General features: G+C 45.3%; 5 protein-coding genes and 2 long non-coding RNA genes across 10 annotated transcripts in view; 4 read left to right on the top strand and 3 right to left on the bottom strand.

Moving 5' to 3' along the window:
- Nucleotides 1-1,410, bottom strand: part of LOC146050051 (uncharacterized) — a 2,474-nt gene extending 1,064 nt beyond the window's left edge. The window contains exon 1 of the long non-coding RNA XR_014466255.1: nucleotides 1,158-1,410. This is a non-coding gene — a long non-coding RNA (uncharacterized LOC146050051). The remainder of the gene's footprint in view (nucleotides 1-1,157) is intronic.
- MEIS2 (Meis homeobox 2) overlaps nucleotides 1-21,105 on the bottom strand; it is a 158,370-nt gene extending 137,265 nt beyond the window's left edge. The window contains exons 1-2 of the mRNA XM_083166838.1: nucleotides 20,985-21,105; nucleotides 17,447-17,516 (exon numbers count right to left, since the gene is read on the bottom strand). Coding sequence (XP_083022964.1) covers nucleotides 17,447-17,455 — 9 coding nt within the window. The 5' untranslated portion in view covers nucleotides 17,456-17,516; nucleotides 20,985-21,105. The remainder of the gene's footprint in view (nucleotides 1-17,446; nucleotides 17,517-20,984) is intronic.
- A 20,437-nt stretch (nucleotides 21,106-41,542) lies between these two features.
- On the top strand, nucleotides 41,543-359,399 carry LOC146050242 (uncharacterized). The gene is made up of 3 exons (XR_014466285.1): nucleotides 41,543-41,767; nucleotides 78,428-78,509; nucleotides 359,210-359,399. It is a non-coding gene; the product is annotated as an uncharacterized LOC146050242 (long non-coding RNA).
- Nucleotides 359,400-378,607: 19,208 nt separating this feature from the next.
- On the top strand, nucleotides 378,608-388,840 carry LOC146049489 (uncharacterized). The gene is made up of 4 exons (XM_083166037.1): nucleotides 378,608-379,374; nucleotides 380,227-380,483; nucleotides 387,864-387,996; nucleotides 388,778-388,840. The coding sequence occupies exons 1-4, from the start codon at nucleotides 378,910-378,912 to the stop codon at nucleotides 388,838-388,840; spliced, it is 918 nt and encodes a 305-aa protein (XP_083022163.1). The 5' UTR covers nucleotides 378,608-378,909.
- An 11,442-nt stretch (nucleotides 388,841-400,282) lies between these two features.
- Nucleotides 400,283-453,000, top strand: SPRED1 (sprouty related EVH1 domain containing 1). Its single transcript, XM_083167140.1, has 6 exons — nucleotides 400,283-400,606; nucleotides 428,245-428,419; nucleotides 438,766-438,934; nucleotides 441,061-441,110; nucleotides 450,619-450,768; nucleotides 451,437-453,000. Exons 1-6 carry the CDS (start codon nucleotides 400,584-400,586, stop codon nucleotides 452,079-452,081), a joined length of 1,212 nt encoding a protein of 403 aa, XP_083023266.1. The 5' UTR covers nucleotides 400,283-400,583; the 3' UTR covers nucleotides 452,082-453,000.
- Nucleotides 453,001-474,366: 21,366 nt separating this feature from the next.
- FAM98B (family with sequence similarity 98 member B) lies at nucleotides 474,367-490,742 on the top strand. Its single transcript, XM_083165846.1, has 8 exons — nucleotides 474,367-474,545; nucleotides 475,511-475,656; nucleotides 475,933-476,064; nucleotides 476,374-476,540; nucleotides 477,980-478,060; nucleotides 478,934-479,050; nucleotides 479,555-479,722; nucleotides 487,392-490,742. Exons 1-8 carry the CDS (start codon nucleotides 474,508-474,510, stop codon nucleotides 487,659-487,661), a joined length of 1,119 nt encoding a protein of 372 aa, XP_083021972.1. The 5' UTR covers nucleotides 474,367-474,507; the 3' UTR covers nucleotides 487,662-490,742.
- Nucleotides 490,743-494,145: 3,403 nt separating this feature from the next.
- The window catches only part of RASGRP1 (RAS guanyl releasing protein 1), a 93,057-nt gene continuing 61,143 nt past the window's right edge, over nucleotides 494,146-526,059 (bottom strand). For all 4 annotated transcript variants that reach the window (XM_083167762.1, XM_083167761.1, XM_083167760.1 and 1 more), the window contains 15 exons: nucleotides 509,016-509,121; nucleotides 505,843-505,905; nucleotides 505,586-505,717; nucleotides 505,338-505,491; nucleotides 503,261-503,434; nucleotides 503,045-503,161; nucleotides 502,228-502,503; nucleotides 501,943-502,023; nucleotides 500,761-500,865; nucleotides 499,934-500,043; nucleotides 498,767-498,911; nucleotides 498,091-498,127; nucleotides 496,118-496,267; nucleotides 495,426-495,769; nucleotides 494,146-495,310 (listed from right to left, as the gene is read on the bottom strand). In XM_083167762.1, coding sequence (XP_083023888.1) covers nucleotides 495,176-495,310; nucleotides 495,426-495,769; nucleotides 496,118-496,267; nucleotides 498,091-498,127; nucleotides 498,767-498,911; nucleotides 499,934-500,043; nucleotides 500,761-500,865; nucleotides 501,943-502,023; nucleotides 502,228-502,503; nucleotides 503,045-503,161; nucleotides 503,261-503,434; nucleotides 505,338-505,491; nucleotides 505,586-505,717; nucleotides 505,843-505,905; nucleotides 509,016-509,121 — 2,129 coding nt within the window. In that variant the 3' untranslated portion in view covers nucleotides 494,146-495,175. The remainder of the gene's footprint in view (nucleotides 495,311-495,425; nucleotides 495,770-496,117; nucleotides 496,268-498,090; nucleotides 498,128-498,766; nucleotides 498,912-499,933; nucleotides 500,044-500,760; nucleotides 500,866-501,942; nucleotides 502,024-502,227; nucleotides 502,504-503,044; nucleotides 503,162-503,260; nucleotides 503,435-505,337; nucleotides 505,492-505,585; nucleotides 505,718-505,842; nucleotides 505,906-509,015; nucleotides 509,122-526,059) is intronic.

The following is a 526,059-nucleotide window of genomic DNA, read 5'->3' as shown; positions in this document are numbered from 1 at the left end:
AGCTGATCCGCAGAGAGATATAGAGTCATGCCTGTACATTATCCTCTAGCAGCCTATGTTTGCCTATATGACACAGGAATCACTATCCGCCTATGCCTTATGTTTGCCTATATGACACAGGACACATATGTGGCGTTATCGGTGTGTGCACAGTGGAGTGAGCTCGCCGCTAATCGTTTCCCCGGGTAAGTAAATAGCGTCAGAGTTCCCAGCGCCTTATAGGATGTGTATTTATGACAAGTGGCACGCAGGTTTATTTGTTGCACTCAGCGCAGCGGTAAATAACGCAGTCGTGTAATCAGTGACACACAACTATACTATATAGTATAATGTATAACGATAATCATCACGTACATAGGATTACCATATACATCCAGCGCAATCTCCTCTCATTCATCACTGTCACAATTAGGCATCTTTGGTGAATAAGACTGACGTATATAGTAGCTGCAATCTCTTCCTATCTGGGTGATTATTTATAACATTAATTACACATAATCAGGCTTATCATTAATTAGCCGCATTATATGTGTATGATATACATAGACAACTGCTACATGCCAGCACAGGAGAGGTTAATGGATTATATATGTCACTGTACATAGATCTCATCCGCGTCCTTATAGCCTGCTGCAGGGGGGTGTCTGCCGCTTTGATGATCGCTAATGAACGCCGGCACTATCCGCAATAATGCGCCGATAGCGCCAGCGATAGCAATGAAGAACATACATATGCTAAGTACTATTCGAAAGTCGATGATTGTCAATCTGAGGCTGATCGATGCTTATAGCGAGGTTACACTAATTACTGTGGTGGAACTATAAGTACAAGCATTCATGAGTATGTCTTGTGTATGTATATGTATATATATTTATACATGCACACATATAGATATATCTGTTTAGTATTCATCCATACAAGAGTATTACACTCAAGAATACTTCTGTAAGGATAACCTTTAACCTAATGACTTCGTGTCGCCTAGGTAAAAGGTCAGCCTTCCCTGTAACCTTTACTTGCTGCGGTAAGTATCCCCCCTTTAATCAATGGTAATCAATTCCTAGGCATGGCCTGACATTGCCTAAACTTCCATACCCTGCTGTTAGGACGCATCCTGCCTGGCTGTAATGCTCTGGCCGATGTGATCTATGACTGACCTTGTAGCTGCTGGTAAATGTGCACAGCACAGCACAGGACATCTATCTTGTCCTGGGTACAATCACTGGAATGTTTAACTTACTTCAGGAGTCCTGCAGGATTAACACTCAGCAGGGCCTAAATGTTATGGAAGTGGAACTACAAATCTCAGCATTCCCTGCCAGGAATTCAAATAATAAATCATTAGCTTAATAAACAAGCAGAAGATCACAATGCTATGGGATACAGAATTAGTTTACAGAACGAAGTTTTAACTAGTTAAAAGCCTGCCAAAATCAGTGTCCCTGCAAAAAATAGCTTTCACTTTCTGTTATGACTTTTTTAAGCACACAAAGGAGTAATTTGGTCCGACGAGTGGCATCTAGTGGAGGAGTAGTTAGCCTTTTATGTAAATATGTGTAGGTAAAAGTAGGACAGTATTAAGATATAACTACTGTAACCCAGGGATTATCACAACAGGGTACAGTCAGATTTTAATTTCCCTACATAGGTGACCAAGTTAAAAGTGCCCATACACTGCCTGCCGGTCCGACCACCTGGTCGGGTCTGATGCGCACAGGACCGCACATCGGACCCGACTGCATGTCAGGGAGAGACGATTTGGTCCAATTTAACGGGGCGATTGGTTGCAATCGGCCAAAATCGGCCCAAATCGCCTCGATGTATGGGGGCCTTAAGTGTGTGACCTGGAGATGGCAGAACTTCTGTACAAGTCACCTGGTTTCTATGCAATCAAGGTCTGAATCTTGCTTTGAAGTGACCCGGATCCTTATGTATATATATAGAGAGAGAGAGAGAGAAAAAGAGAGAGAGAGATAAAGCAGTGGCACTCAGAGACTTGCCAATTTTTCATCAGGTTTTTATCCCATAAAAACATACAAAAAATTTTCGGGGTACACAGAACCCCGTTTTCAAGGTGCAACCCGGGTTTTTCTGTGGTGTGAAAGGGTCAACACGGGTCTTAAATCCCGGCTCACCGACCCTGGTCATGAGTAGAGTCGGAGTGACAGGATTTAAGACCCGTGTTGACCCTTTCACACCACGAAAATCCTGGCTTCTTCAGTAAATTAGCGGGTTGAAAAGTTTTAACCTGGTAATTTGCTTTGTGGTGTGAAAGGGGTATCACAGTGCCCTGCTCCCAGGGAGAAGACATTTGTCCATAGCTAACAATCAGTGACTAGGTGTAATTTTAAAGATATGACTGAAGCTGATTGGTTGCTTTGAGAAACTTCTCCACTTGTTGATCTGATTGAATACCCACTGTCCCCTATTACATTCACAACCACCTAAGTGGATAGTCTCAAGGTGTCAATCAGCCCGTAGTTCATTACTGTTTGTTTAACATTCATTTAGCTTTAATATGTTTTGCTCTCATTGTAGCTCATTTATAATATCTCATCTATAGATAAAGTGAATCCAGGTCAGATTCCTTATTGTGATGATTGCACTATTCCTGGTGGACAGCCCCGGCATCCACATACCGTAATGACATGTGCGAGGATAGAGCTGCTGCAGTTGGTTGCCAGAGGTATAGCTGTGAGCCATAACATCTGTGAGGACTCTGAATAGGAACGGTAAATCTCTGCACTCGCCACCATGGCTGAAGCATGGTGAGCCATGCAAGGGTACAGGCCACACTAATTGGGGGTCCATGTCGACAGGTGTCAACATCGATAATAAAAAAAAAAACTCATGACCGTTTTTCATGTGTCAACCTTTTGTATTTTGACCGTTTGCCAACGTCGACCAATGGAAAAATAAGTGAAAAACACTACAACTAAACAATACAGTGTTTGCAGGGCAGTAGAGAGTCTGTCTGGCCCCAGGTACTTTTCAGGGGGTGTGGCCTAATTATTGGAGGCGTGGTCATGCACCCAGTATAAAAGTATAGAAAAATAGTACTTTAACCCCCCTCTAGACACACTTTATTCCAGCACACAGCAGCATGTACTGGGTTGCGAAGAGGTGCTGCTGCCAGGTAACGGGCCCCCTCCACCCAGTGCCTAGGTAATTAGCACCTCCTCCATCATCTCTTGGTGCCACTGAGTGTGTGTAGATGGCAGATAAGCATTGGTCACTGGGTACGATGGGTTTTAGGATTTCGAGAATTTCAGAGACCAGCCATACCGTTTGGGGCCTATTAATAATAAGGGGTTCCCGTATAAGCACAAACTGATTCTTAGCCAGGCAGGAAACCATCTCTATCTCCCATTCTGTTTGTTTTGTTTTTTTAAATAAAATTATGTAACTGCAATAAAAAAAACCCACATAAACAAAATGTAAAAAGAAACCAGCGAAAACAGGTGTTCTATTCAGTTAATCAAGCATCTATTATTGTCAGTCATTTAGGGACATGATACCCACTTTAAGGGAAATAAACTATAATTAAAATGCCTAATTTAAGGGAAATGGTCTTTAATTAAGAATTAGCGCTGATTGCTTTATGAAAATGCAATATGATTGCAAAATGGTGATTCAATACTTGAGATACATAGACATAGAGGAACCTTCCTCCCTATCCGGCGGGGTATTACATGTGTGAAGGATTGCGGGTCAGGCTTCTGCAGTAGCAGAATCATCATTGTTAGAATCTTTACATTTACCCAGTGAGCACAAGAATGCTGATCATCAGTACTGTACAGTGGAAGTGAGGAGCGAAAACATTTGCATACGTTGGAAATTAAACAGTATTATCTTATATTTACTGGAGGTGATGCATTTATATATATTTACCTCTGAATGGGGGTTCTGCGGCAGCAGAATCTGGTACTATATAACTTGTACCATACACAATCCTCTCTATGAAGTACTGTAGCGTGCGTTACATCTGTGACAGATCCTGTGACGGCGGGTACACAATAGGTGATTCGCTCCACTGACAATATCGTTAATATCGGCAGTGCACCTGGGTGAAAGAGATCATTCAGTGACTTCACCCGGCCCCCACAGTCATTGATGATATAGGGCCGGAATGTCCAAACTATGGCCCTCCAGCTATTGTGAAACTACACATCCCAGCATGCCTTGCAATAGATTTAGCATTCCCTAATAGCAAAAAAGTTGGAAGGCATGATGGGACTTGTAGGTTCATAGTTTGGACAAGACTGAGGGTGTCATTCTGGTTGGCTCAGTACCGAGTACCAGAAACGCTGCCCGTCTTAGGGCCTGCCTTCCCGCCGCCAATTCCTCTACCGCAGGAAAAAAATGATCCTCCTGGCTTTGCAAAAAAAAAAAAAAAAATCAGTGCAAATTGACTATTATTTGTGGCTACCAGGATGAAGACGGGATGAGCCGCTGACTTCAGCCGCCCCCCCTCTGGCAGGCATCGAACTGCCAGTGTACCCATAGGAACGCCCGGCCAGCGTTTCCACAGGGAATCTCATAAAACACTGGGCGAGCCCAGTCCCCGCCACCATCTGCCTCACCTCTATCCTAGCAAACGGCTTTGCGACTATGCAAGTCACCAAAGCAGTCCGCAAAGGGGACCTGCACATGCGCAAAATATACCATGCGCACAGCCCCAGACATTGTAATGGGGCAGAATTCTCCCCCGTTCTGAGTCAATTAGAATGAAGGCCATAGTCAACATGGAGTTGTATATGCAGACAATGGCACGGGAGGGTGCGCCGGTAACGGTGTTGTCTGTGTACGCATCTTTAGGTTTTGAATAGCCTATAAAAAATCCTCATTTGCCCATAAAAGCTGACATGTTCCACAAGCTGCTGGGTATGATAAGTGACCCGTATAGTATGCTAAATTGTCAGCATTCTAATCATGGTCACTGCAGCCAACTGCACTGTGATAGGTAGCGGCAGAACTGAATACAAATCAAACACAAAACCTAAGTCCCCAAAATAATAGAAATTTTAGCTTCTAGACAACACGATTTTGCAATTAAGAGCATGCGCCAAAGTCTAATAGCAATGCAGTGCTTACCTTTACATAGACTGACTGTCCAATAGGCACTGTCTGTGGCATTGATCGGGGAATTGTGGCAAAAAATGCTGCTCATTTTTGGGGCGTGTTGCTGGGTGCACCTCCGAATCTGTGCTCAAGTAGTGCACCCCTGATGTCCCGTTCCAGGCTGCCATGCTGCGTGTCCGTTGATTTAATCGAGCGGCCGATTAATGGAGGAAGTGCGTGTATGCTAGGAATGTGTACGCAGTTCCTGTTCCTTTCTGATTGCTCTGTCGGGTGTCCTTGTCCTTTCTAGGGATTCCGGGCTTTTAAAATTACTTTCGTACATACTCAACGTGCGCAATTTTTAAAATCCATTTGAAAAGAAATTCAGGACTGAATTATGGGCCGCATTCCGAGATGGATGCTTTGCGGCTCCTGTGTCATTAGAATCCCTGCCCAAAAAAAGGGTGGGAACTGGGTGCTACAAAACCAGAACGATTCTGCAAAATGCACAGAACAGGTCCTGAGCATGTGCAGGCAGGGCCGGCTCTACCATTAGGTAGCTGCCCCGGGGGCTTCAGAATCTGCAGTGCCCCCCCCCCCACCCCCACTGTCACAGAATTAAGGCTGACCCAGAGAGAGACATCCTTGTTGAACTTAATGCAAGCGGCAGTTGTTGAACTGGTATACAGTCATTACATAAAAGGCCGACATGCATTGGGTCGACCACTGAATGTCAACGCATGAAATACAGATGGTGCGCCCTTCTTCTTTGCTCGGCGCCCGTCAGATCCCCTCCTCTGGCGAGCGCCGGCGATAGAGACTGGGACGTGCACGCGCGTCCCAGTCTCTCGATGGTGCCGATGCGGGTCCCTGCCCATCTCCGCTTCAGGGAGACGGGCAGGGTTAGGGGGGGCGACAAGGGGCACCGGAGGTGGCGGGGACCCGGGACAAGGTCCGTTGCCACGGGGCGCACGAGCGTCTGGTGCACGCGCGCCCCTGGTGGGAGCCGGCCACTGGCGATAGAACCGCCAGCCCCTGCAAAGTTAAGGCCGGCTCCATCTGTAGGTCAACATGAGAAAGGTTGACATGGTTGGAAGGTCGACATAAGCATTAGCTCGACAATGAAAGTCAAAAAGTCAACATGGGCTTTCAGTTTTTTTCTTTGAGCCGACAGGCGGTATTTCACGCCCTACCATAGGGCGTGGAAGGAGAACAGAATAGTGTACCTGAAGCATGGCGAGCACAGCGAGCTACACTTTGATAGGGTCTGTGTCGACATTCAGGTAAAAAAAAAAAAGGTGAAAAACCCATGTCAATCTTTTGACTGTCGACTTAGCCATTGTTGACCAAATGCATGTCAATTTTTTTTCAATTCAATGTTATAGATGATAATGAAATGGATATCCTAACTAACCGAGCGCAAAATCACTAGTCACAATCCAACATCATCAATTTGAAATCGATTTCAGGATTTAATCTTAGTAAATGTGGGATTTCAGGAGTGAGTAAGTTTGTCAATTTGATCCGAAAAAAAAAAAAATTCAAACTCTAATAAATATATTCAATAATCTCTGTAATGATTTAAACAAGACACCTGTGTGTAATAACATATCAAAATGTAATTACTATTAGAGGCTATAACAAATCTGTCAATAAATCAGGGTGGAACTAGGGGCTGTAGATAAAGGCCCTTATTCAGATCTGATCGCAGTACAAATTTGTACTCAAAATGGGCAAAGCCATGTGCACTGCAGGTGGGGCAGATGTAACATGTGCAGAGAGCGTTAGGTTTGGGTGGGTTATTTTGTTTATGTGCAGGGTAAATACTGGCTGCATTATTTTTACACTGCAATTTAAATTTTAGTTCCAACACATCCCACCCAAATTGAACTCTCTCTGCACATGTTACATCTGCCCCACCTGCAGTGCACATGGTTTTGACCATTTTAAGAACAAATTTGTACTGCGATCAGATCTGAATAAGGGCCAAGGTCTGTAGCTATAGTCCTCATGTCCCCCATTTCCCATTCTCCTGTATAATAAAAGGGTAACGTCGGTCCTAACCTCTTAGGGCACTGGTCTTCAACCTGTGGCCCTCCAGATGTTGTGAAACTACATGTCCCAGCATGCCCTGACAGTTTTAGCATGCTCTTATAGGAAAAAATGTGGCAATGCATGATGGAACATGTAGTTTCACAACATCTGGAGGGCCACAGGTTGAAGACCCATATCTTAGGGGTTATGCATGCCGGCAGCTGCTAGATGGCGCTCGACTGAGAAATTCAAGTGTTGCTCCGCTCGGGAGCGCACACCCACCGGCTCTAACATTACTGTTATGTTGTTTGGTCATTTTGACATGGTGGTAACTAGCTAAGGGCTGGAAATGTTGAAGGGCCTATTATGAGAATCAGAGAAGGGGCGGGATGTACTAAGAGGAAAATGCGGTAAAACCCCCTTTTTTACCACATTTTCAAATGTACGCCGCGTCATTGCAGGTCAGGGTAGACTCCTCCCCCCTTCCCCATCCTCTGTGAAACTCCTCCTCCCCCTAGCATATGTCACAGCTGGATGTCCTTCCGGCTGCAGGGAGAGGAGGAGGCGCTGGGGACAACCACGCTGAGCCGTGATATGATGGAGACCCCCGCACACCGCATCACAGGTATCGCGGGGGGCCTCCTTCACCGCACTGCTAGGCCAACATGTTAATACATATGCACTAGCATCGATGAGTTCTGGCGGCGTGGGTCGGCGATGTATTTTAATACATCCCGCCCAAGGTGTGGCAAGTGCCATGTGGGCGTGGACAGCTCAAGGTCTCCATAACTAAGTAAAAGTAGTTTTGTGGGGAAAATAAAAATATAGTTTTAATACCTATGGGACTGGATGACGTGTAAATGATTTCCCCTTTAAAAAAAAAAAAGTCAGAGTTTGGCACAGCCCCCGAACTCAGGTGTCATTACATCCAGCCCCTGATTTATGGCTGACCAAGGGGCCAGCTGGGTAGCTAGTCATCATCCGCATACTGTCATGGTGTTGGGACTATGTTTATGCGAAGGCCTGGAGCCGTAACTCTCTGCCCGATTCAAGCTTGCCAGGAAGGAGTCAAATTAGTCCCTGTTCCGATGATGGGGAGCAGAGATGTACACATGTGCTATTTAGTTCCATACACTGGGAAGGATATGACGTCCAGCTCATTCAGTGTATTGAGCTCTTGTTCGAGTAAAGTTTACGAGTACTCTGAGACTGGGAAAACATTTCCCCTGTATGTCTTGATATTCAGATGATGTTACGATCACAATTAGACACTTGGAAGCATATGTCATGGTTGATAATGCTGTGGATTGTGTGGTTAAAGGCACTCAGCTATCATAACCCATGGCAGTGGCCTTCCCGTGACAAACTGCTGAATTACACAAAGCTAAGGACTATAAAATAGGCAATGAAGAGAAAGTGGACTGTTTATAAGTGAAAACAAATACCGTGATTGCAGTTTGTTGCAGCAAATAAACAGGCGCTCATTTGGGGCTTGTCAGAGTTCTTTGGAAGGCTGCCATTAATGATCCACTCATTGAAATTATGGGCATATAAAACTCCATATTTTTCAGAAGACGCCGGAGCGCAGCTTCCACTGCACTGAGATTTCATGTGACGGGAGATAGCCCGGAGGTAGCTCCTTTTATATGCAGATATTTAATACTGTACTTAGAGAATGTCATTCTTTTTACCCTGTTCTACTCAATTGAACAGATAAAGGAGAACTTTATTGTAAATATTGTTTGGATTTCTTCTTTAAAGCAGGATAAATGAATAAGATGGGATTTATGTCCAGACAGCAAGGTTCCTGTGAGAGCAGAAGATGTTTGTACTCACCCGATTTTGGCGGTTCACCCCTTGGGCCAATGCGGTTACACGGAAACGACTAGATATTTGTGTGAGGTGTTTGTTGTGTGAAATATTAATTTTCTTTTGTATAGTGATCGAGATTCATGTGTTCAAGTGTCTGGGTATCAAGATTAGGAAAGCACAAAATGAGTAATTATTACACACACAAAGGGGGTGAAACGCCACCCTACCGAACGCCCGCCCAATAGGTACCATGCAAGGGGACCCCTTGCATGCATCTGCCAGCAGGAGAAATAATTTCCTTCGGTATCCGCAAAAAGGGGACGGGAGCAGACGTCCTGTGACATCAGCACCCCACCTGTGTTTCCAAGGGCAGGGCCGGCGAGAGGGGGGGGGGGGGGGGGCGGGCGAGCTGGTACTAATTAACTGGGCCCATGCTTGCTGACTTCCCCTTCTGTCCTTCCGGGGCAGCACACACCTACAGCATCTGCTGTGCTGACAGCAGGCTCAGCATATGCATCTCACATGTGAGAGCTCATGCTGAGCCTGCTGTCAGCACAGCACATGCTGAAGGTGTGTGCTGCTGCTGAGGGTGGGCGACAATAACACTACTCCTCGACTTTAAAGTGTGTTTTCACCCCCTAAACGTTTTGAGGGCGTCGCATAATCGCGGGAGGTGGACACGCCTTCAGCGATTAGGCCACGCCACCAAAATTTTACCTGGGCCCTGCATATTTCTCGGCTGCCCTGTCCATGGGAACACTCAGCCCTCCCTCCTCACAACGAACGGCCCTGGTCAGCACATGTGTAAATATGTGCTTGCGCAGAGCCCCCCCCAAAACTGGAACAGGGCCAAATTCACCCCATTCCGAATGGTAATGAATGAGGCCCAAGATACTGAAATGTGTTGGAGAAGAAGAGACATTTGTCCACGCATGTCAACATTTCATTAGTGTCATGTTAATATTCTCATGTCAGCACAATGCATGTTGACATGGTGAATGTCAACATAATATTCCAGACCCATTTTTACAATATGTTGAATATTGGTATAACACACAAATAAATATCCCGCACTATAATCAGCAGACAACATACAGCTAATAGCACAGGAATAAGGCTGACACTGATCTCTTCATGTTGCATGTTGGGGACCATCAGTAAGACTATAGAAAGGTTAGAGAGGAATCAATTGTAACATTTAAGGACAACACAATCCTTTTCTCAAGAGCATTAAGGGGGTCTATGTACTAAGATTTGGAGATAAAGTAGGGAATTCAGTACCAATTGCCTTCAGTGAGTACCACACTGGCCGAGGCGTTTGTACGGGCAGGGGAGGGAGATGGGCGGACGGGGGCGGACACACCCAGTGTTTTATAGGCATCACCATGTAAACGCTGGGCGTTACCCTGGGAATGCAGGTGGGCCGATTCCTGCTCAGGGCGGGCAGCTGACGTCACATGACGTCAGGTCCCGCCCCGTCTTCTCTGGACTCCGATGGAAATAAAAGTCGGTTTAGTCTGTCTTATTTGGGAAGGGGAGAGAAATCGTTCGATGACTGGCGGCCGGAGTTAAGCTGCTTAGCGAGCGGTATAGAATAAGGCCCAAAATACCAACCAACCGGCTTCTTACTATCATTTTTTTAGAACTGAGTGGTCTACTTACTAAGCCTTAGGGGGTATTCAGACCTGATCACCCGCACCCCATATACAGGCAGACATACGCCTGGCAGTGTGTCATGTAATGGGAGATTAAAATTATACCAGAGCAGAGGTGCAGGTGACCTTGCACAGGGGACAATGCTGCTGTTTGGGACACCGGAGACATGACCTCTACTACGGGGATTGGGGCACCCTCAGGAGATGGTGCACCCTTCTGGCGCACACACATGAGAGCTCCTGATGTTAAGGCCCATACACACTGGGCGACTTTGAGCTGAAAACCGCTCAAAACAGCGAGTTTGAGCGGCTTTCAGCTCAAAACCGCCCAGTGTGTATGGCCCGGTGATGCGCGCTCAAGCATCATCGCTGGAAAAGCCGCTCATCTGCTGGTATTAAAAGCAGATGAGCGGCTTTGAGGACAGCTTTGCATAGCGTTGCGCTGACCGCATCGGGCAGGGGGAAAGTCGCTCAGTGTGTATGCACTGAGCGGCTTTCCCTCCAGGGATGACAGTAGTCATCGCTGTCCATACACGCTGGGCACAATCGCCCAGTGTGTATGGACCTTTAGTGTTACAATGGTACTTATGACGCGATTTTCCCATAGGAATCAATGTTAAATGGTTCCAAATGGTCCCTGACACCCGATTTCACTTTAGGGGCAATGTTAAATGCCCCCCAGGCCCCCCCATTAAGTGTATTAGCCCAAATGCCCCCGCATTGTTAACGCCACCCCTCCATCAACGCCAACCCGAAGCGTGACGCGCGTGACGCATCCTCCGACCTTTTCATACCCCCACTATCCATGTCAGCGTGGAGTTGATTTTATATAGTGTGGCGAGCGCAGCGTGTCACCGAGCCCGAAGCGTGGCGAACCCGAAGCATGGCGAGCGCAGCGAGCCCCGCGCGGGGACACAAAATACATGTTAAGTAATCCGCGTGCGCTCGCCACGCTTCGGGCTCGTATTCCGCTGCGCTCGCCACACTATATAAAATCAACTCCACGCCGACGTGGATAGTGGGGGTATGAAAAGGTCGGAGGATGCGTACCGCCGCCCCTCGCGGTCTCGCTGCGCTCGCCACACTTCGGGTTGGCGTTGATGGTGGGGTGGCGTTAATAATGAGGGGGCATACACCTAATGGGGGGGCATTTAACATTGCCCCTACTGTGAAATGGGGTGTCAGGGAACATTTGGAACCATTTAACATTGATTCATATGGAAAAATCACGTCGATCGCATGCGCGATTTTGTCGCATGTGATGCAATCGATGCGTTTTTTCCGACCCGATGGAAAAATCGGGCGCCGTGATAATATATAAGTACCGTCACAATTTACCTGTACCAGGTGCTGGGATGGCAGGTCAGGGTGGAGAGGTTGCAGCGACCATGTACGGCCACACTCATTCCGAGGATGGTATCAAGGCAGCAGAGCTGTCATCAGGAGAGGCGGGCAGGTGGGAGACCATGTCAGAACGGGTGCTCGGTGACCGCAGCTTCCCCAGACTCGCCAGGTGGTTACGTACATGTTACAGACCAGCTGCTTCCCAGCAATAGGAGGTTGGAGTCTGACGTAACGGGTTCCACGGCGCGGGAGTTACGCTACAGCCATTGTGGGAGAAAATTAATCAGGGAAACTGATAACAATGAGAAAGCAGCCAAAGAAAGTGATGGTTATTGGGCGTTACTGAGGCAGTGGGGTCAGGGCACTAGAGTGAGCTGTCAGCGATTAGAGCACAAAACTAGACACAAGCCAGTCGCCCCGTAAAGTCCGGCACCTGAGGTACATGTCCCCCTAGCTGTGGCCCTAACCTCTCTCTGTTCCTGCAATGTATCAATCGGCGCTACACTTCTCTCTGTTCCTGCCATGTATCAATCGGCGCTGCAACTCTCTCTGTTCCATGTATCAATCGGCACTGCACCTATCTCTGTTCCTGCCATGTATCAATCGGCGCTGCACCCCTCTCTGTTCCATGTATCAATCGGCGCTGCACCTCTCTCTGTTCCTGCCATGTATTAATCGACACTGCACCTCTCTCTGTTTCTGCCATGTATCAATCAGCTGCTACACCTCTCTCTGTTCCTGCCATGTATCAATCGGCGCTTAACCTCTCTCTGTTCCTGCCATGTATCAATCGGCGCTTAACCTCTCTCTGTTCCTGCCATGTATCATTGGGCGCTGAACCTCACTCTGTTCCTGCCATGTATCATTGGGCGCTGAACCTCACTCTGTTCCTGCCATGTATCAATCGGCGCTACACCTCTCTCTGTTCCTGCCATGTATCAATCGGCGCTGAATCTCTGTTCCTGCCATGTATCATTGGGTGCTGCACCTCTCTCTGTTCCTGCCATGTATCAATGGGTGCTGCACCTCTCTCTGTTCCTGCCATGTATCAATCGGCACTGCACTTCTCTCTGTTCCTGCCATGTATCAATCGGCGCTACACCTCTCTCTGTTCCTGCCATGTATCAATCGGCGCTGCACCTCTCTATGTTCCTGCCATGCATCAATTGGCGCTGCACCTCTCTCTGTTCCTGCCATGTATCAATCGGCACTGCACCTCTCTCTGTTCCTGCCATGTATCAATCGGCGCTGCAACTCTCTCTGTTCCTGCCATGTATCAATCGGCACTGCACCTCTCTCTTTTCCTGCCATGTATCAATCGGCGCTGCAACTCTCTCTGTTCCGGCCATGTATTAATCGGTGCTGAACCTCTCTCTGTTCCTGCCATGTGTCAAATGGAGCTGAACCTCTGTTCCTGCCACCTGGCACATGCACAGTGCTGCCTAATGTTTCCCCCAATCCGCTAAGCCCCTGAATTATACAAATATTTTTCTCATTGTAATTATTATACCTAGTACAATGGGCAATATACTGTATATATTAAAATAAGCTCACCAGATCAAGAAATTAAATCCAATATTTTTTATTTATTATAATAAATCAATTAGTTGGAAACCAATTGTATCTTAATGTAGTCATTGTGGATGTTAGAGCCCTTCTATCGGCTCATACAGGGGCAGATGTATTAAGCCTTAACAAGAGATAAATGCAAGGGTGATAAGGAGAGATAAATGTCCAGCCAATCAGCTCCTTACTGACTTTTTTTAAACACAGCCTGTAACATGGCAGTTAGCAGGTGATTGGCTGGATGTTTATCTCTCCTTATCACCCTTGCATTTATCTCTTGTTAAAGCTTAATACATCTGCCCCACTGTATGTTATATGTGTGCAGCTCAAACAGAATATACTGTATAACCTTATACATTTAAAATAAAAGAAACTGTGACATCATTTTGGCAGCAAATGTTATTTATTTATTTTTAATCCTAAAGTAAATCTAACAAGGGAAAACAATACATGATGGGAAACAAAAGTCCAGAATCATTGCAACATATCAATGCACCACAATCAACAACAATATGCTTCCAAACAACAAACGGAAACATAAAACAAAGAGGGTATCTAACACAAACCTCTCATTGGTCTACCCACCCACGAGGATGATCATGTTGCCCCGCCCCGGTGTGGGTAACACAGACAACTATCGGTCAATGAAGGTGTATGCACCCAAGTTGATCTGCCGTTTTTTTTCTGACCGAAGAGGATACCGGGTAAATATGACCTACACCAAACTTTGGGTGTTTTTCTAAATACTCTCAAGTTTGGGTTAGTGTGAGGATACCGGGTATAAGTGTATCCTCTGGTCTACACAAAGGTGAATGTTAACCGGATTACCCCAACACCTTTATAGGTGTTGGCTGCTCTCTATCTACCTACATGGTTGGTCAAGGCTGCTAATCCCCAGATCCACCATGGTTACTTTATTTTAGATCTACAAAGTCTAGGTTTACAGTCATAAGGTCGACCACTATACGTCGACAGTCAATAGTCGTCAGGGTCAAAAAGGTCGAATCATCATCAGTTTTTCATGTTTTTTTTTTGGTGTCTATGTCGGCTCAATAAAAAAACCTCATGTCGCCCTTTTGACTGTCAACCAATAGTTGTTACCCTTATGACTGTCGCCTTAGAGTCAATCTACCATGAGTCTGGACACCATCCACCACACCTCTCCCAATGATGCGAGTAGTTTACAGGACTTTGCTGTTACTGGCAGCAGCTAAAATTGTTTTCCACCGTCACAACCTTTATGTATGAGGCCACCTACTGAGGGAATATATACCAGTATATATACAGATGGAGCCGGCTCCATCTTTGCAGTGGATGGCGATTCTACCGCCATCCACCGCCAGTGGCAGGCTACCGCCAGGGGCGCACGCGCCCCATGGCGACGGAGCTTGGCGGGGGTCCCAGCTGATTCCCCCAAAGGTCCCACTTGCTGCCCCAAACACCCCCCCCCCCCCCCCGGAACTGGGCAGCATCTCCCTGAAGCGGGGACGGGCAGGGAGACGCTGCCCAGCCTTCGTGATCCGCGCGTCCCAGTCTCTATCGCCGGCGCTCGCCAGTGAAAGGCATCTGGCAAGCGCCGGCCAAAGATGTAGCAGTTACAAGTGCGGCACAGAAATAAAGGTGTGGTCTGGTAACAATGAAGGAACATTATTGCCTCTTGGTCCTTTGAATAAGACTCCAACAACTCTAATTAGGTGTCTACCTGGAACAAAGAGGTTATCCATCACTGGGATTTGGATTCCTTAATAAAGAAATCTCATCAAACTCTTCCATGTTTTTGTGATGACTCCAAGCTTACAGCTGATCCAAGCTTCCTGTGACGGTGCAAGTGAGGGGAGCGAGGTGGGGAGTTGTTAGGTGAGAACTTCCTGTCCAAAGCTGCATTTGCATGTAACCCAAAAAAACTACAGGCAGCTTTATTTTTACACTACAGTTTAGGTTTAAATTTGGACACTGAAATTTAATTCTGACACCCCCCCACTTCAGAATCAGGTCCTAAGGGTGTGCAATCTTGAGGCTACTGCACACCTTCACAATGTCATGTTCAACTGTTCATCCAGAAATGAGGACAACAATAGCAGTGGTATATAATATAATTACTAGAGCTGCCGCCACCTCATGCAGTGTAAGGGACAGTGTGAAGCTGCTGCACATGCCCAGTGGGTGCAGCTTCTTCTACAAAGTTTGCTGTGTGAGAGGATCTGAGTCCTTCATCAGTGCACTGGACCAGAGAGCAGCTACCAGGATGAAGAGACAGGAGCCTTACCATGAGGTGGGAGAATGTGAGCTTAGTAAGTGCAGTACAGGTTCTACTACGTTTGTGTATTTCTTTTTTGCGGTATGTTTAACCTTCTCCTGACCACTTATTAATATTATTTAAATGTTTGAATAATAGACCACTCTCACTCTTGCTCCTCCCCCAGTCCTTTATGTCCCTTGCTCCAATGTTTTGCAAAGTGGGAGATTGTGGAATGCATTTGGAAAACCCCCCTTTTAGAAATCCTGCATTTGCCACTGTACTTTAATGCACACACAGACAGACATGTATATATCTCTACACATTTATATATTGCGTTGTACGATATATAGGCGCATATATGACCACCTTGCGTGCCTTTTAATAAATCCGTAAGACAGAGAGGGGTTTCGTGTTTCCATACAATAAGGAACCCCAGATTAATAGTTAAGGTATACTGAATGTGTGAAACATGGTAAACCTCTGGAAGTAGGAGATAATTAGCCCCTGACAATCACACAGACGTTAATGCATATCTGCAATTTTATATGAAGCAGATGCAATAAATTCAGTGTGCAGATAAGTAGGGCTATCATTAATGGGTTACTTCTTTATTGTGGACGGAACCTATTTCTACTGTAATAGGGTAAAGGCTAAAATGCTGCCAGATCAATACAGTCATTTAAACTCATGTGGGTTAACTGTGCAATTTATAAATCCAAACTGACTCATCGTTTCAATCTATCTATAACGACATTATGAAATCCCCTTTGTACAATAAAAGTTGCGGGGGTGGCGATAACTGTGATCGAGGCTTGAGGAAAGAATGAAACTTTACTTTTTAAACAGAGCTGGAGGAAAACTAAGGGTAAAGACGGAGCGATGCAGGTTAACTCTTTGAGTGCCAAGTGAATTCGTCAAAATCGGTGTGGAAATAGCCAAGCAAACAGTTTATTCATCACAGTGATGTGATTATATATATATATATATATATATATATATATATATATATATATATATATATATATAGGAAATATAATCTTTTTTTTTTTTTTTTTAACACAACATTTTTTATTTGACTTTATATAACAAATGTGGGCGACGCTGGCATTTTTATCAGATATTTTGCACAGAGATGTTGGCACTCAAACGGTTAATGCCAAGTGGAACTAAACCAAAACTAAGGGGGTAAATTTAATAAAGTTTCCCCCCAAAAATGAAGAGGTGACGTTGCCCATAGCGACCAATCAGATGCGATCTATAATTCCTCTATTGCATCCTAGAAAATGACAGACAGAATCTGATTGGTTGCTAGAGGCAACATCAGCTCTTTTCATTTTCGGAAGCTTTAGTACATGTACCCCTAAATGCACATGACCCCAGGGTACTGGCATTACTTACCTCAGTGATTTTCAACCTTTTTACCTTGCGGCACACTAAATAAGATTTTAAAATTGCCAAGGCACACCATGAGATCCCCACAGGGCAAAACACATTGGCCCACACAGGAAAATACAACCTATTAGCCCCCATATAAAAAACAATCACACTGGTCCCCACAGGTAACACAAATTAAGTACATTGGCCCTTTACATGAAAAGAAGAGACCAGTAAATAATAGTTGAACTGGTGGTGGCTGTATATTGGTTTGGGCATCTCTAGATCTGGGGGCACACTTGAGAACAGCTCAAGGCACACTAGTGTGCCACGGCACAGTGGTTGAAAAACACTGACTTACCTTTTGCATAATTGTAATGCAGTTCGGGAGCTGGAAACTTTTTTTATGTCTAGTTTTTATTTTCGCTCATCTACAATAAAACATAGAAACATAGGGGAAGAGTTACAGGGGCGGGTTTTACAGACGTGGTGATGTTGTTCACAGTAACCAGATTCAACCTATCATTTATCTAGAAGTTTCTGGAAGATAAAAGCTAGTATATTATTGGTTGCTACTGTATAGTCATAATCAGTTTGTGCAAACAGCAATGTCAATGTAAAGAAGATGGGGGTACAGCGCTATTGTAGTCTGGGGGACCGCACAGATTGAAGCTGCCAATGCTGCTATTGGGGGGGATGAGAGGTCCTTCACCTTCTACAGAGATTAGTATATAGAACCCAGGGGCAAACGCAGGATTTATAAGGGGTGTGTGTGTGAGAGCATCTTATTGGTAAGGATGGCGGTGTTCAATACAGCAACGCTGGCATCGCAATATCAATTAGGATGCCAGCAGAAAAATCCTAACTGCTAGTGGCAGGTAGGTTTAGGCACTTAGAAGAGGGGGATAGGGTTCAGCTCCAGTAGTAGGGTGTAGTATTTATTCTAGCACCCGATATCTTTGAAAACCCATGCAGTTCCTCTTCCCTGCCTGGGGTGTCGCTGTCTGCTGTAGTGTTTCTAACACAGTGTGGTCTGTATATCAGCACTGATATGCCTACCAGACCTGTGCTAGAAACACCACAGCAGACAGTGACACCCCAGGCAGGGAAGAGGAACTGCATGGGTTTTCAAAGATATCGGGTGCTAGAATAAACACTAGGGTGTGTGGGTTAGGTTTTTGTACCAGTGTGGGGACCTAGGATTAGGCTTTGGGGGTCGATACAGTGAGTGGGGTTAGGCACTTAGAAGGGGGTAGGGTTTAGCTGTGGTGGTTTGGGTGGCGGGGTGTGGGGGCAAGTTTTAGGTACTAGGGTGGAGGGCTAAGCTGGCCATACACTAACGTGGTCCCGTGCGCATGTGATCGGATCCAGAGATTGACCTGCTGCACATAAGATAAATCGTTATGACAGGTGTCAGTGCACATCATGCCCTGCTTTTAAGCAAGCTGCGTTATATCGTATCCTATTTCCATTTAACTCCCCTAGCAGCTCCCTGGGAATCCTCTTGTGCTATTTTTACATGTGATAAATCATATGTAAAAATAACACATAAATTACATGTAAATAGCACATCAAGTGGGGCAGCACGGACGTGTAATGGTTAGCATTACTGCCTCACAGCACTGAGGTCATGGGTTTGATTCCGGCCATGGCCCTGACTGTGCGGAGTTTGTATATTCTCCCCGTACTTGCGTGGGTTTACTCCGGGTACTCCGGTTTCCTCCCATAATCCAAAAATATACTGGTAGGTTAATTGGCTTCCAACAAAAAATTAGCCTGAGTGAATGTGTGTGCATGTACGTGTGGTAACGAATTTAGGGACGCATTTATCAAGTAATATTTGCGGCTAAATTGGGTGTTTTCGGGGGTTAGCCGCAAATATTAAGTATCACCCTAATGTGTCACAGGGGACCGCAGCGCCGCCGGCCGCATCTCCCATAGGTTTCTATGGGGGATGAGAAGTTGTCAGATGTATCAACATCGGGCAGCAAAGCTTCGCAACCCTGCCCGATGTATGAACCATCGGGTAGCCGGGCTTCGCACCCCTGGGTTATCGCCATTGTGATATGGCTACACATCGCCCGGGCGGCAGTGCGGTCAGCGCATAAATGCACATGCGCAGACCCTCCCGGCTTACGGTATCGCAGGGATGGGCTCTTTTCGGAGCCCTGTCCCTGCGCATAGCAGGTAATACATTGGGGTGAAACGATCGCCTTTTACAATGCGATTCTGGGTTGTAATATTCCGCCCAGATCGCATTGTAAATGTGATCAATGATAAATGGGGCCCATAGATTGTAAGCTCCACTGGGGCAGGGACTGATGTGAATGTTCAAATATTCTCTGTACAGCGCTGCGGAATATGTGTGCGCTAGGGAAGAAACTGGTAATAAATAAATAAGTACCAAATCAGATGGATGGATTCCCGGGAGCTGCCGGGGGAGTTTAAGGGAAAGTGGATGAGACACGAGCCTTACACAAGTCACACATTATATGGGGCCTTTAGGGTCACCGAAGCAGGTGATGCCTCTTTTCAAGCAATTTGCGGCTGCTTATGGGGGACAGGTAACTCCAAATAACCACAACATGAAAATAAATTAATAAATGTTTATTGTTAACCTCCCCCCACGTTGTAGCTTTAGGGTCAGTTTGAGGGTGGGGAGGGTTATGGGCCCCACATACAGCGCGATATTCAGGCATTTTCTGAGGGATTTTAACAAATCCCTCAGAAAATGCCTAAAAACTCTTGTAAATCGCTGTGTGTATAGCCCACATGCGCCGTTCTGAATCTGCCCAAGATTCAGAATGAACGCGCTGGACAATTGAGAGCAGTCGCTCAGAAAGCTCCTGCTCATCTCCCGCATGTGTGGCCGCGGCCAGATGAGCAAGGCCGAGCGACTGAGGACGCCGCAGAACCCGCTGGCACCCCTGACCCCCCTGCCCCACCAGCGGGTGCACCGATCGCCACCCCCACCGAACCCCACCTCACCTCTCGGCGGCAGCGGGAGAAGTAAAAATATAAATACAATCAAATTTCAAAATGGCCACGGCCAGCCAATCACGGCTCGTCACGTCATTGCCCCGCCCCCTAGAGCTGGCTATATTAGCCAGCTCTTGACAGGCAGTCCGACGGCGGAGGAGGAGCAGGGAAGAGCTCCAGAAGAACAAGCCCTGGGAGGTGGCGGCGGTCATGCAAAAGAGCTGCAAAGGCCGCTGCCCCAGGTGAAGACCAGATGCAGTTTAATAAAATACGTAAAAACCTGTGTTTCTGTTTTTATTAAATAATATATTTAAAACCTGTGTGTGTGTTTTTATTTTAACATTTCCTTTACAGGGGGGCTATAGGTACCGGCGGGCGTTTAATGCCCCACATGCTGGTACCTGTGGTTCTCCAAAGTACCAGCATTTCTGTTATAGAAAATTATTATCTGTAGGACTGAGAGGAAGCGACGTCAGTCCCCACTGTGCCACCAACGTTTAAAAGTTTGCATATGGGGGGGGTCATTTTTTTTTGGGGGGGGGGGGGGGGGGGGGGGGGGTTCACTAGCCATCAATGATTAAACTTGTTTTTTTTTCTTGGGGGGGGGGGGGGCACACTAGGGGGAGGGGAAAGAACACTTAACATTATTACCGTTATTTTTGTGATGAAGTGCAGTGTTTTACTTCACTTTCTGTGACAGTTTTGAAATCTCCTATGCTAAATCTCCCATTATGAATCTCTGACACAAATCTTGCGTATGTAGGGCCCTGTAGTCTGCTAGAAGGTAGGGCTAGGGTTTTTCTTATTTGGGGGGGGGGGTTGGTAGTGGGAGGATAAGTACAATTACCTGACCCCAGATACAGATAGATACCCAGAGAGAGAGGGTAGATAATATATAAGGTACATAATATCACTACTACCTTCCACCGTAGGATCCCAGCTGCTGTGGGTTGTCTGGAGTCACTCTCAGTCTCCGTGAATCACGTCTCTCCCCCACGCTGCTGCGGCTGCGCTGCCTCTGAGCTGCCTGCGTCCCGCCCCTCAGTCAGCTCTACTTTCAGTTTGTGCTCAAGCAGGGCACGAATGGAGAGGGCGGCACCTAAAGGCACCCGGCGGTATTGCACTCAGAAGGGGCACTGTCAATGATAGCAGTTCTCAAGTGTTCACTCGATTGGCTCAGAAAAAAAGGTCGACATGCATTAGGTCGCCAGAGGAAAAAGATTGCAAGGGTATTTAGGTGTTTTTTGTCTATGTCGATGTAGGTAGACATGTACACCAAATAAGTGTACATTGTCTCCTCGCCCCCCGCGTCCCATGGCTTGGCACACTATTATATTCCCCCTCGGCCTCCACGTCCACTGGAATGATGAACAAGTCCTCTTTTGAAAAAAATGTTAAAAACTCATGACAACCTTTTTCATGTTGACTTTTTAATGTCTATGACAACCTTTTGACCATGTCGATCTAATTCATGTTGACCTTTTTCATGTTTCAGCCTGTTGACCAATAGTGGTCTACCTAATGAATGTCGACCTAGACAATGTCGACCTAACGACGCAAGCATGACATCCAGGGGGAATTGCTAGGCACATATATACGTACATGTCGGGTATGGGTCATATTAGGTCGACATGCATTGGGACGATCACTGAAGGCATAGGTCAACACATGAAATAGGTCAACATGGCTTAGGGTGACAGGGTTGGAAGGTCGACAGTGGAAAGGTCGACAATCAAAAGGTCGAGTCGACATGGGCTTTTCACAATTTTTGTACCGGTTGTCAACGTAGTTGACATGAACACGCTGTAGTGGAGGGTAGGGCATGTCGGCTAAAAATAAACATGAAAAACTCGTCAACATTTTGACTGTCAACCTTCCCATTGTCGACCTAATGCTGGTGTCGACCTACCGGCCCTAATGACTTCAGCCATGTCGACCTATTTCACGTGTCTACTTTAGCCATGTCGACCTTCAGTGGTTGATCCAATGTATGTCAACTAAATAGGGCCCACTTAGTGACCGTATCCTGTACATGTTACAGGAGTCGGCATAGGCCAATACACACTACTAAGCCCGCCCTCTGGACAAGCCAATTGGAGTCCGGGGACGGGTTTAACAATCTGTAATTGCTTACGCTGATTCCTGAATGCCTGTGATCCTTGGGGGGATAGATCCAGCCCATATGTTACATACATGATAACATGTATGTATATATATATAATATGTGCTCAGTGAACCCCCCTGCATTTCATGCTCGGCGCTGCAGCCACTGTTGCATGTTTGACATTGAGGCTCTGATTTGCCCATGTGGTAAATCTTTAATTCAGGTGTTTTGTAGGGTGATCTGCAATTACATTACTGTGTTTCCAAACATAAGAAAAGCTTGCAAGTAATTATTATTAGAATCCATTTACTAGTAATCTGCCAGTTTTCCCTAATCCAGCCATTGGAGGTTGGGTGCAGTTACTGTAAGTACAGTGGGGTGGGGAGGTGGTGTATTAGCAGAATGTCCTGGCAGGAAACAAGCAGACTGTGGTCTCTGTCTCAGCGGGAATATCCAGGATGTAGCATTTGCCTACTTATTACAGGAATGTTTATCTGACTGCTGTCATCACCTGAGTAATGAACATCCCAGAGGAAAAGAAAGAAGGGAAGGGGGTCTCTACCTGCACCACACGTTCTACAACCTCAAGCTCTTCCGTCTCTATGACAGACGTAAACTATACACTAGCACACGCCTATTGTTGTGGCTTTATAAGTAATGATTGTTGCTTTACTAAAGTGTCCATAACCCCAGCAATGTTTGCTTTCTACAGGGAAGTTTTATGCTAATCTTTATACTGGTTTTATGCTATAAGCTAATGCAGGGGTTCCTGCTTTATTTAACCCATACTTGCCTCATTTAAAGGTCTACTCTCTGGGCTTCTGCTGGCCACTTCTAGGGACAGGGCCGGGCTGTCACATCACGAGGCTCCACCCCTGGCATGGAACAATGCTGGGATTCATAGGTTGGGTGAGGAATGGGGTAAGACTTAAATTATGCATTTTCATGTATTATGTTTTCATCATGCCAGTATCACTGAATAGAGGACAGGGTGCCAAAGATCCGACCACTCTTCTCCTGCTACTTCCAGGAGACTAGGCAAATATGATTTAACTTGCTGGTAATTCCTGCCCCAGTCATGGCCAGAGATGGGGCAGTGTTATAATAAGCGTGGCAAGATTCAGGAGGACCTCATTTGCAAAAACCTCTGTGAGTTACCAGGTTCTCCAGTCATTAACTACGGAACTACCAACATGTGCGTTGAGACCTCTCCTTTATTACTATATTGCTGAATTTATTTTTTACTTTGGGCATATTATATTGTGGATACCAGGGGGTGTATTTACTAAGGTAGCTTATAGAAGCAGTGGCTAGCTTATAGAAGCAGTGGCTAGCTTATAGAAGCAGTGGCATTCCTATCTTTATAGGCACCTGGTGCAGAGTCTTTAAAACAGCAAAAAGGGGTGTGGCTGTGCAGAGCAGGGGTGTAGTCTTGCAGTGTAGGGGTGTGTCCTTGCAGCGCAAGGGTGTAGCCTTGCAGAGCTTGGGCGTGGCCTTGCAGCACCAACTCCCGAGATGCAGGTTGCCCCTGGAGCTTGCACTTAATATTGCAGGACACACTGTTACAGGTCTTGCAATCAGTGGGTTGTGTCTGCTTTTATTGTTACAATGTATTTGTTTATTCTCTTTAGTTATCAGAGCAGTAGACAAACTGAAAACATTCACAAATGGAGACACAAGAGTACGAAATATGGAGGTTAAAAGACGTGTTAGATGTTCCACGAGCCCATAGAACAAACCATCAGTGACTGTAACTGTGTAGACTCTGGAGTATAATAAACCCTGCACACAAGCAATATCAATAAAAGTCCAGTAGCTTCTGTTTATGTAAAAGTTCTCACTATCTCAATAAAGGAATGTCTATGGGCGGTATTCAATGAGCCTGATTCGCCATGTTTTTATGGCGAATTTGTGCTGTTTGGCGAATTTTTGACAAAAACGGTAAATCACCCTATTCAATGACCACATGCCGAATACATTTGAAGGTTTTTTTCGCCATGATTCACCGAGTAGCAATCGCTATCTTTTTATGGAGAAGTGGAATGTGAACTTTTAAAATAAAGTGTTTTGTTTATTACATTTGGTGTCAAAAAATCAGGAATTTTATTCTAAAGAGGGGCATGCAATTTTTAATCATGTGCTGTAAGCACATGAATATATATTTAATTTAAAAAAATATATATATATATATATTTTTTTTTACACAGCATCCAGCCGGGGGCGCCGGAGCCGAGCCGCTCATTACATATTCATATATTCACTGCACCCGATCGTTACGATCGGGTATAGTGAATATACGGTCCCCTGCTGGTACCCCCGGGGGGCAGCCTGTGCTGCCTGGCACCCGGGGAGCCCACCTCCCCCCCACAAACGTTCTGGGGCAGGCAGAGAGACTTCCATCTCTCTGCCTGCCACCGTCCTCAGGCTCCCTGCGGCATTCGCCGCAGGAGCTCATTTTCACCAGTCAGGGGCAGCGAGCCCCTGACATGTTGAATACCGTAGCCGGCGAGGCTCCGGAACGTGGCGAATGTGCAGCGAATCCTAAAAAGGATTCACTGCACCTCACAGGTATTCTCATTGAATACCGCCCTATGTGTCTCTTTGTTTGCTAATTGTACTTATTCCAGAGGCGGAACTCAGAACACTGCTGCCCCTTTCACACACTTCCTTTTGCCCACTCTTTCTTTCTGTCACACTCTGCCTCCCCCTGCAGGGGCAAACGCAGGATTTTCAGAAGGGGGTTTCCAGAGGGGCGGAGCAAAGCTCGGAGATGGACACTTACAGTAGGTGACCCAGTATATGCCGGGTCAGTTAAAGTATTATAGATAGACCAAATATATATAAATAACACCTTTGATTTGTACACCTTGAAAAAGGAGCACGTTTGCTCCGAAACGTTGGAGACACATTTTTTTGTGATTAAAAGAGTTATTTCACCAAGGCCGCTGAGTGCCACCTTTGTTCCTGCTGTTATCTATACGAAATCCCGGGAGGGCACCAGCGGCAGCTGAGTTTACTTGGAAAAGAGTGCCGGGCTGACACCGTCGACTATATATATATAGAAGATAACGATCAGGCGGCACTCTCGGAGTTTGGTGAAAAAACAAGTGAGGTTTATTACTCCAACATGTTTCGGGCTATTGCCCGTCCTCAGGGAACAACCAAATACACTCTGTGATACAAATATATAGTGCAGTGCAAAATGAAAAAGCAACACCCCCTTCCGGTAAATTCGCGCCATATGTCACCTACCTGCGGCTTCCCCAGCCTGTGTCTCCCTGTCCGCCATTGATACGCCGTGCTGCGCTGCGGGGAATCGTTCAGGGGCGCACCATCACTTCCGGCTCTGTTAGTTCAGCCCTCTGACGTACTTCCCCCGTCCTGCACTGCGCTCCAGGCTTCCGGGTTCCAAGCCTCATTGTGGGTGCCGCTGTCAGGTGACAGCTGTGCGAATCTGTGCAAATACAAATACAAAACCATACATTAAATGTCAGCTTAAAACGGCTGAATAATAATACCATCAAAGTGTTATAAAAGCTTTAAGAGGCTTCAATATGAGCCATATAAGAGGTCAGAAAAATCTGACCATTAAAATTTGTGCAAACCATTTAAAGACATACATACATCAAAAAATGCGTGAAAAATTATTACAGAAAAAATGTTAAAAAGTACAGAATACAGATCATCTTGTCATCAAAGTCATAAATACTTTTAGATTATTAAATATATCATTTGATTTCTACTAGATACCCAAGAGATCCGATATACAACTGCATGTCACCCAGATGTTGATTTATTTAGTTTAATTTTTGATCATATCTTTTTTAAAGAAAACTCTGTAGACCATGTTGTTCATTAAGGCCTCTGGGGGCAATTGTGTCTAGCCTAAAAATCCATCTGGCCTCTGCCTGTAACAGGAGCCTACCCCTATTTCCTCCTCTTATTGTGGGTGGGATGTGGTCCACTATTTTTGAACGGATGCTGGCAATACTGTGTTTAAATAGCGCACAGTGTCTTGCCACTGGTTGGTCGCTAGTGCCAACACTCAGTGCCTGCCTAATAGCATGACGATGGTTCGCCATGCGTTCTTTGAATTGACACTCCGTCTTGCCCACGTAGTATAAACCACATGGACAAGACAGAACATAAACAATAAATCGTGTAGAACAGGTCACTGAGTGTTTGATGGCTATTTTACTGCCATTGTGGGGATGATTGATGGTGCCCCATCAATCATCCCCACAATGGCAGTAAAATAGCCATCAAACACTCAGTGACCTGTTCTACACGATTTATTGTTTATGTTCTGTCTTGTCCATGTGGTTTATACTACGTGGGCAAGACGGAGTGTCAATTCAAAGAACGCATGGCGAACCATCGTCATGCTATTAGGCAGGCACTGAGTGTTGGCACTAGCGACCAACCAGTGGCAAGACACTGTGCGCTATTTAAACACAGTATTGCCAGCATCCGTTCAAAAATAGTGGACCACATCCCACCCACAATAAGAGGAGGAAATAGGGGTAGGCTCCTGTTACAGGCAGAGGCCAGATGGATTTTTAGGCTAGACACAATTGCCCCCAGAGGCCTTAATGAACAACATGGTCTACAGAGTTTTCTTTAAAAAAGATATGATCAAAAATTAAACTAAATAAATCAACATCTGGGTGACATGCAGTTGTATATCGGATCTCTTGGGTATCTAGTAGAAATCAAATGATATATTTAATAATCTAAAAGTATTTATGACTTTGATGACAAGATGATCTGTATTCTGTACTTTTTAACATTTTTTCTGTAATAATTTTTCACGCATTTTTTGATGTATGTATGTCTTTAAATGGTTTGCACAAATTTTAATGGTCAGATTTTTCTGACCTCTTATATGGCTCATATTGAAGCCTCTTAAAGCTTTTATAACACTTTGATGGTATTATTATTCAGCCGTTTTAAGCTGACATTTAATGTATGGTTTTGTATTTGTATTTGCACAGATTCGCACAGCTGTCACCTGACAGCGGCACCCACAATGAGGCTTGGAACCCGGAAGCCTGGAGCGCAGTGCAGGACGGGGGAAGTACGTCAGAGGGCTGAACTAACAGAGCCGGAAGTGATGGTGCGCCCCTGAACGATTCCCCGCAGCGCAGCACGGCGTATCAATGGCGGACAGGGAGACACAGGCTGGGGAAGCCGCAGGTAGGTGACATATGGCGCGAATTTACCGGAAGGGGGTGTTGCTTTTTCATTTTGCACTGCACTATATATTTGTATTCAAGGGAGAATATCAGGAAAGAAACTCCCGGGTGGGGCACTGCCTTCTATAATATAAACGTATCAGTCTAAAATATCAACTTTATTAATACTAAAATTGATCCTGTTAATGGATCAAGAGACGAACATGAGACGAGGACATACAGATAACATGAATAGAAAAAATTGAGAAAAGATCGTGAAAATATGATATCTGGGTCTGAAAATGGGCTAAATGCCTCTGTTCAATATGGCTGTAATATCAGCGTATTCCTGTAAAGGATTATTTCAGACTAAGCACGTCTTCAATTAACCATATTGGTTATCATAAGCACATATCTAATAAATGCGTAACAAATGGCACACTGTCTGGCAGTACAACTTATTGTTATCTTAATTACTTTCTAATGGTCGAAAACTGTGTATAATCTCACTCTAATTGGACTGCAAGATCCAAGAGAAATTGAGAATTGTGGTGAAGTACCTGGGTTGAAAATGCTCGCCTAGTGGCTGCTGCCTGTGCATATGATGGCAACCGGACAACTGCACAGTTGAGCGGACTCTGCGAGCGTCACAGGTACAGGAGTTAAGACAAAAAGGAGGTTTCTGCTGTCTCCAGGGGTGACCAACCTGGCCCTGTTATACAGTGACAGCGCAGAGTCAGGTAATGGGTCCCCTGGGGATGAGAGAACCCCGACTATGGGAGATGCCAGAAAAGAAGAGCAATTTCACTTTAATCCCAGGTATACGCTACTGTCCAGTGTGTACGCATGTAGACGTAGTGAACAATGGTTGAGCGGTATATCTGGGTAGTGAATTGCAGAAGGAAGCACAGGGTGCACTCTGGTATTGTTCCTAGTGGGTCGCTGCTATACCGTGCAAAGGTAGTAAAAAAGGAGGAGATTTCAGAAAATGCACAATCTGTACTTCACATAAGACTGAATATCTTGCTCTAATTGGCCGCAAGCCCAAGAAAGAAATGGGCTAACAAAAATTGATACAACTCCCAGTCAGATGGATATCTATGATAGAATATACACAATGGTTTAGAATGCAGTCCTGGTCTGTAGTCTTGTGTCGGCACACACTATGTGTCGACCTTACCCAAATACACTATATTCAATGTTGAAATTTTTGATGAATGGAGGGAACAAGTCCCACGTATGTGACAGGGTGAGAATATATATGAAGGAAAGAATCCCCTATAAATACGGAGTCACACTTTAAAACCTTAAGTCAATCAATACATTCAAATATAGCATAAACTGGTATAGGCAGGGTGACAGGGTGGGGTAATTGGAGAGAGGAATCCTCCATGCAATACAGGTTCACAATTTAGTGCATGCAACTCCCAGTCAGATGGATATCTATGGTGGAATATACACTATGGTTTAGAGTGCAGTCCTGGTCTGTAGTCTTGTGTCGGCACACACTATGTGTCGACCTTACCCAAATACACTATATTCAATGTTGAAAATTTTTGATGAATGGAGGGAACAAGTCCCACGTATGTGACAGGGTGAAAATATATATGAAGGAAAAAATATATATGAAGGAAAAAATCCCCTATAAATACGGAGTCACACTTTAAAACCTAAGGTCAATCAATACATTCAAATATAGCATCAACTGGTATAGGCAGGGTGACAGGGTGGGGTAATTGGAGAGAGAAATCCTCCATGCAATACAGGTTCACAATTTAGTGCATACAACTCCCAATCAGATGGATATCTATGATGGAATATACACAATGGTTTAGATTGCAGTCCTGGTCTGTAGTCTTGTGTCGGCACACACTATGTGTCGACCTTACCCAAATACACTATATTCAATGTTGAAATTTTTTTAAATGGAGGGAACAAGTCCCACGTGTGTGACAGGGTGAAAATATATATATGAAGGAAAGAATCCCCTATAAATACGGAGTCACACTTTAAAACCTAAGGTCAATCAATACATTTAAATATAGCATCAGCTGGTATAGGCAGGGTGACAGGGTGGGGTAATTGGAGAGAGAAATCCTCCATGCAATACAGGTTCACAATTTAGTGCATACAACTCCCAGTCAGATGGATATCTATGATGGAATATACACAATAGTTTAGAATGAAGTCCTGGTCTGTAGTCTTGTGTCGGCACACACTATGTGTCGACCTTACCCAAATACACTATGTTCAATGTTGAAATTTTTTAAATGGAGGGAACAAGTCCCACGTATGTGACAGGGTGAAAATATATATGAAGGAAAGAATCCCCTATAAATACGGAGTCACACTTTAAAACCTAAGGTAGATCAATACATTTAAATATGGCATCAACTGGTATAGGCAGGGTGACAGGGTGAGGTAATTGCAGAAAGAAATCCTCCATGCAATACGGGTATTTAATTGCATGGAGGATTTCTTTCTGCAATTACCTCACCCTGCCACCCTGCCTATACCAGTTGATGCCATATTTAAATGTATTGATCTACCTTAGGTTTTAAAGTGTGACTCCGTATTTATAGGGGATTCTTTCCTTCATATATATTTTCACCCTGTCACATACGTGGGACTTGTTCCCTCCATTTAAAAAATTTCAACATTGAACATAGTGTATTTGGGTAAGGTCGACACATAGTGTGTGCCGACACAAGACTACAGACCAGGACTTCATTCTAAACTATTGTGTATATTCCATCATAGATATCCATCTGACTGGGAGTTGTATGCACTAAATTGTGAACCTGTATTGCATGGAGGATTTCTCTCTCCAATTACCCCACCCTGTCACCCTGCCTATACCAGCTGATGCTATATTTAAATGTATTGATTGACCTTAGGTTTTAAAGTGTGACTCCGTATTTATAGGGGATTCTTTCCTTCATATATATATTTTCACCCTGTCACACACGTGGGACTTGTTCCCTCCATTTAAAAAAATTTCAACATTGAATATAGTGTATTTGGGTAAGGTCGACACATAGTGTGTGCCGACACAAGACTACAGACCAGGACTGCAATCTAAACCATTGTGTATATTCCATCATAGATATCCATCTGATTGGGAGTTGTATGCACTAAATTGTGAACCTGTATTGCATGGAGGATTTCTCTCTCCAATTACCCCACCCTGTCACCCTGCCTATACCAGTTGATGCTATATTTGAATGTATTGATTGACCTTAGGTTTTAAAGTGTGACTCCGTATTTATAGGGGATTTTTTCCTTCATATATATTTTTTCCTTCATATATATTTTCACCCTGTCACATACGTGGGACTTGTTCCCTCCATTCATCAAAAATTTTCAACATTGAATATAGTGTATTTGGGTAAGGTCGACACATAGTGTGTGCCGACACAAGACTACAGACCAGGACTGCACTCTAAACCATAGTGTATATTCCACCATAGATATCCATCTGACTGGGAGTTGCATGCACTAAATTGTGAACCTGTATTGCATGGAGGATTCCTCTCTCCAATTACCCCACCCTGTCACCCTGCCTATACCAGTTTATGCTATATTTGAATGTATTGATTGACTTAAGGTTTTAAAGTGTGACTCCGTATTTATAGGGGATTCTTTCCTTCATATATATTCTCACCCTGTCACATACGTGGGACTTGTTCCCTCCATTCATCAAAAATTTCAACATTGAATATAGTGTATTTGGGTAAGGTCGACACATAGTGTGTGCCGACACAAGACTACAGACCAGGACTGCATTCTAAACCATTGTGTATATTCTATCATAGATATCCATCTGACTGGGAGTTGTATCAATTTTTGTTAGCCCATTTCTTTCTTGGGCTTGCGGCCAATTAGAGCAAGATATTCAGTCTTATGTGAAGTACAGATTGTGCATTTTCTGAAATCTCCTCCTTTTTTACTACCTTTGCACGGTATAGCAGCGACCCACTAGGAACAATACCAGAGTGCACCCTGTGCTTCCTTCTGCAATTCACTACCCAGATATACCGCTCAACCATTGTTCACTACGTCTACATGCGTACACACTGGACAGTAGCGTATACCTGGGATTAAAGTGAAATTGCTCTTCTTTTCTGGCATCTCCCATAGTCGGGGTTCTCTCATCCCCAGGGGACCCATTACCTGACTCTGCGCTGTCACTGTATAACAGGGCCAGGTTGGTCACCCCTGGAGACAGCAGAAACCTCCTTTTTGTCTTAACTCCTGTACCTGTGACGCTCGCAGAGTCCGCTCAACTGTGCAGTTGTCCGGTTGCCATCATATGCACAGGCAGCAGCCACTAGGCGAGCATTTTCAACCCAGGTACTTCACCACAATTCTCAATTTCTCTTGGATCTTGCAGTCCAATTAGAGTGAGATTATACACAGTTTTCGACCATTAGAAAGTAATTAAGATAACAATAAGTTGTACTGCCAGACAGTGTGCCATTTGTTACGCATTTATTAGATATGTGCTTATGATAACCAATATGGTTAATTGAAGACGTGCTTAGTCTGAAATAATCCTTTACAGGAATACGCTGATATTACAGCCATATTGAACAGAGGCATTTAGCCCATTTTCAGACCCAGATATCATATTTTCACGATCTTTTCTCAATTTTTTCTATTCATGTTATCTGTATGTCCTCGTCTCATGTTCGTCTCTTGATCCATTAACAGGATCAATTTTAGTATTAATAAAGTTGATATTTTAGACTGATACGTTTATATTATAGAAGGCAGTGCCCCACCCGGGAGTTTCTTTCCTGATATTCTCCCTTGAATATCAACCCGTTTCCAATTGTACTTACCATACTCCCCGGGAGCACCTCCACAACGAGATTATAACATAATTTACTCACTCACATGTTGACTGGAGTTTAACCTTCTTACCTGCTAGCAAATTAGTCCTGTGCACCTGGCCCCCATCCCCTCCCCCTTTCCCCATTTTTCCAACTATATATTTGTATCACAGAGTGTATTTGGTTGTTCCCTGAGGACGGGCAATAGCCCAAAACATGTTGGAGTAATAAACCTCACTTGTTTTTTCACCAAACTCCGAGAGTGCCGCCTGATCGTTATCTTCTATATGCCGGGTCCAATGGGTCCAGAGAGGAAGGCACCGGGTAATTAATACAGGCTATGTTCTGTGGAGTGCCGGGCGATACCGTGTATATATATATATATATATATATATATTCACACACACACACACACACACATATATATATATACACATACATACATACATACATACATATACATACATACATACACATACAGGGGCGTCAACAGCAGTTTAGACCCCTGGGCATAGCAATGTATTGGGGCCCCTACCAATCCACCAGCGGTAGGGGTGGGGGAAGGTTTGATGTCCCGCAGGTGGTAGGGGGTATTATATCAACCACTCAGCATGTACGGCCTGGATCAGTAATTTCCACTAATTACCCCTTTACTGCACAGATAGTGGGAGATGGGGTGGGAGAAGGGGGCATTGGGCTGAATGAAGGGGCCCTGATACATAACTTCCAGGGTGGTAGAGGATGTTTAATATGCAGAGGAGGGGTGTATAGTGGAGTGGGCTTATTATTCATAATTTTCTGGTGGGAGGACAGCTTGCTTGACTGCAGATATCTCCAGTTCCCGGAAATAGATTTCTTAGATTTTAATGGAATTAAAAACTAGAGAATCCCACCTACCAAATGGTACTGGGGACTAGGGGATCAGAGTTCAGGAGGCAGAGCAATCTGCCAACAAGTATATAAAACCACATACCAGGTGTGTGGAGCTGGAGCAGTAACCAGCTGCTGGAAGGCTGATATCTCTGGTTCTGGGCACAGTAGAGACAAGCTACTAGTGTCCATCAAAGGGGGAGAGTCTCAGCTTTTGGAATATACCCTCAGAAAAACGTTAGACAGAACCTGAAATATCTGACTGGGAAGAGCAATTAACAGGCTTGGATGGGACCACTGCTTTGAAGTCAGATATCTCCGGTTCCCAAGGGCCGATTTTTAAAATTCTTGTGCCTATGGAAAGAGGGGACCCTCAGCTTTCAGCCTTGGGCCCCTAGACTCATGAAGGGGGTTTCTGTGTACTAAGAAACCCCCCCTGCGTGCGCTACTGGCATGCCCTGCAACATTTTAGCATGGGCAAATAGCAAAACTGTACCAGGGCATGCTGGGATGTGTAGTTCAACAATAACTGGAGGGCCGAAGGTTGACCATCTCTGGAGTAGTCTGATGCTAGCGGCCCTGCTTGACCTCAAGCGTCTGTCAGGGAAGTGTAGCCCGTATAGCATTACCTGGAAGTGCTAGATTCCGGGAACGCTTGCATACCTATGAGCATGAAACCCCTGGCAACAAACAAGAAACCCCTGGCAATGTATGAGGTGGGGGAGGCACCAGAATTTTTTTTGGGAGGAAGAGGGAGTGCAAAATTTCTAGTTAACCCTTTGAGTGCTAAGTGAATTTGACAAAATTGTTGTGAAAATTGCCAAGCAAACACCTTTATTCATCATAATGATCTGTAATGTTTCCCTTATATTGGGAATATAATCTTTTTTTTTTACACAACATTTTTTATTTGCCTTTATATAACGTGTGAGCGATGCTGGCATTTTTTTAGCTGATATCTTGCATGTCTCTGGCAGAGATGTTGGCACTCATATTATATCTCACAGAGATGTTGGTATTCAAAGGATTAAACCGCTGTTTATCAGGCATGGCGGGGGTTTGAGAAGACAGAAGGGGGTCCTGGCTATTTTGCCAGTCTCTGGACCCTCAATTTCTGATGGCAGCCCTGGTGATATCCATATATGTATAAACACAATATATATACATACATAAAACTACACATAAACATCTTTTAGTCCTTCTCTTCTACCATTCATGGGTACTTGTGTCCTAGCACGGCGCCCAGTAGCGTACTGGTCTATTCGCCGTACTGAAATCGCATCGCACGCCGTGTATGGTGCCGTGCGATCCGATGCAATGCGATGAGATGTCCCTTTAGTTAATATTAAGTGCACAAGAGTACTTATACAATGAAATATCGCATGGGATCGCACGGCACCATACACGGCGTGCGATCCGATGCAATGCGATATTTCATTGTAGGGCCACCCATGCTATGCGATATGATGGGTGCTTCATTTTGAAAGCACCCATGGCATTTTTTGCGTGTTTTTTTGCACACCCCCACTATCCACGCCACCCCGAAGCATGGCGAGCGCAGCGAGCCTTGCGAGGTTTACTTTACATGTATTCTGCGTCCCCTCGCGGAGCTCGCTACGCTTCGGGGTGGCGTGGAGGGTGGGGGTGTTTTAGGAACACATACACACCTGTCATATCATACATCTGACACAGTAATGACGACATGTGGTAACGATATTTAATACTTATTAATTACTTAATAATTTATAATAAAATATCACATGAATTCATTATTCTGACTGACTACGCTATTTGCGCAGCCTACGCTTATTCTGACAGCACAGCTACGCTAACTGCCTTATGTCCTACACCATTTTAACTACTCAGAATGCATTGCATCGCATCGCACGCATCGCACATCACTAAAATGGGACATGCAATGCGATTTCCCTACGCTAGCGTACTTATGCTAATTGGGCGCCATGCTAGGACACAAGTACCCATTCATGTTACAGGAATCACAAATAACCTATTCTAGAACTAACAACTAAACTAGCATCTATCTGCTGACCTTGCAGGAAGTTGTATCTCCTGGTAATAAAACATGGACCAGCAGGCCCATCATTGCCACACACTTCCGCATAACTGGCTGCGACAGATGAAAGGGTGCTATCTACTTTTAATTGGCAACTATTATGTATTATAAAACACAAGGAAGCTTCTAATGAGTCCTCTCATCGTTAACATTTTGCGGACGTGTGCTACCCCTGCATGCCGTCTGCTGCCTCTTCCTGGTTGTGCGCAGCCCCCCCCATCAGCTCGCACTCTCGTGTCACAAACCCCTAAGGTGCTCTCATATCTCCCAGCGGTTCTCACCCAAGTCTGCCTCATCCCTGACTGATACACACCTATTGCATATCCAAAAGATTCTGTCACAACAGCGGTTCTGTCTCACCGCTGATCTGTGGCTAGGTGGGAGAGATAACAATTCACTTATTTGTATATTCAAGGAAGCCTGATGTTGAATCCCCAACTATCATCTCTGCCATCACCATCCTGACAATATTAATGATCCACTATAAAGGGTGCTCTCGGCTGTGATATGTGACAAACAACAAGAGAGCGAGACAGTTAGGGACACTGCAGTGTCATATCCACACTTCAAGGCCCCCCGTACATATTGAGAAGGGATGTCTGCGGTTTGACTAGGTAGAATGGGCTATTTTTATTATGCACTTTTTTTTAACTAAAAAAAAAATATATATAAAGAAAAAGAACGCCAGCAGGCGGCATGAAGTATTATGGATAATGGAAGACTTTTGCCTCAGGGCACAGGGCCCTGCTTTGCCTATTCCAGCATAACTAGAATATTTATAATTCAAATACTTATCTTTAATAATTAAAATACCGAAGAATATTACAGACAAAGGCAGAGTATTTTGTGTATATACATCCAGGCAATGTGAAGCGAATGCCCTCAAGTCGAGCTCGCTGGAAATATGTTTCAAGACGGCGACAGTGAAAATAAGTATTTTTGAAAATCTAAGGAAATTATTTTAGAGTGACACCTTTGTTTGTTTAAAAAATATATATATATCTCCTAGTTTACGCTCCCCAGCCTCTCATATCCTAGGGAGGCGTTAATAAATAGCATGCAACATTAGATATGTAATTACTGGCTTTTCTGTGATGCTTGTCATTGTTTGTTAACTTGAGCCAGACGTGTTAAAGTTGTGCAAACTTTGAATCGCTTCCTCGGCCTCCTGTGCATCCCAAACTACGTGTGATCTTGTGTCTCCGCAGACACAAAGGGATCCGGGCTCTCCTGTGGATGGAGAGGATGAAAAAGGCACAGGCCTGAAAAACATACCCTCCTCCCTATGCTGATTACATGACGCTGTCAATTAGAGGGCAGGTGACAGAGAACCAGGGCAAAAAAAAGGCAACATTTTACAAAGAGAATTTAATTTAGAGGCTAATTAACCCTGTGTGTGCCGAAGCTATGCAGCTTAATGGTGTTTTTTTAATTTTAGGGCTTTTTTGTTTTTGATTTTTTTTTTTTTTTTTAGTTTTTTGTCTTAGCAAGGGTTTTCTTTGTTTACAAGCTGGTTTCCTGGAGCCTTTGTCCACTGTGGAACCTAAAGTTTTATCCAGAGTGATTTAGTTGTAGATGACTATGATATTATCTGACGATGGGCCCCCCTCCTCCACCCGACGCAAGTTCACAGTATCCAACACGGCAGTGGGTGACAGGAAGAGTCTGAGGGTGACAGGGCAGTAGCGCACGCAGGGGGGGTTTCTGAGTACAGAGAAACCCCCCTCATGAGTCTAAGGGCCCAAGGCTGAAAGCTGAGGGTCCTCTCTTTCCATAGGCACATGAATTTTAAAAATCGGCCCTTGGGAACCGGAGATATCTGACTTCAAAGCAGTGGTCCCATCCAAGCCTGTTAATTGCTCTTCCCAGTCAGATATTTCAGGTTCTGTCTAACGTTTTTCTGAGGGTATATTCCAAAAGCTGGGACTCTCCCCCTTTGATGGATATTAGTAGCTTGTCTCTACTGTGCCCAGAACTAGAGATATCAGCCTTCCAGCAGCTGGTTACTGCTCCAGCTCCACACCTGGTATGTGGTTTTATATACTTGTTGGCAGATTGCTCTGCCTCCTGAACTCTGATACCCTAGTGCCCAATACCATTTGGTAGGTGGGATTCTCTAGTTTTTAATTCCATTAAAATCTAAGAAATCTATTTCCGGGAACTGGAGATATCTGCAGTCAAGCAAGCTGTCCTCCCACCAGAAAATTATGAATAATAAGCCCACTCCACTATACACCCCTCCTCTGCATATTAAACATCCTCTACCACCCTGGAAGTTATGTATCAGGGCCCCTTCATTCAGCCCAATGCCCCCTTCTCCCACCCCATCTCCCACCATCTGTGCAGTAAAGGGGTAATTAGTGGAAATTACTGATCCAGGCCCTACATGCTGAGCGGTTGATATAACACCCCCTACCACCCGCGGGACATCAAACTTTCCCCCACCCCTACCGCTGGTGGATTGGTAGGTGCCCCAATACATTGCTATGCCCAGGGGTCTAAACTGCAATTGACGCCCCTGTATGTATATATGTATGTATGTATGTATGTATGTATGTATGTATGTATGTATGTATGTATATAAATATATATATATGTATATAAATATATAATTATTATTATTTATATATATTTGGTCTATCTATAATACTTTAACTGACCCGGCATATACTGGGTCACCTAAGTGTCCATCTCCGAGCTTTGCTCCGCCCCTCTGGAAACCCCCTTCTGAAAATCCTGCGTTTGCCCCTGCATGCTGGGATGTGGGCTGAAGGTTCCCTATCCCTGGTCTACTCCAAGTCAGCGGACATTTGTGGAGGGCCATTTTCAGCTCTGAATATAGCAGGGGGATTATAAAGAAATAATGTGATACCATTGGGGACAGAAGACTGACAGAAGGAAACAATGATTAAATGGACAGGGGCAGAATGGTGACAACGATTGCACAAAACATTCCAAAACTGTGAGAGATAAAGTGGACAACCAATCAGCTTCTAATTGCCATGTTACATCATGTTGTGTTTCAAAAATGACAGGAGCTGATTGGCTGGAACTTTTTCTGAACTGTTAATCACGCTCCAGGGTTTAGTAGTAAATAGGCCTCTTATTCATTTAAAACAATGCCCGAGAAGCACAGCTGCTCTGCCTTTTATAAGATCTCATAATGCAATATAGTTTAGCACCACAGTGTCGGCACACTTGCAGTTCAACACAAAAACACATTACAAACATTTCATTTCTGTCCCGTTGGGAATCCGATGAACTGACAAATATGACAAAGTTACGTTTAGTAATTGCCTAGATAAGTAAGCGGGACATAGGCTAGGATATATATATATATATATATATATATGAATGCGTCATTTAATGTTAATTAACAAGCCATAGCAAACTAATGCATTAGCAATTTTTCAATCACATATGAGGTATTTCAGCAATTCGTTGTTTCTGTAAACCTTAAATCATTCCAACCACGCATTGCTTATAAAAATATATGGTACTTGTGTATTATCACGGCGCCCACTAAGCTATTTGCTTAGTGGGCTATTCTGCGTAGGGAAATCGCATTGCATGGACCATTGTAAGGGTCGTCCGATATGATCCGATTTTCCTATGTAAATTCAGTGCTCTTTTATTTATATTGTATAGGGTGTACAATGCCATTAGGTATACAATAATGACATACAATGAGGTTTTAGGCACCCCCCACTATCCACGCCACCACGAAGCGTGGCGAGCGCAGCGAGCCCCGCGAAGGGAACGCGGAATACATGTAAAGTAATTCGTGTCCCCTCGCGGGGCACGCTGCGCTTGCCACGCTTCGGGCTCGCTGTGCTCACCACACTATATAAAAACAACTGCACGCCGACATGGATAGCAGGGGTATGAAAAGGTTGGAGGACGTGTTCTGCAGCCACTCGCCGCGCTTCGGGGTGGCGTGGATAATGGGGGGGGGGTGCCTAAAACCTCATTGTATGTCATACAATGATATAATTGTATAGGTAATGTAATGGCATCGTACACACTATATATGCGGGAGGTGCGATGCGATCCCCCGGGGCTAAGAGAGCAGTGAATAAATTACAGCATGCTGCTGGCGATCCGCCAGCAACACGGCGCGCCATCTGACTGAGACGCGCGTGCGTCCCCCACGCACGCGCGTCTCAGTATCCGGGCGGCCGGCCGGCGAGGCGGACGCAATACTGTCCGCCTCCCGCTCGAGGGGGCCTGTGGGGGACCCGAGGAGGCTGTGGGGGGGTGCGGGCGCCCGGTGTGGGCACCGGGCGACCGAGGGCAGCACCGTCGGAAGGGGACGCGCGCGCACCTCGTGCGCGCGCGTCCCCTTCCGACACACAGATGGCGCGGGAGCAGGGAATGGCGATGGCGACGCCATCGCCATCCCCTGCAAAGATGAGCCCGGCCCCATCTGTACATAGAAAAATCGGATCGGAACGCATCACATGGCATGGCCGTTACAATGGCCCATGCGATGCGATTTTCCTACGGTGCTGTACGTAAGAAACTTGGGCGCCGTGATAATACAGAAATACCAAATATATTTTCCATTTATTATTCAAGGCAAGCCTGTATTTTGATGAAGCCCTAAGTGATTTATATAATTAAGCAAAATTGCTACATAACTTCGAGAATATTACAAGCAATGTACAAAACGTTGAATCTGTCTTTCCATAAAATATGGAGTTTTGGGATGTGATCTGCGCGGCGGCAAAGGGCCTGCATGGAATCAGAATGATTTTTGGCAGTTGTTGCCATGTATCAGCCCCCCAGGATTTCAATATCACCTGATGGTTATGTCCACCATTACAGGAAGTGCCACCAAGGGTAAATCTGAGTGTGAAACCTTGGTGGTATTACTATTGCAGGGTTGCCGACCCTCCCGGAATTTCCGGGAGTCTCCCGAAAATCGGGACCCCCTCCCGGCCCCCCGGAAGGGTGGGCAACCCTCCCGGATTCAGGGGGGACCCCCGCTGTCCCCCGGATCGCGGCATTAAAATGCCGCAATCCTCGGGTCTCAGAGGAGGGGGCGGAGCTAAAACGGCATAATCGCATCATTTTAGCCCCGCCCCCTCCACGGAGATCCGTGAATTCCCTGCTTTACCAGCATTGGGGCGGGGCTTAGTGATGTCACTCGTAAGCCCCGCCCCCTGAGCGGCTGCTGAAACTCAAACTGAAACTGAATCTTAAAGTCGGCAACCCTGTACTATTGTGTGGTGAAAACCACTGGTAAAGTACAATGGGGCAGATGTATTAAGCCTGGAGAAGAGATAAACTGGAGATAAAATGGAGATAACTTGGAATCAATCAGCTGTGTTTGAAATATGACAGTTGGGATCTGATTGGCTGGTGCGTTATCTCCTTCCACTTTATCTCCAGTTTATCTCTATACCAGGCTTAATACATCTGTACCAATATATGGGTCTAGGGTTACTCTGGTTGATTGGCAAGGCTGCAAATTCACAACCTTGTAAATCCTCCAAACCCCGCTTTGCGAATGGTGGCCTGGCGCAAGGACATTTCCCTCGCAGGGCCTACGAATGGATGTTACACAGTAAGATCCATTGGCAGCCTAGGGGGATCCACCCACATCATGCGATGGTCGGTGACCAACGAATGATAGCGAAGGTGCACGCATATAAAAGTGACTCTCAAGTCACTTACATATGCGTGGACGCTTGGGAGGAAGTGGGCGGGCAGCTGACATCCGGTGCACCTGCGTCATCGGGACATTTGCATGAGAACGCCCATGAAATGCTGGGTATTCCCATATGCAAATGTCCCGGGCCACCGCCCCACGCCCCTCTGCCCGCACACTTGGGTGCGTGCGCCCAGCGAACAACCTGTTCACCATGGCAGCACGCACCCTGCGTCTGCACATACGCAGATGCCAAACATCGCTCCAACGTGCGAATTCGTGGGGGAGCAAAAGGACCAGACTAAGGTCCTAGGTTATTGAGCAGGATATGTAAAGGTGCCCATACACGCACCGATTTTACCGGTGCTATGAGATGCGCGCTCCCGTGGCATCTCATCGCACAGTACAAAAAGTATGTGCTGCACATACTTTTTGTACTGTCTTTTGATCGCACAATGCATGCAATGAGATGCGATGCGATTTAGCACAAAACGCACCGTAAAATGCGTGTATGGGCACCTTAACACTCCTGCCTTGCATTGATTGGAGGAAAGGACAGAGGGAAATCTTTAATCCAAGGCACGAATTCAGGGAACCTCAGTCTAAACCAGTGGTCAGGGAACTCGGTCCTCATTACCCCACGCAGTGCATGTTTTGCAGGTCTCCTCACAGAATCACAAGTGAAATAATTAACTCCACCTGCGGACCTTATAAAATGTGTCTGAGTAATTAGTACACCTGTGCACCTGCTGGGTTACCAGCAAATCACGCACTGTGTGGGGTAATGAGGACCGAGTTCCCTGACCACTGGTCTAAACTAAACAGGTGAGCAACAAGGAACAGGGCACCGAAGGGTTACAGGTGATTTCAGCTACAGACTGGACACTTCACAGGTGCTCAGTGAGCCAGCATTGCACAGACTGATTGTCAGCAGGGATGCAGACAGAACTAAGCAAGGCAGAGACTAGAAACCAGAGCAAAATCATAAATCAGGTAAGCTGAAATAACCAGATTTGTGACACTAACTACTCGTCACCTTAAGGGCTGTTTCACACAGTACGGTTCCTGCCGCACGGTGAAATCCCGTACGGCCAGGGAGCCGTGCCGCACTCAGCAGTTGTGAATGGACACTATTGTGTCCATTCACACGGGACGGCCACGGCCCGGCCGCACGGCTGCAGCCGGATCCCCCCACTGGAAGGGACGGCTGCCGGGCTGTGGCCATCCCTGCCATTATAAAATTCTGAGTGCGGCGCGGCTCCCTGACCGTACGGGATTTCACCGTGCGGCAGGAACCGTACTGTGTGAAACAGCCCTTATGAGGTGAAGTACCACCAGTGACCACCCGACAGACCAAATTACTCCTTTGTGTGCTAAAAAGTCATAACATAAAATGAAAGCAATTATTCCAGGGACACTGATCTGTTTCAAACTTATGGGCAGTAGGGATGGTATTATGGTTAGCATTACTGCCTCACAGTGCTGAAGTTATGGGTTCAATTACCATCGTGACCATAACTGTGTGGAGTTTGTATATTCTCCGTGCGCTTGCTTGGGTTTCCTCCGGGTACTCCAGTTTCCACCCACAATCCAAATATATACTGATAAGTCAATAGGCTTCAAAGAAAATTTAGCCCTAGTGAATGTGTCTGCTTGTATTTGTGGTAGGGAATATAGATTGTAAGCTCCACTGGGGCAGGGACTGTTGTGACTGTGCAAATATTTTCTGTACAGCACTGTGGAATATGTGTGCACAAAATTAATTGTCACTTTAAATGTAGGGGCTATGTTACTGGAACTGCACCTTTTACATTTGGGGAAAGGTTGGAGGTGTTAAGTTTGGGTGCCGGACGGGGTCCCGACAGGCATTTACCTGAAGTCGGGATCCTGACTGTCAAAACACAGACAGCTGGGTTCCCGTCAGCCACCTGCTATTTTCCCTCGTAGGGGTCCACGACCCCCATAGAGGGAGAAAAGAATAGGTAGTGAGCCACCGAGCCCGCAAGAGGCTAAGGGGCAGATTTATTAAGCTTGGAGAAGAGATAAACTGGAGATAAAGCAGAGAAAAGGTAAAAGGAGATAAAGCCCAGCCAATCAGCTGTGTTTGAAAAAGACAGTTGGGAGTTGATTGGCTGGTGCTTTCTCTCCTTTTACCTTTTCTCCGGTTTATCTCTTCTCCAAGCTTAATAAATCTGCCCCTTAAGCTGGCCATACATCAGAAAGATCAATCTTAAGATCGATTGCGCTCATGATTGTGTACAATTTCCCTTGAAATCCCCGGCAGTCCTTGGTGGTTTTTGGACACACAATCTACACACAATCCATCATACAATCAGTCATACAATCCATCTGCTGCATGATTGTGTACACAAGATGTGCACACAATCTGCATACAATCCATCTTACAATCAATTGAGATTGTATGATTGGGTACAATATCTTTCTGATGTATGGCCACCTTAAGTTACGCTCACCATGCTGTCTGGGTCCGGCCAGTCGGGATCCCGACCAGGGCTGCCATCAGAAAGTTTGGGCCCAGGACTGACAAAATAGGAAGGCCCCCACCCCCCTATTGTTAAAAATATATATTTTAGTCAGATACTGTATTTTGGACCACCAATGTATATATTTTTATGCCCACTGTCCAGCAATGTATATATTTTTATATGCCCACTGATGTATATATTTTTATATGCCCACTGCTTACCAATATTTATATGTCCACTGCCAACAATGTATATTTATTTAAACACCACTGCCCAGCAATGTTTATTAATAATAGGCAGTAACATATACAGTACATTGCTGGACTGCGCCTGTAATTTATACATTACCACCTATTATTAATAAACATTGGTGGGCAGTGGTGTTTAAATATACATTGGTAGCAGTAGGCATACTACCGCCGGGAACTTGGAGGCGGGCAGCTGCTGGGGAGAGGGGGTGAATGACTACCGTGCTGCTGGGGAGACCCCAGTAGTACCCCCAGACCCCCCCTGTCAGCGGCCCTGATCCCGACATAGGGATAATGACTGTTGGGATCCCGACTGTCGGACCCCTGTACCACACCCTGTAGTTTATATTCACTGACTCTACTTATTGGACATTATGTAAATTACATTTAGTAAATCTTACCAAGTACCGGGTCAAAGCTGCACGACCTTGCTAGAAGGATACAGTCAAAACAAAAGTTGGTCACAAGGTTATAGCTAAATATAACCGTTTGTTTAAATAAATACTATGAGCGGTAAAATAATGCTATAATTCAGGGTTGCCTACCTGACCCTCTCCTTCAGGGAGCAAATGCTCTGTTCCTGGACTTCCCTGGTTATGTATGATTGCCATCACCTGTGGGGAACTAGGTAATTGATAAGAAAGGTGTCACCACAGGTGATGGCAATCATACATTACCAGGGAAGTCCAGGAACAGAGCATTTTCTCCCTGAAGGAAAGGGTCAGGCACCCCTGCTATAATTGAACACTATCCCAAAATATATTAACTGATATTCTGGATACCTTCCTATTTCATTAGCCATATAGATGTATCTTAATCCACCCAATACAAATTAGATCATATTTAATCTTTTAACCGGATGCTTAAGGTATAAAGTCTAATGGAGATACGGCCTAATATAGCGCAAGTAAGATTGTGGTACGCGCTTAGTTGTCTCTGGGGAATTCTAGACCATTTTATCTACACTCCCAATGGTGTGGGAATTAGGTAGCAGATTCACTGATTATAGAATCCTATTCTCTGACAGAAGCAGAGACTATAGATGACAGCATCCCATTAGAAAACATATTTTGTGCACTATAATAGAGTTGTCCCCCCCAAGACTATTCTTGGGGAATAGATTAAACAGAAAGAGACAGACAGACCTCCAACATATGGAACAGATTTATTTCAAAGGTAATAGAACTCTATTGGGCTCCGATTGAGCCATATGTTATATTACCAGACAAGCAGGATCACATTTAGTCATTAGAGAGGTGAAAGGGTTCTCGTGAGATGGGCAAGAATGTCATTCTTACTTCCGGAGTGCTGTAGGGCCGGCAGTAGATTTGTGATACCTTACGGGGTAAAGGTGCGTACACACGGGGCGATTTTGTATAATATCGCAGGAAATATGGTCGCTAAGCGACTATATTGCCCGCGATGGGAGTGTGCACCGGCGATATATCGCTGGGTGCGCGCTCCCGTTTTTACCCCTGTAGTGATCGCTGGTCGCAGGAACATGCTCCTGCGACCAGCTGATTACCACTGCCGGGCTCCCCTGGCAGAGGTTCCTTCTCATCAGCGACCATCTCTGATGAAAAGGAGAAACTGAGCAATATATTGCTCAGCCATATATTGCTAGCAATATATGGCTGAGCAATATATCTCCCCCGTGTGTACGGGGCTTTAGTCAGATTTGGGTTCACCTAAAAAAAGTGCATAGCTATGGCTTACCTGGTGTGAATACTGATGGGGGGCTCCTGTCCGCCAGCACCCAACATTCACCCAATAGCAAAAACCAGATATCATATAACATAGCCATAGGCAAACGCTGGGATGGGGGTGTCGGGGGGGTGGGGGTGGGGTGGGGTGGGGTGGGGGGGTGTTGGTTTGGTTACTGGTTGCCCGTAAACCCCATCCCCTTGGCAAGTGGCTTAAATTATGACAACAAAAGCATTGGTATATAATACGATTACTAGAGATGCCACCACATCATATAGTGTAAGGGACAGAGCGGGCCCAGTGGTAGCAGCTTCTTCAAGTTTACTGTGTATGTCCTCAATCGTTGCACTGGACCAGAGGGCAGCTTCCAGGAAGAAGAGACAGGAGCCTTGCCAAGATGTATGAGAATGTGAGCTTAGAAAGTGCAGTACTTGTTCTATTATGTTTGTGAATTTAGTTTTTTGGTATGTTTAACCTTTTCCTGACAACATATTTATATTATTTCAATATTTTTTGGCATAGACACCCCCCAAAAAAGGTAAAAAACTCATGTCAACCTTTTTCTGTGTGGTCTATTTCCATGTCCACCTTTTGTCATGGTCAACGTATTCGACCTAAATAATACCCCTCTTCCACTAGGCAAGCCGGGTTGCTGCCAGGATTTTATACCCGGGTTCGACCAAGCTTGTTGACCTTTTCCCATTAGTCTCCTGACCCGGTATAACGCTGGGCAGGTGACGTCATCGGGAGATGGGAGTTACCCGTTTCCACTGCCCCTGGACTCGTAAACATTCCAGATCCAACCCAGGTAACTACCCAGGTTGAAGCCCTGGGCCATTCTACCCGCATTTTTGCTGTGGGACGCGTTTCCTCTAGAAAAAAACCCAGGTAGATGCGCGCAAAATCCCGGATTATTTTTGCTAGTGTAAAAGGGGTAATACTGTCGACCCAATTATCCACATCCATATATTAATACACAAACTGTTAAGGGGCCTACACACAGGGAGATGTTGCAGAGAGATCTGAGCAATGTGAATTGCGCAGTTCCCTCAGCAAGATCGCTCAGCACACAATGCTGCACAGTGATGTATCAGTGCTGAGCGATCTGTCGGGCCAGTGTTCTCCAGAGAGAATGCCGGCTCTGACCGGCGATGTAACTAGATTTATCCAGCTGGGCAATAGCGATGTGCGGGGCCGCGCATCACTATTGCTATGGCCCCTGCACACGGAGCAATGTAGGGGCCATTTCTAAGCGATCTAGTAAAACCGCTTAGAAAATGCCATGAAATCGCCCCATGTGTAGGTCCCATAACCCTACAATATCTGCAGATTGTGTTTCTGTAGCAGGAGAATGGCCTGGCCATTCCCCCTTAATCTTGCATTTAAGCCACAAAGCTTTGTCCAGCGGCTGATCAAGCTTACAGCTGGCTGATAAAGACATTGAATGGATTGCTACACTGGGAATGTCACAATAGGTTCAATATATCAAAAACTCCCCTAGGAACTGGCATTGTAATAAGACACAGAGACTACCGCTATTTGTGGCGCGGGGAATTCTATGCGCCACACACAATGTAGGCTTGATTAAAAACACATTCAGATATTAGTAATGCGTATCCAGAACTCACTAATACTATATGAATAGACGATGACACCAATGGGAAAACATCAGGACCATTATTATTTTGGTACATGTCTCATACTGACTTATAATGAAAGTTTCTCTTATGTGAATGGGAAATAAATGTTGACCGTTAAGATAAAAAGAATTGCTACATTTTGGATTAACAAAGCTAAATAGCCACGGAATTGGTTGACAGTCAAAAGGTGACATGAGTTTTTCTTGTTTTCTTGTGCCGATAGGCGGTATTTCATGCCCCACCATTCACTAGGGCGCGGAGGGAGAATATAATAGTGTGCTGAGCGCAGCGAGGCACCATGCCAAAAGCTTGGTGATGCAGTACACTTAGATGGTGTCCATGTCGACTGTGTCGACATTCGAGACAAAAAATTTATGTCAACCTATTCATTGTCGACCTAATGCTTGTGTCGACCTTCCAACCCTATCGACCATACCCATGTTGACCCATTTAATGAGTTGACCTAAGGCCATGTCGAACTTCAGTGGTCAACCCAATGACCCATACATGACCATGTCAACCTAATGCATTTCAATCAGTAGTGGCCAACAGTGGCGGAACTTGTGGGCAGGGGTGCCGAGAGGGGGGGAGCAGGTACAGTTTACCCGGGCCCAGGCCCGTCAGTCAGGGGGGCTCGGGTCTAGACACACAGTATTTTTTTTTATTTGGTGGCGAGTGCGCTGGGTCTGAGTGCGCCATAGGCAACTTTTCAGCAGCGGCATTGGGAGTGCGTAAGTGGGCGGACGTGGGCCAGCATGGGGGCAGCAGCATCACAGAGGTCCGTCCGCTCTCCGACTTCAGGGCCTGCTGAGAGCCCGCCACATGATTTGGGAGTTTATTCCTGGCAGAGCATGTTTAACCCCTGGCAGAGCATATTAACACATGGCAGAGCATGTAGCCCATGTCAGAGCAGGTTAATCCCACGGCAGAGCATGTTAACCCCTGGCAGAGCATTTAACTCTGGGCAGAGCATGTTAAACCCATGGCAAAGAGCATGTTAAACCCATGGCAAAGAGCATGTTAAACCCATGGCAAAGAGCATGTTAAACCCATGGCAAAGAGCAGGTTAACCCCTGGCAGAGCATATAACTCCAGGCAGAGCATGTAAACCCATGGCAATGAGCATGTTAACCACTGGCTTCAAGAATGAAGCCCATAGAAATGAGCATTTAGGTAAGTGGAACTTACAAGGGTCCGCAGAGTGTGCGGGGATCTCTGTCCGCGAGGGCCCCAGGAAGTTGTTGTACCGGGGCCCAGTATTTTTCTTGGCGGCCCTGATTGTGGGCGGTGAGCCTCTGGTGGCCGATCTACTGACCTTAAGTCTAGAAACCATAAGGAAGGAGCCTTTGTCAGCAAAATGCAATTCATTTGTTTTAAAATGTCAATTTCCTTGATGTAAAATGCAAAATGACCGGTACGGGTAAATTGACTCTATGGTAGTTGAATAAAGGATGAGGGTGCAATTAAGGGACCATCACAGGTATTCTCTAAATTACGTGTCCTACTACTTTAATGGAAGTAACAATATTCGTGGTACAAAAACAAATCTGCAGAGAGTAGGACACGTTTTACCAGAGAGATACGGCTTATTTTAGGCTGAAGTCACATTACGGATTTTCTGCATTGTGCCCAGCAATAAACTGCAGGTCTCTCCAGCTCTCAAAGGGTAAAGATTCTTGAAAGTTTCATGCGATCTTACTTGACGTGAGCTTAGTGACATTTAAAAGTTCTGATTTTCAGCTGTCAAATGCCACTCTGAATGATAGCGGATCCTATCTCATTGCTGAAATCTGGGAATTGGAAGTGACGTGCCTTTTTTAATATTGTATATGTGGATTCTCTCTGAACTGCCCACAGGTGCATCAGTAGATGGGAAGCATGGGGTTTTGGATGCTGCATCTCAGTAGTATCATTAGATTGTGTGCCCCGTTATAGTACTCTGATACTCAACTGTTTCAATGCATGGCTTTTTCAGCTGTTGTCTGATGGCGGTAAGTAGTGGACAAAGGACATTTACCGGACACTGTTCACTTTAGAAACTAGTTTATTAACAACACTGGGGGGTTCCAGTGGTCATAAGCAGGGGAAGCTCCGGAGGTGGGGCTGCAGTGCAGTTCAAAATTCAAGTGATGGAGGCACAGCAACTGTGTACACTCACCAATCGGGATCGGTATTCCTGTGTCGGTATCCTGATCCTTATCGAGGAGGTAGGATGCTGACCACAACCCCTATAGACAAATGGATTGGCTTACCACTGTAATCTACTTAGTTGCAGGCTCTGTGATGTAAGCTCTCGTTGCTTAACCCAAGTCACTGAGGGTTATTCAATTATTATTGCTTCCCTATGTGCACCCATTAGAAGCTATTCAATTGTTTCTGCCAAAGGGTGAACTATCATCATTACTACTACTCAGACTCCTGAGTTGGCAAACAGAAATGTGTGAAGTGTCCTGTTTGGGTTCCGTCCTTTAGTTGGGTTTTGCCACCTAAACCAGGTAAACTCATTATTTGTGGGTGTGATCAGCACAATTTGACTGACTGTATTAAGATCCAAATTGGATCCAAATTCATGTTTTGGTGAAAAATCTGAATTCAAAGGTGCATAAGTAACAAAGAGGCTGATTATGACCATGCTGACTATCAAAATGCATTTGTTTTGCCATTGTTGATGAACATCTGATCTCAGTAAGATTTCCGAGCATACCTCCAAAGGGGTTCAGATTTTTCTGAAATCTTAAAATAAATCTTTGTCAAAATTTACTCTTTGCATGAAATCTTTTGTCCAGGACTGACGAGGAGTTCAAGGGAAATCTTAAGATCACAGATCTTCCTAGTGTGGGCACCTTAAGGATCAGTGGATGATTTAGTTTGAATCATGCTGAAGTTTGCACACTCCTGGGTTAAGAATGTTCTAATTACAGTATAACATGTTACTGTGTACTTGAACAATTTGGAAAATCCCTATGGGACCATCCCTCTTCTTCAGTCTGACTTTGCGTCATACTTTGCCCCCACATTCCTTACCAGCTTTGACTGGTCCTCTACATTGCAAACTATACTCACTTAGATATGTCATCTTCTATACATCTTTAAGGAATCTTTTGGTTGCCTAATTTTATTTCCATGATTGTTTAATTTTTTTTTCTATGTGCATAACTTATCCATGCTTGTCCACTCCTCTGTGTATACCTGGCATTTCCAGCAGACTTCTCCCATCACCCCCTGATTTTATAGAACCACGCATCTACAACTCCAGCTGCCCTGATCCCCCATAGAGCAGTCCTTTAGATGAAGGGAAATTTATGAGTGTGGTATGGTGGGTCAACAGTTGGGATTCCGGCGGTCAGTATACCGATATCGGAATCCCGTCTGCCGGTACTCCAACAGGGGGCAAATGCAATGAAGCCCTTTGCGGACTAGCTGCGCTCGCCACGGGTTCTATTCTCCCTCTATGGGGGTCGTGGGAGAATAAAGGCCCCCATACACTATGCGATTTTGGTCCGATTTCATCCGATTTCGGCACTTGGTGCCGATAATCGGATGAAATCGGCCCAAAATCGTATGTGTGTGATATCTGATCCGATCCGATGCGCGGTCCCGTGCGCATCGGACCGGATCAGGGAGGTCGGACGGTCTGTACATACGATCACGTCCGACCTCCCTGTATGCATATGCCTGCCACCTGACAGGCATATGCATGCAGACAACGGGCGGCCAGCGGGTCCCTGAGCACCAGCTGACTGACCTGGCCGGGCGGTGGTGCGTGCGGGCGGCGGTGGTGCGTGCGGGCAGCGGTGGTGGGGGCGGGGGGCGGGCGGCGTGTGCGGTGAGCGCTGCTGACCTGGCCGGGCAGCGTACTTACTTACATAGCAGCAGCGGGGACGCGTAGTGGCGGCTATTATATTTTTAAAATACTTGTCAAATGACCGGCCGCTCTCTGATTGGCTGAGAGCTCTCCGGCCAATCAGAGAGCGGCCGGTCATTTGACAAGTATTTTCAAAATATAATAGCCGCCACTGCGCTGCCCGTCCCCGCTGCTGCTATGTAAGTAAGTACACTGCCCGTCCAGGTCAGCAGCGCTCACCGCACCCGCCGCCCACCCCCACCACCGCTGGCCGCCCTAACCACCGCTGGCCGCCCCCACCACCGCAGCCGCTGCTGCCCGCCCCCACTACTGCCGCTGCCCGCCCCCACTACTCCTCACCGCCCTGCAGCTCCCCGGGTTTTTTTTAACATGGGATAAATCGCATGCGATTTATCCCATGTAAAAAATGGCACATCAAGTGCCAAATTGTATGTGAGCCTCCCGGGCGGCTCGCAGGTAAATTGGGTCCGACTTGTCCCTAGGACAAGTCGGCCTAATGTATGGGGGCCTTAACCCCTATCAGGGGAGAATAGCCCCTGTCACGAGGGATCTCGACTGTCGGGCTTTTAAACAGTCAGGATTCCGATGTTGGAGTACTGACTGACGGAATCGTGACTGATGGAATCGTGACTGACGGGCTGTTATCTGGCACCCGAAAGATAGCAGCTTTTGGTAGGACACTCTTTTGACAAAACATAGAAATAAGGCTACAGTTCTATTACATTATACTATAAAAACTACTGAGTAGTGCTAGACAAATGAACTTTTTAGACAATAATAATTGAATAAAGAGCAAATGATGTTGAAGCATGGGGGTATGTGGTGTTCAATATACATAGCAAAATGTGGAACATAAACGCACAAAAATAACACAAATGTAAAAGTATCCAACTCCGTCTTATCACTATCAAAGGGGATACAAAACTGTTAGAAAATCCCAGCTATTGGTCTAGGATTGCTCTGCTTTCTGGTCTGCTTTCAATTGTTGACAGAACATTGAAAAAGTGATGAGGGAGTGACCGTTGGCACTGTAGATAGTACAGTGGCTGCTTCTGTTGTTGCTTATGCAGGTGAGTCATGTACCGTGATGAAGAATCACAGTACAGGTGATGCTTATTCCAGACACAATGGGCCAAAATGTACTAAGCTTTGACAAGTGATAAAATGGAGAGTGATAAATGACCAACCAACCAGCTTATAACCAGGAACGCCAAGAGGATGGCGGGAAAATGGAGGGTACGTGGCCACAAGTGGGCAGTGGTGCACCCAGAAGGGGGTGGGCCACTCCCCCGTGGAAAAAAAACGAACGAGAGGCAGAAAGATGACCGGCTGCCGCTGCAGCTGTCTCTTTGCTCAGCTCAGCACACTGACTGAGCAGTGTGTGCTGAGCTGGGAAGAGAGGATGTGCTGCTGCAAATGAGGGGAGGGGGGAGCAGGACCTGGGACCCTGCAGCAGATCCGGGCCTGGGTAAAAAAGTGTTGGCAGAGTATATAGAGCTGCCTGTGGTGTTGTTAGATGACACACATTTTTGGAAGCTTGACCAGGGATTGTGGTTTATTTCAGTAATAAGCACAGAATTAACAGACATCAAAGGGTTAACTTGCATATATATATGTATATATATACATACATACAGGCAGGTGCATGTACTTATCATTTCAGTAGTAGCAGAAGAAGCTGGAGGGCAGGGCCAGCAACACAAATCGTGGGGCCCAGTACACTATTTCTGGGGGCCCCCCACCTGATCCCAAATTCACAAAACTCACAGGAGAGCTGACCTCACCTAATCTTTTGCGGCTTCAGGGCCCTGCTTTTGGTAGGAGACTTCATCCGTTCTCCATCTTTCATGTTGGCTGCTGCTATGGTGCAGTCCGAGCACGGAACAGATGACCAGCTGTGCCACGCATGCGCAGTAAGCATGCAGGAGCCATAGAGGACACAGTGGAGACAGGCAGCCTACTCAGTCTCCAAGCACAGAGCCTCCGAGGATACACACAGTAGACAGCACTCAGAGCTACACACAGATGGGGATGGACAGCATAGAAGACCGGGGGGGGGGGGGCACTGACTTATTTACACCTAGTACACACGGCCGAGCCAAGGCACAGAAGTTCTGGGGCTGCTCGCTGGGCCCGTCACACTTGTCCCCCTTGACCCCCCCCCCCTGTCGCCGGGCCTGCTTGAGGATAATGGAGGTCTCTCTAGCACGCTTGGATAAGTTGAGCATGAGACTTGAGCTGGAGGGTCTATGAGGCAGGACAGTGGGGTAGTGCTGCGAGCGCTATGTGCAGAAACTCTCCATCGGTGATTGACCATTCTCCCCCCCGCTGGCTTGAAGTCGGGGATCAGGACATGTTGTGTCTAATGGCACCGTCCTGTGTCAATACACTGCGCTCTCCTCATCACCTTAGCGCGGTCTCAGTCACTACACTGGGCGCGCTGTCACTCTCACACTAAAAGGCACACTGTCACTGACTCTGAAAGGCGCGCAGCCAATGGGGACAGAGTGCATGGGCTTTCCTAACAATGATCACTGAAGGCGCGCTGGTAATAACAGACACTAGCGTGTGGGGTGCTGAGCGCACCTCTCCAACAAAAAGTACCTGCAACCCCTCTCAACTGCCCTGCTCATAACTGTCATTTTTTAAAACCCAGCCTGTGACATGACAGTTAGGAGGTGATTGGCTGCTACTTTGTCATTCTCCACTTTATCACTTTTCAATGCTTAGTACGAGATGTAGAGAGAGCAGCCAAATGTGAGAAATACTTGTTGTAGCTAGTAGAGATTCCTATCTGACCGCTATGCACAGTTGGTCAATCCACAGACTGACTTGCGTTTCGCCTTTGGGTAGATCAGGGAAGCAGGTGCACTAATCTTACCATTGGATGTAAATGCATGTTGTTCTTTTAAAAAAAATTCCTCTGTACTTCCTTTTCTATTCCCAAGTTCTTTGTTCGCTGACAACACTAATAAAGCTTTTTTCTTTGAAGACAATATTGTAAGCTTTAAGCAAGTAAAAAGTGTCGTAAGTCCAGCTTACAAAACAAGCATGGCTTCCAACCACATATATATCCATATGTAATTATCTTAATAGTAGATACTTCAGCTGCTATGGGGCCTGCCATGAATAAACCTGGTTACCGACAGAGTGGTAGATGCACTGCTCTTGCCCATTGGGTTATCTGTGCATCCAGTGACCACAATCAGTGGGGAAGGTTGTACCCCACAACCCTTCTTGTGCACAGCTGAATACGTCCCTACTAAGCACGTGGCCTATTAACACATTCGGTCCACATTTTGTTGCACCTTTTTAATTTTTCTCCCAAAACAAGTTGTTATAACATTTATTTCTATTTACTTTTTTATTAGTGTTTTCATTTTCTGTATCTTAATATTTGAACCCAGCAAAGTATTGTTTTTGTAGACCTTGTTTATACTGTAATTAGGAACATCTTTGTGTCTGTGCCGCGGCATTGAGCATCACACAGTTCTCCCGCTATTACATGCACTTACTCTGCACTTTGCAAATAGATGGGCATTTCTGTGCAAACAAAAGAATGATCTGCAAATACACTTTCGTGGCATCACAACACCACTTGCGGGATGAGTCTGCTTGGTCTCCGGTTCCATAATGACCCATTTTGACTTGTGTTACGCTCCATTCTCTGCAAAGCAAAATTAGTGGCGGAAAATATCATTTTACTGAGTATTTAGTTCCAAACAAACTTGCAGCAAAATTCTTTGGAAAAACAGCAAAGTTAAATAAACATATTTGGTACAAAGATATAGATATATTCTGAAATTGGCTGCTAAAAACACTCTTATAGACAGTCTATTATTTAAATCATTGCTGAATGAAAGAAAAACTTTATGCACTCTTCACAGTAAGACGTGCTTCAATTGGAATTTCAAAATGGCATGAATTGTTTGAAAATAAACCTGATTGGCTTGGAACCTTAAAACTTGACACGATAGGGGGTATTCATTCTGGGATTCCGACTGTCGAACGTCCCGACAGTCGGAATCCCAGGCCATTTTAGTTTCTCTCAACAGAAACTCGACAGTCGGAATTCAGTGTTCTGACTGTCCAGTGTCGGAAAGCCCAAGGATTGGCGGAAACGTCCAGATTGTCGAAATATGGCCATGAATTTCACAATCCGTGGCGGTTTCCCAACAAAACAGATCCGACTTGTTTTAAAGTCAGATCTGTTTTGTCAGAAACTGCCTTCAATGCTATCGAAAAATGAATAGGCAAGGCTGAAATTTATGGCTGGCGGAAATAGCGACCAGGATTAAATATCCTCCCTAAGGGGTAAATTTACTCAAAAGAGAGAATGTTGCCCATAGGAACCAATCAGATCCTGTCTATCATTTGTCTAATGCTTCCTAAAAATAATAGCCAGAATCTGATTGGTTGCTATAGGAAACATCACCTATTTTTCATTTTTGGAAGCATTAGTAACTTTACCCCTTATCCTAAATCCTAAAGTGGGTTTAAGTACATCATAACATAATTGCTTACAGTACATTAATTATATATATATATATATATATATATATATTTTTTTAAAGTGGATATAAATGATAGTATTGTATAATGAAGAGTAGTACATTAACCACTTTGGTGGTTTTCCAGGCTCAGCTGCACTGCCGCAGCAGGCTGTCCTGGAAAATTCCTGGATATACCACAATACAGTAGGTGCGTGCCAGTAGTGCCTCAAGCTGTGCACCACTGGCGCACAACCTCTCGGGGCACCCCTTATTGATTTTCCCTCCTCCTGTTGCTCCGCTCCCCATCCGATGCTCAGCTATGCTCCAGCGATCATACACCGGATCTCCTCTGCCACCATTCACAGCAGTGTCTAGGTGGCAGACCCCGTTCGGGTTGTCTTGGTTTGTCCTGCCCAGCAAAACCCACCACTCAAGGGGATAAACCATCTGGACAACAAATTTATGGAAAAAAAATATCATAGGACATTTCAAAATTTTACAATTTATATAGTTAATAATAATAATAATAATAATAAATCATCATCGTTATTATTAGTTAATAAATATAATAATGATGATTATAAAATAAATAAAATAAAATAATTACTATGCTTGTACAATAAAATCAAACATTAATGTGGAAACACAACAGTTTTTTATGTCCAATTGTGTATTTAACACAAAACATAAAATTCACCAGCCCACATCCAGCTCGTGGGTCTTAGGTTACTGACCCTATACTTGTACAATTGTGTTTAAATGACTTCATTTTTCCTGTATGCTCTGTGTCAACATTCACTAACCCTCCCAAAATTCAATAATGTGGTTGAACTTCTTTATGGAATCAGGAAATTCCTATTAGCCCTTATCCGCAAACAGTATAATCCTGCCCCACAAAACTAAGTAAACAGCCGGAGACCAAGAGGAGTCAATCCACATAAAGACAACAAAAACGCAATTCACAAAAGGTTGCCGAACATTCAGCGATAGAGACATAACCGGAAATAAAAAAATAAAAAAAAAGAGAAAAGCATAAAAAGAAATACAAATGCTGTAAACATCAAAGACTCCTAATGGTAACTTCATTTTGAAATAAAATTAATACACAAACCTATTTTTATCTTTTTAGATTTAATCCTAAAAATCATTTCTCCTTTTTTTTTTTTCTTCCCAACCTCAAAGAAATTTCTTAAACAAAGAGAACATTATTTCAGACTTGAACATTTGTGTCTGCCTATTATCATTAGTTATATGCTAAGGCTGGCTAATGTGTAGTGAGCGCGGCTAATGTTCATTTTGTCTTGAAGACAGGTTGCCGCTTGTCACAAGAAGATGGGGAATAAATGACAGCTTTGAACCCTGTACCTAGCAGGCATATTAGACTAAAGAATTGCCAACGTGATGAAAAATTATTTTGTCAAAAATTTGTAGGTCACTGTGATTTTCTAATGTAGTTTGTGATTAATTCTAAGCATACATCAGTATTATGACCTTCCAGTGCATCACTTAATTGTCGCTTGGTCTGTGCTCTTAATATATTGATGTTACATCGTGGAGTTTTATTAAATGGCAGCTTCTGCGTGTGGCTTACTGGAAATGCATGTTTTTCATGAGACAAACAGAAAATCTGTGCAGACTTGTCAATTGTACCATTTATGGCTCCTTATAACCCAGGTAAGGCCTATCCTCAAACCTAAATTGGTTTTTAAATGCAATCCAATTTATGGATGCCAAAAATACAGTTATATAGACATGCTGGGGAGTATAATATATACGGATTATCTACATCCCCGAACAAAATGTTCGAATGTAGCCCCACAGTTTACGTCAATCTGCTATTAGAGACCATGAATAAGTAAATGAGAATTATATTAATTAACATCTTTGAGACATGACAACAATACTGTATAACGCTACTGGAAGTCTTGATGCCTTGTTTGTTTTGAGAAACGTGTTGCATTCTTCGTACGCTATTGTTTAATAACTGAATGGAAAACAGATATATCACGCTTCGAGATTACTTGTGATAAAATGTCACGATGACACAGAACAATACACAGCAAGGAGTATGGATAAATATCCCACCCATTACAAATGTAAGTCGCATTCAGCCAAACCCCAATTTCAGGAATAATAAGACAGCCAATCAGCTCGGCAAATGACAGACAAAAAAAACAACAACAAAGGTTCCAGAGGTAAAACAACAAGCAAACACAATCTGCCAATAAAGGCAGCAAAAGACAAAGAATGTGTTTTTAAATCGAGAAGCTACAGCTTTAAATGTAATGAAAGATCTGAAAATGTAAAGAATCGTCCAGCCCTGTTCTCAGTTCTTGCTTTATGGTCTCTCTTATGCTAGGCTGAGTGTCAGCGTTAATGTATGTAGATTTCATTTCTGACTTGTGATTATTTGACTGTTCATTTTACCAAGATTAATGGTGTGTCTGCTATCTCCTGAATGCAGTGCTAGCCTTATCTTTAATAAAAGAGATGAGGCCATTAATCAGACTTTGTCAGCAGCCCTGACTAAGACATTAAATGTACTGTATGGGATAGGTAAACACAGGACAGACCATTCTTTACTCCACTACATCAGGCAAAAAAACACTCATTATATTTATCATAATTTCACATCTGCTGTTTTTGAAGCAATGTACCATGAGGCCATAAACTGTATTACAACTGTGCATAAATTCAGCTGATTTGTGGATGGACTGACTAATTCTTAAAGTACATTTTAGAAAAAAAACAAGCAGTGAGGCCTGAAATTGCAATTTCATAAAGGTACTAAATTATAGAGTGCAGAATCACGATTTTGCTTGATGTGATTCTGCGGTGACCATTTTTATAAAAAGTGACAGATCTCCTTGTGATTGAGTCAATAAAATAAGGACGACTGAGCCGGATACTCAAACAAGATTAAAGAGGAAGAGAATGACAAAGGACGTGAATGCCGGAGAGACATAGACACAGTTCTCATCCTGCCAGGGAAATGGCTCTGGGATATAACTATTAATAGCTGGCACGCTTGTGTGGTGTTAATTAATCTGTTCACCTGGTTCAGACAATGTAATACATTCCCGAAAATGGCCGTCTGAATACTGTAAAAAAAAAAATACGCAAAAAAAAACAAAACCCTTTATTTATTTGGGAATTGCGGGTTAATTATGCTGATTATGTCAGCTACAGTACATGTTTTAAAAAATGATAAAAATTAAGAGTGTTCCGTTTGATGCACACAGTTAGGCAGGAGATTCATGCGCTACATCTTCTGATTGCAAGCTACAGTACCAGCAAAAGATATATTACTTACTGGTATAAGGAACACAAGATATTTCAATGCATTGCCATTTATAATACCCCTGGAATACACATAAGCCCCATTCACACTAAGCAATATTACAAACGATATTGCTTAGTTTGGCCTTTCTGAGAGATATCGTTTGTAATATCGTTTAGTGTGTACGCTCAATATCGGTAATGATGCACGCTCCCGCAGGTTGTTATTGATGTTCTCTGTTGGCCTGCATGTACAAACGATGGAGGTCATGGTCAACAAGGGCCATGTTGCATTGCGCTTGCTTCCTTTCTGCCACTGTTCATTGCTGCTGGCATTGGCAAATGTGTATGAATGCTAACAATGCACATAACAATGATGGCTATGTAAGTGCTAGGAGATGGAGTTTACACCGATGTCCTAGCAACTGCTCCACACCAGCATCTAAATCCATACAGCATCAGGACCAAGTGGGCTTATTGCATTTCTGGTATTTGTCCTCCATAATAAATCCCAATAGTGCCAGATAGTACACTTGTATATAACTGAACCATACATTGCCAGGCAGAGAAAGCAAAGGTGAGGATTACTCTAGAGTGCGGGAGAGGGGCAGAAAGGGCAGAGGTGAGGAGCTGATCCCTGGGTACAGGTATGTTTTTTTTTTCTATCCTGCACTGATGTAATCAGCCTGTGGTCTATTTAGGCACACATAGGCTGATTACAGGCCCCGGGCACTGGCGTAACTATAGCACCGCAGCCCCCGCCACCGCGCGGGGGGGGGCTGTGCATATGGGGGCACCGGGGGCTGCGGTGCTATAGTTACACCTCCCCTCCAATCCCCCGCAGGCTTACCTATTTTGCTGGTCCCGGCGGCTCCGTTCTTCTGCTGAGGACCACCACAAAATGGCCGCCCCCATATAGCAGACAGTTCTCTGAAACTGTCTGCTGTATGGGGGCGGCCATTTTGTGGTGGTCCTCAGCAGAAGAACGGAGCCGCTGGGACCAGCGCGAAAGGTAAGGCTGCGGGGGATGGGGGGGGGCGCCCAAAACGTAGCTACGCCGCTGGCCCCGGGACAGATTTCCGGCAATGCAGAGAAACAATTGGGGACCCGGAGGGAAGCCTGCATAATGCTATCTGAAGACCGCTTTATTAATGCAGGGCTCCCTTCAGAAGTTTTTACAATTCAGCTTTAGTAAATTTGAAACAGATCACATTTCCCACCAGAAGTATGGGAAAGGCAATCTGCTTACTAAAATATGCGATATTAAGGGCTTGAAGGAGAAGTTTGCAAATTATCCTACAATTGGCCATTAGTATATTTAGGTGATACTAAAATAATGTAAAAAAGTTGTGAAACAGCCCTTTTCACCTAATTATATTAAAAATAGTAAAGCATAATATGCATTGAGACAATATAATTTGTGTCATTTTTATTCACATATATCTGGTGCTTATTAACCGTGCTGGGATTATGGCCAAGGTCCTATCCAGGTGCGTCTTAAGATAGGAGGAGGCCCGGCCCATGTGCGCCCTCCGCAGCCGGGCCCCTCCTCTCTGCTGGGAGCAGTATGATCTGAGTGCTGTGGTGCTTAGGCCCTACTGCGCATGTGCGAACCTCCGCTGCTCTGTGGAGTCTGAGCCCAAAAGTGCTCTGACTCTACTGCGCCATTTTTCCAACGGTTTCTACAGCACTCCTTCCTCTGCTGAGGGACCCCCGAGGGTAAGTTTTTTCCAAAATGGGTGTGGTGTGGGTCCCCCTGGGACTCAGGGGCCCGTATGCATTGCACACACTGCATCCATTATAGATACGCCACTGGTCCTTTTTATGTGAAGTCTGTCTTCTCCATATTTGTCTTCTGTGGGTCCTCCAGTTTCCTTCGAAACTCCATAGACATATGTGGCCTTATTCAGGAGTGGTCGCAATGGAGACACGACAATGATCTACTTTAGTGACAGAACTGCGAGGCATTGCAAGTGTAGCAGTCGCCAACAAATGAAGAGACCCCCACTGAGACCCTTGCAACATTCTCAGCAACTGCATTCTTCATCGCAACCACAATGCAGATGTAAGGAACACTATTTCTCTGAGGCTTCCATGGCCACACAGAATAGCCACGGGAGCTCTGACCCTGGCACCAAGTATGCCTACAAGATCGTATGCCCTGTTACCTACCACCAGACGGCCTCTTACTGTCAGTCACCCTGTGGCTGATTCCTCACTGCGATCCGTATTGCAAAGGTACCTTGGGGCATGCAAACTGTGGCCGCGAAGCATACACAGTCTTCTGATAATCCCTCAGTCGCAAAACCATTGATGTTGTGATCAGATTTGGGCCCATTGGTAGGTTAAAAACACAATATGCCAGTGCTGTCCCCGTTGGTAGGTTACTTTGTTTCTGAACGAAATTCACCTTAGTTTATATGTACAGCATCTCATGTGGTAGGGAAAATAGATTGTAATCTGCACTGGGGAAGGGAATGATGTGAACGAGTAAATATTCTCTGTAAAACACTTGTAATATGTGTGCGCTATATAAATAACTGGTACTAAATAAACAAATTCTAATGGTGTTAAGAGAACAGCTTTGTCTGTTTATTCTAACAAAGAGGCCAGTTGTTGACTCTCATTTGCAATGTTCTCCTTTTTGGCAGAACAGCCTCAAATGTAAAATCTCAGTTGTAGGCACTGTAATGACTGCAACGGGCACTAGTACATCAGAAAAGTCAGCGGCACCAATACATTAGCTAGCCAATTTCCTTATAAATCTAGAACAATCCTGATCATGGTCACACATGGAACAATTGAGTAAATGATCAAAGGCTACTCTGCAAGCTGCTGCACTACCGGATCCCTGCACCGCACTACCGCACCACCACACTCCGCCGCCACACAGCACCCGCTGTGTGGCAAACACTGAAAGAGCCCGGTGGCGGCCAGGAAAATTCAAACTAATAGGGAAGCTGCTGATTGGCTGAGAGTGCTTCCTTAGCCAATCAGCAGCCTCAATATTCATTTTAAAATCCCCTGCCTGCTGCGGCCTCTCTCCATGTATGCCAATGGCAGGGTGACTTGCAGAGGGGTGGGGGTGACTGCTGAGGGGTGGGGGTGTAGCGTGGGGAGATGCAGGTGCCAGTACATGGTCACATCGTTCATCATGCCTACACATGGAACAATGTGGCCAAGATCCTGCAGGACGGTTTGTTCATCTCACCGCCTGCTGAAGGGATCAGTAGGCTCAATGAACGAACTGCAGGCACCCGCATTGGGTTGTCATCAAGCCCACACATGGTATTTTTATAAATGACTGGTCTTTCCGTCTTAAGTTTGTGCAGGAGATCGCCTAGTGACTAGATTAACAAATTGGAGGCACAAATAGTCACCTACCATCAGACTTTGTTCAGTTTTAAAGAGTTACAAACTAAGAAAAGTTATAGGGATTACAGAGAACACTGGGGATGCGTGAATACTATGCTAGTTTGCTAAGTTTATCTTGCATGGTATGTGCTGGGGCAGGGACAGTATAGATTCACGTGAAGTTAATGTGGAACAGAGGGATCCCAGGTTTTTCCTCAAATCTGATGTGAATCATTGTTTGGCTATTTAACACCTGTGGTTTGCTGTGAAATATCTGTTCAGGGCAGAGAGTCAGTGGTCCCAATGTCAGTTAGTGGCTGGGTTATAGGCTTGAGGTGTGGGGACTACAGGATTGTGTACCCACTTGGGAAGCCTGTATCTTGCCTGATATAAAACCTATGATTTGAATAGCCAAGCTGTAATGTTGTCTTCTGTCTACCTGCTTTGAAATAATGGGGATGGTTTATTCCTGATCCAATGTATTTGATCCAATCAAATTACAGCGGTAGGCGCAGAGTGATGGAGCAGCAGTGCAAGGCAAATACAGTCAGTGCCTGATCGCGTGAATGTGTCCCACGCAGACCTGGCGAAACGCGCGTATACACCTGTTACCTCCGCACCACCTGCAGTGAACATGATTTTGCCCAGTTTTGAGCTTTTTGCTTTGCTAAAAGCTGAATCAGGCCCCATATTGTAATAAGGATTACTTATATCTGAGAGGGTTAAAAGGTTTTATTTTTCATAGTGTTCCCAGTGGTACTATCATCATCATCATCATTATTCTCAACATGATCTGTACACTAATAACTAATCAAACATTCTGTTTGTCTCATGTAGCCAAAACTTATTTTTCCTATCTCTTTATGTCTAATGGGCCCCATACATCAGCAATCACAATTAATGGATTTCCAGATACAGGGATTATTTGGCCAGATAAATGGATGCTACAATCTATTGGATTTGCCCACACATTACAGATTTATTTCAGTGATCGGCAGATTTTTCCATCTAAAGATTGCATCTTCATATCTGGAAATTGCCCAATCGATTGCTGTTCATAATGTAAATAGATGAAGAAGACGAATTGGGAATGCCCACACATATAAAAAAGATCTGCAGATAATACCAGATTATTAAACGTGTTTAAAAACCTGATTAAGCAATCGATTGGCGATTTTTGATTGGGATTGCCAAAAGGGGAGCCCACACATCTAAAATTAATTGTGGCAATCATCTCCATATCTGAAAATTGTCACAATTAATTGCTGATGTATGGGGCCCTTAAGTATCTTTCAGCTCTTTCATCTGATGATTTTGTGCCTATCTATGGCCTCTTGCTAACCAGAAGGGGTGTAAAACGTTTATATACTATAGAACCACATTAAGATGGCTTTGCCATACTATGTAAATGCTTTCAAAATAGTGAATATCAATTGGATGTCAGTCATCTCATTGCCGAGTCAGTCCCGGGATTTTGATCAACTACGTCTAAGTCTAGAACTTTTACACTAAACCCGGGTCCCCCATTACACACAGGGAAACCTGGGTTTAACGCTTCTTATAACTCAGGTGGAATTGCCGGGTTGGTAGACCTGGGTTATAAGGTTTGGTGCTTATATACTGCACCTCGACCTTGGTTGATCCAGCAACAACCCGGCAATATATGAAAAGGGCCGTCTTAACTGCAGTTCGGGCCCCTGGGCTAACCAATTCACTGCCCCCCCCCCCAAGACAGAGTGAAAGCGAGAGTAGCAGTGTTGTTGTGCCCCCTGTAGAGTCCCTGTATCGAGTGCCGGTGTTTGTGGGACAGCCTGGCAGTGCTGGGCGCTTTTGGTGAGATGCATGCTGCCGGCTAGCCACCGCCTCCCTGCAGGGCAGCATCCCGGGAATGCAAGCAGAAGTCAGAGCTCCATCACTGCAGTCCAATGCATGGTCTCCCTGCTCTCTGTCTCCGGCATCAGTGCAGAGAGTGACAGGACTGTGCGCCATCCTCCGGCACCGGACAACACGGTGTAGCCCAGCTGTGGCAGGCAGGCAGAAGTGGGAAGAGGGATCGGCATGCTCCTTCTGTGCATGAGAAGACTTGGGAGGCTCCCCAGCCTTGAGTGTGGCTGGGGAGCGATGACTTATCTCCAGGCCCTTGGAATCCTAGGGCCCTTGGGCAACTGCCTATTAAGCCGAATGGAAAAATACGGCTCTGGGTATGAAAAATGATTGGTTAAATAGCACTACTTCAAATTAGAATCTGATTTGTTTTTGCAAATCAATCTATTCATTCTTTGACAAAATTGTTGGGTTAACAGAATTGCAACTAAACCATTGTAATAAGAACCAATAGCTTATGCCTTGCCATAATATAACATGTGTTCTAAGCAAATTACAATCCCTTTCAAGCATCTTAGACAACATTAATGTAAGTGCCGGTTTAATATCTATGCCCCGTTGGATATACGGTATGCATGAACAGTTTAACTTTTTATAAACTTGTACTAATTTGTTCTCATTTGTGTTCTCTTCTGATTCATATTTTTAAATAATAATTAAACCCTTTTAAGATCCTCCCTTTGCTGATCCCATTTTCCCAAATAAAAACTGCTGCCAAGAGATAATAGATTAAGGTTACAATACTCAACATCAGCTGTGTAGCGAAGTGCTTGCAAAATTTTGTGGGCACATCACGGGGAGGGACTCAGAGAGCAGGGTGGTCTTGCCCTGTGCTGGGCAGCCCCTCCCACAGCCTAACTCCAGGAGTTGCAATTAGGATGGTATTCCATCCCGGCCACTATTTCCATCAACATAAATAGTGGCCCTTGCCTATTCAATGCTGCCGTTACCGACCACTTTGAAGGCAGTTTCCGACAAAAACAGATCCCAATTTAAAACAAAGTCCAATCTGTTTTGTTGGAAAGGGCCGCAGATTGTTGAATTTACGGCCGTTTTTTCAACAATCCACGACCGTTTCGCCAATCCGCAGAGTTTCCAACACTCGACAGCCGGAACATTGAATTCTGGCTGTCCCGTTAAAGTCAAATGAAAATAGCCTTGGATTCTGACTGTTGGGACGTTACGACAGTTGGTATCCAGCATCAAATATCCCCTTAGGTCTGAATCAGACCCAGGGTTTGTAGAAAATCCCCAGCCATTACCCCATTATATAGATATTTTAACTGTATATAATGTGTAATTCCATTCGAGAGATACACGAACAACCGTTAAAAAAATAAAAAAATCCCAGTGGAACTTTATTATTTCTCTACACTTGTGTGGAAGAACCTGATAGGTAATTAATTCACCATCCCTTAAAGTGGCAGGATGAAATAGCTTTGTAAATGTTTAATTAAATTCAAGACGTAACATTTAGAAGTTGAAGATCCCAATCAGACCTTCCCTGTTCCCTGCCTAGCCAGCTGCAAAATATAGGAACTTCTAAGCAGTGTGTAAAACCTAGCGCTCAATTCACTTTATTAAAATATCCAATAATAATTGAGTTAAAGGCAATAAAGCGTGTTCATTAGAGGGTTTATATTCAAGAAATATTGAAAGTATACCTAAAACTGTCACTTTTATTGTGAATGAACAGGATAATATGATTTGAACAGAGTGTGATGATACTCAGGATTTTGTCCTGCAGCTTTCTCCGATAGCTCGTAAAGAGCTGAAATTTAATATGATGCTTTCAGTCAGTTTAATTGAAATTTAATTGCCACTTTGGGCAGAAGGTTTAGAACTGATCAATAAAATACTACAGTTCTTTTGCCTTGGCACAAGATCCTCCTTTAGACAAGGCTTCCACCATCAGCTAGGATACCCACATAGTAAATCTGGCACGTGCACCGAAGAAGGGGGAAACTAGAGATTAATTATGAATGAAGAGCAAATATTCCATGAGAATGTATGGTATAATTTCATAGACAAGATAAGAATGCAGTTGACATGGTTTTGGCGGCATGCAGAGGCATGGGAGACAATGGAGTGGGAGACAATGCATGGGGCATGGGAGACAATGGAGTCATCTGCCGCTGGGCTCCTGCTCTTAAGGGGGCACCTCTCTTTCCCTGCATGTTTGTATCAGTTAATCGAAAGCAAAAGTAAAGGGCTAATATCACATATATATATTGGTGATGCGGCTATATTTGGGGCAATCGGCTGGATTGCACTGTCGTTAATACCAATGCAAAGGTTCTCAGTGAATTTATACCGGTGATTGTGTTATTGTGCGTTATTCTGGATGTGAAAGTATTTAAGCAGATCTGTACAATGAAGATCAAGATTTATGAAGGTAATGATTTGTGTTGTGTGTATTTAGATGCCACTACGCTCACAACTTTGTAGTGTACAGGGGAGAGGAAAGCTTTTTTTTTTTAAAAGATAGTCACCTTCAGAAAGTCGTTAATGAAAAAATGGCTATAAATATTTTCAAATGTCAGCACTGATAGGAGAATCCAGCAAGGCGTGCACTGTAAATCACAAGCAGGACCTTGGGAAAGAATTTAAAAAAAAAAAAGGGACAGGGTTCCTTGGTATTTTAGAAGTAATTACTAACGGAGAGAGGGTAATGATGGTGCTGTAAATCACATTAAGTTTGGCCATTAGAGGTGGATTGGTTTATAAAGCGCCGACACGATTCCTGGAAATTGCCGGAAAAGTTATTTCTACTTTTGCGTCTAGATTATTCATGTCCCGCCCAGCTTTTCTCAGACCTCTTCCCTCCTGAATGATCCTCATTTGTTAAGGATGATTTCCACGCTATAAAATTACTGAATAAGTAATGTTTGTATATGTTCTACACCCTTTATAAACTACAAGTCTTTAAATCGTAATATATATATATTTTTTTAATTGTGACATTCATTTTTCAGTGCATAATTGGGTGATTTCATGTTGGCTCGGTAATCGCTGCTTACCAAGCACCGAGACGCCACCCTCCGCCCATGCAAGGGTATTTGTTTGCAAAAACCATCAAATGATTTCTGAACTGACTTTTATTTCCTTCGGTGTCTGCCGAAGAGGGGATGGGCGCTGATTTCCTGTGACGTCAACCGCCCACCCCCGGCAGGCATCGGCCCACCTGTGTTACCATGGGAACGCCCAGCATTTTTATGGGGACACCCATAGAGGCGTTCCCATGGTCAAGCCACCTGTCTTCCCCCATCCGTCCCCGCCCCTTCCTCCCCAAGTGTGTAATTTCCCAAAGCCGTTTGGTGCAGGGGTAGGCACATGTGCAAAGTAAACCCCCCACCATCGGAACAGGGCTGAATTGGAGCATATGTATCAAAGTTTGGAGATAAAGTGGCAACCAATCAGCTCTTGTTATTTTTCAAACACCGTCTGGAGCATGACAGCTAGGCGCTGATTGGCTGGTACTTTATCTTCCACTTTATCTTTCCCACGAGCTTTGATACATATGCCCAATTGAGTCAAGTCTTCTGTATTAATATTTTATACATTTTAATATTTTGTTTTTGCTTGTTCTCTTTATGTACCCACTCTCTCTTTATTAAATGCTAAACATTGTCCAATAAACTAGGATTTATACAGAACGGGCCTGGTTCTGATGTGAACGAAAGTTCAAAAGTGGTTGCATGCCGCTATTATCGGCGTACTGAAAGGAACAAGTATACTATAAGAACAAAACAGGTCTAAAATGACACGATTTATCTAGTACGTTTTTAAAGAAATCCAGAACCAAAACACAACAATGGCTTAGAACCGGAACAGGGGGGTCTGAGCACGGCTTTGTATTGAATGGAGGACAACAATGTAAAAAATAGTGTGAGGCTCCAGAGGAGGGACTGCAGCACAGTTCAAAATGCAAATAGGGGAGCCACACCAAATGCCACCAACTGCCATTCCAAACTGACTCACTAGCAGTTAGTGTTGTCCCCCTATTTAAAATTTGGACTGTGCTGCAGCCCCACCCGTGGAGCCACTACTGGTATAGACTAAGTTAGTGTGGATCACAGGGTCGACAGTGTATAGGTTGAAAGTCAAAAGGTTGGCATGAACAAGGTTGACATTGATCAGTCAACATGTACTAGGTCGGCACTGACAAAAGGTTGACATGTACAAACAAAATGTCAACATAGAAAAGGTCGCCATGAGTTTTTCATGCTCTTTTGGTGTCAATGTCAACACATGAGAATGTGTTTCCCCAATTAGCATAGAGCGTAGGCTCGTTTTGCTTGCCTTGGTTCTGGCCACTCTACTGTTCCCAATTGGAGTCCATCTGAAAGATAAAGTTTGAAAAACTCCCAAGAAATGAAAAAAGCGTGAAAATACAAGTGTTGACTTTTTACGTGTTGACTATTGCCTGGTTGACCTTTTCCTCGTGTCGATTTTTTTTTCAGCGTTGACCTAGTGCATGTCAATCTAGTACATGTTGAACTTTTGTCAATGAGTATTCACATTATCGTTGAGTGTTAAAATACATTGACGCATTAGTCTTAACTAGGTCTTGTATACTTATTTGTGTTTTTATTTAGCCCAACCACAAAAACAGTCCATCAAATTAACTAGAGTCTCTTTAAAAGTAGTTGCTTTCTCCTTGATGACCCTTTTCTCTTGTTTATCAACCAAAAAACATTAACCAAGAAGGTCCATTCTGTAAAGCTTGGCAGCAACCAGGGCTCTGCACAGCTAGTCCATCTCCATTTATCTCCCTCATATAAAGCCAACGGTCTCCACAGAAGATTAAAAAAAGTCAGCAGCCTCCGCTGTGCAGGAAGAATTACGAGGGAGCGCTGTGTAATTCCGCTGACCAAAATCTTGCTTCATAAGTAATCAGTGGCCGGGGCAGATTTATTTGTGTCCCGGAGTAGACTAGATACAAATTGAGAAAATAAAGGAACAAAAAGCCATCGCTGCAATTTAACCTCTACATTGCTTAGTGCAATTGTGGGATAGTTTGGTGTAAAGAACAGTAGAGTAATAGAGAATTGTTTTTAAGGCAAAAGATGGAAAAAATTTGGGGTAGGTACACAGGTGTACTCATTACTCACTGCCATATTTCCAAGGTCACCCAGCAGTACACAGGTGTACTCATCATTACTCACTGCCATATTTCCCAGGTCACCCAGCAGGTGCACCGATGTATTCATTACTCACTGACACACTACTCAGGTCACCCAGCAGGTGCACAGGTGCATTCATTACACATTGTAAAAGATCCACCAATGGGGCTAATTACTTTACTTGTTGTTCTGTGAGAAGACCTGGAAAAGATGCACTGTTGGTTCCAGAGGACCTAATTGAGAACATATGAGATAGAGGGTAACAAGGCCCTGATTGTGAGGGCTTATCACATAAAATCACATTGCTCCCCACATAATTCACATTGCTCCCCACATAATTCACATTGCTCCCCACAACATCACATTGCTTCTCACAACATCACATAGGTGCCGATTTATTTTTTTTGCTGGTGGATGCTCAAGCCAAAAAAATAGGGGAGTGGCTTCATGGGAAAGGGGCGTGGCCACAAAATAATACTGATTTATATTACGCAGCACAGTTGTCTCCAATATTCAAATTATGGCAACAGTGCCAAATATATAAATACCCACACAGTGCAGGTACAAAAATACCCCCCATAGTGCCAAATACATAAATGCCCCCACAGTGCCAAATACATAAATGCCCCCACAGTGCCAAATACATAAATGTCCCCACAGTGCAGGTACATAAATGCCCCCACAGTACCTGTGCCAGCGATGAGGGAGGGGGAGAGCAGTGGGACACAGGCGGGTGGGCCTCTGCTGAGCGAGTGGGTGCTCATCAATTTCCGTGGGTGCTCGGGCCCTCAAGCACCCACAGAATCGGCACCAATGCAACATCACATTGCTCCCCACAACATCACATTGCTCCCCACAACATCACATTGCTCCCCACAACATCACATTGCTCCCAACAACATCACATTGCTCCCAACAACATCACATGGCTGTTGGAAGCATCACATTGCTTACAACATAATTCACATTGCTCCCCACAACGGACACATTGCTCCCCACATAATTCACTTTGCTCCCCACAACATCACATTGCTCCCTACAACATCACAGTGTTCTCCACATAATTCACTTTGCTCCCCACTCTGGCTAAGTGGCACACCTTCCAAACGGTTGAAGCACACTGGTTGATAAAGCTTGGCCTAAGCCCTTGTCCCTCAGCAGCCGAACCCTAATCCCCCTCCCAAATATCGACATTCTGACAATGACATTTCTTGTGTACACATTCTAAGACTGTACGGAATTGGTATGGAATCCCCACGCCAAAATCCCAACAAGGGGCGGACGTGGATCGCCCCCCCTTGCGGGCATGCTGCGCTTGCCATGCAACGTGCCCGGTGCCTCACTATGCTCGGCACACTAATTTATTCTCCCTCTATGGGTGTCGTGGACACCCACAGAGGGACAAAGTGCCGGGATTTCGGCGGTCGGGATTTCGGCGGTCGGGATTCCGGCGTCAGGATTTTGACAGCCGGGATTCCGACCGCCGGGATGTAACACTGCTACATTAACCTTGCTGTAACACTGAAATTTCTCCATTGTGAGACGAATAAAGGAATTCTATTCTATTCTATTCTATAGTCCACATGTTGCCTGTCAAACTTTTGTCTGTAACGGTGAAGTACCGCCAGTGACCACTAGGGGCCACTCGACGGACAAAATTACTCCTTAACAGAAAGTGAAACCAAAATGATCAGTTCAAACTTCCAGGCTATGGACAGAGAGAGCTGTGAAGACAGAGATTGGAGGTAGTAGCAGATAGGGAACAAGCCGTCATTTTGATATGCTTTTAATTAGTATATATGTGTGTGTGTGTGTGTGTGTGGTTTTTATTTGGGATTATGCAGTTAAAAAGGGACAGCTTTCCCGTAATAATTATCACCTGCTATGTTTTATACAGTAGCAGAAAGCATCCGTGTAATTGTGAGTTCCCTCCTAACACCTAGGCTATCTCTGAGCTGACATAAGAGATTACCAGGTGTAATGCACCTTTACAAGTCCATTCCCATAAAGCAGCATAATGCTTTATTTGTCATCCTCCTGCGTGACAGATAGCGAGCCTCATTTATCAGTCATTACTGCCAAACCTGCACAGATCTATTTATTTCATCAAATGTAGCGTTACAGTGTAATCATCCACAGCTACCAAATGCTGCAGCAAATGCTAAAAGCCAGGGATGTGACCTAAATGGCCAACAGCTGAGTGAACCCGTTCTGTAAGCACAAACACTACTGTAGTGGCGGGCACAACACAATAATGACCTCACGTTCAGAACAAACAGGAGAGCAAAGGGACGTTTATAAACTACTTCTATATAGATCTTTTGTTCACGAGTTTTGTCTTCCTTTTCAATTGAAATTTTTTTTATTTTGGGAAAAAAATCAGCAGAATTTTTGAAAGTACCACTGACTCCAATTCCGAGCGTTACAAAAAGTTTTGCATTTGCCGCATGCACAAATGTGGGGTGTCAACTTTTGCCGGCACAACTCTATTGTGATCTGAGGTCCTGTCCCAACTGACTTACTGTAATACATTCTGATCATGCATGTAGCAATGATGTGGCAGGACGTGGGCTTTACTAGTTTCCGCAATAGTCTTTACTGATTTTTGTTGTTGTTTAATGTAAACAGAATTTATATATGAACTAATTAAAAGTCTGTCAAAATGTTGGCTGCTTCAATTTACTTTTATTTTGAGCTGTGACAATTTTACAAAATTGCTTTCACTTTCTGTTATACCATCTTCTAGCACACAGAGGAGTAATTTGGTCCATCGAGTGGTCTCTAGGGGTCACTGGTGGTACTTCACCTGAAAGAGGTTAGGGGGATTCATCTATATCTATCTATCTATCTATTTATCTATCTATTTATCTATCTATCTATCTATCTATCTATCTATCTATCTATCTATCTATCTATATATATATATATATATATATATATATATATAGTCCAGTTACCCCCGGCACTCCGTTGCCCCAGATGAAGGGGTGTCTTTGCCCAGGTGCCTTCCGTTTAGTGGCCCAGCCACCATGAATATCGTGCAGGGATGCGGCGGCACTCAGAGACGATCACACGTGATTGTAAAGTGAAAAAATCTTTATCTACGTTTCGGGGTTCAAGACCCCTTCGTCATATATATGGTATGATTTACCTACAATCAAAATCCTGACAGGGATTAGACACGTTTTCTATATTTTTGGGGGTCTGACATAGGTCGACATGAACCCCATGCTTTGGGCACACTTTATATCCCCCCTCCATGTCCACTGGGATGGTATGTACCAGTCAGTTTATCACACCAAGTTAGACATTGCATGGAGTCCAAACACAAAAATAAAACAACAGAAGTCTTGTCAAATACCACTGTTTTTATAAAGTAATATGAAGAAGTAGGAGACACATGGTACGAATAACTGTTTCCCTGCAGATCTGATTGGGCAGCAGCATTTTTTTACTCTCAATGGTTCTTCACTTAACTTTTACTCTGCAGCTTTGCTTATACCAACTGTGGTTGGTAGCACGTGGTTCATCCCGGTGTCAGTGGCAGGACACATGTCCTTCCTTACTGACCAACAACCATCACCCTGGTGTTACCAGCAAGCCCTAAGATTCTGACTGTCTTAACGCACTTTCAGCTACAATAACAACACCTGTCCCTCACTCCTGCATCTAAATGACATTCTGACTGTGGCGGATCCAGGGGTGGGGCAGCAACACAGTTCAAAATTCAAATAGTGGAGCTAGACCAACTTACATTGCCTATGATGTGTGGCAGTGTTTGGGGTGGCAGTTGGTGGCTCCCCTTACAACTCCAGATTTCGGTAAATGCTGCCCAGCTCCGTGCTAGAAATCTATCAGCTATAGACTTCCCTTCTCCATACTCATATCCTATTTTATAGTAATATATGGGGAGGGGGGCTGGACTTCACCCCTTGATTGTAGGTGCTACCATACTGAGACTTGAAGTGCCATACTCTAAGCTCTAAGAACATTAACAATTATAATTAACATGGATTAAAATATGGGCCAGATGACCTCATCAGGTGGATCCCTAACATTCCGAAGGTTCAAGTCCAGAGTACAGGACCCCCTGGGCCAGCACAACCAACCTCACCAAGACATAACACTTGTGCTTCATAGGATTCCTTCGAATTCTGTTGAACGCTGATATATGCAAAAAAATGCTTTAAATCTGCATGCACCAGAGGTGGACCTGCCATTGCTGTAGCAGGTGCAGTGCAGATTGGCCCCTGAGGACTATGGGACCCATTGCTACCCCTGTAACCCTCCTCCTGTCACCCACTGTTTTCTCTGTCACCCTCTGCCTCTCCCTGTAACCCGTGTTGCATATTGTGAACTTGGGTTGGGGTGGAGGAGGGGGGCCCAAATTATATTTTTGCACCTGTGTTCAACAGCCGCAAGTTCGTCCACTGGCATGCACTGTATGCAATTATATGCCCTTTGTGTCCATGCACCAGGATCCATCTCACTTGCTGGTATCTACATTCTAACACTCCTATCCAATGTGTCTGTCTACCCAATTTCAGCATAGCTTCAAAGTGCGAAATGGCTTTTGGATAAATGAGTCGTCCAATTATGCTTGAGAGGATGTCTTACATTGTTCAATTGTTATATTGTAAAGAACTTGTTATATTGTAAAGAACTGTTCTCTTTACAGCAAGTCTCCCACATAAGAACAATTTATAGTCTGTTTACAGGCAGAAGACCATGTCAATTTTCGAGGAAGGAGTCCCATTATAAACAATCTGATATTACCGTGGCTTTGGATAACCTTTTCCATACACTGTTCTGAAACAATATATTTTGTATACTGAAATGGAAAACATTTCCTTAGAAATTAATGTACAGGACATCTTTTCCAGTGAAGCATCAGCAGAGATGTTGGGACAAGGCTGTGGTCTGGAAATAATTCTTCTTTTAGTGCATCATATTGCTTTTATATTTCCTCCAATGAGACAGAATGACTTAGATAAGGCACCGAGTTGCGTGAGTAGGGTGGGTAAGACAAGTGGAGTGGTATTAAATTGTCTTTAAGGTCCACCAGCCACATAGCTTCTTCCTGATCACTATGCAGCATGCACTTATCTGCCTTGTTGCAATTAATTTCTTGATATGTAGAAGAAAAAACTAAAGACAACATTATTACTTCAAAAGGTGCAGCAGCAAAAGGCCTGGGGCCAAGCGAGACTCACTAAATTCTCATTTCCCATCTTGTCGGTGGAATCCTATAATGAGTTCTCGTTTTCTCTGTAGGATCCTATAATTGATAATATAATAAGTACTGCATGTATATTTTCATTAAGCATATTCTGGTGCACAGTCATGTTGGGAGACGATTGACAGGTGTGTAGGAGACGCCTCTGCGGGAAACAGGAGTCAATGAACCTGAAAATTGCAATGTTTCTCTGCCTAAATTAAAATCCCCCAATGAGCATGTTTCATTGTTATACAGCAATAAATAGATCAATGCAAAAGCGGCCAATACATTTCACAGCCAGATGTAAAAGTTTGAACATCCAGTTTAAGGTATAGCGGTAATGTGCAATTTGCAGATCAAATGTTATCTGTTGACATCAGAACATCGACATGGTTCAAAGTATCAAAAGGCACCAGGTTGACATTCTTAAACTGTTGCCAGGGCCGGCAACAGAAATTTTGGGGCCCCATACATTGATATCTCCGAGGGCCCCCTCAAACACTATCAAACCCCCCCCCCCTCCCTTTGCTGGGACATAAATTGTTAGCGCATGCCCATTACTGGAGTGGTGCGCTCTATCACATTGATGTACTCCCTCACCCAGTGTTGCAAGTAAGGGGGTACGGCGTGGTACGGAGTACCTGTAAGAAATATGTTGCAGGTACGCAGTACCACTTACCCCCTGACCCACTGTCAATTCTATTTTTATTTTAAGTCTAAATATAATGCATCCACAGCCCACCCACCCAGCGTTATGATTGGTGCTGTATGCAGCTACTGCTGATTTAGCCTGTCACACTGACAGGCATCAGCGGCGCTGACAGCATGAAGAGCAGGCTCCACAATTGTAAGCATAAGCTGCCCGGCTCTCCCCCAAGCAAGAACCAACCCACCCCCAGTCATTCCCTGTTTCTTATTCCCTGTCTCCTGATGCCACACCACTATTGTCATTTAGTCACTCCTCTAGGTTTGTGTGACCACGCCCCCTCATGACACATTGCCACGCCCATTTTTGGTGGAGGCCATCAGTACCACCAAGAAAAAAATTCTACTTGCACCACTGCCCTCACCCCACGGTCTGTGCTTTTACACACTGACGCACAGTGTTGCAAGTAAGGGGGTACGGCATGGTACGGAGTACCTGTAAGAAATATGTTGCAGGTACGCAGTACCACTTACCCCCTGACCCACTGTCAATTCTATTTTTATTTTAAGTCTAAATATAATGCATCCACAGCCCGCCCACCCAGCGTTATGATTGGTGCTGTATGCAGCTACTGCTGATTTAGCCTGTCACACTGACAGGCATCAGCGGCGCCGACAGCATGAAGAGCAGGCTCCACAATTGTAAGCACAAGCCAACCCACCCCCAGTCATTCCCTGTTTCTCATTCCCTGTCTCCTGATGCCACGCCACTATTGTCATTTAGTCACTCCTCTAGCTTTGTGTGACCACGCCCCCTCACGACACATTGCCACGCCCATTTTTGGTGGAGGCCATCAGTACCACCAAGAAAAAAATTCTACTTGCACCACTGCTGACGCACTCCCTCACCCTGCGCTTTATCAATTGAAATGCTCCCTCACAACACGGTCTGCGCTTTAGCATACTGATGCACTCCCTCGCCCATGGCCTGTGTTCTATCACACTGATGCACTCTCTCACCCCGCACTCTGTGCTTTAGCAAACTGGCGCACTCCCTCACCCTGCCTCCTGCGTTCTATCACTCTGGCACGCTCCCTTACCGTGCAGCTTGCGCTCTATCAATTGATGTGCTCCCTCACCCCCCGGCCTGTGCTCTATCACACTGACGCACTCCCTCACCCCATGGCCTGCACTCTATCACACTGATGTGCTCCCTCACCACACGGCTCTTGCTCTCATACTTATGCTGTCCCTCATGCCCCGACCTGTGCTCTATTACACAACATGCCCCCCCCCCCCCCGCAGCCTAGTCCTGACTCTCCTCACTAGTTCCAACCCTGGTATGCTGTTACCTAGCCCTTTCTTCCCCCCACCCCCTAACCCACCCCACATATATGCAAACACACCCCTTACTCTTACCTCAGAAACACCAGCAGGGTGCAGTCTTACTGGCTGGGCATCCCTGCTTGGAAGTTCCTGGAAGTGGAGCTGCCTCTCTTCCTGTTCAGGTAGCAGCACCAGCATCTGTGTGGGTGACCTGTAGCCCCGCCCCCATTGCGCCCCATGTAGCCCCGCCCCATTTAGTTCAGTGTAGCCCCGCCCCCATTGAGCTCCATGTAGCTCCGCCCACATTCCTCCGTGGGGGGAGCCTGAGCCACACACTGTAGTGTGGCTATCTGAGCAGCTGATTGAGCTGCTGCCAGATGGCAGCAGAGCAGGCTGCACATCTGAGACGCTGCAGGGATCTAAGCTGCCTGTTGGACGGCTGAGCAGGGGGGAAGCGGATGGCTCTGGGGCCCCTCAAATCGTCGGGCCTGGGTCAGCTGTCCCCTTTGACCCCCCCCTGTCGCCAGGCTTGACTGTTGCCAGATTCACAATGTCCCACCAGGGATAAGTTGTTGACAGTTAGTCATGTTGACATATCAACCTCGTATACATGATAACTGTCAACAAGGTAGCCCACCCAACCAACTGCCTTTTAAACCTTTTGAGAGCCAACATTGCTGTGAGAGATCCTCAAAATATCCCTTAAAAATGGCAGCGCCGCTCACAGCGACTGTGAACTTCAGTTAACTGACTTGGCCGTATATGTATTTATTTACACAAAAAAAAAAACGGTCAGCTGTGAGCGACACTGGCGTTTTTAGCGCATCGCTCACAACAATGTTGGCAATCAAAGGGTTAATAACCGGAAGTCACTGTCATTTATTTATTTATTTACAGTTCCTTATATAGTGCAGCAGATTCCGCTGCACTTTACAATTGTAATGCAGCTTTTCCAATCACTGCACCTGGATGAGAAGCGGAATAAAATCAGAACTGTCACACTCCAAGACTTTATATCAGAGGCAGAACAGGGGTTATCGGTGCCCAGGTTACTATAGGAACCGGGACCCTGCCCCCCATTGTGGTGGAAAAAGTATGTCCTGAAAGCAGTGGCGTAACAATAGCCCCGCAGACCCCATGGTAGCGGGAAGGTGCTGAGTAAGTGTGGGCGCTAGGGGACTGCGGCGCTATCGATGCATTGCACTGCTGCCGGGACAAGCCTGCCTTACCCCTCTGCTTGCCACCGCCGGGACCCACAGCTCTACTTGTCTGCGGTACCGGTGCTCCTCCTGTCTCCTGCTAATGAAAAAAGCCCACACAAAATGTCCGCCCATTACAGCAGACACTTTTTGAGGATGCTAGCGGAGTCGGCGGCCTCCTCTAGCATCCCCAAAAATAGTCTGCTGTTAGGGGCAGCCATTTTGTGATGGTCATTTTTCGTTAGCAGGAGCCAGCCAGAAGGAGCGCCGGGACCGCAGACAAGTAGATCTACGGGTCCCAGCCACAGACCCGGCAGATTTATTTTATTTATAGTTAGGCCACTGCCTGAAAGTGACCACTCTAGAAAGAGGTGGCGTGGCTGACATGGAGGGGGTGTGGTTTAATGTCAAATGTCAGTTTAGATTTAGGGGGAAATTTAAAGCTTCTAAAAATGAAGAGTTGATGTTGCCCAAAGCAACCAATCAGATTTTGCCATCATTTTCTAGGATGCAATAGAGAAATACAAGACAGAATCTGATTGGCTCCCATGTGCAACACCTTGGTGCCTATAGATCTGTTCCTCCATAATCTGATTTACCCCTGCTCCAAGTTACATGGTTATTCATGTCTGTTTCGTATTTCAATATAGACAGATTTTTTTCTCTGTAAGTCATAACCCTGTTCTGCGTTATATTTCTATTTCATTGGATGATCAATATGTCAATAAGGAACAATTATGGAAGGCAGTGATCTAATCAGAGGCAAAATCATGGTCTAGATCTGCTGAATATTGATTATACTGTTTCCACCATATATATAGAGAGAGATTTATTAACCCTTTGAATTTGAGGAGATAGGTGTGAAAATTGGCAAGCAAACCTTTTTATTCATCATAATGACCTGTAACGTTATATAGGGAATTGAATCTTTTTTTTTTTAACACAAATTATTTATTTGAATCTATATAACAAATGTCAGTGACGCTTATTTAGTAACCATCTTATTTTTATATATATTTTTTTATATTTTCAGTTTGGTGTCAAAAATATTTGTTACTTTATTGTATGAATAAAATTATATATATTTATATATATATTTATATAATAACACTCATACATATTCTAATACTCAATACTTGTGAGGTGAATTGTGACCTGTTTTTTTTCTATTAAAGGTCTATTAAAGGTCACATACGGCTGCGCTTATACGATTGAAGGGGGAGGAGCTAAAAAACAAGCGCACTATAGAAGAAGCAAGAAGAAATCCAGTGAGTACCTAAAGTGCCATGAAATATTAGTTGTCTCATGAAATGGGTTTTCCCGAAAGACAGTTAGGGGTAAATTTACTAATGTGAGAGTTTTTGCAAGTGAGAGATGTTGCCCCTAGTAACCAAGCAGATTCTATCTATTTATCTAGCTCCTAATAGAAGATAGAATCTTATTGGTTGCTATAGGCAACCTATTTCACTTCTACAAATCTCTTTCTAGTATATTTACCCCTAAGTATTGATTTTGTACTGGTGTTACACAAAGTAAGAATTATTTCATATATAAAGGTGAATATCATTAGACCTACAGTCAGATGTTAATAAGATATTATGGGGCTCATTTATCAACAATCAGCTCCTGTCATGTGGTAAAAAAGTGACAGTTGGGAGCTGAAGCAAAAAAGTTTTATGGACCCAAATAAGTCTCCTATGACATTATCATACAGTATGTATATCACTACTAGATTTTAATGTATAACCCAAGTTATCCCTATTTTCCCTGCATGCAATCTGTGTTTTCATTAATGAGACAGACCCGTGTTTCCCTAGTATGACTCCAAATTAGAGATTTATGGTATGGTTCTCCTGAATTAAGTATACACCAGAATTTAGGGGTTCCCAGCTGAAGTCCCAGATCAATATCACTTTGGGGTTTCCGATTGGAGTCCTGGCTTGGGTATGTTGTCAGTTCAGAAATCAGATTTAAAAATCAAACTTTTTTTAAATCAATATTTATTTGGCTTTTAATGGATTTTAAACCAAATCTGACCCGAAACACTTATGGGCGGTTTTCCCAAAACTGAAACACGATGATGAATTGGAACCAAAATACAGCGGTCTGTGTAGGATGCAGTCAGCATCATGGCGGTCAGGATGCCAGCATTTAGTATACCAATGCCGGCATCATGGCTGCCTTCAGAAGACCGGCGCCAGATCACAAAAGGGTCAGGATGTCACCGGAATCCCAACAGCCTGCATACCGATCGGTGAGTATGGTGGGGATGTTAGGGTCAGGCCGGGGAAGGAATGGGGGTTAGATTTAGGCACTAGTGGGGAGACTTAGGGTTAGAATGCAAGTGGGGGGATAAGGCTTAGTCTGCGAGGCGGTAAGGTGGGGGTTTGGGTAAGGCACTAGAGGAGAGGGTTAGGTTTAGGCTTCTGGAAGGCAGGTTTGAGTGGAGGGGGAGGGGACAGGGGGAAGGTAACTATATACTTGGGATTCCTCGGGGTGCTGGCATCTGTATTTTGACCGCCGGTATCGTGACCGCCAGTCATCCGTATATATCCCATTCATGCACAGTTGAATAGGCAGTCTGCATCATGGGGATGGAAGATCAGAAGACATAGGCACGGAAGATGTTAATTGTAAGTGAATTCACCTTCACCATATTGCACCCCTGGGGTGGCAGACACCCGGGGCCTAGACTAATTATAGCGAGATCACAGTAAGGATCCATCAGGAATATTGTAGTATAAAATATACGCCTCAGCAGAAATTGCTTTTGGAGTCTCCTCTCCATTCATGCCTACTGTACGTACAGGAAGAACATTTTGCAATGACACAAATATTTTCAGTTATTGTCCGCACAAAAATATGTAGGAGATGTCAAGGTCGGTGTCCAACATTAAGAAGAAAAATGACATTGACAAGCCCTCCGAGAGCTTTGTGGAAATGATTATCCAATTATCTGCGGTGGCCAAATTGAACGGCTCTCCGAGCGATGGGTCCGGCCCTCTGTTCATTTCCAGTAGTTCACTATGAACTTGTGCAAGGTAATTCAGCTCCAAACAGCCTTCTCATCAATGCTAATTACAGCAATTCATCTAAATGCCTCTTACAAAATGCATGAACCCTTTAAGCCGCCTCGTTATAATGGGATATAATCTTTGCCTGAATATTTATCAACCCAGTTATCACCGAATACCTCCAGTTAGCACATTGAAAAAAACAAACAGACTTGTTAATAAACTGAGAAACGTGTTCTTCTTTATATAAGATTACAGAAGTTAGCAGGTGGGAGACTGGGGGTACAGAGGTGGCTGGTTTGAAGTCAAAAAGCTCTAGATGAATAGGGAACAAAGGCAACTCTGACGGAAGGAATGACTGAAGGGTAGACAGATGGATAGGTTGTGAGAACTGTACATACGTACAAATCCGATGGCGATTGGCACGTGTGCCGTAGGACACTTGTGATATCGTTCTCAGCCCCGGAGTCAACCACAACATGATGGACACGCTGCACGGTTTGGGGGGTGACACTTTGCACCGTTCTGCAAAATTGATGTGTTTCACCCCTTTTTTGAAGGCATGACGGGTCCAGGGTTTGCCTTGTCGGATGCCAATTTACTAGACCCGAGGGTCCATATCATACGGCCATCCGGAGTAAACTACGGCATACCTAGGCTGATTGGTGCCTAAAAACATTGAGTTTTGCCACCTTTTGATTGTCTAGCTTCCCACTGTCGACCTAATGCTTGTATCGACCTGTCGATCCTAGTCATGTTTACCTATTTCAGGTGTCGACCTAAGATATGTCCTTCAGTGGTCGACCCAATGTATGTCAACCTTCCTTGAGTCTCATTCCCATTTATACGTGGAGTCCTAGACTAAAAAAACATGAGTGGATTAAATGTATACATGGAAATAGCATTGTGGGCAGAGGGAGAGGCCCTCGGCCTTCTGTATGTATGTCAATATCAAATGCAGAGCATTCTAGTCATTTTCGAAGTGCAAGATACCATGATAAAAGTGAGCTGGCCTATTCACCTGTAACTCACTACTCTTCTATATACCTTCCGCCACCTACATTACAAAAGTAATGGGACTTCCTCATCTTTGCGGCCACCGCTTACGCTGCAGAACTTACGTACTCAGGCCACCAACGGGGGCCCACTCCACCACCCTGGGTCCACGCCACCCTCCTGTGTCCCCGTCACCATGTATTACCTTAAGTAAAATTGTGGCGAGCGAGCCAACGAGCCCGAAGCGCGGCGAGTGAAGCGAGGCCACGAGCGGACAAATGCTTACGTAGCGGCTGACGTGACTGGCGTAGTGGTGGCCGCAAAGATGAGGAAGTACCAAAGTAATATTCATAATGCGCAATTCTGTGTCAATATTCTGATCTCCTTTTTAAAAATTTGCCCCCCAAGCAACAGATTAAAAGTACATTACACGTCTCCTTGTGTGCACATTTTTCAGACCTTTTTTTTTTTTTAACAGTGGAAATTCTTTAACGACCAAATGGTCCATGCAATAATGTGCGAAAATGACTTATACAAACTGAAAGCCGGGGTGTAAGGAGAAGCATCGTCTGAGACTAGAATAAAGACAGATTTAATGGTATTTATGTCAGTTAATTTAACTGCTGGTAGGGGCTTCAGTGGTAACACGAGTTAGTTCCACTGTTTAACCTTGCAGGAATAATTCATGCTTTATGACATCAGTGCTTCATCATACGCTCCTTGGGAAGACAGTTATCTCATTAGCTGGAATTTAATGAAATGCAAGGATACACTTCTTAATTTCAAAGATTACTATAACACAAATCGATTGTAAATCTTTGCCCGAGGGACCCTTAACGCAGTCACCTGTTTAACACCCCTTACAAAAGTGGCCGATTTGCAGAGCAGAACTGGTCTACAGAAGCCAGAACCACAGAGCAGAGCGGTTTGGTAGCTTTAGGCTATGTATACTATACACTGGCATTTGTGATGTATTTATGGCGCATTAAAACTCCCATGAACGACATTGCATTTGTGTAGTGTTTAGAATGCATTTTTATGCTTTTATAAATTTTGTTCTTGTTACAACAGCAAAAAAAAAAGGAAAAAACAGGGAATAGTTGGTAACACATATATCAACTCATGCCACCAGTTTCTGGTTTGTGGTTATACAGCGTTCCTACACGGGTAATAGCAATTCCAATGTTGTAACACTCGTCAAATGTGCTGTAATGGAACAGTAGAACAATAAACACGGCAAGGCCATCTAGAACACAGGTAAACACTCCTCATCTGAAACCAGGATTTCTGCTTACTTATTTATTTGCATGTGTTTAGCGTGTACTACAAATGCAAAGTGTTAACTCCAGTTTGCAGGAAAAATTAAGACTCATAGGGTGGGATTTAATAGAATGAGAAAGTCAGAAAGTGAGAGATTTGGTAAGAAATCTCCAGTTTTTTTAAAGCGGCAATCATTTACACGGCAAAACCAGTTTGATTTTGAAGTGTAAATGATTGCCGCTTTAAAAAAACTGGAGATTACTTACCAGATCTCTCACTTTCTGAATCTCTCATCCTATTAAATCTCACCCATACACTCTAAGCCAGAGGTCCTTAACTGCGGTCCTCAATGCCCACCAACAGTCTAGGTTTTCTGGCTATCCAGGTTTACAGGGCTGGCCTTAGGCATAGGCAAACTAGGCAATTGCCTAGGGCATTTAGAATGCCTAAGGCCATCAGCAGCTTCTGCTGATTAAAATGATATGCAGCATGCCTATATTCGGTGTGTGAGTGAGGCTGTATCTGCATATGAAATAGTGTATTCATGGAAATCACTGTAACATAGCATTCCTTATGCAGGTACAGCCACAGTCGCACACAGAATATAGGCATGCTGCATATCATTTTAATAATTGGAAGCTCCTTGTGTGTGCTGGTCATAACAATGCAAATAAGACGAATTTTCAGCAAAAAAGGCACCCAATGTTAGCAGAACTGGCCAGGAGCTGCATGGCCTATTGAGACAAGATGTATGAGGAAACATCTGTATCCAAGCAGAGGTCACAGTGTTAGCTGCTGTCTGCGGGTGGATTGGTTGTGCAATAGTGTTCGGCATATGTGTAAGGGGCATTATGTGTGTCATGTATAAATGCATTAATAATGTGCAACATATGTGTAACAGGCATTATGTGTGTCATGTGTATAAGGCCATTAATAATGTGCAACATATGTGTAATGGGCATTATGTGTCATTATGTGTATGAAGGGCATTAATAATGTTGGCTTAATGTGTAAGGGGCATTATGGTTATAAGGACATTAACCCCTTCCCGACATATGACGTACATTTACGTCATATGTCGGTTGAGGGGGAATCAAGCCAGCTCACGAAGTGAGCTGGCTTGAAAGAGAGCAGGTAATGGCTGTATATTACAGCCAGGTCCCTGCTCTCACGGCCACGAGCGGCGAGTTCACCGATCGTGGCCGTTTAACCCTTTAAGCACCGCGGGCAAAGCGACCGCAGTGCTTAAATAGCTGATCGGAGGGGGGGGCGCCCCCCTCCGGCGCCGATCGGGGCCCCCCGCGGCGAGATCAGAGGGTGCCGATCGGTTGCCATGGTAGCCAGGGGTCTAATGTAGACCCCTGTGCTGGCCGTGTCAGTATTCCTATTACATCCTGCCTGAGGCAGGATGTAATAGAAAGTGCTGAAAATCACTACGTTCAGCCATAGAGCTCTATGGCTGAACCTAGTACAGGCGATCGCGCCCCCTAGTGGTCAAGTACACTAGGGGGCCTTGTAGTAAAAGTAAAAAAAAAAAAAAAAATAAGTTTAAAAAAAAAAAAAAATATTAAAAGTTCAAATCACCCCCCTTTCCCCATTTCACAAATAAAAATAAATAAAAAATAAAAAAATAAACATATTTGGTATCGCCGCGTTCCTAAAAGTCCGATCTATTAAAATATAACATTAGTTATCCCGCACGGTTAAAGGCGTAAACGGAAAATAATTCCAAACGCCAAAACTACGTTTTTTGGTCGCATCGCGTACCCAAAAAAAAATAACTAAAAGAGATCAGAAAGTCGCCCATATCCCATAATTAAATTAATTAAAAAGTACACTTCAGCCCGCAAAAAATGAGCCCTCACCCAGGTCCGTAGGTGGAAAAATAAAAAAGTTATAAGCCGCAGAACATGGCGACGCGACGCAAATTAGAAAAACCGTAAAAGTTGCGATTTTTTTTTTTAGTGGTAAAACATAACGAAAACTATATAAGTTTGGTATCACCAGAATCGTAACGACCCATAGAATAAAGATAACCCATCATTTTAAACGAACTATGAACTCCAAAAAAACCATAACCAGCGCAAAATTGTGGAATGGCGTTTTTTTTTTTTTTACCCCACATTGAATTATTTCCTGATTCCCCAGAATATTATACGGTATAGTAAATGGTACCATTACAAAGTACAACTTGTCCCGCAAAAAAAAAGCCCTCATGTGTCTATATAGCCGGAAAATTAAAAAAGTTACGCTTATTTGAACGCAAGGAGGAAAAAAAAAATAATTAACATAAAAGGCAATGTCGGGAAGGGGTTAATAATGTGTGTCATGTGTAAGGGGCATTACTGTGTGGTATTATCAGGGGTGCCGAGAGAAAGGGGTAGGGGGTACAAATTACCCAGGCCAAAGTCTGATGGGAGGGCCCAGTGTGGGCCCCGGGCCCCCTCCCCTTAAGTGACAGCAGCAGCTGCAGCTCTTCTCCTCTGCCCAGCACACACTGCTTTGTGCTGGGTTGCAGTGTGGCCATGGAGGTAGTTAAAATACAATATTTTCTCAGGATTTTTTTCTAAGGGTATAATGTGAATAATGTGAGGAGTAATGTATATAAGGTAAAGTGGTACTACAGTGTGATGTAACGTGAATAAGGGACACCATCGCATGATATAATGTGAAAAAGTTGCACTACTGTGTGGCATAATTTGAATTGGGGGTAAAATTGTGTGGCCATGCCCCTTCCCAGCAAGAACACACCCCTGTTTGGGCTGCGCACCAAATGTGTGCACTGTTTCTATTTAAAATATTGCGGGTAGGAGCACCAAAATGATGACTGCTATGATGAGGGTTGATGGTGCTGGGAAAGGGGAGCAGGGTCAGAGGCGGAACTAGTGGCGGTGCTAGGGGGCACCAGCCAAAATCTTGCAGGAGGGCATCATTTAGGCTAGGGCCGGCTCTGCAGGTTTAGGCACGGGTTACTTCATTTATACATTAGTCAGCTTGATTATACTATTTGTGAATAAGCAGGGATAGCCATAAATCCTGGGCTTTTGGTGTGCCTTGAAGACCGCAGTTGAGGACCACTGCTCTAAGTGATATTACAATTGATCTCACTCATTTTGGGCCTTCTGTTCAATATTGTTTGTAATATTGTCTAGTGTGTATGCTCAATATTGTTAATGATGCGCGCTCCCGCAGGTCGCTAATGAAATCCTCCATTGTCTATACATGCAGCTCAATTTGACTATATCATTAAAGACTGCATGTATGGAGGGAGTTCAGCCGGAATTGTTAATGATATTGCTCATGAAGCCAATCGGTTATTTTACATCTGCCCCCCTGCAGTGCACATGGCACATGGTTTTGTCCATCTAAGAAGGATTTTGTCAGAAAGAGTGAACTAGAATAAGGCCCATTGGCACAGACAGCAAAAACTGTTCGATGGTTATCAGTGGCGTAACTCCAAAATCAGCACCCCCCCCCCCCCGGAATTTCAGTCGGCGGCCCACCACCGGGAAATTCAGCCTGCAGCCCCCCCACCCCCACCCAGCCCTGCCTTGCACATCTGTGGCTACATGTCTGCGGTCCCAGTGATTCTCCCAATGAAGAATGACCTTCATAAAAATGTCTGCCCCTAACAGCAGACCATAAGGTGTCTGCTGTATGGGGGCGGACATTTTGTGAAGGTCATTTTTCATTAGGCAGATCAGAAGACACTAGCAGCGCCGTGACCGGCTCAGAAAAGTAGGTCTCCGGGTCCCAGCGAGGGGGGGAGGTAAGTAGGTCCCAATGGCAGTGCTGCACAGCAATAGCCCCGCAGACCCCCAGTGCCCTCACCTACTCAGCGTCTCCCCCCCCGCCACGGGTTCTGCGGGCCCACAGTTACGCCACTGATGGTTCGGGAATCGAGTATGAATTTGCCGTACATCCTTCCTTCGATCTGCAACACGACTCCCATCATGTATACAAGGGAGAGGAAAGACAAAGAGGCGCAATGGTAAAACATTTATTTTCCTTGTTATTTTACTAATTTGTTGACACTTTTCTGTTTGCGGTAAGTGGCTTGTTTGTGAGATATACAATTGCACCTAAAGTACATTCAAAGGCAATAAAAGGTGGCTATCGGGTCACATATAATATTGATTAAAGTGGCTAAGTGCAGGAACGCTATATTTTTCTTTAAATTGGTAGGTATGTGTTAACAATGCAACTCTGCTGGATGTCAATGGGACCGAGGCATTACAGCTAGTGAAGAAAACGCAGCATTTGGAGGCTATGGACACAGATCATTAAGAATGTAATTTACATGGAATTACTACCATACTGCTGCTGTCATTTCAGGAGTCTTGTTACTACCAAAGAACCATAAATGCATGGTTTCCAAATCACTGACAAGAGTTCTCACCCTGTACTTAACGCTTTCAGTGACAGAAAAGCCAATAGCGCATTAATATTGCAATACGTCTTCTTCAATTGTGCCCATTAATTACAGGAATCAAGGTCATAAAACAGAATAGAAAATGGATCAACTGATTGGACCTTCAGCTTCTGTGTAGCGAAAGTGATGCTTGTATCCAAAAGAAAAAGAACATCCAACCTGATATCAATTCTCCAAAAATATATTAATCATTAACAACAATGTTTCTTAGCTGGATATGCAATTAGAAAAACTCTGTCTACAACAGTACAGATTAACATATGGAACTCCATAATTTAGGGTGAGGATGAATACTGTATTCTTCTGCCACATCCTCCACCAAATACAGTTTTATTTATCTCCAGAATGCAATAATGATGATATGAATGAGAAATATGGATGAGGAATACAAATAATTATATATATATATATATCTAGGGGGATACCCATAAAATGCTGTGCCGATGGTCCAGCGACTTCACCTCCCCCGGCCCTCCCTCCCTACAATGAACTGCCCGGCTGGTGTGTATCTCCCCGAAGCCTTCTGTTGACCGCCAAACATTGGAACGAGGCTAAATTAGCCCCATTCCGAATGAACAAGAATCAGGCCAAGAATGTGCATATAAAACCAACATCCTCTTGGTTGGAGTTGCAGCGACCGGAATGCATGACCTAGGACGTAGCATGGATCAACAATGCATGCAGGAGACGTCTACTGTCATCAGACACCTCCAGTGCCGGTTCCAGGGGTGGAGCTACAGCACAGTTCAAAATTCAAATAGGGGAGCCACACCAACTGCCCGTGATTCAGTTTGGAATGGCAGTTGGTGGCAGTTTGTACGGTTCCTCTATTTAATTTCTAAAATGTGAAGCAGCCGTGACCCCTGGAGCCCTCACTGGATGCTTCCTGCTGCATTACCATAGGCAGCAGCAGCCAGCACAACAGTCACCCGTTCCCATCACTGGAAATGTGGGTGGGGGGGTTAATAGGTCGCCTACTCTTGAAGAGATATGGGGGACTACTCGAAGAATTGGGAGTCTCTCGCGTTCTTTGGTTGAATAGGCAAGTATGAAGTATGCCCCTAAATTTCTCCTATATGGAATATGAGTAATCCGTTGTCCTGTATCCTTTTACATTCCATAATACCTTATGGCTATCCTAAAGCCAGGCCTTTCTAACTGGCAAAGCATAATCTGTGGAGCACTGTGACAATGACTTCACATTAGCCGCACATAATATGCACTGATCGAACATTTGTCAGACTTGACAGATACACTCAACAAACCAGTTCCTAAAAAACAGAGATCAATGGAACTCTATTGTCATAAATCACTTCATGTACATCCAATGGAAACTTAGTGAAACAATAATTTCCTTCCTGCAAAGGCCATTACTTTGTGGAACATAGATACCTTTCTTTATTTCTAAGACCCAACAGAAGTCCAGGAGAAAATAATTCCTTGTAGAAAGGGTTCCTGAGAAAGGTAAAAGGAAAACAAAGTCTTATTGTACATGGAATTAATGTAAATATTGGGATTTACTAATTGGTATTTTAGAATTGATTAATTTAAAACAGCATTAATATTACTCTAATTGAAAAGCAAGCCGGGCTTTGCACTCAATATTGGTGCCGCTGTGGTGATGGACTGGGGTGTGAAGGACCTACAGGGGGAATGCAGGGGTAGGGGCCTGTGCTTAAGGGGTGTGGCCAATTACGATAGGATAAGACCAGGAGGGTCCCGGGTCCCGCTTCCCCGTTGCAGAGAGCTGGGCAGTGGGGAAAGAGGGGACAGGCTGCCGCTGTAGCACAGCCTCTCTCCCCAGCTCAGCACACGCTTCTCAGTGGGAGCTGATCTCTCCCTCTTGTTTATATTTTTCATGGGGATATAGCCATGCCCCTCCTGGAGGCCACAGACCCTCCATTTTACCATGGCATGGACGACCTGTCAATGACCCTGCCCATGGCATCTGCCACTGGGAGCAGGAGGTGGCATGTATCGCCTTCACACTAATGCCTGTGGGTTTTGCAGAGAGAAGAGGATGAGGAACTCATTCCAGAATCTGAAAGCCAGGAGTACATGGATCCTCTTGTATTGTGCACTGTTGGTGGGAATAAAGACAAGTTAGTATAACAGCATTATATACAGAAATGAGCCACAGCTATGTTATTATATGGGAGGGGGGTATCTGCATCCTGATGACCGAACCCTATAATGTTTGTGAGCACCCACATGCAGAGTCATCAATAGCCGTCATATAGGGGTATTCAATCCTGGATGATATTTCCAACAGGTGGTAATGTCATGTGTTTCTGACAAGATTAGGTCAAATTTACATTCTACTTATTCAACGTCAGGTCCGTTTTTCCAACTGTTGGAATAGATTCCAAAAGTCGACAATGTGGCCATTTTATACAATGCAGATTCAACTTTAAACAAAGTCGAATCTGCATAGGCGAATCCCAGACGAAAACGGCCGGGATGAATATGGATGGCCAGTATTCTCTCCTGTCGAAAATATTGGCCAAGATTGAATACTCCCATAGACTATATCATGAATGACACAGAGGAGATTGCTCAGAGTCTCCCCAGCATCTATATGTTCTTCCCTTGTAGCCAGAAGCTCCGTCCTGTGAACACAAGGAGGAAACACAGCGAGTCTCACCTCTTCGGCCTTTGTTCTGTATATCAAAGCGCCTCCTGTCTTATCGCAGCCACTTCACACTTCAGGGACATGTACCGCTTTCTGATCTCCTCCAGGAAACCGATCTTCTCTGTGCCAGACATATTATCCAATTCACCTAAGAGATAGAACAGAAGAAAGGAGTTACATCACTAGGACAGCACCTGCCCTCTGCAATACAAATTCTGTTAATAGCTCTAATGAAAATAATGATCATTGGAGGTAATGGGATCATCATCTTGTGGGGTAGGCAGGAATACCAGGAAACTGATACAGGTACAGTGTCACCTACTAATGACTAGGATACACCAGGCCACAGACAGGGTCAGGATGATCTTTAGATCTGCTAATGACTAGGGGACACCAGGCCACGGACAGGGTCAGGATGATCTCTGTATCTGCTAATGACTAGGGGACACCAGGCCACGGACAGGGTGAGGATGATCTCGATTTCCCCAGCTGCTAAAGTTGCAGTGGCTGCAGATATCCAGAATTTCACTTTGTGACTGACCAACACTAAGGCATTCCAGCTCAGAGGTTAAGGAAGGCATGTTCTCATTACATTTTACATCTGCTCTTCCTTAACTAGGTTCAAGGGATCAGAAAGTTCAGTGAGTACAAGAGTTTTCTCTTCTGCAGTGCTGGTCCTCAGTTCTAGCTCACATTGTGTGCTCAACTTTTTCTCTGGAGAGGTCTATTCTGCTGGTTTCCTTTTGTGCCTTTTCTTGGTCTCACTGTGTACAACAGGTTTCTTTTCAGCAGTGATGACCGGCAGTTGTAGCTCACAATCTGCTCTCAGCACTTTCAATGGAGAGGTCTGTTCTGATGGCTTCTTGTTGCATTTTTTTCTAGATCTCACTGGATCCAAGAGGTTTCTCTTCAGCAGTGATGACCGACAGTTCTAGCTCACATTGTGCGCTCAACTTTTGTTTCTGGAGAGGTCTGTTTTGCTGGTTTCCTTTTGTGCCTTTTCTTGGTCTCAATGGGTCCAGGCGGTTTCTCTTCAGCAGTGATGACCGGCAGGTCTAGCTCACAGTCTGCACTCAGCACTTTCTCTGGAGCGGTCTGTTCTGATGGTTTCTTGTTGCATCTTTTCTTGGTCTCACTGGGTCCAAGAGGTTTCTCTTCAGCAGTGATGACCATCAGTTCTAGCTCACAGTCTACACTCAGCACTTTCTCTGGAGAGGTCTGTTCTGCTGGTTTCCTATTGCATCTTTTATAGGTCTCACTAGGTCCAAGAGGTTTCTCTTCAGCAGTGAAGACCTACAGTTCTAGCTCACAATCTGCATGTAACTTTTTCTCTGAAGCGATCTGCTCAGCTGGTTTCTAGCGTCATTTCTTGTCCTTGGATGGTGGGGCACTTGGAAGATCAACTTGTACAGGTGTAAAGAGCAACTCCTTAGTCTGTACAGGAACAAATGGCACAGATTCTAATGCTTCTGCTTCTTATGCTTCATCTTCCTGAAGTACTAGCAGGATTTTTATGCTCCCCAGAGAAAGAACTTTTGATTTGCGTCTTCTCCTCTTAGGCTTTGGCATGTTATCGGCCTTTTTTATAGCTACAATATTTTTCCGTTTTCTTTTTTTTTTTTTTGGAAATTGGTTAATTTTTTTCCCTTTTCCCCATGACTTGCTGGAAGGTCTGTGCAAGCATTACTGGGCTGGATCCCTGATCTTTAGGAGCACATGCAACTTGCGCTGTATCTTGCTCAGATGTTGGAGGATCTGCAATCAGAAAAAAAGGATCAAATACAACTAGGACGGAAGCAATGCTACTACAGAGAACATGGAGCTTTAATAAGACACGAAGGCACATGCGGCCAAAGATGACCTATTATAAAGCAGACCTAAAACGTCAGTCCCCTGGGGGTGAGGGACTGAGCATGAACCTAAGCACAGCGGGAACCTGCCATGTACAGCTGTCTGTATAGCTTACAGGTGTTCTAGTGACATCTCCATAGTAGGGGAGCATCAAGGCTGTCCTTATATCTGGTGCCTCTCAGACACTACCTCTATGCCAGGTATGGAGAGGACATAAAACATGGGAATCCCAACAATTTACGTTAACTGGGCGACTTGTCAATCCTGTTACAATTTAATTTTATATATTTTTTTTTCCTCCAAATTTCTCAGTAAGAGGCTTTTGGCCTGGGGGTGTCAGAAAAAAGTCACCTGGCAGGTGCACAGGTGCACTCATTACTCACCAACACATTTCCCAGGTTACCCGGCAGGTGCACAGGTGCACTCATTACTCACCAACACATTTCCCAGGTTACCCGGCAGGTGCACTCATTACTCACCAACACATATCCCAGGTCACCCGACAGGTGCACTCATTACTCACTGGCATATTGCCCAGGTCACCCAGTAGGTGCACAGGTGCACTCATTACTCACCAACACATTTCCCAGGTTACCCGGCAGGTGCACAGGTGCACTCATTACTCACCAACACATTTCCCAGGTCACCCGGCAAGTGCACTCATTACTCACCAACACATATCCCAGGTCACCCGACAGGTGCACTCATTACTCACTGGCATATTGCCCAGGTCACCCAGTAGGTGCACAGGTGCACTCATTACTCACCAACACATTTCCCAGGTTACCCGGCAGGTGCACAGGTGCACTCATTACTCACCAACACATTTCCCAGGTCACCCGGCAGGTGCCTTCATTACTCACCAACACATATCCCAGGTCACCCGACAGGTGCACTCATTACTCACTGGCATATTGCCCAGGTCACCCAGTAGGTGCACAGGTGTACTCATTACTCACTGACACAATTCCCATGTCACCAAGCAGGTGCACTCATTACTGACATATTACTTAGGCCACCCAGCAGGTGTACTCATTATTCACTGACACATTTCCCAGGTCACCCTGCAGGTGCACAGGTGTACTCATTATTCACTGACAAATTTTAAAAGATCCACAGGTGGAGCTAATTACCTCACTTGTATTTCTGTGTGGAGACCAGTGGCGGTTTTTACCTATGGGCTGCAGCCCCCCCAGGTAAAATCTGCCACTGTAGTGAAGCCAGATGCAGTCTGTGAGGCTGCACTGGCTTCACTGTGACTGGCAGTGACTTCCTATTGGAAGTCCAACCTACCAGTCACAAAGGCAGTCCCATTGGGAGGTGTTCCCTCCCTCGGGGACGACTTTGTGCGGGCTGCCGTGCAAAAATGGCGATTGCGCATGTGCAGTACCTATATTGGTACTGCGCACGCGCTGGTCTCGGTGCCTGTCATTTGTATTGAACAGGCGCCGGCACCAAGATTGCTTCTATGGCCTGTTGCCCAAGCAGCCCATAGAAGCTGGCCACATGTGCCGTACACATGTTTATACTGCGCATGCGCACATCCCGGCACCTGTCATCACAGCACAGGCGCCGGGGACGGGACTAGAGGAAGCAGCGGTGACACGGGGAGGGGGTACATGAATCGCGGTACCCCCGCTGTGGCCAGAGGCAGCCCCCCTCCCCAATAAGGTACGAGCCGCCACTGGTGGAGACCTGGAAAACATGAACTGTTGGGGGTACTTTAGGACTGAGGTTAGGAACCACTGTTCTAGGGTGTTATGATTCAGTTTGGAAACTACTGTGTTCGTTACTAATACAAAAAAAAGTATTCCTATAAGGGACATATAGACAGGATATACAGATTGCTCATGATGAATAAAATACAATTGGGATAGAATGGGAAATCAATAATACCCCTTTCACATCGTAAATGCTGCTTGCACCTGGGATTTGGACAGCGGTCCCTCCCGAGAGTGACCTGGCATGATTAGCCCCTACAGTGACCTGGCAATAAGCTGGGTCACTGACTTCAGAAAGGGGGCGGGGTGGTGGCATGTAATCTGGGATGGAAGAGGAGACCACGCGGTACTTGTGTACTTTCACGGCTCCCACGATGTGCATCGTACAGGGAAAAATCGCATCGCATGCGATCTGATGCGATGTAATTTTTCACTGAAATTATGGACATGAGTTGACATCATGTAAAATGCACCCCAAATGTCATTTCTCACACTGTACCACCCCCATTATCAACGTCAACCCGAAGCGTGGCGAGCGCAGCGGTACGCGTCCTATGACCTTTTCATACCCCCACTATCCACGTTGGCGTGGAGTTGAGAATAGAAAGTGTGGTGAGCCCGAAGCGTGGCGAGCGGACGCGGAAACCTGTGAAGCCCGCGAGGGGAGACGGATACCTGTGAAGGTATCCGCGTCCCCTCGCGAGGCTCGCTGTGCTCGCCACGCTTTGGGCTCGGTGGCTCACTGCGCTTGCCACACTTTCTATTCTCAACTCCACGCCGACGTGGATAGTGGGGGTATGAAAAGGTTGTAGGACGCGTGCCGCCGGCTCGCTGCGCTCGCCACGCTTCGGGTTGGCGTTGATAGTGGGGGTGGTACAGTGTGAAAAATGACATTTGGGGTGCATTTTACATGATGTCAACTCATGTCCATAATTTCTGTGAAAAATGACATTGCATCGCATCAGATCGCATTTTATAAAAAATGCACAAAATCACGGGAAAATCGCATCGCATGCCACTACATATGGCATGCAATGGGAGCCGTGAAAGTACACAAGTACTGACCATGCTTGGTAGGAGCTGATGCTACCTCCTCCCTATAGTGTGACCGGGACCCGGGTTACCCGTTTACACTGACCGATATTAACCCTTCTTTTAACCTGGATTAGAATGCTGGGTTGTGGACCTGGGTTTTTTCAGAGGCTTGGGTCGGACTCAGGTTATTTGTGTATTGTGAAAGGGGTATATATGAACTGGTCACATATACGCAGCAGATACAGGGGTTAGAATGCACAATTTACCATGTCCAGTCTTGAACACCAGCAGTCAGTATGGGTGTGGTATGTGACTCCGATAGTCGGGTGTGGTATGTGACTCCGACAGTCGGGATCCCGACAGCTACGCGAGCCACCTATTCTCCCTCTATGGGGGTCGTGGACCCCCACGAGGGAAAATAGCGGGTGGCCGTCAGGCACCCGGCTGTCGGTGTGTTGACAGTCGGGATCCCAATGTCGGGTAAATGACTGTCGGGATCCCGACTGTCGGGAACTCGTCCGGCACCGTCAGTATATATATTAATCAGACTATACACCTATGTTATAACACACAACATTTGGTATTGGCTGATATCCGATATTACTGCACTATAATATAGTGGAGATTACAAATCCTGAATGATTCTATGAGCCTGTCTTACCAGGGCCAGTGCAAGTTTTTTTAGCACCCTAGACAAATCTTCAGCTTCCCACTACCAACCAGACCCCACTTCCGACCTTCCAGAACCTCCTGTGATGGGGTGGAACTGGCGTCTTAGAAATCCAACAAGGAGGCCTCTCTCCCTAAGAAAAATGTTGTGTACAATTTTTTCCCTTCCTACAGTATTACCCCGACCACTGTGCTATTGCTGTGTATGTCTCATTTCTACTTCCAGTATTTTTGTTATGTTAAACAGCAATCAGGGAGAATGTTTAGTGAGTGTTGTAAGGGCAATTGGCTGTGGGCAAATCCTTCTATGGTCTCATTAACTGCCCTTGATGGAACTAAAAATGGTTCTGTGGTGACAGTGTACACAGAGGAATGATATAAATCCCCAACAAGCAAATGACCAAGAGTCTCCTTGCACCCTGTAGAACAGGCGTGGGGAACCTTTTTTGTGGCAAGGGCCGTTTGTATGGGGAAAAAATCCTTCTGGGGCCATATGTAAAAATTTCTCTTACAAATTGTCCTGCTGCAGCTGTCCAACGTTCGGCGGCTGCCGCTGAATTGGGCTGACAGTCTCCGACTGCTGTTGATCAAGAGGAATCTCACGTAAACTATCGACCTCTCGCGAGAATTCCCCTGTACTTGACTCTCGGCAAAGCCACCGGGTGGGTGGGCCACTCAGACCGGCTACAGGGGCCACCTACGGCTCCCGGGCCTGAGGTTCCCCACCCCTGCTGTAGAAGAACTCGCCTGTGTTGGAAATGTCAAACTCAAGAACCTTCAGGCTGTAGAGGCCCCAAGTCTTTCCACAGTAAGTACAAGACCCCATACTGTATATACCGGTCTCTGGACTGAAGATACTTTAGTAGAAGTGGCAGCCTTTGTACATATGTGTCCTGTGACAAAGGTGTCAGTGCAAAACTAACCGAGGTGTCAGGGGAGACATGTATGGTTAACAGAATAATACAGAGAACATAGCTAGGAATTAGAAAGCCTTATCTACGCACATGGGATGAGGACAGAACTCTCAGGCTGGATAACTGGATTGGTAAGCATTAGGGCTGAATAATCAATAGGTCGAATGGGGCTACATCTCCAGGCCCCCTAACAAAGTAGGCCGAAAGCATGTGCTGCTGCAGAAAGGAACTCATTTTTTTTCTTGCTATGTCCTGCAAGGTTCCAGTGGCCGCTCAAAGCCTTAGCCCCACCCGGTCTTCAGCTGTAAGGATGGCTGGAACACTGTAATTGTATGTTCAAATATATACTGTTTGTACTCACCGGCAAACCTGCTTGTGTTATTTTGGGAATTTGATTGAACGCCCAATATATTGGTGTGTGCCCAGATTTACATGCACCTGCAATGGCCCAATAAATTGATTCTGTGTATCACTATTTGGTGAGGAGGGTATGCTGATCCTTTTAGTGCTATGATGGAGACTCTAGGGGGCCTACAGGGGTGTTCACGTTCAAATTAGGAATACATAAATATATGACCCAAAGTATTGTTAGAAAAGAGATAAGTTGCTGTGGCTGGTGGCTTACCATATATTTTCAAATGTTACTGACATCTCTGCATTATGAGTATCCTGTAGGATGTATGTCTCTCTGGCTGGCTTATTGCAATGTGCTGGGGAAAATTGGTTTTTCATATTCTGAGCCTGTATTACAAAGTCAGATCTGTTTGCAATGATTTATAGGCTGTTATTTCATTTTATGAAGTTCTGTTACAAATCACACTTAGATGCATATTTATAAATTTTTTTTTTAAATAATGTGACAGTAGGTGGTTTCACACATATTTCACATTAATTAGTATTAACTAAATGTATCGAAGGAGTTTTTATTAAAAAAAAAAAAAAAAAACTCCCCTAAGATCTTCATATCAAATTTTTCATACTAAGCAGATCTTCATACTTGTAATGTACATTTATTTAATGTTAAAGTGTAAAAAAAATACTGGAGGGAGGCTTGTGATAATAACACCATCTTCAGATGGCATTATGCAGGCCCCCCTCTACTTCTACTCTGCCCGTCCTGCATGCTGACATGCACAGTAGAGCCCGGACCCAGCTTCTGTAATTAACCTGTGTGTCAGACCACAGTCTGATCCCTGAGAAGGAATATACATGTAGAATAGAAATATACAAAAATAAACTCACCTGTTCCCAGACCTGATAGGTGAGTTCCTTCTGTGTCCTACTGGTCAGATAAATGCTATGCAACTCTCACTTAATATTATGCTGCTCAAAAAGCATAACAAGCATTTCCCATGGTACAGATATGATTGATCAGAGTCAGCATTCAGAGGTCAGTGTGTGCTCTGACTGGCTCCAAATAATAATCTGGTCATCTGAATCTTCACTTCTCAGTGATTGAGTGCAATAGATGTAAAACCGACTGTACCATCACATTACACTGTGAAGTGAACAATCACATTAAAGAATGCTCTTATGTCATTCTGCCAAGGTTTTCTACAAGACACTTTGCAACTGCATAGCCCTGTATAATTATTTACTTCTCTAAAGTTTACAGGCTGAACTAATGTCAGAGAAATTGCAGTATTACCCAATGATTTTATTCCTCGTTCTGCGGAACATAACTGTCTTCTCGTTTGAATCTAGTATATTCCATTAGCAACGATGTAATGAACAATAATGAATTCCCCGTGGGCATGTCTTTTATTTACCTTTTTTTTTTTTTGTCCCTTTCATAAGACTGAATGGCCTAGGGGTGTCTCCCATTGGGGGTTAATTTTCTTCCTCTGCAGTAAGCATGCAAAGGGTTTAAATTAATGAATCCTAATTAAAGTAACGAGAGGCCGTCTGATCTTCAGACAGAAGAGAAGGAATCGGAGGCATGGCTTGTGTTCTTAGATGTATTCTTCATCACGGGAGACAAACCAGTTACATTATATCCAGCAGTGCATGGTGTATGTATTTTCTAGCTTGTTTCACCGCAAATTACATTATGTGCTGACACTATTAGCTATTCTGAGAATTACTATAGATAGCATTTCTGCTGTTAGATGACAATGGCTTCAATGCTCCAACAAAGCAAACTGTATATCGTGCAAATAGCCTTTAGCTAAAATGATCGACCTGTGGTTCCTATGCCATTTTGGCAGGTCCCTATTAAAAGACTCTACTACCATCGCGTTAACATTTACTGTCATTTATTACCATATAAATAAATAACTTTGGGTGAAAGAGCCAGAGAACAAGACCAGATATTCCAATGAAGGGTTGTGTTCTACAAAGCCAACTCCTAGTTGGATTGGTCACCCAAAGACTGAAAATTCATTGGGTTTAAAAGGTTGTAGCATAATAGTTAGTGGTATTTACCGGGTTTCTGGCATCTGTCCTTGATTGGTTGGTCTGAAATGTCTAGAATGGATTGCAAGCAGGATGGAGATTTATTGATTTACCGTATTAAATATAAAATACTTCTACCCATATAAAGCTATTAACCATACTGCACCAGCTTATATCTCCTTACTTATCACAAAATATCTCCCATCTCGCTCTCTCTGCTCTGCACAAGATCTGCGTCTATCTTCTGCATGGATCGCTAGCTCCCATTCACTATTACAGGACTTTCATTGGGCTGCTCCCATCCTATGGAATGCCCTTCCACGCACAATAAGACTATCCACTAGCCTCCAAACTTTCAAGCGTTCCCTGAAAACTCACCTCTTCAGGCAAGCCTATCATATACAAGTTCCACACACATAATCCTCTGAGGCACTTATGTATCATATAGCTTCCCGTCTGGACCTGCAACTTGGTGGGACTGCTATGCTATTACTGGTACCTGTCCTTGTGTTTCCCTCCTATTTCCCTATAGATATAAGCTTACAGCAGGGCCCTCCTACCTCCATGTCTGTAAAGCGCAACACAATCTGCTGTGCTATATAAGGGACTGTAACAGAATCTGCTGCGCTATATAAGAGACTGTAATAGAATCTGCTGCGCTATATAAGAGACTGTAACAGAATCTGCTGCGCTATATAAGAGACTGTAACAGAATCTGCTGCGCTATATAAGAGACTGTAACAGAATCTGCTGCGCTATATAAGGGACTGTAAATAAATAATAACTTGATGCCAATAGTGCATTTGTCAAGCATAAATTGTATTATATAACACTTATATAACACTTGCTGATGAAGGCAAAAGAGGTCCTCATGGGCAAAATTATAAACACTTCCATCATGACTGCAGAATGCAACAAGGAGACAGATATAGAAATATGTTGATGCGCTGTTCTCCAAGCAGCTTGAGTCCTATTGGAGAAAGAGCGCTATATAAAATGATTATTATGCACCATTGGCCAATAAGAAGACGTTCGGTCTCACCAATATGAAAAGCCTGACTCTCAGGAGTTTTTCCAAAGAGATGCAGGCCACATCAATTATTATTAAGCATCACACTTATGTAGTGCACATTTTCTTTATTGGATATAAAGCGCAAACAACAAATTACTGAAGAACAAAGTGAACAGCAGTTATGACAAAGTTAAGCCAAACAACAGCAGGTGTGGACAAGTACTCAATACACATTGTTACAGTAACACGAGAGCTGGATGTAAAACAGTACAGGCAGGTGAGGCGGCGGGGAGGGGGAACGACAAAAAAGAGGGTGAAAGAGGCCGGTACTTGTATACCGGTATTACCAATGGCTAATAACACACAACGACAACACAAATACAGTACTATAGGATTCTTGGGAGCTTAAAGTCAGAGTGAATTAAAATATCTCAGAAGGTTAGCACATTACTCTGATATGGTTGTAGTATAGAGGGAGAGAGTCTTATGCCTCAAATTGGCAGTTGCTGATAAATTAAGAACACGTTGTCAGATGGGATATTCACAACAAAATGAACATTTTTTTTTAAACTTGGGTTTCAGCTCTGCAGGAGCTGGGAAAGCGGTCATTGGTCAAGTGAAATATCTTAAGCTATTCCCCCCCCCCCGCCAGCTCCTAGCCTTTATCCCACCACAAAGTGTGAGAAACCAAGTAGGGTTGGAACCACAATCTTTCAGGACCTTAAATGGTGACCCAGCACTGATACTATTGTTGGAAAATTGCAGCAGAGGCTATACTTCCTTAGGAAACAGAGGAAGTTCAACATCCCAAAGAAGCTTCTGCTCCTTTTCTACTCTGTGATTGTGGAGTTTGTACTGTGCTCTTCGATACTGGTCTGGTACGGCTCCGCCAGCGAGAGAGACAAATGCAGACTCCAAAAGGTAGTCAGAACTGGGGAGAAGAAAATAGGGACAGATCTTCCCTCTGTCCAGGACCTGTACCTGTCCAGAGCAAAAATGCGGGCAACGAAGATAGTCAAGGACCAACTACATCCTGGCTATGGCTTCTTTAACCTGCTGCCATCAGGCAGGCGCTACAGGGCCATTCCCACCAGAATCTTAAAAGGTTTGTTCCTTCACCTGTTTATATTTGTTTATACTGTATGCTGTTTACTTGTTACCCACATATCTGCTGCACAGCAAACTGAAAACAAATGCCTAGTATACGTGGCCAATAAAGCTGATTCTGATTACCAAAATCATTTTTAATAATTGAGAAATAGTGTGTATCATGGTGTGCGAGGTTAAGCACAGTATCTGGGAGATTAAGTCATGTCTGAGGGTATAAAAGACTACCATTGCAAGAAAAAATTGCCTACCTACATATAACTACATGACACAATAGAGGGGATACGCCACCTGGTGGTAACATCACTAAAGGATCTAAGTGTCCCAAGATCCAGCAGCTGTCACCGACCATTGTTTAAATGCCCAAAGTATCACACAAACCAGAAGTGGTACAACAGAAGGGTACTTACCATCATTAGCCCCAATTCTATAATAACACTTATTTGCACCTACCTGTTGGGAGACAGAGACACCCAACTCTACTCTTTAGGGAGAGAGAGAGTGGAGCCAGTATAATATTTGGAATACATACTCCCTTCCCACCCGATACAGTATTCATGCTCCTTACCTCTAGTAGACGAACCAGGGGCACCAATTATTTTGTGTATATAAATCATTTTGCCATCCCTTCAAGGAATATTGACCCCCTTTAAAACATTATTTAAATATGCAGGGCCTCCATTGAAGGAGCACTGACCATTGTAATAGGATCCAGAAGAGGAGAGTTGGTTCCAATGAATCTTCTACGTTGTCTTGTCCAGGTAGTATATGTCACATGGGTGAGATGATGCTTAGTATTCTAGTATTTGCAGAATAGCTATAGTTGTATGTTTAGGATTAGCAACTGGCCCTTTACTTCAATGCTCCAAAATAATGACGGTACCTTTTTATAGTGACTAGGATATCTCTAACTAGCTTGTCACTAGTATTAAGAGCTTGTTTGTACGTAAGAAGCATTATGAGTTTGGCACCGTATCGAGGCACAGTACTTTGTACAGTGTTAGAACATTTGTCTAAATTTGTCTTTAGCCATTTTCAAGAGCCCAATTAAGGTTTGTGGGAGCCACATGTTAAGTAACTTGTATGGGACCATGTCATGGGTCACACAGATCGATAGAGGGCCATAACTATCTCTGCTTTAGTCTTACTAAGGGTCTTCAAACTCACACCAAAGCCACACCTTAAGTCTGCAGGAGCCCTGGGGCACCCAAGTATCACCCACTGGTTGACCAAAGCCTCCCGCCATTGCCAGGCATCTTGGTTGCACATGGACCAATGAAGAGGCCATTATTTCTCTATTGGTGGCCCTTTTTGGACCTGTTTGGCCTCTCTTTAGACTGGAAATGGTCATTTAGGAGATTGTTGCTCCTCAAAACACATTTTTACCCATTTCTCATACATTTTATTGTCCTTAATGAATTCTAAAAAACTTGCATTAAGACACTTTTTTTAAATCATAGCACAAAAGGGGAGAAAGGCCAAGTAAGGCGTGGGCCTTGTGTGCTCCAGATGCGTTACTACTGAGCTTGGTCACTAATTGTGTCAAAAAAGTGACTTGTTTGCCACAACTAGCGTTCCCATAGGTGTGCAATGGCATTGCGTACACACCCGCAGTCCATATGATCGCTTGTTAGCAAAATGTGCAAAATGGCGATGATTCTTCTTTAACCCTTTCCATTGTGCATGCCAACAAAGTGTTAAATGAAAGCAAGGCTATGCACTGTACACTGTTAATGGGGAAGGAAGCATCTCTAGCTCATATGAAAGAAAATGTCGTTTTATCTCCCTCTCTATACCTCCTCTCCCCACCCTTTCATCCCGCATTTTAGTGTGCATAAAAGTAGCTGTGATCCTGGAACCGCGGCTAGGAATGACTGGATGGCTGTCAGCCTTGTGTTCTCCACACGCCGCAAAACTGACAGAAAAATACCGACCGTGACAAGGGGAAAAAAGAACATTGTGTCCTTTCACCCGTCACTTCTCCAAATTGCTCAATCTCGGCTGACATATTATTATACATTGTTTCTTCGCGAACGGGAAAAAAGCCAATTTCTTTTCTTTTTACCTTTTTTTATTTTAAACTACAGAACTTTTAAGAACTACAGAGGCGATGGCAGGGAAAAACGAGCTCATATTTTTTCTTCTTCCAGAAACTGGTTATAATTAACCTGTAAACGGCCAGAAAACACTCTTCTGAAATGGGGCTTGACGGACTCCAAATGGGTCCAGTGTCTAGTTGAGTCCCTCCATTGCTGGATGATATCGCGTAGCCAGTAGTTTAATCAGTGGCGTAACTATGCAATAGGCAGCCTGCCCAAAAAGTTTCAGGTCACCCCCTACCTTCTGCCGCCATCCCTCACCTCCTCCATTCCCTCGGTACCTGCTCATTGTCAGGTGATAACCACAGTTCTGTCTTACTTGCACCTAATACAAATGTCTCTCCCATAATGGCTGCCGCCTCCTCTAGCAACCCTAATAACTGTTTTCACTGAGGTGGTGGCCATTTTTGGAGGGACATTTTCAATGGGGGCAGGCGCTCGGACCAGTATCTGCAGGTCCAGATAGGGGTGTAGCAATAGATCCAGCAGATCCCCAGTGCCCTCAACTAAATAAGTCTACGGAAGTATCATCACGCCTAATTCAGGTCACTCCCACAGCATTACAGATGAAGATTAGCTACTTGTCAATCATGTCCCCACTCATCATATATTAATACACATTGGGGGTTATTCTGGCTCATTCGCAAGGCTGCAAATTCGGTGATGTCAGCTTCCTTCACCCCCGGCGCCCAAGTCAGCGGGCGATTTCCATGGGACGCTCAGCGTTTCCATGGGAACGCCCATGAAAGGCTGGGCATTCCCATGGGCGCGACTATCCACCGACACCCCGCGGCCGCACGCACCAGCATATTCACATGCGCAAAAATTTGCATGCACATACGCCCACCATCGGTGCGAACTCACGGGGATGCAAATGGATCAAAATAAGGTTCATTGAATATTATGTACGTGATGGTATTAGGCGTGACATATTTTCCCGATTTAAATTTTCGGTTATTTTATCGCTATCAATGTTATAGGAAGTTCCGCCCCTTTAGGGCCAGAGAAGAGTTATATTCGATACTGGACAAAAAATATGTTCAAAAGACAACGGAAACAATTTGTTGCAGCCCGCAGATCAGGAGCGTTTTTGTATTGTTTGCTAAGGGCATTGTAATGTTTATATGCTTCAGCAGTTGTCTGGGACAGGATAAATAAATTATTTTAATATACCTTTCCCCCCTCTTCTTTCTCACGCCTGCGCTTCTGTGCGATTTTCATCAGTGGCGAGCGTACTATTTTTACAGCATCGTACATGACATTTCCTCGAGAAATCTTTACATATGGACTTGAAATGCATTATGCAAAACTTTGAGATTTTTGACACTGCAGAAACTCTAAAGGGAGGCAGTCTGTGCTAACATTTTAAATCCCCACCGCAGCTGCTTAGTTAATAGAATATGTTGAAAAATATTGATGTGTTTTGTGTCTTCTCTGTCAGAATCCATGTCTTTAAAAATCATAGCAAATGGCCAGAATATTCCATATCTTTCCTAGTTTGACTTAAAATTATTCTGTACTGATGGGGGAGAAATACTCTCTAAAAATGTCTCTTTTTTTTTTTTTGTGCTTCACTCATTTGCATTTCTCTTGAAAGCTTTTAGTGTATTGAACACTTCCATTATCAACCTTTCGTTGTGCATTAATATCGCAGCTAAACAAAAAAAAAAAATTATACCTTCAACCATATAAAAGATTTCTTGCAATTATTTCACTATACACAAACATGCAAAGAGAATATTAAATATAGATACAAATGATCAAAAAAAAATTACAACAATCTCAGCATCGCGTGAAAGAAGATGAGGGGGAAAAAAAAAAATCGGAAAATAAAAAATATCTCTGATTGTAGAGAAAATCTGTCTCTTGTTCTCCACCCTCGAGCTTGTGAATAAAATACATTTCTTTTCCTTCGCAATCACAGTTATAATCAAATTGTCATTTTTCCCCTCTGAAATGCTCGGATCCATTGTGACTTGTACTTTTTCGAGGTCCGTAAATGTGGTTTATGTTTGAAATGTATCAAGTGGAAAGTACTTATTACTAGTAAATGCTGTGCTATTTCACGTTCTGCAAAGTGAGCTGTTAACGGATATAATTTGAGCAGAATAGCCAGAGGAAACCTTTTGATATGCAGACAAGCTGACCCGCTACTGTTCCTTTAATTGGGTTTTTAATTTTCCAGGCCATCTGACAATATTAAGTAGGGTCCCAGACCTTCAAATGTTGATTGGGAGGGTTAGACGAGATGTTCTGAAACATGGCATTATGGAGAGAAGGTGAGGGCACTATCGCAGACAGAGTAAAGAAGGAATCCCGCAGGGGTACCTAATGCAGCTTACATTTGCTATATATTAGCTACATTATACTGCCTATTGGTTCATTTTATTTTCATAATTCACTTTCTTTTACGTTCTTTCTTTACCATTCAATTCAATTAGCTGCAGTAAAAAAAAATGTGACTTTTTTATGTTTTTGCGATTTTTGGGGGGTAATTCAACGAATGCCCTTTTTTGTACCTTTTTTCACCTGAAAAAAAAAAAACAACAGAGATCTTAATTTTGATCCCTGCATTTTTCAAGGCCCCAAAAAAGGCACTTATTATGGATTTTTTTTCTACTGCTATCGGGCAGGTGAAACAAAATACCTGAAAATGCCGCCTATCGTCATCAACTGAATAACGCCCCGTGGATCAACTAGCCATTTATTTATTTATTATTATGGGAGGAAACCGGAGTACATGGAGGAAACCCATGCAAGTACAGGGAGAATATACAAACTCTGCACAGTTAGGGCCATAGTGGGAATCTAACCCCTGACCTCAGTGCTGTGAGGCAGTAATGCTAACCATTACATCATCCGTACTGGCCATGATAATGGTAATTTAGCCATGGTAATTGAATTTAGCCATGGTTAATTGAATTCCCTCCGTTTTTTTTAAGAAATATAATTGTCCTAAAGTTAATGACGTTCAAAAATGTTTAATATAATTAATAATTTAGTATTTGTAAATATGCTAGCAGGAAACAAATAAGTTTGAATGGTGACCCTAATGGTCCTTGTCAATTGTCACATGTCTCTATTTCTGTCTGTTTGTCTCTGTCATAATGCTCTACAATGCTGACGCATAAAATATTATTTACCATTTCCAAAATGATCTTAATCTTTGTTTTTCATTTGTTGTCTTTGAAAAGCTTTTGCCTGAATGTCAGCTCTGTGTTTTGATTTATATGATATATACATTTCCTTAAAATGGGATATGTGTAATACAGAATGAACACTATACCCAGGGCTATTTTTCAGCAGGCTCCAGCAGGATCTGAGGCCCTTATTCTAGTTCACTCTTTCTGACAAAATATTTCTTAGATGGACAAAACCATGTGCACTGCAGGTGGGGCAGGTGTTACTTGTGCAGAGATAATTAGATTTGGGTGGGGTTTTACTTCAAAGTGAGATCTATATTGCAGTGTAAAAATAAAGCAGCCAGTATTTACCATGCACAGAAACAAAATAACTCACCCAAATCTAATTCTCTCTGCACATTTTAAATATGCCCCCCCCCCTGCACTGCACATGGTTTTGTCCATCTAAGAAAGATTTTGTCAGAGTGAACTAGAATAAGGGCCTCAGTTCCTGCTGGAGCCTACTGAAAAATAGCCCTGACTATACCCATTACCCAAATCTGCATCTTCCAGGTGGTTGACTTAAATTGCTCAATTTAAAGATTAACGGGAAGTTTTAGCAAAGTTTGGAGAGGGATAAAGTACCAACCAATCAGCTCCTGCTATTTTTTAAACAGTGGGGCAGATGTATGAACTAGCGTTAAGTGCATTTCTGCACTTAACGCTAGTTAAATGGGGGGGGATTACCTTTTTTAATATGTACTAAAAGCGCACCTAACGTGCTCTAGGGACAGCCCATCGAGTAACGCTCGGTGGGGTTGTCCCCTGCAATCCCACACAGTAATTTGCGGCTGGGGTGATGTATTAACAGCCTTCAAGGCATTAAATCACCCCGGCCACTTCGCCAGCTCAGGGCTAGCGTTGTCCTATCTCCACTGCAAGGACAGCGCTAGCCCTGCTGCTGGCTGCGGTCCGGGCTGCACACGATATCTCAGGATAAAAGCGAGATCTTGTGCATGCCCAAAGAGCCGGATGGGGGGAGAGTTTTTTAAAATGTGCATGCACAGGGCTGACTGGTCCGCCGATAAGGAGAGCCTTTAATGCTGGGCATAACGGCTCTCCTTATCGGCGGGGGTTTCATTAATTTGGCTATAATGGGTGCCGCTTCTCATTATGCAGGAGAAGCGGGACCCATTATTTGACAAACGTTAAGGATTGCTTAATACATCCGCCCCAGTGCTTGTAAAATGATGGTGGATGCTGATTGTTGTTGTTGTTTTTTTTTATCGTTCTCCACTTTTGTATGTCTCCAAGCTTATATTATATTGCCCCCTTAGTTATTATTATGGATGCCACACATCAGCGCTACATTTCCCTAATTTAAAAATCAAAAAAGCAGATCAGTGGCCATTGATTAAATTCATCAAGGAATAAGGGGAATTCTTACATGTTAATACCCCGGATTTGCCGATCCCGACCATTTTTTTGGTTGGGATAGGCAAATCAGTTCTATGTCTATATTAAACCCCTAAGGGTCTTTAGCCTATAGATCCGTTTGGTTTCACTTTTCAATCGTTGTGTTAGTTGGTCTCATTGTCACCAGTGTTGTGGAATTTCTTATACTCCTTTTTGAAGTTCAGGCCTTCTGGACTTTTCTTGTGTGCTTCAACGCAATGTTAAGAAATACTGTGACGTAAATTTACTAAAGCTTCTAAAAATGAAAAGAGTTGATGTTGCCCATAGCAACCAATCATCAGATTTTGTCTATCATTTCTCGGTACTTGTGAGTTATCCGGGCTGCCGATTTTTTCATCGCGCCCGAAATCGTGGGCATCGCGTCGGTCGTGGCCGTTATAAGGAGCCGCGACGCGATGCCCACGATTTCCCATAGACAGTAATGTTAAAAGACACGATGGACCCGATTTCCGACACGATTTCCCATAGACAGTAATGTTAAAAGACGCGATGGACCCGATTTCCCATAGACAGCAATGTTAAAATAAAATGACAATGTGAAATTGGCCAATATGGCCATTTCACATTGGATATGTTTTTAAAAAAAATGTTTCATGGCCCCCCACCACTGTTAACGCCACCCCGCTATTGACGCCATCCCGAAGCGTGGCGAGCGCAGCGAGCCCGCGAGGGGCGGCGGTACGCGTCCTCCGACCTTTTCATGCCCTACTATCCACTAGGGCGTGGAGTGAGAATAGAATAGTGTGGCGAGCGCAGCGAGCCACCGAGCCCGAAGCGTGGCGAGCGCAGCGAGCCCCGCGAGGGGACGCGGACACCTTCACAGGTATCCGCGTGCCCTTGCGGGCTTCACAGGTGTCCGCGTCCCCTCGCGGGGCTCGCTGCGCTCGCCACGCTTCGGGCTCGGTGGCTCGCTGCGCTCGCCACACTATTCTATTCTCACTCCACGCCCTAGTGGATAGTAGGGCATGAAAAGGTCGGAGGACACGTACCGCCGCCCCTCGCGGGCTCGCTGCGCTCGCCACGCTTCGGGTTGGCGTCAATAGTGGGGTGGCATTAACGGTGGTGGGGGGCCATGAAACATTTTTTTTAAAAACATATTGGCCAATTTCACATTGTCATTTTATTTTAACATTGCTGTCTATGGGAAATCGGGTCCATCGCGTCTTTTAACATTACTGTCTATGGGAAATCGGGTCCATCGTGTCTTTTAACATTACTGTCTATGGGAAATCGTGGGCATCGCGTCGCGGCCCCTTATAACGGCCACGACCGACGCGATGCCCCCGATTTGGGGCTAAATCGCGGGCATCGCGTCGGTCGGGTGTCCTTAAGTTAACCAAACTTAAGGACAAAATCGGCAGCCCGGATAACTCACAAGTACCCATTTCTCTATTGAAGCCGGACGCGGGCATTTAGATTCGGGCTGGCGGCTGACATCACATGACGTCAGCGCCCGCCCTGAATTCAGCCATCTTCGGCCAGGATAAAAGTCAGTTTAGACGGACTATTTCAAGAAAAAAGTTTGAACTGCGCTTTGAGGAAGGAGATAACTGTCTCCTTCCTCAAAGCGCAATTTAAACTTTTTTCTCGTCTTGTATATGTATTAAGGGACTGACTATCCCTAGCCCAGACTGCTGCAAAATTTGAATAAGCCCCAAGCTGGTATTACACACCTTGTTTTTTAGACTGACTTTTTATCTGCGAAGGGGGAAAAAATTATTTGATGATGAGGGACCATCAAATTATTTCTCTCCCGTTTGGGAGTGGGTGTTCGGCAGGGCGACGGGGGGGTTTTACGTGCACGCGAGGCTGCGAATATACACAGCCGAGCGAATATGATTATTTTATACTTTTCATTTTTGTTTGATTGGAAATCTTTAATTTTTGCTTTGCGGTTTAATCCTTATAATTTCCATCCCAAGCCGTTAAATCCATGAAAGAATCCTGTGAGTGGTGGTTCTCTTGCTTGATTTTCTTTTGCTCCATAGCTACAATAGCTGGGTCAATTATTGTTTGAGATTTCTTGCTTTTTATAGATGATTTTTGGTTTTGGTGATTTATTTCAAGTGTTCATCTTGCATAAGAATGTGCCAGTGTTTTTCTAATATGTGTTTTATTATTGTCTTAACCATAGTCCCGCAGCCCCCGCGGGGAGGCGCTGAGAAGTTTTTGGCGCCGGGGGGTATAGTTACTGCTGCCGTCTGCCCCTGCCGCCTGCCGGTACCTCCTGCCGCCGGCGCTTCTGTCGGGTCCCGGCTCCTGCAGCTAATAAAAAGTAACAATCAGAAAATGGCTGCCCCCATACAGCAGAGCGGTTTTAAGGTTGCTAGAGGAGGCTGCTGCCGTTTTCTAAGTGTCACTTTTTATATGCTGCAGGAGCCGGGAGAGCCGGGACCTGACAGAAGCGCCGGTGGCAGGAGGATCCGGCTGCACAGGGAGGGGGGGTTGTTAACCCTAGGGGTTGGAGGGGGGTTTGTTTACCCTAAAGGGGGGGAGGGCGCTGCCTGAATTTGCGGCAGGGGGGCGCAAATTTAATAGTTACTTACGCCACTGCTTGTGGGGTGAATATTGGGTTTCAATCTTCCTTTGTTTTAATTGTTTTATGTCCAATTTTGTTATTTAATTAGTTCTTGGAGGGTAGACTCTTTATAGCTTTTCTCCATGAATTTTTGTTTCATATTTTTCATTTGTTCATAGAAACGTCTTTTCTTCCATGCAGATTCTCTTTAATCATCTGGACTGTCTACTGGAGATATTGGCTAACGATGTTCGTGATGGTTACTTTTTATTGACAAGGTGTTTCCATTTACTGTTTTAGTGTGGGATCTTGTCTGCCTGGAATTGTTATGTATGAATATTTCCAAATCCCAAAAATATGACCATTTGTCTAGTTGTGATAGTAGTGAATTCCAAACCTAAACCATCACTATTCATGCCTTTGTGAATTGTTGCAGATAATTTTCAGAGTGTTCCTATGTGTAAAACAGTTCACCAATGATGTTGTCTGTGCCAAAATCTCAAGTTTTTTTTTCCCACAGTGGTTGATTGTCCTTATTTGGTCTTCCTATCATTTGGAGATGAATATGTTTGTATAACTTGGCATGAAAGTTGTGCCTATTGCTGTCCCTTTTGTTTGTAAATAGTCATCTTTATACCAAAAGTAATTTTGCTTAACCACTATGCTAACCACTATAATGTTGACCTGAGAACTATGGAGATTGGTTGATGTTGATAGATAACAATTTAAATGTCCTGATCAATGATCATGATTGATACAAGTGTACAGTAACTTTACATCACTTGTGCAAAGCATATAGTTGTCCGACCAATCTACTTTTCATAGGATCTGTAATATTTCTACTATATCCCTGAAGTGACTTTTTTTATTGAGTCAATAATTCTTGTCTCACAGGGTTCAACATGGTTGGGTACCTTTTCTTAACGTTTTTATTGATGTATGAAGGTTTCACTGTAGTTTTCATTGACTCCAAATAAATCCCACACATTGTGCACTTGATTTGTGAGAAAAGAAGTTACAGGGGGCTAGCTCTGGATTGTATGGAGCATGACCGAGTTCCTGGGTGCATGGAGAAGTACACCACGAGTGCAAGTTCTTATACAGCACCTGGAAATCACTTCTAATACCTGTCTCCGGTGATGGTGTCCTGCTGTACAAGTGGTATGGTAGCTACATGACCAGTCTTGGCAACAAAAGCAGCCATTATCTGCTTGACCACGCTTTGCTCACTTTAGAACTTCTCTGAGGTCCACTGGGCCAACTGTTTGGTCTCAGGGTCAAACCTGTAGGACCAGGATTCCTCACTAGTGATGATCTCCTGGACAAGTTCCATTAAATTGAATGTCAGGCACCAAGTCAGCTGAGCTGAGTTAGCTGATGGGGCACCCACCATGCAGAAACCTTTTCCAGGCCAAGCTTTTTTCATTCAGATTGCATCTACTCTACCTATACACTGCAGATCCTCATACAGTGGCTACAATTGCTGTTCACAGGGTAATATCTGTGTAGTGTTTGTACGTTCTTCTGTGTTTGCATGGATTTCCTACAGGTGCTCTGTTTTCCTCCTATAGTCCAAAAACATACTGGTAGGTCAGTTTGCTTCTTAGAAAATAAACCGTCACTTATGTGTGGTAGCGCTGATAGACAGTAAGCTCCACTGTGGCAGCGGCTGATGTGAATGATTCATTTTCTCTAAAAAGTGCCTCATAACATGATTGTGCTACAGTATATAAAAAGAAAAGGCTGGTTAGAGCCCACTGATTTAACCTTTGCTTAAGCTGCATTTGGGCAACGAAACGCATCAGCCAGACCTTTTATTACAACCCACAGCCAACTTTGGATTCCATCTGGATTACCGGTTACTCTTCTGGACCCCTTGGGACATTGCATCCCCAGACAGCCTCGTCAACACAGACTGCCTATCCACCATAGAGAGGATTTCCTGATATCAAGCACCTTTCAGGACTCCAACAATTCCTCCAGCAGGTCAAGTCGTTGGTAATTAATTCCTGTGTTACAATACAGACTGTCTATGAGGAACTATATACATTTTCTATACACCTAAGTCTAGTCCGGTTCAATCCAGTTCGCTAAATAGGGGTTGTTTTTAATGAGCTCTAAATTGTGTTTGTATTACATTATTCACCTTTTATGACATTCCATTCTTGTACATATCATTTTGTTATGCTTTGAGCGCAGCTATTTTCTTGGTTTATGTGTTTTGCCCACTGATTTAAGTCTGCTTTTCTTGCCTTAGAATCTATTAAAGTGGCTGCAGAAACACTTACAACTTTTCATATACTGTAGTTGAATGAACAAAGTTAGTTCCATGCATGCAATTGGCACCCCATATGTATTTGTCACATATGTATGACCCAAACCATGAAAAATGTATTGATGGATTTGTGTCTGAATCTTCATTACCACTGTGACTTGTTCAATGTTCAAGCAACAGCCATCAAAAGCATGTATATGCCTAGTGTTCATTCAAGCACTCAGCACCTTTCAAAACCATGCAGTTCCTCTTTCCAGTCAGGGGTGGCAGTACTGAGATACAGCCCAGAGTGTTCTAGAAGCACCAGAGCAGAAAGCCCTACCCCAGGCAGGTAAAAAGACCTGCATGGGTTTTGAACTTTGAAGGGTGCAAGAATGAACACAATATGCATAAGGTTATCATATTGCAACCATTGGTTGCAAAAAATGTTTTCAACATCATGAAATAGCCGCAGGCAAAATAATAAAGAGTTAGATTGTGTTACGAAGTTTAGCACAATTTTCCAGAGGACGCGTGAATACAAAACCCATTTGCTTATGTTCTTCAGGATGGTCAGCTGAAGGCACCCAATGATAGTCCACCTACTCTAAGAGGTATCGAGTAACATGCTCGCTAACATGCTTCTCCAGCTGCCAGCATGGGGATGAATCCGGCTGACGTCCTTCCACGACGCAGTATAATTAAATAATCCCCTTTGTTTCATAGAAGGAAGCGCAATGTGACAGATAATCAGAGAATGAGTGTTCTTATTTGCTTTGTTAGAAATTGATGTTTAGGGGCTACAAGAAAAGGTCCTAAAAATGACATGAAAGTGGCTGAATGAGGAAAACCGGCTTTAATAAAGGCCTGAGGAATTTTTGTTGAGGAAAACCGAGGTAAAGAAAGGGAAAAAAAGATCCTCCTGACAGTTCCATCTCCTAAACGAGAGATGACAGCACCCTCATTAAAAGAATTAATAGCAAGCTCCGAAATGTTAACCTCTTCAGTGCTCGGGGCTGACAATATGCACTTGCTGATGCCACCGTTTCCAGAAAGATATTCAGCATCAGCTTAACAGTGGGAAGTACGGGGGACATATCATTTCTGTACCATTGCGGCATCAAGTGGAGGTTGCAAAATGGGCCCAGAAGCCTCGCTGCCTTGGCTAGCTATAGAGCAGTGGTGAGCCTCTGTCTGCTGATGATCACACATGTTCTGCAGCAGAAATGACATTGACTGTTCATGGACATTTGAAAACAGTGGTGACAGTGTGTCAGGTAATCCGGCAATCATGTATCGGAGTGTGCATTGTTCATGATTCATATCCTCAGTGTGATTCCTGAAAAGGGGAAGCTGAAATATACACTACATGATTGGCCGGGATATACTGTAACATATAAATTGGGGACTATAAATACCTGTTAGTCCTGCCAGGACTTATTTGTCAAGTAGCTCCCTCTCTTCTATTCACTTGTCATGTTTTTTTTCTACTTAAAAACTCTACAGTAATTGGACAACCACCCCCCCCCCCCTCCACCATCAAAGAAACATTCTAGGTATTGCTATGCCAAATCATAAAATCATGTAACACCCTCCTCCTGATTCATTTTTATCACTTCAAGCAAGAAAATAAATACATTGTATTTCTGACCAGGAGTTATAGTAATGAGGGCTTGCGTCTGAATTACAGGGAAGAACTGAAAACAATGTTTACTTAGCAGGAATTTAATTTCCTCCGTTGTTATAAAACATTGTGCTTCGGGCTAGCCTCACAAGGACGTAATTCAATTGCAAAGATATACAAAACGGCTTCAGAGTTGTCAGGGGAGGAGGCAAATTAGCAGACACTAAGAAAGCAGGTTCTCTAATGGAATAGGGTCTATAAGTAATAATAATAAAACTACTACTACTACTACTAATAATAATATAGATATGTACATTCATACCTTGATTAAAAGTTAGATAGAATATGATCTAGAGTAATACATCTTAAACATTTTGTTACAGGGTCTTAGTATGTTATTATACGGGCACAGCAAAGATGGACAACCTACCTAAGTGTTAATGAAATATAAGCCTTAGATTACTGTTCTAGCCACAGGTTCCTAAATATGAGGTAAGGTATAGGCAGATGGGGTAAGGTATGAGCAGTTGGGGTAAGTAAGGTATTAGCAGTTGGGGTAAGGTATGGGCATTTGGGGTAAGGTATGGGCATTTGGGGTAATGTATTACTAGTTGGGGTAAGGCATTGACAGTTGGGGTAAGTTGTGGGCATTTGGGGGTAAGGTATAGGCATTTGGGGTAATGTATTGGTAGTTGGGGTAAGGTATGGGAGGTTGAGGTAAGTTTTATGGGCATTTAGGGTAAGGTCCAGGAAGTTGGGGTAAGTTACTGTATGAGCATTTGGGGTAAGGTATAGGCAGTTGGTATAAAATATTGGCAGTTAGGATAAGATATTGGCAGTTGGTGTAATGTATAGGCACTTGGGATAAGATATTGGCAGTTGGGGTAAGGTATGGGCATTTGGGGTAAGGTAGGGGAGGTTGAGGTAAGTTATGGGCATTTAGGGTAAGGTACAGGCAGTTGGGGTAAGTTATGAGCATTTAGGGTAAGGTAAAGGCAGTTGGTATAAAATATTGGCAGTTAGGATAAGATATTGGCAGTTGGTGTAAGGCAGTGGTACCCAACCCTGGTCCTCAAGTACCCCCAACAGTGCACATTTTCCAGGTCTCTTCACAGAATCACAGGCAAAATAATTAGCTCCACCTGTGGATCTTTTAAAATGTGTTTGAATAATGAGTGTGCACCTGCTGGGTAACCTGGAAAACGTGCGTGTGGTACTTGAGGACCAGGGTTGGGAACCACTGGTGTAAGGTATAGGCAATTGGGATAAGATATTGGCAGTTGGGGTAAGGTATGGGCATTTGGGGTAAGGTATAGGCATTAAAACAAAAAATAGTCAAATTGTGAATGGAAATGAGAGATGCATAATAGTCTACCATATATATAATGGTCTGTCATATATAATGGTCTGGCAAATATAATGGTCTACCATATGGCGAATTTCCCCAAATTAAGTTTGTTCCGTATGGTGCCCTACCAGTGCGTTTCCTGTTGGTTCTGTCCTAAGCCATGTATATCTGCTGCCTGGTTGCATCCTACTGAATGCATGTATACAACACGTATAATAATATGTGACTTCAATGTGATTGACCAGCAGGGTTTATGAACGTCCTAATTCATTAAGCAACGTGTCCTTGTAATGTGTATAGCCAGATGGCATCACCGTAGTGAGTAATTATATCAAAGGGTGCACAATAATGATACCACAGAAGTATATTTATTATTAGTGTCAGTAGGCCCTGAAAGGTATCATTTCTGACTGAGGTGATAAGAAATCATTTTTCAGTGCTGATTAAATAATATCCCTTGCGGCACAGCAATTCTTCCAATAGAGTCCTGCCTACTTAGCTGGCGACCAAAGGTATCACAGGGTAAGAGCGGCTAGCGCCACGGTGCTATCTATCTGGACCAATCTCTTACATTTTCCAGGCTCCCTTCCCGATTGAGAATACTGGGGAATTCATACTGATGTTAAAAATGTCAGTACGCACTTAGAATAGCGATTAAAATCCCAAAGGACAGCTCAGCTCTCCCAATAAGAACCCTCCAGTTTTTTCAAAATGCCAATCATTTACACTTAAAAATCAAACTGGTTTTGCAGTGTAAATGATTGCCGCTTTAAAAAAAAACCTGGCGATTTCTTACCAAATCTGTCACTTTCTAAATCTCTCATCCTATTAAATTTCCCCCATGATTCCCATACTCTCTATAATATATCATGGTGATGACCACATGGTATCCTGGTTACTACCCTGGATAAGAAATAGTTCCCTGCTCCTCTCCCTTGATGAAACGGGAAATGTTGGGCAGTCAGCATATAAACTGCCAGATGCGGACAACAAATGCTCAAATCAGACATGTTGGAAGATTTGTCATGCCGACCATCCATCATTGCTAATCAGTTGGTGCCATACACCATAATCTGCAGATCAGCACGGTAATTGCATGTAGTATCCAAAAAGAGCAAGACTTGTGTGCCACATGTATATATGTAGAGTATTTGCATACACACTGATTTCATCCTTGTGTTATCATGGTGGGATACTGGGTTGCATGTCATAAAAGGTACCTTTTGTTGAGTCTACAGTTGTACAACTATACAATGATATAGAATACACCATATTCTGCAGATGAAGCTAGATATACCGTACAAACACACATAGAGGGAGATACCCTTTAGTAAGTAATCCCACAAAAGTGTAAACAAAAGCATTTAAACCATTTTCAAAAAAATATTTGCAAAACTGTCACCAAGGTCTCTACGCTACAAAGAAACCCAATTAGATATTTACAACGTTAAGGCCATAACCAAATAAAATTAACATATAATTATGGCTGCACTTTCCGTGCAAGGAACATGTTGATGAGGTCAATCTATCATTATGACATAGTGGGAAATGGAGCCCGCTAGATCATTATATTAGCATCATTTATATAAAACCTCTTTAACTCTTTGTCTCTGGGTTTTGGGATAAAATTGTGTAAACCTGCTTGCAAAATTAATCACTAAAACACCACATTTTGCATTAATTTAAGATGAGCTTTTGGGGTTTGTTGAAAACGAAACACAACCAAATTTTGGGGTTCCCAGTTGAACCTAGTCCGGGTCGAGCCACATTGATTTCGGATCCAATAACCAAATGTCAAGTGTTTTTGATGGCGCGTAAGTACGAAATGGATGTTAATAATACAACAGGGCCAAAAATTACCTGATTTTTAGATGTTTTTAGAAATTTAGAAGAATACCAAAAACACTTAGAGGGTGTTTTGCCAAAACTAAAATACGGTGCTCTGGATGCAACTTCAGATTTAAATGGCCGCAGTGTTCAAAAAGTGCCATCTAACTGCTAATTTTTGGTTTTAAAATACATCTAACTGCTAATTTTTGGTTTTAAAATACAGAGATCGCGTTTTTAAAAATAGAGTTTCTGAAAGATACAAATTTTTTGTATAAACTTTTTGTTTAAACCAAAGCTCGACGAGTGACAGCCGTAAATCAATCATAACAAAAATGCAATAAATTACGACCAACAGCCTCTACAGGTCTCTGGAGTGTGTATAAACGTATTGCACGGAGAGGCAGAAAGGCCATTGTCATTTCAAATACATGACATGTTTGTTAAAGGCTGTGCATGGATGGGGGAAATCGCAGGGTCTCCTTTTGGCTGAGTAATTTCTCCTTTCTGAAACTGAGCAAAGCAGACAGGGGGTGAAGGGAGGAGATGGAATCTACATAAGGCTCCGCAACAAGAACTCATTAAGGGGATATATGCCAATCTGGCCAGCAAAATATCCGGACGATCATCGAGGCTAGGAAGGTGGTTGGTTAGTGGGCAGTGGACACGTTAATGCCAGCTTGGTTTGAGCCTGCACGCACACTCCTAATTAGATACCTGTTGTCCCACAGCAGTGCAGGCCTGCCGTTTCCACACTGTATACACATCCCATTAGCTGTCTCGTGTCATGTCGTGTTATGGGACATGTGGTGAGCCCCGCTGCTTCTTGTGGAGACACGGGATGAGCAACATCCCAACTGATTTAATCAGAGCAGATGGGTAAAAACAGGAGGGTAAGCTCATTTTTTGACCACAGTCATTTCCATGAGACCCCAGCACTCTGCCAAGCTAATTATGTGAAGAAGAACGAATGGCAGGTGATGGAACAAAACAGGTCATTGGAAAGGAATCTCCAAAGCGGAAGCTGTTCTCACAACGCAAGGAATTCAGACCAGACTAGAATAAAAATGCATAGCAGTCATAAAATGCAGAAAATATGGAGTAGGCAATGAGGAGTCACACAAATAAACATAAAAGGCATGGAAAACACGTGTAAGCACAGCAGCATTTTCAGCTAAACATATAGAATATGACTACAGAATAATTTGCACAAAAATATCCTTGAAAAACAAAAATGTTGTGTTGGAACTGGACTGGACAGAGGGACTGAGTGTGTGCAGTTGGCCGATGTTTCTTGTACTGCTCGTGCGTCTGTGCCACAGTGGCCTTTTGATGGTGGAAGAAGTGTTAGGCAATGGGGGGAGGGGTGGCTACAAAAATCCAGGTATGGTAGAGTTTGGGTGAGTGTCGCACCCATCGGCTGTGTCTTCGGACACAGTCATTGGCCTCAGCAGCCTAGTTGTGACGGATATTTTGAGAAAACATTGGCCCAATGGTGTAGCCGATGATCGTTTGATACTGTGCCTTTGTATGCCAATAGCAGATTGAAGGGGTTGTTGGTGGGCGTCTCTATACAAAAGACAGGGGCTGTGACTTATTATTATTAACATTATTATTTATTAACAGTTTCTTATATAGCGCATACATATTCCGCAGCGCTTTACAGAGAATATTTGAACATTCACATCAGTCCCTGCCCCAGTGGAGCTTACAATCTATATTCCCTACCACATGTATACGCACACACAGACATTCTAGGGTTTATTTTTGTTGGGAGCCAATTAACCTACCAGTTAATTTTTGGATTGTGGGAGGAAACCGGAGTACCTGGAGTAAACCCACGCAAGCACGGGGAGAATATACAAACTCCGCACAGTTAGAGCCATGGTGGGAATTGAACCCATGACCTAAGCGCTGTGAGGCAGTAATGCTAACCATTACACCAATCAGGGTCCTTTTCAAAACTGACCAACTTTTATTGCCTGTATAAGATGCAATTTGAAACATCTGTTTTTGTTCTTTGAGGGATATATTTTTCAAGCAGCGTATTTCCTGTTTATTATTGAGAATTTTGAGGAAATTTACTAAGATGGGAGTTTTATTTCACAAGGGATGTTGCTATGGGAAACCTTTCAGACACTACTTATTTAGCACCTTCTAGAAGATAATAGATAACGTTTGATTGGTTGCCCATAGCAACAACCCATCTGAAATAGAACTCCCATCTTAGTAAATTCCCCCCTTTGTCTTGTGGTGGTGTTTTGTCTTATTAATTGTTATGATTATTTTTTGTTTAGTTATAATGTGTTCTATTTGTGTGTGAATCCGGTGTGAGTGCTCTGGCACATTTATAATGGGTTCAGTGTGTGCGGTGGATATGGGCCTCCGAGCCCAGAGGAGTCCACATCACACACCCTGCACCCATTTTTTTAAATACTGTCCAGAGTCCGGACTCGGCAGCAGCAGGCACGATGGCCATTTTCCCAGCAGTAAAAAAAATCACTGGGAAAGTGATTGCGGCTCCATTTTTCTGGAGACCTGCACATACTCAGTAGACTGGGACAGCACTTGGGTCCCCTAATGCCCAGAGTGTACAGTGCTCATGGCTAGGAGGCTATGGCATCTGCTTTAATTCTACCTCCCAACCATCCCAATTTTGTCCTACTTTTCAGCCACTGTCCTACCCGCAGGCCAAAGTGTTTTATGGAGGGATTGGTATTGGTAAAAATATACAGAAAAAGGCACACAGAGGTGTTTCTGGAGACTCCATCTTTAAACGTCCCTGCAGCCTTACTTCCCTGAATCCGAAAAAAAAAAAGCACAAAGGGATAGCCTATTAGCGGCGGTGAATAGGTTCTGCCGGGACCGTTCTATTAGCCCCGATGCTGGCATTGTTTCCCCCAGTAGCCGCTGTTATCGTGGATTATGTCTGAGGCAGGTGAAACCAAATCCCCGATAAGCAGCTGTCCAGACCCACGATATCACATGCAAGCAGGGACTTATCACAGCTCCCATGTGTTTTCGTACAATAAAATCGGCCGCTAATAGGATACTGCGATAATGACAATCTGTTATTAATCGTGATATCCGTTCATTTTCAACATCTGAAAGTGGCTTCGAGAACAACAGGATACCCACCATATACCCCTTTTTATACCCAAATCCCGGATCTGGCCCAGCATTTGGAACACGGATCCAAGCCAGGTCGGATCCGGGATTTGCACCGTTTACACTGCGGTGCCTGCCCACAGTGTAAATGGAGGCGGCGCTTGGAGAGGACATAATCTCCGGCAATGACCGCCGATCGTCGCTCTGGGGGCAAGCCCAGCACCAAGGTAAGCTGCTGCCCCCCGTCCCTGTGCCCCCCTTCAGCCCCCCTCCGCGAGGTGAATCATTCACCTCCTCTCTGCATCCGCTGCTGTCTGCACAGTACAGCAGACAGCAGCGGAGGCGGTGTGTGCCCCCTCGTCCAACCTGCAGATGCTGCGTTCCGGAGGTTGGGCTTCCCCCATTAATGTAAACTGGAGCCGGGTCGGATGACCCCTGTGTACCCGTTTACACTGCCCTCTACCCAAGTCCTGCCCATGTTTTACCCTGGTCAGGACCTGGGTAGAAGTCCCGTGGAAAGGGACAAGGGTTAACCCCATTTACACCGCCGCTGACCCAGGTCCACAAGGGAAAAACCCGAGTTTTTGTGGCAGTGTAAAAGGGGTAATAGTGAGCATACATTTTTGAACTACCATTACAACCCTATAACACAACAACACACAAATCCTAACATAGCAAATACAGCTTCATATTCTATATATCTGAACAATAGGCCTGTTTCCTATACTTAGGCATGTTACTGTCTTGTCAACTTCCCACAGTCCAATTTTACTTAATCTCTCTACGCTGCCGATCTGCCATTAATCTAAAGTAGTTTTCTGGGTGACATTTTCAATGCCTCTCTTTTTATGGCATTCCCTGCCAGAGCTCCCTGGCAGAAGGACTTTGACATTTTGCATTCAGGATGGAAATTGCTTACAATTGACCTTTTTTACCCTGTGTTACAATGTAAAATCATATGATTTAATTAGTATCCTCAACTTTTGAAGTATATATGGGACACTGTCAGAAAGGCCCAATTTCTACAACAATCACACTGGGGTGCTGGCTAGAAGCTATCGGAGACCAATCAGCACCACAAGCCATTTTGGTGACCTCATCTTACATTCTATAAGTGTCAGCTTCTGCCTGAAATGAATATTCATGCTGGATTTCTAGTTATTGGGCAATATCAGAACAGTAGTTAAGAAGGCAATCGGCGATGGTTTTATTTGCTGGCGTAACCTACTGTAATAAAGCTGGACAAATCTCAAGTCCTCCCCATAAAGGGATAATGGCTGCCTTTTGATTCACCTCTTGATATGTAAGACCTAAGGGCATTCATTCTACATTTAAAAGGCAACATAACTAACTATATATAAGTACCGGCATTTACTACTTGTCTTCAGGGAAGTCAGAGGATGTTCAGTCCAAGTACAGTAAGTGGTGCAGTGACCCCAGTTTACTTTATACAAAACCACATTACAATGATCAGGTCCAGGGGCATTCCTGGATATATCGCAAGCACCCAGGCAAATGTTTGTACAGGCCCTTATATACCATACACTGGTTAACATAAATATATGTGACAGGGAAGGTGGCCCCTCTCAGCTCTGGGCCTCATAGCCGCTGCGCTCCCTGCACCTATGGTAGCTACACCCCTGTATATAACACATGTAACTGTGACAGGGAAGGTGGCCCCTCTCAGCTCTGGCCCCATAGCAGCTGCACTCCCTGCACCTATGGTAGCTACACCCCTGTATATAACACATGTAACTGTGACAGGGAAGGTGGCCCCTCTCAGCTCTGGCCCCATAGCAGCTGCACCCCCTCCACCTATGGTAGCTACACCCCTGTATATAACACATGTAACTGTGACAGGGAAGGTGGCCCCTCTCAGTTCTGGGCCCCATAGCCCCATAGCAGCTGCACTCCCTGCACCTATGGTAGCTACACCCCTGTATATAACACATGTAACTGTGACAGGGAAGGTGGCCCCTCTCAGCTCTGGCCCCCATAGCAGCTGCACTCCCTGCACCTATGGTAACTACACCCCTGTATATAATACATGTAACTGACAGGGAAGGTGGCCCCTCTCAGCACTGGCCCCATAGCAGCTGCACCCCCTGCACCTATGGTAGCTACACCCCTGTATATAACACATGTAACTGTGACAGGGAAGGTGGCCCCTCTCAGCTCTGGGCCCCATAGCAGCTCCACTCCCTGCACATATATATATATATATATATATATATATATATATATTCGTCATATACGTTTCCCAGGTCAGTAATATATTTTTTCTTCTTCTTGGACACAGCAAGGATCATAAAGCTCTATCATGACAGCTTCACCCTGCTCACAATAACACTATTTGGTTCAGCAACTCCAAGGATTATCGCACTAACATACAAAATGTGCATGTGGGCATACTTGGAAACTACTAGTCTGTAACACGCACCCTTTTATGTTCCTAGGAGAACAATGTTACATTAAAAAAGTGCCGTTATCAGTTCAAACAATTTATTTTACCAAACTATTTTGACAGTTTGACTGGCTAAAGATTCTTTATTTCTACTATATACGATAAAATACTCTGAAATATGTTTTCTATCTTCTGGAATTAAGGCATGAAGATTGCTCAGAGCATTTACATTCACACTTGGCAAACACCAGGGGGTTTATTTAGAAACGTATATTGCAATCTTTTTTTAAAATCACTGCTTTCAAATTCCGCGGCAAAACAACCAAAAAAAAACAACTCATCAAGTGTCGGTGGTTTGTAAATCGGTGGATTGATAACTGAATGCCAAGGTCAGGTCGTGGCGTAACTATAAAACGTGCGCTCCCCCTGCCGGAAATTTCAGCAATGCACCCGGAAGCAGTGCAGCGCATCGATAGCCCCACAGAAACCCGGCGCCCACACATACTCAGCGCCTCCCCGCGACCGCGGGGTCTGAGGGGCTATTGTTACGCCACTGGGTCAGGTGTACCAGTTTTTATCTGAGACACAATAAAAATGTTATGTTATGGAGAATAACAAGTAGACACACAACATCTTATGAAAGAACACAGGGGGCAGATTTATTAGGCCTGGTGAAGTGATAAAGTTGATGCTGATAACACAGCAGCCAATCAGCTCCTACTTGTCAAGTTACAGACTGGGTTTGAAAAATGTCAGGAGCTGATTGGTTGCTGCTTTATCCCCGACAAATTTATCACTTCACCAGGCTTAATAAATCTGCCCCACATTTCTGAAATAGTAATTATTATTATCTTTTATTATAAAGAGCTGATATACGAGGGTGCACATCCGGTGATGTCAGCTGCCCATGGGAATACCTTTGAAAAGCTGGGTGTTCCCATGGGCGCAACTATCCACGACCACCCCTCGCCCGCGGCCGCAGTGGCCACACGCACACAGCTTATGTATATGCACATATATATATATATGTGTGTGTGTGTCTTCTACCCAGGCAATGATTGCAGCAGCGAAAGGTTGCATAGATTTATACAGCTTACTGGTTGTTTCTTCTGTTATTCAGCACTAGGAACACAATAACATACAGTTTTACAAACCGGCATAGAATTTCCATAATGCACCGACGGTCAAATGCGAACTTCACCGCCGTCTACATCTGTCTTGCACTTTCTTACTTTAGACCTGCAAGCGTTAACTCCCCAGTAGAAAGCAACTGCTTCCCTTAATGCATGTTCTTTACCACAACAATGCCACAATTAGAAACTGTAGGAACGAGAAGCAATTTGTGGGCAAGGCTGCTGCAAGCTGTAATGGGTGAACTCCTGAGTTTTCTTTCTCCTCTTAATGCAGACGTGGGTGTCTCGCTACAGGTAAATCAACAAATAAAGCAATCTAATGAATATTTTATAGCTTACATGCATGTTTTTATGGCTTGCCTTCCATATATGTGTTATTATGTGCGTCGCTCATGTGCTAGGATGGCCCACTAGGGTGCAGTCATTATATTAAGAACAATAAACAGTAATGAATTTATGATATACATTACATTGTGTTGTACATAATGGTCCGGACTGTGTAAGGGGCGTTGGGATGTAAACATCATCGCTTCTAAATGTGTGAACAATATTTTTAATGCCAATGCTTTTACTAGTAAGACACGGCGAGTGAAGGCATTATATTTTTAAATATCTGGTATAAAAGGGATCAGAAGTGACGGGTTTGACATACCGGAATTTCATAAAAATACCCATACCATGTGCGGGAGGTAATGACGCCTAATTTCAGTTGCCGAGCGGGATGCAGTCTGAGATCTAACTTTTTTTAAAGTAGCAATGATTTAGAAGGCATAGTTTTGCCTTGTAATTGATTGCCGCTTTAAAAAAAAAGACTGAGTTTGGCCAGTATCCCACACAGCCGCCAAACTCCTGTGTCTTTACATCCAGACCCATATGTGTCACAACATCACCACAGGCTGAGTCTCCTGTGTATAAAATGCTTGGGATCAAAAAGTGTTTTGGATATTGAATTTTTTCTTATTTTGGAATATTTGCACCCCATAATGAAGTATCTTGGGTCCCATCCCCAAGATAAAACAGAATGCATTTATGTTTCATATACATCATATACACAGAGCCTGAACCATACCTACCTGCTTACTACTGGTCACATGTAGGGGCGTGTCTGACGGGAATGTGGGCTGGTTGGGGGCATGAATGAACAATTGCATCATTGTGGCTCCCTATAAAACAGGCATTGTATAGTGGGGGGGGGGGGGTGTTTCGAGCTACAATGACGGGATTCACCAAGAATTGCGCCATCGGATCCCCCTCAGGCTGTGAGATACACATAAGCATTTGTGCTCTGTCAGTGGGAGGCTGAGGTGGGTGCGTGGGACTTGCCCACTATTCCAGAGAGCCACCTGATTTTCATGAACATCAGAGGGGACTGGTGTCACTATCTCCATAATTTAGAATTTTGGAAATAGGAGACTCAGTCTGTACTGATAAAATAGTGATGTACTCACTGTAATGTTATCCTGACGATTTATAGTTGAATTGAATAATTAATGAAAAACTAAAAGTTTGTTCACTGTCTTACTTTGCCTTGTATATAAAAAAAATCGTAATTTTAATGTGAGGAATACCCTAGATGACGGTATACTGTATTACACAGACTATTCTGTACATGCGAGGCACAGGACACATAAGGGTAGCCAGCAGGGATATTAAGACTCAAATAAATGTACAGCAGCTAAAGTTCTATGACCCGGGCTATGCGAATGGTCTGCTGCTGCATTTATTAAGGGAGGTCTTAATAGCTATAATCTTAAAATCTTGCTAAAATGTAAGAAGTGAACTTTATCGCCCTATTTCCATTATCAGCATAGAGGCTTATATATTATCAACGTTTAGGCAAAGCTTGCCTAAATATCCTTACTATAAATGATAGATAAAAAATGAGGATGACATTTTTGGGACTTTCCCATTGGAATGGCAGGTTTGCCCATTGTCACTTGCCCATTTTGAGATTGTATTGGAACCTCTGGCCCAAATTAACAGAGGTTAACATTGTAGCTGGGATAGTTTAGATTTTCTCCCTGAGATTCAAAACAACATATTTAATTATGAGGACAATACGATAATACACTTTGTAGGTTCTTTGTCATCGTTTCGAAACATTCTATAAAAGGCAGTTGATGCAGTTAGCCAGTTATGGGCAGTGCTGTCCTGGTTAGATTTTATGGTGAGTAGGCTATGATGTCACCACAAGTACTGCTCAGGGCCAGTGGCAAGGTTTCCCAGCACCATAGGCAAAAGTTCTTCCTACTGCCCCCAACCAATACCCACTTTCCACCCCCTTAGTTGAAATTAGGAGATTGGGAGCCCCCCATGCAGACAGATCAGGGTGATGAAGAATGTCTTTCATAGACTTTCTTCTTTTTTCTCCCAAGCAGCCTCAGCCCGGGAATACAGTGGTTGGGGACTTATTTGGGAGTATGGTCAAACGTTACAAAGAGACAGTGAATTTATCACCCACTTTCATTGACAGAATTACTGATCTTTTTGCAGTTTCCATAGAAACAAACCTAGCATTTTTTATCCTTGGTCTTGCTCCACCAAGATACTGATACCCTACTAGATTAACAAGATATTATTTGAGTGAATGATGTACAACCTGGCCCCTAGAGGGGAGGGGGGGTGGTTTAAGGCCATCAGGCAGTGGAGCCCACCAGGAATTTTCCCTGTGCACCTTTGGGCCATTCCTGAGTGGAGCTACAATAAACCCCGGTGGAGCACAATGACCAGAAATGCATACCTCTAGGGCCGGTTCTACCATCTGGCAGCTGCCCAGGGTGTCGGTAGGATTACCACCACATCCCTTTAATTCCAGACACATATTAATTATACAGGTTCTGTGGCTGGCTGACCTCAAGACTCCATTTCACCTGGTTTTAATAAGCCACAGAACCTGTGTAATTAATATGTGTCCGGAATTAAAGGGATGAGGTGGTAACCCTAAGTGCCGGGTTGTCGGGGAGCACCACCAAATCAGCCTATTACAAATGAAGGGTGTCTATGACAATGACATTCTAGTTGTACTTAAAGTAGGCGGCAGCTGTGGAGCGTTTAAGACACCATGTCCACCTTTCACTTAATGGGCTGGAAAGTGGGTATTGGGGGCAGTGTGGGGTTGGGGGAGTAGGTTGCAGTTTTGACTAGGGTGCTGAGAAACCCAAAGGTTCATACACACTGGGTGACTATGCTGATTTCTAGTCTGGGCCCCCCCCTCCCCCTCCCCCTCCCTCCCCTCATTTATCGCCCAACTCTGCATTATATATATATATATATATATATATATATATAGACTGTGGCGGGTGTGGACGTAGCACTCCAGACATTGTAGTAATCCAAAAAAGTTTATTTGCAGACAAGCAACGTTTCAATGCATGTGCATTTTCGTCAGGCTTGGAGCCTGACGAAAATGCACATGCATTGAAACGTTGCTTGTCTGCAAATAAACTTTTTTGGATTACTACAATGTCTGGAGTGCTACGTCCACACCCGCCACAGTCTACATAACCTTTGACGGGGCACCCGACCAGCTACAGCAACAGGGCAGTGTGCTCGGCCACACCAAACAAGTATATATATATATATATATATATATATATATATATATATATATATATATATATATATATATATATATATATATACAATCTCCGGCACTCAATCAAAAAGGCTCATCACATCAAACAGGTGCTTTGCAACGTTTCGGACCTTTTATTAGGCCCGTCGTCAGGCAGTACAGTATCTGCCTGACGACGGGCCTAATAAAAGGTCCGAAACGTTGCAAAGCACCTGTTTGTTGTGATGAGCCTTTTTGATTGAGTGCCGGAGATTGTATATATATCTGCACCTTCCGTGGTCCGGGCACCGCAAGCGGAATTAAGCAGAGCCAGTGCCGACTATTCGCAACATATATATATATATATATGTATGTAAAAATACACTGTGCATACATAAATACAGTACTCACACACACACACAGAACATACATAGACACACACTTCAAACATACATACATACACAGCATACATAACACACACAAAACACACTGCATAGATACATACAAAACAGACACCGGTGTATAAATAAAATAAAGACATTGATGGGCAGTGGGAACGCATCCCCCCCCCTCCCCGGGTCACTTTTAATCAACTTTTGGGTACCTCTGCTGAAGGCCGGGGACTGGGTCTGGCAGTGGCAGCAGCTCTCTTACATTGCAGCATGCAACAGTCTCGCTGCTGCTGCGCTGCTCTTCGGGAGTTGTCAGCGCCGTGACGTCAGCCGCGGTTGGGGCCGTGTCGGCTGCGAGTAGGAAGCATGACAGGCTGTATGTGACTGCGCACACTGCGCAGTCACAATGTGCCGCCGCGGCTGCCGGGTAATGAACTCGGAGCCGGGCGGCGGGCGAGCGGGTCTGTCAGTGAATGTGTCGTGCTGCTGGGGAGAGTTGCCCGGGTCCCTACCCTCTGTCAGAGTGGCGGGGCCCGGGACTCAAGTATCCCCAGACCCCCCCTGTCGGCGGCCCTGTGTGTATGGGCCTTTACACTGGCCCTGCATACCTCTAAATCATGGTATATGTTTCATTTTCGATTTGTTTAGAACACAGGATGTTACAGTTCACAAGTCACATTTTATTTACATTATTATATGTATCTCACAGCCTGAAAACATACGGCCTGGAATACAATGTGGACCGATCCCATCTCCGGCTCTTCACATGATTGGGTTTTATTTTAGAGAAAATTAATAAATAAATAGATTGAAAACGCTCATTCTTTATCCACTGAGGACACTATTAAGAAAATGGTTAAGGACTCAATTTATGACAATAATCATTGCAGCAATGGAAAAAAAAAAACCTCTTTTAGATGGTAATTGATTTATGCTTCATTTAAATGTATAGAGTGGTTCCAATATCATTTCTTACTCGCGTTAATGACACTAGCAGGAATGGAAAAAAAGGCTGGAAATTCTCCATAGAAGTTATTGCATTTAAATGGATTTAATATTTAATATTTTTGAAAATCATTTGATGTAAATAGCTGTCATGAATCACAGAAAATCTTCTGAAATTAGATAAAAAGTGTTTCTTTACGTTTTTTCTCGAACGTTTTTTCTTGTTATTCACTATTTGGGTTTTTAGATAATAGTATGTGTAGCTAGTTAAGCATTTTACCGGTAACACTCAAGAGCAATAATTATAGCAGAGTAAGTGGCAAATTTGTAACAACAGAAATTATAAACTTTTATGAAAGTTCTGTTGAATTATCAGGTTTCAATCTAGTGTTAGGATCTTATTCAGCAAAAAGGTATTCCTTGTATGCAGCAAAATAAATACTGGGCGACTTTATGTCATAGAGTTAAAAACCTATCAAAATGACAGCTTCTGGTGGTTATTCTGATTCACTCGGAAAGGCACAATCACTCTCTAATGGACAAAACCATGTGCACTGCAGGTGGGGCTGATGTAACATGTGCTAAGAGAGTAAAGCTGCCCATACACGCTGCTATGAGGGCGTGCTGTACTAGCACGGATCACATTGCATTGCATTGCATGTACATCCGTTGTGCATGCAATGCGATGCAATGTGATGAAACCTAAGTACAAAAAGTATGTGCTTGCACATACTTTTTGTACTTAGGTTTCATCACATTGCATCGCATTGCATGCACAACGGATGCACATGCAATGCAATGCAATTTGATCCGTGCTAATACAGCACGGAAAGCACGCCCTCATAGCAGCATGTATGGGCTGCTTTAGATCTGGGTGTTTTATTGTTTCTGTGCAGAGTAAATACTGGCTGCTTTATTTTTACACTACAATATAGATATCAGTTTGAAGTACACCCCCCACACAAATCTAACTCTCTCTACACATATTACATCAGCCCCACCTGCAGTGCACATGGTTTTTTCCATTAGAGAGTGATTGTGCCTTTCCGAGTAAATTAGAATAACCCCCTCTAAAATTTACAATCACTTTGAGCTGTGACAGTTTTTACTTTCACTTTGAGCTGTGACAGTTTCCTGCTACTAAATCAAATCTCTGTCTCCACAGCTCCCTCTGTCCACATCCAACAAGTTTGAAACAGATCAGTGTCTCTGCAAAATTTGCTTTCACTTTCGGTTATGACATCTTTTAGCAAACAAAGGAATAATCTGGTCCATCGTGATCCGTAGCGGTACTTCCTCAGCTTTATATGTCCCACCACACCGTCTTATAGTATGCCAAGGGGAAGATGTTTCATAAATTGTAGAGAGATAAAGTGTAGGGAGATAAAATAACAACCAATCAGCTCCTAACTGTTAATTCTCAAACATAGCATGTAACATGGAAGCTAGGAGATGATTGGTTAGTGTCAGTGTTAGCTGCTACCCCTGGGTTGGAGCGGGAAATTAGTCAACACGCCATTTTCTCTGTGATTTCTGCTGCTCTGTAGTGCCGGGCCTGCTGGCAGATGTAAGCTGCAGGAGACGGCAGTAGCGGTAAGTGTAACTCCATATTTGGGTGCAGGGTGTGTGGTGTGGGCTCCACGTAAAACAAGTGACCAATCAAAAGTTTGCTTCTATTTTTATTGATGGGTAACTTTAATGGTGTGAAACTATCTGCATGGGAAACATCAATAGTTTTACCCATCAATGGTCACCCCTTCTTTACAATACAGATGGTTGTGGGCCAATAAGAGCCTGGAGGTGGAGCTTCATGGGAGTGTCAGAGGCGGAGTTAAGCTCAGTGTCCCAGCACTTTGTAAATAAAATTGTAAAAAAAATATTCCTTACTTCTGCATCATCTGGTCTCCATTGATGGCCAAAGTATACAACACTGGTCATAGATCACTAATGATATTTGAAACATCGATGGTCGATGACCATCCCTACCACCTACTTCACCCCGCCTTTACTAGTTTAACATTTTTTAGTTTTTACCCCAGTATTGCCAAGTCAACACCTGGTTTTATGTTTGCATTTCCCTAAATAAAAAGTTTAAAAAGGTCAGCAAAATCTTAGTTTGCTGTCAGTACATTTATATTTCTTTAAGCTACTTACAGACCAGTTTCATTAAAATTCCCACAATTGTTTATTATAGTTTTTGTGGTTTTTATTGCAAGTTCACTTCACCATCACCCGGTGCCAAGTACCCCAGAGGAAGCATAACTACCATCATAAAAAGTGTACTTCCATGTACTGGATTGTGCTCACCAAAACCGCACTTATAAATTGTTACTCAGTGCAAGCAACGGCCGTCTCCCTGTAATGCGGCTGTATTTATTGCTTGTATATCTCCCACATAGTTGAAATTATAACCACATTTCATGTTTCAGCAACCACAGACACTGCGCTGAGTAATCTACCTCCGCAGCACCAGTGTGACAGATATCCAAATGTAAGCACAGATGTATCAGCCTTATCACCTGGTGGCTCGGCGATGATGGTCTATTTGGATTTATTTGGAATATTTTAACCCTTTAAATGTCTTCATTTATTTTTTATGTTATAAATGTATGTGTATGTATGTATAGAGTCCATTTTTTAAAAGCTTAGGACCCACTTACATATGGATACGGATGAAATTTGATGCAGTCGTGCATTAATATTAGGATCTTCAAGGGATCCATTTGTTTTATTCAATAAGAAGGTTGCATACCGGGAGTGAATATCTTCACTACCCACTTACATGCGGAAATTTGCCCCTGAGGAAGTCGTATCGACGAAACGCGTTGGGTGTTTTTTCCTTGCTTTAACGAACCATACTGCATACAGATGAAAAGTGTTTTACTGATTTTAAATTTGTATTAAATTGTAAACTAAATATTTGTCTGGAATTTCCATTGTGTGGATATATTCTGGTGGTGGAATTTCACTATAGGGGTGCACTCTGTTTCCTTTCCAACAGTACATGTTTTCTAGATCACCTGTATATCTGTAGAATGTGTCTAGAATGTCACAAATAATAAAAAATAATAATAATTTTCACGTTGGTTTAAGTCATGTATATACAAACAAATATACAATGAATTTCCTTAAAGCCACTGAAAGGCCCTGGAGCATTTGGAATGAGGGCGCTGCTCTACCATCTACAGTCAATTATTTTTCTTAACAATTATATAATGTATATCCTCTTCCCTTGTACATTGTTTCCTGGTAGGACGTGATGATAAAACAAAAAAAATCATGTACGCAGGATATAGGATCTGATACTCAGGAATCATTGTATATACAGGAAGCTATTCCTGGTCCACTAACAACATAAAATAACGTCCAGGAAAATGCCAATCCGCAGAGGGGTTGCTGTATATAAATATTTACTGTACATGTACTGTATCTCATTGTATGAAATGAACACACACACACACGTGACACACACCTGTGTGCACGTATGTATGTATGTATATATATATGTGTGTGTGTGTGTGTGTATATGTATGTGTGTGTATATATATATATATATATATATATATATATACTAGGTGATTCATCGCGCCCTACGGGCGCTCTTCACACCGTCGTAAGGGGCTGTGCCCCCTTAATTTGTGAACATTTGTATATGAGAAAGATGGTTAGAATTGTATGAAAGATGGCCTGTATTGCAACTTGAGTTATAGGTGAAATGTGTTAAATAGAGAGCATATGATGTGGAAGGGGGTGTGTATTGTTTTGTTTAATTAAAAAGCGGTTACAGAGTCATACTGCTTTCACATTGCAGACATGGGTAATGACACGGTATTCTTAAATGGGACTTTAAAACGGGTCTGAGCCTTGAGACCTTTCACATTGCAGGTAAAAACCGTTTTAAAAATCATTTAATACCATTCAAAATTCAACCCGTTTAACCCCCAAGGGACACGTTTCAAGCTATTGAAATAGAGCCATTCACACTGCCTAAAAAACGGCTTTAAAACGTGTAGGACTCTGCTTTTTAACCGTGTTGAAATACCGGTTATCTTTAACCGGTAAATCAACTTTGGCACTTTCACATTGCAGCCTTAAACGTATAAACGGCAATATACCGTTTTAAAAGTGCAATGTGAAAGGGGAGTATAGTAGGGTGTTTCTGAGTCAGTGGCTCCCCACTGGCGGAGGTCACGACACAGGAAAACAGGAGGCTGGGTAGTGATAGGGGTGTGTGGGCATAAGGGGGACTAAAGAGGAGGGTGGGAGATACTGTGCAGCTTCTGCCAGTGGGTGAGGGTCCAGCGTGGCAGTACAGGATGGTGGCCCTTAGTCAGTGTCTCCTCCTACTGGGTGGGAGTTCGGGTGCATGAGAGCAGGAGGCTGGGCTATGAGGCATGATAGGGGCATGTGGGCAAAACAGCGTCAGCGACTCCCCAGTGGTGGAAGTTACGGTTCAGGAGAGCAGGAAGCTGGGTAGTGATAGGGGTGTGTGAGTATACAGAGGGGCTTAGGGGTGCCGTGAATTGCGGGGGGTGCTGTGAATCAAGGGAGGAGGGGCGCAGGTGTCGGCGAATCACGGGAGAGGGCGGGGGTCCGCAAAGCGTGGGAGGGGGCGTGAATTGCACGAGGGGGGGTTGCGAATCGCAGGAGGGGGGTGCTCGGGGGTCCGTGAATTGCGGGAGGGGGGGGCACGGGGCGCGATGAATCACCTAGTTGGTTATATATTCTTGTAGAAGGATGGTAGGATGTTGCTGTCATTCAGAATGCATTTACATAAACAGTAATAGTAGCAGTAAAAGATCTGACTTAAAACACCTACAGTAAAACAGAACAGGTGTTATATATTATACAAAGAATTGGTTGATGATGTGTAGGTTGACGTGCACATAGTTGTCACTGGAAAAAAGTTGCCACAAAAAATTGCCACAAGAAAAAATCAACATGTAAATGTTGACATAAGTGTGACACCTCATTGGTGTCCATGTCGACACATGAGAATGAATATGAAAACATAAAAAAAAAGAAAAATAAATCTTCAAAAACTCATGTCAACCTTTTTCATTGTCGACCATAGCCGTGCCAGTGTTTTGCATGTGCCATTTAATCCTGGGGTTGCCGTGAATCGCACGCGGGGGTGGGGGGGAGGGAGGAGGTGAGGGGTGTCCGCGAATCACGGGAGGAGGGGTCGTGGGTGGATGCCGTGAATTGCGGGGGGGGGTGTGGGTCCCGCGAATCGTGGGAGGGGGGGGCGTGGGGGTTGCAGTGAATCGCGGGAGGGTGGGTCGCGGGGGCGGGGGGTTGCCGCAATGACAGGAGGGGGGGGTCAGGGGTGGGGAATCACGGTAGGGGGGGTCGTGGGGGTCACCGTGAACCGCGAGAGGGGGGGCCCGGCACGAATCGTGGGAGGGGGGGTCGCGGGGTACCGCGAATCGCAGGAGGGGGGGGGTGTGTGTCACGGGGTGGGGCCGCGAATTGCGGGAGTCACCGGGGGTGCCGTGAATTGTGGGGGGTGTGCTGCAAATCGCGGGAGGGGGGTCGCGGGGGGTGCCGCGAATCGCCACAAGAAAAAATGGTACTTGTTTCCTAGCACGGCCACACCGATTAAGATCGGGGTGGTCGTGCTGAAAAAAATCGGGTCGATCGCATCGCATGCGATTTGGTCGCATACGATGCGATCGACGCGACCGACCGATTTTTGACCCGATTTTTTTCATTGAATCCAATGTAAATTGGGTCCCTGGGACCCAATTTTACATTGTATTCAATGAAAAAAATTCCCAACCCCCCCAAATTGAACCGCGTAAACAGCAGCCCACGATAGACGCATACCCGAAGCGTGGCGAGCGCAGCGAGCCCGCAAGGGGCGGCGGTACGCGTCCTCCGACCTTTTCATGCCCTACTATCCACTAGGGCGTGGAGTGAGAATAGAATAGTGTGGCGAGCGCAGCGAGCCACCGAGCCCGAAGCGTGGCGAGCGCACGCGGATACCTTCACAGGTAAACGCGTCCCTTCGCGGGCTTCACAGGTGTCCGCGTCGCCACGGACACCAGTGAAGCCCGCAAGGGGACGCGTATAACTGTGAAGGTATCCGCGTCCCCTCGCGGGGCTCGCTGCGCTCGCCACGCTTCGGGCTCGGTGGCTCGCTGCGCTCGCCACACTATTCTATTCTCACTCCACGCCCTAGTGGATAGTAGGGCATGAAAAGGTCGGAGGACGCGTACCGCCGCCCCTCGCGGGCTCGCTGCGCTCGCCACGCTTCGGGTTGGCGTCTATCGTGGGGCGACGACGGGGACATCTATAATGTGAAATGGGTCATATGGACCCATTTCACATTTTTTTACATTTTTACACCATTTCAATGTTAAAAATTTTTTTAACATTGAATCCTATGCAAAAATCGGGGGCATCGCGTCGCATCGCGTCGGGACCAATGTTAATGGTCCCGACCGACGCGATGCCCCCGATATTTTACCGTTCCCGACAAGATTTCAATGTTAAAATATTTTTTAACATTGAAGTCTATGGAAATATCGGGGGCATCGCGTCGGTCGCGTCGGGACCAATGTTAATGGTCCCGACCGACGCGATGCCCCCGATATTTTATCCTAGCCGGCAAAATGGACTTGATTTCAAAAGAAATCGGGTCCATCGTGGGTAATCGTGTCCCTTAAGTAAGGGACACGATTACTCACGATTTTGGCCGTGCTAGGAAACAAGTACCGAAAAAATCAACACAGAAAGGTCAACACCTGTAAATGTTGACATTAAGTGTGGCACTTCATTGGTGTCCATGTCGACACATGAGAATGAATATGAAAACTTTGAAAAAGTGAAAAATAAATCTTGTCAACCTTTTTCATTGTCGACCATGGCCATGTCAGTGTTTTGCATGTGCCATTTAATCGTGGGGATGCCGTGAATGGGGGGGGGGAGGGAGGTGCATACCTCCCAACATGACACATTGCTCTGTTTCTGGACTTTCTTCTTAATTTATGGATTACCATCACCTGTGCTTAAACACCTTTCTTATCAATTACCCTGTTTAAAACAGGTGATGACAATCATAAATTAAGATGGAAGTCCACAAACAGAGCATTCTGTCCCTCCTGGAGAGGGTCATGTTGGGAGGTAAGGAGGTGTGGGGCGCTCACCTGGTGTGTCTGGTGAGTAGCTGTGTCTTTGCTGTGTAACATGGAGAGGCAGAGGGTGTCTGGCACTGTCTGTGGGCTCACTGGGCTGGTTCTCTGTCATGTGAGTCAGTCATGTGAGTCAGAGGCTCCACCCAGCGTTACAGCTCCAGACACACTTTGAGTGACAGATGTAGCCAAATATATAAATATATATATATATATATAAATACATACCAGCAGTGTCCCACTGTGTGTCTATTCCTGCAGCAGAGAGACTGGGGGCTGGCCAACAGCTTACAGAGCTGCTGGTCAGGCCCCCACAGCGGCAAAAATGGGGGTGTTGCCTTGCGGAAATGTCGCAATTTTTTTTTCACTGATGATTGCTTGGCATTCAGTGCCTGAAATAGTACACAAACTTTGTTTCATGTTTTGAAACCTTGTTTTATGATCAAATAAAATATTTGTGTGTATTTTATGTGCTGGATTTGTTTATACAACACTAGTAAGCCTGCTCGAAGCAAATGACGTATTTTCACTTGCTGCCAACAGATGGCAGTGTTTCAGTGACACACACTGACGCTAGACATATATATATATATATATAGACGATAAATGCAAGATACCTCAAGATATCTCATTGAAATATAAAAATATTCAGATACGGAATAATCCATTATCCAAAATGCTTCTGGTCCCGATCGTTTTGGATAAGATATTATGTTCTTGAAAAAGGTTTAATAAACGGAAACATTGAATATATGACCTAGCTGTCATCTGAATTTTTATACACACACACGCGCGCGCATACATACCGTAATGGCCCCCATACACTTTTCTGACTTGTTCTAAGGACAAGTCGTACACAATTTCCCATGGGCTCCCCCGCAGGTCCAAGGGAAGGCTCACATATACGATCTGGCACTTGATGTGCCATTTTTACATGTGATAAATCGCATGCGATTTTTTTTTGCATGTAATACTCCAGGAGAGCTGAAGGCGAGAGGCAGGATTTAAAAAAAAAAAAAAAATTCAAAAGAATGGAGAGCCGCTGATTGGCTGAGAGAGCTCCCATTTGGGTGGCCGCTGATTGGCTGAGAGAACTAGCAATTACCAATTAGCAACTGCCCATTCTTTTGAATGTTTTTTTTTTTTATTCTACTGAATTCCGGCATCCAGAGAAGGGATATTGTTTCTTCTGCAAGGTGCTTCCCCGCTCCTTGATCGAATGCGATACGTTGCGGGTGCTAGAAAGCACCCGCGATGTGCCGCTAGCGGCTGCACATACGATTTTATCTTATGTGCAGCCCGCCCGACCTCTGACTCTAATGCGTACAGGACCCCGCATCAGATGTCAGACACATGCAATCTGGGCCAAATCGGATAAGTATATGGGCACCATCCTTAGATTCTGTCTTATTTTATAGCCAGCCTGAGAACGCCATCTCCAGTGTAGGCAGCGGAGTAACATTAATGGGGCACTAGAAAACGATGCATTTTTGTACAGCTGCCATGCCTTGGCGCTTAGCAAGCTGGGCCTTCTATTTTGCCTTGGCTTCAGCTTATTTCCGTTTGACACGGGAACATTAGATTCACCTCTGAAGCACTGTGTTTAAAACCAGGGGAAGCCTTTTCTATACTGGCGTTAGAGGCAATGTTGTCAATCTTCTAAGAGATGGAGAAAATCCTATCAGCACCCCGCAGGGTCCCAGCTGACAATGCCAAAGCAAGTTTAACCTTTTTGTCCTGCATCAAAAAGCCTTTGGTCCATTAAGTATTTTCGACTAATCTCAGTGATCTCCTACCTAAAGCTCTAAAAGGTTAGAAATCACTTTAACTCAGAGAAGAATAACAGCTTTCCATGCTGCTTTTTAAGTGTCCAGCACACACATGCGTGTGCCAGTGTGCATGCTGCTTATATTAAATACATGGACTTTAACCAAGGATCGGTGTCGATTATCAAGAGGAAAAGCACTAAAATGCAAGAATAACAAAGATGACTTTCTATAGCATTTCCACGATTACCTTTAACAACCTCTGCGGCGTAAACCCCTATGGTAATTTATACACAATGTATTACAAACAACGCAATTGGCTTCTTTAGGCATATGGAAGGTATAATAGGATCTGGGAACCCATGCTGGTTCCGTAGCCTAATGTGAAGGCCTTGAGCCAATAACCGCAGAAGATTGTAATCACAGTCACAATGAATGCCGTTCTGTTTTGTTCTGATTTCAGCAAGTTGAGATAATGTACAAATAACTCACATTACAAACTGTAGTGAAAGCTACATTGCAGTGTAAATGGCAAACCTAAAGGTTCCGTTCCAGCTACTAGGCCATAAGGAGCAGACATGCTGTGCGTCTGTAGGCGCCCGCATATGGCTACTTGTCAGAGGCAGATTAAAAACACATTTAGACCATCCCCGCTTCTTCATCATCCATATTTAGACAAACTGAGGCTTTGGGATTAATTCAGTAGGCCCCGCAGATCTCCGAAAATTACTATTCCGCAATTTCTGGAGATTGTGCATGCAGCATTTAAACTGCTCCAGGTTGTGACCGCAGTTTAAGTAGTGACGGGGGTGGTGATGACAGGAAGGGGCGGCAATCAACCAATGAGGGCGGCAGAGATGAAGTGTTTTGAGGGAGTGGTCCAGGGGTTGCAGGCGTGTCCGGACTGGACAGGGGGCAGGGCATCACATGGTGAGCCGTGACTCAAAAACATGGCCGGCCTGCGCCTGGCTTTGTAGCTCGGCTGTGTGTGACGGCAGCAGGCACATAACAGGAAGTAGCGTGCAGATAAAGGCAGCAGCGGGCACATAACAGGAAGTAGCGTGCAGATAAAGGCAGCAGCGGGCACATAACAGGAAGTAGCGTGCAGATAAAGGCAGCAGCGGGCACATAACAGGAAGTAGCATGTAGATAAAGGCAGCAGCAGGCACATAACAGGAAGTAGCTTGCAGATAAAGGCAGCAGCGGACACATAACAGGAGAAGTGGACAGATAACAGGTTAGATTATAGTCAGCCATGAAATGTTATAGTCCGTCACAATAATACAGATATTTTTAGTATTTTGGATAAGAAATGTGCAATAATAGATAATAAGGGGATACAAATCTTTTACTTTACAGCAATCTCCTTGATATCTAAAAATAATACTATGAAGTACTGTATAATTGGAAATATATGAACAATATAGTTTTCCAAATGGCGGAAACAATATTGGCACCGCTAGCTACACAGTTGGTCCCAATTCTTTTAAAGAAAGATAACTGGCCAAGGTCCGCACAGGACCAAGACCATATAAGAGCCTGGATGTTGGTGGCATAGGTGAAAAAGTTATGCAGACAAGAGAATGGGTTCGTCTTCCCGGGTCATGTGTTTTGTATGGAGTTTTTAGGGGGTAGGAGTGTAGATAAGGATATATAAGCGCTGGTCAGGTGGTCCAGCTTTCTCTTGCCATATTGGACACCCTCCTGCTCGCTCAATTTTTCCCTTTTTGTTTTCCGATTGGTTGCTCTCTCCGTGGTGCTGTTTGCATTTTAGTCGGCTAGTTTATAGCCAGATGGGCGAGAAGTTGCTGCCAACTAGTGGTCAAAAGCTTTGCGAAATTGGTCATTTTGGGGCATACCCCCCTTTTAGAAAGACGGCGGGTGTGTCCTTCCCCTATGGGTGGACAATGGGCGTTCCTGTGCGGGGATGACCGTGCTTTGCCATATTAAAGGGTGGTGAGTCCTGCACACTGCAGGTTATGCAATTAGGAGGCGGTGGTAAGTCCCCTCCTTGTTATTTGTTGCGAGATCTAGTTGACTGGTGCTGGTTTAGTAGCGCCTTCTTTTGCCATCTTCCAATTCATACTTAAATTCAGGTCATCAAAATCAATAAATACCTGTGTCTTTTATTTCTTAGAGATAAGCTAGTTTAAGGTTATGTTCATGTGTGTGTCACAATAAAGCTTATGTCCATTAAACCAAAACTATCAATGCAGGCTGATAAATATTGCTTTTACTATTTCGCTTTTGTCTATGGTCGAAGGTCCAGTTGACGATTAATAGTTATATAAAGGGAATTGACTGCAACAGCAGTAATGAGTAATTCCATGCCCGTTTGAGAGGATCGCACAGCATGTGATGTCCATATTACGTGCACAGGAGTGCTTATACAATGAAATATCGCATGGGATCGGAGGGCACCGTAGACAGGGTGCGATCCGATGCGATATTTCATCCTCCGACCTTTTCACACCCCCACTATCCACGTCGGCGTGGAGTTGATTTTATAAAGTGTGCGAGCGCAGCGAGCCCCGGATTACTTTACATCCATTCCGCGTCCCCTCGCGGGGCTCGCTGCGTTCGCCATGCTTCAGGCTCGGTGGCTTGCTGCGCTCGCCACACTTTATAAAATCAACTCCACGCCGACGTGGATAGTGGGGGTATGGAAAGGATGGAGGACGCGTTCTGGCGGTGCTCGCTGCGCTCGCCACGCTTCGGGGTGGCGTGGATAGTGGTGGTGTTTTAGAAACACATTCACACCTGCAATATCATACAGCTGACACAGTAATGATGACATGTGTTAACGAATAACTGTAATTTACTTAAACAATTTGATTGACGAAGCATAATTAATTAATCACATTGATTACAATAAATAATGAGAATAATAACAATATATGAACTTTAAAAATGACAACATTAATGATTAAAAATCAAGAAAGCAGATCACACTCAATCATCTTTAGGGAGGAGCTTAAGTGCTTGGAGTATGCGGAGGGATGGGTCATCAGCTCCCAATGTCTTTCTCCACATAAATTCCTGTAAATAGGATTGGAGCTCGTGTCACTCTTTGGAGTTTATTGCACCATTTACATGCGCCCCACAATCTCTCCACATTCTGATTATGAACCCCTGTGGCCGGGTCAATAAAATTGAACTTATGGTTCACTTGAAAATGTTGATATCCAGCCAGTTCAAGCTGATGAGTGTTGTATGCCCTCCAGCAGTCCGTATAAATAGTGGTGCCTGGCTCTATATTGTCAATTATACAGTCCATCAATGTGGTGGCATCACGCCTGGGCACCATTTTCAGGAAACAATGTCCGATTTCCCTACATATTCCACCAAAAATCCACTGCTGTGGTAAGGTCCGGCCGACGTTACTTTTGCGCTTGACGAACAACGTCACAATGTGGCCAGGTCCACCGACCCTGGAAACCAGTGGGCAGCTCTGAGGCTCACCTTCAGCCGGCACACTTTCACATAGCACCGCCACATAGACTCCTTCACTGAGAGGTGGATTGCGTGCCCATTCGCGCAATTCTGCGTCAGCAGAAGGAGTTCATGCTGTTGGAAAAAGTGTATCGCCTCCTCCTCCGTCTGAGGCAAGCTAAAGATGTTCATCGATGCAGCCATTTGCGAAACTTGCTATACAGTAGTTCTGCGATAGTTCACCAGCAGCTCTGAGGGATGCTTCCAGTCCTGTCAGTCAGAAAATCACCTCAGAATGATTTCTGAGAGGATCTGACAGGGGGTGGGAATGACAGGGAACGGGAGTGGTACTGAAATCGCATTGCACGCATCGCATGCCACTATAACGTGACATGCGATTTCAGTACGGTACCGTACGTACTGAAATTGGGTGCCGTGCTAGGAAACAAGTACCCACAATACAAATAGCGGAACCACCAATTGCCAGTTATTCCTGATCTTTGATGTGTGGTAGTGTTTGGGGTGGCAGTTGGTGTGGCTCCGCTATTTGAATTTTGGACTGCACTGCAGCCCCACCACTGGAACTGCCAGTGGTGAGAATATAGTTCTCTTGCCAACTGGTCTTATCTAGTTTATTAATAATATTGTGTGTCCTTCAGACGTGCCCTGATCCTTGTGGCATAAGGCTGAAAGTGGAAATATTAGTCTGAAGTTTTGATGTTCTTGGTATGTTCAGGGTGTCCTTATAGAAAAGGGGTGGCCCAACCGGGCCTCAAAATGTACCAACGGACTACGTTTTCCAAATCACCAACTGGTGCACAGCTATAGTCATTACTAACTGTCACATTTACAAACCTGCTGCATTGATTCCTACTATAGATTCACAGGTTGCCTGAAAAACATGGAATGTTGGTAGATGTTGAGGACAGGTTTGGCCACCCCTGGTATAGGTCTGGAGTTGTAACATCCTTATTTAATTGGCAATCCCCTTTTTTCTTGTCATAACTGCTTCCATATGATATTGTCAGTAGTCGTGCCAGGGTCGAGGGAAAGAAAATACAACAGTCTAAGTGGTTTAATTAGTGCGTGGGCTAATTACATTGTTTTGGTTACCCTGACACCTCACAATTCATAAATGATCAGGTGTTACGCTGAGACATCTGTCAGGTTCGGCTAGACTAATTGATAGAAATGGTTGGCTTATATGGCTGCAAGTGACATCTACTCATTGTCAGATACAGGTTTCCGTCTGGCTGTTGTCTGTACATCGTTTGTGATGGGACCTGCTAATTCTAGATATTCTGCCTGCTGCTTGCCCTGACTTGGGGATGTCACTGGTTGCTTTTCTCTGCTGCCAGCCAGAATTGCTTGTTATGGCATAGAATTTAAATCAACCTTTTACCATATAACTGCTTGACAATGACAACAGATGGCAGTGTTTCGGAGACACACAAACGGACACGAGACACATTTTATTTATATATATATATATATATATATATATATATATATATATATATATATATGTGTGTAGAAAGATAACCCTTTCACGGTGCTAGAATAAGAATTCCTAGGCGGCACCTCTATAAGTCCCCCCCTGTTAGTGGGGGAAGGAGAACAGTATACACAACGAAGATATAGAGTGCGCCTTCTCATATGTCACCACCACCACCTTAGATTTTTAGATGGAAATTGATACTTTGCTCAATATCATAAGACAATTAGACAATTTATTAAAAATCAGTAAAACAAATGAAATTGCAGCATTGTTTCATTTAATGTTTCATATGGAGTCAAATTTTCAATCATCACAATAACCCGACGCGTTTCGTCACTTGGACTTCATCTGGGGTGTAACAGAAAGACTCAATGAAAATGAGCTTCAGATTACAAGCAACGACTAGGCTGGTTCTTCTGTAATTCTTGAACCGACTAGAATTTAAAATTCAATTTCAATGTAGGATGGGGCAAATAGGGCGATGTGTAGAGAGGTTTGTCCGTCAATCCTCTCACAGTAGAGCAGTATCTCCTATTATGCCACTCCAATATCTGCATATATATATAAATATCTGCATATATATATATATATATATATATATATATATATATATATACAAACATACATACGAGGGTGGCTACATAAGTACCTGTGTTTGAAGACAGGTGGCGTTGCTGAGTAAAGTTGGTATTACTACCGTGTACTACCATCTTACAAACTATAAACACAATAGTAATACCAACTTCCTCAGCAACGCCACCTGTCTACAAACACAGGTACTTATTGATCTACCCTCTTATATATAGAGAGAGAGAGATGAGGTAGCTGTTGGCATTTCTGAGATTTTACAAAATTTCAAATAAATAAGATACCAACACTGGAAGTGTTGTCAACGCTTTTGGCCGTGCGCCCTTTATCAAGCCATGTCTTGCTCTGTGAATAGGGATGTGCACCGTAGGGGTCCAAAACTGGAACCCCTACAGTGCACATCCCTATTCACAGAGCAATTATCTGTGTGCTGACATTAAGCAAATTTAACAAAGTACCGGTTTAATTTAAGTCACCCAAAGAGTACTCTAAGGAACTATCATTGGTGGGTTTCTGCCAATATATTTGGAACTACCCATATTGGATCATTGTCTCAAAATTCTTAAAGGAGATCTACATCTTTGACAGACAAATATAAACCACTTGATTGACATGCTGCGTTAACTGCCCCTGATGAAGTCATTGAAATGACGAAACGCGTTGGTCCATGTACACTCACCTGATGATTGTAGACATGGAATGGCTGAAGTATTATCCACTACCGTATTGAGTTTATTATACAATATTTTTTTCTGTATGTTATGCCCGTAGGGCAACTTTTTTATTAAATATTTTCTTATAAATTTGTGTGCTTACTCTTAGCGCCCTCTGAACCTTTCCTGTATCCATTTCTAACCACATTGGGTCCCACCTAACAGTGGATCCCTCAGAGGTGCTGCTCCACATATACTGAGCGCGAATTGGGGTTTACTTCTCTTTGTGTATATATATATATATATATATATATATATATATATATATATATATATGGAGACAGATAGATAGATGATATAATGTGTTTGCTTACCTTTGATGTTTTGTCTATTGCTATAATACTTTCTTATATGCTTTCATACTTTGTGGTTATGTTACTGGCTAAAGTATGATTCTATGATTTTTACAATAGGCATTTACTAAACATATCCATTTGAGGTGATATGGTCATTAAGTCAACCCTATGAAGGTCGAAATGCATTATGTCGATCAATAAAAGTTTAGGGTAATACCTGAAATAGGTCGGCATGGTCAGAAGATCGACACAAGCATTAGATCGAAAATGGGAAGGTCGACAGTTAAAAGCCGCTGTGTGCCGACAAGCAGTTTTTAAACCGTATCATCCACTAGGGCGTGGAGGGAGAATAGTATAGTGCCCAAAGCATGGCGAGCGCAGCGTACAATGTAAATGGACGCGGTACACTGACACGGTGTCCATGACGACTTAAGGCGAAATTCAGGACACAAAAAATGTGAAAAAATCATGTCGACCTCCCCAAAGTTGACCGAATGCTTGAGTCAACCTTCTGAACCTGTTGACCTTTAGGTTCTAGGTTATTACAAGATGACCTTCTGTGATGACCCGTATTATTATGAAATGTGTTCTACAATCTGTCAAGGGTGCTGTAAGATTTTGGTGACCCTTTCACCGGAGAAATCCTTTCCCACCCTTAAATACATTTTAAACAACAAGAAGTACAAACTACTAATATAGTTAAAAATAATATTGCTCATTTCATTAATAAAATGAAACAATCAAACAATCACTCATTTACTAAAAAGAAATGGAATTTCCCTCAGAAGAGAACCATCAATGTAGCAATTGCTGACTTCTGTTGCAATATATAATAATTGCCTCCATTATATTGCATTACTATTGAAGATGAGGGTGTGGCCCAGAGCAACCAATCAGCTTCTACTTATTTATTAAGCCTCTTCTAGAAGATAATAGACAGAATCTGATTGGTTGCTATGTGTAACATACCGGACGGGGCGGGAGGGGGGCAGGCATGGGGGCGGAAGCAGGATAACGCCCAGCATTTTATGCCTGGGGCAGGTGGCTGAGGTCACATGATGTCAGCGCTCGTCCTGAATTCGGTGGATAGCGGGGGCTGGGAAATGTCAGTCCTGGCTAACTTTTCTCAGCGATTGGTAGATAAATAATTTGATGGTGAGCGACATCAATGATTTCTCTCCCGTTCGGGTACATGCAAGCGGATGTGTGTGCAAAACATACACTTGCACGCTAGGGGACTGATTCAGCCAGCAGAGGGGTGGGTAAGATTTAGCGGGGTGGCGGGCGGCATTTACCTGTTCATTAGGCTACAAACACACACAGGATAGCAAACAGGCCTGAATTAGTCCTCTGATGCGTTTCCATATTATTTCATAATGTGACGAAACCACAATTGCGCTACTCCGATAGTAGTGCGCATTGTTCAGCATTGTAAATTGCTACCCCCCACCCCCCCAGCAGTAAATGATCTGTATAAGCAGCAGTGCTTTTATTAGCTATAATCACAAGCGCTTCTTCCACACAATATACAGATTGTAATTATATACGGTATGTTAGGATATCTGCTGGTAAACTCACCGCACTGATTGCTTCCCAAATCTAATGCAAAGGCAATTTAATAGCAATAAGAATGGAAGTCACACCTTTCCCTACATCAAACCGCACGCAGAAGCCTTTCTTGTTAGTTTGTTTAAAATCCATCCACACCTCGGCGTTGCCTCCTGCCTTATATGGGAAGTGCTAATGATACACATAGGGGACCTTTTACTAACTTTGCCTGATTTGAGCTGCGAGGATACAAATGACACAAATACACGGTTCTACAAGTGTGCTGGTTTAATTATAGGAGATAAATGTATTTTAATGATTTATCACCTTACAGTTCAACCCAATTAGTAAATTATAATAGATACGGCGATTCAGCACCTTCGTCCGATAACCAGGTCATATGGCCGGGCATTTCCTCGCACACTGGCCCTCATTCTGGTTGACTCTGCAAAATTAGTCATTGTCATTTAAACGCCGCCCGCCACCCGCACGAATGCCCACCCTCCACCCTGGCTCACCGATTTCCCTGCATGCATGTAAATGGATGTTTAACATAAGCATCCAATCGCAGCCTTGCGTGAGGAGGAGAAATCATTCCTTGGTGGCCGACCATCGAATGTTTTTTGCAAGCGCTCGCAGATCTAAGTCCGCCTCTGCTGACCTTAGATCTGCGGCGCCCTTGAACGGGAAGAGCACGGGCAGCTGACATAGGCTGATGACAGCTGCCCCCCCCACACCCGAGACACGGCCGCCCTAGCATGCGAACACCCATTGTTTTCATGGGGAAGCCCATGAAACGCTGGGCGTTTCCAGACGGGGGACCGGGGCAACCCTTTGCCGCTGCTCCCGCCTGCAAACTGCCCGGCGAATAATCAATTTGCCGCGCCCGCTAGCAAACGGTGCCTGCACATTTGCATACATGTGTATGAGCATGCGCAGTCCCAAACCATTGCACCCCTGTGAAGAAGAGGGCACTTCTATTGAAGATGGGATGTTGCCCATAGCAACCAGATTCTTTCTGTTATCTTCTAGAAGGGATGTCGTCACCAGGTCTACCAGCATAAGGCTAACGAATACATCTACATCAGGCCCTATGTTGCTAGGCAAGAGGATCAAATACTTTTATATTGTTTCTGTGCATGGTAAATATTGGCTGCTTTTGCATGTTGCCCATACACCGCTTTATTTCGACGATGCAATTTAGATTTCAGCTTGAACGGACCCCCATCCAAACCTAACTCTCTCTGCACCTGTTACATCTTCCCCACCTGCAGTGCAGCATGGTTATTCCCATTTTATGTGCTTTTTTGCTTTGCTAACAAAATCTGGCTCACTATCTTCAGCACACTGCTGTGCTATTATCATCTATATATATATGTCTAGTGTCCGTGAGTCTCCAAAACACTGCCATCTGCTGGCAGAGAGCGGAACTTCATCTGTTTCTCACACATGCACAAACACCGAAGGTAGCAGACTAGCTTTCGAAGCTTTTGCTTCGAGCGGGCTTGCTAGTTAATAAATACCTCCAACCTGACTGAGTAGCTGTAATGTTTTCACATTGAACCATATTAAAATGAACTCAGACAATAGATAACATGCCAAAATATTAGTACTTTGAACTTTTTTCGTATCTTCCTTATTAACTTTAAAAAAAAAAAAAAAACCCGCACAATAGACAGCGGTTATCGCTGATAAGAAACATTCATATTATGTTACCCTAATGTGATTTAATCACAGCAATTATAATATACAGCAGATTCCACGAAGTGAATGAATAGCATTTAGACTGACGGTAGCACAGGACAGGTTACGGGGAAGATGTAGCCATTTTTCTTGATTATTTCTTGCCGAAAAAACGGAAATTTTAAGCCGGCGAAAGTGTGATACATCGCAGGGGTGATTAGTCAGATTCCCAGGCTTCCAGCTGTAATTCACATGCCGCGTTCTCCGAGATCTCTCCTTTGTGATTAGGAATAAATTGTAGCAGCAGGTCAGTGGTAGAACTGCTTCAATTTGCCTTCAGACAATGATGGTGGTAAATGAAGCAGCGTTTTCTAAAGCCCCTTACACCTCCCTTTTAGCCGCATGAAGCAGATGTTGCAAAGTCCCCCCCACCCCTTATTTCAGGCAAATTTGTCCATTACTTATCTGGGCTATTACAGCTTAACGGGACCTTTCTGCCATTAAATGAGGATACTGGTGTCCTCTACCAACTGGGTAATATCTTAGTCTGCACAGCAAACACAGGTTCTGCATGTGGGAACAAAATCACCAGTTTCGTATGTTAGATGACCCGGGAACAAATAATATGTTGTAGAGAGGAATCTCATTACAGTAAACAGAGACAAATCGTCTCCGCACAGAGAGCTTCATGAATCCGTAACAGTGGCATATCCTATTCACATGGCGCTGAGGGGCAGCAGGCTGATTAAGACTCAATAAACACAGGGCTTATCTATATAGATATGTGGAAGGGGGTACATATGTGTGTGTATGTCCCCGCAATCTCTTTATTTCGCATCTTTGGGACCAAATATAAAAATAAAGTAAATAAAAATGGGGGAATCGCGGTGAACCCAGAGGTAGAGAAAGCTGTGCGGGAATGGGGGCCAGTGTGATCAGCTCTGTGTGTGTACGATGGACACACAATCTGATCACTGTGTGTATACAATAATACAGGGTGGGTCTCTTTTATCCCTGTATTCCAAAAAAAACGAAATATTCCGGAAACCGTGGTTTTTCAGAATATTTCTGGGTTTTTTTGTCCACGGTTTCCCCCCGGCCCTTTTTTCAAACTTACCTCATCACCCGATGTCCACGGCAGCCTTCAGGATCCTATTCAGCGGCATCTCCGGTTCCAAGGGTGCGTTGCGCGGGTGCGCCGGTCACGTCTCCACCACGCACTCCACCCCTGGGACCGGAGATGCCACTGAAGTGGATCCTGAGGGCCACCGTGGATGCTGAGGGACACCGTGGATGTCGGAGACCATCTGGGCACCACCAGGGGACCAAGTAAGTATGAAAAAAAAAAAAAATCGATCTGGAAAAATCCCATATCCAAAATGCAGGATACTCTACCTGTACTTACCTCCCCAGGGTCCACTGTGTGGTGCTCTGGTGAGGGCTTCTGATTATTGGGGATCTGCCCTTATCCTGTGACCCTCAGTGCAGTAAAGTGATGCTGTAAAGCGGCAGCCCTGCAAGAACTCTGATCAGCGATCCCCTGGGTGGCCAAAGATATGAACCTACCCACCAACATTGAGGTCACCTCTGTCAAGCAAGTTTCTAACACTCTGGGGTTTACATCTGGGACACAGGGCACCCCCGAACCAGTCCAGTCAAAAAACGGCCCCAGGGCATCACATAAATAAAATTTGGAGGACATCTTGTCATCAGAGGACACATACTCTGTAACACCACAAACATGGAGTGATGAGCACAAGGGGAAGGGTAGGGGAATTCGCTGTCGCTTGTTGAAGCAAGTAGTGGTGAGTTTTAGACACAACAGCAATCAATCATTTTATTGAGAGCAAAAGGTATCCAAGTTGTTGGATGGAACAAGGCAACGCACTGGCGGTGTTATAGTGCAGGGGAGGAACTAGAAGGACCTACCTGAATGCTTACATTCTACCGCCAGAAGAAGGCCACTCCTGGAAAACCCCCCCAAGCACCCGCATGGCTCGCACCAGCGTACTGCGCCGTACACATGTGCGGTCATTTCGATAAATGCCCTTGCTGTGATTAGATCTGAATCGAGCCTTAAGCTGAAACAGACGCAAGGTGGAAAATAATAAAATATTAATTAACTGTATATATTGTGATGAAAGTCAATAGTGTGATTTCTAATAAGTATGTTTATACAGTATGTGCTCTATTGGCCTTTTATATGTAACATTCTAAAAATTGAGAAAATTGTTTTGCAATCTTCATTAGGTAGACTAGGTATTAGGTCTCCTGTTTGGCCAGGAATGGGTTAAGATTAATTTCCAGGATGCGGCGACTGTGGCTACTGCACTGTTTCAGCATTTGTCATCATGTAAACTTAACACCTAGAGAGAGCTTTGTCAGTTACAAAGAAGGGGAAATGATGCGAGAGTAAGCCTCATCTTCTTCTCCTTGTTTTATGCTTGGTTGGTGAGACATCATTTACAAGCTGAGAATAATTACTTGCAAAGCAACGGACAACCTTCGGAACCAAATTCATTTTCTGCTCCCGTCTCTCTTTATTTTCTTATTTGTTTGATGGTGCTCACACCGGTATCTTGTAGCTTTCATGTTGTTAAAATCTTGTGTTACTTTGTCGTACTTGGGAAAACAAGACACAATCTACTGAAATGAAGGTGGTTCCATTCTGATCAAGGACAATGGCGGCAGCAGGGGAAGGGGGTGTCGGGACCAAGAAGCAAGGGGGCCCATCCCTTGATTGGTGCCAGGCCACAAGTTAATTGCGGCATTTTGGCCTTGAAGAATGCACTGGCAGCATTTTGAATTGGCCCCGGGTTGCAAGCCAATTAGAGCTTGTGGACTGGCAGCCAATCAGGAGCTGCCACAGGGGTGACCTGCCTATTTTATCAGCACTAGGCCCTACAATTTCTGATGGGATCCAGGATTTCAGTGATTTGAATCTGCAGCTAGATGTTATCTGGTACACATAGGAATGACATGCAGAGCGTAGGGTTTATACAAAACCCCCAAAAATGGGCAGAAGTGTTCTGTCACTGGTTACGTGAGGATGTGGCTATGTAGACTAGACCAGAATGCGTCCATTCAAACATGATTAGCATGTTGGACATGAGCGTGTCAACATTTTGTCATGCCTAGTAGTATTTTATCTTCCACGGCATGTCCAATGGGTCCCAGAGATCACATGAGCATCTGTTTTGGTGGTGACACCCATGCGTTCAAGTAAGTATTCACCCCCTATCCCTAAAATCTTGTGTTACTTTGTCGTACTTGGAAAACAAGACACAATCTACGGGAATGAAGTTGGTTCTATTCTGATCAAGGACAATGGCGGCATTAATTCTTAGTATGTCATCCTTTTAAATGTTGACATTGTGAGCATGTGGACATTGTGAGGATATGGACAAGGTGTTTATCATAATATTGAACCATGTTGCTACAGTAGTGTCGACCTAAAAAATGTATCCGTTAACCATGTGACCAAATCACATTAAAGGGCTGAGCTGGCTAAACCTGGAGTACGAAGTTCAAGATGTCCAAGGTGCAGTACAGGATGATCAGATGTAAGCCCCAACTGCACAGGAGAACTTAAATATCTGCCAGCGCTCTTGGGCTTATTCAGGAAGATGGTGGCATTGTTGATGTACACAGCCATTACTCTACAAGAGTATTTTGTTCTAATGAAGAACTTTTTTTCTGCCTATTTGCACACTGTGCGGGATCTAAAAATAGTGATTGCTTCTTGGGTGTAGAAATATGTCCTCACATGTGCGCAATTTGCCTGGAGTTAGTGAGCCGCCAGCTCCCATGCAAATATGCTAACTTTATGTATTGTTTTTTTAGCCAAAAATGGGGCAGGTATATTAAGCCTGGTAAAGAGATTAATGGAGATAAAGTGGAAGGTACACCAGCCAATCAACTCCTAAGTGTAATTTTTCAAAAATTTTCAAATATAGCTGATTGGCTGCCCCAATGTCCCTAAGATGCAGGGCAATATGACTAGCATGCCTCAGGATGATTAAATATACACGTGACACATATATTGCATATGGCTGAGGCTGGATATGGAGCAGAACATTGGTAAAGTGGAGGGGAACAGAGTGGAACTAAGTTCCACCACCTGTAATGGCGAGGTGAAACCAGTTACACCTCCACCTTGGCCCTGCACAGTAATCCTAACAGAAAAGCATTATAGTCTGGAAGGGGTTGCAATGTTTTCTATTTAACAAATATGCAAAATACTGCTGGCACAATTGATCGATCATGTAACCTTTATGGTTAGCGGCCCAGGCATGCTAGAATAGATTCACAACAGGTCTCTCGTAGGAGTTAATCAAGAGACTCCTGTCACCTACCATATCACTCTGCATTGTAAAGACATGATGGCCCTTGCTCAGTAGTGATCTCAGTGGCCATCTTGGAATAGGTTATGAAGCTTCCCTAGAGAACAAGAAGACTGGAGTCCATCCTTGTTTTTCATCATTAACCATTAATGGCACTATATTTCAAGACCTAGGAACTGTACTTGATCCACCTTGATGAGGCCATACAACATGCTACAAAGCTCTCCTGACAGTAGGACTTCCTTTTGTGTAGAACCAATTAGATTTGGTCTCATATGTAACTTTGCAGAACTACTTGTTGATATTGTCCAGACCGTCTAGTTCCTTCTGTGGAGAAACAGGACTCCTGTGATTCTTACTCATGGTCATGAAGATCTCTAATGACAAGGGACACATTTCACGGCCACCTATGCTGGGAAATGTAAGGAATATTTTAGCACACACCTTGTAATTTCATGACACATAAGTACATACTTAAACACAGCGTGTGGCCAGTTGTAACAGACTGTCCTAGGTGGCGACTGCAGTGTATTTGTTGCAGGCTGCGCCGATGAATCAACACAAAAAATGTGCAACTGTACACTGGTTAAATAGCAACACCGTAATTCTTTATATTATTATTTTAGAAAAAATAATGGTTTCGTTATCATCAAAAATGATGACACATAAATCCAGGCCATGTTTTCTAAATATCCTTTTCAAATGTTCGTAGCCTTAATCTGATTAGCTTCTTTACTTTGCCCACTGAGATACCAGGCACCATTGAAAGCTAAATCTGTCAATTCTACCCGTAAAATTATGCCATTCCTTATTAACTGAGATTATCATGAATAATGTAATTACAATCCTGCCACAGCATTAATTCTAATGCTAAATCATTTGTTTTCATTTCGTGAGCATGGTGTTTTTATTTCACCAATGTTGTGTGCCTGCCGCAGCTAGTGCGACCTGCATTTTGTTTCCTCAGTTACTGTATGGTTTTACTGTATATTCTTGTGCTTGCCATCAAAGGAGGAAAGACAACTTGTAGCAAAAACGAGAGGGAGAGGCAGGAGCATATATGTGGCCATCCTGTTATCACCATTTAAAAAAAAAAACACGATGGCCAAAGCGAGCCAATAGCAACTTGTTGCATCATTGTCCTGCCCCCTTGCTAAGGGCAGGGCCGGTTTAAGCCTTCGGGGGCCCGGGGCACTTTAGAAAGGGGGGCCCCCTCCCACTTGTCATTACTGTCCGCAAACTGCACGGGAGAATATTACACTGTCAAAACACTGAGCAGAGGCAGTATAAACTTGGTCAACGGGTAACTGCAGGGGGGGATTAATATAAACATATATATATATATATATATATATATATATAAAAATACCATATGAAAAGCCTGTGTTTGTCCCTCCGTACCTTACCCTGTAGGAGCCCTGACGGGCTCATCACTGCCTCTGATTAAAAACCCTCCCATGACAAGGCCACTGCTGCTGCTGTCCTCCATGGACCTGATAGGCTCCACCAAGCAGAGCTCAGCACAAGCTTCTGACCTCTTGTGCAAAGTCTCATGGGACTAAAGGCCCCCACACACTAGAAAGATTTTTTGGCCAATTGACCGATCGTCCGACCGATTTTTACCGATAATCGGTATTAGTCAACTCCCAGTAATGCACTGCACACTTGTGCAGTCAGTGTGCCTTGGCTCCCGATGCTCAGCACCATTAATCATTGTTACATTGGCAGATAGGTGAAGTATGCACAAAACCTTTAGCTAAAAAAAATATATATATTTTTTTAAAAATACATGCCAACCACAGGGGGCCCCTAGACAGACCTGACCCCCTGTGTCCCCCCCTTAATCCAGCCCTGGCTAAGGGATAGTCTGGTTTTGAGATCGAATAACTAAGCTTTTTATGCTCAGTACAAGCTTTGCCAATTTTCTTATCACAGGCCCATCTCTTCTTGGGAGAAATGTGTGTGAAATGTAATTTCTCTAAATCTATTTAATCAGATGAGTTCTAGACAGTATTCCCTGAGTCCCATCTCTTTTACACAGAGAAGTGACACGAACAAAAACGGTAGTGTCATCAAGGATAGGGTTCATGGAAGCAGATTGTTCACCGGGTGCACACACCCAACCTTGCGGCCGCTGGGCAGGGGGGCTGTGGCAGGGGTACCCTTCCATACAAACGCCCAGCGGATTTCAGCTGCCCACCCATTTCTACAAGAACATACACGCATATAAAAGTGACCTGAGAGTCACTTTATATATGTGTGTGTGCGCACCACATCTTTCGATGGTCGCCGACCATCGATAGATGTGGAAGCTTCCCATTGGCATGCGAATGGATGTACAGTATATGTAAAACATCCCTTCGCATGCCTTGCGAACGTACGCACGGTTTGAATGGTGGGCCGAAGTACCACCATTCGCAGGGCGGGTTCTGGTTGACTCGCAAGGATTCGAGTTCGCATCCGAACATACTGTATCAACCAGAATAACCCCCTTTATCAGAAGTGTAGTCCCAGCAATTAGGCAATCCTGCATACCTGAAATATAAATGCTGGTATGCAAAGAGTGTCAGCTTGCAGTGGGGCAGATGTATTAAGCTTTGCGAAGAGATAAACTTGAGATAAAGTGGAGATAAATTGGAAAGAGATAACGCACCAGCCAATCAACTCCCAACTTTCATATTTCAAACCCAGCTGATTTGCTGGTGCGTTATCTCCTTCCAATTTATCTCCACTTTATCTCAAGTATATCTCTTCACCAGGCTTAATACATATGCCCCAGTGAGAGCTAATGCAGTACTTAATACCTACGACCTTAGGGGTACATTTTTAGAAGCTTTATACAATGTACCCTGAGAGAGCTCCAGAGAAGAAATCTTTATACTACCTAGAAAAGCACAATAACGTTGCTCACTCTTGTCATTTACATTGTAAGCCTGAAAACCATCTTCTAGGAAATCTGCATATGTACAGTAGCGTTAATATTACGGCGCTGCCATTGTTGGACACATGCTGCGATGTATCCTAATTTCTTGCAGCAAGATCTGAAGAATTGTTAATGCTTAATAAATGAGTATAATTGTTTTGAAGAAACAAACACTTTTGTCAGATAATTGATAGAACTGGATACTGCGCTGTGCGTGAGATCCCTAGGAGCAGTGGCGCAGATGCTATTGCTGATTATAGCTCGGCACTTCACGTTTGTCACTGTAACACAGAATAAATGCAGCAGGGCTGCTTCCAGCTGCTGTACAACAAGTCTTCCAGGTTTAAATAGATCATTTTTAAAATGTATTTATACAATAGTTATGATTTATAAAACGACATCCGCGTGCCTCCACTATATACTGTAAATTGGTGGATTACAGCCTTGGGAGGAGATCCTGGGTATACCCTTTATTTGCTGGCCTACAGCGGCAGTGCTGTACTAGACGCAGATCTCCTAGAGCATTCGCTGCTAGCATTTACACATTGCAAAGTAAAGGAGATTAGTCACTGTTCAGACAATCCTCTTTCCTAAAAGAAAACCTTTTTGGAGATACATTGAGGATCACACAGACCCTTGGGTCCAGGGGCCACAGATCGCACACCGTGCAGTAATATAATTATACTTTCCAGTCCGTTGGCCCAGCAGTGGCAGGAAACTGCAGCAGAATCACTGGTAAAATGGCCACCGTGGTCATTTTGCTGGTGATTCATGCATGCACAGTACAGATGAACAAGATGAGACCTGGGCATGCTCTATAGACTCTGGCACAGTCTTAACCTTAAAACAACCCCCCCCTCAACCTAATCTTCATTGCTAGTGCCAAAAAAGCCTAACCCTAATCCCTCCCTCTAAGTGCCCAACCTTCCCTCCCTACAGCATAACCATAACCTTTCCTCCTGCAGCCTAACCATAAATCCCCCCCCTAGTGCCTAACCACCACCCCCCCCCCCCCCATTTCCCGTCCTATCCCTAACCTGTCCTGCACACTTTCGTTCGTCATTCCGGCAGTTGAGATTCCGGCATCCTCATCAATGTTTGGATTCCATTACTGGTCAACTGGCGGTAGTTAGGATGCCGCCGGTGGTATTGTGAATGACATCTCCACCGCTGAGATGCTGAGACACTTCCCATACCCTTGATACATGGAAATATCAGAATTATTTGGTGGAGCGAACATTTGCCAACAACGAATCTGACCAAGAAAGGCAGCACAGAATATGTAAGCTTGTCACACGACTTCTTTGCCATGTTGGCAAGTCTCTTATCCTATCATGTTATGTATTTACAATATAAAGCGGTTTTACATACTCTCCATGGACAATTATTTGCAAATCATTTTATTTTAGTCTCAGAATATGAGGAGTCCTCTTCTAATGTTCATCAGCCTTGCTGTTAGGACTCAATACGGCGGGACATAAAGAGTATTTTTATTAAGCCCTCGTAACAAAGCCCAAACTGTGATTATGCAAATCATCGTCCTCATCAGACGGCGTCTCATTTGTCAGGCATTTCCTCATGTACACTTTAAACTTTCCCCAACTTTCACTTCTGAAGCCTAATTCACAGAATCAGCGATCTCCTCTGTCAGTGTTTCTGACACTTTTCAAAGTGATATTTTACTGGTAATTGCACACCTCTGCTTCACATTATCTCTTTTCTATTCCACTCTCATTTCCCTGACAAAGGCTAGAGACGCTGCCACTCAAACTCAGCCTGCTGTACATCCAGAGGCGGCAGAGAGGTGCCACATACTACCACTGGCCGTTTCAGCGCTGGGCAAAATGCAAGCGCTTTGTGCATTCTCGGACTATACAGATGTGTATCCAAGTGCAATCGCATTTGCTCCTATGAAATAGCTACATCTAATTATCAGGGTGTTCAAAAAAGATAACTGAAACCTTGCCCATCACACGCCTGACATTGTCACCGCTCTTGGCACTTTTGGGTTCTACCAGAACGTCCTGTATTAGGATTCGCTATGGACCCTGTTTGCCGGAACATTTCCACCCAAGACTGGATATTTTTTCTTTGGTGGCGCGGGTCTCTTGAAATTGTCCTGGAAGGTATCCGGACAGGATGAGGGTGTCTCGATAGACAGTCAACAGGTCAATGGTCGACATACACAAGATCAATGTTGTTAAAAGGTCGACATTCATTCACTGAATTTGTACTGTAACACACACACACACACAAATCATAGTGTATGTGGCACACATAAGCCAATCAGGATCAATGTCTGTTATTATTATTATAATTTTATTTATAAGGCGCCACAAGTGTTTCGCAGCGCCGCACAAAGGAACAATACAGGGAGACAAAGCTTGGCATAACATTGAATAAATATCAAAAATACAGTACAAATAAAGAGCGCCACAGATCAATACACATTACAGCTTGGATATAAGTAGTGAGGACTCAATCAACATACAACTAGAGGCTTGAGGCCAATGATGGAGATGAGTATGCAGACGAAGATGGTCACTGAGTGTTGGATTATAGGAGAGCTGTGAGTGACATGTGAAGAGAAGTGGGCTTAGACAACAGGAGGGAAGAGGGCCCTACTCAGAGGAGCTTACAATCTAGTAGGAAGGGGAGACAGACAGATTACAAGATGTGCAAGCAAGTGGGTGGTGGTTAGATAGCAGGATGTAAACAGGTAAGGGGTCGGAGAACCAGCTGGTTTATGCAGTGGAAGGGTACGCTTTGATGAATAGGTGAGTTTTCAGTGCCCGTTTGAAGCTTTGCAAGGTCGGGGAGAGTCTGATGGAGCGAGGGAGTGCGTTCCACTGAAGGGGTGCAGTACGGGCAAAGTCCTGTACTCTAGCATGGGAAGCAGTGATCAGGGTGGAGGAGAGACGACAGTCGTCAGCCGACCGTAGAGGGCGGGAGGGTTTATGAATGGAGATGAGGTTAGAGATATATGGAGCAATGGAATTAGAGATGGCCCTGTATGTGAGTGTGAGGTGTTTGAAGAGGATTCTGTAGGGGAGTGGAAGCCAGTGCAGATTTTGTTGAAGGGGAGTGGCAGAATTAGAGCGGCGGGAGAGGAAGATAAGCCTGGCTGCAGCATTGAGGACAGATTGGAGAGGAGCCAGTTGGGATTGAGCGAGGCCGGTGAGGAGAACATTGCAGTAGTCGAGCCGTGAGATGACCAATGAGTGGATGATCAGCTTAGTTGCACTCTGTGAGAGAAAGGGCCTGATGCGAGCAATGTTGCGTAACTGGAACCGGCAAGAATGGGCCAGGGCTTGGATGTGGGGTGCAAAGGATAGGGAGGAGTCAAGAGTGACACCCAGGCAGCGGAGTTGGGGAACGGGGGAGATGATGGTGTTGTTAACAGTGATAGAGATATTAGTAGGGGGCATAGCTCTGGGTGGGGGAAAGATAATGAGTTCGGTTTTGTCCATATTCAGCTTCAGAAATCGCTCAGACATCCAGGTGGAGATGGCAGAGAGGCAGTTGGAAACTTGAGAGAAAACAGTGGGGGACAGATCAGGAGAGGAGAGGTAGATTTGGGTGTCATCCACATAGAGGTGATATTGGAAGCCAAAGGAGTTAATGAGTACACCCAGAGAGGAGGTGTACAGAGAGAACAGTGTTATTTCCATAAAGGGGGTTCCAGCCCTCACGGCACACATTCCTCTGCTCTTTCTGATGGGCATACATCCGGGAATGCTGTCAGTTGTTACTATGAGGTGGAGAGTCATTAGTGCCATTTACTCTATAAGTGTACATACAGTATACACAGGGGACACATATATACAGATGATGTATTTTCTATAGTGCAGCTACGAGACCTTTTTTCATCTCATTACTGTCATCTTCTATCTGGGTCTACAAATAGATTGGCAACTTAACAGGTGTATTTTATAATGCACTAACTGGCACCCCCCACCACCACCGCAACCCACCCCCAAACATTATCTGCACTCTGCTATCTATCAGTTACTTTATATAGAATGACGACTTGCATAAAAAAAGAAACCGTGCTCCACACACAAAAGTAAATAAGTATTATCTATCTATCTATCTATCTATCTATCTATCTATCTATCTATCTATCTATATCAATATATATATATATATATATATATATATATATATATATATATATATATATATATATATATATGGTTTCCAGTCTTGCCGAGCTGCTCTGTGTCCGTCCGGTGTTGGGGTCTGGGACGGATATTAGACAGCACTTACATCGACAGCCATTACATCGACCCCATTAGTTCGACAGCTCAATAGGTCGACATGGTTTTAGGTCGACATACCATTAGGTCGACATGTCATTAGGTCGACAGCTCATTGGGTCGATAGTTCATTAGGTCGACAGCTCATTAGGTCGACATATTTTAGGTCGACACTACCATTAGGTCGACAGTGTCTATGTCGACAGTCAAAAGGTCGACATGGGTTTTTTCACTGTTTTTTGGCCGAAATGTCGACACAGTCGACATGGACACAGTTTGAAGTGTACCGCAGCCCCTCGCATCGCTCGCTTCTCTCGCTATGCTTCGGGCACGGTGCCTCGCTGCGCTCGGCACACTATTTTATTCTCCCACCACGCCCTAGTGGATAGTAGGGCATGAAATACCGCCTGTCGGCACATGTCGGCTCAAAAAACAGTGAAAAAACACATGTCGACCTTTTGACTGTCGACATAGACACTGTCGACCTAATGGTAGTGTCGACCTAAAAACATGTCGACCTAATGAGCTGTCGACCCAATAAGCTGTCGACCTAATGACATGTCGACCTAATGGTATGTCGACCTAAAACCATGTCGACCTATTGAGCTGTCGAACGAATGGTGTCGATGTAATGGCTGTCGATGTAAGTGCTGTCTAACAATAGTCCGGATACCCCGGTGTTGATGTTCTCACTTGCTTATCAGTGTCCAGCTGCCGATGTCCAGCCGCATCCCTTTGGGTGCCGTCGAAACACTCTGGACAGTCGATACTACAGCATAAGCAGTGAACGCCTTCTATGTGGATAATTCTTAACTGATATGTATGTGAGCTTTTTACCCTTTAGTAAAGTATTGTTGAATTACTGCTCATTGTGCGCTCCTTCTGCTTCTTTTTTCTACATGAATCCAATCTTTTGGGCTGGGGTAAGCCCATATTGGGAGTGAGATGCACCATATAGATCTTTGAGATCAGGACGGGCTTTCGTAAGTTTGGTCTTTTGCGCAAATGGATTACTGTATGTATGTATGTGTGTGTGTGTATATGTGTGTGAATATGAATATCCATTTGCACACGGGGGGGCGAACAAAATAGAATAACCCCCATTGTATAGTCCCTGAATGCCACCCTCCGGACTCTGGTCTTAATTACAGGACTGTCCAGAGTAATCCCGGATGGGTGGTGGTAACCCTAAGATAGATAGATAGATAGATATTGCACTATCTATCTATGTGCATATTGCTCTGTATAGCCACATGATCCTCTGGGAAGTTTGACTTAATATATATACCTGATGAATGGAAATTCACCAAACAGATAAGCTAAAAAGAGCTACTCTTTACAATGATGGGAATGCATACGATATCACGATGGTCAGGATGCAGTGGACAGGATGCGGTCAAAAGACCGACCCTGTCATCCTGATGCAGAGAATTCCAACAGGGTCTCCGTAAGGGATTTACCATCTCCCCCCTACTGCCTTACTCTCCCTTGTAGCAGCCTAACCCTAACATCCTGCATCCTAACCCTTACCATTAGTGCCTCTAGTGGCTCTAGTTTTTCATATATGCCTATGCCTCCCAGTAGCGCACGCAGGGGGGGTTTCTGAGTACCCAGAAACCCCCCCAGGAATATAAGGGCCACTGTCTGAAAGCTGAGGGTCACCTCTTTCCAAGAGTACAAGAATTTTTAAAATCGGACCTTGGGAACCGGAGATATCTGACTTCAAAGCAGTGGTCCCCATCCAAGCCTGTTAATTGCTGTTCCCAGTCAGATATTTCAGGTTCTGTCTGACGTAGAGTTTTTCTGAGGATATATTCCAAAATCTGTGACTCTCCCACTTTAAATGACACTAGAAACTTGTCTCTACTGTTCCCAGAACCAGAGATATCAGCCTTCAAGCAGCTGGTTACTTCTCCAGCTCCACACACCTGGTATGTAGTTTTATATACTCCTTGGCAGATTGCTCTGCCTCCTGAACTCTGATCCCCTAGTCCCCAGTACCATTTGGTAGGTGGGATTCTCTAGTTTTTAATTCCATTAAAATCTAAGAAATCTATTTCCGGGAACTGGAGATATCTGCAGTCAAGCAAGTTGTCCTCCCACCAGAAAATTATGAATAATAAGCCCACTCCACTATACACCCCTCCTCTGCGTATTAAACATCCTCTACCACCCTGGAAGTTATGTATCAGGGCCCCTTCATTCAGCCCAATGCCCCTTCTCCTACCGCATCTCCCACCATCTGTGCAGTAAAGGGGTAATTAGTGGAAATTACTGATCCAGGCCCTACATGCTGAGCGGTTGATATAATACCCCCTACCAACCGCGGGACATCAAAACATATAGTGGGTCACCTAAGTGTCCATCTCCGTACTTTGCTCAGCACCTCTGGAAACCCCCTTCTGAAAATCCTGCATTTGCCCCTGCCTCCTCCCAGCAAGTGAGGAGATATGAAGCTGTTATGTGTCTCAAAGTGACTACCAGCTACGTTATCACAAATAAAACTAATTCTTGTTATTGTTGAATGAAGGTAGTTGTTAAAATAGAAAAAGTAAGTAAATTATGTTAAGTAAAGTGGCCTAGACTAGTACTTTCAATGGAGAAAATAATAGATTTTTATCATTTTTCATTCATTTTAAAACTGGAGCCAATTCAGCTATAGCCAGTGGCCGTACTGGGGCATGAAGGGCCCACTGGCGTAGTGGTAGGGGTGTGGTCAATCTCCAGTCATGGCGTGCCAACCACCACAGGGGCTTGACTAGCTATTAGATAGCACATGGTCTGCACCCCTTGATCAATATACATAACAAATACTGCTAGTGCATGCATCATAATGTACCAAATTGATAACAGCAAAATACTGTAGCGAATACACCATAGTCCTGTGCAGCATAATAATATATGTATACGGTTATCATTCAACTGCACAGGCCTCAAACTTGATCCTAAATGAGTGGCGGCAGGTAGTGGGGCCCACTGGGATTACACTGGTGGGACAGTCCGACCCTGGCTATTACAAAAATCTAATGCAAAAACAGGACCTGTGAGTACTTGCAAACCGATCATGCATTCTTGGCAAGAAAAAAATGATATTTTTTTGTTCCCGTTTTATCACACTAGGAAGCGAGCGGGATGCCGAAGAGACGCCTAATTTCCCAGGGTGCTGCAGGAGACCACACAAAAAAAGGGTGAGTCTCCTGCAGCCTCCAGTAGGTTAGGCGAGTATAGTATGAACCTACTACTTTTGTCAATAGTTATACATAGACTAGATATATAGATAGATAATGTATCGCATAACCCTCTGGCACAGTAAGTAGAGCTAGTTAACTTTGCCATTAGTCATCCTGTGATTAATTGCACTAATTGGACTTAAGCCGCTATAAAGAGCTATATATTTATTTATTTCTTTTTTACATTTCTTGAAATTCTTCAGGCCTTCCAGCCAGCTCCTACAGTCCAAGCTGAAACTGCTCTCATTGTCTTTGCGGGCGCATTAATTAGGTGTTCGACTAATTGCACCGAAAGCTTTTTGCTGCTCTTTAAAAAAAAAAAAAAAAAAGGTGATTTCAAATGAGAAACGAGTGAGTCGCACAAAGGCGCGCTGGCCTGGAGATTTCCCAGAATTCAACAGGGCAATTCTTTCCAATTTCTCCTCGCCCATTGTTTCCACCTTTAATACACTGTGAAAGCACACAGCAATTATTCCTCAATATGCAACGCACACTGGCACCATTGTCAGTTTGATCTCCCAGGGGACAAAAATAAAGACATTTTTTGGGCAGTGAACTGAGGCATTTAAGAAATAGGAACTTAACATGTTTCAGTTTGTGTCATGAGTATTCATAATGTTTTGTTACTGGGTTCCTAAAAAGGCAAAAATCCCCCCCAAAATACTCTAATGGCTGACGTGCCTTGTAGATTGAGGCAGTGCGAGATCATCCATATGTTAACATTTATTTAGTGATTCTGTCTTCCCCATTCCTGCTAAGACACTCGTGTCACTGGAAACACGCAGCTATGACTATTACATGTATTGCTTCACGGTGCCATTTGAGCATGCTTAACGTACCATCTGACCATGTGGGAAAAGCATCTGTGTTAAATCAGGACACAATGCAGCGGATCACGCAACTGGGTGACTTCACGTTGGCATAGTAGGGCCGCGGTGATTGTATTTGTGCAAACGGGGGTCCCTCTCCTCTTGCTTGTCTCTTATCGGACTAGAGTATTAAAGGAAACAAACTTCGGGGTTTGGCTTCCATTCTAATCACTTTGGAGATCATATAGATTGTCAGTTCTGCAACCTACTATTCTGTTTGCGAAAGAGTCAAGTAGACCCCAATCCAAGTACAGTAGATACAACCTCCCACATCTTACCCACTTGTCACTTGGACTAGCGGTGACTGATTCAGGCCTGCACGCACAGGCAGGGTGGTCCTCTGGCGTTTCATGGGCGTTCCCATAGAAATGCTTGTGTACCTTTGCCTGCTGGGGGGGGGGGGGGTGGTACATGCAGCCATCGGGCAGACGAAGTGAAATTATTCGATGGTCAGTGGGTGCAGCATTGATGGTAGGGGCATAGTTGAGCCCCGGGACCCCGGTTTTCGTCATTTTTTGGGGGCAATGGGCATTTCCATCTCTGAGCAGCTGGGAAATATTAGGAAAGATATAATATTTCAATGGACTGCAGCACAGTCTGGTGTCCTATATCTGGTGCAGAGGAAAAGGCGGTGTTGTCTTTACAGACAGTCACTGCCAATTTTCTAGTGCAGTTCAGAAATTAAAGGTAACCAATCTGATTGGCTGATACACCACTATCCCCCTTTTCCCTGTACCCCATACATCGTATCTCTCCCCACATAAAAGCACAAGTTGCTGATCTAAAATCTTGACTGTATTAAATAATAAGATGATAGGTACAAATCTAAACTGTAGAAACCAGCATATAATCGTCTAGCACACGTTGTCAACTCGTTGTGATGCTGGTCTACAGCTTCCTGCACCATAGAAATATGTGCAACACCTCTCCCAGCACATCGGGAACAATCCTACAGGTCACAATAAATTTAAATGTTGTAAGTGGACTTTATTTTTTTCTTGATTTTCATAGGAGTCTCATTATACCCCTCCTACATCTCATTCTGCGGATTAATTGAGTGTCAGGATCTGTCACTTTAATGGATATCTACTGTCCCCTGAAACAAGAATCGTGACAGTTATTATCATTTATCTTAGACTGTAATGGATACAAGTATTAATGAAGTTTCATGCCAAAAAAGAACATACATTTAATTAGCACTTATTAAGGAGCCACTAGGAGCTCTCTTGGGCCAGTTTTTCAACATTTGGCTGAGTGCTGACATTTTAATTATGTAGCGTTGCAGAATGAAATCATGCATTGTTCTAGGAATTAGTGGTCCTTGCATTCAGAACTCAGGGAGGAGAGATACTAATCTTATTGTTATATTGTGTCCCATGTGTACTGTCTGATGTCACAATCAATGTGTGTCTCTGATGCTGTCACTTTCTATTTATATTGTAAGACAAATGGTACGTCTGCGCCAGGATCTGGGGGGGAACCACACCACCAAGTCTGCCTATTCGGAAAATTAAGACCTTCTATGAGGAGGACATCCTTGTTTACTTAACACAGGTGGTGGCTGTGGAACTTCTATGACATCACCTGCACACTTTCACTTGAGGTGCTGAAGAGTGGGTGGTGGTAGTGAGGGGTTGGGTGGAAGCCTTGACATAAGCTACTCTTATTTATCAGGTGTGTTGTGCCAAGGGAGTCTCCTCTGGGCTCCTTCTTCCCCGCAACTCTTTTACCTGACAGTTCTCCTGGGTGGTTGCAAGAGACTAAAGGCCAATACGCACTAAACGATAGGGGTCGTGGTTGATATAATTAACAATATTGTCCGCGGGTCCCAATATTGTGCATACACACTGAACGATATCGGCAAACTATATTGTTTATGATGTCACTGGGACTCGCTAAAGTTCAGCGGGTTGTTTGGCCAAATACACACTCACACATGCACACACACACATATATATGGCATATATTCAGCATCCAGGTGGCTGGGATGCCAGCGTTTACAATAGCGACGCTGGCAGGAGACTGACACTGGAGTCCTGACATTAATCAGGGTGTGTAGGGTTAACCACTAGTGTGGGGTGACGGACGGGGTCCCGACATTCGGGATCCCGACAGTCATTTACCCGACGTCGGGATCCCGACTGGTAAAACACAGACAGATGGGTTCCCGATGGCCACCGTCTATTCTCCCTCTTGGGGGCTTTGTTGTGCTCGCCATGCCGTCTCAGTCCGGCCAGTCAGGATCCCAATGTTGGGTTAATGACTGTCGGGATCCCGACTGGTAAAACACAGACACATGGGTTCCCGATGGCCACCATCTATTCTCCCTCTTGAGGGTCCATGACCCCCATAGAGGGAGAATAGAATAGGTAGCGAGCGTAGGGACATTGTTGCCATGCCATCTAATGACTGTCGGGATCCCGACTGTCGGAACCCTATACCACACCATTAGCGTGGAGGGTTAGTGTCAGGCTGCTGGGGGGGTGGTTTAGGGTTATGCGGTACAGGGGAAGTGTAAGTATACTTTCCTGCCACATGTCGGGATTCCCTCTTTTGGGTTGCTGGTGTCAGTTTTCTGACTGCCAGTCGTTCGTATGTATCCCATCCACATCGTTTTTCTACATACACAAACATCATGTCAAATACTTTTCTAGTTGTACAACAGTTGCAAGTTACAACGATGTCCCCTTTTTGATTCTGTTTCCTAAATATGGTAATTATTTTATATTAAGCTGCTAGGAAAAGGTTATTTGGCAAAGTGCGCGGCATCCTGTCTAATTTCATCCCTGCGGTCTGTTCAGCACAATCACAGAAGGCAAGACATGAAAAGACAATGACACAGTCTTCACTCACTGTCACCAAGAAACTGATATATGTCACGTAGAAATGTTCTTTTTTCTGAATGAACCCAACACAGGCTGCAATAAGAAAGCCTGATTTTATTTACCCGGAGCATAGAAATTGTCCGCATGCATTGTAAACACCAACAAGTTCTCAAACTCTGAAATGAAGAAGAAAAACTCATGAAAAGGGTCATGTTTAATTTAAAAAACAATTGGTGTTGCAGCTTTTAAGAACAAACTGTATTTGTGCTGTGATGTCTTTACCAAGCAGTGATCACCCTTTTCTCAAGCTTGGGTCCCCACCAGACCCCCCTCCCAGACAGGCCCAGATATGCTGTACCTGCCCCATTTTTAAAAAACAAACAAACATTGCCAACTTAATTGATCTTACCAGTTTTTCTTATTGAGTTATCAAGGTTGAGCCTGAATTTGTATTTGTATATAGCCCGTTGCAGTTTAGGGCTGTCTTTATTGCAAGTACTGTAACACAATTTCCATATGTTATTACATTGCTTTATGTGAGAATATCTATGCTACATATCTAGACGTAAGCTTTGTCCAAATACTATTTGCTGTTCCTTCACTCTTGGTGTATAATGTGTCTATTTTGGGCATCCATGGAACCAAGAACGAGAACAATTTCAAATATCCATAATCCCTACTTCCCACTTAAGGCAACTGTTTCCCCGATCTGGTGGCACCGCCATTGTGAAGATCAGTAGCCATCGTGATCACCAAATTATTCATAGCTATGACTTTTGTTTTGGTCAAAGTAGGGAGAGGTGGCCCCAAAAATTATGTTGTATAGAGCCTCAATTCAGGGCTGAAACTAGGATTTTCGGAGTAAGGCAGTAATATGGCTCCGCTCTACCTCCCTCCTACACTGCATGCACGTATGGGCAGTGGTACTAAGAGAGGGGGGTACTAATTAATCGGGTCTGATGGACGAGTACAGCGGGCCCCTGTTAGCTGGTATCAGCAACTGCAGCAACTCTTCTCAACACAGCATATGCTTCTGTGTGCTGGGCTGCAGTGTGGCCAGGGAGGGGCTTAAAGTGTTTTTTTTTTCTGTATTTTATTCTATAGGTGTATGGCCACGCCCAGAATTATTTGGCAATGCCCCCTAAAAAGTACCTGGGCCCGGCCAAGCTCTCTACTGCCCTGCGTAAGGGTATAACATCCAGTACCCACCTAGTTGCGGCACTGTACAATTAGGGACGCCAATTCCAGGGGCATTTTTTTAAATCTCGGGAGTCGGGATTCATGTCACGCTGCAGAGAGCCGCACAGCTGGGGATGGCAGCAGCCAGCATTAGACTGAACATGCCAGTTTTATCCCAAAATCCCTGGATTGGAAACTCCAAACCCAGGATTCAGATCCCAGCAATTTTAGGGCCAAGATCCAGCGAATTATAAATGTATTTAAATCAGGCTATGCACTGCATCATTACTTTTTCAACTCTTGTTTCATGGTGCACTTAGGTATATGTGCTCCACTTTTTTTTCCCTTGTTAAATCCAGTTTGAGCTAACCGCATCGACATGAAAGTTGCATGGAAAGTATGACAACTTACTTACACAAACAACATAATTAGACTGAAAGAAATTATTCATGATCAACCTTTGCAAATTCGCATTTTATTTATCTCGAGGAAGCTAAATAAGCCGCTCAGTGACACATTTCCAATTTAATCTCTAAGGCAAAAAAAAATTAAGTCCTGGTCAATAAATGAAATCGGATTAATGTCATGGTTCAATCTCCAAATATGTCATGCATTAATTTGTGTCACATGTACAATTTCTCATAAGAAAAGGTAAACAATTCATTTTTAAATCGGTTACAGAGTTTGCTATCATTATTATCAAGACGACTGTTGGGCCCCAGTACTGGGTATTAGGGGCATGGGCATATATTTTAATGCAGGAATAGGCAGAAACTGTGCTAGGAGGGTGGTCTACCTCTCAGTACCCATAATCATTATGGGCGGGATGTATTAATATACATCGCCGCCCTTCGCCTGACAGCCGCCGCGATGCTGCCGCATATGTATTAACATATGCGGCTAGCATCGGGTTGCGGTGACAGAGACCCCCGCGATACCTGTGATGTGGTGGTCTCCATCACCTCCCGGCGGCTGCCAGTGTCCCCCTGCGTCTCCTCCTCCCCCCTGCAGCCGGATGTCCTCCCGGCTGTGACACCTGCTGGGGGAGGAGGAGATCACAGGAAGACGGGAGGGAGGGGGGGGCGCACGGACGGTGGGCGGCGATAGAAGCCCATAGGCTTCTATAGAGTAATGCCACCCTGAGGTGGCGCTACCCTACAATGCATTGATGGGGTGGCAGGGTTTTAATACATAGGGAAATGCGGTAAAACAGGGGTTTTACCGCATTTTCCCATTAGTACATCCCGCCCTATGTGCCTACTCAACATTCTGCCACCTAGCCATGCCCTGCGGTGCCTAAAAGTGTACAAGCGTTCCCTGAAAACTCACCTCTTCAGGCAAGCTTATCAAATTCCAGAACCAGCCACTTAACCTTCATCCCTATTGTACAGTCCACAAATAACCTCACTTTTATGCCTGCTGTGATTTTTTATGTTAGGAAAATGTGGATATCTGATTTTTTTGCTACAATCAGAGCACGTGTCTTACCTTAGGGAAAGGGGCTTATTTGACTTTGCTAAACTATGTTTTTATATTCATTCTGAATATATTACTATTGTATAACTATACAGCCTGAACATAGCTGTACTGACGGCTTTACTTCGTTCATCCACTTTTGGCGTTCACTAAGCACAACCGGAAAAATGATACTGTGCAAAATATATTTTAGTCACAGCCTCCTAAGTGTTGTTTAAAGTCATTAGTAATGGTCCTGTTTACAACTTGTTTCATTAGAAAGGTAATTGAATCAGTACTTTACTTGTGACTCAAAGTGTCAGCAGGCGCCTGCAGTTACACTGTCACTCATTACTTTTAAGGTAATGTCCCAGGTGTGCCAATTATCCCCTAACCACAGAACCTTCTGCAGGCCCTGTCCATTTATCTAATTGTGCTGACTGTTAGCTGGGAGATGACAATGGGAAGGCATGCATTCTGTACGCAATGTGTAATTAGAGGTGAGTATGTTTGCATTGCCTTATCTTCATAAAGCAGCTTATCAGTGCTGTCATGCATCAAGACATCACTGGCGGATGAATGGTAATACAAGATCGCCGTGTCACCAACCCTCCATCAGTTTGGCTATTGACTTATGTGCCACACTACACAAGTTAAATAGTCTGGACAGCACTCTGGGCCTTATTTTGGTTCACTCTTTCTGACAAAATCCTTCTTAGATGGACACAACCATGTGCACTGCAGGGGGGCAGATGTAACATGTGCAGAGAGAATTAGATTTGGGTGAGTAATTTTGTTTCTGTGCAGGTTAAATACTGGCTGCTTTATTTTTACACAGCAATATAGATCTCACTTTGAAGTAAAACCCCACCCAAATCTAATTCTCTCTGCACAAGTTACATCTGCCCCACCCGCAGTGCACATGGTTTTGCCCATCTAAGAAGGATTTTGTCAGAAAGAATGGACTAGAATAACCCCCTTCAGTCAGGTAACACATGCCAGCCTCCCTCATGTTAAAGGGCTTGCAATGCTCATACCTGCTTTTTCTTACATTGGGACAGATGTATTAAACCCAGGGATTCCTTGCGGTTACCCTCCTATTTTAGGCGCTGTGTATCACTTGATGTGAATATATGAAAAAAAATATATTAAATAATGAATAATAAAATAAAAATGAAAACTCCCTGGAATAACTTCAGCTGCAGACGGGGTGGTGTGACTGTGCGATCACACCTAGTTAGAAGGAAGTTACCCCACACGAATGTAGGGTTACCTTCTATAGAACAACAATAAATAATCATTTATTAAAAATTGTGTGGAACGGTGACTCAGCCATATTGCACTGCCAACCCTGATTAAACCTGGTGAAGTGATAAAGTGAAAGGTGATAACGCAGCAGCCTATCAGCTCCTAACTGCTAAGTTACAGATGGGGTTTGAAAAAAACTTTATCACTTCACCAGGCTAGCCAATCAGCTCCTAACTGTTATTTTTCAAACACAGCCTGTGGCATGACAGTTGGGAGCTGATTTGCTGGTGCTTTATCACTCTCCATTTTAACACTTTTCAAGCATCTGTCCCCCTGTCGTCATTATCTAGGATGCAATAGAGAAATGAGAAACAGACTCTCATTGGTTGCTATGGGCAACAGAACCTGTTTTAATTTGTAGAAAGCTTTATAAATTTACCCCTAAGCCATAATTGTCAAAATGGCGATTTATAAATTCATGACAAAACAGGTCACACCCTGGCCAATCCAAATCATGCCTATACATGCCCAAACTCGTACCGAAATTTTAGGGGGTGGCCTCATGGTGATGGGCGTTGCCTTCAAATTGCATAACTCATGCAAGGCCACACCCCTTTTGCCTTTGCTGCCCCTCTGCCTGCAGGAAATAGACGCTGTGCGCATTACCAATTATGTGTATTTTAAGAGGGCAATGATTTTAGTAGCAAAAAACAGCTAGCAAGAGTGTTGCCCTTTTAAACTTAGTGCATAACACGATCGGGAAACTGGGTTATAGAACCCGACTTAACTAATAAAAAACCTTGTGATTTTTATCAAGCACATATCATATTTTGGTTGAATAAAAGAATGAAGCTATAAAGCTTTGATAGGATACGGCAGGCAAAGAGCACAGACAATCTATGCGATCATTTGGGGATATTATCTGAACTTTTAGTAATTACATTGTCATGCGGCTGCTGGCTTTGTTTTTCAATTAACAGAATGCCTGATGAATTTTGTGCTTTCTATTTTACATGGAATGCCAGTGGCCTTTTAGAATGGGTAGAGAGAAGCTGGAGTAGACAGATGAGAAGGTAAATAAGAAAATAATTAAGAGTTACAAGGCATTAACGACGTTTATGAAAGTGCAATGTTAAACGCTCCCTCTGTATTTGTATTGTATGTCATTTGCACCTACATTTGCACCAATTTTCACACACGACCATGGGTATTTGCAGGCCAACCAGGGGATGTCTGCAGGGATGCACAATTTAGCACTTTCTGATGAGAGGGTTAATAAGATCACCATAAATGTATTTGATTTTACCCAGATGCTAAATTTCACTTTGCTATCATTGGTGTAACTACAGTGGGTAGAAGGGCTGCAATTGCTAGTGGGGCCCCAGAGGCTTGTGGGGCTGGACCAAGGTTATAACGTTGCGTACTGAACGAATTTCCCAGATTTGCCTGCAAAGCAATTGGGTCTAATCCATTGCCCAGACTGAATTGTGTGGCATTACATTTTCAGTGAGAGGAGTGTGTGGTGGATGTTGTAATGGTAGGTTGCACTGTAATGCGGCACAATATGAACAGGGGACAATGCACTGTGTCATAATATGTGTGAAGCACTTCTTATGTAACATTGTAATACGGAGGCACTAGTATGGCATAATATGTATAGGAGGCCTGTACCAAGTGATAATTTGAACTAAGGAACACTCTAGTCTGGCACAGTATGAACAAGGGGCAATGTAATGTTGCACAATATGAACTGAGAAACTGTATGTCATAATTCTAAATTGTGGGTTCTGTGTGGCATAATGTGTATAGGCAGCCCTACATTGTAACGTTATGTAAACTAGGGCACTATGATGGTTCATAAAATTATCTAGGGCACCACTATGGGGCGTAATAATTAAGGCACCATTATGGTTCATGAAATGAACTAGGAACCATTATGAGGCATTCAATTAATAACCGCTGCGGGGAGGTGTCTCTCAAAAAGCATCAGGATGGGACAGGGGCCCCGTCAATATGATGCTATGGGGTCCACAAAGTTCTGGCTACGCTTCCTGGGTGTGATGATTAAAAGTAGAGATGATTTGGTTTTGCTGAAATCTGAACACACGCGATTTTTTGGTTCGGAGCCGAACAGAGTCCCAGCTCGGGTCATGCCGCCAAGTTGGGATCTCGGATCTAAAAAAACATCAGCAGCTCCTACCTGTAAATCGGGGGCATTAAACGAGTTTAAACAGTTATTAGAGCTGTATACCTACGGCAGGGACAGCAGAGGAACAAATATCCGTTATATAGAAGAGTTGTTCCGAACCTTGGTCCTCACCTGCAAAACGTTAACTGTTGGGGGTTCTTGAGGACTGGTGTTGGGAACCACTTTTATAGAGTATAGCGCTACTACTGTACAATGTCAACCCTCTCAACATTTCCACTTTACCCAGTGGGACCCCCTTGCATGGCCCAGATGTGTGCTCCCAGAAAGAGGGCATGACCTCAAGGAAAGAGCGGTGTTTGCGTTACCACCACGATAATGAGGCCAGGCCGTCATTTTCGGCACTTTTGGGGGACATGGCTCAGGCTTTGTGAGCTGCTGGCCCTGCCCCCTGTCCTCCTGCCTCCTGTGCACAGGGCTGCCGAGAGGCAGGGGGGGCGGGTACATTTTACCTGGGCCCGGGCCTGCCAGGGGGGCCCGGGTCCGGACACACACTTAAAAAAAAAAATGTATTGGGCTGCGGGTGCGTCGGGACGACAAGTACCTGTCGGCCCGCCCATGTGACCAGCCGCCCGCCCATGTGACCGGCCACTCGCCCATCAGCTGCGGCTGCCCCAGCCTTCCCCTGTCTGTCCTTCCCCTGCACACAGAGAGACAGACGCTAGAAGTCATAGTTCACCTCTAGCGTCTGACAGGAAGCACAGCTCTGTACTTCCTGGTAACGCTGCAGAGCTGTGCTCCCTGTCAGAGACGCTGGAAGTGAAAAATGACTTCTAGCATCTGTCTCTTTGTGCGAAGGGGAAGGCAGGGTAAAGCAGGGGCAGCTGCAGCTGATGGGCAGGTGGCAGGACACACGGGCACATATTAACCCCTTGGGAACGAGCTAGAACCCCTGGCAACGGAAATCCCCCTTGGCAACGAGCATTAACCCCTGGCAAAAAATATTAACCCCCTGGCAACATCCAATAACCCCTGGCAACACATATTAACCCCTTGGCAATGAGCAATAACCCCAGGCAATGGACTATAAACCCCCCTTGGCAACGAGCAAGAACCCCTGGAAACGGACATTAACCCCCCTTGGCAATGAGCATTAATCCCTGGGAACAAATATAAACCCATTGGCAACAAGCAATAACCCCTGGCAATGGATATTAATCCCTTGGCAACGAGCAAGAACCCCTGGCAACGCACATTAACCCCCCTTGGCAATGAGCAAGAACCCCTGGCAATGCACATTAACCCCCCTTGGCAACGAGCAAGAACCCCTGGCAACGCACATTAATCCCCCCTTGGCAACGAGCAAGAACCCCTGGCAACGGACATTAACCCCCCTTGGCAATGGACATTAACCACCTTGACAACGGACATTAACCCCCTTGGCAACGGACATTAACCCCCTTGGCAACAAGCAGGTAATTTATAATTTATTAGAAGCCTTACTGTGGGGGGGCAATGTGGTGTGGCATAGTCAGTGTGTATCGACTTTTGTGTGACATCCCATTTTTTTGGGACGGTCCTGTGGGAATTAGACACTGCATGTGTCTAATTAGGCAGGCAGGGAGGCTGAGGGCATGGCCAGCAGTTCACACAGCACAGGCCATGCCCTCATAGCGACAAAACGGCACGCAAAGATATTCCTTTCTCCACTGCCAAAGTTGGGAGGTATGCATTAGGTGTAAGGGGCATTGCAATGTGTGGCATAATGTGTCAGGGGCATTACAGTGTGCAGCATAGTATCATAGGCATTGTGGTGAGCTGCATCATTTTTCAGAGAAATGGCAGTGTGTGGCATAATGTATCGCTCGCTCAGACACTGCCCGGCTGTTCCCCACCTGGCGTTCGGCCTGCGCTGCGTGTCTCGATCATAGGTCACGCTGCGCAGGCCGCAGTGCTGACCACCAGCGCCGGAACCTGCTTGCCGCCTGGCCTCCCACATCCTCCCACATCCTACCCTACGCCGGAACCTGCTCGCCGCCGGGCCTCCCACGTCGCACATGTCTACCTGACGCCTGCCTCTGCACTGCGGCCGCCTGCCCCCCTCCGCAGCTCAGAAAAAGTAAGTCAGTGTGGGGGGCAATTTTCTTTTAGGGATGACAATCCCGGGATCCCGGGATTGAGCATTTTTCAATCCCAGTGATATTGGTGTACCGGCCCCAAGATTTCTGTTGCCATCCCTTACATAGAAATTAACTTCTAGACCTAATTTGTCTCTGTCCCTGCGTCCCCACCATCTCTGTCCCCACCCTCTGGCCCTTCATCACCACCGTCTCTGTCCCTGCATCCCGCCATCCCGCTCTATGCATCTTTGTCACCCCCATCTCTCTCCCTGTATCCCCACCATTCCTCTCACTGTCCCTGAATTTTGCCTCAATCTGTGTGGCATAATGTGAATTTTGGCACAATCCATGTGGAATAATTTGAATTTTGTGTCATTCCATGTGGCATAATGTGAATTTTACGACATTCCATGTAAATTTTGGCTCATTCTGTGTAGCATAATGTGTAAGGGGTCTACTATTGTGTTGCATAAAGGGTATATGGTGTGGTACATACCCCTATATCCTTTTAATGGCCACACCTCTTTTCTGTAGCTCGCCACTCCAGGGGGGCCCCGTGACACTGTTGTACCGGGGCCCAGGATTTCTCTTGGCAGCCCTGCCTGTGCATAGAAGCTGTGTGCATGCGCATAGTGTCCATTCCCCGCTACTCTGTTAGGCAGAGCAGCAATAACAGGGGGGACTCCCAACTGCCCCCCAGTGCAGGGCACTGCCAGCTGCAGGAGGGATGTGGGAGTGCCCCAAAAAACTGGAATGTCCTGCGAAAATCAGGACAATTGGGAGTTATGCACTGTAAGTAAGTCAGACGTAATTCCATGTGCAGATAGGAGATTAGCTGCATGAAATGACTGCAGCTAGAGCCGTCTAGAGCTTCACACGCATCACAAGCCGGAGCCGGCGTTAGGACATTTCTCTGTGCCATAAGCTCGGGAAAGGAGAGTGTCCAGAAGGCAAAGGGAACCATTAGGAGGCACTTGGAAACTTTCCCTAATAACTGCTGGAGGATACTAATGAATTGCTTGAAGGACTGAGGAAGCAGCATTGATGCATACATTTCTCTGTTATCAAGCTTCTCCTCCATTCCAAGTTGATAATTAATGAAGCACAGACCCCCGATGCCTGATGGCATGAACACTTAATTACTCTGGTAAATGAAGATTTGATTCAGAATGACTGGATCTAGTGTGCGGGCTGACAAAAGAGGCTTATGGACAATCATCAATCCGCCAGCTTCCACACTCTCGCATTAAAAGAAGATGTTCGGCCTCTATAGCCTTCTCAGTTTACCTACTGTACTGTATCTAATAAGCCTGCGAGCAACGGGATTGAAAATGTACCCACACCCCTGGCACCTTTGCCAGGACTTAGGGAACCATGTCTAACTCTGCCATCTCGATAATGATGTGCACGCAAGCTTTTAATGGGCTTACATGAGTATTTATCGGCGTTTGTCTGTACTTGAGAGCACTATACAGTACATGGCACTAAGCAATGACAGGAAGGTCATATAGCCTAAGAATACCACAGTATGTGATACAGACGTTGGTCTAGGTACATCTTATAAACTCCGACTGTAGATATGTTAACGCGAAAAATATGGGGGCATCGGATTTGATTATATTTTTAAAATCCTATATCCCCCCAATTGGTAGAAATATGACTTGTAAGTTATTTTTATAAACTTTTCTGCTGAACACGGCTCTGACCCGGGTCAAAGTGCAGTGTGAACGGGTAACCCGGGTCGGGGTCCCCCATTCACACTATGGAGGAGGCAGTGCTTGGAGCTGCCTCCTCCCTCGCCTCAACGATGCCAGTCCACCCCACCCCCCGCTGGGCTTCCTCTCATATGTGACCCCATTCTGCTTAGTAAATGTAGATGTTCTAGATCAGAGTTCTCGCTGTAGATTTAGAAATCGGTGATAAGTGTGCTTCTTTGGTTTCCAGGGCAGTAGAGAACCTGGCTGGGCCCAGGCACTTTGCAGGGTGCCTGGCCTAATTGTGGGAGGCGTGGTCAAGCACCCTTAGAATGAAAAAAAGATAGAAATAGCTCTTTAAGCACTTCCCTGGCCACACTGCAGCCCAGCACACAGCAGTATGTGCTGGGTTGAGAAGAGCTCCTTCAACTGCTACTGCCAGGTAATGGGGGACTCCTCCATCAGACCCGGGCCTAGGTAATTAGAATCACCCCCCTCTCTTGACGCCACTGATGGTTACAAAAAATGGGGGAGTAGACAAGCGTTTTAAAAACTGACAAAGAATATTAGGTCAGATGATCACTGGAATTGGCAAGTTCATCTCAATATTGTATCAACCCAATAAATAAAAGCAAATTCTTCTAAAAAGGGTATGTTTCTTGAATTAGGGACGGGTGGCAGTGCCCAATGCCCATGGCCCCTGAAGTGAGGTCGCTATTACTGACAGAACTATTGCTACGCCACAAATATTAATTGTTTTACCAATTTGTAGGGGACATAAATGAAATTAATTTCAGTTTATATTACATTAGTTGTAGTAGTATGTACATTTGTATGTCTAAGCCTTAAGGGTTAAGGCATCAGTTAACATCTTTGGGGCCTCTTTATTATAATATCCATATATTTAGTGCAGTTGCGATGACAATTTTGTGGTGTAAATTTGTAGAGCGTCTGAAATCTTCCTTGTTTCTCCAATAAGAGACCAGCCAAGCAAAGAGATGGATAGGATAAGAGTTTTCTCTTTCATTATAGTCCAAGTTTTAAAGATATCCATGCTTGAGTCCAGATAGGTAAAGCGAATGAACACACTGTAATATTATTAGGCAGGGAGGCTGTTTTGACTACTGTAATTGACTGAAAAACTCAGCAAGTACATTCCTATAACAATAATAGCCAATGGCCAATGACCAGTGGAACACCAGTTGTTGAATGGAAGGATCAGTGGCGTAACAAAGACGGGATGAGCAGGGTGTGTGCCCTGAGTGCACACTCAGTGCCAGGGCAGAAGGGGTGCTTGCCGGGGAAGGCTGAAATCTGACCAGAAGTAAGTTGTAATCAGGAGATGGCAGAATGACGATGGAGGGGGATGCCGTGAAACCACATCTGCCGTGAAACCACGCCGACTCCCTTTTTGGGACTGTGGACACACACAGCGACTTGCTTTTTTTCTTAGGCACCATAACCAATGTATCACCAGCAGCACACACTGATTTATTAAATATTTCACATTGTCAGGCAATTAGAACACGGTAATATTATATATACATAATTAGTTATGTGGGACTGGCACAAGCCGGCTCACCTCAGTGCTGCATCGATACAATACATGGACCTGACAATTTTATTGGGACCCTATTAGGACACTGCAATCACCCCACTTTGTGTAACCTCATCTAGGAGGTAATCTAATCCACCCAGGGTAATCCTATGCAGTACGACAAGATGGCTGCCTCACATGGTACCTTGTGAGGCTGGAATATACAACCCGTGAAAATTATTACCCAAAATGCCTGCACCAACCCTGTATTACGCCTATTGTGCCCTCTAGATTTTTTTTTTTTTGTATGTCTGTGTGGCTTGTTTATTGTTGTTTTACTTAAATCTTATTTATTAAGGATCTTATTCTGGTTGATTCGCAGCTTTGCGAGTCCACCAAATGCCGCGCTGCCAAATTTCCACCGCACGCACGCGTCTTGCATAAACATCCATTCTCAGCTTGCGTGCGGAGAGGAAATCTCAATTTGATGGTTGCCGACCATTGAATGATTTGTACAGCACTCCCAGATGAAAGACACCCCTCTTACATCTGTAGGCTCCCTGTACTGGAAGTGGGTAACGCCCATGTAATGCTGGGCATTCCCATGTGTGCAGCCCGTTGCCTCCGCCCCGTGCCCCCTGCTAGCACTGCTAGGTGCAAACGGGATGACGAACATGCAGGGGAATGTATCAACTAGAATAACCCCCTACTGTATGTGTATTGTTTTTAATGGCTGTAAAGCACCTTGAGCCCTGCTGGAGGAAGAGCGCTATACAAAAATATTTTGTTATTATTATTATCATATTGGGCTCATTCTAATAATTCCTTGTTTCAGAAAATAACTTTTATATAAAGCTTATTTAATGGAAACTACATTTTGGCCCAGGACAGGTTCCGGAACCCGGTTCCTGATGATGTCATATTTAATAAGAGGTTTAGGAACTGAGGGGTAAATGAATGAAGCTTGCAGAAGTGGTATCTATTCCCATATAATCTATATGATGGCTATATAATGCACCAGCCAATCGGCTCAAATATGTAAATTGGCAGTTAGCTGATTGGCTGGACCATTATCACCTTGCACATAACGTCCTTAATGGGGATAGATATCAATTCTCCAAGCTTCATACATTTACTCCGGAGCGGCGTACATAGCAAACAAAAAAAACTAATTACAAGGTAACGTACAGGGTGTGTTGATAAAATACAGCATAAATAGGGTATAGCTGGTAGAACTAAAATCAGCATCAGTTCTGAAGTAGGTGTCGAAATTGTCGAGGAGACTGAAGATGAAGTAGAGGAAGGGAAGAACCGGGCAGGAGCGCGGGTGAGGTAAAGAGGTAGGGTGAGTACGTGTGGAAGGAGGGTCCTACTCATAAGAGTTAACAGAGTAAAAGGATGTGGGTGGACGAACGAAAAAACAATAGGGTAAGTAGGAACGGATTGAGGAGTAGGGTAAGCAGGATAGGAGGAGCAAAAGAGATTAGGAGGAGGAGGGATAGGCTAGTCGGAAGAAGTGGGTTTTGAGGGAGCGCTCGAAGGAGGTAAGGGAATCAGAAAGCCTGATGGGTGGCGGGAGGTTGTTCCAGTGCAGGGGGGCAGCGCAAGAGAAGTCTTGGACAACGAGAGTGGGAGAAGGTGATTAGGTGAGAGGTCAGGCAGCAGTCGGCGGTGGAGCGAAGAGGACGGGAGGGAGTATGGATAGAGATCAGTGAAGAGAGGTAAGGAGCGGTGGAGGAGGAGAGAGCCTTGTAGGTGGTGGTGAGGACTTTAAAGAGAACTCGGAGGAATGGGGAGCCAGGGAAGAGATAGACAGAGGGGGGAGGAGGAGGTAGAGCGGCGGAAGAGGAAGATGAGCCTAGTAGCGGCATTAAGAATGGATTGGAGAGGGGCGAGGCGGGTGAGAGGTAGCCCAGAGAGAAGAATGTTGCAGTAGTGAAGGCGGAAGATGACAAGAGAGTGAATGAGAATTTTGGTTGCGTCAGTGGAGAGGAATGGTCTGATGCGCGAGATATTGCGCTGTCAGTAGTAGACCACCAGCGACAGTGCGGAGGATGCAGCCCAGAAAGAGGGAGGGGGGTGTGGCAAACGTCACTGGGCTTCGCAATAGTGGTTAGTAATATTAACCTTTTGAGTGCCAAGTGAATTTGTTCCAATAGGTGCGAAAATTGGCAAGCAAACATTTTTATTCATCATAGTGACCTGGAATGTTTACCTTACTTTTTATACACAACATTATTTATTTGATTTTAAAGAACAAATGTGATACAACATTATTTATTTGATTTTAAAGAACAAATGTGAGCGACGCTTGGCATTTTTAGCGGATGTTTTGTGCATCTCTCTCAGAATCGTTGGCACTCAAACGGTTAAATACCAATGATGTATTCATTAGCATCACTGCGATACTTAAGAAAAAATATGCCACTGATAATAAGCATCATATTGTATTAGGGACCCATCATTTATATGGAAATCTATCGCATTCTGTAGTTTTCATATAAAAATACAGTAATACCCAAATGGGGAAAGATTAACTTTTATTCTGTGATCATGTAGACCAAGACTGCAGACTAGTAGGGGTAATGGAGATTAAGCCCTCTTGGGTGTTTTTGGAGTCGTTTTTTTTTACATGTCATCTTTTGATTGGCTTTTGCTTTGTTTTTAAACTGTCGTGCCATGTGTGAATTGCTCCTAATTGTTGCAATTCATTAAAGTGATAGAGTTAATACAAAGCAATGTCTTGTAGATACCTAGAAAATGAAAGAAATATATTCAGGTGTCAAACAGACCAAACAAACCCTTGACGATGGTTTATACATTTCTATCAGCTGTGTTAATATCTGCAGAGGCAATTAATCCGAAGAGGTGGCAGGCTGGTTGTCATCCGTCAGCGGAGCTGCTGGGAGAAGATAAGACTGCTCTCTGATTGTGTTATGGAGTGCGGATATGCTCAGCTAAAAATATCAAATCAAAAAGTCTCCTCGCCTGGTTCTAGGATGTGAAAACCAAACTCTGCAGACGTAGAATGAAAGAGTTTCTATGGAAATGCAGCAGGAGAGTTTTATGAGAAGAAAGCAAAGGAGGACAAAGTTATGTTTCATGTATCTTATCAATCCCAAGTTATAGAGGGCATTTCTTTTTTAAGTGTGTTTGTTTCTCATTATAAAAGGTACAGTATGGGGCCCATGCCCATAAGTGTGGATGCAGTTAACATTACAGAGGTCAGGAAGCTGGCATTAAATATACCGTCGCCGGCAACCTGATTTCCCACAGAACACCGGTGCTGGAATTCCTGAGTGCCATGTACCGTGGTCATGTAACTACATTCCTGAGTGGTGTGTACCGTGGTCATTTAACTACATTCCTGAGTGGCGTGTACCGTGGTCATGTAACTACATTCCTGAGTGGCATGTACCGTGGTCATGTAACTACATTCCTGAGTGGCATGTACCGTGGTCATGTAACTACATTCCTGAGTGGCGTGTACCGTGGTCATGTAACTACATTCCTGAGTGGCATGTGCCGTGGTCATTTAACTACATTCCTGAGTGGCATGTACAATGGTCATGTAACTACATTACTCAGTGGCATGTACCGCTGTTATGTATCTACATTCCTGAGTGGCGTGTACCTTGGTTATGTAACTACATTCCTGAGTGGTGTGTACCGTGGTCATCTAACTACATTCCTGAGTGGTGTATACCATGGTCATGTAACTACATTCCTGAGTGGCATGTACCGTGGTCATGTAAGTGAATTCCTGAGTGGCGTGTACCTTGGTCATGTAACTACATTCCTGAGTGGCATGTACCGTGGTCATGTAACTACATTCCTGAGTGGCATGTACCGTGGTCATGTAACTACATTCCTGAGTGGCGTGTACCTTGGTCATGTAACTACATTCCTGAGTGGCATGTACTGTGGTCATGTAACTACATTCCTGAGTGGCGTGTACCTTGGTCAAGTAACTACATTCCTGAGTGGCGTGTACCTTGTTCATGTAACTACATTCCTGAGTGGCATGTACCATGGTCATGTAACTACATTCCTGAGTGGCATGTACCGTGGTCATGTAACTACATTCCTGGGTGGCATGTACCGTGGTCATGTAACTACATTCCTGAGTGGTGTGTACCGTGGTCATGTAACTACATTCCTGGGTGGCATGTACCGTGGTCATGTAACTACATTCCTGAGTGGCATGTACCGTGGTCATGTAACTACATTCCTGAGTGGCATGTACCGTGGTCATGTAACTACATTCCTGAGTGGCATGTACCGTGGTCATGTAACTACATTCCTGAGTGGCATGTACCATGGTCATGTAAGTGAATTCCTGATTGGTATGTACCGTGGTCATGTAACTACATTCCTGAGTGGCATGTACCGTGGTCATGTAAGTGAATTCCTGAGTGGCATGTACCGTGGTCATGTAACTACATTCCTGAGTGGCATGTACCGTGGTCATGTAAGTGAATTCCTGAGTGGCATGTACTGTGGTCATGTAAGTGAATTCCTGAGTGGCATATACCGTGGTCATCTAACTACATTCCTCAGTGGCATGTACCGTGGTCATCTAACTACATTCCTGAGTGGCATGTACCGTGGTCATGTAAGTGAATTCCTGAGAGGCATGTACCGTGGTCATCTAACTACATTCCTCAGTGGCATGTACCGTGGTCATGTAACTACATTCCTGAGTGGCATGTACCTTGGTCATGTAACTACATTCCTGAGTAGCGTGTACCGTGGTCATGTAACTACATTCCTGAGTGGCATGTACCGTGGTCATGTAACTACATTCCTGAGTGGCATGTACCGTGGTCATGTAACTACATTCCTGAGTGGCGTGTACCGTGGTCATGTAACTACATTCCTGAGTGGCGTGTACCGTGGTCATGTAACTACATTCCTGAGTGGCATGTACCGTGGTCATGTAACTACATTCCTGAGTGGCGTGTACCGTGGTCATGTAACTACATTCCTGAGTGGCGTGTACCGTGGTCATGTAACTACATTCCTGAGTGGCGTGTACCGTGGTCATGTAACTACATTCCTGAGTGGCGTGTACCATGGTCATGTAACTACATTCCTGAGTGGCGTGTACCATGGTCATCTAACTACATTCCTCAGTGGCATGTACCGTGGTCATGTAACTACATTCCTGAGTGGCATGTACCTTGGTCATGTAACTACATTCCTGAGTAGCGTGTACCGTGGTCATGTAACTACATTCCTGAGTGGCATGTACCGTGGTCATGTAACTACATTCCTGAGTGGCATGTACCGTGGTCATGTAACTACATTCCTGAGTGGCGTGTACCGTGGTCATGTAACTACATTCCTGAGTGGCGTGTACCGTGGTCATGTAACTACATTCCTGAGTGGCGTGTACCGTGGTCATGTAACTACATTCCTGAGTGGCATGTACCGTGGTCATGTAACTACATTCCTGAGTGGCGTGTACCGTGGTCATGTAACTACATTCCTGAGTGGCGTGTACCGTGGTCATGTAACTACATTCCTGAGTGGCGTGTACCGTGGTCATGTAACTACATTCCTGAGTGGCGTGTACCATGGTCATGTAACTACATTCCTGAGTGGGGTGTACCGTGGTCATGTAACTACATTCCTGAGTGGCGTGTACCGTGCTCCTTTAGCTACAATCTGTATAATGTAAACTGTCAGTTTAACATAAAATCTGTATTTTACTCTGTATTGGTTGCAAACAGAATAGTGTCTCCATAGTTCTAGTGACCGAGGACCTCTTATTTATAACCCAGACAAATCCCTGTCCTACAGATGAGGATCAGAGGAATATAAATAACACTGAGGGAAACGCTCTGAAATAACGGGCTTTTCACTGTGTAAACAAAGCAGAATTAATGACAGTTCTCAGTTATACTTTGCATTGCATTACTCCGCACCATGGCAATTTTCTGATCTCTTAAGGCAAGTCTTGCTGAGTGCTAGTTTTGTTTGAGGCTTTCACAGCCTTGGAGGATAGAGAAGCTCAGACTGCGCTAATGTGCGAGCTCCATCATGTCCTAAGCTCTTCGAATATTTGCAAATGTATAAGCCAAATAGGATATTTGGAAAGCTGATAGAGGAACTTCACTGACAACTGGAACATTTCCAAAACAGATATAGGACAATTGCAAATTACATTTATAGAAGAGATCATTTTGCAACGGTTACAAACACTGTTTGGTGGCACTGTTGCTTTCACAATATATAGGTCATATGATTTGCAGGAGCGGCTGCTTGCTAAAAGTTTGCATACAAAAGCATAAATAAAATAAAAAATAAAAAATCTAAATGAAAATAAGAATATGTTGATTTAGGGCGAAATTTACTAAAGCTTCTAAAAATGAAAAGAGGTGATGTTGCCCATAGCAACCAGTCACACTTTGTCTATCATTTTCTAGGATGCAAAAAGGGAAATTTGTAGGGTATGTGTAAGGGCACCTGCAGTCCAGTGCGTTCCCCCTGGAGCGCTCTCAGGCGCCGTACGGGGTCGTGCAGAGTTGTGATCATGTAGCTGGTTTACCGCCAGTCAGGTCGGTGGCTCCTGCGTGGGTCCCCCAGGGCGTCCACGTGCGGCAGTCATGAGAGAACCTGTGACCCTACGTCCGGTCGCGTCCTCTCCCCCACTCATCGCTTTTGTCTTGTCTCTTGGAAAGTGTGCCGCGGCCCCCAGCATTTTCCTGTACGTGTGCAACACTTTTTTTATTTTTTACCCTTACTGTATGTCCTAGAGGATGGTAGGGCATGAAATACCGCCTGTCGGCAGATGTCGTGTCGACATGGACACCGAAAGTTACCACCACGTCCCCTTGCATGGCTCGCTGCGCTCGGCACACTATTTTATTCTCCCACCACTCCCTAGTGCATGGTAGGGCATGAAATACCGCCTGTCGGCACATGTCAGCTCAAAAAGACAGTAAAAAAACCATGTCAACCTAATGACCCTGTCGACCTAATGACCCTGTTGACCGAACCCATGTTGACCTAAAGTCTTGTTGACCTTACAGCATGTCGACCTAAACTCATCTCGACCTATCTGCATGTCAACCTAGAGGTGCCGACCTACTTTGTGGTGACCCAATGACCGTATCCCCTGTGGGGGTACCTGAATGCCGGAATTATTTCATTTGTAATGCTATCAGTAAGGTATAACTTACACAGTGTGCGGGGCATGGCAACATGGAGTTGGTCCCTGATTCCCTGCTTAGAAACCACTCATTATTCTCACCGACCATAGGGCTAAGGACAATAGTAATGTTAAAAAAAAAAAAACTTCCTAAGAAACTGCTGGCCACCTACTGAAAAGTGCGTAGCAATGCATCCAGTGGTTTGCGAGATGACTCCATTTAGGCAGATACCACACGTCGGAGGGGCGGGGACGAAGAAGACATCACCATGGTGCCATTCACGTTATTTTAGTCCCGCCCCCCTCGTCGAAGAGCTGTAAGTTTCTATATTTGAATTAATGGCTCCAAGGGGGTGCGGGGGCTCTGGGGCACATGCGGGAGGTTTGTCCACCTTCCCCGGGAGCCGGGAAGCGGACACGATTTTCCCGGAGCCTCGCGGCCATTTCCGGAGGGTAGGCAAGTATGAGCATAACCATCGCTTTTATTAGTGGGTTTAAGAGCAGCATTAAACAGAATGAATCAACAGCAATAATAAAATAAAATTCAAACACTTTGGCTGTTGCTATGTACAGTATAGTGAATCCCTAAAAGTGAGTAACATGAGATGCATTAGGGTTGAGTTGGACACATAGAGGTACATTTTAGATAGGAGTTCTAACAGAGTTTATCGTAAGACAGATGGCAGATACATCATGTATAAAATCTGCCTTCATTAGCATCCGGAAATATACGAGGTAACCCGGCCTTACAAAAAGCCTTGAAGCCAGAAGTGCATTGTGGCCATTAAATGAAATCAACAGCCGACTCTCTTGGAAGTATGTTATTATGATTATCATAAAAGGTGAGAGTGGCAAATCGTTTCTATTTAAAAAGCAGAAAAAAAATAAAAAATGCCCCCCCTTGTCTTCTTCTCAGGTCAGTAAAGGTGGTTATTCTGTCACACTCCTAGCTGTAAGAGGGTGACGGGTATTTAGTTGTCAGCTCACATAAGCAGCATTCAGCAATGCAGCGAGAACACTATTTTCTCCTCTCTTTGAAGATAATTAGACCTCCCTTTTGTTGCAAATAAGATGTAAAACAGCTTTAACTGCCGGTGAAAGTGATTAAAGTAACCTGTATGGAACCCCATTACTTAAGGCATATTTCTTTTAGATGCATAATTTCCCTATTTTAAGGAAAACATAATGCATGCATAAAAATTCATACTGTTGAGATGCTTCTAAGTAAAAATTAGAACGCGATTAAAGGCGTTCTGTATAGCTTGTTAACACCGAGAAGTCTTTAAGTGTATTTTATCATCATAATGGGATAATGGCATGTTAGTGAAAGTAAACACTTCCATGAAATAAGTTTTTATAAATACTATCTTTATTGAAAACTTTGCACTTCAAACTTAACATGAAACAGGCCTAAAGATATATTATGTTATTAACATAGATGTGAATGTTCAAATATTCTCTGTAAAGCGCTGCGTAATATGTATGCGCTATATAAGAAACTGTTAATAAATAATAAATATATATATAGAGAGAGAGAGAGAGAGAGAGAGAGAGAGAGAGAGAGAGAGAAGACAGCAGCACTCCAATGCTTATAAACATTTCAGAAATAAATTTTCTTTCATCAGGTTCTCCCTACTGGCTGTGGGTGTTTCTTCCCTATTTCTGATGCCCCACCTCTGGATCCGCCAATGTAATAATGATAATTTTATTTATATAGCGCTCTTTCTTCAATAGGTCTCAAGGCGCTTAACAGATAGAATGAATGTATATATAATGCCACATAAGTGCCACTTACCCACATTGCTAGGAGTTTCTTTCTCAATGCCAGGGGCTTCATGCTCATTGCCATGGGGGTTTCATGCTCGTTGCCATGTGGGGTTTACATGCTTGTTGCTATGGGGGATTACATGCTCATTGCCAAGGGGGTTTCATGCTCATTGCCACAGGGGATTACATGCTCTGCCACGGGTGGTTCATGCTTACTGCCATGGGGGAGTGTCCTGTGACCTGCCAGCCAGAAATGATTTGAACCAGCTTAGTACTGTGCCATCCAGTCCACAGAAATTTTTCAGGCGCTCAATCAGAAGCAGAGGGATCCAGAAGGATTACGATTGAACAGTCACCTCTGTCTCTTGCCACCAGAAGATCATTTAGTACATATACCAGGGCTGTTTCATTGCTATGTCTTCTCCTGAATCCTGATTGGAATGGATCATACATATCAGGCGGGTTTCCAGTTGATTTGCAACCACTTTTTTAATGACTTTTCCTAGAAAAGGAAGTTTTGATACCGGTCGGTAGTTGGTCTAACAATTGCTTCCATTAGGGGTTGAGGAAAAATTATTGTCTGTAACGAGCATTGAACAATTTTTGCAAAGACGGGGCCAATTATATCCATACACCCTATTAGGAGCTTGGTTGGGGCAGGGTCCAGATCACAGAAAGTGGGACGCAACATCCGGACAATTTCAGAAATGTATACATTTGACAGAATGGCTGAATGGCGTTCTCCCAATCTACACCCAGGAATGTCAATACATTACTAAAACTGTGAGGGTAAATTTACCAAGATGGGATACTGCCCATTGCAACCAATCAGATTTTTTTTCTTATTTATTTAGCACCATCTTCTGATTGGACAACATCCCATGTTCAACAGAACGCCCATCTTAGTAAATCTACCCCTTTGTATCTCAACCAGAACTGCGCCTATGTCCCTACACACAAGTAACACAAGTGCCATATGAGTTTTTAGGAATTTCCACGCACACACACACGCACACAAAGGAGAAAACCAGATCAGATTTGCTTACTGTTGATCATTTCCCCCAAACTAGTATATACTGTCGGTGCTGGAGTTCCTTGCTCAGGACCCACACGGTTTTGGCCAGTGCTAGTTACTGACACTAATTTAATGTTAACAGCCTAAAGAGGGTTGAGCAGTAAGCGGCGTGCCAGGGCAGCCATCCAGTTATCCATACCCGTTGTTCACATTCAGTCTTCTCTTGGAACCTATCCAGGTTCTCCCTCTATTTGCATATTATATACTGGGAATCTGATTCAGAGTGGGGAAGAAATCAGAAAAAAAGCCATGCTGCAATGCAGGGAGTGCAAATAAAGTTATTCATTTTGCATGCAGCATATATACAGGCTGCTTTCGCATGTAGCCCACACATTCTGGACAGCTGCATTTTAAAGTTAAAATTTAATCTTGGACAAGCCCCTCCCCAATCTAAATCCCGCTGCACATGCACGGGCAGATGTAGAATGTGCAGCTGGATTTAGATTGGGGAGGGCGTGTCCAAGATTAAATTTAAATATTAAAATACAGCTGTATTACAGTAAATACAGTGTGGGCTACATGCAAGGTGCAGTGGCACTCATAAGCAATGGTAGTGGGTACTCTTTACCCAGGTCAGGGTTTGATACGGTTGCCCGGCACCTCCTCCCTCTCCCTCTTCCTGTAACAGATAGCAGTGCCAGCAATTAGAGTAGGGAGAGAGAGGAGTGTGTACAGGGTTGGAAAGAGTGGCAGCCATCACTTCTCTCCTCTGTTTACTCTTTGTCTCCCTCAACTATGTTGCACTCACGTTCATAGTGTATTTGTAAAGTGTTTGGCCACACCTTCCCATGTTGACCACACCCACTCACAGTACTGTGACCCAGCAGAGCTGTCGGCAGACCTGCAGCGGTTACTTGATCTTTTTTGCTTTACTCCCAGCTCGGAACCAGGCCCTATATCATTATGCATGTGTTGTGGCGATCTTTATAATTTAAATAATTTTACATTAAATGACTCTGTTGTAATATTGTAGTTCATTTTAAGTTTCATCTCCCTTTGTATTCTATGAAATACAGAAGCTTAGCTATTATTGACCATTTAACCCTCTGAGTCCCAACCCCCGCTGTGATAGAAGTCCAAAATATCGACTAAAAATGCCGGCGTGGCGTCGCATTTGTTATATAAATTCAAATAAAAAAATATATATTCTCTGCACAGACTACACTACTCACCTATCAATGGAAAGACAAGGCCGAAAACAGCCCAAAACAAAGATAACCCTCCGGAATATACCAGCATCAATATATTTTGTAACATTACCTTTGTATCCATGCAGCAGATAATGATGTGAAATCCTTGTGCGTGTATACAGTATCAGGATATAGCGCGGAGAAGGGTGTCCGGTGCAAATTAACAAACCCAGTGGTAAAGGCAGTTCCATTTCAGCTGAGGCCCTTGTGTAAATTAGCATGTGTTCCTAATCAGATCACTGTCCTGCTTTCCGCAGTTGTATGGTCCTCCTAATGCCGTTTGCTTTCAGGTGAAAATGTATTCTCCTGGGGACACTTGTATAATTTCTGCCCCTGACAGAGAGGAATCCATCTCTTAATCAGCTCCTCGGACTAAACTTTCCCTGATTCTTGCACTTTCCTGCTGTGAGTGCTGTTGTGAGTTGTTGGAAATGATTATTCATTTGTAAGCTTCCTTTATAGCATTTCCTCACATGTAGAGGTACCCACAGAGATGACCGAGGCTTTCATTTTGTAATTACACCTGTCAGGAGAAGGGATGTCCATACAGTTAGTGTGAGCTCGGGCACTCTGCCACTTAACCCTTCCACCATCACCGTTCACAATCTGCAATTTAAGCGGCCCTTTCCTTTGATCTGATAGGAATTGTACAGATATTTTAGGATGGTTAATGATAGCCAAGTAGCAGAGGCAAGAGATTGGCTTCCAGGTAGGATATCCGGTTTATTCAAATAAACCCAAAGCAAAAAAGCACGCAAATGTGCAAACCCATGCTGCACTGCAGTTGGGCAGATGTAACAGGTGCAGAGAGATTAGATTTGGGTGGGGCGTGGTCAAACTGAAATTCTAATTGCACTTTAAAAATAAAGCTGTCTAACCTATGTGGGCTGCATGAAAAAGCAGCCAGTATTTACCCTGCACAGAAATAATATAAATGTATTTGCTCTCTTGCATACCAACATGGTTTGTTCCAGACACAAAACTTATTTCTTTATTGTTTTACTGTATCTGGCCGTAAGTCAACAAGATGCAGGAATGGTTGCAATTGCTGCAAATCACAAAGGACAGCTTTCCTGATAAAAGTTATCCTTTGTGATGGCAGCACATCCAGGTTTCAGCCACGGGAGTTCAGAGGGATACGCTGGCAGCGAGAGGCGCTGGTAGGGATCCGATCGGATTCCGCTACAGCACAGATATGGAAAGAAGCCTAACGGCAGATTTTGCTGACATTGCCCTCCGCACACAATGCCCCGGCACTTGGGGCTTAGAATATATGTGAAATATAGCCAAATCCCAAAAACGGGCCTTTGGCTGCATTTTCCATTGAGTACATGATCTAGCCCTATTCATGAAACAGCAAACAGGCATTTCTATAGATTAGAATGTGCATATTTCCTACAGTTTTAATTCAAGAACGGTAGATGCCTGATGGTGCCATGATTGGTCATGGACTGACTCTGTCTATATGTAAATTGTTATACAGTAACTCTTGTTTTGCACCAAGAATTAACCATGTAGACAGAGATAATGCAATTGCCAACTCTAGTGGTAATGTAAGAATATCGGTTTCTCTTACAGTGGAACCCCCTCAGAATCACCATATGGCACCTTGCAACATCTGAGGCATTCACACATAATGATAGGACTTCAGGTGCACATTCAGAGGACACATATTTGTTTGATGAAATCACACTCAGTGGAATCATTAGGGAGGTGTAGACAACATTGTGTGACACCAACAAAGTAGGTGACACCAAAACAGTAGAGTTACTTTGAGGTTTTTGTGGGGACTGTGCATGGAGAGACTGGGGGTTACCCAGCAGGTTCCAGGGCACTGAGCAAGCCTACAGGCATGAAAACAGGGGTGTATCACTAGGTCATGCCCCTAAAAAGTCATACCAGGGCCATGGATTGGTGGACACGAGGCTATGCCAACCCCAGTGATCCCACTGATTGCCCTGTTATTTTGGTCCGATATGTACCTACCCGAATTGAGTTTAGGATTTGGGTCAGTACCATTAGAGGATGCAGGATTCAGAAGCCTACTTGTAATTTTTATTTTATATACAGATATATTTCACCACTGTGTGCGGGATACGGTCGTATTGTTGACCCGACTTTGGTCGACAGTCGTTAGGTCGACAACGTTGGGTTGATAGGCAACAAGATTGACAGGGTTCTAGGTCGACATGGATGAAGTTCGACATGGGACAAGGTCGACATGGTTCTAAGTTGACAAATGTGTTAGGTCGACATGGGTTAAGTCGACAGGTCGTGTGGTCGACATGGGCTTTTTCACTGTTTTTTGAGCCAACAGGCTGTATTTTTTGCCCTACCATGCACTAGGGCGTGGTGTGAGAATAAAATAGTGTGCCGAGCGCAACGAGGCAACGTGCCCGAAGCATTGCGAGCGACTGTGTCCATGTCGACTGTGTCGACATTCGGGTAAAAAAAACTGTGAAAAAAACCATGTCGACCTCGCGACCAGACCTAACCCATGTCGACCTAACACATTTGTCAACCTAAAACCATGTTGACCTTGTCCCATGTTGACCTAGACACCTGTAGACCTTCACCCATGTCGACCTAGAACCCTGTCGACCTTGCTGCCTGTCGACCCAACGGTGTCGACCTAATTTACCTGTACAGGACGCTTTTAGGTTTGATTCTGCCATTGAACAAATGGAGTATCTTTTTCTTGCTGTGATACATAATTATTGCTTATTAGGTTCTTATGTATGTCAAGCACTGAGCCACGTTACAGTTTGATAGAAAATAGTTACCAGAAAGCGAAAGCTGTGTCTCCATGGTAACGCATAAACAAATGAGTTTACACTCCAGTAGGTATTATGAGTACACGCGTGTGACCTCCGTAAACACTCGTGCAGAAAAGTATCTTATACCTATGCAGGAAGTGCTGGCAGGATGTTTAATCAGGATTCATTCCAAATCATCTGTTTTCTTCAGAGAATAAGTTAAAGGTAGCAGCGGTGGGAAACAATTTTTTTTTTCGTTAAAGGAAACCAATAAACATCACATTTCCGGCATTCTCGTTTAGTGGCCTTAGATTCCCATGCGGCTTGTTTCAGGTAATAAATAGGCACATAATTTCAGAGGAATAAAATAACCAGCATCAGCAAATGACATGTGTACCATGACCTGTACACTTCAGAGAAGCCAGTAGACTGTTACTTTTTCGATTTGTGATCTAAATAATTTAAAATAATATTATAATTTCTGAATTGTTAACCTTTAAACCACTCCTCCTGTAGCAACTGAATAAGTAGGCACCCGATTATGCAATTTGTGATTAGTTGTGCCATCCCGTGCCCCCGCAATGCCCCCCCCCCCCCCCCCCCCGTGCTGTGCAAAGCATGTAATATCAGCATTGTGTAGTAGGGGTGAGGCCATGATGATGTGAATGCGAGCGCCACACCCCCTGTACCACCTCCTATTATGAGCTCCACCCCAACGCAGTGTCATATCCGCCCCCTGCTGCGCCAAGCCGGCTGCCCTCTCCCAAACCGCAGCCTAACCTTTAACCCCCTTTGTAAAGGCCTAAACCTAACCCCACAGCCAAGGTTTAGCCAGCAGGTGATGGGAGTTAGGGTTAAGGCTTGGGGAGGCGGGCGGTTAGGATTAGACTGCTGCAAGTGAGGGTTAGAGGGTGGGGGTAGAGCATTGAATCCCTTACGGAGCTTCCTATCTGGATGTCGGGGTCTATAATTTTGTTTGCCGGTATCCTGACCGCCGGGATCGAGTTTGTATCCCTTTGAAATACAGGAAATGATAAATGGGCTCCTATGACTTCTCTCCCTAGACTGAGCATCTCTCCCAGTAGCCACCTGTGCAGATGTGAATATAATCCTATCCGATAGCTATCAGTTTTGTTGTATTCACAATCAGCTGCACATATTCCCAGGAAAACAAACACATACTGTAAACTCATTAAACCGCATTAGAAATGCACATTTCTTCTCTTTGCAAAGCTGCTTAATTGTCATTAATTAGCAGAGTCTGCTTCTTATTGTCACTGTATTATAAGATAATATTGTCACTTTGCATATTTTGTGTTCTATTAATCACTTTAGTTTTCCCCACACTCTTTGCAGTTCAGAACAAGATGTTAAAGATATTCAGTTGGAGAGTAATCTTCAGTAAATCACATTTTTATATTATTGTATAATATTCCATTATTCCATTTAAGAAAAGCTACAACTTCCTAAAATGCGATAATCGTTAAGTGCGACGGAATATACTGCATTATATAGTGAATGTTAATAAATCATTTTTGGTATAACATTACCCAATAACTACAGTATTTAAGCTACAGTATGCTGAAATAGAACTCAAACCTAGTTATGTACTTGGTGGAGTCTTCTATATTAAGATTTGTAGTGTTCATTCTAGCACCCGCTATCTTTGAAAACCCATGCAGTTCCTCTTCCCTGCCTGGGGTGTCACTGTCTGCTGTGGTGTTTCTAGCACAGGTCTGGTTTGCATATCAGTGCTGATATACAGACCACACTGTGATAGAAGCACTACAGCAGACAGTGACACCCCAGGCAGGGAAGAGGAACTGCATGGGTTTTCAAATATGGCAGGTGCTAGAATGAACACGAATATGGATGTAGTTAATATCCTGGCACTCAGCCTTCCCATGGTCAGGATCCCAATGGTAAGTATGGTTATGGTTAGGCACTAGGGGGAGGGTTAGGCTGCAAGGGGTGTTGTGGCTAGGGTTAGGCTGTGGCTATCAAGTAGTTATCAAACTATGTTGAGATTTTGGAATATCGGGATGTTGCTATCTTCATTCTGATCGTCTGAATCCTTTGCCCCAGAATATTGATACAATAAGATAATTTGTTGCTTTAGTGTGTCCTTTAATAAGTTTTAAATGGTTTACATAGTTTTGGCCTGCTGAACCCCATTTTATTCTGTCGCCTGAGCATTCAGTTGGATGTTCATATCTGAGGAACGTCAACCCTGCCTGTCTGTGGCACACCAGCTGTTTGTGTACACCAGAGCAGATGAGTAGGCTTCAGGAGGGGATGCAGTTAAGATCCCGGCGGTCGGGATCCCGGCGTTCAGAATCCCGACGCCGGAATCCCGACCGCCGAAATGCCGACACTTTCTCCCTCCTGGGGTGTCCACGACACCCCTGGAGGGAGAATAAATTAGTGTGCCGAGCGAGCGCAGCGAGCCCGCAAGGGGGGGCGATCCACGTCCCCCCCCTTGTCGGCATTTCGGCTGTCGGGATTCCGGCGTCGGGATTCTGAACGCCGGGATCCTGACCGCCGGGATTCAATACTGAATCCTTCAGGAGATGTAGTGGATGGGAAGAATGGAGAACATCAAGGAAACAGAACTTCGGATAACAACTCCCATCCCACACACACAGTATAATTGTTGGATTTATTTTAGAACAATAACATCTTGAACACCTTTTAGACATACACCTGATAGTAATATTTCTTAGCTCTCCTACAAAAACATCTCCTTTTTGACTTTTTGTTTTGATTGCAGTGGAGGAGTAAGAATATGAGGATGTAACAGTAAAGACCGATCTCAGAGTGGTGTCCCAAAGCCTCTCTGCTCACTACATCATGTGCCATGTGTGTTTGCATGGTACTCAATGATTCAATGATGCTGTAGAGAATTAAAATACTTAATATACTTAGTGATGTTGCAGATAAACTCTCTACCTCCTAATCTGTAATATGTATGTACAGTATATATTACATTCCTTTAAAGATGTTTGGTACTTGTGGAGTATCACGGCTCCCACGACCTTCATCGTATGCTGATTGTATGCTAAAAATCGCATCGCATGCGATTCGATGCGATCGCACCCGATTTTGCACTGAAATGCATCAGAATGCATTGAAATGTGTATTAAACTTGTGAAATGCCCCCAAATGCCATTTTTCATAGTGCACCACCCCCACTATCAACGTGAACCCGAAGCGTGGCGAGCGCAGCAGTACGCGTCCTACGACCTTTTTATACCCCCACTATCCACGTCGGCGTGGAGTTGAGAATAGAATAGTGTGGCGAGCGCAGCGAGCCACCGAGCCCGAAGCGTGGCGAGCGGACGCGGATACCTTCACAGCTATATGCGTCCCCTCGCGGGCTTCACAGGTATCCGCGTCCCCTCGCCACGCTTCGGGCTCGGTGGCTCGCTGCGCTCGCCACACTATTCTATTCTCAACTCCACGCCGACGTGGATAGTGGGGGTATGAAAAGGTCGTAGGACGCGTACCGCCGCCCCTCGCGGGCTCGCTGCGCTCTCCACGCTTCGGGTTCATGTTGATAGTGGGGGTGGTGCACTATGAAAAATGGCATTTGGGGGCATTTCACTAGTTTAATACACATTTCAATGCATTCTGATGCATTTCAGTGCAAAATCGGGTGCCATCGCATCGCATCGGATGCCATCGTATGGCATCCGATGCGATCGCATACGATTTTTGAGCTAAAATGCTCAAAAATCGGTAAAACATCGTATCGCATCGTATTCCATCGTATGCCACCACATATGGCATACGATGCCATGCGATGGCATACGATTTTTGAGCAAAAATGCTCAAAAATCGGTAAAACATCGTATCGCATCGTATGCCATCGTATGCCACTACATATGGCATACGATGCCATACAATGGGAGCCGTGATACTCCACAAGTACCAGATGTTTTACTGAGTACAATATTTTCACAGTGCTGCACATTTCCAGATATACATATAAATTGTAATGTGTCCTTTGACCTGTTTGCATATTCCCTATATTGTACTGCAGTATAATCCTTAACCAAAAATTATAAACAAAAAAGTTAAGTCTTTTGTTGGTGCCCTTAGTAGGCTTCCTGCACTTTATTACTTAACTGCTGTCTGTTCTAGGTTGGAAGAAGTAGGATGGGCATAATGCTGCAATTAACGGTACAACAACATTAAAGGCAGGTGTATCTGCTGAATAAAAAAAGCCATAGATATATAAATTCGTAGGCAGTTCCTAATAATATATGCAGAGTTCTAACTAATTACTGCAGGAATTATGTCCTCGGGAAAGTGATCTGTGTTACTCTCCTCTGTATTATTGTCAGCTTAGTGCGATGCAGTAACTAGGGTGACCAACTTTCCAATGGCCCAACCCGGGACAGGTCTGGGCGGGCTCGACACCCCCCCGCGCGCGCGCGCACCAACCGCCGCGCCCCGCCCGGAATGTCGGGTAAGACACTGTAACGGAAGCTGTTGCGCTATATATAAGACGCTGTAACGGGATATGCTGCACACTATATAAGACACTGTACCAGAATCTGCTGCTCTATATATACATTTACAGGTCACAAATAGAATTAGGCCCCAACATGTCTTTGAACAAATGAAGGTGCATTAGCCACAAGTACAAACCTAGTAGGCCCCAACATGTCTTTGAACAAATGAAGGTGCATTAGCCACAAGTACAAACCTAGTAGGCCCCAACATGTCTTTGAACAAATGAAGGTGCAATAGTCACAAGTACAAACCTAGTAGGCACCAACATGTCTTTGAACAAATTAAAGTGCAATAGCCACAAGTACAAACCTAGTAGGCCCCAACATGTTTTTGAAGTTCAAAGACATGTTGGGGCCTACTAGGTTTGTACTTGTGACTATTGCACCTTCATGTGTTCAAAGTTTGAACAAATGAAGGTGCAATAGCCACAAGTACAAACCTAGTAGGCCCCAACATGTCTTTGAACAAATGAAGGTGCAATAGTCACAAGTACAAACCTAGTAGGCCCCAACATGTCTTTGAACAAATGAAGGTGCAATAGTCACAAGTACAAACCTAGTAGGCACCAACATGTCTTTGAACAAATTAAAGTGCAATAGCCACAAGTACAAACCTAGTAGGCCCCAACATGTCTTTGAACAAATGAAGGTGCAATAGTCACAAGTACAAACCTAGTAGGCACCAACATGTCTTTGAACAAATTACTGGAACGTCCTCCTCGAGGCGGCCAGGCCTACTAGACTACTCTCTGACTCTCACTCTCACTGTGAGTGTGAGAGTCTCACACACAGGCTCAGGCTGAGGCGAGCCGCTCAGCACAGCAGCAGCACACTGACAGGAAGCACGACTCACGAGCGAGCAGCGAGCGAGGGTAGGCCGCAGTAGGCCAGAGTCTACTCACTCACAGTCTCCTCCGCAGCTCCGCTCCTCCTCGCTCTCCCTCCAGGAGTCCACGCACTGCACTGCGCTGTCTCATGCGGTGGACGGTGCGAGTGGTGACCCGCTGCCGCGTCTCTCCTCGGCTCGTGGCGTGGCCCGGGCGGTGGTGGTGACGGACGGTAGTCTACGCGCCGTGGTCCATCTCCGTCTTCTTGCGCGCCTGCCCCACCCCAGCATGCGCAGCACAGCTTTATATGGGGAGTGTGTGGGAGGTGTCCGGCCGGGTCACGGGTGGCTAAATAACCAATAACAAGGAAGCGGGAGGCCGGAGGGTGGGCGTAAGAGTTCCCTCCCCTCCCCCTGACCCCCTCACACTCATTTTTATGCTGCGCGGCTGCGCCGGTAATTGTTTGCACGCGGAGGGATCAAAACCCGGGACTTTCTGCGTCCCGGCATGGGTTCCCCCGGGACGCGGGATTTCACTATTGAAAACCAGGACAGTCCCGGCAAAAACGGGACGGTTGGTCACCCTAGCAGTAACTATCAGTCACATTACAGTCCAGGGCTCCTGCTACATTATAGCCCCTGAGAGCAGTATTTGTATCATAGCTGCAGCATATCTCTCCTATCCAGCTACTGTGAACCGGTTGTATCAAGCTTCAAAAAGTGATAAAGTGGAGTGATAAACAACCAGCCAATCAGCTCCTACCTGTCATTTTTCAAACCCAGCCTGTAACATGTCAGGTAGGAGCTGATTGGCTGGTTGTTAATCACTCTCTATTTTATCACTTTTCAAAGCTTAGTGCATCTGGCCCTCTGTGTGTGTGGCTGGGTGTAATACTCTGCTGCACACTTCCATATACACAATTCTGCACTCATGCAGCCTGTTATAATCTGCTGGGCATTGTAGAGGTTGTCACAGCTGTGAAGGCCTCCCACTGGGGCTGGGTATTGGAGCTTTCCCTCCTCTGTTACAGCCCCCTAACAGCATCTTCACAGCCATCACTGCATTATGTCACCTCCCACTGGGGGGGGTGAGGTAACATGACTGGTTCATCTCCTATAAGGCACCCTCACAACACTGCTGACATTCATGGACCCTCCCCTGACTCTGTAACAGCAAGACTGGCTCCATCTCTCCCCACATGCACCTCAGGACTGTCTGTCCATCAATCTCACTCTCCCCTCCTTTTCTGACAGGGCGAATCACTCTTCTCTGTATCACTCCGCCTCCCACTGCAACTGTCACCAGTGCCTGCACTATGCATGTCCTAATGCATTACCTCCCAGCATGACCCTCTCCAGGAGGGAAAATTACTCTGTTTCTGGACTTCCCTCTTAATTTATGATTGCTATAACCTGTGTGGAAACACCTTTCTTACCCATTAACCTGTTTAAAACAGGTGTTAGTAATCCCTCATTAAGAGGGAAGTCCAGAAACAGAGCATTGTGTCCCTCCCGGGATCATGTTGGGAGGTGTGCTAATGTCCACCTAATACCCCTTTTACACCAAAACGCCGGGTCGCACCCGGCTTTTTTAGACCCAGGTTCAAGCCGGGTGCGACCCGGCGTTTAGTGCAATTTACACCGGGCGGACAGCCCGACCCGCACCCGCGCCCGCCCTCCCCCCCCCCCCCGGAGCTTGGAGATGACAGAGCGATGTCATCTCCAAGCGCCAATCACCGCCGCGTGCCGCCGCCGGACCGGAACGCTGCTGGGGGCAGCCCAGCACTAAGGTAAGCTGCTAGGCTGCCCCCAGTCCCCGCGCGCACCCCCCGCCATTGGACAGGAGGTGAATGGATGCCGCACACAGGCATCCGTTCACCTCCCTCCCCCGCCGCCGCTGCTGCTGCTGCTGTCTGCAGGGTATAGCAGACAGCAGCGCCGGCTGTCAGTGACTGTCAGGCTGACAACCCGTCCAACGCTGCAGTCGGCAGGTTGGACGTTCCCCATTCATGTAAATGGGAGCCGGGTCATCCGACCTCTACCCAGGTCCTAGCCGTGTTCTAGTTGTACAGATGCACAGCAATGATCAGGCGCTAGGGGGGGGTGGGGTAAGAAAACAATAAGCGGTAGACCATAAGACAATTGGGATAGGGATAACGTGGGGGGGTTAGTTTCTAAGATTGGGACGACAAGATGGATATAAAGAAAAAAAGGGGGTAATGCGATACAATGAGAAGGTTTATAAATAAAGATAAGGAGAAGAAATGAATCAGATGAAAAAATAAATAATGAAAATAATTAAATAAAAATGAAAAAATGATTATTACTAATAGAAAATAATAAAAGAGAACTAAATAAAAATAAAAAATGAATAAAGGTAAATAAAAATAAAAATAAATATAAATAATAATAATCCATTTGGTACTTGTTTCCTAGCACGGCCACACCGATTTACATCGGGGTGGTCGTGTCGGAAAAATCGGGTCGATCGCATCGCATGCGATTTGGTCGCATGCGATGCGATCGTCGCGACCGACCGATTTTTTTTTTTAATGAAATGTAAATCGGGTCCCTGGGACCCGATTTTACATTGTATTCAATGTAAAAATATTCCCAACTCCCCCAAATTTAACGGCGTACACCGCACCCCACGATAGACGGCAACCCGAAGCGTGGCGAGCGCGTCCTCCGACCTTTTCATTCCCCTACTATCCACGTCGGCGTGGAGTTGAGAATAGAATAGTGTGGCGAGCGCAGCGAGCCACCGAGCCCGAAGCGTGGCGAGCGCAGCGAGCCCCGCGAGGGGACGCGGATACCTTCACAGGTAAACGCGTCCCTTCGCGGACTTCACAGGTGTCCGCGTCGCCACGGACACCTGTGAAGCCCGCGAGGGGACGCGTATAACTGTGAAGGTATCCGCGTCCCCTCGCGGGGCTCGCTGCGCTCGCCACGCTTCGGGCTCGGTGGCTCGCTGCGCTCGCCACACTATTCTATTCTCAACTCCACGCCGACGTGGATAGTAGGGGAATGAAAAGGTCGGAGGACGCGCACCGCCGCCCCTCGCGGGCTCGCTGCGCTCGCCACGCTTCAGGTTGGCGTCTATTGTGGGGTGACGACGGGGACATCTATTATGTGAAATGGGTCATATTGGCCCATTTCACATTTTTCACATTTTTTCACTATTTCAATGTCAAAAAATATTTTAACATTGAACCCGATGGAAAAATCGGGGGCATCGCGTCGTGACCATTGTTAATGGTCCCGACCGACGCGATGCCCCCGATATTTTACCTTTCCCGACACGATTTCAATGTTAAAATATTTTTTAACATTGAAGCCTATGGGGAAATCGCGGGCATCGCGTCGGTCGCGTCGGGACCATTGTTAACGGTCCCGACCGACGCGATGCCCCCGATATTTTATCCTAGCCGGCCAAATGGACCTGATTTCAAAGGAAATCGGGTCCATCTTATGGATCGTGTACCTTAACTAAAGGTACACGATCCATAAGATTTGTGGCCGTGCTAGGAAACAAGTACCACCCATTTTATATCCATATAGCTGCTTCTACCCACTGAGCGCAAATCCTATAAAAAGGATTTTATCCTTTACAAACCCATACCTAGCCGTGTTCTACCCAGGTCAGGACCTGGGTAGAAGTCCCGTGTAAAGGGACACGGCGTTAGGGATTTACACCGCCGAAGATCCGGGTCTGACCCGCCAGTCACCAGTGTCTGCACTATACATGTCCTAATGTGTCACCAGTGTTATTACAATAAAGCACACAGAGCTGGCCTTAGGCATAGGTAGACTAGGCAAATGCCTAGGGCAGGCATGTCCAAACTGTGGCCCTCCAGCTGTTTTGATACTACACATCCCAGCATGCCTTGCCATAGTTTTAGCATCCCCTTATAGCAAAAATGTGGCAAGGCATGATGGGACGAGGGGGCGGGGAGAAAACCTATGCTGTGCCAGAGCTGCGTGACCCTCTGTTGGGGAGTCATTCTGCTGAAATAGCAGGTCAGCTTAGGGTGAACTCCTATGGAGTCGCATACCAACCGTCCCGATAATCACGGGAATGTCCCGGTTTTCGGTGACGTTCCCTTGTCCCTCCCACCACTGGCAGTTTCCCGTGGCAGGGGGGGCAGTTGGGAGTCCCCCGTTAGTTGCTGGCGGGCGGAAAATAGACACTGTGCGCATGCGCACAGCGTCTATCCCCCGCATCCAGAGGGGCTGGGGGCTTGGCTAGAGGCTCACAGAGCCTCAGGGCCATGCCCCCACAGAGTAAAATGTGGGTATGGCCCTGGGATGATGTGATTGTAGGCCACGTCCCATCCCGCGGCAAGCCACGCCCCCTAATTTCGGGCTCGCGCAAGTGTCCCTCCTCGGACAAACTAGAAGTTGGGAGGTATGTAGTTGTCACTTGTGTGCTGTTAGTGTATGTATGTGAGGGAGAGGTGTGTGAGAAGGAGGAAGGGGGGGTAGGGGTGCTGGTTGATTTGGTTGCTGTGTGTAAGAAGAAGGGATACTCAGTGTCATGTGAAGAGTGGAGGGTGTCTGTACATATAGGGACCCATTGCAAAACTGGGCATGTCTGCGCGAACCTCTTATACTGCAGTCACAGTGCGAAAAATGCGATTGCAGTCTAAGTGACGACGGGAGAACCGAGTGTTTCTGGGGTGGTGTCTGAATATTTTGCTATTGCATTGTGGGGAAGGACCCAGCATACAGAGCAGCCTAGCCCTGTGATTGATGCCCCCCCTCCCCCCCCCCCCCAACATGCTACTGCCGCAATATGGTTTCACAAAATGAATGGCTTAGGGAACCAAAATAACGATTGCTATGGGTGAGAGGGTGATGGGTGTTACTGGCTGCTGATGTGTTCATGGGTGTTGTGCTGGGAGAAGATTGTAGAAGTAGAACTAGTGCCAGGGCCAGAGGGCACCAACCAAAATCTTGCCTAGGACATAACATTGGCTGGGGCCGGCTCTGAAAGCACACTGTACATACATTTCTCTATATTAAAAATAACATTTACTTACCTAAACGGGATGCAGTTTAAATCCCGGCGGTCGGGATCCCGGCGTTCAGAATCCCGACGCTGGAATCCCGACCGCCGAAATTTTGAATTTTGAATTCGTATGCCATATGTAGTGGCACACGATGGCATACGATGCGATACGATTTTTTACCGATTTTTGAGCATTTTTGCTCAAAAATCGTATGCCATCGCATCCCCATCGTATGGCATCGTATGCCATATGTAGTGGCATACGATGGCATACGATGCAATACGATTTTTACCGATTTTTGAGCATTTTTGCTCAAAAATCGTATGCGATCGCATCGGATGCCATACGATGGCATCCAATGCGATGGCACACGATTTTGCACTGAAATGCATCAGAAAGCATTGAAATGTGTATTAAACTAGTGAAATGCCCCCAAATGCCATTTTTCATAGTGCACCACCCCTACTATCAACGTCAACCCGAAGCGTGGCGAGCGCAGCGGTACGCCTCCTACGACCTTTTCATACCCCCACTATCCACGTTCGTGTGGAGTTGAGAATAGAATAGTGTGGCGAGCGCAGCAAGCCACCGAGCCCGAAGCGTGGTGAGCGCACGCGGATACCTGCGCTCGCCACACTATTCTATTCTCAACTCCACGCCGACGTGGATAGTGGGGGTATGAAAAGGTCGTAGGACGCGTTCCGCCACCCCTTGCGGGCTCGCTGCGCTCGCCACGCTTCGGGTTGACGTTGATAGTGGGGGTGGTGCACGAAAAATTGCATTTGGGGGCATTTCACAAGTTTAATACACATTTCAATGCATTCTGATGCATTTCAGTGCAAAATCGGATGCGATCGCATCGCATGCGATTTGATCGCATGCGATGCGATGCGATTTTTAGCATACGATCTGCATACGATGCAGGTCGTGGGAGCCGTGATACTCCACAAGTACCCAAAAAACACAGAGTGTTGTGGAAAGTCATAGGCAGGGCAGCTTTAGGCATTTGCCTGTGGGCCCCGGCCACTGGAGGGTGGCACTTGGGAAAAGGTCAGTGGCACTCAACTGGCACCGAGTGAGCGGCAACTGCACCACCACCCCCCTTCCCCATGGAGCCAGTTAAAAGAGGCACCCACACCACCCCCCCTGTTGCCCATTCGCCGGAGCAAGTCAGTGGTGGTAGCAGGACAACCCCCGCCGCATCCCCCCCTCCCCCATGCAGTGGGTGAGTGGCGGGTCACTGGGATGCCTTGCACCAGCCCTGACGCTAGGCGTGCCTGGCCACTTTAGGGGAGTGTGTATGACATCAGCTCCAGGCCGGATATGCCTTTTATCCATCGGACCGTCATGGGTTACGCGGCGCCTGCGATAAGTTGTGGCCAGTGTAAAAATCATTAGATGGTTAACCTGTTACGATGGGTTTTGGATGTTTTCGGACGGCAGTGAATGTATGTGTAGCCGTACACATCCAATTGCGCAGGGTGCACATTGATTTGCAAGGTGGGTTTTTACTCTAACCGGGTTTAACCAGGGTTGCCTACTTCCTGGCTACCCTCTCTGCAAGAGGGCAACCAGTTTAGTGAGGCACAGGGGAGGGGCCAATGACAGGGTGGGATGGGGGCTGCCGGTGGATGACTAGTGTGGGGGTGTGGCCAACGCAACCGCGTCCTCGTGCCATGCCCCCACCGTGCAATGCCAGTATTTCAGCATTTGCACAGCAGGGGGCGTGGCTACAAATATGCGAATCCCGTCATTTGCTCCGAGGGTTGGGGGGGGGGGGTGGATTGGGGGGTTCGTGAGAGGCTGCCTGTACTCCGGGAGGCTTGCCTAACTTTCCGGGGGGGGGGGGGGGGGGCTAGGAGGTTGACCCAATTTCCGGAACCCTGCTGGCCATTTCGGGAAGGGTAGGCAACCCTGGGCTTAACTGAATGCTGGTCTAACCCTTTAATCTCCAGCCACCATGTTGTTTTTAACACAGCGACATTTACTTGTCAATTTGCAGCCAGTTTGTTTAATGGCTTGAGCGTCGTAGCACTATAGATGTTAATACTATCTTATTGTAGGGCTCTGCGTTCTAGTTTGGATCTAGACAAAAAAAGAGGGCACCCAAGGTGACTTTTGTCATAAAAATGTCCTTTTATCATTTTCTAGCCGCACATTATACTCCCGTAACAGGTGCTGACAGGGATCAATCAATTCCCTCCTACTTCTGGGCAGCTGCAGCACAGCTAATGCACTCAGACCCGGCAGATGTTCAAATTGAAGTGTTGCTCTGATGACAGACAGGTAGACGCTGGTCTCCGTCCTGGCCGTATTAAACATGAATACAGGTGCAAAAATGAAATTAAGGAAACTTGTTGCCGGTGAATTCAATTTCTACTGTCTACAGTAACAAGAGTAAAATCTCTCATCGTGAATGGAGCGCCTTGCAGCCAGCCCTCCTGCCCATTCAGAGAGATGTTTGCCTTCCTAACTTTGTATCTGTTCGTGTGTTCGGGAGGATGAAAAGAGACAATGGCCAATGGCAACTGATCAAACAGTGTACTGGTGTGGCTACAGCTCGCTGTTATCCTGGGCCATACAGAGCCGGCTCATCGTACAATATGAATGGACTTAAATTATGTATCAACAAAGGGAAGGATGACAGATAGATAGCAGTGCCAGGCTTCCCTTTCCATAACCATCATCGCACACGCACACGTTTATATACAGTATACATAATCATATGAATTGTGTCTGCAAGTAATCTATCTACAGTAACACAGATTATGATGTGTCTGCCCAATAGGGGTGGAAATTGTCGACACATAAAAAGGTCGACCTATGGTTTTCAAGTTGCTTCTTGAAGATGATATTCTTGAGATCCCTTCCTGCTCTTTTTCTAAAGGTTTAAGCATCATTCACTTATGATTAAATCCTGCAAATTTTTTAATCGACAGGGATTGACAGGAAGCCGGCATTTGGGGGTGGAAACTGGACATTTTGTGGGAGTGGCAGGGAAAACGCAGGCGTGCCCGGGTGTTTGAGGTGAAGTCATGTGACGTCAGCTCCGGCCCCGATCAGTCTGCTTCTATTGCAGCCGCTGGGTGAGTCCTGGGCTACGCCCAGACTGCGAATGGATTTACAGCTAGTCGCAAATCCAGCTAATTTTCACCAGGCCTGCTAAGCAATCCGCAGGCTGACAGAGGGCAAGAATTCTCTCTGAATAACCCCCTGTATTTGGTAATAATGCTCTCAAGCAACATGAACGTCGTATTATAGTTATGCCCTAGGGCAGGCATGGCCAAACTATGGCTCTCCAGCTGGTGTTTAACTACACATCCCAGCATGCCTTGCCATAGTTTCAGCATTCCCTAATAGCAAAACTGTGGCAAGGCTTGATGGGACTTGCTGTATGACCATGGTTTGGCCATGCCTGCCCTAGGGTTTCTGTAGCAGCGTTTAATCTGAAACAACATCTGGATACGTTCCTATATAACAATCGGCTCTTCCAGAACATACAAAATTCAGTTAAGTAAAAATTAAAAAAAAAGATAAAGTAAAAAAAAATAAAAAAATTCTTGGACTTTGGAAGTGTTAATATATGCTTTAACCCTTAAATCTTTCAATTATGTCTATAGTGAGTTCTGATATATAAAAAGTAAAGTCTTGTGTTTTGGTTCTAAGTTCATCGTCGTGTTTCGGTTTTCAACACCATCTTCAGGGGTTTCAAAATCCGAATCATAATTTTTTTTCTTCTCGAAAACGAATGAAAATGGAAAAATGTATGTAACTATTGCAATCCAGAACCCAAAATTCATATTTAAAATTCTAAGAATCCTAAACCACAAGAATATTCCAACCGGAACTCTGTTACAATGAGATCCCCAAAAATTCTGTTGGGTTTGGAGCTCTGGAAAACCGATTGCACATTTCCAATACTATAATTAAATACTGATCATTTACAAAACAAACTTCAGGAAATTAATTCTATAATACCCCTTTCGGTACTTGTTTCCTAGCACGGCGCCCATTGCATACATCGCATGTCTTAATTAGTGGTATGCGATGGGACCCGATTTTAGGGTCCTAAGAGCCGCACTGTACAATTTTGAAAGTTATCCGCGCTCGCCACACTATATAAAATCAACTCCACGCCGACGTGGATAGTGGGGGTATGAAAAGGTCTGAGCTCGCCACGCTTCGGGTTGGCGTTAATAGTGGCGGTGGCGTTAACAATGAGGGTGCATATAACATAGTAATCACCCATCAGGGTGCCTGTACAATGAAATCATCGTTTTGATCGCATCGATCGCATCGCATGCGATGCGATCAAAACGATGTAATAAGATTAAAATCGTGGGCGCCGTGCTAGGAAACAAGTACCCCCCTTTCACACCGCAAATGCTGATTCGCACCCGGGATATGGATACAGGTCCATCCCGGGAGCGACTCAGCATTTGCAATGATTAGCAATAAACCGAGTTGCTGACGTCAGAGATGGGGCGGTGGTGCAACATCAGGGGACGGGGTAGGAGGCAGTGCTTAGACCTGACGATGTCTTCTCTCTATAGCGTGAACGGGACCCGGGATTATTCCTTCTTTTAACCCGGGGCAGAATGCCGAGCTTCTGAACCCGCATTTTTAAAACGACCCATATACAGCACAGAGACCCGGGTCGACCCAGCAAAAACCCGGGTCAGACTTGGGTTATTTGTGGGGTGTAAAGGTATCACTCTCTACGGGGTAAATTTACTAAAAATTAATACAATCAGATTTTGTCTATTATTTCTCTATAGCATCCTAGAAAATTATAGACATTTTCTGATTGGTTGCTACGGGCAACATCACCTCTTTTCATTTTTAGAAGTTACCTCCACATGTTTATAAAAGCAATCAAGGTTCTTAATCACCAGATACAAATATGCAGCCATGCGATGACTACCGGCTGACAGGATAAAGAGTACCGGCCGGTGAAGAATGCGTGCCTATGCGTCAGCATCTGCCGCTGCAGAGTGCAGCCTGGAATTCCCAACGGTAGAACAGTGGCGCCAAAAAAAGTGGAAATTTTCAAACCAGATTTTAATGAAGGCTTTCTCACGCTTCGTCCGGCAACTGGGAATAACTTTGTCAATCAGCACACGGAGGAAGCAGATTTTGGATAACATATACCGCTCTGCACAACTTTGGTGGGTTGCTGTAATTCAGGCAATTGTCCCGTTTTGTTATTTCAAAAGGCTGCAATTTAAACTGACTTTGACAAGAGCTGTCGTTAATAACGTTGAGATCTTGGGCAGTGCAAAGCCAATTAGCACTGATTTCTGCTCCTTCCACGGCAGCTGTGCATTGTTCTTCATGGCCAATTAATTGCTTACAACAGACAGCCAATCAACGTCTAATTGGTGATACGCCGCAGCTAGAGTTTATTAACCGCTACCAACACACGTCACGAAATATAAGATGAGGGCGATGACAAAAAATGGTTAAAAAACAGAAATAAATGCTGCCTAATTTTGCAGAACAGCTAACTATGGGCCTCCCTTAAATATTGTGGTTGTGCCTATAATGTTACATAGGCAGGAAAATCAAAACAATGCATTAAATACATATATTGTACTAACATTGGCTTAGATAGATGCTGGATGTCAGTAAATGTTGAAAGAATATGAAAAATATGGTCGCAGAATCATTAATCCCATTATCACGGTGGGTACGGATCATTGGATAGACATGAACTAGGTTGACAAGCATTAAGTCGACACCGCTGGGTCAACATGCATGAAAGTGGACATGACTGAAGGTCGACATGGGTTAGGTCCACAGGGTTATTAGGTCAACATAAGCATTATGTCAACATGGGGAAGGTCGACAGTCAAAAGGTCGACATGGTGTTTTCCACATTTTTTGTCCCGAATGTCGACACAGTTGACATGGACACTGAAACGTAGCACCGCACTTGACAATGGCAAGGTCGACAGTCAAAAGGTTGACATCAGTTTTTCGTGTATTACCTGCCCTAAAATCCACTAGGGCGTGGAGGGAGAACAGAATGAATAGTAAGCCAAATGCAGCGAGCCATATGAGGGGACGCGGTACACTTAGACGGTGTCGACATTTGAGGAAAAATCATGAAAAATTTTTTTTTGACTATCGACCTTGCCATTGTCGATATAGGTCAACCTATATCATGTGTCAACATAAGCCGTGTCATCCTTCAGTGGTCCAATGCATGTCGAACATATATGGGTCTATTTAATGACCCATACCCAGGCTTGCCTACCCTACCCTTCCCGGCCCCCCCAGGAAGGTGGGCAAGTCTCCCGCTTACTGACCAGAGCCCCCGTACCCCCCATCCCCGCTGGTTCAATTACCGCAAATCGCGGGTCCGCAGAGAGGGGATGGAGCTAAACTGACGCAGTAGCAGCATTTTGCTTCATTTAAGCCCCGCCCCCTCTCTGCAGCCTGCGAATCAAAGGGTTTTATGGCATGGGGTGGAGCCAAGTGATGTCAGCTTTGTCCCCGCCCCCCTGATGTGTTTCCTCTCTGGGCAAGTATGCCATGTTCTCCCATGTTACAATATATATTACAGTCCAGTGCTTTGGGAATTTTATGGAAACATTTTTCATACTTTTTTCAGTATGTTGATATGTAAACTGGCTAATTGTATTTTGTATCTAAATGCTTTTTTTCCTTGGCTGCTCAGTAAACAGTAGGCCGTATAGTTCTTTAGCAAATCAGCAACAATAAGTATGAAGTTGGCGATGGATAAGTGACAGCCCACTGACTAGTGCTTCCAATCACTTGTATAATAATATCTCGGCAGGAGCTGGTGTAAACAGAGCAGATCTTTCAACCCTTCTGCATTGACTCTCAGCCTTGTTCTGTCACCTTGCCCTCGCAGTTTATTGAGCCTATTTAATATAATTATTTCAATGTAGCCAGTCAGTGGCAAATTATTGGCAACAAAAGCAGCCGCACAATGCTTCAATGGGTAGCGTGACCTAAAATGGCAAGAAGGTTCTGCAGCAAAATTATACTGAAACCAAAAAAGCAAGTAATTTCTTTCTGGAATAAACCATGTTGCTATGCAATGGAAGCAAATGCATATAAATTATTTCTGTGCAGGGTAAATACTGGCTGCTTTGGCATGTAGCCCACAGATGTTAGACAGCTTTATTTATATACTGCAAATTAGATTTCAGTTGGAACACACCATCACCCAACACCTAACTCTTTGCACATGTTACATCTGCCCCACCTACAGTGCATGGTTTTACTCATTTGTGTGCTTTTTTTGTTTTGGCAACAAAGCTGCATCAGACCATTTGATTGGGTTCTCGTTGACGTTTGGGACTGAGCATTAAGGCCCCCATACACTATGCGATTTTGGTCCGATTTCATCCGATTTCGGCACTTGGTGCCGATAATCGGATGAAATCGGCCCAAAATCGTATGTGTGTGATATCTGATCCGATCCGATGCGCGGTCCCGTGCGCATCGGACCGGATCAGGGAGGTCGGACGGTCTGTACATACGATCACGTCCGACCTTCCTGTATGCATATGCCTGCCACCTGACAGGCATATGCATGCAGACACCGGGCGGGCAGCGGGTCCCTGAGCACCGGCTGACTGACCTGGCCGGGCGGTGGTGCGTGCGGGCAGCGGTCAGCGGTGGTGGGGGCGGGCGGCGGGTGCGGTGAGCGCTGCTGACCTGGCCGGGCAGTGTACTTACTTACATAGCAGCAGCGGGGACGGGCAGCGCAGTGGCGGCTATTATATTTTTAAAATACTTGTCAAATGACCGGCCGCTCTCTGATTGGCTGAGAGCTCTCCAGCCAATCAGAGAGCGGCCGGTCATTTGACAAGTATTTTCAAAATATAATAGCCGCCACTGCGCTGCCCGTCCCCGCTGCTGCTATGTAAGTAAGTACACTGCCCGGCCAGGTCAGCAGCGCTCACCGCACCCGCCGCCCGCCCCCACCACCGCAGCCCGCCGCTGCCCGCCCCCACTACTGCCGCTGCCCGCCCCCACCACTCCTCACCGCCCTGCAGCTCCCCGGGTTTTTTTTAACATTTTTTTTTAACATGGGATAAATCGCATGCGATTTATCCCATGTAAAAAATGGCACATCAAGTGCCAAATTGTATGTGAGCCTCCCGGGGAGCTGCCGATCGGCTCGCAGGTTAATTGGGTCCGACTTGTCCCTAGGACAAGTCGGCCTAATGTATGGGGGCCTAATTCAGCATGGTTCGCTATTCAGAGAGTTTGCAAATCTTGTAATTATGAAATGACTGTGTCTGCGCAGCATTTGCATCGTGCATGCACAGGCCCAAATACCGAAAACATATCCAGCGCATACAGGTGGAGCAGCTTTCATTTGAGTTGCTCTTGGCAATTCTATCGTCAATCGCCACCCCCCGCCAGCCGCCGTCCTCCGACAGAAGGGGGTGCACGCGCAGGAGACACTTGCGCACCCCGTTCTGTCCGAGCCCTCCGCACGTCTCCGCGCTCCTGCCGCTATGCACCCTGCCTGCCACATTCCCTGCCTGTATCCCTGAAATGGAGATGGGCAGGGAAGCCGTCGATCACCCCTTGCCGCCATTTTGCTGACGGGGACGTGCGAGCAAGTCAGACAGCAGCTCCATCTGTAGATGTCATAAAGTAGTCACCCCCCCCACCCCCACCCCTCCTGTTGTCCCCTCGGGTCCCTCAGCTCCGGTGTACCCGGCGATCATACGCTGGAGCTCTCCCCGCTGCCAGCCGCCAATCACCATACTGTAGTGACGTAGGTGGCAGGTTCGTGGCGGCTCGGGGGACTTGGGAGAGTTCAGAGACCCAAGTCCTCCAAGCCGCCATGAAACATCCCCGAGCCTGCCACCTGTCTGATGACTGACAGGCGGCTGGGGCAGCGGTGGCAGGGGAGTGAAGGTGAGGGGGGGCGGCGGCGGCTTCCTATGATCTGTGGTGGGTTTTGCTGGGGCAGGACAAACCTGCCCTGGTAGGTTTGTCCTGCCCCAGCAAAACCTACCACTCAAGGGGTTAATAGCACAGATTCTTTTTTTGTATTTCACTGAAGCTCAGCCAGTGTTATTGTAGTGGTACAATAACACATCCTGTACCTGAGGCCTTTGTACAGATTCAGTGGGTTATCGCCATAATCACGTCCTATTCCAACCTTACAGTACAGCATGTACTGTAATGAGTTAAATAATACAGAACAATACAGGTTGCTGCCTTCATTTCAATCCACTTCACAACAAGCTCAGTGTGACAGCCCTGTTGCCAATAACCTCATCCAAATGGTCATAGTAGGGAGTGGTTTGGTTGGCGTACACTGCAACACATCATACCATGAGATCCAGCCACGGATTGTTCTGGATCGGGGACAGCAGCACGTAATGAAGTATTAGAGGGTTCTACAAAACATTTAAGCAACATGTACGTGGGAATATTTTAAGCTTATTTTAAAATAAAAAACACCCAAAATCTTGTGTTGACCATGTGTGTCGACCAGTGTCTTGCCGAATTCTGGAACCCGTTTGGAGTGGGGTGGTGAATTATATCTATCTCCATTGAGAGCTGCTCCATCTGTACATTAGGTCTGTAATGTCTCGGCCGACAATGTCTAGGTCAACCCCTTAAGGTCGACAAAACAAAAGGCGAATGCGGAAAATGTCGACAACTACCGCTACGCATGCCACACAGTGAGATGTGTGCTTGATGCGTTGTGTACTAGATCACATAGCATAGATAGCATACAAGATCGCATAGCAACGAGATGCGATATAATTTAGTACAAAAAAGTATTGTATGCACATAATTTTTGACTTCCGATATGAGATGCGCAGAAGCACGCATCGCATCGCAAGCCAAAAGAAACACGGTGTGATGTGAACTGCATGCAGTAATCACATGTGTGTGGGCACCTTGAGAATGACCTGTACAGTGTAAAATAAAGCATTATATATATAGAAGGAAGTGTCCAGTGTATGTTGAATGCCCCAGGTGCCCGCACAGCTAAAATTCTAGGATTCAGCAATGTATAGAAGCATGGATATGTGCAGCACTCCACAGGTCTTTGAAATAATCACTCACACCAGTATGTATATATGTATATATATATATATATATATATATATATATATATATATATATATACACACACACAAGGGTGGATCAATAAGTACCCATGTGTGAAGAAAGGTGGCGGTGCTGAGTAAAGTTGGTATTACTATCGTGTGCTACCATCTTTCAAACAACGACATACCAAATTTCATAGGTTAGTTTTTTTTTCCTACCCCGACAATGCACCAGTAGTAGTACGTTTATTTATAAGGTGCCGCAAAGTGTCCGCAGCGCCGTACATAGCAAACAAAAAACAAATGACAAGGTAACGTACAGGGTGTGTTGAAAAATACAGTATAAATAGGGGTATAGCTGGTAGAACTAAAATCAGCATCAGTTCAGAAGTAGGTGTCAAAATTGTCGAGGAGACTGAAGATGAAGTAGAGGAAGGGAAGAACAGGACAGGAGCACAGGTGAGGTAAAGAGGTAGGGTGAGTACATGAGGCAGGAGGACCCTACTCATAAGAGTTAACAGACTAAAAATAGGTGGGTGGACGAACGAAAAACAACAGGATAAGTAGGAACGGAGGGGAACGGAGGCAGGATAGGAGGATCAAAAGAGGTTAGGAGGAGGGATAGGCTAGTCGAAAAAAGTGGGTTTTGAGGGAGCGCTTGAAGGAGGTAAGGGAATCACCAGCTCCCTCATCCGGAATAGTTGCGGCCAAATTGCATGAATTGTTGCCGCATCCACTGTACTCGCCCGCCTTGGCTCCCTGCGACTTCTTTCTCTCCCCTAACCTGAAAACGTGGCTCTCAGGGAAAAAAAATCAGCTCAAACGAGAAGGTCATCGTCGATACAGAAGCCTACGTGAGTTTGACAAATCGTATTTTTTAAAGGGTTTAAAGAAATGGCAGGGATGTCGGGAAAAGAGTATTGCCGTGAAAGGAGATTGTGTTGAAAAATAAATAAACAAATAACATTTGTACTTATTGATCCACCCTCATATTTTTTTAAGGGCTTTGTTTGTGTTTTAATAGATTATCACTCTACATTTTCTACAATATTCCGGTATAGTCATTAAGAATTATATATGGCTATTGGGTAGTTATTGTATTTTTTAGTCAGTTCTGTAGGTAAGTAAATGTCCATTTAGATATTGTTTCTTTGCCTAACCTTACCTTCATCCTTCATGATAAGTGGGTTAAACCAGATAATCTATAAATAGCGCTAAAACCCCTCCAAATATGAGATTGGGTCACTCATCTAGTCTGTTCCTCCTCCTCCTCCTCCTCCCACCCTTTCCGACGTCTTTCTCTCTTTGATACTTTCCAGCCCTGACCACTTTCCAGCCAAATTTTCCAAAGGTCGAAGCATCAATGGAACCTCCCTACCGCTCCAGAAGATAAGAAACATGGCAGGCTTGCATGTCATGCCTATAGGTGTGGTGAATCAGAATAGCTGGTGTGGTTATTTTAACATTGCCAAATATTCAGAATGAACACAAACAATCTGAGAACAATGAACTCTGTATCTATGGGCTTCAAAGGTTTGGGTAACCAGCAATCAAAATAAATGGTAGATCTTTTTTGTCATATCTTGTCATATCGTGTCTAGCATATTGTACAGGCCTTCAGAATATAATGGAGCCTTAGGGATATATTCAATTACAGTCGAAACTGCCGTCTTGTCGGAAAGACGTCAGTTTCTGACTGATTTAGGTCAGAAACGGTTCCGACCTATGCAATGCTGACTGATTTAGGTCAGAAATGGTTCCGACCTATTCAATGCTGGCTGTGGGAAACCAGGGAGGTTAGCGGAATAGCCACGGCTCCACCTGATTTTGACAGAAAAATGTCCAATTCCAACAGGTTTTGGCACCGTTTCCAGCAATCTCAATTCAACTTGAAAAAGATGTGGGATTGTGGCAGGGATCATCCTGGGCACCGGGTAGCAGTTTTTTTAAAGGGGGGTTTCCAAATGTAATCCAAATTCTCCCACCCTGCAGCGCATTGGAGTAAGTCTGGGGGGAGTGGTAACAGCCCTGAAAATGTTTATTTTTACATACACTGGATACTGTATGGAATACAATATTAATATTTAACAGTGCAGATGGTCTATAGCAGGGGTGGCCAAACCTGTCCTCAAGATCTACCAACAGTTCATGTGTTTCAGGCAACCTGTGGATCTATAGCAGTAATGAATGCAGCAGGTTTGAAAATATGACTGGTAGTAATGACTACAGCTGTGCACCAGCTAGGTGATTTGGGTCATGTGACAGTTAGTAATGACTACAGCTGTGCACCGGCTAGGTGATTTGGAAAACATGGACCATTGGTAGATCTCAAGGAACGGTTTGGCAAACCCTGGTCTATAGTATAGGCTGTTTCAAACATTTAAATAAAATAACTGGTCAGGAAATGTTTAAACATACCATAATAAATAAATGCACAAACATAATAGAACCAGTACTGCACTTTCTAACCTCACAATCTCCCTTTTCATGATAAGGCTCCTGTCTCTTCCTCCTGGCAGCTGCTCTCGTGATGTTTGAGGGCTCAGATCCACACATACAGTAAATGTGGTAGAAGAAGCTGGTACACTGGGCATGTGCAGCAGCTCTGCTCTGTCCCTTACACTGCATGATGTGGTGGCACCTCTATTGATCATATTATATACCAGTGCTATTGTTGTCATAATTTAAGTCACTTACCAAAAGGAGGGGGGCTTCTGGGCAATCAGCACCCCCATTGCATTTGCCTATGGCTTCTTTCCTTGCACCCACGGTTACTTATTCCAGTGTTATCATTCACATTGCCATCTACTGGCAGCACAGATATGCCAGCCATCGCAGATACAATAGCAGGTTCTAGTAATGTTTGTTATCAGATTATAAAGAGATCTCGTGTAGAATTGCACGCAAACACAATTTGCACCTTTTGTTCCTGCAAATTACATGAACTATGCATGGGTACTGAAAATTCTCGTATCGAGAGGTTCACTAACAAGAAGAGGCTATACGGCCAGATGTATCAAGCCTCAAAAAGTTATAAAGTGGACAGCGATAAACAGCCAGCCAATCAGCTCCTACCTGCCATGTTACAGGCTGAGTTTGAAAAATGACAGGTAGGAGCTGATTGGCTGGTTGTTTATCACACTCCACTGTTTGAAGCTTGATATATCCGGCCCATAATGAGATTATTACCAATTAAAAGCAGGGAGATATAGATTTTGGGTACTTGTGGAGTATCACGGCTCCCATCGCATGCCATATAGAGTGGCATGCGATGGCATGCGATGCGATACGATTTTTACCGATTTTGGCCGTTTTTTTACAAAATTGTATGTGATCGCATCGCATGCGATTTGATCGCATGCGATCGCATACGATTTTGCACTGAAAAGCATCCAAATGCATTGGAATTAGTATTAAACATGTTTAATGGCTCCCAACTGGCATTTTTGAGGCTGTACCACCCCCACTATCAACGCGAACCCGAAGCGTGGCGAGCGGCGGCGGTACGCGTCCTACGACCTTTTCATACCCTCACTATCCACGTCGGCGTGGAGTTGAGAATAGAAAGTGTGACGAGCGCAGCGAGCCTCCGAGCCCGAAGCGTGGCGAGGGGACGCGGACACCTGTGAAGCCCGTGAGGGGACGCGGATACCTGTGAAGGTATCCGCGTCCCCTCGCGGGGCTCGCTGCGCTCGCCACGCTTCGGGCTCGGTGGCTCGCTGCGCTCGCCACACTTTCTATTCTCAACTCCACGCCAACGTGGATAGTGGGGGGTATGAAAAGGTCGTAGGACGCGTACCGCCGCCCCTCGCGGGCTCGCCACGCTTCGGGTTCGCGTTGATAGTGGGGGTGGTACAGCCTCAAAAATGCCAGTTGGGGGCCTTTGAACATGTTTAATACTAATTCCAATGCATTTGGATGCTTTTCAGTGCAAAATCGTATGCGATCGCATGCGATGCGATCGCATGCGATGTGATCGCATGCGATGCGATTTTTTTGGAATACGATGCCCATCGTGGGAGCCGTGATACTCCACAAGTACCAGATTTTGTAAACTACATCCGGTATACCCTATATTAATGAGCATTGTGACCTGCCAGCGATAAGACTGGCAGAGTATGGGCAGTGAGGCACAGTCAGTGGCAATACCTGTATAATATGCTTGCGGCTTATCTTTCCATTTTATCCCTGCCATTCATGAACTCTTCATCAAAGTTCCCACATCAGAAGCACCCTATCAACATAGATAACTTGCTGCTCCAGACTTTCTTTACACTTAGTTTATTTAGACCAATGGTTCTCGACTTCAGTCTTCAAGCACTACCAATAAGACATGTGTGTGGACTTCATTAATGGTGCACAGGTGAGTTGATCTATTTTTCTGGGTCCTTATACCACCTCCTCCTCCAACCAACAGCTATTCTCAGAACATGACCTCTTAGGAAAACGCGAGGACAGAGGTTGAGAATCACCGTTTTCAATAATAGGGCCTTGGACAACCTATTTTGACAAATTCACTTGGCACTCAAAAGGTTAATGAACTTCTTGTTTGGGTAATGCTATCCTGCAATTTGCTTCCCTAAATTCCACTACGCATCACACTTATTACATTGGCGAGGTGTACCTAGTAATTTACCTTTGTACATCTCAGTGCACCCTATCCATCTCTCCTCCGCTTGCATTATCCTATCTCCATTTCTTCTCATAACATTTCATATCTGCCTGCTGCTGGGGCCATCTTAATGTATAGGCACACCGGGCAGTTGCCAAGGGCCCCATGATTTAGCGTTTTTTGGGAATGGACAGGCTGGTGAATTACCCCCAATCAGAGCAGTCAGGCAACATTATATACCTGGCTTCAGCCAGACAGTGAATAGCTTCCAGCATGCTGATTGGTGGAGGGCTGGAGCTATCCACCAATCAAAGTGCTGACAGCCAGTCAGTGTATGGATGCATGTGTACAGCTGGTGTGGGACTGCAGGAGTAGGTTTTAAATTTATTTTCATGTACTCCCATGAATGGGTGGGTAGGGACCCCAGTGCATTGATATTCCAGAGGCCTGCAATGCCCTTAAGATAGCCCTGACCGCTGCCCTTTCACAAGTGCTGTGCCTCTTCTTAAATACTCCCATTGACTTACTTAGGTTTCTGGAACTACTGCTATTGGGGCAAATGCAGAAATTTCAGCGGGTGCGGGGGTTCCATATATATATATATATATATATATATATATATATAAAATCAGGTTTTCCATGTACTCCCCCCCCCCCCCCCCCCCCCTTATGCATTAAATAACAACCTGAAGAGTGAAACCTGGGGCACACTGCGCCTCTCTGGATATAAACACTTCATTTTTAACATTTCAATGTTATAGCCATATTTTTATACTAATATATACAGAGGTAGCTGCGCTCATCTTGGCGGCGATCCGGCCACTCCTACTGGTTTGTCGCGTCAAATGTGCATCCACAATGCGGAATCGCCACGCTGCAATATCGCCATTTCTATAAGCCGCGGGAGCGAATTATACGCCCGCGTGTGGCCACAGGATGTGGCGATTGGCGCAGCAATGATGAGCGTGGCTTCAACTGTATGTAAAAACCAAACAATGAATATATCCATGTTGCCTGTGACATATAATATACTGTACATGTACAGAGGCACAGCATTACCTCCCTTTAGCGCCATAGCCCATTACGTCCAAACTGTAGCAGACAAATAACAAACAGGGAAAGCCGCTGTGACTACAATTTCCTGGGTTAGAATTGTATGTTCCAACTCACAGGGGAAGAACTGGTAACAATATTTAATAAATATCATAAACCTCAGAGACACAACAAATTGTTCATAAACTACCTGTTTAATTTGTCAGGGCTATCGCACCACATATTTCCTTATTAGTTGTGTGATCCAGCTGGGCGGAAGGATGGATGGCACCTGTCAGAGATGGAATATAACACAGCAGATTTATTAATTATTTCTATGAGCAAAAGCCTATTACGTCTGACAAGAGGATGATGATATTAGGCTATCATCATTCAAACGGTATCCACCCGTTCCCCCTTTCATCCATCAGCCACCGTGCGTGGAAGTTTAAAGCCAGTGTATCTACCCAGCCGACCCAAGACAAATACGCCTGCCTTTCCCTGAGTCTATGAAACATTTAGCATTTCATTATGAATCACAGCAGATGACAGTAACAAATGGTCCTAATGAATTCCCCCTTGTTGTCAGCGATGGCGAGGAGAGAGCAGCGCAGCTAAATGTCTTAGTGGGTCTATAGTGATCCGCGCAACCTATAAGCATCTGTCTGATATCCGTGTCACAGCAAATCCTGTCTGGATGGCCTGCCGATAGCGGGGGGAAGGGGGGGGGGGGTGATTCTTAGAAATGGGTTATATTTCAATTGACATTAAAAGGTCAGTTTGACCTATTGAACCGCTTTTTTTTTTTTACTCGATGAGACGTTTGCAAGAAATAAAATGAAAAAAAAAAAGGTGATATCGCTCATAGCAACAAGAGTCTATAGTTTCTCTGTTGCATCCTAGAAAACGATCGACAGAATCTGATTGGTTGCTACGGGCAATATCACCTCGTTTCATTTTTTAGAAGCTTTAGAAAATTTACTGCTTCATTTTCTGATTGTGAATTAGTCGGAGGCTGGTAACTCACATAAATGGATGGACCCTTATTACTTGTGATGGCGAAGCCGTATCAATAAAGTATCAGAGTACCATAATGTACATGACTGTTAAATAGGTATCTATAAATACTGATCAATAATCCGCAGATTATTGGTGGTACTGCAGGTGCTCACAGTTCTACAGCCCCTTGAAATTAGTTGTAAGATACTGTATAAAGCTAAGGGGGTAATAATAGGTGTATGCACATTGGGGCAGATGTATTAAGCCTTAACAAGAGATAAATCCAAGGGTGATAAGGAGAGATAAACGTCCAGCCAATCACCTGCTAACTGCCATGTTACAGGCTTTGTTTGAAAAAAGTCAGTAAGCAGCTGATTGGCTGGACGTTTATCTCTCCTTATCACACTTAAAGGTATCTCTTTTTCAGGCTTAATACATCTGCCCTATTGAGTGTTAGGGGTGCACAGGCACCCCCTAATGCTGTGCCGCACCCTTATGAACACCTCTGCTGCTAACAATACCAGCAATACCCTAAACCAAAGACTTTTGCTTTTAGAACTGTATTCCATTTAAAAAAGTGCCCATCAATCAATGATATGTGTGTTTGCATTGGTAATTGTACTAGACCATTGTCCTATCCCTACATACCTGCGTCATCCATATATGTTTATGACTGTATTTGCATGTACTGTTACACAGAGTAATTAGAAGATTACAACTGAAATAGGCAGGAGATTATGGTGCGGCTGAGAGACTTTCTATATTATAGCGAGTGCCAATAGATGATGGAAGACACGCCTGATTGGCGGTGTTAGACATGCCCATTAGGTGGAGCTATGCACGCTCCTTTGACGGTGCACCCCCTAATAAAATGTGCTGCGCACGCCTATGGGGGTAATTCAATTACCTGTGAAAACAGGATGGAACCTCGAGCTTTGATGCCTGTGGCTATTTAATTGCACTTTGTTTTTCACCTGAAATGGAACTTGTTGAATGAAGGTGGCAACATCTGTTCAGTACTTCTCAAATTAGGGTTTGGCAGCAATTTAACAGTAACGATCCCCTAAAACACATAGGAAGTGCAAACGTCAAGTATTTTGCATAACTCCGTTAAACGACATTCCTGTTGAATAGATGTCACAACACTTAGGGCCTTATTCTGGTTGGTATTTCCACATGTGCAGAGGTGTTTCTGCGCATGTGCGAACGTGCAGAAAATGATTGTACGGAACCATCCGATCAGGGGGTGGAGAGGGGCGTGAAGGGCTGATTTTGCTCATTACCATATGCGGGCGCCCCGCGTTTCATGGGTGTTCCCATGAAAACGCTGGCCATACTAATAGTAATCCGGCCATGACGCACGTGTGGGGAGCGGACATATGACATAGCCGGATGCCAGCTGCCCGCCCATATCCCTGCTTTTGCACGGAGAAATGCCCAGGTGGTCTGGAGCACTCGGTGCTGCCTAACCACTCGGTCTGGCATTCGATGGTCGGCGACCATCGGAGGATGGTGGAGGTTCTCACAGATGGAGGAGGTGTTCAAATGGAAAATCCACTCTCGGTCCGTTCGGTCGGCGTCTTACCGCATTCAGACGGTGTGAGCGATCCGTACGGAAGGCGGGGCTAAGAAAACTCAGTTCCGACCAAACTAACGGGCCCTTAGTCCTTATTCTTCAGGTACTGGTATATTGGAAATAAAAGCAACTGCCTATATTTACTAATGAGTGATACAGCAGACAGCCCTAGCGCTAGACCAAGGCGCGTCAATGCTCAGTGACTCCCGTTTCTCCACGTTTCCCTGGGTTATACACTTATGAGGTGTCACAGAAGGCGGTTGGTCTTGCAGCCAGGCAATATAAATAAGTGTAGAAGACTTCCCTCCACTATCAGTATGATGAAGGGCTATGGCGCCAGTAACTCATTAATAGAGTTCTTCCTCGAATGTCTAATTGCTGAAGGCGCAGCAAGTCAGATTATTTTGACACCTGACACGCAATTAGAACATGGTCACACGGCTAAAGAAAGATTTTACACCTTTACACCCCCCCTTTTACATACAGAATGAATAATTAGCATATTTCCTCTGCTTAGAATAATAATAAGGGCCTCAGATCAGCGTTTGCTTAATGAGGTAAAATTCATGTTGTTGACATTAATATATGTGACATATTTTTTCGGTTGTAAAAATAAGCCCTGAAAGGGCTGCTTCTATTATAGAGAGTGTTTTATGCCTCACAACAACAAAACAGCTCACACGCAGACAAAAGGCTGTGGATGCTGGAAGCAGAGGAACAGGACAAAGGCCTTCTACACCGGTGACAAACGGAGACACAAGTGTTTTGTTATACACTGATCTATTATCCCTTCTTAGAGGAAACCTGTTTGCCTGGACAGTCTTGGCCATAGGGTTATTGTCAAATACATAGATCCTCTCCGTGATACATTCAGCATGAAAGAAAAGAGTCCCCTCTTATAACTATGTTGTGTACAGATGCCGTGCAGGTATTGTGGCAAAAAGTTGCCCAGATGGTCACAATGTGTAAGAAGTCGCTTCTCACATCTGGGTGGCAAACTGATCCAATGACCTTTTTCCAATGGACTCAACAAAGTCTTTAGAACAATAGTTAGCATCAAATATACTCTGATTCAGGGCTGGCCAAACCGATCTTGGGGAACTACTGTACCAACAGTCCACATTTTCTAGACCACAGGTGTAGTCATTACTAATGGTCTAATTTCCCAGACCACCTACCTACAGCACAGGTGTAGGCATTACTAACTGTTACATTTCCTAGACGCCTAGCTACAGCACAGGTGTAGTCATTACTAACGGTCTCATTTCCCAGACCACCTAGCTACAGCACAGGTGTAGTCATTACTAACTGTCACATTTCCTAGACGCCTAGCTACAGCACAGGTGTAGTCATTACTAACTGTCACATTTCCCAGACCACCTAGCTACAGCACAGGTGTAGTCATTACTAACTGTCACATTTCCCAGACCACCTAGCTACAGCACAGGTGTATTCATTACTAACTGTCACATTTCCCAGACCACCTAGCTACAGCACAGGGGTAGTCATTACTAACGGTCTCATTTCCCAGACCACCTAGCTACAGCACAGGTGTAGTCATTACTAACTGTCACATTTCCCAGACCACCTAGCTACAGCACAGGTGTAGTCATTACTAACTGTCACATTTCCCAGACCACCTAGCTACAGCACAGCAGTGTTCCCTCTAAGCTGTGCGCACGTGCGCGCGCACACAACTCGACGAGCGAGCGCACAAAGCAGCAGTGGTCCCTTTTTGCAGTTGTGGACTCAATGTGTGTTTCACCCATTAACTACATTGTGTGCTGTGTATTGAATGTTTAAATGTTTAATATCATTTTGAAGTAAAGTTAACACAAATGCTGAACGTCATTTTCCAGATATATATGTGACGCACAAAAATTTAAATTTCCTTCCAAAGTTGCACAGCCCAAATCTTATGCCGCACACAGACTTCGTAAAATTAGAGGGAACATTGCAGCACAGGTGTAGTCATTACTAACGGTCTCATTTTCCAGACCACCTAGCTACAGCACAGGTGTAGTCATTACTAACTGTCACATTTCCAAGACCACCTAGCTACAGCACAGGTGTATTCATTGCTAACTGTCTGGGAAATGTGACAGTTAGCAATGAATACACCTGTGCTGTAGCTAGGTGGTATCAATGTAGGAATCAGAGATTTATATCCAGCAATGAAGTTTGAATTAGTCTGGAGGTTCAACGCACTGTGTTCCTAATGTAGGTATAGACAAATGCGGAGGGGGGTTTCCAGTTGCCCGGAAACCTCCTTTCCCCAAAGCCTGGCTATTGACCACTACATGCATTGTGAAGGGTGGAATGGAGATGCTGCACTTGCCCAATGACAGTAGATTTTCCTACTGTACCTTATCTGTTTACAAACCCCACTCATTAATTGTCATTTTCTTTATGAATGAATTAGGTAAGAACATTTATCCAACATATCCAACTTGGTCTTTCAGCCATTGGTTTGATGGCTGAAAGGGATGGAGGGAACCAGGATTGGACTGCCCCACAGGGGTACATGGGAAACCCTGGGTGGGCCCCACTGCCTGGGAACCCACCTCCTCCTCTATGGAGGTAGTGTGCACTTGAATCATACATTCTACATATGTTACCTTACACTGCACAGGACTATGGGGCATTTTCTACAGGGCATTGCTGTAATTACTCTGGTACATTATCATTATACAGTACATTGGCTAGCAGTATTTACTGTATATATTTATCAAGGGACTCAGCCCATGCACTCAACTAATGGTTAGGCCACACACCCTCTGTCATCTGGCCACATCCCTAAACATGGTCGCCAACCAATGCATTCCTTGGTTGACCCTTCATGCCCCAGTCCGACACTTCTAGGACCGCCTTTGCTTCTCCTAGTTCCAGTCCTCTCCCTCCGTTGTGGGTACACTTAGTACTCCTCTCACTGGGATTACAGTATTTTGGGTCCATGAATGTTTTTTACAAAAAATGTGTGTCATTATTTTGTAATCACTGTTTAAGGCCAGATATTAGCTCGCATACAGTTTAAAAAATAAAAATGTCCTCGTGAATAGATGGTAATCGGTTCTTGAACCTGGGTTATGGCTGAAATAATTTGATCATGTCACAGAATTAAAGGATTAATTAAATTAAAGAAGAGTTGGGGGAGGAAAGATGGGTATGGGTCATTGGGTCAACCAATATTAGGTAACATGCATTGGGTGGACCACTGATGGTCGACATGCCTTAGATCGACACATAAAATAGGTCGACATGTCTAAGGTGGTTTGGAAGGTCGACAATGGCTGGGTCGTCAGTTAAAAGGTCGAATATATGTTTTTCAATTTTCTTGTCCCGAATGTCGACATGGTCGACATAGACGCTGTATCGGTGTACCTTTTGACTGTCGACCTTGCCATTACCGATTTAATGTTTGTGTCGACCTTCCAAACCTGTCAACCATAGCCATGTCAACTTATTTGGACCTAAGCCATGTTGACCTTCAGTAGACGACCCAATGCATGTCAACCATATATGTATCGACCCAACGACCGTATACCGGCGAGAGACAGGAAAGTTCATCTCCAGTGCAGCCGAGTAAAACATTTCCTGTGTTATATTGTCCTTGTATTGATGAGCAGGACTTTTTTTTATATTTCTATACAATATATATAATATATGCATATTTCTGTGCCAGATTTCTGCATACAATCCTGACATTCCCATGAAAACATGATGCATTGAACAGTGAAGCTATTTGGGATGATCAAGTCTCTTCCGGTTAGTGATATTTGGAGGGGGTCTAACCACGGATGACCTGTAGAAATGGCTAGAAGAAATATTTTTCAGTTGTCTTAACAGATAAGGTAAAGAGCAATCACTATATGGTTTATTGTCCTGGGTGTGTGGCTTTATCCAAATACTTACTGATAGAATGGGTACAGCGGCAAATATTCCTCTGCTGGGATGTTATGGAGTGTGACCACATGTAGGCAGAAGCAGGCGACGGAGGGATGCAGAACAGCTGCTTTGTGAATGGAGCGCCCGTCCTCAACACTATATTCAGTCTACAAAAATCAGACTTAAAAACCACACATAATATAATATGGTCTTTAACACAATTCATTTTATCTCTGGGCAACATAAAACCTTTTCTACGCTATCGAAAAATAAAGATAATTATTTTGTAATGCAGATTTAGCGGGGATATTCAATCTTTGCAGATATTTCGGGATGGGAAATACTGTCAATCGCCTATTCAATGCTGCCGTTAATGACAGCATTGAAGGCTGTCAGATCCGACTTTTTTTTAAAAAGTTGACCCGTTTTGTCGGAAACGGCCCTGGATTTTCGAATTTTCATCCATTTTTCGACAATCCGCGGCCGTTTTCACCGATCCACGTACTCAAAAGAAACAAAAATGGCCCAGGATTCCGACTGTCGGGGCATTCCAGCAGTTGGAATCCTAAATTAATTACCCCCTTAGAGCTTGAGTCGCAGGCAATGCTTAGAATTGCACAATTAATTCATGTTTGTCAAAGGCTCATGCATGTAAGGTTCACACAGCGCATTTGTGCCACGGTGTACACACGGAGGCGCCATTTGTATTGAGACACATGGGAGGTAGCTATTCGAATGGATTGAGATGGTCTATCTTATGGGAGTGTTATGGGAGTGTCACGATTTTAATTGAAAACTTACAGCAACCAGATTCTGTCTTTCAATTTCTAGGATGCAATAAAGAAATTATGGACAGAATCTGAGCAACATCACCTCTTTTCATTTTTAAAATCTTTACTAAATTTACCCCTAAATAACGCAAATCAAAGGTCCTTAATTTTTTAGTTGACGATCATTTATTTCTAATTTTGCTATAACAGAATAGAACAATGCTTTTTCACAAGGGTCCTCAACCATCCTCAGCCCTCAAGTTTCCAACAAGTCATGTTTTCAGGTTTTATGTCTGCGAAAGCAGGTATCATAATATTTTCATGTTCAAATATTAATATTTGTGGGCCTTCGGCAGAATCAGTCACAGCGCGGCCATTGTACGCCAATCGGTCAATGGTTTCTTACTGTGCATGCTTCTGAGAGGCAGTGCGCATGCGCAGTGGTTGAACTGCAATGAAGGTCACAATGAGGGAATAGTCGTAAAGCTAGTGGCAGGAAGACAGTGTTTGGGGGTGGTTATGGGGAGTGGTCAGCCAAATGTAGACATGTCATGGGCGTGCACAAATTAAGAGTTGCTATCTTACTTGCTAATGGAGAGCACAAAAAAGAAAAAAATATATTGAGCGCTGATTGCTAATTTATTCTGCACTGCAGCTGTTTCCCAGAAGGGGATTTACCAATACCCCTTAATGTTGGATACAAACAGCAAAAAACAGATTGGGACAGCGCTGTGCAAAATAATCTATTTATTTAAAATTCACATATATACTGGCCAACAACATAGACAAAACAAACACACATAAAAACTGAGTAAATACTCAGACAGGTTAGTAGCTCCAATTTTGATAATTAGTATGCATGCAGGCAGGTCCATCCAATGATTAGTGGTTTAATTGCAAGTCCCCTACCTATGTGCACATATTAGTGGTGTAAAATTTGGCTGGGTTAGCGCTCACAAAAAGCATTTAAACATTAGGGGGTCTGGCCTTCACTACCCGGTGGGTGACCCGACTGCTGGTGCAGTCCGTATTGTGCAGTCTTATCCGAGTTACCTCACCGGTATGAGTGCCGTGTAGGTTTAGCCAGGCAACAATCCCCAATGCCCTCTATGCGTTTCTCCGCCTACTGTATACTCGGTGGCTTCCTCAGGAGGTGTGTTCGCTGCTGAGCCATCTTCCGCCCTTTATAGCGGCCACTTCCGGTTTCTTTGGACGCGTCTTGCGTCAGACTCAAGACCCGTGTGCTCACCACGCTTCGGACTCGTTATTCGCGTCACCTCGCTGCGCTCGCCACGCTTTGGGCACTTTATAAAATCAACTCCATGCCAACATGAATAGTGGGGGTATCAACAGGTCGGAAGGACGCGTACCCGCTCGCCACGCTTTGGGCTGACGTGGATAGTGGGGGTGTGCTAAATCGCATCACAGATTGAATCGTATACAAAGTGTATGCAAATCGTATGCAAATATTGCAATATTTGCATACAATTTGCATACAATCTGCTGGGAAGTGCCGCCATGAAACTACACAAGTACGGGGAACAGGGGTGGACGGGGCGGAGATATCGTTTTATGGGCATCCCTATGAAAACGCTGGGCATTCCCATGGAAGTGCATGCAGGCCGATGCCTGCCGGGGGCAGACGGTTGACAACAGAGAACGTCAGCATCTACTCCGTCTTCTTCGATTTGCGGAGGAAATAAAAGTCAGTTTCTGCTGTCTTTTATTACCTCTCGCATGGTACTGAAGGGATTTGGTGGTGGCGGTAGAGGGGGTGCGGTCATTTGGTGGGCAGCGTTAATCCGCTTGGTAACCTGCAAATGACCACTGCTTACTGAGCACCCCTGGCATTTCACAGGTTTTTTGCATTATTATATTTTCCACCCATTATATTATGTTTTTGTTGAATGGTGTTTGTCAATTTCCTATCTCTCCGGTCATATGATCAGCACAACATAAACACACTGCAAATACAGTCCTGTAGGTTTAAGAGAACAAGTCTCATAATTGCAATGCGAGCGTTAGGAAAACAAGGCGATATGTACTCAAGTGCCTGTAACCATAACACTAGCAGAATAAACTCCAATATTTATTTTAGAGCGTAACGAGAGATAAAGTGCAGCCTCCGATATCATCCATAACGAGTTCTGCTAGCGCACTTGGCAGCCTCAATGCATAGATGGTAAGATGAATTGAAATGAAAGCAACAATATATATCTACCATAAACCACACAAGATAATGCGGCTGTCACCAAAACGGGAAAGAATGTCTGGGTAAAAGGCAACGCTGCTCCTACGTTATTTTCCAGATTTTATGGTGCCTAAATGGACCACGTCTTTAGCTATTACTGTTCGTAGAAAATGTGTCAAGACTGCCGGAGAAACTTAGGAAGTAAAACCCAGTAGGCATGAAACATCAAACACTTTTAATACAGATACTATTTTTGCACCTTATTTGACATTCTCATCTTTGTAAAGTGAAGAGGATTTTGGTAGCCGTAAAGTTAATTTTCTTGTTTGATAAGGAGCAAGTAATGGTCCGAAACGTTACATCATATCTTCACAGCAAGTTAATATTTTATAAGGGACGCCTTGAAGTTTTAGAAGCTTTTACATAACTGTATTTCTGAGTGAAGGAGAGGGTACTGTGGGGGTATTAATGGAAGCCTAAAGGTTTCACTGTTCCCTCTGCGCTGAGAGATCAGGAAGTACTGGTGTTAAGATCCAGCAGTTGGTGACTTTGAAGAGTGGTAGAAAGGAGCTTGCATTAGGAGGAGATGCAGGTCCTGATATGACACATGGAGTAGTCTGGGGTTGCTCCAAGGTAGGTAGCTCTTAGTTTAGATATATCAATTAAGGAACCATTATCATGTGGCTCCTTGCTGGTTAATCGTAGACCCAATTTAGGGTAACGGTGGTGTGGGGTGTGGTGCCCCTGGACTGTTTGAGCTGGGTGGCTTTAGTGCAGCACGCCCTTACATTCTATTAACACTTAGCACATTTTTTTATTTCACTCACTAACACTATTTCTCTACTTTTTTAATTTAATTTTTTAATTTAATTTTATCTCTCTCTTTATATATAGCTTCAGGGCGCACTGGGCTTTCTAGCTTATGATAGTTTTTGGGGTGCCGCGCCCTGCACCTAGATATAGCGCTAGGGACCCCCAACATACAGAGAAGTCTTGACGATGGCTTGGGGGGTATATCATACACCTGTGCAGGTATATGTAACCAATATCTCTGAACTCTATTATCACGTAGTGTTCAGGAAGATTGGTTACTAATACCACTCAGTGAGCTGGGGGAAACAATGTATTTTTTTACTTGCTCAGTATTAACCCCTCCCTCATGCACCTGAGTGGTATTACTGAACTAATTGAGCATCTACCACTATATGTATAACTATGAAGAGAGATAACGTGGAGAAATATAAAAATACCTGCCACCCAGCTCCTAACGGTAATTTTTGAAACACAGGGGCAGATGTATTAAGCCTGGTGAAGAGATAAAGGGGAGATAAAGTAGAAGGTGATAACGCCCCAGCCAAACAACTCCGGTGCGTTATCACCTTCTACTTTATTTCCTCTTTATCTCTTCACCGGGCTTTATACATCTGCCCCACAGCCTGAAACATGGCAGTTATGAGCAGATCCTCCTAATGGCTAGTAGTACTATATCTCCATCCACTTTATCTTGATGTAAGGCTTAGTAAATTGAGCCTTATGGTCCAACAGATTCCAAATTTCAGGGGTTCCAGTTTAAAAGGTCTACAATGTCTTAATATACAGTCAGTAGGTTGACATGTAGAAGACCGACAGTGGAAAAAGTTTCGACATGCAGAAGGCCATTATTGACAAAAAGTTGACTTGCACAGGGCCGCCATTGACTAAGGGCCGGCACAAGCAAAAGGTTGGCAGTTGGGAAGGTCGACACATGAAAACATCAACATCGTTTTTTTCCCTTTTTTGTGTGAACACCCGAGAACATGGACCCCCAATGAGTGTACGACTTCAGGCCAGGTTTTATTACCATTCCCAATCGGAGTCCACTTGGAAATAAAAATATGAAAAATACCAAACAATGTCAGCCTTGTGCATGTCCACCTTATAGCAATGGTGAACTTGTGTACGTCGACCTTTTGGTGTCGACCTATTGACTGTCTATATAGATATATAGACACTGATGACCTATCATCCGGTATGTTTGAACCATACAGTAGTCACTGCAATGCCCAATTTTTTCCATGCTAGTCATTGGGATGCTTATGGGTAAAAGTACCAAGATCGGAGTTCTATTGAAGATGGAATGTTGCCCATAGCAACCAATCAGATTCTATCTATTATCTTCTAGGCGGTGCTACATAAATAAAAAGGAAAAGCTGATTGGTTTCTAGGGACAACATCCCATCTGCAATAGAACGCATATCTTAGTAAATTTACCCCTTAATGTACCATATGGAGTCACTGGAATGCCACCTGTAAGGCATGAAGGCCACTAAATGCTCTCTGCATTGTATTTTGGTCATGTGGAGGCTTTCAATATATGCTAACAAATTGAGTTGGTCCCCCCGAGGCCACTTTTTTTATATATTTTTCCGGGACACATTAAATATTAAGAAAAATATTTTGATATTTATAAAAGTAACTATGTATACTCAGCTAAAGTTGATAATGATGACATTTAAGTTTGTAATTATAATGGGAATCAGACAGGTTGGGGTATTTTAAGAGAACCTCCTATTTATCCACTTTCTAATCAAATATTACCTGCAGAACACAACCTACAGTACTTGGGTCTTTATATAAATCCTTTATTTCATTTGTTCAAAAAGAAGATTGGCGGCGAAAGGGTTTGTCAGTCAGGAAGAGAGAGAGAGAGAAAAAGGAACACCTATGGCAAGAAATATCCCCTTACATAGAAAACAGTTGCAGAACAGTGAAAGGTAAATGACAATGAGAAATTGGCCTATTAAAAGAATAAAATTCTCACTCATCAAAACAAAAGATTGATAATAGTGTAAGAGGCTAATTTTCTAAATAATTTCCCTGTCAAGAGAAAACCTTGAATAAAAGGCTCCTTCTGTGATTCCGTGGAAGAGATGGCAGAATTGCCAGTCAAAAATGTATTCAATACCGGAATGTTCCAGCTCGAGGCAGAGAAGAATCTGACAGCAGATAAGGAGCATTTGGACTATTAAGTCAGAACATTTAAAGGTGATGTGGGGGAAAAAAAAAATCAGTTTTATTGTGTTATTCACTTTTTAAAATATCATTTCTGATGACTTATAGCGCTGTATTCTCTATCTGGCGAAATGACAATCACTTGAAGAAGCTATATTGGGGGTATTCAATTAGCTGTGGTTCATTACTAAGGCTAATTGATCCACGGGGGGGTATTTCAATTGAAGGCAATAGCCAACATTATCAGGGATTATTTTTAATTTGCTTGGAGGCAGGAGAAACAAAATCCGTGACCAATGCTGTTTTTCATGTCCGTGACCATGAACACACATTGTTCTGGGAATTTATCCCAAATCCTGTGTGATTTTTTTCACACACACAAAAACAGGTCGTTTTTTTCTGCCAAAAGAGGGTAGTCATTTAATTGCAAAAACTTGCTATTTTTTTTCTCTCAAGATTTATTATACTTTACTAGCACCTAAAAAGCCACAATGGGAATTTCTGCCAGTTTATGGAGTAAATGTGTGTGTCCTTTACATTCTTCATACCCGCCTGTACTCCTGGAGCATCTGAAAGACTACTGAATCTCAAGCGGCACTCCCTGGCACCTACGTCCGTGGGCAAGACTCCCGGAGCCGCCTTCTGTCTGTCTGCAGCCACCCACTTCCCAAGTGAAGTGGGCCTGTCCAGATGGCTGATTCGCACTGAACCACACCAGAGTCAGTGCCATAACCTACATCTTTAAATCCCAACTTCTAGGTGGTCTATTAAAAGTGCTAAAAATATAAAGTTGTGTGTTGGTGCCTAAAAACACCATAGCGATGTTTTGTGCCGTTTATCTTTATTCAGAGTAACTATGACGGTGTGACGCACCTTGCAAGAATGACATGAAGTTGAATAAATAATTGGAAAATACCATGTTATATCGTACAGAATGAAAACAACACCAACATGCTCTGGAACAAGTTTTGTTACTTGAGCAGTAAAAACAGTTAAATAGTCGGGGCTACCCAATTGCTTTCCAAACACTATCTATATTTTAGGAGGTGGCAACCCCAGACCATATAACCTGCCAGAAGTTTTATAGGCAAAGCGTTAGGTGATAATGTATTGATGTCTTACATTTTACACAAAGCCTACTGCCTCCAGGGTTAGACAGCAAGTTCAGCCCTGACTAACAGGGTAATAAAAAGCCCACAACAGAAAACAGCTTTATGGCCCTCTGTTGACGAGGGCTTTTCATTATATTATCCTACCTCGGATACCGGCAGATCTCCATGTATTTCAGTTAGACCTTAGGAAATTCCAGTAGTTTCATACTTACATACAGTATGGGCTATATTCCAGCATCTGAAGGAAATAGATAGATATGTGGGTCTCATGAAATGATATATCTACTTCACTTATTGCAGTTGTTAACATAACAATATCATTAAAAAAAAGGCTTAGGGTCAGATGTATCAAGCTTCAAAAAGTGATAATGTGGAGAGTGATAAACAACCAGCCAATCAGCTCCTGCCTGCCATGTTACAGGCTGGGTTTGAAAAATGACAAGTAGGAGCTGATTGGCTGGTTGTTTATCACTCTCCACATTATAGCTTTTTGAATCTTGATACATCTGGACCTCATTCTCGGAAAATATACCATTTCATTTGGTGAATTATGATTTCTGGATTATTCAAATAAATTGTATCTTTATTAAACTATCTATCTATCTATCCATCCTTGCCTCATCAGCTGGAACAGCCAGCTATAATCTGGGCATTTGTATAGAAGGGCTAGGCTGTGATTATGCAATCGTGCACCCACATCCACGCATTACCCACCTACACAGATGCCGATACACACATAGAAATGCTTCATACTAATTTGGGCCAGTAGCTATGGCAACAACCCAACTTCAATAGAACTCCCATCTAATTAAATGTACCCCTCAGGGAGGTATTCAATCCCGGCCCGGACTCGACTGCAACAAGTTCACCGCCCTACGGAGCTGGAATGTTGAGTCTGCGGCCGTTTCCAACTATCTAAACTTTCACTGATGCCGGGACTTTCCAACTGGTGGAATATATTTCGCCAATCAAACGAACGGAGCCCACATTGAGTAGGTCGAATGACATTCAACCTAATAATGTCGGAAAACCGCGGCCGGGATTGAATCCCACCCTCAGAGGCTTATATCTTAGAATCATTTTATTACAACAATTTTGTTGTTTAAAACTGCCAGGTAGACCAGGAGATGCATAAAGGGACAGGATCAGAGAAGCAGGATGCCAAGGACTAAAGACGCAGAGGTACGAGAGAGACGGATCAGTTGGTAGTAGACCAACAGTACAAGATACGGTAAAAGACGACAGGACAATCCGGAGCCAACATAATAGAAAGACAAATATGAGGCTAACCAGGATTTGTACTCTAATTGCTCTGGGGTCTCATTAGCAATGGGACAGAAGGTCTTGGAGAAAGTGTTAGATTTTATTTTGAGATTAAGACAAAATGGAGATCACAAATCCATGCTCATTAACAAGAGCAGAAAAGATAAAACAGAATAATCAGTGACCAAGAGAGACAATACAGGAATGGTCAGTGAACAATAAGGAAAGGGTAGAATGTTAACAGAACTAGGTGGCAATTGCCTTAAATCTTCCTAGTCCTCGCCCAAACATTCATAGACTGATTGCTGCAATATATCAGTATTCATAGAATTGCATTCTACAGGACGGTGAAGTGCAAATACAATAAAATATTGTGTGCATTACCATTTATTTATTTAATAATATTTACTTATATTGCGCCAGCATGCTCTTTACAATCGGAATCCTCTATGATATAACCTGTTCCACCTTGGAACTTGACCGGTACTGCAATTTGTCAACATTTTAAGAATTTCAAGAGAATTTTTACAGGCATATTAGTCCTCTGACATTAGACAAGGTAGGAAATAGATTTTTTACATGCCTTGTTAAACAGGAATGCTCATGTAGCAGATATCTTGTAATGGGTGACTGTGGACATCAGTTACTATGCCCACACAGGTCGTGTAGTATTAACATGCATGGTTATGTCTTATGTTCTGTTGGAACCTTGGAACCCTAAAAGGTTCAGAAGAATAACCATAAACCAGTAGGTGTGTGAGCAGGGGTATTCAATATGGGATTCTGAAGGTCGGAACGACCCGACATTCGGAATTCCGGGCCGTTTTCATCTGATCCGACAGTAACTTAACAGTTGGAATGCAGTGTTCCGGCTGTCTAGTCTAGGAAAGACCGTGGACAGGCAAAAAACGGCCACGGAGTGTCGAAAAACTGCTGTGAATTCAACAATCCATGGCTGTTTCCGATAAGATATCCAACTTTACAGTTGGATCGGACATCCTTCAATGCTGCTGTTAATGGCAGCATTGAATAGGTGAGTGTAATCAAGTAAATAAAATTTTGATAGACATCTTGAAATAAATGTTGAATGTTTTGGAATAATTCAAATCCACTTCCTGTTTTATGAACAGTGACCTAACTGGTTCACCACTATTACAATGACAAAAAAAGTTGTTGTTGTTGTTGTTGTTGTTGTTATTATTATTATTATTATTATTATTATTATTATTATTATTATCATCATTTATTTATATTGTGTCACAAGGAATGACGTCCGTTGCTCCGCCCCCAAACCAGGGCAGCAAAAAAGTCGGCAACTATAATTTATGCTACATTTTACTCAAGCTTATCTCAGTGACATCACAGCGAGTAGGTTGTTGGGCATTTACATACCCTGCCAACACCCCGATCCTGGCAGGACTGTCCCACAGTCCGTTGCCCTGGTATGTACCTAACAATTGACTTGTGTATTTAAAATAATTAATTTAAACAGTCAATTATCTTTGCAATTCCACTCTTAAATGAGGCACTTATAGCTGGGACTTCGAGCTCCCCAGCTGATGGTATCATCTTCAACAACTCCAAGGTGAAGTGCACCTAGAACTCTCACCTGGAGCTGCCCCAGATGGGGGCAATACTCGTTCACACATCCCTCACACAGGTGTCGTGGGTTCATGATTATTTATGTCTGTTTAAATTCTGTGTTTAATTCATTTCAGTTTTATGGTCTCATATTATCAATTGGTATTAAACATTATTTGGTACTTGTGTACTTTCACGGCTCCCATCGCATGCCATATGTAGTGGCATGCGATGGCATGCGATTTTTAACAGAAATGCATCCAAATGCATTGAAATTAGTTTAAAACATGTTCAATGGCCCCCAAATGTCATTTTTCAGGCTGTACCACCCCCACTATCAACGTGAACCGGAAGCGTGGCGAGCGCAGCGAGCCCACGAGGGGCAGCGGTACGCGTCCTACAACCTTTTCATACCCCCACTATCCACGTCGGCGTGGAGTTGAGAATAGAAAGTGCGTGGCGAGCGCAGCGAGCCCCGTGAGGGGACGCGGACACCTGTGAAGCCCGCGAGGGGACACGTATACCTGTGAAGGTGTCCGCGTCCCCTCGCGGGGCTCGCCACGCTTCGGGCTCGGTGGCTCGCTGCGCTCCCCACACTTTCTATTCTCAACTCCACGCCGACGTGGATAGTGGGGGTATGAAAAGGTCGTAGGACGCATACCGACGCCCCTCGCGGGCTCGCTGCGCTCGCCACGCTTCGGGTTCGCGTTAATAGTGGGGGTGGTACAGCCTCAAAAATGACATTTGGGGGGCCATTGAACATGTTTGATACTAATTTCAATGCATTTGGATGCATTTCTGTTAAAAATCGCATGTGATCGCATGCAATGCGATCGCATGCAATGCGATCGCATGCGATTTTTTGCTATGCGATGGACATCGTGGGAGCCGTGATTGTACACAAGTACCCATTATTTTAATGAGATTTGGAGCCTGATATTTTATATGCGGTTACTCCATGTCTCATCTGAATTGATTATTATCTGGGAATTGGGTGCTGATCAATCTTAGTTCTTTCAGGGGAATTCAATCATTTATCACCTCCCCCCGTTCTCCCATTTAAAGTTCGGGTAGATTGCATAGCAATATTCAACCAATGTTTTTGATTGCGCTCAGTATGTCGCGAAACAGCTAAACCCAGCAAAACTAATGGGTGTGACTTGGAAATTCTCATTTGTGCACCGAAATAGGTCACTTTTTAATAATCTCAGCTTGTCACTCCCCCCATTGGGTGCGAGCTGTAATGCAGGTGTCGGCAGCTGATCATGTCCAAATGGCTCAACAATTGAATAACTCTGTTGAGCGCCATCTGCTGACGGAGTAGCACATTTACAAGCAGACTTGCCGCCTCTGATAAAATAGTAACCATCTCCAGTGACACGTGTAATATAATTATATAAACCTGTAACGTGGTCCGCCTCAACTAACCTCAGTGATAGACAGCCTGGGCCAAGTTCCAGTGTAACAGGAAAACCACAAGCTGGTCAAACCTTAATAATGACAACTGAAATCTGTCTGGTCCTCCTAGATAAGACGAAAACAATTTTTTTTTTCACTACATTACGTTGTTTTGTCAGCATTTTAAAATAGCCCTTTAACTCCCCCCATACAGCTCTGACGCTGTCTTGCAGATGTTGCGACGTACCCCACATGGCGAAAGGTTCTGATTCATTTTGAGAATAAGCACTGTAGCCATCTAAGGGTTACACTTCCATTTCCAGACTGAAATCTTGTCTTATCGCCCCCTCCCTTCTTAAGTATGCAAATTACAAGAGGTTATTGTTCTAAAGTGAAATTAAAAAGCTATGAAAAAGCCAGACCATTAATAAAATTTCCATAATATCCCCAGGATATGCCAGCAATTTCTGCAGTTGTGGATAGGAGGAGGAGTTGGAGAGGAGAGTGCTATATTTACATGGCATTGATGTAATTAATTGTGTAAAACACAGGAGTAGATGTGTCTGACGGGGGCTGGGGTGGGAAATTCACAATTGTCTTCATTTTTCTTTCCTTTTGTGAGTGTGGAAATCAAACAAATGTACCATGGGATTATATATACGGGAATGCGGCTGTCAGATTGTAGTCTAACAATAAGGAATTATCGTTTTACATTGCCTTTACTAGAGATGCAGAGGATCAAATGGCACAATATGTTTATTAAACCTGTACAGTATATGCAATCTCTGGGACACCTACGCAGGAAGAATTGTTATCCGAGTCAGCATAAATGATAAGAGTCTTCATTAAATGGGACTAAGCACTGTAGCCACCGAATCTGGAAATTCTTTTGGAGCAAGGTCACCACCACCGTAAAGTGCAGAAGTGTCCCGCGGATTTGCCGGGAGAATCTGTTGAGCACAAATCACATTCCCTGGTAAAGGATATATTTACTAGAGTGTCACCCATAGCAACCCGATTTTACTTTTCATTTACCTAACACTTTCTATTAGATAATGGGGGAAATTTACTAATGTAGGGTACACACCAGGACGACCCGCTCACGATGCACATCGTCGTCAGTGGCTCGTCCGACCCGTTCACGGTGACGCGGGGGGGCACGACCCGCTCACGATGTGCACCGTGAGCGGGTCCGATCCGATGGCGACCCGCACCCGGCTGTATGGTCGTCATTGAGATCCTACCTGCAGCAGGTAGGATCTCAATAACGACCGACCGACCCGCGGGACCACGCATCGGATCGGTATCGGTCCACACCAGGACAAAAAAGGGCCCAATCACCACACAATCTACATCCAATTGGTCCGAATTGGATCTAGATTGAGGGGATCGGGCCCTAGTCGTCCTGGTGTGTACCCAGCATAAGATTGGAGTTCTATTTCACATGGGATGTTACTATCATGGGATGTCACTTCATATGGGATGTCACTTCTAGAAAGTGCTAAATAAATAAGTATATTCTGATTGGTTGCCCATAGCAACATCCCATGTGAAATAGAACGGCCATGTTAGTAAATTTCCCCCAATAGTTAGAATCTGGTTGCTAGGGGCAGCTTCTTCGCTTCTACAAACCCACACTTTAGTATACTTTATATACACCTAGGCATATGAGGTAGGACACATCTCTATTAAGAAAAATTAATTAATTGGCTTTAACAGAGCATGAATTTCTGTTGTTCATTAGGGCTAAATATTTGTCCATAAAGTTGACAAACTTTTGTCCAATTAAATTAGGACCAAACTAAACCCTTCTTATTCTCCAATGTAGTTCTCAAAGGGAGTATTGCATTGAGTTATTTTGACCCTCCTGGGCATCCATGCAGTTAGAGAATGGTGGTTGGTGAATGTAATGATGAATGATCCCTACGAAATAACATGCAATGGGGTGGAGGGTGGGGGTGTTCACCTTTTGCCTGTCGGACCATGACTGTAAACAAAGACCATAAATCCTTATGTTTTTAATCAAGATCTTAATGTTAAAGGAATCTGATCTGGTCAAATCTACTAAGTGTATTGGTTAACTGAAAAACAAAATCCCATGTGACATATAAAAAGAAAATAAAGATCTGATTCCATTTTTTTTTTAAATCTATTGTTGTTTTTAAACCGTGTATAGCACCAGCTGAGATGTGATGCATCTCACATGGAATAAAGGATAAAGGAGCAACAAAAGTGATAATAGTCTTGAGAAACAAGGCTTAATTAGCGAGATTTTTTTAACCTTTAATGTCGCAGCTTTGATGTTTTAACTTGATAACCTCAGTAAACTTTTAATTTCAACTGGATCTTTTGGTTCAACATCTAAAAAATCCTTTGAAGCAATTAAATTTTGACATCATTGTATACAATATCTGTTGTACAAAATAGATAGGGTGAGATGGATGTAGTATTGGGCCATGGAAAAGAGAAAACATTAATGTAGATGGAATGTAGATTAAAAAAAAGAAATACCTGCAGGGTGATTGGTTGACGTTCCACAATATTGAGAAGGTATCCACAATCCTCCCCTTTGATTTGGTGTATCTTGGTCAGAAATATAGCAGATTTATAATGGCGCATTGTCATCTAGACTGGTGGTTTCCAAACTGGGTGCATCAGGCCATTTGCAGTTGTGCCCGGAGTTGGTGGTCCAGGGTCAGTTCAAATTATTATAATTATTTGTTTTAGGGAAAAATCAGTGCTTGTGACTTCTAAACATGAAAAATTTGGACAAACAGAAGCGAATCCTGGCTCTTGCCATAGAACTTGACCTTTAGGATAGCATACAAAGAGAATTTACGTAAATATTTTTTCTGAATTTTTCAACAGGAAACGTTTGGCCTATTGGTGCCTTTAAAATATTTCTGATACTCTACGGCGCCATGGTTCAAAAAATGGTGGGGAATCACTGATCTAGACTATTTAAAGAAAACCTCATGTATGTTTCATGTTATATAATGACATCATCAATGTCCATTTGCCTGGTCAAAAAGGTCACCTGATAAGGCAATGTGTCTTGTCCTAGAGTGTACAGTTCTTTAATCTGAGTAACATACTTCCCTGTCCATAAACATTACTTCCATGAGATCAGTGAGAGTCCAACTGTATAGTCCACCAAAGTGCTCGGCATTACATTGAAGTTGGATGATTGTCTGCTGATTTCTGAGAACTTTGTACTGTCGACTCCACAAGAGAAGCTCCCACATCTGTTGTTAATATCATTGTTATGTTATTGTTTTTTGGGGTAATGAATAGATCGGAGTGCTAAGGTTGTACAGAAACATTGACCGCTTTTGTAGGACTATTTATCAGTTTAAGTTCCATCGCTTGTTGTCCTGAAGCTTTCAGAGTTTTAATTGGTTAAAAAGTGGATAGTACATCCCTATTGACTTGGACAATATGTCTACATCCTTTATATCTAGTAGGTCCCGTCAAGCAGGTCCGACTTCTGACATCATTGGGTTGTTGGATTTGACAAATAGGTTTCATTGCTGAGTTTGAGGTGGTACATGGATTCAGTGGTTTCATGTGATCACAATTAAAGTGTAAAGTCTCAGTTCCTCCATCACAGTAATCAGTCAGAGGTTTAGGAATAGGAAGGTCATTCTGATTGATCCAGTCCACCTTGCGTTCCCTCGGGGGACCAATGTTTTTTTTGTGTGCATGCGCATAATGATTTATGCAGGGTCCATGGGCAAACGGCTTCAGGGACTTGCATTGTCGCCGAGCCGTTCGGATGGAGCGATTCAGGTCTTTGGCGGTGGAGTTCAGTGTCCTAGGCCGTTTTCTCTTCTCTTGACATGCACAAGGTCGACATAGACAAAAGCTCAACCCAAGCAAAAGTTTGATGTGGCTATGTTTGACACATGAAATGTCCACATGAGTTTTCCATTATTTTTTTAAAAAATTGGGGACTTTCATACTTTACCATCCATGTAGACTCTAATTGAGAAGGGTAATGCTGACGTAAGGGAGCGAGGCACCTTGCCTGGAGCATGGTTAGTGATGTGGTACAATATTTGGGGGTCCACATGTTCTGGTGTCGATATTGACACAAAAAAGACCCTTTTATGTGTCGACCCTGTCCGTTGAGACCTCTCAGTTGTGTTGACCTTATTCAGTGTTGACCTTGTACATATTGTTCTTCGGGGTTCAATCTAGACACTGTCAACCTAATAACTGTCGATTCCATGACCCACAACCGTTTAGTCCCAAGGATGCATGTATAGCTTTATATAATGCTGGGGTCTAGGATGGAAAACAGTGTATGTGCCTTTGTCTACATCACTGGATTCAGCTATATCAGTGTAATAATAGTGAGAGTATTTTTAATGCGCCAAAATTAAATGCATAAAAAATCATTAAACATAGTCTGGAATAGTATGTAAGTGATAATAGCCCTATATGTACTTGAGTGATTATAACTATCAAAAGTAATTATCTAGATATAATTACACGGAACCTATCAATACATCACAGGTATCAGCTTCCGATTAATAGGACAGAACTGAGCAGTACCTGTTTAATTTGCAGTGAGAAGAGAAGTGCAATATCCTCATCTGATCTTTCAGCGCTGAACTTCTAGAATCCAGCCCAATTTATGGAAGTAATAATTGAGGAAGTAACCGAGACCTTCTCCACCCGCAGAGGGCAAAGATAGCTATTTTCACAGAGGTAACTGCAATTACTACATAACATTATCAAGCGGCTAATTTCTTTCTTTGGAAGCGCCTACTTAAAAGAAACTTTGGGAAGCGCTAATCGAAGACTCTAATTGAAGGCCTGGATTCATCTCATTTTCTCTCTAGAACAGGTGGTAAAAATAGACACAGCAGGTAATTCACACCACCACCGAAACTGACGGCTTAAGGAGACAACTAATCAGGGGAGCTTCCAGTTGCAAATTATCAGCTTCAAATTAAATCCACAGCTCTCGCCTTTATAAAGGATCCTACCGCCCCTCACTGTTGTGGGATTTGGGGGGTATTTGAGAAACAGTTTACAAATTATTTTTCCCTTTAATGTATCACCAGCATTGTATGGAGGGGACTGTGTGTTTCCAGTTAACCAGTGTGACGGATGTCACTGTTACATTGTATTAAGCTGTTTAGAAGCACAGGGAACAGAATGCATTGCTGTGGTGTAAAGGACACCGCTATTAGAGTCCCTCATGTATTCATTTTACCAAATCAGTTTACACGAAATAATATGTGATAAGGGTACGCCACCATCTTCAGTTTAAACATGACCATTGTAACTGAAACATTGCATAATGTATAAATATATAATTAATTTCTGTTATGGTCAATATAGAGCAGAGATATACAAACCCCCATTCTTATGGATATGCCCAAATTTAGATACAAACTGCACCGAATTTCTAATATAAAAAAATTGGCAACTCCTTTGAGGTTTGGCAGCTTGTATAGGTGAACCATAGGCCTACATCAGGGCCGGTCTGGTCAACAAGAGATCAGGGGAAATTGCTGGTAGGCCCCTCTGCCTAAGGGCCCACAAACTCCTCTAGGCAGGGCCTGATTAACGAATAGGCTGATTAGGATGCAGCTTGGGGGCGCTGGGTCCTGGGGGGGAGGGGGGGGGCGCAGCACCGGCACAATAGATTGTCATGGGATGGTGGTGTTTCCTGGTGCTGCCAGAGTTGGGGCCAAGCCTGAGATCTCCCCAGGAACTGTGGAAGCAGCGGTGCCTGCTGGGATTACGGAAATCACTGAGGCAGGGGCTGTCAGTATATCAGATGTGCCGATAACCGGTGGTGAACCGATAGTATGCCTAAAAACACAACAGGACGGAACTCCAGGTGCCCTAGGCTAATACACATGTAGCTCCCCTTGTAATGCTGCTAAAAACACGTGTATGGGCGCTCAGGGACTCGCCAGTCATACAGCCCATGTGCATGTAACGAAAGTGATACAACTGGCATGTAGGATCTAATACCTGTGGTGTGAAGGAGGCTTTGGCTTTAGGCTGACCAGCTGGCACTGTAGGACAATGTTCATAAAGTAATGGTTCCATCAGTAAGTTACATTGGCACAGCCATCTGGCAGTCACCTAACGTTACCCCTCACAGTATTTCAGGACAGGTGATAGGTAACATGCATGGAATAAATAAGGCCTTAATTCTATTCCCCCCCCCCCCCCCCCCTTGCCCCCAGTCCTGGTGCTCTAGGCTGCAGCCTAATCAGCCTGTTGTTTGATCAGTCACCGCACATGATGATGTGAGAGGGCATCCTAGTGTTAGCATCAAGCCATAGATGCGGCTATGGTAAAAGACACAGATTGCACGCGAATCAGAATCAAGCATTATAGTGTTTAATGGAAAACCAAAATCGTAGAAAAAGTCATTTTAAGTATTAAAAAATGTTTTAGAGATTGCACATAAACTACTAAAAGAAAAAAAAAAACGGGGAAAAAAAAACTTGACTGTTCCCGAGCTTTTCGCTAGTACTTAATCACAATATAGCGGATCAAACCCCTTACTAAATCTTCCTTGATTTGCGTTTGATGTGTCTCTTTAATAAATGAAACATTAAGCCCTTCTTTAAAAATCTGTTCTGTTGCTTAAGGGAACATATTCATACATCAGCCCGGTCTTTCAAGTTCTAAAGTGCAATTTACAAGGCTCAACGAAACCAAATGTCATACCTTTAATTTAGCAAAAAGTTATGTACAAGTCTATTATTCCAATAATCACAGGAGCGGGAATATTTCATGGGGGTGCTGCAAGCTGCTCCGCAGGATGTCGTTTTATAGATTTTAAAATTCTCCCTCTCTGCGCAGCCTTCATTTTAAATAATACAGTGCTAAATATGTCACATTTTAAAGTGCTTTTGGCATGCAAATGATCCTTTTTCTAGCAGAAAATGCTTTTAAATAAGATGTGTGCTCACTTTTTGGAAACTCTCTAAGTGCATTACATTTCATTGTCCTACAGAGCCATGCAGAGCAAAGTGTACGTATAGATCATTTTATCTGTCTCAAGCCGAACAATATATCTGTATATGCATATGTGTAAATTAGCGTAATGCTCGGTAATTTACTGCTAGTTTTGCTGCTGTTGCTGTATAGTTCCTTCCTAGTGCAGTCAACTTTACCAGGCTTGGAGTTTTAGATACATATAGTCTGCAAATTAGAAAGTTATGTATATGTAGTGGAACTAGTCAGGCAGATTAATAAATAGTCATTGGTTTAAAAAATGTTTTTTTTTTTTGTTTTTTTTTGTTTTTTTAAATTGATGTTCTCCATTGCATTATAATATGAGCAATTTATATGCTAGATAGTTTTAAAAAAAAAAACATGCACAGGGGGTTACATAGCGCTGACTGGCGGGTGGGATGACAGAGGTCAGAAAACCGATGAAGAGTTACCAACAGGGGTTTGGTAAGGTTACTTACCTTCCCCCACCCCAACCCTCCATCCCACAGCCATAACCTCCTGGCTAGTGCCTAACCCTAACCTACCTACCCTGCAGCCTAACCCTCCAACCATGCAGCCTAACAATATCGCCCTTCTAAGTGCCTAAACCGTTCTCCCCATAGCCTAACCCTAAGTCCCCCACTAGGGCTTAAACCAACCCCCTACATTTTAACACTAAACTCCCTTCTAAGTGCTTAACCCTGCCTACAACCTAACGCTAACCCTCCCTGCAGCCCAACCCTAAGTCCCCAACTAGCCCCGGAACCAAATATCCCCCACCCCACATACACATGGTCTAATTCTAACCCACCTCGCATACTTATATTCGGTATACCGGCTGTCGGGATTCAGTCATCGGCATCCTCCTCGATGTCAGCATCCCAACGCCGGTCTTCTGGCTTCTAGTCGAAATGCCGGTATCGGTATTTTGAGTGCCGGTATCCCGACCACCGGAATGCTTACAGCATCCCACAAAGGGAAAGTGCAAGAGAAAAAAGGTAAAACTAATGGCCACTATTAAAAAAAAATGTTGTGAAATGTTTTGGATCCTGTTTGCCATGAATTAGACTGTTACCAGTAAAACCTATTGTACTAGTAAACTATTCACATCTCGGCAATGTCTGAATCCCAAAGAAATGTTTTTTTGCCTCTGCGACACCTCTGATATCGCCCTCTACACCTGTTGATAAATAACCCTGATATGAATGAACACTCAGTAAGTAACAAGACATTGGTTCCTCCAGCACACTGAATAGTATTAGTAACCAATCTTGAACACTACACAATAATAGAATTCAGAGATATTGGTTACATATACCTGCGCAGGTGTATGATATGCCCCCAAGCCGCGTCAAGGCTTCTCTGTATATTGGGGGTCCCTAGCGCTATATCTGGGTGGAGGGTGTGGCACCCCAAAAACTATCATAAGCTAGGAGGCCCAGTGCGGCACGCCAGTGAGATACTTAGTGTTAATAATCAGTGATAGGAAGCCGAAGCTATACATAAAGAGAGAGATAAATGAAATGTATTTAAAATAAGAGAGAGAGATAGTGTTAGTGAGGGGAAAGTGTTAATAGAATGTAAGGTCATGCCGCACTAAAGCCACCCAGCCCAACCAGTCCAGGGGCACCGCACCCCACACCACTGTTACCCTAAATTGGTTATGAACACTTGAATCATATAAAAACAGCAGTTTACTGATGTAAGACTTAGGTCACTAACACTTGTAGATCCAACGCTAGTCGTAAGTTTCTCAATTAGTATATTTGTATGTTCAGTAATTATTTCAATAAATGAGTTACTTAACTCAGATATTGTAATTGGTCTGTAGATATATCTTTAGTTTGTACCCAACCTAAAGAGGCAAAGAGAGTTACCATCAAACTGTATAGTAACTATAGTATAGTTCTAATTTTACTCCCATTCAAGTGAACGGGTAGCCATCCATTTAACACTTTTATAGAATTTCCTGTCTCCATGGGGTATGATAACTGTGTGTGGTCTTGAGTTAAGTATCAAGCATCATAGAACGATGCTCTACAGCAATGACCCTTATCAGCCTTAAGCCCCATACACACTAGAGGATATTTTAAAAGATATCACTGAGGGCCTTCTGAGCGATATCTTGTAAAATATCCTCTTGTGTGTACACTCAATATTGCTAATAATGCGCGATCCCATGCATTATTGATGGCCCCACCCATCAACTGAACTTGCAGGTCGATTTTGGCTATATAACTAATGACCCGCATGCTCAGCGGTCCCTGGAGATGTCACTGAATATTATTGTGTAACTCAATCCGACCACCCATGGCAGATATCATTCTAACGGCTGCAGCCAGGATTGTCTAGTGTGTTTAGGGCTTGAAATTAATCCTTGGTTTATACAATTGAAGGCAGTTTCCAAAAAAACAGTCAGAACGGTTTTGTCGGAAACTGCCGCAGATTGTCTAATTCATGGCCTTTTTCCGACAATCCGCAGCTGGTTTAGCTGATCCACGGAGTTTCCCACACTTGACAGCCAAAACATTGAATTCCGGCAGTCCAGTTACAGTCAAAAGAAATGAAAACGGCCTGAGATTCCGACTTTCAGGACGTTACAACTGTCGGAATCACAGATTGAATACTCCCCTTTGTCTCCAAGGCCATTGTAGTTAGAACGTTACATTTTTCAATCAATACTGTTGTTGATTAAAAACTATACATTGGTGTACCTGAATGAGGATATTTACATTATTTAACATACACTGTGCATATCATTTTTCAGGTTGTATATTACCTTGTTTTGAGAAACCGTATACAAATGTTAGGTGGTATAAAGTTTAATACTTCCACTAAAAGTGTTTATGGTATTGTAAGTCAGGCGGTTGGAGGTGTTCCCAATATTCAATCATCAACATTCATCAGCCCAGTCAAATCAAACAGACCTTTTCATTGATACTATAATAAACATGCAAGTCATTGAGTTATTTGAACTTCAAAACACACGAACGAGGGAACAAAAAGACTAAAATTAACTGTTGTGAACGAAAACAGCCTTTTCCGGACATCGTGACTGTTCCAATTCGATACCGTCTACAAATGGTTGGCTAATCCGAATGGGTCAGACCGCTACTTCCAGCAGTAAAGGTTCATTGTTTCAGCCATGACCTGTGGAATTGTTTAGATGCTTCCAAGACTGATTGTTCACCTGAGCGTGCAAACCACATCGTGGTCCAGGAAACTGTGATCCTGCAGAGCGGACAGGGCATGTGGCCCTTCACTCCACAGATGGCTCGAAAGGAAATGAATCAGAATTTTATCTGTTAGCAGGACACACATGTTACAAAACTCTCTTTTCATCTGTTGACAAAGTAGTTCCCTGAACTAGCCCTGGCTCCTGCTGTCTTTGGATCAACATTAAAATATTTCAAGCTACCAAAATAGTGTTCAATTTCCCACCCTGCTGTAACTAAATTTAGAGTAAAGTTACCATTTAGCCCTGTCTGTCATTTGCTGTATCAGAAATCTCAGCAACATCAGCTTTTCCTGACCACTGGTCCCACCAATAACATTTTATTACATAAAAATTGTGACTTAGCTGTTCCATGAATAGTCTCAGGTGCATGAGACCCATATATGGGGCCAGGTATACTAAGCCTTGGAAAGTGATAAAATGTAGAGTGATAAACCACCAACCAACTGTCATTTTTCAAACTCATTGACATACAGGTACTCCACCATTTTTTCCGGGGGAATTTAGGCTGCCTAGAGTGAGATGGGTGTTGGGGGAGTCACATTATGGGGGGGACCAGATGCAGGGGCCAATTGCTCTCCAGGGACACCACTGTTAATCCGTAAAAAATTATAATCCGACACAATGTTGGAACCAAAGGTACTGGATTATTGGTGCTCCTGTAGTCCAGGGCCAGATTAAGGTCTGTGGGGGCCCTGGACAACAAAAGGTCTGTGGGCCACACCCCCCCAGATGGAGACGGAGGCAGCCAACTCCCCCCCCCCCTTCCCTGAATAAAGGGCACCAACCCCCCCCCCACCAGACGGAGACAGGTAGGCCCCTCCGGATGAAGGCAGGTCCCACCCCCCTCCCCTGGTACCTGGCCAGCACGGAGATCTGGGTAGCAGGGTCCATGCAGCGCTGGGAAGGCAGCGGGGTCCCTGGGGGGGATGGGAACTAGTAGCACTACTAGTTCCCATCTGCCGCAGCGACTCCGCTGCTGATTTTCCATCCGCCACAGGGACCCCACTGCCTCCCCAGTGCTGCATGGCACTAAGGATGCTGGCTGCATCCCCACGCTGGCCAGGTACCAGGGGAGAGGGGGGCTGGTGTGGGGGCCCCAGATGTGTGGGGGCTCCAGGGCGACCACCCGTTACCCTGTGAATAATCCGCAACTGCTGTAGTCCGCTTTATCGGTCTTCATTTAATGAAACTGTTAACCGATATTTATTAAGCATTGTTTCCTATTCTTAATAAATCTTATAATTCGGTAATCTAGTTTATCATGATCATGATTATCTTTCATTATTAGTAGTAGTAGTTATTTTATTTTTATGGTGCCACAAGGGTTCTAAAGTGCCTAACAAAATACATAAACAATTTATTGATGAAAAAAAAAATAAGATTCTAAAAAATTAATTTTCCAATATTTCACTAAATGTTTGCCATGATTTTAGCCACAATTAAAAATGGAGGCTCCCGGATCTCAGTTCATTATAATGTCCATTCAAAACATTAGTGAACCCTCGGAAGCCATTTGACCATAAACCCCCTTTTTATCGCCCTAGAACACAATTACCTCGTTAGGAATTTAACACACATAAAAAAAATCCTTTTTCTTAATAATGTATGAAGAAAATCGAGGGCCCCAGTCAGGTGTTATTATGGCTTTTAAAATTAAATAATCCACAAAACAGCCATTCTATCTCCTCTGTAGAAAAATGCTAATAATGCTTTTAAAATGGTCTTTAAAAAATCTAATTATATCATTGCAAAAGTGAAAGGACCAAAGGGCAAGCGAAATTCTGCCAACATAAATCACATCTCTCCCCCCTTACAACTTTATTCCAATGGTTTTAAACGCTTCAGATGCAGTCATTTTAATAGCAGTGCAGGAATAGGAGAGTCGTAACTTTTCTTTATCACATAACTGTCTATAAGTGTTATTAAATGCTCCAAAATAAGCGAACCCATTACTGTGTGTGTCTCATACTGCATTTAACCAGCAGGATTATAGTCTTTTAATCATACAGGGGCAACATGAAATAGTTTTAAGGCGCTGTATTAAGGTCACGCCAGTGCCATTATTTCAGGCCGGTGGCCTTTAACACTTTGGCTATTGAAAGGCAGTAAACGGTAGAGGGTTCAACCGGCTATCTGCTATTGAGGGAATTGCACAGTAGAAACTACAGTATGGATGAAATGTAATAGGGCGAGAGAATCAGAAAGTGAGAGATTTGGTAAGAAAGCTCCATTTTTTTTTTAAAGCGGCAATCATTTACAATGCAAAATTAAACTGGTTTTGCAGTGTAAATGATTGCCGCTTTTAAAAAACTGGAGATTTCTTACCAAATCTCTCACTTTCTGTGTACACATGCATCGATTTTCCCTATTTTCCATTTGATTTTGCTTATAGAAGCAAAATCGAATCCACATTGAATGGTTTTTAGGACACTTTCGATCTGCATTGGATTCGATGCGCGCTCCCATTTTCTCAAAATCGAACAGAAAAATCTACTGTGCAGCCAAGGAAATATCGAATTCGATCCAGTAAATTGAATGTGTACAATGTACCATGAATGTAAATCGAATTCGATATCTAATGCAAAAGTACAGATCTAATGCCAAATTGAATGGGAAGAGCTAATGCCAGATCTAATAGAAAATCAAATCTAACATCAAATCAAAAGCAAATTGAAGCGTGTGTACACAGCTATTCTCTCATCCTATTAAATTTCACTGTAACAACGGCTACATACTGGACATTTATGTGTGTTGTCATGAAGAAATGACTGCGTTTGTTACCTTAACACCTGAGTGATGGAAATTCATTTTTTGGTTTACTGTAATGGAAACTTCAAGATGAATATTTACCCAGAATAAAGTAAAATACTGTAAGTACCAGCAGTTATGTCTGTCTGTCTGTCTGTCTGTCTATCTGTTTTTATACAATAGCTATCTATCTATCTATCTATCTATGTCTGTCTATCTATTTATCGGTCTGTCTGTTCTTCTATCTATTTATCTTTCTGTCTATCTGTCTGTCTGTCTGTCTGTCTGTCTGTCTGTCTTTATACAGTAGTTGTCCATCTATATATCTGTCTGTCTGTCTATATATCTGTCTGTCTGTCTGTCTTTATACAGTAGTTGTCCATCTATATATCTGTCTGTCTGTCTATATATCTGTCTGTCTGTCTGTCTATAGCTGTGTACACACGCTTCGATTTTTCCCTGTATTTGATTCGATTTTGCTTATAGAAGCAAAATCGCATCAAAAACCTAATTGAAATCGAATGGGTTTTTAGGACACTTTCGACTGTCATTCGATTCGATCCGCGCTCCCGTTTTCTCTATATCGAAAAGAAAAATAGACTGTGCAGGCAAGGAAATATCGAATTCGATCCAGTAAATCGAATGTGTACACTGCACCTTCAATGCAAATCGAATTCGATAACGTAATCGAATGCAAAAGCGCAGATTGAATGTGAAAACGAATGGAAAATCAAAGGCAAAATCAAAAGGTGGTGGAGAGGGGAAATTGAAATCAAAAGCAAGTCGCTGTGTCTGTACGCAGCTTAACTGTCTGTCTGTCGAGATAAATTATTCGATGGTTGGCGACCATAACAATTTTTCTCTCCCTTCGGCCACATGCCAGGGGATGTGATCATGTACATCCCTTCACATGTTACCGATAGGAATCAACGGCGGTGGGGCGGGCGTTTGGCCAGGTGGCGTGTGTCGTTAAGCAAACTACCACTGCTTAGCAAGCGGTACTGAATTAGGCCCATTCTGTATATAAATGAGACATATGTGCCTAACATCTATACGAGTGCACCCGTTTATGTATAACCTAAGATATATTACCGGGACGAGGAGAGGCACCACTACAGTGTGCCACAGCACAGTTGTAGGGGTGCCTTGGGTTGGTGGTCCAGAACCAACTCTAATTACTTACTGTATGGTCAAAGTAATGTTCAAAACCACTACTTGTGGCTTCCAATCATAATTTATGAGGACAAACTGAAGTGAATCCGTCCCTCACCACAAATTGAAACCTAAAAGTGACCTAAACTTACTTCTAGAATTTTTTTAAAAATTTGTCAGTAAGAAACTTCTGGTCTAGAAGTGCCGTGAAAAAAACTCTGATTCTCTAAGTTGCCATGGACAAAGGTTCCTCCAGGGGGGATACAGGCGCTGGAATGGGTCATAGTTTCAAACTGCTGTGAGGAGTGGGGAAGTCGCTCCCACTAATAGCTGAAAACAAAGATACAAGAAAACACTGCACTGGTTTTGAGGAAGGACTAAATGAATGAATTACCACGGGATAATTGCATTAAAACAATATTTATTTAAAATAATAATAATAACACAATAATGAAATAAAGAAATGAAATAATGAAAAAAAAAGTTTTTTGTAAAAACAAAACGAAAGCTTTGATTATAACCATGAATAATTGGCGTGGTACTTTTTACAGTCTCTCACATGGATAGATAATGTATAGTGCAGTCCCGTTCCTAGATTGACCACTTGACCTTATATCGTTTCCTCAAATTGCACAGTCTCTTGCACTCACTATTTGTAAATCTTAATGGTGGTTGGCTCAAATAGAGCAATGAGTTCCTGGAGTGGAGAATTTTTATTCTGGAGGGATGAAATGAATCTGGTAGGGCGATGCAAGAACTTGGGGTCCTATGGCCTGGTTCGTGGTGAATCTTTGGTCCAGTAATGTTGGGTATCTGTATTTCAAGGAGAGGCTGGTAGGTTGGCACCACTGACGTGTTTTGCCAGTTTGGGAACCACTGCCTAAAGCTGGCCATACATCTACAGATTGATTGTCCGATCTGGCTGGTTGGAACAAAAACCTGGTAATATCTGAATGACAGTTCATTTCAAAGTAAATGGTCGTCATTTCCTCTCATCGATTACCAGGTCTTTGTTCCAACCAGCCAGATCTGACAACAAATCTGTAGGTGTATGGCCAGCTTTAGATAAAGGATTCACACTAATAACTTGAAGGCAAATTAATTGTCGTGTACATATAGATACCAGGTGTCGAAATCAAGTGCTAGATCGGTGGAGCGCGCTGGGTGCAGGTCAAACTCGGACGTCTTTTTGAAGGGGCAAACATTTGCTGCCTGTGTTTTTATATCTGACCATGTAGCTGGACTTAGTGCATTACCCAGTCATCAGCATATTGTCTGTTATCCTGTCTGTGATAAACACCTCTGACTGTTGCATGACTCCAAAGTTCCGGTCGGCAGACTGGTCTAGTCACTGCTTTCCATCAGCGAGCCAAGACATGATATCATATCCCACGCTCTAAACAATTATCGCTCAAAAGGACCACATTAGATATCTATGCAAATGGTAGTAAATATGAATTCTTCTCAATACTTCTCTAGTGTGTATGAGATATTGTTCTCCTGCGGCACTGCCGATATAGTTAACTATATTGGCAGCTGTGGAAATTGCTGTGTGTATTCAGCATCAGTGGTACCAAGAGAGGGCTGGAGGCGGTGGCCTCCTCTAGCATCCTCAAAAACTGTCTGCTGTATGGGGGCAGCCATTTTTTAAGTGTCACTTTTCATTATAGCAGCAGGAGCCGGCGCCGGGAGAGACGGGACTGTGACCGCAGATGCGTCAGGCCAGGTACAGGCATAATGCGCGGGGGGATTTGCGGCAGGGGGCGCACATTAAGTAGTTATGCCACTGGGTTCTAACTAACCAGGCTCAGGTCTGATGGAGGGGCACAGTGGGGCCCCTGTTACCTGGCAGCAGGAGCTGCATCAGCTCTTCTCAACCCAGCACATGTCGCTGTGTGTTGGGCTGCAGTGTGAACAGGGAGGGGCTTACAGTGCTATTTCTTCTGTATTTTATTCTAAGGATGCATGGCCACACCTACCAGGATTAGGCCACACCCCCTGAAAGTACCTGGGCCCGGCCTGGCTCTCCACTGCCCTGGTTGGCAGTAGGTTTATATTGTACTGCTAACTTATCTTATTGCTGCCTGTATTTCGGTACGATAGGTTGACAGTGTTTTTTCACTGGGTTTTTTTCTTCTTAATTTTTTGGACTTTTTTTATGCTTTTTGATCCACTTGTACTTCTATTGGGAACAGTAAAGTGTGCTGAGCACAATAACCCACCAGGCCCGAAGCAAGGGGCAATCAATTACAATGAAAACCATGCCTTGTAAAAATGACTGTCCATTTAAAATAAAATGTCAGAATTCGTCTGGCATCCCACACAGCCGCCAAACCTAGAGGCCATTACATCTTACCCTAATCAGGGGTTAAAAAAAACCATGAAAAACACCATCTCCATGTCGACATTTCTCTTTTGTTGACATTTTGTGTTTCTGTGCATGTTGATCTTTTGCCAAGGTCAATCTACTCCATGTTGACGTATTGACTGCCATCCTAGACACTTTTGACCCTTTGTACAACGCCCCTTTATTTTCTTGCTGATCTTGCGGTATTTTAGAATTGAGAACCACCTCGCCCTTCTCAAGCCTGCGAACATCCCAGGAGCTTTAGAACTACAAGATAGCCATGTAGTTACAAGGATCCCGCCACAGAACATGCTCTATTCACAACACGTTAAGAAACCTCTTGCATACAGAGACGCGGTGTTCATCTAAAATGAATCTCTCCTGGATAAATGGGTAATATCGAAACACAAATATTTTCATGTCGATCTAAGGGACTCCAGAGACGGGAAAGCACAAGATAGGAGCTCCGGGAGAATGACTGACAGTTCCTTAAAGGTTAATATCTGTTTTAATCTATTTCCATAACACAAGACAGGGAAAGCGAAATAATACTGTATTAAGCATAAGGTATGCGTTTGGGATTAGGGAAACAATTTCAACCATTACAGTATGAATAACTAAAGCCACTGGGAGAGATAGGAGTCTAAACAAACGGTATTTAATTTCGCTGAAATGTAGCTGTGCCTTAAATATCGTCCTTCATTATTAAAGAAATAAAGGTTTTCTTTGATTTATTTTAAACAAAAAAGAAGTAACCCTTTCCTCTCTGAATTTTATGTTGCGTTGGTCACTAATAGTATCCGGACTCAGTTTTATGGGTGTCTGATAAGTAGCAAGACTGCAGGTAAATTACAGGTGAATAAGTACGATATACTGGACCTTATTCAGGTTCGTTGACAGCCGGGTTGCGTTCGCACGGGGATATGCAGGGTGTGTGCACCCACGGTGACAGACTGTTCCCTGGGTGCACGCACTCAAGACAGCAGGCAGGGGGTGTGGGGCGGGAGGCGGCCCTATTAGCATATGAGGATGCCCAGCGTTTCATGGAGGTTCCCATAAGGACACTGGGCGTTCTCATGCTAATGAGGCCATGATGTGGGTGCGGGGGGCGGGCAGGTGACATCACCGGGTGTCAGCTGCCCGCCTATTTCCTCCCCAGCGTGCAGGCATATGTAAGGCTGCTCAGAGCAAGCAGGTTTTGCACATGTGCGAATATGCGCATGTGTAAGTCCAGCCCCCGGAAGAGAACTCCTTAAGTATAGACTTACTGTTATCCAAGAATGGAGGAAAAATCATTCCATGATGAGTGATGACGGCGCTTGCCTGCTCGCTACGTAGCGAATATACGCTGCCTAGAGAACAGTTATGAATCAGGGCCTTAATATTATATTTACAAATGAACATTACATTTTTCATAGTATTTTGCACACTGGATAAACGTCTCCACTGCAGTATCCACTGACTAAAATCGGATCCCACGCATGTACTTGATATTTGGGAACACAAAGAAGTTGCAGGGGGCCAGGTCTGGACTGTACGATGATGATCGAGCTCCTGGGTGTCATCATGGGACAGAGAATCTACCACTGAGTTTTTAGATAGGTGCATTGCCACAGTCTAGGATGGCATCACAAGTCTCCAGCCCCATACACGGTAGAGGATATAGTGACAGATATCACTCAGAAAGGGGCTTCTGAGCAATATCTTCCACACTAGTGTCCGGTAAACTCACTATCGCTAACAATGCACGCTCTAATGTCATTACCGATTATTAAAGTCTGCAGAACATGCAAGTTAATTTGGCTATATAGCTATATAACGGCCTGCATGTTTAGCGAGTCCCTATACCGTCAACGAATAATATTGGCAGCCAATATTGTGTACCAATAATATTGGCCGCCCACGATATTGGCCAAGTTGACTAGTGCGTACAGGGCTTTAAGAGCTTGAACCGAGTCTGGCAATGTTTTAAAGCGCTTGAGGTAAGCTTTCCAAGTGACGGCGCTCTGCTGCACGAGTGGCACGCAGTAGCGCACGCAGGGGGGGTTGAAAGCTGAGGGTCCCCTCTTTCCATGAGTACAAGAATTTTAAAAATCGGCCCTTGGGAACCGGAGATATCTGACTTCAAAGTAGTGGTCCCCATCCAAGCCTGTTAATTGCTCTTCCCAGTGAGATATTTCAGGTTCTCTCTGACTTAGGGCAGTATTCAATGAGAAAAATTCTCCATGCATGGCGAGAGATTTTTTCTCTCGCCATGCACTCGCCCTGTTCCGGAGGGCTCGCTGCCACTCCTGCTCCCACTATTCAATGTGGTTAAGACTCGCCGCCACTGCTCGTCCGCGGCAGGGAGCTGGCAGGGAGCCGGGGGACGGTGGCAGCCAGGGAGATTAAAGTCTCCCTGGCTGCCCCAGAACATATGTGGAGGGGAGGAGGGCTCCCCGGGACCCAGGCAGCACAAGCTGCCCCCCCCTATAGCCAGCGGGGGACCCAGTATTCACTGCACCCGATCGTGCATATGTAATGATCGGGTGCAGTGAATATATGAATATCTAATGAGCGGCTCGAGAGCTCCGGCCCCCTGCTGGCTGCTCTGTGTAAAAAAATATATATATATTTTTTTAAATTAAATATATATTCATGTGCTATAAGCACATGAATAAAAATAACATGCCCCTTCACAGAAAAAAAATCCTGATTTTTTGACACCAATATTAAAAAAAAAAAACCTTTTAGTTTAAAAGTTCACATTCCAGTTCTCCATGAAAAGATGGAGAATTGCTACACGGAGAGACATGGAGAGCAAAATGCTCCTTCCAACGCGAAAGTAGCACAAACTCGCCATAAAACACGGCAAATTTTTCTCATTAAATACTGCCCTTAGAGTTTTTCTGAGGGTACTCTCCCCCTTGGAGGAACACTAGTAGCTTGTCTCTACTGTTCCCAGAACCAGAGATATCAGCCTTCCAGCAGCTGGTTACTGCTCCAGCTCCACACACCTGGTATGTAGTTTTATATGCTCGTTGGCAGATTGCTCTGCCTCCTGAACTTTCATCCCCTAGTCCCCAATACCATTTGGTAGGTGGGATTCTCTAGTTTTTAATTCCATTAAAATCTTAGAAATCTATGTCTGGGAACTGGAGATATCTGCAGTCAAGCAAGCTGTCCTCCCACCAGAAAATTATGAATAATAAGCCCACTCCACTATACACCCCTCCTCTGCATATTAAACATCCTCTACCACCCTGGAAGTTATGTATCAGGGCCCCTTCATTCAGCCCAATGCCCCCTTCTCCCACCCCATTTCCCACCATCTGTGCAGTAAAGGGGTAATTAGTGGAAATTACTGATCCAGGTCCTACATGCTGAGCGGTTGATATAATACTTTGATGTACCACCCGCGGGACATCAAAGCTTCCCCCACCCCTACCGCTGGAGGATCGGTAGGTGCCCCCAATACATTGCTATGTCCAGGGGTCTACACTGCTGTTGACGCCCCTGTATATATATATGTATGTATGTGTATATATATATATATATATATTATATATATATATATATATATATATATATATATATATGTGTGTGTGTGTGTGTGTGCGTGTATATATAATTATTATTATTTATATACATTTGGTCTATCTATAATACTTTAACTGACCCGGCATATAAGTGTCCATCTCCGTGCTTTCGTCCGCCCCTCTGGAAACCCCCTTCTGAAAATCCTGCGTTTGCCACTGGCACGGTAGCAATATGACCAGTTTTGGCAACAAAAGCAGCCGCCATCTGCTTGTCCATGCTGCACTCACCTCAGAAATTCAATGGTGGCGTACTTCCAATTGGAGGCCATTGGGTGTTAGTTTTTGGGGTGAAAACTGTAGATCCAGGATTCATATCCACTGTGCAGCCAGTAAATCCGCAACTATGCCTTATCAGTTCAAAACTTGCGCAAGAGCAGGGCTGCCACCAGGAATTTTGGGGCCAGGGACTGATTTCTAGTCTGGACCCCAGCATCGGCAACCCCCCCTCCCCCCAATTCACTTACCGCTTGACTCCCCCTTCCACTGTGTTGCCTGCACTGCTCAGTGGCTGAACGAATCCCTTCTCCTGGACATCAGATTCAGAATGCTGGAGGCCAATTAATATGCAACACCGGGTGGTGAGCTACCAGTAGCCGCTCTGATTGGATAAAGGTAGGCTAGCTCTGATTGGCTCACTACCTGGTGCCACATATTAATTGTCTGCCAGTGTCCTGATTTGAAGAAGCTTCGGGAACAGGGCTTCGTTCAGCCACTGAGCAGCGCAGGCAGCACAGCACAGCGAGGCCAGGCCCGGGACAGCTGTATCCACAGCACCCTCCTAATGGCGGCCCTGCTCAAGAGTATGATCATCCACAAATTTACACCTACCAAACCCTGGCTACCTTGTCACAGAGCATCCTACGATGCGAATCTAAAAAACAAAAACTTTGTAGTTTAGAGAAAAAAAAGCTGCAACGCGCAATTATATCTAAGTCTGAATAATGGCCACTGTTTGCGCACAGTGGTCTGTGGGCACGTTGACCCTTGTATTACCCTGCATGCCCATGTTTAGCAACGGTGAACTTCCAAAACACAAAGAGTGATTTCAAACCCCCCCCCCCACCCCCAACCCGCCTCTGCAAGATTCAGAAATACTGATCTGTAGGCCTTGATTGTCGAAGGAAAGTAATGAAACCATTAAATGTAAGGTATTAAGACCAGACAAGATGCAATTAGCTAAGAAATTACTCTGATCTCAGTGACATTTTCAAAAAATCATAATACAATGTACATCAGAGCCCCTGACTGACAGGCTAATCCAGTTTTGATAGGACTGCAGCCTGCACAGCGCGAGTCGTAAGAAACGCCTGCAGATAATACCCACAGCTGTGAAGCGCTGATATGTCCTCAACAACTTGTCACCCAGGAATTTCCGCAGGTTTAAGGGACGATAAAAATATTGAGCAGTAATGACAGGATCATCTTCTGCCCCTGAAATAAAAAGTACTAATCCCTTTCTGCCAGGTCTATGAATTTGTAATATAAATTATATAAACTCTGGTAATTCATCTCTGTTAGTTCAGTTGTGTTTGAGAATCGTACAGCGGACTTTACCCTGATTTAAAACGCCGGATGAAAGAGGGACATGCTTATATTAAACATTACTGTAAAGTGATTTACTGGGCAGAAGGAAGCCGGCATTTGCGCGGCCCAGTCAAGCAAATGAAAGCGCTAAGTTCAGTTCACTGATTAGGAGATGAAGTTCAAAGAATGTTAATGGTTTATTTCATATGTCGCTCTGCCAGATGTGATGATGCTGAAGATCTCAGTGCGGTGACAGCTCTGAACTATTCATTGGCCGATCTGCTAAATATGATCTGAACCCCCCACCGAAGGATTGATGGGCTAACTTTTCTTCTGCTGGACATAAATTTAATCGTAATTGTTCTCATCGAGGATAATGGACTGACTACAAAATCATTCTTGACTTATTTCTACCCTTGAGATATAGACCAAAAAAGGCAAAAATAAAACATAGTAAAACTACATATAAAAAAGACCTCTAGTCATATACAGTTCAGCATGTGAAAATTATAAGTGGATACCTTGTAGCGTGAATCACATAATATTTCGATGGCATAAATACGATATCCTGGCGTTTAGGGTTCCGGTGGTCAAAACGCCGACCCTGGCATCCCGATGTAGTACCCTAACCCTCTAACCTTTCCTTGCACCAGCTTAACCCTCCCCTGCGCAGCCTGACTATAATACTCCCCACTAGTGCCTAACCAAATCCCCCATAATTCACCGCCTAAACCTAATTCTAAAACCCTCTTGTAAGCGCCTAAACCTAGCCAACCCCCCCCCCCCTCCCGCAGCCTAATACTAAGCTTTCCCTCCATGCAGCAAAACCCTTAGTTCCCCCACTAGGGTGTAAATCTAGCCGCGCCCTTCCCCAGCCGCACGCTACTGGTTCACGCATAATTACCAATTGAGGTGCCGGTTGTCCGGCATCTGCATCCTGTTCTCTTCAAATTTCTGTTGCCAGTCTTCCGACGGCAGTTGTGATGTCAGAGTCGCTATACTGAATGCTGGTCTCCTGACTACAACCCATTTCTACACTGTCAGCTTCTATGGACTGTAGGGGCCATGATAATGACTGTATGAGGCCACAATGTAGGTGGGTGGCCTGTTTTGGCTATAAGCAATTATAAAATGTATAAAGGGCAGATTCACAGTTCGGTGCAAGTCAGCAGCAGCTGCATGTATGGGGCATGGCCACACCTCCTGTTATTTGGGCCACACACCCAAAAAGTATTAGGGCCCTGGACTGCTCTCCACAGACCTGGTCATACCAAACCGCCTGGATATACTGTACCAGCTTTTCTCTGTAAGACTTCCAATAGTAGTGCCGAAACAAATGTTTAATACTATGCTGTGGGGTGTCCTATAGCTTTTCTGTTAATATATGAAAATTAAAAGCTTGATAGGGGGTGAAAGAATGCTGCTTAGTCAGCAGGTATGAATCAGGCCCTACATGTAATCAACTTTTTGCTGGGGAAACTGCTGGGACCGCTGTGCTGTTGTCTTTAGATCTCTATTATAAATGGACAATCAAATTAAAGAAGACACAGCATCATTAATGCATATTAAACCTTGGCTCCAATATACGGTGTGTGTATATATATATATATATATATATATATATATATTAGTGGTGGGCAACGATTAAAATATTTAATTGCGATTAATCGCATGACATTTTTGCGATTAACTGCGATTAATCGCATTTTTAGGCACAAAGGTGCTGCTTACCTACAATCTCGTAGCCAAGAGTTCCATGCTAGTTGCCAGGGGGGATTACATGCTTGTTGCCAAGGGGGGATTACATGCTCGTTGTCATAGGGGGTTCCATGCTCGTTGCCAGGGGTAATTACATGCTCTTTCCATGCTTGCTGCTATAGTGGGTGAAATTATCATTGCCAGGGGGGAATACATGCTTGTTGCTATGGGGGTTAAATGCTCGTTGTCAAGGGGGAGATAAATCTTAATTGTGGGGGGGGGAGAGCAGCGCCACCGGTCAGCGGCAGTAGCGGGGATCTGTGTCTCCCCACCAACGGCAGCATGCTAGGCAGCAGAAACAACCAGCGCCTCCCCACCAGCCTGCGCCACAGCAGCAGAGGAGACAGCCGCTAGAGGTACAGAAGTACTTCTAGCGTGTCTTCTCTCTGGCGGTGGCCATTTTTGGAGAGGCGCAGGGTCTCTGTATTGCTGAGACCCTGCGCCTTTGCGATGCCACTACCCCTGCCGCTGGGCGCCCTCCCAGTGTTAACGGCGTTAAAAAAGTTAATCTGAGTTAAGGTGCTGGTGCGTTAATGCGTTATTAACGCGTTAACTTGCCCAGCAATTATATATATATATATATATATATACATTCCACTGTATTGGTCCTGACGACGGGGGAGACCCCGAAACGTTGACGACCTGACTGAATAAATCAGTCCACTTTCACCCCTAATGAGAGTCCCTGAGTGCCCATTTCTTTATCCTTATCTGCAAGGGGCTGCGAGGTCTCTATAGCTGGCACCGGGGCACGCTATCTTTTGTGGCTACACCGAAGTCCTGCAGTGCCGGTCCCTACCTCTGCTTTATATATATATATATATATATATATATATATATATATATATATATATATATATATATATGTGGCTCACTTGCTGGCTGGACTCCAAAGAGCACACACACTCAGGAGAAGGACAGGGAATATTTCCTCCATTGTACCTTCACCTAATTGATGTACAATTCTGCTATGAACTCTTTGGATGGTATTGTTTTGTATTGAAGTTCTATTGAGATTTTTGAACTATTGGTATGCATGGGATCCGTTATACAACACATTGGTTATCTGTAAATTGAGGCGCACCAGCGCTTAGTAAAGAGGTTTTCTCTCTTAAATACATTAAGGTATATATACCACTATAAAAGGTTGATCTTACTAATTACTACTCAGAGCCGAGATTAGCACGTATAGTTCAAAGAAAAACCCCTGATGAAGTCTCCAAGAGAGACGAAACGCGTCGGGCATTGTTCTTAAGCTCTTGAAAATAAAAGAAAATTACTCTTCAAAAAACAAGAAGCGACAAGTGTATTTCTTTTTAATATATATGTTTTATTTATCTTATTGACTTGTTTTAGATGACATCACATATATAGCGCGCTGAAGACACTATTGTGGGTGTGTATATATATATATATATATATATATATATATATATATATATACAGTATATGGCATTAGCATCTTAGCTGTGTTTCGGGAATCGGAGGTACAGGAGTGACATGGAAATACCATATTAGTTTCTTCCACTGGTTTTATACCCTCATTACTTTCACGAATGTTGTATGGGAGTCGTTTCTGTATAATAAATCAGTAACAGCTTCTTACATATTTAACTGAAGCTTTTACTCTAAGCATGAAAGTAAATTGTGATAACACAATGCAGAAATGAGAGGAACTCGTTGTAGAATCCAAATATAGTGATTTTATGCAAACTGTCAGGTTTTGGCAAGAAATGTATTTTGACATTTGAGGAAAATGACTGAATTACACAATATCGGTTAGCAATTTTATTGATGCATATGCAGAGTTTGAAAATTAGTTGTTGCACTTTCGAGGTTTGTGCACTTTCCATTCTATTTATTTATTTACTTTAATCTTAAGCGTAAAATATGTGTATATCAATAACTGCATTCCTGTTTGTCTGTCTATGCATCCAGTGGCGCGGGGGGGGGGGGGGGGGGGCTACAAAACCACCTTCACAAAGTAATGTACTGATACATACAGTATGTATGTAACTAGCAGCAATTTTGGTGTCCATTTTGTTACATTGGAGTCTATGTACTAAGCCTTGGAGAGGAATAAAGAACCGGCCAATCGACTCCTCACTGCCATGTTACAGGCTGTGTTTGAAAAATGACAGTTGGGAGCCAATTGGCTGGTACTTTATCTTCCGCCCACTTTATCTCTTTCCGGTGCTTTCTGCATAGGCCCATTGCTCTTTCTAATCGTTTAATGACTTCAAATTGGCATAACGTAATTAACTTAAAATTGGATTATTCTAATGGATATCTTGTTTATCGTCAGTATGAAATCATGCGGGTGATGATCACAAACAGCAGCTGTCCCACCACTAGCTATGTGCCTTGCTGGAGAGTCTGTGCTCTGATGCTCTGAGTAATCTGACGAAACGCGTAGGAAAGATCTTGTTAGATGTAACTGTAGATAAGCACGTGCCATTTAACCCTTTGAGTGCCAACATTGCTGTGACAGATGTTCAAAATATCCTCTGAAAATGCGAGCATCGCTCAGCATCCTATCCCCAGCCTTACCCTATCCCGCCCTGCAAACTCACCAACTGGGATGCAAGCTGTCGGTATTCCAACTAGGGCGTCCTGATGTTTTGACGTTCTGGTGCCGGATGCGCTCAATGCACCCCCCCCCCCCCAGTCACTGCTACTAAAAATGAATGCCATTGGGCCCAATTCATGTTTGTTCGGAGCGATTATTGGCAGATTGCTCATGTGGTATCTTAGTAGGCGGCAGATTTGCTACTGCCACGGCCAGTCTGTGCAGCCATAGGTCTACCCTTATAGCCTCCAGTGGGCAGCTCTCTTCATTTCCGGTCAGAAGCTCCACTTGCCGACATTAGCCGCACCATAGTCTATAACGTCACACCTGCTAAAACCTTTATTAGGACTTTGGCGGCATGATGTAGAATAGCAATCGTCAATCTCCTTTCCGCAAACGTCTGATTGATAGATAATCATACATATGTATATCACACCGCAGTCTTAAGGGATTTTTAAAGTTGATGTTCACTTGCTGTTTTAAAATAAATTCATGAATAATGTCCACTTTAATGTCAGATACACGTCTGTCCAGTGGCGGAACTACCGTGGGTGCAGGGGATGCAGCTGCTATGGGGCCCGGCGGCTGGGGGGGCCCGATAGACAGCAAGCACTCCCCTGCACCGTGCTTGGGTTTTGTATTTTTTGGGGGGAACCGCGGCCGCCTGTATTAGGTGAAGCTGCTCGCCAGAGGGGAGAGAGAGCAGCGAGCACAGTAAGGAGCTGGGCGGGGGGATGGGCGGGGGCGCTAGTCCGGAAGAGAGACTGCGAGGAGGGACTGTCTGTCTAGCGCAGCGCCGCAGGCACGGCAGCGCAGTGGTAAGGACGTTGATGTGATGTGCGGTGGTGGCTGTGGCTGTGTTCACAGAGAGGCACAGCCGCCACCTCCTGCTCCCCGCTGGCTGCCGCCGATACCCTCCCCGCCGCCTACAATCCCCACTTCCCTCCAGGCTCCTTGTGCTCCAGTACAGTCCCCACTAGGAAACCAGGGTAGCAGATACAAAGCTCCTGAGCTTTAGGAGACTGCTGCTACTTTAGCCCGTAGTACTGGCTGTCTCTGCTCTGACAAGCAGATCGGGGACTGAGTCTGACAGCCAAACTTCTGGAGACAGCGCAGGGGCATTTTGACTTTGCTGCTGTCAGTGAGTGCTCACAGATAGGCAGTCGCTCATCCTGATTGGCTTGCCTGTACGTGAGCTGTGATTTACTTCAAAAGAGCGGCACATTCAAAATGCTGCTGCGCTGTCTCTACAAGTTTGGCTGCCAGCCAGACTCAGTCAGTCCCCAATCTGCTTGAGTCAGAGCAGAGACAGACAGTCCTAGGGGCGGAAGTAACACCGGTCTCCTGAAGCTCAGGAGGTTTGTATCTGGCTCCACAATCTCCTTCTATGCCGCCCGGGGGTCTTTGGGCCTGAGACACCAGTCCCATTTTCCATCTCCTGATGGTGGCCCTGCAGCAGCACGCACACCTGCCCCTACTCCTGCTACTGTTGCATTATTAAATGGCCTCTCATACTCCCACATGCTTGTGTGCACTGCCTCTCATACTCCTACACCTGTGAAGCAGAGAGGAGCCGCGCTGCCTGAAGAGCATCTTGGGACAAAAAAAGAATTAACGCGGTAAGTTTGTAATTGTTGCCTAATGTGTAACAGACTTTGAGGTGTGTCACTTAATGTGTAACGGCTTTGAGGTGTGTCGCTTAATGTGTAACGGGCTTTGCGGTGTGTCACTTAATGTGTAATGGACTTTGCGGTGTGTCACATAATGTGTAATGGGCTTTGCGGTGTATCTCATAATGTGTAATGGGCTTTGCGGTGTATCTCATAATGTGTAATGGGCATTGCGGTGTGTCACATTATGTGTAACGGGCTTTGCTGTGTGTCACTTAATGTGTAATGGACTTTGCGGTGTGTCACATAATGTGTAATGGGCTTTGCGGTGTATCTCATAATGTGTAATGGGCATTGCGGTGTGTCACATAATGTGTAATGGGCTTTGCGGTGTGTCACAATGTGCAATGGGCTTTGCGGTGTATCTCATAATGTGTAATGGGCTTTGCAGTGTGTCACATAATGTGTAATGGATTTTGCGGTGTGTCACATAATGTGCAACGGGCTTTGCGGTGTGTCACATAATGTGCAACAGGCTTTGCGGTGTGTCCCATAATGTGTAATGGGCATTACGGTGTGTCACATAATGTGTAACGGGCTTTGCTGTGTGTCACATTATGTGTAACGGGCTTTGCTGTGTGTCACATTATGTGTAATGGACTTTGCGGTGTGTCACATAATGTGTAATGGACTTTGCGGTGTGTCACATAATGTGCAATAGGCTTTGCGGTGTATCTCATAATGTGTAATGGACTTTGCGGTGTGTCACATAATGTGTAATGGACTTTGCGGTGTGTCACATAATGTGCAATGGGCTTTGCGGTGTGTCGCATAATTTGTAAGGGGCATTACCCTTTGCAGCGAGGGCACACACTTTTTTATAGAATGTGTCCATTCTTTATTTTAGAAAATATCTATTGGAGGGGCACATTTTTACTGTTCACACTAATGGTGGCCACACACCGCGGGATGCGCACTGGTAGAGACCTGAGTTAGGGGGGGCCCCATTATAAATTTTGCTATGGGGCCCACAAAGTTCTAGTTACGCCTCTGCGTCTGTATGACGTACAATCGCCTTGGCGACATACATGTACACTTCTTGGGAAAGGAAGTTTACTTTTAAAGAGTGCAGCTACGACCATTGGGACGTATTGTCACCAGCAGAATGTAGAGGGATGCCCAAAGTTCCAGAGCTCTCCAATCATGATGCCATCTGGTCACGTTCTTTTGGCCTCCAGCTCCCAACTGTCTGTTGTACAATAAAAGCCTGTGCTGGTGTCTCCTGTTGTACAGAACTTTAGGCAGGAGAACAAGGGACGTACGACTCTTTCATGTCTGTTTAGCTTGACTCTAGCTAGTTCTGCTCAAATCTATTTTCAAGAGAGATCAAACACTCGCTGAGAACATAGGTCCCCTAACTTCTGAGATTAAAGATCTCCCATCGGCCCATGGATGTATCCCTCATTTCAAGCCTTCAGAATTAATTCCATTGCAACGCAGCGTGATACCTACCAGTCATGACATATTTGATTATATATTATTCTGCAAATACCTCAAAGACATAAGGAGAGAATTGGGACTTGTTTATGTCAGTTCTTCAAAAGTACAATCAGCATAGAAAGCTTGGGCTGTTTCTTAGCGTATTCTAAGGCTTAGTTGTAACTGTGTTGGTCAGAGGGCTATTAAGGGCCTAATTCAGTATGGACGGCATACAATAAGCTGCTCACAGCAGCTGAGCAAATGCGATCATTAAGCCTTGCAAATATGGAAGGAGACGGATACTACCGCCTGCCTGAATACCACCCCCTGCCTGCATACCACCCCCTGCCTGCATACCACCCCCTGCCTGCATACCACCCCCTGCCTGCATACCACCTCCTGCCTACATACCACCCCCTGCCTGCATACCACCTCCTGCCTGCATACCACCTCCTGCCTACATACCACCCCCTGCCTGCATACCACCACCTGTCTACATACCACCCCCTGCCTGCATACCACCACCTGCCTACATACCACCCCCTGCCAGCCTACGACCCCCTGCCTGCATACCACCCCCTGCCTGCATACCACCACCTGCCTACATACCACCCCCTGCCAGCCTACGACCCCCTGCCTGCATACCACCCCCTGCCAGTATACCACCTCCTGCCTGTATACCACCCCCTGCCTACATACCACCCCCTGCATACTTACCAACTCCTGCCTGTATACCACCATCTGCCTGTATACCACCACCTGCCTACATACCACCCCCTGCCTGCATACCACCACCTGCCTGCATACCACCACCTGCCTGCATACCACCACCTGCCTACATACCACCACCTGCCTACATACCACCACCTGCCTGCATACCACCACCTGCCTACATACCACCCCCTGCCAACATACCACCCCCTGCATACTTACCAACTCCTGCCTGCATACCACCCCTGCCTACATACCAGCCCCTGCTGGCCTACCACCCCCTGCCTGCATACCACCCCCTGCCTGCATACCACCTCCTGCCTGCATACCACTTCCTGCCTGTATACCACCACCTGACTGCATACCACTCCCTGCCTACATACCACCCCCTGCCTGCATACCAACTTCTGCCTGCATACCACCACCTGCCTACATACCACCCCATGCCTACTTACCAACTCCTGCCTGCATACCACCACCTGCCTGCATACCACCCCTGCCTACTTTCCAACCCTTGCCTACATACCACCTCATACCTGCATACCACCCCTTGTCTGCATACCTGCATACCACCCCTTGTCTGCATACCATCCCCTGCCCGCATACCACCTCCTACCTGCATACCACCTCCTACCTGCATACCACCTCCTACCTGCATACCACCTCTTGCCTGCATACCACCACCTGCCTGCCTACCACCCCCTGCCTACATACCACCCCCTGCCAGCATACCACCACCTGCCTACATGCCACCCCCTGCCTGCATACCACCCCTTGCTTACATACCACCCCCTGCCTGCATACCAACCCCTGCCTGCATACCACCACCTGCCTACATACCACCCCCTGCCTACTTACCAACTCCTGCCTCCATTCCACCTCCTGCCTGCACACCACCCCCTGCCTGCATACCACCCCCTGCCTTCACACCACCCCCTGCCTGCATACCACCCCCTGCCTGCATACCACCTACATGCCTGCATACCACCCCCTGCCTGCATACCACCACCTGCCTGCATACCACCACCTGCCTGCATACATACCACCCCCTGCCTGAATACATACCACTCCCTGCCTGTATTTGCAATCGCAATTCCAGAGGAATATTGCAACAATCGGTCACGGTATTACTCACCATCGATTGATTTTTCCTCTGTTCGGATACATGCGAGTGTATGTGTAAGCGTACACATCTACTTGCAGCGTAGCGAAGGGATTCGGGCGGTGGGGGGGTTATATATACTCACAGCCTAGCGAATTCAGAATAGGTCTGAATTAGGCCCAGAGTCTGTGCTGGCAAATGAAGGACCCAGGGTGGGTTATATATTGAAGTGCAGATCAGTCCTGGGGAGTGCTGATCTTTTCCACAGAGTACATTGAGGGTGGGTTTAGCCGGTACAAACACTATAGGAGCTGTCCAGAATGATTGATGGATGAAGGGTGAACTTATTTTATATTTAACCATATTTACTCAAGGCACTTAAGCGAGCCCGTCACCTGACAGATCTACTTTTGCTAAGTGCAAGTTATTTAAAGCATGTCACAGGAAAGCATTTCTCTCCTAATTACACATGTGCTTGCTGGGAAGGGGGCACATGGCAGAGGTACTAGGCCAATGCTTCCCAAACTTTTATGAATCACAGCGTCCTAGAGTATCAGAATCTCTTTTTTTACAGCCGCCCCTAGGACAAAAGTTCTTGTTGAGAAATGTAAAAAGAAATATATTAAATGAAGTAAACTGTCTGTTATGTGGCGAGGCACAGAATTTACTGTTTGTCTATATATATTCTGATTGGCAGCCACCAGTACTGGTTTGGCCTTTTTATATTGCATATAAATAAAAAAAGTGATAAAAAAAGTGATAAAAAACCAACCAACCAGCTCCTGACATCTTCAAACACAGCCTGTATTATGGCAGTTAGGAGCTGATTGGCCTCTATTTTATATCTCTCTACTGTATCTTATTCCAATGCTTAGTACAAAGACCCCTAAGGTGGACATGTACTTGGAGATTGATAAAATAGCAGCTAATCAGCTCCTAACGGCCACTGCTTTGACTGCAGTGCTATAGTTATGACACTGGTTCCCCCTCCAGCTTAATCCTACCTCCTATTGCATGGGTGGGATATAACACACTAACAGTCGAGATTCCGACAGTCATAAGCCCAACCTCGGAATCTCAACTGCTGGGACTCAGACAGCGGGGCTAGCGCAACAAAGTCCATTTGCTGGCCCGCTGCACTCGCCACCTATTCTGTTCGCCCTCTATGGGGGTCATGGACCCCCACAAGGGAGAGTAGACCCTGTCCGTCGGGATCCCAAATGTTGGGGGTTTAACAGTCAGGATTCCGGCGCCGGTGTAATGACTATCATATTCCCTACTGTCGGCCAGTCATCCGGCACCCTACTGCTTAACACAAGCTCTCATTCTAACTTCAGGTAACAATCTCAGCATCAGGATCCTGATCCCATACCATTTGTAGCTGGCATAAACTTCATTATAGGACAATGAGCGTCTGACCAGCTGGGATGCGGTCATTTGGTCGACAGCATTATGGTCGACAGTCATTGGGTCGACACCATTAGGTCAACATGGAAAAATGTCGACATGGGTTTAGGTCGACATGGTTCTAGGTTGAAAGGTCATTAGTTCGACAGGTCATTAATTTGACATTGTCTAGGTCGACAGTCAAAGGTCGACAGTCAAAAGGTCAACATGGAGTTTTTCACTGTTTTTTTGAGCCAACATGTGCCGACAGGCGGTATTTCATGCCCTACCATCCACAAGGGTGTGGTGGGAGAATAAAATAGTGTGGCGAGGTATGTGGTGCACTTTAAACTGTGTCCATGTCGACTGTGTTGACATTCAGGTAAAAAAACTGTGAAAAACCCCATGTCGACCTTTTGACTGTCTACCTAGTCAATGTCGAACTAATGACCTTTCGAACTAACGACCTCTCGAACTAATGACCTTTCGAATTAGAACCACGTCGACCTTTTCCCATGTCTACCTACACCCATGACCTAATGACTGTCGACCATAATGCTGTAGACCAAATGATCCCAACCCGCCCAGCTATACACTGTACACAGTGGGTCCGATTCGAATTCGGCCCCATTCGGCACTATGTAAAAGATGCTGACGCCAAAAACTTTCTCAACTTCTCTAGAGCTGTGTCCTAACCCCATCACACATAGCGGAACATCATCGCAGACGTTTCATACCTCTCTCTTCATGACCCTTTACAATCTAACATCAAAATACCACCAACCTTTTTTTTTTTTTCCGAGCGAGTGTTTTGTTCCGGTTAATGAATTACTTTTCATATCCACTAAGATAAATAGAACATAGGAGAGAGGCAGACGCACACAGGGGACCTTTGGCAGTGTAGCACAGCCTGCTGCCTCATTACAGAACTACCAGTCTGCAGGAGGCCTGACATTAAAAGCTACATCACGTCCCCAAACGGCCTCCTCTTACTGAGATGATTGTAGCTTCCTTCTGAAAGTGATGGTTAGGGAGAGGGAATAGCCAAACTGAATGTGGGCTGAATATTTCATGTAAATGCAGGCAGCCACTTACTGGTCGTTCCTCTCTGATTGATGCCGGGGATGCTCTAACGTCCCAGCCATGAAGAGCTTTCACCGCACTCCTAGTCAATGATTGTATACAGAGATGTGGCTATTAGAAGGATATAGCTGTGTTTAGCTGGAGAGCTCTTGATTACCGCTGATGTTAAACTAAACTATGACACACAAAGAGGTTCTTCCGACGAGGGTGAAAGTCACAGACGAAAAGAGCGGCTGCTGTTTATTCTTATGCAGATAGAAAGTTGTTCTATAACTTATTATATTGATGTCAGAAGACGCCTTTATCATCGAGCAGGGTTGGGCTGGCAGAGGGAGCCAAGGTCCTTATTCTAGTTCACTCTTTCTGAGAAAATCCTTCTTAGATGGACAAAACCATGTGCACTGCAGGGGGGCAGATGTAAAATGTGCAGAGAGAATTAGATTTGGGTGAGTTATTTTGTTTCTGTGCAGGGTAAATACTGGCTGCTTTATTTTACACTGCAATATAGATCTCACTTTGAAGTAAAACCCCACCCAAATCTAATTCTCTCTGTATGTTTTACATCTGCCCCCCTGCAGTGCACATGGTTTTGTCCATCTAAGAAGGATTTTCTCAGAAAGAGTGAACTAGAATAAGGCCCCATGTGTGCTGGACTGCAGCAGAGGGGCTGGGGCGGTCAAAAATGTTGTGCCTAGGGTCGGCCTGACACCTATATTTGGCCCTGGTGCTAGCCAGGCCTACATGGTAACTATGCTGCGGCACACACATTTTAAGATACCAACAGGGGGTAAAACAGTGTTGGGTCCCAGCCAGACCAGTGGCTTGGGCGAAAAATTGCCTTGGCTCTGAGTGTTACTGCCCCTTTACAACGTGTCTAGCCTTGTTTATATATTGGGGCTTGTGTACATTCGAGACACCAGCCAGGAGGCATGTAGTAGCCCTATGTGCAGTAGGGGAGGGCATCTTCTGCAGAGGTCACCTTGCAGGGTCTGGCTTTACCCTTCAGCTTGAACCGAGGCCTTGTCGCTCCCTTAGTGTCCGGCTACTAATGTCAGCTGTGAGCTCCTCCAAACTGGCGGTTGTCAACTAATAAACTAAAGGTGCCCATACACAGTACAATTGCTGGGTGCGATGAGATGCGCACTCCCGTCAAACATCTTATCGCACAGCTCAAAAAGTACCTGCTGCACATACTTTTTGTTCTAGATCTCATCTCATCTCATTGCATTGCAAAGACTATGCGATGCAATGAGATGAGATGCGATGCGATATTGTATACAATAATTGTACCGTGTATGGGCACCTTAAAAAATAAATATCCAAAAAAGGGTTCTGTAGTCAGGGAGGTAACTAGAGTTGGGCAGAGATGATGAAATAACGCATTGCTTCATCCAATATTTGACACTCGAGTGTCAAATATTGGCTGAACGTTCATTTAAATATTGGGGGGGGGGGGGGGCAGGCATAGCAATTATATAATCAATTATATAATCTTGCTGTACCATCATAAATATCCATTCTACTTTGAGACAATGGTCTGCTGCTGTTTTCCATATTGATCTAAAGGATCTAAGGATATTGCGACTGGCATATAAGTATGGAAGTGCAGGACATTATGTAGCATAGACGTCGCTTATGCTGTCTTGTTTGTAATATGTGTCAACAATAATCCTGGAAGACATTAATTGTCCTGTTCTAATATGAATCGCTTCATAATTGTTGAACATTACTTTGCACTCAGGATGGAGGAAGTCGTTCATGTCTTACAGATGGCCAACCGTTTCTCCCCTCGCTTATGCACCAGGACACACTAGTACGCGTGCATCAGGCCTAATATTTCCATGCCGCATGGAGAGAGATAGGAGGTTTTTATCTTCTGCTGTATAGATCAATTTTCAAATACGCTATTCACTGACTGAGTACAGAACCAATTTTATCTGCTGCATTGATGTGTGAACTTTATCAAAGGGGAGAACATTTCCCTGCTGCCTGGTCTTCTGTGGTGATCATTTAGGCGTGATCCTGTAAATATACATATTTAGAGCTCTTTAAACCATGCTTTTCAGGCGACCTTGAAGTGGCAGCAGTTGATTCTTCCAGGATATTTAACAGCAAAGTGTGCCTTGGTAATGATTGGTGGGTGGGAGATGCCAATCATGGAAGGAGAAATGATCGGGCCGATGCGCCATTTAATAGCACAGATCTTTAATGGTGCATCGCCTAGCATTCCCGTCCCCAGTCTGTGACACACGGGGTTTTTTAACCCTCCTGCTGCATAACTATGCTGGCGGGCGAAGAGATCCGTGTTCTAAAATTCCTTCAGGTCAGCAAGGGGTAAAATGGGAATAAGAAAAGAAAATAGCCAAAATCTATTGCATATATTATTGTGCAGTCTCTAAAAGCCCGAATAAAAAGTGGGACTCTGCCTGCCTTTATCCATATGGCCGTCACAATGGGGGGGTATGGTGGCTGCGTGTGTCGTTAGTATATATTATATACTTTTAGTCATATCAAATGTAATATGTTCTCAAATGAGTAAATACTATCATTCATTTTTGCTTTCAAAACGTTTTTGTTTTATCATTGTAGCTTAACCCTTTGAGTGCCAAGTGAATTTGTCAAAATAGGCAAACATTTTTTATTTATCATAGTGACCTGTAATGTTACCTTATATAGGAAATAGAGGGTGACATTCTATGGGATGTGATAAATGCGCATGTTACTTTAGCGCACCACATCGCCGCTATTCGCCCTTTTTCAAATCGCATTTTTCAGTCATAATTCGCATATTTAATGTGATGCGCTTTGGAGGCTGAAAAGTGCGAAGTGGTGCGATTTGCGGCGAAGTGGTTCGATTTTAAGTCACAAAAAAGTGCGATTTCTTCCGCCGGTCATGTGCGAGTTTTGGATCAACCGGAGTGCGATTTACAAAACTGTCTCCGCATGAGTAAGAACCCCCCAACCTATTGGCCCACCTCTGTCCCCTCCATTATGCATCATACCCCCTATATAAAGGGCCATTGGCACCATTTCACTCTTTGATAGGAAGTAAGGAGCATGGAGAGGAGCAGTGGCAGTGTGAGTAGAGGAAGAGGTGTTGGTGGCAGGGTGAGGAGTGGCAGAGGAAGCAGTGGCAGAGGGAGCAGTGGCAGAGGGAGCAGTGGCAGAGGGAGCAGTGGCAGCAGCCAGCCAAGTGGGAGAGCCAGCAGTGTGGCAGGCAGCATGGCCACAGCAAGGCCAGCCCCAGATCAGGCCCTGGGCATCCAGCCCCAGCAGGAGGAGGTGGAGGATCCGCTGGCATCCCCATCCTATAGCCAAGACCTTGACCATACCCCACAGCAGCTGCAGGAGGGCCACATGTCAGAGGTGGAGGAAGATGGAGGTGAGGAGGAGGAAGACACTGGCATGGAGGAGGAGGGGTACATGGCTGGAGTAGAAAATGAGGAGGAGGAGGAGGAGGTGGAAGCTGGCCGCACCAAAAGTGGCCGGAAGGTCAGATTTTCATATGAGGAAAATGCTGCACTTGTCCGGGCTATCATGCCAGTGTTTGACCGTTTACTTGGCAAATCTCACCACAAGACCACTGCACAGCGCAAAAGGGCTATGTGGAAGGACATCACCCAGGCGGTGAACGCTGTCAGTCAGCACAAGCGCCTGGTGCGCAATGTAAAAAAGAGATTCAACGACATCAAAAGGCAGTTGAAAAGTAAAATGGCCATGGAGTTGGAGGAGGCCACCAAGACTGGAGGAGGAAGCCCCACCACTGTGTGCTACACTTCGTATGAGGTGAAGCTGAAGCGCATCATACCCCCTGAGGTCCTGCCTGGCATGCACGTGGCGGATACCGATAGGCCGCAAACGCCATCCAGAGCTGGTAAGTGTGACCCCATGCAATCTTAAACATACATGCCAATGTTTTATAACTATAATGTTCACTTGTATTGTTATGCTAAGTAAAGTGCTGCTGTGGAACTACATAGCCCACCAAGGTCATGCACAAGAAATTGCCTGCTCCTACTTTCAAATTGCTCATAATGCTGGGCCCTGTAGTTCCACAACTGCTCATATTGATCAACACTGTAACATTCTTTCTAGCAGAATAACATGTATGTGGACAAAAACACAGAGGTGTACTGGTGGTTTACCTGCCATGACTACATACCACAGATTATCCAATAGTTGTCATGTGTCCACTAATTTAATAATAATTTTACCAAATAATAGTGTAAAAAAAAAGTTTAAAAAAAAGGTGGTGAATAAATAATGCAGTCCTTATCCAAAGGAAGTATTGTCCATTATAGTCATTTGAATGCATGGTTTTTGTAAATGCTTATCCATTGTAAGGTCCATAATGGCTGCCCATCTTTCCTTGTACAGATTGTCCATCCCGAAGTGCTGCGGCATCCAAGACAAGAAGGCCCGTTGCTGCAGAATCTGTGGAAGCAGGTAAATGAACAAAAAACACGCCATTACACATACAGTACACACACCCATGTCACATCAACAATATCTCACACTACACTCATCTCCTGCTGCTACATTGCAACGGAAATGAATGTCATCTGAGCTAGGCATGTGACATATTATTAATGTCAATGTTACATGCTGTATCGGGGTACATGTGTAAGTACATAACACCCCTAGGTATGTGCGTCCAGCATCTCAAGCCCTTTCTAAAACAGTATAGACGACAGTCTGGCCTATATATGCATCAGTACTTACCTCTTCATCTGTATCCACAGGTGCTATACAACTAGGGACCAACCAAACCGATTCTTCAATAATGCTGTTAGACGAAATGGACATCATTCTTGAACCGGTCGAGACCTTTGCGGCAGAGGAAGAAATACAGACCTCATCACAGAGTGATCTTCCCCCAAGTGGGGTGTCTCCCAACCCACCCCCACCCACAAACACACCCCATACAGCAGCTTCTGCTTCCCAAGTAGCTAACTCCTTGGTCAATTTCAAGGACAAACAGATAGAATTCATGGCCTCCCAAAGCCTGCAAATAGGTAACATTCAGGGGTACATGCGTGACACCTTTCTTCAATTACGCAAAATTGCACGTAGTGTACGGGTAGGTGTAGGCACTCATGTGCGCATTGCTAACAGAATTGACACCCGTTTTGCAGATTTTACTTCTGCTGTAAGGGAACAGAATAGGCATATTGGCAGCCTGGCGCAAAGTATAGCTGCACTAAGCCAATCATGCACAGCGCAGACCAATGCCTTAATAGGTATGCAGGCCCAAATACAGCAGCTGGAAGCCAATGTGGGAGGTGGCGCATCATCAACCCTCAGCAGTGTATCCAGCACCCCAATAAGTGGCTCCCCCACTTCCCCACCCCGTCGGAGTGTTAGGACCCGTGGTGGGCTTGGTGCAGGTTCGAGAAGTGGTGTAGGGTTGCCTGATGCTGGGAGAAGGTAGCTCATATATATGTTTGTGCATTTTGTAAAATACAATACATCTTGTAACATGGCCCCACAGTTATGTTTCACCTGCAAAAATGCAGATTGCGTCTGACAAAGTAGGCCGAAGTAAAATTGTCTAACCGCATTCCATTGTGTTTGTGTATTTTTATAAAAAACAATTATTGTGTGAATTATAACATATTGTAATGGTAAATGACAATGGGATTGCACTAAAGTAGTGTGGGGTAACTCCTTGGCCGGCAAAGGTTGTGGATCTTCATATTCCAGCAGGCTCTGACACTCATGGTTTGGACTGTAATGGTTGTAGTGTGTCAGGGCATGCTGGCACGTGTAGTTCCACAACACCAGTGAGCCATGTTTGACTGCATACTTCATTCATACATGTATCAAATGTACTTACAAGCTAGATACCAGCAAGGGATAGGTCAGCACCACCATCTGCATCCGTTGGGCTCTGTGTATTAGGCTAAATGTGGGTGGAAGCAGATGGTATTGATCACAAATTTGTTAATGAGTACACTTACAGCACAGGTACATTTTGGAGTACAGGGCACATGTGCTTACCAGAAAAGTAACGGCTGATGATGTGTGTGCGCACCAGATTCCCCCTCTGCGTACCCCTCACTACCCGAGGTGTGGTCGGTTGGGCTTCCTGCACGACTGCTGCATGTTCCTCCTCCACATAGGCAGGTTGGGACAGGGCTATGTTGTGCAGCATGCAGCAAGCCTGGATGATCATCACTACTTTGGCAGGGTGGTAAAGCAGTGTACCCGACGACCTGTCCAAACACCGGAAGCGACTCTTCAAAACGCCAAATGTGCGCTCCACCACATTGCGGGTTGCAATGTGGGCTTCATTATACCGGTGCTGTGCAGGGCCCTCTGGGGTGCGCAAAGGTGTCATGAGCCAGGAAACACAACCATATCCTGAGTCACCTAAAACACAGATAGGAAGTGATTGCCTTATATGGGAAGGTATGTGTTTCTTTCAAACAGGACACACTGGTAGAAGAGCAATATGCTTGTGAAACAGGAAACACACACATTAGAGCAGGTACAAATAAATGTAAAAAGGAACCTAGTAGCCAGCCCTCTGGCATTTGTTGGTCGGTAAATCTGTTCCAGAGGGCTGAGTGTCTCAGAATATAGGCGTCATGGCAGTTTCCCGGAAAGCCTACGACAACACTCAGGATTTTCAAGTGAGCATTGGATACAACCTGCACGTTCAGGGAGTGCCGCCCACGCCCATTGACGTAGTCGTGGCCCCGCACGTGCGGTGCCCTAATCCCAATGTGTGTGCAGTCTATAGCTCCCAGCACGCGAGGGAATGCTGAGAGTCTATAGAAAGCCAACTTGTGGTCCTGCCACTCCTGCTCAGAACTGGGGAATCTGATGTATGTGCGCCACAACTTCTTTAAAGCAAGTAACACTTGAGTAAAATGCTTAGAGAAAGTGGCCTGTGATACCCCCAAGGACCATGAGGTCACAGACTGAGTGGAGCCTGTGGCCAAATAGTAGAGGGCACACATTGATTTGTGCAGCCCAGACACTGCATAGTTGGCTCCCCCAAAAGGGTCCAAATCATCTCTCACCTGCTCATATAAGTCCAACAGGTTAATGCGGTTCAGCCTAAACATCCCCACAACCTGTTGATCCGAGAGGGAGTCCAGGTACAGCCGAGCACGATACATACGTGGGGTACGCAGTAGTCGGGGGGCTACCTGGATCTGGCGCGCAGCTTCCTCCCTCCTGCGCAGCTCCTCCAAATGGGCCACATCACAGATAAGCAACTCCAAACCACTCTGCAAAATCTCCATGTCTCAAACCCTCACAGGTGTCCTTAATGATGTTGGGGTTTATGTAGGGGTGTTTGTGAGTGAAAATGAGGGCACCTGTGCTGAAATTAACCATGTGTGCACTTGACCAAAATGAGTTCTGGGCCAAATCGCCAAACAGAACCTGGTCTGAAATAAGTGCGATTATTAGACACCTAAAATGTGCGATTTGAGAAAGCGCATTGCATTAAATAAGCGAATTGTATACTTTTCTGTACGAATACATCTGGATGCGATATAAATGCGAATTAATCTCGCACTTTTGGTCCGCATGCGTTAACGCACATAATATGCGATTTCAGTCCCTTAGCGCATCCTATTAAATAGGCGATTTGACTGAAAAATGCGATGTCGCCATTTTGTTGACTAATTAACGCCAAAAAACGCAAATCTCATCCCATAGAATGTCACCCATAATCTTTTTTCACACATTTTTTTCTTTGAATTTATATAACAAATGTGAGCGACATTGGAATTTTGCTCATTTCTCACAGAGATGTTGGCACTCAATGGGTTAAGAATTATCTTTTCTTTTTCTTTTTTAGAGCTTATGTTAGAGCTTATTTAATTTAGAGCTTTTTTTAGGCTTATTTTTTTAGAGCAAATTCAATTGCGGTTCTTTCATAACCCTGGGCTTCATTTACAGGAGAAAGCTAGTTTTCCTGCCCAAACACATAAGGGGCCTTATTTAGCTTTGTTAGCAAAGCAAAAAAAGACCACACATGGGCAAAACCATGTTGCACTGCAGGTGGGGCAGAAGTAACAGGAGTAACAGAGAGAGTTTGATTTGGTTGGGGGGCGGGGGTGCTCAAACTAAAATCTAAACTGCTGTGTAAAAATAAAGCTGTTAACATCTGTGGGCTACATGCAAAAGCAAATAGTATTTACACTGCAGAGAAACAATAAAAATGCATTTACATCCCTTGCATTGCAACATGGTTTGATCCACCAAAACTGACCCAAACACTGTCTAGTTACAACTATGTTGGGATGTTCCCCTATAATAATGAGGAACAGTCTTCGTCTAGTCAGCATGCATCTTGCTTACCTATAGGATTGTAAAGATGGAACAAACACAGCTCCCATTCAAGTCCACTGACAGGAAACCAGACCCATGCTGGTAGCACCGGGACTCTTCTCAAAGTAAAGTTAAGGTAAGACCTGGCCGGCGCTAACTGCTTACGACTATTAACTCCAATACCGCAAGGCAATGTTACTTTCTCATCCATGCAAGCCATCCTACAATTACACTAACCTTACTGCGCCATCCTTCTAAGCCATCTATGGGCCCCATTACAGCATCCACCTTACTGCACCATGTAAGCCATCTATGGGCCCCTTTGCATCTGCCACCTTACTGCACCTTCCATGTAAGCCACCTATGGGCCCATTGCATCTTCCACCTTACTGCACCATGTAAGCCACCTATGGGCCCATTGCATCTGCCACCTTACTTCACCTTCCATGTAAGTCATCTATGGGCCCATTGCATCTGCCACCTTACTGCACCTTCCATGTAAGCCACCTATAGGTCCCATTGCATCTTCCACCTTACTGCACCATGTAAGCCACCTATGGGCCCATTGCATCTTCTACCTTACTGCACCTTCCATGTAAGCCATCTATGGGCCCCATTTCAGCAGCCACCCTACTACACCTTCCATGTAAGCCAACTATGGGTCCCATTACAGCAGCCACCTTACTGCACCATCCTTGTAAGCCACCTATGGGCCCCATTGCATCTACCACCTTAATGCACCATTCTTGTAAGCCACCTATGGGCTTCATTGCATCTGCCACCTTAACGTACCTTCCATGTAAGGCACTATCACGTAGTCCTTACACGAGGCTACCCATCATATGACATCTAGGTATTATATAGACTCGCTTAGTCAGGGAACAAGAATAGTAAATGTGCTGATATCCATCGAAATATAGGTGGTGCCGACCGGTCAGGGAATTTCAGCAGCTGGTGTAGGGTGCATTTAACGCCTAAAGCTGATGGACTTCTGTATCCAATTCTCATCATCATATATTATCCCCAGAATCTGTTGTTGCGACCTGAATGAATACGATCTGTAATTTCTCTAAGAGACACTCATAGGAGCAGCTACAACTCCGTCGTGATTGCATACGCCTATGCAGCCTATACCCAAGAATGGGAAACATCAACTGCTTGCGTATGTCTATGTCTACACAAACTGGATGCGGTAGTAGCAACACAAGTGCCATGGTTTTGTATGCTAGGACCCAAAGCTAACATCATGTTAACAACCCCAACCAGTCACTTCCTGTCAATCAGTTGGCGTAGGTATCCTATGTGCGTAGGTATATTATTGTGTTGGGAGGAGTTTGGAGTCTTGCCTGTCAGTGCAGTGAAAGCCTGGGGGCATGGCCAGCAGCATACAGAACTCTGACCATGTCCCCGCAGTTGCCAAAATTGGGGGCATGACCTTGCGGGAGTCCCACGATCGTAGACCATAGGCCACCCCCCCCCCCCAACTTTGTTGTACTCTGAAGTCGGGAGGTTTGTGATCCCTACAGTCAGTTGCACCATGCAGGAAGGGGGGGGTGCTAATTACCTGGGCCCAGGACTAAAGGAGGGGCCCCCAATACCTGGCAGAGGCAGCCCTTATTAACCCAGCACATGCTGCTGTGTGCTAGGCTGCAGTGTGGCCAGGAGGGAGGCGCCTAGAGTGCGATTTTATCTGTATTTTATTCTAAGAGTGCACGATCACGCCTCCCACAATTAGACCACACCTCCTGAAAAGTACCTGGGCCCAGTCAGGCTCTCTGCTGCTCTGCACACAGTGTTATTATAATAGTACATTGACTCTCCCGCATAAGTGCTACTATAAACATCTCATTCTACCTTAGATAGCTAACTAAATGATAAATATCACATAAAGGAGATATAGAGCTTACAATCTACAAATACCAGCAGCTCTCTTGCTTTGCTCAAATCCCAGCTGTTCTCTCCAATTCACGGTATTCCAGGTGGAGGTTTCACTCAATATTAACAGCAATTTGTTTTGTTTTTAATGTATAATTCATCAATTACATGTCAGCCATCAAACCCAACAGCTCTTCTGTTGTCTAATACAAAAAAATGCAGGAAATGTACCTCTGGTGGATATAATACAGGATATTGTCTTACATAATAAATAGAATTAAGTAAAATAATGGCAACCAATACAGCATGCAAAGTGAAATGGGGATGTTCAGCGATACGAATCTGAACAATCCCAACCGCATATTAAATGTAATAAAAAACAATTCATGAATACAAAAACGTGTCTGCGTGTATTTGTGGAGATGCATATAAGAAACACAAATATATAAATATATATAATAAAGTGCATGTATGTGAATGCTCAGATTTATGTTCTCCGGAATCTACCTATGTACAGATATATTTATTGTATAGAAAACGCATTGTTAGTATAGTTAGTAAATCTGTGGGTGACCTCCACGTAATCATTATGCCTTGGTGTACTGGCATAGGCTATTGCAGGGCTGGGCAATTGCGGCCCTCCAGATGTTGATGAACTACACATCCCAGCATGCCTTGCATCAGTTTCAGCATGGCCACATAGCAAGACTAATGCAAAGCATCCTGGGAGGGCCGCAATTGCCCAGCCCTGGGCTATTGCGTCAAGCAAAGGTTAACATCAAAAGCTTGACATGTGCAAAACTTTGTCAAGGAATAGATTAACACATAAAATTGTCAACATTAGTTTTTCCTTGGGTAGATACCTGAGCAATGTCGATACCTGAGCACATGGTCCCCCAATTAGCGAACCGTGCGGTAAATAGAATCCTCACCTTAGGGTGCCCCTCCACTCACCAACGAGTTTCTGGCACAACCAGGTGCCCTTTTTCAAGGTCTGTACCACTTTTTCCATCTGGTCTTTTCATTCTCTCTTGATCCGGAGACGAGAGGGGAAGGCTGGACTTCTTTACCTGGTCCTATTTTTAATTTTTTTTTTTAAACTAATATTAAACATGACTTGTTTTATGGATGGTCTGGTGATGAGAACAGTTTTCTTCTGAGACCAAGGGAACAGAAAGAAACCTTTTGAGGAACATGGGGCTTTATATAGAGTTGAGTGTTGGGTGACCCCCATGACTGATTAATGTACATGTGCGGTTTGAAGAGTGGGACCTGAAGGGGCACTTACCATAAAGAAACCTTTATATGAACATGAGGTCAGTTCTGTGATTAGATGGCCATCTGATTGGGAGGTGCAGAATGGAGGTGTACCCATCCTGAAAGAAACCTTTATGTGCATATAGGGAATTTGTGTGAGGTCAGTGTTGGACAATGGATCCGTCGGTCAAGCAGATAATATTGAGGTCTTTGCTGAGGACAGCCCTTTAAATTTTCTGCCTACATTTCTGCCTATATACATTGAATCAAAGTGATACTGATAGACAATAATACAACATAATAACCAAGACTCTTTAAAAAGGGATAGCGCTTTTGAGTGTATTCATTTATATTAATTATCTAGAAATATATAAAGAAAAATGTACACTTTTTAAAGTATATTAAAATATATATGTAGTTATGAAAAAAAGGGGTTCATAAGTACATTTATATTTTAACATATTTTTCATATTACATAGAAAGCTATTTTTGACATTGGAAATATCAATATTGTTATAATGTTGACATTAAAAAAAAACATTATTGACATTTCAGCAATGTCATGAGTAGTGTTGATATACTGAATGTTGGCATATTTATAATATTATGAATGTGATGACATATTCAATATCGACATTATAACCATGTCAACATTATCATGTCGGTTTATGTAGATATTTTGATAAAAATGGCCATTGTCAAAATTTGCAGTTTCCAGTTGAGTTCCCCTCTATCGGAAACGGGCCACATTCGGCTCCGTCAGATCAAATGTGAATCACCTCCTTAGTGAAGCTCCCTTTTCCGGTTTAGAACACACCATCGGATCTCTTGGAAAATCCAATGAGTCTAAAGGTGTGTACATACTATGCGATATTTTAAACGATATCGCTAATTTCGTCCCCTCTAAATGTTATTGTTTAAAAAAATTGCCCAGTGTGTACGCTTCGAATGATAAATGATGCACACTCTCGCGGGTCCCACCATCATCTTTGACTATATTCCAAATAACTGCATGTACGGAGCAGGGGCCCGTCAATTTGTGCGCTCCCTCCCTTGATGCTATACCTGCCAATGCCGCCGCCGCCCGGTCCGTTGTTGATCTGCTTCCGGCCTGCCGGGACCAGCAGATGCTCCTGTCCGGTCCCGGTGCTTCTCCTGTGAAAATCTCACTTGCAAAATGGCCGCCGCCTTACAGCAAGCCATTGTTTAGGATGCAAGAGGAGGTCCCCGTCATCCTTATTAACCATCTGCTGTGAGGGGGGTGTCCATTTTTTGAGGGGCATTTATAATCGAAATGAGTAGCGCCAGGACTGCAGAAAGGAAGCTCTGATGGTCCCGGCGTGCCAGCAGCAACAGATGCGGCACGGCGGTGCCTCACCCCCCATTAACAAAGCAGCAATAGCTTCTGCAGACCCTGCGGTGCCCATATTTACCGCGGGTTCTGCAGAGCTATTGTAAAGCCACTGGATCTATTTCAGATTGATTTAAGAGCAATGTTAATTGATGTTGGGCTTCCAGGGTTAAAACCCACATTTACTAACACATACACTTTTTTATAAACACTTTTAAATGCTAGTAAATGTATGTTCTAGACCTGGAAGACCAACATCAATTAAGATCAATTGGAAATCGATCAACAACTATCAGAATCGACTTTTAGTAAATATACCCCTTTGCGTTTCTGCGATTTTACGTTATTTTAATTATTAAACGTGTGATAGTATTTTCTATCTATTTAAAATATCCCTTTGTCATCGTAAAAAAGAAGCGGGATTTGAAGACAGCAACGTTTTCGGCCGCAGGTGAGATGTCGGCCGGCTGACCGGTGCAGAACAGAGACACACATTTAGGATTCAGTTAGTGGGGCCTAATTTTATTCTAATAGAGACTGTATAATGGAGCATTGACTAATAGAGATGCGGATGTGGGGGAGGGAGGGAGCGAGTGGGGAGACACAGGCAGGGCTAATGTGAATAAAAAATTCAGCTGTCACATCCTCACTTTTCTAATTCAGTAGTCTAAATAATTTATTTGACACTTTAGCACAAAATGACCTTTCTCTGGGAAAAAAATTGCAGTTTTAAACTTTCAGCCCCTGCTACCCACCAGGATGATTGCCGGAGAAATCCTGCATTTTGCCCTAATGTCAAGGTTAATTTTGCAGCCTACTAAAATAGTTTTTAAGCAGATTTTTCACTGCTTTTAAAACTTTGTGCATTTAAATTGGCATACAAGACATGGTATCGATCAGCGTGTTAGGTGGCAGGCTAAGTAGCTGTCATTTTACTCTTGGAAATTTGGTAAGGACATCCGGCCGGACAACGGCCAGCATTTTATGGGCATCCCCATGAAAATGCTGGGCGTTCTCCTGGGAATGCGGGAGGGCCAGTGCCTCCCGGTGGCGGCGGCTGACATCACCAAAGGAAATAAAAGTTGTCAACCTTTAAATGTTTTCTCTCAACTTTCGGTCACATGCGAGGGGATTTCTTTGCATATATCCCCTTACATGTAACTAGGGTGGCCAATCCCATGATCGGAATCGGGGGGTACCTGGGATTTGGCCCCAAAATAGCTGGTATTTCAATCCCGGCATGCGCAGTCTAATGCTGGGCAGTGTCTGAGCAGCCGCTCAAACGCTGCCGGCTGTTCCCGATCCACGGCTGTGATGGTCAGAGGTCATGCAGCGCAGACTCACCACTTCCGCCCAACCCCCTTCCGGCATAACCCCTGCACCCGGCGGCTGCAAATTTGCAGCGGTGACCCCGGGCCTGCAGCTCCGGCACGTCTCCTGCTTTAGGAAGCAACTCCGGGCCCGCACCGACGAACACCGCGAATGCTGATCCCACAACTGCCGCTCCCACAGTCTGCGCCCCTACTCACGGCTGCACCACGTGAGTATGTGCGGGGTGGCCTGTTTGCGTGTGTGTGTGTGTTTGGGTGCATTTTTTTTAATTAGGGAGGCCAGTCCCGGGATCCTGGGAATCCCGGGATTGAGCATTTTTCAATCCCGAAATTCATGTGGTGGGCAGCATTACAGGGCTCGCTAAGGAGCAAACGGCCGCTGTTTAGCGAGTCTTACTGAATCAGGCCCTAGGTGCAGTTCAGTCTAGCTTTGTCTCTGTGTGTACATAAGCCAACCTGACTTCCAGACATGATGATGAGAAGAATTCTGATTTATGGTAATGAATCTTACTTTAAACAAAATAATACACCCCCTTAACAAGAAGGATAGTTTTATACACAGTAGCACACACAGGAGGGGTTTCTGAGTACACAGGAGAGAGACCTGGCATGCTAATACTAAGCCCTGCCCACACACAGAAATTTGTTGAGAGAGAGAGAGAGAGAGAGAGAGAGAGAGAGAGAGAGAGAGAGAGAGAGAGAGAGAGTGTGTGTGTGTGTGTGTGTGTGTGTGTGTGTGTGTGTGTGTGTGTGATTTTATTTATTACTTACCTTTTTTTTTTCTAATCTTCTCTGCATGGTAATCTTCACTTATTTGAAGCTCTAGGGCACAAACACACACTGAGCCGCTCCTCCCCATGTGATTTAACATGTTATGATGTCATATATAGCACCGCAGACCTGCAGGATTGGTTTACATATTAAGAAGTCCTCCCAGCCCATTGGCCTGCTATTTTAGCGCAGCCTGGAGCAGTTCTCCAGGTATTGGGAGTAGGAAACAGGGGCGGGTTCTATGTCCCTCTCTATGGGGGTTATTTTGGTTCACTCTTTCTGACAAATTCCTTCTTAGATGGACAAAACCATGTGCACTGCAGGTGGGGCAGAGAGAGTTAGATTTGGGTGGGGTTTTACTTCAAAGTGAGATCTATATTGCAGTGTGAAAATAAAGCAGTCAGTCTTTTCCCTGCACAGAAACAAAATAACTCACCCAAATCTAATTCTCTTTGCACATTTTACATCTTCCCCACCTGCAGTACACATGGTTTTGTCCATCTAAGAAGGAATTTGTCAGAAAGAGTGAACCAAAATAACCCCCTATGTCCTGGCCCAGGACTCCATTCCCAGAAGCCCACTGCTAATAGTGGCCTTGGTGAATATCAAAGAGAAACTCTGATTAGAAAATCCAAATGACTATAATTCTGCCACCGCCAAACATGCAAACCCTTCCCTCCTGTACCACCTACTCATCTAGAAAAATCATGGAGTACCACTTACACACAATTGCTACCCTCCCTGATCGGTCGGGAAGCTCCTGAAAGTTAGGTGTTGTGCCACCACCACCCACCTCCCTGGAAAGGTGTTCAAGTCCCTTTTAATTCTCGCTTTTTTTTTTGGTGGGGGGAGTTAAATAATGCAAATCATGTCATTTTAGCCTTGCCCCCTCTTCACAGACCCACAAATTTAGGCATGTGACTAAAAAGGGGTGGGGCTGTAGGTAAGTACAGTCACTTAGGAGAAACAGTTAAGGTGGCCATACACGTCCCGATGCGGGCTGTGCAATGCGTGCTTTGAGGTGCGCGCTCCCGCGGCACCTCATCGCACAGTACAAAAAATATGTGCTGCACATACTTTTTGTACTTAGTTTTCATCGCATCGCATTGCATGCACAAGGCATGCAATGCGATGTGATGCGTGCTAGTTAAGCACAGAACGCACGCCCGCATCGGGACGTGTATGGGCGGCATTAGTCCTTTTCTCTTCAGGGCACACACAGCTGATTTCCTGTCCTTTTAATGTTCTTTCCAATTCCGCAGCTCTGAACCCTGGTGCATCTTGGAATTGCAGAATAAGTTTCTCTAGTAATGCACAGGAAGGGATTGCTGTATATTTAGTGGGTGGTGAGTTAACTGTATATTTTGCAGCCTTGCATTGATACCTATTTAAGTCCTTTGGGCACATATGTCATAGTGACACTTGTGATGGTATTTTAGTAAACACTCAGAACCTTTTCCTTATGCGAAATTTCACTGGAAAATAACTAACAGGAAGGAAGAAGAATTTCACCACTTCCTGTTCACTTATTCTGGCTTCCTGTGCCTGTCCGTTATAACCAGCGAACTTGGCATTGATGGTATGTTCATTGGAGCTCCATTATTTTTAGAAAATTTTAGGAATACTGAGACTAGCCATGTGACATGAAGTCAGTCCATAGATTAGAAATCACTGTACACGCAGTGCTGAACAAATATACTAACCAGAGAAATCTATTACACACCTGAACTTTGCCGTCTGTTATTATTTTCTATTACTTTCTCAGAACTGTCACAGAAATTATTACGTTTTAGGTACTTATGTAGTAACTGGGCTGCCGATTTTGAAATCGGGTCCATCGCATCGCATCGCACCCGACCATATCGCATGCGATGCGATGCGATGCGATGCGATGCGATGGACCCGATTTTTCCATAGGATTCAATGTTAAAATGGACTGAGTCCATTTTAACATGGAATTCAATGGGAAAAAGGGGTCCTTTTCATACCCCTACTATCCAAGTGGGCATGGAGTTGGATATAAACCTGTGGCGAGCGTAGCGAGCCACCGAGCCCGAAGCGTGGCGAGCGTAGCGAGCCCCGCGAGGGGACACAGAATACCGTCCCCTCGCGGGGCTCGCTTCGCTCGCCACGCTTCGGGCTCGGTGGCTCGCTACGCTCGCCACAGGTTTATATCCAACTCCATGCCCACTTGGATAGTAGGGGTATGAAAAGGACCCCTTTTTCCCATTGAATTCCATGTTAAAATGGACTCAGTCCATTTTAACATTGAATCCTATGGAAAAATCGGGTCATCGCATCGCATCGCATCGTATGCGATGCGATGCGATATCGTATCGCATCGCATCTGATTGTATGCCTTAACTTAAGGCATACAATAAAAAAATCGGCAGCCCAGATACTACATAAGTACCACGTTTTACTTCTTTAGGGAGTTGAATCAGTCCTTCAGAGGAAAAAAGTTGAGACGTTGCCCATAGCAACAATTCATTGGTTTGTATGGGTAACGGCGTCTTTTCTTTATCTCTCTGGAAAGTTTGATACATATTCCCTTTTATGTTTTAGGTATAATGAGCTATAGGCCCAGATTGTCTAACGAGGGCCATGACTTAACCCTTTGATTGGCAACATCTCTGTGCGAGATGTTCAAAATATCCGCTTAAATGCCAGCGTTGCTCACATTTGTTATATAAATTCAAATAAAAAATGTTGTGCATTATACTGTATGTATATATATATATATATATATATATATATATATATATATATATATATATATATACCCTCCTCCTCATCTGGCGCCATCTTCCCAATGACATTTAGGAAGATGGCGCATGTGCAATAGACAGCCATTTTCCAGAGTTTTCCGATACTGTGCATGGTCAAAACACCATAAAAAAAAATGTCCCCAATATTTTTAAAGACACCAGACTCCGGAGAGGTGATTACTGAAAAATGGATGCTGTGTGTGCTCTGTGGGTTTCTCTGGACCCGAGGGGCCTGTGGACACCAGACACACTTCACCCATTATAGATACACCAGCTCCTCCCTCAGCAGATGCACCTAGAGTCTCCTGAATGATGCCTGCACAGGGGCAGTATGGGTAAGCTGCAGCAGACTCACCTGATGTCTTTTGTGCTGCTTCTGCTCTATGGGGATATTAACTGTGCCTATGTCAGCACCAACCAAGCTATTAGAACTTGCAGTAAGTAAACTGAGAAATCCCTCTGGGACATATCAAGAAGTGATACACACAGGGCTTAAGGTGGTCCTGGAGAATATCACTCCTGGATAAATCTGACCCTAACTCTCCGGTGTCTCTCAATAAAGATGAGAAAAGCCTTTTCTGTGGAGTTTTTGCTTCTCCATTTCTCACTTTCTATCATCCCCATAGACCTCTATCAAAGTTGCCCATCACTAAGTAATGTCATCTTGAGATAGCGTTCCCCAGCAATCTCAGTGCTTGTTTCATTATTCCTATATTCCTATAGCTCTTACGATGACTCTGGCTGTTAAAAGGGTTAATTGAGATTGACCAGTGGATTGCTAATTATTTTTGTATTTTGCTCAGCCTAAGATGTTGCCCCTTGCCTTTATCCGCGACCTCAGCAGAAAAGGGACGGAATCCTCATCCTAAAATGTACACTGTCCACATAGCAACAAATCCCCGGGTGAAAGGGAGCCACATTATATTTCTGTACCTCTTGTTAATCGGCCAGGAAATCCAACCTCTCATTGACAAAAATGTCACACGGAAGACGAGGAGATTGGCAAAAGAAAGAAGGAAATCTACTGTGGGTTGATACGCACTGTCATCTAGAATTTGGGTGAAGAGAGGCTTTCTTTGCCCCCTTTTACTTTCATTATGGTTAAAGGAAGACGGAGAGGTGAAAATTTGCAATTTTTCCCAGTCTTATAATTGAAGCAGTTTTTCCCGCTATTGTTTCAGTTGCTTAGAAATGTGCAATATTCATGTTAACATCACAGCTTTGTTTTTATATCCTGAAAATGAAGTGGCTTCGTAGTTCCAAAACAGGGGAGGGGGGGCCGTTCTTCATAAAGGTGGAACCCATCAGTGAGGATTAATAGAATGCTGATGAACTGGCCACATTCCCATAACGTGGTGAGAAGCCGCTTTGAATTTCGCCCCCTATTATTCACCTCCTGATAACAAAAAAAAAGACTCTATATTTAATGCAGGTTCAGCCCTGGGACACTTAATAGGATTAGAAATAATTTCTACAAATTTCCAAAAACACGGATCACATGGGAGGACTTAGAATCTGCTGATCATTTCTCCGTAGCAAGGAGATCAAAGGGCGGTAGTCAAGATACGAGAACTCTAATTTGACCCCGGTCCAGCTTTTCTTTTTAATGAAAGGGTTAAGCTTCTCTAAGGTCACCGTAAAGGAGCAAATAGTGTGACTAAAGGCAGCTTTGGGATCTACGGGGAAGACAAAGAAGGATTGGCGAATCCCCTATTGTTAGTTATACGTATGGTAATGATAATTTAAATAGAAAAAATGGGCCGTTACAATTTAACTTTTTCACCACCAAAGAATGGGTACAGTAAACTCTTTTTAGCTGTTTTTATGGCCTTTAGTTATGGTCAATTTCAACAATATAATTTTATATCAAATAAAAAATACATAAACTTTGTAAATTGCAGAAATATAAAATTAAACATTTTCAATTTTTTTTTAAAGAAGACTGTTGATATTAATCAGAAGTAAAATGGGGTAAATTTAGTAAGCTGTGATGATGTGATGTTGCCCTTAGCAACCTATCGGACTCTAGAAGACAATAGATTGAATCTGATTGGTTGCTATGGGTAACATCCCATCCCATTAGAACTCCCATCTTAGTAAATGGGGGGGGGGTGTTGGAAGGGTTTGTGAAGTAAAATTTTTAAAGTTTTAAGGGCCTGATTCACTAGTGACCCATCCCTGACATATTCGCTCCGGGAACCGATGGTGCGGCTCTGTGCATGCGTATACGCGGGTTTACGCATGTACAGGTCCACTGTGCATTAGCCCAGAGGGGGGCGGGCAGGGGAGGGCAGGGGCTAGGGCATGGGGATGCCTAGCGTTTCCTGGGCGTGCCCACAAAAAATGTTGGGTGCATCCAGAAAAATGCTGGGTGTCCCCATGCGAACACAGGGGGGTCGAATCCTGCACGGGGCAGGGTGGCTGACGTCACGTGACATCAGAGCCCGCTCCCTTCTCAGACATTTCCAAGCCAAATAAAAGTCAGTTTAGGGAAAAATCATTTGATGCTCGGAGACCATGGAAAGATTCCCCCCCCCCCCCCCACACTTGCATGAGAATGGATGTGTATGGATGAGTCAGCGTACACATCCATTTGCGTGGTTCACGGGGGATTTACAGGGGGGGCGTTTGTTCGCCCGGCGAGTGGCGTTTAAACTGCTCGCTAAGCAGTGAACAGCCGCCACCTATCGAGCGGTGCTGAGTCAGGCTGTAAGTGTCTTTGTTTTTGATATTGCAATGACATCTGAAAGAATTAAGCTTCATTCTAATTAAGATCCATAAATTCTACCATAGCGTCAACTACTGACATGGATTGTCACATGTCATTCAGGATCTATTATCTACCTCAGCACACAAGCACATGCGTATTGGTAAAGGAGGGATGCAGTTAAAATCCCGGCGGTCGGGATCCCGGCGTTCAGAATCCCGACGCCGGAATCCCGACCGCCGAAATGCCGACACATTCTCCCTCCTGGGGTGTCCACGACACCCCTGGAGGGAGAATAAATTAGTGTGCCGAGCGTAGCGAGGCACCGGGCCCGCTGTGTGGCGAGCGCGGCGAGCCCGCAAGGGGGGGCGATCCACGTCCCCCCCTTGTCGGCATTTCGGCTGTCGGGATTCCGGCGTCGGGATTCTGAACGCCGGGATCCCGACCGCCGGGATTCAAAACTGAATCCGTAAAGGAAACCCTAGAAACGTTACCTGTTTATTATCTCTGTGTAATTTACAATTGTAGATTTTATTTACATTGGTGCAAAAATGTTTATATTCATTCACAGAGAATCATCCTAATAGACATCATTCTATCTATACCATTTCAATGCACAGAGACAGCACGCTACTTTATCCAGGGCCAATGTAGCTATTGTTATCATAATCCTTATAATCCAGGCAATTATCCTCATCTGTGGGCATCTCTAAAGTCCCATACTCACTGGAAACTGAAGGATACCGTTAACGGTATCCAGGGCCGTTTCTAGAGGCGGACAAGCCGTGCAGCAGCCCGGGGCGCCGCACGGCTTGTCCGCCTTTGTTAGACAGCTGGGGCGCCAGGCAGCTCTACTAACACCGCTGCCGCAGCCTTCTCCCTCTCCCCGGCGTCTGTCCAGTGTGTCCACACATAAGCAGAGCAAGGTGCAGCAAACAGTCCCTAGAGAGATAGGCGCCCCAAGCATTTTTGCGCGCTGTCACTTTAGTAGGTGACAGCGCATTCAGCCAATAGCAGCGCAGCGCATCCTTATAAGCCAGTCAGTGCGCTGCTTACTTTGTAGTAGCGCAGGAGTGACTCTGTCCAGCGCCCGCCGCCTATAGTGTCCCAGCACTAGTGTGTGACTGTGTGCCTCTCAGCAAGTCCCCGCTGTGTGTTCCGCCGCTGAAAGGCGACAAGCCCAGCGCTGAGAAACTGTCAATCACCGCCCTGCTCTGCCGGAGTTTCCCTGCACACAGCTCCTGCAGCGCTCGAGCCCCGCAGACCTCATGAAACCCCCAAGTTCAATTCTGCACCCTGTACAGAGCTCCAAGCCTTTACAGGGTGCTTTGCTGTCCATTACATAAAGCTGCAGGAGAAGATAAGTATCTGCACCAATACACCTACTGAATATATTGTTGTACACTTGCCTGTAACTGTGATATATGTACATCAGTTATTCTGCATATATGGAAGTTAACCCTGTGCATACTGTTCAAAATAAACCACAACTCATATAACAGACCTAAGCTAACACTGGTGGTCCACGGGGCATCTGATGTAAGCGCTGCTGCTGACACCTGTAAGCCGCCAATATGGCCGCTGGTCCCGGAGGAGGACTGCTATGCATTCCCAGTAGCAGCAACTCCTCCTCCCATGGGAGGCCTGGTAGCATTGGACAGGGGCAGATAGGACCACTGGGATGTCCCATAGCCCCCTTGGCGTCTCTCACGCTTATCGCTGGAAGCCGCTGCTACAGCTAGTGAGCACTTTATGGTTCCTGAGCTGTATCAGCATGTGTAGTGAAACTCCCATGGGCTGCAGCCTGTCGCAGAGGAGAAAATACCTCTGCTGCGCTGTGCCAGACCTGCATGTGGACCCTCTGTTAGGGAGTCCTGCCGCTGTGATATAATGGTGAGCTCACTGTCAAGGAGCCTGGTTGGGTCTGGTTGCTGTGTGTAAGAAGAAGGGGTTGTCAGTGTCATGTGGGCGGAGTGGAGGATGTCTGCATATAGTATGTGTTCTGTCAGCTGTCAGTGTGAGATGTCAGCAGGGAATACATACAGCGTTCAGGGTGCTGGCGGTCAAAAGACCGACCCTGGCATCGCAATACTAAGAATACCATATGGGGTTCCATAGGTGCACTAACCTACCCCCTAATCCTCCCTTGCAGCAGTAATGTAGTGTAGGGTATAGACATGTCAGTCGTGTAGGGTGTAGAGGGGTCAGTAATATAGGGTAGGGTATAGATGGGTCAGTCGTGTAGACTAAAGATGGGTCAGTCGTGTAGGGTATGTAGGGGTCAGTAGTGTAGTGGCAGGTATGTAGGGGTCAGTAGTGTAGGCTATAGAGAGGTTGGTAGTGTAGTGGCAGGTATGTAGGGTTCATTAGTGTAGAGACAGGTATAGAGGGGACAGTAGTGTAGGGTACAGAGGGGCCAGTATTGTAGTTGTGTGTATAGTGGTGTTAGCAGTGTAGAGGTGGCTATAGATGGGTCAGTAAAGTAGAAGCAGATATATAGGGGTTAGTATTGTAGTTGTGTGCATGATCGCAGCTGACTGCATGACACGCCGGCATCTTTGTAGCTACTCCCTGTTTAAATGTCCACATAATCACTTCATTACAATCACTTTTCTATGAAAAATATCATTATGAGCAGGATTGCAGTGGCACCTTGGTGCATGTGCTGGGTCAGTAGTGTAGGGTATAGAGGGGTTAGTAGTATAGATGGGTCAGTAGTGTAGGGTATAGAGGGGTTAGTAGTATAGATGGGTCAGTAGAGTAGAGGAGGGTATAGAGGGGTCAGTAATGTGGTGATGATTATAGAGGGTTCAATAATGTAGTGATGATTATAGAGGGGTTAGTAATGTGGTTGCGGTTATAACAGGGTCAGTAGTGTAGAGTAGAACTAACGTCTGTGCTAGGGGCACCAACCAAAATCTTGCCAGTGAAGGGGAAGGAGAGAGGCGTGATGCCCTCATCTCCCCTCCCCAAGGAAGCAGCAGTAGAGGCGATGGCAGCAGGGGGAGACCCAGAGGCAGTGAGTTTGGCACTGTGGGGGAATATATGTGTGGCGCTGTGGGGGCATATTTGGCACATTGGGGGCATATCTGGCACATTCGGGGGCATATATCTGTGGCACTGTGGGGTCATATTTGGCACTGTGGGGGCATATTAGTAAATGGCATCAGTTGTGCGTCAGCGGCGCGTGGGGCATAATGTGTAATGGGCATTATGGTGTGGGTAGTATTGTGTAATTGCCATCACAGTGTGGGGTCTAATGGGCATCACGGTGTGCGACATAATGTGTAATTGTCATCACGTGTGCGACATCATGTGTAATTGTCATCACGGTGTGCGACATAATGTGTAATTGTCATCACGGTGTGCGACATAATGTGTAATTGTCATCACGGAGTGCGACATAATGTGTAATTGTCATCACGGTGTGCGGCATAATGTGTAACTATCATCACGGTATGCGGCGTAATATGTAATTGTCATCACGGTGTGCGGCGTAATGTGTAATTGTCATCACGGTGTGCAACATAATGTGTAATTGTCATCACGGAGTGCGACATAATGTGTAATTGTCATCACGGTGTGCGACATAATGTGTAATTGTCATCACGGTGTGCGGCATAATGTGTAACTGTCATCACGGTATGCGGCGTAATATGTAATTGTCATCACAGTGTGCGGCGTAATGTGTAATTGTCATCACGGATAAATAGTGTATAATGATTTAAGTAGCCTGTCATTGTTTGGCCTTGATCTCTGAGGTGTACTAGGTAACTGTGTGGCCTTCAGCTGGCCAACTTAAGTGCGGGAGGACAATGACAATTCCTGCGGTAACCAATGTCTGGTCATGCAGGTTGCGAAAGTGTGATGTAAGGTAATTGTTTACCTGCTAGACCACGCCCTTATATTAAGCCACACCCCCTTTTAAAATTACGCCACACCCCCTATTTCTTCCGTACCATGTTATGTATTTGGGGGGGGGGGGGGCGCATTTTTATTTCTTCGCCCTGGGAGATAAATTGGCTAGAAACGGCCCTGACGGTATCATTAAGTGACTTCACAGCAGTTGTTGATGATATAGGGCCAGATGTATCAAGCTTCAAAAAGTGATAACCAGCCAATCATCTGTCATTTTTCAAACCCATCCTGTAACATAGTAGTTAGGAGCTGATTGGCTGGTTGTCTATAAGATACATCTGGCCTATAGCCAATGTTGAGTTGCATGTCCAGACGCTGGGGGACATCATTGTCAAAGGCTCCTGTCTCTTCTCTTTTAAAAACGGCAATCATTTTCATGGCAAAATCTAAATCTGTTTTTCCGTATAAATGATCGCTGCTTTAAAAAATTGGAAAATCTCTCCCAAAATGTCTCACTTTCTAAATATCACATCCTATTACATCTGGCCCTGAGTTTCCAATCCATCTGAAGATGACTGTGATCATGTAATCTATTTTCAACTCATTGGATTCCCTCGGGCTGTTTGCATACCTCCCAACTGTTCCACTTCTAGAGGGAATGTCCCATTTTCGGACGCACATCGTCTATTCATGCCCCCACAGCAGCGAAAACGGGGCGTGGCCTTGTGGGAGGGCCACTAGTATAAGCCACGCTCCCTTCTCACCAGCCCACGTCCCCCTTAATTTTCGAGCGCGCCTGCGCCGCATTCCAGCGTCCCTCCTCGGCCATCCTGAAAGTTGTTATGTGTTTGTTTTACCTGTGGGTAGTCCAGAGTGTGAAGTCAGTTTGACCATTGACACTTACCTGTTCTTTCATTGTGAATTTTGGAAATATCTGTCTGTCTTTCAGTTCTACAGTATATCCCCGTCATATATGCTGTCCAGACAAAACCTTAATAAGCTTTGGGGTATTTTGGGGCACGCCTATGCATGTATTCTACATGGGGTATTTACTTCTTTATCTTGGATGCTGCTCCCGTCATGCGATGCAATTTTTTGTGCTGATGGGCATGAGTGGGTGCCCATTGTATCCGCCCACATCTTTTGGGCATCTAAACACAACAAGCCCAGTAGTTTAGAAAGGATTCGCTGCTACAGTATATGCATCTGAACCCAGTGCATTTGGCTGCGACATGAACAATAAGAAATGGGTACCCAGTAACTTGCGCTCAATGGCACAAACAATTGAATAAGGCACAACATTTTAGATGGAAGCTGCAGGAGGAAGAAAACAATTGAATTTTCCCTATGATATGAACCTTGGGAGGCACAATTAGTCTTTATTTGGTCTATCTGGGAAACCTAAGGCCGCTCCTGTCCTCAGAGTCCCCTCACAGTGCATGTCTTACCGATCTCCTTATTGGGGAACAGGTGTGCTCTATATATTAGTGGAGGACACATTTTAAAAGATCCACAGTTTGTTCCAGTTATTACATTTGTGAAGCTGGAATCTGTAGAACATGCAATGTTCGGGACCCCTGATGACTGACGTTAGGGAACACTGATCTAAGGTATAATGCTGGATTACTGATATTGCCAATGGTGGGTATATATTGTACTTGTGATCCCAACCTGATGGACTCCTCCAATATGGCACTTAGGGATCTGAAACCCAAGACCCCACAAGTCGTGTGGTCACTTCTGCCTGGGGCCCTGTTACTTGTTTGGAGGATTCTGTGTTACTACCCTTTATACCAGACCCGTGGCTTCAACCAACCTCTAATTGGTATCAATGGCTGCTGTCCCCTGACTAAGAGTCATAGACCACTGATTCACTGCATTAACTACACAAACTACTTGACGTCTTTTTTTCCATCGATTCCATCTGACGAGCCTTCAGATTATGGTCAATTGACACCAAATGACTTATCGTCTGCTTCTTCCATCATGCCACATGACCTCGATCCCTTCTCTGACCCAATTTATCCAACTTCTACTTCAGTTATATTAATGCCACATGATGCAGATACAGACACTGAAGGCATCAGGCTCATGGTTACCACCTAATTCAATGCCTATCTTGATTCTTGATCCAATTTCATCAGTCACTTACAGGAAAAGCAGACTTGCTTCCAGATCCAGAGCAGCCATATCCAGCTTGACTTATATATTCATATGCCCCCCTTTAATTAGATCCTGAGTTACCATTTGCTCCTATGCCATCAGAACCAGCCTTACACTTTCCACCTATCTGGAGTCTGGAAATACAAAGTTTGAAAACATCTAAAGGCTACTTTGAAGGCAGGAGCCTTCTGCCATGGAATGTCCTGTCATGGCAGCTGTTAGTGCACTGAGCCACAAGATCACTCAACAAAATTCTGTTTAACCAGAATATCGTGCCTAGGTTTTGTAATCCAAACTGTTTTATACTGCTGATCCGAACTCTGCTCTGCCTGCTGCCATTACTGACTGTGGCTTGTTTAGTAGTTTGATTAAGGATAACCCTCTCTAATCTTGGCACCTCTACGGTCACGTTGCAGTCCTCTTACAAGGCCCAAGGTACTTGAAGCAGCTTCTGATTCCATACTGTCCCATTCGATTACTGCAATCTGTGGATGAAGGACATTTAGCAGTACCTAGAATCTTCCATAATTTGGGGTTGAGCTTTTAGACATGCAACTCTGACCCTTCGGATCTTACTTCCCCGCACAGTTCAAGAGGCCCCCACTCTAGAATCCTTTAAAACATACTCAAGTCTTTCCTGTTTACTCAAGAATTTCTGTAATTCCCTTAAGTCTAGTTTATGAGAATATTTTATGTACTACATTGTTCCTGTACTGTATTACATGTATTCTATCTGTTAAGCACCTTGAGTTCTATCGGAGAAAGAGCGCTATATAAATAAAACTATTATTATTATTATTATTATTACAGCTCCCTACTCTGTTTCCACCTGCAAATGTTGCACTCATTGTGCAACTACCTTGGTTCTTGAAATACCATGTGCCTTGTGATGTGCAGTATCTGGTGCCATTCGCACTAACAGTACTAAAAAAAGGGCTTGTTCACATATAACTGTTGCACTGTATTGTGCATTTAGTACCATGTGAGCACAGTGTAATGTGTCAAGTGCCGGATGACTCACAGTCAGGATTTCAACAGTCATTTCTGAGACATTGGAGTCCTGACTGTCAGGAGCCCCACAGTTGGAATCCTGACTTAAGAGGGCTATTTTCCCATAATGGGGGTCCACAACCCCCATAACGGGAGAGTAGAATAGGTGGCGATCGCAGCGAGTTTGCAAGGGGCTTGAATGCACTCACCACCCTGTCAGGCTCACATGTGTTACATGCCTGATGCACTTCGATGCTCCCATTTCCCTTTTTTTTCCAGCGAGGTTCGCTTTTTTGGCGAGAAGGCCAGTCCTCTCTCCAAAAATGTTCCTTGCCCTATCCAATGCTCCCGTTTCACCAAATAAAAACAGAGGTTTGCCCTGTTTGCCGCTTGATTATCGTCATTGTTCGCCGTTGCTTTCTTATGGGAAATTTTGTGTACCTCGCCGTTTGTGTATTCAATGCAAAAATGGACAACACTGCTCACTGGTTTTTTTTGGGGGGGGGGGCTTGCCTCTCCATTTGGATCTTGGCATTTTTTTAGGTGAATTGAACTTACGTACTTATAAAATAAATGTATTTTCTTTTTTTTTCTTTGGTGTCTGCAAGTGTATTTTTTTTTTATTTGAAGGATCTATATTATTATTTTTCCTTTGGAAGTGCCACATTAATATATTTTTATTTGTTTGTGGTACATTTTTTCTAACTGTATATTCTACCCATGATTCACCTCTTCTTCCTCACTCCTTCATTTAGAGATACGCAGCTTTAGCTGCTTTGGAATAGTTTTTTTAAGGCTAATTTGCGTTTTGTATTAGCCCAAAGTCATCAGTCGCTGGTTTTATGCATTTGATAAAAAGTGATGCCCTATTTATGGGATTTGTAGGGTGATTTCATAAATTGATCATTCATAGACTCTCCTGGGTAAATTTACTAAGATGATAGTTCTATTTAAGATGGGTTGTTCCCATGACCAACCAATCAGATTCTTTCTTTTATCTTAGATAGAACTCCAATCTTAGTAAATGTTCATCTTCATCTTGTACTTCACATTGAGGTATCAATGGTTTTGAGATGGCTGGCATTCTATTCTTCGGAATTCTTCTGAACCTTGGAAAACTGGTAATTATAGGTCAGTTTGGTGATTGGCAAATTGACCTTTAAATTACTGTAAAAGTAAACAAAATATAAATTTTTATCGCTAATTCTACAAATCGATCTTCAGTAATTGCCTTCAAAAGAATCTAATCCATAAGATACTCAATAGATGCCTCTTTTATATCAACCTCCGGTTTTATGGGCCCCTTTGTTTATATCATCGTAATTGTTGCCTCCACCGATATGCATCAATCAATCTCAACATTTGCCCGCCCCAATATCTGTCCTTTACTCCAAACACAAGAGTGCAGAACTTGTACTTACGGGTTCTCTGTGCAATTCGTCTTGCCTATAGAAAGATTCATACTGCCTATAATGTATAACGTGTGCTAGAAGACCCTTTCTCGCAAGACGCGTTTACAGAGAAAGGGGTTAGAGGCCACCGTTACAGAAATGCAGGGTACTCTAGCTATGTTTAAGATAAAGAACATGATTAGCTCTGTTGTACTTGGCAGAAGGGTATTTTGGAGGCCCTACTACAGCACATAAATAAGCCATTAGTCAAGACACGCAATTTCTGGCAACAAGAAGGTATTTACTTAAGTGCAATAAACACTTTAGAAAAATAGTGGTTTTCATCGCTGCCATCTTTGCATTCGCTACTATTGGAATTACCAGCTATTGCGGGGAACACACTAATCTAGAACTTAGAAGTCCTGCAGTTTAAGGGAAATGATTGAACTATGCATTACCAGCAACGGCATGCCACTTCTGCTTTAACCGTGTCATTTCCGCAAAACCGTGTTACTCGATCCGACAACAATGCGTTGTTGGCAAGTGCAGTACATAATGGGTTAAGGATAAAAGCGTTGAAATTCAACATTTTACCCAGAACAAAACGCCTGTCATAGATTAAGGAGAATATGGAGGCTCTTAGTCTAATAGTGTACGTTTCAGAACGTAATAGTGCCGGCAGAAAGCAGGCGGTATATGTTCTGAATTACAGTACTTCCAAGGTGTTTTTGAGGCATTTTCATTTTTGTTGCATATGTGTCTAGTTTTTTACTTTTGAGCCAAGTTTGTTATATGTATGTATGTATGTATGTATGTGTATGTATATATAATTTTATATATATATATATATATATATATATAAGTAGTTATGTATATATATAAGTAGTTATGTTTTAATTATATGTATTAAAAAACACTGTAACGATCCTCCAGCGTGGCGATGCCTGCTCGGGGCGGGCAGCTGACATCACATGACATCAGCGCCCCTCCCCCAATTCGGCGGATAGCGTCATCTGAAAAGTATCAGCCACCAGCGAAAGATTTCTCCTCCGTTCGGCCGCGTGCGAGGGGGTGTGTGTTCGTCTACACATACCCTCGCATGGTAGCAAGGGGATTCCGGCGCCAGGGGTGGAGGGGTGCCTCGCAGAGCGGTCTGAATCTGGCCCATTTTTTCCTTGGCCACCAGTCAAAAAATAATTCAGGGATATATGCACTAAGCCTTGGTGAGATCGATAACGTGGACATATATAAAGTAACAGCCTATCAGATCCTAACTGCCATGTTACCGGCTGTGTTTCAAAAATGTCAGTTAGGATCTGGTTGCTTGGCACTTTGGCAACTTTATCTCTCTCCAATACTTATTCTGCAACTATACGCTGAATCGGTTGATTGACAGTTGACCACCGCGCCATTCGAATCAGTTGCATGTTCATGCTTGGTCCTGTCTCATCACCACTGGATATAAATAGTGGTTTCACTATAATGCCTGTCTTCTGTAGATGGCATTCATTCTACATGGGCAAACACCACAGAGTATGGATTTTTATTTATATATATATATATTCTTTAATGACACATATTTAAATATAGTAATCGTAATTAGAGATGTGCAGGTTCTGATTTACTCTGATTTACTCTGCTTTCAAAGCAGGATCTTATTGGCTATCAACTGTCAACAACTGTCATGTGATTTGGGACAGCCAATAAGATCCTGCTTTCAAATCAGAGTAAATCAGAGTAAATCAGAACCTGCACATCTCTAATCGTAATGATTCTTTAGGTGGTATCAAGCCTTTTGGGTGACCCGACAAATTGTCAGACTGCTGCCCGCTATACTATGATAGTAAATTAAATTAAATTTGACCATATTTTTTTTTATGTAGTTGTTACCCTGCCGAGTCTCCTAATGTGTCATACTGTGTTGGTTATATACAGCCATGTATGAGTTATGCTAGGTACACACCAGGACGACTAGGGCCCGATCAGCACAATCTAGATCCAATTCCGATCAATCGGATGTAGATTGTGTGCTGATTGGGCCCTTTTCTGACCTGGTGTGGAGCGATTCCGATCCGATGCGCGGTCCCGCGGGTCGGTCGGTCGTTATTGAGATCCTACCTGCTGCAGGTAGGATCTCAATGACGACCATAGAACCGGGTGCGGGTCGCCATCGGATCGGACCCGCTCACGGTGCACATCGTGAGCGGGTCGTGCCCTCCCGCGTCATCGTGAGCGGGTCGGACGAGACACTGACGACCCGCTCACGATGTGCATCGTGAGCGGGTCGTCCTGGTGTGTACCCCGCATAACATTTACTGCCATGCAAAATTTTTTGTTGAAAAATATGAACCTTTTAGATTGGTGTATAAAGTAGGGATGTGCACCGGCCAATTTTCGGGTTTTGGGTTCTGATTACCTTGAGGTTTTGGGTTCTAATTGGTTTTGGCAAAACACCTCCCAAGTGTTTTGTGTTTGGATTTTTGGGGTTTTGGGTTCTGATTTTTTTGTTAAAAACGCATAAAAACTGCTTTAAATCGCAGAATTTGGGTTTGTTTTTTTTTGCTCCTACGCTATATTAACCTCAATAACATTCATTTCCACTCATTTCCAGTCTATTCTGAACACCTCACACCTCCCAATATTGTTTTTAGGGCAAAAGGTTGCACCGAGGTAGCTGGATAACTATGCTAAGCCACACAAGTGTGCGGCACAAAAACGTGGCTCATGTAAGAGTGGCACTGCAGCGGTAGATACGGCAGTATTAGGCAGTGGGCCCCAGACCAGACAGTAGATACGTCAGTATTAGGCAGTGGGCCCCAGACCAGACAGTAGATACTGCAGTATTAGGCAGTGAGCCCCAGACCAGATGGTAGATACGGCAGTATTAGGCAGTGAGCCCAAGACCAGACAGGTAGATATGGCAATATCAGGCAGTGAGCCCCAGACCACACAGGTACGGCAGTATTAGGCAGTGAGCCCCAGACCACACGGTAGATACGGCAGTATTAGGCAGTGAGCCCCAAAACAGACGGTAGATACGGCAGTATTAGGCAGTGAGCCCCAGACCAGACAGGTAGATATGGCAGTATTAGGCAGTGGGCCACAGACCAGACGGTAGATATGGCAGTACTAGGCACCAGACAGGTAGATAAGACAGTACTAGGCACAAGACAGGTAGATACCTCAGCAATACTAGTATTGTGCACCAGCAGAATTTATAATAATTAATTTTATTATTAGGTACTGCTTGGCAGTGGCACTCAGTGGCACACGTCAGTGCACAAGCAGCATGGAATTATTTTTTACAGTCCCACACAGCACAAGTATTTTTTTTTTTTATTAAATTAGATATAGCAGCTTAGTATGTACTTGTGCTACTAGGTAGGTACACTTAGGCAGTAACACTGCCAGTGGCAACAGTGGACTGAGTAAATAATACTGGCAACCTCTATTCACAGTATTCAGTGCAGGCAGGCAGCACCAGTGGACTATATATAATTCAATTAATTATTAATAATATAGCAGCCCAGTAGGTAGAGAAAATAAACTACTAGGTAGGTAGGTAGGCAGGCAGGCAGTAGCACTGCCAGTGGTCACCACAAAAGGTAGTTATTATATTACACACCACCAGTAGCTTTATGCAGTGCACCAGCAGAATTTATATAATAATGATTAATTTTATATTAGGTACTGCTTGGCAGTGGCACACGTCAGTGCACCAGCAGCATGGAATTATTTTTTACAGTCCCACACAGCACAAGTATTATTTTTTTATTAAATTAGATATAGTAGCCTAGTATGTACTAGGTAGGTACACTAGGTAGGCAGTAGCACTGCCAGTGGCAACAGTGGACTGAGTAACTAAATAATACTGGCAGATTCAGTGCAGGCAGCACCAGTGGACTATATATATAATAAAATTAATTAATATTATTAATATATAATATAATAATATTACAGGCACAGCACAGCACCAGAGGTAGGCCCCAGCACAGAGGAGACAGTAGTACTACAGGTACACAGTTAGACTGTTCTCCCAAGCAGAGAGGAGAACAGAGTACACAGCAGCACTGAGGGAGACAGCCCCAGCGAATAAAATAATTAATCACAGCACAGCACACCAGAGGTAGACCGCACAGAGGAGACAGTAGTACTACAAGTACACAGTTAGACTACACAGCAGCACTGAGAGACAGCCCCAGTGATTGAAAAATATTGCGTTCAAGGTCAAGCTCAAGTTTAAGCCCCAGCAGCAGCACCAACACACCCTCTCCCAACCCACTACTTGACTGGAGTGAAGATGGCGGGCGCGGCAGCCTCTTTTAAAGCCTCGTGAAATCCGGCGCCTGGAGATGACGTTCTAATCACACGAACGGACCCGAGTCAGGCGGGAATCTCCGAGCGCTGCACAGAATCGGGCTCGGAATGATGACGTCTGTGGGGGCTCGGATCTCTGGAATCCGAGTCTGCACATCTCTAGTATAAAGGATGACCGATTGATGGAATGCACGACTTCCGGTTGACCGGAAGTGTGTTTGCTGGCGGACGATTGCTGTGTCTGGGCCGGTACAATGGCATGGCAAATGATGCAGCTCACTATGCTTAGCGATATAGAGCATTTAAATGCATAATATCAGGACCGCTAATATCTTTAGTACAGCGGTAGAACGTATAGAATGTGACTTCCTGTCTCGATGGAACGCAGACCAGAAATACTGTTGTTAATGATGGCCGTGCACACCACATTAAGGCATGAACAGACTGTTACTCATTGAACCTGTATTTGTTAATTGACACAGTGAGGTGTGTATAGAGGCTCTGTGGGGAAGGGAACTGTTTGTTAGTTTGACACGGTGCTGATGTGTGGTCATGATTAAGGCCACGTTGTTGTGGACTAAACGTCAACTTGACTCTGATGCATGATGTGTAAAGTTTGTATTGCCTTGAATAAAAAATGTTTTTGAAATTGAGGACAAGCCCTGATAAGTGCTATCCTTGTTGGGATTTTATATAAACTGTTTATAGAGAGAGAGAGGGAGAGAGAGAGAGAGAGAGAGAGAGAGAGAGAGAGAGAGAGAGAGAGAGAGAGAGAGAGAGAGAGAGACACAACCGTGTACCCTTACCCAGCAGGAGACAATTGCTAGGGTGACATTTGTTGGGGCGACATTAATGGTGTATCGTAAACCACAATAAACCATAAATATACTGATATATCCCCAAATAGGGATAAATGGAACTCACCCCATATTGGGGTGAGTTCCATTTATCCCTATTTGGGGATTTATCAGTAAATTTATGGTCTGTTATGGTTTACGATATAATAGATATTGCTTGTTAATGACTCACTACTTCATCATTTACAATGAACAATATATATATATATATCTTTGTAAATGATGAAGTCAGTCATTAACAAGCAATATCTATTAAAGTTAAAATGTTCACAAAATGTATTACACAGGGGGCCCCCAAAATGTATAGGAGGGGACCTCTAGCAGACACTGTGCGAGTCCCCTCTGTGTCTCTGGGAACATGGTGCCCAATCTCTGCTGCACATGCGAAAATCACAGGAAAAATGGCGGACGCTCAATTTTCTGGGTGTTTTCAGCTGCATTCCTAATGCAGGACTCCTGAGAGGTAATTAATTAAACATAGGTGCAGCGTGTGCGGTGTGGGCTCCGCTGAACTCACACTACACATATTATAGCAGAATCTTTTTTTTGCTCTAGATTCAAGTAATATTCTTATCTAGTAATCTTATACAGAGTGCTCCGTCTGGACCGAAATATTCATATAACCGTCTACCTACCCCCAAAATGCCTGTGACAAGAGGCGCACTTGACGATAGAGGTGCCAGAGTTCCATAGTCTTCCATAATAGGAGCGAGGTGCGGGGACTGAATCATCTCTGGTCACTGAGCGCTCAGCCTCCCCTCACTCTTATTGTTTTAGTGCGAAATCATTTCCTCAGGAAATAATTAGAGCTGCTCCACTTATTGCGTTAATAGATTAGTATGTACTCCAAACGATTCCCTCTATTTTCCTTTAGAGCTAATGATTTTTAAATATGAGAGTTATGTGCTTTAAAGGCTTAGTGACACTTTCCAGCGTTTGACTGACTAGCAATGGGGACAGCACTCAGCCATTTAACACCGCGCTCACTATTAATTAAAGGTCAATGATAAATCTCGGGGACTGTTATATAAGCACAGCGTTCGCAACAGGAAAGTAAAACTATCCTCTGCGGCGTAGCCCAATGAAATCTAGGCGTACATTTAATAAAGCTTTTAAAAATGAAAATTGGATGTTTCCCATAGCAACCAGATTCTGTCTATCATTTCTCTGTTGCCTCCTAGAAACGGCGAAACAGAATCGGATTGGTTGCTACTGTATATGCAACATCCAATATTTATTTTTTATATTAAATTGACCGCCTTAGATTTGCTCTTGAGGACAAAGTGATAATCCAAAATAAGTGCAATGCTATGGTATTATTTTCAATACTTTAATATTATATTACTAGATAATTATCATCATTTTTGCTAAATTGTAAAGACATTCTGGGTGAAATGTAATAGGATGAGAGAATCAGAAAGTGAGAGATTTGGTAAGAAATCTCCAGGGTTTTTTTTTTTAAAGCGGCAACCATTTACACTGATTTTGAAATGTAAATGATTGCCGCTTTAAAAAAAAACCCTGGAGATTTCTTACCAAATCTCTCACTTTGTGATTCTCTCATCCTATTACATTTCACCCTTGATATGAGTGAGTAAATCTGTTAGGTACTCTCCTACTGTATAGTACATAGCTGTAAATTTGGAGGATTGTTACATTCTGCGGAACATGGCAGGTGGGTGATTCTGAGGTTACTGTACATAATTTTTTTAAATACACATTAAATACAAGTATTTCAATGTAATGTTTTACTGGTACACATTGTCCCCTTCAGACAACCATAGCAACAAATGGTAGATTCAAGGAGTACTCGTCTATGTATAATGTGATAAGTAACCATCGGGATAAAGTTCATCTCTATCCATGAATTAGGGGTGGGATTCCAATCAGGGTGATATTGATTGACAGTGGATGTTACAACCAGTCATTCAGACAGATAAAGGATCAATAAACTTAGTTAATGTTATCATCCCTTACATTTCCCACAAGCAGATCAGCTTAATGTAGGAGGCAGATCTTACACTGTATTATGAGTAAGTAATAGGTAAAATATATATATATATATATATATATATATATATATATATATATATATATATTATATTTTACCATCATCGTAGCAACATTGTAAAAAAGTCATTTTATCAGTATACTTTAGATCAGGAATAAAAAAAAAGAATAGAATTGATCCTATTTTACTCTCAAACAAGCTCCAATCTACATTGCTGGGGTCAGTACACATTCATTTAGATGATGGTGTTAATCTTGTTTCCAGCCTTAGTGCTCAGAAAGAATGCTAGTATACCTTCATGCATAATCATCCATACAAGAAAGGTAAGGCAATCTCACCCCAGGTACACAGAATATAAGTAAACCAGATATGGATTTCTGACCAGTCTGTGAGCACTCATGCCTGCCATCTTATCCTTGAGAGCAACAAATAATAATAGTCTTGTTCATAGTTGCCTACCCTCCTGCATTCTGCAGGAGACTCCCTGAAATAGCAGCAATCTCCCTCTCTTCCTCATTAGTCTTGCAATCTCCCTCATTTCACCTAGCCCACATTACACTGTTAATGTTTTTTGGGGAAAAAAGTAATTTGAGATAGAAACATTAACATTGAATCATCAGCACCAGTATAGTTCCTCTTACTAACTGCTTTGGGGCTCATCTACATTTGGATATAAGTAGTTTTAAAAGATTCCTCCCAGATGTAGCAGTACACACCTACGCTTTTAGGTGCCACGTTCACAATCTTTCCATATATGGAACTAGACACGCCCTTTGGGAGGAGTCTCAATGGGGCACTTGCAAAATTCTATTACCAACTATAATCTCCCTGAAACTAGTTTTCAAAAGTTGGAAGTATGGTCTTGTTTGTCCATTATTCCATCTGCCTCTGAATAATAGTATTCCAATTTTGAGATATTGTGATTAGTAACATTTTAATATAGATTGTAAGCTCCACCAGGGCATGGACTGGTGTAAATGTTCAAATATGCTCTGTAAAGCGCTGCGGAATATGTGTGCGCTATATAAATAACGTAATAAATAAAATAAATAACCCCCGGATAGGGCAAAAATATTCAAAAAGAACATTTAAAAGGATACATCAGACAAATACGATTCAAGCTTCTCAGTAATTGTTGAATTATCAGCATATATTATAGTCACCCAAAATTATGTGTCATCCACAAATAGTGTAGAGGGAAATACAGTAATGTGGATGAGACAGCAATAAAAGATATTCTCATATCATCATGTTTATTAGATCGCTTAAGGGTGATCTACTCAGCTTGGCGGGTCTATGTATGCACCCAACAGCCAATCAGGTTAGAAGAATAACAAATATCTTTTTTTTTTTTTAAATGTCTCATTTGATTGGCTGTAGGAAGCACAGATTCATCAAGCTAGCTGTATACAGAGATATACGTTAGCAAATAGATAAGATCTATTACATCTAACCATTCGGTTTTTAAAGTGTCCATGTTCTAATGAGTCCGCCATGTTAATGCCCCACCAGGCTTCTCCTTCCATTGTTTTGACTCTAGCCTTGCAAACCAGAAGGCTGACAAATACACTGTTATTTTATAATTAGGATTTTCGGTTTTAATTAACCTGTGTAATAATCCTCATTAAACGACTTCAAAGAATGCTGTGACAATCGGAACACAACTTAACTCCTTCATCTGCCACCCAGAGGTGATGTACCACTGACGGCTGTACCGACGGCCACCCCTGTCCTTGCTGTCTCTGCTGTGCTTGTAACTGTAATTACAATACCGCATATTAGTCCACTGGTGACCAGGATTTACACTCCGGCATATTAGCACACCTGCTGCCACTTATACATATTATCTAGTGCCAGACTCACCTGCTCATTCTTCGTCTGCAAAAGGAAATGTTTTACAAATTCAAATTTTAAATATAAATAACTAAATAAATATATAAATATATATATATATATGTGTCGAGAGACGCTCTTTAACATTCCTTTAATTTTAAATGAAATCATTTCGCAGCTCCTCTAAGACGATGTGTAAATATTTGCAAATTAGGAAGAGGTAAGACCAGCAAAAAAAATCCTTAATTACCTCTTTTAAAGTACCATATTGATTTCAGCTGCAGATTTCAAATAGGACTGAATGGCTCCTAATGAAGTGGATTGTTTAATGCAAGGTGCTATTCTGCAAAGGAAGGCAGTTTCCTGCTTTTCATTAACAGCAAATCCAACCCAAGTGCTTGAAAGCTGTCTGTATTATAAATAAAATCCAGCGACGGCGATAATACACTGTAACCGCTTCCCTAAACTAAATTATGTCCACTTGTATTGTCAAATCATTCCATTAAGCGATGCCACAGTTTAATCTAAAGGACATATCATGTGGATTATTATCTGACTGATGAAGAATAATACCCAGAAGAGAGCCCTCGGTTTTATTTAAAAGACAATATTTGGTGATTTATGACAGGTCACCCACATTTGCAAACACAGAGCCATTTTAATTGTCTATTTATTTAAATCAACATTTTTTTTCCTCTCCACCAATGACATTTATTCATTCACTATTTCAGTGGTAGAGTAACCTACAATGATCTCCCATGAAGTCATTTAAAGTATAAGCGCTTCGGCGATATACAAATCTATTGTAGTAATAAAAAATATAATAAGCGCAGATTCGAAGAAACCCTGTATTATAATCCAATAAGACTTTCAGTCCTGTAATAAATATAGTGGGCTCAGGTTTGATTTGAAGAGGATTTCCTGGCTATATAATAAATAATAAGAAAATTGGATTTTTTGAATTTTTTTTATTTTACGACAAGATTAAAGGAAAAATTCCCGCAGCTTGTTGTATACCTGCCACCCTCGGGCGAGCGAAGATGCCGGGGCATTGGATGTCTAACTTGACAATCCCTGATCGAAAATGCCCTTGTTTAAAGGGAAGGTTCCAACTGTTTTGGTAATATTTATATTGAGGCAGCAAGATACATAACTGGAAATGTTCATTGATTTTCCGATTGTTCTCTTTATTTCTCCTTCGGTATCTGAAGATAACAGGGGGCTGACCCATTCTGCACCAGCTGGGAATACATTACCCTGGAGGGTGACAATCAGACGACGGTAGCAGGTTACCGAGGCGGAGGGCAGCAGCAACAATTTGCCGGTGTGTGCTAAATAAATAATAATAAGTCTGTGCTTCACGTAGAGAATTTGGACAACTATTTTTTTTTTTTTTACGATCAGAGATTAGCGCTCATCCAGAACAAGCAAACAATTTGTTATCGGCTGGAATAAAACCCTACCTGCCTTCAGTGGAATTTAGCATTCGGTACTAAGCACAACGTTTTCCCTGCGGAAAAAAGCTTGACCAGGGTATTTCGCATTTACAAAGAGGCAGGTTAAACAGTTAAACGCTAGCAAATCCTTCACAGCCCTGTGGGAAATTCCACTTTAATCCTGAACTTATAGGAGGACAATCAAAAGCCAAAAGCCTGGGTAACAAATGTGATCCGTGGTTACAAGTATGTTCTCCTGGGATGGCAGGAGATGCTCCCTGCACAAGCCCAGGAAGGATAAATACCTTAATGATGATACAGATAGTGGATGCAGAAGCAGCGCCTGGCTACAGACATTCGCTTCCAATTTCATGTTGCATCATAAAAAGGCAATTGTGCTGGAACTGAGGAGGGCGAGCCAGTCCTGATTACTGAAAACTTGAAGTGTGGCTTTAAGGAATGATTAATGACAATGTCAGAGTTAAAACAGTGGCACAATGAGAAGTTATCTCTAATCCACCTGCTTGCAGACTGTGATTGTAAAACCAGGATACAAACAGACTCCCCCCCCCCCCCCCCCCCCCTGCAACCATCCGAACCCAACTCCCTTCCTTCCCCCGCACAACCTGATAACAAAAAAAAAAAAGCTGTAATACAGGGGCAGGAAAATCATAATACAAAGGTGCAGAACTGTAGATAGGTGTTAATGTCACGGGTAAAAAGGTGTGTGTGCGAGAGACAGATATTAAATTGTGCTGTATATGGCCTTGTCCACAGATAGCATTTATTTCTTTTTCATCGCTGCGAGGTGACACAAAAGGCCGCGCTTTTAGAAGAACCTTTTAACGTGTCTTCTCCTTACGTCCTCTGTAATGAGGTTCCCCCCCCCCCCCCCCCCTCCTTCCACCAACACTCCAGACATATCTGCTTATATTTCTAAGGCTTTTTAAAAAACGTCAATACCTCTGGCACAAATAATGTTTTTTGCAGGCCTCATTCCGAAACGCTTAATGTGTTATTCCTACAGGCTACAAGTTAGCGCTATTTTCTAGTACACAGCGTGGAGGGGGGGGGTGGCGAGGTGGAGTATAATCCCTATTGTTACCATAAGCTCGACAAGAAACCCCATCTACTAATTATAAATATTTAGGAAATATGGCAGGAACGCTGTGAGGGAAATAAATGTCTTTTCGACAGCATTTCTTTATTTAAAGCTGAATTATTTACTACGATTCATATTTATTTCCCTTTGGTTGGAAAAATGCAGCCTCCTTTTCATCGGCGAACACCAGCTTCTGTTATTATATATTATTACTGTGTTTATTGCTTGCGCACGGTAGAAAAATAATATTTGTAGAGGTGCTTAATTGTCTCGCGTTTTTCCCCCCTAAATGGATTTGGAAGGCGCTGCGTGGGTAACACGTGCCAGGCGTTATTTAACCAACGCTGTCCCTTCTCAGACCTGTTTAACTACAGACAAAAGAGATCTGTGATCTGAAGCTTCCAGTACTGTATATAAAAAACAGATATGCTGTTGACCTCCGTAGAAGCAACAGAGAGAGATTGGAAATATTTGTATTTTTGAATACATATCTTTATTTCTAGAACGCTTTTCCATTGAACCTACCTACATCCCACTACAATGTGAGAATATGATATATTGATACTGGAAAACTTGTGGGTTTTGAAGCGTATTTTGTAAGTCTGAAGATATTAAACAAAACCTCCATTACTAACGCATTGTTTGCACTGAGGAAATGGCAATACTGCCACACTGAGGCTGGTCTGCGCTATGACACTTGGTGCGTTTGTGTTTTGTCTGACCATTCATAAGGTACTTTATATCACAATTTATCATTTGTTTATTACCAGTTATTTATATAGCGCACACATATTATACAAAAAAGCACATATGTAGCGCTTTTCAGATAATAGTTGAACATTCACATCAGTCCCTGCCCCAGTGGAGCTTACAATCTATATTCCCTACCACATGTACACACACACTTATTACACGATTTGCATCAAGCAATGTTATTATTGGGCAATACAGAGAGTGCAATGGTTAGTATTACTGCCTCACAGCGCTGAGGTCATGTGTTTGATTCCCACCATGGCCCCAACTGTGTGGAGTTTGTATATTCTCCCTGTGCTTGGGTGAGTTTCCTCTGGGTTCTCCGGTTTCCTCCCACAATACAAAAATATACTGGTAGGTTATTTGGCTCCCTAGAATGTCTGTTTGTACATGTACATGTGGTAGGGGATATAGATTGTAAGCGCCACTGGGGCAGGGACTGATGTGAATGTTCAAATATTCTCTGTACAGCACTGCGAAATATGTATATAAATAAACAATATACATCTTGTACATTGCAAGAACATACCGATAACGTCTTAAGTCATCATTTCCTAAATTTTTTGCACTAAGGTGAATTAATGAGCTTTTCGGACCAGCACCGCCTTAGGCACTGATAGAACCTGCCTGAATTAGTGCGTTTGCACATTCTACTTATAACTTAATTTTTAAGGGAAAAGTAGGGACTATAGAAAACATACAAAGTAGATGGGGGGGGGGGATGAAGATAAAATAGTTTTTTTTTTTTTAATTCACTGCCCGTAAACTATTTTGCCCTTGGCACATTCCCGATTGGCCTTGATGGTAAATATAGCCCTGCAGCCAAGCGAGTATTTATAATTCATTATTATGTATTAATTGTCCAGACAGACGGCAGTAAGGACAACGTACAACAAGTGCTTGGAAACGATAGTCAGGAGCTGCTCTTGTGTCTTACTGCCTAGATAATTCCAACCCGTCCGAAGGAGGCCGGCTGGTAGTTCTGCTTTACAGGTAGGGCAAACATGGCGGGTGTCGAGACGACATATATATTATACAACTCAACGAAGCGTGCAAACGAATAAAAAAAATCACTTGTATTCACTTAAATATAAAAATATGGAAAGCAGTATCTCACAAGTTATATGTGTATAATGCTAGGCATAGTGTTTATTTATCTGATGTAAGTATTTAGGTATACAGTATATCTTAGTGCGGTTTACATTTATACATTGATTGATTTTAGTTTATACGTTGCGAAGGTTGGCATTTTTCATTCTTTGAGTGCCAACATCTCTGTGAGAAGAGATGTTCAAAATATCCGCTTAAAAAAAAAAAACAGCATCGCCCACATTTGTTATATAAACTCAAATAACAAATGTTATATAAAAATAGATTATATTCTCTATATGATATGAAGTAAACATTACAGGTCGTTATGATGAATGAAAATGTTTGCTTGGCAATTTTCACACCTATTTCGACGAATTCCCTCGGCACTCAAAGGGTTAACAATAAATTAATCAGATAGATTAAGGGATAGTGAGAAACTCAAAAGCCTGTGTATAGTCAGCATCCTGTTATTGTAGTGTTGGACTCACTGATACATATTATATATATACGTATACATATGTATATGGTACACTTGAAAAAAGTTCATTAAAGAACTGAAACGTTGTGACATCTGTTTGGTCAGTATCGTGATTCATACCAGGAGTGCCGCACCATAGAAGCTGCATGTTATTTACCCTGTGAAGGCACCCGGGCTATCGTTTATATTACTAGGAGTGCCAGACCCACGATGTATATATATATATATATATATATATATATATATATATACATGTTTATTTTTATTTTATTTTTTAAAAGACCAAAGCACAGAGAGTTTCAGCTTTGTAAATAGCACAGAGATGACGTGCTGTCAGAGTTAGGGATGAATGATATGAGCTATATAAATAATGCCACATTCATGAAGCCTCTGGTTTGCTAATTACCAAGAGTCTCTGTGCAAGCACAGCCCTGAAAGGCTGGGGATAAGAAAGATGCTTTTATACCTGTCTGTCACACTGGGAATCTCAGCTGTGTAGACTGTCACTAAACTCCTCATGTCAAAGTCGGCAGGAGAGAAAAGCAGGAAGGATGGTGAGGGGGATTTTTTTTTTTTTAAATGAAAAAAAAAATACAGGGAGACGTATTTTTAATGAAAGCTTCTGCATGTGAATCGTTTGAATTGACATGGAGATATGACCAGACCCGCAACTGAAAGCAGACACAAGGTTTTACTTGTAATTACAAACTGGAACTGGGGAATCTCATTCACCCTCCTTGTTTGCTGTGAAACCATCATGCCTTAAGGGGTTAGGCCGTACTTTCTTTATTATGCATTGGGCCTGGCTGTTCCGCTGCAACTTTTTAATGAAGGGAATGGTAGACAGGTATAAACCGGTGTAGCGGCATCTAGTTGCTTCCCCGCTAGTGCTGTGCTGAAGGCCTACGCCAGTGGCTTGTACCCGCTACTTGTGTGCACACTGCTGTTATATATCTCTATATCGCGTACACACTTGTGTTTCCCAGTGCTGGGCGGAGTCACGTGGGTCCCTTCCCCAAAGGACCTTACACACATTAGGGACATTTTAAAAGTTAATGGATTGTGGGGTGAAATCCGTATTTGGTGCATACTTGGTCCTCCTGGATAATGGTACAGCGAGGAATCATTGTCTTGCACATATACAGTTACATATCATGTCCTCAGTAGTGCTGTTACAGATGTCCCCAGTAGTGCCAGTTACATATCATGTCCCCAATAGTGCTGTTACAGATGTCCCTAGTAGTGCCAGTTACATATCATGTCCCCAGTAGTGCCAGTTACATATCATGTCCCCAGTAGTGCCAAATACATATCATGTCCCCAATAGTGCTGTTACAGATGTCCCCAGTAGTGCCAGTTACATATCATGTCCCCAGTAGTGCCAGTTACATATCATGTCCCCAGTAGTGCCAGTTACATATCATGTCCCCAGTAGTGCTGTTCCAAATGTCCCCAGTAAGTTTTTAGCAAAAAAAATATTATTTTTTTCACTTTCTGAAATGTATGGTTTTTGGAATAATTCTGATAATGGATATTCGGATACGGGATACTCAACCTGTATACATTTATCTTGATAACATTTCATTTTATTATGTCTAATGAAAGCATTTACATATTTCAGTAGTGGGGAAATTTCTTGAAAAGTGTCACCATGTTCTGTACATACTGTATGTATTTTATACCCATTACTTTGTCCATTATATGACGGCTGAATTTGGTGGAAGCAGCTGAATGATGACGATATTAGTGTAATTGATTTCTTATTCTGCTCAGTATTATATGGAAAACTTTCATTGTGATCTTATAGATCTTTAAGGTCCTCTTCCCGCTTTCTTTCTAGATGAAGAATGTATTATAAAATGTGGACAGTTAACAATTATTTTGTTACCTGTATTACAACACAATTTGCTGTTGTTTTTTTAAGAATTTGTAGAAATATTAATTAAGAGGAAACTTTTAAAATATGTTATCTCTATATGTGTTTTTTTAGCATGATGTTTAACTTAATTTATTTATTAACAGTTTCTTATATAGCGCACACATATTCCACAGCGCTTTACAGAGAACATTCACATCAGTCCCTGCCCCAGTGGAACTTACAATCTATATTCCCTACATCATGTACACGCACACAGACATTGTAGGGTTAATTTTGTTGGAAGCCAATTGACCTACCATTATATTTTTGGATTGTGGGAGGAAACCGGAGTACCCGGAAGTAAACCCTCGCAAGCATGAGGAGAATATACAAACTCCGCACAGTTGGAATCGACCATGGTGGCAATCGAACCCATGACCTCAGCGCTGTGAGGCAGTAATGCTAACCATTCCACCATCCGTACTGCCCTATGCAAGGAATTAAATATATGTTTTGTATAGATACAGTAGATATATAGATATCTAGTCTTAACCTTAAAGTCTCAACTCAAAATGTTAACCTTAAAGGAGCCAAGTTCAATATTTATCTCTAGTCTCAAGAGCTTGCCATTTATACAAACTATCTTCTTTGAGAACTTGTCCAAAACAAATAGAAACTTCTCTATAATACCCCTTTTACACCGCCGAAAAATCCGGGTCAGCGGCGGGTCAGACCCGGATCTTCGGCGGTGTAAATCCCTAACGCCGTGTCCCTTTACACGGGACTTCTACCCAGGTCCTGACCTGGGTAGAACACGGCTAGGACCTGGGTAGAGGGCGGTGTAAATGGGAACGCCGGGTCGGATGACCCGGCTCCCATTTACATGAATGGGGAACGTCCAACCTGCGGACCGCAGCGTCCGCAGGTTGGACGGGTTGTCAGCCTGACACTGACAGCCGGCGCTGCTGTCTGCTATACCCTGCAGACAGCAGCGGCGGCGGGGGAGGGAGGTGAACAGATGCCTGTGTGCGGCATCCATTCACCTCCTGTGCGACGGCAGGGGGAGTGTGCGCGGGGACTGGGGGCAGCCCAGCAGCTTACCTTAGTGCTGGGCTGCCCCCAGCAGCGTTCCGGTCCGGCGGCGGCAGTGATTGGCGCTTGGAGATGACATCATCCTGTCATCTCCAAGCACCGGGGGGGGGGGGCGCGGGTGCGGGCCGGGCCGGGCTGTCCGCCCGGTTTAAATTGCACTAAACGCCGGGTCGCACCCGGCTTGAACCTGGGTCTAAAAAAGCCGGGTGCGACCCGGCGTTTTGGTGTAAAAGGGGTATAACTAATCTATTACATACAGTATTCTACCAGGTGTGAAACAACCTACAGTATATTGTACCCTGGTACACGTGTTTACAATGTAATACAAGGGAAAAGTAGTATTTCATTAAATGCTAAAACAGGAACACAAGGGTACAGTAGTTCTGCAAACATATGAGAAGTTTATATAGTGATTAGACAAGGAAACACGTGGCACCACTAAAATACTGTCTTCATAGTCAAAACCAGTGTGGCTACACCACAAATACAGGCCTCTATTCTTAAGCGTGGCGTCAGCAGAGTTGAGAACCCATGTTCTGGATCAACACAACCTTATCTATCAAATTGCACTTGTACTATAAGATATTAAAGGGGCATATCTACTGTATTAAGCCTGGTGAAGTGATAAAGCACCAGCCAATCACCTCCAAACTGTAAAGTTACAGCCTAGGTTTGAAAAATGTCCGGAGCTGATTGGCTGGTCCATTATCGCCTTCAACTTTATCACTTCAAAAATCTGCCCAACGTTCCTTCTACTAAATTTGTTGGAGAGTCATATATGTCTTCAATGCTTTTTTGAATGCACTTTCGACCTGTGCTCAACACTATATCAGCCCCTGGGATTGCTTATTTTTTTAACATAAAATTTGTACACTTTAAAATGTTATCTACATTATTTAATCAATGCCTATAAGTGTCTCTTATCCAACGCACCTTAATAATCAAGAGGATGTTTCAAATTGTACTTGGCCGGATGAAAAGAATCCCGGTGGCTATTCAGCCAAGCGGTGATGTCAGAGTTCAAGAACATCTCACCCTGTAAAAGAAATCTAATTCTTGCCTTTGGAAACAGTGTAAGACCGAGGCATTACTACAGCATACAGCTGCTTCATAGTCATCAACAAACATAGCGTTCCACGTAGCGCCCCCATCAGTGGAATACATAAATGGTACCCTCGCAGTGGCTGTCATCTTGGCATGCTAAGTTAGGCATTTACCCATGAAAATCGGTGTAATGGCACAGAATAATCGCTCATTACAAAAGAAGAAAAAAAACCTCTGAGCGTTGTGGACATACATTTTTTTTCTGCTTCGTTAATAAAGCTTAATGTGTCTGAGTACAAATACCGTATACACAAATACACATACAGATGCCGGCAGTAAGATCAGACGTATTTGAGAGCGTTACTATTTTATTTAATGTTTGACGCAAATGATTCTATTGGTAATGTAAACTGTTTCGTCAGATCCAGGATTGCAACTTAACAACTGAAAAACAATAAATATATACGGTATTACCGATAGTTGGATCGCCAGGGAAAGAATTGGCTCCAGTTAAGAATCTTTCAAAATGTGTCAGTGAATAATGGGTACACCTGTGCACCTGCGGGGTTACCTGGAAAGAGTTTATGTATGGAATCCCGGTGCTGAAAATTCTGTCGATATAGGGATCTAAAGTAAAGTCTGATACAGGTAAGTCATTTAGGATGGGGTCACTGGGTCTACAAGCATTAGGTCGAAATGGTTATTAAGTCGGCACAAGCATTCGGTAGACATGGAAAAGGTTGACGTGAAAGTGGTCGACGTGAGTTTTTCTTGAGTTTTTTTTGTTTTTAAAGGGTTTTTTTTTATACTTTACTATCCAAGTGGACAAAGAGTGAGAATATAATAGTGTGCTGAGCGTAGCAAAGGCACCGTGCCCGAAGCATGGCGCGCTTATACGGTGTCCATGGTAGACACCCCAACAAAAATGCGACCTTTTCCAGGTCGACCTAATGCTTGTGTCGACCTTATGCATGTTGTCCTATTTCATGTGTTGACCTAGAGACGGTCGACCTATAGTGGTCGACCTAAGCTCTGTCGACCCTATGACCATACCCAGTAATTTAACCCTAACCCTAATTTTACCCCTAACCAGTGGCGGCTCCAGAGGTTGGGCTACAGTACAGTCCAAAATTCTTAATAGGTGTGCACACCCACTGCCAGTGAGTCAGTTTGGAATAACAGTTGGTGGCAGTTGGTGTACCTCCGCTAATTGAATTTTGAACTCTGGATTCTCTCCTGCCACTAACTCACTACTCCTGAAGACCAACCCTAGCCACTTCCTCCCAGCCCACAGCCTAACCCTAGCTGCTTCACTCCCACCCCACAGCCTAACCCTAGCCGCTTCCCTCCCACCCACAGCCTAACCCTAGCCGCTTCCCTCCCCCCCCCACAGCCCAACCCTAGCTGCTTCCTTCCCACCCCACAGCCTAACCCTAGCCGCTTCCCTCTCACCCCACAGCCTAACCCTAGCCACTTCCTCCCAGCCCACAGCCTAACCCTAGGCGCTTCCCTCCCACCCCACAGCCTAACCCTAGCCGCTTCCCTCCCACCCCACAACCTAACCCTAGCCGATTCCCTCCCACCCCACAGCCTAACCCTAGCCGCTTCCCTCCCACCCCACAGCCTAACCCTAGCCGCTTCCCTCCCACCCCACAGCCTAACCCTAGCCGTTTCCCTCCCACCCCACAGCCTAACCCTAGCAGCTTCCCTCCCACCCCATAGCCTAAGCCTAATCTTCCCTCCCAATTCACAGTCAAACGCTCACCGTTCTGCTATTGCGAAACCTTACCCCCATTTCTATGGTCTGCTCAGGGGTTTCATCTGAAATCCGTCTAAACAAGGCCTCTGTGGCTTTGGGTCTGTGTCTGGGCTGTGCCTGAGTCAGGGCTCAGTCATTGTTTGTCACCCTAATGATGACCAGACTAATGTTGCCTCTGGTTTATTAGTAACTTAAAGAGAAGGGAGCTCTCTGAACCATTTCAAAAAGACTTTGGGCCAAATGTAATAGGGTGAGAATTTCAGAAAGTGAGAGATTTTGGGAGAGTTTTCCCCTTTTTTTTAAAGCAGCAATCAATTTACACTGCAAAACCAGGTTGATTTTGCCATGTAATTGATTGCTGCTTTAAAAAACATGGGAAAACTCTCCCAAAATCTCTCACTTTCTGAAATTCTCACCCTATTACATTTGGCCCTTTGGGTTTTTTCTGCCATTCTAAGGGGTACAAACTTCTACAAATCAGAAAAGATGAGGTTGCCCATAGCAACTAATCAGATGCTGTCTATCATTTCTCTATTGCATCCTAGAACATGATAGACAGAATTTTGATTGGTTGCTATATTCAACATCACCTGTTTTACATTCCGTGCATTGTGATTGGCAAATGGAAACTAACTGACTTTGTTGGCTTATTCATTTTTTAATGAATGACAATAATGAGAAAATGACTTTGCTTTAAGAGAATCTGTGAAATGTAGATATATTTCAGGAGGTTATGTAGGACGGAAAACAGATTTTAAATGGTTTGACTGCCATCCTGTGGCAGACCTGGATACTACAAACTGCAAATAATATAGGCAGATGTTTTGGGATTTTTACAGCATAGTTCTTATAGAATATGTTTTGGATATCAGATGTTTTTCGGAGGGCACCCACAAATATTAAGGCTCCCTAGGTTTTAAAAAGAAGGGACAGCAGAAGATTTATCCAGTGTCAGATCCTTCATTTCCCCTCACCAAAGAAACCACCTCTGTTGTTAAAGATATTTTTTTTTTATTCATAGCCTTCTTTGCATTTTATACATGTAACAACCTATTTGTGGGAATTCTTGCCTCTCTGCTAAGGTGAGGGACAGGAAAGCACCACTGCTGAAAAATAGTGCACTGCTAGTGCTAATACCTGTCCATATTTTTAAAGTTGCTCTGAGCCAGACTATTATTAGCATATTACCTGTGCTCCAGCAGTTCCTGATTTTTTTAATATCTGAAATTTGTGTATTTGCCTTCACTCTGCTTGCTGAGTTTTGTTGTCTTGTTCAGATCAAATTTGGCACAACTTGTCCTGACACTGCACTGTGTATTTATTGGAATCTCCAGTCTGCTAGTGTTCCAGTCTTTGGCCCTGATTCTAATCAATCTGGTCACACGCCCTTCGCACAGGAGACCGATAGTTGTGCCCTGCACATGCGCATAATCAGTTATGCCCATGTGCAGGGCTTCTGTGTGAGTATCGCTCGCATGGGGGGGTGAGGGTGGTGGCAGCGCTCTGAAATGGGCGTTCCCATGCAAACACGGGAGTAACGCGGTGTGCCGTGGGCTGGCGGCTAACGTCACATGCAGTCAGTCTCCACTGACTTATATTTACGAGCCCAGGTGAATTGATTCGATGGTCGGCAACCATCAAATTATTTATCCAGCAGCAGGCGCATGCATGCAAGGGGATACGACCAGAGGCGTACCTAGATATTCGTGGGCCCCATAGCAAAAGTTTGTAAGGGCCCCCTATTTAGCATCTGATGGTGATTAATGTATGTAAAACATATTACTTAGAGAGCAAAGATGGGCCCCCTTCAGCTCTGGGCCCCATAGCAGCTGCACCCCTTGCACCTATGGTAGTTACACCCTTGGATACGACGTTGGGGGCGATTCGGCAGGGCGGCTCAACAACAGCTCGGTAAGCTGCCAGCTTCACTGCTTACCGAGTAGATCAGAATCCGGGCCCCTTATTTGTTGGTACTTTTCAATCTGCATTGTTGCCGCCCTAGTCAGTGCAACAATGCTGTATAAGTAGAGGACACCTACTGCTCTGAGCCATATACAGTAGGCAGGGCCAGTGTAAGGCTTCTCAACACCCTAGGCAAAACTTCAACCTACTGCCGCCCCCAGACCTATAAACTTTATATATCTGTACACACAAAGATAGAAATGTACATACATAATAAATTGGCTCTAGAACAAAAATTTAGAGGTGAACATTTAAAATTAGGCAAAAGCTTTTTAGGCGCAGCTATCAGTGTCCGGAATATATCACATCCTGACAGTGACACTTCGTACCCTAGAGCAAAGTATTATGTGAATGTGCAACATGTCAAAACCTGTACCTCAAAATGTACATCAATCAACACTTAGTGGACAGCTCATATTCCTGCTCTGTGCATTGGACAATTACTACTACTAGTAAGGCTAGAGGGATATGGAGGCTAGATGGATAATGGAGATAAATACATCAAAGGGCTCAATAGAGTCTAGAATTGCAATGTGTTCTGTTCTGTAACAAAAGGTCATGTCCTGAATCTCTGAGCTGAAAAGTTGTAGACGGGCGATGGGACGTTCTGTATTGCTAAAACATAGAAGGCAACTACAGTATAACAACAATCCAGGAAAAGTTCTAGAGAATAAAAACAAGTAGGTAAAAACTTAAAGTGTGAAAAAAATTTATTATTATTTTATTCCTTTAGAAGGAGCAGTAGAAACATTCGGTGGGTCTGATCTTTCTCCAAAAAGGCTGCAAATTGTTCTCCCAAATTGTGTGTTATCCATCTTATTGGTGTATGGCATTGTTACATTATTATTGGTGTATGGCATTGTTACATTATTATTGGTGTATGACATTGTTACATTATTATTGGTGTATGACATTGTTACATTATTATTGGTGTATGACATTGTTACATTATTATTGGTGTATGGCATTGTTACATTATTATTGGTGTATGACATTGTTACATTATTATTGGTGTATGGCATTGTTACATTATTATTGGTGTATGACATTGTTACATTATTATTGGTGTATGGCATTGTTACATTATTATTGGTGTATGACATTGTTACATTATTATTGGTGTATGGCACTGTTACATTATTATTGGTGTATGACATTGTTACATTATTATTGGTGTATGACATTGTTACATTATTATTGGTGTATGACATTGTTACATTATTATTGGTGTATGACATTGTTACATTATTATTGGTGTATGGCATTTTTGAAGGTTCTATGCGTCTAATAAACTGATATGAACATCAACCCAAAACCAGTATCTCTGTTACCTGTGTCAGCATAATATGTCTTTAATCAGGCAAATTTTTTTTTAGCAGGGGTCACTGGGTCGACCAAATTAAGGTCGACCGTTGAAGGTTGACACATGCAAAAGGCAGACATAGCTATGGCCAGATTAACAATGTGGTGGATGGAGCTGCGGCTTTAGGCCTCCATATAACAATAGCCCATCCCCATAACAGCTTGATGATCACCAGACAGACACCAGCTGGTCACTTGGATGGCCATAAATCAGAAGTATTCAAATTGCATTGTTATTTTCCACGTACAGATATGCAGTTGTTAGGCTTTTTTTGGGGGGGGGGGCTAATTTCAGGGGCGTGGCCTATACCGCAGCTCTCCTGCGAGGCCACGCCCCCATTTTGCCGCTATGGGGGCATGACCCAGAGGCTCTGTGAGCCTCTAGCCATGCCCCCAGCCCCCTGGCTGCGGGAATAGATGATGTGCGCATGCGCATAGCGTTTATTCCCCGCTGCTTAGCAGCTGACAGGGGGGACTCCCAACAGCCCCCCCTCACCACGGGACACTGCCGGCCGCTGGAGGGACAGCGAAACAGGCCCTGATAATCGGGACTGTCCCGCTAAAATCGGGACTGTTGGGAGGTATGGTATAGTGTATGGGTTCTACATGGCATTGGCCTCACTTCCTCCACATAATAGGCCCTTGAACATTTTTAGCTCCAGGCCCACGAAGCCCTTAATCCGGCACTGCCCACAGCCTAACTAACCCTAACTCCCGTACCATGGTGCCTTAAATTAACCCTGAAGCCTAACCCTCCCAATAACCTAACCCGAACTCCTGTACCCCAGTGCCTAAACTTCACCCTGCAGCCTAGCCCTAACACTCCCCATAACCTAACCTTAACTCATGTACCCCACTGCCTAAACTTAACCCCGCAGCCTAACCCTAACATCTAGTGCCTAACCCTAACTCCCCGTACCCCACTGCCTAAACTTCACCCCGCAGCCTAACCCTAACACTTCCCTCTATTGCCTAACCCTATCTCCTGTGCCCCAGTACCTAAACTTAACCCCGCCACCTAACCCTAACCCTCCCTATAACCTAATCCTACCTCCTGTACCCCAGTGCCTAAATGGAACTCCGCAGCCTAACCCTCCCCTCTAGTGCCTAACCCTAACTCCCTTACACCACTGCCTAAACTTAACCCAGCAGCCTAACCCTAACCTTCCCCTCTAGTGCCTAACCCTAACTCCCCATACCCCACTGCCTAAACTTAACCCTGCAGCCTTAACCTACCATAACCTTCCCTCCCCGCTAGTGCCTAACTCTAACTGTCCTACCACACTGCCAAAAACTAAACCAGCCCACCCCACAGCCTAACCCTCCCCTCTAGTGCCTAACCCTAACTCCCCATACCCCATTGCCTAAACCTAACCCCGCCCACCCTGCAGTCTCACCCCAACCCCCATCTAAGTGTCTATCCCTCCCTCCTCGCAGCCTAACACTTATACCTCCCCCCCCTGCAGCCTACCCCTAACCCAGTTCATAAACCTAACCCTAACTTTCCCTTGCCTAACCCTAACCCACCTCGCATAGTTACATTCTACTTGCATGGTAGCGCAGGGATTCGGGTGGCGTGATGGGCGTGCGTTCAGCAGGACGGCATTTTCCTGCCTCCTAGAATTATACGCAGCCTGGCAAGCTGATCTGAATCGGGTCCTTAGTCTCAGGTGACTCCTACATTTCTTGTGTTTCATATGCGTAAACACATACGCAAAGCAAATTCTAATTCTGAGAGATTTCATTGAAAGTATTTATACGTTCCAGGTCTGCCTTATAAAGCTCAAATCCTTTGCTTTTCAGATAATACATCATAAAACAGACAAATACCTTGTGCGTGTACTAATTGGTACTCAGATGATTGGAATAAGCCAAAGGACAGGGGTCAGTCTACCATAATCCTTCTTAATCTTTTTACTGCATTTGATACTGTACAGTACAGACTGTGGGATATTAATAGATAACCAAATATAATTTAATGAGCTGCTGTCAGAGACCGGCCGGGCAGCGCTAGCGCTGCTCCGGCGGCCTCTGTACGGCGCGACGTACATGTTGCTAAGCAACATGGACGCGGCCGCGTCATGTTGGTGCGCCGCGGCGTCACCAGGAGATGCCACCGCGTCACCAGCCCGCATCACTCCCCGGGCGCTCACTCGGCGGCCGGAATCCAGGCACCGCCTCCTCCTCCTCGGCCTCAACGGTTGCCTAGGCGACGGGGGACGCCAGGCAGCCGTACGGAGGAGGAGGGTTCACACACTGCCAATAGGAGACATTGCTGAGCTCCGGCAGCCATTGGTCCCAGTCCCTATTTAAACACAGGGATGGGACTGTTTGGCGCCGGTTATAGCTCTTGCTTCTCAGAGTGTTCCTGGTTCCAGGTCCTGCTGTGATTATCCTGCCTTGTCAGCTCTTCATCCAGTCTTGGTCCTTACCTCCCCGTGCAGCTCCAGCCGAGTGGATCATCCCATTATCTGCAGTATTCCATCCTCTCAGATAAGTGGGAATTCTCTTACTTTGTGCTGGGTTGTTATTTTCGGTATTGTGTCAGCTTTGTGTATTGTTACACCTGTGTGCCTTGGCACTTCCCAGTTCGGGAGTCAGAGTCATTTATTATTATTGTGTCAGCTTTGTGTATTGTTACACCTGTATGCATAGGCAGCTCCCTGTTTAGGGTTCTGGTTATCTGTCATAATTATATCAGCTGCACTGTGTATTGTTCCACTGGTGTGTTTGGGACTGCACCCTGCCTGGGTTCAGATCCCTAGTAATTCCTGGGTTTCCTTTCCTTTGTTTACTTTAGTACAGGCTTCCTGTTATTACTTCCCTATAGTAGTGGTATCCTTACATCACCCCTTCGGGAGCTGGTCAGTCCTCGCCTCCGGGTTTTAGCTAGGTTTGCCCCTTGTTTATCCTTGACCTTGGCGGCGGCGTTGTCATCCATAAGACCTGGTGGCATCGGGGGCGGAGCCTGACTAACGGGCTCTGCCGAACGCGGCTATTAAAGGTGAAGCCTAGCTAAGCACGCCTCCGCCAATTTCAGTCGGTGACAACGGAGTCAGGGGTGGCGAGGACACCCGGCGACCCTAACATTATAACCGGCCAAACACACTACTCAGGGAGTCCCGGTGATCAGTCATTCACCCTGCCCAACAGGCCGCAACCCACAATTTGGTGGGTCAAATGCACACTATTACCCAAAAATTGCAGGAGCTTACACTCAGGGTTAACACACATGAGGAGAGGGTACATGGGGCCTTATCCTCCGCAAGAAACCCTGAACCAAAGATAAATCTCCCAGATCGCTTCTCTGGGGATCGTCTGCAATTTTATAACTTCAGGGAGGCCTGTAAGCTATATTTTAGGCTCAGACCGCTGTCCTCTGGCTCTGAGGCCCAACGTGTGGGTATTATTATTTCTCTCCTCCAGGGGGATCCTCAGACGTGGGCGTTCGGCCTACCTGCTACAGATGAGGCTCTCTCCTCTGTTAATTCCTTTTTTAAGGCAATGGGGCTATTGTATGACGACCCGGATAGGGCCGCATCTGCTGAAGCTAATCTCCGTGCACTGCGGCAGGGGCCAGGAACTGCCGAGGTTTATTGTACCCATTTTAGGAAATGGGCCATAGATTCAGGCTGGAATGATCCAGCGTTACGTAGTCAGTTTAGGATTGGTCTGGCAGAATATCTCAAGGATGCTCTGGTTCATTACCCCACTCCCACTTCTCTGGATGAGATCATGCAATTGTCCATTCGTGTAGACCGGCGCTTTCGGGAACGCCAAAGAGAAAGAGAGTCGGGGGTGCTCCCCTCATCTGCCTCTGGGGATTCTTCGGAGGTTACCAGAGAAGAACCCATGCAGATAGGAGCAACCCGTCTTTCTACCTCTGAAAAGAATCGCAGGAGGCTCAAGGGTTTATGCCTTTATTGTGGGGGACAGGGTCATCGTGCTTTGGTTTGTCCCTTGAAGGCGGGAAAAGACAGGGCCTAGGTGAATTCGGGGGGATTCACTTGGGCCTATCTCGCTTTAACCCCATAGACTCGATTATCATGCAAGTTACTGTTTCCTTTGGTGATCAGGTGTTTGAGGTTCCTGCCTTTTTGGATTGCGGCGCGGCCGGTAATTTCATGGATGTTCACTTGGCCAACTCGCTAGGGTTCGATCCCCTTCCCCTTGGGAGCACCCTTTCTGTTTGTGGTCTGGACGGTCTCCCGCTCTCCAATGGCAGTATTACCTCACACACTCCTCCTGTAAGACTCTCAGTGGGAGCGCTGCATTCTGAGGAGATTTCTTTTTATCTCTTCCAATGTCCCTGGGCTCCATTAGTCTTAGGTTTGCCGTGGTTACGGGAACATAATCCCTGTATAGATTGGGCTTCAGGAGAGATCACTCAATGGGGGTCTTGTTGTATTGATAAATGTCTTTCGTTACCCCTCCGGGTTACTCGCCTGGTCTCTCCTTCGTTACCCCTCTCCTATAGGGATTATTCAGATGTATTTTCCAAAAAAGAGGCTGAAACATTACCTCCACATCGGCCTTTTGACTGCGCTATTGATCTCGTCCCCAAATCTAGACTTCCCAAGGGAAGATTGTATGCTCTTTCGGGTCCAGAGTCACAGGCCATGGACCTGTATATCAAAGAGAGTCTCGAAAGGGGTTTTATCCGTCCTTCTAAGTCCCCCGTGGGGGCGGGTTTTTTCTTTGTAGAGAAGAAGGATGGATCATTACGCCCATGTATTGATTACAGAGCTTTAAACAAGATCACCATAAAAAATTCTTACCCATTGCCTCTCATTTCTGTTTTGTTTGATCAGATTCGAGAGGCTATTGTTTTTTCCAAGATTGACTTGCGGGGAGCCTACAATCTCATCAGAATTCGACAGGGAGACGAGTGGAAGACAGCTTTCAATACCCACTCAGGCCACTATGAATATCTGGTGATGCCTTTTGGGTTGGCCAATGCTCCCGCAGTTTTTCAGGATTTTATTAACGAGGTGCTTCGTCCGTTCCTGGGCTTATTTGCAGTTGTATATCTTGATGATATTCTGATTTTTTCTAAAAATCTTTCTGAGCATCGGCAACATGTTCGCATGGTCTTGCAAAAACTGCGGGAGAATCAGTTGTACGCCAAGTTAGAGAAGTGTGAATTCGAAGTTCCTCAGATCTCTTTTCTTGGCTATATTATCTCACCCAAGGGCTTCTCTATGGATCCATGTAAAGTGCAGGCCATCCTGTCTTGGGCTCGGCCTTCCAACCTTAAGGCGGTTCAAAGATTCCTGGGGTTTGCCAATTACTATCGGAAGTTCATTCGGTCCTTTTCTGATATTGTGGCTCCCATCGTCGAGTTGACCCGTAAAGGGTCGGATCCCCAGAATTGGTCCCCGCAGGCCATGGAATCATTCAAGAAGTTAAAGAGTGCTTTTTGTTCAGCTCCCATTCTCCATCACCCTGATCCCAGGAGTCCATTCTTGGTAGAGGTCGATGCCTCGGATATTGGGGCTGGGGCGGTCCTCTCTCAGAAGAGTGAATATGACCAAAAAGTTCATCCATGTGCTTACTTTTCTCGCAAATTTTCGGCAGCAGAAAAGAACTATGACGTGGGTAATCGGGAACTTTTGGCCATCAAATGGGCTTTTGAGGAGTGGCGGCATTGGCTGGAAGGAGCGAAGCATACCATAACGGTAGTTACGGACCATAAGAACTTGGCCTATATCGAGTCGGCTAAACGTTTGAATCCGCGACAAGCGCGATGGGCCTTGTTTTTTACTAGGTTTTGATTCATCATCACCTTTAGACCTGGTCCTAAGAACACCAAAGCAGATGCGCTTTCCCGGAGTTTTTTAACCACTCAAAGTGGTCAAGTGGATGAAACTCCCATAGTTCCGTCCTCGATCATCATGGCAGGATTGACCCAAGATTTGGCTTCTCGTATTCTTGACTCTCAATCCTCAGCTCCTCAGGACACTCCTCAGGATCGTCTTTTTGTGCCCAAGAACCTTCGAGAACGGGTCCTCAGAGATTTTCACTCCAGTAAAGTCACTGGTCATCTAGGAATCACCAAAACCCTGGAACATCTGTCCCGAGCAGTTTGGTGGCCCACCATGAAGCAGGACGTTTCCCACTTCGTTTCCTCTTGCTTCATCTGTGCTCAGCATAAGTCCTCTCGATCTTCTCCTGTGGGTCAACTTCTTCCTTTGTCTATTCCGGAAAAACCTTGGTCCCATATTTCCATGGATTTTATTGTTGACCTTCCCTCATCCGCTCATTTTACCACCATTTGGGTTACGGTAGATAGGTTTAGTAAGATGGCACATTTCATTCCTCTGCCTAAACTCCCCACTGCCAGGGAGTTAGCCCAATTATTCATTATTCACATCTTCAGGCTTCATGGTCTCCCTGTGGACATAGTGTCGGACAGAGGTTCCCAGTTTGTGGCCCGGTTTTGGAGATGTTTTTGCTCTAGTCTAGGGATACAGGTCAGTCTCTCTTCCGGATATCATCCACAGTCCAATGGACAGACGGAAAGAGTCAACCAAGCTCTAGAGCAATATTTACGTTGCTTTGTGTCTAAATGTCAGACCAATTGGGCAGATCTGGTACCATTGGCCGAATTTTCCTATAATAACGCCTACCATGTGGCGTCTAAGAGCTCGCCTTTTTTATGCAATTTTGGCTTTCATCCCAAATGTAATTCATTCGATATTCCTGGGGAGAAATTTCGTTCTCCCTCCGCTGTGGTGTCTGCTTTAAAAAAGGCTTGGAAGAAAGTCCACCTCGCTCTTAGACAGTCCTCAGCACGGTCTAAAGTCTTTTTTGATAGACACAGGAGACCATGTCGTTTTAAGGTGGGCCAAAGGGTCTGGTTGTCGACTCGTCATATTAAAATTCGCCAGAAATGTCCTAAACTAGGACCTAAATTCATTGGTCCATTTCACATTATCAAGCAAATCAATCCAGTAGCCTTCAGGCTACAGTTACCCAGGTCCTTAAGAATCAATAATGTCTTTCACTGTTCTCTGCTCAAACCCGTCTCGCCATCGTCTCACTTTAGACAGACTTGTAAGCCAGTTATGGTTCAGGGCCATGAAGAATTTCTGGTCGAACGGGTCTTGGATTCCAAGGTTTCTCGGGGCCAATTAAAATTCCTGGTTCACTGGCAAGGTTTCGGGGCCGAAGAGAGATCTTGGGTGCCCGATAGGTTGCTTCATGCTCCCAGATTAAAGTCTGAATTCTTTAAAAGATTTCCTTCTAAGCCTGGCTGTAAGGGTTCGGTGACCCCTCCTCAAGGGGGGGGTACTGTCAGAGACCGGCCGGGCAGCGCTAGCGCTGCTCCGGCGGCCTCTGTACGGCGCGACGTACATGTTGCTAAGCAACATGGACGTGGCCGCGTCATGTTGGTGCGCCGCGGCGTCACCAGGAGATGCCGCCGCGTCACCAGCCCGCATCACTCCCCGGGCGCTCACTCGGCGGCCGGAATCCAGGCACCGCCTCCTCCTCCTCGGCCTCAACGGTTGCCTAGGCGACGGGGGACGCCAGGCAGCCGTACGGAGGAGGAGGGTTCACACACTGCCAATAGGAGACATTGCTGAGCTCCGGCAGCCATTGGTCGCAGTCCCTATTTAAACACAGGGATGGGACTGTTTGGCGCCGGTTATAGCTCTTGCTTCTCAGAGTGTTCCTGGTTCCAGGTCCTGCTGTGATTATCCTGCCTTGTCAGCTCTTCGTCCAGTCTTGGTCCTTACCTCCCCGTGCAGCTCCAGCCGAGTGGATCATCCCATTATCTGCAGTATTCCATCCTCTCAGATAAGTGGGAATTCTCTTACTTTGTGCTGGGTTGTTATTTTCGGTATTGTGTCAGCTTTGTGTATTGTTACACCTGTGTGCCTTGGCACTTCCCAGTTCGGGAGTCAGAGTCATTTATTATTATTGTGTCAGCTTTGTGTATTGTTACACCTGTATGCATAGGCAGTCCCCTGTTTAGGGTTCTGGTTATCTGTCATAATTATATCAGCTGCACTGTGTATTGTTTCACTGGTGTGTTTGGGACTGCACCCTGCCTGGGTTCAGATCCCTAGTAATTCCTGGGTTTCCTTTCCTTTGTTTACTTTAGTACAGGCTTCCTGTTATTACTTCCCTATAGTAGTGGTATCCTTACATCACCCCTTCGGGAGCTGGTCAGTCCTCGCCTCCGGGTTTTAGCTAGGTTTGCCCCTTGTTTATCCTTGACCTTGGCGGCGGCGTTGTCATCCATAAGACCTGGTGGCATCGGGGGCGGAGCCTGACTAACGGGCTCTGCCGAACGCGGCTATTAAAGGTGAAGCCTAGCTAAGCACGCCTCCGCCAATTTCAGTCGGTGACAACGGAGTCAGGGGTGGCGAGGACACCCGGCGACCCTAACAGCTGCATGTTACGCTGATAGACTAATGTATCTTTAGAACCAATCTTCCATGTTCGGGGTTTGACTGGCCCACAGAGATACAGGGAAAACCGCTGGGGGGGCCCAATTACTTGGGGCCCCACTTCCTCCTGTTAGGATCAGGTTCCTCGCTTGAATGAAACATTATACATATATTACGTCATACTGCACAGGACTACAGTGTATGTTCTACAGTGCATTCTGCCCCCAAAAGGGGCTTTATGTAAATGGGGTGTGGTTTCATGGATATGACCGCAATTGCAAAGCCACACCCCTGGGGGGGGAATGTCCAGCGCTCTGAGAGCTTCTGGCCATGCCCCCTGTCCTCCCGTCTTTATTCACTGCTGTAACAGGGGGACTCCCAACTGCTGCCCACCTACCGCGAGACACTGCCCACCCCAGGCGGGACGCAGGACAATCACCAAAAATCGTGACTGTCCTGCAGAAATAGGGACAGTCGGGAGGTATGCTATATGGTACACATATACAATATATTGATGATATTAGGCTTAGTGGATCAATTCCAAACATCAAAAATCTGGAAGTGCTGCATTGAAGATGTTCCCCCCACTGTACAGCGAAGGAACAAGTCCAAACCCGAGCGGCATCTGTTTGTACACGGTGTGGTTAAATCGGAGCCAATACATTTTGAAAAGTCACATTGACCCCTATTTATCGCTTTGTCCCCCCAAGGAAAATGTTTCTTTAACCACGTAACCACACCATAGAAACATAGAATTTGACGGCAGATAAGAACCATTTGGCCCATCTAGTCTGCCCCTTTTTTTACCCTTCAGGTAATCTCAACCCTTTTTAATCCTTATTTCTTTGTAAGGATATTCATATGCCTATCCCAAGCATGTTTAAATTGTTCTACTGTCTTAGCCTCTACCACCCTTCTATATCTTCTGTTCAGGGTCTTCCTGAGTGATCTGTTCTTTTATGAAACTGTCCAGTCTCTCAGTGGTCCACATGATATCATCAGATGGGATTAGTTTTTTAGCAGGCATTGCTAATGATTTTTATATTTAGATTCCAGCGTGTTTTATAGTATTCATACATACTGTACAGTACATAGCAGGTCAGAACAGATTAGCATGAAGTGCATGACCTTACCGTCATGTTCCCATGTCCTCAAGAACATGAAACATAAAGAACAGTGTATTCATCTATGAAGAGACACTGTACGGACTGAGAAACGTAAGCAGCATTTACAGATCAGGAACACAGTTTGCAACTTGTCACTTACCAAGGCATTCCATGAACTCCTTAAAAGTAGAAGTTATGTCAGTAGTCCTATAAATGTCTTAAAATGACAAGAATAATATATTAAAAAAATAAGTCTTTCCACCAACAAAAATGATTATTGTGTCTTGTTGAGTTATCTGCCCCCCGGTATCCCCTGCCCTCTGCTGCCCTACGGCTTGTGGACTTCCATAATGTGAATTATTCCCACCTTAGGTCCCAATGCTCTGCCACTAGCAGCAGGCCTTCCTGACTGGCTGCCCTGTTCATCCTATCCATTCCCATTGGTGAACACTCCCAACCATTGACTTCAACTCTCTTTATGCAGGTTCTGGTCCTTCTGCTGACCCCAACATGGCTGGTGGGTTTGAGCAGGGACAGTTTTAGGCTTACGCTGGGTATGCAGCTGAGGGGCAAACCCAGCAACATGGTGGATGAGGTCACTGATAGGATGAGGCTCAAGTTGTACCCCACTGTGGTTAAGGTTGTAATTCAAAGCTAGACTAGAGTGATCCATCGTTCCATGATCCACTTGAGGGTGGCCATCTGTGCAGGTCATGTAGTATGCACTGTAAGGAGGTGGGTATGGATCTTTTCTTGGGCCAGTTTTTTTATGTCCAAAGGAGGTCACATGGGGAACATTCCTTGAAGGCCCAGTACCATCTATGCCAGGAAAGAGGAGGTGGATTCTTCCCAACTGAAATTTTGCAGATGATATAAGAAGTGATTGTAGAGTGAAGAGGCAAGTTGTCACTGCCTGTGAGGGGCCCCTGGGCACCATCCTTGATGTTAGGCTACTGTACTAGTTTAGAGGAGGTTGGTTTTTCACAAGTCAATGTTTCATTGGAGACACATGTTCACCCCCACTTGTCAATCATCATTTCGGCTGGAGAGCAAAGCCTTCTTTCCCACCCATCTTTTTTGTATACTCAATTAATAAAAGTTATAGGGTATTATAAAAAAAATCTATTAACGTTTGTAATAAATTTTGGGGGGAATAAAAAAATCCAAACAATTGATTTCGGGGTCATTTCAGTCACACATTAAAAAAAAAATCACTGCAAATTTGTAATTGGATTGCGAGTGAAACTCACCGTGAGTATGGATTGGAGGACTCAACTCACGCCTAATAGGATCAACCTGGCTGTGTTGTATTGTAGTTAAGTTGGTTTCTGGCAGATTTATGGGCAGTTTGTTTTGTTATGAAAAGCTAAGTGACTTATCAAGACATCCCAACTACTACCAGGAGACTGGCACTGGAATCGCAGAATCAATGAGGATATGCTGGTGCTGGAATCCCGATGAGTATGCCTAACATTTGTATTCTGGATGGGCTAGGGTTAGGCCTTAGATGTTGAGCACTTAGAAGGGGTGGTTAGGGTTAGTCCGTGGGGCAAGGCTTGGGTTTAGGCTGTATGGTATGAAGGTTAGGCAAAAGCGGCGGGTTTAGGGCTAAGCGGACACTAGGGAGGGTTAGTTTACAGTTCTTTCCTCCATTGGGATGCCAGCATTGGTATTCTAAACCCGAGCATTCCCACCACCGGTCATGCTTATGTCCAATATACCTCTACATTATTTCCAATCCTGCTTGTGCTAAGTTAAGATGTTGTAAGCGATATCTTATTTTACTGGTGATTTTTAAAATGTAATAATCTGGTCCAGAGGATCTATCAGGACCGAACTGATGATTTCGACGTTACTGTATGTTCTGGTCACATGTTCAAATAAACCACCATTCTAGGGACTAGATGACCCATTAATAGAAATATCACATAAGTTAATACACAGTGGGGGGTGATTCAATACCGCTCACTAAGCAGCAGTAGTTTGCTGCTTATTGAACGGCTTAACGCCACCCAGTTGAACACCCACCCCTGCTGAATCCCAATTGGTACCATGTGAGGGGTTGTGTATGCGAACCCTTCCCCTCGCATATGGCTGAAGGGGAGAGAAAAAATTCGATAGTCACCGACCATCGAATGATTTCTCTCCCCTTCAGAAATAAAAGTCATCCTGAACTGACTTTTATTTCCGTCGGTGTCTGCCGAAGAGGGGACAGGCGCTGACGTCATGTGCGATGTCAGCTGCCCGCCCCCAGCATGCATCGGGGCTTCCAAGTGTGAATTTTTGGCGGAGGCGTCGCACAGGGGGTCTGCAAATGAGCGAATCAGAACAGGGACGAATTTGTCCCCTTCCGATCGGTAATGCATTAGGCCCAGCGTGTGATGTGCAGCACAGTGTACGTTTCCAGTGTAGCCTAGCTGTGTATTTTGTGTGGGAGCTGTTGGCATACATACAAACCCCGGGCCATAGATCATCTTAATCCATCGCTGGAAACAGCCGGGCACGGCAATTACCACCCGCCATTCATAGCATTGCAGTTGCCCCATCAGCTGGTGCTTAAAACAGCTATAAACAAATGTTCCAAATATTCACTTTGCTTCTACTGTGACCTTCGCTTGACATGCCTAGAATTCTGTGTCTATCTATATTAGCGTATATACCAAAGTGTCCCTGGAAATTACTGCGGGTATGATTAACACCCTCTAGTGTTTATTTTTTATCAACAAATTGCATAGAACGGAACAGTTTTTTTTTTTGTTGTTTTTTTTGCCGTTCAGGCCGAATAAAACCTTGTGTGCTATTTTTATGCGCTCAATCATCTGATATCGTAGCCTTGTACGATAATTTACTGAAAGCGAACACATTCCACGCTATCTATTGAAAGCGCTCGGAAAAAAAAAAAACTTTACAAGCTCGTAGGCTACGATGTTCCGCTCAAAAACTTTTTTAACAGCTCAAGGATGCAGAACTGTGTAATCAAGAGATTAAAGATATTTGCTCTGCCAAGATAAATCACCACTGACATTTGTTATGGAAAAGGTCCAGATCAGCAGATCTCCCTGTACAACCTTGTGCAAATATAGTAGCTGTGTCCTGTGCCAGCCAGAAAGGCTCAGGCCAGACAGGCTGAGGAATTAACCCGTGTTTGCTGGACTGAGATGAGATAAGCGAACCCAGCACTGCTGTTTAGGAAATGCTTTATTTTGACAGTTAAGCGGTTAATGAGGCCAATTTCTCGGAATAACAAAAATCTGGACTGCTGAAGTATGCAGACTGCTAATTATAATGTATTTACAAATCTCTGCTCCAAATGCAGAACCGGAGACTCCAATCCTTGTTCTTTCTCCGTTGCTGCCTCATTATCTCATTGAACACACTGGTGTGATATGTTTCAGCCCTTTTACTCTGTTTTACTCACTCTTTCCATTAGCGCTTTCTGTTTCTGCTTCATTTTTGCCTATTTATTTTTCCTATTCTTAGATTTTTTTCCAAGGGGCCTGTCACTATGCATCCTGGGAAGTTGCTAAAAGAAACGGCTGGTAGGAGGGATATATGTGTAGTGCTTCTATTAAGATGTTCCTATGACTCACAGACCTTATTTTTCTACTAATGGTCGTCCCTGAAGATTGGGACTAAAGAAGAGCATTGCTGCATTCAGAAATGGTGGTACCTGGGACTGATAAAATAGACCTCCCCCTCTTCTCAGACCCCCGCAGGGGCGAATCTTGAAATGTAAAAACTTTGAATCTGGTAAAGTTGCCATACAGGGAATACAAACAGCAGGGGATAGTGATATCACAGCCACACAATGCTAGAGGGGTGATTGGGGGTGATCGGGGCAATCCCCACCCCTCCCTGGATCTGCCCATGGAACCTAGTAAGGGGACATATGTCAAAATACTCTAACTTTTCATTGCTTCGAGGGAAAAAGGGAAATTAAAATTTTGTTTATTACAAATTATAAGTGATAGACAGTCCTGGGCAATATTTATGCCCAGGCCTGGGACTGGAGTCCCAACAGCGACCCCCCCACCACCACCACCGTGGCTGGGAAGATGGCTCAGTCAGGGGCGGATTGGCCCACTGTGAAACCGGGCCATTTCTCCCTCCCACCCCTTGGCAGTAGCGGTGGTGGCCTGCCCTTCGACGCCCCGGCAGTAGCGACCGCCCTCCCCACCCCCCGGCAGTAGCAGCACCCCCCACACCGGGAACAATATGTAAGCAGCCCCCACCCCCCCACCCCCCGGGCAGTAGCGGTAGCGCGAGCACACACACACCCCCAGGCTGCTTACAGATTGTTCCCGGGCCGGATCGCTTTACCAATCCGCCCCTGGTTCAGTCCTATATGTCCCCACCACAATCACCATTGCCACTAAGCATACCGCCCTCCCCATATTATATGGGTTATCCCAATTTGCATAGCAAAGTAAAAGTATGAAGTGCAGCTAGGCATGCCTAGGAAAATGCAGGAGCACCCAAGCGTTTTAGGGGATAGTGTGTGGCGTCAGCTCTAGCCCGGATAAGGCTGCATTCATCGCAGCCGCTGATTAAGTCTCTGGCTACTCTGAGCCTGCAATGGTTGGTGACCAGTGGAAAAATCGTTTGATGGTAAGTTGGGATAAAGTGACGATAAAGTGGAAGGTGATAACTCAGCAACCAATCAACAACTGCCATTTTTCAAACACAGCTGATTGGCTGGTGAGTTATTTCCTTCCACTTTATCACCGCTTGCCCCAATGTCTCACAACAACATTGAAATTAAGCCCCACCAGTGTCCAATCCATAGCAAGATGACGATACAGGAGTTAGGGTAATATGAATCACAGTTAGATCATACTGGCCCAGATAGATCAAGACTATTGTCTTAATAGTTAATGACATTTTCCGCCTGATTTTCATGTCAGTTTATATTTCATGATATGCATTAAAACATTTATGTCTTAAGTATCACAAATATTCTCTATAAAAATATTCAAACCTAGAAATATTGACAAATTGCAGTTGTAATATATTGTGTCCCGCTTCCCAGCAATATCATGGAGAAGTGGGCACCCTTTTCCCCATAATGTACGATTATCTATCTAGTCAAAATCTGTAAACTTAACTATCATCCGGGACAAAGGTGTTGTTGCCGTTTCGTTTGTTATTTTTCAGCGCCGATCCCGCTCCAAAGCACGTTTCAGTTTATAATCCCATGATTTGCCAGGGCTTTGAGTCATGTGACCCCAAGACCCGGGGAATCATGTGATTATAAACTGTTGTATGCGCTGTAGAGCGGGATCGGCACTGAACGGTGAGAAAATGCTCTTGTCTCATATACAAGATGGACAAATTGTATGTTTAAATAAAGCTTTAATAAGAAAAAAATAAAACATATACACACAACGCCAGCCCGGGCTGGCGACCTAGAAGGAGTGGGTTTTTCGAGTGATGTATGCATGACAGGCATTAATACATCAGCTTTGGCGTGACCTAAAAAGAGTCTTTACAAGACATCAGTGCCAGAGTGATATGATGCGGACAGCCCCAGGTGCACACTTACATTAAGGTAAACAAAAATCGATGCGTTTAACAAGTGTTAGTGCAGCAAATGCACATAATGCTATTTCATACATCTCTTCCAGGGCCGGATAAAGGGGGGGCACAGGGGGTCAGTATCCCTGGGCCCCCTCTATCTAGGGGCCCCCTGTGGTTGGCATACTTTTTTTATATATATATATTTTTTTGGCTAAAGGTTTTGTGCATGGGAGTGGGGTATTGCTGCAGCTTCACCTATCTTCCAATGTGACAATGATTAATGGTGCTGAGCATCGGGAGCCAGGCACACTGACTGCACAAGTGCATTACTGGGAGTTGACTAGGTCCCATGAGACTTTGCACAAGAGGTCAGAGGCTGAGAGGCTTGTGCTGAGCTCTGCTTGGTGGAGCTCATCGTATGCTTCTCAGGCCCATGAAGGACAGCAATAGCAACGGCCTCGACGTGGGAGGGTTTTTAATCAGAGGCAGCACTGAGCCTGTCATGGCTCCTACAGAGTAAGGTACAGAGGGGCAAACACAGGCTTTTCATGTGGTATTTTGAGGTATTTATGTGTGTGCGCACGCCCCCAATACAGGGTCGGATACGCTACTGATCGGGGCATGTCATGGTTAGGCATCAGGGGGAGGATAAGGATTAGGCAACAAGAGGATGGTTAGGATTTGGCACATGGAGGAGGGTTAGGATTAGGCACCAGGAGGAGGGTTAGGATTAGGCACAAGGAGTAGGGTTAGGATTAGGCACAAGGAGGAGGGATAGGATTAGGCACCATGAGGAGGGTTGGGTTTATATACACTAGGAGGATGGTTAGGATTAGGCACCAAAAGGAGGACACCAAGAGGAGGGTTAGGATTAGGCACTAGTAGGAGGATTAGGCACAAGGAGGAGGGTTAGGTATAGGCACCAGGAGGAGGGTTAGGATTAGGCGCCAGGAGGAGGGTTAGGATTAGACACCAGGAGGAGGGTTAGGCACTAGGAGGAGGATTAGGCACAAGGAGGAGAGTTAGGATTGGGCTCAAGGAGGAGGTTTAAACACCAGGAGGAGGGCTTAGGATAGGCTTGGGCACCTAAAGGAGGGCAACAGGATGAGGATTAGGATCAGGCACTAGGTGGAGGGTTAGGTTTAGGCACCAGGATGAGGGTTAGGATTAGATGTTAAGGGGAGGGTTAGGCACCAGGATGAGGGTTAGGATTAGATGTTAAGGGGAGGGTTAGGCACCAGGAGGAGGGTTAGGATTAGGCACTAGGGGGAGGGTTAGGATTAGGCACCCGGAGGAGGTTTAGGATTAGGCACCAGGAGGAGGGTTGGGATTAGGCACCACAAAGAGGGTTAGGGTTAAGCACCAGGAGGAGGCTTAGGCACTAGGGGTAGGGTTAAAGTTAGGCACCAGGGGGAGGGGTAGGGTTAGGCACCAGGAGGAGGGTTAGGTTTAGGCACTAGTGGTAGGGTTAGGATTAGGCACCAGGAGGAGGGTTGGGATTAGGCACCAGTAGGAGGGTTGGGATTAGGCACCACAAAGAGGGTTAGGGTTAAGCACCAGGAGGAGGGTTAGGCACTAGGGGTAGGGTTAAAGTTAGGCAGCAGGGGGAGGGGTAGGGTTAGGCACCAGGAGGAGGGTTAGGTTTAGGCACTAGGGGTAGGGTTAGGATTAGGCACCAGGAGGAGGGTTGGGATTAGGCACCAGGAGGAGGTTAGGGTTAGGCACCAGGAGGAGGATTAGGTACTAGGAGGAGGGATAGGGTTAGGCACTAGGGAACGGTTAGTTTTAGGGTTAGGGTTAAAATCACACACAAAACAGGGGTCAACAACTTTTGTGTGGACTATTTGCATGTCAACCTGTTGATCCTGCTAACCTAAGCCTGCGTCACCCATTGAACTGTCGGCCTTTGACCCTGTCGTCCTCTTGACTGTCTAACATCTTTTTATGTAGACACTGTCGATCTTTAATCTACACTGACAAGGCACAACTTCGAAATAAATTCTGATAAACTAGGCGGCCCGTGGGAAAATTTTGCATGCGAATAAAATCTGGATCATTTTATAGCAAGTTTGGTGGATTTAGCAGGATGAAATTAGAACCGGTTCATTTGTAGCCATTTGGAGTAGCCGAGCAAAACTGATCATCTTAAGGGGCCCACACACGGGGACATGCTTTCCGTGGAGAACGTAATCTTTAAAATTGTTCCTCAATTATCGATTTTGGTTAAGTATGAATGGAGAAAAAGGGATTGTCATTTCCACATGTGCCAACTAGTAGTTTTATTTATTTTTCGGTACTTGTGTATTATCACGGCGCCCCCGATATTGATCGCGCAATGTTTTTATTGCATCGCATGCCATACACCCGATGCACTGCGATGCAATGAGATTTTAGCGATGCGATTAAAAATTGTATAAGCACCCTAATGGGTGCTTACAATATTAAATGCACCCCCATGCCACCCCCCACTATAAACGTGAACCCGAAGCGTAGCGCATCCTACAACCTTTTCATACCCCCACTATCCACGTCGGCGTGGAGTTGATTTTATAAAGTGTGGTGAGCGCAACGAGCCACCGAGCCCGAAGCGTAGCGAGCCCAGCGAGGGGACGCGTATACCTGTGAAGTTATGCGCGTCCCCTCGCAGGGCTCGCTGCACTCGCCACGCTTCGGGCTCGCTACGCTTGCCACGACGTGTATAGTGGGGGTATGAAAAGGTCGTAGGACGCGTACCGCTGCCCCTCGCGGGCTCGCTGCGCTCGCCACGCTTCGGGTTCACATTTATAGTGGGGGGTGGCATGGGGGTGCATTTAACATTGTAAGCAACCATTAGGGTGCATTTAGATGCACACTCCATATTATTAATCAATAATAGAGGTTCTTGGTATATTCATTGGCCAAGAAATATTTGCCCACCAACCAGCTTCACGGGGTGACTGGCTTATGCAGGCCTTTTTGGGGTTCCGCGCCACAGATGCAAACTTAGTATTAGAGACCCACCAGAAATGAGGTCACCGTTAAGCTGGTTGGTGGGCAAATATTTCTTGGCCAATTAATATACCAAGAACCTCTATTATTGAATAATAATATGGAGTGTGCATCTGCACCATGTGTGTTTTTTCTTTGCAGAACTACAAGTCCCAGCATGATAGCACATCATGTAAATAGGGTGTGCATTCTAAGATTCTCCCCCCATAAGCTAATATTGTGTAAACAGTACACCTGAAGGCTGGGACTCCTTCAACTTAGAGTAGCACCAGGGTTGCCAACCCTCCTGGAATGGCCGGGAGGATCCCGAAAATCGGGTCCCCCTACCGGCCCCCCAGAAAGGTGGGCAACCCTCCCGGATTCCGGCGCCCCCCCCCCCCATGTACCTGTAAGCTTTAAATTGCCGCGATCCGCAGCTTTTTGGCGGATTCCGGCACTGCCCCCCCCCCCCCCCCCCATGTACCTGTAAGCTTTAAATTGCCACGATCCGCAGCTTTTCGGCGGAAGGGGACGGGGCTAAATATGCAAATTGTGTGTATTTAGCCCCGCCCCCTAATCGGAGAACCGCATATTGCGGTATTTGCATTACTGGGGCAGGGACGGATGATGTCTCCATCAGGCCCCGCCCCCAGAAGTGACGTTCTCCTGGAGAGGAGACTGTAAAAGTCGGCAACCCTGATTGACACTAATTGCTAGTCTTGGGGATGGATTTGGGGCACGGCCGCCCTTGGGTTGGTGCGGCTGAGTTGCCTCGGGGGTGGCACACCCTAACATTTATTTAGCACTATTTATTTTCCACTAATATTATACTTTCTAGCACTTCCCTTTTTAACCTCTAGCTTCTGCTTCTTTCTTATTAATACACTTATAGCTTAGTTATTCACATGTGTGCTGCCCTGGGGTGACTGGCTTATGCCAGCCTTTTTGGGAATCCGTGCCCAAGATTCAAATTTAGGAGGTTATTCTGGTTCACTCCTTCTGGCAAATTCCTTCTTAGCTGGACAAAACCATGTGCACTGCAGATGGGGTAGATGTTACATGTGCAAAGAGAGTTAGATTTGGGTGGGGTTTTACTTCAAAGTGAGATCTATATTGCAGTGTAAAAATAAAGCAGTCAGTATTTTCCCTGCGCAGAAACAAAATAACTCACCCAAATCAAATGGGCCCCTCACACAGCACAATTTTCAGGCATTTTCTGAGCGATTTTACTAAATCGCTCAGAAAATGCCTGAAAATGCATGTAAATCGCTGTGTATATAGCCCACACAGCGATTTACATGCGCGCACCCGCCGTTCTGAATCTGCCCAAGATTCAGAACGGACGGGCTGTACAAGTCAGAGCAGTCGCTCAGAAAGCTCCTGCTCATCTCCCGCATGTGTGGCCGCGGGCAGATGAGCAGGGCTGTTCTGAGCGACTGAAGCCCCGCTGGACGCCGCCCGCATGACACCGCCGCTGCACCTGAGACGACGCTGGAGTCCGGACACCACCGCCGCCGCCAATCCCAATGACATCAGGCACCGCCGGAGACCACCGCCGAGCCGATGACGCCACACCGCCGGAGACCGCCGCCCCTCCTGATGACGCCGCGGGACAAAGAGGCTCCAGAGTTGGAAAGTATTTTTTTTTCTTCCCACTGTGCCACCAATGTTCACGATTATACTGCAATGACATGGCAGGGTGGCCATCATACACAGGTTACAGCTGACAGCACACAATGCACATTATTCATTATTTTTACTTCATTACTATTTTTAACCGTGACAATATTTTTATTTTTTAGACCTATTGACTGTTGATCTATTATCTGTATTACAAATTAAGGAAGTGATAGGGGAAAATATGGACAATGGGCAATATAGAAAATATGGACAGTGCGCAGTAATCTCTCGGCTCAGAAACATTGGGTTTAAGCGCCACAGTCTGGTCTCTTATTATTTCCGAGTGCCACCGTCATCACCAGCAATCGCCTATGCAACAGTTGTTACACTGTTTATACGGAGGGCACTGCTTCAAAGCCTCTTCTGCTTAGTACAGCGTCCTTTGGCTTGTTTATGTGCCACCAGCGCTATGTGTATGTATATATATATATATATATATATATATATATATATATATATATGTTTGTGTGGCTCATTATCTGAAATGAACCACAAGAGTGAAATCTCTTGTGCTGAATCTCCCATTATGTATCTCTGGCACACATCTCTGCGTATGTAGGGCCCTTTACTCTCTCTGCACATGTTACATCTGCCCCCCTGCAGTGCAGCATAGTTTTGTCCATCTAAGAAAGGAATTTGCCAGAAAGAGTGAACCAGAATAAGCCCCTCAGTATAAGGGACCCACCAGAAATGAGGTCACTGTGAAGCTGGTTGGTGGGCAAATATTTCTTGGCCAATTAATATACCAAGAACCTCTATTATTGATTAATAATATGGAGTGTGCATTTGCACCATGTGTTTTTTTTCTTTGCAGAACTACAAGTCCCAGCATGATAGCACCTCATGTAAATAGGGTGTGCATTCTAAGACACCCACCCTCTTAATTTTAAACATACCTCAGGAGGAGCCTTTCCCCTCTAATTATAGAGGAGGGGTCCGGGTCTCTGGATGACCTGTCTGCAGAGACAGGGTAGGATGTACCAGGGCCTGCGTATAGAGGCCTCTGCTTTGATCCCCACTGCTGGCTGCATCTGAGGTCCGGATAGTAAGCATCCTTTATTCCCACTGCCTTTGTATGCCCCAACTCTTTTATGCTAAAGATTGTGAAATCTAAAACTGTTTTAAAATGTTATTATTGTTCTATTGTTTCCTCATGTTATTCAATGCATGGGGAGACGCATAATCCTGTTTGTTTTATCACTGTTTCCTATTGTAAAGCGCAACGGAATTTTCTGCGCTATATAAGAAATTGTAAATAAATAAATCTATTCCAGCAGAGAGGTATGTGGCACCCCGACACCGTAATTAACTTCGATTTGTAAACAAACAATACAATGTGCAACTGTAAATTAACAATTCGTCAGAAGGGGAGAACGTAATCTTTCAAATGGTACTTGATTTATCAATTTGGTTAAGTATGAAGGGAGAAGTAGCTGAGCGGGCTCTGTTTTAGGTGTCAGGTGGGGGACAGAGACTGCACAGCGGTCTGGTAGCAGCAATGGCAGTAATGTCACAAAAAAATCACCTTTTAGAGAAAATGGGCGAGATTTAACGAGATGCGATTTTTAGGAAGTTTCTGAAATCCCACCTTATCGCATTTTTTAAAATGGCATTTTTTTGCCTGAATTGACTATTTAATGATATGCGAATTTGCGGCACAAAAATTGCAGGTACTTGTTTTGTTTCATGGCGGCAGCACGAGACGCTGTAGCTTGAATATTGGCAGCTTGCCAGACTGCCTTAAGCTGCGCTGGTAGCGTAGCGACTGTTTGAATTCTGGCAGCTTGCCAGCTGCCTGGCCGCCTTACAGTATCAGGCTACTTGTTTAGTTTCAGGGCGGCATCGCGTGCCGCCTTACGCTGACTTCTCCGTTGCAGGCCAGCGCTGCTACCTCTAACCTCCTGTCAAGTGAGCGCCTCGCACACAGCGCTTGTGCCCGCATGATATCCTCTCTCGCTGTGGAGAGGGGATCATGAGGGCACCGGTGGAGAGGCGCTTCATCTTTGTGTTACGTAGGAGCGTCTAAGGCAGCTAGGCAGCTGTTAGAATTCAAACAGTCGCTACGCTACCAGCGTAGCTTAAAGCAGTCTGGCAAGCTGCCAATATTCAAGCTACAGCGTCTCGTGCTGCCGCCGTGAAACTAAACAAGTACCAAAGTGCAATATGGTGCAATTTTTAGTCATGAAAATGTACGATTTTGAGTAAAAAAAAAAAAAAATTGTGTGGGGTCCCCCCTCCTGAGCATATCCAGCCTTGGGCTCAAAGAGCCTGTCCTGGTTTCATAAAATCACAGGGAAAACCGAGTAGGGGTCCCCCCGGATTTTTTGAAACCAGCACCAGGCTCAAGGGCCGATCCTGGTTCCCAAAATACGGGGGACAATGAGTAGGGGTCCCGCATATTTCAGGAACCAGCCAGCAGGGCAATGCTACAGCCAGGGGGAGACTTTTTATAAAAATCCCCCTGGCCAAAGCATTAATCCCCTTATCAGTCAGCATGGGCAGGGATCCTGGGGAAGTGAGGACCACCACCCCCCCCCCCCCCCTTCCCCTGAAAGGGGTCCACCCTCCAGAATTTCCCGGACCATGCTGAAGCCCGGGGCTGTCCCCGATGGTGGGCATTGGGCTGATAAATGTGTAAAAGTAGAAGAAACTATTGTGTATTGTTGTGGAACTACAAGTCCCAGCAAACCTACACCACATGCAGGGACTTGGAGAACCACAAGTCCCAGCATGTGGGTCATTAAATGGACCGCTAAGACTTGTAGTCCACAGCAGTACAAATAGTTAAATAAATGCACACACACACACACCAGAGAAATAAAACTTTATTACATACGTAGCCCAGATACTTACCAATGTTGATATTACTTTGGTCCCCTTGTCCAGTAGAATCCAGGTGGGATTCCTGTTTAAAGAAAACATACTCACCAGCTGGCTTCAGTGCTTCTCTGGGACCCCTGGAACGCTGTAGACACAAGCCCGTCTTGTGTTTACATCTGTGGTTCCGCCGGGAGTAGTAGTAGTAGTAGTTTGTTTATTTATAAGGCGTCACAACGCAATTGCAAGGTAACAAATTACAAGGTAACATACAGGGTGTGATGATAAAATACAGCATAAATAGGGTATAGCTGGTAGAACTAAAATCAGCATCAGTTCTGAAGTAGGTGTCGAAATTGTCGAGGAGACTGAGTTAGAGGAAGGGAAGAACAGGACAGGAGCACAGGTGAGGTAAAGTGGTAGGGTGAGTACAAGAGGAAGGAGGGCCCTACTTATAAGAGTTAACAGACTAAAAGGAGGTGGGTTTTGAGGGAGCGCTTGAAGGAGGTTAGGCCCACCCACCAGCCAATCATGTTTGGAGAAATCCCGATGGCCAAACGTGATTGGCTGGTGGGCGGGCCTAACTCCTGGTCTGTGGGCGGAGCCACAGATGTAAACACAGGGGTCCTGGAGAAGCACCGAAGCTGGCTGGTGTGTATGTTTTCCCAGAGGGCCATTTAATGCCCCGCATGCTGGGACTTGTGGTTCTCCAAGTCCCTGCATGCAGTGCAGGCTTGCTGGGACTTGTAGTTCCACAACAATACACAATTGTTCTTCTACTTTTACATATTTATCAGCCCTTTGCCCACCGACCAGGGACAGCCCCGGGCTCCCGGGAAATTCTGGAGGGGGGGACCCCTTCATTGGGGGGGGGGGGGCACTTCCCCAGGATCCCTGCCCATGCTGACCGTTCAGGGGGTGATTGCTTTGGCCAGGGGGACTTGTATAAAAAGTCTCCCCCCCCCCCCCCCCCCCCGGCTGTGGCAATACCTTGCTGGCTGGTTCTTGAAATACGGGGGACCCCTACTAATTTTGTCCCCCATATTTTGGTAACCAGCACCAGCCTGTGCTGGTTTTATAAAATATGGGGACCTCTATTCGGTTTGACCCCTGATTTTATGAAACCAGGACTGGCTCTATGACCCCGGGGCTGGTTATGTTCAGGAGGGGGGACCTCACGCCTTTTTTTTTTTTGGACAGAACCATTCACAGATCGCACTGATCTTTTAGTAACGTTTTCCGGAATTCGCATACCATTAAATTTGTGATTTGTATACTATTTAATGGGAAAACATCTGGATGCGAATAGAAAAATCGCCTCTTCAGACTGTGCAAATTCGCGGCAAAAAGTGTGATTTTTCCTGCAATGCGCATCTCATTAAGGGCGGGATGTATTAATATACATCGCCGCCCGGCTTCCGCGATGCTAGCGCATATGTATTAACATATGCGGCTAGCATCACACTGTGGTGACTGTCACCTCACTGGGCACCTCCTCCTCCCCTCCCTCACGCCGGGACAGCTAAGCAGGCTGTCCCAGGCGCATCCCGATGATGGATGTCCGGCTGCGTTGCTAGGGGGAGAAGGGGTTTACCTTCCGGGTCCAGGGGGACCTGCAGCAGGGTTAGCCAGAGGGAGGGGGATAGGTGGGGCGGCGGGTTTGCGGAGGGTGGCGATAGAAGCACAAAGGTGGTGAATCCCGACCGCCGAAATCCTGGCACTTTCTCCTTCTATGAGTGTCCACGACACCCATAGAGGGAGAATAAATTAGTGTGCCGAGCGTAGCGAGCCCACAATGATTTCGGCGTCGGGATTTTGAACACCGGGATTCCGACTGCCGGGATACCCTAGTACAGGGGTTCCCAATCTTTTTTGATTCACGGCACACTAGAGTATAAAAAAAAAATTCACGGCACCCCTAGGCCAATTTTTTTTTTATTAGATTGGGTTTATATGCGATTCAGGATCAGTTATGTGGTAAAGGGCAGGATTTGCTTCTGTTTATACACATTTTATAATTGCCAGCCACCAGCACTTGTTTTGCTCATAAATAATTAGCCATTAATAATTTTAATTGGTCCTGGACCACCAACCCAGGGCACCCCTGCAAGTGTCCCGAGGCACCCCAGGGAGCCACGGCACACAGTTTGGGAACCACTGCCCTAGTAGACACATCTTTACATTGTAATTTGAAGTTCTCATTTTGACCACAAGAGGGCTTCAAATCTTTAGAAACTTTAGCTATATTTCTAAAAGTGTTTTTATTGTGTTATAAAATAGAACACGTTTTAAAAGCCTTCTTTAAAAAAGCCATGTTAGCAGAAACTGCAAGACAAATATTAAATAAGATTTTGAAATATCCTTACACACGGTGTTCATGCAGTGAACTTCTGCTTTCCACTAGGTACATTATTGGCCACCGCCCTCCACCAATCACTTCCCCCTTCTTTTCAGGGCCAGTCCAGATGCATCAAGACTGCCAACCCAACCCCAACCTAAGCCTACTACCACCTCCGAGGGGATGCAGTTAAGATCCCGGCGGTCGGGATCCCGGCGTTCAGAATCCCGACGCCGGAATCCCGACCTCCGAAATCCCGACACTTTCTCCCTTCGGGGGTGTCCACGACACCCCTGGAGGGAGAATAAATTAGTGTGCCGAGCGTAGCGAGGCACCGGGCCCGCTGCGTGGCGAGCGCAGCGAGCCCGCAAGGGGGGGCGATCCACGTCCCCCCCTTGTCGGGATTTCGGCGGTCGGGATTCCGGCGTCGGGATTCTGAACGCCGGGATCCCGACCGCCGGGATTCAATACTGAATCCCCTCCGAGAGCACAAACTCCTGTCCATTCTCCCACTTCCGCCAGTTGCAAAATATAATAATTTAAAAAATAAGGCTCAATGACAAATAAAAAAAGAATCACCTGGCCTTATCAGTCTGTGAGCCACCCCTGGGCACATACTGTACCTCACATTTAACCACTGAGCACAGCGAAGAAGATATCTCCCCCCAACCCGCCCCCCCCCCCCCCTCCCCTCCCCTTCCCTTTTCCTCAATATGCAATACCTAGCTGATTGTCCATATTATAAGGAGAGCGAGGTGGGGCCCACAATTTTATTATTCAGTGCAAATTCCGTCATTAAAAGCCTGGACCACCAGTTTCAGTTACAGTACTTGGTCTATGGGAGACTTGCCCACGGAGATTTGGGAATCTACAGATGTTCTGTTAGAGCAGACAAGTAAGCCTATTACGTGTGGGTGCTTTAAAATCTGGCGCAAACGTACGCTGGTTATAATGACCGTCTGCACCTGCAGATACTCGCTTCTGATTGGATAATTGAAAATTGACTTCTCCATCTGACAGTGCTTCCCCCATTGTTCACACCTATATTATAGGGTTTAGCCAACTAAGAACAATGACTCCAGCTCTACTACATGGGCAGTTATGTTATGTGATCAGTTCCTTTCTTCCCGAGCAATAGCAAATGTGTATTTAGCTATCTGAATCAAGATAACACTATTAATATTTTTGGCTAAGTATATTGTAGGGATAGCGCTGTTTTATTGCCACTGAGATGCCATGGCCACCAGCCGCGTCAGGTCTGGCAGCAACTGCTACAAAACAAAAGGCCCAACAGTGAGTCTCTTGGCTGCATAATAGTAATTAGGTAAGGGACCAGGGGTGATGCGGCAACCTTCTGTGCACCTCTCTCTGCGCCTAAATCGGAGCCAGTCACAATGCCCAACGCTGCTGCGATTTTTGTGTACAGCGGCTTCTGAGACACTCATTGCCTGTTCCTCAGATCCGCGTACAAAGCTTTACCATCGGACAGACATCAGACCTCTGAGTAATTTTCGACCGATTATCGGTAAACATCGGCCGATATATCGGCCGATTTATCGGAAATCAGTCAATCGGCCAAAAAAAAAACGTTTTAGTGTGTGGGCACCTTAAGATTGCTCCCTGGCATGGCATTACCCCCAACCCCCTCCCCTCCATGTTGGTTGAGTCTTGTGCTGGTTACTGGAAACATGAGGGGGGACTTCCAGAGAGTGGGCAAGTCTCCCGCCTTCTCCGCACCCCTGGACTTGGCCACACACTTTGCGAGTGGGTGGTCTGTTCAACCAATGATGCCATTTTTACTGAATCGCGTCATCCTAACCATGCTTCACGCATGATTACTAGTCTCCTTTTATGACCACATGACATACTTAACCAACATTGGGCCTTATATGTACCCTAATGCTGTTGCCGCAGCTGTGCCTTAGTATGTGGATACTGTGCGTAAATATGCATATGTTGCAGCTGCTGGGATTTGTATCGGGACACTCACTTGTGGCTTTGCTCATTCAAGCGACTCAATGCAAAGACACAGCATCCAACACGGATCAGTCAATTATAGGCCTTCGGAGTTCGCCTATGGTTACCCAGGATGACCGATGGAACTAAGACACTTGCAGCAGTGCATAGAAGGGAGCAGCTGCTGGCTCCAATATGCCTATAAAACGGCTGTAACACGTCCATGTTTTTCTAACCATCCCCTGTTACCCAGCCTGCCATCAGAGGCAGCCCTGTGCTCGTGCGAATCAGACATGGAAATGGAGGCATTGGCCACCTGCGCAATATCGGAATAGTACGCATTTCTGAATCAGGCCCCTATCAGCTGACAGGCCACAGTCTTTTATAAATCAAACTGTGTGCCAGTTTCCTTTACTATTGTAAATTCATAGGAAGTTTAAATTCATAGAACTTCTCTGATTTTGCCAGGAGAGGGCACTGTAGACTGTATATTGTTTTCAAGAGGCTACGGTGGTGGTTCCCAAACTTTCTTGAATCTCTGCGCCCTTAACTAAAGGTTTTTTATTGATGAATATAGGGAAAACATTTTTGGAGCCTTGCGATCAGGTATACACCGCCCGCCAGAGTGAAATCCAACCCCGTACATTCCTATGAAATGCTGAGCACGTTCACCATTAAATGACTTTTTTCCAGTGTCTGCAGGCTCCGCGTAGCCCAGGACTTACTCAGTGGCTGCGATAGAAAGTCAGATCGAGGCCGGAGCTGTCACATACGTTCCCAGTAAACGGGCGGTTACCACCCAAGCACCGGATTTCTGTCAATCAACTTGTGAGTGGCCAGCGATTAAAAAAAAAAAGTAACAGGATTTTAGCAAAGGACGGCCTCGCCCATGTGTACTTCGGGCCATACGCAGGCGCAGTCTATCGATAATCGCTGTGCGATCAGGTCTGATTAGGCCCATAACTTAGAATACAATACCAGAGCTAGCAGAATCCACTATGATTAGGTTGACATCACTAGGTCGACATACATCAAGGTCGACAAGACCGAAGGTCGACATGGGTTAGGTCGACAAGGTCATTAGGTCAACGGGGTCATTAGGTGGACATGGGGAAGGTTGACAGTCAAAAGGTCGACATTGGGTTTTTCACTCTTTTTTTTTTTGAGCCGACATGTGCCGACAGGTGGTATTTCATGCCCTACCATCCACTAGGGTGGGGGGAGAATAAAGCGCAGCAAGCCATGCGAGGGGATGCGGGGCACTTTTTTAGTGTCCGTGTCGACTATGTCCTTTTGACTGTCGACCTTCCCATGTCAACCTAATACTTGTGTCGACCTAATGACCCTATTGACCTAACCCAATGTCGACCCCTGACCTAGCCCCAATTCGACCTTCAGTCCTGTTGACCTTCATGCATATCAACCTAGTGGTGTTGGCCTAATGCTTGCCGACCTAGTAGCTGTCTGTTCAATGATACATACCCCAAAAAAGGGACATTATACAAGTAGTCCTTAGGGGCCGTACACACCAGGACGATTTGGCATAAAAATCTCCGATTTCGATGGGTCGTACGAGCGTTTGCTATAGATTGGTGCAAAATCTTTTGTTTTAAGCCCACAATTCCGATCCGATGCGCGTACCCGCCGGTCGTAGGTCGGATTGAAGATCCTACCTACTGCAGTAAAGATCTGTCAATCCGACCTCAGATTGGGGGCTGATTGTATGCAGATTGCGAGATGATCGTGTGCACTTGCCTCGTCAGACCGTCGTCAGATCCTGCTTGTTTATACTCATTTCCTGGTCACTCCCTCCGCAGCCATTTTGTGAGACTCGTGGATGGTACAGGATAGCAGTGACGGAGGATCCTGGAGCACAGCCAAATTGAAGACAGGTATTTGGACCTTCCCTACCCACCAATGCATTAGCTACCCACCAATGCATTAGCTGCCCACCGCTGCCCACCAATGCATTAGCTGCCCACCGCTGGCCACCAATGCATTAGCTGCCCACCAATGCCCACCAATGCATTAGCTGCCCACCACTGCCCACCAATGCATTAGCTGCCCACCAATGCCCACCAATGCATTAGCTGCCCACCAATGCCCAGCCAATTCATTAGCTGCCCACCAATGCATTAGCTGCGCACCAATTACCCCCCAGTGCATTTGATGCCCACCAATGCAGTGCAGTGATATATCTGTGTGTGTCACCCCCTCCGCAGCCATTTTGTGAGACTCGTGGATGGTACAGGATAGCAGTGACGGAGGATCCTGGAGCACAGCCAAATTGAAGACAGGTATTTGGACCTTCCCTACCCACCAATGCATTAGCTGCCCACCAATGCATTAGCTGCCCACCACTGCCCACCAATGCATTAGCTGCCCACCAATGCATTAGCTGGCCACCAATGCATTAGCTGCCCACCAATGCATTAGCTGCCCACCAATGCATTAGCTGCGCACCAATTACCCCCCAGTGCATTTGATGCCCACCAATGCAGTGCAGTGATATATCTCTGTGTGTAAATGGTAAATAGCAAAACCACAGCAGGTCATGCTGGAATGTGTAGTTCAACTAAAGCAGGAGTGTCAAGGTTGGCCAACACTGGAATAGATGAAGCTGTGTACACTATCACCTTGTTTACAATAAAAAGGAAACTGGTTGGTGAAACTTAAAACTTTATTGTGATATTAACAAAAGTGAACCTGAAATAAAAGAAGTGTCTTAACAATATATAAACTATAATCATTTAATAATTTTTTTTATCTATTTTCTTATAGACATGTCTCAGGCTCTGGCAAAGGAGCGTGACTTCGTCGAAGCATTTATCGACAAATACAGGGAGTACGAATGTCTTTGGAAGACGAAGTCCAAAGACTACAGTAACAAAATTAAAAGAGCAAATGCCCTGGATGAGTTGGCCAATTTCAGCCGTTCATATCACCCTGAAGCCAATGCGGAGTGGGTGCGGAAAAAAATCCAAAATCTCCGCACTGTGTTCCTAAAAGAGCATAAGAAAATGCAGACCACCAAGAGATCTGGTGCCGGAGCCGGCGACGTGTATGAGACCTCCTTGTGGTACTACAATCTCTTAACCTTCACCCTGAGTCAGGAGGCACAGAGGACCGGACTGTACCTCATGGTGGAGAGTGAGGGGGATGAGGTGTTGCAGACTGTGGATGAAAGTTCCCAACCATTGTCGGTAAGTACAGACCCGGTATTGACACATGTCCTTCCTCATTATTTTTTTGGGCCCGGAGAATAGGTTCAGTCCACACATGTCTTTAAATGTGGTTCTCCTGCCAATGGACAGCACCCACTCCATTAAAATAGTCCTTGTACTGGTCTCTAACCTGCATGGCGCGTGTAGTCCCCCTATACTGTTGCGCCGGTGTTTCCACAGAGGATATCTGCACTACCTCCTTTGGCTCCTCTGGGACCTCTGGTAGTGCTGGGCCTGTAGGCCTTTGTGGTCTTTCCTTGCGGCGCAGTAAATTGTGCAGGACACAGCACGCCATGACGACCCAGTCTATTTTGTCCACCCTCAGGTTGATGGCAGTATGGAAAATGCGGAAACGGCTTGCCAGGATACCAAACGCACTCTCCACAAGCCGCCGTGCCCTGGAAAGCCTGTAGTTGAAAATTCTTTTGTCGTGGTCCAGGCCCCTTTTGGCATATGGCTTCATGATGTGCTCATGAAGGGCAAATGCCTCGTCTGCCACGAACACAAAATTGAGCCCATGTTTGGTTTCCTGGACCGACGGCAAGTGAAGAGTGTTGGAGGTGAGCCTCTGGTAGAACTTGGTATCCTTCAAAGTTCCACCATCCGAAGCACGCCCATTCCTGCCAACATCCAGGAAGATGAACTCGTAGTTCGCATTAACCACAGCCATTAGAACGATACTAAAGTATCCCTTGTAATTGAAGTAGTAGGAACCACTCTGTGCAGGCTGGTTGATGCGGACGTGTTTGCCATCAATGGCTCCTCCACAATTTGGAAAATTCCATGTCTCTTCAAACTCTGCAGCGATGTTTTGCCAATCCTTCACGCTGGTAGGGAACTGTAGAAATAATAAATAAACTTGATTAATAAATTGAACTTTGTATTTGTTTCCACAGCAACACAGTGCAGAGACAGAACATTCACCGACCCTGGACCTGTCTGGATTGTCGGAGTCTCCAGGAACATCGCAAGGAATATCCACTACACCCACACCGCCACAACAGGCCTGTAAAAAATCGCGCCGCAAGGAAAAGAAAATAGACAACCCAGAGGAGGAATTACTGATACGGGCCGAACAGGTTCTACGTAGGCCTCCCGACCGATTTGATGCTTTCGGGAAATATTTGTCTGACGGCTTACGCCAGCTGAGTCCAACCCAGCAAATGGCCTTTGAACGCATAAGCAGCGAGCTATTGTTTTTTGGCCGTTTAGACCGCCTTACATTTGAATGCAACATAGCTGGCCTTCTTCCTTGCCAACAACCACCAGGGCCTACTCCCCCAGCACCCTTACCAGTCCCTTCCACTTTGCCAAATCAATCTCCACCTGTCCAAGCATCCTCCGCACAACCTTCAACTCCAGCCCGCTATACCCACCTGTACACCTCATTATTGCCTGATTTCACAGGAGAGCAGGACCCTCCGGTTTTACGTGAATTGTAAAACCAATTCTTGCCCTGTTGGTATGGAGCAGTATGACACATGATGCATGAGGCGCAGATAAAGCCCATGCACACGTGGCGCATGGTGCGGAGCAATGGGGCCGGGACCACTGCTTCTGCACTATGCACCGCGTGTGCATGAAGGTACTTTGATTATCTGCGCCACAAGCACTGTGTGTTCTACTGCTCCGTACCTCTAGTGAGTGCGGCAGTAGGTTTTAAAGCTCAGTTTGTTACAAAATTTTTGACTTGTTATAGCACTTTGGTCTATTTTTATATTATGCGTACCTAATGTTTCTAAAATGACACCTTTGCCATTTGCACATGCATGGAGCAGTATGACACATGATGCTTGTGGCGCAGATAAAGCCCATGCTCACGTGGCGCATGGTGCGGAGCAATGGGGCCGGGACCACTGCTTCTGCACTATGCACCGCGTGTGCATGAAGGTACTTTGATTATCTGCGCCACAAGCACTGTGTGTTCTACTGCTCCGTACCTCTAGTGAGTGCGGCAGTAGGTTTTAAAGCTCAGTTTGTTACAACATTTTTGACTTGTTATAGCACTTTGGTCTATTTTTATATTATGCGTACCTAATGTTTCTAAAATGACACCTTTGCCATTTGCACATGCATGGAGCAGTATGACACATGATGCTTGTGGCGCAGATAAAGCCCATGCTCACGTGGCGCATGGTGCGGAGCAATGGGGCCGGGACCACTGCTTCTGCACTATGCACCGCGTGTGCATGAAGGTACTTTGATTATCTGTGCCACAAGCACTGTGTGTTCTACTGCTCCGTACCTCTAGTGAGTGCGGCAGTAGGTTTTAAAGCTCAGTTTGTTACAAAATTTTTGACTTGTTATAGCACTTTGGTCTATTTTTATATTATGCGTACCTAATGTTTCTAAAATGACACTTTTGCCATTTGCACATGCATGGAGCAGTATGACACATGATGCTTGTGGCGCAGATAAAGCCCATGCTCACGTGGCGCATGGTGCGGAGCAATGGGGCTGGGACCACTGCTTCTGCACTATGCACCGCGTGTGCATGAAGGTACTTTGATTATCTGCGCCACAAGCACTGTGTGTTCTACTGCTCCGTACCTCAAGGCAGAAAAGTGAAATGTTTTATATATTTTTGGACATGTTATTGCACTTTGGAACAGTTTGCAGTTATGCGTATCAATGGGTTCTATTTTTGTACCATTTGTATTTAATCCAAAAAAAAGGAAAACTAAAAATGTGTGGATGTCAAAGTTTGATTTATTTTAATAAAACATTATATGTTTTCACTACAAGTGTGTGGTGTATTTTTCCTTACCTTGCAATACTCGTGCTGCAGTACCTTCACGATTGCTTTGCAGGTCTCGGGGATGATGAGGCCCAAAGCTTGCGGGGAGATGAGAGATCCAAACTTCAGGTCAGCCAGAGACCGTCCTGTAGCCAGAAACCTCAGGGTCACCACCAGCCGCTCCTCAGCAGGTATAGCCATGCGATACTTGGTATCTTGCTTCTGGATGTGGGGGGTGACGAGACGCAGCAACTCATGGAAGGTGGCATCATCCAAACGTAAGAAATTCCTATAATCATTGGGATTATTCTCACGAATTTCCAGGAGCAGTGGCATGTGAGAACGAGCCTGACGGCTCAGCAGCCACTGCTTGGTCCAGCATGACCTAGCTCTTCTACGCTGGGCCCTCAGCTGCCTCACCCTGAGCACAGCATAGGAAAGCAGAAAATCTTGCTGGTAAGAATCCATCACTGCAGACTGCATAATGGACACAGGAAAAGCACACTTTGTAATGCCAGGCAAAAACAAAGCAGAGCAAACAGCTATGTACAGCGTTCAGCAGGTATACACCAAGCCTCACTAGTCACAAAGCACAAATGCACAGATCTAAAATGGCTGCTGTTATTTGTACCCCACAACTAGTCCTGCCCATTATTTAAATTTCAAAAACGACAGTCACTGTGCACACACGATGCACCAAAACGACAGTCGGACGACCATCGCAAACGACTCGCGATCGTTTGACGATCGTAAGTAAAAAATACACCATCTTATGCAAATCGTGAGTCTGGGCCCGGGGGAGCGCTCCCGAGAAGTTCACAGCAAATCGGTTCACGATCGCCGCACGATCGTGATCGTTCTGGTGTGTACGAGGCCTTAGTTCTGATAGCTACAGACAATCGGAACAGTTTTCTGGCAGTGGAAGGGCCCGATGTCTGCAACACACTTGATTTAACGTTCATGAACTTCTACCAAGCCAAACTAAGGGGGTGATAAGGACCCCGTCAGAGGATGCGTAAATATGTGCAGACCCCCTGTGCAAACACTGGAGTATCGCACTCGCTGAGGTGTTCCTTCTGTGAGTGTTTGGAAAGGCATACCTCCCAACTGAGCGTCCGAAAAGGGGGCGGGCGTATGCAAATGAGGGCGCGGCTTATGCTAATTAGCCGCGACCTCATTTTCATACGAGAATAGACGCTGTGCGCATGCGCACAGCGTCTATTCTACTAGATTGGGGGTCTCCCAACTGTCACCCCCCCGCAGCGGGACAATGCCTGCCGCGGGTGGGACAGCGGGACAGGACCCGAAAATCGGGACTGTCCCTCTAAAATCGTGACAGTTGGGAGGTATGGAAAGGGTCTGGAGCAGGGGAACGTCCAGCATATTATGGCGAGCACATAGAACATCAGGGCGTTCCTCTGCAAACATCTCCGGCCAAGATAAAAGTCATGTGAGGGGATGCGTAAGTGTACGCATGCTCTCACATGCACATGCAGGCCATGCAGCATTTACCTGCGACAATACGCTGCCTAGAGAACAGGTTTGAATCAGGCCCTTCATTTGCATATGAACACCCACAAGGAGCATAGGTTAATCCGGATAAACAGAGGCCTATCAAAAAATTAAGGATGTTTGTGAGGATTCTTGTTGTACTTAATGCAGGTGGCGGCTGTGGAACCTCCCAGATCCCACCTCCACACTTTCCCCTGAGGCATACTTCCCTACTTTGCTGCCCCCTCCTCCTTCCTCTGTTGTGGGTGGCACAGGGAGGCCTCCAGGGGAAGTAGGGGACTTGCCCATCTTACCAGGGGGGCTGGAGTTGGAACGTGGGTATTGGTGGCAGTATGGTGTATCTGGGGGCAGTAGGTTGAAGTTTTGCCGGGATACGGTTTGTCGACCTAAAGATGGTCGACAGTCATTAGGTCGACACCACTAGGTCGACATACTGCAAGGTCGACATAGGTCTAGGTCGACATATGACAAGGTCAACAGTCAAATGGTCAACATAGGGTTTTTTACTGTTGTTTGAGCCGACATGTGCCGACAGGCGGTATTTCATGCCCTACCATCCACTAGGGCATGGCGGGAGATTAAAATAGTGTGTCGAGTGTATCGAGGCACCGTGCCCGAAGCATGGCGAGCGCAACAAGCCATGCCAGGGGACGCGGTGCACTCTGTGTCCATGTCGACTGTGTCAACAATCGGGTCAAAAAACAGTGAAAAACCCCATGTCGGCCGTTTGACTGTCGACCTAGACCATGTTGACCTAATGCTTGTGTCGACCTAATGACCTATCGACCTTGCAGTATGTCGACCTAGTGGTGTCGACCTAATGACTGTCGATCATCTTTAGGTCGACCATACAATCCATACCCGTTTTGCCTAGGGTGCGGAGAAGTCTTACACCAGCCCAGGTTTCAGCTATCTCTCAGCATCTGCAGCCTGCTATCTTCCTGGTGGCACTTGTAAGTGATTATATATATATATATATATATATATACTGTATATATATATATACATATATACACGCTTAATAGACCCAGAATATACTAGGACACCTAATACCCCTTCCACATAGCACACATCGCACAAGTAACCTGGGTTGGTGACGTGTTGACCCGGGATGAGGTGCGGTGCGAACAAACCACACTAAATAACCCAGGTCAACCAACCTTGCATTTCAACACAGGTTATAAGAACGGTTAAAACTTCTTAGAAATCGGTGACCCAGGTTTAATCTGATAGCGCCAGACTGGGATGGACGGGCATTTGCAATGTCAATCTCCACCCCCGTGCTTGGCTTTGCCCATTTCTGGAAACCCCCCTTTGCAAATCCAGCGTTTGCCCCTGGAAGGTAATTTGGGCAGATTATCCAGAATGCCCACACACTGCACAATGTCACGTGTTCCCTGATATCATGCACTCCACCATATGACTCCAGTGTTTCTCAATGATTTCTTATTGTTTTATTGGCATTAAACACTCATGCCAATACACTGTGCTACAAAACCGGCCTACCACCTGATTATTGGTATATTGGCTCCATAATCGGAGCGTGTGTGAGTACCTTTAATCCCTGATTAAAAAGAAAACTTTATTTTCCCATTCTGACCATGAGAGGGCGACATTTGTCCTGAAAAACAATCATCAAGAGAATTCACTGAATAGACATTACAGACAACATTAATTGTAATTGTTCTCCTGTTACTATGAAACACTTAATCAAATTAAGCTATGGAGTGCACTATAACTTTTTATAGCTTATTAAAATGTTACTAATACATTAATAAATACAATGCATTAATATAACACCCATTTTCTGGGGTTAGCTGCAAATATTATGTAACCCGCCCAGGTATTAAGGAGGGACCACAGCAGGGTTCTCCAATAATGCTGCCCAAATCCCCAATATCCGGCCCCCACAGCTACCTCCATCTGAAAAGGCGACTTGTGTGTATTTGTACCATACCGACAGTTGATGTACGTAAGTATGAGCAGAGCAGAATCATACCTATTTTAATTGCACCGCCATTTGGCTACGAAAGCCGCACAACAGGACTGTAAAGGGGCGTTCCCGCATAGGCATAAATTCAGTGTGGGCGTGTCAGAATACTGTATTTAGATTTGGTATATGTGTGTGTTTGTGGGGGGGGGGGGGTTAAGAGTGGGCAGGGCCTGTGCGGAACCTCCATGTGGGCTCCTCCTCTCTCTCATAGTCTACTGGAAAGTAGACTATGGCACTGCTCAGACAGTATTTATTTGTCTGGAAAACTGAGGTCCACTACATATCCCAGTGGCTTCTCTGCTGTGCAAATGTTTGGAATAATGGGGGCCACAGCATTTTCATGCTGGTGTGTAACCAGCATTAGGGGTACCATGAACACAATACAGAGGGTTAGCCAGGGCCGGATTAAGGGGGGGGGGGGGGGGGTCTGTGGGTGGCATGTAGTTATTTTTTTTTTTTTTAGCTAAAGGTTTTGGAAGCGGGGTAGCTTCACCTATCTACCAATCTGACAATGATTAATGGTGCTGAGCATTGGGAGCCTAGTCACACTGACTGCACAAGTGCATTACTGGGAGTTGACTAGGTCCCATGAGACTTTGCACAAGAGGTCAGAGGCTGAGAGGCTTGTGCTGAGCTCTGCTTGGTGGAGCTCATCATATGCTTCTCAGGCCCGTGGAGGACAGCAGCAGCAGCCTCGTCATGGGAGGGTTTTTAATCAGAGGCAGTGCTGAGCCTGTCAGAGCTCCTACAGAGTAAGGTACAGAGGGACAATCACAGGCTTTTCATGTGGTAATTTATATATATATGCCCTTGACTCTAACATCATCTCCAAAAAATGCCGGGACGCTCTTACCACTCATCACCCCATCACACCGTTATTGTATACCCTGCCAAAAATCCACAAAAATCCACAGCAGCCCCCTGGCAGACCCATCATCTCTGCCAGGGGATCCCTCTACTACACCATCTCGCAGTACCTGGACGCTCATCTACAGCCAGTAGTCCAGTCTCAGAAAACCTTTTTGAAGGACACCACAGATCTTATTCTTAAGCTGGAAGCTTTGGGGGGCTTGCCACAGTCCATGGTACTATGTACGCTGGATGTGGTAAGCCTCTACACGAACATCCCGCATTGTGACGGCCTGTTGGCCACCAGAAATCTCATCAGCAACAACTTGAATTTCCATGGTCCGGAGGTAGAGTTCTACCTGCATTTGTTGGAGCTCACCTTAACCCGGAACTATTTCTTTTTTGGTTGGGGGCTATTACTTGCAGCGTCGGGGCTGCGCGATGGGTTCTTGCGTAGCCCCGACGTATGCCAATGCCTACATGTTCCAAATGGAACAAGATCTGATTTTGTCACATCCCCTCTCAGCAGACAACATCGCCCTGTATGTACGCTTCATTGACGACATCCTGATCGTCTGGACCGGCTCACAGCAAGCCTTGGAGGAAGTTGTTCTGTATGCCAACAGTACAGATCCTAACATCAAATTCACGGCTTCCTATAGTGAAACATGCATTAACTATTTGGATGTTGAAATAACCAACACATCTGGTATATTGTCGACAGCTGTATATCGAAAGACTACTGACCGTAATACCTTGCTTGAGGCATCAAGCCATCACCCTCCATCAGCAAAATTGGGGTTGCCATACTCCCAAATGCTTAGGGTAAGAAGGATCTGCAGCAATCCCGAAGTTGCAGCTTCCCAGATGGATGTTATGGTCCAAAAATTTGAAAGCCGTGGATACAACCGTGACTCCCTCCTACAGGCTAAGAAAAAGGCATTATCTATCCCTAGGGAAGACACGTTGAGAGCTAAACAGAAGTCTGATTCCCCAAGACGTATGCCGTTTGTCAACACGTATTCGACGGCTAGCTCCGTGTTGACAAACACTGTGAAAAACATCTGGCCGCTGGTATGTCATGACCCTGAACTACCAGCGCTTAAAGAAATGGGGGTGATGCCCTGCTACAAGAGAGGAACAAATTTACGTGACAAATTAGTTAAAACTGATGTAACAAATCTGGGAGGCACTAAGAAGACACACTTCCTTACCAAGAAGCCTGGCAATTACAAGTGCACGGGATGCGTGACATGTGGGTACCTTGAACAAGGTGACTCCTTCACCCACCCCTATACGGGTCATCGCTATAAGATTAACAAAGTGTTGACATGCTCCAGTAGATTTGTGGTCTATATGATACGCTGTCCCTGTGGACTCATCTATGTTGGTAAAACCAGCAGAACCTTCAAGGAGCGTATGGCCATGCACCGCCACTCGATCAAAAGTGCATTGGACGGTGCTCCTTCTGAACAACCAGTGGCCAAACATTTTAGAGACTGTCGACACCCACTGCCGACTCTCAAATATAAGATGATAGACCAGGTTCCAGCGAGTGTGAGAGGAGGGGATCGCGACAAGAAGCTTCTACAGCTTGAGGCAAAATGGATCTTTAAACTCAATGCTGTTGCCCCTGCTAGGCTTAATGAATATTCATCTCTAAACTGCTTCTTGTAGCCTTCAGCTAGAGGGTCGACATTGTGGTCGACATGGCATTAATCATGTCGACCTTGTATTGATTTTCATCTTTATGTCTCCCTTCTCACCCCCTCCCCAACTTTGCTCAGCTCATTAATTCCATTTTTTGTTTGGCAGCATATACAGCGATGTGATGTAGGAATCATTCTATTTAATCTTTAATAATAGTGTTTGTTTTGTTTTTCATCTTTTTCCACAAGCCTGCCCAATGTATACATGCATTGTCTGCTTAAAGTGTCTCACGTTTTTTCACACTGTTTCTATTTATTATTACAGGTCTCCGGTGGTCACCATAGCAACGGCCCAAGCCGTGCAGCTGCCTGTACTGAGGACATCATCCAGTGACGTCAGATGCGTGCGCCGGCGCGGGCTCGGGCGTGGAGACGCCGGGACTTGACACTGGTGATTGCTTCTATAAAAGTAAGTGTTTTTACATGTATCTGTGTCTTTGAAAAAGGTATTAAACTACCGAAACGTCAGACCTAAGCAGTTGTCGGTCTGCATTTATTCCGTGAGAGAAACCCGTTTGAGTGCCGCCCCGTTGTACACGTTACTTCCAAGGCTACATTTCTTAGGAAGGCACCGCGGTTGTTGAATTGTTTGTTGGGAGTGCCGGATCCCTGCCTGATCTATATATATATATATATATATATATATATATATATATATATATATATATATATATATATATATATATATATATATATATATATATATATGAAGGACAGAGGAATTAATTGTGACTATGGTGTGATTTTGTGCTGAGATTGAAGATTGAGGAGAATTTAGGGGCTGGGAACTGGAGTATCAAGGTCTGTAAACAAATGAGATGAAAAGTACTGTATTATTGACTTTTGTGGAAGAACAGGATGGTGAGCAGTAAGTATTATCATTAAGCAGAAGACATGGCAGGGTCCTGGTAATTAGCCCCCATAACGCTGGTAACAAAAGAAGTCAGATCCAAAGAAAGTGATGCAAACTATTTTTAACCTGTTACTACTTAAGCAAATGAAGGGTAATTGGAACCAGTTGGAGAAGGGTGTAATAGACCCTCCAGTTGGATCTTTTTCCACCCACTGGAAACTGTGATTTTCTTTCTTTTGAACTTTATTTCAGTGAAGGCGCGATTCAGACGTGGACAGAATGCGGATGATTGTACAGGACCTAATTCGGCTAAGTTTCTCTTCCCTGAGCCACTCACAGCCTCACAATCGTATTTTCAACTCTAAAACTAAAGCCGTTATACACACGTCCACTTGAGTGGCCACATTTATCTGCAACATAAAAAAATGAGCCTATTATCATGAAACGGTATTTGAATGAAAAATAAATGTCTGTTATGGTTTTTATCACGTTGCTTACTGGTTTTTTTTTCCCCCAAGAAACAAAAATCCTCAAAATTGAAAACAATGCATTTTTATGTCTATTTATGGATATATTCATCCAGAAACAAAAACATCCTCAGTATTTATAACACAAATATTTCCATTTACTTCTGAGTTTGCGTCATACCTAGAACGATAGCTTTATTCAAAAACTAAATGTGGCTGAGAGGCGTCCTGGACCCAAAGCACAAGATACTGAATGCAGATGTACTTAAGTTCAGATTCAGACCAGTTCGGTGTTAACCTGCTCGAATATACACAGGCCCTGGTGAGGTCATGAGTGCCCCATTAAAAACCTGCATGGCCCATGGTCTCTATTGGCTGTCCAAAACTCTGTGGAATGGTTTAATACATGGTAACTGGCCACAGCCCTTAAGCATGGGCCTTTACCGCTGCATTCCCTTCATGCCCCAGTCTGACACTGCCCATACTGAACTTGATTTCAGGGGTGCCTTTGACATTGTCCTATGCTTGAAAGAGGTGGTGTCTCCCTCTTGGACATTACTCCACTGAGAGCGTTGAAACAATGGCTGCGTTGAAATCCAGCCAATTACGTATTGCCTTGCAGTTGCATTAGAGGTCACTTTACTTGTACTGTGCTTCTGCAATGCTACTGTGCATGAGCCTTTGACTGACCACACATGTACTGGCCATTCTCTGACGACTCCAAGAGCAAAATAATTTGAAAATCCCTATTTTATCCTATGTAGGGAAGCCAATCCAGGCCCCGGTTTATCGTATATAGGGAAGCCAATCACAGGCTCTGTTTTATCTTATATAGGAAAGCCAATCCTGTGCCCTGCTTTATCTTATTTATGTAGGGAAGCCAATCACGGGCCCTGCTTTATCCTATCTATGGAAGCCAATCCCAGGCCCTGGTTTATCCTATGTAAGGAAGCCAATCCCAGGCCCTGGTTAATCCTATGTAGGGAATCCAATCCCAGGCCCTGCTTTATCTTATGTAGGGAAGCCAATCCCGGGCCCTGGTTTATGTTATATAGGGAAGCCAATCCCGGGCCCTGCTTTATCCTATGTAGGGAAGCCAATCCCGGGCCCTGCTTTATCCTATGTAGGGAAGCCAATCCCGGGCCCTGGTTTATCCTATGTAGGGAAGCCAATCCCGGGCCCTGGTTTATGTTATATAGGGAAGCCAATCCCGGGCCCTGCTTTATCCTGTGTAGGGAAGCCAATCCCGGGCCCTGGTTTATCCTATGTATGGAAGCCAATCCCGAGCCCTGTTTTATCCTACGTAGGGAAGCCTATCCCAGGCCCTGGTTTATCTTATGTAGGGAAGCCAATCCCAGGCCCTGCTTTATCCTATGCAGGGAAGCCAATCCCGGGCCCTGCTTTATCCTATGCAGGGAAGCCAATCCCAGGCCCTGCTTTATCTTATGTAGAGAAGCCAATTCCAGGCCCTGCTTTATCTTATGTAGAGAAGCCAATCCCGGGCCCTGCTTTATCTTATGTAGAGAAGCCAATCCCGGGCCCTGCTTTATCCTATGCAGGGAAGCCAATCCCAGGCCCTGCTTTATGTTACGTAGAGAAGCCAATCCCAGGCCCTGCTTTATGTTATGTAGAGAAGCCAATCCCAGGCCCTGCTTTATCTTATGTAGAGAAGCCAATCCCGGGCCCTGCTTTATCTTATGTAGAGAAGCCAATCCCAGGCCCTGCTTTATCCTATGCAGGGAAGCCAATCCCAGGCCCTGCTTTAGTTTATCCTATGTAGAGAAGCCAATCCCAGGCCCTGCTTTATCTTAGGTAGAGAAGCCAATCCCGGGCCCTGCTTTATCTTTGTCACAACTGAAGGGCTGGATGAAGTCGTGTGGTGTGTAGCAACTGGAGACGGACCAGAGGATGAAGGATTAAATCGTGCAGGTTTAATAATAGAATTCATAAATGGGAACAATACACACTTGAATACTTTCTTAAAGTGGCAGTTAGTGATAAACAATACTTGAGCCAGCAAGGCACTTTAGAAGAAGAAAGTTCATTTGAATAATGACAGTTCAAAATGCATAGGACGGCAGGCTGGGGTCTTGAAGAATAAGAGGATCCGGAAAGAGAATGTACTTGATGGTAAATGAAGGATCCTTGAAGACTGGAAGAAGATGAATGATGAATGAAGATTGAAGAATTGCTTGGAAGCAGGAGACTTGAAGGGCTAGGCCAGGAAGCTCAGGGATACAGGCAGAGACCAGACTGTGGAGAGAACTGGCAGCGATGGGGTTAAGCAGTAACCTAGACCAACACAGAGCACGAGCAAGGCACCAAGGTCAGGAGAGGTGAGTCAGAGAGCCGGAGTCAGCTGGGAGCTGTGAACGCCTCTGGAGACTCTTTGCACTGACGCTGAACAGCCCTAGGCAGATCCCCTATATCCCAAGAGGGCGGCTGCCATTGGCTGTCAGGTCAGTATGGGAGGAAACCTCAGACCTGGGCCAATCTGCTATTTTGCCCTTAACCAAGATGGCGGCACCGGCCTCCCGGCACCATTACAGCACACACTGCTACACCTGTCGGCGTCCCACGCTGCCTGCTGCCCACCAGACTGTCGCTGCCCGCTGCCGCTGACCCGGAGACCACTACACGCTAGCCGACGGCGGGCGCGGACGGGTGAGTAATATGCCCGCCGCGCACCACCGCGGCTGAGTGTGACAGTACCCCCCCTTTTCTGGGTGACCCCAGGACACCTACGCACCTTATGTGGGTTCCTTTGAAAGAATTGCCTCACCAGACGGGGAGCATGGAGATCTGCCGCATCAACCCAGGAGTTCTCCTCAGGACCGAATCCAAGCCACTCCACCAGATACTGCAGATGGGCATTGCGACAACGTGAGTCGATGATGCGTCTCACTTCGAACTCAGTCTCTCTTTCAGAACCAATCTTGGGCGGTTTGGGCACCTTCTTTTGATATAAGTTCAATCTCAAGGGCTTTAGAAGAGACACATGAAAAGAATTTGAGATCTTCAGGGAAGAAGGAAGCTGTAGTCTGTATGCAACAGGATTAATAACTTGCGTGATTGGGAACGGTCCGATGAATCGGGGAGCCAGCTTCATGGATGGTAACCGAAGGCGTATGTGGCGGGTAGACAGCCACACTCGATCTCCAACCTTCAATTTGGGAGCCGCTCTTCTTTTCCTGTCCGCCATCCTTTTGTATCGAGCGGATGCTTTGAGGAGAGCGGTATGAACATCTGACCAGATTTTCGCAAACCGTTGTAAAGAAGCAGCAGCTGCAGGAACATCGGATGAAGATAAGTCTGAGAAATCTGGAGATCGGGGATGTTTGCCAAAAACAGTAAAAAAGGGAGTGGTGCCGGAGGATGAATGATAAGAATTATTGTGCGCATATTCCGCCCAAGGCAGAAGATCCACCCAGTCGTCTTGAGAAGAAGAGATGAATAAACGAATGAAGGCTTCCAAGTCTTGGTTGACCCGTTCCGTCTGCCCGTTGGTTTGTGGGTGGAATGCAGTGGAGAACTTGAGTTTGACTTGTACAGCGGAACAGAGGGCCCTCCAAAACTTCGCAACGAATTGCACTCCACGGTCAGATATAATCTCTTTGGGCAACCCATGAAGTTTGAAGATTGTGGAGATGAAGAGCTGAGCCAGAACTGGAGCGGATGGAAGACCTTTCAATGGGAAGAAGTGCGCCATTTTTGAGAACCGGTCAACCACCACCCAGATTACCGTATGCCCTTTGGAGGGAGGAAGTTCACAGATAAAGTCCATAGACAAGTGGGACCATGGTTCTGTAGGAATGGCTAGAGGTAGAAGAGGACCGGCAGGAGATGTTCTGGAGGACTTATGCTGGGCGCACTTTACACAGGAAGCGACGAAGCTGGTTACATCTTGACGAATGGTGGGCCACCAATATGAACGTAACAGGAACATTAGGGTCTTCTGTGCACCAGTATGTCCTGCAAAACGGGAAGCGTGTGCCCAGGACAGCACTCTTTTGCGAAGATTGAGGGGAACAAAGGTTTTGCCCGGAGGAGGTGAAGGTTGGACCGTAACTTGAGCAAAAACCAGAGGGTCGAGGATTGGTCGAGGGGGAGTCTCTAGGTCGGCCGGAGTCTCGAAGGAGCGTGAAAGGGCATCGGCCTTGGCATTCATCGACCCGGGTCTGAATCTGATCTGGAAATCGAATCGTTCGAAGAACATGGCCCAGCGGGCTTGACGAGCAGTAAGACATTGGGCATGCTTGAGAAATGAGAGATTCTTATGGTCAGAGTATACCGTGATCTTATGTCGTGCCCCCTCCAGGAGGTACCGCCACTCCTCCAACGCTAACTTGACAGCTAGTAACTCTTGCTCCCCAATGGGGTAATTTTTCTCCGCTGGAAGAAACTTCTTAGAGTAGAAAGCACAGGGGTGAAGTTCCTGGTCCTCCCCTTTCTGTGACAAGATTGCCCCGACTCCCTCTGAGGATGCGTCCACCTCGATAATGAAGGGTTTGTCGAGGTTCGGCTGAAGAAGAATTGGAGCAGAGACGAATGCATTCTTTAGTTGTTGGAAAGCTAAAGAGGCTTCGGGTGGCCACTGACTTGGATCTACTCCCTTGCGTGTTAGAGCTGTAAGGGGTGCAGCAAGGGTGGAGAAGTCCCGGATGAAGCGACGATAATAATTTGAGAAACCCAGGAACCTCTGGATACCTTTGAGCGTGGTAGGCGCTGTCCAGTCTTGGATGGCTCTTACTTTCTCTGGGTCCATCTCTATCCCAGTGCTGGTGAGGATGTGGCCGAGAAATGGAATGGAAGTGACCTCGAAGACGCATTTGTCTAGCTTGCAGAACAATTGATTTTGGCGTAGACGGCGCAGGACTTCAGATACAGTTTGACGATGGAGATGAAGGTTAGGAGAGAATATGAGGATATCATCGAGATACACCACGACGGAATGATACAGTAAGTCCCGAAATATGTCGTTTACAAACTGTTGGAAGACGGCCGGGGCATTGCAAAGGCCAAATGGCATCACCAGGTATTCGTAGTGGCCATCCCGGGTGTTGAAAGCCGTCTTCCACTCGTCACCGGAACGGATTCGGATCAAGTTGTACGCCCCTCTCAGATCCAGTTTGGTAAAAATAGACGCCCCTCTGATCTTATCGAAGAGTTCGGTGATGAGGGGTAATGGGTAGCGGTTCTTGATTGTGATATCGTTGAGACCCCTATAGTCGATACATGGCCGGAGAGTCCCATCTTTTTTTTTAACGAAGAAAAACCCCGCTCCGGCTGGCGAGGTGGATGGACGAATGAAGCCTTTATTCAAGTTTTCACGAATGTAGTCAGACATAGCCTTGGTCTCGGGTAGAGATAAGGGGTAGATACGACCCCGTGGTGGAAATTTCCCGGGTACCAACTCTATCGGACAGTCCCAAGGACGATGAGGGGGCAGAGAATCGGCACCTCCCTTGCTGAAGACATCAGAAAAAGAATGGTATGGTGGGGGTATAGACAAGGGTGAAGCTGGTGAAGACGGAAGACTGGAACCTCCCTCTTCTTGAGGATTCATTTGATTGAGTGGAATGATACGAGTCATGCAAGTGGTTAAACAGTTCGTACCCCAGGCCTTGATCTCCATGCTGGTCCAATCAATATGAGGATTGTGTTTAGCGAGCCATGGTAGACCCAGGACCACCTGGTGTGATGACTGAGGAAGAACTAAGAACTCTAGAGTCTCTTGATGTAGAGCACCCACTAGCACTGTCACTGGATTGGTTTGAAGGGTGATTTGCCCACTACAGATACGACTCCCATCCACTGCAGTGAGAACCAGGGGATGGGTCAAGGGTTGTACTGCCAGGGAGTGTTGAAAGACGAAAGATGAAGAAAGAAAGTTTCCTGCCGCTCCGGAATCCAATAGGGCCTGGACTTTATTTTCCCCTTGAGGGCACACAATGGTAATTGGAATGGTGGAAACAGTTGAGGAGGGAGATGAAAGCAAAACTCCTAACCGGGCCTCCCTCGGGGAGGTTTGGAGCGGCCGTTTCCCGGACGCAATGGACAGGAGGACAGCAAATGGGCAGAAGACCCGCAGTACATGCAGAGATTCTCCCGTCGTCTACGGGACTTTTCTTCCAGTGAGAGCCGAGAACGATTGATCTGCATAGGTTCATCAGGTGGTGTAGTTGTGGAAGGACTTGGTCTAGGAACGGGAACAGCATTTGGAGTGAAGCGAGGGCGAAGGCGATCAGAGCGATTTCTCTCTAGTTGGCGTTCCTGCATCCGTAGATCTACTTTGTTGCACAGAGAGATGAGCTCGACCAAGGTAGCCGGGAAGTCACGAGTAGCTAATTCATCCTTGATACGACCTGCCAGCCCATTCCAGAAGGCGGAGAGGAGAGCCTCTTCGTTCCATTTTAATTCTGAGGCCAGGGTCTGGAACTGCACAACATACTGTCCCACCGATCGGCTACCCTGGCGAATCCTCAGGATTTCAGTAGCGGCAGAGGACACTCTGCCAGGGTCATCGAAGATGCGACGAAAAGAGGTAATTAAAGCTTCATAGTCATTGAGCAGGGGGTCAGAGCGTTCCCAGAGAGGGGACACCCAGTCCAGAGCTGACCCTGCCAGGAGAGACACAATATAGGCCACCTTTGCCTTGGAGGTTGGGAAGTGAGATGACTGCAAGGTGAAGTGGACATCACATTGGTTCAGGAACCCACGGCATGCCTTTGGCGAACCATCATACTTGCTGGGAGTAGGGAGTTGCATGTGATGAGGAACTACGGATCCTGGTGTGGAAACAGGAACTGGAATCTCTGGTGCTGGAGCCACCGACACTGAGGGAGCCGCCTGGGGCGGGGACAAGGCCTGAAGAAATTGAGCCACTTGGCGTTGGGTAGTTTCCACTTGTTCGAGACGAGCCACGATACCTTGAAAGACGTCCGTCATGGAAGCCTGTACTTCACCCGACTCCATCTGGTCAGTGCAAACTGTCACAACTGAAGGGCTGGATGAAGTCGTGTGGTGTGTAGCAACTGGAGACGGACCAGAGGATGAAGGATTAAATCGTGCAGGTTTAATAATAGAATTCATAAATGGGAACAATACACACTTGAATACTTTCTTAAAGTGGCAGTTAGTGATAAACAATACTTGAGCCAGCAAGGCACTTTAGAAGAAGAAAGTTCATTTGAATAATGACAGTTCAAAATGCATAGGACGGCAGGCTGGGGTCTTGAAGAATAAGAGGATCCGGAAAGAGAATGTACTTGATGGTAAATGAAGGATCCTTGAAGACTGGAAGAAGATGAATGATGAATGAAGATTGAAGAATTGCTTGGAAGCAGGAGACTTGAAGGGCTAGGCCAGGAAGCTCAGGGATACAGGCAGAGACCAGACTGTGGAGAGAACTGGCAGCGATGGGGTTAAGCAGTAACCTAGACCAACACAGAGCACGAGCAAGGCACCAAGGTCAGGAGAGGTGAGTCAGAGAGCCGGAGTCAGCTGGGAGCTGTGAACGCCTCTGGAGACTCTTTGCACTGACGCTGAACAGCCCTAGGCAGATCCCCTATATCCCAAGAGGGCGGCTGCCATTGGCTGTCAGGTCAGTATGGGAGGAAACCTCAGACCTGGGCCAATCTGCTATTTTGCCCTTAACCAAGATGGCGGCACCGGCCTCCCGGCACCATTACAGCACACACTGCTACACCTGTCGGCGTCCCACGCTGCCTGCTGCCCACCAGACTGTCGCTGCCCGCTGCCGCTGACCCGGAGACCACTACACGCTAGCCGACGGCGGGCGCGGACGGGTGAGTAATATGCCCGCCGCGCACCACCGCGGCTGAGTGTGACAATCTTATGTAGGGAAGTTGATCCTGGGCCCTGCTTTATCATTTATTCAACCCAAACTTCATCTAGTTTGGAGTCCACAAATGAAAGATACTCAGAAGGTGTCTAGATTTACTGGTTGTAGAACACATACCACCTACTGACCTCTCACCTAATCACCTCCTCCCACTCCCGTGTCCAAGATTTCTCTCGCGCTGCCCCCCTGCACTGGAACAACCTCCCGCCACCCATCAGGCTATCTGATTCCCTTACCTCCTTCAAGCGCTCCCTCAAAACCCACTTTTTTCGACTAGCCTATCCCTCCTCCTAACCTCTTTTGATCCTCCTATCCTGCCTCCGTTCCCCTCCGTTCCTACTTATCCTATAGTATTTCGTTCGTCCACCCACCTATTTTTAGTATGTTAACTCTTAAGAGCAGGGCCCTCCTTCCTCACGTACTCACCCTACCTCATTACCTCACCTGTGCTCCTGCCCTGTTCTTCCCTTCCTCTACTTCATCTTCAGTCTCCTTGACAATTTTGACACCTACTTCTGAACTGATGCTGATTTTAGTTCTACCAGCTATACCCCTATTTATACTGTATCTTTCAACACACCCTGTACGTTACCTTGTCATTTTTTGTTTTGTTTGCTATGTACGGCGCTGCGGACACTTTGCGGCGCCTTATAAATAAACGTACTACTACTACTACTACTACAGCCAGATGCAGTGGTGCATTGTGGGCCTGGTGTGGTTGGAGAGAGCATTGCTGTTGCTTACATGGAAGTAGGAGGCATCAGGTATAAGTAGAGACAGACCCTGATTAAGGGATCCAGCACCCTAGGGTAATACAGAATTTACTTTTCTCTGCCCCAACTCCAGCATCTCCAGGAAGCGCTTCCATCCCAGCACAATCTATTCGGCATACGCTGATGTCTGTCAACAATCTGCTTCCAAGAAGTTGGTGCATCAGCAGTGTCGGTATTTGCATCAGGCTGGGCAGTAGAGAGCCTGGCTGGGCCCTGATACTTCCCAGAGGGCGTGCTCTAATTGTGGGAGGTGTGGCCATGCACTCCGGAAAATACCTGGGCCCATTCAGGCTCTCAACTGCCCAGCCAGATTCAGATCTCAATGCTGCTGATGTACCTCTGACAAATTACAGATGTTCAGTACTTTGTGCACTTTAAGCACCTCCCTGGCTACACTGCAGCCCAGCACACAGTCACATGTGCTGGGTTGAGATGAGTTGCTACAAAGTCCTGGTATTTCTCCTGGTCTCCTGAGATTTCACCGGATTCTCCCGGTTTGTAGCTGCCCGGCAATAAACTGTGACTGCGCATGCACAAGTCACAAAGTGCCAGGGGCAGGTGTCCCTGACTGATGTGGTAGCGGCCCTTTCCTGTTCCGTCAGCGCCCCCTCCACCCCCCCCCCCCCCCCCACTGAACTGGCTGCCAGAAAGTTAGAAAGTTGGGAGTTGGGGGAGGGGGGGGGGGGCACTGGTTCCCTCCATCAGACTTGGGCCTGGGTATTTAGTACCCCCTCCCTTGGCACCATTGGAATCAGGTAATCTCTGTCCGATGAGACTGCTCTGTTATGCCTGGGCTCTGTTACTTCCATAGTATCACTAAGTTTATTTTATAGGTTATATGGTCCAACAAGCCGAACATAACAGGAAAGCAATGCACAAAGGAATGTAATAATAATAATAATAATGCCTAAACACAACAAATATAGCAACCCAAAGAGAAAAATAACTTGTACTGTGTGTGCCCCCTAATTATAGTGCAAAGCCCCTGCATTGTCCCATACCCTCATTTACAGCCCATAGAGCAATAATCCTGTTACAGACTTATTAATAGCTACACAGTGATGAAAGTTGGCATTCACAGATGACAGAAATAGATGTGGATGCCCACGGTGGTCCCTGGGATGTTCCTGGCAGGCCGGCATGAATGAGTAACATATCAGTAAAGCCACAACTAGCTGTCACTGATCCAGCTTTTATATATAACAGAAGTGGTTCCTGCCTCGCTTTACCCCAACAACTAGGTAAAGAGCTTTCCCAGCGGTCACCCGCTGCAGTAACTAGTACCCATCTGTGGTTGGGTGTAACCCCTTAACTGCTGCTGCTGCAGGCTCGGCCCTGATGAGAGGGGTCTGTGTGTGGTACTGACTGCTGTCCAAGCCTTATAGACATAATTGGTCATTTCCTTGCTTCCTTTTCTGGAATTGGAACACGATATATGTAATTATAATGCTGCTTTTGGTAAAGAAAAAAAAATTAAACAAATATGGATGTTGAAACAGTGTGGGATAAGCTGGAAATGCTGTCGGGTTGGAGATAATATCAAGCTGTCTTTCTGATGCGTCTGTTGGAATATAACCCTGTGATTTAAAAAAAGTGACTGTTTGCCTACCGGCTGCCTAGATGCGTTGTTCTGTACCGGGCTTTCACCTTTACACACGCCAAGGTCAAGTACTGCCTGCAGACATGGTCTAGAGGTTATAGATCACAAATATAAAGGTCACATTCGAAATCTGGACTTTATTTTAATTTTTTTTAATACATAGCGTATTAATGATGTTATACGATTCTACCCAGATTATACTGCTTGCTGCGGTTACTACAATGCTACAACCAGGCAAGCAATGGAATGATTGAATAATGTTTGTGAAGCGTTATTACTGCTTCCTTGCACAGTCAGTATACAAAAGGCAAAGGGCAAGTCCTCCTTGCGCTCAGGTTACTTGGTCACTGAAACCATTATTTCGCTGTAACGAAGCAGTATGACCTTTGACCCTCGGGTTAGCAATGCATATATTCTGATTTACAGATGGCAGGCCTGTTCTCTCTCTCTCTCTCTCTCTCTCTCTCTCTCGCTCGTTCTACTCATATTGCTGCTATCACCGCCAATCTTTTTCATTCCGCTTCCTCCCAGAGCCAACGGGAGAAGAAGGCCTCTAAAAGTGGGAGAGCCGAAGAAGGAAAATTCCTTTCTTCCTGAGTTATTATCAATGGCCCCTATTCTTTTCCCCTCGGTCTTTATAGCAATGATAGATCTTGACAAATAAAGACTATAACTGTGCAAACACAGAGAACTATACAGGGGGATAGAGGCGAAAGGAGAATATGCTTCCTATCTGCTAGCGTTCATCTGAGGTTTCAGAAACAAAAAAAAAGTGTTTGTTGGGGTGGGCTGGGGGGGGGGGGTTGGATTTTCGGGAAACGGTTGTTAGCTCAGAAGCTGGCACTTCCACACTCAGACATGCTTGCTGAGGCTGCAGGATGGCACAGCCGTAGAACAAAGACCTTATTGAGCGGCCCTTTCTCTCGCACTAGGCCTGCTCCAGCAGGGTGAGACAGCAAAGCGGCAGATCCGTGTGGACACATATTCACTGACCCCAGCGATTCGGCATATGGGCCCCACATTTCAGGATAATTCAACCTCCAAGCACACAAGGAATCCATTACTTTTCTAAGCGAGTATGTTAACCCCCATGGTGCTTGGGGGTCTGGCGCAGAATTACACACTTTCCAGATGAGTAGTAACGGCTGTACTTTAAGACATGCAATTAGCAGAGGAGCAGTAAAAACAACCCGGACCCATGATAGCCTGGACTGAAGTATTTTTATCTGAAACATTTATTTTGCCTATAAATAATACATCTACCGTTTTTATAGTCTGGTCGTGTTAAAAGGAAGATGCTATAACTAAAGGCTTCTTAAATAAACTTTCCTTGACACTTAGTTGCAATTTATCAGACAACAAAGCGGTGGCTTAACAATAGCGCCGCAGAACCCGCAACGGTGGGAAGGCGCTGACTAAGTGTGGGCGCCGGGGTCTTAGGGGGCTATTGTTACCCTGCCGCCGCATCTGTGGCCCGGAGCCGGGTCCCACAGATCTACTAGTCTGCATCCCGGCGCTCCTCTTGGCTCCTTTTGAAAAATGTCCCTCATAAAATGGCCGCCCCCTTACAGCAGACATTTTTTGAGGATGCTAGAGGAGGCAGCGGCGGCCTCCACTAGCATCCTTAAAAACAGTCTCCTGTTAAGGGGCGGCCATTTTGTGAGGGACATTTTTCATAAGGAGCTAGTAGGAGCACCGGGACGCAGACTAGTAGATCTGCGTGTCCCAGCCACAGACGAGATGCGGAGGGGTAAGGCAGGGCGGGGGGTGGGGAGCAACAATTTTCCAGCGGTGGGGCAACATTTGTTGTTACGCCACTGCAACAAACGTAATTTCTTGGTGTAATAGTTGTCGGGCGTGATGTCTTCAAACGGAAACATGAAAACAATAAGGAGAAAGATTATGTTTACACGTGGAGGTTTTGCATGATTTATGTTCATGTAATTCCTCAAACTAGTAACATAATCCTAGGAAGGCCCAGTTCTACCGCTAGGCAGCTTTAGGCAGCTGTCTAGGGGCTCCAGAATCTTTATGCGCCCCAGAGTCTATCACAAAATCAAGAATGACCCTGAGGGAGGCGTCCATGTTGAACTTAATATGTGCACTTCTAAGACACTAGCTCCAAACGTTCACCTGAGGTTCTGGGAAGTCGGTATTGATGTGTGAGTGGTGGTGGGAGCAGTTAGCTGAAATTTTGCCTAGGGTGACGAAAAACCTTGCACCGCCCTTGATTCTAAGTCTTCCCTCACTCCAGCTCCACTCCTGATTTACGTGCGTCTATCTTATTTTTTCTTTAGATGCCTACATATAATCAAAAGGTCATACCTCAAGAATCAACCGGAATCTAGAACCTTCCTTATATATGTCTTGGTTAACTAAAATGATTGGGTGAATCTTCTACCCATGATAGTCATTTTCATGCATCATCATCTTCTTCATAATCTTCCATCTTCAGATGTTCCTTCTGTTCGTGGTTTATTGAGGCACATGGAGCTCATCAGGCAGACAAAGAAATCTTCTACTCAACGTTAATTCTTTGCCTGAAAGAAAAGAATGTACGGTATATTTAATTACTACTGGGCAATAGATATTGAGTAGCTAGACGCTCCCTATATCATCAACTTCCTAGCCTGATGTCCATACCTCTTTTCAGTGGTGAATGTACAGAATGTTAATCTGGTGCCTTTTACATTGAATTCCCATTTTGAATGTGTGATGTGTCCAGGGTCTATGTCTTTGGATGTAGACTTCGCAGACCTGGGTGACATGATCCATATTGATTAATAATTTTCTTGGGAGATGGCTGGTCGTGCTCAATGTCTCCTTAAGCTCTTTCATGAAGAATGTTAATTGAAGATATTTATTGGGTGTTCTGAGACAACACAATGACCTGGAGTATGGTGCTCTTCCACTGGGTCTGGGAACCGTCTAGGCATTCTGACCGCTGGTATCCCGGCTGTCTATTTTGATACCATCCCCTCCACAGCAGCCTGGCCTTCTACAGTGGTGGGCTCACAGCAATACCATTAGTTTAAAACTATGGTCAGATGACTGCTGACCTCACTCACCACGTGGTGGTGTTCTAGTGGATTCTCGTGGATACTCGTTCCTATCTTGTCTACAGTTTGTGAGTCTTGCAAATGACCCTGCTGTATTTCTACCTAGTTTCCTCCAGTCCATTATCAACCTGTCTTGTCTTAAGGTGTTGAGTCTCTTGTGTGTTCCGTCACCTACCACCGTGTGCTGCACTGCCAGCCTGTCATACCTGGACTAATGGCCTCATTCACACCTGATGGCTACGCTGAATACATTCACAGGTTAAACACCGCTCCGCCTATCCTGTCCCCCTCCTCCCCCTCTCTAGCATGCAAGCGGTTTTTGTACACTAACACATCTCCTCGGATGTGGCCGCAAAAAAAAAAAATACATTTGATGGTCGTTTACCATCAAATTATTTTTTCCTACGTTCATAATGAAAAGTAAGCCAGGACTTACTGTTAATTTAAATGCTGTCTTCCATATTCGGGGCAGGTGCTGTCATCATGTGACGTCAGCCGCTCGCCCCGAGCATGCATCGACACATCTGCAGTTGTACGCCCACCGTTTTTATAGACACGCCCATAAAATGCTGGACGTTCCAGTGTTTCCACCTCCTGCCCGCCCCTCCAGGAACGAAGGGCCCAGTGGGCGTGAAACTGGCCAAAGCCGTTCGCTTATGAGGTTTGCACGTGCACATATTCTCACATGTCCATGCGGAAACCGCGACCTGACAACTAATCAGGATTAGACAGCTAGTTATTAAGGGGCGAAGCTAGACTTTCATTCCCCCAAAGGACTTGAAATCAGTTTAGTGCCTTGGAGAGAGATAACGTGGAGAGAGAGAAGTACCAACCACGTCAGCCCCTAACTGTCATTTTCAAATGCAGTCTGCAGTGTGACAGTTAGGAGCCAATCTTAACTTTATTATTGTCCAATGTGTAAAAGCCAATGGGTGTGCTGTTGTAGCGTAGTACCAGTAGTATATTTCACAATGAACACCGCGGTGCACACAAACTATCTGTCGGTTTTTCAAAGCCACCGATGATCGATGGCTTTGACCGATGGCACTAGTAATTAATGCTTGTTTAGCACTAATTACAGTTGCCATTGGCAGCTTTGGAAACTGACCAATAGTAAATGTGCCCCATTCATTGCTGCTGGTTTTCCTGTAGCTTCTATAAAGAGGGAATTCTTCAGGATCAACATCCATTAGATATATCCTCAGAGCTTACTTACATAAGGGAAGGATGCGGGAGGGGGAGGAGTTATGCCAACTGCACCCCCACTGCAGTTGTTTATATTACAGGTATGTTTTCTATGCATGTTTAAAGTTGAGCGTTCACAAAGAGCTGCAATTTATGAATGTTACTAGCAGTCTGTGGGTCATTCATTACCGCCCATGGTCATGCTGGTGGCTTCATACAACCCCCATTACTTTGCTTCTATATGCATTCATGGAATTTTTCTTTGTAAGCAAGTTATCCGGACACATTGATTCTCATTGGGATCCATATGTAGTTCATTAGTCTAACACAAGCATTCACTCAGCTTGTTAGTAAATGGAACCTTAAGTAAATGGAACATTTGTGTAAGTTTTTTGAACTTCACGCTGAATTGTGAGTGAGAGAAGCAAAGCCTTACGGCATGGGCGTACTGGGGTTTTACAGGGCCCTGGAAGTGTTCCCCTTACATACCCACATTGCCAGCCTGCTACCCTTTATCCCCCTAACACCCCAATACCACCAGACTGCCACCTTACATGCTTAAACACCCCCACAACACCAGCCTGCTAACCTCTACCTCCTAACACACTTACACCACCACCCTGCTACCCTCTACCCCCTAACATATCCACACCAACCTGCCACCCTCTACCCCTAACACCCCCACACTAAAAGCCTACCACCCTCTAACCCCCCCCCCCCCACCTGCCACCCTCTACCCCCTAACACATCCACACCAACCTGCCACCCTCTACCCCTAACACCCCGACACCACCAGCCTACCACCCTCTAACCCCCCCACACACCACCTGCCACCCTCTACCCCCTAACACATCCACACCAACCTGCCACCCTCTACCCCTAACACCCCCGCACCACCAGCCTACCACCCTCTAACACCCCCACCTGCCACCCTCTACCCCCTAACACATCAACACCAACCATCCACCCTCTACCCCTAACACCCCCACACCAAAAGCCTACCACCCTCTAACCCTCCCCCACCTGCCACCCTCTACCCCCTAACACATCCACACCAACCTGCCGCCCTCTACCCCTAACACCCCGACACCACCAGCCTACCACCCTCTAACCCCCCCACACACCACCTGCCACCCTCTACCCCCTAACACATCCACACCAACCTGCCACCCTCTACCCCTAACACCCCCGCACCACCAGCCTACCACCCTCTAACACCCCCCACACACAAACACCACCTGCCACCCTCTACCCCCTAACACATCCACACCAACCTGCCACCCTCTACCCCTAACACCCACACACCACCAGCCTGCCACAATCTACCCCCAAACACCCCCACACCACCAGCCTGCTCCCTCTACTACATAACACACCACCAGCCTGCCACCCTTTACCCCCTTACACACCTACACCCCCAGCCTGCCACCCTGTACCCTTTAACATACCCACACCTCCAGACTGCCATCTTACAGTTACACCCCAAACACCCCCACAACTCTCTCTACCTCCTAACATACTGTACCCACAACACCAGTCTGCCACCCTCTACCCCCTAACACACCCACTCCACCAGCCTGCCACTCTGTAGCCCCTAACAGACCCACACCACCAGCCTGCCACTCTCTACCCGCTAACACCCCCATACCACCAGCCTGACACTCTCTACCTCCTAACACACCCACACCACCAGCCTGCCACCCTTCACCCCCTAACACACCCCCACCACCAGCCTGCTACTCTCTACACCCTAACAGCCCCACACCACCTGCCTGCCACCCTCTACCGCCTAAAACACCCACACCACCAGCCTGCCACTCTCTACACCCTAAAACACCCACACCACCAGCCTGCCACCCTCTACCCCATAACACCCCCACAACACCAGCCTGCCACCCTCTACCTCCTAACACACCCACACCACCAGCCTGCCACCCTCTACCAACGAACACACCCACACCAACAGCCTGCCACCCTCTAACCCAGGGGTGGGGAACCTATTTTGTGCCAAGGGCTGTTTGTATGGGGAAAAAACCCTTCGTGGGGCCATATATAAAAACGTCTCTTACAAAATTGTCCTGCTGCAGCCGTCCCACGCTCCAGTGGCTGCCGCTGAATAGGACTGACAGTCTCTGCTGCTGATTATGAGGAATCTCACGAGAATTACCGACCTCTCGCGAGAATTCCCCTGTATTTGACTCTCAGCAAAGCCGCCAGGCAGGTGGGCGGGCCACTCAGACTGGCTACGGGGCCATATACGGCCCGCAGGCCTGAGGTTCCCCGCCCCTGCTCTAACCAATAACACACGCACATCACAAGCCTGCCACCCGCTACCCACTAAAACAACCAAATCAATAGCCTGCCACCTTCTAACCCCCCCTAACACACCAACACCACCAGCATGCCACCTTCTTCCCGCTAACACACACACACCACCAGCCTGCCACCCTCTACCCCCTAACACCCCCACACTACCAGCCTGCTACCCTTTACACCCAAACACCCCCACACACCAGCCTGCCACCCTCTATCCACTAACACACCAACACCACCAGCATGCCACCTTCTACCCCCTAACACACTCACACCACCAGCCTGCCACCCTCTACCCCCTAACACCCCCACAACACCAGCCTGCTACCCTCTATCCACTAACACACCAACACCACCAGCCTGCCACCCTCTACCCCCTAACACCCCCACACTACCAGCCTGCTACCCTTTACTCCCAAACACCCCACACCAGCATGCCACCTTCTACCCCCTAACACACCCACACCACCAGCCTGCCACCATTTACCCCCTAACACACCCACACCACCAGCCTGCCCCCCTCTACCACTGAACACACCCACCCCACCAGCCTGCCACCCTCTACCCCCTAACACACCCACACCACCAGCCTACCCCCCTCTACCACTGAACATACCCACACCAACAGCCTGCCACACTCTACCCCCTAACACCCACACACTACCAGCCTGCTACCCTTTACCCCCAAACAACCCCACACACCAGCCTGCCACCCTCTACCCACTAACACACCAACACCACCAGCATGCCACCTTCTACCCCCTAACACACACACACACCACCAGCCTGCCACCCTCTACCACCTAACACCCCCACACTACCAGCCTGCTACCCTTTACCCCCAAACACCGCACACCAGCCTGCCACCTTCAACCCCCTAACACACTCACACCACCAGCCTGCCACCTTCTATCCCCTAACACACCCACACCACCAGCCTGCTACCCTTTACCCCCAAACACCGCACACCAGCATGCCACCTTCTACCCCCTAAGACACTCACACCACCAGCCTGCCACCCTCTACCTCCTAACACACCCACACCACCAGCCTGCCACCCTCTACCTCCTAACACACCCACACCACCAGCCTGCCACCCTCTACCTCCTAACACACCCACACCACCAGCCTGTGATTCTCTAGCCTCCCCTGGCCATGGGCGGCTTCGGACGTACACTTGCCCACAGGGAATCTTTCCTGTGGGCTTTGTTGCCACACCAATTCTGCCAGGCAAAGTCCACCCCACCCCCCCTTCCAAGAAACATAAACTTCCTGGGTTATGTCCCACACCTTCCATGATATGTTGAAATTAATAAAATTTTAGAACTATTCAGATTAATTATTTGAGAACAGGCCCCTGTGATAGCAAGATAAACAGAACGTTTAGGGTGGTTTGGTTGGTAAGTGAGCACTTTTATGCTAGGTACACACCAGGACGACTAGGGCACGATTCTGTCAATTTAGATCCGATTCCGACCGGTTGTATGCAGATTGTGTGTACTATCGTGTGTTTTTGCCATTTATTTGATCCGATTCCGATCCAATGCGCGTTCACGCCGCTCGTTTGGTCGCATCTTTGGTCCTACGTGCTGCAGGTAGGATCCGTCAATCCCAGGCCGACCGACCGTCAATCGTATGCAGATCGTGAGTGTTTTTTGCCGCCTCCGTCGTCCGTCCGTCGGTGCGTCCGTCGTTTGATCCAGCCTATTTGAGTGGCATTTCCTAAACACTCCCCCGGCGCCATGTTTTTCCACATAGCAAACAGCGCTGGCGCAGCAGTTGGACTCTCCTTCTTGTCTCATCTCCCAGAACAACAACCTGGTATGTTTGCACTCCCAATGCTCTTCTATGCATGCCCACTGTTGCCACCAATGTATATAGTGTGTATAAAGCACTGGTTTGGCAACCGTGCACCCGACCATGTCACTGTTTTTTTTGGGTGGGCCCCATGTGTGTGTGTATACATATAACCAGTGTCCACCATTGCAGTATTCCAAGCACTCCTCTCTGCTAGGCCCCATTCACCTGTGTGTGTGTGTGTGTTTGTGTATATATAGATATATATACATAAACCATTGTCCACCATTGCAGTATTCCATGCACTCCTCTCTGCTAGGCCCCATTCACCTGTGTGTGTGTGTGTGTTTGTGTATATATAGATATATATACATAAACCATTGTCCACCATTGCAGTATTCCATGCACTCCTCTCTGCTAGGCCCCATTCACCTGTGTGTGTGTGTTTGTGTATATATAGATATATATACATAAACCATTGTCCACCATTGCAGTATTCCATGCACTCCTCTCTGCTAGGCCCCATTCACCTGTGTGTGTGTGTTTGTGTATATATAGATATATATACATAAACCATTGTCCACCATTGCAGTATTCCATGCACTCCTCTCTGCTAGGCCCCATTCACCTGTGTGTGTGTGTTTGTGTATATATAGATATATATACATAAACCATTGTCCACCATTGCAGTATTCCATGCACTCCTCTCTGCTAGGCCCCATTCACCTGTGTGTGTGTGAATAGCAATCTGCACAATAAAATGTATAGTGGTTTTCATAAAAGTTTATTAACATTTTAAATACTTAAAACATAAGAACTAGGTAACTGGTGTAACTATAAAAATTTAAATATGAAACAAAACATGGGTATAACTATAACTATAAAAATTTAAATATGAAACAAAACAAACAACTAAAATGGTTTTATCTTTTTACAGTCCCAATGTCCAACGCAAAGGAACAAGAGTTTTTGGAAGGGTTTATTGAAAAATATCGTACACACGAATGCCTGTGGAGAACCAAATCCAAGGAGTATTCAAACAAAATGAAAAGAAACCAAGCCTTGGAGGAGTTGGCACGCTACAGTCTTCCATTTCATCCAGAGGCCAATGTTGAATGGGTGAGGAAACGCATCCAGAATATGCGCACGGTGTTCTTAAAGGAACACAAGAAGATGGAGGCTGCAAAGAAGTCTGGTGCTGGAGTCGACGAGATGTATCAAACATCGCTCTGGTACTATGACCGGTTGACATTCACCCTCAGCCAGGAGTCGATGAGGACAGGAGTAGTCCTTATGGTAGAACATGAAAACCAAGAAGTCACGGCGCAGGAGGAGGAGGAGAATTCGCAGTCTGCATCGGTGAGTCTATTTTTTTGGCTATCTAATTGATTCCTCCTGCCAATCCACAGCGCCCTCCCCATTAAAGTAGGCCATGTACTCTTCCCTCACCTGTTTGGCTCGTGCACTCCCTGTGTAGCGTTGTGTTGGGGTTTGCAAGGAGGATATCTGCACTACCTCCTCTGGCAGTTCTTGGTCTTCTTGGAGTGCTGTGCCTGTAGCCCTTTGCTGTGTGGCTTTTCTGCGGAGCAAATTGTGCAGGACACAGCACGCCGTGACAACCCAGTCAATTTTGTCCACCCTCAGGTTAATGGCAGTGTGGAAAATGCGAAACCGGCTTGCCAGGATGCCAAAAGCATTTTCCACAACACGCCGTGCCCTGGATAGCCTGTAGTTAAAGATCCTTTTGTCATGGTTCAACCCCCTTTGCGCATATGGCTTCATGACATGCTCGTGCAGGCCAAAAGCCTCGTCAGCCACAAAAACAAAGTTAAGCCCCTGTTTAGTTTCCTGGACAGACGGCAAGTGAAGGGTGTTCGCTATGAGCCTTTCGTAGAACTTTGTGTCCTTGAAAGTGCCACCATCCGATGCACGGCCATTCCTTCCTACATCCAGGAAGATAAACTCATAGTTCGCATTAACAACAGCCATTAGTACAATGCTAAAATAGCCCTTGTAATTAAAATAGTAGGAACCACTATTGATAGGCTGGGCTATGCGGACATGTTTGCCATCAATGGCTCCACCGCAATTTGGGAAGTTCCATCGCTGTTCAAACTCCTCTGCGATGACTTTCCATTCATTCACGCTGGTAGGGAACTGAAATTAGAAGTAAATAGAATTGATTAGTAAACATGTTCAATTTTTTTACAGCTTGGTGACTACCCACCTGCAACCCCAGACCTATCTGTCCTATCTGAGAATGCATGCACATCGAACGAAGTTCCTACTCCGGCACGCACTCCGCCACCCACCCTGGAACCCACTCCACCACTCCCCCGTGCCAAAAAAATGCGTGGCAAAGGAAAAAAAGGAGAAGCAGCGGCACATGAAGAATTTATGATGCGGGCACATCAAGTCCTGCAAAGAAACCCGGACAAACATGACAACTACTTCACTTATGTGGCAGAGTGTGTTCGCAACATGGCTCCTGACCAGCAACTTACTTTTGAAAAGTTATGCATGGAGTTGGTGTATAATGGCAGTTTAGGGTATCTCAACAGTGGCACTAAAATAGTTGGCATTGGTAGTGCACCAGACACACCACTGTCATTAGAATCACCAGTGCCTACTCCGCCTGCCACCGTAGCAGGCCAGTCGAGCACAATTCCAACACATACCCAGTCAACACCTACACAGCCTTCTCAACCCCCCAAGTACCGTCAATTCTACAGTTCTTTACTGATAGAAGATCCAGAGTGTCCTGTTTTTGAGGATCTGTCCTAAAAAATAGGCTACTTTATCATTTACCATCGACATGGTCTCAGCTGCAGGTATGTGATGGCCACTGCTCACATGGCGTATGGCGCACATCAATGGGGCCGGGACCATTGCATCTGCGCCATGCGCCATGTGGGCCGCAGCCTTTACATATCTGCAGCAGACATCCTCTGCCACACAAGGGCCACAGTGTGTATTTTTGTTTATTTATATGCTGCTACCTGTACCTGCATTACCAGAGGGAGAACAGGATTCTCCTCAATCTGGATAGCAAACTCCATTTATTGTCCTTTTGTCTTTGCCAATAGTATGGGGTACTGTGCGGCAGACATGGTCTCAGCTGCAGGTATGTGATGGCCACTGCTCACATGGCGTATGGCGCACATCAATGGGGCCGGGACCATTGCATCTGCGCCATGCGCCATGTGGGCCGCAGCCTTTACATATCTGCAGCAGACATCCTCTGCCGCACAGTACCTATCCCTACTGTTGTAAGGGCATGTTCCAGAAGTTACCAGAGTGTGTTTTTTTTGTTTATTTATATGCTGCTACCTGTACCTGCATTACCAGAGGGAGAACAGAATTCTCCTCAATCTGGATAGCAAACTCCATTTATTGCCCTTTTGTCTTTGCCAATAGTATGGGGTACTGTGCGGCAGACATGGTCTCAGCTGCAGGTATGTGATGGCCACTGCTCACATGGCGTATGGCGCACATCAATGGGGCCGGGACCATTGCATCTGCGCCATGCGCCATGTGGGCCGCAGCCTTTACATATCTGCAGCAGACATCCTCTGCCACACAGTACCTTATCCCTACTGTTGTAAGGGCCTGTTTCAGAAGTTACCAGAGTGTCTTTTTTTTCTTTTTATATGCTGCTACCTGTACCTGCATTACCAGAGGGAGAACAGGATTCTCCTCAATCTGGAGAGCAAACTCCATTTATTACCCTTTTGTCTTTGCCAATAGTATGGGGTACTGTGCGGCAGACATGGTCTCAGCTGCAGGTATGTGATGGCCACTGCTCACATGGCGTATGGCGCACATCAATGGGGCCGGGACCATTGCATCTGCGCCATGCGCTATGTGGGCCGCAGCCTTTACTTATCTGCGGCAGACATCCTCTGCCACACAGTAGCCCGTACTTAGTGGGAAAGTTTAAACTGGGTCATACATACTTAAATCTTTATATATAGTGTGTGTTTTTGTACAATATCTTTTATATATGGTATTATAATATATTTGTGTTGACACAATCTATTTACTATTTTACATGTTTTAACCATGAAAGGCCTAAAAAACCTGTTTCTGTCCTAGGCCTAAATTATAAATAAAAATATTTTGTTTGCACAATAAAGTGTACAGTGTATATTTCATCTTACCTTGCAATACTGGTACTGCAGCACCTTCACAATGGCTTTGCAGGTCTCCGGGATGATGAGGCCCAAAGCTTGCGGGGAGATGAGGGATCCAAACTTTAGGTCAGCAAGAGACCGTCCTGTCGCCAGAAACCTCAGGGTCACCACCAGCCGTTCCTCAGCAGGGATAGCCATGCGATACTTGGTATCCTGCTTCTCGATGTGGGGAGTCACCAGACGCAGCAATTCCTGGAATGTGGCATCATCCATCCTCAAGAAGTTACGAAAATCGTCTGGGTTATTCTCCCTGATGTCCCTGAGCAGTGGCATGTGCGAACGAGTCTGACGCTGAAGTAGCCACTGCTTTGTCCAGCATGATCTTTCTCTCCTGCGCTGGGCTCTCTGACGTCTGAGCTTCAACACTGCATAATAGAGCAGGTACTGTTGCTGGTGACTACCCATCACTGCATTCTCCATAGTGCAGGGTTAAAAGACACTTTGTAATGGCAGGCAAAACAAAGTAATGTGTAAATAGCTATGTCCAGCGTTCAGCAGGTATAAACCAAGCCTCACTAGTAACAAAGCAGAAATACACTGGTTTAAAATGGCTGCTGCTATTCCTATCCCCCTCTGCTAGTCCTCCCCCCTCTGCTAGTCCAGCCCCGTCATTCAAATTTCAAAGGCCCATCTGACGACGGTCGCATGTGTTCTTGCAAAAAAACAAAAACCAGCGATCCGACCGTCTTAACGACCATCGCGGGCGCATCGGGATCGGATCTAGATCGTTCCGCAAAAAAACACAATTTTTGCTAATCGTTTGCTGGGGACTGCCTGGGAGCTCCCGGGAAGTCCAAGGGAAATCGTTCCATGGTCGTCTATCGGTCGTGAACGACGGTGGTCGTCCTGGTGTGTACCCTACATTAGACCTGGCGGGGAAAGGGTTACCGCTGCAGAATTCACAGCCCTTCATAATTAGCCTTCTTATTTAATGACATTCTACTACAAATGTAACTCATTTCCTCTTCCTTAAACTTGACACCAGACTCTTGCAGAGCGATTCAGAAACACTGGGCCATTGTAAACAGCTAGCTACAGAGTGGACACGGAATTCTACTTTAGTTATGTGATTGAGGACATTGTCATTCCACACGTTCAATGTAACAAAATCTGAAGTTTCTGAAGAATGAGTGGTAAACATACATTGTGCTATGGATGTGGATTATATATTTGGAGCCTGTACATAATTCTAATGCTTCTTCTGGAAGACAATGTGAACGCTTATGTACAACTGTTGCCTACTTTGAAAACTACAGTAGGATGCGCTGTGCACTGTCGAGGGGGGGTGTCACACTCTGCCCAAATGGTCTATCTCCACATACTGTATGGGTGTGTCTATATAACATTAGTAATAACAATACATTTTGGTAAGTTTTACAAGTATTGAAACTAACTCAGCATAGTTTTATACATGATAAATGTGATGCTTATGCAATAATTTCCCAATGCAATTTGACCCCGTGTGAATTCATCCCTAACATATAAGTATGTTTTCCATTTATTAAATGTTATTCTGGTATATGGTCATTAGGTCAACACACCTAAGGTCAACATGCATTGGGTCGACCACTGAAGGTCGACATGGGCTCAGGTCGACACCTGAAAAGGTCGACATGGCCTTAGGTTGACAGGGTCATTAGATTGACACAAGCATTAGGTCGACATGGGGAAGGTCAAAAATGACATGGGTTTTTTCACTTTTTATTAGGAGCTGACATGTGCTGACAGGCGGTATATCATGCCCTACCATCCACTAGGGCGTGGAGGGAGAATATAATAATATGCCAAGCTTAGCGAGGCACCGTGCCTAAAGCATGGTGAGGGGACACGTTGCACCGATACAGTGTCCATGTTGACTGTGTCGACCTTCAGGACCAAAAAAATCTATGTTGACATTTTGACAGCCTTCAGTGGTCGGCCCAATGCATGTCAACCTACCTGTTGTCGATATCATTATAGCAGTACCCAAATCATTATGGACATTAGAAACTCTAATTAAACAAATATGTTTAACTACAGAAACATTATTAACAAAAATTGTCACCCTTACAGCCAATAGCAGCAGCAGCAGCATGATATTAATCAGTGCACACCAGCACAGATAAGAAGACCCTGAGTGATCATGTTCTGCTGTCTCTCTCTCCTGTCAGTAGTTCCTATAAGGGAGGTTATTTAGAGTTGTCAGCAGAGACTCCTGAGCAGCTACAGCGAATTACAGTAATTACAGCAAATCACTGTCCTTGTGAAGGAACTTCTTAGTGACACCCCCTGGCAGAATCTGGGACATTAGGAGAACAATGCAAGGCAGTATACTGTAATCAGGGCTGCCACCAGAATTTTGGGGCCCAGGACTGACAATATAAGTCGGACTACACCCCCAGGCACTGCGGCACTCCACCACTATGGGCCTTATTCTGGTTGAGTCGGGTGGCTCCGAATGCGGACGGATGGCCGATGGTTGGTGTTTGCGCATGTGCGGAGGCGTATCTGCGCATGTGCGAACACCTCACACGGCTTGAGTTCCGTACATAAAATGATCACACGGAACCATCCGATCAGGGGGTGGAGAGGGGCGTGAAGGGCTGTTTGGGCTCATTACCATATGCGTACGCCCCACGTTTCATGGGCGTTCCAATGAAAACGCTGGGCGTACGTATGGTAATGCGGCCGTGACGCATGTGTGGGGAGCGGACAACTGACATAGCCGGATGTCAGCTGCCCGCCCATATCCCTGCTTTCATTTGGAAAAATGTCCGTGTGGTCTGGAGCACTCAGTGCTGCCTGACCACTCGGGCCATCATTCGATGGTCGGCGACCATCGGAGGATGGGGGAGGTTTCCACAGATGGAGGAGGTGTTCGCATGAAACATCTGCTCGCGGTCCATTTGGTTGGAGTCTTACCGCATTTGGACGGTGTGAGCGTTCCGTACGGTAGGCGGGGCTAAGAACACTCGTGGCCATCCGAAAATACGCATCCGTCCGATTCAACTAGAATAAGGGCCTATGTGACATCACATGTTGTGACATCAAAAATAGTGTTCCACAGACCAGACCATACATATTGGGCTGACGTGCAGTGAAGGGTTGTTTTTCTGAAGTACTTCCTGTACATTGACCTGCACAGTCTGGTACAGCTCTCCTGTTATTAGTGGTGGGATCTAGAGATGTGCCCTCCTCTCTGTCCGGTCCCAGACCTACATTCCTGACAGCCCCCCAGACCCCCCCCACCACCACCCCCCCGGATCTTATCCATGAGTGCCACCTACAATAGACAGACAATGTATGTATGCCCGGACTACTGACTTGTGGCTGCTTCAGCACGTGTACTATTGGGTTTCTGCATGTTCCTCATTTCTCAGCCAGTTCCCGAAATTTGAACTTTTTACTAAATAAATTACAGAATAAAGGGGATTCCCACTGTCTTATAGTGCTGGCATGAAGCTACAGAACTACATCCTTGTATTGTTACATGCATATACAGTATGCATGGCTCCAATGTATGTATATCAGACTAATGCATTGATTAACGGAATGTAACAGCATACTATCCCATGGCCCTGGTCCAGGGCCTTCTTAACATTAGAGCGGGCCCCTGGGCAAAACAATTCGGGGGCCCCCCTCCAACCACACTACCCCCCACACATAAACCTATGTGCAGCAGTGTCGTCCATGCAGCGGCGATGATGAGCGATCCGGACAGCGGGGGCTGCAAACTTGTAGCGCTGTTTGCCGGGGGGAAGAGCTGCTGATTTTGAAAAGACTGGCCGAGCCAGTTGGCTGAGCGTCAGGCCAATCAGCTTCCGAACAGTCTTTTCAAAATCAGCAGCGCTTCCCATCCCACCCCCGCTGCCCGCCACCCGCAGCCACAGCAGCAGCTCCCAGCGGCAGTGCTGTCTTCCCCATTGGTGTGGGCCCCTAGAATCCTTGGGCCTCTGGGCAACTGCCAATTAAGCCCAATGGGAAAGACAGCACTGCCCTGGTCTTCTTAGTGACCAGGGCCAGGCGGCTATTAAATGACCAGAATGTCACCCCAACAGGCAATTTGGCCCACTTCAGCAAATGTGTATGCAGTGGGGGGGGGGGGGCATTCTGCGGGCGACGTTTATCTGCTCGCTAGGCTGAGAATATACGCAGCCTAGCAAACAGATCTTAATGAGACCCTTGGGTTCCCACAAGTCGTAATCGCATTTGCCCCAGCCTATATTTGATGCGTAAGATAAGTCTGGAGACCAGAGTGCTCATGCTTCCATATAACTCTGTACGTCTCGCACCTGCTCTGACACTTCCATCTCACTGTACATTTCCTATGTGAGAACTCCTCATTATAGCCCAGTAGCACTTCTTCTGCTATAAGGGTGGTTGTGATTGACAAATAATGCAATTATTATAGGCTCACGATTTCCCCTCGTCCTTGGCTAGGAAGTGGGCGGAATGCAAGAGGACCTGACCCTTTTGGGTTCCAGGGGTCGCCATGCAAAATCGGGAGTCTCAAGGGCGATCCATTAGAGTAGAAAAGAAAATCTCTGTGCAGTGATTGGCTATGATTATGCGATTTACACTCATCTACCACGCAGCATCCCTACAGTGCAGGGAGGGAGCTGCCCAGATGCTAGAGGAGCGCTAGGCACGCCCCCAAAATTGACAAAAACGGTAGTTGCAGCACTAGGCCATGTCCCCTCTGTCAGAGACCACGCCCAATGGAATGGAAGCTGGGAGATTATAATACTCACTCTGCAACACAAGTGCCATTGACGGTTGGTCTGGGGCAACTCATGAGAAAGAGAACTCAACTTGTGGGGAACAATCAAAACCAATACTTTACTTTAACCTGAATTCTGGATCACTAGGACACCTTGTAATGACCATTGGCGCAACTATAGAGGGTGCAAGGAGTGCAGCTGCTATGGGGCCCACAAGGTTCTAGTTCATGAGTCTTCAAACTGTGGGCCTCCAGATGTTGTGAAACTACAAATCCCAGCATGCCTTGCCACCATTTTGCTATAAGGGAGTGTTAAAACTGTGGAAAGGCATGCTGGGATTTGTAGTTTCACAACATTTGGAGGGCCACAGTTTGAAGACCCATGTTCTAGTTGGTAATGACACCAAAAATCTGCTATATAGTCTTTCAATATGCATCTAGGCCGAGGGAAGATAATATATCTTACAGGCTATAAGCTCAGTGTATTCTGGTTTTCCTACATTGTATATGACCTTTCCCTTCACATGTCATCAGAACAGGGACAGCTGCTGCTGAATAGATGAAAATAATAAAACTATATTTTCGATATCCCCAACAGGAAATTTCCCTGCTCTGAGAAGGAGAAATGGGGAAGTTCTCCTAGCCGGTGCGGTTCTGACAATACACGCTGTGACTTATCTGTACATGATTTCCCCGCCATGAATAATTCCTCTTTTTTCCAAGCCACAATTGGGCTGTCTGCTTCCTTGCACGACAGGCTTCCCCTTTCTAATCTATGACAGGGGTCCTAATTTTGTCCTTGTTCAGCATTTGTATCTTATATAAAAAAAAAAAGGTACAACAACTATATAAAATAATGAAAAAGAAATGAAAAACAACAGTTAAAAAGAAAAGTAGAGAAATCAAATATCACTATGATTCACAATTTTCTTTTGCGTCGGTGTCCAATTTGTAAGAGGCACACTAGGATTTAGTTGCCGGCCCATTGTGGCCATCAAGAGCAAACAATTGCTGGTCAAGTTTATGGAGGATAAAAGGAGAGATTTATCAAAGCAAGAGATCAATTGGAGAGCTTTGAAGGACTGGCAGGTGGGATAGTCGCTCAGGGAGAGAGGACATGTTGCTGCCGCTGCAGCTGCCGCTCTCCCCTGCTCAGCACATGTGCTGGGCTGGGGATAGAGGCTGTAGTGCCAGCCTGTCCTCTCTACTCCCACTGCCCGACTCTATGCATCAGGGGGGTAAAAATTACCTGCACCCTCTCTCCCATCTCCTGCACCTCAACCGCATTCCCGCTCCCCACAGCATGTAATGTAAACAAACTGGCTGGATGCATGGGTGCAGCCATTTTGGATTTCCCCATGTGACTCATCAGTCCAATCCCTGCGCAGCAGCCATGCTCAGATAATTCTGACTTTCATCAGCGCCTATTTAAACCAGTTCCTGAGTAGAGCACATCGTCAGAGCAACCTTTTAGGATAGGTCTTGGTCCCCAGGCTTCAGTCATTCCCGTGCGTTCCTGTTACCTATTGCTGTACTCCTGTGTCTGGGAAGCTACAGGTGCCACCTGTTGCTGCACTGCTCAGTAGCTGGCTTCTCCAGTACCCTATTGATTCATAGTTAGAATTGGCTTGTCTGCCTGTCTCACCTGTGCACAAGGTCCCAGTTATAGGACTGTGGTCAGCTGTGGTTTCCAGGTTACTACTGCTGGTTCATTAGGGGGACATAGATATCTCCACTCTCAGTTCTAAATCCTGGGGACTAGTTCCAGACTTATGCATTAGGGTTTATGTTCCAAGACAACACAATCCATGTGATATGTGTCCCCTTGAGTTCCCCATACTTGACACCAGTCTGAGTGTCTTATTTCCAGGTTGGGTACTATGCAGCTCTGAGGCTCTACAGTGGTGTTCCCAATAGTGGGTTCATGTCTTGAGCTTCTGAGTCCAGGTGCTGGGGCTGTAACCCATACAGCTTCTTCCAAGTGCTGAGAGCTAAGAGTCCAAACCAGGGCTTCTGCCTTGCATTGCCAGGATTGCCAAGGACACCCAAGCAGTTTGGCGTCTGCTCATTTCTGCACTATGAGCAGACAACTTAACTAAGGGTCCCAAGATGGTTATCATACACTCAAGATGGGCATTAACCTGCACTTAGTTGAATCTGCTCTTGTCTGCCCAATCCTACCCAGATATTGCTACTCTGAATATAGACAGCACTAACTATAATATGTAGCCAAACAGAAATATGGATGCAGGAATAAGCCCCCTATTTATCTCATTATCTACCACATAATTATACTTAGCATACTTCTATTACCCATACTTCCTTACCATCCTTGAATGGATGGGAGGCTCATGAAAATCTGTTGATGCTCCCACCTCCCACAGTAATGTGGTTGCTGAACCACGTTGATGTAGCCCCACCCCTGCTGTTTTCTCTACACTGTACAGCTGGGGTGGAGCAACAGTGACGCCACACCTCCGAGCAGCCCTCCTGTGTGCCAACCACGCCCCCTATGCGCCGATCAAGCTTTTCTGTAAGCCAAGTCGGTAAGTATGCTATTAAAGAACTTTTGCACAGTCCATTAAGCAACAACAAAGTTTAATTTACTGTGGTTATGCTTTTCGAGGTTATTACCTGTAAGGTTACATACTCTGAGGTTTGCTGTGTGCTACTTTAGCCCAACTCTACATACATAAATATAAAAATATAACTTCACAATGTGAGCAGAACCTAGCAGAGAACTGTTACTGACCAGTTCCAACCGGACTGAGATTTATATTATTGCCACTTAAGCAATCCCAGCCTTAAGGTTCCTTCCAAAAATAAAGTATGCCGTTGTTTGAACGCGTGTGGTTGTATGCTTGGGTGTTTATAAAGCCAAACAGATGGGACTCTTGCTTTGAAACGGCCTTGGAAGGTGGACATTGCATGTTTCCCAAACTGGAAGGGATGAGTAACCCTCTAACCAAGTGCCACACAAGAAGGGCTTCCATGGCTTGTACATAATGATTTACATTTTTCAAAAGAAAAGCTATAATAAAATCTAAATTTTGTGTTTTTTTGTACATTTCTCTGAGCGATGCCAGTCCTATTTATAAAAGCTTATTTTCTGGATGCAGGAACAAAATGTAGCCTTCAGGAGGGTGCTGACTAGAAGAGTTCCAGATGGAGGAAGAATTTTGGGAACAGGGATAACCTGATCTAATATTGGTGGTGATTCTGGTTGGCTCGGTGAGTTGCGAAGTTTGTCTTGGCAGCCAAGATAAGTATACTGCATGTGCACAGTTGCTGGTAGAAAGTCATGATTTCAGAACAGGGGTTGCTTCTGGGCAACTGGACACCCCCCTTTTGTGTGCCCCAGAATAAATATCAACTAAACTTCTAAACCAGTTTTGTCTGTGTTCTGTAGGTGATAGGACATTTATAAATTACATATTAAAAGAAAGTTGGGACAAAAATGTAGCTGTCTTAGAAGAACTGTACTTGATAGTTTATTTGCTCTACAGGCTGCAATCCATTAGTATGATCAGGCATTTAATACAAGTGCAGCCTTCATCACCAACACGTTGGAGGAGGCCCAGGTTGGCCTAAGCGTTCAGAAGTGATTTATTGGGTTCTTGTTGAGTGAGCTTCCCGCAAGAAGTCCCATAATCTGCCGAGGTAGCGCCTGAATCTACAGCAGTGATCTTGGCAGTACTGTATCTATGGTGTGATTTCCTGCAAGCTGCTCATTTATTTCAGAGGAAATTGAGATTTATAAAGGCTTCCCAAAATCTAAAAGTGATTATCCCTTTTGGGACAGCGGCCTGGGACGGGTACATTTTGCTGTGTAAAATGATCACACAGTTCCAGCAGCATGCACAATTTAACACTAAACTAATATATCTGATAGGAAACATACATTTACTACTGCAATAAAAAGTGATGACTCTAACCCACGGGTGTCAAACACAAGGCCCGCGGGCCAAATCCGGCCCGCCAGACCTCGTCATGTGGCCCGCGCGAGGAGATAGCACGCAGGGGCAGTGTGTCCCAGCTCCTGCCTAGGCCACCTCCTCTCACCCACCCCCCACCCCGCGCGCACTCGCTCGCCGGAGCTGCGGGGTTGGTTGCTGGGACGTCACGCAGCTGGCGATCCGTGCTGGACTGCTGGTAGTAGCGGTAACCGTGTGTGCGAGGCGGCTGACTGAAATAGGTTAGTAGTGTATAGCTCGGGCTGGTCGCTGTACGTGGGGATCTCTGTCACTGAGGGTGACATTTACACACCAGGCCATGCTCTCCTCTAGTCACTGCGTGTCTATCTTGCTAGCCCACATTAAAATGTCTTTCCCAAAATGGTGTCACCTCCTCTAGCATCCCTAAGGCAGCTCTGTACCTTCTGTCCCTGTCTACCACTGAACCCTGCACCTCAATATAATTAGTACTGGATGTGGAATTACATTTCTGCAGCATAGTAGTAGTACGTTTATTTATAAGGCGCCACAAAGTGTCCGCAGCGCCGTACATAGCAAACAAAAAAAACAAATTACAAGGTAACGTACAGGGTGTGTTGAAAGATACAGTATAAATAGGGGTATAGCTGGTAGAACTAAAATCAGCATCAGTTCAGAAGTAGGTGTCAAAATTGTCAAGGAGACTGAAGATGAAGTAGAGGAAGGGAAGAACAGGACAGGAGCACAGGTGAGGTAATGAGGTAGGGTGAGTACGTGAGGAAGGAGGGCCCTGCTCATAAGAGTTAACATACTAAAAATAGGTGGGTGGACGAACGAAATACAATAGGATAAGTAGGAACGGAGGGGAACGGAGGCAGGATAGGAGGATCAAAAGAGGTTAGGAGGAGGGATAGGCTAGTCGAAAAAAGTGGGTTTTGAGGGAGCGCTTGAAGGAGGTAAGGGAATCAGATAGCCTGATGGGTGGCGGGAGGTTGTTCCAGTGCAGGGGGGCAGCGCGAGAGAAGTCTTGGACACGGGAGTGGGAGGAGGTGATTAGGTGAGAGGTCAGTCGGCGGTCAGCGATGGAGCGAAGAGGACGGGAGGGAGTGTGGATAGAGATCAGTGAAGAGAGGTAGGGAGCTGTGGAGGAGGAGAGAGCCTTGTAGGCAGTGGCGTAGCTACAGGGGTCGCAGCGGTCGCAGATGCGACCGGGCCCCTGAGCCAGGGGGCCCAACCCCCGCCACTGTCCCGTGTAACTGTCTTCCTCCTGGCTCCCGAGACCAAGCTACTGTAGCAATCCCCTGCACCCTGTCAATTCTTTAAAATAGTGCTGTTGTCCCGTGCCCCCAGTTACCGTCCTATCCACATAGAAATTGAATATGAAGGGGCCATCAGCGTAACAGATGCAGCGTAGCGCTGGGGAGGCGGTCCTGCCTCTCTCTCGTGGCTCAACGTCACTCTTTAGTGACAAGCCAGACAGCGCGAAATACAAGTGTGCTGTCTGACCTGTCCTGCTTCTGGGGCTGATGACAGGAGACCCGGCGCGACAGTGTGCGTGCAGTGAAAACCCAGCGCAGCAATGTGAAAAACCAGCAGCGCTCTGGAGACCTGAGGTGCGGGGACCCGGCCATGCGGTCCAGAGACCCAGTGGTAGCCTGGCACTGGTGAGTGGAACCCGGTGCTGCCGAGGTATACAGTGCCACCTTTCCTCTTGGAGGGGGAGGGAAGGGGGGGATTTGGGGAGGTTCACAGAAGCACACCGCACCATCTATAGGGGGGGGGGGGGCTGGGGGCTCTCCTTCTCTCTTCCCTGCTCTCTTTCCCCCTGCCACTGCTCCTTCTCTCAACCCTCTGTCTCACCTCTTTATCTCACTCTCTTTATCTCTCTCTGCCCATAGACTTTATCCTCTCTTCTCCCCACTTCTTTCCCCATGCTCCCCCTCTCTCTCTCTCCCTCTCTCTAACATACTCCATCCCCTCTCTTTACCTGTGCTCCCAAACCCCCACCCCACACCCTCTCTATAGCCCTAACTCTCCCCGATACTCTCTCCGATGGTCTCCCCCCAACCCCACCCCTCTACCTAGCACAGTCTCACACAGTGGGACGTGTAGTTCCACAACAGCACTGACTCCAGTCCTGTCAGGCTTGTCAGCTTTTATTTTCTTGGACCGAGACCGAGATTTTAATTTTGTTGAATGTAGGGGGGCCCCAAGCTGACCTTTCGCACCAGGGCCCATGAACCCTTAGCTACGCCCCTGCTTGTAGGTGGTGGTGAGGAGTTTAAAGAGAACTCGGAAAGGAATGGGGAGCCAGTGAAGAGATAAACAGAGGGGGGAGGTGGAGGTAGAGCGGCGGGAGAGGAAGATGAGCCTAGCAGCAGCGTTAAGAATGGATTGGAGAGGTGCGAGGCGGGTGAGAGGTAGCCCAGAGAGAAGGATGTTGCAGTAGTCAAGGCGGGAGATGACAAGAGAGTGAATGAGAATTTTGGTCGCCTCAGTGGAGAGGAATGGTCTGATGCGTGAGATGTTGCGTAGGTGAAAGCGGCAAGACTGTGAGAGAGCACGAATGTGGGGGGTGAAAGAGAGGGAGGAGTCAATGATGACACCGAGGCAGCGCGTTTGGTCGGTGGACGTGATCTCAGTTTCACCAATGCTGATGGAGACAGTGGGAGAAGAGGGGATGTTCGGGGGATGGAAGATTAGAAGTTCAGTTTTAGCCATGTTTAGTTTCAGGAAGCGTTGGGTCATCCAGGCTGAGATGGCCGTGAGGCATTCGGAGACCTTGGACAGGAGTGATGGGGATAAGTCGGGGGAGGAGAGATAGATTAGGGTATCATCAGAATAAAGGTGGTAATGAAAACCATAGGAGCTGATGAGGGTGCCCAGAGAGGTGGTGTAGAGGGAGAAGAGGAGGGGGCCAAGGACTGACCCTTGGGGAACACCGACTGGCTGGGGGGTAGTAGGAGAGGAGGAGCTCGGAGTGGAGACGGAGAAGGAGCGATCGGAGAGGTAAGAGGTGAACCAGGAGAAGACCGTGCCAGTGATGCCAAAGGAGCGGAGGGTGTTGAGCAGGAGAGGGTGGTCAACAGTGTCAAAGGCAGCCGACAGATCAAGCTGGATGAGGATAGAGAAGAGGCCTCTGTGTTTGATGGCCCACCATTTTTGTTATCGCATTATTGTTATATGCATGTCGTGTTTCATACTGCTTTAAAGTACACCTTGTACAAGTTTTCTGTCATTTGTACTTTTTGGGGGACCGGCCCTTTGAGGGTGACCAAACTGCTGATGCGGCCCCCGATGAATTTGAGTTTGACACCCCTGCTCTAACCCTATAGACTGTAAGCTTGCGAGCAGGGCCCTCCTACCTCCATGTCGGTTTGTATCTACCCAGTTTGTTTTATCACTGTTGTTTCCAATTGTAAAGCACAACGGAATATGCTGCGCTATATAAGAAACGGTAAATAAATAAAAATGACCAGCATACCGGGGGAGAAATGAGATGGAGAGCCCCTGGCGCCAAGTGACGCCATCTGCCCGGCGGGGAGAGTAGCATCGGCTGCATCGGGTCAGCCTGGAGGTCCCGCTGGCAGCCCTGAGTGGTCGGAGCGGAGGACAGGATGGAGCAGAGGACAGAGCAGGCGAAGAGGATGCCCCCAGCACAGCATCCCCTTGGCTGGGAACAGGCAGCAGAACAATGGCTGCGGCCCCCAGTGGTGAGTCCCGGCTGCCACCCTCCCCTCTCAAGCACAGAATGGCGCAGCCTGCACGGAGGAGGATAATGGGTGCCTCCGGCGCGGGTGTCCCCCTCCCCCCCTCACCCAGGCGACAGGCGGCCAAACAACGGCAGCGGCCACACCAGAGGGCAGAGGAGGAAGCTGCGCCTCTCCCCCAGCTCCCCCTCTGAAGCTCAGGATGCGCACAGGACCCGGCCGCAGGCATACATCTCGGCCCACGGCATGTCCTCCAGAGGCGGTGACCCCCCCCCACCGGCACCTAGCCGACTCTCATTGGTGGCTTCCCCCCCCCCCGCTCCCCAAGGGAGAAGGTACAATTACACCATCGGTGGCAGCGGCGTGGAACCAAGCCTAAAGAGGTCCCAACTCCAGCCCCAGGCCTCACTGACTCTCCCCAGGCCTCACTGACTCACTCTCCCCCTGCCCCCCAGCCCCCCCACCCCGACACTGGTTCTCCCACAGGAAGATGGTGCCGCAAATGGCTGCCAAGGAAAATGTGCACTCAGCCTACGTAACCCTATGTCTCCCTTGTGATAACCATACTGTCTCTGCTATACTGTGCTGTCTTGCTCTATTGTTACATACCTGGCTGCTGCAATGACCAGTGGTGCCGCTGATCGCTGCCTAGGCGCTGTGCAGTTGGCAGGTATGTGTTCCCTATGTGATAAATATACTGTCCCAGTTTATATTGCTACCTACCGGGCTGCTGCAACGACCAGTGGCGCCATGGATGGCTGCCTAGGCGTTGTGCAGCTTTGACGAGTATGTGCTCCCTGTGTGATAAATTGTACTGTCCCTGCTTATGTTGTTAGTTACCCACCTGGCTGCTGCAACGACCAGTGGCGCCGTTGATGGCTGCCTAGGCGCTGTGCAGCTCAGCAGGCAGGTGTTCCCGTGTGATAAATGTACTGTCCCTGCTTATATTGCTACCCACCTGGCTGCTGCAACGACCAGTGGTGCCGCTGATGGCTGCCTAGGCGCTGTGCAGCCCGGCGGGCATGTGGTTCCTGCATGTAATGTCTTAATGTAATGTATGCAATGCCCCCCCCCCCCTCATCCCTACCTGATGCTGCACTGTAATCCACAAAAAATTCCTAGTGTGCGCATGCATACATGGCCAATAAAGTTGATTCTATTCTATACCCGGAGACTTGGCTGTCTGCAGTGCCCGCTCTTTATCTGTGACAGAAGCTTGCCGAACTCTGACATTGTTTAAAGGGGTAATCACTTACAAGGCAAAACCGTGCACTGACAATGACCGTGATGATGCAGCGTGGCTATTCCGCTCCGCAGGTGGGATTTTGCCAAACAAGCACAAGTGGCGGAAACACGGCAATGCTGAGCATGGCTACATCTGTACATAGATCTTAGTTTCTGTGCAGGATCAAACAGCACAATGAGTAGAATGTTTGACTGACATGCAGAAGGTTATGGGTTCAAATCCTGGGTATATCAGTATATTGTAAGGTGTTATTTACTAAAGGGTATTGTAATTGAATAAAAAAGATCTCTCAAGTTAAAGAGCATGAATATGGCATAAAGAGGATTAGTATCCAAATTTACATTTTTGCAGTTTTCTATAAATATGTGTTCAAATAATATACTGTATTATTAATCATTTATTATGTGGGAAGAAGCATCTTACAGCAGCATGGACTTCCTCTGGGATCAGTTTTGTTATGCCCCTTCCCCATGAATTTATGCCCCTCCTGGAAAAATGGGGGCAATTCTCTTTCGGCACAGGGCACCAAAAAGTATAATTTCAGCTTTGGGTAAAGCAATTGATCTGGTATAGGTAAAGCTATCCAGGACGCAGGGGCAGACTGACCATCAGGACCAGACTAAGGGCCTGTAGCTGAAAATAATCAAGAGTCTTTTATGAGAAAAGGAGGAGGTGACAAGGTCTAGGTGCACATTGACAAAAAGTCTACGCAGTCAAAATGTCGACATTTCAATGGCTCGAGAAGTGGGGAGGAAGCGACAGGAGGAGTGGGGGCCATGCTGCAGCCTCACTCGTCTGAACTGAGTGTGCATCATTAATGATGTTGACTGTAAACACTAGGGGCCAGATGTACTAAGCTTGAAAAGTGGTAAAATAGAGAGTGATAAACCACCAACCAATCAACTCCTAACTGCCATGTTACAGGCTGTGTTTGAAAATTGACAGTTCGAAGCTGACTTCGTTTAGTACATCTGACACTAGATGAGATTAGGGGTGGCCATAGACTATCGATGATTCAAAATCATCGAAGGATTATGGTCGATGTCAAATACTTTTGCCATCGATGGGGGAGAACCAGCATGGCAAAACTGAAGTTTTGCGTTTGTTTATTTCAAAATACCAGGACAGGGAGCATAGCCCCCCCTCCAACACGTCAAGCTCCGCCTACACATTCTGATTGACTCGCGGCCAGTCAGTCAAAGAAAATGGATAACCATCGATAGGTAAAACTATCGATGGTCATCCATCACATAGTTTACTATCGATGGCTGGTTACAGTATCACCATAGATGGCGACTGCACTGATGGCCATACCTTGTAGAGATAAAGAAAAAGATATGACCCAGAAGGACCGTTCTGAGCAATATCTGGAGGGGGATCTTTCACAATGGAACAGTCCTTATTTTGTTCCTCTCTATAGAATTCAGTCACTTTGCAGTGCTTCCCTATAGGCTGCTGAGATTTAGAAAAAACTTAATTTTCTGGTGTCTACACAGCAGCAGCAGCAGCAGCAGCACGCCTTGCAGTACAGATGCATGCATTCACTGTGGAGCAGATAGGAAAGGGTTATGCTGGAGAGTCCATTCCGCCTCCTCCAAGCTTTCATTGGAAACCAGTGCTGGGTGATTCCTCCCACTCCTGCATTGCAAAGCATGAATGCAGACGATTCCCATTCTCATCTCTCACACAGGCCTTCTCCATGGCCTGCACATTAGTCTCTGCTCCCAGGCATCCTTCTGTGCAGAAATATCCCCACTCCAGCCTACCAGTGTCCCCAGCATAACACTGAGCACAACACCTACTGTTGCTTTACTCTCCTTATTCATTTTTTGATTGTATTTGTGGTCTGACGGTGTAAGGAAGTGATGAAACATGGATTACCAGACAACATGGCTATTATGCATATTTGTATTAAGTGTCAGGGGTGGGGGGGTTTATAGGTTTCACAGCTTGTAGAGAGATAAAGTACTCGCCAATCAGCTCCTAACTGCCATGTTACAGGCTGTGGAGGGGAAATGTATCAAAATTTGGAGATAAAGGGGATTCTCCCAGCCCTGCTCGTGTATGGGTCATTAGCTCCACCCACTAAAGGTCGACATGCATAAGTTCAACCACTGAAGGTCGACATGGCTAAAGTTGACACCTGAAATAGGTCAACATACTTAAGGTTGAAATGGATGGAAGGTCGAAGAACTATTAGGTCAACAGTGTCTAGGTTGACAGTCAAAAGTTCGACATGAGATTCTCACTTTTTTTGACCCGAATGTCAACATGGTCGACATGGACAGCGTATCGGTGCACCATGTCCCCTTTAAGCATGATGCCTCCCTCCGCTCGGCACAATATTCTGTTCTCCCTCCACGCCCTAGCGGATGGTGGGGCATGAAATACCACCTGTCAGCGATAAAAAAAGTGAAAAGCCCATGTCGACCTTTTGACTGTCGACCTAGACAATGTCAACCAAATGCTTGTGTCGACCTTCCAACCACGCCGACCTTAAGCTTGTCGACCTATTTCAGGTGTCGACCTAAGCCAAGTCGACTCTTAGTGGCCGAGCCCATGCATGTTGACCTTTTGTGTGTCGACCCAACGGCCGTATACCTCCTGCTCACCCTGCGAAAGTAGGCGTCTGTGGAATATACGAATGTCAACGAGCACAGATATTAGAGGTGCACAATCACCCACACAGCAGGCCCCTCTGTTTGGAGCCACGGCCACCTATCTGTCGTATACGTAATCCGCCCGTGTTATATAATCCACCAGCTCTCGGGACAGGATTTCAGGGGTGATTGTAAAAGAGAGCCCTGTTTTAAAACGGTGATAGACTGAGACAAACACGATCAGAATGTGAACCACAAATTATAGAAAATACTTTGCTGCGGAATCCGCGCTCGGGTGTGGAGAATTTACAGAGAAATATTTGGGGGCAAATAAGTTGTTTAAATTCTGCTCATACATTTTACTCTGCAGATCCCGCTCTAATTTATTACCCAATGTCCTGTCCTTCACGGTGCGGATGACTTATGACAGCTTGGTCACCAAGCAGACACTTGTTGTCATTGCTAGTTGTCGACCAGTTGCTGTAGGTTACGGCACATTTGCCCTTTTATTAGTAAATTAGCAACCAATAATATTGAGAATTAGATTGTGACTCTATTTGTACACAACAAGAACATTTTATTTCTGCGGGGCAGTTTTAGGGGGGAAGCAGCCAGTATCCCAAGAATTTGGTCACTAAAGCAACCATCATTTATCTATTGCACCCTAAAAAATGATAAACAGAATCTGGGGGCTGTATCAGGCCCATTTGCAGATATTGGTGCACGAAGAAATGGTTTCAAACTACTCAGACTAGTCGGCATACACCCAGACACAGCCTTACACACCTTTCACATCGCACAAAAAACCTGGGTCCGTCCCGGGTCACTGTGCTGTGTGAAAGGGCCTTTTAAAAAATCCTGGGTCCAGCGACTTGACAGTGTGAACACGTAAACGGGTGGAGCGACCCGGGTCCCATTCCCTATAAGGATGCGGCTGTCAGCAGGATGTATCGCAGCAAGGATCAGAAATAGTTTGACATGGCTTAGATTGACAGAGTTGGAATGTCGACACAAGCATTAGGTCGACAATGGCAAGGTAGATAGTCAAAAGGTCAACATAAGTTTTTTAACTTTTTTGTCCCAAATGTTGAAATAGTGTACCGCGTCCCTTCACATGGCTCACTATGCTCGGAACACCATTCTTTCATCCGTCCATGCCCTAGTGGATGGTAGGCCATGAAATACCTCCTGTTGGCACATGTCTGCAAACTAAAAAAGGTATAAAACTTATGTCGATCTTTGGACTGTCGACCTTGCCATTGTCGACCTATTTTCATACATCCCAATGCTCAGAATGGCCGCCCGCGCCTAAAATTTTGGGGCATGGCCTACTGATTGCATCACTGTCACGAGGCCACACCCCCATTTTGCCGCTGCCTGTGAGAATAGACACAGCGTCTATTCACAGATGACTCCCAACTGCCTCCTCTCTCCCCGCCGCGGCCCCGGGTGGGATGTGGCAGGGTTCCCAAAAAACGGGACGTTCCCACGAAAATCGGGACAGTTGGGAGATATGTATTTAATTTGTTGACATAAGCTATGTCGACCCTTCAGTGGTCAACCCGATGCATTGTCAACTTAATGTGGCTCGACCAAATGACCATATCCCCCATTCATAGAGACCAATTAGATTCTACTTATTTATTTTGCACTTTATTGAAGATATTATATAGAATCTGGTTGCTATGGGCAACATCCCATCTTCAATAGAACTCCCATTTTAGTGAATGTACCTCTATTAGTATCCCCTAATTCTCCTCCTCTGGCATTAGACTATGCCCAGCAGCAGGGACCCCCCCTATGTGTCCCGCATGTACTCGGCGCTGCTGGTGTGTGCTGTGTGTGTGCACAGGAGCAGCCTCCCTATTCCCACCCCGGTGGAAGGAGGGGAATGAGGAGGTGGAGGGAGGAGGAGGAGAGCCCGGCCAGCGCAGGCAGGGAGGTGGGGGCGCTCTCTGGATGCAGCGCACTAGCTGCTGGATGCTTGCTGCAGGATTGGCCCGGCTAGGAGACGCTTCCCCGCTGTGTGCTCGGGTGTGCTGGCTGCGGGAGGGCGTCCTGCTCGGATAACCCTGCCATCGCGACCCGGGACCTATCATTGACCACCATGCGGCTGTCCCGGGAGACTCCCAGCGCCCCGGCCGTGCGCAGGCAGCTCCGGATCGGTGCCCGGTGAGGGGGGGCGACCATGAGCGGCGAGCAGGAGCCAGAGTGAGTAGCACCACCTGTATTCTGCATAGCCCCCTACCTATACCCCGGGCCTGGCACTTCTCTACAATAGCTAAGCATGTATGTATATATATATATATATATATATATATATATATATATATATATATATATATACACACACACACACACACACTACGCCTGTGCCACTTTATCGCACACATGTAGACATTGGCTGCACAGGGAATGCATTGTAGTCTTTTGCAGATCCTTTGCCTGTTGCAATGTGTGTTGTGTGTTCCTGTGTTCCTGCACACTGTATTTCTCTGTACATGCCCACAGCATGCTCAGAACTATTATGTATGTCTTACATTTTGCATTGTACTTGAACCACCATGCAAGTGACACACGTTTTGCATGTGGTTCAGTGGCTCTGTCACATCCACATGTGGGACAGAACTTGCCAGGTTCCAGGTGCTGTGCGAAGCCTCCATGGTTTTGCCCCAGTGCTGGTCTGTTTCTTGACTTCTTCTATAGGAGTTTTATGGTGGTCACTTACCGTATGTCTGGATGGTAGCGGCGCAATGTTGGGCCAAGGGCTTGTTCGTTGTGATGCCAGCGCCTGTTGCTCTAAGGTGCGCACCACGGGGCATGGATATGACTGGCAAAATGGTGTGATGTCGCCTTTTTTTGTTCTGTATGGTTGGGTGTTGTGTAAACGTCCAAATAGAATTCGGATATTTGGCCTAAATTGCTAAAAGAAGATTTAATTATTTGTGCCATGTATAATAATAAGTCCTAGATGTTGGCCAAGCAATGATGTGCCACTACTGTCAGCAGGGTGCCCATGGTGGCATACAACCGGGCCCAAGAGAAATACATTTTTGGGAAAATACGCAAATAACTACAGACACAGAAATCTGGAACTTGTAATCATGCCCTGATTGTGTACCAGCTTTGGTGGCTCTTTATCTTGTGAGCTGATTTCGGATTCTTCGCAACGGTGCAAAATATAGCACGCCATTTAGCAGTACGCAATTTAGCAGTGCGCCATATGGTCTTACCTGCACCCTACCATTGCAGGTGCTTCGGAAGTATTTGGCCTGTTTGTAGGTCCGCCGGCATTGCATTTAAATTCTAGAACATATATGTTCCTCATATGTTTTACATTTCCGACGCAGTTATGTGTTTGTGAATTGGTTGGAAATTAAATTCAGGTTTGCTTGTAGGGTTTGCTGATAGATATAGAAATGTTTTCACCTATTAATTTTATTTATATGTATCTATATATATATATATATATATATATATATATATATATATATATATATCTATATATAATTTTTATTTTTTTATTTTTTAGTGTATGTCTATTTCTTATGTATCTGTTGTCGATATGTCTTTAAATGCACTGCATGTATGTGTTTTTTTGTTCATCCTTGCGTGTGCAAATGTTCATACATGCATGTTCCCTTGGCTCTGGCTGCAGTGTGACTCATACAGTCATGTTACATTGCTTCCCGACTCCATACACAGCATAGTAATTTGTTCAAGCTGTCTTTAGGAATGGTTAATTTCTGGGCCCCGTCAGCTGCATGTGTCTTTCGTATTAAAAGTTGCATGCAATTGACATGTCGCAGTTATGTTCTCCAGATAAATATGCAATGTGACATGTTGCATTCTAGTGTGGTGTATGTTTTTAACATGTGCACTTCACACATGGTGTATACTGAACAATTATTATACAGCGTTATGTGAAACAGCAGAAGTGTTTTTATATTTTGCGTTATTATTATGTGTAAAGCTGTTTATTTCTTTTCATTTGTTGTTTTATTACTGTTGCATTGTAACTTTTTTGTGTTGCATTTCCCACTCTGCATTGATGTGGTGTTTTATATGTTGTTGTGATTGGAAAAGCAGGTTGAGTTCTGTGCTTCGGACACTGGCTTTAAGGAGGTGACTCCAAAGCTCAGATTCTGACAGAAAATCCTGAACGTCAGGACTGAATATGATTCTTTTATTGTGCTCTGTTCTGCTGCTGATCCCTTATTGCCTTTATATGTCTGTTTAATCCCTGGGTAGCTTGTGCTATTGTGTGTAATAAGTGTGCCGTACCCTGGTGATAAAATGTCAGCACACTGAGGGCTGTCTGTGCTCTTCTCCAGGCGGCCATGTTGTGCTGCTGTTTTGTGAATTGTCCTCATTTGCATAGCAGGATCCCATTCATAAATTGCTCCCTGGCTATTTAATACCTTTTACATGTTCGGGGAGCGTGCAGAAGGGGTGCAAGGCTGCATAACTAGGGCATAATGGTAAAAGGGGGTGCAACAAGCCAGGGGGAGGAGAGGCGATGCATTAGTAGGAATGAGGAGAGGTGGGAAGGACGACTGTATTACACACACTTGTTCACAATGGCATATCCTATTACACACACAGAATGTCTCATTGTTCTCCAAGCTAGAAAGTGATTTCTCTCTGTATACCATTCTGTTTGTTTAGGGATCTGAGCGACATATCCGTGTGTAGATGCATGCTTGTCTTTGTATACTGTATTAAAGTGTGTGCGTATTACACACAAATATGTGTGTAGTATATATTTGAATGATCTATCGCAGCATGTTGGTGATGGGCCAAATAGAGATTAATATGGGCATCATACTTTTTTTTTTTTTTCATCCTGGGGGTGCCGTGAAAAATAATGCTCATAATCACGGGCGCCTTGATTCAGGAAAGTTTGGAAACCACTGAGTCAGGGTAGAGCACCAGACCAGCACTCAAGTAAAGAATCCTCACCATTGGCAGCAGGTGCCCAACGGCCGTTTCAGCTGCACATCCGTTTTACTTCAGGGGAAGTTTTCAAATCTCCCTGAAGAAAACTGATCTGCAGCTGAAACGTCCATTGGGCACCTGCTGCACCGTTTAGAATGTAAGTTCTCACGAGCAGGGCCCTCTTCCCTTATGTTCTTTTCCTTCTCTAATACTGCTTATACATCGTAAAACGCAGGTTCACACTTTGAAACGGGTCAGTCCCGGCATGAACCTGCATTTAGGGATGTTCACATCCCCACAGCGAACCGGCATTATTGACGGATTGACATCATCCGGGGGCACGGAGGGGAGTCAACGTGTCATCTGGGGCGGGGGAGGAGGCAGCACTTAAAGCTGGCACTGCTCCAAGCGCTGCCTCCTCCATAGTGTGAACGGAAAACGGGTCGCTCCACCCGTTTAACCCGTTCACACCGCCAAGCAAGACGGCAATGAACCGGTAAGGACTCAGTTCATATTGCCGTGTTGCTACCCATTTTCGGGACATGGTAACCCCTTTCACATTGCACTAATTACCTGGTCAAACCGTCTTGTACCCGGTAATTAGTTGCGATGTGAAAGGGGTATTACTTAAATCATCTACGATAGCATCAAGTCCCGTCGTTTTCTGCCCCCCTGATTCAGCGATGTTTGTCCCTTGTACCACTTCCATATTGTATAGAGCTATCCGTCACTATTTTGCTTATTCGTTCATGTACACTGTAATTGGGCGTTGCGGCTCCCTTGTGGCGCCATATAAACACTAATAAATATATAAGGTACTTGTGTACTATCACGGCGCCTATCGCATCGCAGGCCATAAGGCATGCGATGGGATGCGACGAGATGTCCCCCGATGTCTTACAATGTTAAAATTGTATAGCATTGTATATGGCATACAATGCCATACAATGCGATGTGATGCGATTTTAAATTGTATAAGCACCCTAATGGGGGCTTACAATGTTAAATGCACCCCCATGCCACCCCCACTATGAACGTGAACCCGAAGTGCGAGACCGCGAGGGGCGGCGGTACGCGTCCTCCGACCTTTTCATACCCCCACTATCCACGTTGGCGTGGAGTTGATTTTATATAGTGTGGCGAGCCACCGAGCCCGAAGCGTGGCGAGCGCAGCGAGGGGACGTGGAATACATGTAAAGTAATACACGTGCGCTCGCCACGCATCGGGCTCGGTGGCTCGTTACACTATATAAAAACTCCACGCCAACGTGGATAGTGGGGGGTATGAAAAGGTCGGAGGCCACCCCCCGCGAGGGGACGCGGAATACATGTAAAGTAATATGCGTCCCCTCGCGGGGCTTGCTGCGCTCGCCATGCTTCGGGCTCGGTGGCTCGCTGCGCTCGCCACACTATATAGAGTCAACTCCACGCCGACGTGGATAGTGGGGGTATGAAAAGGTCGGAGGACATGTGCGCTCGCCAAGCTTCGGGTTTACGTTCATACTGGGGGTGGCGTGGGGGTGCATTTAACATTGTAAGCCCTCATTAGGGTGCTTATACAATTAAACATCGTATAGGGGGATTATACAATTTTAAATTGCATCGCATCGCAGTGCATCGGGTGTATGGCATGCAATGTGATAATATCGTGGGCGCCGTGCTAGTACACAAGTACCATATATAATGTATGTGTGTTAGAATATATTTATAGTAGGTGTATGTGACAAAGTCATACATGATTTTTTGAAATTTATTTATTACCAGTTTCTTATATAGCGCATACATATTCCACAGCACTTTACAGAGACTATTTGAACATTCACATCAGTCCCTGCCCCAGTGGAGCTTACAGTCTATATTCCCTACCACATGTACACGCACACACAGACATTCTAGGGTTGGCCTACCAGTATATTTTTGGATTGTGGGAGGAAACCAGAGTACCCGGAGGAAACCCACTCAATTACAGGGAGAATATACAAACTCTGCACAGTTAGAGCCATGGTGGGTTTGAACCCATGACCTCAGCGCTGTGAGGCAGTAATGCTAACCATTACACCATCCGTACTGCCCCAATATGATGAAAGGCATTTGGGGTCAATCGACTTATGCCAGGACTGAGGCTTGTAACACTGGGCCCGATTCAGACATTATCAATGCTGTGCGAATTTGCACAGCGGACGATTATAGAAACACTTTGCGTGCATATGGCCCATAGTACGCATGCCTATAGTACGCATGCCTATAGTACGCATGCCCATAGTACGCATGCCCATAGTACGCATGCCCATAGTACGCATGCCCATAGTACGCATGCCCATAGTACGCATGCGCGACACCTGCTAGCAAAGAAATTCTGTTACTATTTTTTCTTTGCTAGCACCTGGGAGTGGTAACCGGACGTTTCATGGGGGTGGTTAAAAAAACGCAGGCGTATCAGAAAAAAACACTAGGCATGCCTAGGAAGGTGTGCGACATCAGCGTCGGGTAGGATATGCCTAGATTCCAGGGCTATTCCTTACTTGCGATGAGCGTATACATTAAATTCGCAAGCCGGCCGGGGTCTACCGGATTGCTGGACATCGTAAATTCCCGGCTTTTGCGATCTGGTCTGAATTAGACCTCTGTTCGGATGCAGGTGCTGCTGATTTGCCTGTGAATGTATTGATGAGTTTGGTTTTGTGTGCTGTTGGTGATATTATTGTTACTATTACATCTACTGTGAGTTTTAATATCGATTTTAAAGTAAAGCGAACTGGTATTAACATACTTGACCATTGTTTGCCTTCCCTTCTCTCTTATCTCTCTCACATTTTTATATATATATATATATATATATATATATATATATATATATTATAGTGTGCATCTGTGTCTCTCCTTCCCTATATTTTACCATCTCACTGTCTCCTTCCTCCTCCTCCTCCATTCCCCCCCTCCTTCCCGGCCTCTCCCTCCCTCCATGCCTCCTCCCTTTCTTGTTGACACAGCTATGTGGGAAATATGGGAGCAGGGAGGCCTGTGAGTCACGTGACCCCCTCCTCCATTCATAAAATACCTGTCTGTGTGTGTGTGTGCGTGTGTGTCCACCACCATTCACACAGCACACTGACTGCAGCAGCAGGCCTGGCAGTGTGCACAGAGCTGCAGGGGGCTGCCCTGGGACTAGCGCAGGGGCTCATTCATGAACATAGAGTATAGATGGATGCACTTGTGTCTGATGGAGGAGGAGCCGGCACCTGGGTCCTCTCCATTTTTATTAATGAGGGCAGATGCCGCTCTGAGGCTCTGCACAGAGGTGTCAGCCACACACAAACAAAGCATCCGCCTGTGGTAATGATGGCAGGTTTGCAAGCACTTGGATATAAAAGCACAGGTGGGGAGGGAGATGCAGCTATGTGCTGTATTGTGCTATTAAAATATAGCAAATGGGCAAAATATTTTGCACATTAAATTAGACCGGCAGTGGGAAATAATTTGGGGCAGCGTTTTTTAGCTAGTTGCATAAGGCGGATAATATTCCGTATAAGCTTAGAAGCTATTGTTACAGTTGTGGTATTCTCTTCTCACTGAGGGATAATTGCATTTAATTTCAATATGCAAATGATTTTATTACTCTACTGAATTAAAAAAAAAACCTGGGCCGTATGCACTAAGCTTCAAAAGTAATAAAATGGAGAGTGATAAACAGCCAGCCAATCAGCTCCTGCCTGACATTTCATAGACTGTGTTTGAAAAATGTCAGGCAGGAGCTGATTGGCTCATTGTTTATCAATGAGCCAATCAGCTCCTGCCTGACATTTTTCAAACACAGTCTGTGAAATGTCAGCATTTTTCAAACACAGTCTGTGAAATGTCAGGTAGGAGCTGATTGGCTGGCTGTTTAGTACTCTCCATTTTATCACTTTTAATCTTAGTGCATCTGCCCCCTATCTGTATTGTTGCTAGGTGACTATGGCCCTTTAAACAAAGTCCTTGCAGCATGCACTCGGTCAGTTTCTCGTCCAGTTTCAGTTCTTGCTTTTTAGGTTTCCTTAGCAGAGCGGAGACGCAAGGCATCTGAAAGCCAGGGTGTGGGTATCTGGTTTGCAGTCGCCATTGCCAGGGCCGCAACTAGAGGCGGCTAAGAGGGCAATAGCCTCGAGCACCAGATTTGAAGGGTGCTGAGAAGCTATATGTTAAACATCTGTCCCGCACTCTCCCAGCCTCCAGCCAGCACCTCACTTGTGTGGGCCATGGTCCGCAGGCCCCCCCCCCCCCCCTACACTCCCACCCCATTGTCACTTCTGGCCGGCGTAGGAATCACAATGGTTTAAATGACTCACACCTTTTAAGGGATATAAGTATATAATACTACCCCATCTCCTCTACAAATTACTGCCTTGCCTCGGGTTCCCAAAATCCAAGTTTCGGCTCTGCCCTTGGGCCAGTTGCATTGGCAATAATACATCAGACTCGTTTCCCTACTGTTCATATTACATTTGGAAAGCGTTATAGTGTGACATATTTTTTTGTAGTACTTTGTATCCGTGATTGGATCCTGTTCTAGTTAACAGAAATGCTTGGCAGGCCCAGAATCATGTCCACTGATATTGCATCAGTAGTGAAGAATGGGTATATTTGTAATGCTTTGCTTCGCTGTTTTAGCTTTTTGCCCATTTTCTACACACTGTCAGTGGGCTTTTTTTTTTGTAACAATGGAGCGAATTATTCTTAAATTACAGTACTCAGTTTTTTTATGCTTCATGTTACGTGAATATCAATATATTTTACTTGTCCTTTAAGTCCGAAATTCACATTCATTTGTTTTGAATTTATAGTAAAAGATCTATTGTCTGTCCACTGTTTGTCGACAGACAAAAGGTTGACACGTGAAAAAGGTCGACCTGGTCTAGGTTGAAACAAACAAAAGATCAACATGGAAGTGGTGTAGTTTTTAGGTCAAAATCTGTCGACATAGACATCGTATTAGTCTACTGCATGCCTCGCTGTGTTCAGCACAGTATTATATTCACCCTCCCTGCCCGCTTGGATCAAAAAGAACAAGTTGATGTATAAAAAAAATAAATAAAATCGAAAAAATCTTATCTGCCTGTGTCGAACCCGAGTGATGTATCACGGTGGGTGTAAGAAGGACCGATCAGGCCCCACCATTGGTCACAAAAATTGTGGCTTTTGAGCTAGATGTATAAAGCTTCAAAAGTGATAAATTGGAGAGTGATAAACAGCCAGCCAATCAGCTCCTACCTGTCATTTCAGGCTGGGTTTGAAAAATGAGATAGGAGCTGATTGGCTGGCTGTTTATCACTCTCCAATCAGCTCCTATCTCATTTTTTTAAACCCAGCCTGAAATGGCAGGTAGGAGCTGATTGGCTGGCTGTTTATCTTTCTCCATTTTATCACTTTTTTAAGCTTGGTACATCTGGTCCTTTTTTGTTATATTCAGATAATACACCCACCCCCAGCATTGATTTTTAGGCTGAAAGTTCAAGAAAATATTGGGATGAATTTATTTTGCATCACTGGTACGTTGCTCCTGGGTTAGGTCCCCAGGGAGATGCACCCCCCAGTGACAATTGCCCATGCCTAAGTGGTGGCAAACTGCTTCTCCCAAGTTGTATTGGGCCTGTGCTGTTACCACACGCAGTAACGCCACCACTGACCCAAGCCACTGGTTAAGAAAAATTATGTGGAGCTCCAGTCTTCTCCAATTGTAATGGTCTGTGACGTAATTGTGATTATTTTGGTTTAACATAGTGGCAGGTAACTCAGTGCTGTACAGTAGTGCGTTGAATAACAGGCTAATTAGCATTGTTTTCAGTAGACTGCCCCGCCCAGCATCAATCACTTTCTACATGGATAACTAAAGGCTTGGCTTAAACAATGTCACCCCCAGGTTGCCAGGAGAAACCATGTACCCTGCGCTAGGCAGCATTCGTTATGGTCACTGTCCTTTCACAAGACGCACCCAGCCAGGAGAGGTCATGCTGGGTACACATTAGACCACAGGTTCTCAAACTCAGTCCTCAGGACCCCACACAGTGCATGTTTTGCAGGTCTCCTCACAGAATCTGAAGGGAAATAATTAGCTCCACCTGTGAATCTTTTAAAATGTGTCAATGAGTAATGAGTGCACCTGCTGGGTGACCTGGAAAATGTGAACTGTGTGGGGGCCCGAGGACCGAGTTTGAGAACCTCCGCATGACAATGGACCTTATTCTGGTCTGTTCCCATTGGCCCGTTTAATCGCACAGGGCCGATATTTTGCATCTGCGCATGTACAGACGCATTTCTGCGCATGCGCGGACGCAGGGTACACGCAGCCAACATTGTAGGCATGGGGGAGGGGTGGCGGATCAGCGGACTCGCCCATGGGAACACCCAGCATTTCACAGGCGCTCCAATGGAAATCGCCCGGGCACCAGTGGCAGGCAGCTGACATCACCAGCTGCCCGCCCACTTTCTTCAAAATGCCCACACACTTCTAAGATTACCTCAGAGCAACCTTACATGTGCGTGTGCCTTCCACATCATTCGATGGTTGGCGACCATCGAATGATGTGGGTGTTCCCCCGCAGTCTGTGAATGGATGTTTATGTTAAACCTCCATTTGCAGCCAGTGCGTGTGAACACATGCTGCGAGGGGGGCGGTCGGCCCGGCATTTGCTTGGGGGGGGGGGTGGACTCACAGGGCTGCGAATTCGCAGCCTTGTGAATCAACCAGTGTGACCACCAATATGTGTACCTAGCAAGGTTGTGCGCGATCGGGACCCGGCGTGGGAATGCTTGTATTGACAAGTGCACGTGCGACGGATGGGTGGGTGAGGGAACAACTGGCCCAGCCTTGCTGACGACGCGTGGCAGAACGCATCAGTGACTTAGGGCCTTATTTTGGTTCACTCTTAGAGGCAAAATCCTTCTTAGATGGGTAAAACTATGTGCACTGCAGGTGGGGCAGATATAACATGTGCAGATAGAATTAGATTTGGGTGGGGTTTTTCTTCAAAGTGAGATATATATTGCAGTGTAGAAATAAAGCAGCCAGTATTTTCCCTGCACAGAAACAAAATAACTCACCCTAATTTAATTCTCTCTGCACGTGTTACATTTGCCCCCCTGCAGCGCACATGGTTTTACCCATCTAAGAAGGAATTTGCCTCTAAGAGTGAACCAAAATAAGGCCCTTAGTTTGTTCACACTTGACCAAATGCGAGAACAGTCATTGTCATTATCATGCATATCATTTAGGTTATCGTCTAGTGTGTGCGCACCTTTATATATTTTATACTCCAGTTTGTTCCGACTGGAAACGTATACATGGTTGCAAATTGGAGGCAGACGTGGAAATAATTCTGCAACGTAAGAATGCTTTCAAAAATAGCAGTGTTTGTTTGTTTATTTTTTATCAATGAACAAAATGCAAAGTGAATGCACAGAAGTAATATCGAAATCCAATCAGTTCAGCAGCAGTTCTCGGTAACTTGCAGAGTTTTTGAAGGAACCCAGCAGCGAGGTTGTTCCACACGTCTTGGAGAAGTAACCACAGATCTTCTGTCGGCACAAAAACAAAAACATGAAAAACTCATGTCAACCTTTTGACTGTTGTCCTAATGCTTGTTTCGACCTTCCAAGCCTGAAGATCTCAGCCATGTCGACTTATTTCAGGTGTTAACCTAAGTAAGCCCTGCCAACCTTCAGGGGTACACCCAATGTATATTAACCTTATTTGAGTCGACATAGTGTCCATATCCCGATCTTCTGTGGATGTAGATTGCTCAGATCCTTCTACTTCTTCCTGTAATCCCAGATAGACTGGATGATGGTGAGATCTGGGCTCTGTTGGGGCCATATCCTCACTTCCAGGACTCCTTGGCTGACGATAGTTTTAAATGATCTTGTCTGCATGTTTGGGGTTGTTATCCAGCTGCAGAATAGACTTGGAGCCAATCAGATGCCTCCATTTTGCTATTGCATGATGGTACCATGCCTCACTGCTGCTTGTAGACACTCATTGTTGTACCGCTCTGCAGGCCTTTAGCAAACAAATGGGCTTCTGTTATAGCCAAATACTTCCAAATTTGACTCATGAGTCCAGAGCACCAGCTGCCATTTTTCTGCACCCCAATTCCCGTGTTTTTGTGCATAGTTGAGTCACTTGGCCTTGTTCCCATGTCGTCAACCAGCCTGCCCGCTCACCAGATGTCATTACCTGGCGCAGGTTTGTGGACGGCGGGCCAGAGGATATCTCACTCGCTTGTGTGTCCTAGTCAGTAAGGCAGCAGGGACAGAAGGCTTCCCTGCCCGTCTCCGCTTCAGGGAGATGGGCACGGAATGGGGGCAGAGCAGTGAGATAGGCGGAGGGCTGCAGGGCTAACTGGAGAATGGGCCGCAATTCTTCCATGAAGACCACTTCTGGCCAGACTTCTCCAAACAGTAGATGGATGTACTCAGGTCCCCCTGGTTTCTGCCAGTTCTGAACTGGTGGCACTGCTGGACATCTTCCGACTTCGAAGGGAAGAATGCCTGATGCATTCATGCTCTAAGTTGCACTTCATACACTAAGACAAACTGAGATTTCTTGGCTGACCACTGTGTCTACAGTCCTCAACGTTGCCTGTTTCTTTGTGCTTGTTCAAAAGAACTTGAACAGCACATCTTGAAATCCCAGTCTGCTTTTAAATATTTGCCTGGGAGAGACCCTGCTGATGAAGTATAGCTACCTTGTATATTGTTGCTGTGCTCAGTCTTGCCATATTGTATGACATGTTAGGTGAAACTGTCTTCCACACCTCACCTTTGTAGCAGAGTTTGGGTATTTCTCATCCTCTGACACAGCTGTTTCTGTTCCAGTTACTGCCTGTGTTTCAACCTACTGCGATGATCATTATCATTATCATGATTGTTTAATCATTCACATTACTATAATCCTACAAAATTCATGACTGTGGGCAATTGTACCATACAAATTGATGCTGTTTTTGAAGGCAAATGGTAGTAACACCAAATATTGATTTTAGGTTTTACATTGGTTTATTCATGTTGTATTTTGTTATATAATAAAAGTTAATTTTTTTTTCTATTTTTGAAAGCATTCTTACTTTGCAGCATTTTTTCCCACACCTACCTGACATTTTTGCACAGTAATGTGTCTATATAATATGTGTATGCTTTGTGTTTGTAGATGCATTTTGTTAATATTGTGTTTACTCTGCCTAATTCAGACCAGTTTCTTAAATGAGCTACTAACACTTGACAATGGGGGGGGGGGGGGGGGGCACCCAAATCCGCAGGTAGCGGCAAGAGTTTGCAGGCACAGTTGCCCACATAGAACCAGCAAAGCCTGCATACCTTGAGAAAGATTATCCAGCCGACTTACTGTATGATATGGGCTCAAGTAATGCAAGACTTTCCTGCACGGCCAATTGGCTAACACTTTGTTTCCACTAAGACTACCCAGGCTTCTATAACCGATGGGCTATTAAGTTATATAGACTGGCTAGTAGCAGCTACACAAACGTCTGGACCTGCCTGGTCGTAATTGGCATCTCCACGATGGTTCTCAAGTTGGGTTCTAGTTCATGTTCGGCTGGTCTAGTAGGCCTTCCAAGACTGTTGGCCTTGCTGTTGTATGGACCTGTCAAAATCAGGGTGGCATTGAATTTAGTACCTGCTCCACGGCAAACAAATATAAAACATGGTTTTAGTGTTCGAAGAGAACCAGTGACTCTTATTCCCTTCAACTACGTTGTTTAGAAGGCTTTTGTATGGTGAACCCCTTTGTTTTTGTAACTTATAAAGTTTGCCTGATTCCATGTCCTTGAGTTGTACTGGGTACTCTCGGCCAACATGCACGTTGCCTAGAGGCTGGCCAGCTGGCACTGAAAGAGTTAAAGAGCGGAACATAAGCCCGGTAGCCTCCTCCCAGGTAATCATAGAGATCACCATGAAAGGTACCCCAACTGATCTGCAATATAACGAACCAGGAATTCAAGAGCAGGCCTAACCAAATTCCGACCTATGACCTAAACTTAAAATGACAAACTGGCTTGCAGATATGTCAGACTGCCTCCTTTTACATAATTGTTTCCACCCTGTTATAAAAATGGCTGCCTACAATCAAGGGCAGCCCTTTAATGTGAGTTAAACGGAGACAGCTGTCTCAGGCATGAGTATTTGGAGGGCAACCAAAATATGGTCAACTCAAAAAATGCAGACTTGTTGGAAAACCTTTTCTAGTTGGTTATGCTTGCTCTTGCTTGTCAGCCTTTGATCCGACATTTGTGTTTATACTCCGCGCCGGAAGTGTTTGATTATTGTCTCTTTCTGCGGTCTTTACTATGTCATTTTATTCTTTGTGTTGTATACGTAGCATGAAATACCTCCTGTTCTTTGTGATGCCGATGGCTGCTACCAGACTGCAGTTTCATAGACTGCTTAACTTAAGGCCCAAGGGAAATGCTGTGTGCTATTTAGCCTTGTTGTTCAGGAAATGTTAACATTCTTTCTCACCATATTAGGAATTTCTTTGGGCTTTGATTAAGAGTTTTAAATGTCACAGCATTGAAGAGTCATCGATGAGTTCTTGGCGCAACATCCGTATGTGAGGCTGGGTTTTGCATATTTACTGGAGTCTAAAATTGTAGCCTTTGTCGACAGGCAGCAATTTTGTAGTCTGAACCAATATCAATGACATTGCTTCCTATAAAATGGACTAGGAAATGATGACATAATTGAGGCATGAGACATTTGTGAGGCCTTTAGAATTCTTACACTAGGTTTGCATCTGAGTGATAAGAGGAACGATCCATGTTATTCAGCTAAAATAGAGTTCGTTCTAGCACCCTGCACCTTTCAAAACCCTCTTTGCTTCCTGGGTTGTCGCACTCTGATTTGGTGCCTCTAGCACAGTCTGGGTTGTATCTCACTATTGAGATACAGACAGAACTGTGCTGGATTGTTGAAGTGGCCAATTTCCATGCAGATTGCTGGACACATTGTATACAATATCGGGTCAGACCAATGTCTAGCAGCGCTCTGTGGTGCAGCATACTGTACATACAGATGGAGCGCCACTCAGCCAGCGCTGGAAGTTGCCAGATTCCCTTAGCTTGCTATCTGACAGGGACGCGCAAGAGTCTCACACGCACGTGCATCCCCGTCAACACAGCGGCGGGGAGCACTTTCCCTGCCCGTCTCCGCATCAGGGAGACTGGCAGGGTTAGAGAGGAGCTGGGGGTAGCTCCTTTGGGCATCGGGGGAGCTGCGGAGGTCTCCGTCCGAACACGCGAGCGCGCCCCCTTCTTGCGGATGGCGGCGGTTGGTGATTCAATCTGTACCATGCAATAATCAGACCAACCAGCTGAGAATTGTCTGATCAGCCTGGATATCGCACAATAGGCTTGATTCAGATGTGGAACCAGGTGCTATCGCTGCTGCTTATACGACGGCGACTGCAGCAGCATCATCATCGATAGCGCTGATCTGTTCGGAAGCACTCATTTTGAGGTTTGAAGACCCCTAAACACATACTACATTCTTAAGTATTCTATTGGTCATTTTGTTGTAAGAATAGCGGAGTATTCAGTGGAAGTAAATCTGACGTTCCTGATCTGTAGACTGTTCTGTGGGTTTAGTTTTCTAGTGGGAGATTTCATTTCCTGTTTTCCGTTCCTGTGGTCTTGCTGGTTGCATGACTTCCAGTGCTGGGGGCGGCTGGCTGAATACTGAAGCCTTGGCGATGGCAGGGGGAGAGAGGCGGTAGTGAGTGTTTGCACTGAGTCAGTAGTCTCAGCCTGTTATACAGTTCCTGAAAACCCAGCAGCTGCTGTGAGGCTGAGCGCAGCCTGGCTACACATGTGTGGGTGGATGTTCTCCCCCATCTGATTACTTGCTCATATGTTTCTGCTTGTGGGTCAGTCTTTTGATTCATCTTTTATTTGTTTCGTTAACCATTTCTGGATTTCCTGCCGTGACTAAAATCCTGTGCTGCAATGCATTTGGGGGGGGGGGGTGATGGTCTTATTTTCCAGAAAGGACCCTCGTCTCCCTTTATACATTCGCACCTAATGGGCTGAAGCATATATTCAATTGCATGTAACTAGTGACATCTCGGAGGTATGAGTTGGACAGTGACGTCACTGGTTCCGGCACGCAATATGTCCTCCCACCACTGTGTGTAGGTTCTGGGTTACTTTAACCCATACTTAGGAAGCCGGTTTCCCCCGTCTTGTTATTATAAGTAACGATGCTTAGTAGAAGCGGCATATTTTGTTTAGCAGTGATACTAATATGCCGTTGGTATTTAACATTACTTATGCCACCGGCAAGGCCCAGCCACGTCTTTCTTCCCACGTCAGCCGCCGCTCCGGTGCTGCCAGCGGCGGGCCGCTGTGTCATGTGCATGCGAGTTGGACAGTCTGTGCATTACACATCACCCGGTGGGGACTGGACAGTGCCGGGTCCCCTATGCCGCCAATGTAGGCCGTTATTACCAGCTATAGATGGCATAAGCAGTACAGCGACCGCTTAAATGGGGCCCCTAATACGCACCATCTTCAGAATATGATCTCTATTTGTGTAAAGGCCCCCATAGACTAAGTTGAGGTATCACATTCAGCCGTGCATGGGGTACCTCGTCAACTCCTCGCAGGGTTCCCACGAGTACCGTATGCGTTCCTTTTTTTTGCATGCGATGTTCGTATGCGATACCATTCACTGCCCCAGTATACAACAAATCCTTGTGGCAGCCATGGCAATCTCTGGATCCGATGCTCATGAAACCGCGCATCCAGTCGGAAGTCAATGACACACGATATGACTCTTTTCACACGATTGGTCGAAAGTTTGGGAAAAAGGGCCATATCGTTCTAGTGTATGGGGGCCTTTACCAGGTGCCAAATAGATTGGTTCTAATGTGTAACAAAGGGGTCTACATACTAAGCCTAGGAGAGGCTCCTACATGTCATTTTTCAAACACAGCCTGTAACATGGCAGTTAGGAGCTGATTGGCTGATACCGAATCCCATAACAACAAGTGTTCTACCAAATGTACCATGTTGGAAAACAAGCCTTCCATTGTCCTAGCTATAGAGAATTCCTTGCCAGTCACTTGTATTGTGTTTGTGTGTCAGTAATCTGGTACTATGGTGGCATTCACAAGGGACCATTATTCTGTGCGTATGCATGTCTCTACCTGTACCTGTCCAAGCTTCACGTATATGGCAGCTGTTAGAGCACAATTTTGTCTGTATTTCAGCACTAAAATACAAACCAGAGAGTGCTAGAAGCACCACAGCAGATAGCGACACCCCAGGTGGCCAAAAGGAACTGCAGGGTTTTTTGAAAGGTGCAGGGTTTTAGTTATCTGCGGATTGGCTCTCACACCGGCCGTTGTGTTATAATGTATGGGAATCCATAGTGTCTCATGGCTGTCTTGTTTAAAAAAAACTGTATTGTCAGTATAAAAGTGACAGTTTCCCTTTAACTACAAGTTCTAGAGAGCTGCCCTACCACCTAGCAAACATAATGCCACACCCCTGTACTGCCAGCCAGACCTTCTGTAATGCTGGAAACCAATGTAGCTCACAACCTGTATATGGCAGCAGAGAACTTGTGCGATTGGAGGACTATTCTTTTTTTCAATGCTCAGTCTCAATATAGTGCATTCTATACTGCGCAGACTGTCCTTTCCCTTGCTCAGAATATTCCATTTGTCAGATCAGGTTGGTGTGGCTATGCCAATGCTAACTGAACAACGACCTTCATTCAGCTTGCCTGTGCACAGGATCCTCCCAATTACAGATGCACAAGTGTACGTTATCAGTGCAATCCAAGGTACACAAGCGCAGCGCCATTATCCTGTTTGCATAAGAAAACATTTACATATTTATCTATCTACAATGATTGAAATGGAAATGTGGAAGTGTTGGTATGGAGAATGTTAGTGCGTTACAATTGAAGCGGTACTAGAAGTAACAGAATGGTACCACAGTATACAGGCATTATGTGTCCACTGTCCTAGTTACTGACAGGGTAGTCCCCTGGAAGAGATGGCACCAGGGAAAAATCCAGAGGTTTTGGCTACACTGCAGTTCAAAATTCAAATAGCGAAGGCCCAGCAACTGCCATTCCAAACTGCTCTCACTGTCAGTGGGTGTGGCTCCCCTATTTGAATTTGAACTGTGCTGCAGCCCTTCCTCTGGAGCCGCCACTGGTCGGCAGCGCTCCTGTGCTTCACCCCCACTCACTTCCTAGTGAAGTTGGAAGAATCAGGAGAATAATAAGGGGAGTTTGCTGTTACCATAGATGGGGCAAGGCTTAATTATGCAGCTCTAGTAATTGAGTCCTGTTAGCCCCACCCTATTATTAAATATGCCGGAATATCTGCATATTACCAAAGGGGAAGAAGGGCCTTTATAATGTGTCCAGTCCAGGCCTTGTCCCATCGTCACCTGACTTCATCTCCTCTCCAGGCTTCTCCCAAAGAGTGAACATGAAGTATAGGCAAGTATGATACAGGCCCATGTCAACCATTGTCTATATACACTGGCAGCATGGTTGCACGGTGGTTAGCTTTGCTGCGCTCAACACATGCATAGACCCCCACGAGGGAGAATACAGTCAGTGGTATTGCCACTGTCGAGCAGTTGAACGGTTGGGATTTTGCCATCAGCATTGTGTCCACAGGGAACCCAACTGTCGACCACTCATAGGACACCCTCATGGATTGGGCCACCATTGGGGGGAGGGGAGCTGCCAGGACTCCAGTCCCAGGCTGAAAAGGGGACTTAGGACTGAAGTCTATACACAAAGTTTGGTCATAAACAAAGTTTACATTTCCTTTTAAAGCCGTGTAGAGATCTATTGCGGCCACCACTACCGGAGTTCTTACCAAGCATGTCCGGTTCTTGAGCAGGAAGGAGGGCCCTGCCTATTTTATCACAATTCTAATGGCAGTCCTGTATATTGGTATCATTTCTATCCAGATACACTGAGCACTGCCCATATATCCGGTCGGCTGCATGGAAGTGACTGGATAGAGTATCGATCCCTGCTCGTTCTACTTTATCTTTCACAAACATTATTTACTTTCTCTTCCTGCCGCTTGTCAGGGTGTTGATCCTGCGGTGCTGGCGTGAAGGGGGTGACATTGTTAGGGAAGGGTACAATATGTTAGGTGTGAGCTGGGATGTGTACGGTTAGTCCAGGGCATACTGCTCCGCTCACAGGCTGCTTCCTAACTTGGCAGGGCGTTTGCACATTTTATCTGCTTGATAAACTCCTGCAACAAAGGATGAATGATTAACCATTGGACAGAAGGAGAGGCCTGGACAGGAAATGACTGATAAGCGGTTCATTGAGAGCTGCTGCGGGTTAACTCTCTCACTGCCAGGATAACCACGCTTCTAGAGCGCAGCTTTTTTTGTCTCCGATAACAACATTCTTTATATAGCGCTCACTGATTCCACGGCGCTGTACAGAGAATATATAGGCATTCTGGAGGCTCTTGTTTTTAAACCGTGTCCATTTAATCCAGAATGCCCCTTAAAAATAAAAATATGTCTCAAAACGGGGAAAATAAAGGTATTTAAAGACACACTAACCACAACATCACTCACATCTGAACCTTGATAGTGAATGACCACTTCCGTCTTACCCAATGGTTCCTTGCAAACAGTGTTAAAAAGTAAAGTTCAATAGAGGACTACACCCTTACCCCCATCGCAGATCGTAGAATGACCTATATGTGCTATGTCCTTCTTGGCTGTCATATAGGGAGACCCCGTAATGAAGTTTGTGTGTGAGCAGAATGGCCAAGCCGGTAATTAATGACTGACAGGGCTAGGGGGGAAATCTTAATATTGCAGCGGGGGTGGCCATACACATGCAGATTTATCTTCAGATCTGGCTGGTTGGAACAAAAACATGGTTATGGATGAGAGCAAATGACAGTTGACCATTTATTTGGAAATGCTGGAAAACTGTCACTCATCCATAACCATGTTTTTGTACCAACCAGCCAGATCTGAAGATAAATCTTACTAGTGTATGGGCACCTTAACTGCCATTCCAAATGAACTCACTGGTGGTTGGTGAGTCTCCCCTATTTGAATTTAAACTGCGCTGCAGCCTCACCTATGGAGCCGCCATTACTCATGGTGACGGCAAGTGTGCATTCAGTTGCAGATGTCTGCACCCCCGCCACTTCCCGTCTCGCACGGCATCTCTGGGTACACATATCGTCTAATGTGAACCCAGTTTAACTGCCCAACAAAATGATACCAATAATCCTAGCTCCCCGAATACCATGGGAACATATGATGTGGGCTTTTTGGATCGGGCAGATGTAAGCTGGAAATGTACAAGTTCTGTGTAAGGTGAAGGGACGTTATGATAATTATCATTTACAGTATATGGGGCCACAAGGGTTCTTTGGTGCCTAACAACACATATACGCGTTATGTTTTTTGAATAAACAGTTTTACTGCAAAAATGGATCCTGCGTCTTATGTGATCAGATGCTGATATTGGACATTTGAAGGAAATATTATTATTGATTTATTTTATTATAAGTGTCATTTTTTATTGTACTATAATTTGCTGGATGGTATATATATATTTATATATAGTAAGAAAAACACATAAGGAGAGAGGGCCCTGCTCGTGAGAGCTTACATTTGTTCTCATCGTCTTTCATTCATAATGCACCATAATGTTCCATAGTGCTGTATACAGGAAGCGAGTTACATAAGTGTAGACTGATACAAACAAGTTCACAACTTCACATAAATACATAATTACAGTGTGCAATTAGCATAATTATATAGAGAGGACAAAGGCGAGAAGGATCCAGCTCGCATGAGCTCACAATCTACCAACTCCATATATTTCTGAATAATAACTTGCAGTAGCACTTTTCTGTTACGTGCTTATATTTGGTTTGATACATAGAGGACAAGTATATGAACTTGACTCGCGTCCCATCTATCATTACATTTTTGCACCTTCCCTTGAACATACCAGTTTTTGGCCAGTAATACTGCTTTCACATTGCAAAACCTGCTTAGACCCGGTATTTGAAACGGGTCGGAGCAAGTTGAACCCCTTTCACATTGCATGTTGTAAATGGTAAATTAGCGGTTGATTACTGGTTTTGTACATTTCACATTGAACCCGTTTCAGCCATAGAAAACCATTGCGATTGTGGGCAGCAGCATCATGCAGGGATCCAGCCTATCACCTTCAGTGGCGTAAGTTCTGCTGGCCAGAGGAAAGAAATACACTGTGCACCCCCGAACCCCCCCCCCCCCCAAATAAAAACAAATTCATATATGGTGGGCGCCGCTGGCTAAGCAGATGACCCAGTTCCTCCGGAACCCTCTGATCCTGGTGACTGCACTGAACGATCTTATTAACTATGTCATTCAGTGTTTACCTGCAGGTCGTTTATTTTCGTTGCACCGCCAATATCGCTACTTCTATCGGCGGTGCTGCTTTTCATACAGCGCGTACGGATCTTGAGAGTGCGCGCGAGATACCGCAATGTCATGTCCATGCTGTAACTGTAGCGCAGGCATGTCCAACCTGCGGCCCTCCAGCTGTTTTGAAACTACACATCCCAGCATGCCTTGCCATAGTTTTAGCATTATCTAATAGCAGAACTGTGGCAAGGCATGATGGGACTTGTAGTTTCACAACAGCTGGAGGGCCGCAGGTTGGACAAGCCTGCTGTAGCAGGAGGCTTCTGACAAACAGGCCAGGCCAGCAATGCGGTTGACCGTTTACTACAGCACAGAAGGATTGAAGACTCTGCGCCTTCAGCAGCGCCTGCATGACATTATGGAAGCAGCCGCACTTGGGAAATGTTGTTCATTCACAAAACCCGGGCCTGTGCCGTTTCCCATTTCCCTGAAATTGCTATTGTGAAAGAGTTCAGTAATGACTGTGTTGTCTCTCCTGAGGAATTGCCAAGCTAATATAGTAAGGCTGAGCTGCGGTGGAAGGTGATTAGAGGCTTGTTTCGGAAAGAAATCCTAGTGTTTGCTCATCCCGGATGTGTCTCCCATATGCTGCTCACCGCTCCGCGTTCATATCTGACATTTTTTGTACATGTTTAAGCTTTTCAGCAGCCCTGATTCATCAGGCTGTGTTGCTCACAAGTTCTGCTTTCCCCAACTCCCACTACATGAGTCCTCTCTATTCTCCACTATCCTGCTCCCCCCCCCCCCTTCGGAGCTCCACCACTCTTTTGCCATGAGAGACGTCCCTGGTGTTGATGGAAAGGCGGTGGTAGGCGGGCGCTGGTTATGAAGAAATAGGTTAACCATTTGCCTCAGGGTTTTGAAAACAGACTGAAGAAAGTAAAAGGGGGGAAAAAACTTCCTATTCGTTTTATGTAAAGGTAGAGCCACGTCCAACTTTGCTTAAAAAAAAGTCCTTGTTAACCCATTTGCTGCCATAAGTGATCAGTTATCGTCCGCAATAGCACACGATGTGGATAATTGATGCAGGCACTGTTTATGGTATATTACTCTGGTCCTGAAACTCGGTCCTCGGGACCCTAACGCTGGTCATGTTTTCCAGGTCACCTGTGGATTTTTAAAAATTGACAGCTGGTGACACACAGCGCACTTGCGGGTGACCTGGAAAACGTGACCTGTGTTTGGTGCTGGGTGCCGGATGACAGTCCGACAGTTGGGATTCCGATGTCAGTCAGTCAGTATACCGTTAAATAGCCCACAGTTGGGATCCCGACTTACAGGGCTATTCTCCACGACCTCCATAGAGGAAGAACAGAACCTGTGGCGAGCTCAGCAAGCCACCATGCCCGCAACGTGTGAGCCCGCAAGGGGCTTCTTTGCGCTCGCCCCGCTGTCAGTGTACCAGCAGTCATTATGCTGACCATCAGAAAGTATTAGGTGGACAGTGAAAAGGTCGACATGAGTTTTTCATGTTTTTTAAAGCTGATATGGGCCGCAGCGAGGCACTGTGCCCAAAGTATGAAAAGTGCAAGCGGTACACTACAAGACGGTGTCTGTCAACTATGTCAACATTCAGGACAAATAAAAATCTTTCAATACCCATGACGACATTTTGACTGTCGACTTAATGCTTGTGTCCACCTTCCAAACCTGTCGACCTTAGCCATGTCAACCTATTTTAGGTATCGACCTGAGCCCTGTCGACCTTCAGTGGTTGACCCAATGCATGTCGACCTTAATTAGGCTTGACCCAGTCACCCCTACCCTTGAGAACCACAGGTGTAGTAAATGCCAAATTTCATATGATTATCATAAGGGGAATGTAGAGAAGTGTGATGGGAAAGTGTGCCTCGTCCGGCCACTCCCCCTATACCAGACCCTACTGTTCCCAGGCACAGTTACCCGCTCACCGGCGGCCAGGTGGTTCTTGTAAAACAGTTTGTTAGAGAATATAAAAGTATATATTCCAAACACAAATGAATTGATACTGCCCGATATAATACAATGTGTCATTGTCAAAAAGTTCTGCTGAAACACAAGGATATTGGAATAAATGGCGGCTGTAAAGTAACATGGGGGCTTCTCCAGGAACATGGTATAAAGTGCAGTGGGTCCTATATGAACCAATGACGATTCTTAGCATTATAGTGTAATAATGAAAGCCTATGTCTGTCTGCACTTATTAATGAAGACCCTTGTGGTCTGGTTTGGAGCTGCACACAGTGACGGTCATTGCTGGCATCTGCGGAGCCTGTTTTACTACTTTATGTTAATGTGCTTATCCATGTTAACTAATGAAGGGGATTGTGCGTCTGCAACCAGAAACCAGTGTGTCCTATTCATTCTGCACCGGCTGCTGCAACGGTCAGTGTTGCCCCATGCTGGCCCAGTTAACTGTCTCTCCATCCCCACGTGCACCACTTGGAATCACACCGAGCTACACCCACCAGCCCGTGACACTCCCACAAGTCCCGGTGGTAACATGCGGTGCCTTTGGCATGCCCAGTTCCGATAACCGGTCAGCAGACACACAATGTCTGGGCCGAAACCAAAAGTTCCACATTGACAAAAGGTAGACCCTTACAAGCGTATTTTTCTACAGTAAACTGTGCCGTTACCCAGGATTCATACATACTACTAAAACTTAGTGGAAATATGCTCTGTGTCATCCTGTTAATAACAAAATGAATATAAACAAATCCTGCCCACTCCGCATCCAAACACATGCTACAGAGAGGTGTCAATGGCCCTTTAACGCTGTGTCTGACATGGTTATGTAACCGTTTCCATGCCCCAGGCTGCGAGTGAATGAGACAGGGATGCACAGAGCTTGCCATTCACCAGTCCTGAGAGAGCTCTTCGTGCAGTACTAATGAAGGTCTAGAGGCTGTGAAACACTGGCACCTCTCCGAATGATGATGTAACTCCGTGGATAGACACAAGACATAGGATATGAGACATCCCTGCTGCTGTGTATACCAAGCAGTGACTCCGGCGCGTTTCTGAAGGTGTCATGTAGATCTGTCAGTTTATTTTTAAATAATTATTTTCACAAAGTTCCTCTAGTAAAGAGAATGTTCGGTGTGTACACAAGAAGAGAACGTTTTTGTTTTTAAACGAAAAATGTAATATTTTTTACAATTTTTTTCTTCTTCTAATGCCTGCGTTGCTGTTGGCTCGTCATGATCCTCCTACTGGTCACCCCTGAACATAGTTGGTAATTTTATTTTACGTTTGTCAAGAATAAATACTTATCGTACTCCCCTGATCTGCCTATTTGTATTCATTATCCAGGTCATTCAGGTTGATTATCCCTTATCCAAAATGCTCGGAACCAGAAACATTTCGAATAACGGAATATTCCGTATTTCAGAATGTTTTTATATTTCAATGAGGTATCTTGAGGATGGGATCCATGTGTTAATACAGAGTGCCTTTTGTTGTATAATGTTGTATAAACACATCAAACACATGAAATATACACAAATAGATTTTATTTGTGCACGAAACAAGGTTTCAAAACATGATACAAAATGATACAATGTTTGTGTACTCACGCACTGAATTTTAATACTAAAGGTCTGTACACACTGGGCAATTTCGTCCAGTGTGTATGGACAATGATGGTGGGGAATATCACTAGGCTAAAAATCGTTCAGTGCATACATACTAAGCGATTTACGCCCTTCTGAGTGATTTTCCCGGGGGTGGGGGTGACTTTCCTCTGTTCTCCAGTCACTGCTAAATATTTAGTACATTTCTGATACATTTAAAATGTGTTTAGCACATATCTGTGCCCTGCCCACAACAAATACATTTATCATAGCTACTCATCAAGCCAGTGACCAATATAAGCACTAGATGGTCCCCATTGCCTGTATAAGTGTAGAGGCACTAGATGATAATGTTCTTTCTAGCACCCGCTATCTTTGAAAATCCATGCAGTTCCTCTTCCCTGTCTGGGGTGTCGCTGTCTGCTGTAGTGCTTCTAGCAAAGTGTGGTCTGTATATCAGCACTGATATGCAAACCAGACCTGTTCTACAAACACCACAGCAGACAGCGACACCCCAGGCAGGGAACAGGAACTGCATGGGTTTTCATAGATGGCGGGTGTTAGAGTGAACACTAGATGGACCTCATTGACTGTACTCTGTGTGGAAGCACTAGATGGACCTTATTGTGTGTACTCATCTGTGTAGAAGCATTAGATGGATCTCATTGACTGTACTCCTCTGTGTAGAAGCACTAGATGGACCTCATTGTCAGTACTCTGTGTAGAAGCACTATATAGATATTATTATCTGTACTCTTCTGTGTAGAAGCACTAGATGGACCTCATTGCCTGTACTCATGAGTGTAGACGCAATAGATGGACCTTATTGACTATACTCATCTGTGTAACAGCACTAGATGGACCTATTTGTCTGTATTCCTCTGGGTAGAAGCACTAGATGGACCTCATTGCCTGTACTCTGTGTAGAAGCACTAGATAGATATGATTGCCTGTGCTCCACTGTGTAGAAGCACTAGATGGACCTCATTGTCTGTACTCCTCTGTATAGAAGCACTAGATGGACCTCATTGTCTGTACTCCTCTGTGTAGAAGCACTAGATGGACCTTATTGTCTGTACTCCTCTGTGTAGAAGCACTAGATGGACCTCTTTGTCTGTACTCCTCTGTGTAGAAGCACTAGATGGACCCATTGCCTGAACTCATCTGTGTAGAAGCACTAGATGGACCCCATTGCCTGAACTCATCTGTGTAGAAGCACTAGATGGACCCCATTGCCTGAACTCATCTGCGTAGAAGCACTAGATGGACCTTATTGTCTGCATTCCTCTGTGTAGAAGCACTAGATGGACCTTATTGTCTGCATTCCTCTGTGTAGAAGCACTTTGTGGACCTCATTGCCTGAACTCATACTCCTGTGTGTAGAAGCACTAGATGGACCTCATTGTCTGTACTCTGTGTAGAAGCACAAGATGGACCTCATTGTCTGTAAAAGATCTGGTCAGAAGGTAGTTGCAGCAGCAATTAAGGACTGTTTGGGGTTGGTGTATATATGGGCAATGTCTCTACTCATATCATGTAGATTTGGGTACCTTCTCTGAAAAAGGTGTCCTTAATTGTGATTACTGAAGTCCTGCTGAGTATTTGGAATAGTTACGTCTTCCTGTGTTTATTTTATATCCATCATCTTCTGTTCTGGTAGCCCCCTGACACTGTATCATTCCTTGTGATTGTGGGGGGGCCTGATACGGCAATGACTGTATAGGCATATCCTTTACACCTACTACAGGGGAGAACGTGCGGTCAATGGTAACCAGTAGTTAGCCAGTTACACAGGCAGGGACATCACCAGATGTATATGGGCCAATTGACACACTTGTGTTTTATTCATCCCAATTTGCCAACAACCCTGCATCAGGCTGAGTAGCGTCTGTAAGCAGCATCCTCACAGATGCTAATCGATCGTTCATGTAAAATACATTACTGCCAGGAATATTCCTTGGGCCACGGAGAGCTCATGTCATGCGGCTGCTGAGGTCTTGTTCTGGGAAACCTCCTCCGTCACTACAGTGCAATATTACTTTGTCTTGGTGGAATGTTGCCTTGTTCTGTTAGAGCTTCGCTTTCTCTATCGTGACAGGTTATTATTCCTTACATGGACATAAGTCGTGCTGGCTCTGCATCTTTAAATACGTACATGTATGGGAGCCGTTCTACTGGGTGTAGATCTGACTCATAGGGGCCAAGTGCAGAAATCAGCTTTGTATGTAGCACTGTATAGTGGCAGCATCGGCAAGCTCTCGGGGTAGGACATAGGAATACTCATGTATTGGCATGTGAGCTTCATACGTGTGGCCAATGCAGCTTTCTGGAGTTAATCTTTTTAATATTGTCTGATTTTACAAATGACGTATTACATGTAGAGTAAAGGCATAGTTAGTGATTTTTGAAGAAGCTGCTTAGAACCCGTTCCCAATTGCAACTGCTCTGAAAATCACACGGACCTGGTGATCATCTGCAAAACTCCGCCAAGTCCAAAATAGGTGTGGGTCAAAGGGTGACTACTACCATTTGTCATTTTTGACAGGGCATGTCGACTTATTGACAGTCAACCAAGGCACTGTCAACCTTTTGATTGCATACCTTCCAAATTGCACAAAATGTTTTTTTTTCCCCCATATGCAAAATTACAGGGTAAGCAACACCTGCAGATGGGATACGGTCATGCATTGGGTTAACCACTGAGCTTCGACAGGGCTAAGGTTGACAGGGTCGGAAGGTTGACACAAGCATTAAGTCGACAATGGGAAGGTCGACATGAGTTTTCCACTTTTTTTTAAGCCGCCATGTGCCGACAGGCGGTATTTCATGCCCTACCATCGACTACGGTGCGGTGGGAGAATAAAATAGTGTGGCCGAAGCATGGCGAGCACAGCGGTACACTTAGACCTTGTCCAGGTCAACTATCGCGACAAAAGAAAGCTTTAAAAACTATTTTTTCACAATTATTTTTTTTAAAGTCGACGTGTCGACAGGCGGTATTTCATGCCCTACCATCCACTACAGTGTAGTAAAAGAATAAAATAGTGTTTTGAGTGTGCAGCATGCCTGAAGCATGGCAAGCGCAGTGCGACATGCAATGGGAGGTGCTACACTTAGACGGTGTCCATGTCGACTAAGTCGACATTCAGGGCAAAAAAAAAAAAACCTTGAAAAACTCATGTCTACCTTTTGACAGTCGACATTCCCATTATCGACCTAATGCTTGTGTCGACCTTCCGTCCCAGTCAACATTATCCAGGTCGCCCTATTTCAGGTGTCTACCTAAGCCCTGTCGGCCTTCAGTCATCGATGGAATGCATGTTGACCTCAACTGGATCGACTCAATGACCCCCTTACCCCTGCAGATATACTCGTAAAAACGAGAGAGAGGGGATTTATCACTTAAATACTGTAGGAAACATGAGATTTTCTGCAAATGTTTTGGTGCTTTGAGAATAGTAGAACAGTTAGAAGCATACGCCTATAATATCATACCCTCCAACATGGCCCATTCCATTAGGTACAAAATGCTCTGTTTCTGGACTTCCCTGTTAGTGGCAGTTACAGATGTGAGCCTGCAGCACAGTCCAATATTCAAAAAGGGGAGCCACACCTACTGCCACTCCAAACATCACTGTCCTGGACTCACTGGCAGTTGATGTGACCACCCCTCTTTGAATATTGGACTGTGCTGGAGTCAAACCTCTGTAACTGCCACTGGCAGGGAAGTCCAGGAACAGAGCATTTTGTACCTAATGGAATGGGTCATGTTGGAGGGTATGTAATATAATCCATAGAAGCAATTCTTTAGGTAGCACTTTTCTGCCGACTACTTCCAGCGCTGATAACTCATTGTGTATTTGTCTGTCTCTTGCAGTGACAGTTATGCACGCGTGCGAGCTGTGGTAATGACGCGGGATGACTCGAGTGGCGGGTGGCTGCCCCTTGCAGGAGGCGGACTCAGCTGTGTCACGGTGTACAAGACTCTCCACCCTGAGGATAATAGCAGCGCAGACTTTCTTGTCCATGGAGAACGGCTCAGAGATAAGACGGTGAGAGCGGCAGTGTAGGTTACTGCACCGTGGGCTGTGCCCATCGTGGCCTTCACTTCAAAACGCTTATGTTTATACCTAGTGGCGGCTCCAGGGTTGGGGCTGCAGCACAGTTTAGAATTCAAATAGGGGAACCGCACCAACTGCCATTCCAAACTTACTGGCAGGGGGTGTGGCTCCCCTATTTGAATTTTGACTGCTGCTGCAGCCCCACCCCTTTAGCAACCACTGTTTATACCCCTGTGCCTCTAATTGTCTCCCTGCCTTGCTACTGTATGTGTTGGTCACCTTGCTCTACTGGTTTCATCTCTTCTGTCCTAGTGCAATCCTCTGACGTCTGTCCTCATTGTCACCTATACTGTACTTGCACATTATTCCGTTATATTTGCCTTTTGCATCTCTCCTCTGGCTCCTGTGCCAGCCTATGGCTGCTGTCTGTGCTAGCACAGCTGTTTCCATAGTACATCTCATATGTACATCTGTTATGTTATCCTATGGGTAGGGAACGCACATACTTCTCTTGATTTATATCTGTTCATCATTTGTAATTCTGATTACTCTGTTTAGTAAATAGAACAGTTTGTGGTGTTGCAGAGTAAAAATGAATTTATTTTAGCATTCCTGTATCATATATGTAATCTGAAAATAACGAAAGGTGCTCAAACATATAGTAGTGGGATTTGTGCCCTTTGCACCAGATTTCAACGCATTGGACGATAAATCGTGTTAAAAGAGTAAAATTTTATGCATTTAACCTCCGATTCTCACCAGGTGCCTAATCGCTTGCGCATTGGAGCCGGAGGTCGCCGTAAAGATTCATCAGATCCCGCGGCCATGACTGATACATCATATGCGAAAGACGGAAGGTCTGCATATGACGTATGTAGGGTTACAGCCTCATCCCTTTAACTCCGGACACATATTACTTACACAGGTTCTGTGGCTGTTTAAAAAAAACAGGTGAAATGTAGTCTTGAAGTCAGCCAGCCACAGAACCTGTGTAATTAATGTGTCCATAATTAAAGGGATGAGGTGGTAACCCTAGATGTATGGTATATGGTCCTGCTCCCCCCCCCCCCCCCCCCCCCCCCCCCAGGTGTAGAGGGTGGTGTTTGTGTATGTGTGAAGAAATATCATTTAAAAACTTTGAGAACATTATTAAAGTGCCAACCAATCAGTTCCTGTCATTTTTCAACCACAGCCTTGTAACATGACAGTTAGGAGCTGATTGGTTGGGACATTATCCAGAGGCCTCACTCTGTTGCGTACAATACAGCTACTGCGAATCACAGAAAAGAAGGCAAGGCCTAGCATTAAGGCGGTGCAGCCTTGCAGGGAGCCCACAATTACACCACTCGACGATCGTGCCCATCATTTCCAGACATGCTGGGATGCCCGTGGAGGAACTGGCATATTGGGGTAACATCCTAGGAGGTCCAACCCTGACTCCATCTCCAAAAATCCTATTCATGTGGTCCTTGCTCGCCAAGCCTGTTGCCGAGTGCTTGTGTCCATGGTGACAGAGCGATGTTGCCGGCACAGGATAATAAGTCTGGAGAAGACAGGATAACTATAGGATCTGTCATAAATCAGCTCGCTCTTGGTGTGTCAGAGCCCGTGGGGTGTGATATCTGGGCACAGATCCACAAGGCTGTGTATGTCCGATATATTACGGGGCTGGAGAGACTTTTCTCTGCTCAGAATAATCATTACTCCTATTGTTATGAAGAAATGACTATTCTCTGTTGAGTTAACAACTAGTTATTAAATACTGAGCATCACCTGCAGCAAAACTCTGCAAGTTTAGCTGTAGTTTGAAGATGTTACTGTCCTATTCGGAGGCCCCAAGTAGCTTTGTTTATACATTCTGATTATATTGTGTATGCTTCTTTTATCCACAGCTGGAATTGATTGGATATTTCATTTAATACTTTAATAGGTTCCAGGAGTAACCAAGAACTTCTGGTTCATACACAGTACTTCTGCTTCATTTACCATATGTAGTATGGTTATGATCTTTGCAGATATACACTGGACATATAGATTATCAGCACAAACTGGCACGTATTTCACATCAGTAAAAGCACTGGTTAATGCACACAGCAGATATCAGTTACTACACCCCTGGAGTAGCCCCTACTCCTCCACATTCCCCAAACATAGGGCACAATTCCGATCTGCTCGCTAGCCTGAATATATTTGCTGCCTAGCGAGGAGGTAAAGGATGGCCAGTGTCATTAGCACACCTACAATGCGGGGCCAATGCAACCCCTTTGGTAAAATGCTCTCCGCCCCCCAAGCAGATCAGTGGCTCTTTCACCATCATCGCAAAGGCGCAGATCAGTAACCTTTATGTTGGGCGCAAACCATTGGTTCTGCAGAGATCGCTGAATCAGGCCCTTAGTCTGTAAAATAAAGTCAGTGAAGTGAGGTTCTCCTTGTAATGCGTGCACCATTGGCATCAAGGGTCGGTTGCTCATTTTGTCTAAATTGTGTTTTTCATAATGTAGGCTTCCAGATAATGCAGAGTGGGCCGGACATGAATAGGTAAATTAGAAGTACACCTAGGTATGTAGCGAGGAGAAATCTGATGAGGCCCTGCACATCACCAGTCCATCCTCTGTGTAACAGCCTACACGTCACATCACCAGTCCATCCTCTGTGCAACAGCCTACACGTCACATCACCAGTCCATCCTCTGTGCAACAGCCTACACGTCACATCATCAGTCCATCCTCTGTGTAACAGCCTACACGTCACATCACCAGTCCATCCACTGTGCAACAGCCTACACGTCACATCACCAGTCCATCCACTGTGCAACAGCCTACACGTCACATCACCAGTCCATCCACTGTGTAACAGCCTACACGTCACATCACCAGTCCATCCACTGTGCAACAGCCTACACGTCACATCACCAGTCCATCCTCTGTGCAACAGCCTACACGTCACATCACCAGTCCATCCTCTGTGCAACAGCCTACATGTCACATCACCAGTCCATCCTCTGTGCAACAGACTACACGTCACATCACCAGTCCATCCTCTGTGTAACAGCCTACACGTCACATCACCAGTCCATCCTCTGTGCAACAGCCTACACGTCACATCACCAGTCCATCCACTGTGGAACAGCCTACACGTCACATCACCAGTCCATCCTTTGTGCAACAGCCTACACGTCACATCACCAGTCCATCCTCTGTGCAACAGCCTACACGTCACATCACCAGTCCATCCTCTGTGCAACAGCCTACACGTCACATCACCAGTCCATCCTCTGTGCAACAGCCTACACGTCACATCACCAGTCCATCCTCTGTGCAACAGCCTACACTTCACATCACCAGTCCATCCTCTGTGCAACAGCCTACACGTCACATCACCAGTCCATTCTCTGTGCAACAGCCTACACGTCACATCACTAGTCCATCCTCTGTGCAACAGCCCACACGTCACATCACCAGTCCATCCTCTGTGCAACAGCCTACACGTCACATCGCCAGTTCATCCTCTGTGTAACAGCCTACACGTCACATCACCAGTCCATCCTCTGTGCAGCAGCCTACACGTCACACCGTCAATCCATCCTCTGTGCAACAGCCTACACGTCACGTCGTCGGTCCATCCTCTGTGCAACAGCCTACGCGTCACATCACTAGTCAATCCTCTGTGTAACAGCCTACAAGTCACATCACCAGTTTATCCTCTGTGCAACAGCCTACACGTCACATCATCAGTCCATCCACTGTGCAACAGCCTACACGTCACATCATCAGTCCATCTCTGCTGCGGTGCTTCTAGCACAGTCTGGTCTTCATATCGGTGCTAAAATACAGACCGCACTATGCTAGAAGTATCACAGCAGAGCGCGACACCCCAGACAGGGAAGAGAACCTGCACATGTTTTGAAAAATGGAGCTAGAATGATCCACAGAGGATGACCTCTAGAGCGACCACACCTGGCAGGTCATTCATTTCCCTTACACACTTTATTTTATTTATTTATTACCAGTTTCTTTTATAGCGCACACATATTCCGCAGCGCTTTGCAGATAATATTTGAACATTCACATCAGTCCCTGCCCCAGTGGAGTTTACAATCTATATTCCCTACCACATGTACACGCACTCACAGACATTATAAGGTTAATTTTGTTGGGAGCCAATTAACCTACAGTACCAGTATATTTTTGGATTGTGGGAGGAAACAGAGTACCCGGAGGAAACCCACGCAAGCACAGAGATAATATACAAACTCCACACAGTTAAGGCCATGGAGGGAATGGAACCCATGACCTCAGCGCTGTGAGGCAGTAATGCTAACCATTACACCATCCGTACTGTATAACACATTCACATCTCTCAGTCTGCGCGTCACCTCTCGCTACAAACTGCTTGGTGCCGGGCAGATACTTGGAAGCTGATTGGATAAGCCAAATTATTAATGTATCCTACTGCTTGGAGGAGATCCACTAGAATGAGAGCAGGATAAATATGTATGACAGAGAGTTATGATGGAAGACTAGCGTTCAGTGACGCTGGGGGCCCGTAGAGAGCGAGGAATATTCATCTATTTCCTGACTGTGTTTGGCTGGCTGGCAGCACAGAAGTGTTAGCAGAGGAATGTGACCTCCGCAGGCAGCAGGGGTATTGATTTTTTTTTTTTTTTTTTAAGAGCAGAGTAAAGAGGTTTCCTCCTGGGAGCAGCCTCAGCAACAACTAAGCAGGAGGCCAGTGAGTGTCAGGTCAGAGCTGATGTTGCTTCCACACATCCTGCATTATTACTGTCACCTTCCCTCTCCGGGCTCCAGCCAGTCTGCAGGAAGTCACAGCAATTCCCCATCTGATCTCTTGATCACCCAGGAATATATATCCACATTGCATCCTGCTGATGTCGTCAGGACTTTTTAGACTAGACGTGCATTCCTTGCTAGTGGGAACGCTCTGTGTGCCTGCTGCCACCACCCTGTTGTGTTACTGTATAATTCAGTATTCCACGCTCTATATTTAGATGGGCTTTGCGCATACATCCGGGATGAATGCAGAGTGCGTGTGACACAGGCTGTTTATTTCCTGGCCCTTTTTGAACATTTTTTTTAAACGTTAAGTGGATGTGTCCGCTACACACGTGTTTCGCCTCATGTTCACCTTTTATATATTTTATTTTATCCTTGAGTAGATCCGTAGTTGTAATGTAGGTGGACAGCGCTGATGCTACTGGCAATTTAGGAGTCATGTTAGGATCGGGATGCGGTCATTTGGTCTACAGCATGATGGTCTACAGTCATTAGGTCGACATGGGAAAAGGTTCGACATGTGCCGACAGGCGGTATTTCATGCCCTACCATCCACTAGGGCGTGGTGGGAGAATAGAATAGTGTGCCCGAAGCATTGCAAGTGTAGCGAGGGGATGCCGTGCGCTTTAAACTGTGTCCATGTCGACTGTGTTGACATTTGGGTCAAAAAAACAGAAAAACTCCATGTCGACCTTTTGACTGTCGACCTAGACACTGTCAAACTAATAACCTGTCGGACTGATGACCATTTGACCTAGAACCAAGTTGACCTTTTCCCATGTCAACCTAATGGTGTCGACCTAATGACTGTCGACCATCATGCTGTAGACCAGGGGTGTCAAACTGAAATTCATCGGGGGCCGCATCAGCAGTTTGGTCACCCTCAAAGGGCCGGTCCCCCAAAAAGTACAAATGACAGAAAACTTGTACAAGGTGTACTTTAAAGCAGTATGAAACAGGACATGCATATAACAATAATGCGATAACAAAAATGGTGGGCCATCAAACACAGAGCTATGCTGCAGAAATTGAATTCCACATCCAGTACTAATTATATTGAGGTGCAGGGTTCAGTGGTAGACAGGGACAGAAGGTACAGAGCTGCCTTAGGGATGCTAGAGGAGGTGACACCATTTTGGGAAAGACATTTTAATGTGGGCTAGCAAGATAGACACGCAGTGACTAGAGGAGAGCATGGCCTGGTGTGTAAATGTCACCCTCAGTGACAGAGATCCCCACGTACAGCGACCAGCCCCAGCTATACACTACTAACCTATTTCAGTCAGCCGCCTCGCACACACGGTTACCGCTACTACCAGCAGTCCAGCATGGATCGCCAGCTGCGTGACGTCCCAGTCCCAGCAACCAACCCCGCAGCTCCGGCGAGCGAGTGCGCGCGGGGTGGGGGGGTGGGTGAGAGGAGGTGGCCTAGGCAGGAGCTGGGACACACTGCCCCTGCGTGCTATCTCCTCGCGCGGGCCACATGACGAGGTCTGGCGGGCCGGATTTGGCCCGCGGGCCTTGTGTTTGACACCCGTGCTGTAGACCAAATGATCAAAACCCTTAGGACCTAACCTATACAGAGTGGCTTTGCTCTGATTGGTCAGGGTTGAAGTACTGTAGGCCCTTCTGATTGGTTAGTGGCAGCTACACACCACATAGGAACAAGTGTGAGAGCCAATGTATCCGTTATGACCTATTATTACTATTATTATTAATAGGTTGTTCTTTTAACACATTCATGTCTGGAGGTAGTCTGCTCGTAAGGAAAAGGTTGACACAAGCATTAGGTTGACAAAGGGAAGGTCAACAGTCAAAAGGTCGACATGAGTGTTTCACAGATGTGCTGACAGGCGATATTTCATACTCTACCATCCACTAGGGCAGCGGTGGGGAACCTCCGGCCCGTGGGCCGTATACGGCCCCCGGTGCCGGTTTTTGTGGCCCACTCGCTCGACGGCAGCACAGCGAGTCTCATGCAGGGATAATCTCGTGAGAGCTACCGACCTCTCGTGGGAAATTCCCCTGTATGAGACCCCCTGCACAGCCGCCGGGCCACACAGACCGGTGACTTGTAACCTGCGGCAGCCGCCAGAGCGTAGGACGGCTGCCGCAGGACGATTTGTACATTTTTTTTTTAAATGGCCCCCGAGGCATTATGCCTCAATGTAAACGGCCCGCGGACCCCAAAAGGTTCCCCACCCCTGCACTAGGGCATAGATGGCTAACCTTGACACTCCAGCTGGTGTTGAACTACACATCCCGGCAAGCCCTGCACCAGTTTTACTATTTGGCCATGCTAAAACTGATACAGGGCATGCTGGGATGTGTAGTTCAACAACAGCTGGAATGTCAAGATTAGCCGTCGCTGCACTAGGGCGTGGAGGGAGAATATAACAGTGGGCCGGGCGCAGCGAGGCCCCCTGGCCGAAGCATGGAGTACACGCGATACATGATGTCGTGTCGAAATGCTCAAAAAAATGAAAAAAAAAAAGTACAGGTGCTTCTGCTAACAGATGAGCACCTCACACCGTCCAGGTATGCGGACTCACACCTACAGTGTACCTGTCAGAGAGTGCAATCTCTGCCACAGCGCTCACAGGTATATCCATGTGCTCAGGTGATACAACCGGCCACAGTTTCCTTTTGTTTCTCTCTGGCGGGGTGTGAAAATATGATTATATAAGTATCTGGTCTTTCTACCTCTGCTGTAACTGTTGTGCTGTGTTCCCTTTCCGTCTTGCTCACGGCACTTCTACAATTGTAGTTCCAGTTGGATCACTCATGCTGACAAACTTTATACGGCGTTGAAAAGCATCTGCATCGTGAGAAATGTGCTTGGTGGGAGCATAACTAATACATGTACAGTATTCTGACAAAGTAGATCCAACTATAAACTATATAATAAATGGTAAGAGGAAACGTCACACCCGTATTCCCAATTTGGTAGGGCCCGTATATACCATTGTCATTATTAAACCCTTTCTTCTGCTATCTTCTAATAAATAAGTAATTTCATCCTTTGAGTGCCGACAGCTGTGAGAGAGGGGCAAAATATCCGCTGAAAATTCCAGCGTTGCTCACATTTGTTATATAAATTCAAATAAAAATTGTTGCATTAAAAAAAAAGATGATATATCCTATATAAAGGTACCCATGACAGGTCATTGTGAAATGTTTGCTTGGCCATTTGTACACCTATTTAGACAAATTCACTTCGTACTCAAAGGGTTAAGTCGTTTCAAACCTATTTACTTATGAGCTACTGATTAACATCAACCTTCTATAAAGTGCATGATTACCAGGTAGATGTAGACCGGGGAAATCATGGCCTGCTGTGTCGTCGTTCTACCCCCTGGCTAGGCTAATTTACAGGCTACTTGTCTGCGTTCACGCGCTATGTAGACTTGCCTAGCGGTGGTTTAAAGTATGACACCCCACCCACAAACACCAGTCCAGACCCAAAGTACCAGCGAATAAGTTTCCAACTGTCATTTTTCAAACCTACTGTAACATGTCAGTTAGGAGCAGATGGGCAACATCTCTCATTGCAAAAAATTCACACTTTTTAGTAAATTTACCCCCCTGGTAGGAAAAAGGAGCTACTGGCTGTATTGCAGTCCCAGACTGAATGTATCTACAGACTATACAGCTCTGGACTAATCCTGGGACATTATGCTGATATAGCCACCTCTCCCCCAGTGACAGGAATATTTCATTAAACAGGCAGATGAGTTTCCTGGCCGCTGTATGGGGCACAAGCCTGACCTAATTCACTGAGCAATATCTGAGTAACAGTCCGGGAGCGCAGTCGGAGACGGATTCCTGGTGAGCAATGCGGGCTCTCCTCTTCCCTTTCCCATCAGCTTGCGCAATCTTTTCCTTAGAAATGAAGAAGATGGCTTTAAATTAATGGGCCGCACATTTCCCCCAGCAGTTACTACTGGGTTTATTATAATTTTTTTTTTGCTGATCAAATCTTAAACACTAAATATTTTAAATAATTTCTTAATAATAATTATACTCACTGTGATGAGATGCTGTGTTAATGTGAACAGTGGCAGTGTGACTGGTACTGCAGGCGGTAATGGCTGTGGTCTCTCTCCTTCTTCCTATAGCCTTCATATCATGGCTGTGGTCTCTCTCCTCCTTCCTATACTCTTCAGATAATTGGCCAGATGCACTAAGCTACAAAAGTGATAACATAGAGAGTGATAAACAATCAACCAATCAGCTCCTGTCTGACATTTTTCAAACACAGTGGTGTGGCATGGCAGGTAGGAGCTGATTGGCTGGCTGTTTATCACTCTCCATTTTATCAATTTTGAAGTTCGGTGCATCTGGCCCAATGGCTGTGGTCTCTCACTTCCTTCCTATACTCTTCAGATAATGGCTGTGGTCTCTGGCCCTCCACTGGGTGCCCAACGTCGTCAGGCGCTTCTCTCTCTCTCTTTCCCTCTCTCCCTCCCTCTCCTCTCGTTTATTGCTGATGATGTGGGGCTGGAGTTTCAGCGAAGTAGCTGCAAATCAAAAGCCCTATACTACGGTCTGGTCCACTGATTATATCGATGAGGGCTGGTTGTTGGTGGTCCAAAGGAGTTCTCAGATATGCAAGAACATGCTTAGATTCCGTTCCACACCAAAGGCCTCATTTAGGGGTATATTTACAAAATCTTCTAAAAATTAAAAGAGGTGATCTTGCTCATTGCAACCAATCAGATTGTATTGATCATTTCTCTATTACGTACTAAAAAATTACAGACAGTGAATGATTGGTTGCAATACCCAACATCAGCTCTTTTCATTTTTAGAAGTTTTAGTAAGGTTACCCCTTAGACTTTGGAGTTTTGCTGGACGGCAGAACTATGTTGCGATACAGGGGAGGGCATGAGTCCATGAAAGAGACCAACTCTGTGTGTGCGCTAAGCCATCTCCCGGTCACTGTACTTCCCCTGCTGTGCTCGCCATGCTTTGGGCATGGTGCCTTGCTACGCTCGGCACACCAGTCTATTCTCCCTCCACGCCCTAGTGGATGGTAGGGTATGAAATACTGCATGTCGGCTGAAATAAAATGCGAAAACCCCATGTCGACCTTCCCAATGTCTACTTAATGAACCGTTGACCTTCAATGGTTGCCCTAATGACCCTATTGACCTTTTGAGTTTCGACCTAGTGACCTATACAGTTCTGTACGCACTACCCTGAATTGTTATGCAGGTAATCCAGGCTTGCATTGCGAATCCAAGATTGCTTGTGTATATGCTTTGGAGACATCTGCCTATGTAGGCGTACAAGCAACTGCAACGATGGCCGCATGCTTAGGTTGTTCTGTGCCTGCAGTTACTGCTATTGGCGACCTGTTAAATGGTATGGATTTGGCAGCTAGTAGGGGGCACCCTACAAATGAATTTTTATTTAGCATGACGACAGATTATTCTGGTTTTATGTGTACACGGACACAAGGTTTGTTTGTGTCGGGTTGCAGTTAATTCTGTGTTTATTCGTCTTTATTTTATAGTCCTGTTACTTGTCTGCTTTCCCCAGGTGGTCCTAGAGTGTATACTAAAGAGGGAACTTGTATATAATAAAGTCACCCCTACCTTCCACCACTGGCGGATTGGAGACAAGAAGTTTGGCCTCACATTCCAGAGTCCAGCAGACGCTCGGGCATTTGATAGGGGAATACGTCGCGCCATTGAAGACCTCACTCAAGGTATCAACATATAGGCTTTTCATTGTTAAAATTGCCCGTCCTGTTAGTTGGGTATATAAGTAGCATGCTGTATGGTGTTGCTGCTCCTGCTCTAAATCGGCTTCCTGGGGAGAAGTGTTGGTATGAAACAAGGGGCCAGTGCTGTTATTGAGGTGCAGACTAAATGGAGAAGGTAGGTATAATAATGCATATTAATTGATATGGCCATACGGAAAATACAGCCCACATAGAGTATACTGCAAAAAGTTTTTTTTACAATGATAACATATTGCTTTAGCCAGTGGTTCCCAAACGCGTTCCTCAAGACATTCCAGCGGTCCAGGTTTTAAGTACTGTATATGCTTACATTGTAAAATAAAGCTGTCCAGGGCTGGGCTACATGCACAAGCAGACCGGATTTACCCTGCATACAAACATAATTATGTTTGCTCCTCTCACTTTGCAGCATGGTTTGTCCTGGTGCACAGTTATTTGCATTACTCCCATCACAAAATATGCCCGTAGTGATGTCAGATCTTCACCCTAACCACCCCGGTTGGGTTCCTGTGCGTACAATGTTTTAGTGACGCGTACTAATCATGCGCTTACAAATGCATAAATCTCTATTATTATTTATTTATTCGCAGTTTCTTATATAGCGCACACATATTCCGCAGCGCTTTACAGAGAATATATGAACATTCACATCAGTCCCTGCCCCAGTGGAGCTTACAATCTATATTCCCTACCACATGTACGCCCACACACAGACATTCTAGGGTTAATTTTGTTGGGAGCCAATTGGCCTACCAGTATATTTTTGGATTATCTATCCGTGTGCCCCCATAACTAACTATGTAGCCCATGCCCATATATAGCTAGCTGAGCACCCCCATAACTAGGTAGCTGTACACCCCCATAACTAGCTGTGTACCTCATGTCCATATATAGTTAGCTGTGCACCCCCATAACTAGCTGTCATCGCCCCCCCCCCCATAAATAGTTTAGCTAGCTGTGTTGCCCCCCCACACCATAAATAGCTAGTGCCCCCCCCCCATAAGTATCTAGCTGTGTGCCCCCCCCCATGAATTGCTAGTCGTGCCCCCCTCCATAAATAGATAGCTCCCCCCCCCCCCCCTCATAAGTAGCTAGCTGTGCCCCCCCCCCCCCAGAAATAGCTGTGTCCCCCATAACTTGCTATCTGCGTGCAGGTGGCACTGTGACCCATGTAGATGGAAGCTGTGTACAGATCCCAGTCAGTGACTACGTATGCTCACACTAGACGGTGTACAGGGTCACTACAGCCACATAGACGGTGCCGTCTCTGGCAGAAATCCACAGCTATTTCCAAGCATCAGATGCACACCGCAGTCACCCCCCTGTATGTACAGCATTATTCCCCTCCTGCACAGCAGCTGCCGGGGACTGGCCTGTAGAAATCCTATGTAACCGCTGTGCCTGTCCAGCGACAGGAGCTGTCCTGCGTACAATTCTTCGTTATGCTGTAACTCTGGTCTCAGTCATTGCTGAAGTGCACAAGCGCTGTAGTGGCTGGGAACGAGCGCTGATGGTTACTGGCTTAATGCACTGGAAAGTGGCACGTCGTGATGAGTGGGGGTGTGGGATCGGGCGTAGAAGCAGAGCATGACAGGGAAGACATTTGCTGTTTACCATTTGTTATTGCGCGCTGGTATCTCAAATCTATTTCAGATTCGTCTCCAGGGGCACGTTCAGCAGAGCTGGGCGTCTCACATTGCTGGTCTCCATTATAATAAGCGGAGCCTTGTTATAATATATGCTACAGGTTCTCAAACTCGGTCTTTGGGACCCCACACAGTGCTTGTTTTGCAGGTCTCCTCACAGAATCACGAGTGAAATAATGAGCTCCACCTGTGGACCTTTTAAAATGTGTCTGAGTAATGAATGCACCTGTGCGCCTGCCGTGTGACCTGGAAAACCTGAACGGTGTGGGATCCTGAGGACTGAGGTTGATAACCACTGATATATGTTATTTCCAAGTATGAAAACAAAGTGTATGCATTTCATATGGGAGGCGTATAGTGATAATTGAATCAGTAGGCAGGCGTGTGTTGTGGGCAGTTCATAGCCATGAATGACCTTCTGACTACTTTCTCTGCTGTCCACAGGCTTCCCCACGTCGCAAGGAGAAGCAGAGGTCTTGGATGATGAGTTACAGGTATGTACTGTATATGAATTTGTTCAACGCACGTTAAAAATGAAATTGTAACTAGACTATTTTAAAGACAGATGGGCAGTTATCTCAGTTCTGGGCATAGTAGTGTCTGGAATCTGAGTGGGGACTTCCAGGAGACTACAATCACACTGTGATACGCAGATGTCTTTTTGGAGTCATTGCACCTTAATCATGTGACTAATTGCCTGGCGGATTTTACAATCCAAACTCTTGGTGATATTACTTAGACGTAAATAGACAGTTGGGCAGAGCCGAATTTCCCATTAGGCACGTGCCTAGGGGCGGCACATGTTTGGGGGCGGCACTTGGATGCCTGTAATAGTACTGTCAGCCCAAAATGTACCAATAACTGCAAAATATCCACTGTACTGTACTGTATTCCATCTTAAATAGAGTGTAAATCAATAAATGATCAATAATCAATAAAAATAATACAATTAGGCGCGGGGGGGGGGTGCGAACATTATTGTTGTGCCTAGGGGCGCCCTCATCCCTAAATCCGCCCCTGCAGTTGGGGCTTGTCTAATCAACTCCGTCACAGCACGTAGGGGGATGAGTTTCTGTTTTGGGGGGAGTGTAAACCCCAGCAGTAGCATCGCTGCACAATCTCAACCCAGATTTGTGGATTTTTGTACGCAGCCACGCTAATTCGATTGGCGTCTGTTTATTAACCCTTTGAGTGCCAGCGTTTCTGTGAGAGATCCTCAAAATATCCGCTAAAAATGCCAGCGCCGCTCAGCGATTTTTTTTTTCACATGACAAGAACTAAATTCGCTGCTTAGGTTCCGCTATCCCCTTGGGTAAATTCAAATTCTAAAACGGACTTTTTTAGAGTCACCGTAGAGAATGAAAAATATTCAATCAGAATTTAAATGATAACTAGAATGTGGTTACTGTGGCCAACACTTGCTGCTCCATCTAATTCTCCGCCCGTAGCCCCCAACATGAATCTCCTGCGACATGCAGCCCTGTCCTGGTTAATGTAAGCGCATAGGTGGAAAGGTCACTCCATCAAAGCACAGGTTCTGAAATACAGCCACAGCGCTAGTTCCTGGCTCTGAGCAGTTGGTGATTAGAGGCTCTGGGCAGTTGGTGAATACAGGCACTGTGCTAGTTCCTGGCTCTTGGTAGTGGGTGAATAGAGGCACAGTGTTAGTTTCTGGCTCTGGGCAGTTGGTGGATAGAGGCACAGTGCTTGTTCCGGGCTCTGGGCAGTTGGTGAATACAGGCACAGTGCTAGTTCCTAGCTCTGGAAAGTTAGTGGAAGCAGGCTCTGTACTGGTTCCTGGCTCTGGGCAGTTGGTGGATACAGGCACAGTGCTAGTTCCTGGCTCTGGGCAGTTGGTGGATACAGGCACAGTGCCAGTTCCTGACTCTGGGCAGTTGGTGGATACAGGCACAGTGTCAGTCCCTGGCTCTGGGCAGTTGGTGGATACAGGCACAGTGCCAGTTCCTGGCTCTGGGCAGTTGGTGGATACAGGCACAGTGCCAGTTCCTGGCTCTGGGCAGTTGGTGGATACAGGCACAGTGCCAGTTCCTGGCTCTGGGCAGTTGGTGGATACAGGCACAGTGCCAGTTCCTGGCTCTGGGCAGTTGGTGGATACAGGCACAGTGCTAGTAAATGACTCTGATCAGTTGGTGGATACAATCACAGTGCTAGTTCTTGGCTCTGGGTAGTTGACATATACAGGCACCGTGCTAATTCCTGGCTCTGGGCAGTTGGTGGATACAGGCACAGTGCTAGTAAATTACTCTGATCAGTTGGTGGATACAATCACAGTGCTAGTTCTTGGCTCTGGGTAGTTGACATATACAGGCACCGTGCTAGTTCCTGGCTCTGGGCAGTTGGTGGATACAGGCACAGTGCTATTTCCTGGCTCTGGGCAGTTGGTGGATACAGGCACAGTGCTAGTTCCTGGCTCTGGGCAGTTGGTGGATGCAGGCACAGTGCTATTTCCTGGCTCTGGGCAGTTGGTGGATACAGACATAGTGCTAGTTCCTGGCTCTGGGCAGTTGGTGGATACAGGCATAGTGCTAGTTCCTGGCTCTGGGCAGTTGGTGGATACAGGCACAGTGCTAGTTCCTGGCTCTGGGCAGTTGGTGGATACAGGCACAGTGCTAGTTCCTGGCTCTGGGCAGTTGGTGGATACAGACTTAGTGCTAGTTCCTGGCTCTGGGCAGTTGGTGGATACAGGCACAGTGCTAGTTCCTGGCTCTGGGCAGTGTACATATACAGGAACAGCGCTAGTTCATCAAACAGACCTTGTCGGCACAGCAGTCCCTGTGCCACTCGGCCACGCCATCCATATTTTTAGCCCAATAAAATTTTGTATTTGCATAAATAAAATGCATTAAAACTGCATTGCTAGCGTACGCTGACCACTGGAACGTGTAGCACTTGTACAGCTGTGGGCGACTAAAGGTGGGCTCTAGCGCACTGTGAACGGCTATGTGTTCTGTCTGCAATTCAACTAAGTTGCAGAATACAATCCACTTCCCCCTCTAAGCATCTCCGTCATACCGGGCATTACACCATTTTGGTTACAGACGGGCGGCGCATGAGGACACCCTCAGTAGTCTTTCCTGTTATTTTTTCCCCTTTTATGCATCCGCTATATTTGGACAATTTTTTTTTTTCCCTGGTCGTGTCTGGAAATCTACTTCCAGTTGTTCTGTCATTCCTCTCTTTCCATTTCCCCCGAGAATTTTCTGTGTTCCGTCCTCTGAGCTTTTTGTTTTTCCTGACGCTTTCCCTTTGTCGTCCTGTCGGCGGATGTCCTCTCTGTTATTTCTCAGTGTCCTTTTGTTGCTATTTGGTTAGTAGAGATTAGTTTTTAATGGACAGATTTAAAACCTCGGTGTTACGTTGTAATCTCTCCAATCTCCCACTTCCTGCTGGCCAGGCACACAGTCATAGTAAATTTAGCTTCCTGGCTTGCCTGTAGGATGCTCAGGATGACAGGAGAAAAGTTCTGTGCACTGTGAGTGGGTGGAGGGGGAAGGGAACCGCTCCGCTGTGCCTCCCTCTCCCCCCTCCGGCTTTTCTCGCTCATCTGGCTGCCATTTCTGCAGCTGGAGACACTTTTATAGCTTTTCCCCAGACTTGCTTGCCCCTGCACAGAACTGTGTCTTCAGAGGGGGGGGGGTTGGGGAGAAATCAAACACATCTCATAGCAACCACAGTACCATAATTGTTCTACCAGCAGCTGGAAGAAAGCAGATTTCCGAAGTGCATTAAAAGCTGGCAGCGAGCAAGGTGCAGATTATGCCAGACTCCCCTTCCACTTTGCACTACATTCCGGTCTTTGGTTACAGGTCTTATGGCTGCGTGTGAGAGCGGAGTGTGAGTGTTCAGGCTAGCTGGAAGGGGTAACGTTCTGGGTGAGTGTGACCTGAACACATTTGCACTTCTCCGACACTTCATTACAAATTACAAAGACTAACAATGTTAAACGGTATTTGCAGTAAGTATTTTTGCTGCAGTGTTAGTGGGTAAAAATTTGCTGGGCAATATTTTATTTTTCTAGTGCAGGGTTGGGGAACCTTATGGCTCTCTAGCTCTTGGTGATTGTTGAACTACAAATCCCTGCATGTCCTGCAACAGTTTTAGCATGGGCAAATCGCAAAACTGTAGCAGAGCATGCTGGGATGTGTAGTTCAATAACAGCTACAGTGCCGCATGTTTCCCATCACTGATCAAGAGGGTGAGGATATATTTCCAGGCACTCCTAATCGAATATGAAGCAGGGTCTTGTCGTATCAGAATGACAAAGAGGGGACGGTACTATAGTCAGAAAGGCCGCAGGTTACCCATTTGCACGCTTTCGGATCTCCCAACATTCTAGAATAGAAAATAGTCCCTGATTCTGCCCAAAATATGCCACCCTCTGCTGTGCCACAACCGTATTTATCACGCTCATAGTATCCCTCTCCGTGACAACAATGCACCTGCCCACAAATGGTGGATATTCTGGTCAAGCGTTCTTTTTTGGTAGGTGACAATTCAGGGCTGTGGAGTCGGTAGATAAATGTTCCGACCCCGACTCCAACTCCTCATACTTCCGACTCCGACTCCTCTGTATTAATATGCGAATGTATTTGATACATTCCTTGAAGGAAAGAAAGAAAACATACATATTATTACTACAGAAACTAGAGGCTGGGAAGCCAACAGTCTACTGTATTGAACAGTTTAAGCAAAGGACAAACACAATGAAAACAAAGTATAACATTTTTTATTAATTAACTGGCTGGATAGTAGCAGTAGGCATAAACATCAGGAACAGGAAATTTACCAGTTCAAAGCTAAAAACCACATTATTTGGTTGTTTTGGGAACAAAAACAATAGGAAAGGTTCAGAAGTGTGGAGCATGAGTTCCGCATGCTTTGTGGAGACAACAAAATTTCAACGAGCCACAATCTCCGCTGGTTTGCTTGCTCGTCACCGTTCAATTCATGGACACAAGGAACGATTTCTTTACCAAATCGTTACTGGCGACGAAAAATGGTGCCTGTACATCAATATGAACCAGCCTAAGGAATGGCTTAGCCAAGGTAAACAAACGACCCCATGCATGAAACAAGATCTTCATCCGCGTAAAAAGATGTTGTGCGTATGGTGGGAGAGTTTGGTTGAATTAATTTTTCGAGTCTACACCAGGTGATTTCTACCAACGAGGTATTGAAAACCTTATTGAACGTTGGAAATAAGTTGTAAACTACAAGGGAGAATACATTTATAAGTATTGGTGCTCCGAATTGTGCGTTGCGTGCCATATAGTGAAGCACATGAAAAGCTTTTTCACAGTCACTTAACGTGTTCGTTTTGCGGTTACGTGTGGCACTGCATGCATTGGTCTTTATTCTTACAGTAGAGAAGTCATTAATTATAATTTTCGGAGTCGGTGCATTGATTGCCGACTCCGACTCCAGGTACTCGATATTTCCACCGACACTCCGACTCCAAAGCCCTGGGTGACATCCCATTTCATGTCGGACAATTCCGGTCTACTCAAGCATGGTGGGAGAAAATTTCTGTGTGCTGTTAGTGGGTGGCATAAAATGCGTAAAGGGCGTAAATATAAAAGGGGTGTGCAATATGTTACTGGATGCAAACCGAACATTTGCAGTGCAATGAAACCACTTGATGTAGCTGCTGGACATGCCCAGAGCCGGTATGTCTTCTATGTGCTGTGGATTAAGGTCTCTACAACCTCTTCTGGTGACTCGAACCAAGTCCCATGCATCTTGCGCTTGATTTGTGGAAGCATAAGGGTCTGGACTGTATGGTGGATCACCAAGCTTCTGGATAAGTTTATCCATGTGGCATTGTCGTGATGGAGAAGAGCACCACCAGCACAAGTTCTTGGATGGTCCCTGGATCTGGCTTTCAGTATTTGCAGCAGGCATTGGTTGGCGTACCAGTCCACTAGTGCACAAGTGCTACTGTATGTACATGAACAGTCTTTGCCACAGAAACCACCACTGATTGCTTGGCCACACTGCTCACGTCGGAAATTTCTTAGGTGGCGCACATCCAACTGGGGTCCACTGGCCGGACTGTTGCTTGGTCTCTGGGTTGAAACCCTAGATGCAATATTCATTGCTACTGATGATCTCACAGACAGCATTTGAGTGTCCTCCATCAAACACTCCTCCCCTGCTCCAGCTTCATTCATTATAACTGCCGCCACTACTAACATCAGCAATCCCATACTAGGTGCAGGAGATCCATATGAATTTTCTGTCAACTGTGTATATGCATGACTTCGAACATAGCGCATCTTTGGCAATACGCCCATGATAACCCACCACACACACACACACACACACACACACACACACACACACAACCACAGAATGGAACTACTCTTCTGTCGATTGCCATTGTTTCCTCCCAGAAACGCCCATTTAGCGGCTACTGGGAAATGCTGACATGTGACACTCTAAGCGTACATTTGCAAAGATGCGTATGCAGCATGACCTGTACGTATGGTAGTCAAAACTTGCTACCAGTTTTGATGTATCTACCGGTTATAGTGGGGGGATTCAATTGGGTGCAAGGTTTAGTGATGTATAGTCAAGTCTCATGGGCTGCTGGTATATGTAGTTCTCTCAGCGGCTGGTGACACAGAGAAGGGGGTCACAGACACACCGAAACTCGTACACACAAACACTGTGTAGACAAATGTGATTAGATAGATAGATAGACACTGACCACATAAAGATCAATGACATTTTACTGGCATCAGTACTTTGTAGGTCCACCAGGTATGCCACCTGCTGCAAATGCAACGCTTGGACCACTTTTTGCACAGATGTACCCATTCAATTAACAAGTGAAGATTGCAATCTCATGATGAGAAGAGTTGGGGGTTTTCCACCACCATCACGCAAAATCAGATTTGTTTGGTTGGATGTCATTTGTAATATTTCTAATGTGTTTTAAGGAGTTTTCACGGTACATTAGGGAGTTTTTACTGGGATTCCGCGTTGAGGCTTGGAAGCGGTCATCGCCGTTGCCACATACCCACCCTGGGCACACCTACGTTTTTTCGGGCACTCCCTGAAAACGTCCAGTTTCCACCTCCAAATGCTCCCTGTCACAAAATTCCACATGTGCAATGCGTACGGTACGCATTCAGTCATCCGATAATCGCTAGATTTCTGAATTCTCTGATTGGCTATACATGCTGATTTAGTCCCTCAGTCACACACAATATACTAGTGTCATATCTTAATCAGCGCAGCTTCCTCATATGTCCTAATACATTGTATTGCAACTAAGATGCATTTTCAGCAATAAGAGACTCCCAATGTTAGGAAAGTTCCGAGGAACATGGCGCCTCGCTCACGCCAGGCATCTCCTGCTGCATGGTGTGTAAAGGGCGAGGTGTTTATGCAGTTTCTCATGCGTTCTCTGGGAAACGAGTACTTATGGTCACCCGTTCCTTTCCTACCGTAGTAGAAAGTTCCATTGTTGTGTTTAAAATTAAGACTAAACACCAGCTCTTGTTGGGCTCTAGGCAACAACGGATGTGTGCCCCTTAGCACACACGGCCCTAAGTAGGTTGCCTAGTGGATAATTCAGCTATGCATATAACTAGGCTTCCCGCTGCCGGGTTATTTCCTATTTCCCCAGCATACCCTCCAACATGACCCATTCCATTAGGTACAAAGGGGCAGATGTATTAAGCTTTAACAAGAGATAAATGCAGGGGTGATAAGGAGAGATAAACGTCCAGCCAATCAGCTGCTAACTGCCATGTTACAGGCTGTGTTTGAAAAATGTCAGTAAGGAGCTGATTGGCTGGACGTTTATCTCTCCTTATCACCCTGGCATTTATCTCTTGTTAAGGCTTAATACATCTGCCCCATTATGCTCTGTTGCTGGACTTCCCTGCCAGTGGCAGTTACAGAGGTGAGGCTCCAGCACAGTCTAAAATTCAAAGAGGGGGGAGTCACATCAACTGCCAGTGAGCCTAGGACAGTGATGTTTGGGGTGGCATTAGGTGTGGCTCCCCTCTTTGAATATTGGACTGTGCTGCAGCCCCACCTCTGCAACTGCCACTGGCAGGGAAGTCCAGAAACAGAGCATTTTGTACCTAATGGAATGGGCCATGTTGGAGGGGATGCTATAGCAGAAGACGCAAGCCTCTGTTTAGGAAGACATTGCAGTGGTATTACATGTAGAGAAATGTGGCGGCTGCCTGGGTAAGTTAGACGTCCCTGTAATGTAAGCATGGCAGTCACCGCATTGTCAGGTCACAGGCAGGCAGAAGCATTCAGTATTCCCCCCCTCATTCTTTTCCTGTGTTTTTCTCTTTTTTTCTCCTTGTCTTTTGCTGTGTCGCCGTGGAGAGTTTCCATGGTAACGTCGCCTTGTTTATAAAGTGGGTCTTCATTGGCATGCTGCTGCCCACTCACTTGCAGATCCATAGTCCGCCTGCAGACGCACAGAACTCTTACCCGCTCTCATTCCAGCAATTGTCAGCTCTTTATGGTGGGAATGAATGTATTAGTTTCCGGGATCGTCATCCATCCTGTTGCATTCAGCAGCCGCTGACGTGAGTTTAGCAATCAGGAGAATGAGTCTAAAACAGGAATACAGGAGTCAGCACCTAAAGTGGCCTGTAGCCATAGCCAGGAAATGGGAACTTGCACTTGATCAATCCGACGGGGGAATTAGCGGCGGGCGCCTATTCAATGTTGTCTTTCCCGACAGCATTGAAGAGGCATCTCGGCAGATTGGACCCGACTTAATTGCAGAAGCGGTCTCGTTTTGCCGAGAACGGCCATGGATTCTCAAGCTCACGGCCAGATCTCGGCGATCCATGGCAGTTTCTCGCGACCACGCCCCCTTTTCAGCGCTTGGCAGGCGGGGCATTAATTCCCACCTGTCGATTTATCAGTCAAGCAGGCCGAGAGCAGGACAGTGTCACGGCTGTCGGGACGTCCCGACAGTCAATATCCCCCTACTGTATGTCTACGTTCAGCTGGTGGAGTACAGCGCAATAAGAACCTGGAAGTGACGTGCTTTTTTGTTTAGGGCAAAGACCTGGGGCCTTGATTGCACATATAAGGATTATAGGTTTAGTATGTCTAGGTTGACGTTCATATGGTCAAAAACATGGTTACATGGCGATGGTCGACATATGAAACGTTTTTTACTTTTTCATATTTCACCTTACACAAATTTTGGGGTCTGCATCAGAAGATCTGACCAGAGGCCACCCTAGTCAGAGAGCACATATACATTAATATGTAACTCATATACAAGTAATAATCAAAATAATAACAAAGACAAGAATGATGGTTGCATTTAGTTGTTCGTTTGTGTGATGAATTTATTGCTATCTACTAGCAGAATATTATGTAAAACACCATCATATCAAACTATTATATAGTATAACCATTGTCCATTTGCTAACGCGATATCGGAAGTATCACCAAATTTATATTTGCCGAAAAGTGGATTGTTCTAGGTCAGGGCTGACCAAACCGGTCCTCGAGATCTATGAACAGTTCCCATTTCCCAGACCCCCTAGCTATGCATAGGTGCAGTCATTACTAACTGTCACGTTTTCAAACATGTGCTGCATTCATTCCCAACAGACACATTCAACAGATCCACAGGTGACCTGGAAAAAATGACCTGTTCGCATATCCCGGGGACCGGTTTGGTCACCCCTGTTCTAAATAAATTGATCAAGCTTTTTATACAGCGCAGAGACCGTATTGGGCCAATTAGTACAGCAATCGTGTGCATTCTAGATCTGCAATGTGCATGCATTTCATCAGCCAGTAGGTTGTGTGGATGGGGCATGGAGCTCCTCAGTCCAGGATGTGTTGGTGTCCATGCATGGCGTAGCAAGGCATGTGATAATCATTTTGTATTATTAGAATTAACCCAAGAACATTTATTTTATTGTTGCTTCTTTTTCTTCTGTTGTGTTTGACAATGACGTTTTTTATGTCTGTCCGTTGCAGATGAACAAAGATGATCATTGCAGCACTCAAAATAATGACTCCTTTTTCCATCATGACTCCATTCCGACGGATGAGCTCTACCGAAGTTCTGCCATCAGACCATCTCCATTTGAGAATCTTAATCCCAGGAGAGCTTACATGCACACCCAGGTGAGGAGACGCAAGGGTAGTAAATTAGTAATTAACTTGGAGTCTGCTTACTAAGCCTTGGACAGAGGTAAAGTACCAGCCAACCAGCTCCCAATGGCCATGTTATAGGCGATGTTCGGAAAAATTATTGGAGCTGGTTGGCTGGTACTTTATCTCCGCCCACTTTATCTCCATCTTCTTACCCTAAGTCACTCTCGCAGCAGCACAGTATGGATGATTGCACACCAGCACAGATCAGAATATCCTGTGTGATCTTGTGCTGCTGTCTCTCTCTCTCTCTCCTGTCAAAAGGTTCCCACAAGGGGGGGATAAAGAGAGTTGCCAGCAGCGACTTTTGATCAGCTAATCACTGCCCTTGTAAAGAAACTCCTTAGTGGCATCCCTGGCCGAATCTATAGAATTCAGGAGATTAGAAGTACAATGCAGGGCAGCAGGAGATTTATGACTGAAATGGGAGCATCCTGCAGGATGTGGGAGGGTAGGCAACTATGGGCTAAATATTACCACTATAAATAGTTAATTACTTGAAAACTCTCTGCAACGTTCAAAGAATTATTGACCGTATTGTATGATAACTTCATAATAAACATTGTTTTCCACACCAAGAAATGACTGCTCCATCATTTTGGTGATTTAATACCATGACCTTTTTTTTTCATCCACTGCAGGTTCCCCTGAAACCCTTGCGACATGTCAGCTTCCAAGATGAAGACGAAATTGTGCGTATCAACCCCCGTGACATCATCATTCGGCGCTACGCAGATTATCGGCACCCTGACATCTGGAGGAACGACGCCGAGCGGGAGGACCACGAGATCAGCGCTCCTTTCACCAAGGCAGACAGTAAAAAAAACAACTATCTTTACTCCCCGGCTAACGGCAGAGACTCTCTGAAAGAGCAGAAAGCATCTGGAGTTTTTAAGACTCAGCCTACATCCTCTTTGAAGAAGCGGAAGAAAGAGGATGGGGAGCGCTCTAGGTGCGTCTACTGCCAGGAGCGGTTTAACCATGAAGAGAATGGGCGGGGCAAATGCCAGGATGCTCCGGATCCCATTCGCCGGTGCATCTACCAGGTCAGCTGCATGCTGTGCGCCGAGAGCATGCTCTACCACTGCATGTCGGATTCCGAGGGCGAATTCTCCGACCCCTGCTCCTGCGACACCTCCGATGACAACTTGTACCTGCGATGGCTGGCTTTAGTCACGTTATCGGTCATTGCCCCCTGTATGTGCTGCTACCTCCCTCTACGAGCCTGTCACCACTGCGGGGAGGTTTGCGGTTGCTGCGGGGGGAAGCACAAAGCAGCCGGATGACGCACAAACTTGGGGAACCCCGGGATGGAATTTCATAAGTTGCCGATTGGCTGCTGGACTCGATACAGGCGGTTGTAGGTGACGCTGTTTGTGGGTGACGTGCGGAGGACTGAGCTATCTGCGTTCAGATAGGACCAGCGAGAGTATGTAACAGTGCCAGTCTTGCGTTCAGATATATTATTTTTCCCCCCCACCTTTTTGTAATTAATATTATTTTATTTTTTATTTGCCATTCCCGTTTTTGAATGCAAAAGGATTCAATCACGTTGTAACATACGAACTACAAAAAAAAAAAAAATCCCACAGGATTACACTGTCCGCCGAGTGGATCTGATTTGAATGTTTATAGATAGGGAGAAGATGAGAGAATTTATAGAACAAAAATATATATAAATATATATGTGTATACATTGACATGCTCCATTTTCTTCTCACACTTAAATAATACATCTGGTACTTCCAGAGAAGACTAACATTGTGTAAAGTATTGGACGACCTACAAATACACAATATCTAAATGAATTTTTAGTGGAACTAAATAATTTCTAGTTTTATTCAAGTGATTTTTCTGTATAAATAACAAATGTCTATATTTAACTATAAATGTACGGTACAAGAAGATTTTATGACTTTTGGGAGGAAGTTTCTTACAGTCCCGCCCCCTTACCTAGCTTCCCCTGTTTTCCTGTTGAGAATTGGGACATTCCGCTTTTGGGCTGAGTCCTGCTGCTGCTGTGTAAAGGGGATCAGAGTGTCTCTGGCAGCTGAATGGGTAAAAAGAATAAGCTGTTTATCAGTGTATTGTTTTACTGATGATTTTACTGTTTATCCAGCTTTTATCTGTTTTCTCCGATCTACCTGTGTTATGTCACATTATTTATACACTCTGGTACATAGAATATAACACAAGTGTCAGATATGTTGGTGTGTCTCTTTATTTCGGGGTACTGCGGATGTTCCTCTACCGTTCTTGTGGTCTTGCTGCCACATCGTAAGCCGTAGCTGTAGCTGCATATGGTTCGTCTATTTGGGGTTTGGGACCAAGTGGGGTCCGCCCCCTGGAGCCGGAGGGAGGACCTATTTGGGATTTTTAAAATAGGTCAGAGTGGAGGGTGGGAGATCAAGAGGGCCGCTCCCCGGAGTTACCTTTTACTCTTGTTCAGGCACCGGCAGCCAGGACACCGCGCTCCTCTTCCTCCTCCGCAGCAATCAAGGGCAGGCAGGGAGAGGGCTGAAAAACCCGGGCGGCAGCAGCGGCAATAGCGGTGAGAGCTAGAAGCCGGGTCGCGCACCCTGACAGGCTGAGGGAGCGAGCGGCAGCCCATAGTGCGCACAGGCGGACACTCGGGGAGCGGATGACAGCGGGAGTGTGTGTGCATGCAGGAGGAGGGGTGCGGCTCATAAGCTACATCCGATGTGACGCACATGATGCCGCCAGCGAGCTCTCACTTGTCCAGCTTCCGCTCCCTGGACATGTCAGTCAGGCTGCTGCCAGCTCCTCTCCTGTCCGCAGCAGCCCCGGATCCGGCGCAGCTCTTGGTCCGGGAGCAAGCAGCACCTCAGCCCGCTGATGCTGAGATGCCGTAGACCAGGATGAGCTGTGCGGCGCTTCGTGCAGCTGCACAGCTTGTCCCCCCTGTAAAAACATCCCTGCTGGCTGCCGCCCTTAACATGTGCTGTGCCACCCCTAGGCCCGTGCCTCACGCGCACATTGGAGTGTTGGGCTGGCATAGCGGAATCCTTCAGCTACCAACCCTGTGGTGCCCTTCCCTCACCTAGTGGCAGGTTCGATAATCGGACGCACCATCGGACCACTTTGGTTGCTTAGAATAACAGTACGTATTTCACTATAAGGAATATTTAATAGGTAAAAAGGGAAAACACATTCCTTAAGCATGTAACAGAAAATATCAGTTAAAATATACACAACCCCGATAATTACTAGTGGCAGTGTGTGTGCCAATGGCACCTCTTGCATTGAGGGGTAGGATGGTGTGCTGATGCATGGCTTCCTCCGATTTCATGAATCATATGTTTAAACGATTAATGAAGGAAAAAAGTTCCGGGCAATGTATTATTTACCCAGTGTCGGTCAGAGTCCACGTGATGTCATCTGAATTAGCAAGATCTCCTTGCAGTAAAGTGCTGTAATAATCACAGACGGTGCAACATGACCTCGCTGGTCTGGAACTGGATGGGGAATATATTTGGTGAGCAAGCTCAACGCGTTTCGGTCTGGCAACCCCACACCTTCCTCAGGAGCAGAAGGGGGGTGTGGGAAAGGTGCCACACATACACTCCCGCAAGTATTTATCGGGGTTGTGTATATTTGAACTGATATTTTCTGTTACATGTACATGATTAAGGAATGTGTTTTTCCTTTTTATCAATTGAATATTCCTTTTAGTGAAATCTTGTTGTTGAATGGATTCGGTGAGATTTAGCGCTGTTCAGAACGTTTCTGTAATATGTTTATGTTTTTGGAGAGATCTACAGACCCCTCTCTCCTGAACAGCAGCTGTGACTGTACGTAGTGATCTGTACCTTTTGCTTAGAAGGGTATGGGTCATAGGGTTCCTACTATGAAGGTCGACCTGGCTTTTGTTGACACATGAAAAACGTTGACAGAGTCGGAAGGCACTTCGGGCACGGTGCCTCGCTGTGCTCAGCCCCCTATTATATTCTCCCTCCATTGCCGTAGTGGATGTTAGGGTATGATATACCGCCTGTTTTTTTTGGGGGGGGGGGGTGAAAAACTCATGTCGACACACAAAATAGGTTGAAGTGGCTGAGGTCGACAGGTTTTGTAAGGTTGATACAAGCATTAGCATTTTTTCCCCCCAATGGTATTTCATTCCCTACCATCCACTATGCCGCGGAGGGAGAATATAATAGTGTGCCATGCGCAGGGAGCCATGCAAGGGTACACGGTACACTGATACGGTGTCCGTGTCGACATACGTAGAAATTTGGGATTAAAAAAAACATGAAAAACTCGTGTCGACCTTTTGACCTTTCCATTGTTCACCTAATGCTTGTGTCAACCTTCCAAACCCTGTCGACCTTAGCCATGTCAATCTGTTCTGTGTCGACCTAAGCCCTGTTAACCTAATGTATGTCGACCGTCATTGTGTCGACCTTACGACCGTATCCCGCTTAGAATGTCTGCCGTTGGGGCCAGGGATGCTGACCGAAGACGCAGTCGGTGACTGCAGCACGTCCTGGAAATGACCACAACACTCCTGCATTTTTGACGCCTCCCCCCCCGCCACACCCCACACCCCACCCCCCAATACCCAACTTTTGTCACCCAGCGTCAATGCACAGATATCTGGACATATAACCTTTATTAGTAAAAGAATACAGATCCTGATCATCCAATCACGAACGCAGTCACTGGCTGAATATTGCCCCGGACACAGTTGCAGGGATCATACTGTATGCTGCATTTGTGGTGCAGTCCCCTCATTATATTATATTATATATATATATATATATATTTATATATATATTTATATATATATATATATATATATATATATATATATAGTATTCCAAGTAGGCGGCACTCACACAGGCTTTGATAAAATAAGTCCTTTAATGGTCCGACAGTTTCGGGGTTCCCCCCTTCGTCAGGGACAGCAGCACATCAGTGCTCATACAAACAGACATATAAATACCCACCACAAATACCACCGCCCCCAAAGCACATTGATTACGCATACAGGACTCACCTGCCGAATCGCCATGACACACCACGCCGTTACCGGAAGTCCTCCGAGCTCCCGGTCCAGCTGTGTGTGCAGACGTCAGTCCGGTTTGCTAGCAGCTTCCGCCAACCGGGCATGTACACTCCGCCAACCAAAGGCGGAAGTGATCAGGAGCTCGGAGGACTTCCGGTAACGGCGTGGTGTGTCATGGCGATTCGGCAGGTGAGTCCTGTATGCATAATCAATGTGCTATGGGGGCGGGGGTATTTGTGGTGGGTATTTATATGTCTGTTTGTATGAGCACTGATGTGCTGCTGTCCCTGACGAAGGGGGGAACCCCGAAACTGTCGGACCATTAAAGGACTTATTTTATCAAAGCCTGTGTGAGTGCCGCCTACTTGGAATACTATATATTGTTCTGCCCAAACATTGTAGTGTCGGCAAACCCCATAGGGATATCAGCTATAAGGGCCTGTAATGTAGACGTTTAGCATAGCCCAGTGGTAATGTTTCAGTGCCAGGTCAGGAAGTGTTACTGTACCGCACAGTGGGAGCCGTCCCCACTGAGAAATTGAGGTTGGTTCTGTTTTATTGCGGAATATGGATGAAGAATGCGAAATGATGTGGTTTCCGGTCAATTTGTTGACAGCGTCAAGGATATGGATAAATGCACAAGCTCGACATAGACAAAAAGTTGACACAAGCAAAAGGTTGACTGGTTAGTGGTTTATACATGGAAAGGTCGACACCAGTTTTTGGGACTTTTTCTCTTTTTTTTTGGGACTTTCACATCTTTTAGTAACCACAAGGACTCTGGTTGGGAACGGTAAAGTGTGACGAGCGAGGTGCGGCAAGCAAAGTGAGCCATGACGAGTACAGTAGTTTGGTGACTACATGCTGAAATCTACAAATTTGCACCAAGAACGTGAACCAAGAACTTTCATGCGTTGACCGTTTCCACGTCTGCTTTTTTGCCAATGTCGACTATGTCACTGTCAGTCTATTCCTTTATTACCAGGGATGAAGAACCTTTGGCCCTCCAGCTGTTGTTGAACTACACATCCCAGCATGGCCTGTTACAGTTTTCCTATTTGGCCATGCGATATACCATAAATAAATTATTTTGGCCCCAAAAAATGTTCAAAACAATCTTGTCAAGTAAACAAGTAAAGACATTGGGCGAGATTCTCTATTACAGAAATGCGGTAAAAACCCCGTTATTGGGGCTTTTACCGCATTTCTGTATTCTCTAACCCCCCTCCGCAGTGTCACCGCTGCGGAGGGAATCGCCAGCAAAAGCTGGCGGTTCCCTGCAGAAGCCTATGGGCTTCTTACCGCAGCGGTGTGTGAGGGATCCGTCACGGATCCCTCCCAGCATGCCCTGCGGCCGGCGCGTCTGTCTGCCCATGCGCAGACGGACTCCCGGGTCATAGACCCGGAAGTCCAGCAATGGCGCCGCATCGCAAGGGACAGCTCTTACCGCAAGAGCTGTCCCTTGCGTTAATGACCGCATATTTTAGAGAATATGCGGTCATTAGAAATGCGATGCCGGGCGAAGAGGGCTGCGGATTTTAGAGAATCCCGCCCATTATATTTATAAGTTACTATAATCCTTTGCACGGTGGTACGTTCTGCACAGTGCTTTCCATATATGCTTATTGTACAGCGGTTTGTGCTGTAAACATAGGCACAAGTCATACCTACATACATACATACATTACACTAAATGGCCACAAATATGTGGACACCCAATGAGTGTGTTTGGCCAATTCAGCCACAACGATTGCTAACCGGTGCATTAACTTAACCCTTTGAGGGCCAACATCTATGTGGGAGATGTGCAAAATATATTGTTATATAAATTCAAATAAAATGTGTTGTGTAAATAAAAAAAGATTATGGGTGAAATTTAATAGGATGAGAGATTCATAAAGTGAGAGATTTGGTAAAAAATCTCCAGTTGTTTTAAAGTGGCAATCATTTACACTGCAAAACCAGTTTGATTTTGCAGCGTAAAGGATTGCCGCTTTAAAAAAAACCTGGAGATTTCTTCCCAAGTCTCTCACTTTGTTTCTCTCACCCTATTACATTTCACCCTATATTTCCTATATAAGGTATACATTACAGGCCATTATGGTGAATAAAAATGTTTGCATGTAAATTTTGACAAAGCAGCAACTAGGAACAGCTCAGAGCTGAAGTGGTAGGCCACACAAGCTCACAGGATGAGACCGCCATGCACAGAAGTGTGGGTAAAAATTGTCCTTGTTTGCTACTCTCCTATTGGACTTCGAGCAGCGGAGTCAAATGTCACCGTCTAATGGGCGAATCTAGGTTTGGTAAATGCCGGGAGAACACGAGAGTCACGATGCTTCGTGGTATCTGTAAGGTCCGGTGGAGGAGTAATAATATTCTGGGGCTATTTTCATGGTTTGTCATGGGCTCCATCATTCAAGTGAGCAGGGCTGGCCAACCCGATACTCAAGATCTACCAACAGGTCACATTTTCCTGACCATTTAGTTGGTGCACAGGTGCAGTCGATACAAAGTCACGTTTTAGAGGCCACCTAGCTCTGATGCACAGGTTCAGTTATTATTAACTGTCACATTTTCAAACCTGCCGCCTTCGTTCCTAACCGACACATTCTACTTATTCACAGGTGGCCTGGAAAACATGAACAGTAAATTTTGAGGACTGGTTTGACCACCTCTGGCCTAAAGCTACAGTACAGTATGATATCCTAGAGGATTATGAAGTTTGAGGTTTGTGGTAACAGTTTTGGTAGTCTCTTTCCTGTTTCGGCATGACAGTGTCCCCATGCATGAAGTGAGGTCCATCAAAAAAAGATTTGTCCTAGAAAAACCTGTTGAACCTACACAGAGTCCTCCTGACCTCAACCCCAGCAAACACCTCTAGGATGACCTTGAATGATGACTCTGAGTTGACTATCGCCCAACCTCACTGATGCTGACTAGTTGAACTCTGTATTGTAGCAGCATGGGGATCAGACCAGCGCCACATTAAGGCCATGGTTTTGTAGTCGATGGACTGCCACATTTTTATGAAGTATGTGGCCGCATTTGGGCTAATTGAGCAAATTTCGGGGCTACGTTATTATTCTAAGACTAAGGTGGCAGAATAGTGATGAGGGAACATATTTTATTTATATTAATGAGATCAATATATGTTAATTATTTATAAACTATTAGACAAACTCCGCATTTCATTTTTTTTAGCTATTTTTTTAAACGCGCTAGGCCAAAGAGCTGACAGTGAGTGTTTATAACCACAAATTGGCAGAAGCTGGGGATTTATCTTCCTCCGAATCACTAGAAGGTATAAAAGCCATAACACTGCGGGGAAGACTTCCAGTTACATTTCTATTTAGAATGATCATTTATGATACAGAATTTGTGCCCAGCCTTCTCTTACACAACATGAGTTTCAGAAACAAGAGGAATGTTCTCTTCTCTCTGATGCATGAATTGAGACTTTGTAGGAGACTCAATCTGTTCTGTGACCCTTCTTCTCTGATGTCCCCCAGCAGCCTGAGACAGCTATTTATAGAGGCGTGGGGGAATCTTCTCTGGTCTCACAATGTATTTGTGTCCCTTTGGCCATACATATTTATACACATTAGACTTTACCAAACCGCTCTGTACTCCCACCGTAACCATTGTTAAATACAGAATTCCAGCAGGTATTGCTGTAACTCGATATCAACCTCAGGTGGCAACACTCAGAACTGCTTTTTATATGGAAAATTACAGATGGGTGACATTTTGAAAGTAATTGACATCACAGCACACACTGGGGCAAATACATTAATGAAGTGATAAAGTGGAAGGTGATAATGCAGCAACCAATCAGATCCTGACATTTTTCAAACTCCGCTTGTAACTTGACAGGTAGGAGCTGATTGGCTGGTGCTTTATATCAATCCACTTTATCACTTCACCAGGCTTAATATATCCATTCTGCCCCATTCTGTTGTAATGGTCTAGGAGCTATGCCAACACAAGTGGCCCTCCAGCTGTTGTTGAACTACACATACCAGCATGCCCTGCTACAGTTTTGCCAATTGGCCATACTAAAACCATTGCGGGGTATGCTGGGATGTGTAGTTCAACAACAGCTGGAGGGCCCAAGGTTCCCCATCCCTGCTCTAGAGCATCAGCATTTTTTTCTTGGCCCCCTAGGATAAACGTATTCTTTATGGATACATTTTAAAGAAAACAAATAATACCCCTTTCACACTTGCAAGCTGGGTTCTAAGTTCTGGGTGCGACCCAGCTTGCAAGTGCTTTCACAATGGCCACCCGACCCGGAATGAAGTCGGGCAGGTGGCGTCATCTGGAGGCTTGGCCGGGGTGGCGCTGGGAGAAGTCAGCACCTCCCAGCGGCGCATTTTTACTGCAGTGAAAGGGATCTGAGTCAGGCTGACCTGGAATACCTGTTCACACTCAGGACCTGGGTAGAAATCCCGGAATGCTGAACACGGGATGCAGTGACAAGACCCTTTAACACTGAGCGAAATCCCGGGATTATGCGCGTTCATGTGCAAAAACCCTGGATATTTTTGCAAGTGTGAAAGGGGTATAAATACATTGTACCTACCTATCATCCTGAGGGTCAATTATGTGGTGAAGAACAAGGTTGCACTTCTGATTGTCCACGTTACAATGGGCATTCTCAAGCACTGGTTTTGCCTATCACTTGGAACATAAATAATTTGACTTGATCCTGGACCACCAACCTGAGGCACCCCTGATTTGATACATCTTCCCCTACACTCCGCTAAAAGACTTTGCATCCGTTCCGAGCTTCAGAAGCTCGTGTCTTAATGGGGCACATTTTGCATTTCATATCACTTTTGTAAAACAAAGGTTAAAACAAACATTTAAAAGTGGCACATGCGGTGTTCCATCACTTTGTTCATTTCAGCCAAGTAATAACCTAAACATGCCTGCTCTCCCAGATCCACAGGGAGGCTCCTGAAAATGGAGTGACCCTCCCAGCCACCTGGAAATATAGGGCCTTATTCTGCTTGGAGCGTCCGGGCCGTACGCGTACGTCCCGGGGTTTTTTACGATCTGCGCATGTGCAGATACGCTAATGCGCCGGCGCGAACACTCCACAACGCTTACGGCCGGTGTCTCAACGTGCGAAAAAACCTGTACGCGAGCGTACGGGTAATGGGGCGGCATAGGGGCGTGTTGATGGGAGCGGCCGAAATAATGAGGGAAAATGGGCGTAAATATGGGCGTACACGGGGGTGTGCACCCAAAATGAGCGGTGCTACTACCGCACGATAGACTAAGGCACCGTTCGTTTCGGACACCAAACAGGCGGCCGCCAACCGCCAGCTAAAACCACCCCTACAGATACCGCATGCCAGCGTGCGCCTGAGTTGGCTAATTAACGCTGATTACTACTCAAACACATACACCTGAATGTAATAAGCAATGCTGCAGTCTATTAACTCCAAACCATGATTTCACTGCCTGCAAGCCACACATGCAGCACGCAAACACATTGGAAGCTTATGTTTCTATACTTCTCCACATTTAAAGGTTTGTTTAATTTAAGGTAAGATTCTTTTTATACGCTAAGGTAGGTATTTGCTAAACAGACATATTCACTACCTGCTTTCATAGACTTTACGCAGTAGCACACTCAATCTACACAAGTCGACATGTGTCAACGTCTTCACTCTAATACTAACATAGGTTTTGTATTTAGGATACAATAACATAAACCACATCTAACACCTACAAAGGATGTTTCAGCAATGTTTGAAGCCCATGCCCACTATTTTGCACACAATCTTCTATTGAGTTAATAGAAAACAATAATTGAATAACAAATAGATTAATTAATCAATTGTCAGATTAGTAGTTGAGAGGCAAGATTTGCAGATCCATATATGTGAAGGGTATGCCAGCGTGCACGGACGTACGCTCACTCTAACGAGCGGTGACATAAGCTGAGTTTTCCATTGAAAACAATAGGGACCCGTCCGTGCAAACTGGCGTACGCTCAGATCTCCGCAAGAAGTCGGTGGGGAGACGGAGGAGAGACGGCCGTAGACGGCGCCGTACGCTCAGTTGTACGCCAGTTGTCGGAGTGTAAGGGCTGGGCCGGCCGCGTACGTTGCCGTACGCTCATTTGTACACCACTCCCCTTCTACGGTATTTCTGCCCATACGTAAGCGGCTGATTTGTGGGTGGACTTAACCCCAACGGCCGCGTACGGCTAGCGTGCGGTAATGGCGAACGTACGCACGTTTGGCCGCTCCGATCAGAATAAGGCCCATAGTCAAGTCTCCCGACATACCTACACCTCGCCAATGTGCATGGCATCTAACAGTGCGGCAGGGGCAGGCTGGGCTGGGGGGCAGGGTGCCATCTGCCCCCCAGGCCGCTCTGGCAGGTGTGCTGCGGGCCGCGGCCGCCTTACCGTTTTTGCACTGCCGGCGGCCATGTTCCTGTAGTCTTTTAAAAGATGTCTGAGTTTGCGGCCACAGGAACATGGCCGCCGGCCTCCACGGCTACTTGGAGGAGGGCCCGGCCGCCTGTTCCCTCTGATCCCCGGGCGGCAGACGCTGGGTGTGGACGTCATGACGATGACGCCTCCCACCCACGCGTCTGCAGAGGAAGGAAGGCAGGCTGGACGAGTCGGGGGGCCGCAGCCGCAGCAGGAACCCCCGCAGCAAGTGAAAGTGAAATTCTGGGAGCCGCAGGACTGGAGGGAGAAAAATACAGTAAGTAAGTGAGAATTAAACTCACATAAAAAAACTATATTTCTGCTGTTTCCTGTATAATAATGCAATGACACCACAAGCTGCTCCCCCTGTATAATAATTTGTGTCATGACATTACTATTATTATATTATACAGGGAGAGCAGCCTGTGGTGTCATGGCATTACTTTTATATTATACAAGGGGAGCAGCCTGTGGTGTCATGGCATTATTATTATACAGGGGGAGCAGCCTGTGGTGTCATGGCAGAATTACCTTTTTTATGCAGGTAAACAGCCTGTGGCAGAGGCGGATTGGGAAGCCGGGCAAATTTCCACTGTGCCGTGTCCCGCACCCCTCAGTGGCCATTCTCCTACCAAGCCGGGCGGATACATATCAAACCTTGGCTGCCACAATTGGAGCTTCTGCGCATGCGCAGAAGCTCAGTTAACCCAGAGCCACACGACAATGGCGTGCTAGGCGAGGGGGCAGTGTCACTAGCTCCCCTGCATCATATACTAGGCTGGCTGTAGGAGGCTGTCAGTGTGGCAGCTGTGGCCACTCTCACTGCCATAGGCAAGCAGCTCTGCCTCCTTCAACAATGCACTGTTACTTATGGGCCAGTGCTCTGGACTTGCCCCCCAGGCTAAAATCTGCCAGCCAGCCCCTGCAGTGCGGGGAGGGGTTCCAGGAGCTGCCCAGCTGCTCAGGGCATCAGGTACTTGTGTAATATCTGGGCGCCCGATTTTTTCATCGGGTCGGAAAAATCGAGTCGATCACATGCGATGCGATGGACCCGATTTTTGCATTGGATCCAATGTTAAATGGTCCCTGAGACCTGATTTTACATTGGGTCCAATGTTAAATGCCCCCCAGACCCCATTTTTTTATTGTATACCCACCCTGTTCATACCCCCACTATCCATGTGGGCATGGAGTTGATTTTATATAGTGCCCGAAGCGTGGCGAGGGGACGTGGAATACATGTTAAGTAATCCGGGCTCGGTGGCTCGCTGCGCTCGCCACACTATATGAAATCAACTCCATGCCCACTTGCATAGTGGGGGTATGAACAGGGTGGGTATACAATAAAAAATGGGGTCTGGGGGGCATTTAACATTGGACCCAATGTAAAATCGGGTCTCAGGGACCATTTAACATTGGATCCAATGTAAAAATTGGGTCGATCGCATCGCATGCCATTTGGTCGCATGCGATGCGATCGACACGATTTTTCCCCAAAAAAAAAAAATCGGGTTAATCGCATCTGATTGTATGCCTTAAGTTAAGGCATGCAATCAAAAAATCGGGCGCCCAGATATTACACAAGTACCGGGCATCATTATAATAACACATTGCTCACGGAGGGCTGGGCATGTCCCTAAAGCACTGAAAAATAGAGGCCGTGATAAGAGGCCCTGCACCTCCATTAGAGGCACACCCATTCACTGGAAATAATGCCACTTTTCTGGGCACATCTAATGTGATCACCTGACAATATTATCCTGCATTGCAGAAATATCAGTATGGCAGGAGAATGGAGCTTAAAATCTGTAATCCAGGGATGGAGCAACCCCATTACAGATAGTAAGGAGGAGCACAGCCTAATCGCGCCCTATCTCACTCACTTTCTCCTTGATGGGTTCCAACAGCCAGGGGAAGGAGGAGGCTGTGTAGCTGTATGTAACCAGCTGACTGTGGCATGCGAGGCAGAGTGGAGGATCAGCCCTGGGGGATCCTGGTCTGGTGGATGCAAGGTGGAGGGGCAGACCTGGCTGGGGTCCTGTCTACGCTCCAGTACTGATAGGACCAGCCTCGCTGATGACAGCCCTATTCCTCACTGTCATAGTAACGGCCACAGTGCACCCTGCTGAGGTGGAGAATCCTCTGCTGGAGGTAGTGGCGCTGCTCAGGTAGGAGCTGCAGTTGGCAGGAGGTGCAACCTGGCCGCCACAGTTACTCATCAACCAATCAGATTCTGTCTATCATTTACCTATTGCATCCAAGAAAATTATAGAATCTATTTTCAGTTTAAGAAGCTTTAGTTAATGTACCCCTATGCCTTGTTGGACTTGTTCTTCCTGCTCAATTTAAGCAATTCACCATATATATATATATATATATATATATATAACGAAATGCGTTGGGTGATCCTAGCCTCCAACCATATATTTGAGCTAAGCACTTTATTACTACTTTTTACAGCATTATTAATGTCCAAATTGTTTTATTGTAAAAAGTTTTTTTTCTATATAATATCCTTTTATCTTTTTGATTTAAATAAATACCTTTTTTTATATACCATTTAAACGCCAAACGCCTATATACATATTTATCCATTTATCTCCGGTTCCAGATTGCTGCTTTTAAACCATTAGTCGCCACTACTTTATCTACTGTATACATACATATATATATATATATATATATATATATATATATATATATATATATATATATAGAAAAGCAAGTATGGTCCGGCACATCCACACATCAAATAAATTCACCGCGGGTGCCCGCATTAGTAGAATTGTATTCTATACCCGCTACATCGATGATCTGCTGCTATTCTGGAAAGGTGATCCCCTAGACCTTGAACAGGTGATTAAAACGCATAATAACAGCCCTAGTACTGTTAAATTTACATATACATCAAGTAAAACAGAGATACATTTCTTAGATGTATGTATCAGGGTGGAGGAGGGTGCTATTTCTACCTCCTTATTCACAAAATCCACAGATAGAAACAACTTTCTGCATCACTCAAGTTGCCACCCGAGGTCCAGCATATACGGATTACCGTACTCACAGCTATTAAGATGTAAAAGGATCAATTCTGATCCAACCAATGCTGAGATCCAGATGGATAAAATGGTAGGCAACTTTGTAGCACGGGGGTATAACCCTGACCAGCTGAGAACAACTAGGGAAAAAGTCTCAAAAATTCCACGTGAATCTCTCTTGGCCCCTAAAAAAACAACTCCTTCAAATAGCCTGATGATTCCATTTGTACAAACATACAACACCAAGAGTGAGCAGATTGTACGTAAAACTAAAAAACTATGGCACATGGTCCAATACGACAAAGAGTTGAAGCTACAGAACACTTCTCTAATGCCATGTTTAAAACGTGGGAGGAATTTACGTGACACTTTAGTCAAAACATATAAAGAACCAGTGACATCTGTTAACTCCACCAAATTAGGCTGTATACGTTGCACTTGTGTAACGTGCCAATTTATGATCAGTGGAGATAAATTATATCACCCCCACACAGGCAAAGCGCTTACCATTAATTGTACCCTAACTTGCAATTCAAAATTCACGGTCTATCAGATCTTATGTCCATGCGGTCTCTCATATATCGGGAAGACCGAACGAGCCTTCAAAGAGCGCATGGCCGCACATCGGTCTGCGATTAAATCCGCCATCAACACCAAAAAAAGTGATCAGCCTGTAGCTAGGCACTTCTTTGAAGCTCGTCACTCTATCACATCAATCCGTTATAGGATGATTGACCATGTGCCAGCCTCCATACGTGGAGGAAACAGGAGCTTGCGGTTATTACAACGTGAGGCATATTGGATCATGAGACTCAACACCCTCAGTCCAAGGGGTCTTAACAAGTCAACAGGCCTAAATGCGCTCATTTGAATAATACCAAAATATAACCATCTGTAGATTGGCACTAAGTGGGAGTTCTAGTGGTAAGTTTTAGCATCTTTTGAGCTGGTTGAGTCATTAGCAAGCACTAGCAGCCATTGTGGGTCCATTAGGTTGAGTGTAAAAGTGCCCATACACTAGTAAGATTTATCTTCAGATCTGGCTGGTTAGAACATAAACATGGTTATGGATGAGTGACAGTTTTTCAGTTTTCCAGCTATTCCAAGCAAATGGTCAACTGTCATTTGCTCTCATCCATAACCAGGATTTTATTCCAACCAGCCAGATCTGAAGATAAATCTGCATGTGTATGGCTACCTTAAGTCCTAGGCAACATTAGGAGTAGGGTCCAAGATATAGCATACTTACCATATCTGACATGATAATTACCACGATTGACTAGGTAGTAGGTCTGACATAGGCCCTTATTCTGGTTCGGACGGTACGGCCCGCGTGCGGCCGTACCGCCGATGTTTTTATTCTGCACATGCGCAGAGGTCAATCTGCGCATGTGCAGCCCCCTTCGCCGCAGACGTATTTCGTCCGCCGCAAAGGGGGCGTATAGGGGCGTGAGGGGCTTCATACCCTCATTTCCCTATGTGTACGCCCCGCGTTTCATGGGCGTTCCCATGCAAACGCGGGGCGTATGCATGGTAATGAGGGTATGACGCAACTCATGGGGGCGGAAAGCTGACGTCGCCGGATGTCAGCTCTCAGCCCCCATACAAGCTAGCACACGGACGATTGTCCGTGTGGTCTCAGCTTGCGGGAGCTGCTGGGGCGTGCGGACCTGCCTTCGATGGTCGACGACCATCGAATGCAGGGGGCAGCTCCCACCATGGTGGAGGCGTACGCCTCCACCATTTTTATGCGGATCGCCAGCCGTCCGTGTACGGACGGCCGTGGCGATCCGTCTCGTGGGCGGGGATTGGTTTGTGCGGCCGGAGCACCGTGTGCGGCTCCGGCCGCACCAACCAGAATAAGGGCCATAGATTGTGGTTACAGTTGGTGGCCCATTAATTTCTGATAGTGAGTAGACCATTCATGCTAGTGGTAATTTGATGCCTTTGGCTGGCATTTTGAATATAGCGTTTAGTCTAATTGGATGGCACATAGGCATCACCAGTCACTATGTTTATTATGCATGCTGACAGCCATTAACAGTTTAAATAATATCCATAGATATGGAATCTGGCAGATGCTGGATTATATGAATGTTTATTAGCATAGGTTGCCTAGAGAATTAGTCACCTTGCTGTTGTATGTAATCAGTGTTTCAATGTTGTTTGTATTTGTAAAATATATATCACTATGTATCACGTTCACACAGATTTCGCTGCGGGGACTGGGGAAACGTGCTGACGGCGTGACAGCCTGAAAGCCGTGCCTCCCGTTGCCGTGGTGATCATATTGTTTACATTACGGTCGCAACAGGCCGCATCTTACTGACGTCACGTAGTTACACGCCGGCTGCAGCGTGAGCGGGTTTCGCGGGCAGACGGCTCACAGGGGGCTATTTAAGGTTGGTCTTTTTACTGTGTATATTAAGCCTGAGGACAACACGCAAGTGTTGAACCATTGCTGTAAATTACATTTTTTTCACGAATAAGAATCTTCTGTATATACGCTGGAGTGCTGCATTCATTTATATATATATATATATATATATATATATATATATATATATATATATATATATATATACAGTGCTCGAAGTGGAAATTTGAAAGTGGGGGTATGGAAAAACAAAGGACTTATTTATGCGCGCGCGCTCTGAAAAAGGGGGCGTGGCCACTGAAAAGGGGGCATGTCTTTAAGTGTAGCGTACCATACCACATACCCCTTATATACCACACTAGTAGGACCCCTTATACTAGCTAATACTAGTGCCCCTTACACATTGTGCCACGTGGTATGAGCCAAAATTCATGGACAGCAAGGACAAACGGACAGGGTGCCTTATTCTAGTTCACTCTTTGAGGCAAATTCCTTCTTAGCTGGACAAAACCATGTGCACTGCAGGGGGGCAGATGTAACATGTGCAGAGAGATTTAGCTTTGGGTGAGTTATTTTGTTTCTGTGCAGGGAAAATACTGACTGCTTTATTTTTACACTGCAATATAGATCTCACTTTGAAGAAAAACCCCACCCAAATGTAATTCTCTCTGCACATGTTACATCTGCCCCACCTGCAGTGCACATGGCTTTGTCCAGCTAAGAAGGAATTTGCCTCTGAGTGAACTAGAATAAGGCCCAGGGAGAGTGACAGCAGGAACACAGAGAGAGTGACAGCGGGGACAAGAAGAGAGCGACATATGTATATTGGGCATCACGGTGTGTGGCAAATGTATAATCGGCATCACGGTGTGTGGCATATGTATAATGAGCCCAATATACATAGATCACACACCGTGATGCCCATTATCCATATGCCACACACGTGATTTCCATTATACATATGCCGCACACCGCAATGCCTTTGTGTCTGGCAGCTTTACTCTTCCCCGTATGGGGTGTCCTCTTGTCCAGATACACTACCCGCTTCCCTGGAACTCCTGGTGGGGGTTATGGGGCCCCTAACTACAAGAGGGATTCACCAGAATCCTGCTGACACTGATAACCACCAGGCTGGGGTCTTGGTGTGTGGGGAATGCACTGCTGTGGCCTTACTGGGTGTGCGGCTTGCTGGCACTGTTCAGGGGTGAGAGTGGGCAAGTGGGCACTGCGTGGTGGGGTATACCTGGATGCTGCATCAAGTTGCAGGCTCCTGCCCGTCACGAACTCCCGCTCCGGGTCATGCTGCCGTTCCCCACCTCGCCGCCTGCTGCCTCAGTAGCTGGGCACATACGTGGGCGGTCTACTCCGGTTCTCTGATGTCCGCCAGAGCATCAGACAGCAGACACCACCGCACTCAGTTGCCCCTCCGGTCGCTTGGCTGCCACTGGCTGGGAGGGTGTCTCTGGTCCCTGTCTCCATCACCGCCGGCTCACCTCTCCCCCGGCGTGTAGGACATATCAGCCCGCCGACGCACACTCTCCGCTCTCCTTCCTCTGCTTCAGAGATGTCTCCGCCTATGCCCCCCACCCTAAGCCTTCGGCCAGAAGAAACAATTTCACTTAATACCTGCTCCCTCCTTCTTCAGCACAGTCACACAGCTCACCCACAGTGACAGCGGAGTGAACCGGGTCCCCGGCACGGAGGTCATCCGGGTCACCCTTCGGCCAGCAGAAACAATTTCTCTGAATACCTGCTGCTCCCTCCCTCCTTCTTCAGCACAGCCGCGCAGCTCAGCCGCAGTGACAGCGGAGTGAGCCGGGTCCCCGGCACGGAGGTCATCTGGGTCACCCTGCTGACCTCCACGCCGGGGACCTGGCTCACCCCGCTGTCACTGCGGGTGAGCTGCGCGGCTGTGCTGAAGAAGGAGGGAGGGAGCAGCAGGTATTCAGAGAAATTGTTTCTAGCTAGTGGCGGGCAGTAACCTAACTGCACATCCACCCCACCCCTGGCGCCTGCTTTCTCCGATCAGTCATTGGCGGGCCGCTCAGGAAAGATATGCGGCTGCCAGGCTTCCTTTTTTTTTTTAACCCCCATATGAAAGTGGCGGTATGGCATACCGTCCCATACCGCCCCACTTCGACCACTGTATATATATATATATATATATATATATATATATATATATATATATATATATAGCTTAGTGTCTGTTAGTCTCCGAAACACTGCCTTCTGCTGGCAGAGTGAAGCTACATCTCTTTCTCACACATGCACAAACACAGAAGGTAGCAAACTAGCTTTTGAAGCTTTTGCTTTCAGCGGGCTTACTAGTATATATATATATATATATATATATATATCAGGGACGTGCAGTCAGGGGAGGCAGATAATGATGAAATGATGGCATAATGATGAAAATAATAAAAAGAAGATATTTATATATCTTCTTTTATTATTTTCATCATTTCTACCTCTCCCCCTGCCTCCCACCCCCTTTACTGCTGCATGTGAGGGTGGGAGGCAGTGGGAGAGGTGCCTCCCGCTGTTAACATTAAAACTCCGGCACTCACTACAAATAACTAACTCACCTTAACATTCAAATAATCAAATAAATAATGGGGTTTTTAGTTCATGAATTCATCAATGCATTTCAGCTTGCAGCCCATCGCCAAGTGACCCCATTTCACTGCAATGAAATGCAAACGATTTTATCAAAAGTGGTGATATCCACTTTTGATAAAATTGTTTGCTTTGGAAAAAACGACTGGAGTGCCTTTTCTATTGGAAGGATTGTATGGATTATCTAAAGTGCACCCAGCCTAGATGTGACTGTGACCACATATATATATATATATATATATATATATATATATATATATATATATATATATATTAGTACATACTCGAGAAATACGTAGTAATTCTCGTGTACATTTTTTTGACTGTTCTCGCAATGTTCCCTGTAGTGAGTTGCAGGCCCATATGTTTCTGTTTTCTTTCAGCACCACCTGGAGGGAGCTCTGGAAACTGCACCATGGATTCAGCGCCTGCGGACAGCAGCAAAGGGATGCTGCATTGGTGCGGATCATTAGGTTGACAGGGTTAAGGTCAACAGGCACAAGGTTTTCGCATAAAAAATGTTGACATTCAATAAGTTGACATTGTAAAAAGGCCACACAAGCAAAATGGTCAATATGAAAAAGGTCAACATGATTTTTTTTTACGGTTTGTGGTGTCTGTCGGCATATATGTCAACAACCCCAATTAGTGTAACGCATCTGCTCGCCATGCCTCAGACTCGGTGTCTTGCTGCGCTCGGCGCACTTTTATAATCTCACTCTGTGCCCACATAGATGGAGAAGAACAAGTCCAGTTTTGAAGAAAAAAAAATCATGAAAAACTCCCGTCGACCATAAGCATATCCTTTTGCTTTGTGTCAACCTTTTGTCACTTTTAAATCAGTGAATTATTACACAAAATTAATATAGATTTATAAGTGTTTGTTATTAGAATGAGGTTATTATAGAGACAGAATTATCATTTGTTATCAAGTCTGAATAACCCCTATAGATGGATGGTATACGTCATTGGGTCGACACACCAAATGTCAACATGCATTGTGTCGACTACTGTTGGCTTACATGGATTAGGTCGACATGGGTGTCAACTTTTGACTGTTGACCTAGCCATTGTCATCCTAATGCTTGTGTCGAATCTCCATCCATGTTGACCTTAGGTATGGCAACATATTCCAAGTGTCGAACTAAGCCATGTCGACATTCAGTGATTGACCCAATTCATGTCGACAATTCAAGCACTGTACTTAAAAAAAGATTTAGTTAAAAACCATGAATGAATATTATGTATTAGGGAAATGATACCATAACAGTGCCACTGGTGTCACTCTATAGTACTAAATACTGGATTAGGACTCTACAACGTATGTCCATAGTACTATGCCAATAATTAGCAGTAAGGGTTACCAGACAATGCTAGAGCAGCAGCTTCTTAGCAGGAAACTGGCAAATGAACTGCGCTGAAGGTATAGTGCACGCGGCAGCCCAGCGCTGCAGGCCTTGTACCAGTGGACGGTGAAGCACTCCAGAACGTATACAGAAGCTTGAATCCACATGGCCCAGTTCAGGCACAATGCGTTTGGCTGGGCTATGGCCACGCAGCTTTATCAGGATGCACACATGCACTCTGATGTACCCTTTAGATGCCCAAAAGGGAAAGATTATACCAAAACCTTGCCCAGAAATGTAATAAATCTTTACCAATTAACAAGCCTCATGTACCTTAGATTTAAAGTTATTAGAAATTTCTTGTACAAAGGCATGAGAGTGTGGTAATCGTATCACATATGGCTCATCAGGATAGGCAGGTAAGAAAAGTGTATGTAATACCCCTTTCACACTGCACTTGTTAAACGGTATATTGCCATTTTTTTCCCCTTTCAAAACATTTAAGGCTGCAGTGGGAAAGCGCCAGAGTTGATTTACCGGTTAAAGATAACCGGTATTTCAAAACGTTTAAAAAGCAGAGTCCTACAAAGACGTTTTTATGCAGTGAGAATGGCTCTGAAACGGTATTTAGTAAAAACAACAGATTACAGACCTGTCATAGGCTGTCCCCTGCTTTCTGCCTTGAAACGTGTTCAGGGGATTAAACGGGTTGACTGATGTGAATGGTACTTAAACGGTATTTAAAATGGTAATCTATCGCAATGTGAAGGCTCAGACCCGTTTTAAATACTGTTTAAATATACCGTTTTTTAAAACATTTTGGCAGTGTGAAAGCGGTATTCAGTGTTCCTTTCATGTAGAGACACAGAGGCAGAACTCTGGGAGGCAATGGAGTCATCTACCGCCGGGCTCCCGCTCCCAAAGGGGCACCTCTCCCTGGAAGTTTAAATCAGTTATTCAAAAGCCAACGATATTGCTTCTGTGGCTGAGTTCTGAAATATATATACATGTTCTATCTATCTATCTATCTATCTATCTATCTATCTATCTATCTATCGATCGATCTATCTATATGCTGAACAGAATATATATATTTTATATAAGGTTATATAGGGGGTTGTGTGTGTACGTATGTGTGTGTGTGTGTGTGTGTGGGGGGGGGGGGGCACCAATATATATCTTGCCTCCGGGCAACTGGAACAAACTTACGCCACTGTAGAGACATATGTGATAAGATGGTTCAGTTGTCTTGCTATAGGGTGATGTGTGATGTTGATGTAATATAAGGTCACAGCATAACGATAAGTGGTCAGGTTGTTGAGGAATAACCCTTTAAAGTTGTGATTTTTTTTCCCCATAGAAAAAGGCAGCAAGCGGCTGGTGCGCACTTTTAGCCTATGGGCTATAAAGTGACACAAAGCCCTTATCAATTTTCTTCTGCCCTAAATTTAGTTTATATAATGAATTTGTTCTAAAAATGTGGGGGCGTGGCCTGTCGGAAAGGGGGCATCTTTGCCCTAGACCATGCCCCATCTTGCAGCTGTGGGGGGCATGAGCCAGAGGCTCTGTGAGCTTCTAGCCATGCCCCCTGCCCCTCTGGCTGCATGAACAGCATCTATTCATCTCTGCTCACCGGGTGACAGGGGGGACTCCAAACTGCCCATACGCCATACCCCCCCCCCCCCCTCACAGGACACTGAGGTTCTTGCGGCAAGCGGACAGTTGGGAGGTATGACACCGTATGCGATAATGCATGTCAAGTCATGGCTGCGGGATACAACAAATCCTTTTAGACGCCACTGCCATCTCCGGATCCGATCCAATGCTCACAGGACCATGCATTGGATCGGAATCGGACGTAAATGACATACAATATTACACTTTTCAGACCGACAGATCGGAATTGTGTGTGAAAATACCATATCACCCTACAGTATGGTCCTTTGCACTTTCGGGATACAGTAAACTTTCGATAAATAGTTGTAGAACACAATAAAAGTTATTTACTCAATCTTCAGCGACAGGTTTTACCATAACATTGTAAAGGAAGGGATAGAGGAAATGCTATATACAGGGAATTGCTGCACCACGCTAGGGAAGCTTAAGAAGTGAGATGTTGCCAATAGCAATCAACCAGATTCTGCTTATCATTTTATCTAGCACCTCCAAGAATATAAAAGTTAGAATCTGACTGGTTGCTATGGGAGACAGCTCAGATATATATCATACCCTCCAACATGACCCATTCCATTAGGTACAAAATGCTCTGTTCCTGGACTTCCCTGCCAGTGGCAGTTACAGATGTGAGCCTGCAGCACAGTCCAATATTCAAAAAGGGGAGCCACACCAGCTGCCATCCCAAACATCACTGAGAGTTGATGTGACCCCCCCCCTCTTTGAATATTGGACTGTGCTATAGGCTCACATCTGTAACTGTCACTGGCAGGGAAGTCCAGGAACAGAGCATTTTGTACCTAATGGGATGGGTCATGTTGGAGGGTATGATATATATACCCCCCTATTATATAGTTGCAGTAGACCATGGGGAGATTTATGAAAGCATGGAGAGAGATAAAGCACCAACCTATGGCCTCCTAGATAAGTGGCAGTTTGACGCTGATTGGCTGGTACGTTATCTCTCTCTCTCCAAGCTTTCATACACCACCATCATTGACATCAGCTACTGTGTGTTATATGCGGAACGATGTTACCCGGGGACTCGGGGAGACATTACCGCGGACACAGCACGGAACCTTTTCCTGCTGCACCGGAAGCCGCCGCTGCCGGCAATGGAGCGGTAACAGAAGCATCGCTGTATACGGAGAGCGTGTCAGCCGGCTGTCAGGGGGATGGAGGCGGACCTGCTAGACACGTTGGAGGCATTGGGGTGAGTTCCCCGCCACCCTGCGCTATGTGTGGCCGGCAGCAGCGAGTCAGCCCCGGGGCATATGCATGGCAGGCGGGCATGATGGCACTTGTGGTCCTGCGGCTGGCGCTTCGCTTACCCCCCGCTGCTACATAAATAGTGGCGTTATGTCATGGCGCGATGGAGTTATAGTGATAACACAGTATTGTACATTACATATAAATATATATATATATTATATTCCTCCATTCAAAAAGCATGGGTGCATCTTACACGCCTATGGTTCACGGCCAGAAATGCCAAATTAATGGAGAGAGCGGTCTGTCAGCATATGGGTTAATCTGCCCGCACTTGCCGCCTCCAAGTGCATGGCCTGGTGCATGCAGATTCGGCAATTGCTTTCTACGGTGCATGATCAGGGTTGCCAGATCATCCCTTTAATAAGCACCCATATGAATTATACACAGGTCCCAGGCGTCAGAGTCCATAACTGTCATCACATCCAATGAGCAGTCAAGTTTTTTTTTTGGTACTTATGTATTATCTGGACTCCCATGTTAAATGCACCCCATTATTTCATACCCCTACTATCCAACTACGCATGGAGTTGATTTTATATAGTGTGGCGAGCGCAGCGAGCCACCGTGCCCGAAGCGTGGCGAGCGGACGCAGTCTCATAAGAAAAACGGAAGCCCAGATATTACATAAGTACCTTTTTTTTTAACACAGGTTCTGGGGCCAAACTTGACTGCTCACCCCATGTTATGACAGTTGGTATGATCACTGACACCTGGAACCTGTGTAATTATTATGTGCGCTCATTGAATGAATGATCTGGCAACTCTGTGCGTGATCTGTTCACATTTGCGCCCGACTCTGAATTGGGCTCATGGTGATAGTGGGGCCTGTCTGGTGCCAGAGGACGAGGGTCAGCGATAGACACAGAACACTTGCTGCTATCTGCACTAATGTGCGTCTTCTCCAAGGTACCATGGTCCCTTACTGGAGGAAGCCAGCCTAAGTCCGGCATTAGAAGGTGGTTTGTCATCTCCGAACTACTTGCAGCTCTTGTACTGGCTCACTTCACAGATTAAGCTGTTGGAGGACTTAGAGGAAAGTGTCAGCTCTGAAGGTAAGTGACTGTACCTTGTAAAAATTCAGGTGTCTGACCTATTTTAGCAGAGAGTAACCTACTCTATGAATGTATTACATTGCAATCAAGAATAATGCTTTAAAAGTAGTATCCTTTTAGCCTATTGCTTTATTCTCAACCCAGAGAGCACGCACTAAAGATGAGACCTGCTGGCACTAATACCCCAGCAACATGAAATGTTCGTAGATTATGCTGCTTATATGTATCACTTTAATAGAGTGCCTTTGTAACCATTGCCCATTTTTCCTGTGATAGGTGGCGATGTGGAGAGCTTGCAGTTGGAAGTCAGTGGTTTTTTGAAGGAGATCTTTTGTCCTTATTCTACACTGGTGTCTGGAGACATCAAGGACAGGCTGCAGAACAAAGGGGACTGTCTGAAAGTGCTTTGTAAGTACAGGGTTACATAAGTAATTCAAAATAATGCTTTTTTTCTATTGTACACTTGTTATTGAATTACATTGTAGGATTGTCATACATCTACTTCAAAGCTGTTATTGCATATAGTATATTGAGTACTGAGAACAAGGGCAACCCCTTTCTGATCACCATCTTTTACTAGAGTGATTTCCCCCCTAACTAGTCTGCTGCTGTTCCCAGTACAATTTAGTGGGACATCCGTATTCTAGAAGTGCTGCTGTGTAATTTCTCTAATCCTACTGTATAATTTCTCTAATCCTGCTGTATATTTTCTTGTAGTGTTTTTAGGCTCAGAACTTCAGGCTTTGCAAATTCTCCATATTAGGAAGCAGAAGGTGTCATGCCCAGGTGATGCTGCATATACGGAAGTGAAAACCATCTGCGACGCTCTTCGGCTTCCCGAGCAATCCAATGTCACGTCTATGTTAAAAAGTGTGGAGGAGAAGGTAGGACTCTTCTACTAAACGTATTGCCTTTTAGCTCTTGATGCCTCTCGTGCCGCTGAGGCGCCTCTCGTGCACCAATCTTTAAGGAAGTTAAAATGTCAACAGCCCAAAATGTATAGGAATATCTTGTGGCCTCATAGGTAACAACAGACCTAACAGATGTTTAGAATTGCATAGGGAAATTTGCATTGCTGTCGCAGCCAATATGACTGACATGCTGTGATTTTTCATTTGAAGTTTTTTGTCCTCTGTAGCCATTTGGGTATGGATCATTAGGTCACCACAATGTTGCTAGACAGTCATTAGGTCGACATGTGTCTAGGTCGACCGTCAAAAGATCGACATGGAGTTTTTCACATTATTATTATAATTTAATTATAATTTTATTTATAAGGCGCCACAAGTGTTTTGCAGTGCCGTACAAAGGAACAGTACATGGAGACAAAGCTTGGCATAACATTGAATAAATAACAAAAATACAGTACAAATAAAGAGCACCACAGTTCAATACACATTACAGCTTAAATGTAAGTAGTGAGGACTCAATCAACATACAACTAGAGGCTTGATGCCAATGATGGAGAGGAGTATGCGGATGAAGATGGTCACTGAGTGTTGGAGTATAGGAGAGCTGTGAGTGACATGTGAAGAGAAGTGGGCTTTGACAACAGGAGGGAAGAGGGCCCTACTCGGAGGAGCTTACAATCTAGTAGGAAGGGGAGACAGACAGATTACAAGAGGTGCAAGCAAGTGGGTGGTGGTTAGATAGCAGGATGTAAACAGGCAAGGGGTCGGAGAACCAGCTGGTTTATGCAGTGGAAGGGTACGCTTTGATGAATAGGTGAGTTTTCAGTGCCCGTTTGAAGCTTTGCAAGGTCGGGGAGAGTCTAATGGAGCGAAGGAGTGCGTTCCGCATGGTCCCGAATGTCAACACTGAAACGTAGCACCGTGTCCCCTTGCATGGCTCGTTGCGCTCGCCATGCTTCGGGCACGATGCCTCGCTACGCTCGGTACACTATTTTATTCTCCCACATGTCGACCTAGACCCAGGTCAACCTTCCTGCATGTCGAACTAGACCCAGGTCAACCTTCCTGCATGTCGACCTAGACCCATGTCAACCTTCCTGCATGTCGACCTAGACTCATGTCAACCCTTCTGCATTTCGGCTTAATGTTGTCGACCATCATGCTGGTGACCCAATGACCATATCCCAGCCATTTACCCCATCCTATTTTTGATGCACATCAAGGCAATGTCTATACCATTTGTCTTGCTAACATGGACACAGTTTGAATTTAAGTAGACCCTTTGGTGATTTAAGTATACGCTGTTTTTGTGACTTTATTATGAGAAGCTAATGATACAGGTGTAGGGGCCAGCTTATGTGTCCTGCAAACTGTACATTGTGGCATGACCAAGACTATCTGTTTCCCTGCAGGTTACTGAGCTCCTACCTCAGGTGAAGACTAATACGCCCGACTCAGCCCTTCTCGGCGTGGAACTGAATTCACAACAACTGGTGAGAAAGTGGCACAATTTAGAGATGAATGCTGTGTGTCATAGTTTATGGTCAATATGACCACAACAGGGTTCCGTTAACCACAATATAACATTACAGTCATCTCTTATGCTGTGGATCTTTTAGAATGTGTCAGTGAGTAATGAGTGCACCTGTCAGGTGACATAGAAAACATGAACTGTTGGGGGTCCTTGAGACTGAGTTTGAGAACCACTGCTCTGCATAGTGCTTAATGATTTGGAATGTATAATAACTTTTACAACTATATATTTTGCAACCAACCTTCTCTCCTTTCGGCATTGCCGGCACGTCCGATACATTATGTAACCACAGTGTTGGAACAGACACATTGTGTTAATGACATGGTCAAATGTTAGACAATGCTGTCAATTCATTCATATAGTCTACTAGTAAGCCTGTTCTAAGCAAATGCTTTGAAAGCTAGTTTGCTACCTTGTGATTGCCTCTGTGTTCGCCCCGCGCTGAATGAGAGGCGCTCCATCTGTATGTACCTTTTTATTTTACTATAGTATGATTGTGTCAAGGGCCATCTGGTGGCAGAAACATGTATTGCAGTCTTTAACCTCTCCCTCCATATTATGCCTAAATGCCTTGCTTTAGTTGAATACCAGGTCATTTAAAATCTAAAGAAAAAAATTCCAGTAGGTGTCAGGGTGTAGTGTCTGGCTTTCCCTGTACTGCATGATGCCACTGCAAATAGCTTATAGTCCTAGATCTAATATATACCACAGACTTTCTAATGTTCCTAGTAATTGGCCACCTGAATCTGCGGCATGACGCCATTTCTGGTTTTACATGTACAATTGCAGGGTAATGTATGTATGCCTCTTATTCAGCTTCTTTATATAATAGGAATGCCTGCAGGAAATTAATGAGGCTCTTGGTAAAGAGTACGAGTGTCGGCGCAGAATGTTGATAAAACGCCTGGATGTGACTGTGCAGTCGTTTGGTTGGTCAGACAGAGCAAAGGTGAGTGTTCTGTATCCCCTTTAAGCCCACAATCTTCATATGTCATATGTTCATAATACCAAATGTGTAAACCTTTAAATCAGGGATGGGGAACCTTTGTACCTCCATCTGTTGTTGAGCTACACATCCCAGCATGCCCTGCTACATTTTTGCTATTTGGTAATGTTGAAACTGTTGCAAGGCATGCTGGGAAGTGTAGTTCTATAACGTCAAAGGTTCCCCATCCCTGCTGTAAATGTACCACAGAAATTTTCAAGGACTTTCAATATATTATATACGTCCTATAAATATTATTATTTATGTAGTGTTGGTCTCCTATCTCCCCTATTGTCAGCCCTGAACGATGTTGGCTACCCTGTACCAGTGGTGGCAGGCCAGGCTTACCTTATTTATAGATTTGCATTATCACATTTTGATTTGCAGTGAACATCTGTATATTCGGGTTATGTAACAATTCAAGCTGGTATCTGCAAATACAGTCATCCAATATATTTCCTGTCTTAGACCAGAACAGATGAAATTGCACGAGTCTATCAGCCAATCCGATACTCCCTGTCCCCCAAATCCAGAATTAGCGTGTCACATGTCTTGGCTGCCAGAAAGGACTTCTCCAGAATAGTGCGCACAAGTAGTGGCTCGGTTCGGGAGAAGATGGTGTGCCCTGTGAACAAGGTATATTATCCGAGCGACGTACTTATTGCACATTTTATTATACGCTTTATTTTTCTGTGTGATTTAGTGATTGTTAGATATATATGGGACTGTCATTCTATAACCACAGCACATGATTGAATATATGGATTTGTGAACCTGGACACCACAATTCTGTAATGTCTGGGAATGAAAGGTTTGTCACTGTAGTTGGCTCACTTTGACACTATGCAGAATAATAAACTGGTACAATGCTCGCAGTCTATTTGCTGCTGTCTTGTGACACCCAGGGGTCAGTACAGGAAGTGCGCGGTGTGGTGGAGAGCCTATATTTGCTGGGCACTTGTGTATTATCATGGCGCCCACTAAGCTATTTGCTTAATGGGCTATTCTGCGTAGGGAAATCGCATCACATGGGCCATTGTAAGTGCCGTGCACTATGTAATGTATTCAGTGCTCTTTTATTTATATTGTATAGGGTGTACAATGCCATTAGGTATACAATAATGACATACCATGAGGTTTTAGGTACCCCCCACTATCCACGCCACCCCGAAGCGTGGCGAGCGGCGGCGGAACGCGTCCTCCGACCTTTTCATACCCCTACTATCCACGTCGGCGTGAAGTTGAGTTTATATAGTGTGGCGAGCGGACGCGGAATACATGTAAAGTAATCAGCTTCCCCTCGCTGCACTCGCCACACTTCGGGCTCGCTGTGCTCGCCATACTATATAAAATCAACTCCACGAAAAGGTCGGAGGTTGCGTTCCGCTGCGCTCGAAACGCTTCGTGGTGGCGGGGTGCCTAAAACCTCATTGTATGTCATACAATGCATACAATTATATAATTGTATAGGTAATGTAATGCCATACTACACCCTATATATGCTGGAGATGCGATGCCCAGGGCTAAGAGAGCAGTGAATAAATTACATATGAGCATCGCATCGCACGGCCCATGCGATGCGATTTTCCTACGGTGCCGTACGTAAGAAACTTGGGCGCCGTGATAATATACAAGTACCATTTGCTGTATATATGGTACTACTGGAATCACTACACGACTCTAAGCAAAGATCTGCTATATAGTTAAATTTGGAATTACGGGGTAAATGTAGAGTGCAGGGGCGTGCGCGCACGAGCCGCTCGTGCACCCCTCGCCGCCCGACGGGCAGAGAGACGCTGCCCAGCCACCGCAATACTGGGACGCGCGTGCATTTGAGATGCACGTCACAGTCCCTATCGCCGGCGTTCGCCAGTAAAAGGGATCTGGGGGGCGCTGGCCAAGGATGGCAGCGGCTCCATCTGTATGAAGCTAGCAGCTGATTGGCTGGTGCCACTTCTCCAAGCTTCATACATTTACCCCTATGTCATAAAAAGCAATCCACACTTAACTGGATCAAACCTACAGTATGTAACTGCTTCCAGGTACCGCTTTATTAGTGGCTAGCCCCCTTCCTGTAGCATGATTGGCTGAATGAGATCTGTTCAGTAACAGTTACTCTGCAGGAATGAAATGTTGTCCAAGGACACGCCATACTCTGTAACAGAATATTGTGATCACTATTCCACTGTTTCACAACATTTGCGTTATGAAAGAAAGAGTTCCTCCACAGAGTGGGGGTGTGTGGTATGGTGGCGCTATGACCTGAGTTGTATCACTTAGCAGCTGCTGATTAGTCGGGTTAGTTAGGCCCGAACTGGACAATGAGAAAAAACTGGAATATAGCAGCGCTTTAAACTTGATTAGAATATTTGTAAAAAATACAATGATATAAATAAAGGATTGGACTGATTGTACAATTTAAAAGCAATACATTTTATTAATAAAGTGACCAATGGTACTGGTACGATAAAAAATGGGGGAAAGGGGAAATGATAAAATCACAATGCAGGACTGTCCATTCCTATTATGCCGGAGACCATATATTGTGCAAGTGCAAAAATAATTGGATGGGGGTTACCGTCCACCTGTAGACACACCGGGGTGTAGCTTGTGCTCCCTGGGACTCGAGGCCCGAGTTGGTATTAGGGCCGAGTCACCGTCCAGAGTAGGGGGAGACTCCCGGAAGTGGCACTCCCAGGGGTGGTTCTGGGGTCCTTGGTGATGTATAGTGTCCACGGTTAGGTAGGTCCAACAGGGTCCAAAGGCTGGTCTGGAACAGTCCAAAGATGAAAGATAAAAGTGGGGCGACACCTGACGCGTTTCGCCGGCTCAGCGGCTTTATCAAAGGTGATGGGGTGATGTGACTGAGGGGTTTTTATACCAGATTCAAACAGGAAGTAGGTTTGGTCACATGATACACAGTAAAAACACATAATCGGTCCAATCCATAAAAAACATAATAAAGGATATGTAGAGGAGGCAGAAAGGAACACATATATACTTGGTAATAATCATTGATTAATTTGTTATAGTATATCGCTGTAATACATGAAAAGAAAAAATAAACAAAATAAAACATTTTATTGGTGAAAGGTGGTCATGTGCCACTGTAAAGGGATGAACCCTAATTGGTTAAATGAGTAGCCTGAGTAATTATAATGGCCCTGTATTGGTCGGGCGTGTGAATCAGGAAGAATGGCGGAAGTGATGGAATAGTGAGGGCGGAAGTAAAACGTCCTTTTTACATAGCTAATGGAAGAAGGTGTACAGAGTTAGTTGTATTTAATCACATAGCCGCGTTAGACCGCGGTACATTGGTGGGCATGGTTTTTTAAAAATCCACAGTAAATATTTCTATGTGTGCGGTGCTTTGAGAGCACGAATGTGCGCACACCCGGTCATGTGACCACCGGAGGTGCTGACGCGATGACGTCACGCGTCAGTGTGCGCGTCAGACGTCACGCGTCAGTGTGCGCATGGTTGGCGGCTCCCCAGTGCGTGGCTAGATGGTTGGCAATTTGCTAGGGACCCTGTCACGTGGTCAGTATGGAGGTTAGCATCCTCCCAGGTTGTAATCACGTGATCTGGATCCCGTTGTCATGGTTATGTATAGCGTTTATGCGGGTACATAATGGGGGCATTTTTCTGGTGTGGATGCTATATTAGGGAGAATGTAAATAAACTTATATACGCATCCATTGGTAAAGCTCATATTTAGGAGTAAATACAAAGAGGAATCTTCTTTCTACAGATAGCTGGGAATTGGCACATTTTCTAAGGTCCGGGCACGTAATCAGGGGGCGGGGGCCTGCATATCTTCAAGCCGTGGTCACGTGATCTGGCTAGTTCATATGGGTTACCATTATAATATAAAATGCTTATATAGTTATTGGATGGATGTAATATGACACATAATTGATTCTATCAAATTTGTCAATTTAAGCATACATTATTGTCAGAAAAAAAATATATATATAGTATATAGAAAAGATATGTATATATAATAATCAACTAATGGCAGATATACATGATATTAGGTACAGGGAGAACAATAAATGGAGAATAAGGAAAGATATTGCTTTCAATTGTCACTCTGATGAAAAAGATTTTTTTTTTTTTTTTTTTTTTTATAAATAATATAGTCACGAAGTAGCATTACTATAATAGGTGTTTACCTTAGTAAATGTATTTTGGAATAGAACATGCCCTTTCAAAAAGACTTCATTTTGAATATATAGATCTACTAATATAATTGTATACAATCTTATGGAAAAAAAAAAAAAGAGACAAATATTAGAGTATAACAGGATCCCAATGGTTTCTTGCATCTATAGAATGTAGTAGATGTATAGGTTTTGGAAGAATACCATTTGACAGAAGCCTATCTCTATACAGGAAAAATAGGTTTTCAGTCCGCCTGGGTGCGATACATGGGGGAACAGGAGCAGTATTGGAGGTTTGATGATGACATAGGGATGCACCTAGATCAAGATGTTCAGCTCAACGGATTCGTTTAGACCTTCTGGATGGATGGATCCAAACTGGTGCATCCAAAAGACTTCTTGGCGGCATAGGTTTCTATATCTATCGCCTCCTCTAGGGGTCGCATCAATATGTTCTATCCCTAGAATTTTTAGAGTCTGGGGGTCTTTGTTGTGATAAATGGAAAAGTGCTTAGACACGCTATGGGTTATTAGACCGTTGATGACATTACGTCTGTGCTCTAAGAACCTTGTTCTTAATTTCCGGGTAGTCCTGCCTACATAAAAGATGTTACAACTGCAGGTCAGGACATAAATGACATATTTTGTGTCACAATTAATGAATTGTTTTATGGTGTATACTTTTTTTGTTGTTGGGATTATGTAAGTTTTTATTTTAAGGATGTAAGAACAGGTTATACATCTATTTCCGTTACAGTTGTAGCACCCTTTGGGCTTCTGGGGCAGCCACATGTTACTGGCATAGGTGGTTGGTTTTTCTTCTTTTAGGAAGCTCGGGGCCAGAATTTGTTTCAACGAGTTACTTCTTTTAAAAATAAATAACGGTTCATTAGGTAAAGATTTAGCTAGAAGGGGGTCTTGTTTTAAGATTGGGAAGTTCTTCTTTATAATATTCTTCACATCTTTGCTGGAATTATTAAAGGAGGAGATGTATGCAACATCCCTATTCGATGTTTCTTTCTGTTTATTGGTATAGGTCAGAAGGTCTTTTCTCTGGACACTTAGAACTTCTTTGTAAGCTTTTTTTACCATATGTTGAGGATACCCCCTCTGTAGAAATGCAGATGACATGTCCTGTGCTTGTCCGATGAAATCATCGGTATTCGAACAATTTTGCCTTAATCTAGTGAACTGGCTTTTCGGGATTGAACGTTTCCAAGGGAAATAGTGCTGGCTCTTGAAGTGAAGATATGCATTTTTTCCTACTTCTTTTATGTAGTTTTTTGTGATTAGTTTATTGTCAATAATTTCCAGTGAAATATCCAAAAACGTGGTTTTAGTCGCATGAAGTTGATGGGTGAAGGTGAGATTGAATTTATTTTGATTTAGGTGATCAACAAAAGATTGTGCAGAAAGTGCATCCCCATCCCAAATAATAAAAAGGTCATCAATGTACCGACCATAGAGGACCAGGTTCGCGCCAAAGTCACTTCCCCAAATTAGTTGTTCCTCTACTTGTCCCATATATAGGTTGGCGTAACTTGGCGCAAACCTGGTCCCCATGGCGGTACCCATGACTTGCAAATAAAAAGTGCCAAGAAATAAGAAGTAGTTGTGTTCCAAAATAAACAATATAGAATCCCGAATAAAGTGTTGGTGTTCCACCCTCAGGTCATTATCTTTAGCCAATCTGTCCGTAATTGCTTGGATCCCTGTATGGTGTGGAATGTTCGAATAAAGACTTTGTATGTCCAAGGTGAGAAATTTGTAGGAACTTTTCCAAGCAAAGTCTGTTACCAAATTTAGAAAGGAAGTTGTATCCTTGATAAATGACCTGAGGGTGGGCACTCTTGGTTGTAAAAAACTATCAACATAAAAAGAAAGGTTAGAGGTGAGTGAGTTAATCCCTGAAATAATAGGTCTCCCGGGAGGTGAGGTGAGTGATTTGTGCACTTTGGGCAAATGATAATAAATAGGAACCACAGGGTGTTCTGTGTAGAGGAAACGAAATTCGTCGTTAGAAATGATTCCTTCGGTTTTAGCGTGATCCAAAAGAGTGTGAAGTTCTGTGAGAAAAAGATTGGTTGGATTATTGGGCAGTTTTCTGTAAAATGAAATATCTTCCAATTGTCTGTAGGCTTCGGACACGTAGTCTTCTCGATTCTGGATCACGAGTCCTCCGCCTTTGTCGGCTTCTTTGATTATAATCGTGGTATCTGCAGTCAGTTTTTTGATAGCTTGTTTCTCGAGTCTTGACAAATTGGATTTATTTTGAATGCGATGGTTATTTGGGGATACTTTATTACATAGTGCCCGAAAATCCCTAGCAAATTGCCAACCATCTAGCCACGCACTGGGGAGCCGCCAACCATGCGCACACTGACGCGTGACGTCTGACGCGCACACTGACGCGTGACGTCATCGCGTCAGCACCTCCGGTGGTCACATGACCGGGTGTGCGCACATTCGTGCTCTCAAAGCACCGCACACATAGAAATATTTACTGTGGATTTTTAAAAAACCATGCCCACCAATGTACCGCGGTCTAACGCGGCTATGTGATTAAATACAACTAACTCTGTACACCTTCTTCCATTAGCTATGTAAAAAGGACGTTTTACTTCCGCCCTCACTATTCCATCACTTCCGCCATTCTTCCTGATTCACACGCCCGACCAATACAGGGCCATTATAATTACTCAGGCTACTCATTTAACCAATTAGGGTTCATCCCTTTACAGTGGCACATGACCACCTTTCACCAATAAAATGTTTTATTTTGTTTATTTTTTCTTTTCATGTATTACAGCGATATACTATAACAAATTAATCAATGATTATTACCAAGTATATATGTGTTCCTTTCTGCCTCCTCTACATATCCTTTATTATGTTTTTTATGGATTGGACCGATTATGTGTTTTTACTGTGTATCATGTGACCAAACCTACTTCCTGTTTGAATCTGGTATAAAAACCCCTCAGTCACATCACCCCATCACCTTTGATAAAGCCGCTGAGCCGGCGAAACGCGTCAGGTGTCGCCCCACTTTTATCTTTCATCTTTGGACTGTTCCAGACCAGCCTTTGGACCCTGTTGGACCTACCTAACCGTGGACACTATACATCACCAAGGACCCCAGAACCACCCCTGGGAGTGCCACTTCCGGGAGTCTCCCCCTACTCTGGACGGTGACTCGGCCCTAATACCAACTCGGGCCTCGAGTCCCAGGGAGCACAAGCTACACCCCGGTGTGTCTACAGGTGGACGGTAACCCCCATCCAATTATTTTTGCACTTGCACAATATATGGTCTCCGGCATAATAGGAATGGACAGTCCTGCATTGTGATTTTATCATTTCCCCTTTCCCCCATTTTTTATCGTACCAGTACCATTGGTCACTTTATTAATAAAATGTATTGCTTTTAAATTGTACAATCAGTCCAATCCTTTATTTATATCATTGTATTTTTTACAAATATTCTAATCAAGTTTAAAGCGCTGCTATATTCCAGTTTTTTAACATTTGCGTTATGCCTGATAATCAATCTGAAGAATAGGCACCTTTTTATGTTATTGCTTTAACCCTTTAAGTGCCAACATCTCTGAGATGTGCAAAGTATCCAGTAAAAATGCCAGTCACTCACATTTGTTATATAAATTAAAAATGTTGTTTAACTTATATAGAAAATATCTTTTTATAAACAGTCACATAAGTTACAGGTCACTATTACCTTTTTACACCGGCCCTGCAAATCCTGTTTTCTGCACGAGAGTTCACAAACTCCCAGGTTTGCCGGTGGTGTAAATGGTCAGATTTCAACCCAGATTGTGGTGTAGTGTAAACTGGTAACCCAGGTCAATGGGACCCGGTCACTGCAGTGGAAATCTGTCACCTTTCAGCAGCGGCTCAGGCCCCACCTCCGGTGATGTCACCCGTCCGGCATTATGCCAGTCTAAAAGGGGTTACAACAAGCCGGGTTGCATCCAGCTTGAAGCGAGTCTGAAATCCCTGGTGCGTCCCGGCTTGCTGTATAAGATGAATAAAAATATTAGCCAATTTCCACACCTATTTTGACAAATTTGCTTTGCACGCCAAGGGTTAATGACACATCTCCGTGTTACCTGTCACTTTCTGCAGATTCTGATGGGCAGGGTGCCTGATCGGGGAGGAAGACCATCAGAGATTATGCCACCGGCCCCAGAGATGCCACCATGGCAGAAACGGAAGGATGATGGAGGAAGGGGAGGCTGGAGAGGTAGAGGCGGTGGTGGTGGCGGCGGCGGTTATGGAAGAGGAGGCTATAATTCAAGTGGAAAGGATTTCAATAAAAGTGGAAGAGGAGGATACCAAACCAGAGGAGGATATAGTGACAGCTATGGAGGAAGAGGGAATTCTAGGAGGTTCTAAATAGACGGTTTGTTGCCATACTGGAAGCTATGAAGATTATTTTTAGATATGTAGAGACTACATTTTCATCCTCCAAGAAATGAACTATATGTGTCTATCGGTTTTAAATAAACTATTCCACAGGGCATTTGTTAACCTACCAGAATCTCTTTTAAGGCATAACGGGACAATGGATTCTAATGGCAAGTTATGGATATTACAGTAAATACGGGAGCCTGTTGGTCTGAACTCTGTATCTTTTTAATTCTACTCAAACCTCAAATTCCATTCATACTCCTGATTGATCTTCGTCAATTCATACAGGAACGGGGAATCTCTAAATCTTATCCCAGAGGCACAAACTGCTTTTTAATACAGTTTTCATGATGTTTTTGCAGTGTACATTGTATGTGTAATAGTGTATGTGTATAGAGGCATCCTCCGATATTACATGCCCAAGAAGTGCTTAAACATATAGCTAAGTACATGTTAATAGTCCTGTGTTTTCAGAGGAAATGCGATTTTTCTGGACATGTTTACAGACAACATTGTGTTAATTCTTTTTCAAAGTGCGTCAGATCACAAACGTGCTTGACCCAAGGGAATACAGTAGATCAGGGGTGGCCAAACCTGTCCTTAAGTCTACCAACAGTTCCTGTGTCTCAGGCAACCTGTGGATCTATAGTAGGAATTAATGCAGCAGGTTTGAAAATGTGACAGTTAGTAATGACTACAGCTGTGCACCAGCTAGGTGATTTGGGTCATGTGACAGTTAGTAATGACTACAGCTGTGCACCAGCTAGGTGATCTGGGGGATGTGACAGTTAGTAATGACTACAGCTGTGCACCAGCTAGGTGATCTGGGGGATGTGACAGTTAGTAATGACTACAGCTGTTCACCGGCTGATTTGGAACATTTGGACCATTGGTAGATCTCGAGGACCGGTTTGGACACCCCTGCTGTATATGATCAGTTAGAGATTTTATTTTAGTTTTTATATGTTGTTGGCTTACATCTTCCTGATAGGCCGACTGCGAGGTAAAGGACAGGCACATGTAGACAGAATACAGTATGAGCACATTCATGTAAAGGTGTCTCAGATACAGAGATGCATGCTGGGGTGCTAGGCTCTGTTATAGGAATATATATTTGTTTATTGCAATACTTGATATTTCTATGTGGTGTTCTGCAGAAAAGAAGATTGCTATTTAAGTTGTAAATGGGAATTTTTTTTTCTTTTATTTGTATTTATGGTCAAGCTCTTTCTTGAGCCATGTACACATGGGACTCGGTCCCAGCAATTTCGGCTGAGCCACGTGTCTATGAGGATCTGTTAGAGAGACGGTTAACTACATCCTGCCAGCCCCGTGTCGCGGCCAAATGTACAGAGTAGCAAGAATATTCTCGTCTGCACTACCTATTTGGCTGGACGATATCGCCCTCTGTCTACACGTGGGGCGATTCAGGCAAAGCTAAGTGATTTTTTAACAATGTTGTCAAAATTTCTTAGAATTGCCCTGTGTGTACACCGCTTTAGGCTGGGTACACATCAGGCAGATATCTGCACAATTTGCTGCATCGGGAGGACAGATAGCACATCTCATCTGATGTGTACGCTCCGTTGCACACTCCTGTGTCGTCATCTTCCCGTCGGCTGTGCTGCACGGCCAGCCGGGCGATATCCTGTGCAGTGCATATTAATGATGGTCGGAACAGTCGTCGCTCATTAAATCTTCCTGGTCTGGATGGGTAATTGCTATGGTCTGTGCAGAAGGGAATTCAGCTCGGCCATCGCCCTGATTGCCCGTCATTCTGGTGTGTACCCGCCCGTACCCTTGGGTATATGATACTTGTTTACAAATCGGGTAATGTGGATTAAGCATTCACTATGGACACTATCTCTACTTGCTGCAGTGGGCATTGCTTAGTGTAATGTTCCAGAGCACTGGCCTGCTGGCACTAGAGTTCCCAGCGTGCCAGAGGTGGACTAACCATGTATCAGGCTCCGTGTGTTAGCGGTAGCTGTGGCTGGTCTGACGTGTTCATACTAGTGTTCATTCTAGCACCCTGCACCTTTCAAAACCAGTGCAGTTCCTCCTCCCTGCCTGGGGTGTCGCTTTCTGTTTTGGTGCTCCTAATAGTCTGGTCTGTATTGAGATACAGGCCACAATGTGATAGACACTACAGCAGACAGAGAGACCCCAGGCAGGATAGAAGAACTGCACACGTTTTGAAAGGTGCATGGTGCTATAATGAACACTACATACGTTGGGGTAGAGGCAATGTGAGGTGCTGCCTCAGTCTGCAAAGAGGGAAAAACATTTTATAGGGACACTGCTAAAGTGTAAGTTTCACATCCGTCAACAACTCAGATCTGTACCTGTGCTACCAACCCTTTCAATAAAACTCACTTCAGTTTTCTCCTCCTAAAATAACGCTTGACCTTATTTGGGTCTTACATTAATAATTAGTATGGGGGCTGTCTTTAGAACAGGTAACATTCAGGTGTGGTTGGAGGGGCCATTGATGATGCTTCCTTATTGCCACAAGTAGTCCACTTTCTCCTTTATCTATGTTGGGGTGGGCTCTGGTGCGCTTCCGGGTTTGTCTTTTATAACCCCATTAATTTGCATAGAGAAATCTGTAGCTTTTCCCATACTCCCAGGGCTCAATCAAATAAAGTGTGATGGAGATGAATTTGTGTTGCAGTGCTCTGCTTCTCGTCCTAGTGCTCTGCTTCTCGTCCTAGTGCTGGTGACTCCACCTCCTTATCATGATGTCACGTTTGGAGGTGGTGATGTCACTGGGTGGAATATCGCCCTCTTACTGTGCTGCTTGTGCACATTTCACTCCACGTGCAAGTGAAGGGTGCCACTGGACTATACTGAGGCCTTCGGTGAGGCAGCTACAGCCTGCAGTGTAATGATCCATATACTTTCTAAGAATGCAGTCTAGACTAGATGTGTACAATTCCGTTTGCAAGTATTAATTCCACGCATGCAATGCAACCAGGTTCTATTCTTCTCCACATCAGGCTTTGGGTCACAAATTATATTGGTGGCAGGAAATTGAAACGTTTGGTAATTCAATGAATTTCTTGCATGTAACAAGTATTGTGTAATTCTTCATTATTGCAAGTACATCTATTTCATAGAGGTTTGTATAAGAGATTCCAAAGGTTAGTATACCAATGGTCAAAATACCAATAGTGACACCCCAACTGTAATGATGCAGACACATCTTAGGAAGTACTGTAATCCTCCCACAGTCATATGAGAAAATCTAGCCACCACCGTGATGGTTTTGTAATAAGATCTTCGGTACTTATGTAGTATCTGGGCTGCCGATTTTGTGATTGTATGCCTTACCTTAAGGCATACAATCAGATGCGATGCGATTTTGCATAGGATTCAATGTTAAGAAGGTCCTGTTCATTTCCCCACTATCCAAGTGGGCATAGAGTTGATTTTATATAGCGTGGCGAGCCACCGAGCCCGAAGCGTGGCGAGCGAACGCATATTTCTTAAAAAGTATTGTGTCCCCTCGCGGGGCTCGCTACGCTCGCCACGCTTCGGGCTCGGTGGCTCGCTACGCTCGCCACAGGTTTATATCCAACTCCATGCCCACTTGGATAGTGGGGAAAGGAAAAGGACCCCTTTTTCCCATTGAATTCTATGTTAAAATGGACTCAGACCATTTTAACATTGAATCCTATGGAAAAATCTTGACCATCGCATCGCATACGATTTGGTCGCATGCGATGCGATTTCTAAATCGGACGCCCAGATACTACATAAGTACCAGATCTTCAAGTATGAATGGGTGTGATGCTCTGGTATCCATATATGTATCCTACACTGGGGCAGATGTGTTAAGCCTGAAAAAGAGTCAAATGCAAGGGTGATAAACAGACAGCCAATCATCTCCCACCTGCCATTTTTTTTCAAACACAGCCTAGCCTATGACATGACTGTTAGGAGCTAATCGGCTGGACATTTATACAGTAACTCTTGATCACCTTCGCATTTATCTTTTTATAAAGCTTAAAACATCTGCCCCACAGTACAGTTAAAAGCAGTGTTTTCTATTGTACATAGACTGCCATCTTGTGACTATATTCTAAACTGCACACTAAGTGAATTAGGAAATGTAAAGTTCCGTTTTGGGTGGATAAGGGGGATGCGGTCATTTAAACAACAGCATTATGGTCAACAGTCATTAGGTCGACATGGGAAAAGGTCGACAAGGTTCTAGGTCGAAAGGTCATCAGTTTGACAGGTCATTAGTTCGACATTGTCTAGGTCGACATGAGGTTTTTCACTGTTTTTTTTGAGCCGACATTTGCCGACAGGCGGTATTTCATGCCCTACCATCCACTAGGGCAGGGGTGGGCAACTATTTTGGCTGGGGGGCCGCTTTATACTTCCAATAAATATTCAAGGGCCGCACACAAAATATCTGTCAATCAAAGCATAGTGCTGCCCCGCAAGCCACCCAGCGTCTTCCAGGACTGGCCCCTACCTACACAACCATGTACATATGTGTGTGTGTATGTATTTATGTATGTGTGTATATATATATATATATATATATGTATATATATATATATATATATATATATATATATATATATATATATATATATATATATATATATATATATATATATATATATATATATATACGGTTTTTACATCCCCCTGCTGTGAGAGCAACAAGTAGAAGAAACAGGCGGCACTCTCCGGATTTAAGAATAATAGATTTTTAGTGCAAGGTGAAATGACATGACTGACCTGTTGTCAGGTGAGAGCTCTCCTGTGGACTATGTGGAGACACATCCATGTGTGCCAGAGGGTGAGACGAGTGTCTCCAACCAAGTATGGATCCCTGATTGATCAGGACAGGAGGATTCTGACTTTTTAAAGTGCCTTTGATGCTGCTCTGTGCTCTCCAGTCCTAACTAGTTCCGCTGCCGCCGATGCATGACAGCGCCGCGCCATCCCCGCACAGCACTACTGGGAGTGTGGGAGGGGATGCGGTCACGCAGCAGCCGCCTCCCTGCCATTGGTTGGTGTGGCCACCGCGTGACCGTGTCCCCTCCCACACTCCCAGTAGTGCTGTTTGGGGATGGCGGCAGTGGAACTAGTTAGGAGAGCACAGAGCAGCAACGAAGGCACTTTAAAAAGTCCCTGTGCTGTGTGGGGATGGCGCGATCATGTATCGTGGCAGCGGGACCTCTGCTGTTCAGGAACTTCATTGTGGGGGGCCGCTTGTAATTGTGCTACACTCAGGAGTGGCGGGCCAGATGCGAGCGTTTCGCGGGTCGCATGTGGCCCACCCCTGCACTAGGGCGTGGTAGGAGAAAAAAAATAGCGCGCCCAGCATAGCGAGGCACCGTGCCTGACGCATTGCGAGTGCACTTTAAACTGTGTCCATGTCGACTGTGTTGACATTCAGGTAAAAAAGTGAAAAACCCCATGTCGACCTTTTCACCTAATGACCTTTCGACCTAGAACCATGTCTACTTTTTCCCATGTCGACCTAATGACTGTCGACAATAATGCTGTAGACCAAATGATCCCAACCCGGATGAGATGGGTTTTAATCCAAAAAATTATATTAATATTTGTCGTCATTCCCCTGTTATGCAAATAATCTGTTATCCGTACAAGGTAAATGTAGCATCAGCCTATTGTGCGCTGCATGGACACTGATCAATACAACCAACAATCTGTGCCGGAAACTGACGGGCTGCAGTGACACTGGGGGCAAGGAGGCTGGCATGACAGGCTGGGTGCAGGAGAGATGGAGGGACATGTAGCTGGTTGAGCCTTTGTTCTATGATGATGACATCAGTTATATTCCTACACAAACAGGCATTTTCTAGTGAACAGTGACTGAAGGAGTGTCTGCTCAGGGAAGCCAATGTCCGGTAGGGTATATTTTATTGAGATAAAAAAATGAAATCTGTATACACAGGTTTTTGGTGCATAAAGGGGGTGTTAATGGGACTCTACTTAGTGACACAGGGGGGCAGATGGCTGGGGTGCAGGAGACTGTAGTGTCAGAACTGCACTGACAGGGGTGCAGGAGTCTGGAAAGACTGTGGACCAAAAGCTGCAGGGGGGGGGGGGGGGGGGAGGAAGCAGTCTGAAGTGACACCGGTGGGGGGGGCGGTTTAGGCTTGGGTGACTCAGTGGGGCAGTAGGTTGGAGTGACACGGAATCGGAAGGTGTAGAATGCTGGAGTAACACAAGGCACAGCTTGCCATTTCCAGACTGCCTATAGCTGGGGTAGCCAACCCTAGTCCTCGAGAGCTACCAACAGTGCATGTTTTGCAGGTCTCCTCACAGAATCACAAGTGAGCTAATTAGCTCCATCTGTGTATCTTTTAAAATGTGTCAGTGATTAATAAGTGCAGCTGTGCAGCAGCTAGGTTGTCTGGAAAATGTGAACTGTTGGTAGCTCTCGAGGGCTAGGGTTGGCTACCACTGGCCTATAGGAATGCTGTGTGGGTGATCCCCCTACTTATTATTAGTGCCATGTTATCGCAATCAAAATACCTGATGTTTCCAGTGGGATTTCTGCACTGTGAATATGTGCTCCTGCTATGAACAGTAAAGTTAGGAGGAATCCTAACAGGGTCAGGTATACTCGCCTGACCCCTATTGGAATTCCCTCCTTTAGGGTGCCAGTGTCTGTCATCCATAAGTATCCCGTTCTCCATGCTCCTGCGTCCAAGCTCTTCTTCAAAAGAGAAAACAAGTGATGCTAGAACGGTTGCTGACCTGCATGTAGGGGAGACGTGCGCCTGATTGCTACACACCGAGTACATGACAAATACTGCAATATTTAATTGGATCCAATATTCTACAACGTAATAAAATATATATTTTTACAATGATTGCTAAATTCCGTCACCATGGTCCTGCCCAGGTTGAATCTTCTTCTGTATTACATCAGACTGATCTGTTTCCTGGAACGTGTCTGTGCCGCGACCTGTCACGCGGTTCTAATACGTTGCAGTCATTGGAATTTGCAGCTGCTGAAGACCCAGGGCGTGACACCCAAATGCACAGAGCTGCTTTGTTCAGCTGACAGTTCTAGGACGCAGAAGTGTGTGCACCGTGGCAGAAGTCCTGCAGGCGTGTTAGATGCCAACGCTGCCAACAGGGCGGGGAAACAAAACACAACATACAGTATGTTTGTCCATGTAGGAGCAACTAAACACGTTACACACCCTGTGTAGGTGATCAACACCCTGAGTCTATGCACAATAAATAATAACGTGGGAGGGCTCTCTAACCGACCCACGCGCTGGAGCCTGAGAACTGGTGCGTTCAGTAACCATGTGAATACTGAGTGCATGTCTTACTCTGCACGGCCACCAGGGGCTCCGCAGAGCAGTAACAAGGATTTATCACACCGTGTTACAATGCAGAGATCCCGCAAGTGTGTCCATCATCCCGTATGGCAGCAGCGGTTGCTTTGTATACAATCCTTGGCAAGGAAAAAGATCCGGCACCTCCTATTGCTATGATCCCTTGCCAACAGGCTCACTGTCCACAACATACTGCCTGAGTTCCGCGCGCAAAGCTTCAATTCGTCTGTTAGCGTCTTTAAGCTGGACCCGCAGATTCGTGTTCTCTTCCTTCAGGAATGATCTTTCCTATTAGGAAAGGAAAGAAGTGGATGGTTAGCTCTGCAGCCCCAAAAACTGTTAATGGTGCAGCCAAACTTTGTCTGAGTACAAGACATAGACAGTATACAGATATTGTGTTAACCTTTTCCAGCTCTTGCGTCGGCGGTTTATTTCCACGTCTCTCCTCTCTGGCTTTGCGTAAGGAGTCTTTATTCTCCCACTTGGCATATGCCCGTCTCCGGATTAGAATGGGACTGGGGCAAGGCGACGGGCTGCGGCAGTGGTGCGGGGAGGGTATCTGTAATGCGGGGCTTGGGGGGCTGCCATCTGTCTGCGTGCTGCGGTGTCTGACCGTGGGCTGTAACCGTACAGAGATCTTCTGTGCTGAGCTGCCCATTAGCATGATCGTTCTGTCTTTGCTGACCTCCGTGTGCTCACTGTCTTCCCCATTCGTGTAAGTGAATGGGTCCTCGTCCACTAGGCAGTCTGAGAAACAAAAGCACTAAGTTACTGTTTTTGTTTGACATTAGTCACCAACCATTATAACATCCATTCATAAAATATCACTTTCGCTGCAGCTACGTACACAGGGAATACATTGGTGTCTCGTTTTGGCATGAACACAAATGTCAGTTTGAAATTCAGCTTTCAGCTGCTTGCACAACATTATGCAGCCACTAGAGGGCAGCCAAGAAGCAAGTCTGTAATACAGCTGCTCGGAGCCTTGGACCTAGTAAGATTATGTTACATTCATAGGCGCTGGGGCCCGTGCAGCCAGTCTATACACAGTGACATTACAGTTGGGGCTAGTAGGAGCCACATACACATACTTACCGTTTGCTGTCTCTTTGCTGTCAGGTAAGAAGACAACACTCCGCCCAGAATCAGGAGACAAACTGCTGTCCCCCATGGGGCTCTTCGACCTTTTCTTACATTCAAACACCACCAACTCTTTACACTGCTTGTGGCAGTTCATCCCGCAGTCTGTCACACACAGAGAAGTGCAGGATTGGTATTAGGTAGCACACAATCATATGAGCATTTACTGTGGGTTACTACACGGGGTTGGCCTGTGATGAGCATTTAAAGAGGGTGCCGTAGCCCATGGGGGGCACTGACCTGCCTGATATGTTTTCTGAACACTGCACCAGGCAGGGAGTGGTTCGTTCTGTAGACCAGGCATTCCCAACCACGGTCCTCAAGGCACACCAACAGTGCAGGTTTTAGTGATATCCAGGTTTCAGCACAGATGGATAAATCAGAATCACTCAGGTACTAATTAAGTCACCTGTGCTCAAGCCTGGATATCACTAAAACCTGCACTGTTGGTGTGCCTTGAGGACCGTGGTTGGGAATGCCTGCTGTAGACAATGTCTGGGATGACAACAAAAGACGCGCACAAGGTCGGCACAGAAAAAAGGTCAACATGAGTTGACAACAACGCCTACGCACACAGATTCTGCCTCTAGGCTGCAAAAACCTCCTATCCCTCCCCTCTACCTCTCCTCTCCCCTAATCTACCAGAGCTTTCCTGGAGCTAAAGGTACGTACACATTGGACAATAATAGTTACCAATATTTCACAGTAACGTTATTGTGCACATAATCTAGTGCAGTGGTAGCCAACCCTAGCCCTCGAGAGCTACCAACAGTTCACATTTTCCAGACAACCTAGCTGCTGCACAGCTGCACTCATTAATCACTGACACATTTTAAAAAATCCACAGATGGAGCTAATTAGCTCACTTGTGATTCTGTGAGGAGACCTGCAAAACCTGCATTGTTGGTAGCTCTCGAGGACTAGGGTTGGCTACCGCAGATCTAGTGTGTTCCCGTTATCGATGGGCGCTCCTGTGGGTTGTTTACAATGTACAGAAGCCAGGGGACACTGCAGAATGCAGCAAGCCATTACGTTGGGATACAGTCATTTGGTCTACAGCAAATTGGTCGACATGAGTCAAAGTCGACATGGCTTTAGATCGACAGATCATTAGGTCGACACAAGCATTAAGTTGACATGGTCCAGAGTCAATAGGTCGACATGGGGCTTTTGAACCCGACATGTGCCGACAGGTGGTATTTCATGCCCTACCATCCACTAGGGCGTGGTGTGAGAATAAAACATTTGGGTAAAAAAACAGTGAAAACCCCCCCATGTCGACCTAATGACTGTTGACCAACTTGCTGTAGACCAAATTATCCCATTCCATTATGTTGGGGACTATGTATTAAGCCTTGGAGATAAAGGGCCTTATTCAGGTCTGAGCTCAGTACAAATTTGTTCGGAAAATGGGCAAAACCATGTGCACTGCAGGTGGGGCAGATGTAACCTGTGCAGAGAGAGTTAGATTTGTGTGAGTTATTTTGTTTCTGTGCAGGGTAAATACTGGCTGCATTATTTTTACACTGCAATTTAGATTTCAGTTTCAGCACACCACACCCAAATTTAACTCTCTTTGCACAGGTTACATCTGCCCCACCTGCAGTGCACATGGTTTTGACCATTTTCGGAACAAATTTGTACTGAGCTCAGATCTGAATAAGGCCCAAAGTGCCAACCAATCAGCTCATTTTTCAAACGCAGCCTGTGACATGGCAGTTGAGAGCTGATTGACTGGTACTTTATCTCCGTCCACATTATCTCTCTCCAGAGCTTGGTACATGGACCCCTTTGTGTCCTAGTGCCTCAGTGGTGTAATCAGATTATTTAGAATGGTCCAGTGCACAAGATGGCAGGTAACTGGGGACAATAGCCCGCCAGACAATCTGTGTGGATGTAAATGATAAATGTGAATACACAGCACTTACCTTTGCAGCGGTATCCTTGCTTAATCACACCCCACAGCTGGAAAAACAGAAGGTTAGCGTCACTCAGCCTGTACACACAGAGCGGTATAAGCAGGTTAGCGCACTTTGTATTGCTTCTTGTGAACACTTGAATTCCCCCCATAGAGGTGGCGAGCAGGGTTACAAACCTGGATGTCTTATCAAGATCAACCCCCCCCCTCCCCCTCCTATATATGTACTCTGTACACCTGAAAGTTGGGACTCCTTCACCTTGGAGTTGCACCCTTCCCCACCTGATCTAAATGGTACAACCAGTTTGGTATCCACAGGCTGCATAGTAGAACTGAAGGCACAATGAAGGTAAGGTAATATTGGGGACCCACCAGATATATACGGGGTCACCTAGATGCCGGTTGGCGGGCGAGTATTTTTGGGCCAATAAATTGTACCAGACCCTTGATTATTGCTCAATATTAGCGAGCACAGCTTATTTTGTATTTGCGCCTGTTAATCAGGAGAGGGGCTCTAAAACTCCGGCTCTGTAACCAGTCAGGACAATGGCAGTTAGGTGCTTACTGGCTGGAACTTTATCACTCTCCAAGACTTTAGTACAAAGACCCCTTTGATATTATCCCTTTCCTACTCATGCAACGTATTCAGGTCACCAGACAGATTTCCAATTATCTGAGATACTCACAAATCCAGCACAGTTGTCACAAAAGGTAGGGCGCAGGTAGGTGGTCTCCTGGAAGTTATGGAGGAAGCCTAAACCAAGTTTGGAGCATATGGAACTGGCTCGCATGAAATACGCTGTGATCTCTTGTCTGCTGATCTGTCCCTCCCTATTCGGAGAGGAGACCAAACATGAAGTGAGTTAGTACTAGGGATACACGGCACTAGAGGGATAGGGGACCTTTGGCCCTCCAGCTGTTGTTGCACTACACATCCCAGCATGCCCTGCAACAGTTTTAGCATGGCCAAATAGCAAAACTGTAGCAGGGCATGCTGGGAGGTGTAGTTCAACAACATATATACATACATACATACATACATACATACATACATACACTGCTGTAGACTGATAATTAACTAACACATTTAATGCACCTTTTTCAATAAGCAGGTGTCCAATTAAAGTGTTCTAAAAAAAAAAAGAAAGGAAATAATTGGTGTCCCTCACTACACTGTGAGGAGCACTTCTTAAGTGTTCAATGAAGCGGGGCATGCTGGGGTAACTAGGATGAATGGCAGGGGTAATTAATACATGTAATGCGCTGTACTCTAGAATCCTTCAAAAAACAGACTTGAGGCTTTCCTGTTTACTCAAGCATTTCCGTAATTCCATGAATATTGTTTAAGAAAAGCTTTTCTGTACTTCATTGTTCCTGTACTGTATTACATTTTTTATATCTGTTAAGTCCTATTGGAAAAAGAGCGCTATATAAATAAAATTGTTATTATTTTTATTATTACTTTAGGCATGGTGCCCTGAAGAACAGGATAGAATCCTAAAGGTTCCCATTCACTAGTGGGAGGTATCGCATACAATACCCCGCCAACTCACCCGGCGGAACCCGGGTTAAAAGAATTGCATATGATACATCATATGCAGTCCTTTAGCATATGATGTATCAGTCTTTAGCATATGATGTATCGTATGCAGTCCTTTAGCATATGATGTATGCGATCCATGGCAGTTTGTCTAATCTGCGATTGTGATACAAGACGCACGGGAATGCGCCTCATATCACAATCGCATGAAAAGGACATGTGAAAACCTCCAATGTTTGCTCTGTACATTGTATATTATATACTCTGCTAAAACATCATATCATGTATACCTGGTGGCGTTTCACGAGCTCACCTGTCCTTATCCATCACACAGAAAGAGAATGGGAAGCTGGTGGCAATCTTCTCAAATTCCTCCTGGGATATATACCCGTCCTGGTCCAGGTCGTAATTTTTAAATACAGACTACAAGTATTAAAGGAGAGAACGTTCACTTTACAAAACTAGGACAAGAAGTCATTCATCCTGGACATGATACAGTAACCCACAGGTTCTCAAACTCGGTCCTCAGGACCCCACACAGTGCACATTTTCCAGGTCTCCTCACAGAATCGCAATTTATTTAATTAGATCCACCTGTGGACCTTTTAAAATGTGTCAATGAGTGCACCTGTGCGCCTGCCTGGTGACCTGGAAAACGTGAACTGTCTGGGGTCCTGAGGACTGAGTTTGAGAACCCCTGCAGTAACTCCACACACTTCAGCTGTGTGCAAAGAGATACAAAGTACGTAAATCAGTTGTGGTCAATGGCCAGACATCAATACGTGGTAGAACACCAAGTTGAAGGGGGTATCCAATTACTTCCATTAAACATTGAAACAAATCCCCGATTAGCCCTTGTATGGAGGTTGGTGGGGGTGCACACAGCCTCCTCTGCTATCTGCTGTACTGTGCAGACAGCAGCGGAGGCAGGGAGTAGGTGAATGGATGTCTGTGTGTGACGATCGGTGGTCCCGGTACTAAGAGATGATGTCATCTCCAATCACAGCCTCCGTCTACACTGCGGGTAGGCACTGCAGTGTAAACTGTGCAAATCCCGGATCCGACCTGGCTTTGATCCAAATGCCGGGTCGGATACGGGATTTGGGTGTAAAAGGGGTATAATCTAGGCGGCTTACTTACATCTACCATCCTCTGCACGTGTTTGCTGATGGTTTTTGGGTCTGGCTTAGGAGAAACACCGGATGCCCAGTCTGCAACAACGGGAGGCTTGGATGGTGTCACCGGCTGTTCAGAGAGAGAGAAAAAGTGCTCAGATTGAATAACCATAAAAAATAAAAATAAAACAACGTACATAATTACAGTACTCCACTAAACTGATAAAATAACTAAACAAGTAAAATAACTAAAAAAACAACAAAGTAAATTAAAAGAATATATAAGCAAAGTACTAAAGTTTATCTCGTAAAGAAGTCCCAGCATAGGAAGACTACGTCGCTCATTGTTCCATGCGGGTAATGATTAACGTTTGCACTGTACGGCGAGAGCTGTGAGCGCTTTGCAGAACGATCTGCGGCTCTCAGCCAATGACAGCACAGCAATCCCCCATCGGGGCTCACAGATAATGTGTGTGTGTGTGTGTGCACACGCAGGTGAGGTGTCACTGTTGACATTCTACTGCTATTTATATGTCTCGCTTTACACCCAGGCTGCATGTCTTTTTCCAGTATTCCCCAGTAACATTTCCCACCGTATACGTCAGGCGTCCCAAGGAACGCAGTTAGGGAACCGAATGAGCATTCTGTAAGGGTGTAACGTGCAGCTAAAGCTAACATAGAAGTCGGCAGCTGTATTTATTCAAATCTCGGATTTAACGTGTTATCTCCGATAAACAGTATCCAGTTCCAGCTCCTGGCAATGAACATGTACTGCAGGCTACGGAATGAAGTGCATCACATGTCAGCTAGGTAGCTGCTTATGCAAGCACGTAATGGGTGTTACATAAGTGATAGCAGTAATGTATGCAGCGATAAAGAACTCGGATTCTAATTACTAGTTGACCTAAAAAAAAGCAGAAATCATATTATCAAATCGCAGCCTGCGACCGGTATATATCCAGTTTCAAGACAAAGAGGTAGATGTACCAAAGCTTCTTTAACAGCCGAGTGCAGGGGTTGCCCAGAGCAACCAAGGAGGCTCTGTCTATCATATTCCAGCAAACAATAGAGAAATGATTGTTAGACTCTGCTATGGGTGACACCGGCACTTTTAATTTTTGAAGCATTCAATCCCTGGTAAAATTTCCGATAATGTGCTTTTTATGGTGGAGTCATTAGACTTAAAAAAAAAATTGAAGTTCCTCACCGGTGCCCGATGATTCCTTGGCTCCCTTGCATATGACAGCTCATACATTTCATCCTCTGTGTAATATAAGTCAAGGGAGAGCTGCAAAATACAGAGAATAAGGTTTAATTGACATATTAAGTTCTGAATGTTCCCCGAGAGAAAGAACGAGGAATTTAGCCACAACTGGAGATACATGTGACTGTATATGGCTTGTAGATTATAGCGTCCAGCTCTAACACGTTGCTCCCCATTGTGAGATCATACCACAAAGTGGACGTGCCTGGTGTAAAGTCTTGGACTCACCGTCAGGAGATGCACAAGGTCCATATTGGCATCCAGTGGGGGGGCAATGTTCTGTAACTGGATGAGCTCATTGATGTGGTTGTACATGGCGTGCAGCTTGGGCACATTGATTTTCTTCTCTTCCACAAAGTCTGGCATGGCCTCATGCAGAGCAATCAAATCTTTCAGGTGCACCCCAAGGATGGGAATCTTGAAGTTGCTGCACTCATTGTATACTCTACGGTAATTATCATAGTTTCTGCATGAGGATAGGAGGTCTGTCATCTCATTGAGGACCTGCGATGAGTGAGAAAATTACATTGAAATACAGCTATTATCACAGTATATTAGCTAAGCGTAGAACAATTTATTGCTATGAAATTTAACTTCATCTGATGGCCAATAACCACCAGCCTAGCTCCATCTGGTGGCCACCAGCCTAGCTTCATCTGGTAACCACCAGCCTAGCTTCATCTGGTAACCACCAGCCTAGCTCCATCTGTTGGCCACCAGCCTAGCTCCATCTGTTGGCCACCAGCCTAGCTTCATCTGGTGGCCACCAGCCTAGCTCCATCTGGTGGCCACCAGCCTAGCTCCATCTGGTGGCCACCAGCCTAGCTCCATCTGGTGGCCACCAGCCTAGCTCCATCTGGTGGCCACCAGCCTAGCTCCATCTGGTGGCCACCAGCCTAGCTCCATCTGGTGGCCACCAGCCTAGCTCCATCTGGAGGCCACCAGGGACCAATTTTAAGTTCCAAATAAAAGATTACATTTTGGATCATATTGGTTCAGTAATAGACAAACCATTGTTTAGGAAATAATGTAGAATTATATTTACTTTGTGGACATCATGAGACACATGGGAACTGGTATCCTTGAGTCTGGAAATGGAACTGTGGCACAGACCTCCAATAATTGCCATTAGTGTATTGAAGTTCTGCAGCTGCTGAAGTTTCTGTGGGGACAAGACATGAACATAATATCCTGGACTGCTCCTGTCTTACCCCTACTACAGAATATGACCATGGTTGTGTTCCATGAAGGGGATGCTCACCTGAGCCACATGAATGAACTTGGTCAGAACCTCCGCCCGGAGCTGGGGAGTTGGCCGGCTCAGAACCATCAGCTGGACCCACTGAGAAACGCCATTGCAGAGGCTGATTGAGCGCTCCATAGTGGGGTTATCCTTTAAACAACCATTCACAATGTAGTTCTGATAGTCAGAAAACTGAAGGAAACAAAGGAAAGAATGGAACCAACATTTCTACTGTCCAACATTTCTACTGTCCAACATTTCTTATATACAGTATCTCAGTTTAAACCAAGCTTTCCAGTAATGCCCCTTTCAGACCGCACTTTTAAAACGGTAAATTGCCGTTTTTTTACCGTTTTAAAACGGTAATGTGTGCGGTCTGAAAGGTCCAGTCCCACTTAACCGGTTAGAAAATGCCGTTTTTTCTAACCGGTTAAAATGCAGGGTCCTACCCGTTTCTGAACCGGTATTTTAGCGCAAAAATCGGCTCAGAAACGGTATTTAGGACCCAGCCAATGAGCTGGGTCCTAAATTCAGCACAGTGAATACTTAATGAGCGCTCATTAAGTATTCACAGCACTGGAGCCCCCCCCGCGCGTGTCGACACCCCCCGCGCGCGTGTCGACGCCCCCCGCGCGTGTCGACGGCCCCCCCGCGTGTCGACCCCCCCCCGCGCGTGTCGGCGCCCCCCCGTGTCGACTTACCCCGTGCCGGTATCTCCGTTGTGGTTCCCGGCACTGCAGCTCAGTATGCTCGGAAAGCACTTATGAAAAAAGTGTCTTTCAGAAAATGGCTGCCCCCCATACGGAAGACAGTTTTTTTAAACAGGGTATCTCCGTTGTGGTTCCCGGCACTGCAGCTCAGTATGCTCGGAAAGCACTTATGAAAAAAGTGTCTTTCAGAAAATGGCTGCCCCCCATACGGAAGACAGTTTTTTTAAACAGGGTTTCCTATGGGGCAGCCATTTTCTGGAAGACACTTTTTTCATAAGTGCTTTTCGAGCATACTGAGCTGTAGTCCACAACGGAGGTACCGGCACGGGGTAAGTCGACACGGGGGGGGGGGGGCGCCGACACGCGGGGTGGGGGCGTCGACATGCGCGGGGGGCGTCGACATGCGCGGGGGGCGTCGACATGCTCTCGGTCGACACGCGAGGGGGGGGGGGGGAGCTGCACGGAGGGGAGGGCTGAAGGCTGCACTGGCTTTGACCCTGTATTTGGAAAGTTTCCAAAAACGGGTCTGCCAGTGTCAAAAAATCGGCACTTAAACGGTAATATACCGTTTAAGTGCTGCGGTGTGAAAGGGGTTTTATCTGGCAGACCCGTTTTTGGAAACGTTTCCAAATACAGGGTCAAAGCCAGTTATGCGGTCTGAAAGCAGCATAACAGTCACATCCATAGAAGGATTGTAAGGGAAGTGTGTAGACAATCCCTAACTTAGGGTCTGATTCAGACTGGATCGCAAGGGGCTTCAATGCACTCGCCTCCCTGTCGGACTCCTGACAGTCAGGATTCCAATGTCAGAGAAACGACCGCTGGAATCCCGACTGTCGGTAAGTTATACCATACTCTCTTCTATGTGCACTAAAGGGGTCATTCTGATCTCACATTACTGCAAGTTCGGCCCTGTCCCGATGTTTTGGGTCTTTTAATCGCATTTGCAGCTCCCCTTTGTGAATAAGTTCGGTGACTTGCATAGTCGCCTAGTCGTTTGCAGGATTGCGGCGGGCCTGGGGCCACCTGTCCTGTCTTCGGGCAGGCACATGCAAATATGTCAATTCAAACTGACTTTTATTTGGGAAGCCAAAAGAAATCATTCGATGGTCGGTGACCATCGATTGATTTCTCCTGCTGCAGAGAGATGCGAGGGGATGTGTCTTTATTGCACATCTTCTTGCATGTTAACGAGGGGAATCGGCGATGGTGGTGGGACGGGATCTCTGGTGCTCTGTAAGCTACGATACTTGCAGCTTACCGCTACCACCAGAATCACCCCATTATCCTATAGTGTGTAATTTTGGACATGAGTCACAGCACTGACAGGGGCGAGAGCAGGTATTGCAGGGTAAGGTGTAGATAAGTAACCCAGCGAGACTTACAGAAATCCTGCGGAATGATTTGAATTCTAGGTAAGTCAGGTGTTCCGCGAGCTCCTGCGGCTCCAGGTGGTCAAACAGAAGCGACACTTTCCTCTTCTTGCTGCAGTTGGGTTTTATTCTCTGGGTCAGTTTACGAGACCAGTCCCGAGAGTTACTAGATGTGATTTAAAAAAAGAAAAAAGGTCAAAAAACATTTTGCGATCACTTAAGAACTTTACGCGTTCCACGCCCATTTCCTGATCACTCACATCTGAGCGATGTCAAGGAGGCGCCAGTGTGACTCCTCCCCCTGCGCTTGCACCATCTCCTGGAACTCCTCCATGGTTTGAGTGAGACGTGAGTCCACCTTGAACATAGTCCAGAGTTCTGTGATCCAGTACCTAAGGGCAAGGAAGAGCTGAAGCAATCTGGTAAGACCTAGAACACTCGGGGCCACAGGGAGAGAGCGCAGTCTATACATGACTGTTGGGTGGCAATACCATGAGACATAAAGCAGGCGTTGTACCTTACAAAGTAGCAGATCTTGAGGCAGAACATCAGAGAGCGCTTCTCCAGGGACTCCTCATATGTTGGGAAAGTCAGTTAAGGTAAAGCAATGGTATATGCCTATGCAGATAGCACAGCGTAACAGACTACAAGGCTTACACAAGTCTGGAATATATGGAGCCGCAGTTGTACTGATCAGCAGACTTGGTATATTGACCTCTATGTTTTGAGTAATATTAGCGATAGCTTCAGATGCAATGTATAGTATCAACTACACTGTAACGCAGTGCGCTGCCGGTTCTCTATACTGTAACGCAGTGCGCTGCCGGTTCTCTATACTGTAACGCAGTGCGCTGCCGGTTCTCTATACTGTAACGCAGTGCGCTGCCGGTTCTCTATACTGTAACGCAGTGCGCTGCCGGTTCTCTATACTGTAACGCAGTGCGCTGCCGGTTCTCTATACTGTAACGCAGTGCGCTGCCGGTTCTCTATACTGTAATGCAGTGTGCTGCTGGTTCTCTATACTGTAACGGAATGCGCTGCTGGTTCTCTGTACTGTAACCCAGTGCGCTGCCGGTTCTCTATACTGTAACCCAGTGCGCTGCCGGTTCTCTGTACTGTAACGCAGTGCACTGCCGGTTCTCTATACTGTAATGCAGTGCGCTGCCGGTTCTCTATACTGTAACGCAATGCGCTGCCGTTCTCTATACTGTAATGCAGTGCGCTGCCGGTTCTCTATACTGTAACGCAATGCGCTGCCGTTCTCTATACTGTAATGCAGTGCGCTGCCGGTTCTCTATACTGTAACTCAGAGCACTACAGGTTCTCTGTACTGTAACGCAGTGCACTGCCGGTTCTCTATACTGTAATGCAGTGCGCTGCCGGTTCTCTATACTGTAACGCAATGCGCTGCCGTTCTCTATACTGTAATGCAGTGCGCTGCCGGTTCTCTGTACTGTAACCCAGTGCGCTGCCGGTTCTCTGTACTGTAGCGCAGTGCACTGCCGGTTCTCTGTACTGTAACGCAGTGCACTACCGGTTCTCTATACTGTAATGCAGTGCATTGCCGGTTCTCTACACTGTAATGCAGTGCACTGCAAGTTCTCTATACTGTAACTCAGGGGTAGATGTATGAAGCAGTGATGAGGGAGGAGAAGTGATAAAGGGGCAGATATATTAAACCTTAACAAGAGATAAATGCAAGGGTGGTAGAGGGGGAGATGCTGCAGACAAAAAAAATTATATGCAGCAAAGCCCCGCCGCCGGGGCTTCGCTGCGGGGGGTTACATCAGTTCTAGATGGCGTAACCCCATGAAGCCTATGGGCTTCCCTTCGCGCCCCACGCCGATCTGCGCCACCCCCCCCCCCCACACCTGTGTCCGTGCAGCCTCCTGCTGTGCTGCCCGTACTAGTGATCTCCTCCTCCCTGCACCTCTTCCAGAGGACTAAGCGGAGCCGGGTACGGGTCCAGGGAGGGAGGGGGGACCCGCTGCACATCGCCGACCACAACGCAAAGGACAGCTCTTATCGCAAGAGCTGTCCTTTGCCTTAATAATCGCATATATTAGTGCATATGCGATTATTAACTATGTGAATGCCGGCGATGTGCAGCCGCATTTATTAGAGAATCCCGCCCACTGAGAGAGAAACGTCCAGCCAATCACCTGCTAACTGCCACGTTACAGGCTGTGTTTGAAAAAAGTCAGTAAGGAACTGATTGGCCGGATGTTTTTCTCTTTGTAACCCTTGCATTTATCTCTTGTTAAGGCTTAATACATCTGCCCCATAATGCCTGGTACTGTATCACTGGCCAATCGGCTCCAAACTGTTAAGTAACAGGCTGGGTTTAAAAAGGGACAGTTAGGAGCTGATTTGACTTTATCACTGATTCATACAGTGCACTGACGGTTCTCTATACTGTATTGCAGGGCATCCCTGGTTCTCTGTACTGTAATTCAGTGCACTGCCGGTTCTCTATACTGTAACGCAGTGCATTGCCGGTTCTCTATAATTGTAACACAGTGCATTGCCGGTTCTCTATACTGTAACGCAGTGCATCCCTGGTTCGCGGTACTGTAACGCAGTGCACTGCCGGTTCTCCATACTGTAACGCAGAGCACTGTCGGGTCGCTATACTGTAACGCAGTGCACTGCCGGTTCTCTATACTGTAACACAGTGCATTGCCAGTTCTCTATACTGTAACATAGTGCATCCCTGGTTCGCTGTACTGTAACACGGTGCACTGCAGGTTCGCTATACTGTAATGCAGTGCATCCCTGGTTCGCTGTACTGTAACGCAGTGCAATATATATATATATATATATATATATATATATATATATATATATATATATATTATATATGCGGTTCTCTATACTGTAACGGAGGTCACTGCCGGTTCTCTAGGAGACGCTGAAGATTAAGCAGTGAAGTAATTTATCGGTTGCTAGGTTCTGCTTCTCCCACAGGAACCGTAGTTACTGTACATACAGCCCCAGCAGCAGCACATGCCTGACATCCGTGACACACATGCTCTGCTCTTTGTGTGGAGTCTATCGAGTTATTTCCTTTATATTCCATATTAGAGCACTTGTTATTGGATCTCTGTTAATCACATGTATAAGCACCTGCCAGTGACATGTGCAGAAGGCACTACAGTACATCGAGACTGGAACACAAACGAGTGGAACAATAAGATCTCGGCTTCACGCGGCACCGCACACTCCAACTACCTCCCAGTCTGTGCTTTACTTCTCGTGTCTGTTCCTCTCCTCGCACTAAGGACACAGCTGTCCGAGCTCTGCGATTCCCGGGGACAGACGCAGGTATTAAACGCTCGTCCCTGGGACTGTTCAGGTATTTTCAGGACCAACCAGACCAAAAAATTGCATAATCAGCATGTAATAAGCCATAATCTTTCCCAAACATAGCGGTAAAATCTGCCGCCACTGGCCTATGCAGCATCTCTATTCTGGCCTTTACACAGCATGTAGTGGCTGCTGGCCAGGCTGCAGAGAAGGGGGATATCCAGGCAACTGGAACCCCCCCCTGTGTTTGCCAATGCAAACTATAGTGCATACAGTTCATTTTCTCATTACAGGGTCAGGGTAGAGACAAACAACTGTGGAATTACCCATCATCGCAGGTCTGGAAAAATGTGTCCTATGCATGTATTTTGCAGCAAAGGATATAGTTTCCTGAGCTTGTTCAGCAGGTCCGCTGAGGGAATCAGGAACCCGTGCATGGTCAGCATGATTGGTACTAGCTCGCTGCTCTGGCACACATTCCCATCGGAATCTGTAATTCACAAAGACAACCATAAGAATTAGTACAGTAACTGCGCTGTATATTACAGAAGTGTTCTGATTGGCCATGGTTGGGAAGTGGTGGTAGTTCGAGCAATCTTCAACGCCCCTGCACCCTTCCCCAAATTGTATGGGTAATGCAAAGTTGCGTCTTTGCCATCATAGATATACTAACGTTACTTCGGTATTAAAGGTACATTAAAATGAAGGTCATCATTATATATTATAATGAGTGCTTTCATATATGCGAGGCAGCGCCAAAAGGCGTATTTAGGTATATCGTCAGCTTGTGTTAAGTCATTCCAAGACTTCATCTGTGCACGATTAAAAAAATAACTTTTAGCGGTTACATTTTAGGGTGCAGAGTCAGTTTAGTTCAGTGGTCTACATACTGGGCCCCCCACAGCTCACGGTTACCAGGTCACCCAGCAGGGGCACAGATGCACTCTTAATTAGCTGCACAGGTGGAGCTAAATATTTCACTTGTCATTCTGTGAAGAGACCTGGAAAACATGCACGATTGGGGGCCCACTGGTCAGGATTTGGGTACCCCTGGTTTAGTGCAATGACTGCAAAGTGTCTTGGGCAATAGTACTTTGGGGGGAAATGTATTACATTGGTGTTGTGATAACTCAGCAGCCAATCAGCTCCTAACTGTCATTTTCAACCCCAGCCTGTAACTTCACAGTTTGGAGCGAGCTGCAGGAAGTTACTGATCTTTCTGGTCTCACGCTTCCTCTCCAGCTCTTTTTTTTTAACACTTTACCAGAAGTAGTTTGAGGAAACATTTACACACTGTGGCCACAAACTTCCATCCCATAGATTCAGGTGTGGGTGTCCTGCCAGAGAAGGATTATACCCCTTTTACACCGAGGCAAAAACCTGGGCTCAGCGTCCGTGTAAAAGGGGTAGGTAGTGGGAGGCAGTGTAAACGGGTACGCCGGGTCATCCGACCTGGCTCCTGTTTACAGCAATGGGGAAGCCCAAACTCTGGACTGCAGCATCCTGCGGTCAGTGTAGAGGTTGGGCAGTTGGCGCACACAGCGTCCACTGCTGTCTGCTTGACCCCAGCATGGCGGTCCTGGGCCCCAGGGTGGCGATCGGCAGTCCCAGCGCTTGGAGATGTCATCTCCAAGAGCCACCCCTGTTTACACTGCGGGTTGGCAACGAACAGAACAAATCAGGGATCCGACCTGGCTTGGAACTGTCTTCCAAATACCAGTTCGGATCTGGGATTTTAGTATAAAAGAGGTTTTAATAGGCCGCTATGTGACCCAGCATGACACATGTGTCACTATGTCGCTGTTACATAAGGCCTAGTATGCAGGGGTACATAGGAAGGGTATACAGCATGGCACCTTGTTCCCTAACATCAGTATAAAAGGAACCACTTCAGCACATAATCTGTCATTTACTCCGAGGATCATGTCATGGAAAATAAAAGTAAATTAAGACGGCTGTTTCTCCATTTCATCTTGTATTCTCGCAGGTTAGCAGAGATTTCCTGCTGCGTTTCCATTCAGGGAAAGTTGTTGTATTAATGCTAATGTGATTGCAATCTTCCTCCATTTTCCTTCAGAGTGACAAACAAAAGACTTTCTGTGCTGGGAAATGTGGGAGGAAGATTAACAAAGGAACCAGTCCCTGGGGGTTTCCAGTTCCATCCATAACTCCAGGTAACACTCAGAGCAGCCCCCTGCTAAGAGTCTGCACTCAGAGCGGCCCGATGCGAAGAGCCTGCACTCAGAGCGGCCCGATGCGAAGAGCCTGCACTCAGAGCGGCCCGATGCGAAGAGCCTGCACTCAGAGCGGCCCGATGCGAAGTGACTGCACTCAGAGCGGCCCGATGCGAAGTGACTGCACTCAGAGCGGCCCGATGCGAAGAGCCTGCACTCAGAGCGGCCCGATGCGAAGAGCCTGCACTCAGAGCGGCCCGATGCGAAGAGCCTGCACTCAGAGCGGCCCGATGCGAAGAGCCTGCACTCAGAGCGGCCCGATGCGAAGAGACTGCACTCAGAGCGGCCCGATGCAAAGAGCCTGCACTCAGAGCACTCAACCTTGTCGACATGGAAACCATCAAAGTGTACCGCTTCCCCTCGCATGGCTCGCTGTGCTCTCTAAGCGTCGGGCACGGTGCCTCGCTGCGCTCGGCACACTATTTTATTCTCCCACCACGACCTAGTGGATGGTAGAGCATGAAATACCGCCTGTCGGCACATGTCTACTCGTAAAAAGCTCATGTCATTCTTTTGACTGTCGAACTTCCCATTGTCGACCTTTATGCTTGTGTCAACCTTCTAACCCTATTGACCTTAGCCATGTCGACCTATCTTCAGGTGTCAACCTAATCCCTGTTGACCTACAGTGGTCAACCTAAATAGGGTCGAACGAGTGACTGTATCCCCAATGTGCCTTCATAAAGACTTATAGAAACAGTGACTCCTGCAGGCTATACGATGGTACTACATAACATATGGAAGACTGGTCAAAATGAGGTGTCAACACAGATGTGTTCTCATACACGCTGTGCATGTGTGGGCGCCGGGGGGCTGTGGTGCTATAGTTAGTCCCCTCCCGTCCGCCCATCTGCCGCCCGCAGCCTTACCTGACTTCACTGGTCCCGTCCCGGCTCCCTTGCTGGCTTCATTCTTCTGCTAGTGAGACGGACCACAATAAAATGTCCGCCCCATATAGCAGACAGTTCTCTGAAACTGTCTGCTGTATGGGGGCGGACATTTTGTGTTGGTCCGTCTCACTAGCAGAAGAATGAAGCCAGCAAGGGAGCCGGGACGGGACTAGCAAGACAGGTAAGGCTGCGGGCGAGGGGTGCTGCGGGCGGGGGGTGCGGCGGGGGGCGCCCCCATTAACGGCGGGGGGGCGCCCAATTCGTAGTTACGCCACTGCCCAGATTGAAATGGCAGGTCTCACGACCCTGGTAATATCAAATGGGAGCGTTTACACCGCCTGCAAACCCGGGTTTTTTCTCCACAGTCTAATACATAATAACCTACATTAACTTGGCAACAACAACCAATCTGGACACTTTGTATCATATTTCTATCGTATAATCATCACACAAATTACAACCTTCTGATGTTGGCTGACCCAGAGTTTAAGCCCAAACTATTTAATTTGTAAACAAGTTTGTTGGAAAGAGTAGATAATGAAACCTAATTAGACACATACTGTACATGAGCAACGATACTAATCAGATTTATGTAGAACAAACCAGTTTGACCAATCCAATGGAAACGTCTATGGGCGGTATTCAATGTGAATACCTGCGAGGTGCAGCGAATCCTTTTTTGGATTCGCTGCACATTTGCCACGTTCCGGAGCCGGCGGGCTCCGGTATTCAACGAGTCAAGGGCAGCGAGCCCCTGACTGGCGAATATGAGCTCCTGCGGCGATTGCCGCAGGGAGCCTGAGGACGGTGCCAGGCAGAGAGATGGTAGTCTCTCTGCCTAGCCCAGACCTTTGTGGGGGGTTAGGTGGGCTCCCCGGGTGCTAGGCAGCACAGGCTGCCCCCCCCCCGGGGGTGCCAGCAGGGGGGCGTATATTCACTACACACGATCGTAATGATCGTGCAGTGAATATATGAATATGTAATGAGCGGCTCGGCTCCGGCGCCCCCTGCTGGCTGCTGTGTAAAAAAAAAAAAAAAAAAAATATTATTTTTAAAATTAAATATATATTCATGTGCTTACAGCACATGAATAAAAATAGCATGCCCCTCCTCAGAATAAAATTCCTGATTTTTTGACACCAAATGTAAAAAACAAAACACTTTATTTTAAAAGTTCACATTCCACTTCACCATAAAAAGATAGCGATTGCTACTCGGTGAATCATGGCGAAAAAAACCTTCAAATGTATTCGCCATGTGGTCATTGAATAGGGTGATTCACCGTTTTTGTCAGAAATTCGCCAAACAGCACAAATTCGCCATAAAAACCTGGCGAATCAGGCTCATTGAATACCGCCCTATGTGTGTGTTGCGGTATCCAGGCAACCAGTACCCAGTGAATCTGGAAGTCTCAGACCTGGGAAAGGTCATACATTTTAAACGTAACCAGATGGGGGAATTCAATTAATGGCCTATGGGGTGATTTGCTGTTCTTGGGGCATTTAAACACCGTCAATGGCAGTCCGACTCGCACCCTTCCCCCGGGCCGACTTGCTCCCGTATAGGCTAGGGAACAAGATCCCACTGCCCGAAACTGTGGTGAGTGTCGTGCGGATTCAGCAGGGTGGCAAATGTGCTACTAAACATATGCACATTTAATGCATTTATTCTATAATAAAAATATGGGTGATTTACATTCTAATCGCATGTCACATACCCTCCAACATGACCCATTCCATTAGGTACAAAATGCTTTGTTCCTGGACTTCCCTGCCAGTGGCAGTTACAGAGTTGGGACTGCAGCACAGTCCAATATTCAAAAGGGGAGCCACACCTACTGCCACCTCAAACATCACTGTCCTGGACTCACTGGCAGTTGATGTGTTCCCCCCTCTTTGAATTTTGGACTGTGCTGGAGTCCCTCCTCTGTAACTGCCACTGGTAAGGAAGTCCAGGAATAGAGCATTTTGTACCTAATGGAATGGGTCATGTTGGAGGGCATGATGTCTTAGGGATATGATGTAATATTGGTGAGTTGTAGGCTTTCTATCACCTATACAATTGCATGTATGTACACGCGTCTTTTAGACTAGATAATGGGATTTTTTTTACCATTTTTGCCCCTTTTGTCTGTTTTCATACAGAGACAGGAAATGGTGTAACTGAGCACTGGCCACTGTACCCCCAAGTGGAGCGTTGTGTCTATATAAGGCTCCTGAGGGTGTGGTACAGGGGTCCGACAGTCGTGATCCCGACAGTCATTAGGCCGACGTCGGGATCCAGACTGGCCAGACCCAGACAGCATGGTGAGCACAACTAAGCCCCTTGCGGGCTCGCTAAGCGAGCCATCTATTCTATTCTCCCTCTATGGGGGTCGTGGACCCCCACGAGGGAAAATAGCCGACGGCCGTCGGGAACCCGGCTGTCGGTGTTTTGACAGTCGGGATCCCGACGTCGGGTAAATGCCTGTCGGGATCCCGACTGTCGGGACCCCATCCGGCACCCGGGTCCTGATAGGGTAAGTCTGGACACATGTGACAGGCAGGAGCATAATGCTATTGCATTGTATAGGTTTGTAGAAGTTAAAGACAAAGGCCAATATTTACTAAGCAGACTTTTGAAAGCCACAGCGTCTTCTGTGTTTTGAGCGCTGGATTTAAAAATCTGGTTTTGTATGTATTATTGTTGCCCCTTTAAATGAAGTGGCTGAAACCAAAAGTAAGGGCCTAATACCAATGTGGTTGAAGGCGCCACATTTTGCATCTGCGCCAGCCCTTATATGCGCATGTGCATTACTGGTCTGCAGCGTTCCTGTCTAGCCCTAACTCTCCCTTCTTAGTACCGAACCCTCACCTGCTCCCAGAAGCATAAAGAGCTGAAAGGGGTGCGCGTAACACCATTAACATAACTAACCCTGTAGTGCCTAAACCCAACCTTACCCCCTATGCTGCAGCCTATCACTCCCCGGCGTTCTTGCATTCGGGATGCCAAACGTCGGGATTTCAGTATCAGCATTCTGACCAGTGTTGGGATTCTGGCACCGGTACTTCAATTACCAGCATCCCGAGTGCCAGTATGCCAAATACATCCCAATTCACACATCTATTGATAGTCAAACGGTTGCCATGTAAAAGATTAAAACGAACATAGGGGTGAATATAATAGGGTACGAGTTTGTGAACGTGCAGATTTTTGCAATTAGATTTAAACTATATTATTATTATTATTATTACTATTATTTATGACTGAACCAGTTTTTATTTTTACAAACGCTAATACCTTGAATCCAAAGGCAATTCAATTAGGAGTGATGTTCTCATCCCTGCGAGTACATGGATCTATATGCCGCAATTACAGTAGCTCCAGTCTAACTGATGTCTGTTTGCAGCCCCATCGGTAGGAGTGTGCACATAAATCAGTGAGTCTGGGGGTGAGATCGGCCCCCTTCGTCCCTAATTGAATTGACCCCATAAATCCCTACAGGGAGAAAGTTGTTTGAAAATGTAAAACAATTACCATTGTTCTTTACAAAGTTGGCGCACAAAACAAAAGCCTTCACTTCGGTGATTTAACAAATCACATCATACAATAAGTCATCTTATTCAATGGATTTGCTTAAACTAAAGCAAAGCATTGTCCCGAACTTTCTAACGGGCAAATATGTTAATGACATCTTTGAAGTTTGGTTCATGCAGTATATCATCTTCAATCCTAATTAACGTGAGCCTTGAAAGACGTCTGATTCATTGTTGTTCTAGGTCTGTTCTTTATTATCCTCCTCTCGAAAAAGCGATGCTGCAGTTAGACACAGTCATTACCAATGATATTCACATATGGAGATTTCACGTTTACATTGTTCTCAACAAGAATAAGATAAAAGAGCGGCGGATTTGGCACGTTGTCTTTTATTATGTTTTACGATATTAAAAGCGCAGTCATTTATTACCAAGGCGACGTTATAAAAAAAGGATAGTGCCAATGTGCCCCCCTCCCTGCCTGCAAAAGCACATGCCTCACATTTACTGCCTGCAGGGTTATTCTAGAGAGCGCTGGGCAGGGGGCGGGTACCTATAACCAGAAGACCCCTGGTCTCTGCACCATTAATCAGGCAGCTGACGCAGAATGATTGACATGCCAGGTATTTTATGTGGTTTGTCACGGTCGTTATCCACACTAATCTGAGCTTTTCGTAGCGTTTCTGTCCGCACCGAAGCCCCAGCGTCCATGGCTTAGTAGAAATGCAGCCAAAGCCCCCCAAAAATCCATCCTTCATATAACTGATGGGCGCTATTGCAGACATTGGGTGCAGCAGTGTATAAAGCCATTCTACAAATATGGCTGACAAGGGGGGGGGGGGGGGGGGAGTGAAGGTTGAACAATTCTTTGATATGCGGGAAAGTTACATAGCAACGCTATCCACTGCCCGTAAATCCCAGATTCATAGTTCTCTTTCCAACACTACAATGACCCCCTATGGTGTATAATAATCCACCAATTAATCTGTGACTTTCCCTTTTCCTATATAAAATAGAATGCTGAAAAGACAGGTCATTTTGGGGCAAGAGGGGGCGAGCAATTCCGTTTTCAGTTCTCTCATTTTTCTTTTTAATCTTTGTATTTGATTCGGATATGAATAAGATTTCCTAGTGACACATCGTTAGTGTCTTAGAAACATGTATGATGTAATTTTCATGCTTCTCTTATAATTAGAACAATAACTTCGCAGATTTTTCAATTAGTTTTTTATTGTACACTTTTTCAATAAAAGCATTTTAAAAAATAATCGTTCATACCGGTTCGTTGCCATGGTGCTATGCAGTGTGAACGGGTTAAACTTGGTCGAGTGACTCATTTCTTGTTCACACTATGGATGAGGCAACGCTTGGAGCAGCGCCAGCTCTAAGTGCTGCCTCCTTCCCCGCCCCCCGATGACGCGCCGCCGCTCCACTGCGCCACCCTCATGACCTCAGCAAACCGGCAATATTGCCGGTTCACTGCTGCAGTCTGAACAGACCACACATGCAGGGTCACACTAGGACTGAACCATTGATAAAAGTCCCAGTGCGACCCTGCATGTGTGGTCTGTTCAGACTGCAGCAGTGAACCAGCAATATTGGGTGGCGCAGTGGAGCGTCGGTCTGAAAGCAATACAAGGTACTTTTATAGAGGAGAAGACCCTAACCGAACACTCAAAAAGGGAAGTGGATTAATCAATGGGCCTAGATGGAATACATCCAAGGATACTTAAAGAGCTTAAAGGGGTGCAGGTAACAGAATTGCTTAACCAGTCACTAGCTACAGTATTAATTCCAGAGGACTGGAAAAGAGCAAGTGTTGTCCCACTGCATAAAAGTGGAAGCAAGGAAAAGGCAAACTAACACAGACCAGTCAGCCTTAAATCAGAAGAAGGAAAAATAATGGGAACACTATTAAAAAATAGTCCTGGATCATTTTGATATACAGCAATTTACAGTACCCAAAATAGCATTGATTTACTGGGGAAGATCATGACAAACAAATGTTACTGATTTGGTAACTCAAGGCCATAGAGGTACAGTAGCTTATTTAGACTTCAATAAGGCTTTTGTCCCTGCCTCAGATGGCAAGCTACTAAATAAACTGGAAAGCTTGGGATTGGATACGAAGATGGTTAAATGGATAAATCTTGGTTGCAGAATAGAAAATAGAAGTGTAGTAAACCGAGTGGGAAGCAGTCATCTATTAGAATGAACTTAGGTCTACAGTCATTAGGTCGACCCCACTAGGTCGACTGGCAGGAAGGTCGACCTGACTTAAGGTCGACATGGGCCAAGGTCGACATGACTTAGGTCGAATTTGCATAAAGGTCGACATGGGATTTTCACTGTTTTTTGAGCCGACAGGCGGTATTTCATGCCATACCATCCACTAGGGCGTGGAGAAGGTTATTAAAGCTGTGGCGGGCGAAGCGAGCCACCGTGCCCAAAGCATGGTGAGCGAAGCGAGCAATGCGAGGGTCCGATTCTCATTGCCAACTGTGTCGACATTCGGGTCAAAAAACAGTGAAAAGCCCATGTCGACCTTCCTCATGTCGACCTTTATGCAAATTCGACCTTAAGCCATGTCGACCTTGGCCCATGTCGACCTTAAGTCAGGTCGACCTTCCTGCCAGTTGACCTAGTGGGGTCGACCTAATGACTGTAGACCTAAGTGTGGTCTGACAGATGTACCGATTTCAACCGAGTACATTTACAGGAGAATAAGGTTACCCCTGGTATGTGTACTTGGGCCATTGTTTTTTAATATCTTTGATGGTGGAATTGCCAATGGTATGAGGATCTAGGCAGACTAGAGAAGTTGGAATGAATGTCAAAAATGTAAAATCAAGCACTTGGCTCTAAGATACCCAAAGGTCAAAATGGAGCATTAAGGGTCTAATTCAGGTTGGCTCGCAAAATCTCTCTCTAATGGATAAAACCATGCTGCACTGCAGGTCCGGCTGATGTAACATGTGCAGAGAGAGTTACATTTGGGTGGGGTATGTTTAAACTGAAATCTAAATTGCAGTGTAAGAATAAAGCAGCCAGTATTTACCCTGCACAGAACAAAAATAACTCCCCAAATGTAACTCTCTGCACATGTTACATCAGACCCACCTGCAGTGCACATGGTTTTGTCCATTAAAGAAGGAGTTTGATTTTGCAAAAAAAACTATATCGGCCCCCTAAGGGTACTATAATGCAAACTACTGAGGAGGAAAGGTGTATAGGGGTCACCATGACATATGACTTGATGTCAGGCAAGCAAGGTAACAATCCAATGAGGAAGGAAGTCAGAGGCTTGGTTATATAGAGAGAGGAATCGGTCACAAGAAACTAGAAGTAATAATGCTACTGTATAGGTCACTGGTACGGCCTCATCTAGATACTGTGCCCAGTTCTGTATAGGTCATTGGTACAGCCTCATCTAGAATACTGTGCTCAGTTCTGTATAGGTCACTGGTAGGGCCTCACCTAGAGTACTGTGTTCAGATCTGTATAGGTCACTGGTACGGCCTCATCTAGAGTGCTGTGCTCAGTTCTGTACAGGTCATTAATACGGCCTCATCTAGAATACTGTGTCCAGTTCTGTATAGGTTGTTGGTACAGCCTCACCTAGAGTACTGTGTTCAGATCTGTATAGGTCACTGGTACGGCCTCATCTAGAGTGCTGTGCTCAGTTCTGTACAGGTCATTAATACGGCCTCATCTAGAATATTGTGTCCAGTTCTGTATAGGTCATTGGTACGGCCTCATCTAAAATACTGTGTCTAGTTCTGTATAGGTTGTTGATACGGCCTCATCTAAAATACTGTGTCTAGTTCTGTATAGGTTGTTGATACGGCCTCATCTAAAATATTGTGTCCAGTTCTGTATAGGTCACTGGTACGGCCTCACCTAGAATACTGTGTCCAGTTCTGTATCGGTTGTTGGTACGGCCTCATCTAGAATACTGTGTCCAGTTCTGTATAGGTTGTTGGTACGGCCTCATCTAGAATATTGTGTCCAGTTCTGTATAGGTTGTTGGTACGGCCTCATCTAGAATACTGTGTCCAGTTCTGTATAGGTTGTTGGTACGGCCTCATCTAGAATATTGTGTCCAGTTCTGTATAGGTTGTTGGTAGGACCATATCTAGAATACCGTGTCCAGTTCTGGAAACCAAATCTCCAGAAGGATATAAGAGGCCGTACAAAGAAGGTCAACCACTAAAGGTCGATATGTTTAAAAGGTCAACACAAGCATTAAGTCGACAATGGGAAGGTCGACAGTCAAAAAGTCATCTACTACTACGTGATGGGAGAACAAAATAGTGTGCTGATTGAAGTGAGGCAACATGCCCGAAGCACGGCGATCCATGCGAGGGGAGCCGGTACACGTTGACAATGTCCATGTTGACTATGTAAAAAACTCATGTCGACCTTGCCATTGTGGGCTTAATGCGTGCGTGGACCATCCAACCATGTCAACCTATTTCATGTGTCAACCCAAAACATGTAGACCTTTAATGGTCAACCTAAATGCATGTCTCATTGTAAAGCGCAACGGAATCTGCTGCGCTACATAAGAAACAATAAATAAATGTCAACCTAATATTGGTCGACCGAATGACCCTTACCCCAAAGAAGAGCAACCAATATGGTGCATGTATTAGAACACGAGGACATGCACTGACACTGGGGGAGGGGTCAGAGGAAATCTGAGGAAAAATGACTTTACAGAAAGAGTAGTGGATAAGTGGAATAGCCTCCCATCAGAGGTGGTAGAGGCTAAAGGCAGTGTTCAATCCCCCACTGCTATTACTGACGGGGGGGGGGGGGATAACGGCCGTTGTCTATTCAATGCTGCCTTGAAGAGGCATATCGGCACAACAGGCCCAACTTTAAAAGCAGTCGGGCCCGTTTTGCTGACAACGGCCATGGATTGTCGAGATCACGGCTGTATCCCGACGATCCACGGTTCCACGGACACGCCCCCTGTTCAACATTGAATCCCGCCTGCCGAATAACAGTCAAGCCGGACCAAAATGGGCCATGGTCATGGCTGTCGGGACGTCCCAAAAGTCATGACCCAGGATTGAATACCCAACTAACACAGTAGAACAATATAAACATGCGTGGAATATCCAAAAGAAGATACTTACACTGGATACAAACTAGACGACGTGTGTACCCACTGACACCGAGGGTGACGGGACCAAGCGGAAGAGACGGAATTGGCAAGTGCTGGAGCAATGGCGGTGGCCTCCCATTGGGAAGTCAGTATCAATACACACCAACTATTTCAGCAAACTATGTTTTATTATATTTGCAGTATGCTAAGAATATGCTTCCTCCGAGAAACAGTTAACGGCTTCAAACAAACAGCAACAAAGTGCCCTGATGTAATGCCGTATTGATTGGACACAGCTGGAGCTCCTCACATCAAACGCTCCTCTGGCTGGTGCTGTGGTCCTGACATTTCAGCTCTCCGCATCTACAGAGCTCTGAACCTACAGAACTCCTGCCCTGGCCTATGCCTCTAGAGGTGCGTACATACGGTACGTTTTTTCAACCAATATTGTTCATTTTGGTCCTTCTGAATGATATTGGTCAAAACATTGTTCAGGGCATCATTAATGACCCCCTCCCTAGTCAGATGCTGCTGTGTGTATGCACTTGCCAATGCCTGTCCCCCAACCAGGTCCCCAATGCCGCCAATATCGTCAGTGGGGGGAGGGGGGATTGGCTAGTGTGTATGGGGCATTACTCTACCAAACGGGTCCACTTAAGGGCCTCCGTTTAGCAATATGCAGAAGCAGAGGAGGTCATTAATGAGGAGTTGCCATAAAAATCCTTTAATCTGGGACACCAATGATTCATACATTTTCAGTGGCTGGCTGAAGTCATGCCTACATTTCACCCTTCAGCCACAGAACCCGTGTAAATCATGCGTGTGCCGCATTAAAAGGGATATTGTGGCGATACTATAAAGAAACCAGCTTGGGCACTTGATTCCTGTTCTTTGGTTCCTGTTCCATGTTGACCTTTTGGGGTACTTATGAGTTATCTGGGCGCCCGATTTTTTGATTGTATGCCTTAAGTTAAGGCATACAATCAGATGCGATGCGATATCGCATCGCATCGCATCGCATGCGACCATCGGATGCGATGACCCGATTTTTCCATAGGAATCAATGTTAAAATGGACAGAGTCCATTTTAACATGGAATTCAATGGGAAAAAGGGGTCCTCTTCATACCCCTACTATCCAAGTGGGCATGGAGTTGGATATAAACCTGTGGCGAGCGTAGCGAGCCACCGAGCCCGAAGCGTGGCGAGCGAAGCGAGCCCCGCGAGGGGACGGTATTCTATGTCCCCTCGCGGGGCTCGCTACGCTCGCCACGCTTCGGGCTTGGTGGCTCGCTACGCTCGCCACAGGTTTATATCCAACTCCATGCCCACTTGGATAGTAGGGGTATGAAAAGGACCCCTTTTTCCCATTGAATTCCATGTTAAAATGGACTCTGTCCATTTTAACATTGATTCCTATGGAAAAATCGGGTCATCGCATCGCATCGCATCCGATGGTCGCATGCGATGCGATGCGATGTGCCCGATCCGACCCGATTTAGAAATCGGGCGCCCGGATAACTCATAAGTACCCCTTTTGGCCCTATCCACCGTTTGGGGTAGATCTACTGACTGTCATCTATCAATCGGAACCAGCTTGCATCCAGGCATTGCAGACTGATTGGGTCCCGGTTGCAGCTCAACATTTCCAGATCCCTCTGTGATGAAAACGAGGGATTAGGGCCACAAGGCCACGGGTGTGGATACAAGTAGGGACGCCACTGGTGAAGTCTGCATAGCGGCAGACCAGTAAGATGACTTGCGATAATCAATGTGGGAGATAATGAGTGGGTTCAGGGAAGGGATTTATCTGGCTGAGGAAGAAGATACCAATTTCCTGTAAAATCTTCCGGATCTTGTTCTTCAAGTAGAAACGTAACATCCTTTGTGTAGATTGTAGTAGGGGGGTTGAGAAGAGATTTAACAGAGATTAGAGACTGGAAATGTTTGTTTGGCAGTGTTGGAGGCTCACGATTTTTGGGGTCAACTCCTGCAACCTTTGAAGAGTAGGTGGCTCTCCTGGTTGAAAGTTACTTACCAGTTATTGCAAGAGCTGTATGAAGAGGCAGAGCTATATGACCTCTCAATACAGACCTGCAAATCGTGTGTTTTTCTCTATGTTGCGGGTGGAGCCTAACGACGAGACCATTTGGTCCCACACCCTGATGTTCCCTGTTGTGTCTATTACCAGTAATTTTCTTGCTCCAAGGTGTATCGGGAAAGGGGGTCCCTAGCTAGGACACTGGTTGAAGCTGTGTTTAAAAATCCAGGTTGGACCCCAGATCAAGAAACAGGCGACATCTGATCAAAAAATTGCATTTGCCCAGATAGTTACAATTCCATATTTTGCAAAGCACAAATTGCTTTGAGCGGAAGTCTTCAGAGTATATGGGAAAACATTCTCATGATAAGGGCATAAAGTGGTCATGCAGAGGTGGGGGAACTCATTTCCCTATGCCACCTAATTACACCCCCATCCCTCCATTAGGCAAAGACAGGGCCAGTGGTAGGGTATTTGGCATCCCCCTGCAAACTACAATGCTTTTCTGTGAGAATTACTGTGCAGGGCCAATGTGGAGGTTAAAATGTTCCACCTCACCATCAGAGGTGGTGGCACTCCGTTTCACTCCGTTCCTCATCACTTTAACCCCTGCTCATGATGACATTATCTCAGATATTGGCCCTTATTCTGGTTCAGTCGCAGAGGCAAATTCCTTCTCAAATGGACAAAACCATGTGCACTGCAGGTGGGGTAGATGTTACTTGTGCAGAGAGAGTTACATTTGGGAGGGGTTTTACTTCAAATTGAGATTTATATTGCAGTGTGAAAATAAAGCAGTCAGTATTTTCCCTGCACAGAAACAAAATAACTCCCCCAAATCTAATTCTCCCTGCACATGTTACATCTGCCCCCCTGCAGTGCACGTGGTTTTGTCCATTTGAGAAGGAATTTGCCTTTGTGAGTGAACCAGAATAAGGGCCATTGTCCGTTCTGATGACATCTGTACTAGACGTCTTAAATATTTGTGAATGTTACCTAAATCCGCTGTCTACTTCTATTTTAAGAAAAGCGGATCTTTCATTGAAGATGTATTTTCCCATCAGCCCCTGATACGTGCGACACTTCCAGTCTCTCTCACGTGTCCTTTCATACAGGTCTGCAATCAGTGTCTCGGAGGATATGCCCTAATCTGCACTTATCACCCAGTGGAATTACTTGCCCTCAGCAGACAACATGACTACCTCACTGGTAATCACACAAAGCAGACCCCATGCGGTTATCACCTTACTCTAGCACCAGATATCCGGACATGTGTAAAACAAACCCAGCCTGCTGCTTCACATTGTGTCACTTCCCTCACTGGATGTTTTCATCCTAAACTGTCATTTCTCTTTGTTTAATCAATATCCCCGGCCAAATGTTTGCAGAAGTGCCAACAATTTCCATCAGGAGCCTCCAGGGGGGGGGGGGGGGCTGCAGCATGGTTCAAAATTCAAATAGGGGAGCCACACCCACTACTACAAACTGCCAATCCAATCTGACTCACTGGCAGGGGGTGTCGCTCTCCTATTTGAATTTTGAACTGTGCTGCAGCTCCCACCCCTGGAGCCGCCACTGCACAGCCCTGATGTGCTCGGAACGCACTAGGCATATTTTCAGTATAGGACGACAGTGTCTAGACAGTCAATAGGTTGACACGCACAAGGCCGCCATTGTCAATGGTCGAAACATGAAAAGGTCAATATGAGATTCTAAGATTTTTTGGGACTTTTTCATACTTTAACCACCGCAGCGGGCTGTCCCGTAAAATTTCCGGGCATACCACTATGTAGGTGCGCGCCAGTGGTGTCTCCACCACTGGCGCACTACCTTAGGGGTCCCCTCCTCAGTCACTCCCCCACCCCTCTTGTCCCCCCCCCCGGTCCCTCTGCTCCGGCGATCGTACGCCGGAGCTTCCCCGCCGCCAGCCACCAATCATCTGACCTGTAGTGACGTAGGCGGCAGGCTCGGGATGTTCAGGGCGGCTCGCGGGGACTCGGGAGAGTTCAGTCACCTGAGTCCTTCCAAGCCGCTGCGAACATCCCCCAGCCTGCCGACGCCGACGTCACTGCTGAAAGTGTCAGGCGGCCGGCAAACTCAGCGGGGACAGCGGCGGCAGGGAAGCTCCAGGTTACTAACGCGAAGCAGAGGTGAGGGAGGGGAGGCTTACAACTTCATGTGGTGGGTTTCTTGGGGCAGGACAAACCTGCCCTGGTAGGTTTGTCCTGCCCCAGCAAAACCCACCACTCAAGGGGTTAACATCCACAAGTTAATGTGTCGACACAGACATAAAACCTTTTGCATGCCGACCTTTTGCGTGTAAACTTTTTGCAATTTGATGTCAACCTTTTGATGTCAAATCACTGACTGTCTATCTGTCTGACACTGTAGAACTCATAATCCGGAACCAAATTTTCATGGAGTCGTGTTAACTCCAGGATCACAGCAGGACAGGGTGGAGGGGGTAAAGAGGGCAGCTTGAGCTTGTCACTAATGTGGGTGGGCCCAGGCTGTCAACATCACTAATGTAGACGGGCCCAGGCCACCATCGTCATTGTTGGGTGTGTGTCTGCCACCTACGGAGGGGCTGGACTTACCCCCCAAGCTTCCTGGTCAACTTGAATAGATCCCGGCTGTTTTAGCTGGGCGCCAATAAACGGCCAAGCAAGTTTTGCCCTTTAAAAAACGAGCAGTGGGCGGCGCCATGCTAGAACAGCCTACAGTCATAGGTGTGCGCAGCACATTTTATTAGGGGGTGCACCATCAAAGGGGTGTGTCTAGAACCACCTATTGGTGTATCTAACACCGCCCATTGGGTATGTCTTACACACCATAATCTCCTACCTATTTCCGTGTTAATCTTCTAATTACTCTGTGTAACAGTACATGCAAATAAAGTCACAAACATATATGGATGAGCAGGTATGTAGTGATATGATAATGGTCTAGTACAAGTAACAATGCAAGATACACATAATTGATTCATTCTTTTAATGAAATACAGTTCTAAAAAGAAAAAGTCTTTTGTAAAAGGTATTGCTGGTATTACTAGCAGCAGGGAGGTGTTCATAAGGGTGTGCAAAGCATTAGGGGGTGCCTGTGCACCCCTAACACTCAATGTGCGCACACCTATGCCTACAGTGAACACTAATGGAGTATCCACCAAGTAGAGCTACAAATTCCCTGAACTAGATTACAACGGGTCAGAGAAATGCACTGAATTGACCTAAATATCACTATAATTTGTGCGTGTAAGTGCCACCGCTTGTACTACCCTACAGAAAGGAAGTAATAATGATGACTAAAAAGAAGCAGGTCTGCGGCTAGGAGAAATGACATCTAGAGACTATAAACCTCTAGTTCAGTGATTTTCAACCTTTTTACCTTGCGGCACAACAAATACATTTTTAAAATTGCCAAGGCACACCATGAGATCCCCACAGGGCAAAACACATTGGCCCACACAGGAAAAAAAACAAACCTTTTGGCCCCCATATAAAAAACAATCACACTAGTCCCCACAGGTAACAAAAATAAAATACATGAAAATAAGAGACCAGTAAATAACAGTTGAACTGGTGGTGGCTGTGAACTGGTTTGGGCATCTATAGATCTGGGGGCACACTTGAGAACAGC

This window comes from Crinia signifera, chromosome 12, assembly GCF_055691185.1.
Source record: "Crinia signifera chromosome 12, ASM5569118v1, whole genome shotgun sequence".
In the NCBI taxonomy this organism is placed as follows: domain Eukaryota; kingdom Metazoa; phylum Chordata; class Amphibia; order Anura; family Myobatrachidae; genus Crinia; species Crinia signifera.
The sequence above is the reverse complement of the archived record's forward strand: the minus strand, read 5'-3'. Positions and strand labels throughout refer to the sequence as shown.

Bases quoted from the DNA above. Each gene is read 5' to 3' on its own strand.
- FAM98B (XM_083165846.1), top strand. From the start codon at position 474,508: ATGGAGGCGGACCTGCTAGACACGTTGGAGGCATTGGG. The intron at 475,657-475,932 runs GTAAGTGACTGT...TTCCTGTGATAG, and splicing joins GGAAAGTGTCAGCTCTGAAG to GTGGCGATGTGGAGAGCTTG. The intron at 476,065-476,373 runs GTAAGTACAGGG...ATTTTCTTGTAG, and splicing joins GGACTGTCTGAAAGTGCTTT to TGTTTTTAGGCTCAGAACTT.
- LOC146049489 (XM_083166037.1), top strand. From the start codon at position 378,910: ATGAAACAAAACAAACAACTAAAATGGTTTTATCTTTTTACAGTCCCA. The intron at 379,375-380,226 runs GTGAGTCTATTT...ATTTTTTTACAG, and splicing joins AGAATTCGCAGTCTGCATCG to CTTGGTGACTACCCACCTGC. The intron at 380,484-387,863 runs GTGTGTTCGCAA...CCAATTTGTAAG, and splicing joins TACTTCACTTATGTGGCAGA to AGGCACACTAGGATTTAGTT.
- SPRED1 (XM_083167140.1), top strand. From the start codon at position 400,584: ATGAGCGGCGAGCAGGAGCCAGA. The intron at 400,607-428,244 runs GTGAGTAGCACC...TGTCTCTTGCAG, and splicing joins AGCGGCGAGCAGGAGCCAGA to TGACAGTTATGCACGCGTGC. The intron at 438,935-441,060 runs GTATCAACATAT...TGCTGTCCACAG, and splicing joins CATTGAAGACCTCACTCAAG to GCTTCCCCACGTCGCAAGGA.